General features: G+C 40.6%; 3 protein-coding genes, 1 long non-coding RNA gene and 4 pseudogenes across 15 annotated transcripts; 7 read left to right on the top strand and 1 right to left on the bottom strand.

Annotated features, from left to right (window-relative positions):
* The first annotated feature begins 2,723 nt into the window (after window positions 1-2,723).
* LOC122556970 (protocadherin-10 pseudogene) lies at window positions 2,724-6,475 on the top strand (annotated as a pseudogene).
* Window positions 6,476-27,749: 21,274 nt separating this feature from the next.
* Window positions 27,750-34,655, top strand: LOC122556969 (protocadherin gamma-A5-like; annotated as a pseudogene).
* Window positions 34,656-59,705: 25,050 nt separating this feature from the next.
* LOC122551940 (protocadherin gamma-B2 pseudogene) lies at window positions 59,706-65,687 on the top strand (annotated as a pseudogene). The gene is made up of 2 exons (XR_015759631.1): window positions 59,706-62,352; window positions 63,996-65,687. The product of XR_015759631.1 is annotated as a protocadherin gamma-B2 pseudogene (transcript).
* Window positions 65,688-98,093: 32,406 nt separating this feature from the next.
* Window positions 98,094-373,024, top strand: LOC122556968 (protocadherin gamma-C5-like). Of its 6 annotated transcripts, none has more exons than XM_087995086.1 (4): window positions 98,094-100,666; window positions 235,435-235,493; window positions 244,808-244,878; window positions 371,609-373,024. In XM_087995086.1, the coding sequence occupies exons 1-4, from the start codon at window positions 98,195-98,197 to the stop codon at window positions 371,884-371,886; spliced, it is 2,880 nt and encodes a 959-aa protein (XP_087851212.1). In that variant the 5' UTR covers window positions 98,094-98,194; the 3' UTR covers window positions 371,887-373,024. The 6 variants fall into 6 exon arrangements, with proteins under 6 accessions (XP_087851212.1, XP_087851216.1, XP_087851211.1 ...); XM_087995090.1 differs by lacking the exons at window positions 98,094-100,666; window positions 371,609-373,024 and adding exons at window positions 129,322-132,329; window positions 251,894-252,113; XM_087995085.1 differs by lacking the exon at window positions 98,094-100,666 and adding an exon at window positions 129,364-132,329.
* Window positions 111,743-129,323, top strand: LOC148147463 (protocadherin gamma-C5-like). The gene is made up of 2 exons (XM_087995091.1): window positions 111,743-114,347; window positions 129,272-129,323. Exons 1-2 carry the CDS (start codon window positions 111,897-111,899, stop codon window positions 129,314-129,316), a joined length of 2,496 nt encoding a protein of 831 aa, XP_087851217.1. The 5' UTR covers window positions 111,743-111,896; the 3' UTR covers window positions 129,317-129,323.
* LOC122556426 (uncharacterized) lies at window positions 140,064-210,162 on the bottom strand. Its single transcript, XR_015759690.1, has 5 exons — window positions 210,029-210,162; window positions 145,716-145,808; window positions 143,577-143,820; window positions 143,345-143,424; window positions 140,064-142,840 (listed from the first exon to the last, which is right to left on the bottom strand). It is a non-coding gene; the product is annotated as an uncharacterized LOC122556426 (long non-coding RNA).
* A 27,287-nt stretch (window positions 373,025-400,311) lies between the features above and the next one.
* On the top strand, window positions 400,312-576,153 carry LOC122556422 (protocadherin-10-like). Of its 6 annotated transcripts, none has more exons than XM_043703053.2 (2): window positions 400,312-403,323; window positions 575,045-576,153. In XM_043703053.2, exons 1-2 carry the CDS (start codon window positions 400,765-400,767, stop codon window positions 575,192-575,194), a joined length of 2,709 nt encoding a protein of 902 aa, XP_043558988.2. In that variant the 5' UTR covers window positions 400,312-400,764; the 3' UTR covers window positions 575,195-576,153. The 6 variants fall into 6 exon arrangements, with proteins under 6 accessions (XP_043558988.2, XP_043558994.2, XP_043558990.2 ...); XM_043703059.2 differs by lacking the exon at window positions 400,312-403,323 and adding an exon at window positions 486,596-489,061; XM_043703055.2 differs by lacking the exon at window positions 400,312-403,323 and adding an exon at window positions 486,600-489,529.
* LOC148147462 (protocadherin alpha-C2-like) lies at window positions 498,353-508,730 on the top strand (annotated as a pseudogene).
* Window positions 576,154-576,716: the final 563 nt, after the last annotated feature.

Genomic DNA, 576,716 nt, shown 5'->3' with positions numbered 1-576,716 from the left:
ATTCCCGCAACCATCTGCCTCAAGTACATCTCTTCATCCAACAGCAGACTCCCATTGAGACTGGAAGAGTGGGATCCTTGTCTGCATCAATGAAAACGAATAGGAATTTACTTTAAAATCAAAGTTAAGATTGGTGAGACGTCATTACAATAAATATATATGAAGATGCATTTTCAGTTGGACAGTTGAAGGCTAAGGGTGGTGATGTGGGTGGGGTGGTTGGGGGTAGACTCAATGTGAAAACATCCACCCAAAAATACTCAATAAGGTAAAAATGAGAGCTTACGATCTTGTAAGACCAAGCATAGTGTATGTTTGTAACTACATGCAACATTTAGAGCCAATAATTATCCAAAGTCCTCAGAGGATATTTGGATAGTTTCAATGTAGAATCAGTAAAAGACAAAGAGAAATATTGGGAAAAAAGGAATTTGGAAAGCTGCTAGTCCAATTGGGAAATAAAGTGAGAAGGAATAGGCTCCACAAACTGTGAAGGGAGTAACTGGTTGTTACTCCGATTCATGAGTGCATATACAATGACGTGACACATGAAACAGTTCCAGACCTACTACACGTTGTTCTGAAGAGGAGTGATATACATGTGCTGTTGTGAAATTAGAAACCCTGCTGTGCTGAGAGTTGTCTCCAACCGAGACATAAAATCACCCAATACTGGCATGCATGTTCAATAAAGATAAGCGCTGAGTGATCATAAACAGTGTGTCCAGATGCGGACCTATTGCTTCACAATTAGTATCAGGACAATGAATGACTGATTGGGTGTGATATTTATCTGGAATGTTTCTAACATTCTGAAACCAAGATAAAGGGTTTTTTTTTTTGTCCACCCTTCTGATATTGGAATAATCAGAAACCATCCGAGTAAGCATACTGTTTTATGCCATCTCTGAATTTGGCCACTGACTCCTCCCATTATCCTTGTACCTCAAAGAAATCCTCTATTTACCAAACATAACACGATCACATCTAGTTCACATCCAGGTCAAAAAATTGAAAGGCTAGGAGAGAACAAGTGGTATGACTTTGGAAACAATGTCAGCCGGACCCCTTGATGGAAATGTCGACTTACGTTAAGTAGTCACATAATGGTTGACATCAACCAGTCTGATACTTTTGGTATGTTTTCTATGTCAGATAATCAAAGTATTAGGAAATGAAAATTATACTTAAAACTGGATAGATAAGTAATATTAGCTGTGAATGTCGAAAAGCGTTTTCGCTTCTCAAAGAGGACAGTGTTGGAAATTAGTGACCCTTCAAAACGGACTTTTCCTTTTGCTTGCTGTGTGGCATAAGATTTAATTTACCAGCTAATTTACCTGAAACTAACTTTGTATATCGCGAGCACAAAAAAAAAAGGAAAAAGCGAAAGAATCATGTGAATTACTGTTGAACTAGCACCAATTCCTGATCTGCCACTATAGGTATCCTATTATCAATGTATCATTTTGAGAAAATACTCATTTACTGTTTTAGTGGGGCAGGCAAGTGACACTGGTCATCTGAGCATAATTACTAGTTATCAATGTCATTATCTCAAAGTTTTCATACTGGTGAGTGACACGGCATAGATTTCCAGCTTACAAATTAACCATATTAAGAGTTCTAGGAGGAAACTGATTGCAAGAGGGAGAGGTTACAAGGAAGAGAGACATCACCTTCTTTCGAGCAGTTCAAAGGTCCGAGAGAAGAATAAAGAACATCCCCATCACAGAATCATCAAAGACTGCAAAATACCAGGGATGAACAACCCAACACTCTAAAGCCGAAGCACATAATCTCCATTCTATAGAACAGTTTCTGAGTATTTAAAATGTTCTCCTCTATCAAGAGTTGTACATTTCTTTTCCTTAAATTCAAATTATGTATCATATATAAACTGTTGCTTCAGTATTGACATAATTAACCATCTGAAAGTTGCATGCTACAGGCAGACTGGATACATTAGACGTTTGCCCCAACAAGCACCATATGGGCACTATCTTCATAAATTTCATAGTTGAGATTTGCTATGAAACCTAGTAATATCAACGTACTCTGTAAGAATGTCATGTATTTTCTTGTCAACCTTCACCATGTAAGTTTGATTCTAAACGTGGAAAAACAGTTCAACGAATTAACAATGCAAACGAAAAACAGATTTCCTCATATCCAAAAAAACATATAGGATTGCACAATAATTAAAATCAGCAGAAACATGCTTTCAGAAACGGTACTTCATCATCAAGAATTCATTTTGTCAACACACCTCACATGGTTGAAAGAGGTTGATGTAATTCGAAAAGCCTGAGTGAAAGTATTTTTATAAGATTGACGTCTCTTAAATCTTTTCGACTTGATTAAATACAGTTTATTTCTAAGTTACGCTGTCATTGGTTATGAATGGTCAATTGCAAACGATTCACCTTCACTAACAAAAACCGTACACAATATTAACCAGCGCAACGGAAGATTTTAATTGCGCACCATTAAATATAGAATTGATTGGTATTATAACTCATTGTGAGCAGTTCTGCTTTAAGAAATGATTAGTGCAATAATGGGTAAGGACTCTTTGTGTCGCTGTCTACCAATAAGAAAACCAAACCCTGTAAGAGATCTACCTCCTCCCTCTTTCCTATGATATGAAACACAGCGGAGAAGCAAAGAGGAGGCTAACGTCGCCCGCATCTAAACCATTTTGCACTGAAAGATCGGTCAGTTCGAGATTTCACGCCTACCATTTTAATGTCGTCATTTTCCTTCATCAGAAATGTGTTTCATTTCATAGAGAGCCAGACAAGGAAACGATATTAGGCGGCATTTTGGGCAGACTTACAATTGGATCGAAGACGGAACAATGGCGAGAAGGCTCAGCCGGCTGCTCTTTTTTGTGTTACTGACTTGCGTCTCGGATCTAATTTTCGCTCAAATACAATACGTGATCCCCGAAGAAATGGAGCGCGGTGCTGTTGTTGGGAATATCGCGGAAGATTTAGGCCTAAGCATTGGAGAGATGTCATTTCGCAAATTTCGGCTCGTCACTGACGACAGAATGCAGTTGCTGAAGGTGAATATGGGGAGTGGTATTTTAATTGTGAACGAGAGAATCGACAGGGAAATGCTGTGTGGGCAAAGTGCAACTTGCTCTATTTCCCAGGATTTAGCGGTAGACAATCCATTAGAAATGTATCTTGTCGATGTGGAAATATTGGATGTAAATGATAACTCGCCTATATTTCCCAAAATGAGATATGCTTTTCAAGTATCTGAGTTAACTGCAGCAGGAGCACTTTTTCCACTCGAGAGTGCGCACGATGCAGATGTGGGTACAAATGCAGTGAGTAGTTATGAAATCAGCACAAACAAACATTTTGGAATGAACACTCGGACCAGAAGTGATGGGAGTAAAATTGCAGAGCTGATGTTAGAAAACCCCTTAGACCGGGAGCAACACTCGAGTTTTCATCTGACACTGACGGCCATTGATGGTGGAATTCCTCGAAGATCTGGTACTACAGAAATAGTCATCACTGTACTGGATGGAAATGATAATGCCCCAGTATTTGATCATCAGATATACAACATTAACGCATTGGAGAACATACCTATAGGTACCGTGATCACAACATTACATGCTGTTGATTTGGACCAGGGAACAAATGGCGAGGTAAGGTACTATTTAACTAACTACGTTTCTCACAGGGTGAGGGAATTGTTCAATTTGAACCCAGAAACTGGACAGATCAATGTTCAAGGTTCACTGGACTATGAAGAAAAGAAAGCTTACCAACTTGATGTAGAAGCTGTGGACAATGGTACGCCCGCATTAGTTGGACGCGCGGAGATTCTTGTTGAATTGGTTGACGTTAATGATAACGCCCCGGATTTAAAAGTAAACTCTCTATCCATTGAGGTAAGCGAAGGTGCTGCAGGAGGGACTGTGATCGCCATTATAAGTGCAACGGATCGTGATTCCGGCGAAAATGGGCACGTGCAGTGTCATTTGCCACCAAATATCCCGTTCAAACTTCAAAAATCTTTGAACAGGCAATACAATTTAATAGTGAGTGACACATTGAATCGCGAAACCACTCCTTTCTACAACATTTCCATATCAGCCTGGGATGCAGGGTCACCCCCTCTTTCAACAAATAAAACTATCCACGTTTCGGTTTCTGATATAAATGATAATGCACCACAGTTTACTCAGTTGTTATATAATGTGTTCCTGATGGAAAACAATGTTCCTGGTGCATCAGTATTTGCAGTTACCGCTTTAGATGCTGATTTGGGCAAGAATAGCGAGATATCGTATTTCCTATTGGACAGTTTTTTAACTGAAACTTCCTCGTCTGGCCAATTTATTGTTAATTCAGAAAGTGGGCGCATTTATGCACTGCGCTCTTTTGACTACGAAATACAGAAGAATTTTCAGATCAAAGTTCAGGCTCGAGATAGTGGAACCCCCTCACTGAACAGCACTGCTGTCGTGAATGTTATTATTCTGGACCAAAATGACAATGCCCCAGTCATTGTATCACCCTCAAACATGGCGATTGTGTTTGTGCCAAAATCTGCACATCCCGGATACTTGGTGACCAAAGTAATTGCTACTGACGCAGATTCTGGACAGAATGCAAGACTGTCTTTTCAGCTCCTAGAAGCTACCGATCAGAGCATTTTTAGCGTGGAATTTACCTCTGGAGAAATCACAACAACACGAAATTTTAGGGAGCAAGTTGCTGTTAGACAGGCGATTGCAGTTTTGGTCAGGGACAATGGACAGCCAAGTCTCTCCAGTACAGTCTCAATTCTCTGTACAGTTCAACATAACGCTACTGAAAATACCTTTGATCGAAAATACAAACCTCGAAATCCTGAATTATTTTCAGATTTAAATTTTTTATTGATCATAATTTTCGGATCAACTTCCTGCATATTTCTATTTATAATATGTTTTCTGGTCGTTGTGAAATACAAACAAGATAGGAATATTTATTGTTACACGTCTAGAATATGTTGCCATGGACAGAGGAAGTCAACCAATGCTTCTCATTTTAGAGACGTCGCAGAATCAAATCTAGATTCTGTTCAAACTCTGCCTGTTCGGGACTCATATAATTACACCGTTTGTCTCTCACCTGAATCCTCTAAAAGTGATTTTTTGTTTTTAAAACCGTCTCACCCAACGTTGCCTCTGGATGGTACTAATATTCATGACACAGAGAGATAATGTAATACGTGAATGCGCAATCAATTTGCAATTTATACGTCTATGTATAGCACGCATCCCACAAAAAATATCAAACCCGAGGCATATGTTTCTTTTTGGAATGCATATTCTCCCTTTGGAGTAGAGACAGACCCAGAATTTGGAGATGCAGTATCTAAAATGCTGTTTTGTGATTGCTGTTAACATTACAATAGATGCTGAGTCTTTTAGAGTGTTAATTTGTTCAGTTGTAAATACAGAGCCCTTTGATACCAAATGCATTGCTCAAGCGCAGCTCTTCTATTGAATAGATGAGTTTTTGCAGTTTAATTACTGCTTGCCACGCAATGAATCACATAAATTGAACAAATATCATCGGTTTAGAAATATTCCTCAATGTTTTAAATTATTCAAATTGGTTCCTATGTTCATTAGATATAATTGCAGAATTAGGCCGTTTTGCCCATCGAGTCTGCTCCGCCTTTCGATCAAAACTGATGTGCTCCTCACCACCAGCTTCCTGTTTTCTCTCCATATCCCTCCATTACCTGTCTAACGCTTCCTGAAATTTGCACACTGTCTCAGCATCCACCACACTTCAGCGGAGCGATTCGGGACAGCGAATTCCACAGACTTACATGCCTTTGGGAGCAGTCATTGCTCTTTGATTCTGTTTTAAATTTACTACCCCGTATTCTAAGGCTACGACTCTCATCCTAGAATGTCCCATAAGAGGAAGCATCTGCTTCACATCTATTTTATCCACATATTTTATCATCTTGAATACCTCAACTTGATTGCTCCTCATTCTACTAAATTCCAGAAAGTACAGGACGAAACTGTTCAATCTCTCCTCATATGACAAACCCCTCATCTCTGGGATCAATCTAGTGAACCTACTCTCAGCTGCCTCTAATGCCACTGCATCTTTCCTCAAATGAAGTTACCAAAACTGTGCATAATATTCCCGGTGCGGTTTCACCAATACCTTGTATCGTTGCAACAATACTTCTTTACATTTATATTCTATTCTCTCAGATATAAAAGCCAAACTTCCATTTGCTGTACTTGTCTCTTAGTTTTCTGGGACTCACGAATAAGATACTTTGAGATAATTAACATATAGGTAATTCATTAACGAGATACAATGAGACAGTTAAACATAGGTGGTTAAGTAAAATTCTTGTTAAGTTTGTAGAATATTCATAAACGGAGAAGAAGTAAGCTATTAAAATCCTTATGTCTGACTTGGCATTCGATTTCATCAGAACTGATGTGCTAGATGCTTGAAATCTCTATTCCCTGCTATTCATGATAACAGTTCGCCATCTTACTTCACAAGAAACTTTCACGTCATCCTTAAAAAAGGATGGAATGGGAGGGGGAGTTGAAGTGTTGAGCCACGGGGTGGTTGGGTTGGTTGGTCCGGGTGTCCCAGAGGTGTTCTCTGAAATGTTCCATAAGTAGGCAGCCTGTCACCCCAATATAGAGGAGGCCACATCGGGTGCAGCGGATCCAGTAAATGATGTGTGTGGAGGTGCAGGTGAATTTGTGGCAGATGTGGAAGGATCTCTTGGGGCCTTGGAGGAAACCCCACTGGTCCTCACCTACCACCCCACCAACCTCCATATACATCGTATCATCCGTCGTCATTTCTGCCACCTCCAAACGGACCCCACCACCAGGGATATATTTCCCTCCCCCCCTATCAGCGTTCCGAAAAGACCATTCCCTCCGTGACCCCCTCGTCAGGTCCACACCCCCCACCAACCCAACCTCCACTCCCGGCACCTTCCCCTGCAACCGCAAGAAATGCAAAACGTGTACCCACACCTCCCCCCTTACTTCCCTCCAAGGCCCCAAGGGATCCTTCCATATCCGCCACAAATTCACCTGCACCTCCACACACTTCATTTACTGCATCCGCTGCACCCAATGTGGCCTCCTCTATACTGGGGATGAACTCAGATTTCTCCAGTTTCCTCATTTCCTCTCCCTCACCTTGTCTCAGTCCCAACCCTCGAACTCAGCACCACCTTCCTAACCTGCAATCTTATTCCTGACCTCTCCGCCTCCACCCCCACTCCGGCCTATCACCCTCACCTTATTACCCTCACCTTAACCTCCTTCCACCTATCGCATTTCCAACGCCCCTCTCCCAAGTCCCTCCTCCCTACCTTTTATCTTAGCCTGCTTGGCACACTTTCCTCATTCCTGAAGAAGGGCTCATGCCCGAAACTTCGATTCTCCTACTCCTTGGATGCTGCCTGACCTGCTGCGCTTTTCAAGCAAAACATTTTCAGCTCTGATCTCCAGCATCTGCAGTCCTCACTTTCTCCTAGATAGAATAGATGTTGGTGAGACGTTTCCATTGTTAGGAGAGATTCGGACTGGAAGGCACTGCCTTAGAGGAAAGGGCAGACCGTTTGGAATTAAGATAAGAAGAAACTTCAGCCAGAATGTGATGAATCCACGTAATTCATTGCCTCAGAAGGCTGTGGAGGCCAGGGCATTGACTATATTTAAAATAGAGTTAGATAGATTATTGAATATTGGGGAATGATGAGTTATGGGGAGAAAGTGGGAGAATGGTGTGGAAAAACTTAGCCATGATGAAATGGTGGAGCAGGCTCATGGGCTGAATGTCTTGATTTTGTGCACCTATGTCTTATGGTCTTATAGCATGATCAATGCTGTGCACAGCACTCCAGATCAGGTGCACCGCTGAGCTGCATAGCAAGCATTATTGTATTAGTTTTTGCGTTCAATTCCACTCACAGTAATGGATAATCTCGAGTAAGGTATACAATTTTAGTCCACTAACATGAGGAAGGATGTAACACCATTCAATGATGTTCAGAGAATGTTCCCTAGGTTAATTTCCAAAATGAAGGACTTGCCTTATGAGGAAAGATTAAAACTGCAATTAAGTCGGTCACTCCAATATTCCACATTATCAATGCCAATATTGTAGCTTTACTGCATCAACCACACTTGGGTACCGCAAAGTCTGCAGCTCATACCTTCTTTATCATTGCAGCAATGTTGTTAGGTCCATGGTCTTGTAAATGTTTCAACCTTGCTTCACTCTACAATCATATAATGAGAAACGTTCAAATTTTTCTCAAATTTCACTCAGCACGTGCAGGTTAATTCTGCTTCACAAATTCCATGCCAGTGTGTATTTATTATTCATACATGACATGTGAGTATCGCTGGTTATGCAACGATAATTACCCATTCTTAAACAATCATGGAGCTGTAACAAGTAAATTGTATTACTGCTGGTCTGGAGTTGCATGTCGGCCAGACCAAGTGAAAATGACATTTACTTCCCTAAAGGAAATCAGTGAAAAAGATGCCTTTTCCCTACAATTAGCAATGGTTTCGTTTTCTTATTAAACTCTTAATTCCAGATTCTTAATTAATTTAAATTGCACCATCTGCCATGGTGGGTCAAATACGGGTCCCCAGAACATTTACCGAGTTCCTTGATTAATAATCTAGCAGTACGATCTTGAGTCAAGCTCAAATATTATGACAAATAAAATATATGGGAATTCAAAATATTATCAGTTGTGATCTTATTATATGGTAGAGCAGGATTGAGAGTATCCTTATGCAAGTGTGTATGCGTGTTAGTACTTACAGCCGTTTCAAATGAAACCTTATTGCATATTAAAGTTCTAAGAGTGAGTACCAGGATGCCTAGTAAAACAGCAAACTTAGCAATAGTTTGAATTGGCTTCGAATTATGAACCATATAAAGTATCCCAAATTGCTTCGCAGAGACGTTAAACCAAACCAAATCAGAACAGCACCAAGCCCCAATAAGGGATTGTGTTTTAGCCGACTCTAAGCTTTGGCAGGATTGAAAGTCGACAACTTCCGCCTTTCGATATTTAATTAGAGGGAGTTTAAGGATATTTACCACTGGACGTTCAATAAGCAGTCTAACAATTAAGAAACTGAGGACCAATCATAGAATCATATAATCCCTAAAGTGTGGAAACGGGCCCTTTGGCCAAAAAGTCTACACCCACACTCCGAAGAGTAACTCACCCTGACACATTCCCCCACCATATATTTACCCCTGATTAATGCACCTAACCTACACATCCTTGAACATTATGACAATTTTAGCTCAGCCAATTCTCCTAACTTACACATCTTTGGACTGTGGGAGGAAACCCAAGCAGAATGAGGAGAATGAGCAAACTCTACACAGATAGTGACCTAAGTCTAGAATTAAATCCGAGTTCCTTGTGCTGTGAGGCAGCAGTGCTAACCATTGAGGCACTTATCAATGATGTTAATGAAAAATTGTTGTCAAGTGTAGCTTGTGGACATAAGTAGGTAAAAGCCGAGATGGTTGGTTGGGGATAATAAAGCAAACCAAGCGGCAATAGCTAAAGTAGTATTTTCTGACTAAGAATAGATAGGTGAGAAGTGAGAGAAGCGAGGACTGCAGATGCTGGAGATCAGAGTCGAGAAGTGTGGTGCAGGAAAAGCACAGCAGGTCGGGCAGCATCGGTGGAGAAGGAGAGTCGACGTTTTAGGCATACTACTTCATCAGGAAGTGTACCAGACAAGTGCAGATTCAAGACACTGCAGAAACAAGTTTGGTCGGAAGTGAAAACAAATTCTTATGAAATATTGGAAAAATAATTGAATCAAATGTTGTTTTGTTAAATTGCAGATTTTAAATACATTATGTCCCGTCGATATAATTACAGTATTTTAGGACATACAGCGTGTTAACATAGGACTGAAGAGCAGAGCAGCAACAGGCGAGTTGGTCTTTCGACAGCTCTCAGTCAAAAATTCCATCAGTCTTACGATTGAAATCACAAGTTTATTTTACTGTTTTAGTGAAATAACCTTCGGCTCCCATGTATATGGGAATTCTAACAAGCCCAAGCTTAAAGAAACTTAATGACTCAATCTTCGTTGTTTGCTGTGGATAATAGTTGCATACACAAATGACTTTGTATGGGGAAAATCATCTCTTCATCAATTTTAACAGCAAACATTTTATCATTTAACTGTCTCTCCTAGTTGTAATCTCCTGTGAGGGAAAACACCCTGCCAATGTCTACACTCTCTAGTTCACAGAGCAGATTACATGTAAAATTATTTTATTGTTATCATCACTTCATATGATTTTTTCTCATTCTCCTAAACTCCTGTGGCTGAAGTTCCAACGTGTTCAAATTTTCTTCATAATGATTATGACGTGGGCAAATGGTCTGTGAGAAGTATCTCATGCACTGTATCCTTTTTGACGTAAGGATAGTGAAATTGTATACAATCCTTCAGATATTGGCTCATCAGTTAATATGCGTCATACCCATAAGGGCAAGAACCAGTCGTCTATTTATACCTACTCCGTCATTCTTTAAGACCACCGGGAGCTGATTACCCACATTCCCTCCAATCCCCAAAAATCTTGCAAGCTCTTAATTATAAAGAAATCCTCCATTTCTGCCTGAAAAAGTTCAAAAGCGCTGCTTCCACCACATTTTGAGGAAGACAATTTCAAAACTCCACAAGCCTCGATGAGAAAAAAAAATCTCTTAAATGGGCGACTACTTAATTTTATACTATTTACTATAGTCAAGTTTCTCCCATAAGAATAAACTTTTGTTTCAATCAAGTTGCCTCTTACTTTGTGAAACTCCAATGCTTCCAAGCTTAAACTGTCAAATATTCTTGATGTAACAGCATGTCTGTCTCAGTTGTCAATTCAGTAAACATCTTTGAAAAAATCCAAAAAACTTGCATTCGTCCTTAAAACCGAGATTAGTGCTTTAAATAGCAATCCAGATGTGGCCCTACAATCATTCTGCTTTTGCATTGAATCCCTCACAATAAATTATAGCACCATATTAGCCTTCATAATTACTTGCTATAACTGCATTCTAACATTTTGACAAAAACACGCAGTGCAGCCATAACCCTCTACTCCTCGGAGCTCTGCAGTATCTCAATATTTAGATGATAGTTTATTTTAAAAAATTAACAATTGAAATGTAAAATGTCACGTATTATGCACCATTTGATAAATATTTGCACACTAACCTGACCTAAGTGTATTGCTTGGTATCATTATGTGCCCTCCATAAATTAGTTTCCTGACGAGCTTTGCGTCATCAGCCAATTTAGCAAAATATATTCAATCTCTTTATCTTTGTGACTTAGGCAAATTTCAAATTTGAAGCACCAGCATTGATCCTTTTGGTACACCAATGAACTCACCTTGCATTACATAAGAAAATAAAGTTTCTTTCTTTGTTTGCTCGGCAGTCTTTTATCCATGTCAATGTGTTACTCGCTGAGCCATGAGCTTGAACTTTCTGCAATAACATTTGATATGATACCCGACCAAATATCTTTCTGAAAAAAAAGAGATGTTCCATCCAATTGTTCTTATTATAGATTCAAGAACAGCTTCTTCCCTACTGTTACCAGACATTTGAACGGACCTCTGCAATGTTAATTTTAATCTCTGTTCCTGCACCATCTCTGCGGCTGTAACATCGTATTCTACACTCTTTTTTGCTGCGCTGATCAACGTAATACGGTGTGATCTGCCTTTTTAACCATGAAAAATTACACTTTTCATTCTATCTCAATACATGTGACAGCAATGAATCAATCAATCCCCTTTAACCACACTAATCTTTACTGCTTCATAAACATCTCACAATCACTGTTTCTCCAAGATTTCTCTGAAAATAAAATTTACGTATGTGGCCTGAATACTTTGCTTTTGAACTGGCCTTTCGAAGTATCTTATAGTATATTAATAATAACCACTATAATCTTCTGCACAACAGACGTTAAATATAATTTGCTGCTTTCTGTCACCCTCCACTTTGATGATATTTTCCAATGTAACTGAACCCGAATGCAGGCAATTTGTAAAAAGTAAAACCGAGACGTTATCTCAGGAGAGGACTCTTTATGATACTATTTAACGAGCTGTTGCTTCAAAGATGTTAAGTATCATGTCTGACCGAAGTAAAATGTCCCTGTTTTCATTTCTATTGCCCTCATAACAATCAACAGTTTCTTTTGCCCTGTGAAATACTTGCTGTACATACAAGCTAACTCAGTCTGATACTTTTACCAAACCATCTGGATCCCTCTGCTCTTTTAAGATTGGTAACTTCTCAACTTACGTTGTTCACTGATTCTTGATTCTCTTGTAAGTTTGATGTTTTCACATTATCACACATTATATTTATTATGTTAGTTTTCTTATTCACTTTATTTATCTATGCCCCATTGCAGCCTTGGCGCAATGTCTGGTCATTGGATATTCTAACTTTACCCAGGGTCATAGGCAAATTTAGCTATGCCCATTCATGCAAAAATCCAACTGTTACTATAGTTTCTAAGTATTATGTACAGCTGGACAATCTGAAAAGCAATGCTAATCCTTATTCTCTGCTTCATGCTTGCAGGCCAATCTTTTACTCATTTTGCCACTCAACTCTTATATGGCTGACTTTTTAACGATTCTGTTGCATTATTGTTTCCCAATCAGTTGTGGCCATTCCAGAACAAAAGGATTTTTTGTGCAGTGCAGCCATGGTAAAATATTTGCAACGTGCAGTCTTGCATTATTGTAACTTGGATTAAGTTCAAAGAGACAACCATTGACACTCATCATTCCTTTCAAGTTTCAAAAAGGTTCGCTGCAAACACTCTGCATTAGTGAACAATATCCCATATTACTCAGAGGGCAAGAGCTAGCGGACCCCTGTGGTGTTAATCAAAATATATTTGCATATTTTAATTTATGATAGGCGATGCTAACACATGAAGGCCATTAATTTTGTATTCTCTCTATTTCAGAAGAGTTCAGAATTGAATTCAGAGGATTTTTCAGTTCAGTGTGGAAAACAGCAGAGTTTGTTTCAAAAGCAAATGTTGGTTTCCTCTGATACTTCACAGTATTTGACGAAAGCCATTTATCTCAACAGAACTGTTTAGTTTTTAATGCTTCCAAGCAAGGTTAGTTTGGATAGAAATTGACAAGTATTAGATATGAAAAAAAAATTAAGCCCTCAGATTTGTGAATCCGTAATGTCAGCATACTCAAAAATTAATCAAAAAAATTGTGTATACAGTCTGTGTGAACTGATTTCACAACTAAAACAGATGAGGTGGTCCATGTTTTCCTGGATTTAAATTTCCCTAATAGATGATGTTGGAAATCAGTTTGAAATGTTGTTTTGATGTTTCTGTTCACATATTTATTATTGTATTGCAATGTGTATATGTATTGTTTTATGCACTATTGTTTGTGTGCAGTAAACTTACTTTCTCTTCTTAAAGAACATCTTCAGACTTATTTGACCATGTTTCATTGAGTAACCATTATATTAATTATGCAAGTAAATGATGTATCAAGCCAGGTTTGATTCTCGAATATGACTATCCAGTTGTTCCAGTCGTTGAAATCAAAACTGAACCAATTGGTCTTCTATTTTCCCTCGTGAAACTACAAATAAATGCTTATCAAACACCCAAAGCAGGTGTAAATAGCTGGAGCTTCGCGATTCCTGATCAGATCAGATCAAATCCAATCATTAATAACGGTGGACAATTGAGAAACTAATAGGCAGAACACACTTCATAAATATGCCCAGTCTTGAGGGCCATGAAGTCCACAACACAAGAAGAAATGACAAGGCTGTCTCTCTCGCTCTCTTCAGTCTCTCTCCTGTAAGAACCTGTGTTTGAATTCACCTTTTCGCCAAGAGGTGTGTGTTATGAGATGATACAGGAACTTGGAACAATTATTAAATTGTGTTTTCGTTTCAGTTGGGGTTTCAAACAGCTACGATATCCTAAATTTGGTGTTTTTCGTTCGTGTAAAATAAATTCTGTTTTGTTTAAAACTGAGTGGTTTGACCAGCTGCATTGTTCCTGGGATAGTCACCTTAAAACAACTGGAAAAATGTAGGTTCTATGCTACCTTCTTAAAATGTCTTAAGAGGGTCTGACCTGTTCCCCCAACAGTATTAATAAAATACTTAAATAGAACAGAAAACAGGGAAAGCTCTCCACTCTTAGACGTCAGCTAGAGAATTGTGTACAGCTGTGGCACTACATTACATGAACGATGTGAATGCCTGCTCGAGAGTGCAAATGTGAAGAATTGTTTCACGAATGAGGAGTTTTTGTTATGATGATAGATTGACGAAACCAGGACTATTCTGACATGAAAAGTTACAGAGATTTTGTAGAGTTTCTTTTTTAAAAAGCCTCATGAACGGTCTGAATAGATTGTGCAGAGGGAGGAGTTTTTCGTGCTCCTAAAAGGAACAAAATAGAAAGGGCAAATATTTAAAGTGATTTTCACTTATCATGTAGATAGAGTGAAATTCATAGTCTGGAATTGTGGTAAAGGCAGCTTCATTTGAGGCAATCAAGAACAAATTGGATAGTCATTTGGATATAGATAATGTGCAATTATATGTTGGAAAGCAGGAGATTATTAGTAAGTAATGAAGCTTGCTTGAATAACCTATGAATGCTCAATGGACCGAATAATTGCCATCTGTATTCTTACAATTTGTGATTTTCTGATTCGTTGTTATAGTCATACCTAGCACAAAGGATCTTGCAATGACTGTTTTATGACAATAATTTTGCCGAAATTTGAGCTGCAAGAGTTTATCAAAATAGTGTTTTCGCAATAAACAGTTTCCAATGCTGCATGGTCTTTTTTTTTATCAGACATGGATACGTATATTTATAATTTTGTTCGGATTTTTATCATTCCTATTCCTCAGGTAGTGAAAAACTCCATGTTTCTATGGAGATCGTGGACTGCATTGAGACTTCAACTGCTAAGTTACGAGTATTATTCGAGGCACGCAAGTGCCAATTAAAAGTCCGCTATAGCAAGAGGAAAAGCGCTGTGATGTTCATGCGACTATTGATAAATCTTACAGCGATGAAGCCATTACCATTCTGATGTTAGCTTAACTCAGTAGCTTGAATGGCTGTTTTGCTAATGTAGAGAGTAATGCCAAACGTACATTCAAGAAAAAATAAGAATTGCACATGCTGCAGATCAAAACACAAACAGAAATGACCCAGTCAACCATTCAGTTGAAGTTCAATTCGAGATTGAATAAAGAAAACGTCTATGTCAGTGATGTCTACATCCTGTGAAAGAATAGTACAAAAAAACCTGGTGCTTTTATTTTGTGAGAACCAAATTAGATGCAGTTGCTGTAAATCAGAAACAAAAACAAATTGCTGGAAAGCTCAGCAGGTCTAGCAGCATTTGTCAAAATAAATCTGAGGTTTGAATCCAGTGAGGAAGGTCTGAAACGATAACTCGGATTATTCTCTTACTTTGTGAATTGGCCACTGAAACAATGTGTCGCACTAAAATTCAAAAATGTCCAATGTCGCTGTTTACCAAAATATTTCTGCAATTACCTCCTTATATTGTCCTACTATTAATTGTATTTCTGAAATTTATTAATATTGCTTATTCAAAATTTTCAAACCACAAGATCTACTAAATATGACGTTTATTTTGGATTGATGTCACTCACTATTTTCCACACTGCCAGATAATTTGTCTTGCAGTCTTGGAGGTATATCTTCATATCTTAAATACCAAATACCACTAGCTTTAGTGTGACTCTTCCTTGTTTTGCTGAAACGTTACTGAAACATTTCAGAAGATAAAATTTGCATTAGTCATTTATGAGGCATTAGACATTGTTAATTTCTCAATAAAAATGATACTAGTATATGCATGCCTCATTTATTGCTTTGCATTTAATTAAAACAATATTGTGGAGTTGTTCTCACCCTATTTTCTTATTGTGTTGTGTAATATCCAAGATTGATATACTTCACCCTTCTCCTTCTCACCAACTATGTTATCCAACAGATTTTTAACAATGCGAAGAAGAACAGATGAAGGTAAAGCTGAAGCAGTCTTAACACATTAGGGCCGTTCAGGTTACCCTTCGATGTCTGTTTTGAGAATATAAACGGCCCTGCGGCCGTTCCCCTCAAGAACAAGTACACCGTTTTGGATACTTGTGGGGGGGGGGGGGGACGTACCAGGGGTAAGTAATGGGGCTCAGGCCTCTGGCAGGGAGCCTGTCCCCGTTGCTTTCAGGGAGCTAGGTTGGAAGCTCAGAGTTAGAACGAACAGAGTTGTTGTCTCTGGTTTGTTGCCCGTGCCACGTGATAGAGAGTCGAAGAATAGGGAGAGAGAACAGTTAAATGCGTGGCTCCAGGGATGGTGCAGGGGGGAGGGATTCCGGTATTTGGATAAGTGGGGTTCTTTCTGGGGAAGGTGGGACCTCTATAAACAGGATGGTCTACACCTGAACCTGAGGGGCACCAGTATCCTTGGCGGGAGGTTTGCTAGTGCTCTTGGGGGGGGGGGGGGGGTTAAACTAACTCTGCAGGGGCATGGGAACCCAGACTGTAGCTTTAGGGTGCAGGACCTGGAGTGTAGGGAGGTTAGGAACATAGCAACAATCTCAAAGGAGGGTGCCTGTAAACAGGAAAGTGGCTTGAAGTGTGTATACTTCAATGCAAGAAGTGTACGAAATAAGGTAGGTGAACTTGCAGCGTGGGTTGGTACTTGGGACTTCGATGTTGTGGCTATTACGGAGACATGGGTAGAACAGGGACAGGATTGGCTGTTGCAGGTTTCAGGGTTTAAATGTTTTAGTAGGGTCAGAGTGGGGGTAAAAGAGGGGGAGGTGTGGCATTGCTTGTCAAAGATCATATTACAGCGGTGGAAAGGACGATGGATGAAGACTCGCCATCTGAGGTAATTTGGGCTGAGGTTAGGAATAGGAAAGGTGAGGTCACCCTGTTAGGAGTTTTTTACAGGCCTCCTAATAGTCCTAGAAACGTAGAAGAAAGGATTGCGAGGATGATTCAGGAGAAGTGTGAAAGTAATAGGCTGGTTGTTATGGGGGTCTTTAACGTTCCTGATATTGATTGGGAAAGCTATAGCTCTACTTCGTTAGATGGGTCGGTGTTTGTCCAATGTGTGCGGGAGGGTTTCTTGACACAAAATGTAGATAGGCCAACAAGAGGTGAGGCCATACTGGATTTGGTTCTGGGTAACAAACCAGACCAGGTGTTAGAATTAGAGGTAGGTGAGCACTTTGGGGACAGTGACCACAATTCGGTGACTTTTACTCTAGTGATGGAGAGGGATATGTGTGCACTGCAGGGCAAGAGTTATAGCTGGGGGCAGGGAAATTATGATGCGGTGAGGCATGACTTAGGATGCGTGGCTTGGAAAAGTAGGCTTCAACGTAAGGGCGTAATTGATATGTGGAGCTTGTTCAAGGAGCAACTACTGAGTGTCCTTGATAAGTATGTACCTGTCAGGCAGGGAGGAAAGGGTCGTGTGAGGGAGCCGTGGTTTAATAAGAAATTGGAATCTCTTGTTAAATGGAAGAGGGTGGCCTATGTAAAGATGAGGCGTGAAGGTTCAATTGGGGCGATTGAGAGTTATAAGGTAGCCAGGAAGGACCTGAAGAGAGAGCTAAGAGCAGCAAGGAGGGGACATGAAAGGTCCTTAGTTGGTAGGATTAGAGAAAACCCTAAGGCTTTCTATAGGTATGTTAGGAATAAAAGAATGACTAGGGTAGGAATAGGTCCAGTCAAGGATAGTAGTGGGAAGTTGCGTGTGGAGGCTGAAGAGATTGGGGAGGCACTGAATGAATACTTTTCATCAGTATTCACTCAGGAACAGGACATTGTTGCCGATGTGAATACTGAGTCACAATTAAGTAGAATGAATGGCTTTGAGGCATGTAGGGAAGAGGTGTTGGAAATTCTGGAAAGGGTGAAAATAAATAAGTCCCCTGGGCCCGATGGCATTTATCCTAGGATTCTGTGGGAAGCAAGGGAGGAGATTGCAGAGCCATTGGCCTTGATTTTTATGTCCTCGTTGTCTACAGGAGTACTGCCAGAAGACTGGAGGCTAGCAAATGTGGTTCCCTTGTTCAAGAAGGGGAGTAGGGATAACCCTAGTAACTATAGGCCGGTGAGTCTCACTTCTGTTGTGGGCAAAGTCTTAGAGAGAATTGTAAGCGATAGGATTTATGAACATCTGGATAGGAATAATGTGATCAAGGATAGTCAGCATGGTTTTGTGAAGGGCAGGTCGTGCCTCACAAACCTTATTGAATTCTTTGAGAAGGTGACCAAGAAGGTGGATGAGGGTAAAGCGGTAGATGTGGTGTATATGGATTTTAGTAAGGCGTTTGATAAGGTTCCCCATGATAGTCTACTTCAAAAAATATGGAGGTATGGCATTAAGGGTGAGTTGGAGGTTTGGATTAGGAATTGGCTGGCTGGAAGAAGACAGAGGGTAGTAGTTGATGGTAAAGGTTCATCTTGGAGTGCCGTTATTAGTGGTGTTTCGCAAGGATCTGTTTTGGGAGCATTGCTGTTTGTCATTTTTATAAATGACCTGGAGGAGGGGCTAGAAGGTTGGGTGAGCAAGTTTGCGGATGATACGAAAGTCAGAGGAGGTGTTGCCAGTGAGGAAGGATGTGGCAGGTTACAGCGGGATATAGATAAGCTGCAGAACTGTGCAGAAAGGTGGCAAATGGAGTTCAATGTAGCTAAGTGTGAGGTAAATCACTTTGTTAAGAGTAATAAAAAGATGGGGTACTGGGCTAATGGACGGATACTTGGTAGTGTGGATGAGCAGAGTGATCTTGGTGTCCATGTACACAGATCTTTGAAAGTTGCCACCCAGGTAAATAGTGCGGTGAAGAAGGCATATGGCGTGCTGGCTTTTATTGGTAGAGGAATTGAGTTCCGGAGTCCTGAGGTCATGTTGCAGTTGTATAAGACTCTGGTGCGGCCACATCTGGAGTATTGTGTGCAGTTTTGGTTGCCATACTATAGGAAGGATGTGGAGGCACTGGAATGGGTGCAGAGGAGGTTTACCAGGATATTGCCTGGTATGGTAGGAAGGTCAAATGAGGAAAGGCTGAGGCACTTGTGGCTGTTTTCATTGGAGAAAAAAAGTTTTAGGGGTGACTTGATAGAGGTGTACAAGATGATTAGGGGTTTAGATAGGGTTGACCGTGAGAATCTTTTTCCACGTATGGAGTCAGCTATTACGAGGGGGCATAGCTTTAAATTAAGGTGTGGTAGGTATAGGACAGATGTTAGGGGTAGGTTCTTTACTCAGCGAGTCGTGAGTTCATGGAATGCCCTGCCAGTAGCAGTGGTGGACTCTCCTTCTTTATGGGCATTTAAGCGGGTATTGGATAGGCATATGGAGGATAGTGGGCTAGTGTAGGTTAGGTGGGCTTGGATCGATGCAACATCGAGGGCCAAAGGGCCTGAACTGCGCTGTATTCTTCTATTTCTATTTCTATTTCTATTTCTATAATATGCAAGGGCAGCTCATTAACAGCCCTCAGGGGTATTTTCGTATGCAAATGTAAAACCAGTTTCCTGCACAATTGGTTTTTCACAGCATTTACCCAAAAATTAACACTGTGTTGGTAGGTCAAAATGAATAAATTTTCAGGGGCTAGCACTGACTATTTTGCATTGGTTAGATTGATTACATCAAAGTTAAATTCAACAGATTGAAACTACAATTATTCTTCAATTATAGCATCATTTAGATGTACAGCATAGTCATTTCTAAGATGTCTTTGATGTAGGGTGTTCCGTTGGTTTGTCTGTAGGTTTTGTTGTTGAAGGTGAAGGGTGTGGCAAGGCATAGGTCCAGTAACTTGATGATACTGTCTTTGCTGATGACGTCAGTGGTGTTTGGTGTATGTGTCTTTGGGGCTTCTAATAGTGTAGTCGGTGTTTCCTTGGCCAGGTTAATATTGATTGATGTAAACAGGGCTGTTACATCAAAGGAGACCAATATATCATCCTCTTCTATCTTAGTATCTTTGATGGCCTCCAGGACTTCTTGGGTGGAGTGGATGGAGTGGTGTGAGTCTTCTAAACTGAGTCATCAGTTTAGTCATCAATGAGTCATCAGAACATTATGTCACCGAGGCAACACACTTTGCAGCACAGAGGAACAATGCAGAGCAGAGAAAAATTACCTATACCGAGTATTCAAAAGGAATGGATACCCAATTAACACAGTCCGCTGATTTCTCAGCAACAAACCCAAGCAAGCAGACAAAACAAGTCCAGAAACCCTAGCCACTCTCCACTACATCAAAGACATCTCGGCAATGACGACCAGACTACTCAGCCACCTTGGCATCATAGTAGCCCACAATCCCACCAACACACTAAAACAACAGCTAATGAACTTGAAAGACCCTATGCAGTCACCAAGCAAAACTAATGTCATTTACAAAATACCATGCAAGAACTGTAACAAACACTACATTGGACAAACAGGCAGAAAACTAGCCACCAGGGTACATGAACACCAACTAGCCACAAAACGACATTACCCTCTCTCATTAGTATCCTTACATACAGATAAGGAAGGACACCACTTCGACTGGGACAATACATCCATCTTAGGACAAACCAGAGACACACATAAGAATTCCTAGAAGCATGGCATTCCAATTGGAACTCTATCAACAAACACATCGATTTAGATCCCATCTACCACCCCCGAGAAAAAGAACAGGAAATGACATCACCACTGGAAATGAAATCACCACTGGAAATGACAACACCAACCCAAAGAAACCAAAACATATAAATAGAAAGCAGGAATCATGTACAGTGCTTCGCTGAGATCGACTGAAGATGTTACCTAGTAGGGTGAAGAAACATCTGGAAAAGAACCTTCCAGCTCAGTGAGCAAACCTACATCTAGAACCTCAACCTGAGCTACAAGTCATCTCAAAACTCGGTAAGTGTTGAGTATTGTTGGTGCATCACTTATCCTGTCAAATGTGGAGTACTCCAAGACAATCCTTATTTGTGTCTTGTTGATGGTGGACAGGCACTGGGGAGTAAGGATTGGGTTGCTTGCTGTAGTATTCCGAGCCTCTGACCTGTTGTTGCATACATTGTGATTATATGGTGAGTCAAGTTGAGTTGCTGGTCTACGGAAACCCCAAGCATTGCAAGACTTGGGAATTCCGGGGTGGTAATACTATTGAATGTGAAGAGATAGTGGTTAGATGGCTCTTTTTATAGATTCTGATTGCCTGACATTTGTGTGGTGTCGATGTTACTTGCCACTTTTCTGCCTAAACCTGGAAATTGTCGACATCTAGTTGCATTTGAAAATGGGCTGTATTACTATCAAAGGAGTCGCAAATAATGCTGAATACTGTGCAATCATTGGTGAACATACCCACTTCTGGTTTTATGATGGGAAGAAGGTCATTGATGAAACAGCTGATGGTTTGTCTTACGACAATCCCCGACGAACTCCTGCGGAGAGATATCGGAACTGAGATGACTCACTGGCAATAAAATAATAATTTGTTTTTGTACCATGTGTGACTCCAACCAATGTTAAGTTTTCTCCCTGATTCTGATTGATGACCGCTTTACTTTGGCTCCTTAATGTCAGGGAAAATTCTGAAAGGAAACGGTAACAAGCTACATGCAGTTCGTTTTGCCATTTCGATGTGCTACTGCCCGACGTTACCTGCCCGATTAATTGTTTAAGTGTGTTTTTATATAATGATCAAGTTTGAAAATTCCAGAAGTGAGTATTTACAAATTATTACGACAAAATTTGAAGCAGAAGTTTTGCAAATCATATGTTTTAGTTGCCTGATTAAGTAACTTCCATGGATACGTGTTCCAAAATGTCAACTGATTATTTGGGAATGTGTCACGTCTTTAAAATTTAAAAAGGAAAAGTTCCAACTGTCGAGAAGGATTTCTTGGGATATTCTGAATGTTGTTATACATTCAGGAAACTGTGGTCTGTATTCACATATTGCAGATTTGGATATAAGTCGATAGCATGAGAATAGATCCTATTTATAATCATGATTTTTTTATATGACACATAGTGTTCCAAAAAAAATAGTTGCACTGCACATTCCATTAAATTCATAAACGCCTGTTCTCCATCAATTGCTGCCATTTAAAAAAAAACTGTTTAATTGTAGCCGTTAGTTTCATCATTCTGGATGCGCTCGAGTTTAATAAATGAGAGAATTCTGGTTTATTTGCACCAGTCTTCATGACTATTACCAAAAGCTTCCGTCAGAGGAAAGAGGACGCAAATGATGTCGAATACTGCGACTCCCAAGTTTCAAGAGTTTCTATCTGATGGCTCCAGCCATCAATCTAATCCACATTAGGATGTACATCACTAACTCAGTGTGATGAATTGAATTGTTGTGACTACCACGTCTGTGGACAGCCCTGCAGTCACCTTTGTAGAGGTTTACAAATATTTAAAGTAGCAGCTATTGTGGTCGCTCATCAAGACATTGTGCAAAGAACGGGTATCAAATAATCTGTTCCTACTGCAATTTGCTGTGTGATTGCGAGAGTAAACATCATGGATAAGAACCTGAGAAGGACAGCAAGTCCTGCTCCCCACCTGCTCTCTCTCTATCATACTCAAGTGTAGTCCTACCACCAAAAACAGAAATTGCTGGAAATCCACAGGGTGTCTGATAGCATCTGGGCAGAGAAAGCAAATTAAGCGTTCACAACTACTGTTCTGTTTTTATTCTTGATTTCCAGCATCTGCAATTCTGTCATATGTGTTGTTCAGAGTATCACAAACCTGCTGAACAGCATAGAGACAGAAATAAAGACTACGAAGATCAGAAACGGATTCGACAGCTCACTAACTGTGATACCCTACAATACCTGGCTCACAAGCCGAAATGTAAGATTACTGCATACCTCCAAAGTTAAGGCAGGGATGTCCTGCCACTGATCTGATGTTTGTTGAAGGACTAAATCTGTACTGCTGATGGTGTAGGCCTTCAGCAATTACTGCGTGTTCTCACTGGCTCACTTGATCATACTATCTAGGATTCTTGCCCAAGCTCCATGAAAAGTTAAACACAAATCCTGTAAAGGTTCCAAACAAAGGTCAAATGGCATTGAAACAAATGTGGAGAAGATCTGATTGAGTACTCTGATCAAAGAAAGTAGCAGGCATTATTCTGCAAAAAGCAGAACGTTGTGACTGCTATCTCATGGAAAGGTCAGGTGACCATGCTGTTCCTGAGAAAGTATGATATATATTTTCCAGTGGTAAAGTAGCACTTATAAAATCAGTTATTCTTCTGACCGACTGTTCGTGCCATGAAGCAAAGCTGACGTGCAAGGTCAGGCCGGACAAAATTAATACAAGAACAAGAGCAAGACGGAGGCTCATGCAGCAGAGATAGCCATTACACCACCAATCTGTACAAGTCCCTTTCCGCCAGTGAAGATTAAGAGCCTTCTGTGAAAATTGGTAAACATGTACAAAAAGATTGCACAATTTTTATAATGCAAGCATTCATTTCATTTTTGCTAAATGTGTTGTAGCACATACTGTTGTAGGTAAACATCAAAGGTTCAAAATGTATCAGAAAGAAGTTTAAATGTTTGTAAATAGTGAGAACATCACATTTCAAATGTAATTTCAAAACATTTTGTGCGGTAAAACCTGCAATTTGTTTCACAAAGAAAATGCTGGTAGACTGAATTTTCAGGGTTGCAATCTGAATTCAGAATTTGGAAATTGGAAGCGTGGGTCAGAAAGGTAGGACAAGTGGCTGGTCTCTCTGCAAGTATGTCTTCTAAACCTAGTGGTATGTAATAATGCATTTTCAGACAATCAGAATGCTTACATAAAGTCAAGGAAAGAACAATTAAATTTCAAAAACAAATTGTAATTGTAGATTATCCTTCCAGCTTCCACATTAATAAATTTACATTCCGAAATCTACAGTTATGATTGGACATTATTATCCACACTATAGCCAGAAGTAGACTGGATGCTGTTTTTCTGTTTTTCAACAGTTTCGAGAGCTGCCCAAGTACTGATAGCACTGGCGGAAAGCCAGGCATCTTATATTTGAAGAACCTACTTACACTTATCAAATTTTACAGTAATATTTTGTATTCTAATTGAAGACAACGTGTTGGGAATGAAAAAAAACTGTGAACTGACTGATCACTTCTATGTCCAATATCAGTGCATGGTTTAAAATCATCAAGCTTGGACTTTTTTTATTGCTCTGAAATTCGAATACAAAATTTAATATAACTTGCTATTTCAAAGAATCAATTGGAATTATTGATGACGTTCAACAGATAAACAAAAGTAAATGGAAATATGGTCGTTTTGTACGTATCAGAAAGGGGAATATTGTTTCAGAAAGAAATTATTTAGTAATGGAGAATCTGTCAACACGAAAAAAATAGATTGCTGAGGCGAAAACAAAGCAAAACCTTAATAATGATGTTGACATATTTGCTTTGGAATAAGTTTAAAAGAAGGCAAGATTGCCAAAAATCTAGCCAGTTATTTTTCAAAAATTATATGCACGTTTTAAGGTTGAACACACTAGAAAATAATCGTAGTTGGAACATTACAGTAGTGATTGAATTCAGTTTTTTCCAAAATATTGTGAATGACATTTTTCGACAAGAAAGTTTCTTCAGTATTCCTGACTCGTTTTCAATCGCATTTAATTGGGTGATACCTTAGAAGATAAGAATAATACCAGGATAATCGCACAACATGGAATGGCAATAGCTCACTTTAGATACAGGTAATCAGAAGTATGATGTTAAAATTAAGCGTGGAAGTACTGAAATATTTGGCAGATTTTGTGGCTGTATCAATGTGGGAGCACTAAGGGGCCAGCGACCATAATTCTATTAGATTTAAAATAATGATCGAAAAGGATAGACCAGATTTAAAAGTTGAAGTTCTAATTTGGAGAAAGGCCAATTTTGACGGTATTAGGCAAGAACTTTTGAAAGCTGATTGGAGGCAGATGTTCGCAGGTAAAGGGACGGCTGGAAAATGGGAAGCCTTCAGAAATGAGATAACGAGAGTCCAGAGAAAGTATATTCCTGTTAGGGTGAAAAGAAAGGCTGGTAGGTATAGGGTATGCTGGATGACTAAAGAAATTGAGAGTTTGGTTAATAAGAAGAAGGAAGCATTTGTAAGGTACAGACAGGACAGATCGAGTGAATCCTTAGAAGAGTATAAAGGAAGTAGGGGTATACTTAAAAGGAAACAAGAAGGGCAAAAACGGGACACGAGATAGCTTTGGCAAATAGAATTAAGGAGAATCCAAAGAGTTTTTACAAATACATTAAGAACAAAAGGGTAACTAAGGAGAGAATAGGGCTCCTCAAAATTAGCAAGGCAGCATTTGTGTCGAGCCACAGAAAATGTGGGAGATAATAAATGAGTATTTTGCATCAGTACTTACTGTGGAAAAGGATATGGAAGGTATAGACTGTAGGGGAATAGATGGTGACATCATGCAAAATGTCCTTATTACAGAGAAGGATGTGTTGGATGTCTTGAAACGGATAAAGGTGGAAAACTCCCAGGACCTGATCAGGTGCACCCTCTAACCCTGTGGGAAGCTAGAGAAATGATTGCTGGGCCTCTTGCTGAGATATTTGTATCGTCAATAGTCACAGGTGAGGTTCCGGAAGACTGGAGGATGGCTAACGTGGTGCCACTGTTTAAGAAGGGTGGTAAGGACTAGCCGGGGAACTAGAGACTGGTGAGCCTGACGTCAGTGGTGGGCAAGTTGTTGGAGGGAATCCTGAGGGACAGGATGTGCATGTATTTGGAAAGGCAAGGACTGATCAAGGATAGTCAACATGGCTTTGTGCGTAGGAAATCATGTCTCACAAACTTCATCGAGTTTTTTGAGGAAGTAACAAAGAGGAGTGATGAGGGCATAGTGGTAGATGTGCTCTGTATGGACTTCAGTAAGGAGTTCGACAAGGTTCCCCATGGGAGACTGATTAGCAAGGTTAGATCTTAAGGAATACAGGGAGAACTAGCCACTTGGGTACAGAACTAGCTCAAAGGTAGAAGACAGAGGGTGGTGGTGGAGGGTTGTTTTTCAGACTGGAGGCCTGTGACCAGTGGAGTGCCACAAGGATCAGTACTGGGTCCTCTACTTTTTGTCATTTACATGAATGATTTGGATGTGAGCATAAGAGGTACAGTTAGTACGTTTGCAGATGACACCAAAATTGGAGGTGTAGTGGACAGCGAAGAAGGTTACCTCAGAATACAACATGATCTTGACCAGGTGGGCCAATGGGCTGAAAAGTGGCAAATGGAGTTTAATTCAGAGTCCTGCATTTTGGGAAAGCAAGTCTTAGCAGGATTTATACACTTAATGCTAAACAAAGAGACCTTGAAAGTGGAGTCGTAGGTGGAGATAGGATAGTGAAGAAGGCGTTTGGTATGCTTCCCTTTGTTGGTCAGAGTACTGAATACAGCAGTTGGGAGGTCATGTCCCGGTTGTACAGGACATTGGTTAGGCCACTGTTGGAATATTGCGTGCAATTCTGGTCTCCTTCCTATCAGAAAGATGTTGTGAAACTTGAAAGTGTTCAGAAAAGATTGACCAGGATGTTGGCAGGTTGGCGAATTTGAGCTATAGAGAGAGGCTGAACAGGCTGGGGCTGTTTTCCCTGGAGCATCGGAGGCTGAGGGTTGACCTTATAGAGGTCTAAAAAATTATGTGGGCCATAGATTGGGTAATTAGGCAAAGTCTTTTCCATGGGGTAGGGGAGTCCAGAACTAGATGGCATAGGTTTAGGGTAAGAGGGGAAAGATATAAAAGAGACCTAAGGGACAACGTTTTCACACAGAGGGTGGTGCATGTATGGAATGAGCTGCCAGAGGAAGTATTGGAGGCGGGTAGAATTGCAAAATTTAAGAAGCATTTGGAGGGTTACATGAATAGGAAGGGTTTGGAGGGATATGTGCTGGGTGCTGGCAGTTGGGACTAGATTGGATTGGGATATCTGGTCGGCATGGATGGGATGGACGAGGGTCTGTTTCCATGCTGTACATCTCTATGACTCTATGAGAACTGAATTGGTAAATTTCATGTCAACACAAAGGCGACGATCTAGCAGGAAGAGTGTCCTTGTCTTCTCCTCCATTAAAATATTTCAATAATTCCAGCTAAAAGTTAATAATGCATGACATGAGTATGGCATACTGATGCAAGTGCGTAGAAGTGATTTGCTGTCTGAATTAACTAATATAAGGAAAGACAGGGTGAAAATAAAACTGAAGAATGTATCTCAGACATCTGCATTTATTTGACATAATTGTTGAGGTCTGAAAGGCAATAAATTGCAGTATTGTCACGCAATTCATGTATGAGCTAACTTTTACATCAAAGTAGTATCGCTGAGAGGCCATTACAAAAAAAAGTAATATGGATGCTCGATTTTATAGCTGAAGAGGAGAGGGTGGAAATACTTAATATTAAAAATCCAGAAATGGTACACGGGAAGTGAGAGCTCAAAATCTTTTAAATTCAAGAATAATTTATTGTTGTAACTGTATGTGTCATAAGAGCCAAGGATGATCCAAAGCCCTCAGGAGATATTCGGGCAGTTGCCGTGTAGCACCGGGAAAAAGAGCAAGACTGTATTAGGAAACACAATATTAGGAAAAAGGTAAAACAGAAAATCGCTAGACCAGCTGGGACGTAAAGCGGGAAGAAACAGGCTCCAGCAATTGGGGAAGAGAAGAATAAACCGACCAGTTGTCACTCCGACTCATGAGTGCTTATGTAATGATGTGAAACATGAAACATGTTCAGGTGCAACAACACTTTGCTCTGAAAGGGAGTGACATACGTGCGCTGTTGTGAAATTAGAAGTCCTGGTGTTCTGTGATACATCTTCATCCGAGACCTAAAATCATCCACTGGTGGCATAAATATTCAGAAAGAGTAGGGGCTGAGGGATTGCATACACAATGTCCAGATGCAGACCTTCTGCATAACATTTAATGTCAGGCTGCTATGGGGCAGACCAGGCACCCTCAAGAAGGCAGCTTAAACACTGTGTTTTTCTAATTTTGAAGGCTACTTTAAATTCTTGTGTTCCGGATGCAACGAAACTGGTCAAATTGCCCGACATAAAGCAATGCATAACTTATTCAAACACTATAGTTAAATACAACAAGGAAGAACTTCGAATAACTTAACTCTACTGGAAAACTTAACAGAATAATAGATGCATTAGTTATTACTAATTAATAGTTCCAATCCAGCAACATTCTATTAACGCACCATTGGGCAAAAAGAAAAGTCAGAAACAGATTGTCTCAAGTGCAATCCAGCAGCAGAGAAAAAAAATCACGTGAAAACGCAGAGAAAATTAAAAAGCCAAGGAGACATTTACTACAGGTTCCAACACTGTTGAGATTCCAACAGCAACTGATGAAAGCTCACTAAAAATCCATGATCTGTGAGAGCTTGACCACAGCAATTCAGACCGTTTTATAGTTCGAACTTTTAATAAAATCTAGTCCTCACAAGTTGTTTACCTGCTTCCGTCTGTGCTGCATCTAGTCCTCTAGTCTCTCTTGAAAAGAAACCAGGACAAAATGCCGCTATTAAAACCACAGCAGCATCACACGGGATAATGAAAGATGGATCAGTTGTGATATTCATCCCATTTGTAAGCATACCATCTATTTTTAATCTTCTGAACCAAATATAAAAGAAAGGTGTTTATATGTCCACACCTCCAAAGTCACAGTCCAAGAGAAAATGACTACAGTCAGTGTGCGATATGCTGCAATCTCAATTTGACCATACAATCCTCCCATTATCCTTGTACCTCAAATACATCCTCTGCTGGACAAAAAAAAAGATGATTACATCCGGTTAATATGGTCCAAATCAAGGAATTGATGCTCTGGGAGACAACATCTGTTATGACTTAATGACAATGGTTGTGCGCAAAGTTCCCTTGGTTGAGAATGTTGTCTTATGTTATATAGTGCCTCACAGTTGATGCCAACTGGACTGATATCTTTAGTATGTTATCTACGATATATAATCAAAATATTAGGAAAGCAACCTTGTACATTTTAGCAGAAGATGTCAGTTAATCATAGTTGTGAAAAAGCACATTTCCTTCTCAAAGAGGAGAATGATATGCATTAATGCACCCTAAAAATTCGTTGTCCTACTATTTACTGTTTTTCCTACTATTCCTACTGTTTGGCATGCGATGTAATTTATCTGCTGTTACAGCAGAAACTAATCTTGCATATTGCTTGCACATGAAATCAAATACAAAGTCACAAGTATTCCTGAGGGCAGAGTGACCTTGTGAACTAGCGGAATGCCTGATCTCGCACTGTACATTTCATATTTTAAGTGCTTGTCTGATAAAATAACTGGTTACTTTTCTTGAAAAGAATGATAAACTTCTCTTCAGTAGGGGCCGGCAGGTAGCAATGATCACCCTAGCATCATGAGTAGCTATCGATGTCATTGAGTGAAGTTTTCAGATTGGTGATTCGCACAGTGTACATTTTCAGCTCGCAAAATAAAACGCATTAAGAGGTGTCAGAGGAAAGTGACTGTGAGCGAAAGAAAGGCTACAGGGACAAGAGGCATCGCCTCCTTTGAAACAGACCAAAGATTCGAGTGAAAAATAAAGAATGTTACAACCACAAATGCACCAAAGACAGCGAAATATCAGGGATGATCATCCCAGCACTCCAAATTATATGGGTTCCCAGGCACCCTACCTTCATTCTACTGAACTGTTTCCAAGTATTTAAAATGTTCCCGTCTATCAGATCTGTACATTTCTTTTCTTCCTTAAATTAAGTTATGTGTTATATCTAAACTGCAGCTTCATGGTAAATAGAACAACCCATCTGAAAATTGCGTACAAAATGGTAAAATTCATAGTTGGGAGTTATAATGAAATGTAGAGATGGCAACATAGTCTGTATTAACGTAATACAACTTGCATTAATGTATTTTTTTCTGGTCAATGTTCTCTCCATAAGTTTAGTTTTAAATATTGAAACGAACAGTTCAGCGAATTCACAACCCAACAGGAAAAAATGCTTTCTTCATAGCCAAAATGATGTCGGCCAGCCCAATAATTAAAAACAACAGAAAGATGCATTTAGAACCGACACCCCCTCATCAAAGAATCATGTTCCAAAACTGCACATATAATAAATTAGATTGATTTAATCTAACAAGCCTGAATGAAAGTATTTAAATAATAAGATTGACTGCCTTTAAATCATTTTATCTGGAGTAAAGAGCGTTTATTTCTAAACTATACTGTCATTAGCTATCAGTGGCCAATTGCAAATAATTGAGGTTCGTTAAAAAAAACTTTGGAAATATCAACAAACGCAAGAGGGGATTTTAAATGCGCACCATTAAATACAAGATTCATTGATGTTGTCACTCTTTGAGAGCAATTTTACTTTAAGAAACGCCTGGTGCAGTTATGGGTAAAGACTCTTTGTGTCGCTGTCTACCAATAGGAAAAGCAAACGCTGCAAGAGGTCTACCTCCCCTTCCTATAATATGAAACACAGCGCAGTAAAGAAGAGCATGCAAAGTCGCCGACATCTACATCATCTTGCACTGAGGGTTCGGTCAATTGAGATTTTACCTTTATCATTTTAATGTCATTTTTCTTTACCAGAAAATGTATTTGACTTCATAGAGAGCGAGTTAAAACAAAGAGATAGGACGGCATTTTGGCAGATTTACACTTGGATCAAACCCGGAACAATGGCGAAAGGGCTCAGCCGTCTGTTCTATTTTGTGTTGCCGACTTGTGACTCGGATTTAATAAGACCATAAGACCATAAGACATAGGAGTGGAAGTAAGGCCATTCGGCCCATCAAGTCCACTCCGCCATTCAATCATGGCTGATGCGCATTTCAGCTCCACTTACCAGCGTTCTCCCCGTAGCCCTTAATTCCTCGAGACAACAAGAATCTATCAATCTCGGCCTTGAAGACATTTAGCGTCCCGGCTTCCACTGCACTCCGTGGCAATGAATTCCACAGGCCCACCACTCTCTGGCTGAAGAAATGTCTCCGCATTTCTGTTCTGAAATGACCCCCTCTAATTCTAAGGCTGTGTCCACGGGTCCTAGTCTCCTCGTTTAACTGAAACAATTTCCTAGCATCCACCTTTTCCAAGCCATGTATTATTTTGTACGTCTCTATTAAGTCTCCCCTTAATCTTCTAAACTCCAACGAATACAATCCCAGTATCCTCAGCCGTTCCTCATATGTTAGACCTGTCATTCCAGGGATCATCCGTGTGAATCTCCGCTGGACACGTTCCAGTGCCAGTATGTCCTTCCTGAGGTGTGGGGACCAAAACTGGACACAGTACTCCAAATGGGGCCTAACCAGAGCTTTATAAAGTCTTAGTAGTACATCTCTGCTTTTATATTCCAACCCTCTTGAGATAAGAGACAACATTGCATTCGCTTTCTTAATCACGGACTCAACCTGCATGTTTACCTTTAGAGAATCCTGGACTAGCACTCCCAGATCCCTTTGTGCTTTGGCTTTATTAATTTTCTCACCATTTAGAAAGTAGTCTATGCTTTTATTCTTTTTGCCAAAGTGCAAGACGTCGCACTTGCTCACGTTAAATTCCATCAGCCATTTCCTGGACCACTCTCCCAACCTGTCAAGATCCTTCTGCAGCCTCCCCACTTCCTCAGTACTACCTGCCTGTCCACCTAACTTCGTATCATCGGCAAACTTCGCGAGAATGCCCCCGGTTCCCTCATCCAAATCGTTAATATATAATGCGAACAGCTGTGGCCCCAGCACCGAACCCTGCGGGACACCGCTCGTCACCGGCTGCCATTCTGAAAAAGAACCTTTTATCCCAACTCTCTGCCTTCTGTTAGACAGCCAATCCTCAATCCATCCCAGCAGCTCACCTCGAACACCATGGGCCCTCACCTTGCTCAGCAGCCTCCCGTGTGGCACCTTATCAAAGGCCTTTTGAAAGTCTAGATAGACCACATCCACTGGGTTTCCCTGGTCTAACCTACTTGTTACCTCTTCAAAAAATTCCAACAGGTTTGTCAGGCATGACCTCCCTTTACTAAATCCATGTTGACTTGTTCTAATCAGACTCTGCTCTTCCAAGAATTTAGAAACCTCATCCTTAATGATGGATTCTAGAATTTTACCAACAACCGAGGTTAAGCTGATTGGCCTATAATTTTCCATCTTTTGCCTTGATCCTTTCTTGAACAAGGGGGTTACAACAGCCATCTTCCAATCATCCGGGACCTTTCCTGACTCCAGTGACTCTGGAGTCACTAATTTTCGGTCAAATACTATACGTGATCCCCGAAGAAATCGAGCGCGGTGCTTTTGTTGGGAATATTGCGGAAGATTTGGGCCTAAGTGTTGGCGAGATGTCGTTTCGCAAATTTCGACTCGTTCCTGATGATGAAATGCAGTTACTGAAGGTGAACATGGAGAACGGTATTTTAGTTGTGGACGAGAAAATTGACAGAGAAACTCTGTGGACGAAGCGCATCCTATTTTGTTTCTCGGAATGTAGCGGTAGAAAATCCATTGGAAATGCATCGTGTCGATGTGAAAATCGGGAGCGATGGGAGTAAAATTGCAGAGCTGATGTTAGGAAACCCCTTAGACCCTGAGCAAGAGACAACATTTCACCTGACACTGACGGACATTGACGGTGGAATTCCTCGAAGATCTGGTACTGCAGAAATAGTAATTACTGTACTGGATGTAAACAATTATGTGCCAGTATTTGATAATCAGTTACACAGAGTTAGCGCATTGGAGAACATATCTAAAGGTACCTTAATCATAACATTAAATGCTGTTGACTTAGACCAGGGAACAAATGGCGAAGTAAAGTAGTATTTAACCAGCCACGTTTCTCATAGTGTGAGGGACTTGTTCAGTTTAGACTCCGCACTTGGTCATGTCAGAATTCAAGGATCACTGGACTATGAAGAGGAAAAGGTTTATCAACTTGGAGTAGAGGCTTTGGACAATGGCAAACCCGCATTGGTTGGACGCGCCGAGATTATTGTTGAATTAGTTGACGTTAATGATAACGCGCCGAAGTTAAAAATAAACTCGCTATCCATTGAAGTGCACGAAGATATTCCAAGCGGGACTGTGATCGCTATAATAAGTGCAATGGATCATGATTCCGGTGAAAATGGACAAGTGCAATGTCAGTTGCAACCAAATATCCCGTTTATTCTTCAAAAATCTGCGAACAAGCAATATAGTTTAGTCGTCAGTGAAACACTGAATCGCGAAATCTCTCCTTTCTATAACATCTCCATTTCAGCCTGGGATGCAGGGTCACCCCGTTTTTACACAAATAAAAGTATTCACATTTCGGTTTCTGATATAAATGACAATGCACCACAATTTACCCAGTCGTTATATAATGTGTTCCTGATGGAAAATAATGCTCCAGGCGCATCAATATTTGCTGTTACCGCCTTGGATCCTGATTTGGGCAAAAATAGCGAGATATCGTATTTCCTATTGGACAGTTTCATACATGTGTTTAGTGTTAACCCCGAAAGTGGGCGGATTTACGCGCTGCACTCTTTTGACTATGAAATGCAGAAAAATATTCAGGTCAAAGCTCAGGCTCAGGCTCAGGATGGTGGAACTCCCTCACTGACCAGCACTGCTCTCTTGAGTATTGTTATTCTGGACCAAAATGACAATACGCCAGCCATACTATCACCTTCAAACGACAACAGTTCGGCTGTAATTGTACCAAAGTCTGCAAGTCCCGGATACTTGGTGAGCAAAAGTTTTGCAACTGACGCAGATTCTGGACAGAACGCACGACTTTCCTACCAGCTCATAAAAGCTACTGATTAGAACATTTTTAGCATGGGATTTACTTCTGGAGAAATCAAAACAACTCGAAATTTTAGGGAGGAAGATGCTGTTAGACAGACGATTGGAGTTTTGGTCAAGGACAATGGGCAGCTGAGTCTCTCAGTATAATCTCTATTCTCTTTACAATCCAAGAAAACGTTACTGACAATAGCTATGAACAAAGAAGCGAACCTAGAAATCCTGAATTATTTTCAGATTTAAATTTTATTTTGATCACAATTTTAAGATCAACGTCCTTTATATTTCTATTAATAATACTTTTCCTGATCATTGTGAAATTCAAACAAGGCAAGGAAATTTCTTGTTTCACATCCAGAATTTGTCGCTATGGACGGAGGAATCTAACCGATGCCTCTCGTAGTAGAGCTGTTCCAAAAGCAAATTTAAATGATCTAGATTCGGCTCGAACACTGCCTATTCGGGAATCATATAATTATACAACTTGTATCTCCCCGGAATCCTCTAAGACCGATTTTTTGTTTTTAAATCCGTGTCACCCGACGTTGCCTCTGGATGAGACTAATATCCGTGACATAGAGCGATAATGTAATGAGTCAATATTTATTGCGATCAATTTGCATGTTTCTACATCTATGTGTTTTTTTTTGGAATGCTGGCTCCGTCTGTGCAAAGGTTGAGGCAGACGCAATCTTTGTGGATGCTGTATCTGAAATGCTACTTTGTGATTGCTACTAACATTAGAACATATGCCGGGCTTCTTCGAGACTTTGTTCAATTGAAGTACTGAAAATTATGATAATAACCTGTGGTGACAGGAAGAGATTACAATGGAACCTTCAATTTTCAGTATCCTGGATGCCATTTATGTATTGTAGTTTGACCATTCCTTGTCACGCAAGGACTCACATTGCTTGAATAACATCCTAGTCGCTTTAGAAATATTGCAGTATGACTAGAATTTTTCAGAACACTTTGAGGGGAATAACACATCGCTGATTGCGTAAAATTCTGAATAATTTTGAAGATAAAAAAGAACATGGAGCAGACGTCTTCTAGTTGAACCCTAACGCCTGCCTCGCCATTTAGTTTCATCACGGCAGATGAGATTACTTTGCTATAATAACTTTTCACCACCTTACGTTAGAAGAAACCTGTTACTTTGGCCATGAAATTATTCAAGACTTCTTATCCCAACATCTTTGCAAGAAGGCAATGACAAAGGCTCATTGATGCTTTTGAAGTGAGAAACAAAACAAACTTTCCCTCTTAGTTTCCTGTGGGAACACTGATTATAATTGCAATTAATTTCTCCACTATAGACGATAGCACATGGTTTGCAGTGAATAAAATAGACTAGATTGAATGACATGCACGTATGTCGCTGCTTAACCTGGAAGGTATGTCTGGAACCTTAGATGGTGAGGTGGAAGGAGAAAAATTGGAAAGTTGTGAATCGTTATTATGGCATGGGAAAGTGCTGTGCTATTCTGAGGAGGTGTTGCAAGTAGCGAAGAAGTGGACTAGCGTTTCCTACAGGAAAATCTCCCTGTGGAAGGCTGATAAGGGAGGGCAAGTGACTATTTGTCTGGTGGTGGCATCCGTTGGAGGTGACAAGTAATTTGCAAAACTAATAGAATATTTTACTTTATCACGAAAGTAACTGATAATTAAAATAAGGACGTTATGCTGCTATTGCAAAGGACATTGCTAAAACCACATCTACTGAAGTATGCATAGTATGCTACATCTTATTTGGGACCTTATTAAAGGAAGGATACAAATGTATTGAAAGCATTTCAGATAACGCATTGAAGAATAATAGCAAGAAGTCGTTGTTTGTCTCATGTGGAAAAGTTGGATAATCCAAGATTCTCTGCTGGAGTTTAGAAGAGTAAGAGGGGATTTATTTGAAATTTATAAGATCCTGAGACGGTAGATATTAGAACAGAGAACAGTATAACACAGGAACAGATACTTCAGCCCACCGTGTCTTCACCAACCATGAAGCCAAAATAAACTAGCCTCATCTACCTGCAAAATGGTCGATATCCCTCAATACACTTTATGTTGATGTTCCTGTTTAAGTGTCTCTTAGCACTGGTATTGTATCTGCTTCTATCTATCTCACCACAACTCCCCCGGCCACCATCATCACCAACCCCTCAGTCTCCAATCCAGCAGGGGATTCCAGGGACTGACTACTCTGTTAAAAAAACAAATGCCTAGCACAACTCCTTTCAACTTTCCCTCTCTCCCATTAAATATATGCCTCCTATACGAACTTTTCACCCTGGGAAAAATACACTGACTCTCCGCCCTTATACATGCCTGTCATAATTTTTTAAATAGTTCTATCATGTCGCTTCTCAGGATCTGACGCTCCAGAAAAGAAATAATCCAGGTTTGCCCAACTTCTCCTTATAGCTAATGCACTCTGATACAGGCAAAATCCCGGTAAACCTGTTTTGCACCCTCAGCAAAACCTCCACATCATTCATATAGTATGACGACTTGAATGATTTACAATTCTCCAAATATAGCTTAACTAAAGCTTTATGTAGCTGCAACATGATTTGACAACGTCTATATCCAAACGTTATTACTGATGAAGGCAAGCATGCCATACATCTTTACAATTTGATCTACTTGTGTTGCTGCTTTCAGGACGCTATTTACTTCCACCTCAAGATCTACCTGTGTATCAAAACTATTAAAAGTCCTGCCATTTACTGTATGCTTTGCTTTGGAATTTGTTCTCCCTAAATAAATGAGTTCACATTTGTCGGATTAAATTCCAGTTAATATTTCTCATTCCAAATTTTGCAACGGATCCATATCCTATTGCATCCTTTGACAAATTTCTTCACTAACCACACTTCCATCACTTTTTTAACGTTGGCTGCAAACGTACTAATCAGACCACCGGTATTCTCTTCCCAATTAATTTATCTATGCTATAAACAACAGAGGTCCTGGCACTAATCCTTTTCCAACACTACCAGTCACAGAGCTCCAGACAGAAAAAAAGCCCTCTATAACTACATTCTGTTTTCGATTGTAAAGCCAATTTTGTGTTCAACTTAGCTACCTATCCTAGATTCCATGTGACTTAACCAGCTGGACCAGCTAACACGACGAAACTTGTCAAATGTTTTAGTAAAGGTCATGTACACAGCATCCATTAACCTACACTATTATCTTTTGCAATTCCTCAAAAGGTGCAATCAAATTTGTGAGACAAGCCCTCCACCACACAACATTATGCTGACTATCCCTAATAAGTCCATTCTTTTCCAAACACAAGCAAATCCTGAACCTATGATTCTTCTCAAATAATTTCCCTGCCACTGATTAGGACTCACTGGCCTATAATTTACTTGATTATCCCTGTTGCCCGTCTTAAACAAAAGAAATACATTGCTTCTTCTCCAGTCTTCTGTAACATTGCCTGTGGCGAAAGGAAGATCGCTGTTAAGACCCTAACAATCTCCTCCCTTGCATCTTTCAGTATCCTGGAATACATCCCATCAGGTGTTCATAACCTATCCACCTTAATGTTTTTCAAGACACCCAACACGTCCTTCCTTTTAATATCGACGTGGTCTAAAACATTAGTATAAACATCCCTAATGTTATCATCAGCCACGTACTTCTCTTTGGTGAATATCTGTGCAAAGTACTCACGAAGGCCCTCACCATTTTTTTCTGGCTTCATGCACGTAAAGCATTTTTTTTTTGTTTTGCAACAATCCAGATAATAGACGTCATTGTTTAAAAATCAAGGCTCACCCATTTAAAGAGTAGAAGTTTTTTTTCTTTCTCTCTCAGAGTGATGTGAGTCTTGGAACTCTATTCTAAAGAAAGTTTAGATGTAAGGTTTTTGAAAAAGTCAAGGCTGAATGTGGATTTGAGCTTGCAGTCAGTTCATTAATGATTTGATGGAATAGCAGAGCATGATCTTGGACCTAAGCACCTTTTGCCCGAAACGTCGATTTTGCTGCTCGTTGGATGCTGCCTGAATTGCTGTGCTCTTCCAGCACCACTGATCCAGAATCTGGTTTCCAGCATCTGCAGTTATTGTTTTTACCTGTTGGACCTAAACAGTCTAGTTCTGCTCCTAGTTCGTCTGTTGCTATGTATGCTTGCATGTTATCTTGCAGTTCAGAGTTCCCAAAGTTTCGTCTCATACATAATATGTTTCCTTTATATTATTCGTACTAAAATAAACAATTTCATGTTTTCCCACATGAATATCCATTTCCCACATGTTTTCTGCTCACAAACTGTATTCTTGTCTTTTCTTAGTCTTCTTGTGTCCTCATTTCAACTTACTTTCTATCGACCTTTGTTTCATCAACAAATTTGGCAATGATATCTTCAGTGTTTTCATCCAATTCACGCAACTAATATGTAAACGTTTGAGATATTTTCATCCATTTCTATGGGGCACAATTTGTCATATATTGTCAAACTGAAAAGAAACATCCATTTATAACACCAGTCTATTTAACTTTAGCCGGCCAGTCTTCTTAGTCTGCCAGTAATGTTATCCTTTGCATCATGAGTATTCATTTTCAGCATTAACATTTGCTGTGACATTTCATCAAAAGTATTCTGAAAATCAACACACAACAATCTCCTTCAGCAATAGCACGTGTTATCTCCTTAAATAACTTCAATAGCTTGGTCAAAGAAGATTTCCTTTTCACACAACAATGTTCATTGTTTGATTGCCTTAAACTTATCGAAGTGATTTGATGTCACTTCTTGAGTTGTTGATTGCGAGACAATGTTTAGTTAAGTAGCCAGTGGTCTCCTGCGTTCTGACTTCCTACCGTTATTATTAAAGGAGTTATACTTAAAATCCATGAATAATTGGGACCATCCTTGAATCAATTCAGTTTTAAACAATTGAATCCAAAGAAACAATTATTCCACTAGCTATTGAATTTATTACTCTCGGATGAAATTCAGGATCCGGGCACCTCTTAGTTTACAGCTCCATAAAGCTACTTTTACCACTTCTCTGATAGTTGTGGTCACACTGCGTTCTCCGACATTTCCACTTAAAGATTTACATCTGTTTCTAGAACGCTATTTGTGTACAATATAATGAAGGCCGATGCAAAATACTTGCTCCATTTCCTCTCTTACCCCGAATAAGAGTGAAGAATATTTATAATTTGTCTGTGTAAATGGTCTCCAAAGTCTTTATAGCGCATTTTCACTGGTTGCCCTGTACTTCGTTTTTAATCATTCTAGACACATGAAATCTCCAGCAAGAAGACCATCGATTTATCTTTGCATTTTTAGATCTTCAAAGGTAACCGTTGAAATTGGAAACATTTAAACTCTCAAGATTAAACCCCACTCTTGAACTGCTGTGCTGCGTCTAGTGATGATAATTACTCAACAACTTTATACAGGAAAATGTCTTTGCAGGGGGAATGGTGATACATCTTGAAGTTCTCTTTTCACGGAATAAGGCTATCCGCCAAATACCTGTAACCCCACTGAATCATGGATTTGATTTATTAGATTAGATTACTTACAGTGTGGAAACAGGCCCTTCGGCCCAACAAGTCCACACCGCCCAGCCGAAGCGCAACCCACCCATACCCCTACATTTACCCCTTACCTAACACTACGGGCAACTTAGCATGGCCAATTCACCTGACCTGCACATCTTTGGACTGTGGGAGGAAACCGGAGCACCCGGAGGAAACCCACGCAGACACGGGGAGAACGTGCAAACTCCACACAGTCAGTCGCCTGAGGCGGGAATTGAACCCGGGTCTCTGGCGCTGTGAGGCAGCAGTGCTAACCACCGTGCCGCCGTGCCGCCCCCTTATCTTGTGTAAGAATATAGAACGTTGCATTACACCATTTTAACGGTATATACTGAAGCCCTTTTGCTTGGAATAGAAATCGCTGTTAATGATTAGAATGGTGAAACGGCATCATGTGAAACAAGAGTCACAATTAATGTTAGTTGCTTACAGGTAGTAATGTATGTACCTTCTCGAAAACAAGCACTGAGCTACTCGGGCTTTATCTGTATTCAGTGTTTGATAAATTCTAAACATCGCGACCTAGATGGAGAAAAGATGAATAAAACGGGCAAATCAATTAATGTATTGACTTATTTTATTAAAATTGCTAGCATTTGTCAGTAAAAGACTGAGATCTTCAGAGGGTGCAAAGCCAATTTTAGCTTGCATATTCTTAAAAATCACAAATTATGTCGAACAATTTTAACAGTGGCAAATAATAATCTGAAAGATGGTATAGTAGCAAAAGGGAAACATAGCATGAAATAATGAGAATTGGATGTTTATTGTCTGAGTTGCTACAACTTCAGGAATAGATTGAGAAGGAAAGAAGATGAAGAGTTGTGGCATTACTGTTTAAAAATACACCAAGAAGGAGGGGCATTGAGGAAAATGTGTAGAATTTATTGTAAGACTTGACAAACCAAATAGGAATGATTGCACGACTGGTCATATTCGATAGCCATAAAACTATTGAGAAACAGAGACCAGGGTAAACAATCTTCAAGAAAACATATAAATTTACATTAAACTGAGAGTGGGGTTTTCTGAGATATTAATTATGCAAATGTCGACAAAGTTAATGTTGGACTAAAACGATAACAGAACAGAAATTACTTTTGAAATGGGATCAATAGAAAGTTCATGTCTGTTAGGCTTTTTGTTCAACTAACATGGATCCATTGCTGGATCTGGTGTTGAATACTGAGGTGGACAAAACTGAACAACAACAGTTGCGTGGAACACTCTAAAGTGGTTATTAGATCACCGAGGTTATTGTAGCAAAGAACGTTAATGCATGATAGTGACATAATCTTGTTTAACAAACACCTCCCCTAACACTCCCTCACCCCATCACCACCTCGCTCCAACCATCCCCTCTCCTGCCCTTATCACGCTACAATGTTTTTGTAGTATTGGTTTATTGTCAGAATTCACAACAGTGGTAAACATTAGGTTATTAGCATTTTATTGTTTTTTTCACCGCAATCAAAGATTGATTTTATTTAAGAAAACCAAAATTGGAAGGCGCTTAGGACAGTTGTTGTAATTGACAAGATGGCCGCCTGGATGCTTTGAGCTGACACAAAATGGCGGAAAGAGGTTGGCAATTATTTGTAGCAGACGTTCACAGGCAGACTTGTGGTTTCCACACAGATTTTCTGGGTAAGATAATGAAAGGTTTTATGGGATCTTAAAAGGGTCCTGGTGAGAAGAAACATTATGGAATTTACTTGGGTTTCTGTAAACAAGCAGTTCGAAACATATAAGCATTTTAATGACTGGCATTTTTGAAAGGTCTAGCTCAGTCACAATCCTAGGTTTGTTACTTATTCAAAATTAGAAGAAAAAGCTTCTAATGATCCCACAATAATCCAGGCTGTTTGTGTAATTCTCAGTATATATTAAACATTAAAGTTGTGCTTTATAACAACTTCTGTTTAAGTACCTGTATAAGTACTGTGAAATGCAAACCACAAACATCCATGCAGAGGTGTCATTGATTTTTTTTTTTGAGTAGCCAACTGTAAACATTAAAACCAGCCCTCATCTCAATGGCAAAGAAGATGGAACAACGAATGATGTAAATAGAGAACATCTAAGAGAGCAAAAGAAGTTGGTGGGATAAACAATTGCTGCTAAGTTCAGATTCTCACATCTAATGATCTAGGGAAAAGTGACAAACAGAGATTACAAAATAAAAGGTGAAGCTGTGATTGTGTCCCCTAGTTAGTTGTGAATTCTAAACATTTTTTGAAATGTCTTGGTAACGTTGTAAATTGATTGAATTCACCCTCATCAATAAAATTCCAATTGATGCTTTCTATTAATAGAAGAAAATTAGTTATGGAAATGTTTGGATAAGAAGCAGTAAAGGATTAATTCAGGAACCAACCTCTAACTAAAACTCACTTAAAATACAAGAATCATAGGCATTTCAATTGAAACTGCAAGTCAGAATGAATGGTTGACGACTCTGGGTCCGTACTCGATGGAGTTGAGAAGGATGAGGGGGGGGGATCTAATTGAAACATATAGAATACTGAATGGCCTGGACAAATTGGATGTTGGAAAGATTCCATTGGTAGGAGAGACTAGGACTCGAGGCACAGCCTTAGAGTAAATGAAGATTTTTTATAATGAAGATTAGTAGAAACTTCTTCATGGTAAATCTATGGAATTCACTGCCATAGAAGGCTGTGGAGACCAGATCATTAAGTATATTTAAGACTGAGATAGATAGGTCCTTGATTGTCATAGAGATCATATGGGGAGAAGGTGGAGGAATGGGGATGAAGAATTTATCAGCTGTGATTGAATGGCGGAGCAGACTCGATGTGTTGAATGGCCTACTTTCTGCTCCTAGGTCTTATGGTCTTATGGCTGTTTGATCTACAAGAGTGACGTGATAAAGGGTTTATGTCCAAATTTATCAAAAATGTCACAGAATTGTAACAATTTTCTATTACAGTTGATTTTAAAAACGTATAACAACTGGTAGAAGTGAATGTCCTTTCAAACCTGCCAAACGTAAGTTGGTACAGAATTTGGAAGAGTTCTTAATGATAAGCAAGTATTTAGTTTATTGGCAAATAATGCAATGCAGCTGGAAAATATATGGGAAGGAGTATAACTGTCAGAAGAATTGTAAGGTCCCAAAGACTGGTGATGAAGATATCTGGTAAACATCATGAGGTTATGGGAAGTCCTAGGGCTGCCCATAGAGTTGGTCATCGTTGATTGTGAGTTTACTGAATTAGATGTATAAATTAGGGGGATGTGGCCAACAATGACAACGATGTTAGGGTTGGAGGATTTGAGCTATAGGGAGAGGCTGAACAGGCTATGGCTGTTTTCCCTGGAGCATCAGAGGCTGAGGGGTGACCTTATAGAGGTTTATAAAATCATGAGGGCTATGGATAGGATAAATAGACAAAGTTTTCTTTTTCCCTGGGGTGGGGAGTCCAGAGCTAGAGGGCATAGGTTTAGAGTGAGAGGGCAAAGATATAAAAGAGACCTAAGGGGCAGCTTTTTCACGCAGAGGGTGGTACAATGAGCGGCCAGAAGAAGTGATGAAAGCTGGTACAATTGCAATATTTAAGAGGCATTTGGATGGGTATATACATAGGAAGGGTTTGGAGGGATATGGGCCGGGTGCTGGAAGGTGGGACTAGATTGGGTTGGGATATCTGGTCGGCATGGACGGGTTGGACTGAAGGGTCTGTTTCCATGCTGTACATCTCTATGACTCTATAAATGATGTTTTTTAAAAAACATTTGGATAAGTGCATAAACAGGTAAAGTTTGGAAGGGTATGGGCCTAATGTAGGAATGTGGGACTAGTTTGGGAATATGGTTGGCATGGATTAGTTAGACTGAAGGGTGGAAGAGTTAATGTTCTCATTTTGCCAGTAGAGGGCAGCTTAGTCTGATTTGCTTGCGATTTTTTTCTCTTTTTTTGTGATAACTAACAGTGACGAACAGCTTTTGCAATGCGCAATAACGCATAAGTGCAAACCAAATTACTTGGGCTAACTTTGCGCACTCCCTTTTATCATCTAAAATGAATTAGCAGAGTGTTTCTGCCTTGCAGTCGGAAAATAAGCTTTAAATCTTGTCGCATAGGTACAATAGGTATAAACTATAGGTATAATAATGTACTTCCATTCAGAGAAACAGCCGTATTCTTAGCTGTTCTGTGACATCATGCAAGGCCATAGCTTTCTTTTTGCCAGAAGTAATTATGAACGTTTCTGAAATTTACCCTATTAAAAAAAAGTCTCTCATGAATTAAGAGCATAAAATACTGGAATTATTTTCTCTTTTTTTAGATAGAACGTTTGACGTGGCGAATGAAGAAGAGTTAAAATTCCGGGGCTGTTGTGATCTTTCATCAGAGCCATTGTGATGATCGTGAAATTGAGATCCAGACGTAGTTTCAACACAGTTCACAAAGAGTCTTGATCAATCAGACGCACAAATCTTGGTTGATTTATATTGAGAATGATGTTGTGACGTGGATAACACACGAACACACAGAGACACAGACACATACATACATATAACAGAAATAAAATCTCCAACTTTCATGTATAGGGGTTACAAGACAGTTTCCTCGAAAATGCGTTTATGTGTTGGGTTCCCCCTCTTGCACACTATATGTCAAGCGATGGCCTAGTACAATTCTCGCTGGACTGTTAATCCAGACGTCCAGATAACTTTCTGGAGATCTGGGTTCGAAATCAGCTGTGGCAAATGGTTGAATTCGAATTCAATAAATAAGTGGAATTAAGAATATAATGATGACCAATAATTGATTGTCAAAGCCGCCTCTGGTTTAGTACAGCCATTTATGGAAGGAAACTGCTATCCTTACTTGATCTGGCCTGCTTGGGACCCAGATCCACAACAACGTGGTTGACTCTTAACTGCCCTCTGGGCAATAAAATGTTGCCTCGCCAGCGATGCCCTCATCCGTCCAAAGATCAAAAAAAAAGTCAGTAACGACCGATTGCTCATGAATAGGTGCGTTCGTATTTGCTCAAATTTGAAAATTGATGAAAAAAGTGAAAAATATTCCTGTCCGAGAGACCTCTTCAAACTTTATTTTTCAATAAATAAAGCTCTTCGTGTACAAAATGTAGTAAACTTTTATTTGTGCGCCGCAATTCAAATCATACAAGTTGCGAAGGATTCTGCAATCGTTCTGTCTTCAGGGCACATGCTGTGATAAAATGATGATATCATGATCATGTGCCTTGTGCTATACTGATCGTATACCCATCTGGAGAGGTATATAACAAAAACAGCAAATGCTGCAGAAACACAGAAAATCTGGCAGCGCTTGTAGAGAGAAAACACAGAGGACTTATTGATTCCAGTGGCGCTTCATTAGAACATGTTGAACAGTGGATTATTGAGAAGTCTAGGTGGTAAGAGGTACCATATCATGCATGGTTGCGGATCGTTTAGATCAGCAGACAGATCAAACATTCAATTGTTAGCCTTTATCGGGAGAATTAGAGGAAGCAGACTATGATGGTACTTTAATATGTATTCGTTAGGACGTAGTTGTAGTTATGTTGTAAAACTCAGATATTTTAGTAATACAATTTGGCAAAGGAAATCCTCTGCCCTTACCAGTTCCGGGCTAAATGGGGCTCCAGTCCCATGGCAATGTGTTTGGCTCGTACCTGCACTCTGAAATGGCCGAGAATTTAGCGATATTTTCACCAAAGGATGAAAATGGTTCGATAGGTCAAGCTGTTCAGCTTTATTTCAAGCGTAGCTTCCAAATTTCAGCAGTTCCTGCCCTTTGGGTAAATTCAAATGACACTTACCAAATCTGAGGTCATGGAGCTGACATTACAATGGGTGAGATGAATGTTTCAGGTGGAAGATGACCTTTGTTGAAATTCTGTTCCTCTATCCACAGATATTATTGTACCTGCTAAGTATCTCCAATAATTTTGGTTTGCATTTCAAATGTTGAAATCTCCGTTTGTTTTTAAGTAAAATGGATAGTGTCACTTAATTTTGTTTGAACCAAAAAGGAAGATGTTGAGCTCTGACTGAATATGAAAAGTAAAATACAGAATTCTGACACAAGCCGCTCTGAGAAACATTTAACATTGTTAAAATAGTGCCGTTTTGCATTTTCGAGACATGAACGATCCATCTCGTAAAATATGCTGAACCTGTGCATTCCGCAGCTTGAATGCGCTTTGTTTAGAAGTTATCTTACAAGTATAAAAGAAAAATTTCCAAGCGATATTATTCACGTTTATTTAAAATATAAGTCGATAATAATAGCAACTTTAGCGTGAATTAGTCATGCATTATCGAAAGGCTGCCAAAGAAAATTGCCTTTCACCTAACCTGCAGTGTGGAAAGAAACTGGAGAACTCGGCGTATAACCACGCAGACACGGAAAGAACCCGCAAACGTCACCCAAAGTTGGAATCCAATCGGGTCCCTGGAGCTGAGAGGCAGCAGTGTTAACCACTGAGCCACTGTGCTGGTCATTGCTTAAAATATATGACCTTCTCATACGTATATCCCCCGGAATTTCATTGCACATTCAAATATGTGTCAAGCATTTTGAGACAAATGCGTGCTTCCGGGGAGATAAAAAATCTTGCTGCAGTTATTGGCAAAGATTATTTGCGTCGCTGCCTGCCAGTAAGCAACATTGGCTCTCTGAGATATAAAGACGCCACAATTTCTTCGCCGCTGTTATTAAACGCACTGTATAATCATAAGGAAAGGACGCAGCTCTTGCACCCCTCTCCGCGCCCCGCGCACAGCAAAAAAACTTAGAAGCTCTTAGGTCACATATTTGAATTTCTGTATAAAATATTGATCATTATATGCTAACACGACATCCAACCTAAACTGGAGCAACAATTGGGATTATTGTCATTAATTCTGATTTGAAACAAATAGAAAAAAAAATGAAGTGATAGCAGATATACTGTACAGCTTAGCATATTTCCTGCTTCTGTTCTGTTTGTCCGATATGGTTGTTTTCAACATTCTTACCAATTTTTGTAGATGTACCATAGAAAGCATTCTATTGCGGCTTGGTATGGAAATTGCTGTGCCCAGGACGGTAAGCAACTAGAAAGAGTTGTCCCTTACGCAAGTCAGCTTTCCATCTATTGGCTCAATCTGCGCTCTCCATGCTTTGGGAAGGCAGCCAACATAAGCAAAGACTCCTCCTATCCAGGTTATTATGTCTTTCAAGCTGTTCTGTCGGTCAGAAGGTACAAGAGCTTACACTCACGTAACAATAGAATCAAGACCAGCTTCTTCTGTGCTATTGTTAGATTTCTGATCAGAGCTCTCAGATTTTAAATTTGATGCTGATCTCACTATTTGTGTACCTTCTTTGCATTCGTAATATGCTTTGCTCTGCTTCCCTTATGCGCTTTGTATCGTATGATCTGCCTGCACCTCATGCAAACCGAAACTTGTCAATGCGACAACAAAAAATCAGGTCAATTTCGTTTATCGGTTTTATTGTAATTTCAAATTGGTACATCGACTGGAAACGTCAAAGTCGACTTAAGTGTAAGTAATTGGGCACTATCATTGAAGATATTTAATCGGCTTTCTGAAAAAAAGGAAATCATTTCGAGAGGTAAATGTGTAAAATGGTGCGTTATTTTTTAATGAAAGAATAGACAGAGAACTTCTTTGAATGGAAATCTCGATCTGTTCCATGTCTTTGGAAGTCTTTCGTGAACGTAATTTGGACCTTTCTCCTGTTGAAGGGGATATATTGGATACAAATGAGAACTCACTGCATTTTTTGAGCATTTTCAATGTCCATTTCTGAGTTAGTTGCACCTGGAACACGCTTCCCACGCAAAGGCATGGATAATCTTGATATTGGTTTGAAAATGATGACCATTTATTCGATTAGTTTACATGAATACTTGAGCCTCAAAATGCAGACAAGAAACAATGGCAGAATTATTCTTTGTAAAACCATTGAACCTATAATACCATCCATTCTTTGAACAGATATTCTCTGCTATAAACTGAGGTTTTCCAGGCAGGTCTTGCCAATTTCAAATTATTGCCACTCCAATAGACGTTAATTTTAATGCACGAAGGAATTCTGTACCCTCCCAAAGGGCACGTTCGTGATAAAGCTGCATTCATATTTATTTAGACGAACGTACCAACGCTGAATTCCAATATTCCTTTAGCAATTTCGGCTCATCCAAATTGCACAATTTGTTCAATTTATGTAGAGGAATTGCGAGAACAGTCTTTGTGTTACTTGCTTCTGAAATATCAAGCGATGTTGACGTTGATGCACAAACTATGGGCAACTTTCCAATTTTGGAACAGAGAATGTTATGGTTCATGTATTTGAGAATGGCAGTTGATGTGTATGGTAACGGTACAGCGGTAAGGTTGAAGTCAGTAACCAAAATGGTGCCCAAGCAAGCGGCATCAGGTCATGTGGTCACTCTAATCAGATAAACGATCGAGGTTCTGGGGCAACATTGGATGCCAAGTTCAGTCAACATCACATTCAATCTCCAAACATCTTCGCCCAATTGCTATGCATTTCCGAGGAGTGATAGCTGAGAACGTGAAGAACTGCGCAACGCAACGCATCTATTTTAGCTTGGGATATTGGATCCCCCTCTCTACCTAACACTCAGATGATTGTCGTTTCAAATTCTGATATAAATAACAATGACCTGTGCTTTGCACAGTATTCATACAATGCGCATATTATGGAAAATAAAACTTCTGCTCCTTTTTTTTCCTATTATGCTTTGAATCTTAATACAGAAGAAAAGTAATCGCCTATTCTATCAAGGGCAATATGATGCCAAATCTTTCTTGTGCTCCTTACATCACAATAAGGATATTAAAAAGCTTAGAATATCGTTGTATTTCACTCTGTTTCTTATGATGAGTGGAAAATGTTGCTGATCAAATTTCAAGCACAGTTATTCTGAAGAAATCAGAGCACCATGAAGTTTATCAAACAAGATAGTAGTAGGGTCGAAAAATACAATATCTTGATGAAGGACATTGGAGAATTTGTCAATCCTCTTAGCAAACCAGGAAAACATTGCAAATAGCTGTCCAAAACATTTTATAAAATTTTAGATGCTGAAATACCTCTGATCTAAGTGAACATTTAATGGCAGTATCTGCATTAACAAGCGTAATTTTCTTTCCAATTCTTATCATATTCGCACGAAGTTCACAACACAGAATCAGACAAGTTAATCATTGTTTTAAGTGTGTCCAATAGAAAGGCTGCAGTAGTGAGTAGAGTGGGTTCTTTCTTGATTATATGTTTTTGGAGATATGTCACTTGATGAAACTTAAAATATAAGCCATAACTATTAATTTAACCTGGGGTAGTGTTTTGTAGAGGAATACAACGGTGTTATTTTCTAGGTCTGTAGATTGTGAAGGAGCAAAAATAGTCTTTACTACAGTGACATGTACTTCTTGTCAGATGTGGGAGTTTAAAGTGAGTTTAAGGGTTACTGCGGATTATATCTGCCATAAACGCTGTTGGATGCGAATCTTATCAGATCGAATGGATCGGTTGGAGAGACAGTTAGAAGCAATGAGGAATTTGCAACAGCAACAGTATGTGATGAATGGCAGTTGTAGGAAGGGGGGAAAGTCTCAGATACAGTCACATAGATGGGTTAACTCCAGGAAAGGTAAGAGAGGTAGACACCTAGAGCAGGAGTCTTTTGTGGATATACCCATTTCAAACAGGTATGCTGTTTTGGAAAATATAGGGGGTGGTGGATTCTCAGGGGAACGTAGCATAAACAGCCAAGTTTCTGGTATTGAGACTGGCTCAAATGCAACGAGGAGTACGTTGGTTTCCAAGAGTTCAATTGTGTTAGGGGATTCTGTAGTCCGAGGTACAGACAGATGTTTCTGTGGCCAGCAGCGTTGCTTCCCTAGTGCCAGGATCTAGGATGTCTCAGAGAGAGTGCAGAATGTTCTCACGGGGGAGAGGGGCCAGCAAGAGGTCATTGTCTACATTGGAACCAACGATATATCTGAAGGGAGATTACAGAGAGTTAGGCAGAAATTTAAAAAGGAGGTCCTCAAGAGTAGTAATATCTGGATTCAATGCTACTAGCTAGTGAGGACAGGAATAGGAGGATAGAGCAGATGAATGCATTGCTGAGGAGCTGGTGTATGGGAGAAGGATTCACGTTTTAGGATCATTGGACTCTCTTTTGGAGTAGAAGTGACCTGAACAAGAAGGACGCATCGCACCTAAATTGGAAGGGGACTAATATACTGGCAGGGAAATTTGCTAGAGCTGCTCAGGAGGATTTATACTCGTAAGGTGTGTGTATGTGTGTGTGGGGAGTGGGGGGGGGGGGGGGGGGGTGGAGTGTGGCTTGGGACTCACGGAGATAGTGAGGAAAGAGATCAATCTGAGACTGGTGCAGTTGAGAACAGAAGCGAGTCAAACAGTCAGGGCAGGCAGGGACAAGTTAGGACTAATAAATTAAACTGCATTTATTTCAATGCAAGGGGCCTAACAGGGAAGGCAGATGAACTCAGGGCATGGTTAGGAACATGGGACTGGGATATCATAGCAATGACAGAAACATTGCTCAGGGATGGGCAGGACTGGCAGCTTAATGTTTCAGGATACAAATGCAACAGGAAAGACTGAAAGGGGGAATGAGAGGAGGGAGAGTGGCATTTTTGATAAGGGACAGTATTACAGCTGTGCTGAGGGAGGATATTCCCGGAAATACATCCAGCGAAGCTATTTGTGTTGAACTGGGGAATAAGAAAGGGATGATTATTGGGATTCTATTATAGACCCCCTAATAGTCAGAAGGAAATTGAGAAACAAACTTGTAAGGAGATCTTAGCTACCTGTAAGAATAATAGGGTAGTTATGGTAGGGGATTTTAACTTTCCAAACAAAGACTGGGACTGCGATAGCGTTAATGGTTTAGATGGAGAGGAGTTTGTTAAGTGCGTACAAGACAATTTTCTGATTCAGTATGTGGACGCATCTACTAGAGAAGGTGCAAAACCTGACCTACTCTTCAGAATCAAGGCAGCGCAGGTGACTGAGGTGTTAGTGCGGGAGCACTTTGGGTTCAGCGACCATAATTCTATTCGTTTTAAAATAGTGATGGAAAAGGATAGACCAGGTCTAAAAGTTGAAGTTCTAAATTGGAGAAAGGCCAATTTTGACGGTATTAGGCAAGAACTTTCGAAAGCTGATTGGGGGCAGATGTTTGCAGGTAAAGGGACGGCTGGAAAATGGGAAGCCTTCAGAAATGAGATAACGAGAATCCAGAAAAAGTGTATTCCAGTTGGGGTGAAAGGAAAGGCTGGTAGGTATAGAGAATGCTGGATGACAAAAGAAATTGAGGGTTTGATTAAGAAAACGATTGAAGCATACGTCAGGTATAGACAGGATAGATCGAGTGAATCCTTCGGAGAGTATAAATATAGTAGGAGTATACTTAAGAGGGAAATCAGGAGGGCAAAAAAGGGGACATGAAATAGCTTTAGGAAATAGAATGAAGGAGAATCCAAAGGGTTTCTGTCAAATGCATTAAGGACAAAAGGGTAACTAGGGAGAGAATAATGCCCCTCAGATCAGCAAGGTGGCCTTTGTGTGGAGCCACAGAAAATTGGGGAGATACTAAATGAATATATTGCATCATTATTTGCTGTCAAAAATTATATGTAAGATATAAACTGTAAGGAAATAGATGGAGACATCTTGCAAAATGTCTATTTTACAAAGGAGGAAGTGCTGGATGTCTTTAAACGGGTAAAGGTGAATAAATCCCCAGGGCATGATCAGGTGTACCCGAAAACTCCGTGGGAAGCTAAAGAAGTGATTGCTGGACCTCTTGCTGAGATATTTGTATCATCGATAGTCACAGGTACCAGAAGACTGGAGGTTGGCAAACGTGGTGCCACTGTTTAGGAAGGGTGGCAAGGACAAGCCAGGGAAATGGAGATCAGTGAGCCTGAACTCGGTGGTGGACAAGTTGTTGGAGGGAATCCTGAGGGACAGGATGTACATGTATTTAGAAAGGCAAGGACTGATTAGTCATAGTCAACATGGCTTTGGGCGTAGGAAATCATGTCTCACAAACTTGATAGAGTTTTTTGAAGAAGTAACAAAGAGGATTGATGAGGGTAGAACGGAAGATGTGATCTATATGAACTTCAGTAAGGCATTCGACAAGGTTCCCCATGGGAAACTGGTGACCAAGGTTAGAACTCATGGAATACAGGGAGAACTAGCCATTTGAATACAGAATTGGCTGAAAGGTAGAAGACAGAGGTTGGTGGTGGAGGGTTGTTTTTTCAGACTGGAGGCCTGTGATCAGTGGAGTGCCACAAGGATCGGTGCTGGGTCCTCTACTTTTTGTCATTTATATAAATGATTTGGATGCGAGCATAAGAGGTACAGTTAGTATGTTTGCAGATGACACCAAAATTGGTGGATAGCGAAGAGGGTTACCTCACATTACAACAGAATCTTGACCAGATGGGCCAATGGGCTGAGAAGTGGCAGATGGAGTTTAATTCAAATAAATGCGATATGTTTCACTTTGGGAAAGCAAATCTTAGCAGGACTTATACACGTAATGGTAAGGTCCTAGGGAGTGTTGCTGAACAAAAAGACCTTGGAGTGCAGGTTCATAGCTCCTTGCAAATGGAGTCGCAGGCAGATAGGATAGTGAAGAAGGCGTTTGGTATGCTTTCCTTTATTGCTCAGAGTGTTGAGTACAGGTGTTGGGAGGTCATGTTGCGGCTGTATAGGACAATGGTTAAGCCACTGTTGGAATATTGCGTGCAATTCTGGTCTCCTTCATATCAGAAAGATGTTGTGAAACGTGAAAGGCTTCAGAAAAGATTTACAAGTATGTTGCCAGGGTTGGAGGATTTGAGATATAGGGAGAGGTTGAACAGGCTGGGACTTTTTTACCTGGAGTGTTGGAGGCTGGGTGTTGACCCTATCGAAGTTTACAAAATTATGCGGGGCATGGATAGGGTAAATACACAAAGTATTTTCCCTGGGGTTGGGCAGTCCAAAATTAGAGGGCACAGGTATATGGGAGATAATCATGTAAACAATTGACACGAATAGTGAAATTAATCTCACTTTCAGCAAAAAATAAAAACAGGATATTGTGAATGTTGGAAATCTAATATGTGAAAAAAACCCAGAGCAACCTGGAGAAACACGGCAGATCTGGCAGCGTCAGTGGAGGAGAACAATGCATAGGATCAGCATCACTAACTATACTAAATCTCACCAACAGCCTTTTCAAGCATTATTTTCTTTGCAAGCAAAAAGCATGCCCAGTGAGGCCAGGTTTGGGTTCTGCCAGAGCCTCTCATTCACTTTCCTCATTAGAGCCTTTGTTTAAATATGGACAAAATAGCTGAACTCGAGAGGTGAGATGAGAGGGTCAGCGCTTGACGTCAAGTTCACATTCGACCAAGTGTAGCATCGAGGTGACCTAGCAAAAAGGAATCAATAGTTGTCAGGGATGAACCCTCTAGTGGTTTGAGCCATGCCTGGCACATAAGGATATTGCTGTTGATGAAAGAAGGTCACCTCAACTCCAAGACATCTCCTCATGGAGTATCCAGGAGTAAACCATATTCAGCTGCTTTATCAATAATCTTCCGTCCAGCATAATATAAGAAGAGGGAGCATTTTCTGGAGATTGCAGAATGCTCAGAACAGTTCCTGACTCCTCAGTTAAGGAAGCAGTCTGTGCTGAAATTCAGCATGATCCAGATAGTATCGGTGCCTTGTCTGATAAGGGGCATGCAGCATTTGCACCACACAAATGTCAGCCAATGACCATTACCAATCTAACAATCAGTCTTTGACATTCAGTAGTGTTACTATCAGTGATTTCCCAATCATTAGCATCCTTCGGTTTACAATTGACTAGAAACTTAACGTGACTCGTCACATAAACACCATTGTTTCAAGAGTAGGTCAGAAACTAGGAATGCTGCGACAAGTAACTCACCTTATGAGCCCCAAAACCTGTTCACCCTCTATAAGGCGCAATCGGGAATGTTGTGGAATACTCCACATTTGTCTGAATGATTGCAGCTCCAACAACATTAAAGAAGCTTGACACCATGCAGGTCAGATGAACCCGTCCTACTGGCACTACATTCACAAGCATCCCAATCTCCATTACTGACACTCTAGTGGTAGTATGAAATACCTATTAGCTGCATTGCAGAAATTCACAAAAGATCCATAAATGCACCTTTCATACCCATGACCATTTACATATAGAGGATCAAGGGTAGCAGATGCATGAACAACCAACAACTACAATTTTCTCTCCAAGCCGCTCATCATACTAACTTGGAAATATGCTGGGTTTTTTTCACTGTCGCTGGGTCAAAATACTGGAATTCCCTATCTCCTGGTATTGTGTGTCAACTCGCAGCACATGGACTGGAGATTTTCAATTAGGCAACTATTTATATACAATAAATGCTGGCCATTCAGCGATGTCATATCACACGAGTGACTTAAAAATGCTTGACAAATGATTATGCACAGTTTAGATCAGAGTGGTGCTGGAAAAGCACAGCAGGGCAGGCAGCATCCGAGGAGCAGGAAAATCAAAGTTTCGAACAAATGCCCTTCATCAGATGCTGCCTGACCTGCTGTGCTTTTCCAGCATCACTCTGATCGAAACTCAGGTTTCCAGCATCTGCAGTCCTCTCTTTTGCCTAAACGATTATCCACAAATTAGTAACAGGTGTGGAAAGGATATGTGCGGTGAGTAGTGACGTTATGGAAGAGAATTCGACAGGTAATATCGCTGAATTATTACCTGAACATTTTGGGAAAGGTAAAATAAAAATCTTTGAGAAAAAATGCATAGCATAACGATCAGTGATAGAGAAAATGATTATGATTCTTGGGGCAATGACAACAATTATTGGGAAGTAGAACTGGACTGTTGGGGAGGTATTGATCAGATCAATGCCAGGACAAATGCTTTTGAGAATTGTATAACTAGAGAGGTGGAAAAGGCTATAAACACAATGATGAGGGAAATGTTCATATGAGAGGAGATGTATTCAAGTTGGCGGCAAAACGTTCTAAATGCAGTCGTGCCTTTATGGGTGGAATTGAGAAACCGTAAATCAATCAAAACAATAAAATATGTCATATATAGACCACCTGGAAGCAGCTAACAAGTGTTATATTGTATAAATACTGACATTAGGCAACAATATAACAATGGCAATATAGCATTAAAGGGAGATTTTAATCTTCACATAGACTGGGAGAGATAGACATGCATCTGCCAGATCGTTTGTGAAATTTAGAGTATATCTGGGATAGTTTCCTGTAGCAATATGCCTTGGCTGTGACGAGGGAGCAAATGGCATTCGATCTCATAATGAACAATGCACTTGATTGAATTAGCTGCTTACTTCTTCGTGAGCACTTCTCAAATGTAGATCATAACATGATCAAATTTCATGTAGAATTTGTAAGAGATAAGTGTGACGATGCTGCACCTTTAACAAGGTTATATTGTCCTTTTCTTTCAAAAGTGTTTGTAAAGGAAGTGGTTCCGATTTGTCTGAGATACGGTCACCGGATCTGAAACATTACCTGTGATTGCTCTTCACAGATGCTGCCAGACCTGATATCTTTTCCAGCACCTTTTGGTTTTGTTTCTATTTACAGCTTCCGCAGTTCTTCCAATTTCTCTTCTTTTCCTCGATATGAACTACCAACTGAGATGCAATCTGATGAATATCCTAATTTATATCAAGATGTTTCCAGGACATTATTTGTAAATTGGATACCAAACAATTGAAGCTAACTGATTAGAATCCATAAACAAAGGGAGCCTTTGGAGTTTGCTATTAGATTCTCACAACAATGTTTAAGGCAAGTTGTGACCAATACCAACAGGACTTGGAAAAAGATTAGACTTGCAATTTGATAATAAAGGTTCCCTAAATGCAGCTACTTGGTTTACTCCACTTGAATTGACTTAGAGTAATTCGATTTGAGATTCAGTAAAAAATTATTCAGAACACAATTTGAAAGAAAAGAAAAAATTGTCCACGTGTCAGACCTTTCTGACAAAGTCACACATTAGAGATCAATCGGGAAACTAGGACACTACGGTTGGGATGGTTTACACCTGAAATATTCTGAGATCAGTATTCCAGTGCATCACATAGCTGGAAAAGTAGGGACAATTTTACGCTCATAACGGGTTCAACAGTCCCAGAGAGCGGCGGGAGCTGGGCGGAAGTGAAGTCGGAGCGCAGAGCTGGTCGGGAAGGTAAGTGATTTGTTATTTAATAACTTACCTCGACGCCAACGGTCTTTTTGCAGCAGAGAGCGGCGGGAGCTGGACGGAAGTGAAGTAGGAGCGCAGAGCTGGTCGGGAAGGTAAGTGATTGTTATTTAAGAACTTACCTCGACGCCAACGGTCTTTTTGCAGCAGATAGCGGCGGGAGCTGGGCGGAAGTGAAGTCGGAGCGCAGAGCTTGTCGGGAAGCTAAGTGATTGTTATTTGAGTGGAGAATGGAATCCGAGACACTACACATGTAGTGTCTCCCACCCTCCCTCCTCCTCTAACTTAAAAAAAAGAGACTCAGTCGGCTGAGCAGGTAAGCTACTTAGTGTTCTTGTTTTGGAGACTAAATGCAAGAGTTATGGCAGCTCAGGCAGTGAAATGTTCCTCATGCAGGATGTTTGAGGTAGGGGTGACCACCGATGCTCCTGCCGACTTAATCTGCAGGAAGTGCAGCCAGCTCCAGCTCCTCACAGACCGCGTTAGGGAACTGGAGCTGGAGTTGGATGAACTGAGAATTATTCGAGAGGCTGAGAGGGTGATAGATAGAAGCTAATTACACCAGAGAACAGAGCTAGCTGGGTAACAGTTCTTTTTAAAGTTTTTGCCTAAAACTGTCAAAATTAACCTTCCTCCAATTTCGAGCTTCCACTTTTAGAATTGATCTATTCTTTTCCATCACTATTGTAAAAATAATAGAATTATGGTCGCTGAACCCAAAGTCCTCCCCCGCTGACACCTCAGTCATCTGTCCTGCCTTATTTCCCAGGAGTAGGTCAACTTTTGCACCTTCTCTAATAGGTACTTCCAAGTATTGAAACAGAATATTTTCTTGTACACACTTAACAAATTCCTCTCCATCTCAACCCTTAGCGCTATGGCAGTCCCAGTCTATGTTTGGAAAGGTAAAATTCTCGACCATAACCACCCTATTATTCTTATAGATAACTGAGGTGATTGATCCTCAACAAGAGCAGCCATCTCCGTTTTTTCTCACTGTGACACAAATACATGGTGCACTTTTTTTATGCTGTTTCCTATTTGTTCCGTTTATTATACTTGTCAAACATGGCCTGCACGCTCAACTCAATTCCGATATTCACCTTTTTTCTCTCTTTTGGACAAAGTTCTCCATGATAGAGTCAGCAGCGTTATAACCCCAACGTCATAAAACCGAATACCATTATGCAGTTTGTTATTGAGCAAGTGCTGCTCTATAGCTTTGGCCGGGACCTCTGTCCTCGCACTGCAGGAGATCGACAGTGGCTTCGATCTTTCGTGTTTTGTTCATAGTCAGACTTGCCCATAGTACAATTTGAACTGAGCACTTATCAGTTCCAGGACAACGTTTAGTCCCCTGTGCCCTTCCCTTCTGTACACAGTGCACAATATTCAATCTCCCTCACACATGATATATTAAATCCTTACCGGGTCGCTAAGTCATATCCTGACGTCAATTCGAATCTGTCCACCAGCAGACGACTGTAAAGATAGCAAAACCTCCGCGCTTTTTGTCACCATGCACTCATCATGTGCCCAATAATACCTCATTTTAATTAGTTAACGTGCTTTGTTTTGAAATACACGTATTTACGTCGGAAACTTCGCAGCCTCACCACTGATACTTTTCACTCGCGAAGCCCAAAAATGTCCTTCGTACAAGTTGGATAATATTCCAGTCCTGTTTCCAAGGCACTGTTTACTGCCCGGTGACATTCCCTTGTGTACACAGTGCATAATATTCAATCTCTCTCACACGTGATATTGATAACATTTCTCACGAGAGGAACACATTCTCTCCCATTTTTCGAAGTTGCCACCTTTTCTCTCATCGCCGACAATGATTTTCGCCTGCCAAGAAGATGACTGCCCATTTTCTTTCACTCCCTGCGCATCTGAAACAGGTCACCACGAAAAAATGCAACTTTCCCCTAACACCTGCAACCTTCCTCTGCCCAACATGCAACACTGCTGTCGTTTTTGATATTGCTGTTCAGGAATAAGACTTCTGGAATGTATGAGATAGAGATGGGATAGAGCGGTGAGAGGTTTGGGGGAGAATGGGACTTGTGGTGTAGGTGGCACTTTGGTAAAATTTATCGGGAGAAATGGAGAGGTGGCTGCTAAGAGTGGAGTGAGTGCATTCCGCGGGCGGTGGGATGGGGAGGGGGGGAGGGTGCGTGGTGGCAGGTGTATATCGCGGGAGATTGGTGACAAGTGCGCTATGACATTGGAGGCCATGAGACTTCAGCTGATGCAGTTCGCTTTGCATTCCGCAGTACGCTTCACATCCGCCAAAGGAAATATGAAAGAAAATTCGTGTTATTTTAAAGAAAGAAAAATACGAATAATTGTCGGAGAAATAGTCTTCGTGGATGCAGCTATCTAAACCGTTTGGCCCTTAAGAAATCAGACTGCACACCGGTCGAGCAAAATCATCGACTAAATATTGAAAAGCTTCGCATAAGTACGTGAATGTATGTTTGAGGTGGGTCTCCCTTTGCAACTGCAGGCGCATGGACGACATTTGAGACATTCGTCACTGCATTGTATACTTTACAGATCACTTGCTAAATCTAAGCTGGAGGATATTGTCCTGGTTAGAACTGGATACTTTAGGAACCCTTTAGTACAGTATGATGCTTATGAGGACTTTTGCACGACACAACTCGGAATGTGGTTTGCGTTTTATTGAAATGTAGCAGAAGCGGGCTTGCCCACCTCAGGGCAGGTATGCGTAGGGGAAAACCTACGCGAAATATTTGAGATTATATGCTGTTTTTAATAAGGAAAGTGGAAACAAATGTTTTGTTTCGTGAGTGGCGATTTAACCGAAGGCAGTTTTTTTTTAATTGTCAAAGGATTATGCTGTGTTTTAGCCATCGGGATTTGCGAACCTGAACAAATTACCTAAACAAGTGATGGAATCAAATTATATTAACTGTTACAAAGCAATTCATTATACATTTAATTGGAACGATTTTATAGGTCTATTGAGGAATAGGGCATGGGAATCAACTGGACAGTTTTCTCATAAAGTGCCCACTTGGGTATCTGTTAATGTGTCATTATGTACCTTTAAGATCTGTTTTATTAATTATTCCTTTTAATTCGGATTGGAAATGTACTATTGTTCTCTGCAGATATTAAGAAATAAACCAAAACCCAGACTGAGTTTCTCTGACAATGAGGAAGTCATGAAAGCAATGTTAAATATGCGAATAAATCATGTGAAAACTGTATTGTAAACAGCGTTTGGAAAAACGTAATTGAGACGATTTGTCTCGATATACTTTTTGCTTGTATCCGTCATGGCATATCTCATTATTTTAATTATATATCATTAGAAAGAAGCCATTACTTGTGTGAAGTGTTTGACAGTCAGAAAAGTTGTCAAAGTTACATGTAAAGGGGGACAAATAGTCAATGGTAGTCGTACCCTTTTAAAGTGATTTTAAATAAGTAAATGAATATATTAGTAGCATACTTTTTTTCCCCAGAAGTAGATGGTATTTATGTTGTGCAAGATTAATTAAAAATTATCTATGTCCTGAAACAGCCTCGCTTTAAATGCTTGAATTGGGCTGGACTCTGCGTGACGCTTCGTACCAATAGAAAGCACGGTTGCTCCGAGAGATCTACCCTCCTTCATCTCTGATCGGACTCGAGCAAGAAGACAAAGGACCTCTGCAGCTAAATATTGCGGCGTTATTCTGCAAGGCGGAGGTTGAATATTCACGTTTGTTTTCAACTTTGACATCGCTACTTGCAGTTATTATGGCTTCTCATAAAAATAACTGAGTGCAAACGGTTCAAGACAAATTTCTATTCCGTGTATACATCGATTCAGCAATAAAATAGCATGGCAGAAGGACGGAGCTTAGCATCGCGCACCCTGCTTTGTTTACTTCGCTTATTTTTCGTCACTGATATTGTTTTGGGGCAAATTCAATATTCAATTCCGGAGGAACTAGAGCATGGAGCTTTCGTGGGGAATATTGCCGAAGATTTAAAGTTAAGTATTAGGAGACTGGTCACTCGCAAATTTCGTCTCGTCACTGATGAGACGAGTAAATACTTCGATGTCGACTTAGAAAATGGGATTTTATTTGTTTCTGAAATAATAGAAAGAGAACAAATTTGTGGGCATATTTCAACCTGCGTAATTTCATTTGAAGTTGTGATGGAAAATCCTTTGGAAATATATAGCGTTGACGTGGAGGTGAGAGATATAAATGACAATTCACCTACATTTGTAAAGGACAAGATTTTCGTGGAAATCGCAGAGTCATTTGCCCCAGGAGCGCGCTTTCCTCTGGAGGGCGCACAAGATTTGGATGTAGGCAGCAATTCTGTCAGCGCTTACCGGATCAGTTCGAATGAATACTTCGGTCTCAACACACAGACCCGAAGTGACGGCAGTATAGTTGTTGAGTTGTTATTAGAGAGGTCTTTGGACCGAGAAAAAGATTCGACATTTCATCTTGTACTGACGGCGATGGACGGTGGCATTCCGGAGCAATCGGGTACAGCCGAAATAATAGTTACAGTTCTGGATGCGAATGACAACGCGCCTGTGTTCGAACACGAAAAGTATGAAGTCAGCTTGCTCGAGAATGTCCCGCAAGGCTTTTTGGTCATCCAGCTCAAAGCGAATGATGCAGATGAAGGGACGAATGCTGAGGTACAATATTTTTTCAACACACATACATCTCAAAGGGTGCGTCAGCTGTTCAGGCTGAACGCTGAAAGTGGAGAAATTGAAGTTCAAGGTGTTCTAGACTTTGAAGAGTCAATTGTTTACGAAATTGAAGTACAAGCTGCAGATAAAGGCGCGTTATCACTGGCGGGACACACTCAAGTCCGGGTCACATTAATTGATGTCAATGACAACACGCCCGAAGTTAAAGTGACCTCCGTATCCAATGCAATCCCTGAAGATGCGGCGTTAGGTACGACAATAGCTTTAATTAGTGTAACGGATAGAGATACTGGAGACAATGGGCGAGTTGATTGTCAAGTGCTTACGGGCAGTCCTTTTAAACTCCAAGAATCTCTGAAGAGCCAGTATAAGTTAATTACAAATGGCATACTAGATCGTGAAATGGTTCCTTTGTACAATGTGACTATTATTGCTTGGGACGCTGGGATTCCACCTCTTTACACAAATAAAACTATTGTGGTGTTCGTAACAGATATAAATGACAATACGCCGAGGTTTACGCAGTCTTTATATACTGTATACGTGAAAGAGAACAATGCTCGGGGTATTTCATTCTTTACAGTTACGGCTTTGGATCCCGATTTTGGACAAAATTCGCGCGTATCCTATTCTATTCTGGGTAACCAATACGAAGATTTTTCAGTTCCAATTTATATTGATATTAATTCCAACGATGGAAGCATCTATGCGCTACGTTCTTTTGACTATGAACAAACAAAAAGCTTTCAAATTCGCGTGCAAGCAACGGATAATGGAATTCCTAAACTGAGTAGTAGCACTACTGTTACTGTGACTGTTCTCGATGAAAACGACAATGCCCCCGTAATCATTTCTCCTATAACGAGAAATGGTTCGGCGACGTTGCAAAAGGTACCTCAATCAGCATTTCCGGGATATTTAGTTACCAAGATAATCGCGTCTGATGCAGATTCTGGCCAGAATGCACGACTTTCCTTTCAATTACTTGGAGCTACAGACAGTAGTCTAGTCAGTTTAGGGCCTCAATCTGGGGAAATCAAGTTAGCTCGGCCACTTACTGATAAAGATCTCACTACACAACGTCTGAATATCCTCGTGCAGGACAACGGAGAGCCAAACCTTTCGAGCAAAGCATCCTTATTTTTTTCAATAATGAGCAGCGCTAATGAAACATTCGTTGAATCGCGTGATTTCCTTAAGAAAACCGAGTACTTTTCAGATCTTAATTTCTATTTAATAATTACTTTGGGGACAATTTCCTTGATATTTTTTGTGGCAATTATCATCCTTTTTGTCGTTAAATTGCGTCAAGGTACACACGTTCGTGATTCCAATTCTAAGTTTTGTTGCGCGGGTTCAAATTCTTTGGATAGCCGTAATCAGAGGCAGTCTCCAGGAGAATATCTGAACTATCTTGGAAAAAAACAAACGATCTCTGTTCGTAATCGCCAGGACTATAGGATGTATTTATCCCCAAATGCACAGGGAACTGACTTTTTGTTCATTAAACCCTACGATGCAACTTTGCCCTGCAGTGAAGTGAATGAAAATACTATCAACACCTCGACAGAGCACGCTGACGAAACAATTACGTTGAACGATAGATATCGCAAAGGGGAACAGTTAAACGTACGTGGCCAAGATTGATGCAAATGTGAGTTTAGTTTTCAATACCTGCTGCGTTTTCTAAGAATTTCAAAAGACTTCAGAAGTTCGAAACCTCGGGCTATTTTCCAAGGTCTACTCCACAATGATTCAGATGCCATTCATGTCTTCCCTTATTTCTTCTTTTAATTGAACTTATGACGGTAGCGTTCTTGTTGTTTTTAACAGGATTAAATTAATATCTCTCAATCGTACTTTAACATTGTTCACTAGTATGAATCAACTAACATATTTCATTTTCTGACATTTTCCTCTTTGCCAAAACGCACAGGGTTAAGTTTTCAACATGTTCTGTGCGTAAAGGTGATGCTGAACATCGTCATGCTATCATGCTATCTTTTTTTTCGCTGATAGCAATGTTACCAGAATGTAGGTTTTGTTCAAAGGAACCGAGAGAACACCCGATCGTTTCAATAGAGAACAGTGGAAGATAATATTGAGTACACACTGTGTCCAGTAGGAAAGAGTAAGTAATATGCACATATGGCTGGTCATCTTTGGACTATCCATGCCACTGCCAGGAATCGAAAAGGCAGCGAATGGAGGCGGGTTGGGCCAGGGCCATTTGCGATAGATTCATTGGCAGTCCCGGTTTAGTCAATGCATCTGGAGAGTGTTCCGCCCGACTATACTCTAAGTGAAAGCAAATGCATCCGCTAGCTGATCCTGAACCATATGCCAGGTGTAACTTTTCTCGGAATCCGTGTTGCACACTCCACTGAACAGTGCCCCCTCCCTCCCCCCAAATAAAAACACGCAGTAGAATTAGACTTGTATATTAAAGGGATATTCATGTTTTATAAAATTAGGACGCAACCTCAGAAAGGCCCAAAAGGATAAGCAGTATAACTGACACCCATAGATTTCGTTGAAATGTTCGTGTGAAAACTAAACTTGCGATGTTTTTTTCGAGGAGTATAGCTTCTTTCCCAATGGCTAATTGAAAAGAAAATACATGAAAAACTCGAAAATTATTCAATATTTCTCGCTAAATTTCGTACAAAATTAATGCAGTGAAATGTGCCTCATCGCTAATCCATTGTTCACAGTGGGGTGAACTGTGCATAATGGGAAAAAAAGCCCAGTGATATTAATTTGACTCCCTTGGTCAACCTTTTGAACTTAAATATCATGGTCAATATACATCAGTTCTGACAGACTCCTGTTATAGTTATATCAGCGCACCTTTAAAACGGTGTGGAATTTTACATTTTCACTGGCATTTGAGATGGATTGCAAGCATTGCAACCTAAACACATATTGTACTTTGGGACAAGTAGATTTGGCTTACTATGCTGGTATTCCAATATAACATGCTCCAAACAACGAAGATAAGAAATACTTATTATAGTGAATTAATCAAATTATGAACTACATTTTGTCTATTCAATAGTTATGAAACAATAGAAATCAATATTGATAAATAATTGTATTAATATTCCTTATGGATTTTTTTTTCTATGCATTAGTGGGATTGGATTGCAGTAGTTGCATGTCAATTCGATCAATTGGAAGTTTTATTGTCTGTTTCCCTATCATATAGAACTAACAGGTTATATCTGTGCACTTCTATTAATATTCTCCATGCATTATTTACGCTAAAGTTGAAATGCTTTATCTTTCATACTACAGAATATAACAACAACATTTGGACAATGACAGAGTTCACTGGATTTCCCAAATGATTAATAGCAAACCATCGATGCCATTGCAACAACGTTGAACTAATGACTTCCATATATGTGTCATTGAAGGATTTCTTTTTAATGGCTCCATTACCCAGCATGGTTCCAACGATATTAAGACTTTTCACAAATTGTAATGTGAAAATTAATTGTTATTTACCTGTGTGTTTTTTTGTTAGATGATATATAAACGTTTGAGTTCACAATTATTTTTGAATTGCTTGGATCAAATAAACTACTGAAATAATCAGTAGTGTGCAAAACGGATATGTTCTTAATTATTGTACGATGTTTTGAAGAAACTTGCATTTTGTATCCTATAAATGTCTTAACCATTCACCGATATACATACTTAATTTATCCGTCTGAATGTTATGCATGAAATGATGCAACATGCAGCCAGCAATACAATCACCAGTGATACAAAAGGCATATTAAAGACATACTTGGTTAGGTTTGATGAAGAACAATTCTCATCACAGATGCTCTTACGTGCTAATTTATGAGATTTCTTTATTATTATTCACTCGTGGAACGTGTGCATTGCTGACTCGGTCAGCATTTATTGTCTCTTACCAGATGCCATTGAGTGGGTGATGGTGAGATGCTAATTTATAAACTTTTTGCGGTCGTGAAAACAGATTTATTTTGCGAGATAGCGACTATAACAACTATTAATTACTATATTTCATTATTTACATTAAACAGAATTCTGATTTTTTTGTGGCAACGTTTAAAAGCATGACGATTTTACATCCAAAAGTATTCAACAGGTATGAATTACGTAATGAAGATGCTAGTCGACAAATATGTATAAACATGCAAAGAAATGAACTAGGAGCAGAAATAAGCTGTTAAGCCATTCTCAGCGAGCTCTTGCACATTTAAAAAATTAGGGAGAGTTATCCTTGGTATTAATAGAAATGAATATAGTCAATAAAGTTAAATTAATGTCGATTGTCAAGATCTGACTTTTTAAAAAGTGTTTTAGAAACTAATCAGAGTTGCAAATTTGCTAGAGGCCAGTGTGATGGTACAAGAATGGAAATGGGATTAGGACAGTAAGATCTTTGTTGACGACAGGTAATAGGCTGAACAAACCCCTTCTGTAGTCTAAACGTCTTCCAGTCCATGAGAGTGTCAGCATTTGTGGAGAGATGAAATTTGTTAACATTTTGAGTCCAACAGGACAATTCTTCATAACTGAAGAGGGCTGGAAAATGATGTTTTTACACTGTCGCCAAAGACTTGTTGTAGCAATTGGAGGAGATGGTGAGGGTGCTGAGAGCAAAGTACATAGGATTTATTAGTTGTACGGTTGCCACCCATGCTCTTGCTCCTCCTCGCCCTTGTGAGTGTCATAAAGAAAACATAATTTTCCATCCCACTTTCATTCTGAAGTTGAGTCACATTGAACACAAAAAAATTAACACCGTTTCTCTTTTCATACGTGATGTTAGAATTGCCGAGTTTCTCTCGCACCTTCTGATTTTTTAAGAAAATTAATCACTTTGCTTGGCTTGATCCTTTGGATGCAATCAGCTCTGGAAGTGAAGCAGGTGGCATTTCTCATTAAATTATGTTTTAAAATGTTAGACCTTGAATAATCTACCTCACCAGTACATATTCAGAAAACAGAACACGGGATTAAATTGTATTCTTTGCTTCCAAACTCGTACTTTGTTTTCTTTAAACACTTTTGGAATGGCAGGACAATCCGATGAGGGGATATTGGATACTGGCTCTGTGCCCATTAGAATTTGGGGAAATGTGAGATGATCAGAGTATTTCCTAGGCTGGCTATAAGAAGGATGTTTTTCTTTTATGGCTACAAAACATTAAGATATAGTTTCAGAATAAGTGGTCTCCCTCCCCAGAAGTACACGAATGATAGTTTTATAATTCTTTCGTGGAGTCACCAGAATCTTTTTCCACAGAACAAAATAAGAAATTTCGTTGTGAAATTAATTCCATGTGCAAGCAGACGGGGTTTTGAAAGATGAAGGAATCGAAAGCTATGAGTAGACAAGAAATAGGGCTGAAATCACAACTGGATCAGCTAGGAACATATGTACCGTTGTTGCATTTGGGTTGAAGGATTAGTAGGTTGTCGAATCCTAACCTGTGACCCAATTAAGCTGTGTTGTTATTGTTACATTTTAGTTTACCGAACAGTATGCAGTTATAGAGTTATAGAGGCACAGAGTCTTACACCTCAGAGAGAAACACTTTGGCCTAAACTGTTCCATGCCGAAGAAAATGTCTATCTAGGCTAATCCTATTTCCTTGCAGTTGGCCCAGATCCTTCGAAACCTTTCTTATTCATGCATTTGCCCAAATACCATCAAACTGTTGTTAATGTTTCCGCCTCAACCACTTCTCATGGCGCCTCATTCTGTATGTGTACCACCTTCTATGTAAAAGCATTGCCCCTCAGGTTTCCATTTATTCTTTCCCCCTTACCCTAAACTGGTGGCCTCTAGTTCTCGATTCCACAAATCTGCATAAAAGATTGAGTGCATTCACCTTATCTATGCCTCTTATGATCATATAAACGTCGATGAGATCCACACCTTCACCCCATTCCAGTCTCCTGCGCTCTAAAGCAAAGAGTCCTAAATTGTCCCATTTAAATAACTCAGATCGAGTAGACAGGATTCTTAAGTGCGAGGATGAGCAGCCAGAAGTCGTGGTACATATCAGTACCAATGTCATAGCTAGGAAAAGGGATGAGGACTTGAAAAGTGGATATAGCGAGTTAGGATGCACGATAAAAGGCAGGACGAGCAGAGTAATTATCTCAGGACTGCTATTGGTGCCATGGGCTAGTGAGGCTAGGAGCAGAGAGTAAGTGCAACTGAACATGTGGCTGCACAGTTGTTGTAGGAGGGAGGGCTCCAGATATATGGATCGTTGGGTTACCTTACGTGGAAAATGGGACCTGTACTAGGGCGACAGGTTGCACCTGAAGGGGAGAGGCACCAATATCCTGGGCAGGAGGTTTGCTAGAGCTCTTCGGGAGGGTTTAAACTGATTTGTCAGTTGGGATAGGAACTGGAGCTACGGATCAGAAAATGGGGCAACTGGTAAACAGGCAAGTAAAGCGTGCAGAGAGTCTGAGAGGAAGGATACACAGTTGATATGGTTAAGTTGTAATCAGTATGTTGAGTTGATGTGTGTCTATTTTAACGCAAGAACTGTCAGAAATAAGGATAATGAACTTTGAGCATGGATCAGTACTTGGAACTATGACCTTGTCGCCATTATGGAGACTTGGATATCACAGGCTCAGGGTGGTTGTTGGATGTTCAGGGGTTTAAATGTTTCAAAAGGAATAGGGAGTGAGCAAAAAGGGGTGGGGGAGTGGCATAGCTAATCAGGGAGAGTATCACAGCTGCAGAAAAGGATGTCATCAAGGAGGATTTGTCTACTGACTGGAAGTCAGAAATAGGAATGGAGCAGATACTATATTGAGCGTTTTCTATAGAACCCCAGAAGTGCAGAAGTAACGGGGAAGTTGTCATGGGTGACTTCAACTTACCTAATATTGATTAGAACCTCCTTCGTGCAAATAGTTTGGACGATCAGACTTTCTCAGGTGTGTCCAGAATGGCAGCCTGACTCAATATGTAGATAGGCCGACTGGAAGGGAGGTGATATTGGATTTAGTGCTTGGCAATGAACCAGATCAGGTGTCAGATTTCTTAGTGGCAAAACATTTCGGTAATATTAATCAGAACTCCATGGCCTTTATTATAGTTATGGGGAGGGATAGGAGCAGGTGGTATGGGAAAATGTTTAATTGTGGGAGGGCGAATACAGTTCTATTGGGCAGTAACTGTGGAGCATCAACTAGGAACATCCGCAGGGAAATGCATGACTGAAATGTGAAGGTTGCTTAGGGAGCACATGCTGTGAATTTTGGATAGGTTTGTCCCAATGAAGCAAGAAAGGGATGGTAGGGTTAAGGTATCTTGGATGACAACAGAAGGAAGGTTACTTGAAGTTGAGAAAACAAGGATCAAACGGTGCTTCAGAGGATGATAAGGTAGCCAGGAAAGAACCAAATAATGGACTTAGAATAGCTAGAATGGGGCATGGAAAAGGCTCGGCAGGTAGAATTAAGGAAATCCCCAAGGGGTTCTACACTTATGTGAGGAAAAAGAGGATGGCCACAGTTAGGTTAAGAGCTGAAATTGTGTTGCTGGGAAAGCGCAGCAGGTCAGGCAGCATCCAAGGAGCAGGAGAATCGACGTTTTGGGCATGAGCCCTTCTTCAGGATTCATGCTCGAAACGTCGATTCATCTGCTCCTTGGATGCTGCCTGACCTGCTGCGCTATTCCAGCAACACATTTTCAGCTCTGATCTCTAGCGTCTGCAGTCCTCACTTTCTCACAGTAAGGTTAAGGCCGATCAGGGATAGTGGAGAGAACTTTTACCTGGAGTTGAAGGAGGTTGGGAGGTCCTGAATGAATACTTTGATTCGGTATTCACTAGCGAGAGGGATACTGTCTTTCGTGCCCACGGTGTGAAATAGGCTGATGTGCTCGAATGGTTTAATTTTAAGAAGCAAATTTTGAAAAACATGAGGGTAGGTAAGTCACTTGGGTAACACGGGATATACCAAGATTCTAACAGGTAGTGAGGGAGGAGATTGCTGTGCTTTTGGCGATCATCTTTGTGTTTTCACTGTCGACTAGAACAGTACCAGATGATTGGAGAGTGCTAAATGTTTCCCTTGTTCAAGAAAGCAAATAGGGATAACCCTGGGAATTACAGAACAGTCAATCTTACGTCAATGCTGGGCAATTATTTGGAGAGGATTCGAAGAGAAAGGAGATGCGATTGTTTGTAAAAGCATAGTTTGCTTAGAGACAATCAAAATGGCTTTGTAAGGGGCATTTCATGCTTCACCAGCACTATTGGATTATTTGAGGATGTGATAAAACACATTGATGAAGGTAGAGCAGTGGGTTTGGTACTAATGGATTTTAGCAAGGCATTTAATAAGGTTCCCCAAGGTATTCTCATTCAGAAAGTAAGGAAACATGGGATACACAGAAATTTAGCTGGCTATATACAGATTTAGCTGGCCCACAGAAGACAGAGGGTGATAGTCCATGGAAAGTACTCAGCCTGGAGCTCAGTGGCCAGTGGTCTTCCGCAAGGAGTGACCTCTGCTCTCTGTGACTTTTATACATGACTTGGATGAGGGAGTGGAGGGGTGGGTTAATATGTTTGCTGATGAAGGTTGGTGGAGTTTGGATAGTGTGGGGAGCTGCTGTAGGTTGCAAAGGGACAGAGCTGGGCTGGAAAGTGGCATATGGCGTTCAACCTGAAAAAGTGTGAAGTCATTCAGTTCGACTACAGAATATAAGGTTAAAGGCAGGATTCTTGGCAGTGTGGAGCAACAGAGGGTTCTTGTTGTCCACATCCATAGATCCCACTACATTGCTACCTAAGTTGATAGGGTTGTTAAGAAGGCATATAGGATGTTAGCTTTCATTAGCAGGAGGATTGAGTTTAAGAGCCACGAGGATATGCTGCAGCTCTACAATAGACAATAGGTGCAGGAGTAGGCCATTCTGCCCTTCGATCCTGCACCACCATTCATTATGATCATGGCTGATCATCCTCAGTCAGTATTCTGTTCCTGCCTTATCTCTATAACCCTTGATTCCACTATCCTTGAGAGCTGTACCCAACTCTTTCTTAAATGAATCCAGAGACTGGGCCTCCAGTGCCTTCTGGAGCAGAGCATTCCACACACCCACCACTCTCTGGGTGAAGATGTTTCTCCTCCTCTCTGTCTTAAATGGCATACCCTTTATTTTTAAGCTGTGTCCTCTGGTTCGGGACTCACCCATCAGCGGAAACGTGTTTCCTGCCTCCAGAGTGTCCAATCCTTTGATAATCTTATACATTTCAATCAGATCCCCTCTCAGTCTTCTAAACTCAAGGGTATACAAGCTCAGTCCTCCAATCTTTCAACATAAGATAGTCCTGCCACTCCAGGAATTGACCTCGTGAACCTACGCTGCATTCTCTCAATAGCCAGAATGTCTTTCCTCAAATTTGGAGACCAGAACTGCACACAATATTCCAGGTACGGTTTCACCAGGGCCCTCTACAGGTGCAGAAGAACGTCTTTGCTTCTATATTCAATCCTTCTTGTTATGAAGGCCAGCATGCTATTTGAATTCTTCACTACCTGCTGTACCTGCATGCTTGCCTTCAGTGACTGGTGTACAAGAACACCCAGATCTCTTTGTACTGCCCCTTTACCTAACTTGACTCCATTTAGGTAGTAATCTGCCTTCCTGTTCTTGCCACCAAAGTGGATAACCATACATTTATCCACATTAAACTGCATCTGCCATGCATCTGTCCACTCACCTAACCTGTCCAGATCACCCTGTAATCTCCGAACATCCTCCTCACATTTCACCCTGCCACCAAGCTTTGTATCATCAGCAAATTTGCTAACGTTACTATTAATACTATCTTCTATATCTTTTATACGTATTGTAAAGAGCTGCGGTCCGAGCACTGATCCCTGTGGTACCCCACTGGTCACTGCCTGCCATTCCAAAAGGGAACAATTTATCACTACTTTTTGTTTCCTGTCAGCCAACCAATTTTCAATCCAAGTCAGTAGTTTTCCCCCAGTACAATGCGCCCTAATTTTGCTCACAAACCTCCTGTGTGGGACTTTATCAAAAGCTTTCTGAAAGTCCAGGTACAATACATCTACTGGATCTCCCTCGTCCATCTTCAGAGTTACATCCTCAAAAAATTCCAGAAGATTAGTCATGCATGATTTCCCCTTGATAAATCCATGCTGACTCTGACCTATCCTGTTACTGCTGTCCAGATGTGTCATAATTTCATCCTTTATAATTGACTCCAGCATCTTTCCCACCACTGAGGTCAGACTAACTGGTCTATAATTTCCTGCTTTCTCTCTCCCACCTTTCTTAAAAAGTGGCACAACATTAGCCACCCTCCAATCCGCAGGAACAGATCCTGAATCTATCAAACTCTGGAAAATAATCGCCAACACATCCACGATTTCTAGAGCTGCGTCCACGATTTCTACAAACCCTGGTTAAACCACACTTGGAATGTGTTGTTCAGCTCTGGTCACCTTATTTTTAGAAGGATTTGGAAGCTTTAGAGAGGGTGCAAAGGAGATTTACCAGGATTCTGCCTGGACTGGGGGGCATGTCTTCTGAAGCAAGGGTGGGGAAGCTAGGGCTTTTCTCATTTGATCGAAGATATTTGAGCAGTGATTTGATAGAGATGTACAAGATGGTGAGAGGCATAGATAGAGTGGATGGACAGAGACTTTTTTCCAAGCAGTAACAAGCAGAAATGACTATCACGAGGGGACATAATTTTAAGATGATTAGGGGAAGGTTTAGGGGACATGTTAGATGTAGGTTCTTTATGCAGAGAGTGGTAGGTTCATGGAATGTACTGCCAGCAGTGGTAGTAGTTTCAGGTACATTAGGGACATTTAAGTGACTCTGCGATAGGCACATGGATGATAGTAAAATGAAGGGTATGTAGGTTAGTTTGAGCCTAGAGTAGAATAAAATGTCGGCACAACGTCAAAGGCCAAAGGGTCTCTCCTGTGCTGTATTATTCTATGTTCTATGTTATCTCTCTATAACTCAGTCCTTTGACTCCAAGCAATATCCTTGTAAATTTCTTCAGCACTTTTTCCAGTTGAATAACACCCTTCCAATACCAAGGCAACCAAAGCTAAACACAGTACACAACGTATGGCCTCACCAACGTCCTGTACAACTGCATCATAACTTCCAAACTTATGTTCTCGATGCCCAGTGTGTCAAAAGCCTGTCTACCTGTGATTCTAGCTTCACAGAACCATGCACCTGAACTCCAAGATCCCTCCCTTCCATTACATTCCTAAAGGCCCTACCATGATGACTGTATCGGCGCCGCCTCGTGCTCCCACGAGGAAGTTGAACAGTTCATCCACTTCACCAACACCTTCCACCCCGACCTCAAATTCACCTGGACAGTCTCAGATTCCTCCCTCCCCTTCCTCGACCTTTCTATTTCCATCTCAGGCGACCGAATCAACACGGACATCTACTACAAACCGACCGACTCCCACAGCTACCTGGACTACACCTCCTCCCATCCTGCCCCCTGTAAAAACGCCATCCCATTCTCCCAATTCCTTCGACTCCGCCGCATCTGCTCCCAGGAGGACCAGTTCCAAAAACGCACAACACAGATGGCCTCCTTCTTCAAGGACCGCAATTTCCCCCCCGACGTGATCGACGATGCCCTCCACCGCATCTCTTCCACTTCCCGCTCCTCCGCCCTTGAACCCCGCCCCTCCAACCGCCACCAGGACAGAACCCCACTGGTCCTCACCTACCACCCCACCAATCTCCATGTACAGCGCATCATCCGCCGTCATTTCCGCTACCTCCAAACGGACCCCACCACCAAGGATATATTTCCCTCCCCTCCCCTATCAGCATTCCGTAAAGACCACTCCCTCCGTGACTCCCTCGTCAGATCCACACACCCCACCAACCCAACCTCCACTCCCGGCACCTTCCCCTGCAACCGCAGGAGGTGCAAGACTTGCGCCCACACCTCCCCCCTCACCTCCCTCCAAGGCCCCAAAGGAAACTTCCATATCCGCCACAGATTCGCCTGCACCTCCACACATATCATCTATTGCATCCTCTGCACCCGATGTGGCCTCCTCTATATTGGGGAGACAGGCCGGCTACTTGCGGAGCGTTTCAGAGAACACCTCTGGAACACCCGGACCAACCAACCCAACCACCCTGTAGCTCAACATTTCAATTCCCCCTCCCACTCCACCAAGGATATGCAGGTCTTTGGACTCCTCCATCGTCAGACCACAACAAAACGACGGTTGGAGGAAGAACGCCACATCTTCCGGCTAGGAACCCTCCAACCACAAGGGATGAACTCGGATTTCACCAGTTTCCTCATTTCCCCTCCCCCCCACCCTGTCTCAGTCAAATCCATCAAATTCAGCACCGCCTTCCTAACCTGAGATCTTCTTCCCGACCTCTCCGCCCCCACCCCAGTCTGACCTATCACCCTCACCTTGACCTCTTTCCACCTATCACATTTCCGACGCCCCTCTCCCAAGTCCCTCCTCCCTACCTTTTATCTTAGCCTGCTGGACAAACTTTCCTCATTCCTGAAGAAGGGCTTATGCCCGAAACGTCAATTCTCCTGTTCCCTGGATGCTGCCTGACCTGCTGCGCTTTTCCAGCAACACATTTCCAGCTCTGATCTCCAGCATCTGCAGACCTCACTTTCTCCTCATTCACTGTGAAACTCCTGCCTTGATTTGACTTTCCAAAATGCAACCACCTCACACTCTTCTATATTAAACTCCATTTGCCATTTCTTGGCCCATTTCCCCAGCTGATCAAAATCCTGCTTCGATCTCTGATAAGTTTTCTCACTCTCCACAATACTTCCTATTTTAGTGTGAACTACACATTTAGAGATCATGCCTTGTACTTTCTCATCCAAATCATTGATAAAGATAGTAAACAGCAATGAGCCCAGTACCGACCCCTAAGGCACAACACTAGTTCCAGGCCTACTGTCCAACAAGCATTCTTCCACAATTACCCTCTGCCTCCTATGATCAAGCCAGCTGTGGAATCCAATTTGCTAGCTCTCCTTGGATTCCATGAGATCTAACCTTCTCAATGAGCCTATCATGTGGAACCCTATGAAAGGCCTTCCTGAAATCCATGTGGACTACGTCTACCACCTTGCCCTCATCAATCTGCCTGGTCATTTCATCAACGAACTCTCACAAATTTGTGAGGTATGATCTCCCATGCACAAAGCCATGCTGACTACTCCTTATCAAACCCTGCTTTTTCAAATGCATATATATCTTATCTCCCAGAATCTTCTCAAGTAACCTACCTACCACAGATGGTAAGTTTGCTGGTCTATAGTTGCCAGGTATTTCTTTCCAGCCCTTCTTAAATAACGGCACATTTGCTACCGTCCACTCTTCAGGGACCTCGCCTATGGCTAACGATGATGCAAAAATATTATCCAGGGCCTCTACAATTTCTTTTCTACCCTCTTGTAGTGTTCTTGGATATTTATGGTCAGGACCAGGAGAATTATCTACCTTCATGCATTCTAACATATCCCACACCTACCCTACTGTGTTATGGACTGTCCCCACGATATGACCACTAACTTCCCTAAGTTGCCAGGTCTCCTTAATGTCTGATGCTACCTCTATGTTGATTCATCCCCCGATTTAGTTATTATGTTAACTTTAGTTTCACTCCAGGAGAAGAGTCATGTTATTCTCGAAATGTTAACTTGTGCATCTCTCCAGCAATTCTGACAGATATGCTGTGTTTCTCTTGTATTTTCCCTCTTTACTTCTCTTTAATTAGCTCTGCTTTCATGCCTGAATTTTTGTTCCGTGTTAATGAAAAATATTTCATCTGACCAAATCTACTATGATAAATATACTTAATGATTTTTTAAGTTGACATAAAATTATCATTCGACAACTGAACTAAAATACAAATGTTTCATGATGAACATTCATGACAAAATTGCCATGCAAAATAAAATTTCGCAAATAAGATCCCCTTGATATTCAATGGCAGCTTTGTCTCTGAATCCCTCACTATCAATATGCTTTGGGTTGCCAGAAACTCAATTGCACATATATAAATACAATGGCTGCAATAGCACGTCAGAGGCACGGAAAACTGCACTGAGAAACTTTTCTCCTGACTCCCCAAAACCAGTGGACCACCTACAAAGCACAGGTCAGAAGTGTGCTGGAATAGGTCCTCCCTGATCTGAATGATTACAATTCCAAACCCACTGAAGAAGCTTGACATCTATCAAAGAAGAGCAGTGGACTTGATTATAGCCACTTCAACAAATGTGCACTTGCTTCCCCATTGAGCTTATTGCAGAAGTATGTGTGTTCGATTAGTTGCAGAAATTGTTCAAACTAATTACCACTCCATATGGAAGAATAAGGGCAACAGACACGCGGGAGCATGGACATATGGAAGATCTTGGCCATTAACAAGTTCATTACTTCCAACAAGTCTCGGGGCGACATGATGCGACAGCAAGTGGCAGATGTTACATAGAACATAGAAAAGTACAGCACAAAACAGGCCCTTTGGCCCACGACGTTCTGCCGTGATTTAATCCAAATGTAAAATATAGTAACTTAACCTACGCACCCCTCAACTCACTGCTATCCATGTGCAACTGGGACCTTGTGCGTCGGTCAGTCTGACGGGAGCAGTTGAGAGTTTTGACCTGGTACTTTGTGAGAATGAGTTTGGCTATTGGTGTTCCAGAATGGAGTTTTGAAATTTCTTTGCCGAGCCTCCCGTTATCAGCTACTGGAAGTTCATCACAGAGAAACAAAGTTATAAGTATTACCGAATTCTGAGCGTATTATCAAAAAGTGGCACCGATTGACATCAGAGAAAATCAACGAAAAAACAATTATCTATGCCAGTGAGATAACACACTATGAAAGCTAACTATGCAATCTGGCCAGTTTTGTTATTTGCTTTTATTTATTCCTTAACTATGCTTGTTTGTCAGTCTTTCTTTTGTGTGAATGGGGCTGAAAACAGAAATTATTGGGTTTAAATATAAATGTTGATTTCATTACTTGGTGGTTTACTTTTGCTCTGCTAAAGCTACAGTAGTGCTAATAATTTGCTACATATTTTAATAAAGCTATAAACTGATGGTGAGAATTATGTACTTGCAGAGTCTGTGATAGTTCTGCTGAAGAGTCATTGGGTACATTTTGAGATTCTTTAAAAGTTTTAATTTTATTGTGTTGAGAATATAGGGGGTAGAAAGGCGAATTTGGTTCAGTTGCCAATCCACGTGTTATAAAAGGTGGACTGAAGCATTTCAAGAAGACAACTCATCACCACCTTGTCAAATGAACTGGGGACGTGCAATAAATGTTGGCCAACTAGTAACACCCGCATCCCACGAGTGAAGGAAAATACTCACGTTATTTCAGAAACAATACCTTCCATGCTTAAGATTAAAATCACAAAATGGTGGAGCGAGGGAATTTTGGATATAAGAGTTGCTTCTCTTTTTGAGCTTTTTCTCAGTGCTGGACCTGATTTCTTCGATTTCTGGCAGCAATAATTGCTGTTTTTATTATTTTTTTCTTTACTTTTGGAACTTTAAAAAAACAATCTTAAAAAATGTTACTTTAAACGGGAGTAAAAGGAGGTTGCAGAGAATGGCTCGAAATTCAACAAAAATCGGAGAGTGTACTTTCACAGCTGACTGATTGTGAAACAGCAAGCTTACAAACATCTCTGGAAATCGGAGTTTGTTCCAAGAAAACTGTATACCATGGTGGGGGAGGGGGGGCGGGGGGGAAAGCGACTTTCATGTCTGAAATATTTAGGAATGTATTCCAGCCCTTAAGTGGTCTGGTCTGCCTTGGGTCGCTCCACACAAGTGACTTTGTCCTTTTTTTTTAATGACTACAAACAGTATCGAATTGTATGTCAAGTTTATTCCTTTACACTGCTTTTGTCACGTGGCATCGGAATTACGCGTCGACATTTTCTTTTAAAAAAATGTAATATTCGCATTTGAAGTTATTATACATGCTACTGTTGTGTTTAAGAGGAATTCAAATGTTAGCCTTTGTTGAACAAAAATGGAGGCAGGAGACGATGTAAATGCCGAGTTGGTTTGGTCAGGTACACGCTCGCAGGCTGAGATTGAGTTTACACCAAAACTCCATATGAGGAAGGCAAGGCGCCTGCTCCTATTTCGAATTCATCCTGATTTTTATCTTCAGCGTTTGCCTGTGCGTTTTATCTGTGAATTATAAATATTTAGTTAATCGACGAATCATTTCTATTTGGAGTTGAACCCTCTGGAATATCTGTTTGTAAAGACAATCCTTCTGATGGCTGGATAGTAAATGTTACATTTGGATTCAAAAAAAAAAGTGGGCGACACGGTGGAACAGTGGTTAGCACTGCTGCCTCAGAGCGCCAGAGACCCGGGTTCAATTCCCGCCTCAGGCGACTCTCTGTGTGGAGTTTGCACATTCTCCCCGTGTCTGCGTGGGTTTCCTCCGGGTGCTCCGGTTTCCTCCCACAATCCAAAAATGTGCGGGTTAGGTGAATTGACCATGCTAAATTGTCCACAGTGTTAGGTGAAGGGGTAAATGTAGGAGTATGGGTCTGGGTGGTATACGCTTCGGCGGGTCGGTGTGGACTTGTTGGGCCCAAGGGCCTGTTTCCACACTGTAAGTAATCTAATCTGTAAGTAATCTAATCTAAAAACAAAAAACAGTGAAATTTTACAGCTGACTCTGGAGAGACAACATTGTCGGAATTAAAGGCAGCTGGGAGTGTCAGAGTATCAGCCAAGTGTTTACTGTTTTAATAATTAGAAAATTTATAGATCTTGGTTTTTATGTTTGAAATTCCATAATCGTGAGTAGGGTGGGATTTTCTTTATGTTTTACTGAGATCTGTCTTATTTTTTAAAGAAATTGCAGAATATAAGTAAAATGTTAAACCAGAGCAGTGTTTTTAGAGGGCTCACACTGCTACTTTCTGGGTCTGTAGATTAAGGCGTGGAGAAAGTGTTTAATACAACGATGTGCTCTTCATGTCAGATATGGGAGATTAGGGAGGATTTTAGTGTTCCTGATGATTATGTCTGCAGTAAGTGCATTTAGTTGTGAATCTATTAAAATATGAGTGACAGAGACCTCCAAATTCTACTATTTAAAGAAAATAATATCAATTTATTCTTTAACTTTAAAAGTAAACATTAAACAACAGTTGTTAACACCTCTCAGCCCCCCTCTCAAAATTTATTGTTATCTGCCTCCAACTCGAGAACAATATACTATTCCAATAAAACTCCGTATTAAAATTACATCAACTTAATTTCAAAACTACAAAGTGCCAGTTATCATCAGTGCCTTTCTTCTTTTGGCTGAAGATCTCTCTGGGTCATCTTTTTTATTAACTGTGAAGATGTTTCCTATGAAAAAAAGTAATTTTGATAGAGAATGTTTTTGAATGGCAATCTTTCTCGATGGCAGTTACTCTGTCAATGATAGTTACTCTCTCTGAATTTCAATATGCCTTTTTTTATACCCCAAACATCAGATCGTCTCATTGGTTCGACGTTAGCAAAAACAGTAGATTGAAACTCGATTAGGTTTTAGTATCCTAGGGCATAATTTAAACTGATTGTTTAAATTCAAATTGATGTCAAAACAGCAACCAAGGTTTCTCTTTTGCAGCCAAATGTTACACATTTTCAATTTTGCAGCACACTCTGAGACTGCTAACTAGACATATGACAGGTGCTTGTAAGCTTTCAGTGCAAAAGAGCATTCACTGTCTCTTGGAGGTACAGTACCCACCTTCAACTTCATAACAATAGTAACTGAATGCATCGAATTTGTATCATGCAGAGGTCAAAATACTGGATGTAAATGATAATTCCCCAGTCTCCGTACTGGTGAGATGTATTTCAATATTGCTGAATCAGCTTCACTGGAAACACCCTTCCCTTTGGAAGGTGTGCACAGTCCTGATGTGGGGATCAATTCAATAAGAATCTACAAACACAGTCCAACCAAACACATTGTTTTGGAAGTGCTGACCAGGGGTGAACCTAAATCAGCTGAACTCGTTCTTGAAAAGACATTGAGTCAAGAAGAAGAAGCCATATGTCATATGCAGCTTACAGTGATTAGGTGGTTGTTCGTCAAACCAATGTGGCACCATTCGCATTACTGTTGCAGTTTTGGGGTGCAAATGATAATTAACCAATATATAAAGTCAATTTATCTGAAAATGTATCAGTGGGTATGTTGGTGATGAAACTTAGCATTGCTGATAAGGTCGAAGGGCCAAACAGTGTTATCGAGTATTACTTTAGTTGTAAATTGTGAAAGCTTTTTCACTTGGACTGCAGAACACATAGTCTCAGAGTTAAAGGACTGATCAGTTTCGAAGAAGATAAACGCTTTGAGATTAACATCATAGCTGAAAACAAGGTTCCATGTGCTGTTTCAGTGTATTATACTATGTTGTTGAATATTGATAATGCAAATGACAATGCCTCCAGCACTGAGGGTGAGGATTCTCTACCTTGAAACAATGATGACTGTAATTACTATGATGGACTTAGATTCATAAGGCAATGGATGAACCATTTGCCTCTTTCTAAGCACCTTCCATTTCGACCGAGTCCAATAATAAAGATCCCTACATTTTGGTGAGCAATGATTCGCTGGACAGAGAAACCATGTCGAAATATGACTTTAAATTTCATGCACAGGCACTGGATTCCCTCCACATTTCACGAACAAAACCACAGAACTCCATGAGACAGACGTTAATGACAACCTGCCACAGTTTTCACAACTTTCTTCGAGGGGTTATGTTATGGACAACATGATTCCGGTAACTTCCATTTTTTACAGTAATTGGAGTTGACTCAGACAAAATCTCTAAGATTTGCTGTGCTATAGTGGACACTCGGACCGGGCGTGTTTCGGTTTTACCATGCGTTTCCATTCATTCAGAATGCACATTTATGTACAACATCCATTTGACTATGAGCAGAAGAAAACCATTCACTTACAAGTACTACCACAAGTTGCCGGATTAAAATCTCTGAATGTCAACACTATGATAAACTTGCTTGTCCTGGATCAGAATGACAATGAGCCTATACTCATCATTTTTGTCGCTGAAGGGTCCTAGGATAACAGTTCCAGGTTTTCCTAATCCAGGATATCTTGTGAAAGTAATCGTTTTAGACGCTGATTTAGGACAGATTGCATGCCTTTCCTACCGAGTTGTTAATGATGCAAACCCAACAATATTCACTGTTGGACTAAATGCTAGTGACATCACAACTGTGGGCGGCACGGTGGCGCAGTGGTTCGCTGTGAGGCAGCGCCAGAGACCCGGGTTCAATTCCCGACTCAGGTGACTGACTGTGTGGAGTTTGCACGTCTCCCCGTGTCTGCGTGGGTTTCCTCCGGGTGCTCCGGTTTCCTCCCACAGTCCAAAGATGTGCAGGTCAGGTGAATTGGCCATGCCAAATTGCCCGCAGTGTTAGGTAAGGGGTAAATGTAGGGGTATGGGTGGGTTGCGCTTCGGCGGGTCGGTGTGGACTTGTTGGGCCGAAGGGCCTATTTCCACACTGTAATGTGATCTGCAATCTGTAAAAAAAACCTGTCCATCGATGTAGAACTCAAGATTTTAAAGTATAGACCCTTGTTATCACTGTGGAACATAATAGATATCCAATTCTATCAGCTTCTCCAACTATCGAATTCTCCATAACTGACACCAATACTGAAGGAATTTCTGGGCTTAGAAGCGTTGCCCAAACGAGGCAACATTCGTTAGATTCAGCCTTTCATATAATAATGTATATAGGTGCAATCACATTGCTTCTAAAATTGGTCTAATTGTTCTTATTGCCTTCATCTGCCGCATGCACAGTGGCAGACATGTTACAAATTATTATTATTTAAAGAAAAACACACAGGAAACCATAAATGCAGAAATAAATTTTTGGAGAGTTGCTAACTCTAACTTGCTTTCTAATTTTATTGACGTTCATGGTATAGGGCGTCTTTCACAAGGCATAGCTACAAGTTGTCTTCTGAGGAAACAAAAACCCTTCGTAAGTCTATAGTTTTTCGACCATGTCGGCCCAGAGAAAACAACAATTACGTTAAAAAAAAAGTTGACCCAGCTTGTTGAGAAAGGATTGCCAGGACATCAAATAATTTGACCAATGGTGCTGATGAGATACAATAAGAAAATCATCAATACATGTGAAACAATTAACTTTGCTCATATTTAATTATAAATGGTTACGATTGTATGTCCTTAATTTTTATTTCATGGTCATGACTATAAAATGCAGAGAGGGATGATAACGTCTTTATTAGTATTTGAAGACAAAATATTTGAAGTGAAATGTGTCTTAGTAGGTTTGGCAACGTTCTTTGTGAAGACAGATAACGCACAACCGTTCACAGTATCGCCTACTACTCGGAAGAGTCCGAGTATGTTTGTACGTTGCACAGTAATTCATGTGTCGCTTTTACTATAGAAACTATTAGTCTTCTGTAATTTATAAAAGTGACCAGGTTCCATTTCTTACTGAGAGTGTACATTTTACTATTTAATATCCGATAGCTGTTCTTGCACATAGAAATCCGTGCATGACTTACCAATAAGGGCAACAAAACTCAGGTTAATTAATTCTAGTCTTAAGAATAAGGTAGCTGGTCTTAGAGCTGCAGTTATTCTACCATGTTAATATTATACGATAGTGCATAAAATCTCCTGGATCTAATTTCATGAAAATATGCATTTCCTGTGTTCTCTACTGCGTAATAAGAGGAATCTGGTCTGTCTGCTGCTTTTAAACAGGACTCATGAAACAATATGTTCGAGCTATTTCCAGAGAATATAACATAGAATTCGATATTTCTTATAAAATACCTAATTTCACGGAGACTTGAACATTATTATTGACTCTGCTGCAGTGTTAGTGTTTTTCAAGTTGGTGGTTCAAGATCCAGTCCAGAAACCTCAACTCTGAGAAACCAGAGACAATATTGAATAAATGCCGTTTAAAATAGAAGGGCTTACGTCCGAAATGTCGATTCTGCTGTTCCTTGGATGCTGCCTGACCTGTTGCGCTTTTCCAGCAACACATTTTCAGCATACATTAATTTAACTAGGATGAGACATGAATGTATATACAATTAAATCACGTGGTAAGTCACAAAATAGTTGTATATTAAAAAAAGTCAAATTTCACAAATAGTGCAGATTTCTAAACAAGTGATTATAGATTACAAGGATTTTGGTCGTACAAACTCAATGGACAAAGGGCCTCTTTGGTACTGTTTGATTATATGATTCTGTGATAATTAGCTCTCTCATAGAATGAAATGAAACACATAGCGACTCAAAGACCAAGACCGAAAGGAATAAGCCATTGCACCGTTACAATAATTTAGCATTTTCATCTGAGAAATCTAAATCTAAAGAAACATTGAGCGTCATTCTTGCTTCAGTAATCTAAGTTTGCTACGTTTCCTCCTTCTCTAACTTCTTATGTTTTAATCCTCCTTGAATTATCATGGCAACTCTGTCATGCGATAATTTGATGAAAACTAACATAACTAATGTGGCCCTACTGAAAAAACTTGTAAAGCAAATCAATTTGCAATACTATGTTGTTGTCCATCTATACTTGTAATGTCGATCACTTATGAAATGCTCATGATGCATTTGATTCTTATGCTGCTCAAATACTGCATGAGAGAAAGAGAACATCATATTCCTCGGAGGCAGTATAAATCTCTCCAACTATTTCTGGAAATTGACCCCACGGGTCTTATTTACCTATGCTAGGTAATCTACCAGCATCAAAGACACTTTCATGTGCAGTTTGTCAAAGGGAGATTCAACTTCTTACATCCTGGAAGGGAAAAGAGAAGAACATATCAAACAGGAACAGAAATGGATCATTCAGCTTTTCGAACTTGTTTCACTGGTCAAAATGATCATAGCTGAATTAATTGCTGTTTTGGTTCTATTTTGTGGCCTTTCCTATTAACTAATGATTTTCATTGATATGCTCCTGACCAAACCCGCTCAAAATATATGAAAGATACAGCCCAGATCCTAATATTTATTTTATTTTAAGGCAAGCATAAGGAACTGTGCTCCAGGTGTGATCCCATTGGTCCGCTAAACCTATACTTTAAATATTCACCTACTACTGGTAGAAATAATAATACTTTATCTCCACTAGCAAAACTGCAAAGCTTTGATTTCTTGTCTGCTTCCTGTTTCGTCATGTGCTGTGTTACGTTTAAATGCTATCTAATCAACTCACCTGCTCTTTAATCTTTTCCTAAAATTTGGTACATAGTCCAACTGAGTGAACTCTGACTCATCAATTTCTCCTTAATGAATTTCTGTGGTCCTCTCACTTCATATCCGAAAACTAATTCAAATGAACTGAATTTAGTTGATTCATTAGGTGCATCACTACTTGCAAAACGTACAAATGGAATTCCTTAGTTCCAATTCTCTGTATAGTATTGACTGTAGGCTTTTAGCATTGTCTTAAAACTTTGATGCCATCATTCTAATGTTCACTGAAATTCTAGATAGTATGCATTTGATTTAAATTGTTTTACTCCTAAGCCAGCCATAATTTCTTGAATAACTTTGATGTAAAATTTGATCCCTGATCCGATTGCATCTCTGTGGATAGACCATAATTTGTAAAAACAAAATTGGACAACTCTTCGATAATACTTTTAGCCTTGATGTTGCATAATGGAATGGCCTCTTGAAATTTAGTAGACACTTCCATCATGGTCAACAAATATTGGTTTCAGTTTTTGTCTTGGAGATCAATAGAGACGCTTGTAATAGTTTCTTCAAAGACTGGAAAAAAGGTATAAGTTTCATCACTACTTTACGTTTTCCCATGACCTGACAGGTGTGATGTGTGACATGTGTGCAGCAAAACTCAACAACATCTGTAAGCGATCAAGGCCAATGAAAATGTTTTATATTTTGGCTTGAGTTCCCCTTACTCCCAAATTTGATCTGTTGATAACACATTTTCTACTCACAACACCTCCTTTCTGTAACCCACCAGTAAGACAACTTGATGAAATTGTGAGGAAGGATCACTGGACCCAAAACTTTAATTCTGATTTCTCTCCTCAGGTGCTGGGCTTTTCCAGCAACTTCCAGTTTTTGTTGTTGATGTTGATGAACTTCTGCCTATTTCCAATTCGCCTGAATATGTTATTCTCTCCATGTCCACATCAAGATTTCATTTTTAAGATAGTAACATTCTAGGATATACTCAGATTTGTCTTCTCTATATGCTTTTTGATACATTTGCTTTATTTTTCACATTTCTGAAAAATGTCAACAAATTTCTCGGAACTCAAAATATCAACTTTATCCTCCATCTGCTTTTATTTCTCAACCATGTTATCATACATATTTTCTGACAACTAAACATCAACTGCTTTATCATTACTCTTTGATTTCTCCTCCTGTTTCAACCTATGGTTCTGTGATTTGGTTGCCACACAGTCAGGAAAAGCCCTAGGATATAGTCCCTGCAACATCTCAGTTGCCTGATTTTCCAATGGATTTACAACCACGGTAGGCAGCACTGCTAACTATAATTCAGTTATATTATTGCTGAATATAAACTGTATTTCCAGCACAGAGGATTTCTCTATTACTCCTACAACAAATGCATCACTATTTATTGGACTCTCCAACCTCACCTTATCCAATGGAACGCTTCTCTTTTCACAATGATTTCTACATATTGCACTTTGTTTTCCCTGACAATATTCCAGAATTACATATAAACTCATCTCTCACCATCAAAGCTTGATTTGCTCCCGTATCTCTGAAAATCTCAATTTCATTGCATTCTCCTCTTGGGACACATAAGTTAATCAAAAGCAGACTGATAAATTATTTCAAGAGATCTGGTACTTTCTTAACGACCAATCCCTGTCCAGGCTGAACATTATTCTGCAGCCTTTTAGCTTTCATTGTGATCTCCATTACTGCTATAACAAACTCCACTGGCTTATCCAGTTTCAGCTACCCGATAAAAGAGCAGCCGTGCAGAAGCTTGTACTTCCAAATAAACCTGTTGGACTATAACCTGGTGTTTTGTAATTTTTATGTTTATCCTGTTTTATCACATCCATCTTCCCAGTGTTTTTTTTTGTTTCATACCACAGTCACTGTGACTTTATGTGTCCTATATTAGTACATTAAAACACCTAAGATCCTTTACTTCTCTTCCCCCCTTGTGGATCTTAGTTTTAACCAGTGCCAAACTGTCTTTATTACTTTCAAAGCAATTTCATTTTCCTTTACTACCTGAGGATTTCCCTATTCCACAATGTGTATGTATCACAGACAGAACTTGATGTCAGAAGACATTTGATTTATGAACTAACTTATAATTATCTGCCATTTTCAGTTGTTCATCTGCAGTATTAATCTCCGCTCTTCCATATGAGTTGTCACTAGTTCAGAAAGTCAGTATGTTTAGCTCCTCCACAACAATGATATATCTAATGCGTCTAATCTATTTTCAATGTCCTAATCCACATATCAAAGTTACTTTGTTTCATCCTTTCAAACTCTACATATATTTGACTAGAGTCTGTGTTTGGATTCCTAAAACGTTGTCTATAAGCTTCTGGTAATAATTTGTGTGAAGTTAAATTGGCTTTTTTCACCTCATTACACCACCTGGTTACGTGTTTGATAGTGACATAAGCACGCCACCGACTTTACCTAGCACCTTTGTTCATATGGTCAGTGAACATTTCATTTGTTGAGCCACTTTCTCAAATGGCTTCTACATCCTTCTCGTCGAACCGAGGCAATGACTGGGCACATTTGAACAGATGCTCCTCATGCCTTTGGCTATGATCGGTTTGTCCTTCCTTTCTTACCTGACGTTCTACTCCTACCTCTGTCATTTTCAGTCAACTTTCACTATTCATTGCGAGCTTCTCTAGATCAAAAATTCACTTTCTCCCTTTCTTCTCACTGTATATCACTTTCTTCTGCTTTTAATAGTAATTCAAGCTGTTAATTTCCCATTGATATTTAAGTTTTTAAAAACTATTTTGCCCTTTGTTCTTTGTTCCACTGCAATTATCTTCCCCTCTCTCCTGTGCTTCTTTCCTTCTCTCCTTTGTCTTTTTTTTTTCTGGGCAGGGCTACCCTGTCTTTTTATTTTGCCTCTAACTCGAATTGCTTCATTTACAATTGAAGTTTAGCTATTAGAAAAGATCTCGATTCCATTCCTGGCAACTGTAAATGCTGAACAATAACTGCAGTTACCTCCCTTTTCCTCATGGACAAAGGTAAGGTCTGGTTAGCTCATTGGTTAATTTCGAAAGTTTTGTCTTACTCACTTCCTATAAATCTCTCTAACTGACTTGTTCCTCATCCAGGACACTCTTATGCACTGAAAGAGCCATATTTACACAAAGCACGCCCTATAATAGAATGCAACACCTGAAAAGAGAACACCATTACTCACCGCTCATTATCCTTGAGTACAACAATTTTACACCCAACCTGGAATGAGAGATCTTGATCCAGGACAAGCCCCCGAGTTGTTTTGGACCTGACCAAATCCCCTCAAAATATATCAAAAAGATAACTGAGACCCTAACGTTTATCTTATGTAAAGGCAAGATTAAGCCACTGCGTTGAGATGTAGTTTGATTAGTCAAACTACTAGGTTTTAATCTCAACACACTTTATTCTTAGACCATAGTTAAAATACAAAAAGAATTAGCTCTTTTGATTTACTTATAGATGTAATATATAAATTAACAATATTTTTTTAATTAACTTCCAATCATCAACTGTTCCAGTATAGCATCAGCACACCCTTGGCTAAAGCAAGTTCAGCAAATCAAATTTTCTTCTGTAATATATGATATAAACATCTAGCAGCATAAGGAGGATTCAAGCATTTTCATTCAACAGTGAGAGTGCGCTTAATCTATCAGCATCAACCCTCAACTACAACTGAAAGTAAATTTAAAACCCTCGGTCTGTTTGAGCCTGACACCATCCACTCATGCCTCGTTTGTCTAATTTTTAAAAAAAAAACTCTCTGAGTTCAATGCTGTTTACCCATTACTTTGCAAACCGACAATCTTGCACCACCTCCCTGCAATAGAAACAGGACAGAACAAATCATCTTACAGGGTGTTGCATCGACGAGTTCAGAAATTTGTCTAACTCAGATTTGACATAATGCCATGACTTCACTGTCCTCTGGAATAGAGTATTTTTTTTTTAAATTAATGAGTCTCAATCCAAAATCGGACAAGCTTTTTAATTCCAGTCTTTGCTTTTGCTTCTAGACTTACCCAGAAGAAAACGTGTACTCAGCATTAACACTGCCAAGTAGCTTCAGTATTTAAATCTTTCAACACGATTTTCTACACAACACCAAGATCAGTCCTAACCCGTGCCTCATTTCTTCCCAAGACAAGGTTTCCTCCCAGGATTAGACCAAACATTTGCTTTCAAAGCAAGATGAACTGCCCATTTTATAAGGACAATTCAAAACACGTTATAAGCTGTATCCCAGTATGTTCTTGCCCATGTCCTGTCTAATCTTGTATCTTGTATGTAAGCTCAGTGCTACTGAAATAAAAGTCATTTCTAATGTCCAGATGCTGCCATACATGAATGCTACCATTTTCTTTTCATTCAGTATTCACCTCTACTTCAAAACGATGCCTTGAGAGGAATTCCAATCATTCTTTTTTATCTGGTCAAGGATAATTGGATAGCTATGTTTTGCACACTGCAATTCATTAACTAATTTTCTATTATAAGCAAGTTTCAACAAAATGGTTGATAATTTGTAAAAACCGAACACTCGAGCTATAGTAGAGTACTAAATATGTCACTGGACGAGTAACCTTGGACAAGCATTGACTGAATTCTAAAGAGGTTCATTGAAGACTCACCGACCTACCAGCCAAGCTGCTATCAATTTGAATTATCATCGAGAGTAAACATTACTGGGATGCAATATGAAATTCTGAGAACAGGCAGATTTAAGATAGATTTCTGTGATTTATTCTGTAATCATGGATATGTTTCTGTGACTGCAAGCATAGCAAGGAGAATGTAGACGGCAGAACTTGAGTAGCCTCATCCATTGCAATTTTCTAAGTTGTTCAAGGTTCTTGCAGCTTGCAGAAACAATTGTGACAGCTGCAGGGACCATTAGCAAACTAACTTTTACATAGAAACACCTTCAAAAGGTAACCACCAGATGGAGGAAGTGGTAATAGTTGACAGCAAGATGAACGGCTTAAGCATACCACTCTGTAGCCAAGTGGAAACGTGATGAAGGCTGAATTGAGTGCCCAGTTTAGGGATCAGATATTTGCTCTGAGCACGGAGGAAAATTGTGGTGGGTAATATTGGATGGTGTGGGGGTGTGTGTGTGGGTGGGGGGAGGGGAGGGGAGGGGTGGTGGCGGGGGGTGAAGTTGCATGGGTGGAGCGTGGCAGCCGCGTGGGGTAAAGACTCACGTTAGTTGTCAAAACGTGCACCTACGGATTAAGTTGTTTTTGATTTTGGGACACGGACACTAATTCTATAGAAAAGTGGAAGTGTAACTTTGGATGAATAATGTTGAGATAATTTTGTTTTAAGCAAAACAAAAGTAGGCCTGTAGACATGTCCTTAACCTAAATACTGTACTGGTAGAATACATCATGTGAGTTGAGATGTGGCAAATCAAAAGGAAACCAAAAGGATTGAAAATAGAACAGTGATTTGTCCAATTTTAAACAGGGAGCGACAGAAAGCGAGTGTATGCAAACCAAGAACGCATCAATAGACAAGGCTATGGCGTTTTTGTTTGGAAAGTGCAAAAATGCAGTATTAAGCATTCTATATCTGATTATATGATTGATAATAATATAGATTAATTGTTAGCAGAGATATCAGTACATATATATGAATTACTGTTCTATGTTCTATGTTCTAATTAATAGTATTCACAAAGATATGACTGCAGAGCAAAATTTCCACCTTAATATAGTTGGTCATTAAATATTTAGAATAAAAATGTAACTAAGAAAAGGCAGTTCAATGTCAATGTTAAATAAAAATGCAATTAGTACAGTGGTGAGAGAAGACTGTAGCTGGAAAAGCCAATAGAAATAATCAGATTGTATAAAGGTGAGATACAGAAAGTAGAATGTCACTTGTGGCAGTCATTTATAACCTCTCCAGCAATGGTTACCTTATAATCAAAACAACGTAGGAATGTATAAATCGGGTATTTAGGAAATTTACTGCAATATATTTGGGCGAATTCAATCTACAAGTAAACTGGTGAACATAGAGGAAATCTAGAAAATGAGCTCATGGAATGTATTCTGGATTATTTCATCATCCATTTCATTCTCAAGTTAGCAAGGTCGAAAGTTGTTCTATATAATCGTATGATTAATTAGACAGGATTGGCAAACAACACATGCTCAAGCGACATCCAGGTGAAAGCTATTATAACCTAAAAACAATAGATTCAATTTGATGGGGAGAATTGAAGATCTTAAACGAGCAATGTAAATATGAAGAAATAGAGAATCAGTTGCAATGCAATGACAGGCTTTGAAGAAAGTTTTAATAATAATGGGCAAAGGCTCATCTCTGTCAAAAAGATGGATTCTTTGAGCATAATCCGTAACTAAATAAGAAAATTAAGGACTGGGTCAAATTTAATAGATCATTACAAAGTTGCAAACAAAAATCAGAAAAATGTGCAGTGTTTGATTCCAAGAAAGATACGATATTTCTATGATTCTATGATTAAAGCGTGGATATATTAGAGAACAGAAGAAGCTAGCTCATAATGCAAAAAACTGATAAAGAGAGTTTCAAGAAAGAAAGTGATAAGAATTGAGGAAATGGAGGACAATAGCGTATAAATGTAAGCTTGCACAGATATGCAAACTTAATATAAAAGGTTCTGTAGGTACGTGAAGACAAAAAGATTGGTAAGACAAATATGGATCCGTTTACAGTTGATCAAACGTGTAAGTTATCATGGGATGGTTAGAGACGGCAGACCACTGACTACATAAGTTGAGTTAGCTTCGCAAAGAAGCACACAAATAATTTTCCAAAAATATGAGGGATGACAGGACCTAGTGTGAGGAAGGAACTGAAAGAAATGAGTATTAATATGAAAACAATGTTGGGAAAGCTAATAGAATTTAATGTTGATAAATCCAGAGGGCCTGGTAATCAATGCCCAAGTACTTGGAGAAGTCCATCCAGAAATAATGGATGGGTTGATGGTCATCTTTCGAGATTCTATAGGCTATTGTCACAAAGCTGGTCCTTTTTTTTTTCTAAAAGTTGTTCCTTTTCTCAAGAATACTGTGTCCTTGATTTTTTTTCTCAGAGTGGTCATAAAACACTCCAGGCATCGAAATGGCTGGGTTTGTGACACAGGTAGAGGTTGCTGGACACCTTTTGGCTTTTACGCAAACAGATGAGAGTTTAGGCCAAAGCTTTTATGTTTTTTAGAAATAACCTGGAACTGCAAGGGGGCGTGCCCAGTTCTCTAGTTGAGCAGTTTAGTTCAGAACTTTAGTTAAAAGTTCAGCTGTGGAGCAGTGTGCAAACAGCTTGCTAAACTCTCTCACCTTCTATCCTTCCAACTTCAAGCTGTAAGCTCTGTTTCATTTTTATTGTGTTCAAGGAATTTGTGTATTGGGACTGGTGTGCACATTCAGAACAGCATAATTAAGTCCAGTTTGGACAGCCTGAATTCTGTAGATGTTCGTTGTTCTGTTCTTTGTGTTGCATGGCGTAATTTTGTGAATACATTTTTGCCTGTTTTAAAACCTTGTAGTCAACCGAGCTAACTTACTTTGGGTAATTTTCACTGTACAATTAGTGAAACAAATCGCAAATCGTCTGGGCTGCCTGCTTAAGAATGTTTTGAGTGGTCTGGCCTAGTCCATAACAGAGTGGAGCCTATTTTTGTGGGATTTTAAATAGCGAGTGGTAGATGCCAGTGTCTTTATTTCGGGTGTTGGTTTGGTTGGATAGACAAGGATTCGGATATCAATGCCTCTTTCAGTCACCAAGAGTTTTCTGGAAGCGGACAAGGTGAACACAGTAGTTTTGCAAAAAATGAGTAAGACCAAGCTGCAGGAATTAACAGACAAGCTGGGGTTGGAGCTGCCTCCTTCCGTGAGGAAAGGAGAGATAACTACAGCAGTAGCTCAGCATTTAAACTTGCGAGAAATGCCATCAGAATCTACAGAGATGGCAAGAATTCAATTGCAAATCAAGCAACTTGAGTTAGAGACAAGAAATAAGGAAAAGGCAGCCGAATGGAAACAGCCTGAGTTACGATTAAAAGCAGAACAGAGGGGAAAAAAAAAGAGAGCAGTAGAATAGAGGGAATTGAGAGAGCAGCTAAAGAAAGAGATAAACAGTGAGTGTTTGAACTTCAGAAATTGACACTAAAAAAAGGAAGTCAGCTTAAAAGTCTGGGGATAAAGAGAGTAAGGATGAGCAAGCCCCTGTTAGTCAAAAGCCTAGTGAGAAACTGTTTAAGTATATTAAAGCATTGTCTAAAATTGATTAGAAGGATGTGGAAACCTTTTTCACCAAATTTGTGATCCAAACTAAACTTGTAGGTAGGGCTAGTGAGGTCTTCGCATCAGTATCAAAGGAGGTATCTGGGGAGCATGAGGTGAAAAAGCCATCTGAAGTGCATATGAGCTTGTAGCAGAAGATTATAGACAGCGTTTCAGGAATCTAATGGGGGCAAAGTTAGCAAGTGAAGGAGCTGATAATTATGAGCTGGTCCAGAAAACACGCTTTGGCTTGCAGAATCAATTTCAGTTCATGAAGGGGCAAGGAGAAATCCTCATGTTCAAAGGGGAATGTAGATCTCAGCAAAGATCATAAGGATAACTTACCACAGGGTAAAAAGGAAACACTTGAAGGGGACAAAGAAATTAAAATGCTTTGCTGTTTTCATTGCAATAAAGTGGGCTACAGTAAATCACTGTTTTGATGAGGTAGGCGAAGGCCAGATGCAGGAAAACAGGACAAGCCTGGAAATGTTGTTGGCATGGTAACAGAAAGCCCAATGGAAGCTAGAAAGATGAATTGGTGGCTGATTTAAGGAGGAAGTGCCAGATCTGCTAAACTAATATACATTCAAGGCTAAAGTTTATTCACATAGGCCAGGAATAGCAGGCAAAGACATTACAATATTAAGGGGCACCAGATTTTCTCAGTCTATGATGCTGAAGGATGAGGAGATGTGTACTCCTGAGGGACTATTGCCAGAAAAGGTACTGGTAACGGGAATTCATGGCGAGACAAGAAGTGCTCAATTATGTAAAGGGAGGCTAAAGTGTCCAGAGAAGAGTGGAGAATTTGTGGTAGGAGTACTGGACAAACTCTCAGCTCTAGTAATGCAGTTTGTCCTTGTAATTAATATACCTGATTCACTGGTAGGTGCGCTGCCTATCCTAGTTGAAAAGCCAGTGGAGACTCCGGCAACTGAAGCACTGCAGGAGTCTTATTTGGAAATTTTACCAGTTTGTGCCGTAACGACGTTAGAGAGGAACAAGCTGAAGCAGGAGAGGTTAAAACGTACAGATAAGGAAGCTGAAGTAGAATTATCAGATACGTGTTTTGATCAGGTAAGGGGGACTGAGCATGAGCAAATAGGTGAACATGCAAGTATCTTTAGCTCTGCAAAGTTTATTGAGTTGCAGCAGGAAGATGAGAACTTAAAACAATTGTATCAAAAGAGGAGGAGAGTGAATGCATTCCTGTGTATTATTACTTAACAAATTATGTCTTAACGAGTCAATGGAGACCTTCACACATTTAAGCAGATGAGAAATGGGCAGACGTTCATCAGATTGTTTTGACAGTAGTGTATAGAAAGGAGGTGCTGTGAGTGGCGCATGAGCTACCACTTGGAGGTCATTTAGAATTAAAGAAAGCACAGGTTAAAACATAAAGACATTTTTGTTGGCCTGTACTACACAAGGTTGTAGTTGAAATTTGCCAGACGTGTCATACATGTCAACTAATCGGAAAACCACAGGTAGTAATAAAACCTACATCTTTAATACCTATTCCATCATTTGAAGAAGTTTTCACAAGAGTCTTGATTGATTGCGTCGGTCCCCGACCTCAAACAAGAAGTGAAAATAAGTATTCATTAGCAAAAATGGATGCATCGACCAGATACCCAGGGCAATCCCATTACAGTTCAAAGGTTTGTAAAAGAATGAATCAACACAGAACAAAGAAAAGAACAAAGAAAATTTACAGTTCAGGAACAGGCCCTTCGCCCCTCCAAGCCTTATCCAATCCAAATCCACTATCTAAACCTGTCGCCCAATTCCTAAGCAGCTGTATCCCGCTGCTCCCCACCTGCCCATGCCTCTGTCCAGACACACCTTAAATGAATCTGCTGGCAACGTGTTCCAGGCACCTGCCACCCTCTGTCTAAAGTACTTACCATGAGTATTCCCCCTTAAACTTTTCACCTCTCACTTTGAAAGCGTGACCTGTCGTTATTGAATCCTTCACCCTGGGAAAAAGCTTATTTCTATCTATCCTGTCTATATCCTTCAGGATTTTGTAGACCACAATCACGTACCCCCCAATCTCCTTTTTTCTAATGTAAACAATCCTAGCCTACTCAACTTCTCTTCATAGCTAGCACCTTCCGTACCAGGCAACATCCTTGTAAACCTTTTTTGCACGCTGTGCAAAGCATCCACATCGTTTTGGTAATTCGGCAACCAGAATTGTACACAGTATTCTAAAAGCAGCCAAACCAATATCTTGCACAATTTTAATATGAACTGCAGCATAATATCCCGTCTGATGTGGTAAGCATACCATATGCCTTCTTGACCACTCTATCCACCTGTGCAGCCAGCTTCAGGATACAATGGACCTGAACTCCCAGATCTCTCTGTTCGTCAACGTTTCCCAAGACTCTTCCGTTTACTGTATAATTCACTCTAGAATTAGACTTTCCAAAATGCATCACCTCACATTTGCCTGGATTTAACTCCATCTGCCACTTCTCTGCCCAACTCTCAAGTCTATCTATATTCTTCTGTATTCTTTGACAGTCTGCTATGCTTTCTGCTACTCCACCTATCTTCGTGTTATCTGCAAACTTGCTGATCATACCAACAGTGCCCTCTTCCAGATCATTTATGCATATCACAAACAACAGTGGCCCCAGCACTGATTCCTGTGGAACACCACTAATCACCTTTCTCCATTTCAAGAAATTCCCTTCAATTACTACTGTCTGTCTCAAGTTGCTCAACCAGTTCTTTATCCACCTCGCTAGAACACCCTGCACACCATGTGACTTCACTTTCTCCATTAGTTTACCATGGAGAACCTTATGAAACACCTTACTAAAGTCAACATACTAAAGTACTAATCGCAACAGTTATCTGGTTGGCTCTTAATTGTCTTCAAGAATGGCCTAGTGAGTCACGATTCAGTTTTCTTTAATAATGTGTTCCACAAAAGTCTTCTCAAGTGCAGTTCGATGCAATCATCCAGATCCCATGAATGACAAAAGGAAAACAGTCTTACGATGCCTTGACTGAAAAAAAGAAGAAGATACAGGGTACGACTAACTGCTAACATCGTGTTTGTAGTACGCATCAAGTAAGTGCAGTGTGAGTGGATGACAAGGTCGAAGGGTTCAATGAATCAAATGATGGGAAACTAGTATCAGTACTTTCGGGAGCTTAAATAATACATATACATATTTTGTAAAGTCTATCTTTTCATTTATGTGTTTTTGAAAATTGTTGGCTGAAGTAGGGAAGAACAGTTTAAAAGTTATAGTTTTAAGGATTGCTGCATGTTATGAATAACAATTAATCTGACACTTACAACAAACATTGTCTATCTAACTGTTTGAGAAATCGGTAGGTGAAGAGGTTTCAGGAATTGGAACTGGGAACTTCTATGCGCAGATGAAGCTGGGTGACAGCAAGCAGTAGTTTAGCCCATGGACGAATAATTAGTTATCCATGACAAAAGCATTCTGCCTACCCATATCCATGTGATTATTTCTCAGGGAACTGAGCAGACTGGGGTTGGGCAAAAAATAGAGAGAAGTGTTTGATTTCCACTGGCACAGAAGCTGTCTCCAAGTACTCTGCAGTCAAACCCACTATAAACCTCAGAAAACCAGTTTTTCGTTCCTTCACAGTTGTTTTAAGCAGTGGAGTTTGATGGCTAAGTCAGAGACATATTTAGAAGATAACTACCTACCTTATATATCTTGTAAACCAATAGCAGCACCCAGACAATAGTGACTGAGAAACATTATACAGATTATCACAGCAGCTCGTGAAGAGAAACCATTTCACTGCTTTCCAGATTTCCTAAGTTCACAAGTTATTTGTCGTGCCGTGTGCTTTTCAACAAAAGTTTATATTTTAATTTGTAGCATTGTATGCTGATTCTGTCGAACTGCTTAATATATAACTAGATTCTAATAACTTGATTTTTTTTTAAAAAAAGCTCTTATTAGGACAGAAACCATGGTCGTGTGTTCGATCAGCCTCAGTCTTCTATCAGGTAAATTGTGCGATTTCATTCATTTACTTTTAAATCTTTATTTTTTGCGATGACTCCAGTAACAGTAGAGCTTGAATTTCCAGAGCATGGTCCCAGTTATTCGTGACGATGTAATAAACATTAAAATGATTTATTAATGAACATTGGTTCTTGCATATGTGTACTTTAAGAAAATATCTGAAAAACTGATCCAAAAGATACTGGATCGCTATGTTTCTGTTCATCTAACAGGATGGTCAGCATCAGCTTGAATAAAAATTGGCTCAAGACCATAAAAAGACCAGTCGTCGGTAATAGGTGATTTAAGTTGTTCACACTGAAAGCTTGTGGAAGAACATAGATTGGTGAGCAGAATGGGTAACAAAATGCGGATGGACATTCGTACAGAAGAATATCAGGTGTTTTTTTTTGGCAGCCACCATAGCAAGAGACAGAGTATAATGAATAGGCAAAGTTCGAAAGACTTTGCATTGGATAAAATGAATTGCTTTTCAAGTCCATTGATCTTTCAATATACACAATGTTTTGTCGCATTAGCAACAATAGCTATGAAATTTTAGACTTCATAGATAGATGTTTTGCATTCGAAAGCAGGGAATTACTGCAAAATGTATGTAAGAAAATTTGTTGTGCCACATAAAATGTTCAGAACAAGTTATCAGACCATGATTAATAGCAAAATTTGTTTTCATGGAGATGACAATACTCACAATGAGCCATATGTCATGTTAAGCCATGGCTCGATATGTTGCTGTGAGAAGGGTGTCAAAGTACTTTGAACACTTCAAAATGTTACAGGGAGTAATATTTCATCACGCTACAAATGAACCAATTAGTAATTTATAGAAAACTTCTTTTCCATTGTTTTGGTATGATCTTGTTCTCTTTTGACGCTCCGTTGATGTCTCTAATAATCTTGTTATGCACACGAAATTGTTGTACTTTGGATTTTTTGACCAATCATCCATCGTTGTTGGCTTTCATATTGTCTCTATCACTCTTGTCTCTCCGCTGTTTAGTATTCACTTGTCTTCTTGTATAAGAGTGAAAGATTTTTTTTCTGCTAGTAGCTTCAGTAAACCTCACTATATTGGAACAGATTATAATTTCCCGTTCTCCAGATTTTTTTCTAATTTGCTCTTTCATTCCCCTCTCCAAATTTTTACTCTCAGTGTCGTCTGTTCTCAGCAGTTTTATAACAACGCTCTTGCTTTACTACATTGCTATGGAAGATGCTGATTCCCTCTTTGAATATAACTTTAAGACTTTCAGTCAAGCTAGTTTATCTTTTACAATTTCTTTCTCTTCATAATATTAATTTGATTCTCTTCCAACTATTTCACTCCAGATACTTCCTAACTTTTGATACAGTTTTTTCCCCATTATTCAAGCACTGAAGCATTTGTTTTTGTAATCCCCTTTTAATGTAGCATTTACAATGGTAATTCTTACATGGCACATATTCAAACCATCAATTCAAGTGTTGCTCATTTATAAAATGTGTGGATATTTCCAGTATTGTGTACAGGTAATCTCACTTAAGTTTGTTTCTTACAAATCACACCCATGTTCAGGTTACAGACCGTCAAGATTAGGACTGTAATCAATTTTATCAAACACAATCAAAATATTTCGCTTCCTCCTGTTCCTTAAATTTTGTGGCACACTAAGGCATCATTGAACTCATAGGTAAATATTCTCTACAATGCATCGACAAAAATTGAGAGAAATATAGAAATAACCACACTAATGAGTTAGGTGTCAGTTATTAAGGTAACGGAATTTCCATTAGACACTAGACAGGTTGGTCATTATATGAACTACAAAAAGTCAACAATTTTCTTGTTTATTCTACTCGATAGTCACAATCGCAGGAGCATCATTATCTTACGTTTTACGTGAATGTCAAGTAGTTAGACTGGCTGTGCACATATTTTGCAACGAAACTCTTAATATGCCCCATCTTTCTAGTTTTATTCAACACTACATAATGATCTCATTCTTTGATCTCTGAACACAAATTTGAAAACCTTCAGAAAGGGTCACTCGACCGGTAAGCTTAACTCTGATTTCGCTCCACAGGTGCTGCCAGACCTGCTGAGCTTTCCTAGCAAGTACTGTTTTTATTTGTGTTTGTCATCAGCGCTGTTCATACTCCCAACGCGCCATTTTACAACATATTCAATCAGCATTCGATACATGGATTTTTTCGTATATCATAAGTGATATGAAAAGTTTTCAGATTTTAACTAGATTATATGAAGTACTGTGGGTGTATGAAACAAAGCAAACTTTTGCTGGAGGTTCCATCAAATTTATAACTACGTTGTTGTATTGAATTTTCAAACCAACATTCTCCGGGGTATTATTCTCTATTTGGCATGTGAAGTTTGTACATGACAGTGAAAAGATTGTGATAAGTGATTGAAATAGCAATAGAATTTTTTCAATTTATTTTTAAAACAAAGTACACAATACAGCAATATGCAGGAACATTAATATTTTCAATTAAGTTTTATATAGATGTAATCTCATGTAGTTATAGGTGAAGACACTTTGTGTCGCTGTCTACCAATAAGGAGGAGAAATGCAGCCAGTGATCCACCACCCAACCGTTCACATCCGGAGGAGGATGCAAACGTAATGCTTGCGTTTATGTGGACCAAATGAACCATCTCCTCTGCGACTGTTCCAGGTTTCTAAACCAAATCATGAATAACATTATTTATGGGAGAGGTAAATCACAGTATTAATCAGCATTTACTTCTAGGCGCTGCGCAAAATTTATACCGCAAAAGAAATGTCGCGATCAGACCGCCATTGGATGTTGAACAAGCCAGCGATACCGTCCATCTTTTTGCTTTGTTTCTGGAATCTAGCTACGGGGCAGCTTCGCTACTCCATTCCTGAAGAGCAAGAGCCCGGTGCTTTAGTAGGAAATATCGCACAAGACTTGGGATTGAATGTGGAGGAACTTACACGCCGTAAATTTAGAATTGTCTCTGATTCGCCAGCGCAAAACCTGAATGTTGATCTAAAGAGCGGAATCTTAATTGTGGAAGGTCGAATAGACAGAGAACAACTCTGTGGACAAAGCTCGACCTGTTTAGTGCCTGTACAGGTCGTAATTGAAAATCCTGTCGAACAATATCGCGTGGATGTCGAAATTCTGGATATAAACGACAATCCGCCTAGATTCCCGGTAAGTGAAATCCGTTTGGAAATTGCTGAATCAGCCATACCTGGAACGCGCTTTCTGTTGCAGAACGCGCACGACTCTGACGTGCAAGCTAATTCCCTTCGCACGTACCAATTGACTCCAAATGATCATTTTAGTTTAGATGTGCAGTTTCGCGGAGAAACAAAATTACCAGAATTAAAACTGGACATGTCTCTAGATAGAGAAGAGCAATCAGAGCACAGCCTATTGCTTACAGCTCTTGACGGCGGATCTCCAATGAGGACAGGTACCACCCATGTAATTATTAATGTCTTGGATATTAATGACAATGCACCTGTTTTCGAACAATCTTTGTATGTTGTCAATCTAGTTGAAAATGTGTCTTCGGGATCTCTGGTGATTAAACTTAATGCGACTGACTTGGATGAAGGGTCCAATGGCGACATCGTATATTCTTTCAGTAGTTATAATAAAAAGAGGATCCGCGAACTTTTTAGTATTGATGCCATTTCAGGTGAAATCAGGGTCAGCGGAATGCTGGACTTTGAAGAAGTAAGTACTTACGACATTGATGTGGAAGCTAAGGATAAAGGTTCCTACCCTTTATCCACACACTGTAATGTTCGGGTGAATATCAAAGATCTGAACGATAATGCACCTAATATTACTTTAAATTCCATTGCGAAAGAAATACGTGAGGATGCTTCGAGAGGAACATTGATAGCTTTAATCAACGTGAAGGACAAGGATTCTCATGAAAATGCTTATGTTGATTGCCGCATATCTCCAAATCTCCCATTTGTTCTTAAATCATCTTTCAAGAATTCTTACATGTTGGTGTTAAATGATCCATTGGACCGGGAACGTGCTTCTGACTATAAAATTGTGGTAACGTGCTACGATCGAGGGAATCCTCCATTGACTTCCAACGCAAATATAGTTGTGCACGTTTCAGATATAAACGACAACGCGCCCAGATTTCTGCAGCCTTCATACACCATATATGTGATGGAAAACAACGCACCAGGCAATTCAATTGGGGTAGTGAGAGCCTTCGATCCTGACATGGATGAAAACTCACATCTTTCTTATTCCATTGAGGAGAGTGAAGTAAAGGGGACGCCAATTAGTTCATATGTGTCTATCAATTCTAAAACTGGTGTTATCTATTCACAAAAGAAGTTCGATTACGAACAACTTAAACATTTTCAGGTCCACATCCAAGCTCAGGACGGTGGAGTTCCATTACTTTCTAGTAATACTACTGCGAACTTGATTATCCTTGATCAGAATGATAACCCTCCGGTAATAAAAATGCCCAAGTCAATAGCTGTGCCCCGGTCTGCAGCTCCGCGACACCTGACGGCCAAGATAATTGCTTCTGATGCTGACTCTGGACAGAATGCACGGCTTTTCTATCAGATTGTGCAAGCCACTGATCTCAGTCTATTCACAGTATCACACAATTCAGGCGAAGTTCGCACTGCTCGCCATTTTAAAGACAGCGATGACATTTCACAAAAACTCGTCATACAGGTGAGCGATAATGGACATCCACCACTCTCTGGCACTGTTACTCTTACGATTTCCGTCGCTGAACAGAGCGCAGAAATTCGCTCAAATTTTGCTGAACCGCATAAGGAATTAGAAAACGTTACCGATTTAGCATTTCATATAGTTATTACTTTGGGAGTACTATCGCTCATACTTCTAGCTATTATTGTTGTCCTCATTGCCCTCATTTGGCCTGTTAACAGACATATTGCGTTCTCCAGACGTTGCGCCATTGCGAGATGCTGCTGGGCCAGTGAATTCGAAACCAAGAATAGATTCCAAGGCTCGAACGTCAACCTGCAAATTGTGCCTGATCCTAAAGTTATTGCGAATGTCCTTGAGGTAGAAGGGAATGGATCCGTTTTCGATACATATCAATATAAACTTCACTCGGCACCACAGGTTAGCGCATTGGAGTACATGGTCGTTGCACCATTCAGCCCAGGAACGTCAGGAACAAATGCCAGGAATAGTAGACCAGCTTTGGCAGAACGTGACATAAGAGCGAATAATGACTGGCTTACGAAAATAAATAAGGTGAGTGTACACATTGAATTATAATACATGCAGCTTACAAATAATGTTTACTGCACCATACAGCTAATTCACGATTGAGGTTAAAATAAATGATGATGTAGCACTATATCCCCCATTTTATTTTCCAAATGATATGATTGATTTGTTTGCCTATTTAATCCACTTTCATGAAAGGAATTTCAATAAATATGTTCGGAAATAATAGTATTTTGTCAATTCTCAACAGCTGCTCATATTTTGAATAAAGCAATAACTAAAAGAACAAAGAAAAGTAAACTAAGAAGTAGATTGTATTCACCAATAGCTCTGCGTACAAGGCTCGTTAACTATTGTTAAGATGTAGTGATAATAAACATGCAGGGAATAGCTGCGCTTTTCTCCCATCTGCAAAATGCTGGCAACTGTCCACGGTCAACTACTATAACGTATAATACCTGCGAGATCTGAGTAAGACTGATGGAATCTAATATATGGTACCATATTATATTAAGTTGTATGTTTTTTTTCTAGAAAGCCAATCATTATCATAAATAACTTCGATACAAATTGGTTAATTGCTGTGCCTAACAATATATTCAGAAATCAAGCAGAGAAAAGAATAGTGTTCTAATCTAACATGAGTTTGTTGCTTTTAAAATACACTTCTGATTGTTGGTGTTTATGGTGCTTTGTTCAATTTTTCTGTGCAACCTTTTCAGTTTCCAATCACATTTCCTACCTATCGTTTTGTACAACCGTCTGAATACAGAACGGGATAATGCAATGTGTAGGATGTTAAATTGACAATTACGTGTTTTCTGGTAACTTAGTTGGCTCAATGTTAGAGTTTTTACTGATTCTTTAATCAAAAGTAGTGCACAATGGACTGTTGTTCTTTCATTATTTCAATGAGTGCCTCCTTCAACTGTAACTGTTTGATTTCCTGTAACACTAAGTTATTTCTGTTTGCCTTTCTATATTGGCTACATCAGAGATAGACAAGCATTTCAGCCCTTTTTTAAAAAAAATTGAATTTCAGAGATTCTAACTTTAAAATTTGAAAGTAAACTTTTAATTTGAATTTCCCTTTTTTGTGAATGTTGTTTGCGGTGGTAAAGACACTTCCTCGATAACTTCAGCTCATTGGAGAGTTGTGATTTGTTCTTCCGAAGCTCACGAATCAATAGGAACAGAAGTAGGCCATTCAATCTGTCAAGACTACCCTGTCATTAAATATGACCACGGCCGATCCAACACATCAGTGCCTCTTCCCAACATTATCACCATAAACCTTGATTGCAATGATATTCAGAAATGCATAAAACTGATTTAAAACGTACTCAAATACTACGCTCCCGTTGCCCCCTGACGAAGGAATTCTAAAAATTCACAAGCCTCTGATTAAACAAAATGCCGGCCAAATCAGTCTTGAATGGCATCCTACGTAATTCAAAATTGTGACCTGTGATTCTGGACTCTCCAAATATGGGTAATATCATACCGAGCCTGTTTGGACAATCCCTGTAGATATTTTATAGATTTCAATTAGATCACCTGTCATTTTTCGACACTCGAATGATTGTGATCAATCTTCCTTCATTGGCAGTCGCATCATTCAGGCGCCAAGTCGGGTTAACCTTCGTTTTACCCCTTCAATGGCAAAACTACATCTCCCGAGGAAACTGCGCACAGTACTGCAGACACGGACTAATTAAGCTTCGATACAATTTGAAGCAATACCTAATTACTACTGCACCTAAATTTACTTGTGAATTCGGCTAACATTTAGTTAGAGGGCTGAATAGCGTGTTGGACCTGCTTCCAGCGACTTTTTGATAAGGACTTCTAAATCCCTTTATACATTTTCCAAACGCTTAAACATTCAAGAAATAGTATGCATAATGTTTCCTCCTGCCAAAGTAAATTATCTCATTTTTTTTTAAATTTTGTATCCATTTGCTATTTTCTTGCCCATTCCATCATTCCTGTCCAAAACCTTCTGAAGCCACTTCAAGACATTCTCACAATAAGCCTTGCTGCTTAGCTATATATCGAACAGCAGTTTTGAAAATTGTATTTAGTCGCCAAGTCCAAATTTTTGAAATATCTGGTGAACAGCTAGGGCCTAAGTACTTTTCGATGTCGTAACTCGCAAATTGTCGCTGTGATAACGCAAATGGCTCTATTTATGCCTATTCTCTATTTTCTGTCTGTTGGTGAATCTTCATCTTTAATATCCCAAAACATTATCTTGTGCTTTACTACTGCTAACTAACCTCTTGTGTGGGATCTTCATAAAAGCCTTGTGATATTAGATGTATGATACATCCATTGACTCCCGTTTACGAGTTTTATGAGTAATATAGTCAAAAAACCCTCTCACAAATTCGTCAAACATGCGTTCCCATTCGAAACTCCATGCTGATTATTCAGATATTCATTCATGAAAACCTGCTGAACGCCACTAAAAAGCTGCACCTCCTCACCACCCTGATCCAAGCGCCTGGCAACGAGGGAGTTTCAGTCAAAACAAAGGAAGTTAAAATCCCCCACTAGAACAACCCTATTATTCTTCGATCTACTGCTGGCTGTTGGGAGGCCGATAGTACACCCCCATCAAAGTGATTGCACCTTTCCTATTCCAGAAATCTGTCCATATGACCTCCCTGGATGAGCCTTCCGAGGCGTCTTCTCTCAATACAACTGTGATATTTTCGCTAATCAGCAATACAACTCTCCTACCCTTTTTGTGTTCTTCTCTATCTAGCCTGAAACCCAGAAATCCCAGAACGGTAAGCTACCAGGCTTCTCCCTCTTTCACCCAAATCCTTATAATAGTTACAACATCATAGAAGTATTTACTAATACAACGGTTAAGTTCATCTGCTTTACCTGCTATATTCATCACGTTTACAAAGTAAACTTCAGATCGCCAGTCTCAAGATGTTCAGTAACTTCTCACTCTCTGGCCTCGTCCTTAGTCTTACTGACCTTAATCTCTAACCCCTCCTCGGTCACTTGTTGGCCTACTGCACTGGTCCCCAACCCCTGCAACACTAGTTTAAACACTCCTGAGTGACGCAATCAAACCTCCCTGTCGGATATTGATGTTCTGCAGGAAGAAGTGTTGGGATCCATCCTGTTTGTGCACTGGCAAGGAAAGAATAGTTCTCAAATCAGTGTCAAGGGGAAGTTTCTTTATGTATAAACTTTCACTCAGTTCTCTCTCCCATGAGGGTAAACATTCTCAAGAGTATCAATTTTGTCAAGTTTACTCTTCATCTTTTACGTTTCAGCACAATCAACTCTCATTCTTCTAAACTTCAATGGAAAAAGCCCAGAATTTGCAAGTTTTCTTTATCCCAGGAAGATTCACTTCAGTGAATCTTCTCTGTTTCTAACCCTGTACTGTCCCTGTCCCTGGGAGTGTTTGATAGGGGGACAGTGTAGAGGGAGCTGCGTGAACACAATTGTAACAGGTCTGAATTAACAAGAGCAAAGTATTACACAATACTCCAGCTGTGATCTCAACAGCACCCCGCACAACCTTGGAAAACATCTCTACTTTTATGCTGAATTCCACAACATGTTGGTTATTCTGTGCAAATTGACACTGATTTCGTATGTCTATTATTTCAGCTAAGTGTTTAGATTGCAGTTAGGTAGCATATGGTTAATGAAATCAACTGGATAGTGCTTCCGTTCAAAATAATCATATTACAGAAAGTAAACAATGAGCCCATTCTTGTAAAGTAGAAACTAAAACTTTTGCTATTTGATATACACTTCCATCGAGATGGACATGAGTGCACTCAAGTGTACTAACCATGAAATTAAGACAAGAGTCGAGAGTGTGGTGCTGGAAAAACTAAGCAGGTCAGGCAGCATCTGAGGAGCAGGAGAATTGACGTTTCGGGCAAAAGCCCTTCACCAAGAATGTAAGCCATGGGGTGGTGAGATAAATGGGAGGGTGTGGGGCTGGGGGTAAGGTAGCTGACAGTGTGATATGTCGGAGAGGAGGGTAGAGCCAATAGCTGGGAAGGAAGATAGACAGGTAGGACAGGTCATGAGGGCAGTGCTGAGTTGGAAGTTGGATCTGGGATAAGGTGGGGGGAGGGGAAATGAGGAAAATAGTGAAATCCACATTGATGAGGTTGGAGGGTCCCGAGGCAGAAGATGAGATGTTCCTCCTTCAGGAATCGGGTGGTTAAGAAGTGGTGATAGAGAAGGCCCGACCTGATTGTCCTTGGCAGATTAGGAGGGGGTGATGAAGTGTTCTGCCATGGGGCAGTGGGGTTGGTTGGTGCGGGTGTCCAGGAAGTGTTCTCTGAAGTGCTCTGCGAGTAGGCGTCCTGTCTCCCCAATGTAGAGGAGACCTCACCGGGAGCAACATGCAGAATAAATGACGTGTGGAAGTGCAAGTGAAACTTTGATGGATGTGGAACGCTCCTGTGGGGCTTTGAAGGGAGGCGAGGGAGGAGATGTGGGCACAGGTTTTGCAATTCCTGAAGCGGTAGGGGAAAGTGCCGGGAGGGGAGGGTGGGTTGGTGGGGGGGAGGGGGGGGGGTGGACCAAATGAGGGAGTCAAGGATGGAATTCTCTTTATGGAAAGTGGATAGGGGTGGGGAGGGAAATACATCTCCGTTGATGGGGTGTGTTTGTAGGTGGTGGAAATGACAGAGGATGATGCAATGTATACGGGAGGTTAGTGGGGTGGGGTTGGAGGGCGGAGGTGCGGGAAGTGGATGAGATGCGCTGGAGGGTGTCGTCAACTACGTGGGAGGAGAAATTGCGATCTTTAAAGAAATAGGCCATCTGATGTGTTCTGTGGTGGAACATGTCCGCCTGAGAACAGATGCAGTCGAGGCAGGGAGATTGAGAATAAGGGAGAGCAGGATGGGAGGAGGAGATATGTGTAGAGTCTGTGGTTTTTTAGAAGATGTCAGTTTTGAGGTGCTCACCGTTGATGGAGGTGGAGAGGTTCAGGAAGGGGAGGGAGGTGTCTGAAATATTCCAGGTGAATTTAAGTCCAGGGTGGAAGATATTGGTGAAGTTGATGAACTTTGGCCATAACATTAAGACCAGACGAAATCATAATTTACATTTCCCAGAATCGGCATATGTTCATTCACATAGATCCATTCATTGCAAACAAAAGGAACATCGTCAATCCTGTGCATTATTTTTAAATTCTCTAGCACCATGGGGGACGTATGGTGTTTAGAGTAGAAATTGTAGAAGATTAATTCAAAATAAACTCTGGTTTAAAAGTCACTTTTAATTTGAGAATAGCAGGGGTTGTAATTGCAACTATAAGTCTGAAGGACTGTTTGATCTCGCAGGCTAAGGTGAGACCGAGGTTGTTCCCAATGTATCAGTTGTGTCAAAGAATTATAGTCACCTCATGCTAGAGTTAATTTTAGAGGCTTTATAACAATTGGTAGAAATTAATGTCTTTCCTAATCTTCCGTGCTAAATATTAGTGAATTTGGAAGAGTTCTTAGTGATAAGCATGTATTTAGGTTATTATCAACAATGCAATTCAGCTAGCAAACATCTGAGAATGAGTATAACTGTCAGAAGTCTTGCTGTAATTAAAAAGAACTTTTCTGTAGACATATCTCGAAAATTCTGTATAGTTTGGTTTCCTCTCTGAAGGAAAGGTATATTTTGGCAGAGGGAGTAGATAAACTTTCATAAGACTCATTCCTGGGTTGATAGGATTGTCCAATGAATTGAAACTGAGAAGAATTCACAGAAAGTTTCCACAGTTTAGAAGGATGAAGAGCCATCGCATTGGACCACACTGAATTCTGACAGACCTCGATAGTTTATAAGCTGGGAGAATGTGTTCTCTGATTGGAGAGCCCAAAACCAGAAGTCATGTCTCCAAATACGAAGTGACAACTTTACAGTTGTGAAGAGGTAGAATGTTTTTCGTTTGAGTGTGTTGGTTCTTTGGAATTCTCCAGAGGGTTAACGGAAACCATAAGATATTACGATATGGGAGCAGAATTAGGCCATTTGACAATTAACTTTCCCTGTTATTCAAATATACCTGATACTTTTCTTAACCATATTCTCCTGCCTTCTCCCTCTAACTCCATGCTAATCAAGAACCTACCTATCTCTGTCTTAAATGCAATCAATGACTTAGGCTCCACAACCTCCTGTGGCAATGAGTTCTACAGATTCAAGCCACTCGCTGGAGAAATTCCTCCTCATCTCAGTTCTAAAGGACTTTCTCTCCATTCTGTTTTTATGCCCTCGGGTCCCAATCTCTCCTGCAAGTGGAAACGTCTTCTCTATCGAGACATTTCAGTATTCTCTAAGTTTCAATTAGATCTTGTGTCATCCTTCTAAACTCCATCGAATACACACCTAGACTCCTCAGCCACGCCACGGACGTTAAGCACTTCCTCCCTGAGATCATCCTTATAAACCTTCTCTGGACCCATTTCAATTGCAGCACACGAACCCTTAGATATGGGGCCCAAAATTGCTCACAGTGTTCCAAATGTCGTCTGACCAGAGCCTTATACAGCCTCAGCGGTACATCCCTGCTATGGTATTCTGGCCCTCTCTAAATGAATGCTAACGTTGCTTTTACCTTTCTGACTGCCAAGTGAACCTGACTGTTAACCTTTGGGGAATCCTGAGCTAGGACTCCAAATTCCTTAGTCCTTGACGATTCCAGGGCTTTTCCCCTTTTAGAAAATCATGTTAACTTCTATTATTTCTACTCAAGTTCAAAATTTGACATCATTCTATATTGTATTTGATCTGATACTTCTTTGCCCATTTTTCTAGCTTGTCCAAGTCTTTCTACAGCTTCCCCACCGCCTCAATATTACCTGCCCCCCCCCCCCCACCTCCCTCAGCCATCTTGTGTCAGTGCAAATTTCGCTACAATGCTTCCAGTTTCGTTGCCTAGATTGCGGAAATGTACCATAAACAGGCATGATGCCAGCATTGAAGCCTGCGGAACACCACTAGTCATCAGCTGCCATTCTGAAAAAGGTCTCTTCATCCCAAACTCTGCTCTCTGCCTTCTGCCAGTCAGACAATCCTCTGTCTGGAGTCACATGTCAGCCCAAGCAGGCAAGCAAGATCTTTCATTGCCAAAATGAAGTTCGTGAACCAGATATCTTGTTGAGAATTGGGCAGAATTTTCTTTGTTTATACGTCATTATGGTTAGCTTTCGATTCCATATTTTTACATTGGTTGACGTTAGATTCCAGCAGTTTCGATTGCTGCGTTTGGTCTCGTTTACCTTCGAGTCAAATGACATTAGCACTAGGCTACTATCTTCCCACTTATGCTGTCTTCGCCGACCTTGAAATGTATTTGAGAACAAAACGTTAAAAAGTTGAATATTCCAACTGGTAGACAACTTTAATTTAATGAGAACATTTCCTGCACAGTTACTTCACTTTTCATATTTTATGAATTCCAATTGATAGTACACATTGATGATCAAAATTGCATATCTAGGAAAATTGGATCCCTAGGCTCTGACATGACTTTTAGCCAAAGTGTGTACATAGCTTATCCAGTTAAATTTCAGGACGCCAGAGACCCACTGCTTGTTTTTGCATGCAGATTCGGTCATTTCGATCTCTGTAAAAGTCAAAGGAATGTCCTTAGTCTGTCTTTTTATTTGAGATGATCATTACCTGATGATTGTAATGCCCGAAAAATTGTTGCTTCTTTGAACCCAAAATTTAAGCGGTGCCCAGTGCATGTTACGTGCAAGCACGTCCTTGTTTATTTTGCAAACACCGTGCAATCTTGAGTTAATATACCAACCTCTGGTCTTAAATTGAAGTGTCCTTGTTGTCTCTTCAGCTCATGCGTCCTTGTGTGTTATAGTGTTGATTGCTAAACCAGTTCGATACGGTTGGGAACAAGAAGAGAAATCGTTGGAGAAATTCATCGGTGTCCAGCAGCACCTGTGGAGATAAAACAGAGTGAACGTTTCAAGTCCAGTATCCCTTCTTCATCTGAAATGTTGACTCAATTTTCTCTCCTCAAATGCTACCAGACCTGCTGAGTTTCTCCATAAATGTGTTATTGTTTCAGATCTCCAGCGTCTGCAGATTTTTTTTTGTTTTATTTTATCGACATGGTTTGGGCTACGGAACGGCCTTAGTGAACGGTTGCAACAACGTTGTTGAATATTGATTACCTCCAACAGCTACAATTAACTTTGCTTCAAACGTGCTGCCGTGAAGCAGAGGAGAGATTAATATACGATTACCCTTTAATTCAGTTTTGCTTTGGCTTCCAGATACCACACTTGCCCAAAAGGCTGCCGTGTGATCTAACAATTCACTCTCACCTTTACACGCGTTTCTGCTCTTTTGTCCATGTCTGTGCCAAGGCTTAATGATTAATGGAAGCATGTAGTTCTGGTCATGGTGAATAGATGCTGTTTTGTAGAATTGCAAGCGATACTTTGCACCACTTTTTTTGATGATTGAGAGCAAGTTGGAGAATTGCTTATTGTCCTACTGTAATTGTTTCTGCACTTAGTGCCCCTGAATATTTACTTCCATTTGTCGGCTAGATGGCAGTGTTGTAGCTGTACTGGAGCAGCCTGATTAGAGATGCAGAGAGTCTTGGAACCCAAACCTTCTTCACCATAACTGGGACACTAAATCTGTTCAACTATTTCTTAATATCATTGGCTAACATCTGGTATTTGTGATTCTGGAGATCTCAGAAGGAGACCGAGATGTATTTCTGCCTGCTGCCCCTGGCTGTGTATTGTTACAAATGCTTCCACCTTGTATTTTGATCTCACATAAGTAGCTACAGTGCCATTGTTAGTACAAGCTATCATAGTATCATTTCAATACTGCAAAAATATTATCCAATTCCATTTGTTGTGGGGTTACTTGACTCTGTCCCGATCATGTTGCTTCTTCTGGTTAGCATGAGTGTTGTTGTTTGTTGTAACTTAAACAAAGTGTTTAATACTTCTTGGCTACGTATGGCACGGCTTCTGGCACGCACTTCTACATCCCTCTTTGAAGCACGGTCAGTCTCCTTGTTAAAAAGCTTTGTCAGAGTTAGATTAATGTTGTCTCCTGACCGCAGTACTGTTGCAGTGCCAATCCTTTGTTTGTACTCAACAAAAGCACATGGGACGCCGTTTTGAACTGCTCGTTCAGCTCTAGGTCTATTCGACATAATGCAGGTATTAACACAAGGTGATGCACCTGACTTCAATGTGATGATTAGACTTTGCCTCCACAAAGACTCTGGGCTCATTCTGTACTATGCAAAGTAATACAAGCACTAAACCTCAAGCAGGATGTTCTATATATCACATTGACTAGCATATAGCATATTTATTAGATAAGAAAATTACGATTTAGTATGCATAATTTGTCAGGATATAGAACCATAAGGGATAAAAACAGAAAGTACTGGTAAACTGAGTAGGATAGGTAGCATCAGAAGTAACGCTTCGTGTCCAGTTATCCTTCTTTATAGATGGTCACTGGATTCGAAACATTAACTCTGTTTTCTGTCCACAAATGCTGCCAGACCTGCTGAATTTATCCAGACTTGTTTTTAGATTTCCGGCATCAATAGTTCTTTGTTTAATGTTAGACTTGTAATGGATGTCTCCAGCCCGCACTTCTTAAGATTGCCGTTGAATGGTTATGATGTAACCAACTTTTAAGTTCTGTGGGGCCTGCTTTATTAGGCAGAGAAGAATTAGCCAGTAATAAATCTGAGCAGAGGCACATACTTGAGCAACAAAAATTACTTTATTACAAATAATAAGACAGTAGGGCACATGAGCATTGAGAAAGTTCCATTAACTAGGTAAATCTATTGTTATTTCTTTAGATGGCTAAATGCGTTACATTAAATGTAGACAGCAAGACAGTGAGGACTGCAGAGCAGGGAGAACGTGGTGCTGGAAAAAAAACGCAGCAATCAGGCAGCATCTGAGGAGCAGGAGAGTCAACGTTTCGGGCAGGAACCTTCATTAGGACTAGGCAACTAACAAAAGAAAAACTGTCTCAGAACTGGCGAGCTACTTCCAGGGACAGTCTATTTCGCAATTAGTTCTGAGCTTGTAAGTATATAATCATCGAAATATGAAAGTATTCGCATCCTCTGCACTTGTCTGGGCGAAATTCTTAAATAACCATGACCTTACAAATCAGATTTAACACCAAATACCCATTCATCGATACTGGCATAAAGAGTCGAGGCAATAGAACCAAAATATGCAAATGAAGACAGATTCACTCCACGAAGCTAATATGCTACAAAAAATTTTTATTCCCTTAATCTTGGATTTTTTTTCTTTAATACTGAAATTTTCTATAAGTTTTGAATCAGCTTTTGTGAAACAACAGAGGCAATGTATTAATGGCATTTTCATAACGATGCACAACTGCATCTTGACTCCACTTTATTACCAAAATTGATAATTATTGAAGCTGTCACGTATAATAGATTCGGTCCTTTAATATTTCTTGTGATCTGAGAAGACAGGTTTGTACACTATTCATTATCTGACAAGATGCATCAATGTCGTGTCACCAAGGTGAGTGTTGGTTGTTTCCAGGCACTTGAACGTCAAAATTATGTGAACTAAAGTGAAAAACAATATTGAAAGTGTACTCAATAATTGTGCCTGGTCCTGAATTATACTTACGACCATTGTAAATATATTTTGAGATTAAGAATATGCAATTTAGACGTAAGGAATATTTTACCAGATAAGTATCATGACACTAAATGGAAGTCACAATATAATTTGAATTCTGTCGGTAAAGGTGCAATGAAAGAACTGCAAGTTTGCATTTAATTATTTCTTCTGCTTGCATAAATGTGAGCTTAGTAGGAACTTCGATCCAACAATTACAAATATAAAACGTATTCTGTGCCCTGATGAATAGTAAATAAATTATCATAATTTCAATATTTTCAATGAAGTGCTAATATTTTCTCAGTGCAGTTATAGGCCGAGACTCTTTGTGTCGCTGTCTACCAATAAGGAGATGAAATACAGCTGGTGATCTACCACCCATCCCCCAACACCCGGGGGAAAAAAAGCAGAAGGAATGGTGGTGCCTGTACAAACGAAGGAGCCATCTCCTCAAAAGATCTCTACGCGTTGCAGTTAATTCGTCACTCTGATCGATTTACTTCGGGTAAGATGCAGCACGTTATCCCCCAGAAGAATTTTTAAGGCTTAGAACTGTCATACCAGCAAAAGAAATGGCACAACCCAGCAATCGTATGTTGCCGATAGCGACCATCTTTCTGCTTTGTGCTTGGAATCTGGTTTCCGGGCAGATTCGTTACTCCATTCCCGAAGAACTGGAACATGGTGCCTTCATCGGAAACATCGGAAAGGATTTGAATTTGGCAGTGGAGGAACTATCACGCCGTAAATTCAGAATGGTGTCTGCCTCTTCAATACAATATGTGGATGTAAATCGTCGGAGTGGCGTTTTATTTGTTAATAAAAGGATAGACAGGGAGCACCTCTGTGGACAGAGTGCGACGTGTTTATTGTCTCTGGAAGCAGTAGTTGAAAATCCTGTGGAGCAATATCAAGTCGAAGTTGAGATTGTCGATATTAATGATAATTCACCGAGTTTTCCTAACAGTGAAATTCATCTGGAAATTGCAGAATCAGCGGTTCCTGGAGCGCGTTTTCTCTTGGAGCACGCGCATGATCTTGACGGAGGAAACAATTCTATCCGCACATACCAACTCACACCAAATGAACATTTTACTTTGGATGTGCGAAGTCGCGGCAGACGCATACTACCCGAATTAGTGCTGGAGAACTTTCTCGACCGAGAAAAGCAAGCAAAACACCGTTTATTGCTCACAGCGTTTGACGGGGGCTCTCCAGAAAGGACAGGTACCGCGCACATAACTATTATAATCTTTGATATTAATGATAATGCCCCGGTTTTCCGACAGTCGTTATATACTGTCAGTCTCATGGAAAACGTGCCAAAAGGTTCTTTAGTGATTAAACTGAACGCCACTGATTTGGACGAGGGTCCTAATGGCGACGTGGTTTATTCATTTAGTAGTCACAATGAGGAAAGCGTTTCGAAAATGTTTACGATTAATTCAACGTCGGGGGAGATCCAAGTGAAGGGAATACTTGATTTTGAAGAAACAAGTTATTATGAGATTGATGTAGAAGCTAAGGACCGGAGTGTACCACCACTATCTGCTCATTGTAACGTGCGAGTGGAGGTCAAAGATGTCAATGATAATCCTCCGGATTTACTTCTTAATTCTATCTCACAGTCAGTCAGTGAGGATGCTCCCAGTGGAACGCTGGTAGCATTGATCGGTGTAACAGACCGAGATTCCAATAAAAACGGATACACGGATTGTTTTATCTCTCCAAACATCCCTTTTGATCTGAAATCGGCGTTTATAAATTCTTACAGGCTCATCACGAATAAAGTGCTAGACCGGGAAAGTGTCCCTCAATATAAAATCACGGTAAAGTGCACAGACCGCGGATCCCCCTCACTCTCCACCAACAAAACAATCGTTGTGCAGATTTCTGATATAAATGACAATGCGCCACGCTTTACACAGCCTTCATACAAAATCTATGTGACAGAAAACAATGCGCCTGGAAGTTCCATTGGATCAGTGACAGCTTTTGATCCTGACATCGGTCAAAATTCTCAGGTTACATACGGAATTGTGGAGAAGCCTCTTCAGCAGTTGCCAATATCTTCATATATCTATATCAATCCGAAAAATGGCACTATATTTTCAAAACATTCATTTGACTACGAACAGTTTAAAAGTTTTCAGATCCACGTTCAAGCTCAAGATGCTGGTTTGCCGTCACTTTCGAGTAGTGTTGCTGTGAATGTGATTGTCCTTGACCAAAACGATAACCGCCCTGTTATAATATCTCCTGGATCTAAAACGCATGTCAATTCAAGTGTTCTTCGATCTGCAGACCCAGGATATTTGATAACGAAGATCATTGCTTCCGATGCAGATTCTGGTCAAAATGGACGACTTTCCTATCAAATTATGCAATCCAACGATCCAGGTCTTTTCACAATTTCACGTAATTCTGGAGAAGTAAGAAGTGTTCGGCGATTTAAAGATAGCGACGCGGAAACGCAAAGGTTAATTATTCAAGTGAAAGACAATGGATATCCACCTCTCTCGACCACGGCCACTATTATATTGAAAATAGCTGCGGAAAGCACAAACATTCAACCGGATGTCAGTGAACCCCGCAAGGATTTCCAAGGTTCAGAGAGGTTAACCTTTTACATCATCATAACTTTGGGAGCAACCTCATTTGTTCTGCTAACGGTTATCATTGTTCTTGTTGTTGCTGTATGCCCAATGGGCGGGAGTTCTGCTCATGGTCGAGGTTGCTCTCTTTCTAGTTGTTGTTGCAGCAGAGAATTGGAATATCAGAGTTCGAGTGTCAATCTTCAATACGTACCGGATTCCAGTTTAATTCCAAACTTTCTGGAAGTCCATGGTAATGGATCGTTTTCAGAAAACTACCGTTACAAAATCCGTTCAGTGCCAGAAACAGCTGAATTAGCTTTCACGAAGTTCAGTCCACAAATGCCTAGAACGATTGAAAGGAACGTAATGAATATTTCACCACAGTGTCGAAAACTGAAGGATAACTGGCCTGATATACCCAATGAGGTGAGCAACTTTTTCACTAGTTAACACCTAAATATTAAAATGCTTATGCAGAATAAGCTAATGGGGTCGACAAGCGCACTGCTAATCTCTACATCCAGGAAGAAGATCTGAGTTTCCAACGTTTTATGCAAAAGCCCAGCGCTTTTGGAAACTAAATGTTTTGTAAAAGTGGCATGAGCAGCTTGTTCCTGTCGCATTACTCATTCTGAATTTCTTGCTTATTTTTTGGATATTGTAATAGTTTCATAAATGCCAGCTAAACCAATGGAATTCATGCAGTAACTTCAGTACCGTACTGTTTAGCAAGAAAGCACACAATCAGGAGAATTGAAGGTTTCTTCCAGTATGTGTGGCATTAACTAACGGGAACGCTTCTCAGGCAATTAGTAATTGCCAGGATAACTTCAATGCATAGGGTCACACATCCGCAAAGACCGTTCCCTCCGTGACTACCTGGTCTGGTCCACGCCCCCCTACAACCCACCCTCCCGAACTGGCACCTTCCCCTGCCACCACAGGAACTGTAAAACCTGCGCCCACACCTCCTCCACCACCTCTATCCAAGGCCCTAAAGGAGCCTTCCACATCCATCAAAGTTTTACTTGCACATCCACTAATATCATTTATTGTATCCGTTGCTCCAGATGCGGTCTCCTCTACAGTGGGGAGACTGGGCGCCTCCTAGCAGAGTGCTTTAGGGAACACCTCCGGAACACCCGCACCAATCAACCATACCGTCCCGTGGCCCAACATTTCAACTCCCCCTCCCACTCTGCCGAGAACATGGAGGTCCTGGGCCTCCTTCACCGCCGCTCCCTCACTGCCAGACGCCTGGAGGAAGAACGCCTCATCTTCCACCTCGGAACACTTCAACCCCAGGGCATCAATGTGGACTTCAACAGTTTCCTCATTTTCCCTTCCCCCACCTCACCCTAGTTCTAAACTTCCAGCTCAGCACTGTCCCCATGACTTGTCCGGACTTGTCCTACCTGCCTATCTCCTTTTCCACCTATCCATTCCAGCCTCTCTTCCCTGACCTATCACCTTCATCCCCTCCCCCACTCACCCATTGTACTCTATGCTACTTTCTCCCCACCCCCACCCTCCTCTAGCTTATCTCTCCACGCTCCAGGCTCACTGCCTTTATTCCTGATGAAGGGCTTTTGCCCGAAACGTCGATTTCGAAGCTCCTTGGATGCTGCTTGAACTGCTGTGCTCTTCCAGCACCACTAATCCAGAATCTGGTTTCCAGCATCTGCAGTCATTGTTTTTACCACGGAAACAGACCCTTCGATCCAAATATTCCACGCTGACCATGTTCCCAAACTAAACTCATCCTACCTGCTTGCGTTTTGCCCATAACGCTCCAAGCTTTTCCTATTCATGCACTTATCTAAATGTCTTTTAAATGTTGTAACGTTACCTGAAACCACCACTTTCTCTAGCAGTTCATTCCATACACGAACTACACTCTGTTTAATAGAGCTGCCGCTTATCCTTTTTATATATCTAGCCTCTCACCTTTAAAAAAGTCCCCTAATTTTGAACTCACCCACCTGAGGGAAAAGACTGTCGCTATTCACCTTATCTATGGCCTATGATTTTACAAATCTGTCTAAAGTTGCCCCTCAACCTCCAATGCTCCAAGTGAAAATATTCAGAGCCTATCCAATCTATTTTTATCATTCAAACCCTCCAGTCTTGGCAACATCTTGATGCATCTTTTCTGAACCCTCTCCAGCTTAGTGATATCCTTCCTTTAACAGGGTGACTAGACCTGCACGCATTACTCCAGAAATTAATTGTAACCTTCCATCTTGCGAGTTGATGTTTTCTTGAGTGATGGTTAACTCTTTGTTAAGTATTGCGTGGCGTAGCTCAGGAGCTCCGTCTGACAATCTTTCGCTTTTGCAGCAGAGGAGGGCAGCGTATTAAAAGCTTGCAGAATTCAGTTGTCTTTGCTTCCCCTCGGCCCACTTCTTCGTCAACTGAAATTAGTGTTTTGACTCTTAACGTACGACTGTCGATTTCAGGGGCTTAAGTAAGTCAGGTGGCTTCTCAAGCGCGGTTGGCCATTCGTAAGATAATAGTTGATCTGATTATTTGACTGTCTCACCAAACCCAATAACATTTCACCCCCTCACTGATTAAGAATCCACTTATCTCTACGTCATTTCTTTTCAAATGTGTCGTGTTTTGAAGAGTGCAACGTTTATAATTAATGGTAGGGCCTTAGGTAGTGTTGTAAACCAGAGAGACCTTGGGGTTCAGGTACATAATTCGTTCAACTTTGGGGTCGTAATCTGAGAGGGTGGTCAAAAAGGTGTCATGTTGAGGACATGACAGGACATTGGTGAGGCCTCTTCTGGAGTCGACCAAGTATGGGAAGGATAGCATTAAGCTGGAGAGAGTTCAGAAGAGATTTACCTGGATGTCGCCAGATATGGAAGATTTGTGTTATAAATAAAAGTTGGATAGGCTAGGGATTTCTTCTCTGAAGTATAGGAGGTAGAAAGTTGACCATAAAGAAGTTCATAAAATCATGAGGGGAAGAGATAGGCTTAATGGTTGGTGCATTATCCCTAAATAGTGAATTTTAAGAGTAGGGGCACATTTTTAAGGTAAGAGGAAAGAGATTTTAACAAGATATGAGGGTTTTTTTGCACAGAGAGTGGTTAGCATGTGGAACAAACTTCCTGAGGAAGTGGAGGATGTGGGCAAAAATTACAACTTTCATAAGACATTTGGATAATTATATGAATAGGAAAGATTTGAAGGTTATAGACAGGAACAGGCAAGTGGGATTAGTCTGGTTTGGGATTATCATGTTCGGCATGGTCTGGTTGGACAGAAGCGTCAATTCCCACGCTGTATGACTCTATGACTTTATAAGTACCTATGACTACACGGGAGAGAGAAAAAAAAACTTCTCCTCAGCGTCATCTGAAATGCATATCCCTTTACTCACTGACCCCTATATTTAGATTCTCCCACAGAAGAGGCATTGTCCCCATTTCCACAAGCCAAGACCTACCAGGATCGCATATCAACTCACCTCTGAATCTTTGGAACATTACGGGCTGCAGGTGTAAGCTGTCCTCGTAAGACTACCCAACAATTCTAGCTCTTAGTTAGCATACATTCTTTGAATCGATTCCAACCATTTACATAGCATTCCTTAAATAAGGAAATCGATATTTTATTTGGTTTTCTAGATAGGGTCTCATCAATTCCCTGTATCACTGAACCTCTCAACTTTTCTACCCAGTCTTCTACAATAAGGAATAGCACTTTACTCCTTTCACCAATTGCCTGCTGCACCTGCAAACTAATCTTCTTGCAACATTGAGGTCAATTTGCATCTCTGTGTTCTGCGATCACTCATCAATTAGAGAATGTCCTTTTTTCTTCTTCCTCTTGAAATGAACAATTTTACATTTCTCCCAATAAACTCAATTTGTTAGATCTTTGCAACTCATGTAATTCCATTGTAGCCTGCTTTGTCTGATCGACAAATTACATTTCCATGTAACATTGCGCGGTCAGTCTTTCTTACCTATTATTGTGTCGTCACTAATTCCTATTCCAAAACCTTTCCACCAAGTCAACCTCCAATGGTCATGACCTTGGACCGGTAATTTCAAAATCGTCAGTGTCAATGCTTGTCATTTTCATAGCATGCTTGATGTAATGTGAGAATGTGAGGAAACTGAGGCAGCCATGAGTCGAGACTTAGATAACCATATGCAAAATCATCCATTCAATTAACTAGGCATTATTTTAACAACAGGTATTAGCTGAATTAATTATTATGCTCCAGGATCTCTGGGTTTGTGCCTTAGTGACGCGAAGCAGTGTCAAATAAACGAGTGAGATAGTGAAGACAATAAATTTTCAACATTTTCTCCAACGTGTCAGATGCTCTGCATGTCTCAATAAAGAAGCAGCCAAGCTCGACTCACAATTTGTTTTCTCAGTCAGGTTGTTGTTCCATAATTTCTTAACCAACTTGGAAGGATCTGCCACATTCTGGTTAATGTGTTGATTTCAGCGCTGTGTGACAGATGGTTATTGGATTTTGAGTCCAGATATGTAAAGCTATCAACGATCTCCACCATCACACAGTCAATGGCCTTAGATAGTGTTATGGCAAGGTCTTAGATCAAACCATTGTGTTCCTAAGGTTGAAGCCAAATCAATAATGCAATAGCATATGCCATTTAAAGCTGAATGTGTTCCTTGATAAAGCGAACTGATGTTGCATGGCCAGCATAGAGAAACTCTGAATTGGTACTCTCTATCATGGATTTCACTTAAACAAAGCTGAAAAAATTTCCATCAGTTCTACGATGCAAATAGATATTGTCAGTAGGTGACTGAAGTCATACGGCAGTAGCAATGTGAAGAATAAGCATAAGAATATCAGCGCTAAAATACAACTATGTTTGACACTATTATGGATCTCAACTGGTTCTGATATTGCTCAATCATTGTTGTCTTACCCATTGCTTGATTCTGAAGAGAGAGGTGACATTGAACAGCCTCAGTGAGAGCCAATTTTCTTCACCAGCTTATATAAGCTACTTCTGTTCACATTTTCAGATGCCTGGTGAGACTAAGGAAGGCAATGCATTGTGGGTTCCTACTTTTTATGACATATCCTTTTATTCTTTTATCTACCACAGTGAGAACATATTCAGCTCTTCTATTTTTAAATCTATAGTGGTTTGTGGTAGATGTCTTCAGCTCAAGATTTTCAGGCTAAGGAGGACAGCTTAAAAAACATTTCTTCACATTCCTGAGCTCAGTCTTGTTTTAATCGCTACTTCTTTACAGTGTTGCAATCTTTGCATTACACACACTTCGTGGCATTACAATGCCTCTTCATTAGATACAGTTATTGTGCATACTGTAGAATAGCAACCATCGCGTGCTTGGTGAGTTCAAGTGGCATTTTTATTGGAGCATTCAATGTATTTAGTTACTTTTGGGAATGATTATTATTTGATAAATCAATCACACTTCTCAGTATTACAACAGCATTTATAGGTCACCATGAACTCCGTTTCTGACATTCAATTTGACGGTTTTCACTCTGTAATTGTTTCTGACTTTCAAGTTGCTTTCGGAGAATCAAGTAGAATCGTATATTCTAAGTGGTGACTACTTTTACATCGTATGTTAGGTTTCTCTCATTTCTGTTGGAAAAGGGTTTGTACCAAAAATGTAATGTATTTGAACTCTCAATATGTAAAAATTCCGTTAGCGTATCTTTCATAATAAGCAATCATTCTTGCAGTTATTCATGTCTATTTATCACGATTAAGTCCTCTCTCTATGTATATCTGCAGTGCATTGCATACAACATCAAGCATAAATGAAAATGACGTGTTGCCTGTGCACAGAAAGGCAACTAAGCTTTTTTCTCAATATTAGTTAGGGTTGCCAGCAGTTTTCTTGAAATAAACAATGTATGCAAAATAAACAGTCATCTTACGCCATGGGGTTACAGACAAAAGTCAGGTGCTTAATGAAATACTGTTTAGTTTACCTTGCATGAATATAGGTTCACCAACATTCAAGAAACGTGACATAATCAGAACAAATTATTTCTTCCTGATTGGCAATCAGCTACAAGCTTCAGCATTCACTCATTCCACCATTGACACACAGTGACAACAGTGTGCACCATCTATAAACAACTAACCAAAGATCTCACGAAAGTACCTTCCAAACATATAACATCTGCCATATCTTTCGACGAAGCCAGCAGATGCATGGCATCACCATGACCTGCAAGTTATCCTCCAGCATTTGCAGCACAGTGACTTACAAATATGTCACTGTCCTTTCTCTGTTAGTGAGTTAAAGCACTGTAAATCGAATCCTAAAAGAACACTGGTTATCCATTCACTCCAAGGATTCCAGTCTTCCAAGGCGAATGCTCACCCACAACTTCTCAATGGTATTTAGGGATTGGAAAAAAAATGCCCATCAAATTTCCTGCCAGCAATGCCCAAATTTCTTTTTATTTTCAAAATGAAGCATAATCATACAATGCAAGGTTAAATATCTCAATAGTTTGGTCAACATCCAAAATTCAAGATTCGTGTCAGTGATATTTCATATTAGAAATTTCAGCAATAAAGATTTCGTCAGGAATAGAAGCAGGGATGGAAGGAAGGGAAATAATTAAATGAAGCTATGAGATAACATGGAAATCGGAAGACAAATGGTGCAAGGCAAAGGGGCCAATAGAAAACTCAAATGTGCTCTCAAAGTAGGCAGAATTTGCAACGTTGTAGGCAGTAGCAATATTGTGTTCCTGCAAACTGAATCCCAGGTAATAATCTGAAATTTCTGAACTCAGCATTAATTTCAGACATGTGTCTAGGATCTAACAATAAGTTGAGATTCTCTTTCCTCAGTTTCTGTTAAGTTTCATTGGAGAAAATGCAACACAACAAATTCGGAGAGGTCGAAGTGAGCTTGAGAATGAAATTGTAGAAACCAAAAGTTCAAGGACAGAGTCATGAGTTGAAGTGAAGTGTTTCAGGAAGGTTAAATGTAATGACTTGAACAGGCAAGAGCTGTTTAGTAGCATTCAGAAAGGTTTGTTGCTGCGCCTACATTTGAGAGGCCTCTCCTACAGTAGAGTGCCCAGTTCTAGTCGCCCAGTTATCCGAAGGATATCATTAAATTGGAGTGGGTTCAGAAGAGATTTACCAGGACGTTGCCGGGTATGTAAGGTTTGAGTTATAAAGGAAGGTTGGGACTTATTTCACTGGAGCATAGAAGGGTGAGAGGTGACCTGATACAAGTTTATAAAATCATGAGGGATATAGATAGGGTTAATAATATTGTCTTAGAGGATGGGGGATTTGAGGACTAGGGGCTCACTTTTTTTTTAAGTGAGAGGAGTGAGAGATCTAAAAAAGAGGTGCATTGTTTTGTACACAGTGGGGTGGTTCACATGTGGAATGACGTGGTGGATGTCAGTACAATTACGATGTTTAAAAGACATTTGGATAAGTATATGAATAGGAAAAGTTCGGGAGGGTATAGGCAAAGAGAAGTCAGCTGGGATTTGTTTAGTTTGGGATTATGTTGGACATGGACTGGTTGGACTAAAGGGTCTGTTTCCATGCTGTATGACTTTATGACACAGTGACTATATGATTTCGTCATCGAAAGTTGAGATACAATTTCAAAGTTCAAGACGATTTCAAGTTGTGGCCGTGACCAATACATAGAAATACTCGAATAACTGCAAAGGCGCATTGCTGAAATAGAGGAAAATACTAATACACTTTCAGAATTGTGCCTAATTAACAAAACAATTGTATGTTAGTTAAATGTGAGGTGATACATTTTTGGAAAACTCTGGAAAGCAAATTATCACTGAATGTCTAAGTAGAGTGGAGGAGCAGATATCCCAGGGTACAGACACAAATATGCAAATATTTCAATACACGGGAAAAGTAGCAGAATGTGCTAATTTAGCGACTACATATGTAACCAAAATATGAACAGTCTCAGCTTTCTTTCTCTGAATTTTCAATATTTTTTGCACTGGATGTGGGCACCGAGGGGGCCAGCATTTACTGTCCATGATTCATTATATTTAAGGAAATGGCTATAGAGTCATAGTCATACAGCACGGAAGCAGTCCCTTAGGTACATCTCACCTATACTAACCAAGTTTCCTAAACAGGACCAATCCCATTTGCCTGCACCTATCTTCTTGGTCACCTCTTCAAAGAACTCAGTCAGCTTTGTGATAAACGATTTCTAACATACAAAGCCATGCTGACTGTTTCTAATCACTCCTCGCCTTTCCAAGCGCAAGTAGATCTTGTCTCTCAGAATCCCTCCAACAACTTATCCACCACTGATGTTAGGCTCATCCACCTGTACTTCCCTTGCTTTACGTTGCAGCCTTTCTTAAACAATGGCACATCATTAGACACTGTCCAGTCTTCCAAAACCTCATCTGTTGTGCGAATATACAAATATCTTTACCAGGAGTCCTGTACTTTCTTCCTGACCTCCCACAGTTTTCTGGGCTAGATCGCCGAGATGTATCCACCTTAATGCATTTTTAGACCTCCAGCATCTCCTCTTCTATGATGTGGACTCCTTTCAAGACATCACTCTTTATTTCTCCGGATCCAATAGCTTGCATGACTTTCTCCACGGTAAATACTGATGAGAAACATTTGTTTAGGATCTCTTCCATCTCCTGTCACTTCTTACATAGAGGACATTATTGATTCCGAAGTATTCATAAGTGTTACTAAGTAGCACGACCCAGGAGTTTCCCCAGAACAGGTAAGAATTTGGGGGAAAAAAAGAGCAGACTGAGTTATGAGGTCAAAGAAATGAATGATTAAAGTAGTGAATGAGCTACAAAGCGAACGGACTGATGGTATCGTGTTAGAACTGAATTTTCCCAGAAAAGTGAGTCCAGTTAATCACACTAATAGCGTCTGCTTCATAGATACTGAAAGGCCTAATTAAAGACAAACACACAATAACACGCAAATGCTAAGATGTTCTTGCAGCTGTGTTATTGTATGTCTCGCTTTCGGGTCAAGGGCAACCAAGGTACTGATTTGGAAGTATTCAGCAATTGTTATTTCGTTTAAGTCTGAAGTGAGAAATTTAGCTGAGAGTTTATTGGAAATGGTCCTTGTCCGGTGTATGTGTGGTGCAACTGCTCCGGAATGATTACTAAGCTAAATCTGTTTTTTTTCTCGGACCTTGGTGCAAGTAAAAACGTTATGATCATGACTTGAAGACTTAATAATAGATACGAGTAGTGTGAAATTGTCAATGATCTGCCATATCCTTCGACCGTTGGACAGATAAAGACTATGCATGAATCAGTTTCAGTCCAACAATATTGTGCTATTAAGCTATTGAAAGCCAATTTCTGAGACTGAGAAGATAGATAGCCAGAAATCGGAGCCACAATCACCGTAATTTGCTGTGTTTCAATTCTCTATTCCCAATTCCCCAGCATTTGATGCAAATACTGTGTCCCTGAATGAACACCAATTTGATTTGGCATATTGTGAACTACTCAATGAATTGTGTGCTTTTCGCACACTGTCTGAATACATGGTGACGATGGAGACCTCAGTTTGAAGCCACACATCATTATCTGCGAGCATGAAATCATCATTCTCAACAAGCATGAGCATTTTGTACAAATACAAACTTTTCTTAAAAAGACTTCAGATTCATTTCAAGTAGACCCAATAGTAAAAATGTTGGCAAGACCCTTATCAAATGAAGGTTTTAAAAATGTTTGGTAAACATTTGGAAATGTAACAGGTACAATAGTTCATGAAATACTATTGTCATTGTTGTTTAAAAATTTGGTTTGTCAAGTGAATAGAAACACATATCGCTTTCAGTAAGACTTTTATTTGTATATGATCTGTGTGAAGAAGGGAGAAAATATAGTTTTAGTTTAATTTTAAATTTTGAGTTCTGTGAATGTTGAAGAGTTAGCTTGAAGTATGTTTACATGCATTAAGTTAAGCTTTATAATAAATCCTTTGAGGTGAATAGTTTAATGCTTAAGAAAGTAAAGCAAGGAATTGTAAGAGAAAAATTGCCTGGTGCTGAGCAATAAGATCGTCTAAGACACTTAGAGACAGAGAAAAGCTCTTTTCTAAGGACAGTACTATCCAAACGTCAGCCCTTGACTTCCAGAGTAAACCAGATCATTTAGAAGTCAAAAACCGCTAACATCAGCAGTGCAGCTCAGCAGCTACCAAAATACTCAGAGCGAGGGCAACATAGTAGGAAGGGGAAAACTCCAGAAACAGAATGATGGGGTAGCAGAGTTTAAGGAATCGAAGTTAATAAATACGTGTGCTGTTTTAACTGTCTCTTTAAGGGTCTTGTGAAGAGACATAAGTTAATTACGTGAATGCAAATATTTCTGTGAAAGAAAGAAACTAACCACAGGCCTGTCCACTAAACAAATGGAAAAGGTTGGACCAGATCTAAAAGCTGAAGTTCTAAATTGGAGAAAGGTCAATTTTGACGGTATTAGGCAAGAACTTTCGAAAGCTAATTGGGGGGAAATCTTCGCAGGTAAAAGAACGGCTGGAAAATGAGAAGCCTTCAGAAATGAGATAATGAGAATCCAGAGAAAGTATATTCCTGTTAGGATGAAAGGAAAGGCTGGTAGGTGTAAAGAATGCTGGATGACTAAATAAGTTGAGGGTATGGTTAAGAAAAAGAAGGAAGCTTATGTCACGTATAGACCGGATAGATCGTGCGAATCATTGGAAGAGTATAAAGGCAGTAGGAGTATACTTAAGAGGGAAATCAGGAGGGCAAAAAGGGGACATGAAATGGCTTTGGCAAATAGTATTAAGGAGAATCCAAAGGGTTTTTACAAATACATTAAGAACAAAAGGGTAACTAGGGAGAGAATAGGACTCCTCAAAGATCAGCAAGGCAGCCTTTGTGTGGAGCTGCTGAAAATAGGGGAGATCCTAAACGAATATTTTGCATCCGTATATACTGTGGAAACGATATGGAAGATATAGAATGTAGGGAAATAGATGGTGACATCTTTAAAAATGTCCATTTTACAGAGGAGGAAGTGCTGGATGTCTTGAAACACGTAAAGGTGGATAAATCCCCAGGACCTGATCAGGTGTATCCGAGAACTCTGTGGGAAGCTAGAGAAGTGATTGCTGGGCCTCTTATGAGATATTTGTACAATCGATAGTCACAGCTGAGGTGCCGGAAGACTGGAGGTTGGCTAACGTAGTGCCACTGTTTAAGAGGGTGCGAAGGACAAGCCAGGGAATTATAGACCAGTGAGTCTGACGACAGTGGTGGGCAAATTGTTGGAGGGAATCCTGAGGAACAAGATGCACATGTATTTGGAAAGGCAAGGACTGAGTAGGGATAGTCAACATGGCTTTGTGCGTGGGAGATCATGTCTCACAAACTTGATTGCGTTTTTTGAAGAAGTAACAAAGAAGATTGATGAGGGCAGAGTGCTAGATGTGATTTATATGGACTTCAGTAAGGCATTCGACAATGTTCCCCATGGGAGACTGGTGAGCAAGGCTAGATCTCACGGAATATAGGGAGAACTAGCCATTTGGAAACAAAACTGGCTCAAAGGTAGAAGACAGGAGGGTGGCGATGGAGGGTTGTTTCTCAGACTGGAGGCCTGTGACCAGTGGAGTACCACAAGGATCGGTGCTGGGTCCTCTACATTTTGTCATTTACATAAATATTTTGGATGTGAGCATAAGAGATACAGTTAGTAAGTTTACAGATGAGATCAAAATTGGAGGTGCAGTGGACAACGAAGAGGGTAACCTCACATTACAACAGGATCTTGATCAGATGGGCCTATGAACTGAGGAGTGGCAGGTGGAGTTTAATTCGGATAAATGCGAGGTGCTGCATTTTGGAAAAGCAAATCTTAGCAGGACTTATACACTTAATGGTCAGTTCCTATGGAGTGTAGCTGAACAAAGAGACCTTGGAGTGCAGGTTCATAGCTCCTTGAAAGTGGAGTCGCAGGTAGATAGGATAGTGAAGAAAGCATTTGGTATGCTTTCCTTTATTGGTCAGAGTACTGAGTATAGAAGTTGGGAGGTCATGTTGCGGCTGTACAGGACATTGGTTCAGCCACTGTTAGAATATTGCGTGCAATTCTGGTCTCCTTTGGAAAGATGTTGTGAAACTTGTAAGTGTTTAAAAAAAATTACAAGAATGTTGACAAGTTTGGAGGAGGTAAAAACAATGACTGCAGATGCTGGAAACCAGATTCTGGATCAGTGGTGCTGGAAGAGCACAGCAATTCAGGCAGCATCCGACGAGCAGCAAAATCGACGTTTCGGGCAAAAGCCCTTCATCAGGAATAAAAAGGTTGGAGGATTGTGCCATAGGGATAGGCTGAACAGGCTAGGCTGTTTTCCCCGGAGTGTCGGAGATTGAGGGGTGACCTTATAGACGTTTAAAAAATTGTGAGGGGCATGGATAGGAAAAATAGAGAAAGTCTTTTCTCTGGGGTCGGGGAGTCCAGAACTAGAGGGCATAAGTTTAGGGTGAGAGAGGAAAGATATAAAAGAGACCTAAGGGACAACTTTTTCACACAGAATGTGGTACATGTGTGGAATGAGCTGCCCGAGGGAGTGGTGGAGGCTCATACAATGGCAAGATTTAATAGGCATTTGGATGGATATATGAATAGGAAGGGTTTGGAGGGATATGGGCCAGCTGCTGGTAGGTGGCATTAAATTGGGTTGGGATATCTGGTCAGCTTGGATGGATTGAACCGAAGGGGTTTTTTTTCCATGCTGTCTATCTCTATGCCTCTCTGACTTTATCTACGTTCTGATTTCATTTCTGTAAGGTTGTTGTCTTCGGCAAAAGGTTTAGAACTTGATTTTTATATCTGTATTAAGACTGATTTCTGAAGATATTGAATTTGTGATTTATTTTCCCCTTCCACCTGAACAAATGGTTAGGAGACACTGTTCACTATTGCATTTCCATGGCAATCTGAAACAATCAGAGTTAATTTGCCTAAGTAAAAGCTTTTGGTAACTGCATGTAAATCTTGCATGGCGACATCTTAACCAATAAGGGTCCAGTGAGCAGTCAATCAGTGCGCATGCAGTACATATTATTATTGTTTTTTAAAGCTGTTTTTCTTGCATCTGTCTTGACTAGTAATGTTTGAATAGTGCATTTTACATAACGCTAAGATAGCAGGTCAAACCGAATCAGCCCGACATCACTGGGTTTGCAACAAAGTGAAATTAAAACATTCAATAACCCTCAAAAGTGCTGACACATTCCTAACCAGATATTACAAATTACCGATCTTAGACAACAAATTTACAACTTAAACAAAAATTAACCATTTGGAATTCAGAATACAACATTCACAGAACATTGAGGAACTACAATCATATTGATTATCTAAGCTGAATATTCTTTGATCATAAATCCACAGACAAAGCCAAACAGGCAGGCAAGTGCAGTTAAGTGAATTTTTAAAAAGAAAATAAACGAATGACAATTTTTCAGTTTGATGAATATGTCACCAATGAATACTAGACTGTCTCAAAATTCTTGGACAATAAGTTATCTTACAGACATATCTTGCTTGAAGTTCAAACCCATTTGTCAATGCAAACAGCTTTTGCAGACATCTGGAGGTTTTTACAAACTGAGATTGTTTCTTCAACCTTCCAAGAAGTTGATAATTGGAGAATAATTATACAGACCCAAAACCAGATACTACCCAGTGCAGAAACTTCCAACGTAACAGTACTTCCTTGCCATAAACCAGTCAGAACCAGTTAATATTTTTTTTCTTTTATCTTTCAACATTCCCCATGGTAAGCTAACTAGTACCTGTCCTCCATAGATCGACAATTTAACATTCAGACAATTGTCTGACCCTGAGCAGAGCCCTATTTTGCGCCAGTTCATCTACAGTGTCTTTACAACTGTAATTAACATCGATATAGGTTTGCGCACTGAGCAGAAATTTTCGTTTTCAGACGTTTTGTCTCCATACAAGGTAACATCTTCAGTGAACTTGCAGATAAAGCACTGGTGGTATAGCCTACTTTCTCTTTAAATGTTTGGGTTTGGGTTGATGATGCCATTTCCTGTCGTGACGTCATTTCCTATTGCAACGTCATTTCTTCATTCTTTGTCCCAGGGGTTGGTAAATGGGATCCAAGTCAGTGTGTTGGTTGATAGAGTTCTGGTTGGAATACCATGCTTCTTGGAATTCTCCTCTGTGTCTCTGATTGGCTTGTTCTAGGATAGATGTGTTGTCTCAGTCGAAGTGTAATTAACATGCATAATGTGTCCAGCTAGTTCCCAACATCAATCATCTGCCTTTTGTTCTTTTCTTCATTTATTTTTAAGAAGTACAAGTTCGAAGTTCAATATAAGTTATAAGACAAAAATAAGACAAAAAATGAAAATAGTGATGCTAAACAATATGTTTTGTCGGTGCTATTCAGATTATGAACTACAAAATAATTAATTTGCAGTAACAGCATGAGGCAAGTTTTTTTTTCCCACATCACAATTTTGACATTGCCAGGGTTTACAACTGGTCATATTTTCCAAACAATCAGTCACTGTTACATCTGAGCTTGAGTGAGCCAGAAACCCTGGATCAAGTTCTATTTGTTTCAGATTTGTTTTGTAACATGGGTGAACTGTAGAGAGAGTGCATTTAAAGTATCTCCACAAACAGTGGTTGGGATTAATCAAATTCTGTGAAGGCTGGCACCAGTGATGTTGATGAATTCTGAAGAAGCTGTAATTATGGATAAACATGTTTTCACAGTATGTGTCTTGTACATTACAGGCATATTCTGCACTTACATTCACAGAAAATGTGAATGTTCATGTATCACCCTCTGCTCATTCGTTGGTTAATTTTCCCCAAACATGCAGTAATTTGGACCTTATATCTAAATCCATTATTGCTGAGAACACTTTAAACTCTCCCCAAAGCTTTTTTTTAAATCAAGGTATTCATCCATGTTAGAACACATCTCAGGTGAGACGTGAACCCAGTATTTCTAGTTTAAAGGTAGAGACACTGCCAATGCTCTTTTTAAAGAACATACTTCCTCTTCTGATAGTACAGCAGTGAGGCAAGCAGAGAATGCTGCTACTTGCATCAGCAACTTGCAAGCAACTGGCATAAAGTCTTTGCCTCTTTTTCTTGCCAGCATCCCGCCCTTTGTTTCTGGACTAATGAGTCCTCTATGGTTCAGTGTATCGCGATGTTCTTTGTATTATTCTGCGTTCATCACCTACTCAAAAACAACCACATTTTCTCAGTTCCGATAAAAGATTATGGTCTTGAAACTTTAACTCTGTTCCTTTCTCCACAGATTTTGCCGAATCTTCTCGTCATCGCTCGTACTTTCTTTTTTTAAAAAAAAATTCAGCATAGTAAAGCGTTTGGTTTGAAAAATAAAGTATACCAGGTATTATGGGAAGCACTGCATGTGGACGCAATACTATATTAATTATAATTTCAATAGCGCAGCAAATGTGACATTTCATTTACATAATAGTACATAAATCAATAATAAATTAGCAACACCACTGCTTTTTAAAAGTTGAGAGCTCGCGAAATTAATTTACTGATTTCAGAAAGTAATGTTTCTCATAATTTACATGATGTACAGCTTTAATGTGACCTCAGTGTAGTTATAGGCAAAGACTCTTTGTGTCGCTGTCTACCAATAAGGGGAAGAAATTTAGCTCGAGATCCACCACCCATCCCCCAACAGCGAGGGACGAAAACAGGCAGATTATTATCGTTCAGATGAATGTACCGAGCTACCCCCTGAGAAGGTCTTCTCGGTTTTCGACGTACGTCGTTACTTTGGATGAATTCATTGATAACTCCAGGCAGAAGAAATAATGAGGGCCGAAAGACACGTCTCTGCAGAGGAAATGACACACAGGGACGGTTTCTTCCTGTGCAGAAAGACTGCGATACCGTCCATTTTGCTGCTTTGTGTCTGGAACCAGGTTTCGGGACGGATTCGTTACTCCATTCCTGAAGAATTAGAACACGGTGCTTTTGTAGGGAACATCACGAAAGACTTACGATTCAATTCAGCCGACCTCGCAACTCGCAGATTCCGGATCGCCCTCCAAGCGCCATTGCAATATTTCGATATAAATCTTCAGAATGGAATGTTATTCGTCAATAAAAGAATAGACAGAGAAGTACTCTGTGGGCAAAGCCTCACCTGTTTACTGCCTTTGGAACTGGAAATTGATGGTCCTGTGGAGCAGTATGATGTCGAGATCGAGATTATTGATATAAACGATAACTTTCCCAGTTTTTCAACCGGAAAAATCAATTTGGAAATTGCGGAGTCTGTCACACCTGGAACCCGGTTTAATTTAGAAGCTGCACAGGATCCTGATGCAGGAAGCAATTCTGTGCAGATGTACCAGCTCACCTCTAACGAACATTTCTTTTTAGATGTACAGACGCTTGGGAAATGGAAAATACCTAAGTTGGTGCTACAGAAGTCGTTAGACCGCGAAAAAGAATCAACACAGCGTTATTTACTCACTGCTATTGACGGCGGAGTGCCTGAGAGGTCAGGCACTGCTGAGGTAACTATCATTATCTTAGATGTTAATGACAATGCACCAGTTTTCCAACAGTCCTTGTACGCTATTAGTTTAACGGAAGATACTCCTCTAGGCACTTTAGTTATTAAGCTTAACGCGACGGATTTGGATGACGGGTCCAATGGCGACATTGTTTACTCTTTAAGTGGCTATGGTGAGGAAGAAATAGCGGAAGCATTTAATATTGATCCCAAATCTGGAGAAATCACTGTTAAAGGAATACTGGATTTTGAAGAAAAAAGTATTTACGAAATACATGTGGAAGCTAAGGACATGGGGACGCAGTCACTTTCCACACATTGTATTGTTCAAGTGGACATCAAGGATGTGAATGATAACGCTCCGGATTTGATTCTAAAACCGATTTCGAGCACAGTCAGCGAAAATACTCCCACTGGGACTTTGATAGCGACGGTGACTGTTACGGATCGGGATTCTATTGAAAACGGACGTACGAGTTGTGATATCTCCCCGAATGTCCCGTTTGAGTTGATACCTTCCTTTAGGGACACTTACAGACTAACCACGAATGGCAATCTGGATCGGGAACATGCCCAGGAATTCGCAATTACTGTGACATGTGAAGATGAGGGACGCCCTCCACTATCCACAAGCAAAACCATGACTGTGCATATTTCAGATGTAAATGACAATGCGCCCAGCTTTACGCAGACTACATACACGCTCTACGTGACCGAAAACAATCCAGCTGGACATTCGATTGGATCAGTGTCAGCGTTCGACCCCGACTCTGAACAAAATGCCCAGATTGCTTACAGACTTCTGGACACCAAAGTCCAGGGCCATCCAGTCTCTTCATATGTTTCAATTAACTCAGAAAATGGCGTCATTTATTCACAACGATCCTTTGATTACGAGCAGTTGAAAAGTTTTGAGATCCTTGTTCAAGCTCAAGATGCGGGACTGCCGTTTCTTTCCGGGAATGTCACTGTGCATGTGATTATTCTCGACCAGAATGACAACGCGCCTGTCATTACAACACCTAAGTCAATGAATTACAGCAAGGCGACGGTGCCTCGATCTGCCGATCCAGGATTTTTGGTAACTAAGGTAATTGCTTCTGATGCTGACTCAGGACAGAACGCACGTATTTTCTATCAGCTTGTGCAAGCCACTGATTCGGGTTTATTTGCAATTGCACGGAATTCGGGAGAAATCAGAAGCGTTCGGCGATTTAATGATGGTGACGCGAACACACAAACACTAGTCATCCGGGTAAAGGATAATGGTTACCCATCACTCTCTGCTAGTACCACTATCACACTCATTATCTCTGAACAGAACGAAGAATTTCAGTCAGAAGTTGACGATTTCCACCAAGATTTACAACAATCTTCAGATTTGGCATTTTATATAATCATTTCTTTGGGAATAACATCGTTCTTGCTTCTTGTTGTCATAATCGCACTTGTTATTGCCATTTGTCCGAACACAGCACAAGCTGACCGCAGTGGAAATTGTTTCCTGACCAATTGTTGCTATGCGACAGAATTGGACTCCAAAAGCAGAATGAAAAATCCACGTGCCAACCTTCAGGTTGCGCCAGATTCTAAGTTAATTACCAACGTCCTTGAAATTCGAGGAAATGGATCCCTTTCAGACACATACCGTTACAAAATTCGATCAGCACCAGATGCAGCGAAAATGGAATTAATGTACTTTGCTCCAATTAGTCCAACAACTTCTGGAGTTTCCTGGAAGAATATTAGAATATGTGCGTCAAGTGAATCTGCAAACATAGTGAACAGATGGCCGCATATATCTAACGATGTGAGTATATTACGTTTCAGTAAAACACATTAAAAAATGAAGACTGCAGCGTGAATCAGCAGCTGAAGAGTCAGATTTCTTATATTTAAGACGTTGATCCAACTGTTTTCTTTTCACTCTACAGCTCTATTTTGACCCAGGTGTAATTTTGTCCAACTCTCGGCTGTGTTTTGCCAGACTTTATGGTAGCTAACATTACATGTTTTGTTTTGGCAAATTGCAATGCATTGGTATTATATCATTCGGCTATTAAGCATTTACACCAAAGTGACTACTTTCACTGTAAGCTATTGAGTAATCACAGCCTAACATCTAGTTTTGTCACATTGACTGTCATCTAGTTCAATCTTTATTACGTAACAATCGCATAAGTTTTTCAACTGTTCATGGGCGTACAAGTGACTCGTATGAGCTAAAACCAAGCCGAATCACCCGATCAAGACTATTTAGTCAGATAAGTACTTTATAAGTGCATATATTCCTACTGCTAAATATGCCTCATACTCTGCGCATTAACTAGGTTAATCCATCACAAAAGATATGGAAACAACATGGCTCAAGACAGTGGTATTTGGGGCAGCAAATTATGTAATGTACACAGGCCTAAATGTGATCGATACAGATACTTTGTGGATGTAATGGCATTTCAATTTACCAACAACAAATTTAACGATCATAATGTAACAGCAAAGAGCACGCGTTTGTTTAAATCGTCTAATGTAATATCATTACATATTCTGCGTGATTAGGGAACGAACATTGGAGAAGTAAAATTACACTAAGTATCTGCATTAAATTGCTGGAGCAATTTACAGTCAGCCATCACTTTGGAAGTAACTTCCAAGGTAGGGCAAAGCTGCAAAGCTTCATTTTAGAGGAAGATGGACAGTCACGTTAGGGAAGAAACTCACTAAACGTGAAGGATTTATGATTTATCATCTATTTTATTGTATTCAAAGTTTCGTAGATATTAAGACCTTGCATCTCTAGCTCTGCGATTCGACAAGTAACATCTTAAAGGTCGCGTTCCTCCGCTCCCAATAGCTGCAGCAGAATTATAATTCAAGCAAGTTTTTTTAAAAATTCATTCATCTTTCGTTGCGTTTGGTGCCATCAGTTCCTTTTCCAAGATTTATGTTAGAATAAGTTGTCTTTCACGTTGCGGATTATCATTTAACTGAATGAGCTGGAGGAAAAATACAATTTCCTTTCTCTTATACTCGAGAAGCGTGCTTTCAAACATGCTTTTCAGATTGAACATTATGTCACGTGCGCTTTGTTCAATCTTGAAAACTATTTTTGACCAAATTATTGCTTTGTGCACGATGGGAAATATAAGTTTTGGTTGGACAACATCACTGGGGCTTTCTATTCTTTCCCCAACTATGAGCCCAATCTTTCTTTGGTCACTAACATAAGTTACCCTTTGACCTCATTCATTTCGACCTCCTGCAGTACTTCAATCAAGTTTGAGATGCAATGATACAGATTCAAAACGATAGTAGAAATTACAGTTTTAAAGGTATTAAGAAGATAGCACGAAGGAAAGGCAAACATATGAGATTGCAATTGTGAAGTATTGTTTATTAAATGTCTCAATACAGCTTAATGGGTGTGGGTTGATAATTAGAATCTGTGCAAGGTAGAACAAGGCTTGTACCAATTTCAATCAGATAAATTATAAATTACAAATTTACCAGAATATCATTCATTTAAATGATATCAGAACGACAGCTTGGGGTTTCAGTGGGTTCGTTAGAAGGGGAGGCGACCAATAGAGTGGTACTGCAGGTAATTAGAACAGAGTTTAAAAGTTAGTGTATATGCCAAGTAAGTTTCAAGCCATCTACAGCTGTTTGAAATGGTGACCATATGAAGAAGATGATTAGAGTGCATTGTTTGTGAGAATACCTTGAGCATTCTCAATTTAAAATGGAGGATTAATTACTCAACAGGTTCAAAAGTAAGATTGGGATAACGATAGCATCGAGGGAACAAATATTTTGAAGTCGGTAGACAAAGAGTGAGTTTCTGCCACCAATGTATTATTTAACTCATGTCTATGGCTGATGATTCAAAATGCAGAAAACCTTAGGGGAGGCATTGGCACTCCAAGACTTTCCTGCTCTCTCTTCCTGTGCTTTGCTTGACTCTGTGTCACTTGTTTTATCTCATATCATTCTAACGGCCTTATGAGAGTTAACTATGTGATTGTGAGATATAAATGGAAGTTATGTTTTGTGACTACAGTTAAGTCATTTAAGTCACTGTCAAATATCATAAGTATCCACTTCAGAGATCAAAAGCATTGGATTTCATTCTGGTGAAGAATGCACAGGATACGTTAGTTTGGCTTGATGCCAAGCCTTAGAATGAATAGTGTCTCCAGAAGAATTAGCTTATGATGCTTGTATATATCGTATCTATTTTGCCTAAATTCTGACAAACCCTCCAGCACGTAATGCAAACTATAAACCCACATGGGTTTCTTTTACTTATTAGCCATACGTACTCCAGATTAACTGCCTATTACATTGGAGAACAGTTCATTTCTCTAAAAGGATGGGTGATGCATATCTTCAATTTTCATTCGTTACTTTGTAGATTATGTTAGATTTCAAGCTTTTCAAGCCATTTCCTCTGTGCTTCACAAATGGCATGTTGTTAGTTCTCTTGAGCTTGGCATCTTTTACCAAGCATGGACTAAGGCATTGAACAAAAGAGTTGAGGGGAGAGTTAAAGCCCTTGACAGTGAAGCAATAGTTGACTGTATGTTGACTACACTAAGGAGATTTTTTTAAAAAACACCTTGGGGAAATAGGGAAGATAAGGGAAATTCCTCATTAGTTGGAGTCATGCCTAGCACAAAGCAACAAAACTGTGTTTTCTGGATACCGACCTCATTATCCCCAGAAATGCCTCAGAACAGATTTGTCAAATTAACCTGTTCAGAGAAATTATTACACACATCTGGGACACATCGGAATTGAATCTGCCCTACTGGTACAGACGTAACGACACTATCACTGCACCAGAAGTACTCTCACAATAAATTCCTCAGCATATTGTCCAAGGGTTAATATCCTCATCTGCCTCATCAATGACATTCACTGTAACAAAAGTCAGAAATTAAATTGTTCACTTAAAAATGCATAAAGTTGAGCACCGTTCCCAACTCCTCCAATACTGAAGTAACCTGTCTCTATATGCATATAGATCTGGCCAACAGTCAGGCTTGGCCTGTTGTGATAAACAAAATCACACGACACACTTGACAGGTAATGCCCACCTCCAAGGAGAAAATAAAAATCTAAGCAGCTGCCTTGACGGTCAATGGTATTACCATCACTAAATGTCCCACTATTAATATCCTCGGTGTTACCATTAACCAGTGTCTGACAAGACCCATGATCTGAATAGTGTGGTCACAGGATTGGGTCAGAGACTGAAAACTCTGCAATGAAAAACTGACTTCTTTTCTTTTCAAAGCCTGTCCACAATGGGCAAGGTACAAGTCTGGAATCTGATTGAATACTCTGTACTTGCTTGAATATCTGCAGCTCTGACAGCAGACAATTCAGCTTCTTTCAGTCCAAAGCAGTCTGTTTGATTGATTACTCATCCATAACATTCAATATTTGGTCCCTCCACCAGAGTTACACAGTGGCAGCAGTGTGTCCAATCTACAGGATACACTACAAAACTTACAAAAACTTCTTAGTCAACACCATCGAAAAATCACCTATAAAGACTAAGGTAGCAGCTGCAAGGTAGCCCCTCAACAAGTCACAAGCCATGCTCGCTCTTGTTGCCCTCCTGCCTACGATTCAAGCTCCTGGCATTCCCTTTGTAATAGTACACTGGATGTCCATACATCATATAGAGTACAATAGTTCAAGAAAGAGACTCATCATCGCATTCTCCATTACAATCAGGGATGTAATAAACATTGCCTTGGTGGGCAACATTCACATGTATCACAGAACAAAAATAAGATGGAAATCTATTTTACTAATGTGAATCAACAACAGAAGTTGCTCGAAAACCTCAGCAGGTCTGGCAGCTGTGAAGAGTTAACATTTCGGGTCCAGTGACCCTTCCTCAGAATTAGATCTGAAACATTAACACTGATTTCTTTTCAGAGATGCTGCCAGACCTGCTGAGCTTTTCCATCAACTGCTGTTTTCGTTTCTGATTATTCAGCTTCAATAGTTCCTTCGGTTCCATACCTTGAATAGTAGGATAAATAATTACTTGTACTTAGTTCACTCAAGTATTCTTTTGTAACCTTTGGTAGCCCAGGACTTGCATTCTAAATGAAGCTTGAAGCTATTGCGTGATAATTTTCAATGATACCAATGTGAATGCGTGTGACTTTTCAACTTGGACAAAACTCTGTGTGATATGCTGAGAAAGATCATGGGATGCACCATGTTTTCTTGCATTCCTAACATTCAAATGGCTCCAAGACTTGATTTTATCTATTCAGGATAGGTTTTCATCTCACTATATTATTTTCAGATAACCTACTGATTATCCACTAATCCTTAATTATGCCTATGCAAAATTCATTAATTAATGTTGATTTTTTGTGTGTAATAGTCTTGGATGGATTGCAGTACGCAGCCACTAAATTAGTAGATTCTGGCTTCACATTCTGCTCATAGACCTACATTGACACTTTAATATTTGATTGACACCATATCCACCAAATTGTACAAGACATTGGTTCTTCTGCATTTACAATACTGTGTACAGTTCTGGTCGCCACATTACCAAAAGAATGCAGACGCTTTGGAGAAGGTGCAGAGAAAGTTTACGAGGATGTTGCCTGGTATAGAAGGTGCTAGCTATGAAGACATTTTGAGTAGGTTCGGATTGTTTTCATTAGAAGAAAGGAGATTGTGGGGGGACCTGATTGAGTTTTACAAAATCATGAAGGGTATAGACAGGGTGAATAGAGATAAGCTTTTTACCAGGATGAGGGATTCACTAACGAGAGGTCACACGTTCAAGGTAAGAGATGAAACGTTTAAGGGGGATAGACGTGGAAAATACTTTACACAGAGGATGGTAGGTACCTGGAACGCGCTGCCAGCAGAGGTAGTAGAGGCAGGTACGTTAGATTAATTTAAGGTGCGTCTGGACAGCTGCAAGAGTAGGTGTGGAGCAGAGGGATACAGATCTTTGGGAACTGGCCGATAGGTTAGACAATGGATTTGGATCAGCACAGGCTTGGAGGGCCGCAGGGCCTGTTCCTGGGCTGCACATTTTCTATGTTCTTTCTTTATATCCCTAATATTCAACATTCCACATTCAATCCCTCCGCTATAATTGTACAAAGGCAGCAGTGTGTTGCATCTACAAGACTCCCTAATACGCACTAATTTGTTGGAGGGAGACCCTGTCTGAGTATTTTACTTAAGTGTTTTTGAAAAGACGACTCCATATATTGTTGAGGTTGGTGCAGTTGATGTAGTTTACTTGGACCCCAGTAAGACATTTAATAATATCCCACATGGAAGGTCAGCCAAAAGGTAATAACCCATGAGATCCAAAGGAAGTTGACAAACTGTATCCAAATAGGAGGCAAAGGATGATGGTGGAGGGTTATTTTGTAATTGGAAATGTGTGACCAGCAGTGTGCCACAGGATTCTGGGTTGGGACCCTTACTGTTTGTTATCTACATTCATGATTTGGATAGAAATGCAAAAGGTATAATTATTACATGTGTGAATGACTTGAAAATTGATGGTCATGTTAACAGTGAGGAGGATGATCCCAGATATTGATCAGATGGAAAAATGGGCAGAGTAATGATAGATGGAATTTAATTCTCATAAGTGTTCGGTATTATGTTTGGAGAGGTTTCATAAGGGAAAGATACACATCATATATGGTAGGTCCTTAGGGTGTAGTGAACAGCAAAGGCCCTTGGTGTACAAGTTCATAGATGCCCAGAAGGTGTCAGCACAAGTAGACAGGGTGGCGAAGAAGGCATGTACCATCTTGCCTTCAATAGCTAGGGCATAGAACATAGGAGCAAGGATAATAACTTCTTACAACTTTACCAAACATTGGTTAGGTGATGATGGAATACATTTTTAAAAGTCTGGTCACCACACTATCAGAAGTAAATTATTGCACTGGAAAGGGTGCAGAGGGGACTCATCAGGATGATGCCTGGATTGAAAAGTCTCAGTAATGAAGAGAGGTTGCATAGACTGAGCTTAGCTTGGTGCAAGGGAGGTTGATAAGGGATGGGATTGGAAAGGTTTGTTTAACATGTACAAAACTATGAAAGGCATTGACAGCAGATTCGATTACCTACAGTGTAGAAACAGGCCCTTCAGCCCACATCGACCCTCCAAAGAATAATCCACCCTGACCCATTCCCCTATAATTAATGCACTGCACACTACATGGCCAATTCACCTAACCTGCACATCTTTAGACTGTGCAAGGGAAAACCGGAGGAAACCCACGCAACACGGGGAGAATGTGCAAACTCTACACAGACAGTTGCCTGAGGTGGGAATTGAACCCAGGTCCATGGCACTGTGAGGCAGCAGTGCTAACCACTGAGCCACCGTGCCACCACTGCAACATTCTCTCAGGTCGTGAGAACCCCTTTCTGTGGCAGATGTATCTAACACAAGAGGACAAAAGTTTAAGGTGAGGAACAAGTGGTTTAGAGAAGATCTGTGGAAATGTGTTTTTTTCTCCCCCAGAGACATTTAATCATGTATGAAACATGCTGCCTGAGAGGGTGTTGGAGGGACGTGCTCACAGCCTGTAAGAAGTATCTGGATGAGCACTTTAAATGCCAGGGCATAGTAGGTTTTGGTCCAAGTGAAGTTAAATGGGATTAGTATAGTGTAATGTCTGTTGGTCAACATATACACAGTGGGCCAAAGGGTCTGTTTCTATGCTGTATGACTCGATGACTAATACCGCGCTTTTGCATTGTATTGGAGCTAAAAATCACATAAAACCAGGTTATAGTCCAGTAGGTTTATTTGAAATCACTAGCTTTCAGAGCGCTGCTCCTTAATCAGGTGGTTGTATTTGACAGAGAATTGAAAGAAAAAGTTTACAGTGTGATGTAACTGAAATTATATATTGAAAAAGACCTGGATAGTTTGTTCAGTCTCTCATCTTTTAGAATGACCATGTTGGTTTCAGTTCTTTCATATGTAAATCACAGAACTTCTTTAAAAGTTACATTCTCAAGTGGAGTTTAACCATTGGTGTCATGTCGCCTGGATAATGCATTTAACGTGTGAGGTGCCCTGTGTGAGACTGTCTATGTCACAATGGTCAGACTGATTCTAATGTAAAAAACGGATTTATAGAATCTTACATAGATTCATACGGTTTTTGAGCAAAGTAAAATGTAATTCTGCCAGTATAAATTCCACCCACAAACTTATATGCGTATGTGTGCATGTGGATGTGTATGGGTTGGAGGTGGGGGGGGGGGGGGCGGGGGGGGCGGGGGTTGCAGTTTAAGAGTGTCTGTGAGTGAGTATGTGTATGTGTGTGTGAGTGTGAGTGGAAAGGAGTATAAGTCTGTGAGAGCGTGTGTGTGAGTGCGGGAGTGTATTTGTGAGCGTATAAGAGAGGGCATGCATGAGTGTATGGGTCTATATGAGATAGAGAGTGTGTGTGTGTATATATATATATATATATATATATATATGTGTGTGTGTGTGTGTGTGTATGTGTGTAGGAGTGTGGGTGTCTGTGTGTGTTGGAGTGTCAGCGTGTCTGTGTCTGTGTGTCTGTCTGTGTTTATGCGTCTATCTGTGTGTGTATAGTGCAATGGGGTCACCTGTAGTGTGACATGAGGCCATCACCATGGGTACCAAACTTGACTATCAGCCTCTGTTCAGTTACTTTTCATTGTTGCCTGTCCCGAAGTCCGCCTTGGAGGATGGTCACCCGAAGGTCCAAGGTCAAATGTTGGAGATGGCTGAATTGTTCTCTGAATGGGAGGGAACACTCCTGTCTGTTGATTGTTGTGTGGTGTCCATTCATCCGCCGCTGATTCTCTTGCTCCTTGGATGCTGCCTGACCTGCTGCACTTTTCCAGCAACACATTTTCAGCTCTGTTTGGTCTCACCAATGTACCATGTCTCAGGGCATCCTTGCTTGCAGCATATGAGATAGACAATATTGGATGATTCACATGAGTACCTGCCACATAAATGTGGGAGGTGTCTACACGCATAATGGTGGTATCCGTGTCATCATTCTGACACATCTTGCAGCATCTACTGTGACAAGGTCGTATGGTGTTGTCCTGAAAGCTGGGTAGTTTGCTACGAACAATGATCTGTTTGAGGTTTGGTGGTTGTTTAAAGGTGAGAAGTGGAGGATTGGGGAAGATCTTGGCGAGGTGCTTATTCACATTGATAATGTGTTACACACTGCGAAGAACATGCCATAGTTTCTCAGGTCCTGGGAAGAACTGGACAATGAAGGGTAGCCTGTCGATTGAAGCTTGTGTCTGTCTCCTGAGAAGTTTATTACGGTTTCTCACTGTGGCACATTGGAACTGGTGGTCGATTTGTTGAACATCGTACCTCATTCTTATGAGGGCATCCTTGAATGCCTACAGGTGCCCATCATGTTCCTCCTCATCTGAACAGATCCTGTGTATGTGTAGGGCTTGTTCATAGGGGATGGCTGTTTTAATACTTTTCAGGTGGAAGCTGGACAAGTGTAGCATTGTGAGGTTATCTGTGGGTTTGTGGCAGAGTGAGGTGTTGAGGTGTCTATCCTTGATGGAGATGTATGTGTCAAAGAATGGGACAGATAGTAGAAAGTAGTCCATGGTGAGTTTGATGGTGGGATGAAACTCATTGATAACACTATGAAGTTGTTTCAGTGACTTCTTGCCATGAGTCCGGAGGAAGAAAATGTCATCAATGTACCTGGTGTTTGGTGTTGTTTCGGGGTCCTGTGTAGAGAAGAAGTTTTTTTTTAACCTGTGCATGAAAATGTTGGCAAATTGGGGTGCAAATTTGGTCTCCATAGCTGTTCCATGTGTCTGGATGAAGAACTGGTTGTCAAAGGTGAAAATGTTGTGGTCAAGGATAAAACGGATGAGTTGCAGAATGGTGCTCAGAGATTGGCAGCTGTTGGTGTTGAGTACTGAGGCTGTTGCCACGATTCTGTAATTGTGGGGGATTAGCGAGTTTTGAGAAGATTTGTAGCTCAGGTTGAGGTTCTGGATGTAAGTTCACTCACTGAGCTGGAAAGTTCATTTCCAGACTTTTCGTCACCCCACTAGCGTCCATTGTGACGAGGAATGTTCCTGCTTCGACTGGTCTGTGGGTGCTGAGTTTCTGTAAGAAATCTGCAGTTGCAACAGAAGCAGGGAGTCCCCTGTGCAATGGGTTTCAAGATGCCTTTGACATAGCCAGAGAGGTTCTCACACAGGGTCCCATTGCCTGATAACTTTAAATGTAACTCTTAAAAAAGGTTTTGAGATTTACACATGAAAGAACTGAAACCAACATGGTCATTCTAAAAGATGAGAGACTTAACAAACAATCAAGGTATTTTTCAATATGTAATTTCAGTTGTCTCATACTGTAAGCTTTTGCTATAAATTCTATATCTTACGATCTTATACTTCCTAATCACCTGATAAGGAGAGCGCTCCGAAAGCTAGTGCTTCCAAATAAACCTGTTGGACTATAACCTAGCGTAGTGATTTTTAACTTTGAGCATCCCAGTCCAACAACGCCATCTCCAAATCATGACTTTATCAGCCACGTAACCTTTCAGATGAGCGCCAACCGAGCTATATTTGTTTGTCACCTGTCTGAGGCCATACAAAAGAGAATAGCGAAATTCTGCCCGTTGACCTCAAACAATTCCAGCAAAATAGCTTTTCTGTGTTTTAGCTCATTTTTAAAATGGAATTTTGGGCCATCGGATAAAGCTTGTGTAGTTTTCGGCGCAGTCGCGTGTCAGCTATTGCTTTGACAATTGGGAACGTCAGCCGAGAAATCCTCCTGGCGGCGGCTAATTAAACATTAGGGCATGACGTAGATGTGGTGTCCCTGTCTCTGAGCTAGGACACCAGGGCATAAGTCCCACCTGCTCCAGAAGTGCATATTTCTGAACAGGTTAGTTAAAATATATCGAACTCAGAATGTAGAATTTTCGAAGATCTGAGATTACCGATGCAGGGAGATGGTTTTGGGAATGGGGATGGTGTGGGCGGCGAACGGGTTGGGGGGTGGCAGGGAGAGCCCCTTGAAAGTGGAGCTATAGTCTGCTGAGGAAGCCGAATCTGTCGTAAGTGTTAACAACGAGGGCGAAGGCGGGAAGTCGCAGGTGGCAATTTCAGGTTGATGGCAATTTCAGATCGCCAGAGGCATGAACGCTGATCCGACGCTGTCTTCTGTTAATTTCTTCTCCAGCCGCTCGGAAGATTCTACTATTGACTGCTTTTTTTTTTTGCTCTCCCTCAATTACGCTTGCTTAAGGTGATCTGCAAAAGAAGCAAAGGTGAAAGTGAGGTAAAACTTTTTTTCACTTAGCCAAGAGTTCGGGTTTAAATGCACTGCCTGGAAGTGAGTTTGGGAGAAGATTCGACTGAGGCATTCCATGAGTCATTGGATGATAACTTGTATTCAAATAATGTGTAAGGATATGAGGGAGAAAGCAGGAATTGAGCACAAGTTAGTGATGCTTATTTAACGAATAGGGGCAAGACAATTGGACCAAGTGTCCTCCTTCTGAGCCGTGACGTTTCTCTGATTCGGTGACAATAGTAACTAAACATCGTAAATATTTATTTCTCTCCGAAATGCTTTCAAACGTTCCCAGCCTCCGAAATATGCAATATAAATAAAGTTTATTTTTCCTTGTTTGCGTTAATGACAGCAAAGTTCAGATCTAGAGTTAGCTAATGGCATCAATTGCATTCCTGTCAATCATCTGTCTTTCTAGTCAAATAGCTGCGGAACGGAGAGGTTTTCGAGAATATCCTCACCTGTTATTCTGCATTTGTAGTGATGTTTTGATCTCGTGGCTCTTTCTTGAAGCTGCTTGTGTGAATTCGAGAGTACCCAGCTGAGGACAATGAGAATGATACTTGAGTGAATTGAGGAAGAGGCAAGTATTTTATATGAAGATTTGTGCTAATTTATACTTTGCAATTCAGTCTGTAGAGCATACCAAATATAATCTATGTACTCAGTTGCTTCATAGTGAAATGTACTTACACCCTTTTAAAAAGCGCGCCTTCCCCTGTTCATTCATATCATGTTGGCGGTCGGTTAGCTCAGCTGACTCAATGCTTGGTGAGTGAGGCTAGTTCCCATGTGGCATTAGATTGTTTCAAAGGACTCTCCTTCTTAACCTCTTGTCACACCTGTGGTTTGGTATGCTTCAATTTAAACCACCACCAGTCGTTTCCTTTTAACGAGAGGGCAACTTTATCCTTATTATATCACGTTCAGGCAGAATCTGTTTAAAGTTAAACGGACAAACTTTTGTGGCTACTGTTTTATCAAGAGTGAATTTGTAAGCTGAAATTCAAGGAAAATCAGGCTAAGCAAAGCATTTGCGGTGTAACAACAGATTTAAGTGTCTGAGTCAATTTATGATTATTTTTTCGAATTTATTTAAGCACCTAATTTATCAAGGCCTACCAATGTTATTGAGGTTCTTTCAAAGGCAGAAATACAGACTGACTTACATTGTGGCCAGGTCTGACAACTCAGTTTCATGGGCAGCCAGATTACTGCTAAATTAGTTATGCAGGGAACACTGGTTGTCAGCAAAATTAAGGCGATTCTTAAAACAGAAAGAGGGGCACAACATACACATTTTTAAAATTCATATGCAAAAAGTTATGATACAGTCAGCGTGTTATTGCCATTGCGCAACTAAAACTTTATTAAGTTTCAGTCGTAGGTTTACGAGTTCCCTGAAACTGCTCACCCCATTTCAGTTAATTATGATAGCCGACTATTTCAAGTTCAATTTACTTGGTGATCTTTACACTGAGGAATGATGTGACTTTTGGAAGTACGATGTGTAATTATTGGATAAGACTCTTTGTGTCGCTGTCTACCAATGAAGAATTGAAAAATGAAGACATCCTTCAGTCCTTCCGCAGCCCCGTACACACGCTGAGGAAGGAAGAGAAGGGAAAGCCAGCACCAGATTGCGGTTGCATCTCAGCCATCTTTGATCTCCTTTTATTCGAGTCATTCTACGCTGGGAGGGCATGTTATTTATCAATCATTGTCCCTTGGACTTTGCACCAAGTCAAGAAGCTCTGATCGATATATACATTTTATTACTATTTGCGACTGAGTTCGAATGAGAGGACGTCTTTACACAGATAATGCAAACGTCGTTTTCCATTATCTTGCTTTACGTCTGGGATTTTGTTTCTGCCCAGATTCATTACTCAATTCCAGAAGAATTAGAAGACGGCGCTTTCGTTGGGAATATTGCTAACGATATTGGATTAAATGCGAGAGAACTGTCTATCCGCAGGTTTCGGATCATGTCAGCTGCAAAGAAGAGGTATTTCGAAGTTAATTTAAAGAATGGTATTTTGTTTGTTAATGACAAAATTGACAGGGAGCAGCTCTGCGGCCAAACTCTTACGTGCTTGCAAAATATCGAGATTGTTACAGAAACACCATTAAGACTGTACCGTGCTGAGGTTGAAATACAAGATATCAATGACAATTCCCCCAGTTTTCCGCAGGATGCGCTACGTTTGGAGATTCTTGAGTCAACACCTCCGGGAACTCGCTTTCCACTACAGAGCGCGCATGACCCCGATGTCGGTACAAACTCTGTTCACACTTATAACCTCAGTCCAAATGATCACTTCACGCTGAATGTTCAAAACAGCAGTGATGGAACTAAGAGTGTATTTTTGGTGCTGGATAAATTATTGGATAGAGAAAAACAAGCTCTACACACTTTACTTCTTAGTGCCTTAGATGGCGGGATTCCAACACGATCTGGTAATGCCCAAATTATTATCGCTGTACTTGATGCCAATGACAATCTGCCTGTATTTGATCAGTCTGTTTATTGGGTGAAAGTGATTGAAAATGTAATCGCTAATACATTAGTTATTAACCTTAATGCTACTGATTTGGATGAAGGCACAAATGCAGAAATAATTTACTCTTTTAGCAGTTACACTCCAGACAAATTGTATGAACTGTTTAGTATAGAACCTCATACAGGAAAAATCACAGTTAATGGAGTATTGGATTATGAAGAAGCCAACGTCTACGAGATTAACGTGCAAGCCAGAGACCAGGGTCCTAATTCTGTTCCTGCATATTGCAAAGTTGTAGTGGAGATTGTCGACGTGAATGACGTCATACCTGAGCTGACGCTGATGTCATTATCCAGCTCCATAACTGAAAATGCTACGATAGGAACGATGATAGCTCTAATCAGCGTAGCGGATCCGGAATCTGGAGAAAATGGCAAAATTAGTTGTTATGTTCCCAATAACCTTCCATTCCGGTTGAAACCGTCTTTCAAGAACTCTTACATGTTGGTTATTCGTGCATTATTGGATAGAGAAACTGTTCCTCAATACACAATTAATGTCACTTGTTCAGATGCTGGATCGCCTCGTCTCTTCACCAACAAAATCATTGTACTGGCGATCTCTGACATTAACGACAATGCACCACACTTCACAAAGTCAACGTATACAGCCTATATATTGGAAAACAATACGCCCGGAGCAATAATCTGCTCGGTTACGGCTTTTGATTCTGACCTCGGTCAAAACTCTGACATTTCTTACTCTATTATGGCGAGTCAGATTCAAGGCGTGCCGATCGAGTCCTTTGTATCAATTAATTCAGAAAATGGAGAAATATTTTCACAGCGTTCATTTGATTATGAGCAATTTAAGAACTTTCAAATCCTCGTCCAAGCTCGAGACGCTGGAACCCCATCCCTCAGTAGTAATGTTATTGTAAACGTTGTAATCCTCGACCAAAACGACAACTCTCCTGTTGTCGTATCTTCCCTGTCAAAAAATGGAACTTACGTAATGATGCCTCGATCAGCAAATCCAGGTTACCTGGTGACAAAAGTGACTGCAGTTGATGCTGATTCTGGACAGAATGCCAGATTGATTTACCAATTGATCCAATCTACTGATAGAACTCTTTTTACTGTTGCACGCAATTCGGGAGAAATCAGAACCATGCGACTCTTTGAAGACAGAGACTCAACTACACAAGTGCTCATAATCTTGGTAAAGGACAATGGTCATCCTTCCCTCTCCACTACTGTCACAGCTACATTGTCGCTGATAGATAAGACTGCTGCAATTATGTCAGATGTTAGCAATCAACCCCAAGATATTGAGCAATCGACGGATTTCGCCATCTATATAATAATATCCCTAGGTACTGTCTCATTCATCCTTTTTTTGATAATAATTGCGCTCGTTACCACAATGTGCCACAATAGCAATGATCACAGCGACGATTGTTCTCTGATGAATTGTTGTTTTGGACGTGAGATTAGAAACAATACATCGAAGCAGTCTCATGCAAATCCTCGGATAGCGCCCAACGTTCAACCAACTACAAATGTTATGGAAGTTCGTGGTACTGGGTCACTCTCTGAGACGTATTGCCTGATTCGTCCAACAACTGAACGCGAGAATGGGAACTGCATACTTCTCACGCCTTTCGGTTCTGCAACACGTCGAAGCAATATCAAGAATACTGACGTGCATTTCTCAGAATACAATCAGCAAACAAAACCAAAGCCGAATATTATCAATGAGGTGAGTGAAAGAAATATAAAACAAACTCAACCCATATCACTCGGACTTACGCGAAATGATATGATGAAAGTTGCAAAATGTGCATCGTTGTTGGTGGGAATTGCCAATTCAGTCTAACACAGGAGTCATGGTGAACGAAGAAATTACTAGATTTTATCAGTTCTATTATAATGCGTTATTTTACTTTTTAAAAAACAAAATCTCAGTATAGAGGTCCCATTTTATCTACAGCACAATTTTTTTCCAATTGTTTATTTCACTCTTCAACAATAACCTAAATAACCTGAGCAATGGATCGATAACAAGCAAGTTTCATTTGGAAGTTGTTGCTAATAAGATTGTACAGTCATACAGGGGAAGTGAGGGGTGGGGAGAGGAAAGTCATCTACACGATTATTGTGATCTGGAACTGACTTCCTGAAATATGGTAGAGAAATGAATCAAACATTTATGCACTACTGAGTGCATTTCGAATTTTGCAATATTGGTTGAACTAAATGGGAAAACAGTCACATAATATTCAAATATATTTGTTCCAGTTTTATTCGTTTGCCTTCTGGAAGAACCTAACTACGTCCCTATGAATTTTCCTGCGAGTTAACTCCTTCCGTTGCTACGTTCAACAAACAAAACAACCTACGTTTGAATAAAACTTCCCATGGCAACAGATTTCATTTGATGGATTTCTGGAAAGGTGGTGGCATTTTCATTCATTGCTGGTGCTTGCAGATGAGGATGATTCCTTTCCACTCTCAGGGTGAGTCCGTAGGTGACTGTAGAAACCAATGCAGCTACCGCAGGCTCTGTTACACTTGTGGTAGAAGGTGGTCATGGGAAGGGGTAGATGGGACATTGATGTGGCAGCACCCTCCTTTCACAGTTATCACTTGGCTTCACTTTTTCCTGATGGCAAGTCTCAAGGTGCCTTCCCAGATGTTCCTCCTCCACTTTGGACGGTCATCACCAATGATTTCGAGGTTTGTGTGGGAATGCTGCACTTTACGAGTGAGCCCTTCAAGGCATCACTGAAGTGCTTCCTCTGTCCAGCTGGAGCTCCGGCCGTTTCAAGGCTGGGAATAGAGCACCTGCTTTGGCAGTCTTGTATCGGTCATATGGATCTGTGCCAGGCCCATCATAGCCGATTAAGGATGGTCAGTGCCTTGATGCTCGGGATGTTTGCCTGGTTAAGGACATTGACGTTCCTGCATCTTTCTTCCTCGTGAATTCACAGGATCTTGTGCAGGCAGCATTTGTGGTACTGCTCAAGCACCATGACGTGTCTGCTGTAGACAGTCCATGTCTCAGAGCACCATGAGAAGATGGAAACAACCACAGCTCTGTAAACCATGATCTTGGTTTTGCATCTGATGTTGTCTTCATTCAACCTTTTCCTCAGGCGGCCAAAGTCTGTGCTGACTCATTAGCGGTGGTGATGGATCTTTTCTTCAATAGTTACTTTGGCCAACAGGATATTGCTGAGATATTGGAAGTAGACAATATTCACTAAGGCCTCCCAATGAACCTTGATGATTGGGGTGGAGGCATAGTTCTAATTACACTTACCTAATAATCTGGAAACTCAAGGTAATAAATTAATCATATTCCAAATTGGTAACATTTGAAATGTAAATTATATGAATAAATTCTGAATTTAATAAAAGCTAGTCTGAGTATTGGTGACAATGCAACTATTGCTGATTGTTGCAAAAAGTCTTGTTTGTTAACATACATTCTTATTTGGTCTGGCCTAGATGTGACTCCAGAGTCACTGTAATGTTGTTTGTTCTTAACTGCCTTCTGTAAATGGCTCAGCAAGACACACAGTTCAAGAAAAACATAGGCAGGAATCTTAAGGTGAAGGAACCTCTACCACATTTGGATAGAATTTATCCTGCAGTTTGATAGGTAGCAGCTTGCATCAGACATAATGGTATAACAATTAAGTAACGTTAACTACAAAGATATGAAGGATGAACTGGCCAGAGTTGCCTGGAAGGAAAACAGAGCAGGGTAGTACTGCAACAGCATGAGTTTCCAAGGATAATTCAGGAGGCATTGCAGAGATTCAATCCAAGAAGAAATATACAAAGGAGAGGACTAAGGGCACCATGGCTGATAAGGGATGTCAGAGACAGCAGAAAAGCAAAGGAAAAGCATACATTGTTGTGCAGATTAGTGGAAAACCAGAAGATTGGGAAAATTTTAGAAGTCAGCAAAGGACAACTAAAACAAATAGATGAAATATGAGAGTAAGCTTTCCATTAACATAAGGCAAGTGTGGACTTTGGACAGCTGGAAAATGAGGCTGCAGAATTAGTAATGGGAACAACAAAATGGCTGCAGAATTGCATAGATATGTTGTATCAATCTTCATGGTGGAAAACACCAGCAGCATACCAGACCTCAAGAGAGTCTGGAGCAGAGGTGAGTGTGGAGGCCATCACTCAGGCAGAAGCTGAAAGGTCTGAAGTTGAATAAGTCACCAGGTTGTTTTTAAGGGTTTTTAGTCGACTGTTAAAGATGATATTTCAGAGTACTTGGACATGCACGGTAAAATAATTCATCAAGGAGCAGTAATATCTGAAACATCTGTTGGAATTCTTTGAGGTGGTAATGAGCAATTTAGGCAAAAGAAAGTTGGTTGAGGTAATCTATTTGGATTTCTAGAAGGCCTTTGTTAAGGTGCCATGCAGGAGGCTGCTAAATAAGGTAAGTGACTATGGTGTTAGGGAAAAGGCATTGAATGGATTGAGATTGGCTGACAAGCAGAATGAGAAAGTGAGGACTGTGGATACTGGAGATCAAAGTTGAGCACGTGGTACTAGAAAAGCACAGCAGGCTGGGCAGCATCCGAATAGCATGTGAATCGATGTTTCAGGCATAAGCATTTCATTCCATCACCACACTCTCGACTCTGACAAGCAGAAGGCAGAGAGTGAGGATAAAGTGGTCTTTTTCAGCATGGCAGCCAGTAACTAATGCAGTTCTGCAGGGGTCAGTGTCAGGACCAAAGCTATTCATATTATACATTAATGAACTGGATGTAGGAACTGAGGGCATTGTTGCTAAGCTTGCAGATGACACCAAGCCATGTGCATGTACCTGTACTGTTGAGAAGGTGGAGAGGCTCCAGATGAATTTGGTTAGGCTCGGAGAATGGGCAAAGAAGTGACAGATGGAATACAATGTGCGAAAGTGTGAAATTATGCACTTTGGTGAGAAGAATAGATGTTTAGACTATTTTCTAAGTGAGGAACAGCTTTGGAAATCTGAAGCACAGAGGGATTTAGCAGTCTTATTTCAGGAATATCTCAAGCCCAACATGCAGGCTCAGTTGGCAGTTGGGTGGGGGGGGGGGGGGGGGGCGCAAATGCAATGTAAACATTCATTTTGAGAGGGCAAGAATACAAGAACAACGATGTATTGCTGAGGTTGGATAACACTCTGGTCAGAATATTGAGAGCAGTTTTGGAACCTCATATCTGAGAAAGGATATGTTGACCTTGGAAGGGGTGCAGAGGAGGAAAACAAGCATGATCCTAGGGATGAAAGGCTTGTCAGACAAGGAATGTTGGGGACTCTGAATTTGTCCTCAATGGAATTTATAAGGACGAAGAGGTATCTCATTGAAACTTACAGATTACTGAGAGGAAAAGCTAAAGAATCGTGGATGCTGGAAATCAGAAACAAAAACAAATAGCTTGGTAAATTCAAAAGGTCAGGCAGCATCAACAGAGAGAAAACAGTGTTAGTGTTTTGGGTCCAGTGACTGTTCTGAAGAAAGTTGACTTGACCCAAAATGTTAACACTGCTTTTTCTCCATCGCTGCTGCCAGACTTGCTAAGCCTTCCCAGCAATTGTAGTTTTTTTTCATAATATTGAGAGACTTGGATAGTATGGATGTGGAGAAAGAATTTTCACTGGTAAGAGAAACAAATACCCTACAGCATAGCTTCAGGATGAACGTACAATTGTTGAGATGAGGAGACATTTGTTCAGCCAGATGGTGGTGAATCTGTTGAATTTGTTGTACAAAAGGCTGTGACGACCACATCATGGAATTTATTTAAGACAGGTAGATAAATTGTTCATTACGTCCTAAGAGAATCAAAGATTACTGGCAGAAAGCTGGAGAATGGGATTGAGAAACATATCAGCCATAATCAAATGGCACAGCAGACTCAATGGGCAAAATGGCCACATTTTTCTCCAATATATTATGATCTTAGAAATGCTGGCCCTGCCAGTAAGACACACGTTATGGAAGAATACTTCGAATGTTTGAAGGACTTTTGTAGGGTAAAACTGTATAATAATATTCTAAATAAGGAAAAAACCAAAAGCTTGATGAAAGATGTAGGTTTTAAGTGCATTTTATGAGTGGAAGAGACAATGACATTTTGGAAGGGAATTCCGGACAGCCAAGCTGAGATAGCAGAATTGAGAGCCACCAATGGTGGATAAAAGCATTAGTACATATAAAATGGTCCAAATTTAGACACATAGAACAAACTCAAGACAGTGATAGATCATAACATAATATGAGCATACTGGTAATGGAAGGATTTTGTCTGTTTTAGAATATTGCAAACAGAGTTCTGAATAAATTCTAGATGTTCAAGGTGCAAGATGAGTGAATTCATCATGACAGGATTTATGATTCTGTGGGTATTAGTATTTTTGTACTGTCATCTTTTCTTCTTATTGTACCAACCTGCATTGCATTAAACATCATTTGTTGGAGGTCAGAAGAATTATTTTGGTGTTGTCTGTGATAATTGTGGCTGAGGAAGATACTGGCTTCAGAGGGCACAAGATTCATTGAGGTGTCCTTTCTCTGAGATTCTCACCTCAGCTGTCCATCTGCATTACCCTTACAATGCATCTCCAAACAGTCAGCTTGGAAAAGTCACAATCACCTTTAACTATCTATAGTTACCAATGGCAAAGCATTTATTTGAAATTCTTGCATGGTCTTTGTCGCACAGACATTGATTGCACAGCAGGCCAAAACCCAATTACCAATTTACTATACAGAAGATATTTGAATATATTGCTGTGATCCATGTGCTGATTGTGGTCTAGCCAGTGCAGGTATTATTTAGTTAGCAATCGGTGTATGCAGATGGAATTTAGCACAGTCCATAACTCTGCCTTACTAATTTTGACCTGCCAAAGAACCCAAAGTTGTTTATGAGACAGCAAAGGTGGAAGTTGTTCAGAACAATCTGCTGCCAAATATTTATTGCTGTGATCTCATGACAGTAGAGAAGCGCGTTGAGGAGCTTGGTTGACTTACAGTTTTCAGTTGTCAGTTTGCTGTTGATGCAGAGACTATTGCTTAAGTTGCATGTAACATCTGAAGATATTACAATAGCTGAGTTGGTAGATGTGAGACTGGAACAGCACAGCAGTTCAGATAGCATCTGAGGAAAGTCAACATTTTGGGCTGAAACAGTTTGTTAGGACTGGGAGGGGAAGGGGAGCCCAGAAGTAAAAAGAGGGAGGGGGTGGGGTGGGGCTGCTGGAAGGGCAAGTAGAATGGTGACAGGCGGATGCATGTAGGAGGTTATTGTGATTGGTCAGTGGGAAGGGTGGAGCAGATAGTTGAGCAGGAAGATGAACAGCTAAGTTCTGGTGAAGGAGGTGAGAAGAGGGGGAGGGCTGGAAATGGGAAAGGACTGGGGGTGGCGGCTTTTTGAAGCTGGTGAAGTCAATATTGAGGCCATTGGGCTGTAAACTCCCCAGGTAAAATATCAGGTATTGCTCCTCCAGTTTATATTTGGTCTCATTCTGACAATGGAGGAGGCTAAGGATGGATGTGTTGTCAGAATTAAAATGGATAGTAACTAGAACATCGGGTTCGTTGATGCATGCACAGAGCAGATGCTCTGCAAACCAGTCCCTAAGACTGTATTTGGTCTCCCTGATATAAAGGAAACCACACTGGGAGCAACAGACACAAAAGGTGAGTTTTGGTGAAGCGCAGGAGAAACTCTGCCGGATCTGGAAGGACTGTGTTGGGCTTTGAGCTGAGATGAGAGGGGAGGTGTAGATGCAGGCGCTGCACCTCCTACGGTTGCAGGAAAAGGGATTGGATGTGGTGGTGAAGTTGATGGAGAGTGTAGAGTTGACAAGGGATTTATGGAGTGAATGGTCCCTGTGGCAAGTGGATTGGTAGAGGAAGGAAATATCTGTTGGTGGTGGGGTCTGATTGTTGGTGGTGGAAATGTTGGAGGATTATGCATTGGGTTTGGAGGTTGGTGGGGTAATATGTGAGAACTAAGGGGGCTCGATTCTTATTGTTATTGAGGGAAGGCAGTTTGTGGGCAGAGTGCAGCAAATGGAGAAGATGCACTTAAGGGTATCCTCAATTACTGAGGAGGCGAAGCTATGGTCCCTAAAGTTGGATGATATTTGGAATGTCCTGGAGTAGAACACATCATCCTGAGAGCAGATGCTGTGGAGGCAGAGGAATTGAGTATGGGTTATCATTTTTGCAGAAGGGTCAGTGAGAGGAGATATGGTTGATGCGGTTGTGGAAGTTAGTGGGTTTGAAATGGATGTCAGTGGTCAATTAGTTTCCAGGGATGGAGACAGAGAGGTCCAGGAAGGGGACGGAGGTGTCAGAAATGGTCCAGGTGAATTTGAGTGTATGGTGGAATTGTTGGCGAAGTTGATGAACTGTGTTCATTGGGTACCCGTCCTTTTTGAATACACTGTATAGGTGATTTTCCTCTGCTCTTCTTAGTTCCTCTGTGTTGCAGTGTGTGGTGGTGCTAACAAACCATCACACACTGCAGCACAGAAAAACTATGAAGAGCAGATGAAAATCACTTATATAGTGCATTCAAAAAGAACGGGTACCCAATGAACACAGTCTACCGATTTCTCAGCAGAAAACCCAAATAAGCAAACAAAATGCATCCAGAAACCTTAGCCGCCCTCCCCTACATCAAACACATCTTGGAAATGACTGCAAGACACTCTACCTCTTAGCATCATGGTAGCCCACAAACCCACCAACACACTAAAATAGCAGTTAATGAACTTGAAATATCCTATACTGACAAGTCATTTACAAGATACCTTGCAAGAACTGTAACAAACACTACATTGGACAAACAGGCAGAAAACCAGCCACCAAGATACATGAACATAACTAGCCACAAAAAGATGTGACCCACTCTCATTAGTATCTTTATATACAGATGAGGAAGGAAACCACTTTGACTGGAACAACACAGCCATCCTAGGACACGACAAACAGAGACACACATGAGAATGCCTAGAAGAATGGCACTCCAAACAGAACTCTATCAACAAACAAATTGACTTGGATCCCATTTACCACTCCCCCATGAGAAAAAGAACAGGAAATGACATCACTACAGAAAATGACAACACCAACCTAAGCCAACCTGAACACATTAATACAAAACGGGCCATATCACCAGTGCTACATCTGAAATTGAACCATTTAGCTCAGTGAGCAAACTTACATCCAAATCTCTTTATGTACTGAGAGAAGGTTCCATTTTGTTTCTTGTTATGGAATGCAAGTATAGTATTGAGCAACTTTCTAATGAAGCCTTGATACGTATTTGTCTTCAATCTGAGGTGATGAACACTGACAAGATTTCTATCATTTTTGATTTGTAAATAGACTGGTTTAGTAGATGAACATAGAATGAAACAGTCCAAGATGGTGGCTTATTACTACCTCTTCAAACCTAAATAGACGCAAGTAATAAATGCTGGTCAAGCCTGCAAGCCATATCCATGGAAAGGCAAGATCACATTGAGCAGCATTCAAACTCAAACAGTATGTTCAGCAGCTTAAATAGATCAGCTTTGCTCACAGGATTGCATGTCTTGTTGAGATCAATGAAAGTGTTGTAAAGTGATTTTCTATTGTTTGTAGAATTTTCCTTACAGATTCCAGACGGAGGACATCAAATAAATCTTCTAGTTATGTATAGACCCTGGTGTTAACAGGAACATGAATGAACTTTTCAGTAACACATAGCATGAATCAGGGCAACAAATAATGCTATGTCAATGCAGTCACCAGCTTTTACGTAGGGATGGTCATGACTCAAAGTTCTTAAATTCTAAACAATTTTGTTCCACAAGGTACAATTATTAGAGAGTGAAATCAAATCAATATGATTTAAAAAAAATAAATGGAATATGTATCTGAAAACGTGTGAAACTGTATCAGAATATTGCATTTAATGAGATCATCTTAGCTTTTGCAATTAAGTATGTGTAAATAAACTACAAATGTAATGCAATGGCGATTTCTAATAAGACTTTTCTAATTTCCTGTGCAATGTGGACATGACAGACTTATTGCCAATCTCTAACTGATTGAGATAAGATGGTTGGGAGGTGCCATCCCAAAATGTTGCATTCCTTGATGTGTAGGAACATCCAGAGTGCTGTGAGGAAGGGAGAACCAGGATTTTAGCCCAGAAGCAGTGAAGGAATTATGATATAATTCCAAGTCATGATTGTATATGTCTTGATGGGGAACTTACAGGTGGCAGTGCTGCTTTGCAGCAAGAACATAGAACACAGAATATAGAACAATACAGCACATGGCAAGCCGTTTGGCCTACCATGTTTGTGCCATCATGATGCCATTCTAAAGTAATCTCATCTGCCTGCATATGGTCAGTAACACTCTATTTCTTGCCTGTTCATGTTTCTACCTGAATATCTCTACTGTATTTGTAGGTGGTAGAGGTTAGAAGGAACTGCTGGATGGGCTTTGGTGAGTGACTGCATTGCAATTGGGAGGTGGGACACAGTGCTGCTACTGTAGTTCACTGCTGAAGGAAGCGAATGTTACAGATGTGGATGTGGCATCAATTGTGTGCACTGGATGATATCAAGTTTCTTGAGTGCATTTATTACAGTCCTGATTTTGTCTTGTAGATCATCGAAGACAAGAGGTGAGTTACACATGACATAATTCCAAGTCAAAGACTGACTCTTGTGATTATAGTATTTAGATGGCTCATCTAGTTTAGTTTCTGATGGAGATAATTAGCAGGTTGCTGATCGCAATGATAGTTAGATTCTCTCTTTGTTAAATTGTTAATTGCTTCAATGTGTGGGGGAAATCATGTCTCACAAACTTGATTGAGTTTTTTGAAGAAGGAACAAGAGGATTGATGAGGACAGAGCAGTAGATGGGATCTATATGGACTTCAGTAAGGCATTTGACAAGTGTTCCCCATGGGAGACTGATTAGCAAGGTTAGATCTCATGGAATACAGGGAGAACTAGCCATTTGGATACAGAACTGGCTCAAAAGTAGAAGACAGAGGGTGGTGATGGAGGTTGTTTTCAGACTGGATGCCTGTGACCAGTGGAGTGCCACAAGGATCGGTGCTGGGTCCTCAATTTTTTGTCATTTACACAAATGATTTGGATGCGAGCATAAGAGGTACAGTTAGTAAGTTTGCAAATGACACCAAAATTGGAGGTGTAGTGGACAGCGAAGAGGGATATCTCAGATTACAACAGGATCTTTACCAGATGGGCCAATTGGCAGATGGAGTTTAATTCAAATAAATGCAAGGTGCTGTATTTTGGGAAAGCAAATCTTAGCAGGACTTATACACTTAATGGTAAGCTCCTAGGGAGTGCTGCTGAACAAAGAGACCTTGGAGTGCAGGTTCATAGCTCCTTGAAAGTGGAGTCACAGGTAGATAGAATCGTGAAGAAGGCATTTGGTATTCTTTCCTTTATTGGTCAGAGTATTAAGTACAGGGGTTGGGAGGTCATGTTGAGGATGTACAGGACATTGGTTAGGCCACTGTTGGAATATTGTGTGCAATTCTGGTCTCCTTCCTATCAGAAAGATGTTGTGAAACTTGAAAGAGTTCAGAAAAGATTTACAAGGATGTTGCCAGAGTGGGAGGATTTGAGTGACAGGGAGCGGCTGAACAGGCTGGGGCTGTTTTTCCTGGAGCGTTGGAGGGTGAGGGGTGACCTTATAGAGGTTTACAAAATTATGAGGGGCATGGACAGGGTAAATAGACAAAGTCTTTTCCTGGGGTTGGGGAGTCCAGAACTAGAGGGCATAGGTTTAGGGTGAGAGGGGAAAGATATAAAAGAAACCTAAGGGGCAACTTTTTCACACAGAGGGTGGTATGTGTATGGAATGAGCTGCCAGAGGAAGTGATGGAGGCTGGTACAATTGCAACATTTAAGATCCGTTTGGATGGCTATATGAATAGAAAGGGTTTGGAGGGATTTGGGCTGGGTGGTGGCAGGTGGGACTAGATTGGGTTGGGATATCTGGTTGGCATGGACAGGTTGGACCGAAGGGTCTATTTCCATGCTGCCCATCTCTATGACTCTAAATTTATGTGGGATGAATGTTACTTGCCATTTTTCAGCACAAAGCCTAGTTATTGTTTAAAACATACTACATATATACATGGAATGCATCAGTTCCACAAATGGTGCTGGATGTTATGCTATCATCAATTAATATTTTCACTTTTGACCTTAGGTAGAGGAACAATCATTGCTCAAAGAGCTAAAGATCATAAAGTCATAGAAGGCTACAATACAGATAAACACACTTTGTCCCTGGAGTCAAAAACAACTACCTAACTACTCTAAGCCCAAAAGTCCAGCATTTGTCCCCATAGCTTTGGCATCAGAAGTGCACATCTTAATACTTCTTAAATGTTATAAGTGCTCCTGCCTTTATTATCCTTACAAGCAGTGGTTGAGTTTCTCACCATCCTCTGGAGAAAATACTTTTCCTCCCATCCCCTAGAAACCTTGTGCCCCTTACTTTAAATCTATGCTCCTGGTCGTTGATCCCTCCACTATGGAGAAAAGTTGCTGTCTGTCCATCCTATCTATGTCAAAAATTGTGGTGCTTGAAAAACACAGCAAGTCAGGCAACATCCAAGGAGCAAGAGAGTCAACATTTTGAGCATAAGCTCTTCATCAGGAATGTCATTCTTCATGAAGAGCTAATGCTCGAAACTTCAGCTGTCTTGCTCTTCAGATGCTGCCTGACCTGTACCACACGTTTTGACTCTGATCTCCAGCATCTCCAGTTCTCACTTTCTCCCATTCTATTTATGTCCCTCTTAAGTTTACACATCTTAATCATGTTCTCTCTCAATCTCCTCTGCTCCAAGAAAAACACCCCAGTCCAGTCACTCTCTAAAACTTTCCAGTCCAGGCATCATCCTTGTAAATCTCTTCTACACCGTCACCTATGCAGTCACATTCACCCTATAATGTGGATTCCAAAGCCACACACAACACTCTAACTGTGGCCCATGCAAAATTTGATAGTTCCAGCATCACGTCCATGCTCTTAGACACTGTGCCTCAGTGAATAAAGGCAAGCATCTCATCTGCCTTCTTCAAAACTTTATTTACTTATCCTGTACCCTAAGGGATCATTGGATCTAAGACACTATAACCTAAAGGAAACTGAAAGAACTGCAGATGCTGTAAATCGGAAACAAAAACAGAAATTGTTGGAAAATGTCAGGAGGTCTGACAGCATCTGTGGGGAGAAATCAGTGTTAATATTTGTGTAGGTTCACTCTACCCAAAATGTTATCTCTGATTTCTCTCCACAGACACTGCCAGACTTGCTGAGCTTTTCCAGTATTTCTATTTTTAAATCATAAGGAAATCCTGAAATGATATTCTGAGGCAGAGATGATTTATCTTCAACCACCCACAACCCTCTTCTATTGTACCATATATGATTCCAATCAGCAGAAAAACATCTCGTTTGTTTACATTGATGCTAGTTTTGCTGGGTTTTTTTAAGTTTATTCAGTCAAGTCAGGGGAGTCTCTTTCACATCGCATGTCAATTTGAGCTCTATTTTCTATGTTGGCACACATGAGACAATGAAGTTAGGTGAAATTCTATCAGAACGTAAACGGAGCATTATTGAACAGGTCATTGCTAAGTAAGTACTGATTGATAGCACAATTGATGACCCCATCCATAACTTTGCTGACGATCTAAGATAGAACTAGAAATGGTGACTTTGTACACTTTTAACAAATATTGATGTTTTGAAAATAGTTCACATTACAGAAAAGGAATTGCTGGAAGTCTTAGAAAATATGAAGGTGGATAAATTTCCAGAACTTGATCAAATGTATCCCAGGTTGCTATGGGAAGTTGGGGAGGAAATTGTGGGACCCTAGCAGAAATATTTGTATCATGCATGAACAAGGGTCAGGTGCTAGAGAACTGGAGGGTGGCTTTTGTTGTGTTTCTTTTAAAGAAAAGCTGTAACGAGAAGCCTGGAAACTATAGAGTTGTGAGCCTGACATCGGTGATGAGTAGGTTGTTGGAGGTGATTCTGAAAGGTAGGATTTACATGAATTTGGAAAGAGATAGTCAACATGGTTTTATGCGAGGGAAATCATGTCTCTGAGTGAGTGCATTTAAACAATAACCAAAATGATTGTTGTGGGCAAAGCAGTAGAGTTTGCTTACATGGACTTCAGAAAAGCCTTTGACAAGATTCTGTGTGATAGACTAATTAGTAAAGTTAGATCACTTGGAATTCAGAGTGAGCTTGCCAATTGGAAACAAAATTGGCTTAACTGCAGGAGACAGACAGTGATGGTGGAGGGGTTGTTTTTCAGACAGGAGGTCTGTGACCAGCAGTGTTCCACAGGAGTCAGTACTGGATCCATTTTTGTTTGTCATTTATATAAATGATTGGGATGAGAATATAGGAGGCATGGTCAGTAATTTTGTGGATGACACCAAAATTGTTCATATAGTGAAAAATGAAGAAGATTATTTAAGATTACAAAGGGATCTTGATCGACAGAGCCAATGGCTGAGGAGCAGGCAGATGGAGTTTAATTTGGATAAATGTAGGTTCTGCATTTTGTATAATGAACAAAGGCTAGATAGGCTGGATGTTTTCACTGGCGCATAGGAGGTTGAGGAGTGAATTTATAGAGATTTATAACATCATGAGGGGCATGGATAAGGTGAATAGAAAGGGTCTTTTCCCTAGGGTGGGGAGTTCAAAACAGGGGACATATTTTTGAGGTGAGAGGAAAACATTTTAAAAAGGAAATGAGGAGCAACTTATTTTACACAGAGAAATGTGGAATGAACTGTCGGAGGAAACAGTGGATGCAGATAGAATTGCAACACTTAAAAGACATTTAGATAAGTACATAAATAGGAAAGGTTTGGAGAAGTATGTGACAAATGCAGGCAAGTGTTTGAGAATATCATTGGTGCAGACTATTTGGATTGAAGTGTCTATTTTCCTTGCTGTATAACTTTAAGGCTCTATGACTATGACTTTTCAGTGCACTCATGTATCCCTGTACTTGAGTACATAAGACAATAAACATAATAATTCAATCAAAATAGATGATTAGGTAGTAATTTGGAGAATTGGATTTGTTCTGCTTCTTGAACACTGGACATGTCCAGACACTTGCTTACTTTGTTTGGTAGATTCCATCTTGTAGTTGCACTGTACCAGCCACACTGTACCTGGCTAGTTCTAGAGAATATATTTTCTATACTTTCAGCTCCATCTTCATCTACCTATCACTTTCCCAGCAACTTCCCCCAAACCCCAACCCCCTCCCATTTATCTCTCAGCCCCCTTGGCCCACAGGCCTCATTGCTGATGAAGGCCTTATGCACAAAATGTTGACTCTCCTGCTGCCTGACTGGCTGTGCTTTTCCAGCAACACACTCTACAACTTTGATCTCCAGCATCTGCAGTCCTCATTTTGTCCTATTGCCAGAAAATTGTCAGGGCCCACAGTATTTGCCATATCCAATGTTTTCAATGGTTTCTTGATGTCACATGGCGTGAATTGAATTGGTTGAAAACTGCCTTCTGTGATGCTGGGGACCTCAGGAAAGAGCCAAGTTAAATTAATCACTTGGCATTTCCAGCTGTAGATGCATGCAAATACTACAGCATTGCTTTTGGTACTGATATGCTCAGTTTCATCATCATTAAGAATGAAAATAATTATAGAGCATCCATCTTCTTTTGTTTAATTATTCACCACCATTCTTGACTGAATATTCTAGGATGGCAGAGCTTTCATCGGATTTGTTAGTGGTCTGATTGCATTAACAGTATCTATTGCATTTTGTGCCTGCTGTTTGGCATGGAAATAGTCCTGTGCTGTTGTTTTATCTGACTGACGCCTTTTTTTTGGCACATCTGATGATGGTCCTGGCATGCCCTCCTGCACTTTACATTGACTCACAAGACTGCATATGCCATGGCCTTCACCAATCACCTTCTATGTCAAAGCTGCTGTCACATTTCACACAAAACCATCTGCCTTACGAATAACATCAATGGTTTCCACTATACATGAATGTCCTTTCGTTATTCAATGGCCATTTTGAGATTCACCTCACTGCGTTTTCATTGCAACACAAACAGTTATCCAAAATATCTAACCTTCATGAACTTTTGAATCAGAACAAGAATGTTTCAAAACAGACCTTAAATCCAGGTCACATCCATGCATTTGGCTTGTCATTGACAATCCTGTGAAACTTTATGAGATGTTGCCAATACTAATCTTGCCTCCTAGTCAGAATTTATCTTTGAACTAATGCCATATAACTAAATCAATTGTTCATTATCATACTGCTTTTTTTTTTGTGGGAATTTACTGTCAGTTATTTTCCCATAGTTTTGTCTGTGACTGTTAAAAGATATTTGATCCTTTTTTTAAAAAAAAACTCCTTTATAAGTTGTTCAAAATTGTTGATGCCTAAAACTTCCTGTTTTTAAGATACACAATGTTCTAATCATTGTAATGAATGAATTAATTGTCCACTTGGCTACACATTTGACATTTGATCTGCTATAATAATATTGGGGGAGCAGTTGTGCTGCACTTTGTAAGCATCCTGTAACTAAAGTAATGGCAATTGGAGTCCATTACTTTTCCAGTAGAAAATGTGTCAGAAGGATGTTTAATGTCATTTTGGTCAGTTGCTGGAATAGAACATGGTATGCTGCCTACAACAAACAGAAGCATCATTTAAATATAACATTAAAGATCATGAGATTGAATCAATTTTGTCTCATGCTTGAATCTGGAATCAGATGGTTGTGGGATACAGTCTGAAAGTAATGACTTAAGCACAGAGGGCCAAGTCTTCCAGCCTCCAGATTATCAATGACTGGATATGTGACAGAAGAAGTGTTAGAAACCTATGTAAGTTCTCACATATGAACTTATGTGCAATTTGCCTGCAATGTTTCACGAAGTTCTGACCTATGAATCTACCTTTGAAATTTCAAACAATTTACAACCTTGTCTAATAACTGGGCAACTACACAATTAACAGGACCAATAATACTCCAGGATATCTGATAAACATTCAGCTACCCATATAATCCCCAAAAGCTCATCTATCCCCAACCGCCTGATGGCACCACATACCCTCCACACCGACTCTCCTGACAAACTATATCTGACAAACTGACTATTCCCGAGACACAACTATTGCCACTAGTACACAACATCCCTCCCCACCCTCTAAACATCTGATGATCTTACCAGTCTAATCTGACTCAGCTACACACCTAATCATGCTCTGATTACCCAACTACATCCAAGTTGACCCAACTAGCTCCAATCATCTGACCGTGACCCGATTTCTCAAGTGGATATACATGACTACCACACTCCATCCAAACATGGCACAGGAAATCCTCAACACCAATCATGCCTGAAACAACATGGTAATGTAGTAGATAGGAGCAGTGATAGGTCATTTGGTCCTCCACCCCGGAGGCTCCCTGCCTCTTCAACCCAGAGGCACCCTGCATCATTCCTGATGATGGGCTTTTGCCTGAAACGTTGATTTTCCTGCTCCTTGGATGCTGCCTGACCTGGAGTGCTTTTCCAGCACCACTCTAATCTTGACTCTGATCTCCAGCATCTGCAGTCCTTGCTTTCACCCATTTAGTCCTCCATGCCTGTTCCACCATTCAATATGACCATGGCTAATGATGCAACTCAGTACCTGCTTCTCACTTTCTCTCCATATCCTTGTATCTATTTAGCCCTAAGAATTATAACTAATCCTTTGCAAATATTCAATGTTTTAGCCTAAACCACTTTCTGTGGCAGAGAATTTCACAGGATCACCACTCCCTGCATGAAGAAATTTCACCCCATCAAAGTTGCAAGTGGCCTGTCCTTTTTCCTTAAAATGAAAACCTAGTTCTAGGATTCCCAACTCCTTCCTGCATTTACCCTGTCTAATCCTGTTAGAATTTTATAAATTTCTGTTAAATGACGCTAACCTTTTCTGAACTCCAGTAAATATAGTCCTAACAAATCCAAAACCTCCTCATATATCAGTCCTGCTATCCCAGAAATCATTTCTAGTAAACCTTTGTTGGACTCCTTCCATTGTCAGAACATTTAGGGCGGCACGGTGGCACAGTGGTTAGCACTGCTGCCTCACAGTGCCAGACACCTGGATTCGATTCCCGCCTCAGGCAACTGTCTGTGTGGAGTTTGCACATTCTCCCCGTGTCTGCGTGGGTTTCCTCCGGGTGCTCTGGTTTCCTCCCACAGTCCACAAATGTGCAGATTAGGTGAATTGGCCATGCTAAATTGCCCGCAGTGTTAGGTAAGGGGTAAATGTAGGGGAATGGGTCTGGATTGGCTGCTCTTCGGAGGGTCGGTGTGGACTTATTGGGCTGCAGCACTTGTTTCCACACTGTAAGTAATCTAATCTAATCCTTCCTCAGATATGGAGATCTAAACTGCACACAATCTCAGGTATGGTCTGATCAAAGCCTTGTATTGCAACAAGACATTCCTGATCCTGATATTGAATATGAATGCCAATATTCTATTTGCCTTGTTCATCTCCTGTTGCACCTGTATACCTTCAGTGACTGGAGCACAAAAATACTCAGGTCTCATTGCATCTCTCCATTTTCCAATCTACCATCACTCAGACAATAATCTGCCTTGATATTTTTGCAATTAAAGTGAATGACCTGATTTTATTCACGGTATAGTTCATCTGCCGTGCATTTACCCGCTCGGTCAACTTGTCTATATCACACTGAATCCTCTTCACAGCTCACTCTCTTGTCCAGCTCTGTGCCATTTGCAAACTTGGAAATATTACATTTTGTTCCCTCACAGAGTCATAAGGTCATGGAGATGTACAGCATGTACACAGACTCTTCGGTCCAACTCGTCCATGCCGACCAGATATAGTAACCTAATCTAGTTCCATTTGCCAGCATTTGGCCCATATCCTCTAATTCCTTCCTATTCATAGACCCATCCAGATGTCCTTTAAATGCTATAATTGTACCAGCCTCCACCACTTCCTCTGGGAGCTCATTCCAAACACACAACTACTCTCTGTGTGAAAACTTTGCCCCTTAGGTCCCTTTTATATGATTAGATTAGATTACTTACAGTGTGGAAACAGGCCCTTCAGCCCAACAAGTCCACAGTGCCCCGCCGAAGCGCAACCCACTCATACCCCTACATCTACCCCTTACCTAACACTACGGGCAATTTAGCATGGCCAATTCACCTGACCTGCACATCTTTGGACTGGGGGAGGAAACCGGAGCACCTGGAGGAAACCCACGCAGACACGGGGAGAATGTGCAAACTCCACACAGTCAGTCGCCTGAGGCGACTTTTGCCTCTCACCCTAAACCTATGCCCTCCAGTTCTGGATGCCCCCACTCCAGGGAATATACCTCATCTGTTTATCCTATCCATGCCCCTCATTATTATATATCTTGTAAATAGCTGGGGTACCACCACTGATCCCTGTGGTGTCCTATTCATCACTGTCTATCACTCAGAAAATTCCAAATATTTGTTTCCTGTCTGCTCACCAGATTTCCATAGACATGTCAGTTTTAGAATTAGAATTCCTACAGCGTGGAAACAGGCCCTTCGGCCCAAGTCCACACCAACCCTCCTAAAAGTAATCCACCCAGACCCGTCCCCTACCAAATATTTACTCCTGACTAATGCACCCAACCTACACTTCCCTGAACACTATAGGCAATTTAGCATGGCCAATTCACTTAAGGGGTATGTTTGGATTGTGGGAGGAACCCACACAGACACACGGAGATTGCTCAAACTGCACACAGACAGTTGCCTGAGACTGGAATTGTACCCAGGTGCCTGGCACTGAGAGGTAGCAGTGCTAACCACTGGACCACCATGCTGCATGAATTCTATCTCTCTGTGAACTTGAAAATCTTCAGTAGATTTGTCAAGCATGATTTGCCTTTTGTAAATCCATGCTGATTCTTTCTGATCCTATCATTTTTTTTCAATAGTTCTGCTATTAAACCTTTTATAGCTGACTCTAGTTTTTCTCCCCTCCTGATGTCAGGCAAGCCAGTCTACAATTTTCTATTTTCTCTATGCAACTTTTTAAAATTTGGGGTCACATGAGCTAATTTCTAATCCATGGGAACTGTTGCAGTGTTGATAGAATGGGGAAGCAGTGGTGTAGTGGTATGATCACTGAACTGCTGATCTAGAAACTCAAGTAATATTCTGGGGACCTGGGTTTGAATCCCACCATGACAGATGAAGTAATCTGCATAAAGAAAACTTTGGAATTAAGAGTCTAATGGTGACCATTAAATCATTGCTGTTTGTTGGATAAAAACTCATCTTGCTCACTAATGTTCTTTAGGGCAGAAAACTGCCATCCTTACCTGGATTGGCTTACCTGTGACTCCAGACCCACAGTAATGTGGTTGCCTCTTAACTGTCCTCTAGACAGTTACGGATGAACAATAACTGCTTGTCTAGCCAGCAATATCCACATTCTGTGAATGGATAAAAAATAGTCTTGAAAGATGACCAGAATACACCAAGTGTTTCTGGGTCCATTTCCTTAAATACTATGGGATGTGAACTATTGGGCTCTGAGCATTTATCAACTTGTTAACCCATCAATTTCCCCAACACCATTCCTGTCCTAACATTGACTACCTTCAGTTCTTCTCTCTCACTAGATCATATGTTCCCATACATTTTGGGATGCTATTTGTGTCCGCCTTTCTGAAAATTGAAACAAAATAGGTCTTTAATTGGTCTGCCCTCTCTATGTTCTGCATTCTAAATTCCCCTGTTACTGACAGTATTTGTCTTCACTAATAATCTTCTCTTCACATACCGAAAGAGGCTTTTACAATCAAGTTTTCTGTTCCCTGGAAGCTTACTCTTACACTTTATTTTCACCATCTTAGAGTCATAGAGATGTTCAGCACAGAAACAGACCCTTCGGTCTAACTGGTCCACGCCGACCAGATATCCCAACCCAATCTAGTCCCACCTGCCAGCACCTTCCTATTCATATACCCATCCAGATGCCTTTTAAATGTTGTAATTGTATGAGCCTCCACCACTTCGTCTGGCAGCTCATTCTATACATGTACCACCCTCTGAGTGAAAAGGTTGCCCCTTAGGTCTCTTTTCTATCTTTCCCCTCTCAACCTAAACCAATGTCTTCTAGTACTGGACTCCCCGACCCCAGCGAAAAGACTTTGTCCATTTATCCTATCCATGCCCCTCATGCTTTTATAAACCTCTATGAGATCACCCCTCAGCCTCCGACAGTCCAGGGAAAACAGCCCGAGCCTATTTAATCTCTCTCTATAGCTCAAATCCTCCAACCTTGGCAACACCTTTGTAAATCTTTTCTAAACCCTTTCAAGTTTCACAACATCTTTCTGTTAGGAAGAAGACCAGAATTGCACACAATATTCCAACAGTGGCTTAACCAATGTCCTGTAAGGCAGCAACATGACCTCCCAACTCCTGTTCTCAATACTCTGACCAATAAAGGAAAGCATACCAAATGCCTTCTTCACTATCCTACCTACCTGCGACTCCATTTTCAAGGAGCTATGAACCTGCACTCCAAGGTCTCTTTGTTCAGCAACACTCCGGCGGACCTTACCATTAAGCGTAAAAATCCTGCTAAGATTTACTTTCTCAAAATGCAGCACCTCACACTTATCTAAATTGAAATCCATCTGCCGCTTCTCAGCCCATTGGCCCAACTGATCAAGATCCTGTTGTAATCTGAGGTAACCTTCTTCGCTGTCCACTACACCTCTAATTTTGGTGTCACCAGCAAACTTACTAACTATACCTCTTATGCTCACATCCAAATCATTTATATAAATGATGAAAAGTAGTGTACCCAGCACCGATCCTTGTGGCACTCCACTGGTCACAGGCCTCCAGTCTGAAAAACAACCCTCCACCACCACCCTCTGTCTTCTACTTTTGAGCCAGTCCTGTATCCAAATGGCTAGTTCTTAATAATCCTTTTGTTTTTCTTTCTGAAATCTAAACTGCTCCTAATTCTGAAATCTGCTGCTTTTTTTCTTTCTTTTGTCAATTTATATGCCCCTTCCTTGGATCTAATAGTATATTAATTCCACTTCTTAGCCATGGTCAGACTACCAGACCTGATCAATAGCCCATCAACTGACTACTCTTGAACCAGCTGCTTCCCCAAACCAAATCCATATTACCTGATATAACTAACAGCCAACTCAACCTGGTTACACCTAGTCATCTTCTGACACTCTCACCATGTCCTGCCAACCCACTTAGGCATCTGATTAAAGCCTTGACCACACACCACCGTCCAGTCACCGAAGTCCCATAACCTGGCATGAGCAAACTCATCTGCCCTGAGCACTTAACTATGTAAGCAAATTCAGATAATCCTTGATCCATCCCTAATTTGTCTCAATCTATACTGACCACTCCTTGATCCAATACCACTACATCTCCGACTATCTGACTTCCCCAAGCAACCAACTACCATCCCAATCAGACTCAAAAAAAGCCTCATTAAATGACTAACCCACTCTGTTCTGACACACAATTTCATAACTCAACTACACACCTGAATCTAAAAGAAAACCAAAAACAACACAAAGAACTGTGGATGCTGGACTACTGGAACAAAAACAGAATTTGCTGGTGAAACTCATCATGTCTGACAGCATTTGTGGGAGAAAAGAGTTAATGCTTTGAGTCCAGTGATCCTCCTTCAGATCAACTGACTATGTGGTCTTGAACAGCAGTGATCAAAATATAAAATAAATTATTTAGTTCTACGGCAAATGTATTACTTCTGCCACAGGACTTTGCTGTACAATAAAAATTAACGGCAGTTCCTTAACTTCCCTGGATGTCAAATAGTGAAATCTTTGCAATTTTTCTCTGAAATAATTGTAGAATAAGGGCCACTGTCTCTTTTCATTAGGAACCTTTGGTATGGTTGTGGAGTGCTGGTATATTGAGAACCAATGTCATACAAAAAGTCTAATTAAGCAAAGTATCATACTGAAGTCATGGTCTGTTGTTGAGAATGTAGAGAGTCATCATCAGTACAATCAAGCTGGTTTCACAATTTGGTATAATTTGCTGCATACTTCACATTCTTCACAAAAAAAGTCATCAAATAACAAAGGTGGTTAGAATTAAGTGGATTTATACATTCAGAATAGAGAAAATAGAGATAAAAACCAACAGAAGAATATATTATTTTAGAGCTATCGAATCACAGTGTGGTACAGCATGGAAACAGACCCTTTGGTCCAATTCATCCATGGTGACCAGATATCCTAAATTAATCAAGTCCCATTTACCAGCTTTTGGCATATTTCCTTTTCATCCTTCATATTCACCCATCCAGATCTTTAAATATTGTAATTGTACCAGCCTCCAACACTTCCTCTGCCAGCTCATTCCATAGGCACACTACCCTCTGCATGAAAAAGTTGCCCCTTGGGTCCTTTTTAAATCTTTCTCATCTTACTTTAAACCTAGGCCCTCTAGTTTTAAACTCTCCTACCTTGGGAAAAAGACTTTGGCTATTCACATTATCCATGCCCCTCATGATTTCATAAAACCCGATAAGGTCACCCCTCAGCCTCTAATGCTCCAGGGAATAAAAAACCGAGCCTCTTCAGTCTCACCTGATAGCTCAAACCCTCCAACACCAGCAACATCCTGGTAAATATTTTCTGAACTCTTTCTAGTCTAACAATATCTCTTCTTTAGCAGGGAGGCCAGGATTTAATGCAGTATTCCAAATCTCGCCTGACCAGTGAGCTGGACTGCTGCAACATGACCTCCCAACTCGTATTCTCAATGCACTAACCAATAAAAACAAACATACCAAATGCCTTCTTCACTACCCTGTCCACCTGGGACTCCATTTTCAAAGATGAATGAACATGCACCCCAAGGTCTCTTTGTTCAGCAACACTCCCCAGAACCGTCCATTAGGTGAATATATCCTGCACCAATTTGCCTTTTCAAAATGCACACCTTATATTCATCTAAATTAAACTTCATCTGTTGCTCCTTGGCCCATCGACCCATCTGATCAAGGTCACATTGCACTCTGAAATAACCTTCTTCACTGTCCACTGAATCTCAAATTTTGTTGTCACCTGCAAACTTATTAACCATTCCTCCTCTATTCACATACAAGTTGCTTATATATATATGACAAAATGCAGTGGACCCAGCACAGATCCTTGTGGCACACCACTGGTCACAGGCATTCAGTTTGAAAAACAACCCTCCACCACTACTCTCTGTCACCTACTTTCAATCCAATTTTGTTCCAAATAACTATGTCTCTCCGTATTCCATGTTATCAAACCTTGCTAAGTGTTGGTGCTGGAAAAGCACAACAGGTCAGGCAGCATCCGAGGATCTGATCTAAACTCTGGTTTCCACCATCTGCAGTCCTCACTTTTGCCTAGTTGTTTTTAACCTTACTGTGAATCCTCTTGCAAGGATGCCTACCTTGAAGATGTTCTCCTCCTCTCTCCACAAGAATCTCAGTGAGTCTCCCTCTCTCACTGCAACCCCCAGGTCATCTCTTCTGCCCTGAAGCTCTTACTCTTTGCTACCTTTCCCCACTCTCCTCTCTGACCTATCTCCTCCATCCCACCCCCATTCACCTATTGTACTCCTTGCTACCTTCTCCCCAGCTTCCCCCCCGCCCCCCACACCCCAAACCCCATTTGTCTCTCTACCCTGGAGGCTTCCTGCCTCTATACCTGATGAAGGGCCTTTGCCATAAACATCAATTTTCCTCAATGATCCTCGGATGCTGCCTGACCTGCTGTGTTTTTCCAGCATCACCCTGATCTAAACTCTGGTTTCCAGCATCTGCAGTCCTCACTTTTGCCACAACTTCTCTAGTCATCCAGCATTTCCTACACCTACCAGCCTTAACAGAAACGTACTGTGTCTGGACTCTCATTATCTCATTTTTGAAGGCCTCCACTTTCCAACTGTCCTGTTACCTGCGAATAGCCTAGGTCCAATATTACACAATGAGATAGAGATAATCAGTGATCTAATGGCAAGGGATCACGGGAGGAGTGATCATGATGTGAGGTAATTTCAGTTTACATTTGTGTGTGTTTGAATATATCTGAAGAATATGGGCTTAAATGTAAGCAAAGCCAATGTGAGAAGCATTGGGAAGGTCTTGCTGGGATAGAATAGATGCTGATGTAGAGGATGTTGATCAAACCTTTTGTGTCTGTCTGCACAGCAGAATATGCAAATAACCAGCCACAATATAGGGAAACGAAGGAATAAAAATGAGAAATTTAAAGAACTTAATATAAGTAGATGATTAAACAAGGAGGGTGAGAGAAAACTGGGAACCAAAGTTTAGTTAATTGGGCATCAATTGTAAATGGTTACAGGTCATTTCGAAATTTACAATATGCAGCACCAATTTACAAAAAATAGATTAGGTTTGTCAAATCTATTAACAGTTTGAAGCTTTTGCTAATGGTCTAGTTAAGAGAATGAGGTACATTGATTTTTGGAAGATGCACAATATATACATAAGATTTTGAATTAAGGATTAAAGAGCAGCAAACAATTCTCATTACAGCCAAAGTCCAAACATGGATAGAAGAATTGAATTCTTGAGGTGTGGCAGAAGAGACTGCCATGGACAATTTTGAAGATGATATTTTACTGATTATGGCATCAAAGGATCTAAGCATAACTTGACAGTATTGCATAAAAGAAACTTTAGTAGAAGATGGCTCTGGTTGTTTTTGGGCTCCTATTTAAATCCCACGACATTGCTGCAAGGATTCCATAGGGGAGTGTTTAAGACACAAACATTTTCACAGCATTGTTAATGAAATGACACTGTACTAACACTTACAGTTAAGTCCTAGAATTTGGGATGCTAGACCACCAGAAATGAAATTCTTCTTCTTTTGTGCTATGTATGACTCTAACCAGTGAAGAGATTTCCTCTGATAGCTAATTATTTCAGTTTTGTTAGAGCTCCTTGATGCTGGACACAGTCAAATGCTGGCGAATTTTGAGAAGATTTTTAGCTCAGGTTGTGGTTCTGGATGTAGGTTTGCTCGCTGAGCTGGAAAGTTCATCTTCAGATGTTTTGTCACCATATGCTGCCACAGGAGTGGTCAGTCTCACTTCATTTTTTAACTCACCTCTTTTGTCCATGTCTTGACTAAGCTACAATGAGGTTAGGGGCTGAAAGGCAGAACACAAACTAAGGATCTATGAACAGACTCACAGAATCATAGAATACATTAAGTGTGGAAGCAGTCCATTCGGTCCTTTGTGCCCACACCACCCCTCCAAAGAGCATCCTGTCCAGACTCACCCCTCCAACGTATCCTTGCATTTTCCATGACTAATCCACCTAGCCTGCACATTGCTGGACTTAATAGGCAATTTAACACGGCCAATCCACCTGACCTGCACATCTTTGGACTGTGGGAGGAAATCGGAGCACCGAGAGGAAACCCATGTATACACTGGAAGATCATGAAAACTCCATGAAAGCTGCCCAAGTTTGGAATTGAACTGGGTCCCTGGTGCTGTGAATCAGTCGTGCAAACCACTGAATCACCATGCCACCCCTTATTATTGCATAGTGAATGCAGCTTGAAACCACTGTTGATGATTCCTTCTACCACTTTGCTATTGGTCAATAATAATTGATGAGATGATAATTAGACAAGTTGGATTTTTTTGTATATCTTGTGCAGGAAATAACTAGGCAATTTTTCATGTTGTCCAGCAGATGCAAATGCTTTGGCTGCACCAAAGCAGTGTGGCTAGAGTTGCAGCTAGAGCTCAAGCCCAAATCTTTCAGTACTCATGTATGTAAGGAGGAGTAGGTAAAGAAATTAAGATTGTAAGAGATATGGGAGCAAGTCAATTCTTGATGGTGAGAGATGAGGAGGTATGTAACTCAGAAGGAGTGTTTCCACAAAAAGTGGAAATATTTGGAATTCATGGTGAGAAGAGCAGTGTTCCATTCTGTAAAGAGAGCTTGGATAGTCTGGTGAAAAGTGACAAAATGGTGATGACAGAAATAGAGAAATTTCTGATTCCAGACATACAGTTTATCTTTTGTAAAGATAAAGCTGAATCACAGATGGGAGTGGTGCCCATTGTGGTTGAAAAGCCATTGGAAAGTCAGGCAACTGAGGTTTTATGGGAGTATATCCTGAGATATTTTCTGACTGCGTGGTAAGAAGGTTGCATAGCCACAAATTGAAGATGGATGAGAAATCAAGGAATAAAGATAACGAAGTTGAAGTTCAATTATCAGAAACTATGTTTGATCAAATGGTAGAGAGAAAAAAAAAACAGATCGAGGGCAAAATGGATATTTTTTAGTTCTGAGAAATTAGCTGAATTACAACAGAAGCAGGAAAAACTAAAGCACTGGTGGTTCAGTGGTTAGCAGTGACCTGGATTCGATTCCACCTGCATGTGATTGTCTGTGTGGAGTTTGCACATTCTTCCTGTGTTTGCATGGGTTTCCTTCTGATGGTCTGACTTCCTTCACAATCCAAAGAGGTATAGTTTATGTTGATTGACCATTCTAAATTGCCCATAGTGTCCAGGGATGTGCAGGATAGCCATGTGAAATGCAGTGTTACAGGGATAGGGTGGGTCTGGGCAGTATGCTCTTCAGAGAGTCTGTGTGGACTTGATGAGCTGAATGGCCTTCTTCCATACTGTAGGAATGGTTCTCTTATTAAAAGACATACATAGAAGAAGAATCTGAGTGTACTTGAAAATGAGATCTTGATGAGGAAATGGAGACATTCACATATTCAGGCGATGAGAAATGGACACAAAATCATTAAGTTGTATCACCGCTGGGTTATAGTAAGGAGGAGTTATGTGTAATACACGAACAAGACATATTACAGATCAAAAAGTCTGAGATAAGCTTAAACACTATCAGAACCATACCTAGTGTAAAGCTCAGGAGCGATAAATAAGAACAGGAGGATCACCTTGGAAATCTACAATTTTAAGTCAGAAGCCAAAAAATACCAGGTTATAGTCCAATAGGTTTATCTGAAATCACAAGTGTTTGGAGTGCTGCTCCTTTGTCAGGTGAAGTCACGTGACTTCTGACTTTGTCCATCCTAGCCCAACACTGGCACCTCCACATCATGGTTATAATTTTAAGGTTTGACGCTTTCCTTGGCAGCAGTACCATAAGAAGACCATTAAAATATGGACATCATATGGCACACACACAAGAATATAGAGCATAAGTGAAGAAAGGGCCAAGAGTTGAGGGAGTCCCAGAAAAAGAATGCCACTTAAGTAAAATTGCGTGCATCATGGAATCAAGCTTAAACAGAAGCTGATGCCTTTGGAGGATTGTTTAGAAGAAAGACTGCAATTCTGCTTGAAAGAACAGTTTGTGAAGCTGAGGTTGTACAGCTGGTTAGTCTTTGCTATACATTATATTCCAAGTGTAGTTAGTTGTTTTTATAGCAAATTAGAAATTACTAATTAATTCCTGCATTGATTCTAATTCAGGTTAAAGTTGCAAGAAGTGAAATGTTGGTTATTATGGTTTACTTGACCCTACAAGGATTAAAACTGGAGACAACTTTGGACTTGGTGAGAAGTACAAATGAAAAATTACTTGTTCCAACAGCAACACTTTCAAAAAACTGTCACCTAATCCAGCAGCAGTGTTACAATAATCACAACCTCCTTGTCTTCAATACTAGAAAATCTCTGAAGCACGATAAATTTCAAGTTGGTGGTGCCAGCAAAGTTTGCAGCATTTGAGCTCTCAGGCCTGTCCAATCTAATGGTTATTTCCTCCCTTCCTTCTTTATCCTTTGGTTTTCTTTCTTTCTCTTCATCGTCTTCCTGTCAGTGGCAACAGGGGTGACATCATGGAGGGGAGTGACCGGAGCAGGACACTTGGTGGAGCAGTGGTGGTGGAGCCAGTGATTCTTGGTTGTGGTAGGCCCAGACTGGGGACTCCAGGCATCGGCGAGGCAGCAGCAGCAGTGGAGTCAGGGACTCATGGTTACAGTAGGCCTGGAACAAGGACTCCTGGTTGTCGGCGTGGTGGCATCAGAACTGGGGGCTCCTCATTACAGGGCAAGTGTGGCTCCAGTACAGGACACAGCTTTGGCAGCCTGTCAGCAGGGTGGGCCCAGTGACAAAAAGAATAGTACCTGAAGAGCGGTAGTTGGTGATTCTGGCATAGGTGTTGTTGGTCAGCCAGTTCAGGGTTTGGGACTCATGGTGGAGCCATGGAGCAAAAGTAAACTTTGTTTTTATTGTCTTTGTCTTTTTATTCTTGAGGTATTCAAATGGCACCAGGTTGTGGTGACAGTTGAACTTTTTCACTGTATTTTACCATGTTGTTCATTGTAGAGTATAAGTGACATTAAATTACCGTTCATTCATTCAATTACCAGCAGAAGGTCATTTCGGAATTAGCCAAAATACAAAAATGTTTTTATTGGCTGGGACTGCAAAAGGATGGGGTTGATCTTTGCCATGCATGTCATATGTGTCAGATAACTGGAAAACCTCAGGCAGTGATAAAACTAGCACCCTTAATACCCATGTTGGCTATTGAGGAACATTTTACAAAAGTTTTGATTGATTATGTAAAGCAAAAAGTGGGAATCCCTATTTGTTGACCATGTGTTCGACTGGATTTCCAGTGGCCGTTCCATCACAGTATCACAGACAAATGGATTGTATTTATAGGATGTTAGTATATTTGAACAGTTAATTAGCAGCAGCTAACACATATATATTATTTTGTTAAGCATTTCAATAGAGTTACAGTTGTGCTCATTTTTTTTCATTTTTTTTCTTTTGACTGTATTTTAACTGTAGTGTAACAATAAAGTGTATTTTGCTTAACATTGAGTTGTTTGACCAAACAGGAATGTAAGTCTTACACTTACCTGAAAATAACAATAACTCACTGACTCATTCTCTAAATTCAATGAGAAGATAACTAAAACAAAAGTCAGTATCCTTGCTGAAGCCAGTTATACAAACATGCAGTCAAAGATCTTGCAAAACCATTTACAATGGACTGGACACTGTGTGCAGATAGCTGGCCAGAATTCCAGGACGACGCATGGAAAATTTGACATTGAAACTCTGAAGCCCTTCATGAAGCATAGTAGCATTAAGATTAATTACTGAGAGGAGATCCTATCAATTTTTCGAAATACAGCCAGCGTGACCAGCAAGCTGCATCATTCTTGAAGTTCAACCACTTAAAAGTTGAGGTAGAGCAGCAGCAGAGAAGGAGATTAAAATGTCAGCACATCCTATTTTCTAGACCATACAACAATGAAGGAGGTCCTTTCTGCAGGTCCAGAATTAGGCTGTTGAGTCACATTAACATCCATGGAGAGAAGAAGTTGAGATGAGGATGCTAAAACAGGCAGTCACCGGGAGATACCTCTGCTCTGGCAGCAGATAACGAAACAATGAGACTTGGGCCTTCACTCAGTTTTCAGGAACACATTCAGCTGGACATGTGGGAGACACCTCTACTAGGGGCTGTGTTTCAAAAAATATCTAAGATTGATACCATAAGAAGACTGCAAGTTTATTAGTTGGTAAAGAAGCTGTTGTTAAGGAGCAAGTCTGAGTAACATAAAACTGGAAAAATGTATTATTTATAAAGAAGAGGTATCTATATGTATTTCAGTAAGGAACATGAGCAAAAGGGAGGTAAAGTTCGGTCATGTCAAAGAAAATTATAAAGCAAGCCAAAAGAGAAAAGTTAAAGTAAGTGAAGAAAAGTTAACAATAAGATTTTATAATGATGTTATATTTATTATAGAGGCTATAAACAGATGGAGTCTTTTGCATTACAAGATGTCAGTTGGCTACGCCAAATAGATATACCATGTGTCCCACATTAAGGTATATGCAAAAGATATCATCAGGTGCACAAGTTTGATCTCCAGGTTTTGAAAAGTGAACATCAACTGGAGTCACTATTGTGCATCCACAAGACATAGGATGATTTGAAAGTAGGGCGGTGGACACACTCTAGATTAAGAATGTACAGCCAGAGAGGAAATGAGTGATTACCAGGTGTGACGATATTATGAGTTTATGTTCTTTCTTTAATTAAGTTGCAATTAAGTCAATTCCTTTATTTTTATTTGTCTGTATTTTAATTATAGTATATGAATAAACTGTGTTTTGTTTCAAGCCTGGTAGTTTGACACAATGCCTGACACTTACCTTAAAAATAAGGAAAAAAAAAGGATCTAGACTTAGTTCTTGATATATTTTGAGGTGGTTTGGTCTGGTCCATAACACAGGCAATCTAAGAAAACCAGACAGGCAGTGCAAGAGCCCTCTCAGTCTATGATGCTTGACAATCAGTAATCCATTTTGGAAACTAGAGAAAGTGATGTTTCCTGTGGTGAGTGCAGCCAGGGACAAATTCATGGCTTAAAGGATGTCTGATTTGAAAACGTGGTGATGGTCAGGGAAGAAACAAGAATGTAAGGGCAGTAGTGATGGGCAATTTGACAGTCAGGAGATCAGACGTACCTTTCTGCAGAAAAGAAACATGACTGCAGGATGATGCATGACCTCCCTGGTACAGAGTCAATTACATTGTTGATCAACTGCAGGGTCAGCACTTGAGAGAGCAAGGAGAGACATTGGGACCAACAATTTAGGTAGAAAATGAGATAAGGTCATGAAAGCAGATTTTGGGTCCCCAAACAGCAGTAATCTCATAATTATTCCAAGTGACACAGGGGTATTCAATAGACTTTTTGAATACCTTTAGAACACTTTTAGAATACTGTGTACAATTCTGGTTGCCCTTTAACAGGAAGGATATTGTTAAACTTAAGAGGGTGTGGAAAAAATTTACCATGAGGTTATCAGGGATGGAAGTTTTGAGTTTGATTAGATTTCCCACAGTGTGGAAACAGGCCCTTTGGCCCAACAAGTCCATAGCGGCCCTCTGAAGAGCAACCCACCCTGACCCATCTCTGACTAATGCACCTAACACAATGGACAATTTAGAATGGCCAATCCACCTGGCCTGCAGGAGAAAACCAGAGCAAACCCATGCAGATATGGGGAGAATGTGCAAACTCCACACAGTCGCCCAAGGCTGGGATTGAACCTGGGTCCCTGGCGCTGTGAGGCAGCAGTGCTAACTACTAAGCCAGCTGAATAGGCTGGGGAGTTTTACCCTGGAGCTCGGAGGTTGAGGCATGATCTTATAGAGGTTTATAAAATCATGAGGGACATGCATTGGGTGAATAGCCAAGATTTATTTTTTAGGGCGGACGAGTCCAATACTATATAGCATAGGTTTAAGTTGAGAGGAGAAAAATTTAAAAAGGACATGAAATGTAATTTTTTCACATAGAGGATGATGCATGATGGAATGAGCTGCCAAAGGAAGTGGTTGAGATGGGCACAATTGCAACATTCAAAAGGTAACTGGATGGGAATGTGAATAGGAAGGGTTCAGAGGAACATGGGCCAAATGCTGGAAAATGGGGCTAGATAAGATTGGGATGTTTGTTCATCATGGACGAGTTGGACTGAAGGGTCTGTTTCCAAGCTGTATGATTCTATTGTAGACTTATGGTGCTATTGCTAGATGAGTAATCCAGAGATCATAGAGTCATAGAGTTAAATAGCATGGAAACAGATTCTTTGGTCAAATTCATCTATGCCGACCAAGATTCCCAAACTAAATTCATCCCATTTGCCTGCATTTGGCCCAAAAACCTCTGAAGCTTTCCTATTCATGCACCTATCCAAATGTTTTTTTTAAATGCTGTAACTGAACAAACATCTACCACTTCCTCCAATAGTGCATTCCACAAACGAACCACCATCTATGTGAAAAACTTGTCCTTTAGTTCCCGGTCACATCTTTCTCCACTGACCTTAATAATATATCCCCAAGTTTTGAACTCACCCACCTTAGGGAAAAGACCCTTGCTATTCACCTTATCTATGCCCCTCTTGCTTTTATGAACGTATAAGTTCACCCCTCAACAACTTACACTCCATTGAAAATATCATGGCAGCAAAGGATTTGTGTACAGCTGGGAGTTGCCCTGGGAGTCCTCAACACTGACTCTGGACCCCATGAAGTCACATGGCATCAAAGCTAATCAAACATGGGCAAGGAAATCTCTTGCTGATCACAACCTATAGTCTATACCCCAAATCAGACAATGAAAGAGTATTCCTTCATGTTGAGTAACACTTGGAGGAAGCTCTGAGGCACAAGGCACAGAAGGTACATTCACTGGGGACTTTGAAGATCACTACAAACAGTAACTGTGCAGCACCACTACTGACCAAGCCTGTCATGTCATAAAGGACATCATTACTGACTGGCCAGCTGCCAACTCTCCTAGGTAATAATATTTGGGATTAGTTACAGAATCCACGGTAGTGAAAGACAATGATCGAAATATCTCTCATAGTTAAAAGTGTGTGTTATTCACTTAAGTACTTAATAAATTAATTGAGTTTTACAGAGCTCTAAGTGTCTCTGCTGTATGTTTATCTATGTATACTCTGTGGTTTCACAGAGACAGACTACATGAACAAACCAGAGAATCAGCCCTGGTTTAATGAAGAATACAGGAGCACTACGCATACCTAGAAATGAGGTGTGAATCTAGTGAAGTGACAAAACAGAACTACATGAATACTAAACAGGATAAACAGTGAGAGATATATAGAGCTAAACGATTCCACAACTAATGGCTCAGATTGAAGCGCTGCAGTCCTGCTACTTACACTCATGAATGGAAGTGGACAATTAAACAATTCACTGGAGGAGGAAGCTCCACAGTTATCTACATTCTTAATAGTGGAAGAGTCCAGTTTATTAGTGCACAAAATAATGCTGAAGCATTTCCAGCAATCGTCAGCCAGAGGAGCCAAGTAGAAAGTCCATTGTGGCATTGTCTAGAAATTTCCATTTTCAACCAGTTTAATTCACTCCACATGATATCAAGAGATTAGTGGAGGCATTGGATACTACAAAGATTATGAGCCCTGATAACTCTCCAGCAACTTTCCTGAAGTATATGCTGTAGAACATGATATGCCCCGAGCCAAGCTGTTCCAGTTCATCTCCAATACCCAATAATGTAGAAAGTTGTCCATGTACGTCCTGTACACAACATGGGCGATAAATTCAACTGAGCCAATTACCACCCCATCAATCCATACTCCCCAACAATAGTGCTATCAAGCAGCACATGCTTAGCAATATACTGATCATTGATGCTCATTTTGGGTTCCATCAGAACCTTAGTTTACACATAGAGAAAACAGCAGAATTCCAGAGATGAGATGAAAGTGACTGACCTTGACATCAAGGCTACATGTGACAAAGTTTGCCATGAAGGAAAGTTAGAAAAAAAACTAATCAATGGGTATTGGGGATAACTCTCAGCTGGTTAGACTCACACCTGGCAAAAAATAAGGAAGACGATCGTTTTTCTTGGAGGTCAGTCATCTGAACTCCAGGATATCTGAAAGTTTGCCATGAAGGAAAGTTAGAAAAAAAACTAATCAATGGGTATTGGGGATAACTCTCAGCTGGTTAGACTCACACCTGGCAAAAAATAAGGAAGACGATTGTTTTTCTTGGAGGTCAGTCATCTGAACTCCAGGATATCTGCCAGAGTTCCTCAGGTGAGTGTGCTACATCCTATGACCTTCAGCTGCATCATCAATGACCTTCCCCCCATTATGCATGGGCAGAAGTGGGGTTGGAAGCACCAGCTCCTTCAAGTTCCACTGCAAGCCACTCAACACTGCTATCCAGTCTACAGAGAGACTGGATAAAAATCTTGGATCACTGTCCCTGATGGCATTGTTGGTTTACTTCCATCAAATGGATTGCTGCAGTTCAATAGTAAGCTCAGCACTACCTTTACAAGGGAAACTAGGACAATAAATGCTAGTTTAGTAATGCCTGCATCCCATGAGTGAATTAAAACAGAAATTAATCTTTGGAATTCTCTATTACTGACAGCCACTGACGCTCAGTCTCTGGGTATATTTAAAGTAAACGTTAACAGATTTCAGATTACCAATGATATAAAAGGTTATAGAGATAATAGGAGTAAAAAATGTTCAAGTAACCTATTAAATGGCAGAAAATACTTGACGGGCTGAATGATTTACACCTATGTCCCTATGGCAGAAACTCACGCCACTATAAGACATCATCCTCAAATCAAGGGACAGCGAATACACGCACATTTTTCTATCTACACCAAGAAGTTGGCTCTCAATCACTTTCGCAAGGGTAATTAGTTAAAAGATAATAACGACAGGCAACAAATGCTGTGTATTTTCTTTCCCTGCATTTAAACATGCTACGATACGGACTCGGATAAGGAGGTCACACGACCCTTCGAGCCTCCTCTGCCATTGGATAAAATTATAGCCGGTTTGAATCTGGCTTCAACGCCACCTTCCCACTTAGACACACACCCTTTGACTTTCTTTTCAATTAATAATCTGTCTGCGTCAGTGTTCTGGGTCTGAGTAGAGTTTCTCAGCCAAAATAAAAGGATTTCTTTTTACAGACACGATTGAGTTGAGACGTATTGCTTTCTGAAAGAAGCAGCGATTTTTCAATATTTAGGAGGAAATTATTGCAGCTCTGATGAAGAATCAGCGCCACTCGAAATATTAGCTTGTTGTCTCTCCATGGATGCTTCCTGGCCCGCTGTGATTTCCAGCACTTTTTGTTTACCGCAATTTATCACTCATCATTTTGGTAGATACAAGGTCAGAAATCCGGAAATATAGAACATTTCAGGACAACCGGAGGTACCAAGACGCTTTAAAGAAATGAAACGATTTTGAAATGCCGTCAATGTTGTAATGTGGAAATTACAACAGCCAAATTGTGCATAGCAAACTCCCACAAACAGCAACATGACAACGAGAAAGCCATTTGTTTTGTGATTTTCGGGGATACCTGTTGCAATAACACTTAGGATAGTGCCATGGGATCATCTGCACCTTGAGAGCGCCGGAAGTGTATCTGTTTAAGTCTAACCCTAAACATCACATTCTTAGTATTAAGTTAAAAATCACACAACACTAAATTATAGTCCAACAGGTTTATTTGGAAGCACTAGCTTTCGGAGCGCTGCTCATTCATCAGGTGGTTGTGGAGTATAAGATCGTAAAACACAGAATTTATAGCAAACGTTTACAGTGTGATGTAACTGAAATTATGTATTTGTTTAAGTCTCTCATCTTTTAGAATGAACATGTTGGTTTCAGTTATTTCATATGTAAACAGAACTTTTTTAAAGTTAAATTCTCAGGTGAACTTTAACAATTGGTATCATGTCGGCCCAGATAATGCATTTAAGGTGTGAGGTGCCCTGTGTGAGACTGTGCCACAATGTTCAGACTTATTCTAATCTAAAAAGCGGATTTACAGAATCTTTCATGGATTCATGCAGTTTTTGAGCAAAATAAAATGTAATTCTGCAAGTACATATTCAACCCACAAGCTTATATGTACCCATGGTGATGGCCTCAACTGGGACCTTGGGTTCATGTCATACTACAGGTGACCCCACTGCACTACACACATTCAGACACAGATGCACACACACAGACTGATGCACACTCACAGAGAGTTACACACAGACACAGACACACTCCTACACACGCCTACAGACACACACACACTCCTACAGAAGCATATACCCACTCAGGCCCATTCGCATATACAAACTCTCTCCCATACGCTCACACATACACTCCCACACTCACAAGCACACATGCGCCCTCTCACAGACTTATACCCCTTTGCACTCACACTCACACACACACTCTCTCGCAGACACTCATAACCGCCCCCCCGCACCACCACTCCCACACGCACACAGATCCGCATCCACACATACATATGTAAGTTTGTGGGGTGAATTTGTTACTTGAGAATTACATTTTATTTTGCTCAAAAACTGCATGAATACGTGGAAGATTCTGTAAATCCGATTTTTTTACATTTGAATCAGTCTGAACATTGTGGTACAGGCAGTCTCACACAGGGCACCTCACACCTTAAATATATTATCTGGGTCGACATGATACCAACTGTTAAAGTTCACTTGAGAATGTAACTTTAAAAAAGGTTCTGCCTTTATATATGAAAGAAATGAAACCAACATGTTCATTATAAAAGGTGAAAGACTTAACAAAAAATCCAAGTCTTTTTCAATATATAATTTCAGTTATATCGCACTGTAAACGTTTACTATAAATTCTGTGTCTTACAATCTTATATTCCACAACCACCTAATGAAGGAGCAGCGCTCAGAAAGCTTGTGCTTCCAAATAAACCTGTTGGACTATAACCTAATGTTGTGTGATTTTTAACTTTGTTCATCCAGTCCAACACCGTCATCTCCTAATCATCCTTAGTATTGCGCGAGTGTATCGGCCTGAATCCCTAAGCCAATGTATTGCAGCAGGAACTTAACAAGAATTTTGTGAGTGAATAGGGAACAAAAGATAAGAATCGGAACTTTCCCTTGGTGCAGGTATTCAGCTTCAGGTCACAGTATTGTGCAGGAAAGGTCATTGATCCCAGATTTTTTTCAATTCATCCAACACTCCTACTCTACTTTTATCTTTGCTCTATGCTCACCTCTGTCACCTCAGCAAAAAATTCAATCACGACTGTTAATCATGACTTGCCGTTAACCGATGTTGGCTGTCTTTTATTAGTCAATGCTTCTGCAGGTGGCTGGTAAAACTCTCACAAAGTATTTTTTTCAACCATATAGGTTAAACTGTCTGCCTTATAACCGCCAGACTTATCCTTTTTGTAAACATAAGCGTAAACTTTCATATCTTCCAGTTCTCTGGCAGGAATCTAGTTTCTGAGGCTGAATTGAAGTTTGGATTAAGTTCCTTTGTAATTTATATCTTTACATGTTTTGGTAACAGAATGCATCTCACCGGACTGGGTGACTTATCCACTTGAAGTAGATACAGGTTAAAGGTACATGAATGATGATTGACTGCGTGTACTTTAGTAATATACAGCATGAGATCAGATCTTCTTATGTGTCCCGGTGTTTATTTCATTCGAGGTTTTTTCTTCTTTGGTCGTTTTATATCTGGTTGACAGAGAATTTCGCCAGTATCTTGAGTTTGTGAGAAAGTGAAACTTTCGTGTTCAACTTTTCTGATGAGCGCACACGAGGAATTTCACCGTTCAGCCGCGAAGAAACGCAGACCCCTTCAATATTCTTTAGCCGCCAACTTGCAGAACTTAAATGTTCAATGTTTGACTTTTGACCCACTAACACAGCTCTCAGAGTTGAGTTGGAGTTCTGGGACAAGCGTTAAGTTAGACAGTCACTTTCGTTGCTCAGTACATACACCGGAATACGTGTAACTTTCACACTTTGCATACGTCCATCTTTAATAAGCATTCAGTGTAATTATTGGCAAAGACTCTCTGTGTCGCTGTCTACCAATGAGGCGCTAAATGTTGCGAGCGATCTCTACCCCCTCCCCCAATTCTACGCATAATGCAGAAACAGAGGAAACAGACTCTCACTGTTTGTAATCGTGCATCGGAACCGTTATTCCTGGTACTCTTATTCCTATATACAGATGTAAACTGGTCAGCGATTTGCTTGATTTATACTGGATATCAATAATTGATTTTTTTTGGAAGGTGGAGTGTTAATTATTTTGTATCTTTGCGAATGCAAGAGCGAATTCGGACAGAGAATGCAAGCATTGTTTACAGTTTTCCTGCTTTGTATCTGGAATATCGGTTATAGTCAAATTCGCTATGCTATTCATGAAGAATTGAAGCATGGTGCCTTCGTTGGGAACATTGCTCAAGATCTGGGTCTGGATGTGAAAGAGCTCTCCAGTCGCAGGCTCCGCATTATGTCTGCAGTAAGAAAACGGTATTTCGAGATTAATTTGGAGAATGGCGTTTTGTTTGTGAATGAAGTAATAGATAGGGAGTACGTATGTAGACAGAGTCCTGCTTGTTTTATGAATCTGGAGGTTGTTGTAGAAAACCCATTGGAACTCTACCGTATCGAAGTAGAAATATTAGATATTAATGACAATTCACCCAGTTTTTCAAAAGCTGAGATCCATTTGGAGGTCCTGGAGTCAGCGCCACCGAGAACTCGATTCCTTCTTCAGAGTGCTCATGATCCGGACTTGGGCATCAATTCTGTCCGCATTTACTATCTCAGTCCAAATGAACACTTCGCTTTAGAAGTGCAGAATAGCGGGGACGACAGCAAGTTCGTCCACCTGCTTCTCGAGAAATACTTGGACAGGGAACAACAGGCGATTCATCATTTGCTCCTGACTGCTGTTGACGGGGGATCCCCGGAGCGGACTGGTACAGCCCAAATTATCGTCACTGTGCTGGATGTCAATGACAATTCTCCCGCGTTTGACCAGATGCTCTATAAAGCCAGTCTACTGGAAAATGTACCGATTGGCACAGCGGTTATCAGATTAAATGCGAGCGATCCGGACGAAAGCACGAACGCAGAAATAGTGTATTCTCTCAGTGACCTCACTCCAAGTACTGTCCGAGAACTTTTTGAAATGGATTCTCGAACAGGTGAAATCAAAGTCAAAGGGATTATAGATTTTGAAGAAACCGAGACTTATGAAATTATAGCGGAAGCCAAAGACAAAGGTCCATTTGCACTCCCCGTGCATTGCACTGTCCTCATTGACATCGAGGATGTCAACGATAATGCGCCCGATATGACTCTGATGTCAGTATCTAATTCAGTCCGAGAGGATGTGCCTTCTGGAACTGTGATAGCACTGATCAGTGTAACCGACCGAGATTCGAAAGACAACGGACTTACTGCCTGCTTACTTCATCCCAACCTGCCGTTTGAACTCAAATCGACATTTAAAAATACGTACACGGTGGTTGTCCAGCAGCCGCTGGACAGGGAAACCATGTCTGAATACCGAATTGGAATCTCTTGCTATGATTCAGGATTTCCTCCTCTATCTACTAACAAAACTATTCCAGTGCAGGTGTCAGATGTAAATGACAACCCGCCACGTTTTGCAAATGCCTTTCACACTGCATACGTGATGGAGAATAACGCCTTTGGGGCTTCCATCTGTTCAGTTTCTGCTTTTGATCCTGACTTGGGTCCAAATTCCCACCTTACCTATTCCGTTTTCGACAGCCTGCTCCAAGGTATGCCCATCTCATCGTATGTCTCCATCAATTCAGAGAGCGGGATCATCTTTTCACAGCGCTCCTTTGATTACGAAAAGCTTAAGAATTTCCAGATTTATGTTCAAGTGCAGGATGCTGGTTTGCCGCCGCTCAGCACAAATCATACAGTGCATGTAGTCATTCTGGATCAAAATGACAATGCACCTGTAATTGTGTTTCCTCTAACAAGGAATGGATCCGCAGTAACCATTCCTCGACTAGCAGATCCAGATTATTTGGTCGTCAAGGTAATTGCCATTGATGCCGATTCTGGACAGAACGCACGGTTGTTTTATCAGCTTCTCGATGCGACAGATAAGAATCTTTTCGCTATGAGGATTAACTCGGGAGAAGTGAGGACTACTCGTCAAATTGATGACAGAGATGTTGCAGTACAGATGATGGTCGTACTGGTAAAAGACAATGGGCATCCTCCTTTATCTGCCACTATTACCATCTCGCTATCAATTGTTGATAGTACTGAAGACGTTATTCATTCCGTTACACTTATGCCTAGAGTCCCTGAGTATCCCTCTAGTGCAGCCCTATATATAATTATATCTTTAGGGGCAATCACACTTACTCTGATGGTTGCGCTAATAGCTCTTGTTATCACAGTTTGTCGCAGTTCAAGCAATGATGAGGACTGGTGTTTGTGTTTTGAACATAGCGATTCAGAAACGATATATCGAAATTCCAACTTAAATTTTCACACCGTGCCAGACTCCAGTCTAATTAAAAACGTTATTGAAGTACGTGGGTCTGGTTCTCTCGCTGAAACGTACTGCTATACCCTGCGGACTGCCTCGGAATCGGGTAAAGGTGATTCCCAATTCCCGACCCACTTAAGTGCAGCATCCACCAGATGCCAATCTAATGCTGCTGATAGGTATTTTTCAGACTGTAATCTAAAAGAAATGGACAACGCCACAATGTTTGCCACTGAGGTAGGTGTCTTGGACTTTAAGACGTCATATTTATTTCATTATTTCCATTACTTTCATGCAAACAGCGGAAAACAGAGATTTTCATCTGTGAAGTACGGCAACTGTACGCTAAAGAGTGAAAGTGAAGAGTGCAATAGCAATTCTTGTAACCTTTTAATTTTCTCAGCTAATTTGTTGTTGAAAGTGGCTAACACTTTTGGAGTCTGTTAGAACAGTAATAGGGGAGAAAGTAAGGTCTGCAGATGCTGGAGATCAAAGTTGAAACTTTATTGCTGGAACAGCACAGCAGGTCAGGCAGCATCCAGGGAACAGGAGATTCGACGTTTCGGGCACAGGCCCTTCTTCAGGAATGAAGAACAGTAATAGACCACTCAATTATGAATTTCCATTGGTGGAACAGTGAGTGTTAGCATAATGATCTCAATTAGGAATCTCTACCTACCCAGCACCAAGGAGAAAGTGAGGACTGCAGAGGCTGGAGATCAGAGCTGAAAATGTGTTGCTGGAAAAGCGCAGCAGGTCAGGCAGCATTCAGGCTCATGCCTGAAACGTCGATTCTCTTGCTCCTTGGATGCTGCCTGACCTGCTGCGCTTTTCCAGCAACACATTTTCAGCTACCATGCACCAAATCATGTAAACATACCCTGTGTCAATAGTCTTCAAAATTTAAGGTAACAAAGAATCTGTGAGTAAGCTTGATGTTCTCAGACCACATTCAATACCCAGTGCTCAAAGCATTTTACAGAAGTCCCATATTTAACACAAGATTCAGTGTGTTTATTTTCCAGACGTTTTGTGATCAATATGGTTTCATGGTCCTTCAATAAGCAAACGAAACATGATGACAGTGAGGGCTGTAGATGCTGCAGAAGTCCGAGTCGATATGGCATTGTGCTGAACAAAAGCACAGCAGATCAGGCAGCATCTAAGGAGCAAGAGAGTCAACATTTTGGGCTTAACACTTCATCAGGTCTGGGGAAGGGGAAGGGGCTGAGAGATAAATGGGGGAAAGGCAGGTGGGATGGCGATGGGTGAGTGAAGACAGGAAGTGATTGTGAAAGCTCTCCTTCCCCTTCCCCAGACCTGATGAAGAGTTATGCCTGCAATGTCGACTCTCATGCTTCCTAGATGTTGCCTGACCTGCTGTGCTTTTCCCAGCACCACACTTTATTGAATCGGACTTCTCGAGCACTCACAGTCCTCACTATCTCCTAGTTGCTGCAAATTGTACTGCAAAATCTCTCCCAAGGATGCTGACCTTGAAAATGTTTTCCCCCACCCTTCACAAAGAAAACCACACCTTCCAGTGGCCATCAATTTCAACTCCCTCTCCCACTCTCCTGATGACATATCCATTCTGGGTCTCCTCCACCATCTGTAAACAGCCACCTGCAAACTGGAGGAGGAACACCTTATCTTCTGCCTCAGGAGTCGACAACCACACAACCTCCACATTGAATTCACCAGTTTCCAAATCTTTCCTCCCCTCATCCTATCCCAGATCCAATCCTCTGGATCCACCCTCTTGATCTGGCCCTGTCCATCTTCCATCCCACCTATCCACTCCACACTTCCCACGGACCTATCGCAATCACCTCTTACCTTCACCCAACTATTGCCATGCAATCTACCTTTCCCCAAGCCCCAAACCCCTCCTCCTATTTATTTCTCCGCCCTCTTCCTCCTCCCTAGTTTTGATGAAGGGTTATGCTCAAAACATTGACTCTCTTGTTCCTCAGATGCTGCCTGGCCTGCTGTGCTTTTTCCAGTGCCACACTTTATACAAACATATAACATGGTGCCCATGCCATGTGTCCCAACCTCTGAGTTCAAGTTCCAACTGCGCAGAGGTGTGTCAAAACATGTCTGAACAGGTTGATTGAAAATATCTGGGAAATATAGGTACAAGTGAGCAAAAAGAATGGACCAACAAGTCTATTGAGCTTGTACCTGAAAGTAATGTTAATAACAAAAGAGTCTTCCCTTCAACAAATTAAACACCCAATCGACTTACAAAGGCAAAAGTAAGAAATGTTAGGCAAAAGTTTAGAAAAGAACTCTACCTCACTAAAAAAAAAAACAGATTGTCCCCTCTGGTCCCACAGAATAATTAAAAATATATTCCATCATATCATAGAGACATATGGCCCAAGCGTAAATCCCACCTAGCTTCTTGGCCATTTGATGCAGTTGCAGGATCTGTCAAAACTTCTATATTTTTAACACATTTATAAAATAATTTAAAAATATCTAATTCCATGGACATCTGCATTGCTTTATTGTTCATCCCCAGTTGCCATGAGAAGGTGGGTGATTCCATCGTTTTTTGTTCAGTGACTTCAGAATAAAATCAAGAACTATGATGATACGGGACTCTAGTCATTACAGATCAGAACAACTAGTGGCAAAATAATGTGTCTGACACAAGTGATGATATATCTAAATTACGTGTTAGATCAGTTCAGGGAGCAGGTATAAATCACTACCCTGTATGGAATCATATACAAGTCAGAACAGTACAATACAAGAGAGCAATTTACTTTCTGGCAGGAACTGTTCAGGTCCAACAATTTTAGGGAAGTTTTCTGGGGAGACTTTACATGTAGTAGTTGGTTGTTAGTGGTGGTAGTGGAGAGACAGGGGGTGGGTGGTAGGGGGGAATGGCAGAAGAAGGCATTCAGGTAGGTTCTCTGATAATGTTACCACCTCCTTGGTGTTTTTCATGGAGAACTGGATGTTCCACTCTGGCAGTGGTGGGTGGCCAGTTACAGTATTCAATATACAATGAATTGTGCTAACATGTTATCAATAAACAGAACACATCTACCTCTCACAAGCCCACCCCACCGTCCCGTGTTTAAACACATTTGTGTTCAATGATGACCCTGACAGCTCTAATCGGTACTTTTCATACCTCTAGTACTTTAATATTTCTAAACTGAATGCAGTTTCAAGGAGTGACATGACCACATGATCTCTTCTGATGTATAACCAATTCGTTTGGCTGTTCAGTTTTTTGATTTGCTTTTATGCATTAATTCTACTAAGATCACTATCAAGTGCATTCTAGATTCACCCCTGAGTATACCAACACCTATAATGGAATATGCATTTTGTTTCCACTTTAGAAAAATATGTTTCAAAAACGCTGAAAGTTTTTAAGGACAAAGCAGATCATGCCATGGTATATAATGAAGGGAGAACAAAATGTAGAAAGTAATAAGTAAAATCGCATAATGATCATCAGCAATAGAAAAAAAATGCAATTAACTCCATAGTAAACTTTAAATTTGCAAAACCTGATGAGATAGTGGTACTTGGCAAAGTAATCCAGTATCCCAGACTAGGGTTTCAGGGACATTAATTCAAATCCAACCAAGACAGAGAGTGAAATTTGAATCTACTTTAAAACTAGACTTTGAATTTTAAAACTTTAAACTTGAATCTGTTTCATCAGTCAGAGCACTGAGTACAGGAGTTGCGGCATTACATTACAGCTGTACAAGACATTGGTGAGGCCACATTAAGAGTACGACATGCAATTCTGGTTGCCCTGCTTGAAATAGGATGTTGTTAAACTGAAAAGGGTGCAAAAGAAGATATACACAGATGTTACTGAGACTGGAAGTTTTGCTGGATAGGCCGGATTTTTCTTCCTGTGAACCATAGGAGGCTGTGGGGTGACCTCAGAAATTTTTAAAATCATGCGGGACATAGATAAGCCAAAATCTTTTCCCCAGGGTAGGGAAGTCAAGAACCAGAGTGCATAGATATAAGGTGAGAGAGTAAAGATTTAAAAGTGACTTGAAGGGCAAATGTTTCACACAGAGGTTGGTGCATATATGGAATGAGCTGCCATAGGAAGTGATAGAGACAAGTACAATTACAATATTTAATAGTCATTTTGACAGGTACATGAATAGGAAGGTTTAGAGGGATGTGGGTCAAATGTAGGCAAATGAGACTGGTTCAGTTTAGGAAACCTGGTCAACATTGGACGAGTTGGACAGCAGAGGCCTGTTTCCAAGCTATGTGCCTCCATGACTCTATAATTGAAATTAATAGTTCATGTAATCTTGTAACAAATGTCAATAAATATAAATACTCAACTAGTTCACTAATGTTATTTAGGAAATGAAATCTGCTATCCTTACCTGATTTGATTTGTATATGACTCCAGATGCACAGTGGTCTCAACTGCTCTATAAAATGACCCATCAATTTATTCAGTTCAAGGGCATTAATGGTTAGGTTACAGAACAACTGTAATAGGTGCATAAAAGTATCTGCAATTTCCTTGCTGTGGTATATAGCACTCTGCTGTGGATGTATACCACAGTGTCTTCGCAGTACTTACACCACAAGGACTGCAGCAGTTAAAAAGTGAAACTTTCACTTTTTCAAGAGCAATTGTGGATAGGCAACAAAATTGATCTTGTGAATAACACTTTTGCTCCAAGAACAAACAAAAATAAATCTGAAAATGCTTATAAATGATAATTGAAGAGCTTTTACAAATGTTTGCTCCCAACATAACAATTTCTCTACGAGGGGCAAATTTTGGGAAGTTAAATTTAGAGTCCAACTGGCATATGTACAGTACATTCTATAGGTATTGTAGACTTTAGCACACAATTTTCTAGAATGTTTTCCATTGAGTGAAATTCTGACATGAAATAAATGTTTGTGAATTAATATTGAAATACACAACATTTCAAATATGTTTTAAAATAAAAATACTTGTAAAATGAAAACAAAAATTGAGTCAAAACAAAAGGGGCAAGATGTTGTAAGTAAATGTCATTTATTTGGCAAATTAAGCCAGAATAAAAATACACCAATTTATATTTCTTTTATAATGTCACAGGAAATTTTTGATAAAGGAAACCAACCCTTAGGCCTTTAACATCCAAAGCATATAACTGATATCTCTCTAGTATAACATCTTTCATTTTCATAAAGAGATCCTTTGATCACCAGTCTGATCATTTCTGATCGTCAGATCTATTTAGAAAGGGGAGTTCCCTATTCAGCACTTGCAATGTTTTCTGCTGTTTTTGCTTTTAATTTCCAGCAATGATTTATGATATATCTTCAACATAAGAAGTTATTGATCTGTGCAGGGCAACATCACAAATTGCTCTTTGCCATGTTTAGGCCAATGAAAACAGGAATTTAAATATTGATTAACTGCATGACCATATCTTAAACATTTGCAGGCAGCATCCTATCTATTTTCAGGAGCTGCACATTATTAATTACTTTCAACAAAGTTAAAGAATATGAAGCTTGATTTACTGTCATTTCTGATGTAAAGTCATCAGTCTGAAACATTAACATTCTGTTCACATCTGCTAAGTTTTTCCAACATATTCTGTTTTAATTTCAGGTTTTCAGTACTCACAGTATCTTACTTTCATCAGAAAAAAGATACATTGCTTAGAATACAAAGAGGCAAAGCTATATTTTAGTTAGATATAAACTTGTTTACACCTCTTCTTGTGTAGCATTTTTGCTTCTGGGTAGTGTACCTTAGGAAAATATGTTAGCCTTGGCGATACACCAGAATCATGTCAGTTCTAAAAAGATTGAATTGTGAACACTGGTTGCATGAACTGTTTTCTTTAATTCATAGGATGTGGGAATCACTGACAAATCCAGCATTTATTGCATATCCCTAACTGTCCTTCAGAACATGGTGATGAGCTCTCTTGAACCACTGCAGTCTGTGTGATGAAGTTACTCCTGTTGTGATGCAAAGGAGGGAGTTCCAGAATATTGACCAGGTGACGATGAAGGAATGACAAAATATTTCCAAGTTAGGTTTTGTCTGATTTGCAGGGGAAATTGCAAGTGATCATGTTTCCATATGCCTGATTTATTTGCTCTAACAGGTATGAGAAGTCACAGGTTTTGAAGAAACTAAGGTGAGTTTATGCAGTGCAACTTGTGATTGGCTTACACTGATGGTCCTTGAGTTATGGAGTCATATAGCACAGAAACAGACCCTTCGATCCAAATAGTCCAGGCTAACGATAATCAAAAATTAGACTCATCCCACCTGCCTAACTTTGGCCAATATCCCTCCAACATTTCTCATTCAAGTAATTATCTAAATGTCTTTTATCTCTGTAACTGTACTCACATTCACTGCTTCCTCTGGAAGTTCATTCCACACACAGACCTGTCTCTGTATATAAAAATTGTTCCTCACGTCATTTTTAAACCTTTCTCCTCTCACTTTAAAAATATGACTTCCAGTCTTGAAAAACCTCCTATCCGAGGGAAAAGACACCTGACATTTACCTTATCTATGTCCCTCATGATTTTATAAAGCTCTATAAGGTCACCCATTAACCTCTTATGCCCCAGTGAAAAAAAATCCCAGTCTATACAGCCTCTCCTTCTAATTCAAACCTTCCACACCTGGCAGCCTCCTTGTAAATCTCTTCTGAACCCTCTTTTAACGCAACGACCAGAACAGGACACAGTACTATGGAAGAGGCCTGACCAATGTCTTGTGTAACCACATCATAATGTCCCAACTCTTATACTCAAAAGTCTTTGCAATGAGGCAAGCATGCTAAAGGTCTTCTTAACTACCCTTACCCTATTTATATGTGTTACAAATTTTGAAGGATTATGTTACCTGAAACTCTAGTTCTCTCAGTTTTACAAGGTCCTACCATTAATTGTGTAAGTTCTGCTCTTGTTTGTTTTACCAAAATGCAATACCTCACATTTATCCAAATTAAAACCCAGCTGTCACCCTTCAGCTTATTCACCAAATTGATTAAAATTTCAATTTCAAATTTCAAAAGGTTAGCTTTTTTCACTGTCTACTATACCAACAATTTTGGTGTCCTCCACAAACTTACTAACCATGCCTTTTATATCCTCATCGAAATCATTTACATAAGTGACAACAAAAGGAGACCTAGCGCCGATCCCTGTGCAGCACTGGTGGTCACAGGCCTCCAGTCTGAAAAACAACCACCCACTATTACTCTCTCTCTCCTGCTGTTAAGCTAATTTTGTATCCAATTGGCAAGCTCACCCTGAATCCCATATGATCTTATCTTTACTAACTAATCTGCCTTGCAAAGCATTGTCAAAAGTTTTACTAAAGTCTATGTAAACAATGTCTACCACTGTGTCCTCATCAATCTTCTTGGTTACTTCCTCAAAAACTCAAAGAAATTTGTGAGAAATGAGTTCCCTTGCACAAAACCATGTTGACTATCTCTGATCATTCCATGTCTCTCTACATACATATAAATCCTATATTTAAGAATCAGTTCCAACAACTTACCCACCTCACAGGTCCATAGTTCCCAGGCTTCTCCCTGCATCGTTTCTTAAACAAAGGCACATCAGCCACTCTCCAACTCACCAGTCATCCGGCACCTTACCTATAGCTGTAGATGATACAAATATTTCCGCAAAATGCTCTGCAATTTCCTTGCTAACTTCCCACAACATCCTGGAATGTACTATACCAGATTCTGGCGATTTAGCTACCTTTATATTTTCCAAGAATTTCTTCTCTGCAATGGGAAGTGTTTTCAAACATCAATGTTTATCTCCCTGAGTCTCGAGCTCCTGTGCAACTTTGAAATTCGAATGAGTGTCAATAAGTTGGGCCGCTTTGTCCAGAATGATGCTGAACATAGTGGAACTGCACACATCCAGGCAAACACAGTATATCATCATACTCCTGACTAGTGCCTTGTAGATGGTACAAAGGCTTTCAGGGAGCCCGAGATGAGTCACTGACCATAGAACACTCATCGTCCTACCTGATCTTGTAACCACAGTATTTGAATGGCTGGTCTAATTAAGTTTCTGGTGAGGCCAGAATATTAATGCAGCAGTCTAAGCAATGGTAATGCATTGAATGTCAAACAAAGATGTTTAGATTCTATCACGATGAAAATGATGATCGCAAGGTACTTGTGTGGAATGTGTATAACGTTTGGTACGTTTTCTAGATCTTGTTGTATGTAAGCACTGGTAGCTTCATTGTCTGAAAACTTTGTAGCAGCATCAACAACTATTCTTAGGTCTATCTTTATGATGAGGGTGTTGATTATTGCTCATGGAACTAAAAATGGTGTGCTCAGTACACCACCCTCCGGACCTCCTCTCAGTGTCCTGCAGTTGAGGCAAATGGACTCCAATAATTAGAACAATTTCCTGTTGTGTAGGGTTATAACTACAGCCAGTGGGAGATTTTACCTGTCTCCAAGTGACTTGAACTTTATCATGCTTGTTTCAAAATGTTGCCTTCATGTCAATGGCAGTCACTGTAAGGTTATGTATGGAAATCAGGTCTTTTGTCTGTGCTTGGAGAAAGGTTCCAATAAAGTCTGAAGATGAGTGGCCATAGCAGAATGCAAATGGACTGTCAATGAGCATGTTATTGGTGAGTAAGCGATGCTTGAAGGTGTTGTCAATAACAATTCCCATAAACAATGCTGATGATTGAAATTGGATTAATATGGTGAGAACTAGATTAAATTTGCCCTGCTTTTTGTTGATAGATTCTCTTTCAGTCAGTATTCATTTTTGTCAGGTAGATGGCAGTAGGTGGCAGTTTGGGAATGGCTTGAGTTAAGGCACATCTTGTACGAGAGTACATATTCAGCATTATAGCTGGGGCATTGCTGAAGCCCATAGCCTTTGTTATATTCAATGTGCTTAGCCAATTCCTTGTGTCAAATGGATTCAAGAGAATTGGCTGAACACTGTTTTCTCTAATAGTGGGAACTACAAGAAGAGACTAAGATGGATCATCCACTTGGAACTCTTTGATAAAGATTGTTTTAAGTTTTTAATTTTCAACTTTGCACTCACCTACTGAGCTCGGCTATCACTGAGATTGGCAATATTTAAGAAGATTATATCTTCTACTAAACCTTGTTTAGTTTCCCATCAACATTCAAGATTCCATATGGAATGTTGGTGGAGATTTGATCTTATCTGTGAACTTGCTTAATTTTATAAATTCATAGCTTCAGATTTTGGCTGTTCAAGTCTGCACTGACATAACTATCACAAAATGTGCAGTAATCCCAATTTCCTGCCCTTGCCCCATATCCCTGAATGTCATTTTATCTCATGTGCTCATGCAAATTCTTTTTAAAGGTTGTAAGGTTTTCTGCCTCCACTACCTTGCCAGGCAGTGCATTCCAGATTTCCACCATCCACTGAGTGAAAATGTTTTTTCCCACATCCCCTTTGAATATCCTGCCCCTTATCCTAAAATGATGTGCTGTTATGGATTAACGCCTCAAACAAAAGGAACAGCTAGTCTCTATGCACCCTGTTCACACCGCTCAATTTTATGCACCTCATTCATGTCTCCCTGAATCTTCTCTGCTCGAGCAAAATCAATCCAAGTCTATCTAGTCTCTCCTAATAGCTCAATCTCTCCATCCCAGGCAACATCCTGTTGAACCCCCTTTGTACCCCATCTAGTTTAAACACTTCCTTCCTGTAGTGAGGTGAACAGAACTGCACACAGTATCCTAGCTGTGACTTAACCAATGCTCTGTACAATTCCAACATTATCTTTGGCTCTTACACTGAATGCCACAACTGATGAAAGTAGGTGTCCATTATGTCTTCTTAACTAACTTATTTGAGGAGGTGATGGCCTTGTGGTATTATTGCTGAAATGCTAATTCAGAGACCCAGATAACATTCTGGGGATGTGGGTTTGAATCCCGCTACGGTAGATGGTAGAATTTGAATTCAATAAATATCTGGAATTAAGAATCTAATGATGACTATGAATCCATTGGCAATTGTCAGAAAAAAAACCCATCCAGTTCACTAATTTTCTTTAGGGAAGGAAACTGCCATTCTAACTTGGTCTGGCCGACATGTGACTCCTGACCGACAGAAATGTGGTTGACTCTTAATTGCCTCTGGGCAATTAGGGATGGGCAATAAATGCTACTTTATGCTCTTAACCACTCTACCAATCTTGGTATTGTCTGCAATTTTGCTTAACATTCCCATCACAATTTCATCCATATAATTTGCCTACATAAGAAACAATAACAGTCCAGGTACTGATCCTTGTGGTTCATCATTGGTAACCAACTTCCAATTACTCAAACAGCCTTCTCCCACTACCCTTTGTGTCCTAATTCTAAGCCAGTTTCTGATTTATCTCACCATGTTTCCCTCAATTCCATCTGCTTTAAACTTCTCAATTAGATTAGATTACTTACAGAGTGGAAACAGGCCCTTCAGCCCAACAAGTCCACACCGACCTGCCGAAGCGCAACCCACCCAGACCCATTCCCCTACATTTACCCCTTCATCTAACACTATGAGCAATTTAGCATGGCTAATTCACCTAACCTGCACATTTTTGGACTGTGGGAGGAAACCGGAGCACCCGGAGGAAACCCACGCAGACACGGGGAGAATGTGCAAACTCCACACAGTCAGTCGCCTGAGGTGGGAATTGAACCCGGGTCTCTGGCGCTGTGAGGCAGTAGTGCGTGCCACCGTGCCACCCACAATTAGTCTCTCATGTGGGACTTTGTTAAAAGTTTGGATAAAATCCATATAAACCACATCAAACTTTTTTCCCACATCCACACACTTGATCACGTTTTTGAAAAATTATTAATAATTTGTTAGGCATGACCTCCACCTGAAAGCGTCATGCTGACTATTCATACGTAACCCAAGCCTATATTAATTCACTTGTTCAGAATTTTTACCAATAGTTTCCCGACCACAGATGTGAGAATCACCAGTCTGTAATTTCCTGGCATTTCGATCCCACTTCTTGAAAAGTGGAAAGACATCAGCCATCCTCCGGTTCTCTGGCATGTCCCCCATGGCCAGAATGAATTAAACATTTGTGTCAGAGCCCCTGCAATTTACTGCATTACTTCCTAAAGCAGCCTGAATGCAATTCATCTGGGCCAAGGCATTGTCTATTTTAAGTCCAACAGAGCCTCCAATATTTCCCCATTTCCTATGGCAAGCTGTGCAAGTTCCTCTCAGTCCCTTTTTCTGAATTCTATAACTGTGTTCTTCTTTTCCAGCATGAAGACTGAAGGTAAGTATTTATTTAGCACACTTCCAGTATCATGTGGCTTCACATACAGGTTGCCCCCTTGGTCTCTAGTGGGCCCTACTCTTTCCCTGTATAACCTTTTAATGTATTTTTTTTTTAAACTTAGGATTTGCCCTTATCTTGTTCACAAGTCCTTTTTCATGTCTCCTTTTTGCTTTTCTAGTTGCTTTATTTTTGTCTGAAACATGCTGTTTCCACGATTTTGCAAGCATATATTTCATATATATTATATGCATGTATCTTCAGCAGCTTTGCACCTCAACTTTAGACACATGTAGTTTTGATCCTGACATTCTCTTATACACTACTTCTTGAAACAGAGTTGGTCACATGGCTGGACTGTAATCAGAGTGAAGAATAAGTTCGATCATGAGGCTAGAAATTGTGGTTGTATACAATTCTGCTGTTGACAATGGCTCACAGTGTTTTATGCTTCAAGATTTCTTCTGAATCTACCCCATTTCATTGTCATCAGCAATGTGTATGACTGCCCATCTAGGAAATTTCTGATCCCATTTAGGACAAGGGTAAAGCCACACAATATGATGAAAGGTTCCCTAGCATGAAGGATTTTGTCTCCACAAAGAATGTGACGTGGCCACTTCTACTATCATGGTCAGTTCTAAATTAGGTGAGATCAAGGTCAAGTCAGAGTTTTTTCTCACACTGGTTCTTTCAGAACTTACCACAGGCCCAGTCTGGTGGCACAGTCCTTCAGACTTATGCCAACTTAATCAGTAGTGATGATACTGAGCGACTCACGGTGGTGGATGTTGATGCTCCCCCACATTCACTACATTTTATGTCTTTAGGGCTTATACTATTTGGACTACTATGGTGAACGCTACAGCGAATAATACTCGTTTATCAGCTGTGAAACAGAAATCAGGAAAAAATAGTAGAAGGCTTTTGCTTGGCTCACATCAAATGGTGTCCCAATAAAGACGTTAAAAGTGATTTAAAAATACATTCACCAAGTCAGAATTACAATCCGTTAAAACATAAAGAAATAGTCCACTATCTACCTATTCTAGCTCTTCAAAAGAATTGCAAGTTACCGCTCATCCTCTATTCATTGTACATAACCCTCAACATTTTTTTGCGCATTCAATTTGTTTTTGTAATTACTATTGACTGCTGTAGTTCACAGATCCCACTGTCACCATTCCTGCACCCCATTACCCTGAGGGGAACATCATCACTGCTCATGCCTCCACCCCCATTCCGCCCAACATCACGCCCACTCCAGTTACAGGCTCTGCCCTCACTCCCAGCTCCACACCTACACCAGGTCCTAGCTCCCAGCCCTGCCGAGTTTTCACCATTCCCCCAGACATTCCTCTCACTGAGGACGAATGATCAGTCCTCAGCAAAGGCCTTAACTTTATCCCCCTCCATCCACGCATCAATGAATTTAATACGCATCGTGACGTCAAACAATTCTTCCACCGCCTCTTCCGCCGAGCTTACTTTTACATTCAGGACTCCCGCCCACCTTCTGAGGATCCCTTCACTCGCCTCCAACATACTCTATCCACCTGGACACCCCACGCTGGCCTATTACCCACCCTTGACTTCTTCATTTCCAACTGCTGCCAAGACATTAACTGCCTCAAACTGCCTACACCCCTCCCCCACTTCAATCTCTCACCCTCACAACCCGCAGTCCTCCATCCCTCTGCTCCAATCCCAACCTCACCATCAAACCAGCAGATAAGGGGAGTGCAGTGGTAGTTTAGTGCACTGACCTCTGCATCGCTGAAGTCAGACGCCAACTCGATGACACCTCCTCCTACCACCCCGTCAACCATGACCCCACCCCCCATCACCAAACCATCACCTCCCAGACCATACAGAACCTCATCACCTCAGGAGATCTCCCACCCACAGCTTCCAACATTGTGGTCCAGGAACCCCACATCACCTGATTCTACCTCCTTCCCAAGATCCACAAGCCTGACCACCCCGGCCGACCCATCGTCTCAGCCTGCTCCTACCCCACCCAACTCATCTCCACCCACCTCGATACTGTCCTATCCCCCCTAGTCCAGGAACTCCCCACATATGTTCCAGACACCACCCTCACCCTCCACCTGCTCCAAGACTTCCATTTCCCTGGCCCCAATGTCTGATCTTCACCATGGACATCCAATCTCTCTACACCTCCATCCGCCATGAGCAGGGCCTCCAAGCCCCCTTTTCTTCCTCTCCCAACGTCCCCAGCAGTACCCTTCCACCGACATTCTTATTCGTTTGGCTGAACTGGTCTTCACCCTTAACAATTTCTCCCTCGAATCCTCCCACTTCCTCCAGACAAAAGGGGTAGCCATGGACACCGGTATGGGCTTAGCTATGCCTGTCTCTTTGTTGGCTACATAGAACAGTTCATCTTCCATTGTTAAACCGGCATCACTCCCCACCTCGTCCTCCATTACATTGATGACTGCATCGGCGCCACCTCGTGCTCCCACGAGGTGTTTGAGCAGTTCATCAACATTGACATATTTTACCAACTCCCACAGCTACCTGGATTACACCTCTTCCCACCCTACCTCCTGCAAAAATGCCATCCCATATTCCCAATTCCTCCACCTACGCCGCATCTGCTCCCAGGAGGAACAGTTCCACCAAAGAACACACCCGATGGCCTCCTTCTTTTGAGATCGCAATTTCCCTTCTCACGTGGCTAAAGATGCCCTCTAACGCATCTCATCCACATACCACACCTCCGCCCTCAAACCCCACACCCCCAATCATAACAAGGACAGAACCCCCCCATTCCTCACTTTTCACCCTAACCTTCGCATTAACCATATCATCCGCCGACATTTTCCGCCACCTCCAAACAGACCCCACCACTAGAGATATATTTCCCTCCCCACCCCTTTCCGCAAGGACCGTTCCCTCCGTGACTACCTGGTCAGGTCCACGCCCCCCCAACAAACCACCCTCCCGTCCTGGCACCCTCCTCTGCCACCGCAGGAATTGCAAAACCTGTGCCCTCACCTCCTCCCTCAGAGGCCCCAAAGGAGCCTTCCACATCCATCAAAGTTTCACCTGCACATCCACCAATGTCATTTATTGGCTCCGTTGGTCCCGATGTGGTCTCCTCTACATTGAGGAGACTGGACGCCTCCTCGCAGAGCACTTCAGGGAACATCTCCGGGACACCCACACCAATCAACTCCACCGCCCCTTGGCACAACATTTCAACTCCCCCTCCCACTCTGCCAAGGACATGCAGGTCCTGGGCCTCCTCAACTGCCACTCTTTCACCACTCGATGCCTGGAAGAAGAACGTCTCATCTTCCAACTCGGAACACTTCAACCCCAGGGCATCAATGTGGACTTCACCAGTTTCCTCATTTCCACTCCCCCCACCTTACCTCAGTTCCAACCTTTCAGCTCAGCACTGTCCTCATGACCTGTCCTACCTACCAATCTACTTTCCCACCTATCCACTCCACCCTCCCCTCTGACCTATCACCTCCATCCCCACCCCATTCACCTACTGTACTCTTTACTACCTTCCCCCACCCTCCTCTCTGACCTATCACATCCATCCCCACCCGCAATGAATGTATTGTACTCTTTGCTACCTTCTACCCAGCCCCACCTCGCCCCCTCCCCCCCCCCCATTTATCCCTCCACCCTTCCTGCCTCTATTCCTGATGAAGAGCTTTTACCCGAAACGTCGATTGTCCTGCTCCTCAGATGCTGCCTGACCTGCTGTGCTTTTCCAGCACCACTCTGATCTAAACTCTGGTTTCCAGCATCTGCAGTCCTCACTTTTGCCTTGCTGTCAGTTTTCTGTCAATCAATATACGACAATTCAAAGCCTAAAATCTAATATTCTTCTTAACTCCCCCACAGCATTTCTTTGGCCAATTATCTTGAAGTTGTGTGCATCAATTCCCCTCTGTCATTGAAAAGCAATTATTCTCAATTTGTTACATCAAAAAGTCTCATACATTTCCTTGTTCTGATTGGAAATTTGCTGCTCAGCAAAGAAGTTGGAGCAGAAACAATCAATAATTCCAAAGGGAAACTGGATGGACACTTAAAAGAAATAATCTTGAAGTGTACAGAAACTGAATGAGAATTGACATGGTTCTACATGGAGGTCACAGGCCCTCCTATGTCATAAATGGCTATATGTCTCACTTTGAATGCCTTTACAAAATGTTCCCTAAACCTTTTTTGTTTGAAGAGAACAATCCCAGTTCTCGAAACATACTTAAATGGACATAACTGAATTCCCTCATCTCATTGTTATTGATCTCCTCTGCATCTAATTTAAAGTTCCAATCTATTTTCTATCATATGGCGTACAGACGTGAACAATCATGAAATTGCGATCTAACCCAAGAGGGAGATTATAATCAGAGTTTATCTCAAGGTAATCAAGCATAATAAAGATAAACAATTTCATTCAGGGGGGTATTCAAAAGAAGAAAGCAGTTTCCTAAAATTGGAGTAATGCCCTACAGGAAAAAAAAATGAAGACATTCTTCTTCATATATAAGGTAATATAATTGTAAAGCTCCATCCTCACCTCCCCACCCTAATATGTCTGTGGATACTGCATCAACAGAAATGACCAAGACTGAGAATAACAATTTTTTGTCAGATAAGATTATCAAGGGTTTTAAATCAAAGGTTGCTCAATGAAGGGGAGGAAGACATAAGTCCTGAACTAATAGAATCATAGTCTGAATATCTTTCTGCTGTATCTCCATTACTAACACAGTTGCATCTTTGGTTAGGTATTGATGCTTTAAATGAGACTATCATAAAATATGTGTGAGATGAGCATATAATTTTGTTTAATCACCTTTGTTGATCAAAATCTAGTGTAGAATGCTCCCTGACAAAATATGCTGGTAAGATAGATTGAAGAGACAGCAGATCTTACAGATTTGTGAGAACATAATAATGTAAAGTCCAACCAAACTGTTGTTGTTCTAAGCTGTTGTATTATTTGCAAGAGCAGTATAGTAACCCAATTGCTTCCTTATCACCTCCAAATACTTTTCTGGATAGCGATTGTTGAAAGGATTTGTAGCTCAGGTTGAGCTGGAAAGTTTGTTTTCAGACATTTCATCACCATACCAGATAACATCATCAGTGAGCCTCTGGTGAAGTGCTGTTGGTCTGTTTGGCTTTCTATTTATGTGTTTAGGTTTCTCTGGGTAGGTGGTGTCATTTCTGGCTCTTTTTCTCAGAGGATGATAGATGGGGTCCAAATCGATGTATATATTGATAGAGTTCTGGTTGGAATGCCATACTTCAAGGAATTCTCATGCATGTCTCTGTTTGGCTTGTCCTCGGATGATGTGTCAAGTGTCTCAGTCAAAGCAATGTCCTTCTTCGTCTGTATGTAAGGATACTAGTGATAGTGGGTCATGTCTTTTTGTGGCTAACTGATGTTCATGTATTGTGATGGCTAGTTTTCTGCCTGTTTGTCTAATGTAGTGTTTGTTACAGTCCTTACAAGGTCACACACACTGCAGCACTGAGGAACTAAAAAGAGAAAAAGAAAAATACCTATACCGCATATTCATGAAGAACGGGTATCCAATAAACACAGTCTGCCGATTCCTCAGCAACAAACCGAAACAAGCAGACACAATGTTCCCAGAATCCCTTGTCACTTTACCCTACATCAAAGACATCTCTGTAATGACTCGCAGACTACTCAAGACATCTTGGCATCATGGTAGCCCACAAACCTATCAACATACTAAATCAGTGGCTAGGAGGAGAAAGTGAGGTCTGCAGATGCTGGAGATCAAAGTTGAAACTTTATTGCTGGAATAGCACAGCAGGTCAGGCAGCATCCAGGGAACAGGAGATTCGACGTTTCGGGCACAGGCCCTTCTTCAGATAAATCAGTGGCTAATTAACTTAAGAGACTCTATACGAACAACAAGCAAAACAAATGTCATTTACAAAATACCTTGCAAGGACTGTAACAAACACTACATCAGACAAGCAGGTAGAAAACTAGCCATCACAATACATGAACATCAACTAGCCACAAAGAGATATGACCCACTATCACTAGTATCCTTACATACAGATGAAGAAGGACACCACTTTGACTGGGACAACACATCCATCCTAGGACAAGCCAAACAGAGACATAGAACATAGAACATAGAACATAGAAGAATACAGCGCAGTACAGGCCCTTGGGCCCTCGATGTTGCGCCGGTCCAAGCCCACCTAAACTACACTAACCCACTATCCTCCATATACCTATCCAATGCCCTCTTAAATGCCCATAAAGAGGGAGAGTCCACCACTGTTACTGGCAGGGCATTCCATGAACTAACGACTCGCTGAGTGAAGAACCTACCCCTAACATCAGTCCTATATCTACCCCCCCTTAATTTAAAGCTATGCCCCCTTGTAATACCCGACTCCATACGCGGGAAAAGGTTCATACTGTCGACCCTATCTAACCCCCTAATCATCTTGTACACCTCAATCAAGTCACCCCTAAACCTTCTTTTCTCTAGTGAAAACAGCCCCAAGTGCCTCAGTCTTTCCTCATACGATTTTCCTTCCATACCAGGCAACATCCTGGTAAACCTCCTCTGCACCCGTTCCAATGCCTCCACATCCTTCCTATAGTATGGCGACCAAAACTGCACACAATATTCCAGATGCGGCCGTACCAGAGTCTTATACAACTGCATCATGACCTCAGGACTCCGGAACTCAATTCCTCTACCAATAAAAGCCAGTACGCCATATGCCTTCCTCACCGCACTATTTACCTGGGTGGCAACTTTCAGAGATCTGTGTACATGGACACCAAGATCCCTCTGCTCATCCACACTACCAAGTATCCGACCATTAGCCCAGTACCCCATCTTTTTGTTATTCTTCCCAAAGTGAATCACCTCGCACTTAGCTACATTGAATTCCATCTGCCACCTTTCTGCCCAGCTCTGCAGCTTCTCTATATCCTGCTGTAACCTGCCACATCCTTCCTCACTGTCAACAACTCCTCCGACTTTCGTATCATCCGCAAACTTGCTCACCCAACCTTCTAACCCCTCTTCCAGGTCATTTATAAAAATGACAAACAGCAATGGTCCCAAAACAGATCCTTGCGGAACACCGCTAGTGACGGCACTCCATGAAGAAACTTTGCCATCAACTACTACCCTCTGTCTTCTTCCATCCAGCCAATTCCTAATCCAAACCTCCAACTCACCCTCAATGCCATATCTCCGTATTTTCTGCAGTAGCCTACCATGGGGAACCTTATCAAACGCCTTACTAAAATCCATATATACCACATCTACCGCTTTCCCCTCATCAACCTCCTTCGTCACCTTTTCAAAGAATTCAATAAGGTTTGTGAGGCACGACTTGCCCTTCACAAAACCATGCTGACTATCCTTGATCACATTATTCCTATCTAGATGTGCATAAATCCTATCCCTTACAATTCTCTCTAAGACTTTGCCCACAACAGAAGTGAGACTCACCGGCCTATAGTTACTAGGGCTATCCCTACTCCCCTTTTTGAACAAGGGAACCACATTTGCTATCCTCCAGTCTTCTGGGACTACTCCTGTAGACAAAGAGGACATAAAAATCAAGGCCAATGGCTCTGCAATCTCCTCCCTTGCACAAGAATTCCTTGAAGCAGGGCACTCCAAATGGAACTCTATCAATAAGCATATTGATCTGGACCCCTCTGAGAAAAAGAACCGAAAATGACATAACCCACCCAAAGAAAACTAATAACATAGATAGAAAGCGGGACATATCACCAGCGCTTCACTGGAGGCTCACTGATGATTTTACCTAGTATGATGATGAAACTTCTGAAAACAAACCTTCCAGTTCAGCGAGCAAACTTACGTCCAGAACGTTTTTGGATAAATTAGAATAAACCATTTGTGTAAATGCATACTTATACAATATTATCCAACCGGATTAGTCACATATTTGCAATACATTTAATAGCATTTACTGGACTTGTTACTTGAACATAATGCTGCTCCTTAAAGTCCTTGCATTATGTTTGGCAGTTAGCAAGTGAAAATTTTAAAAATCGCTGAACTATCATGACGAAGGTAGAATAATTTGTGGGAAAATATCTGAGAAATGTAAACACAATATATTGATAATAGTTAAAAATTTCAATAACTGGGGTAGAATTATTTTTAAAATGATTTGGAGATGCCGGTGTTTGACTGGGGTGTATAAAGTTAAAAATCACACTACACCAGGTTATAGTCCAACAGGTTTAATTGGAAGCACGCTAGCTTTCGGAGCGACGCTCCTTCATCACTATCACCTGATGAAGGAGCGTCGCTCCGAAAGCTAGTGCGCTTCCAATTAAACCTGTTGGACTATAACCTGGTGTTGTGTGATTTTTATCATTTTTAAAACTTATAGAGGAGACAGAATTATTGAAATGAAATGAGGAAAATGGCTTCAAAACAGCAGTTTAGGACTTAGCGTTAGGAAAAGCAGTTCAACAGTTGGAAGCAGCATTAGGAAGCCAACATTTTTGATAAAAGTCATCATGACTCAGTTAGATTTATGCTAATTATGAAGAAGGACAAAATAGACAGAGAACACATTCTCATTTGAGGGAAAAAGAAATTTCAAGAAGTTTGATTATGATGTAGCAAATGTGAACTGCAAACAGCTACTTAAAAGTAATTCAATATCAAATGGTGTGAAAGACTTATGTAGAAAAATATGGAGTTTTTTTATTCATATAGAGGATTTGTGCTTTGCTGGCATTTATCATCCATCATTAATTGCCCTTTAGAAGGCAATGGTCAGCTGCATTCTTGAAACACTGTAGTCCATTTGGTGTTGGGACATCCATAATGCTAAGGAGAATTTCCAGGACATGGTGGTACAATTCCAAATCAGTATAATTTGTGACTTGAAGGGGAATTTGCATTTGGGTGGCTTTCCCAAGATGGCAGTGGTCATAAGTGTGAAAGTGCTATCTAAGGGGCATTGGTGAATTTCTGCAGTGTATCTTGTGAATGGTTCATACTGCTGTTATTGTGTATTGCTGTTAAATGGACTGAATGTTTGAGAATGTTGTACCAAACAAGTAGTTTGTTTTGGCCTACATGGGATAAGGCTGAAGGTACTGGCCCTGATAAGAGACTTTACAATGGGCTGTTATGTGAGTGGAGTTACTTTGAATCATTACGGTCAGCGGAGAGCTAAGATTGCATGAAATCACCAACTGCTGTCTCTACTAAATGACGACAAAACATTCAGTATTGGTTACATGCAGAGTTGATTTCAAATAAGGCATATTCATGTCACAGAGACCTGTATAAAAGCTGTCCAGGAAATCCCTGATTTCAGCAGCAACTCCAGAGACCAAAAGCTGTGAAGAAATTGTCTGCATCAGGAAGCATGATGAATATACTGAGAAGAACTCTCCTGAGTAATCATGCTTAGATTTGGTTACAGATCCTGGGGCAATAAGGGATGGTGGTTGAGATATTTCTAGCAGTTAAAGCTTTGCATCATTCACTTAAATACTTAATAAATTAATTCAGCTTGATAGAGCCGTAAGTGTCTCTTCTGCATCTTCGTCTATATATGTACAGTTGTCTCACCGAGATGGGCAATACCAGCTTCTTGAGTGTTGTTGCAGCTACCTTCATCATGCCAACTGGGGATTATTCCACCATACTCCAGCTTTGTGTGTTGTAGACAGTGGAGAGAAATTGGCAAGTGAGGGCATAAGCTATAGAGTGCAGGATTCCTAACTTCTGACTGGTCTTGCAATCACACTAGTTCTGGTCAATGTTGAAGCACGAGATTCAGTGTTGATAATGCCATTGAATGTTCAGGGGAAGTGCCTAGATTCTCTCAAATTGCAGTCTAACATTGCCTGCTACATTTGTGGCACCAATGTTATTTGCCACTTGTCAGTTACTTGGGTTTTGTATGGGTCTTGTTGCTTTGGACATGGACAGCTTAAATACCTGAGGAGTCGCAAATAATGTTGAATGATATGCAAACATCATCATACTTGATTTTCTGATGAAGGGAAGATCATGGACTAAGCAAGTGAAGATGTATTAAACCTGCCTCATCACACAAGGGGAGAAAGTGAAGCCTGCAGATGCTGGAAATCGGAGTTGAAAAGTGTGGCACTGGAAAAGCACAGCAGTTTACGCAGCATCCGAGGAGCAGGAGAATCGACATTTCGGACATCAGGAATGATGAAGGGCTTCTGTCTGAAACATCGATTTTCCTGTTCTTTGCTTGCTGTCTGACCTGTTGTACTTTGGCAGCACCAGCACACTTTTTTGACTCATTACACATGACAATATCTAAAATGGCCAAACCTTTAGTCTGATCCACAAAATATTATTCCAGGAAATTATCCCAAATACACAAATGAATTACTCCTCATGGCTACCTCTGCCAATCTGACCATTCTAAGTCACCCGTTATTAATGTAGTTGAAACTTTATTGCTGGAACAGCACAGCAGGTCAGGCAGCATCCAGGGAACAGGAGATTCGACGTTTCGGGCACAGGCCCTTCTTCATTCCTGAAGAAGGGCCTGTGCCCGAAACGTCAAATCTCCTGTTCCCTGGATGCTGCCTGACCTGCTGTGCTGTTCCAGCAATAAAGTTTCAACTTTGATCTCCAGCATCTGCAGACCTCACTTTCTCCCCGTTATTAATGTACCACCTTTGTAACATGCCCTCATTCGCTGCTGATTTATTCTCTGTCCCAGCCTTAGATATTGTAAGGGGACCACAGATGACTACTACCATCTCATTTTCACTTCTTACCTCGAGCCATATGGATTCTATGTCTACTGATCCAAGACCATTTCTTGCTACCACACTTATTCAATTTTGCTCCCCAAAATGCTAAGCAACCTCACTTCCTACCTGTCCTTTTGAAAGGTCACATACCCCTGAATACTAGGTTGCCAGCTTTGAACTCCTCATAAACCACATGTCTGTAATGATTAATTCATTTATTTTATTCTGAATTCTACACACATTCAAGTAAAAAGTCATCAATATTGCTTTTTTTTACGATTTTTTTCTTCCTTTGACTCTATTAACAGCAGTTTATTTTTCTGTATTTGTTTCCTCTGCCCCTTTCTGTTTCACTGTTGGTATGCCTTAACCTTCAGGGCTATGGAATAAGGGGTGAAAAGTATGATGAGTCATTTTTTTTAAAATCAGCCAACGCTAATGATGAAGCAAATGACCTCTTCCTGCATCTTACATTTCTGAGGTTACAGTAATGCGTTTTATCATGGACAAAACAAAAAACGATTAAACATCATTGTCAATACTTCTGCGACACAGCAATATCAGGTAATCAGCTGTTGGTGTTCCATTACTTTGTCAAAGTACTGCATTTTAAATGAAGCTGCAGTTGCATTAGTATGAATGGTCACTTGATTCTTCCTTCTCAGCTGTTACCTTAATTGTTGGATAAGAATCGTCTTAAGAAATTGGTTCTGTGTTATTGAGCTTAACATGACAACTTTACTCTCGTGCCAGGATTACGAAAGCTGGATTCCCTCCTGTCCGTTTACATAACTAGACTCAAGATCAGCGTTAGCGGTTTCTGTCGTTCATTGAAGTATTTTCTGTGCCTTTAAAGTCTACGTGTAGGAGTCATTTATTTTGATTAAATGAAGTGCCACCACCATGAATATAACACTGGTGGAGAAAGAAATTAAATTTCCAGCAAATGGTTTCTTTCGCTGCTTGTCCCTGCTATCGCCTGTGCATGGAATAGTAAACAGTGTGACTGTGCATTCGAGTTGCTTTACATCGCCTGGAACTTCCAATCAATGCAGCAGCCAAATGGATTCCGAATAATATTGAGATTGTCTGAACTGTTGTAAGCAAACTCTTTTTCGGCTAGACGTAACTGATTATTCTTTAAAGCACACGTTTTGAATATAGCCCGGGAAAAAATAACAAGGACATCTAATCTTAAAAATCCGATAGGTTCATTATTTTAACAAGAAAAAAAAACTTCTGCATTTAAAAAAACTATAAGTCAGCAAGACATGACAAATTGTTTCGTTTGAAGTTCGCTTAACCAAGTCTGTAACGGAAACTGGCAATAAGATTTCTCGACTCACAATAACATTTCTGGGAGTTTTATCTTCGCCATTGTTTTTTTTCAGGAACTGACGAACACGGTGGCGGGAATGATTTCCACTGCACAAGTCGTAAATGCATGTAGCACGTTTAAAATACTAAAACAAAAAGCCTAGCTTTACAATAGTTGGTCGGATTTCATGCAATGTACACATACCCACACCTCTTTTATTTCTTAACTATTAACGAACTACACGCCAAATGACAACTTCCTTCTGCACTGTTGACGCAGTCCACGACTGTACCGTGCAATAATTGGCCGAGACTCTTTGTGTCGCTGTGTACCAATGAGGTACTCAAATGCTGCCAGAGATCCATCTCTCCTCCCCCTTACACCACGTACAGCGAAGAATCGGAAAGAAGGGAAAGCACTGACTCGGTGTTTACATTCACATTCAACAGCCATCTTTTCCATGCAGTCTTTCTCAACTATTGGGAACGGATATCAAGTCTTCATCGCGACATTTTGGATCATACAAGTGGTTGGCGCCTTGGATTCCTACAGCACTCCGAATGCGAAGACTAATTCAGACAGAGAATGCTAGTGTGGTCTTTTATTTTCCTGCTTTGTATCTGGGAAAATGTCTCTGGACAGATCCGTTATTCAATTCCTGAAGAACTGGAACAGGGAGCCTTTGTTGGGAATGTCGCCAGGGATTTAGGTTTAGACGTGAACAAGTTAGCTAATCGCAAGCTTCGATTAATGTCTGAGGCCAATGAGCGGTATTTTAAGGTAAACTTAGATAATGGAGAGTTGCGCGTGAATGTTAAGATAGACAGAGAGAAACTGTGTGGACAAAATGCAAGATGCGTGCTTACTAATAACATTATCATCGAAAATCCGGTGGAGCTCTACAGCGCTGAAGTTGAGATATTGGATATAAATGATAATTCACCCAGTTTCTCAAATGATGAGCTCCGTCTGGAGATCGTGGAATCAGTTCCGCTGGGAACGCGCTTCCTGCTCCCGAGCGCGCACGATCCAGACGTGGGGACCAATTCCATCAACGCTTACCATTTGAACGCAAATCAACACTTTGCCTTAGAGGTTAAGAACAGCAGTGACGGCAGTATAACTGCGGTCTTAGTGCTAACCAAAGTTTTAGACAGGGAAGCGTTAGCGACTCATCGATTAACTCTGACAGCTATTGACGGTGGAACTCCAGTAAGATCTGGCACGTCCCAAATTCTTATCACTGTTCTCGATGTCGACGACAATTGGCCGGTGTTCGAGCAGGCAGTGTACAAGGTGAAGTTACCAGAAAACGTGCCAGTGGGTACTTTGGTTATCAAGCTCAATGCCACTGATTTGGATGAAGGTTCGAATGGTCAAATAAGCTATTCCTTCAGCAGCAGTACCCCAGCCGGAGTGCGTGACCTCTTCAGTCTCGGTTCCAGAATGGGAGAAATTAGAGTCAAGGGGGTATTGGATTTTGAGGAGGATAACTTTTATGAGATTAATATTGAAGCAAAGGATAGTATTCACTTTGCGGTTTGCAAAGTTGTAGTAGAGATAATTGACGTGAATGATAATGCACCCGAGATAACCTTAATGTCAGTATCTAGCCCGGTCCGCGAAGATGTCCAGCCCGGGACTGTAGTAGCACTGATGCGTGTAACTGATCGAGATTCAGGAATAAATGGGCAGTTTGAATGTCAGATTCCGGGTGAGCTACCATTTAATCTCAAGTCATCCTTGAAAAATACATATACACTGACCATCAGTCATCACCTGGACCGAGAGATGAATTCCCAATATACGGTCCATGTAATCTGCACTGATACAGGATCTCCTCCTCTCTCAGCGAACAAAACCATTCTGGTTCAGATTTCAGATATGAATGACAATGCGCCACGTTTTGCACAGCTTTCCTATACGGTATATGTCCCCGAGAACAGTCCTGCTGGCTCATCTATTGGTGCTGTCTCTGCTTTGGATCCGGATCAAAACCAGAACGCACATATTGTGTATTCGATCCTGAACAGTCTGGTTCATAACATGCCTGCGTCCGCTTACGTTTCAATCACCTCGGACACCGGTATCCTCTACTCCCAACGCCCCTTCGACTACGAGGAACTCAAAAACTTTCAGATCCACGTGCAAGCTCAGGATAGTGGATTCCCGGTCCTTGACAGCAACGTTACCGTCAACATTGTGGTCCTTGACCAGAACGATAACGCACCCCAAATCATCTCCCCATTGACCAACAACGATTCTGGGATCACTGTGCCCCGCTCTGCGGACCCCGGCCACCTCGTGACCAAAGTGATGGCTGCAGATGCGGATTCTGGCCAGAATGCACGTTTGACTTACCAGTTGCTCGAGGCCACTGACTCGGGCCTATTCACCATAGCACATGGTTCAGGAGAAATTAGGACAATTCGTCATTTCATGGAGAAGGACGACCCCATTCACAAACTCATTGTTTTAGTTAAAGACAATGGCCACCCACCCCTTTCAAGCACAGTAACCATCAATGTATTAATAACAGATAATAACGCAGAAACGCTATCCGATCAAATTCCTCAAGTCCATGATGTCCGTCCCAATTCTAACTTAGCTTTTTACTTGATAATCACTCTAGCTTCAACCTCCTCCATTCTCCTTGTGATTCTAATCGTCCTCATCGTGACCATGTGCCATTCTGATAGAAGTAGGTCTCGTTGCTGTGACCTTTCCCCATCCTGTTGCAATTTAAATCGGTGGCACAGGGACGACACTTTTCCAAATTCCCATCTATATTTTCAAACTGTACCCGACTATAAAGGAACGCCACACTTCGTTGAGTTGGTGGGTAATGGGTCGCTTTCTCGAACATACTCCTATAAAGTTCGTCCAAATCAGTTATCAAGTAAAGGAGATTTCGTCTTCTTAGCACCGTACAATACAGCAACTTTGCAAAATGACGCAGCCAATACTGATACACTTCTAGCAGAGTGGAGAGGGGAGTTAACGAATAGTTGGAAAAATCCACATTCTGAGGTGAGTTGTCATTTGATTTCACTAAATAATCTTGGCACAATCAAACTATGAACAACCAAAGTCACTACGTTTCAATAGTAATCTTGCAGTGTGAATTGAGTGTCAATGCCTTTCTTCTTCCCAGATGGTGATGTTTTCTGAGGAAGGGTCACCGACCCTCAAACTTAACTTTGATTTGGCTTCACAGATGCAGCCAGACCTGCGGAGCTTTTCCAGCACCTTCTGATTTTGTTGTTGGTGATGAATGTCTTTCTTGCAGTTGCCTTGTTGATAGTTGATACCTGGTGCCAGATTGAACCTGCATTAAAAGGGTCACTGCAACTTTGCTGTCAAGTCAAGCTTTTTTGCCTTAAAACTACATTTAATGTTTGAATATATTCTGGGACCTGCATGGGCTAACCTGATCAAGAATTCCATTTTATTGCTTTCCTGATTTAGCTACGATGTACAAAATGAAAAGGTGTGCATAAGTCAGTGGAGTTATGGGAAGGTTTAATACCTAATGGATATGGCTGCTTAGGTAAAGACAAACCACTTAAGTAATGAATAAAGAACTGCAGATGCTGAAAATGTAAAAGTAAAGCAGAAATTGTTTAAGAAATTCAGCAGCTCTGACAATATCTGAGAATGTTCTTCAGAACTGAAGTGGGCTTGAAACTTTAATTTTGCTTTCTCTCTGCAGATGCTGCCAGACCTGCTGAGTATCTCCAGCAATTTTTGTTTTTGTTTTATTGAGGTAATGCCTTCCATGCCTATCGGTAAAAAAACAAGGAAATTGGGATCACTGGTAGCTCAAGTCAAACTTTAGGTATCCAATATCATTTGCACCATAGTACCACATTAAACATTACATAACAGAGATGACATTCAGCCCATCATATCAGCACCACTGTATCCTTTGCTGTTTTCTTTAAATGATATGTACAGATGGGATCTAGTTCTAAAATTGATTGAGAGATATTGCATTGAATGAAACTCCAGTACAATACCAAATCCAGTTTTAAAGATCTCTTGAGCTCCTGGGTGCCTTAGAGAACTGCACAGAGCTTGAAATTGATTCAGAATGTGGACATTACAATTATACTGTCAAAACACATTTTATTCATCTTCTAACCATCTGTGCAGAGGTCTCACTTGTAGTCCTGAAAATTCAATTTGGAAAAAGGCAGTAAAAATAAGTCACTGCACTGTTGTAATCAATATTGTAGCTTCAGGTCTCAGAATCTGTTCTGACTTGGAACAAACATAACTGAAACCTAACACATCAGTCTTTTCACTCCCTGTGGTTATAATTTCATGGAGTGATTTTCAGCTTCTGCCTGCTTATTCAACACCTGATAAATGGATAGTGGGCACACAAAAAGCAGGGGTAGGAACCCTTTGTTTCTCCTTCCACACCTAAGGTCTGCATGATATAATTATCAGAAGGACTTCTAAATATGAAAATAATAGTCTTGCCAACTTCAGGCAGGCAACAATTTAAACACAAAAAGCAACATTATACAGCACATCATGTGAAACTTAGATTTCCATATTGCCATTCCATTAGAACAACAGAAACTGATCAATTTATTTGTACCTAGTGGCATGCTGAAGCAGTGGTCCTTAAAGTGTATGCTGGTAACACCTATGCAAAAATATTGCACATTCTTGTGCACCTGATCCAATCCTGATCTTCAAGCTGTGACAATGATTTTGGTACTTATTTTGAGGGTACAGTTCATGACCTGCGTTGGAAGTAATCTGAGAAACGAAACAAGTTAAATTACATCTTTTAGTTGGATGTAGAAAATTCTCTGCATCTTAACAAGGAAGATTGTTAAAAAGATGCAAGCCCACAATAATGTGGAGATCATGGTATTTTAGGGATCTGAACTGGACTAACACTATAAATATCATGCCTGAAGAGGAAGTCAGAGGCCAGAAATCCAGAAGGGACTAACTCATATCGTGATTTCCCAAACTTTTCCACTGTCTACAAGGCACAGGTCAGGAGTGTTTGGAATACTCCCAGTTTGCCAGAATGAGTGCAGTTCCAGCAATAATCAAGACACCATCTAGACAAAACAATTTGCTTAACTTCTTTATTCCCTTGTGGGATCTTGGGATCACTGGCTGAGTCAGCATTTATTACCCTTCCCTAGTTTCCCAAGACGAGATGGAGGTACATCACCTTCTTTAACTGCTGTAGTCTATGTGCTGTGGGTGACCCTCATGCTGTTAGGAAGGGAGTTCCAGAACTTTGATCCAGCAACAGTTAAGGAACAGTGATATAATTCCAAGTCAGGATGTGTAGTTTGGAGAGGAACTTACAGGTGATGGCATTCATATGTAACTGCTGCTCTTGTCCTTCTGATGAAAGTGGATGTGGGTTTGGAAGGTGCTAAGAAGCCTTGGTGAATTTCTCCGGTGTATCTTGTGCAAACTGCTACTGAGTGTCAATGGTAGAATGACAGAATGTTTGTGGATGTGATGCCAATCAAGCAAACTGCTTTGTTCTGAATGATGTCAAACCACTTCACCATAATACCAAAAGACGTCAGAACAGGAGTGTCTGTTTACCCCCTTAGGCCTGCTCCACCTAATCAATAAAATCATGGTTGATGTGACACTCTTCATATCCACATTACTGTCCCTTACCCAAAACCTTTGATTCCCCGACTGATCAAAAATCCATTTACCGCCTAACCATAATCATCTATTTTAAATATACACAAGGAATCTGCCTTCATACTCACAATGACAAGAAGCTTAAAAGACTCACAACCATATGAGAGAAGAAATTGTCCTCATCTCAGGCTTTAATTGGTGCCCTTAATTCTGACACTATGACATTTGGTCCTGTACTGTCCCATGAGGGGAAACATCCTCTTAGCATTTACCCTGTCAAGCCCTGTGAGAATCCTACATATTGCAATGAAATCATCTCTCCTGATTCTAAATTCTAATGAGTACATCAAAGCTGTTTAACGTTTGCTTAGAAGTCAATTCCTCCAAACCATGGATCACCCTAATGAACCTTCTCTGATTTGCCTCCAGTGTTATAATACCTGAGTATTGTTGGAGCTGAACTCATCCAGGCATGTGGAGAATATTCCTTCACACTCCTGACTTGTGGCTTGTAGGTGGTGGACAAATGTTAGAGAGTCAGGAGGTGAGTTACTCACTGCAGCATTCTTTACCTCTGACATGCTCTTGTAGCCACTATATTTACATGTTGAGTGCCGTTGAATTTCTGGTCAATGCTAACCTACAGACATTGATTGTGAGATTTCAGTGATGGTAACAACATTGAATGTCAAGGTGGGGATGGTTAGATTATCTCTTATTGGTGATGGCTATTACCTGCTATTTGTGCAGTGTAGCTGTTGCTTGCCGCTTTTCAGCTGAGGCCCGGATATTGTCCGACTCTTTTGCAATTTAGACATGAACTGCTTTAGTATCTGAGGAGTCATGAATGGTGCTGAACATTGTGCAATTATCAGCAAACGTCTCCACTTCTGACCTTATGATGGAGGGAAGGTCATTGATGAAGCAGCTGAATGTAGTTTAGCCTAGGACTGTACCCTGCAGAACTCCTGCAGAGATGCCTTGGAGCTGAGATGGCTGACCGTGTCCATCTTCCTGGGTCTCAGGTATGATTCAACCATCTGAGAGTTTTCCCCCAATTCCCATTTTTGCTAAGGCTCTTGACTGGCATTATATCCACAAACATTCACTCCCTCATTTCAAAGCTCAGTAGCAGCACTCTATACAATCATAATCACTGTAGAATTTCACAAATGCTACTTAAATATCAATTTTCATATCTACAGCCACTGACACTAGAGGAACAGCAGCATAAGATACATGGGATCACCACCACCTGCAAGTTTCCCTTAAACTCACTCGCCATCCTGGCTTGGAAATGTACCATCGTTCCTTCAGTGCCTTTCGGTCAATATCCTGGAACTCCTCGCCTTACAGCACTGTCGAGGTATTTATGTCAAATTGACTGCAGTGGTTAAGAAAGACAGTTCACCAATAAATTCTCAAGAGCAACTCGGAATAGATAATGAATGTTGGTCCAGCCTATGACATCCACATTCCATAAATGGATGAATAAGTAAAATGACAATCTGGATATTGAATTAGCTCAGTGACAGGAAATGTTGAGTGGTGGTAGATTTTTGATACTGAATGACGGATTGTGGTTGTGCTTCTTGAAGGTCAGCTTTGGATCCTTTAGGTCTTTTACTTCCCACAAACAATCTAAATAAACAAAGAACAAATAAAATGTACAGCCCAATAACAGGCCCTTCAGCCCTCCAAGCCTGAGCCGATCCAAATCTACCATCTAAACCTGCCGCCTAATTACTAAGCATCTGTATCCCTCTGCTCCCCACCTACTCATGCATCTCAAATGAATCTACCGTGCCTGCCTCTGCCACCTCTGCTGGCAACGTGTTCCAGACGCCCAGCACCCTCTGTGTGAAGTACTTGCCGCATGTATCCCCCTTAAACTTTCCACCTCTCACCTTGAAAGCATGACCTCTCATTATTGAATCCTTCACCCTGGGAAAAAGCCTGTCTGTATCCACCCTGTCTCTACCCTTCATGATTTTGTAAACCTATTTTTGTAAACCATCTAGACTGATGTATTGGGAGCATCAATGTGATGCTTGTAGTTGATATAAATACAGACAACTGATGAGGATAATTGTAGAAATCTGATGATGTACATTGGATGGTTAAAAGCGAAGATGCATAATAGGATGCTGTGAAGTGATGCATTGAAGAAGGACTCATATGGAAAAACAGTATTCTATAAACTACAAAATTGTCAGAAGTGTACTTCAGCAGAGATCTTAGTGTATATAGAAAAAGTATTAACAGCAACATGGAAAATTGTAGCTTGATTAAAAGTATATAAATAGCTTGCGTTTATATGTATGAGTAGACAGGCAGGAGAAACAAAGCGATGACACGAAAAATATTAAGTTACCATTTAAGCCTCAGCTGGAATATTGTGGACAATTCTGGCAACACTTTTCAGGAAGGGTGTAAAGACATTGTAAAGCATATATGAGAGGTTGCAGGCGCTGGAGATCAGAGTCAAAAGTGTGGTGCTGGAAAAGCACAGCAGGTCAGGCAGCACTTGAGCAGGAGAATCAACATATTCGGCATAAGGCTTTCATCAGGAATGTGATAAAAGAATTTCAGTTAGAAGGAAGTTTGAAAACATTAGGACTATTTTCCGTGGAATAGCTAAGAGTAAGTGGTAACCTTAGAAAAGTTTTCAAGATGATGAAAGGTTTCAATAAAATAGAGAACAACAATCCCTCCAGTGAATGAGACTACAATGAAGATCATTGATTTTGTGTGATTGGTAAGAAGGGAGAAGAGGTAAGCTAAATTGAATCTTGAACATGCTACCTGAAAAATTGTTGGAAGCTGTTTCCTTTAAAATCTATGAGACTGATTTGGGCATGTACTTGAGAATGAAGATCAATGAAGGTGATAGATCAAAGCTGAGGATTTGGGACTAAGCACAAATATTCCATCAAACAATCTGCTTTAGGAACAATGGGCTGAATGGCTTCATTCTCTGCTGTAAATTTCTAGGGACTTATGATTATATTTCTTAGATCTTCATCTCATATCATTGACATAACACTAATATATTCATGTAAACTTTTTGTCTCATTTTCCACTAAAAGAAGATTTTGATTTTTTTTTAAAGCATAGCCTGGATGAGCCCTCATTGTTTAATACACAAAGGGTGGTAGAGATTTGGAACTCTCTTCCAAAAGCTGCAATTGATGCTAGATCAGTTACTAGTCATAAATCTGAGACAGATAAATTTTTGTTCAGCAAGAGTTTAATGAATATGGGTCAAAGGCAGGTATATGGAATTAGGTAACATTGAATAGCAGAACAGGTTCGTGTGACTGAAAGGCTTATTCCTGGTCCTGTCTAAAACTAAAATGAGTGTCAAATAAGACAGATGTGGTAATATTGTTTTATAGTGAGATGGTGAACTAATGAGTCTTGTTGCTTCATCATGTTTGTTACAACTTGGATACAGAATGTGAGTGATAGGGAATGGATTACATTTCCTGTTCTTCCAATGAGTATAAAGATAAATCCTGTAGTACCAGACTAGTTATGGAGTAAAGCTCCTTTCATAGCTGAAACAACATTATTTAACTTTGCTTTTAGATGATCCCCTCAGACTGAAGCAGTATGACATTTTCCAATTTCCTTTGCAAAAGCCATCACTGTAGCTTGTTTTCCAATTTCATTACCTTTGAATTATAGATTGTTTTCTTCTGTAAATTTACACCCACCATGAAGTGGGTTGCGACTGCCAAAACTAATTTGTTTCAGAGATCGTTACAGCCAACATTGATTGAGGAAAGACCTTGCATTTAAATAGCACATTATGACACCCTCAGAAGTCCCAAAACACATATTCAATGAATCATTTTAGAGGTGCAGTCATAGTTATTATTTAGTTGGATTTTTGAGAGGCAGAGGAGTCAAGGACAATTTTCGGCAAACAGGAAAGAAGAGTTTTGAGCTCAATCGGTTTAGTCATAATTCGACCAACTAACAGAAGAGGTTCAAAGGGCCAAAAAGCCTACTGTTGCTTATAAGTTCTTTTTCCTATCTTACAATGCAGGCAAATGTGGCACCCACTATGCAAAAAAAAGGATAATCCCATAAGTGGCAATATATTTCAAAAAGGAGTAATTGTTTGATTAAACAGTTTTCACGATATTGTTGGGACCCCATTCAACATTTATTTGCCACTCAGGTTGCCATCAATAATCTCTGTTTACCTCTTTATTTCTCTCCCTCTCTCAGCACTGTGTCCATGTGTTCTATTTACCACCCCACACCCCATCGTTAGTACAAATACCACCTTTCCTCAATTGCTTTTGATCTGATGCAGCGTCACTTGACTTGGCATGTTAACTCTGTATTTCTCTGTACAGATGCTGCCAGACCTACTGATGTTTTGAGCACTTCCGGTTTTCCTTTAACATTAAATGTTTATGAGGAAAGAAGACATGTAATTCAGAAAAAAAACTTCTTCAGAAGATGAGTAATGAAAATATCGATTTTGCCACCACATAAACTATTGGAAGTGAATAATACAAAGGAAAGTCAGACATGCATTTGAGGGATGAATACAAAGGAAAATTCTGGAGATGCTTCATATTTGATATGTAAACAATAAAGAAACCCCACTGAAACTCAACAGGTCAGGCAGCATAGGTGAAGAGAAACCAGTTGAGATTTTAGATTCCTGGTCTTTCATTGAACAAAAAAGAAATAGAAATGTTGAAGTTTGATTGCAGTGAGTGGGGTGGAAGCAGGGGCAGCAAAAGACAGGATCTATGAAAGGGTGATGATTTACATAATACCACATTTCATGATGCCACATCCAAAGCAAGTGCCAATGCCTAGAGTGAAGGAACATAGATTGTGCCCACATTAAAACCATTTGTCTGAATCATGAAGGGACAAACTAAGAAATAAGACAAAGACCAACATGGCATACAAAAAGGCAGAAAAACAGTTAGAATAATGTTGTAGTAAACTATTCAGTCCTATCTTTACATAGAACATTACAGCGCAGTACAGGCCCTTCGGCCCTTGATGTTGCGCCGACCTGTGAAACGATTCTGAAGTTCATCTAACCTACTCAATTCCATTCTCATGCATATGCCTATCTAATGACCATTTAAATGCCCTTAAAGTTGGTGAGTCTACTACTGTTGCAGGCAGTGCATTCCATGCCACTACTACTCTCTGAATAAAGAAACTACCTCTGATATCTGTCCAACATCCATCACCCCTCAATTTAAAGCTATATCCATTTGTGCTAGGAGAAAGTGAGGACTGCAAGTGCTGGAGATCAGAGCTGAAAATGTGTTGTTGGAAAAGTGCAGCAGGTCAGGCAGCATCCAAGGAGCAGGAGAATCGACGTTTCGGGCATGAGCCCTTTTTCAGGAATGAGGAAAGTGTGCCAAGCGGACTAAGATAAAAGGTAGGGAGGAGGGACATGGGGGAGGGGCATTGGAAATGCGATAGGTGGAAGGAGGTTAAGGTGAGGGTGATAGGCCAAAGTGGGGGTGGGGGCGGAGAGGTCAGGAAGCAGATTGCAGGTTAGGAAGGTGGTGTAGAGTTCGAGGGTTGGGACTGAGACAAGGTGGGGGGAGGGGAAATGAGGAAACTGGAGAAGTCTGAGTTCATTGCTTGTGGTTGGAGGGTTCCTAGGCAGAAGATGAGGCACTCATGTTGCTATGGTCTGGCGATGGAGGAGTCCAAGGACCTGCATGTCCTTGGTGGAGTGGGAGGGGGAGTTGAAGTGTTGAGCCACGGGGTGATTGGGTTGGTTAGTCCGGATGTCCCAGAGGTGTTCTCTGAAACGTTCCGTAAGTAGGCGACCTGTCTCCCCAATATAGAGGAGGCCACATCAGGTGCAACGGATGCAGTAAATGATGTGTGTAGAGGTGCAGGTGAATTTGTGGCAGATATGGAAGGATCCCTTGGGGTCTTGGAGGGAGGTAAGGGGGGAGGTGTGGGCACAAGTTTTGCATTTCTTGTGGTTGCAGGGGAAGGTGCCGGGAGTGGAGGTTTGGTTGGTGGGGGGTATGGAACTGACGAGGGAGTCACGGAGGGAGTGGTCTTTTTGGAACGCTGATAGGGGAGGGGAGGGAAATATAACCCTGGTGGTGGGGTCCGTTTGGAGGTGGTGGAAATAACGACGGATGATACGATGTATATGGAGGTTGGTGGGGTGGTAGGTGAGGACCAGTGGGCTTCTGTCCTGATGGCGATTGGAGGGGCGGGGCTCCCAGGCGGAGGAGCGGGAAGTGGAGGAGATGTGGTGGAGAGCATCGCCGATTACGTCTGGGGGAAAATTTCAGTCTTTGAAGAAGGATGCCATCTGGGTTGTACGGTATTGGAACTGGTCCTCCTGGGAGTAGATGCGGCGGAGACGTAGGAATTGGGAATATGGGAGGCGTTTTTACAGGGGGCAGGGTGGGAGGAGGTGTAGTCTAGGTAGCTGTGGTAGTCGGTCGGTTTATAGTAAATGTCCGTGTTGAGGTCGGGGGTGGAAGGTGTTGGTAAAGTGGATGAACTGTTCAACCTCCTCGTGGGAGCACGAGGCAGCACCCATACAGTCATTGATGTAGCGGAGGAAAAGGTGGGGGTGGTGCCAGTGTAGCTGCGGAAGATGGACTGTTCCACATATCCTACAAAGAGGCAGGCATAGCTGGGGCCCATGCGGGTGCCCATGGCTACTCCTTTGGTTTGGAGTTTCCAAACCAAAGGAGAAGCCATGGGCACCCGCCTGGGCCCCAGGTATGCCTGCCTCTTTGTAGGATTTGTGCAACAGTCCATCTTCCGCAGCTACACTGGCACCACCCCCACCTTTTCCTCCGCTACATCGATGACTGTATCGGTGCTGCCTCGTGCTCCCACGAGGAGGTTGAACAGTTCATCCACTTTACCAACACCTTCCACCCCCGACCTCAAATTTACCTGGACCGTCTCAGACTCCTCCCTCCCCTTCCTAGACCTCTCCATTTCTATCTCGGGCGACCGAATCATCACGGACATTTACCATAAACCGACCGACTCCCACAGCTACCTAGACTACACTTCCTCCCACCCTGCCCTCTATAAAAACGCCATCCCATATTCCCAATTCCTTCGTCTCTGCCGCATCTGCTCCCAGGAGGACCAGTACTAATACCGTACAACCCAGATGGCCTCCTTCTTCAAGACTGCAATTTTCCCCCAGACGTGATCGGCGATGCTCTCAACCGCATCTCCACCACGTCCCACTCCTCTGCCCTGGAGCCCCGAACCCTCCAATCACCATCAGGACAGAACCCCACTGGTCCTCACCTACCACCCCACCAACCTCCATATACATCGTATCATCCGTTGTCATTTCCGCCACCTCCAAATGGACCCCACCACCAGGGATGTATTTCCCTCCCCTCCCCTATCAGCGTTCCAAAAAGACCACTCCCTCCGTGACTCCCTCGTCAGGTCCACACCCCACACCAACCCAACCTCCACTCCCGGCACCTTCCCCTGCAACCGCAAGAAATGCAAAACTTGTGCCCACACCTCCCCCCTTACTTCCCTCCAAAGCCCCAAGCGATCCTTCCATATCTGCCACAAATTCACCTGCACCTCCACACACATCATTTACTGCATCCGTTAGCACCCGATGTGGCCTCCTCTATATTGGGGAGACAGGCCGCCTACTTACGGAACGTTTCAGAGAACACCTCTGGGACAACCGGACTAACCAACCCAATCACCCCGTGGGCTCAACACTTCAATTCCCCCTCCCACTCCACCAAGGACATGCAGGTCCTTGGACTCCTCCATCGCCAGACCATAGCAACACGACGGCTGGAGGAAGAGCACCTCATCTTCCGCCTCGGAACCCTCCAACCACAAGCAATGAACTCAGACTTCTTCAGTTTCCTCATTTCCCCTCCCCCCACCATGTCTCAGTCCCAACCCTCGAACTCAGCACCACCTTCCTAACCTGCAATCTGCTTCCTGACCTCTCCGCCCCCACCCCCACTCTGGCCTATCACCCTCACCTTAACCTCCTTCCACCTATCGCATTTCCAATGCCCCTTCCCCAAGTCCCTCCTCCCTACCTTTTATCTTAGTCCGCTTGGCACACTTTCCTCATTCCTGAAGAAGGGCTCATGCCCGAAACGTCGATTCTCCTGCTCCTTGGATGCTGCCTGACCGACTGCACTTTTCCAGCAGCATATTTTCACCCCTTGTGCTCGCCATCACCATCTGAGGGAAAAAGGCTCTCACTGTCCAACCTATCTAAACTTCTGATTATCTTATATGTCTCAATAAAGTCACCTCTCAATTTTCTTCTCTCTAATGAAAATCGCCTTACTCCATCAGCCTTTCCTCGTAAGACCTTCCCTCCATACCAGGCAACATCCTAGCAAATCTCTTCTGAACCCTTTCCAAAACTTTCACATCCTTCCTCTAATCCGGTGACCAGAACTGTACACAATATTCCAAGTGCGGTCGCACTAGGGTTTTGGACAGCTGCAGCATGACCTCATGGTTCCGAAATTCAATCCCTCTACCAATAAAAGCTAATGCCTTCTTAGCAACCTTATCAACCACAATGGCAACTTTCAAGGATCTATGTACCTGGATGCTGAGATCTCTCTGCTCATCTACACTACCAAGAGACCAATACACTGCATTCCTTCCAAATTGGCACATTTTGCTTTCTTGATGATGGAGATATTGCTGGAGCCTTCTCCAGTGTGTTGTTAAACGTCCACCATCATTCGTGACTGGTTGTAAAAGGACTGCAAAGCTTAATTCTGATTAAGTAGTTTTGGTATTTCTTAGCCCTGTCCATCACTCACTGCATATATTTGACATGCAAGTAGTTCTGTTTTGCAGCTTCACCAGTCTGACACCCTTTTTTTCTGGTGTACATATGCTCTCTTGTCTTCTTCATTAAACCATGGTTGATCCCCTGGCTTGATGGTAATGATAGAGTGGGGGATAAGCCAGGAGTTTACAAGGATGCCATGGAGTACAATTCTGCTGCGGATGACCCACAGAGACTTGTGGATAAGCTAGTCTTGAGTAGCTGGATCCCTTCAAAATCTTTCCCATTTATCACTGTGATAGTACCACAGCTGTAACGGTGGGTACCATCCAGTGATCTTTCATCAGAACCAAATGGTGAGTGGACTCAAAATGTTAACTTTGTTTTATCTCCACAGATGCTGCTAGACCTGCTGAGTTTCTCCAACAATTTGCTTTTATTTATTTAACATGAAAAACACTAACTCATCAGCCAATGGGGTTGTTTGGCAATTACAGTGGCTTCCTTTCCCATTTTGACATTATGTCAAGAGACTTAATGGGGTCGGGAGTCAAGACCCTGCTGACTGTCCAATAGGGTGATTCTGTGAGTATGATATGTGAAGATATTGCTTGACTGGTCTGAAAGATAGGTCTCCCAATTTTGGCTCTAAGGAGGTCTTTGCAGGGTGAATCCAGCCATATTTCACATTTCTGTTGTCTACTTCAGTGGCAACTGGTCTGTCTGTTCTTATTCTACTTTTGAGGCTTTTTAGCAGTTTGATGCACCTCAGTGGCTTCTGGGCCATTCAGAGGGTAGTTACGAGTCAATCACATTGGGGTTAGAGTCACATGTATTAAAAAACCAGATAAGGATGCTAGTTTTCTTTTCCAAAAGGGCATTAGTGATCCAGATGGGTTTTCAGAACAGTGGACTAATGGGTACCCTTATACTTTTGATAAACTAAAATTCTACCATTTGCTGTGATGGGATTCAAGCCCAGAGCATTATCCGTAACCCTGGATTACTGGACATGCAACAAATCCAGTACACTATCAACTCTTCATTTCCCATACTGGATAAGCATTCCATACACTTTCCATCCAAGTGTTGTGAAACAATTTCTTAGACAAAATTCAGACCCAGAATGCAGAATGACATTGTTATTTTGATTTAATTATGTCAAATGTCAAAAGAAAATTCATTTTGCATCCACCAGTATGTCAATTCTTCCATATTTTTCATGTTTAAATACGTGTATTCATTTGAACGTTTCCCCTCAGTTGCAATCATAATTTGTCAGCATATTGTAGAAAAGTAGAGCTACAGATTTCTTTTTCCTTTTAGGGATTTTAAAGTCTTCTTAATTTCAAGACTGCAATTGCTTTTAATCTAGAGCTCTACGACTTGTGTAAAAATTGCAATTATATTTTTTTTGCTGAAAAGCAGTTTCAGTTTTGTGTTAATGGAAAACATGAAACAGAACTGCAGAAAAGAATGTAACTTGGCTTTTGAAGTGAGACTGCCTCAAGCAAATAGCCTCATACTGTCACAGCATGATGCTGTCTACGATATAATGATAACTGTTGGAAATTGAATTACTTCAACTTTAAAATTAAAAGTTGAAAATTTTGAAGTTTGTTGAATTGCTCTTAAAGCTCTGCTGTTATCAATTGGTTGAAAGGATGATCTGTTCTTTTGTCATGCTAAAGTTTAATCTCCATTTAAATGACAGCAAAACCAGGAACTTTAATTTCGTTAGTGTGTTTTACAATTTCTTTCACATCAAAAAATCCCTTACGAGCAGTGAAATAGTTTTGAAGTACTGTCACTGTTGTAATGTAGAATGCTTAGTAATTTACATGCATTTGCTATGGTGTCACATCAAAGGTTGCGACACGAGACAATAGCACATGGTTCGTCTGTCATTTATTAGCTGACCAATTCTCAGTTCATGCAAACATTTGGAATATATGGGGTCCTAAATTATTCACAATTGATATCAATGGCTTGGATGATGTGGCCAAATGTATGGCAGCTAAATCTGCTGAGGACATCAAGATAGGTAGGAAAACATAGCAAAATAGAAAATAAAAGCAGGAATAGACCATTTAGCCTTTGCGTCTGCCCCACCATTCAATATGATCCAACATAATACGTTGAACCCACTTTGTCCCCAAACTCCTTCTATCCCTTCAGCCCTAAGAAATGTATCTAACTCTTTCTTGAAAACATTTAATGTTTTAGCATTAACTGCATCCACAGGCTCACTATTTTCTGGGTGAATATATTTCTCATCATTTCATTCCCATATGGCTTTTCCTATGTCCTTAAATTGTAATAGAAAGCAATTTTTTAAGAGTAGTCTTCAAATCTGCAAAGGGATGTAGATTAATTAAGTGTATAATTAATATATGCACAAACGTAAACTTGCCCATTTTGGCCATAACAATAGTGAAGCTACTACTAGTACTAATTTAGTGGAGATTGCTTGTAGAACTTGGTAATACAGAGGAAGTTGTGTGGCCTGGTACATGACATAAACTAATATCCATTTACAACACGTTATAAGGAAGGCCAAGGGAATCTCATCATTTATTACAATGGGACTTGAATATTGAAGTAAGGAAGTTATAATACATCTATACAGGATTCTGTTAAGACCACATATGGAGTATTGTGTAGAACTTCAGTTGCTTTATTTAAACAAAAATGTAGGTAATTGGTTTGAAGCAGTTCAGAGAATGTTCATTCAACTCATTCTGGAATGAAATACTTAGTTTATGAAGAAAGGTTGAACAAATTAAGGCTATAACTTTGAAGTCTGAGAAATGATCTTACTGAAACCTGTAAAATATTGAAGGATTAAATATAGTGGATAATTGGGGGTTGTTTATTCCCATGGAGAGACTAAAAGTAGAGGACATAATTTCAGGATAAGCTGTCTCGCTTTTTAAACAGAGAATAGTAGCATTACTTTTTTCTCAGAGGGTTGAAGGAATGTTATATTCTCTTGCCCACAAGATTGGCTGTTTAAATATACTCGCATCTGAGGTAGGTAAAGAATTGATAGATAAGGGAGTCAAAGGTTATGGAGTACTGACATGAAGGTTAGGATAAGGCCACAACCATGTCAGCTGTGATGTTATTGAATGGGTGAGCAGACTCAAAGGACCAAATGGCCAGAACCTGTTCTGAAGTCCCTTTGTCCTAATAGACTCCCATAACAACAATAAAATTATATCAACAAATCTGCTTCAGTGATGGTGATTGAGGGACAATTATTGGTGAGGACAAAGGGACAATCCCATGGTTTTCTGCAAACAAAATACTGCCATGAGATCTACAAAAATAACACAGAGAACTATGAATGCTGGAAATGTGAAACAAAGGCAGAAAATACTGGAGAAACACAGCCGGTCTGGCAGCATCTGTGGAGAGAAAGTAGAGTTAATGTTTCATGTCCAGTGAGCTTTCTTCATCTGTGAGAATGTAAGAGGCCTTGACTTAATATATTGTCTGGAGTTTTGCCATGATAGAAAGCCTCTCCATCTGGTGAAAATTACAATTAAAGTTGGAAGTGACACGTCCCAGCCCCAAACAAAGCAATTCTCATTTTCCCGGGGCAGGAATGGGTTTGGGTTAGAAGTTGCATATGTACAGTTCATGGAATTAGTTGATCAGTTAAGGTATCAGCAGTCTTCATGGAAGTAGGGTTTTGGTAGCCCTGGTGTGTGAAAGGAAAAGGGAGCAAATGTTCAGATAGTTCACTTCCACAGATGAATGCTTAGTGGCCAGCTAACTAGCCAATTAGAAGCCTGCTCTGTCTATCTAAAGGATTATGGCAGACTAAATGAGCTCCTCTGAATCAGGAGGTGCTAGCCAATTTGATTGGTTGGCAGCTCCACCTGTTGCAGCACACCATTGCCCCAACGAGGACACTGGTGGACTGTAGTAAGGCTCAGGAAAATGGCTGGACTCTAAAGTAAGTAAAACGTGGGTGTTTTTGACAGGGTTTGTTTCAGTACCTCTGCTGACCATGTGGTGAGGGACACAGTAAAGTTTGGGTGACTGCCACCAAGGCACAGTGGGGAAACATCGCTGTCTGAGGTCTGTTTTTTAAGTTAAGTGGGGGTCTAGTGTCTCAATGCACGTAAGTATCTTGTAAGTATAACAGTTGTCTTTGGTCTGTTTGGATAGAATCCAACTCAATTTTTTTTGTTTCCTTGATATGCTACGATATAGAACTGAACTGTGTTTGTGACAATGTATATACACAAAGATATTTCTTATTTAAAATAAAAAAAATTGAGGAGGGTGGAGAGTCAGTAAATCCACAATTGGCAAGTGTCAGGGAAGGTTTCTTTTTGTTTTTATTCATTCCCATGATGCAAGTATTCACTGGCAGTATCAACATTTATTGTGCATCCCATGTTGCTCTTGAGAAGGTGATGGTGAGCTGCCTTCTTGAAATACTGCAAATCATTTGGTGTGGGTAGACACAATGATGTCAGGAATAGATTTCCAGGAACTAAACACAGCAACGCTGAAGGAATGATGATAAACTTCCAAGTTAGAATGTTGCGTGGTTTGTGGAATTTGCAGATGCTGGTATTCTCAAATATCTGCCATGCTTATCCTTCAAATCAAAGTGGTTGTGGGTTTGGAAGGTGCTGACTAAGGAGCCTTGTTGAATTTCTACAGTGCAGTTTGTAGGTGGTACGTACTGCTGCCGCAGAACATTGGTTTGTAGGGGGTGACTGTTTGTGGCTGTGTGCCAATGAAGCTGGCTGCTTTGTCCTAGATGGTGTCCAGCTTCATGCATATTACTGGAGCTGCACTCATCAGGGCAAATGAGGAGAATTTCATTCCACTCTTGTACCTTGTAAGTGATGGAGAGGCTTTGCCGGTAGGTGAGTTATTTGCTGAGGGATTCCTAGCCTCTGACCTCTTCTTGTAGACATTGTATTTACATGGCTAGCCCACTTCATTTTCTATTCGATTGTTTCTCCCAGGATGTTGATAGCGGGGGGATTCAGTGGTGGTAATTCCAAATAATGTCAAGGGGCAATGGTTAGATTTTCTGAAGTTGGATATCATCATTGTTTGATACTTGTATGGCACAATGTTACTTGCCACTTGTCAGTCCAAACCTGGATTTTGTCCAGGTCTAACTGCACTTGGACATGAATTCCTTCAGCTGAGGAGTCACAAATGGTGCTGAACATTGTGGAATCATCAGTAAACATCTTTGCTTTTGCTCTTGTGATGGAGGGAAGGTCATTGATGGAGCAGATGAAGATGGTTGGTTTCTTCCCTGAGGAACACCTTCACAGATGTACTGGGGCTGAGAAGACTGATCTTCAACAACCATAACTATTTTTCTTTGTGCCAGTTTGTATTGTTCAGCCAACTGTTCAAAATTCTTTAAAATTAGCACTGGGATATCAGCCTAGACCAAAGTTGATTTTGCAGGAGATTTGCCCAAATTCTTCAGCATCTGCCTTCAAGAACACGAACATTTCTTTGATAGTCAACCCATAGAGTTCAGAAAATATGACTGAGGTATTACTGATGAAATTTCTCTATTTCTCTAATGTAGTTCTGACATTTGTCCAGGTTTATCTACAAGTGTGATGATGATAATTCCTCTGTACACTCAAAACTTTGTTGACATGCCAAAGTCTTTTTGTAACAGCTTGTAGAATGCTGAGTTCAGTAGTAGAACATGCATTGGATCTCAAAATTGCAGGCCTTTTGTCAGAGGTAGCTACCAAGTTATGGAAATGCTCAAAACATTCAAAAGCCTATCCTTCAACATATATGGATGTTGAAATCTTTGGCTAATTCGTGTGGATTGTATATAACTTTATTTTATTTGGCCAACATTTACAAACAGACTGAATTTCTTGCCTGTGTCTACCCTGAGATTAAATTTTATGTTTGCTCTGACACTTAGGTCATTTGCAGACACTTAAGTCATCTGCAGTTCATAGATCATGTAATACTATGGTTTTCAATTTAACTTTGGAATGGACATGATTGATGTTAAAGGGGTTAAATAGACGGTCTAAACACTTGTTCTGACTTATTGAAAAGCAACTCATTCACATGGCTCTGTTTGTCAACTCTCAAATACCTTACTTTCTTGGTGGTATAAAGAAAGAGACATTCTGAAGCTCTTCTTAAAAGTGATGACTGCTACCAAATATTCGGAATGGCAGCAACTTGTCCATCAATTATATTATTATTCAAGTGACAATGTCTTAATGGTGAGGCAAAGAAGAAAACAAAATGAAAATAAATTCTGCAGTCTGGATCCCATGAGCTTGTGGGATGTCCTGTCCCTGTCCCTGTCCCCAAGTATCCATAAGTAGATAGGTCAGTCCGAACAGAGATAGCAGCAACAAGAGAGTGAAGGGGAGAGAACCAGAGGTAAACAGCAGCAGCAGCGGGATTAATACTTGAGGAGCAGGGTCAGTCAAAGTGAACCTGGGGGTGAACAGCAGCATCAAGATAAATACCTGAGGAGCTGGGTCAGTCAGAGCAAACATAAAATTTAATCTCAGGGTAGAACTCAGGAGGTGATGACATGACTCAAAAAGTGATATAGGTTTGGCTGCCCAAGAGCCAGGACTGCAGACTGAGTGATGAATGTCTGGAGAGAGATAAAGTACTTACTTTTTCCAACTGTAGTCAGTTAGAAAGAGAGACCAGTTAGGAAAACAGACCAGGAGTGAGTCTAGTGGTGGCTAGTGGATTAGGTTGTGTAATCAATTCCTGGATTATTGTCTGTAGTTGATAAGGTTGATTTAGTCAATAATAGTTTAAATGGACCCCATGGAATGCTTCTCTTGCAATATGTGGGAAATCAGGACACTTCCAGTGTCTATATATGCAGGAACTGTGTTTAGGTACAACTACTGATTTTCCAGATAAAGCACCTAGAGCTGTGGATGAACTCACTTTGGACATTCCATGACCAGAGAATGTTGTCAATAGAACATTAGCGATCTAGTCACACCACCCATAAGGGCTACAAAGACATAGAAAAATTGGGTGAACACCACAAAGACAAGTAAGTGTGGCACATAGTGCAGGAATCCTATGTGGCCATTTCCCCCTCAAACAGGTACGCCGTTTTGGATTATTTTGGGAGGAAAGCTTCTTAGGGGCAAGCACCAGTGGCACTCAGATCATTAACACCAAAACTGACACTGCTGTACAATAGGGAGGGTCAAAGTGTTGGCAAACAATATAAAAATGAGTTGGAGGAAAATGTAGGGGGCCTTACTGATAAGTTTGGGAATGACTCAAAAGCTGGGGGAGCTGCAGATAGTGAGGAGGATTACCAAAGGATACAGCACGATATGTGCAGGATGGTGACTTGGGCAGAGAAAAGGCAGATGGAATTTAATCTGGACAAATTCGAAGTGATGCGTTTGAAAGATCTCATGCAGGAGAGAAGTAAATGGTAGAACCCTTAGTAGCGTCAGCATACAGAGAGATTAGGCACACAGATCCATGGTTCCCTGAAAACACATAAATAAGCTGATCAAGAAGGCATATAGCATGCTTGCATTCATCAGTTGGGGCATAGAATATAAAAATTGGCAAGTCATGTTGCAGCTGTATAGATCTCTAGATAGACCACATTTGGAAGATTGCATACAGTTTTGGTTGTCGCACTCCAAGTTGTAGAGACTTTGGAGAGAGTACAGAAATGGTTTACTAGGCTATTGGCTGGTTTAGAAGGTATTAGCTCTGAGGAGAGATTGAACAAATTTAGGATTTATTTTTAATTGAACGTCAAAGGATCAGAGGCAATTTGTTAGAAGTTTACAAGATTATAAGAGGCAAGGATAAAATGGATAGTTTGAGTCCTTTTCCCAGGGTAGAAATATCAATTACTAGAGGATGTGGGTTTAAGGTAAAAGGGGATAAATTTAAAGGAGATGTGAGAAGCAACTTTTTTAAACATAGGGTGGTAAGTGCTGCCAGAGGAAATGGTGGATTCATAAAGCTATAGAGTTATTCAGCACGAAACAGACCCTTCAGTCCAACTTATCCATGCCAACCAAATATCCTAAACTGATCTAGTCCCATTTATGAGCATTTGACCCAAATCCCTCTAATCCCTTCCTATTCATGCACCTATCCAGATGCCTTTTAAATGTTGTAAATGTACCCACCTTCGCCACCTCCTCTGGCAGCGCATTCTATACATTCACCACCCTCTGTGTGAAAACATTGCCCCTCAGGTTCCTTTTTAGATCTTTCCCCTCTCACCTTAAACCTATGCTTTATAGTTTAGGATTCCCTTGCTTTGGGGGAAGAAAAGACCTTGGCTATTCACTCTATCCAATCCCCTCAAGATGTTATAAATCTCTATAAGGTCACCCCTCAACCTCCAATGCTCCAGGGAAAAAAAGTGCCAGCCTATTCAGCTTCTGAAACCTTCAAATACAAGCATCATCTTTGTAAATCCTTTCTGAACTCTTTCAAGTATGACGACATCTTTCCAACAGAAGGGAGACCAGAATTGAATGCAGTATTCTAAAGGTGACCTCACCAAAGTCCTGTAAAGCTGCAACATGACATCCCAACTCCTATTGAATATGCCAAACACCTCTTTACCACCCTGTGTACCTGTAACTCCATTTTCAAGGAACTATGCATTTGCATGCCCAGGTCTCTTTGTTTAGCAACACTCCACAGACCCCTATCATTAACTGACTAAGCCCTGGCTCATGTCCGAAACGTCGATACTCCTGCTCCTCGGATGCTGTCTGGCCTGCTGTGTTTTTCCAGCACCACATTTTTCAACTCTGGTCTCCAGCATCTGCAGTCCTCACTTTCTCCTAAGCCCTGGTCTGTATATGTCAGAGGCATATTGACAGATATAAGAACAGGTGGGGAATCGGGCAAAAGGATTGCATAGAAGCAAAAGGTTTTGAGTTTAGAAAAACACCATTGTCATCCTGGTGGCCTGAAAGGCCTGTTCCTGTGCAGTACTTTTTTTTTGTTCTTCGTTCTTTGGCCTTTGATTGTTAGTGTGTTCACCACATGAAGACCCATGGCAAAAACTCACAACACTGCAGAGATGTAATAATCAAACGGAGGGATTATTGCTGACACTGTGAAGCTCTGTCTAGATATCAGCTCAAGCTTCGAGCATAGGACTTGAAATGACATATTTGTAATTCAAAGATGAATTGTACCGCTACCACAATGGCTGACACATGCATTTGTTATTGTGCTCACAGCATTTTGCTTGTCTGCTTGGAAAGCAGATTATCTGAGGTAATTGCAGGAATCAAAAGAGCTCCTTTTTGTGTAGGTGGTACTTCCAGGATACCTGTACATTCTGCATTCTCTGTGTATGTGTCAAGTAAATGATAACGAAACTTGCTCAGTAGGTGGAGTTCATAATTCACAAGATTGAATATTAAACCTAAAAAATCTTATGGTATGCACAAAAGTCCAATGCACATTCCAATGCAAACATACATACAGCTTAAATCTTAAGAATAAGTGCACAGTCCAGTCCAGCTCTTAAATTATTGTTTTCTGAGATGTAGGCATTGCTTCCAAGATCAGCATGTGTTGTCCACCTCAAATTACCATTGAACTCAGAGCCTTGTATGGCCATTTTAGAGGATACTTAAAAGTCAACCACAGTATTGTGCTGTGGTACTGTTCGCCGAGCTGGAAATTTTATGTTGCAAACGTTTCGTCCCCTGTCTAAGTGACATCCTCAGTGCTTGGGTCCAGGTCGATGTGTTTGTTGATGGACCACTAGGACTTATAACAGCGCACAAACCAACAGCCACCCTCAGACAACAACTCACCAGAACGAAGGACCCGATACCCAGCATGAGCAAAACTAATGTAGTGTACAAAGTCCCATGCAAGGACTGCATAAAACACTATATAGGACAAACAGGAAGACAGCTAACGATCCGCATCCATGAACACCAACTAGCCACGAAACGCCACGACCAGCTATCCTTAGTAGCCACACACGCAGACGACAAGCAATATGAATTCAACTGGGACAACACTACCATTATAGGGCAAGCCAAACAAAGAACAGCCAGGGAATTCCTAGAAGCATGGCATTCATCCACAAACTCCATCAACAAACACATCGACCTGGACCCAATATACCGGCCACTACAGCGGACAGCTGAAACTGACAACCGGAAGCGGCAGGGACAGGCCACTATAAATGCCGGAAGAAACACCACAGAAGCGCTTCACTGGAGGCTCCCAAGCACTGATGATGTCACTTAGACAGGGGACGAAACGTTTGCAACAAAAATTTCCAGCTCGGCGAACAGAACCACAACAACGAGCACCCGAGCTACAAATCTTCACCCAAACTTTGAACAGTATTGTGCATCTGGAGTCACATATAGGCCAGACCAGATAAGAAAAGCAGATTTACTTCCTTCAAGATATTAGTGATCCAGATGGAACATTTTTTTAAATGACAAAACTTATGCTTTTATGGTCATCATTACTGAGACTCGCTTTCAATTCCAAATTTGATAAACAACATGTTCACAGACATGATGTACCTCTGCCGGAGTTGTGATTTGGACCCATGTGTCCTGGTTGAAGGGTAGGGAGACTGCCATTTAATCATAAGAGGCCTCAAATCCAAATTTTGTTAATTGTATTTCAATTCAACAATTGTGGGATTTAAACACCTGCCCTGAATCTATACCTTAGCCTTCTAAATCACGAGCCCATGAAAAGACTACTACTCTCCACAATGGTGTTACTTTAACGTTCTTTATTTGGCCAGCTTGTTTCCTTGAACAGACATTTTTCTGTAGGTCATTAATAATTCTGATGAAAGATCATTAACCTGAAATGTTAACCTCTATTTGTTCCTGACAAAATCTGTCAGTCCTGCTGAGTACGTTCAACAATTCTTTTCCTTTACAGATTTCCACCATCTGTAGTATTTGCTTTTGTATTAATAATTGTTTATTTGTGTCTGTATATGTTTGTAGGTGGGACAAATGAATGCAGACTGGCGTTCATCAGAACCTCACATAGTCGGAAAGATCAGGTATTATGATGTTCTCTCTAAAGTCTTTTCAATTGTAGCCCTTAGACCGTTCAGAAACCAAGTTAAGTCCCAACTTATGGATGTGCAAACCTGATTAATCTCTCTAATGCATGTGAGTTTATAGTCATCTATCAGAAGTCATTTTTGTTTTATTTTCCTGACAAAGAAACAACCTATTTTAAGCAGTACAGCAATTCTGAATATGCAAATTGTGGCACAAAAATATCAGTGGTTCATCAAGATTTTAATTAATGATATTCATGATATGTATGAACTGCATATGTGCCTTTAATATTATAAGATGTAATGATGTAAGATGTCAGATGAAGTCTTTCACTGTTTGGTTTACATTTGGTTGAAGAATTGTTGCAGCTGATACAAAAACACATTTGTGCCAGATTGTGTTCTAAAAGTGATGGTGAGTTAAAGGCACTTATGATTATTATACGCACAAATGATACGCCAACTTCAGGCAAGTGACAGATGTGAGATTAAACATGAATATTGAAAAGTTACACTCCAAATCATTTTGTTGCACTGTTGATTTCTGAGAAACAATATCCTACAGTCTACTTCAGCATTGAAATGCACTGAATGGCGTCAAGCTGCTGTATTTGAGGGGGAGATGCAAACTAAATTCATACCAGAAAACTAATTCTTCATCTTTCAAATCTAAGTTACTTTGAACAACATAATCATTTTTAAACTATCATTATTCAACTACTTTGGGACTGAACATTAACTCTTGCAATTATGAAGCCTCATTCCTTCAATTTATGCTGCAGACCTTTTAAGAAATACATTAAAATTAAAAATACAATTAAAAAATAATTTTAACCTGACCTTATTTATTTTACTTTCTTTTATTCCAGTCTGTGTTTCTTTTTATCCTTTTCACTCTATCTGATTTACAGTTAAATAACCAACTGTAATTTCAACTTCCCTCTGGGTCTTTACACTGTTTAATTAAAATCCCAAATTAATTGGATAAGGAATTAAAAATGGAAAGAACTGTGAATGCTGTAAGTCAGAAACGAAAACAGAAATTGCTGGAATAGCTCAGCAGGATTGGCAGCATCTGTGGAGAGAAATCAGAGTTAACATTACGGTTTGAGTGACCCTTCCTCAGAACTGGATAAGGATTTGCCTTGTTCATATAGGTTTAAAATACCCAATGTTGCCTCACATTTTGCTTACCCAGTACTTTCCTAAAAATGTTAAATGTGCAGTAATAAGTAGAAACTAACAATGAATTACAATTATTCCATAGTCTAATGGAGTAATTAGTGGGCAATGTTTAAACATAAATATTATGAAATGGGTGTCACAGTATTCAAAGGCAGCAGTCATAAATGGCAACCCAGTCTCCCAGTACAGCTCAACAATCAGGACTTGAGGACATTTTGGCTGTTTTTGAGACTGAGCAAGCCACAGGTGTGATTTGGTATGGAATTAGCACATAATGAGCTATAAATCTGAGTTGTCAGAGCGCTGCAATATTTTTGTGGAGCCAGACAGAACACAATAATTACAGTATAGTGAGGGGATCAGTGAAAATCTGCATTCCAGCAGCACTTAAGCAGAGCAACCACCTTTGATAGCATATCCAGCACAATTTCGGCATTGCATAGACTACAGCGATGGTACACATGAGAGAGATCTCAGCACAGGATAAAGGTAATTTCATCAAAATAAGTTTAAAAATCGGATTATCTGAGAGTTTTAAAGTCATATTTTTCTTTACTAGAGAAGAATTTGCTGCCTCAACATAAAGCATTAACCTACCCAAGCATAACGAATTCCTTTCTTGACAGCAACCTAATTCATGTGTATTACACACAACACATGGCAGTCTTAGATCAGTATTTGTAGTGTAATGATATCTGAGAAAGCAGTTAATGCTCTTAATTAACACAAATATTATTTTTAAAAGGGGGATTTCAGGGTGAAAGCTAAGAATTATCAAATGCTGCATGAAAGATCTTGAAGGAGACACTTGGAATGTAAAATAAACAGACTTCCAAGCCTGGATTGTAATGTTCAATTAATATTCTCTAGTTTTACTCAAATAATCTCAGGGTGTTTGATGATCATACACATCTTGAATTGGAGTGTAAAGTAATAGATATGGTTGCTTAATGTGTTTGAAATCTCTGTATAATGAATTTTAATGAATGCATTAATCCCTTTATTTGAAAAGAATAAAGAAACAGAAAGGGGATTTCAGCTGAATATACTGAGTATAATAAATGATCTACTTCAAACAGTCAAACTATAAATTATCACATGAATTGCTGATAAAACAGAACTTCAAGATCTTATTAGTATAAGATATGGGTAGATATGTTTGGTCTAGCTCCAACAACACTGAAGAATCTCAACAACATCCAGGACAATACACACGGCATCCACATTATACATTCACCCCCTTCAGCACTGGTATCTCATGGTTGCAGTGTACAGCCCCTACAATTTGCACTGTAGCAATTCACTAAGTCACCTCTGACAACAGCTTCCAAACCTGTGATCTCTGACACCTATAAGAACTGGAGAGCATAGAAGCTCCCATATCAAATACCAGTCGAAGTAGGTCATTCATGCCATCAAACCTGCTCTGCATTCAACATGATCATAGCTAATCGGTTATCTCAACACCATACTCCTGCAGTTGCCCCATACTCCGTGACATCTTTAGCTTCGAGAAATCTATTTCTTTCTCAAATATATTCAGTGACTTTGCTTCCACAGGCTTCTGAAGTTTCTCCTCATTTATGTCTGAAGTACAATACCATTCATCCTGATACTGTGACCCGGCATTCAGGACCTCCCAGCAAAGGAAAGTATCATTGTTGTATCCAGTTTGTCCAACCCTGTCAGAATATTGTATGTTTTAATGAGATACCCTTTCAGTCTTCCAAATTCCAGTGAATAAATGCACTTTCGGCCCAATCTTTCCTCATTTGACAAACTTGTCATCCCAGGAATCAGTCTGAACCTTAGTTTCACACTCTCTATGTCAAGTACTGTATTTTTTTTTCGGTAAGTAAGTCAAAAGCTGCACACAGCATTCCAGATGTGGTCTCACCAAGATCCTGTACAGTTGATGTAAGGCTTCCTTGTTCCAGTACTGAAACACTCTTGCAATGAAGGCCTACAAATTATTTGCCATCCTAAGTGCTTGCTGAATCATGCTTGCTGTCAATGATTGGTGTAAAATGACACCCAAGTTCCCCTCTGGACTTTACTCATTCCCAACTGATCACCATTTAAATAATACTTTATTATTTGGTTCTCCTGACAAAGTGATCAATTTAACATTTACCCACAGTGTACAGCATCTGCCATGTATTTTCCCACTCCCTCAATTTGTCTAAACCACCCTGAGGACTCTTTACATTTGATCCTCTGACGACTTACACTCCCAATTATTTTTTGTGTCATCAGCAAATTTTGAAATACTATGTTCAATATATCTATTGGTATGTATCATAAATAGCTCAAATCCAAGTACTGATCCTTGTGGGTACCATACTTATTACTGCATTACATTCTTTATCTCTGTTCCGTTTCTTGTCTGCTAGTCAATTTATAATCCTTGCGAGTACATCACCTTGTACTTTTATTATGAGTAATAATTTCTTATGAGGGACCTTATTAAAAATTTTCTAAATAACCAATACTGAGTCTGTGACAAGTAGTAAGGAAAACGACATGGGGATAAACTGTACCTGACCTCATTCTCACCAGTTTGCCAGCCACAGATGCATCTGCCCATGACAGTATCAGTAAGAGTAAACACTGCACAGTTCTTGTGAAGTCAAAGTTGTGCCTTCACATTGAGAATACCTTACGTTATGTTGTGTGGCACTGTCACCATGCTGAATGGGAAAGACTTCAAATAGATTAGCAACTGCAGAGTAGGCATTCATGAGATGCTATAGGCCATCATTAACAACAGAACCACAATGCAATACAATCTGCAATCTTAAGATCCAGCATATCGTCTTGCTGTACCATTACGATCAAGCCAGGGAATCAACCATGGTTTGATGAAGAGTGCAGGAGAGCATGTCAGGGGAAGCACTAGTGTCACAAAGCTGACCCCTTTTTTTTTCTAAAAGCTGTTCCTTTCCTTGAGGATACTGTGTCCTTGTTTTTTTTTCCTGAGGGTTTGTAAACAGCTCCCAGTTCTGATTAGACTGGTTTGGTACAGAGATTAAAGGGTATTGAGATGCCTTTTTGTTAATATGTAAACAGTTGAGACTTCAGGCCGAAGTGGTCATGTTTTAGAAGTGACCTGAATAATGAGAGGGAAGTGGTCAACTCTTGAACTGAGCAGTTCAGTCCAGAACTAGTTAGGAGTTCAGCTGTGTGGAAGCAGGCTCTCTCTCTTCTTCTGTCTTTCTAACTTCAACCTGTAAGCATTTGTTCCATTTTTACCGTTTTTTAAGGGGGTTTGTTTATTGGCACTATATATTTGAAACAACATAATTAAGTCTTGTTTGGATAGACCGAGTTCTGTAGGGGTACTTTATTCTGTTCTTTGTGTTTCTTTGTGTAATTTTGTGAATATATTTTTGTCTGTTTTAAAACCTGGTCGTCAACCTAGCTAACTTACTCTGGGTAATTTTCACTGTACACTTACCAAAACAAATTGCAAAGTTATGGTCTGAGCTGCCTGCTTAAGAATGCTTTGAGTGGTCTGGTCTAGTCCATAACAGTAGGCATAACTAATAATGATGTGCCTGATGAAGGTACAAAACAAGACTATTTGCATGCCAACAGCATAAACAGCAACTGATAGACAGAGTTAAGTGATCTGCTCTAAGATCTGCAGTCTTGCCACATCCAGTCACCAATGTTGATGGACTGTTAACTGACTCACTGGAGGAGAAAGCTGCACAAATATCCCATTCTCAATGACTGGGAAGCCCAGCATATCAGTGCAAATGGTAAGGTTGAAGCATTTGCACAATCTTCAGCCAGAAGTTCCAAGTGGATGATGAATCTTAGCCTAATATAGAATTCTCCAGCATCACAGATACCAGCCTTTAGCCAATTTGGTTCACTTCATGTGCTATGAACAAACATTTGGAGGCATTGAATATTGCAAAGATGTTATGGGGACTGATAACACTCTGGCAGTAGCACTGAAAACTTGTGCTCTTAAATTTATTGCACTCGTAGCCAAGCTGGTCCAATACAGCTACAACATTGTCATCTACCCGACAATATAGAAACTTACTCAGGTATGTCCTGTACACAAAAAGCAGAACAGATCCAACTCTGCCAATTACGGCCCATCAGTCTATTCTTGATCATCAGTAAAGTGAATAAACGTGTCACCAAATGTTATGAAGCAGTGCTATCATATATACCCGTCTAATGTATATTGTCACTCAATCCCTTTCTGCCTGTGCACTCTTTACCTGTGGTATGGCCACTAAACTGTATGCAATTTCCAGTGAAGATCTCAGTCTTGCAGAAACTCCAAATTGACTTCAACTGCTGCTCCAGATCTGAAATGTGATTTCTGAAATGGATAAACCCAGATAGATGACAACTCCAGCGCCTGCAAGTCTTCTGCCAGATCAAACTATTCTGACGTGGGAATATATCAGTGTTGTATAATTCTTCTCTTCAATGGTATTATGGGTGCACCACATAGTCTGCAGACATTCAAGAAAACAGCTCAATACCAGATAATGAACAATTAGGGATTGACGATAAATACTGGCCATGTAAAAGGCGTCCCATGATTGAATAAATATATCAAACATTTGATGATCTAAACATCAAACACAGAATTCTGAGTGCATTTTCAGTTATAATTTATACATTTACACATGATAATATATTTCTTAACCTTTCTTTCACTTCAACATTTCTAATTCCTAATATTGTTCATTAAGCAACTGATTTTTAAGCTCTGATCTCCAGCATCTGCAGTCCTCACTTTTTCCTAGTTGATTTTAACCTACTGCAAATTCTCTTGCAAGGATGCCTTCCTTGAAGAAGCTCTCTCTCTGCACCCCCCAGGTCATCTCATCTGCCCTGAAGCTCTTCAGCCACGTCCTCAAACAGTCTCGCTCCTTCCACCTATCGCATTCCCAACGCCCCTCCCCCAAGTCCCTCCTCCCTACCTTTTATCTTAGCCTGCTTGGCACACCCTCCTCATCCTGAAGAAGGGCTTATGCCTGAAACGTCGATTCTCCTTCTCCTTTGATGCTGCCTGACCTGCTGCGTTTTTCCAGCAACACATTTTTAAGCTTAGTGTATGTAATATCAATTATGTATACGAACTTAATGTTAAAATTCAATAAAGATATAAATGAAACTCTGCTTACAATTTGTTTAACATTCATGAAACCAGTAAATATTGTTACACCTCATTGAGGTAGTGCACTGGAATCAAGCCCTGCTTCTCCTGGAGGAGTGACAACAATGAAAGATTTGAAAAATCTCTATGAAATTCACTAATTTATCCGTCTTTTAGATCCAAGTTGAAAGAAAGTACAGAACAAATTTCTTTATTTAACAAGATATACTATTTATTCCAAACAAGTAGATTCCAACCACAGGTAAACAATTATGAACTGTTGACACGTAACTACTAGTTAAAATTTTACCCCCTAATGAAACTTCTCCAACATATATACAGAGAGACACAAAAGGCAAAATAGATTCAGGTAGAGGGAAGTCCAGGAAGGCAGTTCCATAGCTCTTTCCAAAGGGATTGCTAAGATGATCCTTTTGGCATGTTAGGACTTCCATTTCCAGGTATTTTTATGTTAGATTAGATTCCCTACAGTGTGGAAACAGGCCCTTCAGGCCAACCTGTCCACACCGACCCTCCAAAACGTAACCCACCGAGACCCATTTCCTTCACACTTACAAAGTTTATTACTTCTGTTTAAAGCCAGAGACTACAGCCACTGATCAGGGAAGTAAACTGGCTTTTGTCAACCTTGAAATGTTTCTTTACTGCAAGGAAATGACAACGTCTTTGTTTCTGGAATCTGATGGCTTCTGCCCAAACATTAAACATGTTTAGCTACCTGTGGGGCAATCACATAGTTGTTGGCAAGCATAAGGCCTTTGTCAATGACAACTGGTCACCATTCCTCAGACCAATTAGCTATTTATTACTAGCTGAATCTCCCCCACTTGCACAAGCAGCAGTGTAAAGAATACTTACAATGAGTTTCAAGTAACTTGCTTTTAGAAAATACAGCAATTCTTTAAACTCTCCAAGATTTTTAAAATTTTTGATTTCCAATTTTCACAATTGAAAACACAGAAAAATGAAATTGATTTATTTTAACAATTTTATTCCTTTACCTTGACTCAAGTAGAAGACATTGCAAAATTCTGCTGTCTTGAATCATAGTATGTCCCCCCTTAGCCTTGTGTTTGCTGGCCTATGTTGGCTCCCTGTGAAAGAATGACTTGATTTTAGGTTTTATTCTTGGTCTAAAATCCCTCAATCTCTATCTATCTTTGCGACTGGCCTGAGTCTGACAATTATATGATATCTGCTTTCCACTCATGCTGACCTCTTGTGCACATCCAATTTTATTTGCTTTACAGTTAATGCCCATGCCTTACTTTGCCCCTCTGCATTATTTTTATCCTTTAAGATTCCTGTTAAAACGTTGATCATGTTTTTGATGATATCAACTAATACTCTCTTACCTCAGTTTCATACTTCGCTATGTAATTCTCGATGGAAAGTTGTGAGCTGCTTTATTTCATTAAAGGGGGCTAAAGTATATAAATTAATAGACAATAGACAATAGATGCAGGAGTAGGCCATTCAGCCCTTCGAGCCTGCACTGCCTTTCAATATAATCATGGCTGATCATTCCTAATCAGTATCCTGTTCCTGCCTTATCTCCATAACCCTTGATTCCACTATCTTTGAGAGCTCTATCCAACTCCTTCTTAAATGAATCCAGTGAGTGGGCCTCCACTGCCCCGTGTGGCAGAGCATTCCACACAGCCACCACTCTCTGGGTGAAGAAGTTTCTCCTGGACCTAACAGCTTCTCCAACACCAAATCCTGGCAAATATAAATTCCCTTAAGTTCAGGTCCTTCAGCCACTGTTACCTCAGGGAGATTGCTTGTGTCTTTCCAAGTGAACACAGATCTGAAGTACCCATTTCATTCCTCTGCCATTTCTTTGTTCCTAGTAATATATTCCCCTGTTTCTGTCTTCAAGGGCCCAATTTTTGTCCTAACCATTTTTTTGCCTTGCACATACCTAAAAAAGCTTTTACTATCCTCCTTAATATTCTTGGCCAGTTTACCTTCGTACCTCAGTTTTCCTCTGCGTATTTCCTTCTTAGTAATCCTCTGTTGCTCTTTAAAAGCTTCCTAGTCCTCAGTTTTCCCACTTATCTTAGCTATGTTATACTTTTTCTCTTTTAACTTTATATGTTTCTTTACTTCCCTCGTCAGCCACGGCCGCCCATGCCTCCTCCTGGGATCTTTCTTCCTTTTAGGAATGAACTGATCCTGCAACTTCTGCATTATACACAGAAATATCCGCCATTGTTCCTCCACGGTCATCCCTGCTAAGGTATTGCACCATTGAACTTTGGCCAGCTCCTCCCTCAGAGCTCCATAATTCCCTTTATTCAACAGAAGTACTGTCACTTCCGACTGTACCCTCTCCCTCTCAAATTGCAGATTGAAGCTTATTGTATTATGGTTACTACTTCCCAATGGCTCCTTTACTTTGAGGTCTCTGACCAATTCTGGTTCGTTTTATTTCTTTCAAGTTGTTGATCTTTTTGTTGGAAATCTATGTGAAATAAGTTAAAAGGAAGTAGCTAACAAAAAGCATTTAATGATTGGCTTAAAATTCACTCTGTGATTTATGTGGAAAAAATGCACTATAAACTTCTTAACTGGCTTGAAAATTGAAATGTTGGGAGAAGATTTACAAAATTTGGTGTGTCTAAAATTAAGGGTTACGATTAGATTAAGTGGTCTGTGACTGCAGATTTACAGTGAATTAAAATAAACTTGATTGTTCAAATGATTTTGGATTTTGTGGGATCTTTTTACTTGTTAAATATTTCACAGATGTAGAATAGTAGATTTTTTAGATGGTGGGCCAATTAAAGGTTACGGGGATAATACAAAAGGTTCTGTTAAGGCAAATGGCCAAGCCATGATTGAAAGCAATGACAAGGCTGGCCTAAAGTGCTGAATAGCCTACTTGTGCTGTTATTTCTTTCATATTCTGTGTTCTTATGTAGAATTGAGAATACATTTCATAATTGCAATTTTTCATGCTATTTTTTAGTTCCCAGTGTTTGGAAGAAAATCAGGATGAAGTTAAAAGAGAATTCAACAGAAGACACACAGCAGCAGCAGGTCAGTGATAGAATTATATGACTGTGTAAAAACTAATATAGTACAAGAATATAACAACATTCACGTTGCTAATAAGAGCATAATTAAATGTTGCTACACTGATGATGTAGCTGCAATCTTTTTAATATTGCAACTTTTGTCTGTGTACAAATTAATTTTGTAATAGGTTGACCTTTCTTCTGTTCCAACAGCCGTTCTCAATGTGCAAATTTTGCTTGAAGCAATCAGTAGATTGTAGGTAGACTGGTATCATCAAAGGGGAGTTTATCGCATTTATAATTTTTGTGAAATATTCCAATTAAAGCTGTCAAACATTTGGCGTTGTTCCCAGTTAAATCATTGTAAATTGTAATTATATCATTAGAGCTTCATCTAAATTTATTGTTGTATTGACACACAGTAATGACTTGACAAAACTTCAAACTCCGATTTCAAACATTTTTGAAATCATTATTTCAGTAATAGGATCTCAACTTTTCATTATTAATGCTTCATCAACTTTAATTTATGAATATGATCTGTCATATACTCAAGCCGCACAGATGGGAGGATGCCCGCATTTGAAAGTAAATTCCAACCTCTAGTACAAACTCAAATATGTGAATCCAAGAATCTAATTGCAATTTTATGATTATACAGAAGCTGGCCCACCTCTACTAAAGAATGACGGAAGGTTCAGTAAAAGCAGTATTTTTACAAAGAGAAAGGTCAATTAGGATATGAAACAATCAATATGAACATCTGTCAAATGCCCTTTGGCCAGGCTGCATTAAGTACAGCACTGAATGGAAAAGGACAATTGTTCTGCTTTTATTAGAGGTTTAAAATGTAAGGCTGCTCTGAAACTTCCAACTTAGTATCTATAGTACCGAAAATCCAACAATAAATTCAACAGTGTGGGAACAAGTTGGCCTCTTTCACTTTCTATCCAATTTCGAAAAGTACAGGTTCCTCTGTGTATTAACATTCATAATAATTGCATTTGCCCTTCAAGATTGTTCTCATGTTAATCTATTCATCTATAAAAGGATTGGCTCACTTTGATCTGGTAAGTATATTCTGGCAACTGAGCATGGAAATCCTTAAAGTGTATTTTGTTTGTTTTCAGTTCTTTTGTGTAATACTTTAAAGCATCTATTAACCAATTTAATGTGACTGGATGAACAGATTTCAGATGAAATGTTAAACCAAGGTCCTCTCTAAACCAAGGTTCTTGTAAGAGAACCTATGGCACAACTTGAAAATGAGCAGGGGAATTGTCATGGTGTTACTCGTTTTAGTGCTTGTTAGTCTTTGTTCTGTACAAAGTACCTGCTAAATCTGCCTATATAACAACAATGACACCATTTTACAATTAATCTATTTGCTGTGAAGACTTGTTGGCATTTATTATAAATACTGCTAGCAGCAATTTCTTTTCACTAAGTTGATTCCATGCATTGGATTTTAGTTGTGCAAGCTACAATCTCTGCAGTGAGCCAGGTCACACTCACAAAGTTCACTTATCACCCAATATGTTATTGTCAGTCTTTACTTTCCATTAGGGAAAGCACTGTCCTCAGTTGGATACAGAGCATCAGTGTTGTCCTTACCAGCTATATGATGTAAACCATTGCATTAGAAGACAGTTTCTTTATCATGTACCTTTCTACATTTCTGTAAAGTCCAGTCAATTTTATAGCACCCATAATGTGCAAGGGTGGAGGGGGTGAAGAAGCGGAGCTATTGTGGTAGGGCATCTAATTGTAAGGTGAACAAGCAGGTGTTTCTGCAGCTGCATAAGAGTCTCCAGGATGGTACATTTCCCCCCAGTGCCAGGGTTAGGAATGTGACTAAATGGCTGTAGGGCATTCAGAAGGGGGTGGGCAAATGAACAGAGATCATATTGCTACATCTTGATATCAATTATAATGGTAGAAAAGGGAATGAAGTCTTGAAAGCAGAATTTAGGGAGCTAGGAAATAGATTAAATAATAGGACCCAAAAGGTAGTAATCCTTTTACTCAGCGAGTCGTGAATTCATGGAATGCCCTGCCAGTAGCAGTGGTGGACTCTCCCTCATTATGGGCATTTAAGCGGGCATTGGATAGGCATATGGAGGATAGTGGGCTAGTGTAGGTTAGGTGGGCTTGGATCGGCGCAACATCGAGGGCCGAAGGGCCTGTACTGCGCTGTATTCTTCTATGTTCTATGTTCTATCTCTAGATTAATTCTGGTGCTATGTGCGAGTGAGTATAGAAATATGAAATTGGTTCAGATTAATATATGGCTGGAGAAATGATAAAGGAGGGAAGGCTTATAATTTCTAAGATAGTGAGATAGGGTGCAACCTGTAGAAAGCAGATAGGTTACACCTGAACCAGAAGAGGACCAGCATTCTTGTGGGGAAGTTTACTAATGCTGTTGGAGAGGGTTTAAATGAACTTGGCAGGGGAATGGTATCCAGAAAGAATGCTCAATAAGAAAAGATAAACAGCCAGAATTAGAAGAGGCAGCAAGTGAGTCAGGAAGACATAGATACTATAGGCCAATTAAGGCTCTAGTTTAGTTAGGTGGTATTTATCTTAATGTGAGGTGTCTGAAAGAACAAAGCAGATGAGTTGAGAGCACAAATTAAAACATGAGGTGCGATGTTATTGCTGTCATTGAAATATGATTGAAGGAGGCAGGATTGGCAGCTTAATGTTCCAGGATAGGTATACTTCAGATGAGGAAGGTAAAATAAAAGGGCATGTTGCAATGTTGATCATGGAATCTAATACAACAGCAAGGAGAGATGACATCTTAGAAGGCTGCTCCAATGATGCCATATAGGTAGAACTTAAAAACCGAAAAGGAGCAATCCCATTGCTGACAGCCCCTCACAATTCAAGTGAAATAGGAGAACAGATATGTAGGCAAGTTTCAAGGAAATTTAAAAGTTAGAGGATAGTGACAGTAGATATTTCACTTCCCCAACATTGACTGGGGTAGCGTAATGTGAACAGTTTAGAGGGAGCAGAATTCATAACATGTATCCAGGTCAGCATTTTAAGTCAGTAAGTAGGCCTGCAAGAAGTGGACAGTCCTAGATTTAATTTAAGCATTGAAACTGATCAAGTGATTGAAGTTCAATGGGGGAGACTTTTGCAGACAGTGACAATAACTTCATTAGACACAAGGTTGTTGTGGAAAAGAACAAGGATGGGCCAAAATCAAAGTTCTCAACTGGGGGAAAAACTGACTTTAAGAAGATCAGTTATGATTTGACCAAAGTGCACTGGGAGCACATATTTTCAATTAAATCTGTCTCAGAACAATAGGATGCATTCAAGAAGGAAATATGAAAAGTGCAAGGCCGCATCTTCCAGGAAAAAAAAGGGTGGGCGGCACGGTGGCACAGTGGTTAGCACTGCTGCCTCACGGCGCCAGAGACCCGGGTTCAATTCCCACCTCAGGCGACTGACTGTGTGGAGTTTGCACGCTCTCCCCGTGTCTGCATGGGTTTCCTCCGGGTGCTCCGGTTTCCTCCCACAGTCCAAAGATGCGCAGGTCAGGTGAATTGGCCATGCTAAATTGCCCGTAGTGTTAGGGAAGGGGTAAATGTTGGGGTATGGCTGGGTTGCGCTTCGGCGGGGGCAGTGTGGACTTGTTGGGCCGAAGGGCCTGTTTCCACACTAAGTAATCTAATCTAATCTAAAATCCTCTGAACAATGGATATTGAGGGATATGCAACATTGGCTTAAGACTATAGGGAGGTTTATGGAAGATACCAAGAGCTCAAAACAGCAGAAATGTTAGAGGAGTATAGAATATGTAAGAATGAACTTAAAAAGGAGAGTAGGAGAGCTAAGAGGGGATGTGAAAGGATACTGGCAGGTATAATACAGAAAAATTCAAAATTATTTGAGAGGTCCATTAAGGGTAAAGGAATAATGAGGGAAAGATGAGGGCCCATTGAGGACAACAGTGTTAATTTGTATGTGAAACCAGAGGATATAGGTAGGGTTCTAAATGAATATATTGGGTCGGTGTTTACGAGTGAAGGGATGATATTTGTGGAGAAATCAGAGAGAACATCTGTGATATAGTTAAAATAATTAGCATAGACAAAGTGGAGGCTCTGAGTGGTCTAGCAGGCTTAAAAGTAGATAAATATCCAGGGTGGGTTGAAATGTATCTCAGGATGTTGAGAGAGGCAAGGGAGGAGAAGTTCAGAAAAGTTTTCAATTCTTCTCTGGCACCTCTCTGGTGCTAGAGGACAGCCAATTTGGTACCACTATTTAAGAAGAGAAGTATGGATATACCAAGAATCCATAGGCGAGTCAGTCTAACCTCGGTGGTGAGGAAACTATTGGAAGAGATTCTGAGGGAAAGAACTAACCTGTGTTTGGAGGGGACAGGGATTAATCCAGAACATTCAAAATGGTTTTGTGGAAGAGAGGTCAGGTCTGAACAAATTGATTGGATTTTCAAAAGAGGTAACTGGGTATGCAGATAAGGGCAATGCTTTTGATATAGTTTACTTGAACTTCAGCAAGGCTTTTGAAAAGGTCTCATGGGAAACTGATAACAAGGCTAAGAGCCCATAGATTCCAAGGAAATTTGACAAATTGAATGCACGTTTGGCTGAGTAGAAGGAAGCAGAGGTGATAGTTGAAGAGCATTTTTCCAACTGGAAGTCTATGTCCTGTGAGGTCTGACAGGGTCAGTGTTGGGGCCTTTACTGTGTGTGGTTCATACAAATGATTTTGACTTGAATGTAGGTTGATCATTAATATTGCAGGTGACACAAAAATTGGATTGATGGTAAATAGTAAGGAAGATCACCTTTGATTACAGGAGGATATAGATAGGTCAGTCAGATGGGCTTATCAGTGATAAATTAGATTCAATCCAGATATCTGTAAGGCTCCACACTTGTGTAACACCAACAAGGCAAGGGAGTAGATGTTGGACGGTGACACCATAGGAACCTCTGATGATGAGAGGGAATTTAGTATGCATGTCCACCAGCCCCATTAGGTATCAGGTGAGGTGAATAGAGTGGTTATGAAGGTATATGAAACCCTTGCCTTTATTAGCTGAGGAATAGAGTTTAAGAGCAGGCTGGTAATGATGGTACTAGATAAAATGTTGTTTTGGCAACAACCTTATTGTGTGCAGTTCTGGAATCCACATTGTAGAAGGGATATGATAACACTGGAGGGAATGCAATAGAGATTTACTGGGATGTTTTCTGTGCTGGAGAGTTTGTTATGAAGAGAGATTAGATAGACTGGGATTGCTTTCCATGGAACAAAGGATATTGATAGGGAACATAACAGATGTCAAAAATTATGAGGCACACAAATAGGGTAGAGAGAAAGAAAATGTCCTTTAGATGCAGGTGTCAGTGAAAAAAAGTGTATAAATTTAAGGTATGGAGAAGAAGATTTAGAAGAATGTGAGGAAAAATGTTTTCATGGTCGGAATCTGAAATACTGCCTGTAAAAGTGGTAGAGATAGAAAACGTCTTAAATTTTTAAGAAGTTTTGAGGTGTGCACTTGCGATGTCAAGACTTACAAGGCTAAAGAGCAAGTGCTGGGAAATGCGATTAGAATAGTTAAATGGTTGTTTTTGACCAGCACAGACTTGTTGGGTCAAAGGGCCTTTTTCTGTTCTGTCAATCTCAATGACTCTGCAACTCCGACTATTCCTGATGATGTTTTCTTTAATATGCGCTGTACAGATGAAAGGGATAATTAAATACGTTTCCAAAAACTTGAAAGTATCAAAAACTGTTTTCTTAAAATTTGGTGCTAAAATTTATTGATTTTACAGAACATTAAATTCCATTTTCAATGTAACATGAGTTGATGGTGATGATGCTAATTCAGAACAAGTGTGATTAGAAGTTGATTTGTGCATGAATTACGACTTGATTCTGAAGCAACTGGCATTCAATAAAACAAATGGGAAGACCAAATAAAATCGGTCAACTGTTTGGATTTTCTGTGAGTGCCAGTCACAGGAAGAGCAAAATCTGATCATCAGTGAGACCTTCTGAATTGCAGAATATGTGAGAAAGGTAACTCATAATTAGCAGGCCAAAAACTTAATGATCCATCTCTACAATAAGACGGGTGAAATCTTTAAGCATTACATTCAGAGAGACAGTCTGGTTTAGTTGCCAAACATTGAGAATACACTCCAGCAACATAGTACAGTAATTCACAAATGAATTCTTTTAAGAACCTCTCTAAAGGTGTTATTGTCCCAATTTGCAAAACAAGCTAAGGCCTGTTTCAAATGCAATGCTTGAACATCGACACAGAAAACTTTACCAAAATGACACATACATTTATTCTGGCATGACATGTGTATACACATATTTTCCCTGTATGGAAATCTTTGTCATTTGTAAAATTCATGGAAAACAGGCATGGCACAGCCTAATCTCTAGGCTCAGTATTGACATGAATATGGTTAGTATGAGCACTGAGGTACACTAATATTCTCCATTACTCTGAGTAACTTGTGATCCTGTCCAAAGTCAATGACAATTAGTTTTAAATTCTCTCAAGAGAGTTTTTTACTATAACTTACAAAGTTATTCCACTCATTCTAAACTAATTTTCCAGGTTATTGTAGAATTAGTTGTATATTATTTAACTCTGCAGCTTTTCAAATACAACTTCTGTAATTTTTGAACAATAAAGTCTGCTCCTGCAATTCCCCAAAATAGACGTAAATTGCCTGCTACTACCATAAAAAGATAAATATAATGATGTATAATTGTTTAACTATTTGATTAGTGTGTCAAATTGAAGTGGTAAACATGTTTTACTCTTAAAAATGTGTTGCTGGAAAAGCGCAGCAGGTCAGGCAGCATCAAAGGATTCTCCTGCTCCTTTGATGCTGCCTGACCTGCTGCGCTTTTCCAGCAACACATTTTTAAACTCTGATCCCCAGCATCTGCAGTCCTCACTTTCTCCTAGATGTTTTACTCTTGCCGAGCAGATAATGATGGAATTCTTTTTTGTTGTTCTTGAGGAGGAAGAGATGCTACAATAGATGAGAACATTGCCTCTTCCTGAGCGTGACCGGGATTTATTTCTAACCCAAGTTAGCATGAATGCTTCCACTCTCAATTTATTCTACAGATACCATGTGAAATTCTTTTGGACAGTTTCAAATCAGATATAATGGGCACACATGTGCTTTGTTCTGAACAAATTGTCTGAGTGTAAGATGGAAAGATTTAATAAATATAAAAAATGCATTTGTATATGTATATTTTTTAATGGCTTACCAGGCAAATGTAACATGACAATGAAAGGTTAAACCACTTCAGAAACAATGGAGAAATGCTAAGAACTGCATTTTTTAAGGTGCCACTATATGAGAGATTCAGAACATATGTCTGAATGCACCTTGATACCACTCCAGTTAAAGAACATTTTAATTGTTCTGCAAAAAAATCTCTCATGTGCAGGTGTCAACACATTACACTGCTTGCATTAGCCTAAACATTATTTATTCAATATCATTTTCAATAATATTGTGAGTGACTAATTACATACCAGCAATACTTACAAAGCACACATTTTCATATTCAGGCAGAGTAAAGAAGCCACCTTTACTTTTTGGCTATGTTATTCCTAATTGACATTAGTTTGTTCAGCATTAATCAGTTCCTGTGAGGAAATAATATATCACAAAGAATGTCAACTATGCATTAATAATTGCACTAAATTGGCAGTCAATCTGAGAGACTGTTCAATGAGCAATGGTGGGAGAAATTGAAAGGTATCCAACTATCAGAAAGAGTCCTCTTGTGCAAGTCAGTGGTTCAAGGCTGAGTGAAGATAGTGTTGATGAAAATTTATCCTTCTGCCAGCTGAGTAAAGATGATGTTTTCATTTTACCATTGATTGTTGAGATGAACAATAATATCCTGTTCTTCAATATTGATACATACCATATGTTAAAGACAAATGGACATATATCCACAAAATCATGGTTGTTCGTTTATTTGTAATTTTCACTGTTGAGCATGCACTCTTCTCAAAAGTAAAATAATCCTGATTATAGTTTCAAAAAGTTTTTTTTTTCGTAAATTTCAAGAAATAAAATAATCGTGCCTTCCACAAGCGGAGGTTGCTCGAAAGAATGTCACAGCTGTCACTTGAGGGGGATGCAGCAATAATACAGTAGTGTCACTGGATTAGTAACCCAGAACCTGAGGTTAATGCTGTGGGAAATGGGTTTAATTCAAAGACAGCAAATGGGGAAATTTGAATTTAATAAAATCTGGACTTAAATGATAGCCTAATGGTAACCATATGATAGCTGTTAGTTGTCACGCTAATGTTGTTTTGAGTAGGAAATGTTCTGTCCTTACCTGATTTGATCAATATGTGACTCCAAACCCAGCAATCTGGTTGATTCTTATTTACCCTCTGAAATGGCCAGTGAGCCATTCACTTGTATCAAACCAGTACAAAGTCTTACTTATCAACAACTGGGGACATGTGCCAAAATTGGACAAACTGTCTCAGGCTAGTCAAGCAACAGCCAAGCATGGTCATTCGCAGAATCATACTTTACAGATAAAGTACTTCCACTTGCTTGGATGGATGTGGCCTTAAAAGCCCTGAAGAAGCATGACATGATCCAGGACAAAGATGCCCTTTGATGAGCGTCAAATTCACCACCTATAATAGTCTCTCCCTTCAGCATTGATGTGCAATTTGCACCATCTATCAAATCTGTGACATCTAAGAATGATAGGGGCAGCAGGTGCATGGGAAAACCAGCAACTGCAAGTTCCACTCAATTCAGACATCATCCCAACTTGGAATAATATCACTATTCCTTCACTATCATTGGGTCAAAATGCTGGAACTTCCTTCATGACAAGTGGGTTTTCCTTCTCCCCCCCCCCCCCCCCAATGACTGCAGCAGTTCAAAACAGCAGTTCAGTCCCACCGTTTTTGGGTCAATTACAGATGGGTAACAATTACTGACCTAGTCAATTGTGTTCGCATCACCTGCCCAAATAAAAAAATTACATAGTATTTTGAAACAGAGATCAGTGTCAATCCAGAGCTGAGGAGAGGTGGATGGCATGAGGAGTAATTAATTGAATTTGAAAACCTCAACAGCAAGTTACTTGCAGACCCTCCTGATTTTAATGGCAGATTCTGATTGCCATTTTTCATCTCCACTTCTTTATTGCAACCAACTGAATTGAGAGGCTTCTCTAACTGGCACGGCAGACAGATGTTTTGCAACAGGCCTCAGTCAGGGAAAGAAGATTAGGATGGAAGAGAGGAATCAGGGAGGCTAGAGGGAGGAAGATCAGGATACCGAGCTGGAAGGTGGAAGATGAACAGAGTCCGCAGGCAACACTGCAGAGACTAAATGATGATGATCAGAGAGTGCAGACAACACCCAGGGAAAATGAAACTGAAAAGATGATGGGGAAAAATGTTTGGAATTTGCAGACAACATCAGTGAAGCTCCAGTAGGGGAGAAAGATCAGAGCCAGAGGCAACATTATAGACACTGGAGTAAATGTCGGTCAGATTCTGGAAACAACAGGGAAATTCAGAGCCAGAGCCGAGGTTGGAAGGATTGAGATCATAGAGGTGATTGAAGGGTTGAGGAGCACAGCTAAGGTGGTAAGGGAGTTAAAGACTTAGGTCTAATAGAGAGCACTCAATTGGAATGAGTTGAGGTGAGCAGGATTCAGTTGATAAGTGGAAAGCCGTCCTAGATTCAGTAGTCTTCACTTCCCTTTAGTAACAGAGTCTTCCAGATCTTGGAAGCACGGCTCACCAGTTTGAAATTCAAAATGATGGATAATTATGAGGCATGCAGTTTTATTTAATATTTAACTTGCCATTGCACCATCTTCAAGAGGGTTTTCCACCATTTCCCTGTTTTGCCTCTATTGACATCAAGGGATGGATTACACTCTCCCCGGTGGTAGGTCTGAAGGTGCTGGGGCAAATAATATCAAACAGATTGCCTTTGTGCATCGGCGCAATCACGCCTGATCTCTGTCAAGTTTTATGAGACTAATTGAGCTCCATCTGCTAGAGCAGTTACATGGCCATTTATGACAAATTCTGCCACTATTTTCTCTTTGATGGGTTAAGGTTTTTGCCCTTTGGGAAGCCTAGAACCTGTAGCTGCATATGTTTATACCAGGTACGTTATTGCTCTCTGCTGTGAGAGTTCCTCAACCTGTTGGAGATAATCCCCAAGATCAATCCCCCGCCCCTACTCTCCCTTCACCTCTCCACTTTACCCTTACACCCATGCTCCCCTTGTCAATTTAGCATCTTGAATGCAGACCCCACATTCCCCATTCACCCTCCTCAGCATGACCCCAAAGCACAGACATACCTCTCAGTCTGAGTTCCTCTGTATTTTGGGCTGCTTGTTATTTTATCATCTGTTTCCATTAGCAACGCAAGTGCGACAAAGTTCTCATCCAGTCTGACTGGAAGTCTCATGTTAATGCAGCTAATGCTGCCCTCAGTATTTTATTGCTGTAGAACAGCCTTTGGACGTCCACCCAACTTTTTAACTGGCACCCATAAAATCCATCCTCAGACATCACCAGTCTGGGGTCAAGATGCAACTTTTCCATGACACCAGGCCCAAACCCACACATTCTGAAGGTTAAATTACTCATTTTGTTGCTATTATAATGCTGGAGAAAAATTGGACCCAATTTGCATGCTGCAGTTTCCTAGAATGTGCAGTGAGATAAATGAACAGATTGTTTATTTCTGGTTATAATAATTGAGAGATAAGTATTGACCCAAACATGAGGAGAACCATCCAGCAGATATCTGAATCGTGCCTTGGGATATTTTGTGTGTATCTGAGAAGACCTTGATTTAAATTTGGACCAAAAACTTAGCAACTATGAACAGTGCAGCACACCCTCAGTGTGAGGTGTCAGACGAGGCTATGTGCTTAAGCTTATAGGTTGGTGTTGAACTGATTAACTTATGAGTCAAAAGTGAATGTTATTTCTGAGCAATTGCCAAAATGAATTATGATTAATGTAGTATAATTTGTATGAAAGTTAACAAATGACATAAATGTGAATTTTGTGAACAGCTGCAGGGGTGGAGGAAGCCAATTAAAGAAGCAACATTAACTTTGGTGTTAATGTGTTATGACATAGGCATCTCTGGTCATCCTCTCTTTTACAAGATACTGTACTGAAGCAGGTTGTACCCTGCAATGCAGTATAACAATACTTCCATTTTGAACTGAATTTTGAAAAATCTCCAAGCAAATGAAGATATGCCAGAACTATATAAGTTTGATGCTCCCACTAAGAACAACTCAATGTTGCTTTGTTTTCTTATGAATAGCAGTGTCATCAATTTTTTTTACTTTTAGCAGTAAAAAAATCTTACAGCCAGACACAGAAAGTTGCTAGCAGAAACCATTGGTTCATGCAGCAATTTTTTATTACATCAACATGTAATTTGCATATTCCTTACCTCTGTGGTTTCATTAGTAGCAGGAGTAAGTTAGTTTCAAACTAAAACAAAAGCAATTTTTAAATCTCTGGCTAACTTTCATGAATATCAATGACTTGGCAGTGACGTAAACTCTTGCCATTCTGTAAAGCATTCTGAAAACTAAGGACGTTTTTCCTTGCAAACAGACTTGAACTTGTATAATTATAATTAGATTTGAAGTGAAGCAGTCGGTGATATTTCCGTTTTGATTCAGGTCGTTGGCACATTTTGCAGAACTCATGTCTAACAATAAACTTAAAAAGGCTAGACTGAATTAGCAAGTGAAGAAGGAAAGCATGAGTGGGTTGGGGAATGATTTATTCTCTCAATTTTTGTGAGGTTGCTACTTCACATAACAGTGAACATGACTAGGAAATGCAACAGGCCTCCCAGTGTTGCCAGCGCACTGCAGAAATAAAAGAAATAGAGATGTTATTGAATACTGAGTAGATGCTAGAAACAGCCATTGAGCTGTGAGATCTGCCAGGTCAGTTAGAATTAAAAATGCTCTGCCACACTTAATAAAGGAAGGTTCCTTTTGGCTGACATTTGGTTTTCTACCAGTACCACTAACAAGTCCAAAAATCTTATCAAGCCAGTTTTGCAATATAAAAATAAGATTTACATACTGCATCACGCTCTTGGAACCTCTTTTGTATTACAACAATCTATCATAACCAAAGGGGCTTAAACAATAATAAACATTAGGTTTTAGAGAAGTGACATATAGATGAGAAATAGTACTGCATGCTAATGCAGAAGCAGCAGAGCTAATACTTTACTTAGCCTCAGAGTCTTAAGCTAATGATGAGGAAATTGCAGTAAGGCTACTCAATGCAATTGGTGCAGATTTCTCCTCTTTATTAAACAGCTGGTAACAATAGGAGAAAGTGAGGACTGCTGATGCTGGAGATCAGAGTCGAAAAGTGTGGTACTGGAAAAGCACAGCAGGTCAGGCAGCATCCGAAGGGCAGGAGAAATGATGTTTCGGGCATAAGCCCTTCATCAGGAATGAGGGGGGAGGGGGTTGCTGAGAGATAAATAGGAAGGTGGGGTTGTAGGGAAGGTAGCTGGGAAGGCGATAGTTAGATGCAAGTGGGGGTTGATAATGATAGGTCAGAGGGGAGGGTGGAGCGGATAGGTGAGAAGGAAGTTAGACAGATAGGACAGTTCAAGAGGGAAGTGCCGATTTGGAGGGTTGGATCTGGGATGATGTGGGCGGAGGGACAATATGGAAACTGGTGAAGTCGATGTTGATGCAATGTGGTTGATTTGTCTCAAGGTGGAAGATGAGGCATTCTTCCTCCTGTTGTTGGGTGAATCAATAGGTTAAAATGGAAGAATCAAGCTAGTATTTTTGACTCCTGTTTAATAAGGAGTGGCTGAGTGCCTTGATTTTACCCAGTGAATTTGAATTAATTTGATGGCTGAATCTGAGCATTTTGTTCCTGCTCACACAATTTGTATGTGAATGTTTGCGTATAGGGTTGGGTAAAGATCCTGTGGTATTAATATCACATATTACAATACTTAGACTCAGGTTTGGGGAATATCCAATCAGGGGTGGAAGATTTTGGGGAATACTTCTTAGTAATTGAGTACCAGAGGTGAGGTAGGCATCAAATTAGAAGAGCAAAGAAAACAAGATAAATTAGGAACCACAAGACTAAAATGTTACTCCTAGTTTAGCTGTATGTTTCTAAAATAAATAATGGGTGTCGGAGTGCTGGAGTTTGCCATTCAATCCATTTAACCTGCTCCACTATTCAATTAGATCATGGCTGACCATGAATTTTAACACCAATTTCCTGCATTAGCCCACTATCTCTTGATGTCACTCACTGTTTTGAACATGTTTCATGATTGACCTTTCTTTTTCTTGCGATGGGTGAAACAAATTTCCTCATTTTTTTTCTTATGTATCTGCATGAGGGCAATTCTTTGTGGAGTTAATTGAGCTGTGAATAGCCTATTCAGCCATGAGAATGAAGGATAGGGAGAGTAGCATTTTCTGAATCCATTTCGTTTCACATTCAACATTGATCTTTCTCTCCTGTGACTTTGTTGGAAACTGAAACAGGCTGGGTTATATAAGGCTTCGCCCATTTTTTTATCAACAATCTTACACTGACATTGAAAGTTGGAATGACTCAAAATTGACAACTTTTGGCAGCTTGTCACATGACAGAGGAAAATAGTGCAGAACAAATTGGCCTTAAATAAAATTCAACTTCGTTCCACCAGGTTGGACAACTCAATATGATAATGGACGCAAGTTTGCACATTACATGTTTCAACTATTTGTAGATTATGTAGAACTCCATTAGTATATTGATATATATTATATAGGCTGCTTCTTGTTTCAATCAGGTGTGGAATGTACCCATTTGTCAACACACCTGAACAGTGCAGCAGGCAGATTCTAGCATTTACTGAGTAGTCCCTCCTCTGTCCCACCAATTGTTCATTGTCAAGTGCAGACCTTTTGAGTAAGAAACTGACAGGTAATACAAAGCAAATGACCTCATGGTGTCAGTTGCTGAAAAGATTATTTCAAAGTTATGTATTATTGTTAAATTCTCGTTCGATTTACCTAATCTATTCAAGACAAGCAATATGCTGTTGCATTGCAGGTTTTGCACATTCACTTTAATTCTTATGTTTCAAACCTATTTAAAGGACTGTGCAATAACTGGTGTGTATTTATTTGAGCTTGCTATTCAGTTACACTGAAAATGAAATTTAAGTTAGTACAGCATTTTTTCAGAGCATGGAATAATGCTTATGGCAACAATTATCTACTATTGTTCACTCAGTTAAGAAATTTGGTCTAATGCATTCAAGTTTATTGTAGTATTGCTATGGAAAATTGGGCAAACTAGGTGTACAGTTGCCAGTGCTTGTGAAACATCACCAAAAATGAGTTATGGCTTTGAGAAAAGGGTGTTGCAACATTTCAAAGAATAAAGAAAATAAGCTACTTTTGATGGAATATGGAAGGAAATGTTAATGCTTTTTAACAAATAAATTTCATACATTACGAAGCACATGAAAAGAGCTGAAATATATGTGATTCTGTTAAAGTTAAGAAAACGCTGCAGGAAATAATTCATGCCTCTGTTGACTTGGTGTTATTAAGAGGGAGTGTATTGTCTAGCGATGTACTTCAGGGAATTATATCCTTTAGATAATAGTTCAAGCAACCTTGCCAGTTACCATAGCAACTGGATGCTGAGATTTTCTTGTTAGGTTTCATGAAGTACAGTACTAAGAGCAAGATTTAACTATCTTCTTTCAACCATATTAATATGAGTGCTGTTCTGATATATTTTTATTTTGTTATTTAGATAAACTTCAAACACAAGATATTGAAGAATACTTCTTGTTTTATGATTTTTTAAATTATCCTTATACAGTCATAATCTGAATTATTGTGGTTGAGAAAAAGGGTGCAAATACAAGTACTTCTTTTTGTTTACAATTATCAATGACTTTTCAAATGTATAAACTTTCTGGGTCCAATGGGTTGAAACTGATTTCATATTAACAATGAATGCATTTACGATTTGTGCAAAATTTTCATTTAAATTCACTAATACTATTTAATTTGATGCTTCAATAACTTGTATGAGACCATAGACATAGGAGCAGAAGAAGGCTATTCAGCCCATTGAGTCTGCTATGCTTTTCTATCAGATTATGGCTGAACTCAAAATTCTCAACGTCACTTTCATGCTTTTTCCCCAAAACCCTTTACTGAGGAACCTTGATTATCCGAATATCAATTATCCGAATAGCGGATTATTCGAAGGAGATCTCGAAGTCCCGATAGTAACATTACATCAAAGACGTGCTTCCAACACTGATCGCTTCTTTTGTTTGCAATGATTAAACAGGCACTGTCTCCAAATAACTCACCTCCCACCCTTTCTGTCTCCCCACCCTTTCCCTGGACGTCGACTGAGGGGTGTACGCTAACCCCCGCTCCCCCCCAGATAATCTCTCCAATATTGTCCTGTACAGGGTAAAAGTGGAACCTGTCAAAAATTTGCAGTAAAAAGTTGTGCATGTGGTTGTGTGTGTGTGTGCGTGCGCTAAGGCAGCAGCAGTCTTGTTGTTGGTGTCCAGTCCGGCTGCCCTGGGTTGCTGGGGGGGGGGGGGGGGGGTTTAGCGGACAGGGGGTGCTGCATGGGGGCTGGGCAGGCGGGGGAAGTGTTGGACAGGGCGCGGGTGGGCGTGGGGCGGTGTTGGATGGGAGGGGGCAGGGGCTCGTGTGCAGTGTGCTGCTGCCTTGTCTCCTGAATGGGAAGCAGACTTAAAAAACTCCGAGCCCCAAAGGAAAGGCATTTAATCAATTAACCAAATAATCGATTATCCAAATGAAATAGTGTCCACCCATCCTGTTTGGGTAATCAAGGTTCCTCTGAACACCCTTATGTATTGAAAATCTATCTTGGCCTTGAATATACATTTTTAAAAAATTTTAAAATTATACTCTATTCACAAAAAATGTCTTTATTATATATGTGCATAGTCACAAAATGTATATTTCTGTACAATAGCATATGAAGAAAATTAACAAACATTGGAGTTTGACTTTATCCAACAAACAAACCAAAGGCATCTCTTACTTGTATAAGATTATATTTACATGCAATTAAGATACCGAGAGGGCCCGATAACTGAACACATCCCCAAAATTTAACTTTAGTGGAAAGATATCAGCAGTGGTCATTTCCCACCATGCCTTGGTGGCAGCTGCCCCCAGCTTTAGTGCATCCCTCGCACATAGTCCTGGACCTTGGAATCTGGCATTATTCTGAAGAATTTACTCAATGACCTATCCTCAAAGGTTGTGCCAAGGAATACTACAGATTCACAACATTTTGTGAAAAAAATTTGACCTCATCTCTGTCTTAAATGTGTAACGCCCTTATTCTGAAATTGTTCCCTTTGGTCCAAGACTCTCTCAGAAGTGGAAACAAACTTTCCACATCTACCCTGTCAAGACCTCTAAGAGTCTTGTATGTTTCAATTAGGTTGTTCTGCACTCTTCTGTATTTTAGTGAGTGGAAGCCCAATCTATTCTTTCCCTCTATTAAGATAGTCCCTCCATACGCGATGTTAGCCGAGTGAAACCTCTCTGCAATGCCGTTAATGTTAGTATATCTTTCCTTAGGAAAAGAAACCTTAAATCTGGCCAACTTATTAGTACACTCATCTTCATGTTGAAAGGTTTAGGTCAAGTGCTATTGAAGAACATGGGCACAAAAATTTGTCCTGACACTTCAATATATTATTGAGCAACTGCTGCATTTTCAACAGAGCTGTCTTCCAGGTGGGATGTTAAATCAAAGCTTTGCTTGCCCAGTCAAATCAATGCAAAAGAAGAATCACAGAATAATTCCCGACCAATACAAATCCTTCACTGAATATTACCAAAACAGATTATCAGGTTGTTACCACATTGCTCCTTGTGATGGGGTTTACTGGGGATAAAGTGACTGCTAGGTTTCCTAAATTACAGGTAGGGAGGAGGGACTTGGGGGAGGGGCGTCGGAAATGTGATAGGTGGAAAGAGGTCAAGGTGAGGGTGATAGGTCAGACTGGGGTGGGGGCGAAGAGGTCGGGAAGAAGATCTCAGGTTAGGAAGGCGGTGCTGAATTTGATGGATTTGACTGAGACAGGGTGGGGGGAGGGGAAATGAGGAAACTGGTGAAATCCGAGTTCATCCCTTGTGGTTGGACGGTTCCTAGCCGGAAGATGAGGCGTTCTTCCTCCAACCGTCGTTTTGTTGTGGTCTGACGATGGAGGAGTCCAAAGACCTGCATATCCTTGGTGGAGTGGGAGGGGGAATTGAAATGTTGAGCTACAGGGTGGTTGGGTTGGTTGGTCCGGGTGTCCCAGAGGTGTTCTCTGAAACGCTCCGCAAGTAGCCGGCCTGTCTCCCCATATAGAGGAGGCCACATCGGGTGCAGAAGATGCAATAGATGATATGTGTGGAGGTGCAGGTGAATCTGTGGCGGATATGGAAGTTTCCTTTGGGGCCTTGGAGGGAGGTGAGGGGGGAGGTGTGGGCGCAAGTCTTGTACCTCCTGCGGTTGCAGGGGAAGGTGCCGGGAGTGGAGGTTGGGTTGGTGGGGGGTGTGGATCTGACGAGGGAGTCACGGAGGGAGTGGTCTTTACGGAATGCTGATAGGGGAGGGGAGAGAAATATATCCTTGGTGGTGGGGCCACCCCACCAATCTCCATGTACAGCGCATCATCCGCCGTCATTTCCGCTACCTCCAAACGGACCCCACCACCAGGGATATATTTCCCTCCCCTCCCCTATCAGCATTCTGTAAAGACCACTCCCTCCGTGACTCCCTCGTCAGATCCACACCCCCCACCAACCCAACCTCCACTCCCGGCACCTTCCCCTGCAACCGCAGGAGGTGCAAGACTTGCGCCCACACCTCCCCCCTCACCTCCCTCCAAGGCCCCAAAGGAAACTTCCATATCCGCCACAGATTCACCTGCACCTCCACACATATCATCTATTGCATCCTCTGCACCCGATGTGGCCTCCTCTATATTGGGGAGACAGGCCGGCTACTTGCGGAGCGTTTCAGAGAACACCTCTGGGACACCCGGACCAACCAACCCAACCACCCTGTAGCTCAACATTTCAATTCCCCCTCCCACTCCACCAAGGATATGCAGGTCTTTGGACTCCTCCATCGTCAGACCACAACAAAACGACGGTTGGAGGAAGAATGCCTCACCTTCCGGCTAGGAACCGTCCAACCACAAGGGATGAACTCGGATTTCACCAGTTTCCTCAATTCCCCTCCCCCCACCCTGTCTCAGTCAAATCCATCAAATTCAGCACCGCCTTCCTAACCTGAGATCTTCTTCCCGACCTCTCCGCCCCCACCCCAGTCTGACCTATCACCCTCACCTTGACCTCTTTCCACCTATCACATTTCCGACACCCCTCCCCCAAGTCCCTCCTCCCTACCTTTTATCTTAGCCTGCTGGACAAACTTTCCTCATTCCTGAAGAAGGGCTTATGCCCGAAACGTCGATTCTCCTGTTCCCTGGATGCTGTCTGACCTGCTGCGCTTTTCCAGCAACACATTTCCAGCTCTGATCTCCAGCATCTGCAGACCTCACTTTCTCCTTCCTAAATTACAACAAAGGCTAAACTTCAGAAATACTTAATGAGCTGTAGAACATTGTAAACTATAAGCTGTAGGACCTTCTAATATCACAACAAATGGTAAATTTAAAGCAAGCTTTTCTTTCTCATCAAATACAAAAAAGGGTTCCAAATTCAATTTTACCAACTGGCTAGTTAAGAGGTTGGAATAAAACCGAAATTGCTAGCAAAACTCAGCAGGTTTGACACATCTGTGAAAAGAAACTGGGAGAAATTGGCAACAAGAACAGGAGCCCCTGGTCCTCACCTTCCACTCCACCAACTCCGGATACATCACATCATCCTCCAACATTTCTGTCACCTACAACAGACACCACCACCATGGCTATATTTTCCTCCCCATCCCTATCTGCGTTCCATAAAGAGCATTCCCTCTGAAACTCCCTTGTTATATCCATGCCCCCCACCAACCCACTCTCCCCTTCTGGCACCTTCACCTGCCACCGGAAGAAGTGCAAAACCTCCCCCTTACCTCCATTGAAGACCCCAAAGGAGCCTTCCACATTCATCAGAGATTTACCTGCACTTCCACACATGTCATCTCTATCCATTGTGGTCACCCCTACATTGGGGAGACAGGACATCTACTTGCGGAATGTTTCAGAAAACATCACTGGGACAGATGCATGAAACAACCTCACTGCCCTGTGGCCGAATAGTTTAACTACTTCTCACACTAAGCCAAGGACATGCAGGTCCTGGGCCTCCTCCCCTGTCAAATCCTTACCACCTGATGCCAGGAGGAAGAACGCCTCATCTTCCACTTTGGGACCTTCCAACCACACAGGATCAATGTGGATTTCACCAGTTTCCTCATTTCCTCTCCTCCCACCTTATCCCAGATCCAACCTTCCAACTCGGCACTGCCCTCTTGACCTGTCCTACCTGTCCATCTTCCTTCCCACTTATTCGCACCACCCTCCTCTCTGACCTATCATCTTCACCCCAACTTCATCTACCTATCTCATTCTCAGCTACCGTCCCCCCAATCCCACCCCCCTTCCCATTTATCTCCCAGCTCCCTCGGGCCATCTTCTCATTCCTGATGAAGAGCTTATTGCTCGCAATGTTGATTCTTCTGTTCCTCGGATGCTGCCTGACCGGCTGTGCTTGTCGAGCACCACACTCTGTGAAAAGAAAGCAGAGTTAACGCATTAAGTCTGGTGTCACTTCATTATTTCTTTGCCAGCAATTTTGGTTTTTGTTTCAGATCTCCAACATTTGTAGTTCTTTCTTTTATTTCTGTAAATAGATTTTAATTTGGAATGATGAATTAAAAGTATTTTACTTTTTAATTCCTGTCATTTTATTTTTCCATCTCAAGTCCTTCACCATGTAATTTTCTTTTGTATAATGATAATGAAAAAGGGTTGTATTTTTCTTTCTGTCAAAGTCATCACATATTGTTTTTATTTGGATATCTTGTAAAATATAATTCATTATTTGCAAGTAATATAATGTTTCTGAGATAGCACAATGAAAGGCCACTAGGGCCAGAAAGTCTAGTTTTTTATTCTGGTGGATCTTTCTGTAGCTTAATTTGACTGCCTGGAAATTCAAGTTTGTTCAGTTTTGAAATAGACAAGGTGAGGGTACATTTGCTCATGCTCTGCATCTGCTGAATTCTGAGGCATCTCATTGCACCTTAGCCATCACAGCATAAAAAAGTCAGCTGGAATGAAGGACAGTAAGGTTGGATCATTGTTAACTTTACAGCAATTCCCAGAGCTATGAAGCTTAGAGAACTGGTAAAAAGACATACAGCACAAAGTGGCCCAGATTATTGAGTCTGTACTGACTTATCTTCACTAATTCCACTTCTAACACTTGTCTCATCACCTTGAATGTTCTTACAATGGGGTTAGTTGGGCAAAGATCAGGGATTGAGTGACAAGAGAGAAGTGTGGGGAAGTGGAGGTTAGAAGCACAGGAGCTGTACAGATTGGGGAGAAGGGCTGGACAGCAGGCAAGTTAGGATTTGGATGTGGTTGGAAGTGGTGATCTTTGCGAATTTTCTTTAAATGTAGTGTTAGTTGAAGTACTCATGCTTGCCTGGTCTTCAAATTCAGTGAAGTAAATTCAAAAGCTTAATTTGGAGGCTACAAACTAATTGCAGATAAAACCAGTTTGTATACACAAAGAATTGGTTTCATCTATTATCCTGGAGGACTATTTTTCTCTCATTGCTATGTCAAGCAGTCCACTTCCAGCCCATTATATAAGAGGATCACTGTATTGCAGAAATCAAGAATTGCTTGGTCAAATGATCTATCTTTATGCAGTACTGATTTGACATCCCTATCCATCCATGTGAAGAAATAGGCAGTCTCTATTGAGGGAGAGGGAACTTGATAAAAATATGAACAAATTTCTTCACACATATATGTACTATCTTAATTGATATTTTGGCACATGTTATAACCATAGAGTTCTTAACCAAGTTACCATCACATTTCAAATCTAATCTGCTTCTAATTAGCTCTTAACAATTCCATATATTGGATCACTTTATCTACAGAATTTACTTCCTCTGGCTAAAATTTGTTTAAATGGTTTTTGCCACAAGGGATTAGTTAATTTAATGAATTAAAGGACAATCTAAATTATCAAAAATTGAAATATTACAATATAAATGTGCACACTTAGTTAATGTGATTTAATGATTTTTTTATTCAATTCTCAACACTTGTCACTGATAAAGGTTAATTTCTGTGTGTCACAAATTAGTAGCAGATGGTCACAGTGATGGATTAAAAAATAAATTAGCTCCCAATAAAGTATAATTACAACAAGATAGCTGTCACAGACATAAACACTGAAGAAGCAGCAGCAATTGGAGAAAGATTTTATTCATGAAGTTTCGGTATTTCTTCCATTTTTCATTTTCACTGCACGATAAGCAAATGCTTACTTTATGGTATCAAAATTATAATAATTTTAGTGAGGATTATGTGACTCAGTGAGTAAATAAACACGCAACTAGTGGTCATTAAAAACACTTCAACAATGTTTTTTTTTAACCAAACATAGAGACTACAAAATGTATAGGTTTGATTTGTGCTCTATGTGAGATGATTCATCTCATATGTACAAATTAGGAGCTGGGTAGACCATTCAGCTTATTCGCCCTTCTCCACCATCTGTTAAGATCATGACTGACCATATTATGAGCTCAACTCCATTCTCCTGTCTGCCCTCTATAATCTTAGAATATCTATTAACAAGGGGGTGGATTTAACTTGATCTTTCAACTATCAATGATCTAGCCTGTACTGCTCGTTTAGAGAATTCCAATAATTATGACCCTTGGAGAGAGAAAAAAAATTCTACTCATCTCTGTCTTCAATGGGAAAGCCCTTTTTTTTTGAAAGCTGTCCCTATAGTTCTCACCTCTCCCACATGGGGACGTATCCTATTAGCATCCATCCTGACAAATGCACAGATGATCTTATGCTTCATTAAAATCCCTTGTATTCTTTTACACTTCAATGGATACAGGCCTGACCTGTTCAACCTTTGCTCATATCATAATCCATTCAATCCCAGGGATCAGTTTAATGAAACCTATCAGGAAGAATATTGGACATAGGAGCAGAAGTCCATCAAATCTGCTCTGCCTTTAAATGAGACCACAGCTGATCTGATCGGCCTAAAGTCCAGTTTCGTGCTTTTTCCCCATTACCCTTGATTCCTTTAGCCTTGAATGTACTTAATGATTTAGCCTCAACAGCCTTCTGCAGTAAAGAATTCCACAGACCCTCTGAGAGAAGAAAATCTTCCTCATCTCTGCACTTATATCTTTTCTTAAGTAAAAAAGCCAAAACCATACAGAATACAGCAGATGTTATCTCACTTATGCCATGTACAACTGTACCAAAATATTCTCTGCAAGTAGACTTGATCTTCTTTACAAATAAGAACACATTGCATTTACCTTCCTAATCATTTCCTGTACCTACCTGTTAGCTTCTTGTGATTCATATCAAGACATTCAGATCTTTCTGTAATAAAGAGTTCTGCAGTACCGTCCCTTCTAAACAACAAACTGATTGTCAATTCTTCCCACCAAAGTGAAAATGTTCACATTTTGCACATGATACTCCATCAGCCAGATTTCTATCTCTTCATGATGTTTATTTATATTTCTTTGTCCTGTTCCCAATTACCTTCAGATCTATTTTTGTGTCATTGCCAAATTTCATTTCTGATCATATCCATCATCAATGTTAGCAGTGCCTACATAGGCATCAAAGCAAGAACTTCACTGAGTGGACATGTTCAGTGTTGATTATGGTGATCCCTTGGAGAAAAGACCTTAGAAGTGAAAAAACTTAACTTGTCTGGCACCTTTTATGTTTGCAGCACATTCCAAAGCACTTTATATTCAATTAAGTAAATTTTGTTGTCACGTAGGAAAGGTGGCAGTCAATTTACAAGATTCCACATATAGTGATGTGTGAATGACTAGATAAGATGTTTATTGTTGCCTGAAGAATAACTGTTAGGCAGTACACTGGGGAAAGTTCCCCAGGAACACTTTGCAATAATATCATGAAATCTTTTATATCCACATACACAGTGGGTTCTGGTAGGATCAGTTCAACATTTTGTGTGAAAAATGGCACTTCCAGAGGTTCAGCATCTACCTTAGAAAACATGGACATATAAGTCTAGATTTAGTCTAAAGCTTCTAGTGTTAGAACAGGGAAACCTGATCTGCTGAGTTTTAGATGAGAGTGCAATCTATTGAACCTCAGTTGAAATGAAAGCATTTACTATCCACTGAGATTCCCTTGATTATGCACCATAGATTTGAGAGATGACCCACTTAAGTCCTTGAGGGTGACATTGACAGCATTTCCATGGTTTATCTGGGTTTTCTGTAAATCCTCTTTGCTGCAGATGACCATAAGAGCACTCACTGCTCAATCCCTGATTATTCAAACATACAGAACACATGGTTGAGATACAGATGCCTGTTAATTCCCATTTACTATACGTTATCATCATTGACCAAACTGATAGAACAAATAATAGAAAAGCATCACAGAAAAAACTACAGGAGAGGGGAAAATATGTGGCAATGATATTTCCTTACACCACCATTTATACCTAAAACAAAAACAATAGTTTTATAGAAAACTGAAATACTGACTGTTCTTTGATTATCCGCTCTTTCTAATTTTTGGGCAGATTTTAGTTTAGAACTCCTTATTGTCAGCAAGGAGGGTCTAATAAATAATTAATACTGTGTGAAGATTCTAATATTGTTTTTATCTGTGTCTGCTTTAGTATGGACAGTTTCCACTCACGTTCACTCACCATAGGCAGTAGACTTTGGGCGATGACCATGTTGAGTGTCCACTAAAAGCATCATTCGTTGCTTTAAGGTTTGGCACTGCAATTTTAAATGATGTTACTTCGTGAGACTGTTTAAACCTTGCAACACTTAACCGACCTGAGTCTGACTACAGGAAGTACAGATGAATCTCTGTTGGATGTAGAAGGAACCTTTGGGGCCTTAGACGGAGGTGAGGGGGGAAGGTGTGGGCACAGGTTTTGCACCTCACACAGTGGCAGAGGAAGGTGCCGGGAGTGAAGGGTGGGTTGTTGGGGAGCGTGGACCTAACAAGGGAGTCAGAGAGGGAATGGTCTCTCCAGAACGTAGATAGGGGTGGGGAGGGAAATATATCTCTGAGACAGAGATTCACCTGTATTTCCATACACGTCATCTATTCTGTCTATTGCTCCCGATGTGGTCTCCTCTAAACTTTGGAGACAGGACACCCACTTGAGGATTGCTTCAGAGAAAGTCTCTAGGACATGTGAACCAAACAACCCCACCTCCCAGTGACTGAACACTTTATTTCCCCCTCCTACTCCACCAAGAGCATGCAGGTTCTGGGTGTCCTCCACCTCCAAATCCTAAGCACCTATGCCTGGAGGAAGAATGCCTCATCTTCGCCTTGGGACCCTTCAACCACAAGGGATCAATGTGGATTTCACCAGTTTCCTCATTTCCCCTCCTCCCACCTTATTCCAGATCAAACCTTCCAACTTGACACCGTCCCCTTCAACTTCCTAGCTGTCCATCCTCCTTCCCACCTATCTGCTCCACCCTCCTCTCTGACCTATCAACTTCACCCCCACCTCCATCTACCTATCGCTTTCCCAGCTACCTTCCCCCAGCATCCGCCCCCCCCTCCCCCCGAGCCCTATTTATCTCTCAGCCCCCTTAGGCCACTAACCTCATTCCTGATGAAGAGCTTATGCTTGAAACATCGATTCTCCTGCTCCTCGGATGCTGCCTAATGGGCTGCGCTTTTCCAGCACCACATTCTTTGACAAATATTACTTGCCACTTGTTGGCCCAAGCCTGGATATTGTCCAGATCTTGTTGCATTTGTGCATGGGCTGCTTCAGTATCTGAGGAAAACATCCCCACTTTTGACCTCATGACAGAGGGAAGAACATTGATGAAGCAATCGAAGATTGTTGGCCGTAGCCAAGTACCCCGAGGGACTCCTGCAGAGATATCCTGGAGCTGAAATGACTGACCCTCCATAACCACAACCACAACCATCTTCCTTTGTCCAGGTATAACTCTAACCAGTGAAGTGTTTGCCCCTGATACCCACTGATTCCAATTTTGCCAGGGTCCTTGATGCCATACTTGTTCAAATGCAGCCTTGATGTCAAGGGCTGTCACTCTCACTTCACCTCTGGAATTCAGCTCTTTTGTCCATGTTTGAACCAAGGCTGTAATGAGATCAGGACCTGAGTGACCCTGGTGAAACCTAAATTGGGCATCACTGATCAGGTTGTTGCTGAGCAGGTGCTGCTTCATAGCACTGTTGATGACTCCTTCCATCACTTTACTGATGGTGGACAGTCAATTGATTGGGCGATAATTGGCCGGGCTGGATTTGTCCTGATTTTTGCAAACAGGACATACCTGGGCAATTTTCCACATTGCCAGTGTTGTAAATGTACTGGAAGAGTTTGGCTAGGGGAGCGGAAAGTTCTGGAGCACAAGTCTTCACTACTATTGCTGGAATGTTATCAGAGCCCATTGCCTTTGCAGTATCCAGTGCCTTCAGCACTTTGATTCCATAAGAATGACTATGTTAGGCTGTTGCTTGACTAGTCTGTGAGATGCCTCTCCCAATTTTGGCACTAGCTCCAAGATGTTTGTAAGGAGGACTTTGCATGGTCAACAGGGCTGTTTGTGTTTTTGCCATTGTCTTTTCCGGTTCCAAGATCGATGCCAGGTGGTCCATCCAGTTTCATTTCTTTGTTGTGACTTTCTAGCAATTGGCTTGCTAGTCCATGTCAGAGGGCAGCTGAGAGTAAGCCACAGTGCTGGAGTCACATGTAGGCCACACCAGGTAAGAATGGCAGATTTCCTTCCCTAAAAGGACATTAGTGAACCAGATGGGTTTTTCAAACAATTGACAATGGTTTCATTGTCATCAGTCGACTCTAAACTCCAAATTCTTTTTTATTGAATTCAAATTCCACCATCTGTTGTGGTGGGATTCTAACCTCGGTCCCCAGTCATTGTTCTGGGTTTCTCGATTAATATTAGAGCGATAATACCACTTGGCCATCGTATCTCTGTATATCTATTACGGGATAAAGAGCCAAGAGTAAAATCTTCTGAAAAAAAATTACAAGCTTCATATATAATCTTTCCAGTAGTATTACTAAGCAGTGAAAATGCCTGCTTATCTTATTAGCGGATTTAGCATTATAAGTAAGAATAACCCCTCAAATTAATCATTGCTCTCAGCTATTCTGTTAGGTAGCATGAACTATGAAAGATAATTAGGTTAATTCAGCAATCAGTGGATAGAGAGAAAAACATTGCTGAAATGCAAAAATATTCTTTCAGCTGAGCATAAATTTGTATTGATGAAGGTAAGCAGTGACTGCTATCCATTTGTTCTGCTATCAGAATAATTTATAGTGATGAGTGGAAACACCTGAAAGCACCCATCACTGAACAAGTATTTATGGATAAAAATGCAATCTTGAATTACCTTGGGTTGAACTCATTGTTGCGAGAGAGTAGCCTATGGTCCTCTGGAACTGAGGTAACATTCATCATTACTTATTTATATGCCTCACAAGTAAGGCATCAGTAATTAGGACAAATTTAATTGGGTTGAATGTTGTTTTGGAAACTGGTCCCTCTGCCAAGCTTTGAGAATTTCTCCAGATGCTGTCTGTTGTATAGTTTAATTGTGTTTAAATAGGTTAATTGTATTTAATATATCACAATCATTTTTTTTTTGTTGAGTAAGGTTATGGAGTAAAGAGGGGTAAATACCATTGTGGTATAGCTTTGTGCGACATATGAATACACCAAAACAGACTCAATGGCTTAATACCCCACTGTAAGTGCCTTTATTGCTGTAATTCTATAAAAAGCAACTACTACCAATTTAAGGATTGAAAGGCTATATCAAGCAGGAATGGTGAGTAAAACCCAAATATAATCAGCTTTCCATTCATCCTATCTGTTTTTTAAAAAGCACGAAAATAATATCAGCATGGTATACAATTCAATTAAAGCATAAACTAAGCACAACAGGTAGTTTGGCACAGACCATTTGAATTTTGAATTGGGTTAATTATCACATGTACTCACATGAGTACAGTGAAAAGTTTAAAAGTCGTCACTACAGTCCCACCTTAGGTACAAAGGCACCTCTACAAAACAGAAGAGTAAAGAAAATAAAGTTAAGAAGTCAAACATTACAGTCCTTTTTCTTTAGTGAAACTAAAAAACACAGTTAAGAGTTCGACACCACAGTTCATAAGTGGCAAGCAATGTTGGGCCAGCACTCCTTACAATGGCTTGACCTCTGTGGCAGTTGAAGAAAATAGCACGATTACTTCTTGTCACAACCTAGTTGATTCTGCATTCAATGAAAAATAAAAAGAAGTTGACATACTATCAATTTCACTGAACACTTAGAACTCTGCACTCTTCTAACTGTAGATGAAAAATGAACACAACTGAACTTAGAAGGTAGTATGTCTCAACAACTTTACAAGTATTAGAAGAAATGTTGAACTGTACAGTGATGATACTGAATGCCAAGAACATTTGGTTCTCATAAAAATACAGAAGAGAACAAACTAGAAATTGCAACAGACAAAATTAAATAATACACTGATATTGGGCCTACAGATAAAATCATAAACTGGATTTTATGGATTTGGAATTGTCAGTTTTGTGATATTATTTCACACTGCTGAACTTTTTAGCATAAAACATCATCAAGCTACAGATGACTGTAAGTTTGATTCAGCGTTCCTTTGGGGTTTTTAAGCTACTCCACTGAACAATGCAGTATGAACTGGGTTTTGGAGCAGTCTTTGCAAACTGTGCTTAGCCAAATTGACAGTGAGAAATGCATGAATTGAGCCTTATTAGAAGATAGACTGTAGTTTAAATCACTGATCAATATCCAATGACCTTTGTGGGTACATAATGATTTGGTAAGAACATGATTCAACTCATTTTCTATAACCTACAGACTCTTGAGATGGGAACATTGGAAAGGTACCAGAATGTCTCTGTTTTCAAGAGAAGTTGACTAGTAAATAATTGCATGGGATAGAGTTTCTCGCATTTGATTTCAAGACATCAGAGGATACAATTTTGATGGCTCTTCCTTAAGGTGGCCACTTGAGCTGGCTATTTCAAGGACCTTGGCAAAATAGCAATGTACATAGGCTTGGAAAGGAGTGACCATTGCACAGTATTTGTGGAAACTAATTTTCATCTTTACCTCCGTCACGTATTTCATCGTGACCAAAAATTAAATGGGATAGATTCAGAACAGGTCCAAGAATTCAAACCAGGCATCCAAAGGGGTCCTGTGAACCATGAGCAGCAGCACAAATGTACTCTACTGTAATCAGTAACCTTTATAGATTACAGCCTGTCAGATCACTCACCCTCCCACTACTATCAAGTCAGGGGTTTAACTGTGGCTCAATTGAGGGTGTAGAAAAGCAACTGAAGGTCAGCACCATGCATTTAAAAATCAGATATTTCTATAACAAATCTATAGCACAGAACCACATGCACACAAAATGACATTTGCAGCATGCGGGTAGTGTTAAGTAATCCTACCTCTAATGTTTCAGATCTAGAGTTGCCATATTTGTTTCTGAATGGTCATGGATCATAAAACGACTAAAGAAAAGATGGAGTTTCATTTATATCTTCATCCAGAATGGTTGGGAAGATAAGTGTCTGAGTATAAAAGATACTGCTGAAGCACTTGCAACCAGCTTGAGCCAGTACTTTTTATTAGATGATCCATCCTTCTCTCTTAAGGATGCTACTTTTACCAGAGCTAGTCAATAGTCAATTCCATTGGTTTCACATAATATTAACAAACCAATTTAATGCATTGAATATATCAAAGCTGATGAGCCCAGACAACTTCCTCCAGAAAGCTCCAAACTGTTCCAAGACAGTTGCAGCAATGAGGAACAACTCAAGGATATGCCCAAAACAACAATAAGCAACAAAGATTCAAATTGTTGAATGAACAGTATTGCCACATGACACATAGCAACAGACTGCACTCTGAGAGTAAGGTAGAGGAATGTAAGGCCATTCAACCCTTTGTGTCAGCTCCTCCATTTAGTGAGTTCATGACCGAACTAAAATCCTCAACTCCACTTTCCTGCCTTTTCTCCATAATTCTTGAATTTCTTACTGACTAAAAACCAATCTTAGCTTTGAAAATATAAAACAACCCAATTTCAACAACCCTCTGTGATACAGAATGTCACAAATTTCCTTATCTCTGTCTTTAAAAAGGTGACCCCATATTGTGATATGTTGCCCTCTGGTTCTAGACTCCCCACATCATTCTTTTCCACAGCTACCCTGTCAAGTGTACTAAAAATCTGTATGTTTCAGTAAGATTGTTTCTCATTTTTCTAAACTCCGTCACCAAACCATCATCTCCCAGACCATACAGAACCTCATCACCTCAGGAGATCTCCTACCCACAGCCTCCAACCTCGTAGTCCGGGAACCCCACATCACCCGATTCTACCTCCTTCCCAAGATCCACAAGCCTGACCACCCTGGCCAACCCATTGTCGCAGCCTGCTCCTGCCCCATCGAACTCATCTCCAACTACCTCGATACTGTCCTATCCCCCCTAGTCCAGGAACTCCCCACGTACATTTGAGACATCACCTATGCACTCCACCTTCTCCAAGACTTCCGATTCCCTGGCCCCGAACACCTCATCTTCACCATGGACATCCAGTCCCTCTACACCTCCATCCACCATTACCAGGGCCTCCAAGCCCTCCATTTCTTCCTCTCCCGAAGTCCCCAACAGTACCCTTCCACTGACACTCTCATGTGTTTGGCTGAACTGGTCCTCACCCTGAACAATTTCTCCTTCGAATCCTCCCACTTCCTCCAGACCAAAGGGGTAGCCATGGGCACCCGCTATGCCTGTCTCTTTGTTGGCTACGGAGAACAGTCCATCTTCCATAGCTACACCTGCACCACTCCCCACCTCTTCCTCCGCTACATTGATGACTGCATTGGCGCCACCTCGTGCTCCCACGAGAAGGTTGAACAGTTCATCAACTTCACCAACACATTCCACCCCGACCTTCAATTCAGCTGGACCATCTCTGACACCTCCCTTCCTGGACCTCTCCATCTCCATTAACGATGACCGACTTGACACTGGCATTTTTTACAAACCCACCGACTCCCGCAGCTACCTGGACTAAACCACTTCCCACCCTACCTCCTGAAAAAAATGCCACCCCGTATTCCCAATTCCTCCGTCTGCGCCGTATCGGCTCCCAGGGGGACCAGTTCCACCACAGAACACACCCGATGGCCTCGTTCTTTAGAGATCGCAATTTCCCTTCTCACTTGGTTGAAGATGCCCTCCAACGCATCTCATCCACATCCCGCACCTCCGCCTTCAAACCCCACCCCTCCAATCGTAACAAAGACAGAACCCCCCTGGTCCTCACTTTCCACCCCACCAACCTTCAGATTAACTGCATCATAAGCTGACATTTCTGCCACCTCCAAATGGACCCTACCACCAGGAGGTATTTCCCTCTACACCCCTTTCCGCTTTCCGTAAAGACTGTTCCCTCTGTGACTACCTGGTCAGGTCCACACCCCCCAACAAACCACCCTCCTGTCCTGGCACCCTCCCCTGCCAACGCAGGAATTGCAAAACCTGCGCCCATGCCTCCTCCTTCACCTCCATCCAAGGCCCCAAAGGAGCCTTCCACATCCATCAAAGTTTCACCTGCGCATCCACCAATGTCATTTATTGTATCCGCTGCTCCCGATGCAGTGTCCCCTACATTAGGGAGACTGGACGCCTCCTCGCAGAGCGCTTCAGGGAACATCTCTGGGACACCCGCACCAATCAACCCCACCGCCCCGTGACCCAACATTTCAGCTCCCTCTCCCACTCTGCTGAGGACATGCAGGTCCTGGGCCTCCTCCACCGTCACTCCCTCACCACCCAATACCTGGAGGAAGAATGCCTCATCTTCTGCCTCGGAACACTTCAACCCCAGGGCATCAATGTGGACTTCACCAGTTTCCTTATTTCCCCTCCGCCCACCTTACCCCAGATCCAAACTTCCAGCTCAGCACTGTCCTCATGACCTGTCCTACCTGCCAATCTCCCTTCCCACCTATCCACCACACCCTCCCCTCTAACCTAACACCTCCATACCTGCCAATCTCCCTTCCCACCTATCCACCACACCCTCCCCTCTAACCTAACACCTCCATCCCCACCCCCATTCACCCATTGTATACTTTGCTACCTTCCCCCACCCTCCTCTCTGACCTATCACCTCCATCCCCACCCCCAATCATCTATTGTACTTTTTGCTACCTCACTCCAGCCCCACACTCCCTCCCATTTATCTCTCCAGCCTGGAGGCTTCCTGCCTCTATTTCTGATGAAGGGCTTTTGCCTGAAACGTCGATTGCTGCCTGACCTGCTGTGTTTTTCCAGCACCACTCTGATCTCAACCCCAGATACTTTCACAGTCCAGGCTAGTTGCAAGGAGTCAGCACATTCTGACTCAACTGAAAAAGAGCAAGTAACATTGTACTGCACAAGTGCCAGGCAATGACCATCTCCAAGAGAAAATAATCTGTCCTCGAATCTAAAGTCATAGAGTCATACAACATGGAATCAGATCCTTCAGTCCAACCTGTGCATGCTGATGATAATCCCAAACTAAACTAGTCCCACTCTTCTCACTTAAAAAATATGCCCTCTAGTCTTGAAATCCCCCATCCTATGGAAAAAGACCTTCACTGTTCACCTTATCTATACCCCTCATTATTTGATTTCATAATAATATTATTTTATAAACTAATAATAATAATAGACTGATCACATAAATATCTGGTGGTCATCCTTGATCAGAAACTTTGGTGGGCCAGCCATACACACACTTCTGCTGCAAGATCAAAATCTGGATTTTACTTAGCAGCAACTCTCCACCTAACTCGCCACAATCTTTCCACCATTTACAGTGAACAAACAAGAAGTGTGATGGAATGCCCAGGTAGGTTTAGCACTAGTAACATTCAAGCAACCTTAAGATAACATTGAGGACAAAACAGTATCCATATCTGATACCCTATCCATCACCCTAAGTATTCACAGCCTTTACCATTAGCATTCCCTGGCAGCAGGGGATGCTTTCTAGCAATTCACAAGCTATCTTTAACTTGACCTGCCAAATCTACAGTCCAGAAGGACAAAAATGAACACCACCCTTCCAAGTCACACAACATGATGTGGGTGATATCAGTGTCCCTTCTTTGCAGCTGGGTCAATTTCACTGCGAATAGATCTAAACCAACTGCAGTATTTCAAGAAAGAAGTTCATCATCACCTTCTCAAGCGCAATTGTGGGAGGGCAATAAATGTTGACCGCATCTCATAAATGGAATTAAAGCTAGAATGCAGCACTCTATTTCTTCCCCCATCTTCCTCTGACACTGTTGGTTTACTTTCACCGAGTAGGAAGCAGTGCAATCTCCCCAGCATTTTTTGAACATGAATGCAGTTGGTGTAAGTTGTTCAGAGAAAATGGATTTGTTGGAAAATCCTTTTGCAACAGCAAGTAATAAAAAAGCTATTGAAACGCTACTGCACTTAATTATTCCCAGAAGGATCAATGTTTGGTGTGTGATATTGGCAATAAAACCTCTTGTGGACAAATGTTGAAAATATTGAATTTTTATTTTAAAAGTATTTTTGTCTCAGAATTTACAGAGTTCCTTGCATATGCTGAATGTACAATGCACTGTTTTTGTTAGTGAGAGAGATGGACAGCAAATACAGAGAGTCATAGAGTCATGGTGATGTACAGCATGGAAACAGACCTTTTGGTCCAACTCGTCCATGCCGACCAGATATCCCAACCCAATCTAGTCCCTAGAACATCCGGCCCATATCCCTCCAAACCTTTCCTATTCGTATACTCATCCAGATGCCTTTTAAATGTTGGAATTGTATTAGCCTACACCGCTTCCCCTGGCAGCCCATTCCACACATGCACCACCCTCTGCATGAAAAAGTTGCCCTTAGGTCATTTTTTTATATCTTTCCCCTCTCACCCTAAACCTATGCCCTCTAGTTCTGGACTCACCCACCCCAGGGAAAATACCTTGTCAATTGACCCTATCCATGCCCCTCAATATTTTATAAACCTCCATAAGGTCACCCTTCAGCCGCCAATGCTCCACAGAAAACAGCCTGAGTCTATGCAACCTCTCCCTTTAGCTCAAATCCTGCAATCCTGGCAACATCCTTGTAAATCTTTTCTGAACCCTTTCAAGTTTCACAATATCTTTCCGATAGGAAGGAGACCAGAATTGCATGCAGTATTCCAAAAGTGGTCTAACCAATGTTCTGTACAGCCGCAACATGATGCCCCAGTCTGGTAGTCAATCCTCTGACCAATAAAGGAAGGCATACCAAACACCTTCTTCACTATCCCATCTACCTGCGACTCTACTTTCAAGGAGCTATGAACCTGCACTGTAAGGTCCCTTTGTTCAGCAACACTCGCTCAGACCTTACCATTAAGTTTATAAGTCCTGCTAAGATTTGCTTTCCCAAAATGCAGCACCTTGCATTTAGCTAAATTAAACTCCATTTGCTACTCCTCAGCCCATTGGCCCATCTGGTCCAGATCCTGTTGTAATCCAAGGTAACTTCTTCGCTGTCCACTATACCTCCAATTTTAGTGTCATCTGCAAAATTACTAACTATATCTCTTAAGCTCCCATCCAAATCATATACATAAATGACGAAATGTTGTACACCCAGCACCAATCCTTATGGCACTCCCCGGTCTCAGGCCTCCAATCTAAAAAACACCACTCTCTGTCTCCTACCTTTGAGCCAGTTCTGTATCCAAATGGCTAGTTCTCCCTGTATTCCATGAGATCTAACCTTGCTAACCAGTCTCCCATGGAGAACCTTGTTGAACAGCTTACTGAAGTCCATGTACATCACGTCTACCGCTCTGCCCTCATCAATCCTCTTTGTTACTTCTTCAAAAAACTCAGTCAAGTTTGTGAGACGTGATTTCCCATGCACAAAACCATGTTGACTGTCCTTAATCAGTTCTTGCCTTTCCAAATACATGTACATCCTGTCCTTCAGTTGTTTCGTACTTTAACCTCTCTGTGCCCAAGCAACTAACAAAGCATATGATACACTACAATGGCTTAATAGATCTACTCACCAGTAGTTGGCAAATTAGATTTTCTTGTTCAACAATGGACGTCTAATGATTAAGTTGTTTTTGCATATTGGTTTCACTCTTACTTCAACATGCTCTCCACATCCAATTTCCACTCCATTACAGGTATTCACAAAACCAATCTTTTAGCCTCTGGGTTAGGCCATCCCTGCTCATACCTTGCCAGTGTCTCACATGCCTTTCATATCAATTTCTAGTTGTGAGGATATTTGGGCCAATTTTCTTTACGTTAAATACAGATATTAAATTTTGTTTGAACCTGGTCTTTAGATTATTGTATTTGATTGCATGCATGCATTTTTTTAAAATCAAGGCAATACCACTTCCTATTTTTGAAGCATCATATGTGCACTTACTTAAATATAAATTATTTATTTTATTAATGGAGTGTTAAATGAGATGTCGACTTTCTGATTCTTGATATGAACTGTTTTGTAATTCTTGAAAGCTTAAAATTTCTTACCTAAATTACTTTTGTTTAAAACTCAACACCATATGGTACCAACCAACTGCCAGTCTCAGTTTTTCCTGATTTACGTAGAGTCATAGTCATAGAGTCATACAGAATGGAAATAGACCTTTGGTCCAACTCATTCACACCAATCAGACATCCCAATCTGATGTAGTCCCATTTGCCAGCATTGTGCTGTTATCCCTTCCAATCCTTTGCCCATCCAGATGCCTTTTAGGTATTGTAATTCTACCTACTTCCACCATTCCCTTTGGCAGCTTATTCCATACACGCATGACTCTCCGCATGAAAAGTTAGCCAGACCCTAAAGAAACCAGGCTGCTGAAATTCCCCATGGGGATGGACAATGTGCTTCTGCTTTTTTTGGACAAGCCCAACTCAAAATATGTAGTTCTCCCAGAATCCTTGATGCTTAACTGAGATTAAAGATGTGGGGCAGTTGACCCAGCCACATACACTTTAAGATTCTGCAAGTCTGTCTGCAGTGGCCCTAGGAAAACAGTGACAGTTGTCCCTTGTCTCATTTCTCCAGTCAAATGGCCAAATAGTTGTGATGGCTGATCTCCAGTTAGTGAAATATTTCAGGTGACTAGGAGAAAGTGAGCACTGCAGATGCTGGAAAGTGTGGCACTGGAAAAGCACAACAGATCAGACAGCATCTGCGGAACGTATGTGCGATGCGCAATTCTCCTGCTCCTCAGGTGCTGCCTGACCTGCTGTCCTTTTCCAGTGCCACACTTTTCGACAATATTTCAGGTCATCCTACCAGATCATCTGTATACTGGAGCCCAGTGACTGATTTTGGAGTGATCTCGATTTTGAATTGATCTGTATGCTGAACACTTTCCTGTCTGTTCACAAAATTATTTCCATGCCTGTGGGTATTTTTCTGGAGATAAGGTATTGTCTTGCAAGGAGGATCAGGGTGACGAGGTTTGCTTTGATGATACAGCTTTGTTTGATCCCAGACTTCATTGAAGTAGGGAGTGTGGTACTTCCATTTGTGAGAATTATCATCTCCATGAAATTAAGGAGTAGGTAGATCATGACAACAAATTTCTGACAACAAATACTACAAATTTGTGAGTATAATCCACAACCCTTTAAAGAGTCAAAGCAAAAGCAGATTGCAAATCCCCCATGGGGAATTTCAGCAGCCGGGTTTCTTTAGGGTAACTTTTCATGTAGATGGAGATGTGGGTATGGAAAGAACTGCCAGAGGAAGTGGTGGAAGCTGGTATAATAACAACATTTAAAAGGTATCTGGATGCGTAAATCAATAGGAGGACTTCAGAGAGCTGGGGGCCTGCTGGCGAATAGGACTAGATTAATTTAGGTTATCTGGTCAGCATTGGTGAGTTGGACTGAGGGATTCTGTACAACTCTCTGACTTTAATAAATCTTCTAACCTGATTTTAATAGGAGCTTGGAAAGACTGCATTTGAGTTCTGAAGTGGTCTGTGCACCCAGAAGGAAAGGTGAGACTGAGGTCTGATTTTAATGGCCAGACCTCATTGACAGGTTGTTTGCTCACTTCTCAATGCAAAGAATTGGTAGATCAATAAGCAGCAGGTCTCACTCTGATTATTTTAATATTGCTCGTCAGACACCAGTGCTTGGGCTCAGATTGATAGATTCATCTCAGAGACAAAATTATAAGTCATGAATGGGGATATTTCAGTATAGGGGTGACATTTGCGACAACCCTACTTTTAATGTGCAAGGAAGCAAAGGAAATTATCTGTGAACCACTTATGTCTCAGTCCACTCCCTGCCTTTGTCCAGCCTCAGACACATGGCAAATAGGGACTTAAGATACTATTAATGCCAATTTGCCCATATCAAATAGGATGTCACTAGCTTTGAATCAGCAACATTGCCATCTGTTGCTTAAAATTAAAGTTGACCAGATTGGAAAGGGAAATAAATAAGTGAATTATGTGATTGCCAAATTTCTGCCAGGAGTGGGACATTGTTTCCTATTGGATTATTTAATATTTTTCTGAACAAACCAATGGATTTTCTGCATTGGACTAATTCAAAAGTCTGCACATTTTCAGTAATGTTCAGAGTTATGTATAATATACACACACATAAATATATTTACAGATATTTTTTAAAATGTTCAGTATATGCTGTTTTGTGTTCCACATATTGATTAACTAAGATACCAGTTTGCCAGAGATATTCTGTCAAATATGTTACAATGGATTAAATGATTAAATAACTTCTCAGAAGTAAATGCAATTTCAACCAGAAATCAGTGCCTGACAAAAGTAAGTTAAATATTAATCAGAAGGAATCAAATAAATATTCATCAGCAATAAAGAGGTAATACTTCAATGCAGACTAGTACCTAATCTTAAAAAATTGTGTGCTCAATTTTCTTTTCTTTAAGCATCAGTCAATTTCTTGTTGATTGTCATTTTGAATTACAGTGGTTGAGTTTGCAATTGGTCAGACACTGTGTTTTTGCATGTGAGTGCTAGGTTCAACGACAACCTGGATTAAAGAGATAATCATCTCCTTTGTTTGGCAGCTGTGAGGGTCCAGCATTAAATAAATTTGGGCAGTCTCATTTCGGTTTCTGGACTCACAGCAATAAAATATCTTATTTTTACATGAAAGTTCAATCTCATTCGCAAAGGCCACAGGGTAGTTAATGCAAAAATGGAAAGGATGTCATATAGATGAAGCAGTGAGTTTGGTCTGAAAATGTGTCTAGATTTTAATGGCCAGACCTGGCCTGCTTACTCACCCTGCTTACTCACTGTTTAAAGCACAGACCAAGCCATTTAGTACATTATGTTTGTGCTAATCAACAAAGGTCTGGCTTCACAATGCCCATTTTTCAGTCTTTGGCCCATAGCCCTGGAGTCTATTGAAAGGCAAGCAAATTTCTGAGTCTTGCTTAAATGTAACAAGAATTTCAGGCACCATCACACTTTTGGGCATTGAGTTCCAGACTCTCATCATGCTTTGAATGAAAAAAAAATTCTTCTCAACTCTTCTGGTAAACTTGTACTTCTTACCTTAATCTATGTCCCTTGAATATTGACCTTTCTACCAATGGAAAAAGTGTCTTTCTAGCCACTCTACAATACTTCTCATGATCTTATACACCTTCGTCTGGTCCTTCCTCAACTTTTGCTGCTCCAAGTAAAACAATCTCCCAATGTCAGAGGTAGGTTCTTTACTCAGAGAGTAATAAGGGCATGGAACGCCCTCTCTGCAACAGTAAACTCGCCAGTTTTGAGGGCATTTAAGTGGTTATTGGATAAACATATGGATGATAATGGAATAGTGTAGGTTAGATGGGCTTCAAATTGGTTTCACAGGTCGGTGCAACATTGAGGGCAGAAGGGCCTGTACTGTGCTGTAAAGTTCTATGTTCTACTGTATCCAGTCTTTCCCTTTAGCTCACATTGCATGTTATTTATGCTCATCTAATTCTGGCCACTTCTGCATGCTGATTTTAATTATTCCACCATTGGAAGCTGTTTTCAGATGTAATGTCTAAGTACTGGACTATCATCTTTCTACCACCGTATCTTTCTTTCCTCCATCAAGATTCTCCTCAAAACCTGTTTGACCAAGTTTTTGGTCATCTGAGTTAATATCTCCCTGCATGGCTCTTTGTCATATTTTATTTTATAACATTGCTATCCATCACCTTGGGACATTTTATGATATTAAAGGTATTGCTATTGTTTTAGTATCATCCCAGAAGCTTGCAGTGAGAATGAATGTTCAAGTGAGATGAAAGGATTAATCTGTTCTCCAAGAGTAAATTGAATGAAGCTGCACCAGCAGGTGGCTGTTCAATGGACCCATCATTTTTGAATGAAATACCTCGCTTTCACAATAGTATAAAGCCTGTAATGTATTACCTTGAAATTCAAGGGGTAGATTCAATTTGCTGTTTAACAGTTGGACAATTTTAGCCATGGAAAGTAATGAGAAAAGAACACTTTGTTTTGAAAATTATTGGCAAAACAGAAGACAAGAAGTGACATTTTTATGAGCACCTTTTGAATATTTGTTAATGAAAGTAAATTAAGGAATTTTATGTATCTGTGACAGATGGCAGTGAACTGTTCTGCTGATTCCCCAGTATCTATTACTATCTTCCAGAATATTCTCCCAGAAGTGGCAGTATGGTTTAAAAACATAAGATTTTGTTTTCCTTCCGAGACCCAGGCAGTTAATTTCAACCTAGATGCTGATTACTGCCAAAATCGGCCCGTAGATGTCATGTATTCCTAACATCCAGCATTGCAAACACAGTAAAGGTGGGCATAAAAGTTTTAAGAGCTTAAGACTGAGATAAAAAAATCAAATTTCATCTGTGCTCAAGTGCTGCAGCAAATTGTCTTTGCAATCCTTCTCCTTGTGATTTTACCTTTCTAATGTAATCTCAGCTTTTACACTGCTTACGTTTTCATTATTAATTACCAGGGGTGGCTTATTGGCTCAGTGGTTAACATTGCTGCCTCACGGCACCACAGAACTGGGTTTGATTCTAACCTCAGGCAACTGCCTGTGTGGAGTTGCACATTCTCCCTGTGTTCACATGGGTTCCTCCCACAGTCCAAAGATGTGCAGGTTAAGTGCATTGGCCATGTTAAATTGCCCATAGTGTCCAGGGATGTGCAGGGTGGGTGGATTAGCCATGGCAAATGTGAGGATAGATCCGTGGGTCTAGGTGAGATGCTCTTTGGTGTGGACTGGATGGGCCAAATGGCCTGCTTCCACACTGTAGAAATTCTATGATTTTATCTCAATACAGAGTACAAAGGGATGGAATTGATGCAACAAATACCATAATAAAACTGTTATCAAACTGCATTTGAGTATAGCTTTCAGTTTTGGTTAATGGCTTCAGGAGCAGTTGCAGAATAAATTATCAGAGTAGGACCACAGCTAAGATGATTTAACTATGCTGTCAGGTTGCAAGTACCAGTTTTATTTTAGGAGAAAGTGAGGACTGCAGATGCTGGAGATCAGAGCTTAAAAATGTGTTGCTGGAAAAGCGCAGCAGGTCAGGCAGCATCAAAGGACCAGGAGAATCGACGTTTCGGGCATAAGCCCTTCTTCAGGAATCAGTTTTATATTGCCTTGCATATTAAAGAATAAGAGATCAAATTAATTAAGGTGTTTCAGATGATCAACAGACTTCATAGGGTAGATAGAAAGAAACGATTGCATTTATCATGAGACTCCAAAACAAAAGTATATTTCATGAATGATGTCACAAATAATTCTTCACACAAATGGAGGTAGAAATCTGGCAATCTCTCAGGAAGCTGTTGACGTTAAGTCTTTAGCAAATTTTAAGACTGTGATTGATTGATCTTCATTATGTAAAGGCTTGAAGAAAGATGGAGCCTAGGTGGGACCTTGAGTTGAGCCACAGATAAGTGATAATAAAATTAGATGTCAAAAAGGCTCTTGTTCCCATCATCTTTGACAATTGACCTCGTGATTCTGCACAGAACTTTCAAAGAGAACTGAGCCTCATCCTAGGGGATCTGTAAGATAATCACAAATTCAAATTCAATGCTTTAATGCTGATTTTGTTACATTTTCAGTAGATTAGAATATCTGTGACTTTAACTCCATCTTCACTATAATTTAGCATTCTTCATCTTGAGATCCACTGAGAAACAAGAGAGTGCTCCATTGCTACTGTGTTTGAGAAATGTTTAGAATATGTTTGGCCATCTGAAGGGGCCAACAGGATTTTCTTTAGTAGCCCAACAAATGATGTCACCTAAGATGAACTTTTCCCAAACACATTTGAATGTCTAGCTGCTAGGCACAGAAGGCATAAGTAGGAGGAGTAGAAGTAGACCATTCAGCGCATTGAGTCTGCTATGCCATTCAATGAGATCATGGCTGATCTGCTAATCCTCAACTCCACTTTCATGCCTTTTACAAAAGCACCCATGATTTCCTTAAAGAATAACTCTACAAAGGTCAGTACCCTGTCACCAAGCCACCCTTTATTTACACATGCTTAGTGCATAACACTGATCCGGCTAGCTTAGAGCTGGTTCCAAGAGTTAACAGAAACCCTGACACTCCTGTTTATATCTGTGAACCAGGACTCCCTGATTCGACCAGGTTAACAGTCCCAGTTAGGAAACTCATATTCAATGATGTCCACCTTGCTGACCTCGTTCCAAACACTACAACTTATTCTTTAAAAATACCTGACTTAAATGTGTGACCACTTACTCTGAGATTATGCTCTCTGGTCTCACACTGTCCCACAAAGGGAAAGAACCTTTCTACATCTAAACTGTCAAATCCCCTAAGAACTGTGTATGTTTTAATAAAGTCGCCGCTCGTTACTTTAAACGTCAATGAGTAAAACTCCGGCCCATTCAAGCTGTCCCCATAAGACAGTCCATCTACACCCCGGATCAATCTAGTGAACTCTTTCTGTAGTATATGTCTCATCTATCTGTTCAAAGTATTCCAGCTGTTGCCTAATTCATACTTTATATAGTTTAAGCAACACTTCCCATTTTTATACTTCTTTTCCAATTAAATGAAGGCTGACATTCTATTTGGCTCCCTAATTACCTGCTAAACAGGTATTCACTTTCTTGGCAAGTTTATATCCATTCACCTAACTTGTCTACAGTATATCCCTCTGCAAACTCATTGTGCCATCTTCACAACATGACTTGCTACCTATTTTTATGCCATCTGCAAACTGGTCTCTATTCATTTTTCTCATCTGCACTGAAATAAATATTGAGAACTTGTGCCATCCAGGACACCGCAGCCCACTTGATTGGCACCACATGTACAAATATTTACTCCCTCCCTCCCTCTCTCCATCACCATTACACAATTGTAACAGTGAATACAATGTCTAAGATGACCTACAATAACTTAAGGAGGCTCCAAGACAAAAGCTTCAAAAACTATGTCCACCAATTGGACAACCACATTTTAAGAAAATAGTTCACCTTCCCAGGGGCAGCTGCATTGGACAATAACTGTTTGCCCAGCCAGAAAAATCCATATCCCATGAATTAATTCATAAAATATTAAATTATAAAATGACTGAAGGCACTCAATGCCAGAATTACCAAAAATCACAACATCCCAGCTGTAGCACTGAAATACTTTGCTCCAGATTAAGTTGTACAAATAATTAAAATCTTCCTGTCCAGCTACAAAACTAGCATCTACCTGCTATTATGAATAAAAAATGAAAAAGAAAAACTGAGTATGGAACTAAAGATTCCCTTACAAAATTGAAGTCAGTCGTAATCACAGGGAAAACTCTCTACAATTTTGAAACATGAAGAACAGCACAACATGAACAATCCTCTTAGTTCCAGGACTGCACAAGGTCCTCTGGGTAGTTCCTTGGCCCAATCATCTTCACTGTTTCATCACTGACCTTCCATTTAATGTAAGGTCAGAAATAGAGATATCACTCCTGACTGCATAGAGTCATAGAGATGTCCAGCATGGAAACAGACCCTCTGGTCCAACTCATCCATGCCAACCAGATATCCTAACCAATTCTAGTCTTTCAAGACCAATTACAACTCCTCAGGTCTTGAAACTGTGCATACCTGTAACAGCAAAAGCTGGATAACATCCCAGATTGGGTTGATAAGTGACAAGAAATGCCAAACAATGCCAACTTGCAACTGACTCTATGATAGAATCTAACTATCTCATTGACATACAATGACATTAGCATCACTCACACCACAAACATTAATCTTCATTGAGATTACTATCAACTAAGAATTTAACTAGACCAGCCATATAATTACTTTGCCTGTGAGAGCAGGTCAGAAGCACCTAATTCGAAACATTAGTTCTTGGAATGTGAATAAAGCTGGCAGTGAGCATTTGTTGCTCGTCTCTAACTGTTCTTGAGAGGTAGTGGCAACCTACATTCTTGATGCACTGCTGTCCATCTGTTTATACGGATTTCCAGGCCATAGTCACAGTAATGGTGGTATAGTTCCAAGTCAGAATTGCATGTTATTTTGAGGAATACCTGCACATGGTCGTGCTCCAAGACATCTGCTGCTCTGGTCTTTCGAAGTCTTTGAGGTGCGGACTTGGTAGAAGTTGTCAAAGGAGCCTTGACAAGTTTCTGCTCTGTGTCTTGTATTTGAGATATCCTACTGCTACTATGCCTCAATGGTGGCATTATCAATGTTTAAGGTGGTTGATGTGGTGCTAGTCAATTGTGCTGCTTTGACCTTGTTGGTATCAACCATCTTGAATGTTGTTGGATCCACATTCATCAAGGCAAGTGGAGTGTATTCCATCAGACTCCTGACTTGTGCCTTTGGAATGGTTGACAGAATTTGATGAAGTTGCATGTCACCAGAAAAAAATGTTACCCCTTTCTGAACAGCACTGTGGGTGTACCTTCAACATATTGGCTACAGTGCTTCAACAAGCACCCCGTCAATTTCATGAGGGATGAGCTGCAAGCACTGGCCTTGCAAGATTTTTTTTCAATGCAAATTAAAAATAGGACAGACTGATTAAAGCAAGAAAGTGAGATGGTGAACAGTCATGTCACTTCTGATGACAAATAGGGAACAATTAAATTTGAGAATGAAAATAAAAATAGTAGAATTACTAACAAAATGCATCTAAGTCAATAAGACATTTGTGATGATGTTATTGGGCAGTTTGCTGAGAGTAACAATATAATATGGTGCATCAGGAAGAAAGGAGGAGAAAGTGAGGACTGCAGATGCTGGGGAGTCAGAGTCAAAAAGTTTGGCACTGGAAAAGTACAGCACATCAGGCAGCATCCAAGGAGCAGGAGAGTTGAGGTTTCGGGCATAAGCCCTTCATCAGGTAGAATAACTCGGAGAATTTGGGAAGTACAGCTAGAGGGATAGAGCACAAATCCCTGGCTGAGATAATGATGCTGGACAAGCATGGATATGACCAAATTTGAATCTCTGTGTAAAATGTAGTCATTGTACCATAGCAAATCTTTAAATTATCACTGAAATTATGAGACCAACATTAAGCTTGCCTATAGTGCAAAATAGACAATAGGACTTGGTAGTTCAGTCGAACAGTCGATGATTTGAGTTGCCCATTTTGCATTCCTGCCAGAGACAAATTTAATCTCGTAAAAGTCTCATTCCTGCTGTATACAAGTTTATTTTTAAAGTGTCAATCAACACATATCTTTGTTCAAATGTAGAGATACGACATGCAAGCTTTCATTACACGCTTCAGTTGTGTGTCATACATATAAATTCCTTGATAGTTTGAATCTCTACACAGAATCTAGTTCACAAATCTAAGGAAGTAAATATCTTTATTTTGGATATTTTGATTTTATTCTGATCTATGGGCAAAGTAAATGTTTAAGATGCAAAAATTATTTTTAAAATACTACATTAATTGTATAACAATGTTTGATGTTATTTATTGTCAAATGTATTTTGTTACAAAATACAGTGAAAAGTGTTGTATAGTGTTGCCCCTCTCCGGCACCATGTTAATATGTCAATTGAAAGAAAAGAACTAATTCAGCTCCAACTCAATGCATTCTATCGCTCAATTCCAAGCTTGCTCAAATTGAACTTTTCGTTTGAGGAGGCAACTTCACCTTCTTTGTTGAATGGCATTAAAGAGTGTCAAACAAAATTTGAAAGCTTCCCAGATTGAGCAAGCATCTTTGTTAATCTTTTAAATGTTGACAAAGGACTGACTGTCCTATCACCCTTTTGTTAATAGTAAAATTCAACAGTAATTGCTCTGTGTGTGCTTGTACATCTGCACAGTCTCAATTTTACTGGCATAACATCACTGTGGAGCTGGCCCTGAGTCACTGAAAAAGCATAATGTCTAAGGTCTGTATGTACTGAGTATTTTAAGTCATTTGAATAAAATTGCTTGGAACAATTGCATTATATAATATTACATTTTATAATTTAAATCATTCTTTGTTATTTTAATTTTGTACTGCAATTTTTATGAAGTTTACAAGCATCCTCCACCCAATGATGTCCTCTATTAGTCAGTTTTGCTGAGCACCCAGTTAAAATAAGGAACAAATTACGCTTGCAACAGAAAATAAGCTTAAACTACTTTCATGAAGGGACAAATGTGATTTTTCTTTAGGACCACCAAGTTGAACTTAATCTCATGTGTATAGCAGGCCATATCAGATTACCATGCAATAAAAATACTGCCTCACTTGATGGGACAGATATCTCAGAGATATTCAAATTAAGCAATGTCAACCAGCCTACTTTGTATCATTTTGCTTTGGAATTTTTGGAAACAATATGCAGTTTTTTTAAAGAAGATGATGTCAGTTTTCTTTGGAGTAAAAAATCCGACTTAATTTGGAACAGATGCAAATTTACAGCCAATTTTAGTTAGTGGAAGTTGTGTGAAAGAGTATAATCATGTCAGTCCTATCAGGCCAAAAAACAGGTAAACACAAGAGGTCCGCAGCAACTATAATTTGTACACTCTATCACGCTTTAGCCTCCAAGCTCACGGAAGATGTTGCAAGTTATTAAGGATTTCCCCCAGACACACAAATTAGTGATTACAGACTAATAGAGGAATAATCATCAACTTTCATACAAACTAGATTAATTGGTGAGAAATATACCTGTGAATACAATATAGAGTCAATGTTAAAAATACAGTTGTCTGAGTCACTGCATCAACTGCTGCGCCATAAGACTATAGAACACTCACTGCACAAGAGTAATCCTATTTTGAGAAGTTGGGTATTATTCATTGTTCAAATAAATGCAATTTTCTACTTGAGTAGAACGTGTATTCTTTGCAGACATGGATTTTTTTAATGGATAAAGTTGGATTAGTCTCCAATTACATACAAGAGAAATCTGGCTTCAAACAAAAATAATTCCAAATATCTCTTGAGCACTTTGGGAATAAATGGCTTTAATATGTGTTCAATTCTTCAGAAGAAGAATTTATGTTAAAGTGGTTCCTGTTATTATGTAAAGAATAGAGGAAGAAAGACTGTTTTTTTGGGAAATAAAGAATAGAGTGACAACATGCCGAAAGCTTATGAATGATGTAGCTAAGAATGATTTGAAGACATGACTCACTGTTTTATCTTGGAAAATTCTCTCGGATTAATAACAGATGCAAACAGAACATGACATTTTAACATGGAACGTTTGGTTATGAAATTTGTCAAGTCAGATTTTTTGATGAAAATATTTTCCTTTCTTGCTATCTGTTCCATTGGAGACATTTTGCGAAAGTCTTTAAATGTTTTTACAGTAAGATAATTTGCCTTATTGTGCTAAAACTTCATGTGGTGCTGGGAAAACAAAAGCTGCTCCTCCCACAATGGCTGAAAGTATTATAAGTGCTGAAATGTATAATGCAGGCCAGGAAAATCCTGTCTTCTGTTGCCTGAATTGAGTTAGATCATTCTCGGCTATTATCCAATAACTCTGCTGAAACAAGCTCTTGTCGGTTTGTCGGGAGACAAGCAGGAGACTGGAAGAACACAGCAAGCCAAGCAGCATCAGGAAGTGGAGAAGTCAACGTTCCCGGTGTAACCCTTCTTCAGGACCCTTCTTCTGCCCTGAAGAAGGGTTACACCTGAAAAGTTGACTTCTAGCCTTCCTAATGCTGCCTAGCATGCTGTGTTTTTCCAGCCACCTGACTTTTGACCTTGGATTCCAGCATCTGCAGTTGTTTTGCCTCTAACCAGGTTTGCCATCCACAGTCGAATTACCTTCTGACTCACTGACCAGGCTCACCTTTAAAGCAGAACCTAAATGTTGCTGAAAAGAGAGACAATTTCCCAAAGATTTACATCTTGCACTCATCAGGAAAAACATGTGCATATCAAATTTCAAAGAATGACTACAATGGGAGAAAAGGATGCTGATTGATTGGCAATCAACTCTGATTCATTAACAAAGTTAAAAATCACACAACACCAGGTTGTAGTGCAACAGGTTTATTTGGAAGCACTAGCTTTCAAAGTAGTGTCACTTCATCACCTAATGAAGAGGCAGCACCTCGAAAGCTAGTGCTTCTAAATAAACCTGTTGGACTATAACCTGGTGTTGGACTATAATCTGGTGATTTTTAACTTTGTCCATGCCAGTCCAACACCGGCACCTCCAAATCCTGATTCATTGAGACAATGGAGAAAGTAATTGGGGCGGAGTTTAATTCAGATAAATGCAAGGTGCTGCATCTTGGGAAAGCAAATCTTAGCAGGACTTATACACTTAATGGTAAGGTCCTAGGGAGTGTTGCTGAACAAAGAGACCTTGGAGTGCAGGTTCATAGCTCCTAGAAAGTGGAGTCGCAAGTAGATAGGATAGTGAAGAAGGCGTTTGGTATGCTTTCCTTTATTGCTCAGAGTATTGAGTACAGGAGTTGGGAGGTCATGTTGCGGCTGTACAGGACATTAGTTAGGCCACTGATGGAATATTGTGTGCAATTCTGGTCTCCTTCCTATCGGAAAGATGTTGTGAAACTTGAAAGGGTTCAGAAAAGATTTACAAGGATGTTGCCAGGGTTGGAGGATCTGAGCTACAGGGAGAGGCTGAACAGGCTGGGGCTGTTTTCCCGGGAACATTGGAGGCTGAGGGGTGACCTTATAGAGGTTTACAAAATTATGAGGGGCATAGATAGGATAAATACACAAAGTCTTTTCCTGGGGTTGGGGAGTCCAGAACTAGAGAGCATAGGTTAGATTAGATTAGATTACTTACAGTGTGGAAACAAGCCCTTCGGCCCAACAAGTCCACACCGACCCGCCGAAGCGCAACCCACCCAGACCCCTACATTTACACCTTACCTAACACTACGGGAAATTTAGCATGGCCAATTCACCTGACCCGCACATCTTTGGACTGTGGGAGGAAACCGGAGCACCCGGAGGAAACCCACTCAGACACGGGGAGAACGTGCAAACTCCACACAGTTCGCCTGAGGCGGGAATTGAACCCGGGTCTCTGGCACTGTGAGGCAGTAGTGCTAACCACTGTGCCACCGTGCCGCCCACCAGGTTTAGGGTGAGAGGGGAAAGATATAAAAGAGACCTAAGGGGCAACCTTTTCACACAGAGGGTGGTACGTGTATGGAATGAGCTGCCAGAGGATGTGGTACAATTGCAACATTTAAGAGGCATTTGGATGGGTATATGAATAGGAAGGGTTTGGAGGGATATGGGCCGAGTGCTGGCAGGTGGGACTAGATTGGGTTGGGATATCTGGTCAGCATGGACGGGTTGGACCGTAGGGTCTGTTTCTATGCTGTACATCTCTATGACTCTACTTCTATATCTGCTATTCGCATTTCAATGTTTGAATGACAGTGTAGGCTAAATTAACCAGATGACTCCTGTTTCAATTTACTATGTTCTTATGAACATGTATCTTTCATTTGCAGAGAACAGATATGTGTGTGTGAAGATATTTTACTTCTAGGAAATTTAAATGAACCATATTACAAGTTCAACTGATTATCTGAAGTTATTCATTCGTGTCGCTCTTAGCATATTCAGGACGTAGGCTGTGAGAGGCGATGGCCTAATGGTATTATTGTTGGACTGTTAATTCAGAGGCCCAGATAATGTTCTGAAACCTGGGTTTGAATCCTGCCAGAGCAGATGGTGGAATTTGAATTCAGTAAATATACAGAATTAAGAGTCGAATGATGACTGTGAATCCATTGCTGATTGTTGGAATTACCCATCTGGTTCACTATTGTCCTTTAGGGAAGGAAACTGCTGTCATTACCTAGTCTGGCCTACATGTGACTCCAAACCCACAGCAATGTGGTTGACTCTTAACTGTCCCTTGGGTGATTAGGGATGGGCAATAAATGCTGGCCTGGGCAACGTTACCCTCATCCCGTGAATGAATAAAGAAATTATTCAACAAGTGCTGGTCAAGCATGTAATTATATCCAAAAGTAGACTTTTTGGGGTATTTGCTGGTGTGGACAAGCATTATAAACAACCAAAGAAACATGCTGCTTGATTCACTCAGCCACTTGTTTTGACATCCACCATATGTAGCTGCCATTGCACTGGCACTGAAATTCATACATGACATTGTTTAATGGTGTGGTAATGCAGTTGGACTGATGACAATGTTATATTAGTGGAAAATATCACTTCCTAGTTACTACACAGTAGCAGTATGGCGTGGTTTGTTTCACCTGTTGTTCATCAATTTAAGATTGACCGTTCCAGAGTAATGTGAGGTTGACTGTGTTCATTTCAGGTCCAAAAGTGATGGCCTTTAGACCATCTGTGAGCTTGCATGATTGGCTATAGTTAATGAGTGTTAGTAGCATAGCCAATCAGAGTAATCATGTCAATAAATCAACACACTTTTCACAAAGTAAACAACATTGTCATTTTTGTGTTTTTCCTCATGAGTTCAAGACAAAAGGATTCAGCAAGATATCTCTCTTTTCAGCAATATTCAAGATCTGTAATATTAATTGTTTCCACTAATTTGTGAATAAAATTATCATCTATTCATCTATATCATTGAAGTTGAATTTTGTCTCCAGTGTGTCAAAAAGAGTTAAAGTTTGAGTGAAAAATACCCAACTGTCTAAATGTATCAGAATTGCCGATGGCATAAAAATGCTGGGAATACTCAATAAGTCTGACAGCAACTGTGGGGACAAAATGTGAGTTCATGGCAAGGATTTGGTTGGGACAGCAGGGACTCTGTTGAGAATGTGGAATGTTGACAAAAGACCAGCTTCAGGCATTTTGGGAGCCCCAGGTGGGTCTTAAGTCTACTTCATAGCTATTTAACTGCCATCAAGACTCATATCTCTTTAAGTAGTTAGACCCCAATTTCAAGACCTGCCAGCCATTCGGAGGGCTGGGTGTTCTTTAATATCAGCAACCTCATGAGGAACACTGATATCTACTAGTATTGCATCCATCCTAGGCAAGCAGCAGGAATGCTGCCCTTGGATTCAAGACAAACGCATCATCAAGGCTAATTTGGGTCAGAGTGTGGGTGTTAGTGATATGGCATTGATTGGTGAGGACAGTAGGGGTGTTGCTTTGGAGTGGCCCTCTGTCACAGAGTACAAATCAGAAAAGTAAGCATTCAAGCCAACAGAGTATCTACTTGCCTGCTCCCCATCACTAGTAAAATAAGAGTGGTAGCAGAAAGTTGCAGTCAGTTGGTTACTTACATTGGTTACTCTGGGCAAAAGAAGGCCCTTTATCCTTCAGCTGCCAACATGCTAAACCACTGAACGCAACATACATTCCAGAACAATTCTCTCTCCCAATTTTTCAGCCTTTCTGTCTCATATCCTGCACTTGTAGGGCCCAAAAAATCCCAGCCAAAGATTAAATGGAAAAATCTGAGATCCAAGATGTAAAGTTCATTTCCCTCTGCACAGTTGAGTATTTCCAGTATATTTTTAATTCAGATTTGCAGCTTTTTGGTCATCTAAAAACATTCATATCACTTGTGTTTGAATATTGCACATTGCACAACCTGACCCTGCTATCAATTCTATTTGCCTAGATTTTAGTGCACTACATTCTTATTTTGATTAACGTCGAGTAATTGATCTTCCTCGCAGTTTGTCCTGTATCCAGTAACTCTGGCTGATTCTAATCATTTGCTTGGCAGTTGCTTCATTGGCTGGACATGAGTCTGCTTATTGATACGTAGCAAAAATATGTTCTTTTGTCTGCAAAGATTACTCTTAATACAAAATGATACAGAGCCTAGGAAACATTGAGATGAATATTGTGTTCCAAAATGATCACAATATTGTAAATAGTGCACAGTTGGTAACTGTAGTTAATGGCTGAATAGAAAAGCTTAGGGAACTATTCATGGAGTTTATATTTTAAAAAAGCTTGTGTCATGCAATTGGTGTTGTTCAAAGAATAATACCATGTTGTATTTGGTGATGAACCACCCATAAACTGCCATACACTGAATCAATGTAATCCTTTCCTCTTGGTTTTGTGTTTTAAAACATGTTGTGCAGGGTCAAAAGAAATTTCTTCATGTACTCTGTCTCTTTTAGTTATTTACTTTGCTGTACACAGAAGTGACTTTTTGAGAAGGGAAGGCAATTTTCGTCAACTCATTTTGGATCAGGTGGGGTAGCTGCTATAGTTTCAAAGATTTGTTCAGAGGGGAATGGGAAAGGCAACTGGAGTCTTAGCTTATTTGTTAAAGGAAGTGCAATATAAAATTAGGGAAATCTTATGAAGCGCAGTTCAGATCAGCCATGAAATTCATTGAATGGCAGAGAAGACTCAAAGGGCCAAATAGCTTATACTAACTCTTATATCATAGTTATAGAGTCATAGAGATGTACAGCATGGAAAAAGACCCTTTGGTCCAATCCATTCATGCCGACCAGATATCCCAACCCACTCTAGTCCCATCTCCAGCACCTGGCCCATATCCCTCCAAACCCTTACTATTCATATACCTATTCAGATGCCTTTTAAATGTTGCAATTGTACTAGCCTCCACCAATTCCTCTGGCAGCTCATTCCATACTTGTACCACCCTCTGTGTGAAAAGGTTGCCCATTAGGTCTCGTTTATATCTTTTCCCTCTCACCGTATACCCTCTAGTTCTGGACTCCCCAACCCCAGGGAAAAGACTTTGTCTATTTACCCTATCCATGCCCTTCATGATTTTATAAACCTGTATTGGGTCACTCCTTAGCCTCCAATGCTGCAGGGAAAACAGCCCTACCTATTCAACCTCTCCCTGTAGCTCAACTCCTCCAACCCTGGCAACATCCTTGTAAATCTTTTCTGAACCCTTTCAAGTTTCACAACATCTTTCCAATAGGAAGGAGACCAGAATTGCACACAATATTGAACAGTGGCCTAAACAATGTCCTGTATAGCCGTAACATGACATCCTAACTCCTGTAATCAATACTTTGACCAATAAAGGAAAGCGTACCAAACGCCTTCTTCACTATCCTATCTACCTGCGACTCCACTTGCAAGGAGCTATGAACCTGCACTCCAAGGTCACTTTGTTCAGCAACACTCCCTCGGACCTTACCATTAAGTGTATAAGTCCTGCTAAGATTTGCTTTCCAAAAATGCAGCACCTTGTATTTGTCTTATTTAAACTCCATCTACCACTTCTCAGCCCATTGGCCCATCTGATCAAGAACCCATTGTAATCTGAGGTAACCTTCTTTGCTGTTCACTACATCTCCAATTTTGGTGTCATCTGCAAACTTTATGATCTTTTAATGTAAAGTAAAGAACTGAGAACAATACATCACAAGAACAGGCCCTTCAGCCCACCATGTCTGTGCCGACCATGATGCCATTTTAACCTAATCATATTTACTTGAACATTGTTAATATTCATCTGTTCTCTGACTGTTCATATTACTGTCGAAATAGGTCTGAAACATTGCTATTGTATTTGTTTCCACTACTTCCCATAGCAGCATGTTACAGGTACCTACCACCCTCTATGTACATAATCTTTAAAGTTTCTCCTTCTCACTTTAAACCAATGCCACTGAGTATTTGACATTTTCATGCTGGGAAGGAGACTCTGACTGTCCACCCTATCCATGTCTCTCATATTTCTATCAAGTCACTCCTTAGCCTTCAATGTTCCAGTGAAAACAATCGAAGTTTGCAAAAACCGAAAGAACTACGGATGCTGGAAATCAGAAACAAACACAGAAATGCTGGAAAAACTCACCTGGTCCAGAATTGGAAAAATTTTCTTGATCTATGGGCTGAATTTATTGACCAAAGCATTCGGGTTTAATAAATTAAAGTGTTAAAATATCTCTAAATTCGAAGAACAGTTTCAAAGATTGTGCATCTTTTCAGCAACGGAAGAAATTGGGGTGCCTTTGGCAATGATCTTTGCATCCTCACCATCCACTGAAGTAGTGCCAGATGATTGGAGGTTAGCAAATGTTATTGCCTTGTTCAAGAGAGGGAATATGGATAATCCTGGGAATTACAGAGCAGTCAGTCTTATGTCTGTGGTGGGGAAATTATTGGAGAGGATTCTGAGAGACAGGATTTATGATTACTTGGAAAACCATAGTGTGATTAGAAATAATCAGGATGGCTTTGTGAGGGGCAGGTCATGCCTCACAAACCTTATTGAAATCTTTGAGGACATGACAAAACACATTGATGAAGGTAGAGCAGTGGATGTGCTGTACATGGATTTTAGCAAGGCATTTGATAAGGGTCCTGATTGTAGGCTCATTCAGAAAGTAAGGAGGCATGGGATATGGGGAAATTTGGCTTTTTGGATACAGAATTGGCTTGCCCATCGAAGACAATGGGTGATAGTAGATGGAAAGTATTCAGCCTGGAGCTTGGTGACCAGTGGTGTTCTGGGACATCTGCTCTTTGTGATTTTTATAAATGACTTGGATGAGGAAGTGGAAGGACAAGTTAGGAAGTGTGCTGATGACTTGAAGGTTGGTGGAGTAGTGGATAATGTGGAGGGCTGTTGTAGGTTGCAAAGGGACATTGACAGGATGCAGAACTGGGCTAATCAGCAGCAGATGGAGTTCAGTCTAGAAAAGTATGAAGTGAATAATTTTGGATGGTCAAATTTAAATACAGAATACAAGGTTAAAGGCAGGACTTCTGGCAGTGTGGAGGAACAGAGGGATATTGGGATCCATGTCCATAGATCCCTCAAAGTTGCCACCCAAGTTGATAGGTTATGACGAAGGCATGTGGTGTGTTAGCTTTCATTAGCAAGGAGACTGAGTTTAAAAGCAGTGAGATTATGCTGCAGCTCTACAAAGCCTTGATTAGACCACACTTGGAATAGTGTGTTCAATTCTGGTCACCTCATTATGGGAAGGATTTGGAAGCTTTAAAGAGGGTGCAGAGGAGATTGACAGGGATGCTGCCTGAACTGGAAGGCATGTCTTATGAAGAAAGGTTGAGGAAGCTAGGGTGTTTCTCATTGGAGCAAAGAAGGGTGAAAGGTGACTTGATAGAGGTGTACAAGGTGCTAAGAGGCATAGACAGGGTGAATAGTCAGAGACATTTTCCCAGGGCAGAAATGGCTATCACAGGGGACATAGTTTTAAAGTGATTGAAAGAAGGTTTAGGTAAGAGGCCAGGTGTCGGTTCTTCACAGATTTGCTTCAGATTCTCCCTATCACTAAATTCTGTGTTCCCCATCATTTACAATACTTTATTTGTGTCCTCCTTTGTGAAAACAAAAATAAAGTATAAATTGAGCTTGTCAGCTTTTTTCTTTGCTCCTCATTCTAAATTCCCCCATTTCTGACTGTAGGGGACATACCTTAGTTTTCACCACGCATTCTGTATTTGCATACCAATATAAACTTTTATAGTTAGATTCTTTGTTCCCTGCAAGTAACTCTGATATTCTATTTTTTCCTTCTTAATCAATCCCATGGTCAGAGGCGTATTCCCAGGGCATAAATGGCTATCACAAGGGGCATCATTTTAAGATTATTTGAGGAAGATTTAGGGGAGATGTCAGAGGTGGGTTCTTCACACAGAGAATGGTTCTTCACACATGGAATGCACTGCCAGCGGTGGTAGTAGAGTCAGATACATTATGGACATTTAAGCGACTCTTGGATATGCACATGGATGATAGTAAAATAAATGCATATGCAGGTTAGTTAGATCTTAGAGTAGGATAAAAGGCTGGCACAACATCGAGGGCTGAAGGTCCCGTACTGTTCTACAGTACTGTTGTACTGTTCTATGTTAGCTCCTTCTTTGCAATCAAAAGTATATCTAAATCCTCTAAAACATTGGCTTAGAGTGACATATGCCATTCTGAAAACATCTGGTAAGATGACACTTCCAGAGGAAGAGAAATTTTCAGTTAAGAAAATTTTATGACTCTGTGCAAAGATTTTATATTGAATCAGATGACTGGAAATATAAAGGATCCTGTTGTTTCTGGTTTATGCACATATATGTTTTCCAGGAAAGCTAAAAAGTGATCAAAAGTGTTCAGCAAACAATTTTAAAGTTGTGAATGAGGGCAATGAATACATGTAGCCTGCCAATGAAAAGAAATTTAATTCATTTTTTTTCTCTTTGAGAAGAGGATAACCTCATTTAACTTAATAGATTCCACTTTCAGAAATACTGTGATTCTTTGTTTGTGAAAGATAATTGCTACTTCCTCTCTGCTTGTTGTTGCCTTTGCCCTTTCACAGAGACCAAATTAAACAAAGTGATCATTCTAACTACTTTCAGGCAGCTCACTATTTCCCCTATACTCATAAAGTAACCAAATTGTTAATTGCACATACATCAGCAAAATTTAAAAAAATGCATTTTCCTATTTGGTCCAAGTGAATATGATGGGACGTATTTTCAGTTAGCTGCGTAGTTTTGCAGGTGGAAACCAAGACTTATTGTGATATTTGCATTTTAAAATATGAACTGACACTTGTTATTTATCAATTGGCACACATACAATTTCTCATAATTTTTGAAGGCATCCCACTGTATACTCAGCCATACATCTGAAGTAGCTTTAAACAAAAATTCAGGGACAGAGACATTTTCATGTTTTGTTTAGATCATATTTATGCAACTTTTTTGTGGCTTTCCTACCTTTTGTTCTTTAGCATTTTTGTTTGGTTCAAATTTTACTTTTGTTACAGCATAAAAAGAAGACTTATTGTCTATCTGGCTCAAAAGAAAACAGAGTAATCACTCTCACTTTGCGTTTCTGCACAGCACTGTAATTTGTTTCCTTTTCTACTCTACAATCTTCTTTCAGAATTTACCATTAAAACTGCTTCCACAACCATTTTGAAAAGTGCATTAAATTGTGTCCTCTTTTGTCCAATTATGGCAGCTCACAAGCACTTTCTGAAGGGAAATTAAGAATGGACAACAAATGCTGATTATGTAACAATGCCCACATGCCGTGAAAGAATTTATAAAAATCGTTCTGCTACTTGAAATTGTTTCTTCTTGACAGTCAAAATATGTTGTAGTGTAAACCCATCTATTAACTCTTTTCTTGAGCACATCTGGTCTACAGAGAAATGTTGTACAATGGGATATGAATCTGGTAGTGGTGTTGGTGAAAACAATGTTACTGCTCTAACGTCAGCAGAGCTGAGCAAAGAAAAACATGAGATCAAGACTTGAGAATTAGAAGAAAAACACTCTGTCCGAGACCTGTATTCTATATTACATATAGCTTAGTGTAAACATATAATTTTTGGTTGAACCAAGGATGTGACATTGCTTTTTTAAGTTAAAAACAAATTAGGAATTCTAGTGTCAATAGTAGGCTAGTAAGACAGTGCATGTGTGGGCACAGAACACTGGTGAAACAAGCAAGTATAGAATCCATGAAGGAACAGTTGAAATCCATGAATCTGTGGAAGATGTGCAATCAATAAACTTAGCAATAGTGTCCAAGGTTTGCTTACCACAGATTTTTTTTTTCAAATGAAGCATAACCTCAATTTCTCATCATTGGTATCATTCTGGTAAATGTCCTCTGCACCATCTCCAAGGCTTGAATATGTTTTGAGGTTTTGTGTCCAGAAATTGATGAGTACTTTGCAGTGAAAACAATAATACTGGATTATTTTGACACTTTCCCAGGAAGTTGATTATTTGAATAATTTAGAAGATTTCAGCAACAATCATAAGATCGTGGACCAGTAGACTTGAGACTAACAATTACAAATCAAATGTTTCCTCAAGTAAAAGGATCTATAAATGACCTCATGCACTGTACACTCTCATTCCCAGAGCCTCAGGTACTTCACAGAGGCTAACAAAACAACTAAAAATTAATAATGTGGTACTCTTTGAAAGTAGCTAATTTGTATTTTGAACTTATAAAGGGGAAAAAAAATATGCAAAAGGAAACCAGCTGACATCAAAACCAGACAGGTTTCATTAGATTTCTGCCACCAACCACATTTCCTGCCTCAATACCCCAACTACAAACTAATTAGGTGGGCTCCAGATCAGTACTAACTTTGTTTATCAGAAATTGAAAGGATGTGTGTTTCCAACCTTCAACAGGTGGCAGACATGGTGCCCAAAAAATGTAACAGCATACAATACTCAAACTACTACTCTCCCTTTGTTCAGTATTATGCTCAAATATGCTGGGAGTTCCAAAAAGGATTAAATTGGCCAAAAAATTCTCTCATATGTTGAGTCAGACTGTACTTCTGTTGTTCTACAGCCATTAGAGAAAACTGACAGCAGTGTGCCTTCACAATTAAGTGCAAAATTTTGAAAATGAACAGCTTGACCATCAGAATCTTAAAGGCAACAATAAGTTAATGCTTCAGAAGAAAAGCTCCATGTTAGCATTCACCTAAAACAAGTTCTTTCAGTATGGCATGGTGGCAGTTTGGGATGTCAAGTGAAAGGTTCTCAAATTATACGAAACAGAAAAATAAATAGGGTATATTTATCTATTCTTGCATTTGGTGCTATTGGGTTATTTCAGCGCAGCACACACAGGAAGTTGTGCAGATGGGACTCAAAGGGGCCCATCTTCTCAATAATTTAAATAGGTAGTGAATTACATTTTCTCCATTAAGGATTTGCACTTGCAAGTGCTGGACTTTCCTCTCCTTAACTGAGCAAAAGGAATCAGTTGCCTCAGGAACTTTTAAAAACTGGATATTTTACCCCAACATGAAGAAGGGTCACTGGACTCAAAAGATTAACTTTGCTTTCTCTGCAAAGATGTAACCAGGCATGCTGATGTTTGCACATGTAAAAAGCAAGAACTATTACACGTATCATCATTTAATTCCAACAATTAACAATTTAAAAGCTGTCAATGTTAGAGGGGTTAATAGTTAAAGTTTGCAAGTCTTTATGATGCTTCCTGCCACAAATTGCATTGTAGAGAATCTGAATTAATTTGCAGCAGTCATTCTTGAAAAATCACTTCTGCATTGCTCTGTGGATTTTTTTGTTGTGGAAAATAATCCCTGAGGAGAACAGTTGCTGCTTGGCTGGCTATGTGCCAGGAGATTCATGAGACATGTTAAAGTGGTTCACTCCCAGATAGTAAAGCACAGCAACTGTAGACAAGTTCCTACCCCTGAAGGCAACATCAGTTTTCAATAACTGTACTGGAGCCTTTGAAGGAGACCAAAACTCTTTCATGTTTCGTCAGCTTTGAAGCAGTTCAAAATTTCATGAGTAGTTTATCATGTGATGGAGTACTCCATCAAATTTTATTTACATAAATGAGGCAGTAAGTCTGCTATTAGTCATGTTAAGAGTCCAAGCTACCCATTTCCTCTCAATACATAAATGGCAATCAGCGTCTTTAATTCTAGCCTGATTAGAGCTCAATAAATTATAGAGTATGAACAGAGTATTTAAAATAGAGTTAGATAGAATCTTGACTCAAAGGGGGTTTAAAGATGATCAGGGATAGGCAGGAATTACAGTTGAGGCCACATTCAGATCTGCAATGATATAATTGAATGGTGAGCAGACCTGAGGCCCGACTGCTGCTGCTGCTGCTATTTCACAGGTTTATGTGAAATATGGAGGAAGATAATTTTACCACTGGCAAGATCGACAAAGCATGCAAATGTTTTAAAATTGCCAATTAAATAAAGTTGTTATTAACAACTTTATATCCCAGATATTATAAATTATATCCCAGATTTGGGGTAGATCATCACTATATTAATTGTACATAAATGGTTTTTGTTAATCCCATTGTGTTTTTCAAAACATAATTCCCTTTTATAATTGGCCGTGTGCTTCTGCCAGTTTTCCTCTTCATTTGTTTCTCCCCATCTTTCTAAATGTCTGTGTTTTTCATTATTTCTATTTGTCCTGTTCCAACTGTATAACTTTGATATATTATTCAAGATTTCTCTTCCCTGAAGGTCAGTCAGGCAGGATGTCAACTCACAACAGAAAGACCCCCATGAGCTTAAGAGATTTCTCACTGAAGTGTACTGTTAGATAGAACATAGAACATAGAACAATACAGCACAGAACAGGCCCTTCGGCCCCCATGATGTTGTGCCGAACATTTGTCCTAGCTTAAGCACCTATCCATGTTCCTATCTAATTGCCGCTTAAAGGTCACCAATGATTCTGACTCTGCCACTCCCACAGGCAGCTCATTCCATGCTCCCACCACTCTCTGGGTAAAGAACCTCCCCCTGACATCCCCCCTATACCTTCCATCCTTCACCTTAAATTTATGTCCCCTTGTAACACTCTGTTGTACCCGGGAAAAAAGTCTGTCTACTCTATCTATTCCCCTGATCATCTTATAAAACTCTGTCAAGTCACCCCTCATCCTTCGTCGTTGCAATGTGAAAAGGCCTAGCACTCTCAACCTATCCTCGTACGACCTATTCTCCATTCCAGGCAACATCCTGGTAAATCTCCTCTGCACCCTCTCCAAAGCTTTCACATCTTTCCTAAAGTGAGGCGACCAGAACTGCACACTGTACTCCAAATGTGGCCTTACCAAGGTCCTGGACAGCTGCAACATCACTTCACGACTCTTGAACTCAATCCCTCTGCTAATGAACGCTCATACACATAGGCCTTCTTACAAGCTCTATCCACCTGAGTGGCAACTTCCAACGAGCTATGAACATAGACCCCAAGATCCCTCTGCTCCTCCACCTTACTAAGAACCCTACCGTTAACCCTGTATTCCGCATTCTTATTTGTCCTTCCAAAATGGACAACCTCACACTTGACAGGGTTGAACTCCATCTGCCATTCCTCAGCCCAGCTCTGCATCATATCTAAGTCCCTTTGCAGCGGACAACAGCCCTCCTCACTCTCCACAACTCCACTAATCTTCGTATCGTCTGCAAATTTACTGACCCACCCCTCGACTCCCTCCTCCAAGTCATTAATAAAAATTACAAACAGCAGAGGACCCAGAACTGATCCCTGCGGAACTCCACTTGTAACTGGGCTCCAGGCTGAATATTTACTATCTACCACCACTCTCTGACTTTGACCGGTTAGCCAGTTCTCTATCCAACTGGCCAAATTTCCCACTATTCCATGCCTCCTGACTTTCCGCATAAGCCTACCATGGGGAACCTTATCAAATGCCTTACGAAAATCCATGTACACTACATCCACTGCTCTACCCTCATCCACATGCTTGGTCACCTCCTCAAAGAATTCAATAAGACTTGTAAGGCAAGACCTACGCCTCACAAATCCTAATCAAGCAGTGTCTTTCCAGATACTCATAAATCCTATCCCTCAGTACCCTTTCCATTACTTTTCTTACCACCGAAGTAAGACTAACTGGCCTGTAATTCCCAGGGTTATCCCATTTCCTTCTTTCGCCACATTCGCCACTCTCCAGTCCCCTGGTACCACCCCCATTGACAGTGAAGATGAAAAGATCATTGCCAACGGCTCTACAATTTCCTCTCTTGCTTCCCACATAATCCCGTCAGGCCAAGGGGACTTGTCTATCCTCAAGTTTTTCAAAATGCCCAACACATCTTCCTTCCTAACAAGTATCTCCTCTAGCTTACCAGTCCATTTCATACTCCCCTCTTCAACAATACGGTCCCTCTCATTTGTAAATACTGAAGAAAAGTACTCATTCAAGACCTCTCCTATCTCTTCCGACTCAATACACAGTCTCCCACTACTGTCCTTGATCGGACCTACCCTCGTTCTCATCAGTCTCATGTTTCTCACATACTCATAAAAGGCCTTGGGGTTATCCTTGATCCTATCCGCCAAAGATCTTTCATGCCCTCTCTTAGCTCTCCTAATTCCTTTCTTCAGCTCCCACCTGGCTATCCTGTATCCCTCCAACGTTCCATCTGAACCTTGTTTCTTCAGCCTTATGTAAGCCCCCTTCTTCCTCTTTACTAGATATTCAACTTCCCTCGTCAATCAAGGTTCCCTCACATGACCATCTCTTTCCTGCCTGACAGGTACATACGTATCAAGGACACGTCGTATCTGTGCCTTGAAAAAGTTCCACATTTCAATGACATCCTTCCCTGACAGCCTATGCTCCCAACTTATGCTCCTCAGATCCTGTCTTGCAGCATCGTATTTACCCTTCCCCCAATTGTAAAACCTACCCTGTTGCTTGCACCTATCTCTCTCCATAACCAAGGTGAAAGTCACAGAATTGTGGTCACCATCACCAAAATGCTAACCCACTAACAAGCCCATCACTTGTTCTGGTTCTTTACCGAGTATCAAATCCAATATGGCCTCCCCTCTGGTCGGACAATCTACATACTGAGTTAGAAAGGTTTCCTGGACACACTGCACAAACACTGCCCCATCCAATCTACTTGATTTAAAGAGCTTCCAATCAATATTTGGGAAGTTGAAATCGCCCATGACTACTACCCTGTGGCTTCTGCACCTTTCCAAAATCTGTTTCCCAATCAGTTTCTCCACATCTCTGCTGCTATTGGGGGGCCTATAGTAAACACCCAACAAGGTGACTGCTCCTTTCCTATTTCTGACTTCAGCCCATACTACCTCCAAAGGCAGATCCCCTCGAACTGCCTTTTCTGCAGCCATTATACCATTTCTAATTAGCAACGCCGCACCCCCTCCTTTTTTACCACCCTCCCTAATCTTACTGAAACATCTGTAACCAGGATCCTCCAACAACCATTCCTGTCCCTCTTCTATCCACGTTTCCATGATGCCCACAACATCGTAGTCCCAAGTACCAATCCACGCCTTAAGTTCACCCACCTTATTTCTGATACTCCTTGCGTTGAAGTATACACACTTGAACCCATATCTGTGTCCGCAAATATTCCCTGTCAGTGCTACCTTCTCCACAGCCTCCCTACATTCTTGGACATCCTGAAAAACAGCGAACCTACTTGCTGGACTACAAGTCCTGATCCCATCCCCCTACCAAATTAGTTTAAACCCCCCCGAAGAGTGCTAGCAAACCTACCCCCCAGGATATTGGTACCCTTCTGGTTCAGGTGCAACCCGTCCTGCTTGTCCAGGTCCCACCTTCCCCAGAATGCAGTCCAATTGTCCAAATACCTGAAGCCCTCTCTCCCACACCATCCTTGCAGCCACGTGTTCAACTGCACTTTCTCCCTATTTGTCTCGGACCCTGGCACCCGGGAAGCAACAAACCAACTGAGAGTCTCACCCATGTCCACAGAACCGCCTGTCTGTCCCTCTAACTATAGAGTCTCCTATAACTAGCGCTCTCCTCCTCTCCCCTTTTGCCTTCTGAGCCTCAGAGCCGGACCTCGTGCCAGAGACCCGGTCACTGCAGCTTACCCCTGCTCGGCCGTCCCCCCCAACAGTATCCAAAGCGGTATACTTATTGTTGAGGGGAACGACCACAGGGGATCCCTGCACTGCCTGCTTCCTCTCCTTCCCACCTCTAACTGTTACCCAGCTACCTCTGTTCTCTGGCGGAACTATGTCCCTGTAGCTTCCATCTATCACCCTCTCAGCCTCTCGAATAATTCTCAGTTCATCCAATTCCAGCTCCAGTTCCCTAATGCAGTCTGTGAGGAGCTGGAGCTGGCTGCACTTCCTGCAGATGAAGTCAGCAGGAGCATCGGTGGTCACCCCTACCTCAAACATCCTGCAGGAGGAACATTCCACTGCCTGCGCTGCCGTAACTCTACACTTCGTCTCCAAAACAAGAACACCAAATAGCTTACCTTTTTTTTAGGTTAGAGGAGGAGGGAGGGTGGGAGACACGACACGTGTAATGTCTCGGGTTCTTTCTCCACTCAAATAACAATCAGTTACCTTCCCGACCAGCTTTGCGCTCCGACTTCACTTCCGCCCAGCTCCCGCCGCTCTCTGCTGCAAAAAGACTATTGGTGTCAAGGTAAGTTCTTAAATAACAAATCACTTGCCTTCCCGACCGGCTTTGCGCTCCGACTTCACTTCCGCCCAGCCTCCGCTGCTCTCTGCTGCAAAAAAAACTGTTAAACTGAGAATGTTAATTATTTGGTGCTGTTGGTCAGAATAAGATCAGAATGTTAGGTGGTTGTTTTTGACCGTACAGAAGTGATGAGCTGAGGGCCTTTTTCTGTGCTGTCGATCTCTATGACTCTAATGGAGGGGAACATGGATATGACTTGGTCCACTAGCTCCAACTAACAAGTAAGGAATAGGCACATGCTATTACAATGAGCACTGGAATTTGCCTGCTGGTGGTTGTTGTTGAACCCATTTGACAAGGAGATACAAAACAACAACAAAATACTGTGGCTACTGGAAATCAACCAGAAAATGCTGGAAATACTTAGCAGGTCTGGCAGCGTCTATGTCAAAAGAAAGAATTAATATTTCAAGTCTGTGAACTTCAGAGGGAAGATAGAAATGCTTTATGCAAGCGAAAAGGAATGGGGCAGAAAAATAAAGGGAAGTTTTGCAATGGAGTAGATGGCAGGAAAAATGACATGACAAAGGGCTTCAAGGATGATGTAATGGGTTGCAGTAAAGAAGTATACGTTTTGACGAGAGCTGGTGTGAATGGTAAACTAATGGCTAGCTGTGATAAAATGCAAAAGTATGAAAACTGGCATATGCAAAAAAGAAAGTATAATAAAGTAGGGGCTTTAATGTTGAAATCAATGTTCAGTACAGAAAGTTGCTGACTGCCTACTTAAAATATATGGTGCTGTTCTTTTAGGTTGCATTGAGCTTCATTTGACTGCTGAAGGGACATTTATTGGCTTGCTGGGGCCTGCCCTAACTATCCATTCCTGATGAAGGGCTTTTGCCCAAAACGCGATTCTCCTGCTCCTCGGATGCTGCCTGACCAGCTGTGCTTTTCCAGCACTACACTCTCGACTCCGATCTCCAGCATCTGCAGTCCTCACTTTCACCTAAATATCTACTGTTTTTCCAACCAAATTTACTTGTGGTTTAAGCTGGCAGAATAATGGAGAACAGTCAAGGTCTCTGTACTTTATTGTGAGTTCCATATTTCTGACTGCAATTCTTTTCTGCTTACCCACCAGTGAAATGCTCTCTTCACCCACTCTATGGAACTTATTTGATTTCAGTAATAATAAAAATCAGAAGAGATGGACAATTGCCAATAAATCTAATATCTCACACTAATAAGGTCCAAAATTAGATCCAGTATGTTCTGTTACAAGCCATGAACAACACAAAACTTAACTTTTGCACTTGTCAACCACATGGTAAATGCCTCACATTAATTGCTTTTATTTTACATTTTAATCATTTCTGACATACTTCCACCTTGGGAAATTTAATTTCCATGCGACCATTTTCCATCTGGATCACTAGTTCAGTTCGCGAGGTTAGTGATCTTTGGCTATGCTGATCGTTTTACTCACACGCTTCTACCAGATGACATAAATTTCCCTTGGGTGGCATCTTCCAAAAAAAATGCATCCATATTTCCTATGCATTTTCCAAGAATCTGATCTAAGCCTTAAATAGAAATGTTAACTATGCAGTAGCTTCAAAACTATTCGTCTTAATTTCATTTCTTTCTTCCAGAATTCCTTCCATAATCCATTCAATACAATACATATAAAAATTGACTAATTTTATTTGACAAAATCAACAATTTCAATATTGATTAGATTTGATTTGATTAGATTTGATTTGATTAGATTTGATTTGATTAGATTACAGTGTGGAAACAGGCCCTTCGGCCCAACAAGTCCACACCGACCCGCCGAAGCGAAACCCACCCATACCCCTTACCTAACACTACGGGCAATTTAGTATGGCCAATTCACCTGACCCTGCACATCTATTGACTGTTTTTCATCTTTTAAAATTTATGTATGTGGTATCCCATATACTGAAGAGGTCCATGCCCATATGTAGTTGGGTTGACGTGTCATAAATTAGCTTTGCCCCTGGCAATGACCATCTCCAGCAAGAGAGAATCTAACCATTGCTCCTCATCATTCAATCATATTGTCATCACTATTAACATCCTAGTGATGATTTGGAGATGCTGGTGTTGGACTGGGGTGTACAAAGTTAAAAATCAGACAACACCAGGTTATAGTCCAACAGGTTTAATTGGAAGCACGAGCTTTCAGAAGTAAAGGCCACCAGACTCAAGTCACTCTCCAGGCAACACCCCACTGTGCTTTGGAACTATATCAACATTCATTCACTGTTGATGGATTAGTGTCGTGGAATTATGTTCCTCATACCACTGTACCTAAACCTCAAAGAGGTTTGTGAAGGCAGCATATTACCACTTTCTCCATGCTGTCCCAGCCTGTCAGAACTATATTCCATGAATGAATAAACAAACTCAGTCTTGTGCCACTAAATATACAATGGCAGTTGTGATACATTTTGTATTATCCTATTTTCCTATGTGCTACTCGCACAACTAATATGATGACCATTTTCTTGAAACAAAATACCATTGACATTTGAACTTTGATAGACTTTTGCTGGGACAAAATCTTTATTTTTTTTCCTGCAATGGTTTTATATGTTTCCTGAGAATAGTTGATAGTTTCTATCATTATGCATTGCTTGATGTCAGCTTCAAATCTCATGTCTTAAGGCATCTCACTGTCCTATACTTCTCTACTGTGATCATCTATGTTTCAACTTTCAAATCTTTTCAGATCCTTTCATTCATCTTTGTTGCTGCTGCCTCTTTTCCTTGTTCCAAATGTTTCAGGCAAGATGCATCCCTCAGAGAGGGGTAGATTAAAGCCAGAGCTTCAGTAGTTCATTGAATCATTCAAAAGGGCTAGAAACTATTTGGCCCATCATGTCTGAGCAATGCAATTAGTCCCACTCCTTTGCTCTTTATATATAAGCCTGCATTTTTATTTTCTCTTTCAAGTAGATGTCTGTGCTATTTTCCACCACTGGAGTATGTCTGGTTAACATGGTTCACTGTCAATAATCCTTTGTCTGTGTTCTGTCTAGACATTGTCTAGGCATCAGTGGTAGAGTATATACAAGTGAATCTAAACAAAAGAGGCACTTGTCTTCGTTTAACAAGGTGGCTTGTTGCATAATAGCATTGCATTATTAGTCAGGCAAAATTACAGAAGACTGTCTGGAGCTGCACTGGATACATCTGCAAAATAACAGACAGGAGACTGGAAGAAAACAGCAAACCAGGCAGTATCAGGAGGTGTAGAAGTCGATGTTTCGGGTGTAGCCCTTCTTCAGGACTTGGGGTGGGTGTGGGGGGAGCTGCAGATAATGGAGGAGGCGGGCAGGGTGGTGAAGTGGAGGAAGGTGAAGACATGTAGAGGGTACAACCTGATTGGTCAATAGGAGGAGTGAATCCAGTTGGTGGCAGGGAGCAGTGGAAGGGAAGTGAGAGGGGCTGGGAAGGGAGTTAGGGGATGGGAAGAATGTTATTTGAAATTGGAGAACTCAATGTTGAGTCCTCTTTGGTCCATCCAGTATGCAAGCAGAGCTCAACTATCTCCACAAAGAAGATGTGGTATCATAAGAATGAGTTGAGCTCAAAGTAACAGGAACATTATTACCTTAAGATTCATTATTTTGTACAACAATATCCAATTCCCTTTTGTATATCAATGTTGAGTTGGTTTCCACCTCCCTTTTCAGGCATAACAATTATCTGTGTTAAAGAAAAAAGATCTCTGAATCTCCCCTCCAGTTTCTTCTAACATTTGCTTCCTCACCATGATGATGGTCTTCCATGTGGAAATAATTTCTTCAAATGCACTTCATCAAGTCTTAGTTGGACATTTGCAGCATTTTGTGTTTCCTTTGAATCTTGTCAGTGACTTCTCTTTTTCCATTGTCGTTTCAATTGTTTCCTGATGCCTGGTTAGGAACTTAAGGTCAATTGGAACTTATAGTTTATTGTCCAGGTGAAAATATAGAGAAAATGCCAGGTGAAGTGAAAGGTTATGTATAAAGTAAAGAGTGTGAATTTGAGAAAGAAGTAAATTCACACTATGATGCAAATATTTTCCACGTGGAGACAAAAGATGAGGAGTCACAGACTGGTTAGCTTAACTTCTGTAGTGGGAAAAATGCTTCAGTCTGTTATCAAGGAAGAAATAGCAAAGCATCTAATTTGAAATTCTCCCATTGGGCAGACACAACTTGGGTTCATGAAGGGCAGGTCATGCTTAACTAATCTACTGGAATCCTATGAAGACATTACAAGCACGGTGGACAACCGGGACCCAGTAGATTTCCAAAATGCATTCAACAAAGTGCCACAAGAAAGACTGCTGCATAAGATAAAGAGGCATGGTGTTATGTATTAGCATAGATAGAGGGTTGGTTAACTAACAGGAAGCAAACAGTGGGGATAAATGAGTGTTTTCTGGTTGGCAATCAGTGACTAGTAGTGTGCCGAAGGGATCAGTGTTGGGACCACAATTATTCATAGAGTCATAGAGATGTACAGGATGGAAACAGACCCTTCAGTCCAACCCGTCCATGCCGACCAGATATCCCAATCCAATCTAGTCCCACCTGCCAGCACCCGGCCCATATCCCTCCAAAACCTTCCTATTCACATACCCATCCAAATGCCTTTTAAGTGTTGCAATTGTACCTGCCTCCACCACTTCCTCTGGCAGCTCATTCCATACAGATACCACCCTCTGTGTGAAAAAGTTGCCCCTTAGCTCTCTTTTATATTTTTCCCCCTCTCACCCTAAACCTATGCTCTCTCGTTCTGGACTCCCCGACCCCAGGGAAAAAACTTTGTCTATTTATCCTATCCATGCCCCTCATAATTTTGTAAACCTCTATAAGGTCACCCCTCAGCCTCCGCACTCCAGGGAAAATAGCCCCAGTGTTTCCTTATAGCTCAAATCCTGCAACACTGGCAACATCCATGTAAATCTTTTCTGAATCCTTTCAAGTTTCACAACATCTTTCTGATAGGAAGGAGACCAGAATTTCCCTCAATATTCCAACAGTGGCCTAACCAATGTCCTGTACAGCCGTAGCATGACTTCCCAACTCCTGTACTCAATACTCTGACCAATAAAGGAAAGCATACCAAATGCCTTCTTCACTATCCTACCTTCCTGTGACTCCACTTTCAAGGAGCTATGAACCTGCACTCCAATTTACATAGATGGTTTGGAGTTGGGGATTACATCCCAAAGTTTGTCGATGAGTGGTAGAGCAAAGTGTGCAGCAGTTTGTGAAACTTTGCAAAAGGACATAGATAGTTTAAGTGAGTAGGTAAATTTCTGGCAGACGGAGTACATCGTTAATAAATGTGGAAGTCATCCATTTTGGTCAGAATAACAGTAAAAAGGACGTTTGCTTGAATGGTAAAATAGTGCAGAGGGACCTGGGTGTCCTTGTGCATGAATCACAAAAGGTCAGTCTGCAGTTGCAAAGGTAATTAAGAAGGCAAATGGAATTTTGTCCTTCATTGCTAAAGGGATTGAGTTTAAAAGCAGGGAGGTTATATTACTGCTGGTGCTGGTGAGGCCACAGCTGGAGTACCGCATCCATTTTTGGTCTCCTTACTTAAGAAAGGATATACTGTCACTGGAGAGGGTGCAGAGGAGTTCAGTAAATTGATTCCAGACTTAAGGGTGTTGGCTTATGAGGAGAGACTGAGTAGGACTGGGATTATATTAATTGGATTTTGGAAGAGTGAGGGGGAATCCAATAGAAACATGTAAAATTATGAAGGGAATAGATAGGGTAGAGTTAGAGAGGATGCTTCCATGGCAGGTGAAACTATGACAAGAGGGCAGAGCTGAAGAATGTGGTGCTGGAAAAACACAGCAGGCCAGGCAGCGTCTGAGGAGCAGGAGAATCGACATTTCGGGCATAAGCCCTTCTTCAGGAATGAGGCTGGTGTGCCAGACGGGCTGAGATAAAAGGTAGGGGAGAGGGAATTTGGGGGAGGGGCGCTGGGAATACCATAGGTGGAAGGAGGTGAGGGTGAGGGTGATAGGCCGGAGAGGGGGTGGGGGCGGAGAGGTCGGGAAGAAGATTGCAGGTCAAGAGGGCTGTGCTGAATCCGGGGGTTGGGACTGAGATAAGGTGGGGGGTGGGGAATTGTGGAAGCTGGAGAAATCTACATTCATCCCGTGTGGTTGAAGGGTTCCTAGGCGGAAGATGAGGCGCTCTTCCTCCAGGCGTCATGTGGTCAGGGTCTGGCGATGGAGGAGGCCAAGGACCTGCATGTCCTTGGCGGAGTGGGAGGGGGAGATAAAGTGTTCAGCCACGGGACGGTTGGGTTGGTTGGTGCGGGTGTCCCAGAGGTGTTCCCTGAAACGTTCTGCAAATAGGCGGCCTGTCTCCCCAATGTAGAGGAGACCACATCGGGTGCAACGGATACAGTAAATGATGTGTGAGGAGGTGCAGGTGAATTTGCGACAGAATGGATCCTTCGATATCCATCACAAATTCACCTGCACCTCCACACACATCATTTACTGTATCAGTTGCACCCGATGTGGTCTCCTCTACATTGGGGAGACAGGCCGCCTATTTGCAGAACGTTTCAGGGAACACCTCTGGGACACCCGCACCAACCAACCCAACCGTCCCGTGGTTGAACACTTTAACTCCCTCTTCCACTCCGCCAAGGACATGCAGGTCCTTGGCCTCCTCCAACGCCAGACCCTGATCACACGACGCCTGGAGGAAGAGCGCCTCACCTTCCGTCTAGGAACCCTCCAACCACACGGGATGAATGTAGATTTCTCCAGCTTCCTCATTTCCCGTCCCCCCACCTTATCTCAGTCCCAACCCCTGGATTCAGCACCACCCTCTTGTCCTGCAATCTTCTTCCCGACCTCTCCGTCCCCCCCTCCTCTCCGGCCTATCACCCTCAACCTCACCTCCTTCCACCTAACATATTCCCAACGCCCCTCCCCCAAATTCCCTTCCCCCTACCTTTTATCTCAGCCAACCTGGCACACCAGCCTCATTCCTGAAGAAGGGCTTATGCCCGAAACGCCGATTCTCCTGCTCCTCAGATGGTGCCTGGCCTGCTGTGTTTTTCCAGCACCACATTTTTCAACTCTGGTCTCCAGCATCTGAAGTCCTCACTTTCTCCTAGTTCATCCTCCAAGAGGGCAGAGCCTCAAATTTAGAAGGAGCAGATTTAGGACTGAAATGGGAAGGAACTTCTTCATCCAGACAGTTGGGAATCTGTGGAATTCCCTGCCCAGTGAAGGATTTGAGACTTCTCATTAAATAGTTTTAAAGCTATTTTAGATTATTTTACAAACAGTAAAGGAATTAAGGGTCACGGTGAGAGGGTGGGTATGTGGAGCTGAGGCCACAAAAAGAACAACCATAATCTTATTGAATGGTGGAACAGGCTGCAATGGCCAGATGGCCTACTCCTGCTCCTAGTTTTATTCCTGATGAAGGGCTTTTGCCCGAAATGTTGATTTCGCTGCTCCTTGTATGCTGCCTGAACTGCTGTGCTCTTCCAGCACCACTAATCCAGAATCTGGTTTCCAGCATCTGCAGTCATTGTTTTTACCTTGTCATTGGAGATGACTGGTGGTAGTTTAACTTGAGGTTACCATGCGTCAGTTGAGTGGTGAGTTGTGAAGAAGAATCCTTCATGGTAAACTCAGCCAACATGGGAAACTGAAACCTTGCTGGTAGCATCACTGTGCATCACAAACCAGCAAGGAGAAAGTGAGGTCTGCAGATGCTGGAGATCAAAGTTGAAACTTTATTGCTGGAACAGCACAGCAGGTCAGGCAGCATCCAGGGAACAGGAGATTCGACGTTTCGGGCACAGGCCGAAGAAGGGCCTGTGCCCGAAACGTCGAATCTCCTGTTCCCTGGATGCTGCCTGACCTGCTGTGCTGTTCCAGCAATAAAATCACAAACCAGCAACCCAATACAACCAACCTACTTCTGAATGAAGCATGCCATTGACAGGAAATTTCCAATAAACTTTGATAATTTGAAAAAGCATTTGGTTCAGAGAATATGGAATTTAAAACAAAAATAGAAGTTGCTGGAAAAGCTCAGCAGGTGTGCAGCATCTGTGAAGAGAAATCAAAGTTAACGTTTTGGGTCTGGTAACCCTTCCTCAGAACTAATGGTAGCTAAGGAAAGAGAGGGAAGAACAGTTGGACAGACAAAGGAATTGACAACAATCTGGCTGGGAGGGTGATTTGCTGTTAATGGAGACTGTTAATGGTTAACAATAGGTAATGTGTAATAGCAGATTGTGTGATAACAAGGCTTGGTGTGTGTGATAGGGGCTAGGACATGGGGGATTTCACGCCATAAAATTAGCTAGGGCTAATATGGACGCAGTATGGAATTTATCTAGATTTATTGTTAAGAATAAAAATTAATATTTTAAAGCTAAATATGAATTGTGAATTTTTTTGTGACGTGGATGGCATCAACATACTGGACATTTCACTCATACCACTTCTTGAATTAACAAGGCATTGATCTCATAAATTTGGATGTTATGTTAAAATGAGTCTAAAATGTAAAATGCCTGAGTATAAAGCCAGAGTTTACCCGAATATCGGTGTAACTGCTTCCTGGTAGTTCTGCTATTCTGGAAAACAGAGGTAATTGTCATGACAACAGATCCCAGAAATGATTGCCTTGGTGACCTCATTCAAACTGCAGAAGATTAGCACAATTCAACAGCTTAATCCATTGACAAGAGAGTGTCAACCAGGGCAATTAGTGAAACAAAGAACAATCACCAGGTGTAAAATCGTTGGTATGTAACATCATTTCCAAATTCTCACTGATGAAAATCCGTGTGGTGGGGGCCCTCTTATGTCGCAGTGGTTATGTCACTACCCCTGAACCAAAAGACACAGGTTTAAGTTCCATCTGCTCCAGAGGTGTGTGATAACAAGGTTGATTAGAAAAATAGGTGAAATAAAAAATCCATAAATAAATAATCCATATGCCATTTTAGATTTGGAAATGATTTGGAGATGCCAGTGTTGGATTGGGTGTACAAAGTTAAAAATCACCCAACAACAGGTTATAGATTTGGAAAAGAGAGGAAGTGAAAATATGCCAATCTGCAAGCATTTAAAACAGGATGAGAAAAGCCCATGTTTGGATAGGATTAATGCTGAAACTGCATGAAATGCCTTTGTTTAAGCTGCAATCTCATCAGTGCTAGAGAAATGCGTTGCTATGTAATTGAGTTTCTGTTTAAGAAAGACTGATTTTACATTTAATTCAATGAGTATTCATGCCATCAGAAACTAGACTAGTAAATCTAAATTTTCAAAAAATCTGCGTTTTTATTAGTTTACTTCCATTGTTCCATTAGTTTACTTCCACTTGATGCAGATTCATGTTGGGGCATTATTCCACAGATACTGAACCCAATTCATTTCTGCATGGCTAGGATCTCAAGGATCTTTAGGTGAAAGTGAGGACTGCAGATGCTGGAGATTAGAATCGAGATTAGAGTGGTACTGGAAATGCACAGCAGGTCAGGCAGCATCCGAGGAACAGGTAATTGACATTTCGGCAGGAGCCCTTCATCAGGAATGAGGCTGGAAGCCTCGGGGGTGGAGAGATAAATGGGAGGGAGTGGGGCTTGGGACAAGGTAGCTGGGAGTGCAATAGGTAGATGGAGGAAGGGGTAAAGGTGATAGGTCAGAGAGTAGGGTGGAGCGGATAGATGGGAAGGAAGATTGACAGGTGGGACAGGTTATGAGAATGGCGCTGAGTTGGAAGTTTGGAACTGGGGTAAGGTGGGTGGGGGGCGTTGAAATGGGGAAACTGGTGAGGCCCACATTGATGCCCTGGGGTTGAAGGGTTCCAAGGCAGAAGATGAGGTGTTCTTCCTCCAGGCGTCGAGTGGTGACGGAGTGGTGTTGGAGGAGGCCCAGGACCTGCATGCCCTCGTCAGAGTGGGATGGGGAGATGAAATGTTCGGCCAGTGGGCAGTGAGGTTGGTTAGTGCGGGTGTCACGGATATGTTCCCTGAAGCGGTCTGTGAGAAGGCGTCCTGTCTCTCCAGTGTAGAGGAGACTGCATCGGGAGCAACGGATGAAATAACTGACATTTGTGGAAGTGCAGGTGAAACTTTGATGGATTTGGAAGGCGTGGACCTGCACCAGAGAAAAATCAGGTTGATTGTATTTTCACATGCACGCAAATGAGTACAGTGAAAGGTTTACAGTCGCCGCACTTTAATGCAAGCTTAGGTACAAAGGTACCTTGGTAGAGATATGCAAGATCAAATTCTTAGAAAATAAAAAAAAATTAGAAAAGTAAAGAAATAAATAGTCCAGCATTACAGGAATAAATTAGAGAAAAACAAAAATGTGAAAATTTCCAAATATCTTTCTGACTCTGGTTTACATACATAATAGGGAACTGATTCTTCCCTGTTTTTCGCTCCCACCAAAAATGATCACCCATGAGCAGTCAAGATTCTTAACCCAACACTGGTCAGGTTCCCACTGTGAGGACCCATCAAACCATTAAACATCAAGAAAACTTTCATAAGAGATTAACAGTACTCACTGTTCATTACATTGGTAAGAGCAAATGCAAACTGGAAGACTTTTTATAGATCTTGTTCACCCTCAAGCGTGACATTAAGTTTTTTGGTCACTTGTCATTTCAGTTCTCCACTGATTCTACTTGTCTTTTATATCTGTGGTGTGCAATAGTATGCCAATGAATTTTAATGCAGTTTCAAGGAACAACACCTCATCTTGTGGGCACAGTGGTTAGCACTGCTGCCTCACAGCGCCTGAGACCCGGGTTCAATTCCCGCTTCAGGCAACTGACATGCTAAATTGCCCATAGTGTTAGGTAAGGGGTAAATGTAGGGGCATGGGTAGGTTGCGCTTCGGCGGGTCGGTGTGGACTTGTTGGGCCGAAGGGCCTGTTTCCACGCTGTAATGTAATCTAACCTAATCTAATAATTTTTCGACTGGCCGTACTATACTTAGTTCTGAATATAGTTTCAAACTTTGTTGTTAATCTTCTGTTCTATTTTTGTGTCAGTTCAAACTTAACTTAGTTCTTTCTTTATGCCTTCATATTATGTTTAGATGTTATTATGCAGTCATTCACATTTTATCTGGATTCATTTTTTTTTGTTCTATTACTATACCCATTAGCATTCTCTTTGATTTAGGTGTTATGTTATTTAACTTCTATTCTTTCTGTCATCGAGCTTACTTTGCTTGACATTCGGTTCTTTTACCCTGATGTACTTATGTAAGGCATGATTTGTCTGGTTAGCATGCAAAACAATATTTTTCATTGTATCACAATGCATGTGACAATAATAAATCAAATCAACTCCACTTAGTTCTTCTTGCCCCCTCTCATTTCCAGTGGCTTAAAACTTACATTTGTATTTTTCTTCAGTTCTTGACCTCAAATTTTGGTTCTTGATTCTCACTCCATATTTGCTGCTTGCATTGTTATGCAATTCCACTATTTTCTATTATTATTTCAGCATTGTCAATATCTTGGTTTTGTACTGAGAAAACTTTATCCTGTTCTAAAAGAAACAGTTTTGTTCTATTCTTCCATTCCACAAACAAAATATGTGCATTCTATTCCTTTTAGTCTGAACTGCGAATGGACTTGTGCTTATTTTGCATCATTTGGAAAATGCCTTGTCATTATTTTAATGTAATAAATGGAAACTGTACGATTGAAATGTTTCTTTTTGCTCTGATGCTTTCCATAATCATAAAATAAAATAATGTTTTCACACCATTAAGCAAATTATGTTTAATATTTTGTCAAGTATCAGGGAAAAATGAATGAATAATGACCCAAAAGGATAAAAAATAATGGGGAAGAAAGGAAGAGCTTGTATTTGGCTATAATTTTTCACAACACATGAATACCCAAAATGTTTTATAGTCAATTAAACAAGTCTGAAATATTGTCACTTTTGCAATGTAGGATTTGCAGCAGCCAGTTTGCTCAATACAAGCTCCCTCAAACAACAAATAATGAGAAAATAATCTATGATCAATGATGTGCATAAGTATCAGTCAAGACATCAAGTAAATCTTCCCTGCTCTTGAACTTATGATACAGATTATTTTACGTTCACCTAGGAGATCAGACAAGGCATTGGTTTTGCAACTCATGGGAAAGATAGCACATTTGATGGTACAGCACTCCCTCAGTATTGCTCATAAATGTCAGCCAAGGTTATTTGCTTTGAGTTCTGTTGGAGCAGCTTGGTATAGCTGGCATATCAAATACTGCAGATTAGTCCAAAAAATGAGCAGTATTATTAAACCAAGTCCACAGTCAGAGAAATGGTTACTTGTGATGCTGCTCAGGGCTGTTTTAGAGCTGTGCCAAGAATGGAAACTTAATGGATGATAAACAAGCAACTTGCAGGAAATATGAACAAAGATTTAATTGATATCAATGAATGGCAGAGCAGACTTGATGGGCTGAGTAACCTACTTCTTCTCCTATGTTTTATGGTCTTGTTAGGAGGCATAAATATTCTAAAGAACTTTGAAAAATGTTATGGAATTTGGATGCGACATGACAACTTACAAGGGCAGAATGCAAATATCTTTGAGGAAATTAAGCTTCTACATAGAGGAGATGAGAGCGAAACAACAAAAGATGTGGATTCGTGTGACTCGGGTGACCGGCTAAAAAGATATTTGGCTTCTTGTAAAAGAAGAGTGGAGAAGCAGCAGAATTGTGCTTATCTAAATGAACCTTAATTATTTTTTCATTTGTTTGGGTGATGTGGGCATTGCTGACTTGGCTAGCCCCAGAGAGAAGTGAAGAGTCAGCCATATTTCAGTGGGTCTGGAGTCACATGTAGGCCAATCTAAGGGAGGACGGCAGATTTCTTCCCTCGAGGATGTTAGCCACATGTTTTTTCTTATGACAGTTGAAAGTGGTTACATTTTGAGGTTAACGTTTTATACTAGACTTTGATTGAAAGACTGAATTTAATTCAATTCAACTTTCATTCTGCTGCCATGGTAGTATTCAAAACTATGTCCCCAGAAAATTAATGTGGGGTGCTGGATTACTGGTCCAGTTACACTACCACAAATCCTTGAACTCAAGCATTTTGTTTATGCTGAGGGTGGATGGAGAAGGGGAGATGGTTTGAGATAGTTAGCAGTGGATAACATAATCTGGGAGTCATTTTTGCTCGCAGAGTCATACAGCATGGAAGTAGACCCTTCGATCCAACTAGAACATGTCAAACATGTTCGCAAATTAAACTAGGCACACTTGCCTACTTTGGCCTATATCCCTCTAAACCTGTCTTATTCATGTACTTATCCTAATGTATTTTAAATGGTGGAAATATACTTGCATCTACAACTTTCTCGAGCAATTTATTTCACACACAAACCACATGTTGTAAAAGAATTGTCACTCATGTCCATTTTAAACTTTCTCCTCTCACCTTAAAAAATACCCCTAAATTTGAACTCTCCCATCCTAGAGAAAAGACCCTTGCTATTCACTTTATCTGTGCCCCTCATGATTTTACAAACATCTATAAGGTCACCCCTCAATATCCTATGCTCCAGTGAAAAAAGTCCCAACCCATCCAACCTATTGTTATAACTCAACCCTCTTCTCAGCAACATCCTGCTAAACCTTTTCTGAATGCACTCCAGTTGAATAATATCCTTCTTATAGCAGGGTAACCAGAACTGTACACAATACTCCAGAAGAGACTCGCCAATGTCCTGTATAGCCTCAGCATGCCATCCCAACTCCTATCCTCAAAAATATGAGCAATGAGGTCAAGTGTTCTAAATATCTTCTTAACCACCCTGTCTACCTGTGATGCAAATTCCAAAGAATTATGTATCTGAACCCCGAGGTCTGTCTGTTCTACAATGCTACACAGGCCCCTTCCATTCACATAAGCCCTGCCTTTGTTTTACCAAAGTGCAATATCTCACATTTATCCAGATTAACCATAATCTATCACTCTTCAGCCCATTGACCCAATTAATCAAGATCTCCTTGTAATCTTAGATCTTCTTCACTGTCCGTTATACCACAAATTTCAGTGTCATCCACAAACTTAATAACCATGTGTTATATATTTTCATCCAATTCATTTATATAAATGACAAACAAAAGTGCATCCAGTACTGATCCCTGTGGAACACCATTGGTCAAAGGTTTCCAGTCCGGAAAACAACCTTCCACCACTACCCTCTGTCTCTTACTATCAAGCCAATTTTGTATCCAAGTGGGAAACTCATTCTGGATCCCAAGTGATCTAACTTTACTAATTACTAACCTTGTCAAAGGCTTTATTAAAGTCCATATAAACAACATCTAGCAATCTGCCCCTATCAGTCTTTTTAGTTACTTCCTCAAAAATTCAGTCAAGTTTGTGAGACATGATTTCCCTAACACAAAGCCATGCTAACTAACAGTAATCAGTCCTTGCCTGTCCATCTGCATGTAAATCCTATCTTAATGTACAGCAGAGATACAGACCCTTCAGTCCAACTTGTCCATACTGACCAGATAGCCTAAATTAAACTAGTCCCATTTGCCAGCATTTGGCCGATATGCCTCTAAACCCTTCCTATTCATATACCTATCTGGGTGCCTTTTAACTATTGCAACTCTAACAACCTCAACCACTTCCTCTGGAAGTTCATTCCATAGATGCACCATCTCTGTGTCCCCTAGGTCCCTTTTAAATCTTTCCACTCTCACCTTAAACCAATGACCTCTAGTTTTGGACTCCCCCACCCTGGGGAAAAGCCTTTGACTATCCATGGCACTAATGAGTTTATAACCCTCTATAAAGTCACCCCTCAGCCTTTGACACTCCACAGAAGATAGCCCACCCTATTCAGGCGCTCCCTTTGGTTCAAACCCTCTTACCCTGGCAGCATCCTTGCAAATCTTTTCTGAACCCTTCTACGTTTCACAACATCTTTCGGATAGCTGGGAAACCAAAATTGAATGCAGTATGCAAAAAGTGGCCTGACCAATATCTTGTATGTCTGCATGTATTCTACATGACTTCCCAACTCCTATACTTGGTGTACTGACCAATGAGTGCAAGTATACTAAACACCTTCTGCACTAACCTGTCCACCTGCAACTCGACTTTCGAGGTACTATGAACCTGGACCCCAATGTTTCTTTGTTCAGCCATTCACCCCAGGAATTTTGCATTAAGTGTATAAGTCCTGCCCTGATTTGCCCTGCCAAACTGTGCTTAATGTACTTGTGGAATCTCTTTGCATTATCTTTTATCTTACATGCTAAGACTGTCTCATATTCCCTCTTTATCCTCCTGATTTTCCTCTTAATTCTGTCATAGAGTTATAGAGATGTACAGCATGGAAACAGACCCTTCGGTCCAACTTGTCCATGCCGACCAGATATCCCAACCCAATCTAGTTCCACCTGCCAGCACCTGGCCCATATCCTTCCTATTCATCTACCCATCCAGATGCCTTTTAAATGTTGCAATTTGTACCAGTCTCCACCACTTCCTCTGACAGCTCATTCCATACACGTACCACCCTCTGAGTGAAAAAGTTGCCCCTTAGGAATCTTTTATATCTTTCCCCTCTCATCCAAAAGCTATGCACTCTACTTCTGGACTGCCCCACGTCAGGGAAAAGACTTTGTCTATTTATCCTATCCATGCCCCTCATGATTTTATAAACCTCTATAAGGTCACCGCTCAGCCTCCGATGCTCCAGGGAAAACAGCCCAAGCCTTTTCAACCTCTCCCTATAGCTCAAATCCTCCAACCCTGGCAACGTCCTTGTAAATCTTTTCTGAACCCTTTCAAGTTTCACAACATCTTTCCAATAGAAAGGAGACTGGAATTGCATGCAATATTCCAACAGTGGCCTAACCAATGTCTTGTACAGCCACAACATGACCTCCCAATTCCTGTACTCAATACTCTGACCAACAAAGGAAAGCATACCAAATGCCTTCTTCACTATCCTGTGTACTCTTCAAGAGATTCTTTTGATCCCAGTTGCCTATATCTAATATATGATCCTTCCTTATTCCTGACTAGAACCTCAATATCTTTATTCACCCATTGTTCTCTACTCTTATCATCCTTACCCTTTACACTAACAGGAACGTAATTCTTCTGAACTCTTGTTGCCACACTTTTGAAAGCCTGACATTTGTCAGTCAATCCTTTACCTGTAAAAAATCTACTCTTACCAACTTTTGAACATTCTTGTCACATACCATTAAAACTTTCCTTACTCCATTTGAGAACTTTAACTTTTATGGAAGGTTTATCCTTTTACATAACTATTTTAAAACTAAGAGAATTATGATCACGAATCCAAAGTGTTCCCCTACTAACACTTCAGACACGTGTCCTGCCTTACTTATCAAGAGAAGATCAAGTTTTGCTCCTTTTCTGGTTATTATGTTCATATATTGATAAAGGAAACTTTCTTGAACATGTTTAACACATTCCTCACCATCCAAAATTTTAACATGTGGCAGTATCAGTCAATGTTTGGAAAATTAAAATCCCCTACCATTACAACCATATTATTCTTCCACATATCTGAGTTCTCTCTACATACTTGCTCTTCAATTTCCCTCTGACTAATGGGTGTGTATAGTACAATCCCATCGAGGTGATCATCACTTTCTTATTCCTAATTTCTTCCTATATAGTTTCACTGGACAATCCCTCAGAAATATCCTTTCTATGTACATTAGTAATGTTTTCTTTAATCAAAAATGCTACTCACCCCCTTCTTTTGCTTCCCTTTCTATTCTTCATCTACCATTTAAAACCCAGAACATTGAGCTGCCAGTCCTGTTCTTCCCTTAGTCAAGTTTCTGTAGGTGCAGTGACTGCTTTGTTTGGCAGAGAAGACTGAGGGCTAATGGTATTTTGTCAAATCAGATCTGATGGTGAATAGTGAATCAGAGTTGGATCTAATCCACTCAGGCTTATGCCTCTTTGGCATGAGAGAACAAGGTTTGAAGATAGCAAGATAAGGAAGAGTAAAACTTCATAGATTCCCTGCAGTGTGGAAGCAGGCCCTCCTGCCCAAGAGGTCCACACCAACCCTCCAAAGAGTAACCCACCCAGACCCATACCCCTACCCTATTATCCTATATTTAACACTTACTAAGTCACCTAACCTACCACCCATCCCTGAACATGATGGGTGACTTAGCATGGCCAATTCACATAATTTGCACATCTTTAGATTGTTGGAGGAAGTACCCATAGGAAACCCATGCAGACACAAGGGAAATGTGCAAACTCCACAAAGACAGTGTTCCCCGAGGCTGGAATTGAACCCAGGTCACTGGCGTTGTTAGACAGCAGTGCTAGCCACTGAGCCACCATGCCACCTTCTTCCTGGCAGCTAGGCCAACAAGTGAAGAGATAAGGGTCAATCAGGGTTTCTGCTGTTGTTTGCCCTCCATTAATCCTTTTAGAAAAAAGTCACATTTGTGCCCTATTTGTATGAAGAGAAGATAAGGCCTGCTGTAATTATTCCTCTCCTCATACATTGTGCAAATCATTTGTTTACTGTTGTGGCTTACAGTTTAAATAGGGGAATGTTACCAGTACAAAATGGTATATGACCACTACTTACAGAATGGCAACATGAACTGAAGCATTAATCAGGACTGGGTACAGAGGAGAGAAGTAAACTGAAAAACAAAATATTAATATTTTGATGAATTATAAATATATAATGCTTTGCCAGCATTAAAAAGTCATAACAATTTGTGTTGCACAGCCTACATTGAATTTACTGAATTTTACTGGATTAAACACTTCATATGATATTAAAGGGGCTACATTAGAATACTGCAAGATTTATTTCTCTATTAATCATAAAATCCTTATATTGATGTTGAGACAGTTATGCGAGCTTATACATATCACTTCACATTTGGGAGATGCACTCCAAGTATTTAAAGCACTCCCTTGGCAAAACAATTACCAGCCATATCTAGAGTCTTTAAAGTTCATGCACGAGAATTCTCTCCTTTAAAACCCCACGTCACAACTTAGCCTTCCTCCTTTAAGGTATACCTAAACTCAACCTTTTCACCAAACATTTCTAATACAATCTTTCTTGACTCTGGCCTATTATTCATTTACTCTTTCATAAGGTCTCGGCATTACTGGCTATTTATTGTCCGTCCCTGATTGCCTTTTAAAAGATGCTGTTGAGCTACCATCTTGAACATTGCATCTTCTGTGATTGTATCCAGAATGCTATTAGAGTTCCAGGTTCCGGGTTTTTGACCCAGCAATGGGGATGTGGTTTCAAGTCTGATATCTAGGTCAGTGGAGAACTTGCAGATGGTCATAGTCCCATGCAGCTGCTGTTATCCTTCTAAATAGTGGAGGTCATAAGTTGCTGACATGGATCTCGGAGGAGGTATACCATGATGCTACAGAGTACCAATGATGGAAGTAGTGAACTTTTAACCTGGTTCATCATTGCTCATCTATCAGGTTCTTTGTCCTGGATATTGATGAGCCTCCCAACCTGAGAGTGAAATTAATGAACTTGGTTCAACCTAGATCATGACCCAATGCAGTTTTGCATTGGACTGAACTGATTTTCTTCTAACAGTCTTCCAACCACTTTATCCTGGGTTTGTCTCCAATCAGTTGAAAGTTTTCTCCCTAATTCCCATTGGCTTCAGTCTTTCTCAGTTACCTTGGTCACCAAATTAAATGCTGTCTGTCTATCAAGGGTAGTCACTTTCACTGTTAGGTTGATGCTAGTATTATAGTTGGACTGTACAGCTTGGGTGTGGGTGTTTCTGAAACACAATCTTCAGTCTGACAGCCAAGATGACTTTGCTGTATCCAAACATTAAGTGTGACAAATGACATATGCATTATAGCGGTGATAAAACAGTCATCATCTATGGATGACCGGGTTGTCAGGGGCGCAGACAACAATAGATAACAATCCAACAAGTCTGAATCTTGGGCAAAAGTCCATGAGAGACAAAATACATTTTTATCCAGTAATGTGGATGTCTTGAAGTATGAAACAGAGGACTCCTTTTTCATAAAGCAGTTCAGAACTTTATGAACCATCAAGTCCAGATTTCCCAACATGGTTTGTGTTTCCTTATTGGAAATTTTATTTGACATACTTCTACACTGATAAATATTTACAAATTAGTAGTGTTTTTTCTTTATCTGAAAGACTTGCAACTGTGTGTCTTTAGGTAACCACATTCCTTTCATTTTATGTTGCAAATAGATATCCTATATCATATTCGTATTTTTAATACAGATGCTGAAAAAGTTTGTGCCCCACATCTAACAAAATCTGGACAACATCAAGGCTGAGTCTGATAAGCACAAGTAACATTCATGCCATATAAATGCCAGGCAATAATCATATTGAGTAAGAGAGAATGTAACCATTTCCCCTTGGCATTCAATGGAATTAGTATCACTGAAACCCCTGTTATCCATATGGTGAGAACTACGGTTGTCTACAAACTTAACGGGCTCAGGTTTTTTTAAAAATGGTAGCTCAAGAGTAGATGAAGGGCTTCTGCCCAAAATGTCGACCCCCCCCCCCCCCCCCCCCCCCCCAAGAGATTCCTCAGATGCTGCCTCAGTGATTGTGCTTTTCCAGCACCACACTCTTCAACTCAATGGTAGATCAAAGGTTAGGAATTCTGACTTGAGTAATCCATATCCTAACTCCATAAACCATGTCCACATCTACAGGGTGCAAGTCAGGTGTTGATAGAATACTCTCCAATTGTCTGGAAGACTGCAGCTCCATCAACATTTAAGAAACCTACATCCAGAACTTCAGCCTGAGCTACAAATCTTCTCAAAACTTGCTAACACTCAAGAAGCTTGACATCATGCAGGGAAAAGCAGACTGTTTGTTTAGTACCTCATCCATCTCAGCATTATCTCCTTCCACCACTGAGGCACAGTGGCAGCAAAGTTTCCATGCCTGTTTTTCCCTTTCTGTGGAATGGGGACATCACAAGCAAGACCAGCATTAGTTTCTATTCCTAATTGCCCTTGAACTGAGTATTCTGCTTGGCCATATAGGAGTCAACAACATTGATGTTTGTTTGAAGTCACTTGAATGCCAGACTGGACTAGGCTAGCAGATTTACTTACCTAAAGGACTGTAGTAAATAAAATGGATTTTGCTTACATTTGATAATAACTTAATTACTAAAAGTGCATTTGTAAATAATTTCATTTCTAAAAGTATATTTAAATTATTCATTTAGTAAAGGAATGCAGATTTTTCCAGCTTCCATGGTGAGGTGTAAACCAGCCTCCCGACAGCCTCAGTCTCTGGATTAAGAGTCAAGTGACTGTTAAGGACACACCATCATCTCCACAAGGTTTACAAGATGCACTGGAGCAACTCATTAATCTTCAATAGCACCTTGCAACACACAACTTATGCCAACTAGAAGGATATAAACAGCCACTTAAATCCCTACCAAGTAGCACACCATCCGAGCCTGGCATTGTCTTGTCTTTATGTCATTGTCACTGGGTCAGAATCCAGAAATGCACTTCCCAGCACCTGTATGTGTCTTTATGTCCCATGGTTCAACAAGACAACCATGGATCAGCAAGAAATGCTTGCTCAGTCAACAATGTCCATACCTCATGAATAATTTGTAAGAAAAGCAAATTCTAATGATATCGAATGCAGGGTGTTGGAGGGTATAAGAAGACTGGATGCTAATATTCAAAAGTGAAGTGGATATATACTTGCATTGGGAAGTATTTGAAAGGCTTTTGAGTTCGTGAAATGGGACAAATTAGATGGTTCTTTCAAAGAAACAGCACAGGCACAATGGGCCTACTGACTGCCTCCTTGCTCTAATAATTGATGATTTTATGGTTTTACTTTAAACAGTCTAGTGATATTTGGACAATGCATTGTTGGGAGCTCATGCTAATTATTCAGTTGATATGCACGCTGTTATCTCAGTGCACTGTGGCTCGCTTTTCATCAGCAGTCACATTTTCCAGCACTGACTTTGGTCAGAGTGCAAAAATCACAATGACAGTTTTTTTTCCAGTTTGTATATAGTACCCGAATGAAAAATATTCAAGTTTTAGGAAACAAGTTGAATTTGGATGCTTAGTAAGTTTTTATTACTTGAGCTGGAGCATTGCTTTATATTGTGTGTCTGCAGTAGAATTTGTTTGATGTGAATTTAGCTGCTGGCAAGTTATTTACGTGAACGCCTGGCGGCAGGAGAAACTCTTTTATTCTCTACGAAGTTACAGCTATCATTGAATAATAGATTTTATAAAATAATACTTGAGCCTGGACCTCATTATTTTTCTGCCTCAGAATGGCTGCTACTAAAAGCCTCATTTAGGCTTTGTTACCTTTAGATTTGTTTCTGCCAAAGCTCTGCTTGCAGCATTCTTTTTACACTACAGAATGTTGTTTTCATCCAGTACTCTGCTGCCCCCATATTAATGAACAGAAATCTCCATTTTACCCCTATGCTTCCATAGCCACAGTTCTTCATGACTTGACAGCATCTGAGTTTTAAAATCCTCAGATTGAGTTTCAAAATCCATCCCTTGCCTCTTTCCTCTATCTCTGCAACAGTATGTGCTGTGAGATCTCTGAACAGCTCAAACTCGGGTATCTTCTCCTTTTAACCATACAGTCATAGCGTCATAGAAACATACAGCATGGAAACCGACCCTTTGGACCAACTTGCCCATGCCGACCACATAACGTATGTAAATCTAGTCGCATTTGGCCGATCTCCCTTTCAACCCTTCCTATTCATATACCCATCCAGATGCCTTTTAAATGTTGTAATCATACCAACCTCCACCACTTCCTCTGGCAACTCATTCCATACATGCAACACCCTTTGTGTCAGCTGTGAATTTTGCTCCTTGTTTATTTTTCTTCTACAAACTTGGATGTCCAGAGATACTTGAAATGAAAAAGCAGAGGCAGTAGCTGTGAAGGTTCACTGCTAGGTCAGACAGCAGTGTAGGTTTCTTTCTCTGTTGATTCACTGTCCACCCTGTCATCAGTGTCTTTGTCTCTCTTCCTCCTTGGGTAAAGTGCCGTTGTTTTGATTTCTTTTCCCCAGAGCTCCAATAGAATGCAGCAGCTTATAAAACAGTAATTAATGCTCTTAGAATTAGAAGAAATCAGCTCCAACACCGAAAATAGGAGCGGCTCTTACAGGCGAATTTTTTTTCCGGTCCTCTGTCTTGGATTACCCAGAATCAATTTGGCTGTGCCAATTATATGTGCTGCTGCCTCGGCCCTCAGTTCAAGAACTTCTTCTTTCAAGCACTTCATCTCTCTACTTATAGATTTTGCTTAACATCTATCATTTGTCCCAAGCATTTGTTCATTTATCCTGATTTCTCATATTGTAGCCCAGAGTTAACTCTTTTAGTTGTTAACGATCTTGTTAACCACTTTGCAACATTTTGTTATATTAAGCATGCTATATAAATGCAAGCTGTAGTCAGAGTAAATATGAGTGAAAACATAATTAAAAAGTAATGCAGACACTGCCAAAATCTCAATTTTAATCTAAAATGCCATGTGGGTTTCAGTTGGAAACTTGTTCCATGTTCTGCCAAATATTATATTCTGTGAACCTGAATAGAAAATGGGAACAATCTGGATTAGACTAATAACTCATTCTTCATTTTTGACAAAGACTATGATCACTTCTCAAAAACAGAGTGGGGGCTTGTGTTACATACAGAATCGCACAGGAGCCAAGGTTTACTTCACCTATCATATTGCCCATATTTTCCTACTTCAAATTAAATAGTCTGCGTTTTCACACAATCCTTGTTGGAATACTTAATTGAATGTGCACTGGAGTGACACTGATTCTACCCAGGTTAATTAAAAAAAAAATGCTCTTGCCTTTATGAAGGTGAAATGAAGATGAGTTCAAGAAAATGTTATGTATCTTTCTCTGCCAGGTATAAATAGTGTTCATGTATTGGTCTTGAAGCTTTTTCTTCAAACCATAGTAGTAAAAGTTCTGGGTTGTAACTGGATTGTTGCAGGCTCCTGTCCTAAGCAAAGTCAAACTCTCCTCAAGATCACTCATACCCCACATGTCTCTTCTATGCACAAGTAACTGATTTTTAAATAAGTTTTACTCGTGGGATGTGGACATCTCTGGCTAGGCCAGCGTTTATTATCCATCCCTGATTGCCCAAAGGGCAATTAAAAGTTAACCACATTGCTGTGGGTCTGGAGTCACATGTAGGTCAGACTGAGTAGGAATGACAGATTTCCTTCCCTAAAGGACATTAGTGAATCAGATCAGTTATTCAGAAAATCAACAATGGATTTATGGTCATCACTGGACTCTTTTTTCCAGATTTCTAGAAAATTCAAATTCTGCCATGTACCACAGCAGCACTTGAACTCAGGTCTCCAGAACATTAAACAAATGTCTGTATTAATAGTCTAGCGGTAGTACAACCAGGCCATTGCATCCCCTCTTAATAACCTTTGAAGGGGCATGTAAATAATATTTAAGATGAAGGTCAACTAACTTCTCAGGACAGTACTGCATGGGCAATAAATTCAGATGTACAAAGAGATATCATAGGCTGACTTTTCATAAAGACATAGAAACTAGGAGTCGGAGTAGGCTATTCATTATGATCAAGGATGATAATCCAACTCTATATGCTATTTATGCATTCTCCACATATCATTTAATGCCTTCAGCCCAAAGTACAATGTGTAACTCCTGCTTGAAACCATTCAATGTTATGGCTTCAGCTGCTTCCTGTTGCAGACAATTTCACCAATTTTGGGGGGAGAAAATTTCTCTTGATCTCGGTCTTAAATGGCCAACTCTTAGACTCTGCCGCCTGATTAACTCCCTGGTCATCATGAGCATGATTCCTGTGTTCACCCTGTCTAGTTCTGTTAGAATTCTTTAGGCTTCCATGAGAAAGACCCTCATTTTTCTAAACCCAAGTGAATATACTCCTAACTGATCGAATCCTATCATCTCAGGAATCGGGTCTCGTAATACTTTGTTGCACTCCCTCCATATCCAGAACATCCTTCCTCAGATAAGGAGAACAAAGCTGCACACAATACTCCAGGTATGGTCTCTTCAAAGTGCTGTATAATTGCAGCAAGGCATCCTTGCTTCTGTACTTGAGTCCCTTGCTGTGAAAGCCAACATACCATTTACCTTCTTCAGTGCCTGCTGCACCTGCTGTCTCATTTTCAGTGACTGGTGTCTGAGGACTCCCAGGTGTAGTTGCTGTTTGCTAATCTTCACCATTCCTTCCCCTGATCGATGCAAGTAACTGTACAACCCAGATGGCCTCCTTCTTCAAGGACCGCAATTTCCCGCCAGACGTAGTCGACGATGCCCTCCACCCCATCTCTTCCACTTCCCGCTCCTCCGCCCTTGAGCCCCGCCCCTCCAACCGCCACCAGGACAGGACCCCACTGGTCCTCACCTATCACCCCACCAACCTCCATGTACAACGTATCATCCGCCGTCATTTCCGCTACCTCCAAACGGACCCCACCACCAGGGATATATTTCCCTCCCCTCCCCTATCAGCATTCCGAAAAGACCACTCCCTCCGTGACTCCCTCGTCAGGTCCACACCCCCCACCAACCCAACCTCCACTCCCGGCACCTTCCCCTGCAACCGCAAGAAATGCAAAACTTGTGCCCACACCTCCCCCCTTACTTCCCTCCAAGGCCCCAAGGGACATTTCCATATCCGCCACAAATTCACCTGCACCTCCACACACATCATCTATTGCATCCGCTGCACCCGATGTGGCCTCCTCTATATTGGGGAGACAGGCCGCCTACTTGCGGAACGTTTCAGAGAACACCTCTGGGACACCCGGACCAACCAACCCAACCACCCCGTAGCCCAACACTTTAACTCCACCTCCCACTCCACCAAGGACATGCAGGTCCTTGGACTCCTCCATCGCCAGACCATGGCAACACGACGGTTGGAGGAAGAGCGCCTCATCTTCTGCCTGGGAACCCTCCAACCACAAGGGATGAACTCAGATTTCTCCAGTTTCCTCATTTCCCCTCCCCCCACCTTGTCTCAGTCAAATCCCTCGAACTCAGCACCGCCTTCCTAACCTGCAATCTTCTTCCTGACCTCTCCACCCCCACCCCACTCCGGCCTATCACCCTCACCTTGACCTCCCTCCACCTATCGCAATTCCAATGCCCCTCCCCCAAGTCCCTCCTCCCTACCTTTTATCTTAGCCTGCTGGACACACTTTCCTCATTCCTGAAGAAGGGCTTATGCCTGAAATGTCAATTCTCCTGTTCCTTGGATGCTGCCTGACCTGCTGCGCTTTTCCAGCAACACATTTCCAGCAAGTAATAACACGTCAGTTTGAAAAATGTAGCAAGATCAGAAAATGAGGTTCCTGACATTGAGAAAATGCTCCAATTTACCACCCAGTGGAAAATTTGAACAGCGAAATAAGAATCTTGCAGTGTGTGTTGAATGGCCTATTTGCATAAATTTACATCTCTTTAGTACCTAATCTCATGTCATTTATATACAACTACCTAATCTCCCACACACCAAATAGAAACTAGACAACAAGAATTCCTGTCATGAAAGCTAAAGCTAGTGTCTGGTAGCTTCAGCTCAATTCTTAAGACCTCTGGGCCTCCATCTAGGCCAGCACACCAAATATCTCAGACTCTGTTCCATGAGCAGCAACTGCCTACACTGCCAATCTGCAAAACTTGACATTAGACCCATGCCACATGACTATAACCTTATGGCACATTTTGGATTGACTTGGAGTACAGTTCACCATTTCAGTGCTGCACTTTTGGAACTCGTTAGCATCTTTCATTGTAATACTGCTGCCAGGCGACTTTGCATACAGGGACCCATTTCATGCATTAGAGCAGTTTGCATCTTAGGGATCTTAGTTTGCTTTATGAGCTCTAACTTTCTACGCCTACTGGGATACTTGTTGCACCTCTACCTTGTCTTACATTTTTGCACATTCTGAGCTTCCAGGCTCATCATAGTTTTATCTTGCCTTGTCTCTTCACAAAGTCATTGAGCTTGCCGTATTGTCAGCAGTAACCAGTCTAGTGGGCAAACATGCTGCTTTATGAAAAAGTTATATGAGGTGTCATCCTCAATCAAGTCAAGGGGGATTGTCATCAACAACAAAAACTCTGTTGGACATGGTTCTAATCTGTATTGTGGTAAGGACAGGTGAACTGTGTAGCTTGATTCAGTCAGGTGGTGATGTAAAGTCTCAAGACATTTATGATTGTGAGCTTCTGTTTACAATGTAGTGTCACCCATGCCACCTGTGTGTCCCTAGACCTTTCCTTTTTCTCATTTCTCCTCCACCACATGTACTTAAAGTTCTGTTCATGGCTAGTACAAAGCTGGGCTTTAAATTAAGGGCCACTAGCCGATGTTCCAGCACATTCTAGCAGTGGCAAGTACTTCTATTGCTGAGTAATATAATATTACATGAAATAGCTCACAAGAGCTCAGGGAGAGAAATATTTCCCGAAATTGAGACTCAGACCATTTCTCATAAAATTTAGCTCCACGTCTTGTGAACCAGAGATTCTCTTAAAAATGGCTTTATTGAAGAATAACAACTTTGATTAAGTTTGCACTTCTGCTTTGAAAATATAACATCGAGAGACAGTATGGAAATATCATATGTTGTTTGAATTTATATCTCTTTGATTTGTTAGCACAAGCAAAAGGGGGAAAGTATTAAAGGAGAGGGTCAAATTATTGGGGAGAAACTCAGCATTAGCCACAAACATCTGGTAAAAGTTGTGCTGTGGAGAATACTTACACTTGTGCAGTATCGATTCATATCCTCAAAACTGCTAAAAGTACTCCAATGTTGAAGTACAGAGAGAACTATTTGAGCAAACACAGCATCCAATTTGCATGCTGCAAAATTCCACTTACAGCAATTGAATAAATTACTGAGTAATTTATTTTTGGCAGTGACTATTGAGAGACAAATGCTTGTCGGGACAGAGGAAAAATGTTGCACTCTCCGTCGGATCTTTTATGACTGTCTGGGTTGACAGAAGGAGCCTCAAATTTAATGTTTATTTTAAAGATGGGACATTTGTCAAAACAGCATTTCCTCAGTAATGTAGTGAAAGCAACAGCCTGAATTATGTCACTCCATCACTCTTTGTAGCACCTATACAGATTTCATACAAATCCCAGGACTAAAAATGCCAGCTATTTAGAGAACCTAGAAAATCTGGAATTGTTCTTCTTAAAGTCAACAAACTAAAAAGACAATTTCTAGATACATTCAATGTTTTGAAGAGTTTGTCATAACTAGTAAAGAGAAACTCTTTTCATCAGCAAGGTCATTAATAACTTATGGACACAGATTTAAAATATTTACAAAAATAGAAAATACAATGGTATTAAGAAATGATATATACAGTGTAAATCTGAAAGCACAACTTGTAAGTCTTGAAAGTAGATCCAACAGAAGTTCCAAAAGGGAATCAGACACATTCCTGAGATGTTAAATTTGCAGAGTTATGGGGAAAGGCAGAGATGTGGGACTAATTATGTAACCCTTACAAAGAGCTGGCAGAGGTACAGATAGCTTCCTCTGTACTATAAGATTGTATGTTCCTGGCTTTGACTTGTCAATCAGTTTTCAGCTTTCTATTCCTTTGGCGTTTGGAATTGTACCCATCATTTGTCCAAAAGATCACAAAGCTGTTGCAGATTGACAGAATTGTCTTCTTTCCACATTAGAAGTTCAATTGTTGTGAAATACAGAGATTATGCAGTGACTTAAAAAACAGCTCGTTTTTTTGTAGCGCAGTTCTGAGACCATGCGCATAACCACTTCGGGAAAATCATGGTAAATTTTTTAGAAGGTGTAAACTTGTGAATTATTTAAATTCTTGTGTTGCCTCAATTTTTCCTTTTCAAAATAAGTGTTCAGTTTGTGTGACTTTAAATAATGGACATTGTTCTCTTTACTTCACTGCATCAGAGTTGTGATGGACCTTGTTCTCAGCAGTTGACTGTGTACACACACTGTTAACATTTCATTCTTACAAACAAGGTTGAAACTTGCATTTTTTGGTGAAGTGTCAGTTCCATCGAGATATTTGGAGGGTTTTTGGTTGGGAGGCCTAGAGAGATTTTTTTTAAAATTCACTTGTGGAACATGAGCTTCACTGGCAGGGCCAGCATTCATTGCCCATCACAAGTTGCCCTTGAGAAGGTGGTGGTGAGCTGCCTTCTTGGACTGCTGCAGTTGCTGTGCCGTAGGTAGACCTGCAATGCTGTTTGGGAGGGAATTCTGGGATATTGTCCCAGTGACATGAGGGGCATCAATGTATCCATTGCCATATTTTCCAGACTCACCGCTTTAAATGTATATCACATCCCTATGGTATTCCTCACATCCAATTCTATCCCTGTTTAACTACATGCTTTTCCCAGAAATAACTTGAGAACCCACTCATTTAGCTTAGATTAGATTCCCTACAATAAGGAAACAGGCCCTTCAGCCTAACAGGTCCACACCAACACCGCCTCCGAAGAGTAACCCACCCAGAGCCATTCCCCTACCCTATATTTACCCCTGACTAATGCACCTAATACTTTGGGCAATTTAGCAGAGCCGATTCACCTGACCTGCACATCTTTGGATTGTGGGAGAAAACCGGAGCACTCAGTACGCAGACACGGGGAGAATGTGCAATCTCCACACAGTCAGTCGCCCGAGGCATAAGCCGCACTGCCAGAACAACTCGCCGCTCAGTGGCTATTCAGCAAAAGAGCGACATCATTGGCATTGGTGCCATATTAAAAAGGGCACCTAGCTCCCGGACGAGCACCGGCCTCCAATACAGCCTCCTGCTCAGTGCAGACGCCACATTGCAAAAGAAAGGCTGGTGGTGTCACACTCTTCTCTCTGCTGCCTCATATTCATTTTATCTTTGTGACTGCACCTATGCCCTACCAAGGTTTAAGTACTGCCACTCTCACTATTGCATGCAACATCTTTCCTTACTTGCTCTCATTCTCCTCTATCTTCCCTGAATATTTGGCCATGGGCTATCCCACTGAATTGGTACCAGACACTGCTTTGAATTACTGTGCCAGAACTCTCTGACTAATGGGTGCCTCCTTGGATTTTGTTGAAAATTGCCAACCATAAGACTTTGAGACATGGCTGTTGTTTGCTGCACATGCATTATTTGTAGAGGTCTTTGTCAAGGTGCCACACAACGAAATAAGATAACGGGATGATACTGGCTTGGTTGGAGGATTGGCTGAAAAGCTGAAGGCAGAGAGTAGTAGAAAGGGCTCTTTTTTCAGAAAGACAGCAATGATTAGTGGAGTTCCACAGGGTCAGTGTTGGGATCACAACTATTCACATTCCACTCTAATGATCTAGATAAATGAACAGAGGACATTGCTGCTAAGTTTTCAAATGACACAAAGATAGATGGAGTGAAATATAGTGTTGAGGAAGCAGCAATGCTTGCACAGGCTGGAAGAATGGGCAAAGAAGTGACAGATAGAACACAATGTGGGAAGGTGTGAAGTTATACAACTTGGTAGGAAGAAGAGGCATACATTATTTTCTATGTGGGGAAAGGCTTCAGAGATTTGAAACAAAAAGAGATTTTGGAGTCCTAATTCAGGATTCTCTTAAGATTAACATGAAGGTTTATTTGATGGCTCAGAAGGCAAATGCATTGTTAACATTCATGTCAAGAGGGCTAGAAAACAAAAGTAGACACCTATTGCTGAGGCTTTATAAGGCTGTAGTCAGTTGACGTTTGGAATATTGTGAGCAGTTTTTCGTCCTGTACCTAAGGAAGGATGCACTGATACTGGAGGGGGTTCTCCAGTAATGATATTGGGGATGAAGAGTTTGTCATATGAGGAGCAGTTGAGGACTGTGGGTCTGTACTCAATGGAATTCAGAAGGATGAGGGGAGATCTCCTTGAAATTTACAGAATACTGAGATGTCTGGATAGAGCGGAAATGGAGAAGAAGTTTCCACACGGAGAAAAGGCCATGACCTGAGGGCACAGTCTCAATGTGAAAGGATAATCCTTTAGCAACAACTTTCAATTTTACATAACATAATAAAAGGGAACTGTAGCTAAATAAGAGTGTACTCTGGTATCCATATCTGGTGACATTTTCAATCAACACATGATGGTTGAAAGGATTGAAATGTCTTAAGCTAACTTTTTGTGATGACTTTAGTTCATATCCACCAAAAGAAATCCACCAAACAGGCTCAAGAATTTCATGTCACTAAGCACGATAGTCAGATAATCAAATGTCATTTTGGGAAGCAAACAGTGGAATGGTGCATGCAACACACCAACATTTCGGTTTCTAAGCTTAAACTTTCATTAACAGGAATAGCATTGAGAGTTTCCAGGAATGAAATAAGTATTTGCTGTAAGTCAGGAATGTGCAAGTGGATTTACAAGTAAAGAAATTATGAAAGGTATGTGTATATGCGGAATTCGCTATCCCAGAGTGTGGTGGATGATGGGACATTGAATAAATTTAAGGCGGAGGTAGACAGATCGTTAATTTGTGACACATTAAAGTATTATGGAGAGTGGGAAGGAAAGTGGAGTTTGGGCTGAGATGAGGTCAGCCATGATCATATTAAACGGTGGAGCAGGCTCGAAGGGCTAAATATCCTACTCCTGCTCCAAGTTCTTATGTTCTCATGTTGAAATAGAAGTAATAAATAATGTAAAACAGGAGCAAAAAAAAAGCCTTGTAAACACACGATAGGATATTACAATAAGTTTGCTCATTTTGCTTCTCTGAAATTCATCTCTTTGCAATTTTAGTGGAAGTGGTAACTTATACAAGAAAAATAACTAAAATATATGTTTGCATCAGATAGCAGTGAAAGTAATTTTAAAGGGATATGTTAAGATTTCATAGCATGACTTAAAGTTTCTGCTTTTATTTTGCTTTTAAGCAGTAATTACATCATTGTAATTTCTTACATATCTTATATCACAGATGATCATCTGATTTCTATTTCTTGGGAGGTATAAATTTTACATCGCAATATATTGTACTCTTAATTGTCTGAGGCATTTTAATCTTACCATTGCCCTTGTTCAGTGATCCTTTGTATTTCCATACTTTTCCTTTCATAAACTGTCACTTTTGATTAGCATGGTAACTTTTCAAAAATGTGCCAAGACTGCATATAGTTGCATTTGCACTGTATTTAATTTACCAGTACACTGCATCAGCCTAATGTTCCATTTAAATTGGAGAATCACTTCAGCCTGTTATGGTTCTGCAAGGTTTTAGCTTCAGGTGCTCTGAAATCCATTCCGTTCACAATGTTCACTATTTAAAATCATGATTCAATGACTAATTTATGATGCTGAAGGCCCTTCTGTTTTTGACAAAAACTTTCTGTTCAGATGGTTAGATGACATCAGAGAACAATGAACATCTTTAAGTGTGCAGCTAACAAAAGAACTGTGTGCAACCGTGATCAAAACATGTTGGATAAAATTGCTAATATAAATTTTGCATTCATATTGGCATTTCATGACCTTGAGGCATTTCAAAAAAATTTAAGACAGTTAAGCACCTTTTGATGTTGGCATGTGAAGGATCTGTGACAGCCAATTTCTGCACAGCAGGATGCTACAAGCAGCAGTGATAATGACAAAATGTTCTTTTTTTTATTCAGTAGTATTGAATCAGAGATGTACATTTGTTGAAATTGTGAAAAATGATCTTTTCCATCCATTTGAAAGGGTATATACTACTTTGATTTGAAGGGCATCTGAAAGGCAACATCACCAGCAGCACAGCAATTCCTCGCCCTCAGTGTTGCACAGGGACTTTCAACAATGCTTAAGTCACTGGAGCTGGCTTTGAACTGATAGCCTTGTGATCTATTGTTGGAGGAAGCATGGGGCTAGCACTTGGTTTGGGGCTTCCGATACTGCTGTGGTTCTTAAACGGATGATTATCTACCCCTTTAAGTTGCTTAGTATTTTCAGAAATTTGTTTGAGGGCTGCAAATGCACATCCATTGAATGTTTAGATAACGCAGTGATAAAACTTAACCAAAATGAAATAACTTCACAGAGAACCAGTATCCAGCCACATAGTAAACCTTTATTTATGCTTAAAGTATCCACGACTCTGATCCAGTTCTTTCAGAGCCAATTCTCAGAATGAACAGGATGTCTGAATCTCCTATTCCTATCTGTCAGCAAGGACTCCCTGATTGGACCATATTAACAGCCGCAGTCAGGAAACTTATATTCTATCAGGTCGACTGACTAACCTCATTACAACCACTACACATAGTTTGGTAATGCTTTGCTTTGTTAAGCTGCATTTGATCTTGCTGAGCTCGAAAGAATATTTAACTGAATTTGTGTAATATAATCAATGCACAGTGGTTTGGCTTGATTACTCCTCAGAACATTTTCCTGCCTCTGGATTGAATCACGTTCATTTTTTTTAAATCTCATTCTCAACTCAAGTGACATTCTCAGTTCTGCATTTGCTATCTAAATATAGTTGCATCCAGAAAGTGAAGTCATAATATTTATAGATGACAAAATTCATCAGTCCAGCTTACTCTGTGGACTCAACAAGATACTAAAGTTTCTCTACGCCAGCAGTTGATTGATTCTGTAGAGTTCCTAAGACCTTTGTCTCCATTTTTCTTCCTACAAATCTGTTCCACTTGCCAATCATCTTTACATAAAGAAAGTCTTCCAACCAGCTGATTTAAATTTGTCTTTAACTTATTTAAATCTATTTACCATTGTTCTATGCTCAGCTGCCACATTACCATGACATTATTAAATGTATTGCATACGCATTTTGATTATTTTTTTTGTGAAGATGCCTCTTCTAAAGCCATAAAACGTAATATTTATACTTACTTGCTCAAAAAGGAAAGTGTTTAGCTCCACACTGCCTCAATGGCCTCAGTTTTTCCTTGTGTCTTTGGAACCCAGAATTCACCAGAATGGGCTGTATTTTGTTCTATCGAACCAGTGGGTTTGAAGTCAGGAAGGCTGCATTAAATCCTAGGGTAGCTAGTGTGGTGCTTGCTCAGTCATAGCAAAATTAATTGGAAGCCTGGATTCAAGTCCTTCCTCCTCTAGATGTGTGTCAGTACAGCACGAGTTTTAAAAATCTACAAAAGTTCTGCAGTTTGGACATTCAATTCCCTAAACCCATGAATTGTTTGATTAGTTGAACCCAATTTCACATGCCTTCTTTGAGTTCCTAATCCAATGGGATTATCACACGACCATCCTCTTTCAATCGGGAGCAAAGTTAAGCATTGATTTCCCATTTACACTGAAAAATTTTAATTTCATTGCAGAGCAATAAATGACTTTCCATCTGACTCTGTTCTTGCAGGATGAATTCTCAGTGTTTGCCAACAAGGTTAAGGAAAAAAAGCGTGGGCAGTGGCAATTTGATCCTTGCATCGGAACAGTGTGGAAATTCATTCTCTGATTAAATATATGAGAAAAACTCTCAAAGAACATACTGGAAGTTATACCTGTCTGTGTGCATATTCTTTCAAAACAATTAAAGAATAGCTTCTATCAACTTGCTAGGAAATTGTGTAAATTATGTGAATAGTTATCGGGGAAAGTGCTAAGATTTGACAACAATTACTGAATTACCTGTCTGTAATTTTTGACTAATATTCACTTTTGTATTATTTTATATTGAAACATATTCAAATATACAATATGATGTTTGTAAAATGAATCAGTTGACAGCAATGCACATTGTTAATTTATGCTCATAGAATATGAATCAACTATCGACCTTTTTGGTCTTGGATTCTTGAAATAATTAGGCACTAATTATGAAGAATCACTAAAAGTCAAGATGGATTATAGTACTCTTGGTTAGTGGTAAGTTACTGTGCTTCAAAGCAGCAGTTGTTGGATGAAAGTACAAAAACAGACTCCAGACATTTTTGAAGTTGCAAGTGGAAAATGGACTGTGATATGGGAAATATCCTATATGTGCATCCATCATATATTTTTGTGATAATGCACTTTGTCATACGGATGGTTGCATCTGCTTTAAGCGATGAATAAGAATGGTACTACCATATTTGATTTGGGGATATTTGCATTTGTTAGTAGGCAGATCCAGCAAGTACTAAACTGATCCTTTGCATCTGTGAAACATGATTTAAACATCATTGTGTGTTGGATGACAATCCATAATAATAAATTATCCTATCATTAAGTCACCCTAGGTTTACACATGGACAGTCGTTGAGACTTGTGACTATGCTATCACTTTAAAAGGTTATTGTGTTCTTTTTTTCCCAAGTGAGGTCATAAAAGCAGAGGCATCAAAGAGTCTAAGAAGAGGCGAGTTTAACAATGGCCAGTTCTCCTCGTTCAGTTTTTTTCTAGTTGGATTTTAGCTGTAGTAGTCACAAGATGTGTCAGTCCAGGGAGTTGCAAACCTCAGTAAATAACTCCTCTGACCTTATTCTGAAATCTCTTTAGATATTGACCCTCCTGCTTGTAAGAATCTGTGTTTGAATTTACCTTTTTGCCAAGGGGTGTGTTGGTGGAATCTTGCAGTATTTGAACTGTTAATTAGTTCAAATAGTTACTGTATCAGGTCAGTTACATTTTCCAAAAGTTAAGTTATTCTCAATTCCACTCTCTTTTGTTCATGTTTCAACTGTCGTATTTAAATAAATTCTGTTTTGCTTAAAGCCAATTGATTTGACCAGCTGCATCACACCTGGAATATCCACTACACAGCTACTTTTAAAACAAGAAAAAGTTAGGGTCGAGGCTACCTTCTTAAAATATTTTGAGGGGTTCTGGCCTGGCCCATAACACACTGATCCAGTTCCTCCAGAGGCAGTTCTCAGAATGAACAGGATGCCTGACACTCCTGTTCTTATCTGTCATTCAGGGCTCCCTGACTTGACCAGATTAACAGCCTCAGTCAGGAAACTCATGTCGTATGAGATCCACCTGGCTGACCTAGGTTCAATCTAGAATAATGCCATAGGAATTGAGATGAGAATATAATTTTAACATATATTTCTTAATGTGTATTTAAGCTGTTATGTGCATTTCCACTAAAAACGTGCATTTAATTTGATAATAAAGGTGTTCAAGGAGAATGTCCAGTTTAAAACTAAGCCATTCAAAGTGCAGAATGCCAAAAGATTGGATTTTAGGAAACGGCTGCGGATGACCAAAAATCTAATAAAGAGGAGAAATTGATGGTGAAAATAAATTAGCAAGAAATATAATAACAAACAACAATAGCTTATACGGGTATTTAAAAAGGAAGAGAGTAGCGAAATTAAGATGTGGGACACTTGGAAGATACAACTGAGGAATTGTTAATGGAGAAGAAGGAAATGGCAGAAAAGTTAAACCAATATTTTGCATCAATCTTCAAGGTGGAGGACATGATAAAAATCCAAAATTTAAGAAATAAACAAGATATTAAGAGAAGGAAAGATGCTCTATTACTCACAATCTGTCTTAATTTATGTTGACAAAACTGGATCCAGTGATGAAGGATGGCAGTTATGGAGTAAATCACTATTTTCTTGCACCTGTATGCATGTGAATTATCAGCAGCTTAAAGACTGAGTATTGCACTTCAACTAGTTGTTTCCTAAATTTTGAAGATGGCACACAGGTGCTTGGAATGGTGGTAAAAATGTAACAGGTACAAGAATGTGCAATTTTCATCACTCCATAAGATAATCAATATGCTGAAGGTGAAGTGTACACCAAATACAGATCAGCAAATAGCTTATGTTGGGAAATCTTTTTAAAATGTATGGATCATTGTCATTTGGCTCTTGATATTTCTGCATTATTTACATTTGATTCTCCAAAACATATACATACACATCAAGCACCAGTTTCACAATTCACAGGTACAGCAGGCCAAGACAAAACAACAGTTGGAGAAAGAGCTACAAAGATTTCTAATGTTAGAGGAAGAAAGAAACCAGACACATGAGGATAGACAGCCCAAAACTTACACATGAAGTTAATGAAGAGGGGCACTGATAAACAAAAGAACAAAGAGAGGCTTTAAGAGGAGACAGATCGATGGTAACTGACAAAATAGAGAATCAGAAGGAATAATAGAGAACAACAGACACAAATGGCAACATAGGTGTTGAATTTCTGTCTGAACACTTCTAATAATTTAACAACATAATTACAAGGTCCATAATGTTCCTGGAGCTTAATGACTAAAATCATATTTTTGTTGTTTCTTAATTAAATGTTCACCCAATGTTATTGAAAGTGATTGCTAAACTCACACAAACAAATAATTCTATAGAAAAAAAGACAACCATAGATATACATAGGAACAGAGGGAAAAAAATCCAGCTATGCGTATCAAAGTAGAAAACAAACATGAAGATAGAAAGATGTTTGGATAAATTTAATTTAGGAAACTCCCACTTGTTCGCTCTAATAAAATGGTTAATGCTATTTTCCCATGGTATTCATGGCTTTTCCTCTGAAGTTCTGGCAATCGAGTGAGCACATATTGCAGAAACGATGTCAAATAGGTACTGCGATAATGATATTTTGAGGCACAAGAGAAGGAATAGAAATAAACACAGAAATTTCTAGAAAAAATTCAGCAGCACTTTTTTTTATTAACTTATTCACTCGTGGGACCGTGTAATTAGTCAGTGTTTCTTACTTTTCTCAATCTGCCCTTGAGGAGGCGATGGTGAGCTGCTTTCTTGAACTGCTGCTGTCCACATGCTGTAGGTTAACCCACCATGCCCCAAGGACAGAAGTCCAAGATTTTTACATAGTGATAGTGAAGAATGAATGGCATGGAGGGGAAGTTGCAGGTCGCGGTGTTCCCATGTATCTACTGCCCTGGTCCTTCGACATGTAAATGGTTATGGGTTTGAAAGGAGCTGTCAAAAGGATCTTTGATGAATTTCTGCAGTGAAACTTGTAGATTGTATACACTACTGCTACTGAGTGTAGTGGTGGAGAGTGTGGATGCTTGTGGATCAGGTACCAATCAAGTGGGCTGGTTTGGCCTGGGTGGTGTCCAACTTCTTGAGTGTTGTTGGAGTTACAACTATGCAGGCAATTGGGGAGCATTCAGTCACGCTCCTGACTCGCAACTTGTCGATGATGGACAGCTTGGAGAGTTAGGGCATGAGTTACTTGCCACAGCATTCTTAGCCTCTGACATGCTCTTGTAGCCACTGTGTTTATGTGGCCTGTCCAGTTGAATTTCTGATCAATGGTAACCTCCAGGATGTTGAGAGGAGGATGCACTGATGGTAACACCACTGAATGTCAAGGGGTACTGGTTAGCTTGTTTCTTATTTGAACATGGTCATTGCCTGCTACCTGTGTGGTAGAAAGAAAAAGAGAGTTTTGTTCAAATCCAGTGACTCCTGTTAAGAACTATCAGTTCTGAAAAGCATCACTCAGCTCTCTTTCTCTTTCTCTTTCGACACATGCTGCTGGACCTGATTAGTTTCTCCAGAACTTCCTGTTTTTATTTCAGACTTCCAACATTTGTAGTTTTTATTTTTATTTTGGAGAAGTAGTCGTTGGATTATTTGCTTTGAATGAGTTATTGTATGAATGAGTTGTGCTCAAAAGCAACCTTAACTCAAACTAAAATATAGAAGTAATTTCACTCTATAACATATGAATGTCCTGTTTCTTTTTCTTGCTCTCCAGCAAAATATGACATGGAGAATGCTATGGGGAGGCAGGTTTGCTCCAACTCCATATGTTATAGCATTACATTACAAGTAGAATTATTCAATGCTGCTATTCAGCCTCCAGCTTATCTTCGCCTGTCTAACCTTTATAATGTAAATAATCACAGTGGCATGATTAAAACTAGGAGCAACCGTATTGGGAATTCAGGTTCTGGACCTACCACTTGGTTGAGCAATTCAGTTAGAATTCACAAAAATGTAAATAATACAGAAGCAGCAAGCACTTATTGACAATGATTGCTGTATTTTAAAGGCTTTCCCTACATAATGCAAGACACTATGGAACGTAAAATGCAAATCCTTTTCTGTACAGATCCGGCTTCTATGATCTTTTGGTCCAGTTTATAAAATGTTGTCCCTACCCACATATTTGGCCATGTCCTGAGATCTCCTTTGGGAGCTCCCACCAAAATGTTCATCTGGAGGCCTACAAGGAAGCTCCAAAGTTAAGCCATTATTTTTTGCCACTAGGGTACTAAGTCTTTTCCAAAAGGCTCTTGATGATTTTCTTTTAATAGCAAACAAGCTATTCCAATCTTAAATTATTCAATCTCGACTAAACATGAAGAATAAAATTTCTTTGCAATCATTCTATTTTGGGCTGCTTTAAATAAATTGTGGCAATTACCATATTTAAATGTATCAATAAATATTTTTAGCATGTTGTGGCAACTGCAAATGATTGCCCACCAGACATTGAGTACAGCTCAGTGATTATTTTGTTCAAACAAAGTAGGGAGAGTATCAATCTACTGAGTCCAGAACAAAACTCGGAAGAATACAGAAAAATTGAGTACCTTTACACAATCTTTGGGTCGCGTGATATCTCATTGTTTCAAATTCTGATCTCGCTTCATACAAACGTAAGAAACAGATGCCCATTCTAGGTTAATGTCATAACCCAATCAAGGAACAAATAACCCGGGTTTTGCCCATTCCTCATCAGTATCTGTCACCTGCCAAGATGTCTCCTGATTACAAGGTGTCTCAGAATGTTTTTGATAACATTAGCTTCTACTGGTACAAGCTGCTTACAGATCCTTGCAGATATTAACTTCTAGGATCCATAGAAAGATTCTCTGACACAAAGTTAATTAATTGAAGTCTTTACTTTTACAATGAATAGTTCTATTTAATCCTTACAAGGTAAATTCAGTCCAAATAAAATATATTTTGAAAAAAAAATGAATAACCTTAATGCATTGCCTGATTGTGCTGGTTCAAGATACATTTTGCATTCTGTGATATCCAAGACATTGATGTGTTAAACATACATGGCAAATTCAAATAAATGGTTTTATAACTGTTCAGTATTCCAAATGGCAAGATTCATTTGTCATTGGAAAAGCAGGGCTTTAAAAATAACAGTTGAGAGTGTGGTGCTGGAAAAGCACAGCAGGTCAGGCAGCATCTGAGGAGTAGGAGAATCAACATTTCAGGCATAAGCCAGTCACCAGGAACTTCTACTCCTCGGATGCTGCCTGACCTGCTGTGCTTTCTCAGCACTACTTTCTCGACTCTGATCTCCAGCATTTACAGTCCTTACTTTCTCCTTTAAAAATAACAGCCTTTGTAGGCTACAGTCAACAAGCTATGTTTGTATAATAAAATGAATTGATTGTGAAATCATGTAAAGCGTTAAGGTGAAGAGCAGCTGCTGTTGCCTACCCACCTCTCCATCTATGGCCCTCAGTGATTGCCAATTGCCCACAACTGGTCACCTTTAGTTCCTTGCTCAAATACTGCTACCTTCAGCTCTGAACCCATTCTGACATGATCACCAACCAATTTTCATTTTCCTGAGTGGTGGCACCCATGCTGCTATGGCCCAATCTTAATTTAGATTTAGTTCATAGCTCATCAGCTCAGGCATCACTTTCAGACACCAAGGAAGTAATCTATGGCCCAAAGTATCTAGAAATACAACACAAAGTTAATATATTTTCACTTGTTTCTGGCTGAGAAGGTCTATTGGTTATTTTAAAATGTTTTGCTATGGCATTTCACAAGTGGGTGGTGAAAAAGATTATGTCCAATATAACATTTCAGAAATTTACAACTATGGGCCATCTTTCAGTCCTGGAATTTTCTGTCACTTGATTAAATTACTTTTATATTGTTTTTTTTCATTAAATCCATGAAAATTTCATTTCAGGCTGCAGCATTTGGCTCTGTTTGAATTTCTGGCAGCTATGAGTGCCCATTTTATTGTACTTCACAAATGGATTGTAATGATTTTCATTTTTTTCTAATCAGGGAATCTGTGACGTGTATGGTAAAATAACACCACAGCGACTAGTATCCCATCACTAAGTCACTTTATTTACACATGGAGAGTCCATGACACTGAGCCAGCTCTCAGAGTGAACAGAATCTCTGACACTCCTGTTTATATCTATTAGCCACAGCTCCCAGATTGGACCTGATTAATAGCCCTGATCAAGGAACTCATATTCTATGAGGTACACCTGACAGACCTCATTACAATCACTACAGATAGTAACCCATAATTATACTTAATTAATGCAAGACTCATTCATCCTGAATTTCTATTTGTCCCACCTGGACCATGCATTCTCCTCCTTTGAGGCAATCTACTATTTATCTAGATTCAGAGAAATTGGAGGTTGGCAAGAGTCAGGGCTTCTGGAATTCAGGAATGCTCACAAAGAGGCAGCTGGAATTTGGTCAGCTGGCTACATATTGTACAAGCCATTAGTTAGTTTTGTTGCTGTCCTGTCTGTCAGAGCTCAGTGAGAGAAAACCAGCTCCCACTTTCAAGTCTAACCCTTCAACTGCCATTAATGAATAACACTGGCTGATCAATCATCACAAGTGCCTCAGAATCTTCAAGTTCAACTAAGTCAAATATTGCATTATCAAATGTTTCAAGGAGATTTGGTTCTGTTTCAGCCTTCCATCCATCAGCTTGTAATCAAGCAGCCATACTACGAGACATCTTTTTTCCCAAAGTCATTAAACATTTGAAAGACTTGGCTTATATTCATGTTCAGCAGGTAGCAGCTAATAGAACAACAGCAGCAACAATAAAACAAAGTAGGAATTGCTGGATTAACTCAACAGGTTAGGCAACATCTGTGAAGAGAAAATAGAATTAATATTTCCAGTCCAGTGACCCTTCCACAGACCCCCTTTCCAGCATCCACAGTTCTCTGTTTTATTTTAGCAAGTTTTGAGAAGATTTCTATCTCAGGTTGAGGTTTTGGATGGAGGTTTACTCGCTGAGCTGAAAGGTTCATTTCCAGACGTTTCGTTACCTTACCAGGTAACATCTTCAGTGGACCTCATGCAAAGCAGTGCTGAAAATTCCTGCTTTCTATTTATATGTTTGGGTTTATTTGGGTTGGTGATTTCATTTCCTGTGGTGATGCTATTTCCTGTGGTGAAATAGTTCCTTTTCTCAGGGGGTGGTAGATGGGGTCTAACTCGACGTGTTTGTTGCTAGAGTTCTGGTTGGAATGCTATGCTTCTAGGAATTCTCGTGCATGTCTTTGTTTGGCTTGTCCTAGGATGGATGTGTTGTCCCAGCTGAAGTGGTGTCCTTCCTTATCTTTATGTGAGGATACTGGTGTCCCTCTCTCACTAGTATCTCACATACGGATGAAGAAGGACACCACTTCAACTGGGTCAACACACCCATCCTAGGACAAGCTAAACAAAGACACGCATGAGAATTCCTAGAAGCATGGCATTCCAACCGGAACTCTATCAACAAACACATTGAGTTAGACCCCATCTACCACCCCCTGAGAAAAGGAACAGGAAGTGACTTCACCACAGGAAATAACATCACTACAGGAAATGACACCACCAACCCAAAGAAACCCAAACATATAAATAGAAATCAGGAATTTTCAGCATTGCTTCGCATGAGGTCCACTGAAGATGTTACCTAGTAAGGTAACGAAACGTCTGGAAATGAACCTTTGTTTTATTTTATCATGAACACTGGTTGCAAGCTGAAAATGCAAAGCTTTGGTTTTTGTAGCTTGTTTAGTAGCTTGTTTAGTAGCTTCATTTCTGATGAAGAGCTTTTGCCCGAGACGTCGATTTTCCTGCTCCTCGGATGCTGCCTGAACTTCTGTGCTTTTCCAGCACCACTCTAATCCAGACCCTAGCTTGTCTTGTAACCCATTCATAGAACTATTCAATGCAATTTAGCTATTTGGTTTTTACTTAACAATTAAATTGGCCAGTATCAGGCTCACTCCTTATTATGTAAAGCAATTTTCTGCAGATGTTGGAAATCAGAAACCAAATACCGAGAATGCTGGAGAAACTCAGTGCATTTTGGCAGCATCTGTGAAGGTAGAAACAAACAGGTGAAGAGAACTTGAAACAATAACTCTGTTTCCCTCTCCATACAATGCTGCCAGACCAAGGGCTGTTGAAGGGCTTTTGCCTGAAATGTCGATTTTCCTGCTTCTCAGATGCTGCCTGACCCGCTGTGCTTTTCCAGAACCACTCTAATCTTGACTCAAATCTCCAGCATCTGCAGGCCTCACTTTTGCCTGAGTTTATTGAGAGTTCTCTGTGTTTGTTTCACTTCTTGTCAACCATTTAACCTAAGTTTTGATCTGAGCTCAGAAGATGTGCCCAACTGGGAGTTAATATCAGCTCAGTTTAGTTTTTTTTTGTAATTACTACCCACTTTGCTACATTACAGACTAGTTGCTAAGCTTTCACAGGGAGCACAGACAGCCCTTTCATTGCTTGATTGTTAACATCGAATCATGAAAGGGAAGTGTATGAGTTCACTCTTTGTGCACGAAAATGAACCTTAACTGAGGCTTAATGTCGCTGGCTAAATGTCGCTGAGTGTTTTTCACCTATTTCAGTGCTGTCCTAAAGAATATGACAAAACTTAAATCACATCAGCACAAGCTAGCAACTAGCACATGAATATTCAGTCTGCAAATCCATGCTGGTAAAAACAATGACTGCACATGCTGGAAACCAGATTCTGGATTAGTGGTGCTGGAAGAGCACAGCAGTTCAGGCAGCATCCAAGGAGCTTAGAAATCGACGTTTCGGGCAAAAGCCCTTCATCAGGAATAAAGGCAGTGAGCCTGGAGTGTGGAAAGATAAGCTAGAGGAGGGTGGGGGTGGCAAGAAAGTAGCATAGAGTACAATGGGTTAGTGGGGGAGGGGATGAAGGTGATAGGTCAGGGAGAAGGGTGGAGTGGATAGGTGGAAAAGGAGATAGGTAGGTAGGACAAGTCCGGACAAGTCATGGGGACAGTGCTGAGCTGGAAGTTTAGAACTAGGGTGAGGTGGGGGAAGGGGAAATGAGAAAACTGTTGAAGTCCACATTGATTTAAACACGCCAGATGGCCTCCTTCTTTAGAGACCGCAATTTCCCTTCCCACGTGGTTAAAGATGCCCTCCAACGCATCTCGTCTACATCCCGCACCTCCACCCTCAGACCCCAGCCCTCCAACCGTAACAAGGACAGAACGCCCCTGGTGCTCACCTTCCACCCTACCAACCTTCGCATAAACCAAGTCATCCGCCGACATTTCCGCCACCTCCAAACAGACCCCACCACCAGGGATATATTTCCCTCCGTGACTACCTGGTCAGGTCCACGCCCCCCTACAACCCACCCTCCCATCCTGGCACTTTCCCCTGCCACCGCAGGAACTGTAAAACCTGCGCCCACACCTCCTCCCTCACCTCTATCCAAGGCCCTGACGTAGCCTTCCACATCCATCAAAGTTTTACTTGCACATCCACTAATATCATTTATTGTATCCGTTGCTCCCGATGCGGTCTCCTCTACATTGGGGAGACTGGGCGCCTCCTAGCAGAGCGCTTTAGGGAACATCTCCGGGACAGCCGCACCAATCAACCACACCACCCTGTGGCCCAACATTTCAACTCCCCCTCCCACTCTGCCGAGGACATGGAGGTCCTGGGCCTCCTTCACCGCCGCTCCCTCACCACCAGACGCCTGGAGGAAGAACGCCTCATCTTCCGCCTCAGAACACTTCAACCCAGGGCATCAATGTGGACTTCAACAGCTCTCCTCTAGCTTATCTCTCCACGCTCCAGGCTCACTGCCTTTATTCCTGATGAAGGGCTTTTGCCCGAAACGTCGATTTCGAAGCTCCTTGGATGCTGCCTGAACTGCTGTGCTCTTCCAGCACCACTAATCCAGAATGCAAATCCATGCTGCTTGGTCACTCAAAGTTGTATTGCTCCATTTGGGAACATCATCACCCAGTTTTTCATGTAGGCAAGTTGAGTGCATTTCTTCCCAACCAAATTTGCAAACAATACAATGGAAGTTAAAATATAAAACTCAGAATCAAAATGGGTAGCTGGAGCAAATATTTAAGGCAAATCTAGATAAAGTACATTAGGGAGAAATGATTTGAAGGCTCTGTTGAAAGGGTTGGGTGAAGTAGGCTGTGAGAATCATGTGGAGTATAAACACCAGCAAACCAGTTGAAGACAATGACCTCATTGTATGCTATAAATTCTACACAGTTTGTATTGAGATGATGATGATTGTCATACAAGCAACACGAATTTAGAATTGTGGCACCCTCAATGTGTTAATGAGTCGATGCATTAAGCATTGCAGTCAGGCACAAAGATTCAACATCCCTACATAGATTTTCATTCTGTGTTGTTAGCTGAGCTCAGCCAAGTTAGCTGATGGAGCACATCAAATGATTTCCTCATTCCAGACAACTAGCGAAAGGATAATGCTTCCATTTCTCAACTATATCTCTCCACTTCTTTCCAGTCACTTCTAGTGTTGAGGGTTAAATAGTGGTCTATCATAGAGTCGAAAGCACAATGACACTTTGTGTCCAGACAAACATGAACTTAATAATTTTGAGGAAGGATTGGTGGAGAACATGATGGTTGAGAATGTAATATAAACAGAATCTAACTATTAATTCTAAATGGGATTTGTCACAACAGGTCTAATTAAATGTGAAACCTTTACTTGTGAAGGCTGCATTATTGTAAGGCCAGTCACATATGCACTTCCACCAATAGGGAGCTTCAAAGCAGATTGTGCTATGAACAAGTTGCATCCTGTTTCAACTGCCAACTACCACTCAAGTAAATATTTAGTTTCGTTACATGCTAATATTCGTGTATTGAAAAAAAACCTTGTGTTTTCACTCATGCTAGATCATGCAATAGAGTAGTTACATTAGAAGATTTCATATTCATAAGTAAATAAGGATTGAACAAATAGGAAGGTGACATTCAAATTGCATCCAATTCAAAGATAGTTATATCAAGTGCCGTTACTGAGAATATGAAAAGAACCCTTTAAGAATGAGTCATAATCACAGATTACTGTAATACAGAAAAGAGTGAATGAAAATTTTCGATACTTTTGAAAACTGAGTGAATATGGAGGCTGCAGAACAACCAATGATGACAATTGGGTGCAACAGGACAGACTGCAGGAAGCACTTTAGCATATGCCAAAGACACCACCATGTTCTGTGTGGACTGAGGCTATCATTAGCACATGAGGGAGCAGGGAGAAGAGATGGAGTCTGGGGCCCCAGTTGGAGCTGGACAAAAGCCAGGAATGGGAACAGGAAATAGGTGGGAAGTCTGCAGCAGGAGTAGCAAGAAAGAACCTTGCACTGTGAGCCTGCCTCTTTTTTGCCTTGGAGTGACACAAAGTCTGGGGAAAGATTGGAGATCGGCAGAGAAGGCGGCTGCTTGGAGAACAAAATAAGCTATTTTCAGTTGTGTCGGCTGCATTACTTTACACCCAAGAAGCTTCATCCTGTTGGTTGAGGATCAGCTTTCTTTCTACTCTGCACCACCTAGAGGTGGCATTTGTAAAATGCACAGCCTTCTGAAAATTCTTAGAGCTGTCTGAAAATGTGCAGGGACAGGTGTAGGTAATCCAAAGAAGTATAGGGCCATCAATGGCTGAGATGGTGATTAATGTCCAAGGAAGATTGTACACATAGCGTAGATGCTAGGGGAGAGGGCAGACGAAGCCTGCAGTGAACAATCAGCTGTTAGGTCTATAATTTGCATGTTTTAAAAGTCTGAAGGCTGTTTCATTCGTCGAGAGAACATGTCAACGTTTTGGCATTTACCAATGTGTCAGTCAGTACCTTTCTTCCACATAATGAGCAAATACTTCTTCATTGCCTTTCTGGAGGCTTTTGAATGACAGTTAGCATCACAAAAGCTAATGTTAAGAGACTAAAATGTTACGCCATGCAGTTATTCTACAGGCACAGGTGTTGGATTTATTGGAACTGAACCAATGAGAAAAAAGTGTGTAAATATAAATCCATTCTAACATGCAGATTAATTCTGTATAATTTATGTAAAGCATTCAAAGCTCATTGTTCCATCACTGCAATTAGTTCTTGAAGCTAATTAATATATTTCTCGACTGACCAATTTCAAATTTATGAGCACATTGTGCCTGCAGCCAATCTTTTCCATTTTGAGATTTCTGCCAACACTTTTCCGTCAAATGGAATTAATTTATTTTCTTATCCATTTGTAAAATAAAACAGCATCAAAATAATTACCCCTTTGTTCACTAAGGAATCACAGTGCATAAAATTAAAAACTTCATGAATATGGAAACTGTGTATATTTTTCAAACACTGCAGAGAAAGTATATAAATTTAAAAGATATATATTTGGCATACCTCCTCTAGTAAATAGCAATTGCTAAAATGGAAATTAGGAAATGTTATTAGTAGCATAGCTAGTAAAAGCAATGTAATCAGTGTGCAAAATTTAGCGATGCATTTCGCTAGTTTCTGGTTCAAATCTCCATATGTGCTGAGTGAGCTGACATGTTAGTATGAGAAATGAAATAGTTTTAATGGAACAGAAACTGATCTTCAGTGTTGGTGCAAAATGGGTAATAGTAACAAGCAAGCTACTTCTCTTGCCCAATTTGAATGGGAAAGATTTCTGTTGGAATATAAAATGAGCTGTTGATTCACCAATTTTGAATTGCTGTTAATTACCAATTTCCCAGTTTTTTAAAATCTGTACTAAGGAGAGACAAAGGGCCACATAGAATCCCTAATCACTCTGTAGGACATACAACCACAAGGGTCGTGAATCTGTAGAAGTCAATACAGTGGATGCCAGGGTAGTGAATAAATTTAGACAAGATAGATTTTTGATTAGTATGAGTTTATGGGTTTACAGGCAAGAAAAGAGAGTTGCGATGAAATCAGTCATAATCATATTAAATGGAGCAGGCTTGAAGGGCTGAATTGCCTATTCCTGCTCCGAGTTGTTGTGTTCTAGCAATCAGTTTTTAGCTCCAAATGGCTGAATCCCATAACTGAATTTCATACTCGCTATCAATCTCTATGCTTGTGCTCAAAAAATAACAAAATGGTCAAGATGCTGAAGGATCTCAATTACTTGTAAATAGGCAGCTTATCATAAATGAATGAGTTCAGAAAGATAGCAAATTTGGAAAAAGTAGCAGCCTGCAGTTATTCCATTCACTTGATATCTTAGCTGCCCAGTAGTGTTTTGTTACTGATAGCAAAGGTACTAATAACTTACACCAACTGAATTCCTGTTCACGTCAGGCAGATAATGGTAGGAATTTCAAGTCCTCAAAATGCTTTGAGCTCTACACTGACAGGAAGGGGTGAGAGTTCCATTCCCTATTCTCTGTCTGGTATTTAAATCTAACAGAGAGCTAAAAACTTTTCCCTTAACTTGGAATAAATTAAGATAATGTATTGTCACAAGGACAAAATTCAAATAACTTGTCACAAGTTATTTGAAAATATCATGTTCCTTGGTAATAAAGAAGTTGAGTATTTCTGAAAAAGACACAATCAGATTCAGAATTTTTGGAAAATGAAAAAGACAAAACAATATAATCTAACTGTTTATATAATCTAACTGTTTAAATTAAAATTAAACAAACCAGTCTGTTACTTGTTAATTAGCATTTATGGGTGAATCCTCATGGCAACAACACTACTAATCAGAGTCCACTTGCCAACCAATCAGCATTAACCTTTCATGCAGCAACAATGTTGGTTTTCCTCTTGAATTGGTATTCTTGTAAAATGTCTTGGTAAATGCAATGTGTAAACGTTCAATGAACAGTGTCTTTTTTTAAGCAAAATTCAAAATGTCTTCTGGTGTGTTTTGTACTGTTGCAACAGTTAGATTATATTGTTTTGTCTTTTTCATTTTCCAAAAATTCTCTTACCGCATCTTAATGAAGCATTCTGAGTGTAAATGGGCAAGCATGCAATATGAGGATAAAAACAACTGCAGATGCTGGAAATCTGAATTAAAAACAGAAAGTCAGATAAACTCAGCATGCCTGGCAGATCTGTGGAAAAAGCAACAAAGATGATATTTTTGAGTCCCATGATTCTGAAGAAGACCAAAAATATGACCTCTGCTTCTCTCTCCAAGGATACTGCCAGACCTGCTGAGTTTCTCCAGTGCTTTCTGCTTCTATATGATGTTGAAGCTGAATGCTCATGAATATTTGAATGTCATTTGTGGCTTGCACTGAGATTTCTCATGTGCTGACAACTCGTAGTAAAGGGTGGGTATATTACTGTCAGGTGAGAACAAACAGAGATTCTACTCCAACAATTACTATCCACAAAGGATGCTTAAACACGCAGCTAACTTTCATATTGGAAGCTTAAATATAAGGAATAGTTAATCAGTGAAATTTCAGAAATTGTTAGCTCTTACAGACTTTAGTCCCAAAATGAGTCACTTGCTTCAGGTGAGAATTTGATTGATTTCATTCATTTATTGTCACGTGTACCTAAGTACAGTGAAAAGCTTTGTTTATGGGTGTACAGGCAGATCATAGTAAGCAAGGGCATACAGATCATAGGATGGGAAAAAAAACTTAGACGGAGGCATACAGGTTACATCACATAAGGCATGTGTTAGGCAAGACCAACATTAATAAAATCAGCATTATTTGAAGGTAGAGAGTCCAGTCATCGGTTTAATAATGGCAGGGAAGAAGCCGTCCTGAACATGCTGGTGCATGTGTTCAAGCTTCTATATCTTCTGCTTGATGGAAGAGGTTGTAGGAGAGCATTATCAGGGTGTGCTGGATCTTTGATGATGTTGACAGCCTTTCCGCGGCAGCAAGCTGGAGTCTATGAATTGAAGTTTGGCTTCCATGATGATCTGGCCAGTGCACACAACCTTCTACAGTTTCTTACAGTTCCGGGCAGAGCAGATGCCATTTATGCACCCTGACAGTATGGTTTCAATTGTGCATCTGTGAAAGCTAGTGAGAGTCCTTATGGATATGCCACATTTCCTGAGCTGCCTGAGGAAGAAGATGACAATTGGAAGTAAAGCATATAAAATATATTGATAATGTCCTAATGGACTTGACGATATGAGGCACAACAAGTTGGACCACCAATACTCTGCACTGAACAGTGGCACGAAACCTTTTATCTCGTCATTGTTTACTGGTAAGCCCTGGTCTCCATCATAGTGCTCAGATAGGTGCTATTCACCTGGCTTGAAACTGGAGAATGTAGGAAGGAAATTTAGATGGACAATGATCCAACTTTGCCTTGCTCATCAATTGGTGTGTTAGTTTAGCAGAAATGGATTGTAATTGCAAAGCATTAATGAACAGAAGTAGCAGTTGCACTGCATCATTCTCAACTGTTTATTGAAACAAAAGTTCATATATTCACTATGCTCATCTGCTACACATTAAAAATTCTGAGTAGTGAGAATAATCACTTTCTAAATACATTTAAAACTGCAAAATTCAGTATGAATGGTAAATCTTTCATCAGTGTGTCAATGTGAAATTGATACAGAGATTGCAATTTGGTAGTGTGGAATTTGTGTCATTCTTCATGTTTTACGGATCTTCTGACAAAGTTTAATAAGACTAGCAAGTGATCAGAAGATGCTTAAAAAATGAAGTCTCACTGAAGAGTTTCTGAATTTTTCAGCTTCTAATGTGTTACCAGCATCCTCCTCTGCCCCCATCACATTTTTAGACCTTATCTGCCAATGCAGGTAGATGTTAAATTTACTGACAGTACTTAAAGAGAATTTGCCCTTTCCTGCATCCTTGCTCCATGGCCTCAACTTATCTAAACAATTTAACTTTTATCCCATTTCAGTTTGTGAAACGACGCTGTTTACAAATTGGCTCATCAATTTGTCTGTAAAACAATGATGACAATTTTGAAATTAATTGATCACAAAGATTCTATTCGAAAAATTGCATATATGAAGAGTACTATATAAAGACAATTTATTTCTTCCTAAATAAAAATATGAACTTTGTACAACTGATAGATTTGTGTGGAGGGATTGCCTGAAATGAAATTTGTATAGATGACACATATTCAAATCAAGGAAAGAAGTAATGAGTGTTGCCTTGGGTCAAGGTCTTGAATATGTCAAGATAGTTTAAATTAAGGCACACGGATGACAATAATGGAAACTTAAACTGTAGAGTCACTGGCTTAGATAAATACGTATTTAATATATTATAAGAAGTGACAGGAACTGAGTCGCATTTTCTTGCTTCCAATCTTTTTGAGTGTTTTCCTCGATAATTAACAATCATAGTGAAGAAAGTATTACTCAAAAGAAGTTCCATCACTCAAACTAATATGTGGACAAACTACTTAGGTATTTTATTGTTTTATATAATTAAGTTATGAATATGTGTGGCAACATGTTAATTTTCAAGTTACAGTTATGAATGTCACAGCCAGGCATTTGCTTAGTATTGACATATTGAGAAAAAAGAATTTTGAATTCTGGTAGGAGTGCTTGATTGAGCAAAAGGGAAAAAACTGGCTGAGGAGAAAATACACATTTTTTTCTAGAAAAAGGCAATTATATCAGACGGTCATTGAATCCTTGGTAACAAATACTACGTCACTAAATTTATTTACTCTCCAAAGTCCTTGAATGTACAGCCATCACACAATTTGCATGCCAATACTTCTTGGAATGCCTATATTTGAAAGTCACTGATCCATTTCCATCCCTTCCTCTGATCAAAGTCCAAATTGGCCATCTATGCAACTGTGACAGTATCATGTCATTCCTCCTCCTGCTTGATATGTCTGCACTGTTGACCAAACTATACTTCTGAAATTCCTCTCCACCCTCATTCATCTTGCTGGTTCTGTATTCTCACAATCTTAAGATGTAGGAGCAGAAGTAGATTTTTGAGTCTGCTCTGCCATTCATTGAGATTAAGGTTTGTCTGATAAACCTCAACATCACTTTTATCCCTTTGCCATAACCCTTGATTACTTTTTAAGAATTTGTCTATCTTAGTGTTTAATATACTTATCAAACCAACCTCTACAGTTCTCTGTGATAAAGAACATGGAACATAGAACAGTGCAGCACAGTACAGATCCTTCACCCCTCAATGTTGGGCCAGCCTTCTATCTAAATCTAAGATCATACTAATCTATATTCTCTTCATTGTGCTAATATCCTTGTGCCTATCCAAGAGTCGCTTAAATTTGCCTAATGTATCTGACTCTACTGCCACTGCTGGCAGTGCATTCCATGTACCTACCACTCTCTGAGCAAAGAACAGACCTCTGACATCTCCCCTAAACCTTCCTCCAGTTACCTGAAAATAATTCCCCCTCGTGATAGACATTTCCACCATGGAAAAAGTCTGGCTATCCACTCTATCTATGTCTCTCAACATTTTGTACAACTCTATCAAGTCACGTGGGCAGCACGGTGGCTCAGCAGTTAGCACTGCTGCCTCACAGCACCAGGGTCCCAGGTTCGATTCCAGCCTTGGGTGACTGTCTGTGTGGAATTTGCTCATTCTCCCCATGTTTGCGTGGGTTTCCTCTGGGTGCTCCGGTTTCCTCCACAGTCCAAAGATGTGCAGGTCAGGTGAATTGGCCATGCAAAATTGCCCATAGTGTTAGGTGCATTAGCTAGAGAGAGGTGGGACTGGATGGTTTGCTCTTCGGAGGGTCAGTATGGACTTGTTGGGCTGAAGGGCCTGTTTCCACACTGTAGGGAATCTAATCACCTCTCAGCCATCTTCGTGCCAATGAAAAAAGCTTGCTTCCTCAACATTTCTTCATAGGAGATGTCCTCCAGTCCAGACACATCCTGGCAAATCTCCTCTGCATGCTCTGTAAAACTTCCACATCTTTCCTATAATAAGGCAACCAGAACTGAACACAAAATTCCAAGTGTGGTCTAATCAGAACTCTATAGAGCTGCAGCATAACCTCGCAGCTCTTTAACTCATTCCTCCTGCTACTGAAAGACAACACACCATACGTCTTCTTAAAAACTGTATCAACCTGGGTGGCAACTTTGAGGAATCTATAGACATCGACCCCAAGATCCCTCTGTTCCTGCACACTGCCATGAGTCCTGCTTTTAACCTTGTATTCTGCATTCAAATTTGATCTTCCAAATTAAATCACTTCATACTTTTCCAGGTTGAACTCTGCCATTTATCAGCCTAGTTCTGCATCCTGTCAATGTCTCCTTGCAACCTACAACAGCCCTCCATGTTATCCACAACTCCACCAACCTTCGTGTCATCAGCACATTTACTAACCCACCCTTCCACTTCCTCATCCAGATTGTAGAGATTAACTACTCTCTGATAGAACATAGAACATAGAACAATACAGCGCATAACAGGCCCTTCGACCCTCGATGTTGCACCAACCTGTGAACTAATCAAAGCCCACTCCCCTACACATTCCCATCATCATCTATATGCTTATCCAAGGACTGTTTAAATGACCCTAATGTGGCTGAGTTAACTACATGGGCAGGCAGGGCATTCCACACCCTTACCACTCTCTGAGTAAAAAACCTGCCTCTAACATCTCTTAAATATATCACCCTTCAATTTGCAGCTGTGTCCCTTTGTACAAACCAATGTCATCATCTGAGGAAAAAGACTCTCACTGTCCACCCTATTTAATCCTCTGATCATCTTGCATGTCTCTACTAAATGCCCTCTTCGCCTTCTTCTCTCCAGTGAGAACAGACCCAAGTCCCTCAGCCTTTCCTTGTAAGACCTTCCCTCCAGACCGGGCAACATCCTGGTAAATCTCCTCTGCACCTTTTCCAATGCTTCCACATCCTTCCTGTAATGCAGCAACCAGAACTCTACATAATATTCCAAGTGAGGCGGCACTAGCATTTTGTACAGGTGCAGCATGGCATCACAGCTCTGGAATTCAATCCCTCTACCAATAAAACTTAATACACCGTATGCCTTCTTAACAGCACTATCAACCTGGGTGACAACTTTCAGGGATCTATGCACATGGACACCAAGATCCCTCTGCACATTCACACTACCAAGAATCTTTCCATTGACGCAGTATTCTGCTTTTCTGTTATTCTTCTCAAAGTGAATCACCTCACACTTAGCTACATTGAACTCCATTTGCCACCTCTCAGAACAATTCTGCAGTTTATCCAAGTCCCCCTGCAACCTGTAACATTCTTCCACACTGTCCACTACTCCACCGACTTTAGTGTCGTCTGCAAACTTACTAACCCTTTCACCTATGCCAGCATCCAAGCCATTTATGAAAATGACAAACAGCAGTGGTCCCACAACAGATCTTTGTAGCACACCACTAGTAACCGGACTCCAGGCTGAAAATATTCCATTAACCACCACTCACTGCCTTCTTACAGAAAGCCAGTTTTTAATCCAAACTGCGACATCACCCTCAATCCTATGCCTCTGCATTTTCTCCAAAAGCCTACCATGTGTAACCTTATCAGAGGCTTTACTGAAGTCCATGTACACCATGTCAACTGCCCTACCCTCATCCACATGCTTGGTTACCTTCTCAAAAAGCTCAATGAGGTTTGTGAGACACGACCTGCCCTTGACGAAACCGTATTGACTATCTGCAATCAAATTGTTGGCTTGCTCGATGATTGTAAATCCTATCTCTTATAATCCTTTCTCAAAACTTTTCCTCCAACAAACATAAGGCTCACTGGTCTACAATTACCTGGGTCATCTCTACTGCCTTTCTTGAACAAGGGCACAACATTTGCAATCCTCCAGTCCTCTGGTACTAAACCTGTAGACAATGACAACTCAATGATCAAGGCCAAAGTCTCCACCATCTCCTCCCTAACTTCCCAGAGAATCCTCAAATAAATCCCATCCAGCCCAGGGGATTAATCTACTTTCATACCTTCCAGAATTGAGAACACCTCCTCCTTACTAACCTGAATCCTTTCTAGTCTAATAGCCCAAATCTCAGTGTTCTCCTCTACAATAGTCTCCTTTTCTTGAGTGAAAACTGATGAGAAATATTCATTTAGCACCTCTCCAAAAACAACTTCCCATGTTTATCTTGGACTTTTAATCCTCACATACCTATAGAAAGCTTTAGGGATCTTTTTTATTCTACCTGCTAAAGACTGCTCCTGCCCCCTTCTTGCTCTTCTTAACTCTCTTTCAATCCTTCCTAGCTAATCTTTAACTCTTCATCGCCGCATCTGAACCATCTTGTCTCAACGTCACATAAGCCTCCCTCTTCCGCTTAACAAGAGATACAATTTCTTCAGTAAACCACGGTTCCCTTACCTTATCACTTCTTCCCTGTCTGACAGGAACATGCCTATCAAGGACATGCAATATCTGTTCCTTAAACCAGTTCCACATTTCGATTGTCTCCATTCCCTGCATTTTTCTACCCTATTCTATGCCTCCTAAGTACTTCCTAATCGCATTATAATTGCCCTTCCCCCATCGATAACTCTTACCCTGTGGCATGTAACTATCCCTTTCCATCACTAAATTAAACTCTCTCTCTTTCTCTCTCTCTCTCTCTCTCCAAAGTGCTCACCCACCACTAAATCAAACACCTGGCCTGGTTCAGTTACCAAGTACCAGATCCAGTGTGGCTCCCCTCTTGTCGAACCTTTAACATTCTGCGTCAGGCAACCTTCCTGCACACATTGGAAAAAAATGGATCCACCCAACATACTGGAGTTATAGCATTTCCAATCAATGTTGAGGAAGTTAAAGTCCCCCATAATGACCGACTTGCTCCTTTCACTTCAACCCAGAATCATTTTGCCAGTCCTCTCCTCCACATCCCTGGAACTTTGCAGAGGCCTGTAAAAAACTCCCAGCAGTGTGATATCTCCTCTCCTGGTTCTAACCGCAGTCCTTACCACCTCAGTAGATGTGTCCTCATCAAAAGTTCTTTCAACCACCATGATACTGTCCTTGACTAACAAAGCCACACCTCCCCCTCTTTTACCACCTTCCCTGTTCTTGAGGAAAGTTCTAAATCCTGGAATCTGCAACATCCATTCCTGACCCTGCTCTATCCATGTCTCTGAAATGGCCACAACATCGAAGTCACAGTTACCTATCCATGCTGTAAGCTCACCTACCTTATTCCGGATACTCCTGGCGTTGAAGTAGACACACTTCAATGTAGCTTGCTATCTGTCAGCACACTCCTGTAACCATGAAATTCAGTCCATATTCTCCCTATTCACATTCTCCTGTGCACTGGAACTGCACCACAGGTTCCCATCCCCCTGCTGAGCCTGTTTAAATCCACCCGAATAGCACTAGCAAATATCCCACCCAGGATATTAGTACCCCTCTGGTTCAAGTGAAGACCATCCTGTGTGTAGAGGTCCCACCTTCCCCAGAATGAGCCCCACTTAACCATATATCTGAAACCCTCCCTCCTGCACCATCCCTGCAGCCACGTATTCAGCTGATATCTCTCCCTGTTCCTCACCTTCCTATCTCGTGGCACGGGTAACAAACTAGAGATAACAACTCTGTCTATTCTAGCTCTCACCATCCACCCTAACTCCCTGAAATCCTGCCTTACACCCCTATCTCTCTTTCTACCTATGTCATTGGTACCTATGTGGACCATGACTTGGGGCTGGTCACCCTGTCCCTTCAGGACCCCAAAGACATGATCCGAGACATCACGGAGCCTGGCACCTGGGAGGCAACATAACAACCATGAGTCTCTTTTGTTCCCAACAAACCTTCTATCTGACCCTGTAAATATTGAGTCCCCAATGCCTAACACTCTCCTCCTTTCCCCCTCTTCCCTTCTGTGCAACAGGGGCAGACTCTGTGCCAGAGACCTGCACCCTAATGAATGCCCCGGTGTGTCACTCCCCGCAACAGTATTCAAAATGGTATACTTGTTTTTCAAGGGAACGACCACAGGGGATCCCTGCACTGACTGTTTTTTCCTCCTTCAAACAGTTACCCAGCTTTCTTCGTGCCTAAGAGTAACTACATTCCTTTAACTCTTATCTATCACAGACTCTGCCTCCTGAATGATAGAAGAAATTATTTCTCATCTCTCACTTAAATGGGTGACCACTGATTCTGGGATTATGCTCTCTGGTCCCCTTGGCTCTACCACATGGGAAAACAACCTCCATGCATATTTTTTTAAAATTCATTTGTAGGATGTGGGCTTTTCTGTATGGCCAGAATATATTGCCAATCCCTAGTTGACCTTGAGAAAGTGATGGTGAGGTACCTTCATGAACTGCTGCAGTTCATCTGCTTTGGGTTGACCCACAATGCCATTAGAGAGGGAATTTCTGGATTTTGACAGTGAAGGAACAGCAGCATATTTCCAAGTCAGGATGGTGAGTCACTTGGAAAGGAACTGCAGTTGGTGGTGCCCTTGACTTTCTAGATGGAAGTGATTGTGGGTATGGAAGTGCTGTCAGAGGATCTTTGGTGAATTTCTGTAGTGTAATTGTGGACAGTACAGCTGATGCTACTGAGTGTTGGTGGTGAAGCAAGCGGATGTCTTGCCAATCAAGACGGCTGCTTTATCCTCGATGCATCTAACCTGCCAAGTCCCCAAAGAATCTTGTATGTTTCAATAAGGTTGTTTCTCATTCTTCTAAACTGAAATGAGTATAGGGCCAACCTACTCCACCTCACCTTTTAAGAAAATCCTTCCATACCTGGGGTGAATCTGGTGAACCTTGTCTGGAATGCCATGATTCAAGAACCCCCAACTCCCTTTGTGATGTCACTTTCTGTAGTTTTTCTCCATTTAAACAATGTTCAGCGTTTCTATTCTTCCTGCAAAAGTGCATAACCTCGCACTTCCCCACTTATATTTCAGCTGTCAATTTTTTGTCCAATCATTCAACCTGTCTATATCCCCCTGCAGACTCTTGTGCCATTCTTACCCCTTGCCTTTCCACCTATTATTCTGTTGTCCACAAATTTGGCTATAATACATTCACTTCTTTCATCCAAGTCATACTATCTTTTATAAATAATTGTGGCCTAAACAATAATACCTGTGACATTCTACAAGGTACAGATTGCCATCCTGAAAATGCCCCCATTATCCCAAATGTCAGCCTTCTATTTACTAGCCTATCCATTATCCAATCTAATTTAGTACCTCCAATACAGTCAGTTCTGCTATAACACGGCAGGTCCATTCTCATGCAATCCCATGTTACCAGAAAATAATGTAATAGCAGCACCATTTAAACCAATGGGGCCAGAATCGCACTATAACCAATACATGCTTTAAAACTTTGCAGTTTAGAAACAATGGCCCCAATTCATCAATCATGTTCAAGCAAATTCATATTAACAAAACATGTGTTATCGCAGAACGACCTGTACCATGGGCTTTTATCATATAAGGTAGTTAATGTATGATACTTTATCAAATGTATTCTGGAAATCCAGAAATATTACACCCACTGTTTCCTCTTTATCTATTTTGCTTGTTACTTCCTTAAAGAATGCTAATAAATTTGTCAAGTATGATTTCCCTTTCATGAAATCATGCTGACTGTGCTTGATTATACAATGTATTTCTAAATGCTCTGGTTAACATGCTTTATTTTAGACTTACTTTCCTAATGGCAGATCTTAAGTTAAGTAACCAATAGTCACCTGTTTTTTGTCTGCTTTTCTTTTCAAAAATGAGTGTCTCATTGACAGTTTTATAGTCCACTAGAACTTTTCCAGGATCTAAAAATTTTGGGGGGCAATTACTACCAGTGCATCCATTATCTCGGTAGCTATCTCGATGCATTCCATAACGTCCAGGGATCATGTGGGTTTTCAGCCTCATTAGTTTCCCGAGCATAGTTTTGCTGGAGATACTCTGTATTTATTTCCTCTCTCACTTTTGATCCTTGATTATTTAGTATCATTGGAATGTATTAGTATCTTCTATACTGAAGACTAATCCAAAGTATTCATTCATCTTTTCAGCCATTTCATGGTTCCAATTATTATTTCCTCAGCCTCATTCTATAAGGAATTTATGTTCATGTTGAGTGAGGATTAGAATTGATAATGCACTTGGTTGGATTCTTATCCATTCAGGCATGGTCAGATAAACATTTAAAAATGCTTCTCTTCCTGCTCTTTGATCATCTCCATTGTGTTCCTCGATGATCTAAACTTTCTTTCCAAATGTCTCCTTTATATACTGTCCTTTAATTATCCTATGCACAAATATAGCATTGGTTTCCATATGACCTTTGATGGCACTCAGCTCGACCTCACCACCAATTCTCTCAATCCCTTCTCTATCTTAATGTAATGTGTTGTTCAGCACCTGGTATTCAATGTGCCAAAAAATAATGCAGCCAAATAATGATAAGACTAAAGCCACTACCATTGGATCCCAGCAAAAAACTCCATTTCTTTCCCACTGAAATCAGTCACCTCCCTTGAGACTGTCTGAGGCCAAACCAGATAGCTCACAATCTTTCTTTCATAGTTGAGTCCAGTATATTTTACACATCCATGCAATCTCTAAAACTGTCTCCCTTCATGCCAATAATATGACCCAATTCTAAACCTGCTTAAGCTCATCTGGTGCTAAAATTCGCCATGCACATGTTACCTCTTTATTTGACTATTTCAAAGTCAACTAGGAGAAAGTGAGGACTGTAGATGCTGGAGATCAGAGCTGAAAAATGTGTTGCTGGAAAAGCGCAGCAGTTCAGGCAGCATCCAAGGAGCAGGAGAATTCACGTTTTGGGCATAAGCCCTTCTTCAGGAAGGGCTTATGCCCAAAACGTGAATTCTCCTGCTCCTTGGATGCTGCCTGAACTGCTGCGCTTTTCCAGCAACACATTTTTCAGCTCTGATCTCCAGCATCTACAGTCCTCACTTTCTCCTAGTTGACTTTGAAATAGTCAAATAAAGAGGTAACATGTGCATGGCGAATTTTAGCACCAGATGAGCTTAAGCAGGTTTAGAATTGGGTCATATTATTGGCATGAAGGGAGACAGTTTTAGAGATTGCATGGATGTGTAAAATATACTGGACTCAACTATGAAAGAAAGATTGTGAGCTATCTGGTTTGGCCTCAGACAGTCTCAAGGGAGGTGACTGATTTCAGTGGGAAAGAAATGGAGTTTTTCAGGAAGGGCTTATGGCCGAAACGTCGATTCTCCTGCTCCTTGGATGTTGCCTGACCTGCTGTGCTTTTCCAGCAACACATTTTTCAGCTATTTCAAAGTCAGGTGAGCACCAGATATGAGAACTGCTTCTTATCTTCTGTTATCAGATTTATGAATGGACCTCTCATAAATTGGATCTTTCTTTGCACCCTGTCTGTAGCTGCAACACTATATCCTACATTCTGTTCTATTACACTGATATACTTATGTAAGGTATGATTTGTCTGAATAGCACACGAAACAATACTTTTCATTCTATCTCACTAATTACCTCTGCAATTGCTGTTCTACATAGTATTCTATTTAAGCAATACCTAGAATTCAATATTTTCTCACCTGACCAGACATTTCCACTTCAATCAGGATCTGAAAAAATATGATGTCAATCAAAAAATTAGATTTGCCACATCAGGAAAAAGAAAAATCTGATTTGGTGCGTAAGGTTTTAACAACTAGATGAATATCTCGCTAGTGAGCAGTGAGTGACTTAGTTCTGCATATTAACATCTAATTACTTCATAATCTTACCTCATTTATATGCAGCTTGCTACTTTCCCAGGCAGTGAAAAGAAACTAGATGGCCACAGTTCCTGACCTGAAACCCTGAGGGGGTACCTGGCAACTACAACTCATCTGTGTCTTCTCCAGGTGTCTACTTTGGGAAGCATTCCCAAACACCTCAGGGTACACTCTGTGGGTAGCAAAGGCCTGCAGCTTTAATCCATGGAAGTTGGCATTGGAAATGCGCCAGCCTCACCACACCTTCATGGTATATTTTTCACTCACACACAGCAGTTCAGCTCTTTGATTCTGCACTTCAGAGCTCACAAACATATTTTATTGCAGTGCTGCTGTCAGGGGGTTTTGCAGACAGGAATAGACACCCATTTCATGAATTAGAACAGGGTGCATCTCAGGGCTCTGAGCTTGCTTTATTAACTTTCAGTCACTTTGCCCTTACAGGAATGCTCATAGCATTGATGTTTTGCCTCACCTTACCTCACCTCACATTTTTCTGCATTGCCACCTCATTTAGCAGTCAAACGTTGAGAGTACTTCTGTCTAGCCTTGCCTTTTAGTGCAGATACAAATACAGGCAGCTTATCATGTTTGCTGTCAATGATTAGTCGAGGAAGCTGATAGGTTGATATACATTAATGTCATATCTATAGCATGAAAACCAAATGGGCCATGTCTCAAAATCTAAGGAGATATTCCTCAGTCAGGGGGACTGTCATCAGCCAGGGGATATTGACACAGTGAGTAAAGTGCAGCATCTGATTTCAGTCCAGAGGTTTGGATAAAGTCAGTTAGCCACTTGGGGCATTCAGCTTCTGGAGTTCCGGTTTTTGTACTGTGTAAGTCCACAGAAATTGGTGAGAAACACGTGCTTTTGAAAACTCAGGATCAACAGAAACCTCCAGTAGAAGTGGAGCAGTCTCTATACGCAGAGCTTACAGTGAAAAGTGCTCTCACGATGTGGCAAAATTGCAGGAAACCCGCAGCCATTCATCTTCCATACAATATCATGAAGATGAGAGAGGGGCAGTGGTTCTATACTCTGTATGGAGGTGGGTATCGGAACACCATGACATAATGATGCCTCGCATATCTGCAATGCGATGCTTTCTTCCACAAGGGACATTGCAATCTGTAAAATGTCTCCTCAACATGAGATTCCCATGCTTGTCAGGTCTTGAGGTTTGCTGCAGTACAATACAGTTGTACAAAATAGTTTGGATGCTTTCGTCCAGATTGCTGGAGGTTGCAGTGAAGATGAGTGATAGATGGTAAGGAACTGTGAGAGCCAGGCTTGTACCCATTTGAAAAATGAGAATGTTCATCAGAAGGGACATCACATTCATCAACTTATGGTGCAGTATCGTTGAATACAGCAAAGCTAGCAGCATTTGTCCAGCAAATATTTTCAATGGAACTATGTTGCATACTGTCGTCTGTCATTGATTGTAAATGTTTTGATACTGCAGAGACCAGCATACCCTCTTTAATCATCACTGCAAATTCAGCTTCCTGGTCTGTTTGTTTTTTTTTTTGCTTTTTCTGTTGCTTCATTAAGGTCAAGCTTAGAAACTAGCAAAAGCTTTCACAGCACTGGATGCTCTCTCATTCAATCAGCGTGTTTCCAGCTGGCACAGGACCTATAGAAATAATAGCTGTTCAGCAGTCGTGGCTGGTATATTGTGTGGTGAAAATGTGGCTAGCTTTACAGGCTTAATCCTTTTTGTGCAGCTAATTTGATCATGGAACTGTTGATGAAAAGTGAACATGAATTTATAATGTGATAGCTGAAAATGTGTTGCTGGAAAAGCGCAGCAGGTCAGGCAGCATCCAAAGAACAGGAGAATCGACATTTCAGGCTTAAGCCCTTCTTCAGGAATGCCTGAAACATCGATTCTCCTGTTCCTTGGATGCTGCCTGACCTGCTGCGCTTTTCCAGCAACACATTTTCAGCTCTGATCTCCAGCATCTGCAGCCTTCACTTTCTCCTTTATAATGTGATAACCTATTTGCAATGAAGTTTTAGCCATGGCACTTATGTCCCGTCTTGATATTTTCCTTTTCCTTCAACTTGCATTATGTTTAGGTGCAGTCCCAGGATCTGCAGCTGGAGTGGTGGGAATCTGGCCTATGGTGGAGCCTGCTGGCCTTGGAATTTTAGCCAGGTGACCCTTGGGGCATTTGTAGCTCAAGGGTCCATGCATGCTGAGAGTGTCCTGACAAGATAAGGAATACCCTTCTTGGTTAGGTGTCCACAGTGTTGAGGGTTGCAGCAAGATAGAAGTGGAGAGTCCTCTGGAATGTCCTGATGAAACATGTGATGGCCTGAATGTGGTTCCTTCTCCAGCTAGGCACTTCCTGATGTCACCCTGTCTGTGAATGAAAAAAGAGAACTTGGAATATGGTCAAAATCCTTCATTCCCTTATCACAAATCTTCCTATTGTTCAGTAAAGTTAAGTTTTCACTGCTTTTTGGCTTTGAGCAAGTTGATGTTATTCAGTTGACTACATCATATAAAGAGGAAAGCACGCATTATTCCTCAAAAGTGAGAAGTGTTAATTTTTTGATGAATCCACATAGGTTTACTATCTATATTTTATAATGAATCTCAACATTCCTTTGAGTTTTTAGTGACATTTACCCCCGTGCCATGCAGCATTCTTCAGAAGGTTAGCGTTTTTAAAATTTACTTGCATAACATGGGCATTGCTGTCTGGGCCAGCAGTTATTGCCCAATCCTCGTGGCCCTTGAGAAGGTAGTGGTGAGCTGCCTTCCTGATCTGCTCCAGCCCATGTGCTGCAGATTGACGCACATTGCCATTAGGGATGGAATTCAAGGATTTTGACCAAAGAATACTGAATGAAATCGATATGTTTCTAAATCAGGATGGTGAGTGATTTGGAGGAAAACTTGCAGGTGATGGTGTTTCCATGTATCTCCTGCCCTTGTCCTTCTTAGCACTCACGGTGATTTTGGAAGGTGCTGTCTCAGGATGCTTGGTGAATTCCTGCAGTGCATCTTGTTAGTAGTACACACTGCTGCGACTGAATGTTGGTGATGAAGGTCATGATGTTTGTGGATGTGGCACCATTCACACAGGCCATTTGTCCTGTTAGTTTCAAGCTTTTTGAGTGTAGTTCAGGCTACATTCATCCAGGGAGGTGGGGAGTATTCCATCAGACCCCCTGACTTGTGCTTTATAGATGGTGGGCAGGCTGTGGGGAGTCAAGAGATGTATTACTCGCTGCAATACTCCTAGCTTCTGACTTGGTCTTGTAGCCACTGAATTTATATATCTAGTCCAATTGAGTTTCTGGGTGAATGGTAACCCCCAGGATGTTGACAGTAGGGATTTCAATGATGATAACACCATTGAATGTCAGTGAGCCGTGGTTAGGTTTTCTCTTATTGGAGATGTCATTGCCTGGCTTTCATCATCTCCAATCAGGAAAAGCTTCATTCTCGTCAATCAAGTAGTAATATTAGACAATACAATGACGCTTAACTTGGCATCAAGTATGAAATGAGTTAGATGACTGTTAACTTGTATGAACTCTGTTATATCTGGTTCAAATGAGTAATTTATTACCCATAAGAATAGGAGAGTCATGATAAGCAGAGAAGGTTTATAAATGAACACTTAATAGTTAGTTACTTTACATGAGAGTCTCTTGTGAGATCTGAGATTTAAGAGTAAGTACACATTGCTACGTTGACTTTTACACTGAACTTGCAACTGGAACTGGAACTGAATTAGAATTAGAACTGGCTAACTTCTCCCAGGAATAGTCGTTTATTTCCTGATAGGTGGAACTTTTTGCATGATGTTAGTTACCACTTTGAGTTTATGATTGTTTTATGCAACAATCTGTTGTCTTCAGATTGTGATCATTGTGTTCATGTGAGTTTTATTTTACAGATGTAGACTACATTAAAGCATCTCCAGATCTGGAAGATGGTTTACCTACCTGGGCTCCCAGGTTTGGATCACAGCATGTTGAAAACTTAGAACCCGATGAGTACCAGTCTAACATCTACATGGGAGGCACTCCAGTCATGCTGTCCAGCAAACAGGAGCAAGTTGTCAAGCAGGATGGGCAGCATTCTGCCTCGTCGACTAAAAAGAAGAAGAAGCGCACTAAACGATCAGAAAAGCGAGAAAGCAAATCTACCAAGGAGGAACCAGAAAATGAGTAATGCCAATTGCCATGGCAAGCTAGTAACTCTCAGTAACCAGGTCAGATCACAAGTTAGGCACAAGGGTTCTTAAATTCAATTTAATGTCACATTTGTAAAAGGTATTGTTGTGTGTCCACAAATCTTAATTTGTTTGACTTGGATGTTTTATAATTCTAGTTAAAGTGTTTTATTTAGCATTGCTCCACTTCTTATGTCAAACAGTTTTAATTTCTTCTCTGTTCAACTGTAACCACATGAAAGTCAACAGCAAAAGCAATGTAAAAAAACAATCTGCTAACATACGGTCTAAGCCAACACCTTTTTGTGAAATATGTATTATTAATTTTTACACCCTTAGTGTCGTATCTCAAGGTCTGACCACGGAACAGTTTAACTGTACTATACATGTTTAAAGTGAAAAATTATATATGATGTCAGTGAATATTGATTAAATCTTGAAATAACCAGCTGAGGAAACAATCAAAATTCACCTGAGATGAGTGAAAACAAATGTACGCAAAATCTGAAAGCTGTGTTAAGCAGTGCTTATTTCCAGTGCCAATGCATAAAGAGTTTTATTCCACAGGAATCTGAATGAAACAGTTCGTGAATCAATGCATGTCATGCCAAACTAGTGGCTGCAATTTCTCCATGTCTCAATAAACTGTGACTTGGATTGAAGAACAGCATGTATTTGCCATTACTTTTGTGGTATTTAAACATCTGACAGTTAGAGATATTTTCCTCTCTATATAAAGTTAGAGAGAATAATCTGACTGAATTATTATGAAAACTTGGAAACAAAATGAATGAAATTTCTTTAAGTACACATTCAGAGCAAAATGCACCTTTGTGTATCTGACAGAATGGGGGAGAAACAGTAAGCTGGCTTCAGCTACTCGCTTTAGCTAGGTTAGTCTGTTATTGCTTAATATTCATTTGAAGCATTTTGTACATTATTGACATTGGAAATCATAAAAATACTTCAATTTTGTCCCCATCACCTGTGGCCAACTATGCATTTTTGTTACATTTGTACCAAAGGTGGCTTTCTTTCTCAATCACTTCTAATGTAACCTTTTATGCTTAGTTTATTTTCAGATGTATTCTGTTTTTGCATGTGTAAGTAAATGTGATCCGGACAATCTTTACCATGTATGTGTTTTTAATGACTAATTATTTTAATTCTGTAGTGTTAAAGCTTTCTGCATACAGATGAGTGTCTTAGCTAAAGTAGCTCTTTATTCAGTCCTCAATATCGGTGCATCTACAATTTTGTCACACTGTTTGCAACTATGTGAGAAAAGAATTCAGCCTTATGGAGCTGAATGCAAATTCCTAGCTGGTGTTTTTGTTCAACAACAAAACCCTTAAAGTAAGTAAACATCTCAGGCCACAAACAGGCACTTTATCGGAGCTGACACAAGCCAAAGAAGGAGAAATTAGGAGGGTTAGATAAAAGCGTGTTAACAACATAGGTTTTAAGGAAGACCTGAGCAGTGACAGATATTGAGATATTGAGCATTTTAGGAAACAAACTGCATAGCTTAGAGTTATGGCAGTTGAAACTATGAATCATTAGTTGTAGGATTTGAGTGAACAGTGCAGAAAAGGCCAGAGGCCAGTTGTTCCAACTGTTATGGGACTAGAAAATGTCAGATAAATAGAGAGAGTGAGAACATGTAGGGATTTGAATACAACATAGAGGATTTTAAAATTGAAGCACTGTTGGATCAATAACCTAATTAGATCAGCATTCACAAGAATCACGGATGAATAAGACTGGTTAGTCTGTAAGCATCAGAATTTTTAATTAAGTGAAGTACATCTTCTCCAAATCATGCTTCATTCATCTTTTATGGGTACAAAATGTAGTTTATTTAAGATTAGCAGAAATATTTTCTAATATAAGCAACATCCACAAAACAAAACACAGTTAAAAGTTTTTGTATTAACACAGTCAAGTCAACTCCCTGGGAATTCAATTACACCGCAAAATGTTACGTGCTGTATTGACCAGATGCCATCTCACTTCTCTTCTGTTTCCATGAACAAGCCAGTTATGTAGGAAATTGTGACATTTTCCAAGTAGTCCCATGAATGGGTGCAGAGCACAATTTTATTGGTTGCCATTTTGCAAGAATCCTGTTCCCTTCATAAAAGTATATGAAATGGGAATGTGTGTAAGCTGCATAGTCCTTAAATTCGACTCCACTATTCAATAAAATAATGATTGACCTTTTACTTCAATCCTATCCTCTGCACAATCCATTTAGAGTCTCCATTCAATTCTCCCAAAATATTCACTAATAATATTCAACCTTTTATTACATGTTTACTATAACATGAAATTGAGAAGATTATCTCTAATTCATATTAAAGCAAAATATTGCGGATGCTGGATATCTAAAACAAATACAGAGAATGTTGGAGAAAATCAGCAGATCTGGTAGCATCTGTGCGGAGAGAAAGGCTTTGAAATGCCTTAATTAATAGTACTGCTTACTGAATCAATGGACAGACAAAATGGAGGAAAAACAGAAACTATAATGCCTTCTTAAAACTTAGAGATGTTGTGCATGCACAATTTCAGCACATCATAATGCTTTATCATGCATTTCTGAGTTTCTCTTGAGTATTGAAATAAAAACTATAATAACAACTTATATTTATATGGAATTTTTAACATAGTAAAAAATAGCAAGGCATTTCACAGGACTGTTATCGGCAACATGTAACACTAGCCGCTTATGGATATTTTCTGAAACTTATTAAAGAAAGATAAATTGGTAAAGAAGTGGAAAGGCTTAATGAGTGAATTCCAGAGTCTGAAGCTAAGGCAACTGAGCACATTGCCATCTTTCAAATCAAAAATGCACAACGCCACAGAGATTTGAAAACCAGAGTAAGAATTTTGGAAAATTGGGAGTTATAGGTTCTGGGAAGCCATGCAGATCAATGAACAGAACAACAATAAGTTAACCAGACCTAAGAATATAATAAATAGGAGCAGGGGTAGACCATGAAGATGCACAATCAAACTTGAAAGGGTTCAGAAAACCCTTCCAGGGTTGGAGGATTTGAGCTATAGGGCAAGGCTGAACAGGCTGGGGCTGTTTTCCCTGGAGCGTCAGAGGATGAGGGGTGACCTAAGAGGTTTACAAAATTATGAGGGGCATGGATAGGGTAAATTGGCAAAGTCTTATCCTTGGGGTCAAGGAGTCCAAAACTAGAGGGCATAGGTTTAGGATGAGAGGGGAAAGATATAAGAGAGACCTAAGGGGCAACCTTTTCACGCAGAGGGTGGTATGTGTATGGAATGAGCTGCCAGAGGAAATGGTGGAGGCTGGTACAATTGCAACATTTAAGAGGCATTTGGATGGGCATATGAATAGGAAGGGTTTGGAGAGATATGGGCCAGGTGCTGGCAGGTGGGACTAGATTGGGTTGGAATATCTGGTCGGCATGAACGGGTTGGACCAAAGGGTCTGTTTCCATGCTGTACATCTCTATGACTCTATAACTCCAGTCACCATGGGGCGGCACAGTGGCTCAGTGGTTAGCACTGCTGCCTCACAGCACCCAGAGACCCGGTGTTGATTCCAGCCTTGGATGACTGTCTGTGTTGTGTTTGCACATTCTCCCCATGTCTGCACGGGTTTCCTCCAGGTGCTCTGCTTTCTTCCCACAGTCCAAAGATATACAGATGAGGTGAATTGGCCTTGCTAAATTGCCCATAGTGTTCCAGGATGTGTAGGTTAGGTGCATTGGTCTGGGGTAAATGTAGGGTAGTGGAATGGGTCTGGGTGGGTTACTCTTCGGAGGGTCAGTGTAAATTTGTTGGGCTGAAGGGCCTGTTTCCACATTGTAGGGATTCCAGATGTAATATCATACAAGTTAGGATAGGAACAATATGGCTTTTCACATCAGTTCAAGTTTATTAAGAATGGAGAATAGGAGGCCAAGCAAGAGAACTTTATAATTGTCAAATTGACATTATTTGATGGCCATTCCTTGCTAATTCACTCAATTGTAAAAAAGGGCATAAGAAGTTTCACTTTGTGATTTTCAAAAGTTATTCTCTGAACATTCTTTTGGTGAAGGTTGATGGTTATATTAAAACTATGTGTTTTGATTGGAATAAATCATCTTGAACAATTCCTTAGAAAATAGCTAAAATCACACAACACCTGGTTATAGTCCAACAGGGTTAGAACACAGAACAGAGAACAATACAGCGCAGTACAAGCCCTTTGGCCCTTGAGGTTGCGCTGACCTGTGAACTAATCTAAGCACATTCTCCCTAAACTATCCCATCATCATCCATATGCTTATCCAAGGAACACTAGCTTTTGAAGCACTGTTTCTTCTTCCACAACTACCTGAGGAAGAAGCAGCACTTCAAAAACTAGTATTTCCAAATAAACCTGTTGGGCTATAACCTGGTGTTGTGTGTTTTTTAACTTTGTCCAACCTAGTTTAACAGCAATGCAACCAAGTCTTACAAAATAGCAGTATTTTTGTCTTCTGACCTTGCTAGCTTCTGACATCCATGTCCAGTGATGTCTGTACAATGAGAAACAATGTAATGAAAACAACCTTCCAACTTCTTTCCTTCTCCAGTTTCACCAACCTTGTTCTCCACTGCTATTCAACTTCTCTCTGCTCCTTCCAATAGCAGAAAACACAGGAGAAGCAGACTGATTGGAGGAGCAGGTCCTTTCAAAGATTTTCAGTGACATGTATGGTGGGTTGGAGTGAGGGATTTTTTTTTTTGCTTGATCATCCCTATGATTATTTTTCCTGGCTGATTTAGACGTTATGGTCCAATTATGTGTTCTGTCCTCATACATTCTGAGCACGGATACGGACTCAGGAATGCTGAGAAAGTTGTTGACTCTGCAGCAACATAGCTGCATGCCTTCAGGAAAATAAGGCAAATAAATTGAGTTGTCTGGAAATTGTTATTTTAGATAAGAATAGTTATTTTGCATTTGGATCTATATTAAATTCAGATGGGTCACAGCTAATTTTGCACTTCAATTAGAAAAGCAATCTTAAATTGCGAATGTCTGAAACAATTCCTGAACACGAGAAACCTGAAATTATGCAGTCTGATAACAATCTATTCTCAAATTCCTTTCTCTACTAAAATAGTAGGATGCTGAGTTTTAGGCAAACACAATATATTACCTCTCAATTTCCTCAGTTTGACATTTAAAAGATTTTCTTCTGCTTTATAAATAGAAAGGTGACATGCACTTTCAATTTAATGAAAGGGAAATATTACAGTCCCTCTAGACAACAAATGACTGACAGTCGAGATAACAACCATGGTCAAAGACCTTACTTCTACTGCATTACCTACAAACTGCACAAGACAGAAAAATATAAGTCCCTATTGCCAGTTATATTATGCTACTGATCTGAAAACCACGAATTACAACTGATTGAAATATTCACAAGCACTTTGTTACTTGCTACCACTTTTTCCTGAAATTGAATATTTGTATGATTTTTTTCTCTAAGTTAACAAAATGGTTACCAAAGTATATGCATGTGTATACAATAAGCCTTTCTTTACCTGTTTTCTATGGTATATTTCCTTGAATTCATTTGATTCTATGCATTTCGGTAACATTTGATTCTTCTTACCAGTTCTTAAAGTACAAACACAGTGATACTGCTTATCAAACATTTACCTCACACTTATGCTTGAGTGAATGCAAGAAAAAGTAACAGCTGTAAATTAATATACTTGGGCACCAATGAAAGACTAGTTTTTTTTATTATTTACTTGTATGTGTGTATCCTTGGAAGGCTCAACTTTTTTTGCCCCTTTCTTATTGCCTTTAAACTGAGTTGCATGCTCGGACTATCAAAGATCAATTGTTGTGGATCTATGCCACGACAGCAGACAAGTATACTGGAAGGAAAAGAGCATCTGAAGTGTTATTCATTAAATTAAAAATACAATAACAATGATTCCAATTCAAGATCATCAAGTTATGTTGTTGGTATATTTCATCAATGAAGAATTGCAGGTATGCAGCAGGAAATGTGAGATAGTGGCCCTTCTCCCTTCTTTCTTCCCAATCCCACTCCCGATTAGGTCTGGGCATAGGGGAATATGGGCTCTGAATTTCTTTCTGGCTCATATCCACTGCCACCCACCAACCATTCGGCCTTTTTAAAGAACCATTAACCCAAATATATCAGGGGAATTGTGATACAGAAACATGACGCTACATCAGGTAATTACATTGAACTTCTGTATCACTTCTATTGAATATTGATTAATGTAAAGCAAAGAGGCTGCAAATCAGGATACAAGGGAGTAGACGCATAAATAAGAAGCAAGAAAAATGTCAATAAACTACCAAAAAGAAACTTTGAAATATTTGTGATGAATCAGTTCACAATGCATTATTAGATGAAACTCTCAAAGTTTGTCACGATCTCTATTTATTTTAGTGCATATTGACAGAAATTCCAGATTACTGCATAACATTTGACCAAATCAGTTGCCCGATACCAAGGCACTGGTAATGCAATGTGTCCACATGGTATTTCCGGAAACCACATTCCTACTTCACACCTTGAAAATTGGATAGCACCCTAAAGAATATTGATATGCTAGTGTTTTCAAGAATAATTCAGGTGCTAAAGATTTCCACTTACGTTTTGTTCTGAAGTTCAGAATAATCTATTATAATCAATTAACTGTTATCATCATCTGTAGGTAATAACAAAGCATCTTTTTATAATTCATTATTAGAATGTCATCATGGCAGACTGGGTGAGAATTTACTGCCCATCCCAACTTGCCTATGAAAGTGGTGGTGAGCTGCATCCTTGAACCGTTGTAGCCCATTTGGTGCAGAAACACCTGTGCTGCCATTAGTGGGAGAGTTCCTGGATTTCGATCCAGCAACGCTGGTGGTGACTTATTTGCAAGTCAGAATGGTAAATAGCTTGGAGGGGCACTTGCACAAGTTAATATTCCTATGTATCTGTTGCATTTCTCCTTCTGCATGGGAGTATTAATGGATTTAGAACATGCTGTCGAAGGAGCCTGAGTGAATTTCTGCAAGACATCTTGGAGACAGTACAGAACAATGCGACTGATTGCTAGTGTTTGAGGGGTTCAGTGTTTACGTATGTGTCAATCACGAGTTACTTTGACCTGGATGGTGTCAAGCTTCTTGAGCTTTGTTGAAGCAGCATTATCCAGACAAGTATGGATTATTCCATCACATTCCCACATCATATGTTGGAGATGGTGAATAGGTTTTGGGCATCAGGAGTTGACTTACTGCTGGATTCCTAGCCTCTAACCTGCTGTTGTAGCCACAGAATAAATGTGACTCTTGTAGTTCTGTTCCTGATCAACGGTAGCTCACAGGATGTTGGTACTGGGATTATGCCATTCAATGTCAAGGGATGATGGTTATATTCTCTTTTTTTTGAGATCATCATTGCATGGCATTGTGTAAAATTAATGCTTCTTGCAACTTGTCACCCCAAACATGGGTATTGTACAGGTCTTGTTGCATTTGGATAGTGACTGTTTCAGTATCTGAGGAGTCATGAATGGAGCTGAACATTGTGCATCATCAGCAAAGATTCCCACTTCTGACTTTATGATGGAGAATAAGGTCTTGATGACATAGCTGAAGCTGGTTAGGGGAAGAACACCACCCTGTGTAACTCCTACAGACATGTCCTGCATCTGAGGTGACTGGTCTCCAACCACTCTAACCATTTTCTTTTGTGTGACTTATGATTCCACCCAGTGTGGGGTTTTGCCCTGATTCACATTGATTCCAATTTTGCTAAAGCTCTTTGATGCTATATTCAGTCAAATGTGGCACTGATGTCAAGGGCAGTCACTCTCATCACAACTCTGGAATTCAGCTCTTAAATGCATTTTTGGACCAAGGCTATGAAGGCAAGAATTGTGTGGTCCTGGTGGAACCTAAATTCGGTTTGGTGAGCATGTTATGGCTGAGCAGATATTACTTGATAGCATTGTTGATGGCACCTTCCATGTCTTTATTGATGATGGAGAATAGATTGAATTTGAATTGCTTTTTAAGTACAAGATATATCTGGGCAATTTTCCACATAGTCAGGTAGATTCCTGTGTTGTAACTGTACTTGAATAGCTTCACTCAATGTGCAGCAAGTTATTCAGCACTAGTCTTCAAGACTATTACAGCATTATTGGCAGGGTCCATAGCCTTTGCTGTATCTTGTGCCTGTAGCCCTTCTTGATATCATTTCGAGTTAGCTGAATTAACTTAAAACTAGCATCTGTGATGCTGGGGAACTCTGGAGCAAGCCAAGTTGGACCATTCACTTAAAAACTGCTGACTGAAGGTTGTTGTGAATGTTTTAGCCTTACCTTTTCCAAAGATGTTCTGGGCTCTTCCATCATTGAGGATGGAGATATTTGTGGATCCTCCTTTTTCAGTGATTTGTTTAATTGCCCACCACCATTTGCAATCTAGATTTGGCAGAACTACAGAACGTAGATCTGATCTATTGGTTGCAGAATTGATCAGCCCTAATACCATTTTCTGCTTGTGCTATTTTGCAAAAAGTCTTATTTTGTAGCTTCATCAGGTTAACTCTTCATTTTTAGGTAGGCCTGGTGCTGCCCCCAGCATTCTTTTCTGCACTCTTCATTGAACCATTAAAATAACAATGTAGTGGGTGCTATTTTTGACCAGCCTACTGGTTTCTGGGTTTCTTTCCAACTACTGCAATGCAATTTCTTAGAACTTTACAGGCTCACAGCTTTTCTTTGGTTGGTATTTTGGAGGCATTGTGACAGTGAGCAATAAATCTCAGAGTACTCCAGACAGAATATCCTCAACCATGTTTTGTCTGTATTACTTCCTGATACAGAAAAATATTATGAAGAGGTACTGTACCTTTAAGAGATTTGAAAAGTCAGTCAGGACAAAGCATGCAGAGTCCAGAACAAGGTAACAATGTAACACTTGGTCAAAACAAATAGTTGGAGTTGGGTTGCTATGAAACAAAAACAAATTCAAATTCAGCCAATCAGTTAAAATTATGTGTCGTGAGTGTGGTGCTGGAAAAGCACAGCAAGTCAGTCAGCATCCTAGGAGCAGGAGAATGGACATTTTGGACATAAGACCTTCATGAAGAATGCTCATTCCTGATGAAGGACTTATGCCCAAAATGTCAATTCTCTAGCTCCTCGGATGCTGCCTGACCTGCTGTGCTTTTCCAGCACCACACTCTCAACTCTGATCTCCAGCATCTGCAATCCCCACTTTCTTCTAGTTTAAATTATGCCCCAAAATTACAAAATTCAATCAAGTTTTAAGTTAGTATTTTGATAATATTAAAACCAATGAGACGATCCGATGTTTTGGGGTATAAAACTGGACATTTTGAACAGTTGGGGGAGAACTGCCAAGCCACCAACAAGTACAGACTCCCAGCAGAACAGCTGTCTGAAAAGTACCTGTCTATGAGAAGTTTGCTCAGCAAAACATTGAAAAGAAGACAGAGGAAAATCTGCAGAGGAAGATACAAAGAGAAAATTTGACAATTAACTGATTTTGAAAGTTGAATTTTTTTTGTAAAATCTTAATTTTTTTTTATCTGACTGGTATTGTAGAGTGGGAGGTACAAGATATGTTTAACAGAAAGGAGTGTAAATAGTTGCTGGTTTTAATATTCTCTGCTGGACTGAAAGAATAAAGTTGTGAATTTTTACTTTAAGTACTGACCTCTTGGATAGATCTTTGTCTCTCGAACTTTAACAGACTACAGCTTGAGGTGAATCTTTTCTGTGTGGCTAATTTAAAGTAGCAGAGGGTTTTACCCTGTATAATAACACAAAGTTCCAAGAATCTTCCTTACATTAAACATGCTGATTTTTCTTGGTCCATTGGAGTTAGGCTCAGAGGCAGGAGAATGAGGAAAATGACAGTGGAAGCCATTGGCAGGGAAGTCTGAAGTGGATAGCCAGTTGAGTCAATTAAAGTCCACTTCCAGCTCTGCCAGTAAAAGCTCAAATCCTTTGGGCCCCTTGTATTTTGGACACAGTAACCCCTGATGGATTCTTCCAATGGTGAGGACTGCCTAATGAGTGTTCCATGTCCCAGGTGGAGGACCCTTACTTCAACACTGCATCTGATTTGATATCACAGTAACAACCTCCCATCACATTAGCCTCTCATCTCCAGCCACCCACGTAGAATTGCTTTGGGCAAGCCTTTTGACCCATGCTTTCCCAAAGACACTAAGTTATCCTTGAGGATATCATGTCATGAAGGTGGACTCTCCCTGAATTTGAAGCTTCAGTACTGCTGCAGTTCATGGGCGGTACTACGGAAGCAGCTGAACTGCTAGCCTTTTAATTGGGCAAGAAGCTCTTGGCAGCAAGACACCCTGGCAGAATTCAAGGAGCAGGAAAATCGACGTTTTGGGCAAAGAGCCCTTCATTAAAAGCCTTCTCTCCACCCCTGAGGCTCCCTACCTCATTCCTGATGAAGGGCCTTTTGCCCAAAATGTTGATTTTCCTGCTCCTCGGATGCTGCCTGACCTGCTGTGCTTTTCCAGCACCACTCTAATTTAGACTCTGATCTCCAGCACCTGCGGTCCTCACTTTCACCCTGGCAAAATACCACCCACAGGAGTAGGATTTGCTCTCACTTTTGTCCTTGATAGCAAGAGATCACCATGCTTGGAAAATTTCAGCCCAAAATATCTGCCTTATTCTCTTATCATTTGGTACTTAAAGCGAAGTATCCATAATTTCTCTGACTGTTTGCTCTATTATTTGAGATGAGGGAAATTATGGTGAGTATTGATGGGTGATACAAGCAAAGTTTGACAATTTGGTGATTCCAACTTTCCAATTATTTGTTAGTTACATAGAGACTACTTCAAATACATCAACATTTAAATTCAGTGACATTCCAAGTTTCGTGCAACCATCTGCCTGAAGACACAAAAATAAATCTATAACATATGCTTGCGTGACAAAGAGTGAAAATATTTATATCAATTAAATAAGATTCACCAGAGACTGCATTAAACTCATTATCCCAACAACAATAATATAATCTGAATAGGTGTGATGAAATGTTGCAAAGTGTTTCACAAGACTATCACTAGAAAAAGGTTTTACAAAAGCCATATATGTTATATTAGGTCACGTAGCCAATTTTTTGGTTGAAAGAGTAAGTTTTCTAAAGTTTCTTAAAGGAGTGCGATATAGAGAGGCAGAGGGAATTCCAGACCTGGGGCCAAGGCAACTGAAGACAGGACCACCATTGTTGAACTGATTTATTAGCATCACATGTGCCACAATGCAATGAAAAGTATTGTTTTTGCATGCTAATCAGACAAATCATATCTTATGCAAGTATATCATGGTAATAGAACAAAATTTAGAATATAGTGTTACAGCTGCAGAGAAGGTGTAGAGAATGATCAACTGTAATATATGAGAGGTCCAGTCGTAAGTCTGAAAACAGCAGGGAAGAAGATGACCTTAAGTCTATTGGTATGTATTTTCAAACTTTTAGATGGCGGGCCATTTGTCTCACCATATCTGGACCAGCTCTCCAAATGAGCATCATAACTTAGTGCAATCCTGCCATCCTTCCTCCATAACCCTGTGCATTATTTACATGTAAATAATTATCTAATGACTGGTTGAATTAATTAATTGAATCTACTTCCAGGCAGTGCATTAATGAGTCAAACCACAGGTTGTTTGAAACAGATTTTTTCCTTCACACTTCATTTCCTTCTTTTATAGATTCCTTTAAATCTGTGCCCGTTTACTTTGATCCTATTAAGAGTGGAGTTCTGTCAAATCGCCTCTTCACATGTATATTGTCATGTGCACTCGAATGAGTTTGTAATGTTGCTTCTCAGTGCCATCATAGGTACTGGGTACCTAGATAGAGATACTTTTAGTGTTGTCATAGAATTGACACAGTAAAAACATAGATTAGCATGAAAATGTAGAGTTTAAACGTCTAGAATGAGAATAAAAATTTTCCTTAAAATATTCAAGTTATAATCCTTTTCCAACATGAGTCTGTGCCCGTCGGGCTTCAGAATATGAGGCGACGCTGCCTCCAGGAGCTGGCCTCCATCCAGGTCCTGCTCCGCTCCCACTCCAGGCTCTGGCTGCGACTTGCTTTGCTCCCCACTCAGGGATTTGGTCCGCGCTCGCTCTGCTGCTGCTCCAGGCTCCGGCCACTCAGGGCTCCGGCTACGACTCACTCTGCAAAATAAACTGTAGGGAACACAAGTCACACTTACATGGGCGCTACTTCACTGTAATTTATGGTTAAAATATGCTGATAAGGATGGATTATTTTCCAAAGAATCAAGCAGCATGCTCAATCATGCAAAATACAGTAATTATCCTTTGATTCTTCAAATAATTTCCAGCTATTTTAAGGATCTCTTGACCCTCCCCCTAAATTGTTCATTCCTTTATTTTTGAAAAGGAAGACAAGAGGATGCATAGAGAGATGCAGAAATGTATTTCACATATTTTACACAGCTAATTGCTTTAGTGCAAAACTTCAGTTTCAAAAGCTCATGTTTGCATGTGGATTATGCGTAAACACGTTCGCTTTGTGCACCAGCTATGCATTGCTATGCTTTTAGATTCCACTCAGAAGAAGAGCACTCAAGGGAATGCCACAGCATATAAATGTCCCTTTATGTTGCCGATATACTTCATCACCATATAAATCGCATTAACCCTATTATTTTTAGGCAATTGTTCTGATTTATCAGTGTGCATGGGAAATGTTATGTGGAATGTATTAATGTATATTCACTTCAATCTAATGCTCTACCTTTTGGGTTTGTACTACAATAATAAAATCTGAACAGGCTTCTACTGTGAACTTGATCTGACCAATATTTTCATGTTAAGTCTGATATGAAATGCATTTGTGTAATGCTTTTATGAAGCATCACTTTTCAAACTAATGTTTTATTATTTACTTTGATCAATTCAAAGTGATCAATGAATAAGCAATATTTCCTTCTCTATATTTTCAGTTAAATATATGTCATTTAAAAGTATTTGGTACCCATTTATGAAATCAGGCAGAAAGAAACCTAAGGGTTATGTAGAACAGACAGGAAAGTGCAGTTGAGGTCACAACCAGAACATCCATGATGTTATTGTATAGATTGTATTGTAGTGTCTTTGTAATTATAATAGAATGTCCTGAATTTTGGAAGTTTGAGGGTCGTTTTAAAATATTGTCCTTGAAAATTTACCTTGGTAAAGCATTTTTGTTTGTCATATACACAAAATAGTAAGTACAAACCACACTGTTATAATTGCAGCATGGAAAAGAATATATAAAGTATTGTCTTCAAAGTGACGACATTCATCATTTTCCTCTGATATCCAGTAGAGGTGACTGGAAGAGATTATATACCCTTCAGATCCATCAAAACATGTTTTCAGTGTGAAAATACTCAAAATCTATAGATTATTGAACAATTTTCTTCACAAAAAGAACTCAAGATGGACCAGAACCAAAGATTTTCTGAATACCCTGGAAAGAAATCAGTTAAATTTCTGTGCTCAAAGGGTGCTGAGATGCAGATACTCCATTTAGTATAATGAAAAAAGCACATGTGAAAACTTTGCTCAAAAGTATGCATATGTTACTGGAATAAAAATGACACAATTAAATTAGTAATTTGCTTAGACAACATCACACAGTGTTCATATAGTTTTAGGAAACTAACAAATAACAATTGTGTTTAAATCAATGCATTCTCTTATTCAAACAGATGAAACACACTTTATTTTATCATTGGTTCACTGTTAATGATTTATTAACAGAAGGCTAATCGTCCTTCATTAAATTTTATATATTAGCAAGTTTTGAGAAGAGTTGTAGCTCAAGTTGAGGTTCTGGATGTAAGTTTGCTCACTGAGCTGGAAGGTTTGTTTTTAGATGTTTCATCACTCTCACTAGTGTCTTTACATACAGATGAGGACAACTGGGTCAACACATCCATCCCAGGACAAGCAAACCAAAAGCATGCAGGAGAATTTCTAGAAGCATTTCAACCAGAATGCTATCAACAAACATATTGACTTGGATCCCATTTACCACTCTCTGAAAAAAATCAGGAAATTATGTCACCTCAGGAAATGACATCATCACAGGAAATGATGTCACCAACTCAAGGAAACCTAAACACATAAATAAAATGCAGGCAAAGCCACCAGTGCTTCATTGGAGGCTCACTGATGATGTTACCTAGTATGGCGATGAAACGTCTGAAAACAAACCTTTCAGCTCAGCAAGCAAACTTACAGCTACAAACTTAATATATTTTGATCTTGGGCTGTTTTAATCTGAACCAATTGGTCCATGTGGACAAATGAGTCTTGTGTGCTTAGGAAGAGTATCACTAGATGCTCAAATTGAAAATGAAAATGCACATGATGGAATAACAGAAATTCAAAATATATCAAGATAGTGACAATCCTTTAAAATCCTAATGTTTTGTTTGTTTGCCTTGCTTGTAAAACTTACCAATTTCATTTTTTATTTTGGTGCGGAATGTAATTATTTTTGTTCATAATCAGAACACTTTGTCCTTCTTACTTCAGGCACATCTAAATTACAATCATGTACAACATTAAAAAAATGAGATTTTTTCAAATACTTGAAACGATAGAATTGTTAAACTGGGGAGAGGTTTAAACTGGGTGATTTGGGGGGGGGGAAGTACAGCAGTTTGGAGGGGAGCAAGGGAATGAATAATTCTAGCCTCTCAAGGGATGTTTTTACCTGGAACTCATTTTGCATCTTGACATATTTTTAATGAACCTTTCCCTGTAAACTTTGCAATTGATCTTTTTTTCTGAAATAATTAGACACTTACACCATGCAATAATGTCTGCAACAAAATATTATTTTAAAATGCTCGATGTATATACATTGCCTTGTCTTGACAAAAGCAACCCATATAATCAGAGGCCTTCGGCAAAACAGTACAATTATTCTGTACATCAGATCACTGCATGTGAAGACACTGGAACCTATTAGTATACTAAAGGAACTGTGCATGTGAAGAATAATCTCAAGAAAGACTTGTTTCATAATATATTCAAGCATTTATGATAGATATTTAATGAAACATTGATATGTCACGCTGATGTGTTTTGTGTTTTGTAATCAAAAAATCTCCATCTGTTAAAATAACATCCTGATGGATAGATTGTCTATGGAAGAAAATGTGAAATTTGGCAGAAGACATCAAATTCAGACATAAAATCACTCATCAAGCATATTACTGGATGTGGACAGTATTTATGGCTGTCTTCTCGAATTATCTCCTAAATCCTTGGTCAGGCATTAGCCTGTTGCGAGCTGACAGATCAGAGGAAGAGAGGGGATGAAGGGATTTAATTGCAAGCCTTCACAACAGTGTAAGTAGCCTCTTAGCTTTGTCAAAGATTTGTATCAGAAAAAGCTAGTTGGTTTCCCCAGAGTTGTTCAGGGGAAGATGAGGGCCAAATATAACTTTTAGCTTAGAAACAAGGTGAGAGTGTGGAAGACAATTAAATGCTGACTTAAGACCATAAGACATAGGAGCGGAAGTAAGACCATTCGGCCCATCGAGTCCACTCCACCATTCAATCATGGCTGATGGGCATTTCAACTCCACTTACCCGCATTCTCCCCGTAGCCCTGAATTCCTTGTGACATCAAGAATTTATCAATTTCTGCCTTGAAGACATTTAGCGTCCCAGCCTCCACTGCACTCTGTGGCAATGAATTCCACAGGCCCACCACTCTCTGGCTGAAGAAATGTCTCCGCATTTCTGTTCTGAATTTACCCCCTCTAATTCTAAGGCTTTGTCCACCGTTCCGAGTCTCCTCGCCTAACTGAAACAATTTCCTAGCGTCCACCCTCTCCATGCCATGTATTATCTTGTAAGTTTCTATTAGATCTCCCCTTAATCTTCTAAACTCCAATGAATACAGTCCCAGGATCCTCAGCCGTTCCTCATATGTTAGACCAAGCATTCCAGGGACCATCCGTGTGAATCTCCGCTGGACTTCATTTATTTCACATTCTAAACTTATACATTTTATGCAATATAAATAACTTGTAATTGGTTAATGCCTTCAGCATAACAAAACATCACAAATCTCTTGGAAGCAAGATAAAACAAAATATCATACTGAAGCACAGTAGGAAATATTGAGGTAGACAGGCAAAAGTTTGGCCAAAGCAGACGACTTTCGGCAATGTCTTAAAGGAGAAAAGTGAAGTAGAGTGACAGAGAATTCTGGAGCTAAGGGACTAAATATCAGAAATAGGGGAGCAATTAAAATAGTGGATGCTCAAGAGTCAAAGTTACATGAATGTCAATATCCTAGAGGATTGTGGGATATTCAGCTTGCCCCCACTCTGCTATTATTTCCCCATGGCCTGTTTTATTTTTATTTCCCCTTCACGTGCTAATCTAATTCTCCTTTGAAAACCACAATGAAATTTTCTTTCATGACCCTTTCATACAGTGCATAACCTAAACAAATGTTTCTTCAAGTTGCTTTTGTTCTTTTTTAGCCAATCATCAAAAGTAGCATTTTGGTTCTTGGTACTTTTGCCTGTAGCATCAGTTTCCACCAAGCTACTTTCTCTAAACCCAGTATGAATTTTAATAGCATTATCAAATCTCTTCTAAATCTGCTGTCTCTCAAATGGCAACAATTTCAGTTTTTCCAACTGATCTAACTAAATGAAGTCCCTCACCTTTTGAATTATTTTCACACATCTTCCACAGCAACAGGATGCCACAGTGGCTCAATTGGTTAGCACTGTTGCATCATAGTGCCAGAGACTTGGGTTTGATTCCAGCCTCAGGCAATTGTCTGTGTTGAGTTTGCATGTTCTCCCTGTATCTGTGTTGGTTTCCTCTTGGTACCCTGATTTCCTCCCACAGTCCTAAGATGTGCAGGTGAGGCCGATAGGCCATAGTGTCCATAAATTGCCCATAGTGTCCAGGGATGTGAAAATTAGGTGGATTAGACACATGAATTCAGGATTACAGGGAAATGGTAGGAGGGTGGGTCTGGATGGGATGCTGTTTGGAGGAGCAGTGTGATTCAATGGGTCAAATGGCCTGCTTCCACATTGTATGAATTCTATTCTATGATCTTTTCTGCACCCTTTCTAAAACAATTATATCCTTCCTAAAGCATGCTGCCCAAAACTGGGCACAATTCTTCAATTGAAGCCTAAGTAGCATGTTATAAAGTTCAAACTAACTTACTTGTCTTTGTAATTTATTTCTCCATTTATAAAGTATAGGATCCTTTATGCTTTTAAACTACTTTATCAAACTGTCCAGCCACCATCATTGTTGTGTGCACATCGAACCCCGCCCCCATCCCTGTCCCCTTTTTTCCAGCATTCCTTTAAATTTCTATCCATTATTTTCTATTGTCCCGGGTTGGTCATTCTCCTAAAATGTATCATTTCAGTGCATTCAATACCATCTATTACATTCTGCCCATGCAGGGAAATCATTAAATCTTGATGTTCAGAGGATTCATGTGTTCTTGTATACAAATTACAGAAGGCTAAAATTCATAAGCAATTTGGAAGTCAAATGATATGTTGACCTTTATTGCAAGGGAATTGGATTACATGAGTAAGTACATATTTCTGCATCAGTACAGAATTATAGTGAGACGACAACTTGAATATCTTGTGCAGCTTTATCTCTGTACCAGAAGAGAGATTGAAAGGCAGAACAACAAAGTTCGATAGATAGGTCAGAGAAGCTCAACAATTCTTGTGGATTACTCCTGCCCTTATTATTTAGTTTCTTACATTCAAATGACAAGGAGAAGCAGAAGTGTAGAAGTCCAAAAATTGGCAAGTCATGTTGCAGGTGTCTAAAAATTTCTTTAGGCCACATTTGGAATGTTGCTTACAGTTTTGGCTGCTACTCTTACCAGAAGGATGTGGAGATTTTGGAGAGGATACAGAAACAATTTACCAGGATGTTGCCTAGTTTAGAGGGTATTAGCTATGATGAGAGATTAGTCAAACTTGTTTGTTTTTACTTGAATGTTGAAGGATGAGAGGGGATTTGATAGACCTTTACAAAATTATGAGAGGTATGGATAGAATGCATAATTTTAGTCTTTCTTTTTACTAAAGTAGAAATGTCAGTTGTTATGGGCCATAGGTTTAATGTAAACCAGGGTAGGTTGAAAGATGTCAGAGGTAAATTTTTTAATCATGAAGCACTGCCTGAAGAGAAAGTGGAGGTGGATACAATAGAAGATTTAAGAGGCACCTTGACAGGTAAATGAATAGTGAGGCAATAGCATAGGGGCAAATTGTTTTCAGTTTCGTAAGTCATCATGTGATGGTGTAGTCTTGGTGGGTTGAAAGGTCTGTCCTGAGCTGTAGTGTTCTCTGTTCTTTATTCAGAAGGACAGAGAGAGACTGAAGAGAAGTTGACAAAGGGTTGGGGAAGAGTGCAAAACAATGGGAAACACAAAGTCATAAGAAAGTGTTTTCTCCTAATATTTTTGTTCGTATATACTCTGTCATGGAGCTGATTTTTACTGAAATTGCCAACTAATTAAAATAGGTAAAAGAATTTGAGCAAAATAAAAGGTTCAAGACTGATAAATGTTGTCAGTATGTCACAAAATGGTTGGCAAATGTCCTGAAGAGAAATGTCTCATCTATATTTGACTCTAATCACAACAAAGTTTTAATGGTTCAAGAGCAACTTAGGGATAAGCAGTTGTAAAGCACTGTTCAGGACTTTAGAATGTTCCAAATGACTTAGAATAAGAGAATTACAAAATGGTTTCAAATCAGAGCAGAGCATTTGGCCCATTGTCTCTGTGCAAAAGTAACTTACTATGTCCTACTCATGACATTTTCAACATATTTTACACTCTTCTTTTCAGAGAACTATCCAATCTTCTTTTCAAAACATGAACCTGAATTTACCTCCAACACACTTTAATGGCACAGAATCCAAGATCCCAAAGACTGATTGCACTAAAACATTTTTCTTCATGTAATCTGTGGTCCTTTTTCCATTCACTTTTAATCTCTTACTTGAGCCAATGGGATCAGTTTCTCCTTATGTACTCTGTCCTAACTTATTATGATTCTAAATACCTCTATGAAAACTCTTGCAACTTTCTCTTCTTTAAAGAAAGTGCCACAGATCCCCTAATCTGGATAAGAGGGACACCTATGTCAAACTCCTACTCATCAACTACAGCTCCTCCTTCAATGCCATCATCCCCTCCAGACTGATCACAAAACTGTGAGACCTAGATCTTGGCTACACCCTCTGCAACTGAATCCTCAGCTTCCTGACACACAGACCACAATCAGTGAAAATAGACAACTGCATCTCCTCCATGATAACTCTCAACACTACAACATCTACAGCCCCCTACTCCATGGATACATTCTCAGCCCCCTACTGTACTCTCTGCACACCCATGACTGTGTAGATAAATTGTAATCAACACTATCCACAAGTTTGTTGATGACACCACTATAGTAGGATGGATTTCAAACAATGATGAGAGAGAGAAAATAAACAAGGTGGAGGGCCTGATGTCATGGTGCAATGATAACAACCTCTCTCCCAATGTCAGCAACACAAAAGAACTGATCATTGACTTCAGACGGAAAGGAAAATACATCCTCATCTATATCAACAGAGCAGAGATTGAGAGGCTTGAGAGTGTCAAGTTCCAAGCAGTAATGATAACCGATAAACCGACTTCTACAAATGCACCATAGAAAGCATGCTATCTGGGTGCATAATGGCCTGGTACAGCAACTACTCTGCCCAAGACGTAAGAAACTACAGAAGGTTGTGTGCACAGCCCAGACCATCATGGAAGCCAATCTTTTATCTATGGACTCCAACTAAACTTTACATTGCAGAGGAAAGGCTGCCAACACCATCAAAGAACCCTCCCAGCCTAGTAATGCTCTCCTACAATGCCTTCCAGTCAGGCAGAAGATACAGAAGCTTGAATGCATGCACCAACAGGTTAAGAACAGTTTCTTCCCTGCTGTTATTCAACTGATGAATGGACTCTCTAACTTCAAATAATGCTGATGTTGTTAGTGTTGATCTTGCTTAATGCACATCTTTGCAATCTAACCTGTATGCCTGACTCTATACCAGCACCCTGTTATCTGTATGTCCTTGCTTACTATGATATGCCTGTACGACTTGCAAAACAAAGCTGTTCACTGTACTTAGATGCACATGACTACAATAAATCAAATCAATTCAAATCACATCTCTACATGTAAGTGACGTCTCTCTCACAGGACGTGTTCTTAAAAAATCTGTACATTCTTTGTAGACTTTATCCAATTCTTTACTGGAATGGTGTAATATTACAATTGAAGCCAAATAAATGCTTTGTAATAGTTCACTATAACATCCCTGTTTTGTACTCCATCCACCTTTTCACAAAGTCCAAGATCATGAATGGCCTCTATTCCTGATGAAGGACTTTTGCCCAAAACGTCGGTTTTCCTGTTCCTCGGGTGCTGCCTGACCTGCTGTGCTTTTCCAGCACCACTCTAATCTAAACTCTGGTTTCCAGCATCTGCAGTCCTCACTTTTGCCTAATTGATTAATTTCTCAGCCTACCATTCAATTTTCACAATTTGTTCTCATATACTCCATGTTTCTTTGCTCCTGCACCCATTTTAGAATTGTATACTTTGTGTGTGAATGTTCCTCATTTTTCCTTCAACTGTGTACAACTTCACACTTCTCAAAATTAAGCTTCATTGGCCACCCCTTTCCTTGAGTAATTGATGGGGGAAGACAGCCTAGTGTGTGATTAATTGACATGGGGAGATTGTTAATTTGAAATTTCCCTTAATGAATGCTGATGAGACTGGACACATCATATGTTTTATTTGCTGTTAAAAGAGAAATATGTTTTATGAGCTATTTTGCTCATTTGGTACAAATCAAACCTTGTATTTGTGGGCTGGCACATGAAGCATCCTTGTGCACTCCCAAATTAATTGGAATTAAAAACACTGTCCAAAATATGTTTATGTATTAATTTGAAAATGAGCTGTATTATGTAACTTATAAATCAAAGAACAAAGACAGTATTTGGTTTATCGTGTCTGAGTAGTATTTGAATGACTGTTAACACAGAATGAATAATAATCATTTGGAACTCTTTCCTAAAGATGCTTTAATCTTACATGTTCCATGATTGTGTAAAGACCAATTGTCCTCAACTTCATTCCTTAATTAAATGACCATTTATAATTGTGTGACTTCTGACATTGACAATTTACTACTCAAATGTGGAAGTCATGAGGTTGTAGATAATGTGGGCAGGGACTGGGATTGGGTGACAGTGGAGTTGGAGTGGAGTGGAATTAGGTAGGGAAAAAGTGACTGACAACATCTTGGAGGCAATCATTAACCAGGAACAGAACAGGTCAACCCTATGCTTCTGATGGTTGTAAAAGCAGGTTAGATCTTTGGAATTCTTCAATGAGTGATATGCCTCCTGGCTCCTGAAAGTCTGTCAATTTTCTAGGAGGCACAAGTCTTGGAGGCATATGTTAGAATACTCTCCACTTCTCTGAGTGGGTGCAGCACCAACACTGCACAAGAATCTTGATGAGCACCTATTCACCATCACATTGTATGCATTCAAATGCATATTTGGAGCAATGTGCACAATGAACAAGTTGCACTGCAGCAACTCATCCAAGCTCCTGCAACAAAAGCTGCCACTTCGTGACATCTATCATTTAATAGGGTAAGGGCAGTGGTGCATGGTGCACCACTCCCTTCAAATTACCTGCCAAACCACTTGCCATACTTGTGTCTACAGCTTCTGGCATCACAAGTGGCTTGACTGTACAGTGGGTGGAGTGTGTGGGGAAGTGGGTGCAGGAGGAGGAAGAAGGAACAATAGTGGTAAGGGAATCTTTAATCAAGGAAGAAGATAGACAGTTCTGCAACTGAAATCATGACATCAAGATGGTGCATTACCTCCTTGGTGCCAGGAACAGGGATGTCATTGAATGGCTTCAGAGCATTGTGACAGGAGAGGGTGATGAGTTAGAGGTCATGGTACAGATTGGTACCAATGACAGGGGAAAAGTTAAGAATGAGGTCTTGCATCAAGAATTCAGAAAGCTTGGCAGTCAATTAAAAAGCAGGACCTCAATGGTTGTAATATCTGGATCACTTCTAGTGCCACATGCTAACGAGTTTATGAATAGGAAAATAAGACCGAAGAACGTCTGGCTGAAGAGTTGGTACAAGAGAAAGGGTTTAAGATTCCTTGATCACTGGGACCATTTTGGGGAAGGTGGGACATGTACAAACAGAAAGTTCTGCACCTAAACTATATTGGGACCAACATTCTTGCAGGTAGATTTGCTAGTGCTGTTGGGAGGAGTTTAAACTTGTCTGGTGGGGGAGGGGGCACAGAATATCAATGGAACAGAGGCACATCAGACTGCAGAAAAGTCACAGTGAGATCAGCTATTTTGAGTGTCAAGAGAGTAAGGCAAGGCTGGGTGGTCTTTATTTTAATGTTCGGAGTGTAATAGGTAAAATTGATAAATTAATGGCATGGATTGACACATGAAGGTGTGACATTGCTGCCATCATGGAAACGTGGTTGAGGGAAAGGCTGGACGGGCAACTCAACATTCCAAAGTGTCGGATCTTTAGGTGAGAGAGAGAAGGGTATAAAAAGGGTGATGGTACAGCTCTTTTATTTAAGGAATCAATTACTGTAATAAGGAGAGATAATATCTTGGAAGGGTCCTCAAATCTGGCTTTGTTGATAGAATTTAGGGGTCAGCAAGTTTTCTGGGTGTTTATTATAGGTCCCCAAAGAGCCAGTGGGAAATAGAGGAGCAAATATGTAGACAGTTTACAGTGGTGGTAAAAATAACAGTCAGTAATTATAATAGGGGATTTCAACTTCCCCAACATCAATTAGCATGGTGATATAGTTAAGGGTTTAGAGGAGGTGGATTTCTTGAAGAGGTTTTTGCAGCAATATGTAGAAGGCCCAACAATGCATGGTGCAGTGCTGGATGTGGTTCTGGAAAAGAAGCTGGACGAGTGTTTGATGGGGCAGTGGGGGGCCATTTAAGCAATAAACAGTTATGTTTCAAATCTGTTCTGGATTAGGGGAAGGCAGATTTTATTAAATAAAGTAGGATCTGGCTACAGTAAACTGGGTAAAGGTTCCTGTAGGTAAGCCGACAGTGGAGCAATGGGGAACATTCATACATAGCTGGGGAGAGTGTGCATCCAATATATACCCTGAGAGGGAAATGTGGGAGAATACTGGATATCTGGGACAATTCGGAACTGGATAAAGAAGAAGAGTAGGGCTTTCTGCAAGTCCAAAGGGAACAATTCAACCGTGGCCCTTGATGAATACAGGAAGTACATGAGGGTACTTAAGAAAGTAATTAGAAGAACAATAAGAGGGCATGATAAAGGGCTTGCAAATAGGATTGGGGAGAATCCGAAGATATGGAAGAATAGGGCCCATTAGGCACCAAGGGGGCAACCTGTGAGTGAAGCCACAGGATACTGGAAGGTTATTGAATGAATACTTGTCCACGATCTTCACTCTGGAAAAGGAGAATGTAGGTACAGAATTCAGAAAAAGGGACTGTGAGGAACTTGCACAGTTTGACATAGGAAATGGGGTGGTATTAGGGCCTGTCAGACTTAAAAACAGAGAAGTACCCTAGCCCAGATGAATTGATTCCTCGGCTGCTGTGCAAGGTGAGGCAGCAAAGTGCAAGCGCTCTGACACAAAGTTTTTATTCCTCTCTGGCCTTAGGGGAAGTGCCAGAGGACTGGATGTGGTTTCACTTTTTAAGAGATGGTAAGCGTGGTAAAGATGAACCAAAAAATTACAGACTAGTGAGTCTCACATCAATAGTAGGGAAACAATTGGAGAAAATTCAGAAGGAGCAAATTAATATCCATTTGGAAAGCCAGAGTTAATTACAATAGTCAGCATGGCTTTGTCAGAGTGAGGTCATGCTTAACAAATTTGTTAGAATTTTTTGAAAATGTGATGAAGTGTGTAAATGAGGCAAGTTCAGGTAATGTAGTTTATATGGGTTTTAGTAAAGCTTTTCAGAAGGTCCTACATGGAAGACTAATTGAGAATGTTAATGCAGCTGAAATTGAGGGAAACTTGGCAAGATGGATCAGAATCAGACTTTGTAATAGGACACAAAGGGTGATGGTAGAGGTTGTTTATTCCTGATGAAGGGCTTTTGCCCGAAACATCGATTTCGCTGCTCATTGGATGCTGCCTGAACTGCTGGGCTCTTCTAGCACCACTGATCCAGATACTGGAGGCTGGTGTCTAGCAGTGTACCACAAGGATCCATTCTGGAATGCTTATTGTTTGTTATATACATAAATTTTGTGGATAAAAACGTGTGGAATGTTAAGCAAGTTTGCAGATGACACCAAGATTGGCAAAGTGGTTAATAGTGAAGAAAATGGTTGTAGATTACAGGAAGATATAAATGGGCTCGTCAGATGGGCAGACCAGTGGCAGATGGTATTTAACGCTGATCCCAATCTAAGTGTGAGGTGATGCCTTTTGGAAGTAGAAGCAAGCTGAGGGATTATTTAATGAATGGCAGGATACTGGGTAGCTTAGATGAACAGAGGGATTTTCAGGTAGTTTTTCACAGATCCCTGAAATCAGCAGAGCACATGAATATATGAGTCAAGAAGGCATATGGGGCACTTGCTTTCGACAGTTGTGGCTTAGAATATAAAAGCAAGGGGGTAATATTGGAGTCGTACAGATTATTGGTGAGGGCACAACTGAGGGACTGTGTGCAGTCTGGTCACCCTTTTGCAGGAAGAATGTGATAGCACTAGAAGAGGAGGTACAAAGGAGGTTCATCAGGATGTTGCCTGGGATGGGGAAATTTAACTATAAGATGAACTATGAGCTTTGATTGGTTTATTAGAGCAGACAAAACTCAGGACTGGCATTATTGAGGTGTATATCATTATGAGGAGTATGGACAGGGTGAATAGAGAGCAGTTCTTCCCCTTGGATGAGGTGTCAATCATGAGAAGTCCTGAGGGGATTTTGGAAAAATCTTTTTCGCTCAGCACGTGGTGGGAATCTGGAATGAACTGCCTGGGAAGGTAGTGGAGGCTAGAAACCTTACAACTTTAAAAAAAAAATTGGAGAGTACTTCAAGTATCGTAACATTCAAGGATATGGGATAAGTGCAAAAGGTTGGGATTAGCACATTTCATTGTAGTTGTGCAGTGCAGACGCAATGGGCTAAAGGGCCTTTTCTGCACTGTATGAATCTCTGAATCTTGACTTGAACGTAAATCACAGTTCTCTCACTGTCACTGAGTCAAGCACCTAGAATGACCTAGCAGCTCACCATCCACTTCTCAGGAGCAATTAGGATGGGCAATATATGCTGGCCTAGCCAAAAATGCCCACATGCTGTAAAAGAATAAAACAAAACGTATCAAGGCAATCACTAAATGACTACAGTTGTACTGGTTTGATTTTTCTCTTCATAATTTGCAAAAGTGAGATTAACTTTGATGCTTCTACTTTGACAGGTTAGGTGCAACTAATTTATTGCAGGAAAGGAGCTTTGCTAACCTATACACGTGTGCTGTTTAGTAGCGAGAAAAAAAAGACACTTCTTGGGTTGTGAATCTATATTGATTGTATGTATTTCAAGAGCATGCAGCAAAAGAAAATGCATCTTCGTTTTCCACATATAATTTAAGATCCCTGTCAGGCATTTTAGGAAAGATATATTTTACAAGCTCCAGACGAAAACTCCCAGCTCTTCTCTAATCCCCTGGCTCAGTCAAGCACATTTCAGATTCTTACCTTTAGGGCTATATTCTCATCTATAAGCCAGCTCAGGTTCTAATTCAAAAGGATTTCAGGGTATTTTTTATTCAAGCCTGCACCTCAACATGTTGCACTCAAAGCAACCGTTTGTATCTTATATAACAATTGTGTCCAACCCTTTCGTGTCAAGGAGAATTATTGTTCTTGCCAGTGGCAATCTGGATCAATTGCAGCACCAAGAGACATGGCTTCAGCTGCTTGTGCCGTTCAATTAGTGGAGAAAGTCTGGCCCTGGACAGCTTTGTGCTAAGTCATAGACTTCCTTCACAAACTCAGGTCATGCTTCATGACTTTTCATATTCCACTACCGCCCACATTCCCTTCCCCACCCTGAATTAATTTCGCTCTTGGCATCTGCATGTCTCATGCACCAACTCAGGACAAGAAAGATCAGAGGTCGTTTGTTTTGTTTCCATGGGAACCCGAGTTTGAAATTTCGCCCAGAGTGCGTTTATAATATCAGCTTTATGTGAAGGAGTTTCGATTTCAGAAGGCTGAGGTCAAAAATGCATTTTTTTTTGTGTGAGCTTTGCAAACTTGCCCGTATTCAACTTCTCCATGTCCAGAAAAAAATTGCAAATGGAGAACTGTGATGATACAAATATTATTCAGTGTATTTTAAAATGTGCAAACACTGGGTTGTATTTTTAAACATCCAGCCTCATATGTTAACTAACAGATCCCCTTACGTCCAATGCAGCCGCAAACAGCAGAGAAAGTAAGGGCATCTGCTTGTAGAAATGGTGGAAATGCATTGCCTGTTTAATAATAAAGTCGCCGTGGTCCTAGGGGATTATAGGACTGCTCGCTCATTAGCGAGAGACGACTGGTGGTGAGTTTAACCGGAGCGTCACCACGCCTAAAGCGAGGTTGAGCAGGTGGGACCTTCATGGTAACTTGCATCGGAACGAGAAAGTAAAACACTCCAGTGGCGTCATTCTGTGCTGTCGGTTTACCGCCTACGAGATTCCACACTACATTTTCTGTCAGGGTTTGCTGGAACCTACTTCTCCTCCGAGGCACCCATGTGACAGTTGGACCATTCATCATGGCTGGTATCTGTTCTGTGGTCATAAGAGCGGAACAGCAAACCACTGGGGCTGGACGCCACACGTGTGACGGTGTGGAGGGTGAGGGATATAGGTCTCCCTCAAATCCCTTGGAGTTTCGTCTGGGTCGGCGAGGTAGCCAGGAAAATACACCTCATGCTTGGGGAGCAACCTGCCAGCGCTGACAGCTGGTAGCAAGAAGTGCGAAGCCGACTGGCCACTATGCACCACCCTCTGCTAACACACGACATACCACATCAAGTGGGCTCACACTGCTTGAACAAAGATGCGCCAATTTTCAGCGGATTTTGGAACAATTTGCGAGGCTACATTACAGAAGAAGATCTAACTTTTTTTTCGTCTCTGAAAATTTTAAAAATCCAGCAAATGTGTTTAAAAGCCTAAACCCTAGGTACTTTGGTTGCAATTGAACCTCGCCTTGCATGCATACCTAACAATTTCTTGAGTCCGAACACTGGTTTTCCTTTAAACTTGAATGGTCTATATTCTCTAATTCATATCACTCATTGGATTGTTCTCCCTGCTTCTGTTTTCTTGAAGGTCACAGGTTTGAATGACTATCACTAAGCGAGAAACCGTCTTTGAATTTGTGTGCCTATGTTCTAGTCTGCTACTTCTTTCTTGACTTGTGTATTGTTGCAGCCCCTTATCTAGCTAACTCTTCAGTACTCCATCTCTGTAAAGCTTCTTATCATTCCTTTCATTCCACAATCTGGAAATGCAGGTGATGTGTAGATACTTAGTAAATGTGCCTTTGCTCTATGCATATAAAATATTGCAACCGAAGCCAGCTAAAGTAATTGCATTACTTATTATGTAAGGTTCAGTGCAGAAGTAATTCAGGTCCCTTTAGGATTTCTGCCAAAGGTCCATTGAAGAATTGTTCATGGCTTATTAGGTTTGGACATTCACTGGGAACTCCGGAAGCAAGTTTTCACGCGAATGCACAATAATGAGTTTAATAAGTTAACTCCAAATGTAGGAAAAAGCGAATACTGCCGAATATGCAAGATGTTTGGCAATGAAATGGGAACGATTCACCTTCCCTTATTGCACACATCACTCAATTGTCAACCTCCAGGTGCTCGATTTTCATTCACGTGAAATGCGCTCATTTCTGAAGAAAAAAATGGTCATTAGCCATGGTCTGTCAGCTTTTCAATGTACATTAATGATAATATAACATGGTCAGCGGGTATTCTTTATGGAAAACACGAGCTCTAATAACTTGCATTGAAATAGCATAGGCAGAAAACGGAGAAACACTGTCACATTTCACAAGTCAGTTTTAGACATTTTGAACATCGAGCATCGCAGGAAGATAAAATTGTCTGTTAGCTTTAAAAATCCGGATCTAGAAGACAGAATGTTGACTTCTTCTAATAATTATATTTTACGTGCATCGCGTCTTTCACTCATGTCAAATGTTAAGCGTTGTTTTCTCGCTGTTGCTGTCCGCCACCCAGTACTGAAATGAGTGCAGAGAGCGTTTAGACCTGCCACACAAAGAAGCCACCTCCACAGACACACGCACAGGGCGCGCTGTGCGATCTTAAGTACAGCATCGGAATTGCAGATATCATTACGGCTCTACTGTCCACACTGAGAGCAGATGGGAACAACGCTACAATGAAAGCGGACAGCTTTCCTTTGGAAGAAGTATTTTATTGAAACTATACACGAAATCTGAAGATTGCGTGGATTAATGTATGCGCCACTGATATAAGTTATTAACCAATATGTTCTGGCGGCGATTTCTCTTCAAAATCTCCCAATAGGAATCAGAAACCATCCCGATTGCCGGAGAAATGATGACTGGAAAGAGATCGTGGGCAGGAACAAGGCAAGTGCTGTGCTTTATTGCCGTGTCCTGCTTTGCAAATTTGATTTCTGGACAGATCCGCTACAGAATTCCGGAAGAACTAAAGCATGGAGCTTTTGTTGCCAATATTGCTGATGATTTAGGTTTAAATGTCAGTAAGCTAACTGCCAGAAGACTACGTATCGTGTCTGGTGCCTCTACGCAGTACTTGGAGGTAAATTTGGGCAATGGCATTTTGTTCGTGAATGAAAAAATAGATAGGGAACAGCTCTGCGGTCTGATTCTCACTTGTTTTCTACATTTGGAAGTTGTTATCGAAAATCCTCTTGAACTGTACCGAATTGAAGTAGAGATTCTAGATATAAATGATAACTCACCAACTTTCTTGAGGAAGGATATCTTTTTGGACATTATAGAATCGGCTTTGCCAGGGATACGATTCCCTCTCGAGAGCGCTCACGACCCAGACGTGGGCACTAACTCAGTTCACATCTATAGGCTCAGTCCAAATGACCATTTTATCTTGGATGTGGAGACACGAAGTGATCGCAGCAAATTTGCAGAGCTGGTGTTGGATAAAATGCTGGACAGAGAGCAACAACAGATCCATCATCTAGTTCTGACGGCAGTTGACGGAGGGGTTCCAAAGCGGTCTGGTTCTATCTTGATCACTGTTAATGTCCTGGACGCCAATGACAATTTGCCTGTTTTCGAACAGACAATTTACAAAGTTTCCTTGGAAGAGAATGCACCAAAGGGGGCGTTAGTATTAACATTGAACGCCAGCGATTTAGACGAAGGTTCCAATAGCGAGTTAGAATATTCTTTCAGTAGTCATACTCCTCCGAGAGTGCGGGAACTGTTTAATGTGGACTCCCATACAGGTGAGATTCGAGTTAAAAGTACGATAGATCACGAAGAAATGAATACGTACGAAATTTATATTCAAGCCAAGGACAAAGGTGGCCCCTATGCAATACCTGTGCATTGTAAGATTCTTGTAGACATAATTGATGTGAATGATAATGCGCCTGAAGTGATCCTGACTTCTTTGTCCAGTCCAGTGATGGAAGACGCCATGATTGGGACAGTAATTGCTCTCATCAGTGTTACAGACCTAGATTCTGGGGAAAATGGGCAGATTAACTGTGAGATTACTCAGGAAGTTCCATTTCGGCTTCAGTCATCTTTTAAGAACTATTACACATTGGTGACGACCGCTCCTCTAGACCGCGAAAGAGTACCAGAATACAACATCACAATTATGGCAATTGATTCAGGATATCCTTCTCTTTCTACAAACAAATCTATATTTCTCAAGGTTTCAGACGTGAATGACAATGCTCCAAGATTTTCGAAATCTTCATACACAGTGTATGTCACAGAAAACAACGCACCTGGCGCTACCGTTTGCTTTGTGACAGCATTGGACCCTGATTCGAATCAAAACGCCTACCTATCTTATTCTATCATGGACAGTACGATCCACGGATTACCCTCCAAAACCTATGTCTCAATCAATTCAGATAATGGCAACGTCTACGCATTACGTTCATTCGACTACGAACAACTAACAGATTTTCAAATCCAAATCCAAGCTCAGGATGCTGGATTTCCACCACTCAGTGGTTCTACCAAAGTTAATGTGATCATCTTGGATCAAAATGACAATGTTCCGGTGATTGTCTCCCCAAAGCCAAGGAACGGTTCAGTTGCACGACATAAACTGTCGCAATCTTTGCACCCGGGGCAATTAGTGATCAAAGTCATTGCCACAGACGCGGACTCTGGACAGAATGCAAAGCTCTCCTATTTATTACTGCGAGCAACAGATCCTACGCTATTCAATTTGGCACTCCACACAGGCGAAATAAGGACGACCCGGCGTCTGGGAGACAGAGATGTCCCGAAGCAAACTCTGCTCATCCTCGTGAAAGATAATGGGCAACCTCCTCTTTCAGCCACGGTCACCATCGTATTTTCAATAATGGAGAACATTACAGATATTCTGCCTGAAATCAGCAATTTACCTGAGAATGCAGAGCAAAATTCTGCTTTATTATTTTATATAATTATCACATTGGGATGCATTTCACTTGTATTCATTGTGGCCATTATCATCGTCGCTACCATCAAGTGCCACCAATACAGAAACAATGCCCACAACTGCAACACCGCCGTCGGGAATTGTTGTTGCATTCAGCATTTGAATTCGGCAGATATTTTGCAAACCTCTAAAACAAATCCCCAAGTAACCACCAATCCTAAAGCGCCACCTGACTTTTTAGAGGTAGGTGGAAGTGGGACAGTCTCACAGGCCTATTATTACAAGGTGTGTTTGACCCCTGAATCTGCGAAGAGTGATTTCACTTTCCTCAAACCATACAGCCCAGGGAAACCCGATGGTGAGACAAGCACTAGTGACCCTGATGGAGTGGAATGGAAAGGATATTCACCAAAACGTTTAAATACTGATGTTTCAACTGCCAATTTCAATTCGAAAGTCATTAAATTTCGCAAGTGGAATGGAGATTTATCCAGTCAGGTGAGATACTTATTTGATCAATCATCAGAGTTGTTCAATTATGTTATTATACATTTTTCTAAGTTTAGTGACCATTTCTGCTCTGAGCCAATATCAAGACTCTTTTTGTTGATTAAGTTATGCATGCCTCATGTCAACTAGCTTTCATCTAAGAAGTTCTTAATTTGAATTCATGGTTTGTTTACTGGTCTTATGTATAGTTACTTGAAACTTAACCTTAAGTATTAGTTATGGTACTAGCTTTGCCTAGCAATTCTATATATTTAGCTTGTTCCTATTCCATAACTTATTAATTTGTTGCAAAGTACGACATTTGAGCACAATCAAATTATGTTTAGTGGAAAACTACAAATCAGACATGTACAAGCATAAGGAAAACATTTGCTGGAATTATACTTTTGATTGAAATCTGACTAAATGCCATTTGTTATTTTATTGAAAATTACTGTGCTTTAAGCATATACCATATCTGTTCATTTGGGAATTATATGTAGCAAGGATGCTTTCATTAGATTGCATTAAAGATGATGAGGTTTTTAATAACCACCTACTTCACATTATTAAATATTACTGATCATTAACTTGCTGAATTATAATGTGACATATCAGCAAAGAATGAAATTGAATACCTTTCCTCTGCCACATTGGATAGCAAAATGCTTCTAAATATATTTTCATTATGTTTTGCATGTTTCAACAATTGGTGATTGAACATATCTATTGATGCAATTTTAGATTACAATAGAATGTACTGTATTTCCTTATATCAAATACACAAACCTTCAGTGAATGAAGTATGGTCTGTGTTTTAACCTGTGGATCATCATCTGATTACAACTATATATAGAACAGCAGATGATCCATGACTCATTTGCAATTTTTCAATGTAGTAATAAAACAAAGAAAAGGATTAAGAGCTGACAATCGACTGCAGGTTAACCAATAATCACATGTTGACTGAACTTGTGTTTTAAATTTCTCAGTGTTTTCCACTGATATTCAATTCTATTGGAAAACCTTCCACTGGGGCAGCACGTTAATTGCTAAAGCATACATCAGTCATAATTATAAGTCATTTTTATAAAACAAGTCTTTATGAATGTCAATTGATTTTTTTCTTACTACTTATGAAATAGTCTTAGTAGTGCAAACTGAATACTTATGCAAATGTTGTGAAACCAATGTGGCACCACAAGCCTTACAAATGTATAATTATGGAAATCAATGTTTGAAAGAGCCAAACAGTGCTAGAGAGCCAACTAAAGAATGTTATTTTGCTAACATTCAATTCAACAGCAAGCTAGTATTCTCCTCCGCATGTATACAATTTGGATGCATGTTAAGTCAGTTTAGATAAGATTGGCAATTATACTGTTATTCTTCATCTCAAAGTATTTTCTCTGCTCTTGGCAGTGATGGATTAGCTGCTAATAAATGTATAGACTGCCATTTGCATCCAATGTTATCCTTGGTGTTCTTGATGCATAGCTCCTCTGTATTGCTTTATTCCTGTTGCACTTCATTTGTTAAGGAGATGCACGTATCTTTGGAAAGATCAGTATTTATTGCCCATCCCTTTTTGCCTTTGAGATGATGACATTAAGCCACCATCTGGATTCCCTTTAGAATGCAATGAGTATGGAGAAGTTAGTACTGTTAGGTAGCAAATTCCAAGGTTTTAACCAAATAAAAATGAAACTATATGTCCAATTCAGAATATTGTCTGACTTGAAGAAGAAATTATATATTGTTCTATTACACTCCACTATTTAAGAAAGGTGAAAAAGAGAGAAGAAAAACAAGTCTATACACCTGTTAGTCACATATTTTTTATCAGGAAATTAGTTGCATTGTTAATAAGGATTGTTTGATGAATATCTTTAAATTTTCAGGCTAATCAGAGAATGAAGTTATGAAGGGCTTCTTATGCCTGATCAATCTCAGGGAATTTCAGGAGGTGACTAAAGTACTGGAAAGGGCAATGTCTCAGGGAAATTTGATGTAACTTTCATCAGGCATTTGATGCATTTCCAATAAAGCAAAATCATTAATGTTAAAAATTGACAAGTCATTGGCATTGATGTAGACACCAGAAATGACAATGGCAAACTTAATTCTTTTGATCATGCAACATCATGCTAACTAACATCTCATGTTAAAATTGGAAGAGCTGTCCCAACATTATTCAATCAAGAGCTGACAAAGGCATGGAATCATACACTTCAGACAATTTCCAGGCACCACCATTACCATCCTTGCATTTGCTCTGCCCGATTGGCAGGAAAGAACAATTAAAGGCGGTTGCAAAGCATAGATATTCAGATGGAGCTGCCTTGGGAATCTTCAAAATAGTCTCTGGATCACTATCAGGAATTAAGACATCAAGTTAAATATGGACAAAGAATCCTCCTGCTGAATGCCACTTACTGCCTCACCCCCCACCCATTGGCAAATGAATCATAACTCCTCCATTTTAAACACCAATTGGAGGAAGTAATGAGGGTGGAAAGGACAAACAATGTATTTTGGGTGGGGGAGTTCAATGTCACTCACTGAGAGTAGCTCAGTAGAAACATGATTGACTGATTTGACAAACTCCTAAAGAATATTACAGTTAGAGACAAAGGATGGCAGATAATAAGAGAACCTACAAAACCTACTTTATCTCACCCTCACCTGTTCAATTGTTTCTGTGCACAGCTGTAATGGTAGGTGTGACCACAACAGAGTTACTGGAATAAATACAGACTTCATATTAAGGAGTCACTGAAGCTGTTACATTGTGCTACCACTATGTGAAATTGAATACATTTCAGACAGATCTAGCAACTCAAAACTGAGAATATTTGACACAAGGTGACTCATTCGAAGGAGCAGGATTGTACACAACCACAATCTGTAATCTAATTATGGAGCATATGTTCCAATCACTCACTACCATGAAGCCAGTTGAATTTATTAGTGTAAGAGGCCATGCCAGGAGGAGTGCCAGGCATATATAAAACACGAGTGAACCTGGTGAACTTACAAATCAAGAATATCAAACTGCTTAAACAACATCCATAAACCAAGCTAAGAGACCTCACAACTACTGGAACAGATCTAAGCTTGTCAGTCTTGCTGCATCTAACCATGACTAGTGCTGAACAATTAGACAACTAACAATAGATGATGATTTCCTAAATATCTGTGTCATCAATGAAGGAGAGAGTCCAGAACATCAAAGAATTTGCCACTATTGTGAGCCAAATGTGCCGAATAGATGGTCCACCTTGGCTTCCTCCTGAGATGATAAATGACAATCTTTAGCAAATTTTATTCCCTCTGAAGGGGATCAAGATGTTACTGAATACTGCAAAGGCTAAGGGCCCTTACAACATTCTGGTAATATGTGTTGAGATTTTGTGCTCCCATACTCCAGTACTCTAGTTAAGTCTATTCAAGGCTGAGAAGACAGATTTTTAATCAGTAAGACAGTTGGGAGGATAAGACAGAAAAGTGGAGTTTACAATTATCAGCTCAGCCATGATCTCATTGAATTGTGTAGCAAACTGGATGAATGATTTCTGCTCCTACATCATATGATTGTATGATTTTTGCCATACAAATAACAAAGCTGTTCCACCTCAGCTACAATACTGGCATCTACACAGCATGTGGAAGTTAGCCCAAGTCATCATCAAAGTGATCAAAGGGCTCATCAACAGTGCTACAAAGTGACACCTGCCTATTAATAACCTGTGTATTGATGCTCAGTTTGTGCTCTATTGGGCCCACTCACATCCTGATCTCATAACAGCCTGTGTCCAAACATGGAAAGTGAATGGATGTGGCATTAAGGTGGCATTTGACTGAGGAATGCTTCAAGGAACATGAGCAAAACTGAAGTCAGTGGGAATCAAATAAAACTCTCAAATGGATATAATCAGGCATCAGTGGAAAGAAAATGACTGCTTTTTGGAGGTCAATCATCTCAGTCTCTGAACATCTCTGCAAGAATACCTCACTGTGGATATTTTCTAATCAACCTGTTCAAAGATGTTATTACCACTACTAGAGACAGTGGGACTTGAACCCAGGTCTCTTGGCCCAGAGATAAGGATACCATCACTGCAGTACAAGAGCCCCAAGTTCATCAGGGTAGAGACCATGACCTTGACAGAGAAGTTTACAAATGTCACTTGGAAATATTTAAACTAGTATATGGCAGAGGTTTGGGAACCATGCAATAGGTCAGCATGTGAAATGACCAAGGAGGAGTTAGAGACTAAGGCTAGATAAACTAAGAGGAAGAACATCCAAGAACTGGTTACTGAATACAACTGGACTGGCAATCTGAAGTGCATTTGTTTTAACACAAGGAGTATGACAGATAAGACAGATGAACTTAGAACTACGATTAGGACATATAGCTATGATGTTTCAGCTATGACAGAGACTTGGATGAGAGATGGACAGGACTGATAGCTTAATGTTCATGGATTTAGATGTTTCAAGCAAGGTAGAGAGGGATGTAAAACAGATGGAGGAGTTGCGTTACTGATTTGGGAGAATATCAAAGCTGTACTCAGGGAGGATACCTTGGAGAGTTCAGCCAGGGAGGTCATATGGGTAGAGTTCAGGAAAAGAAAATGTGCAATAACTTTGATGGGGTTGTACCACAGGCCTCCCAACTGCTATTGGTGATAGAGAAACAGATATGTGGACAGATTATGGAAGAATGTCCAACCAAAAAGGTTGTTATGGCCGATGATTTTAATTTTCCCTGTATTGACTGCGACTCCCTTAATGCCAGAGGATTGGATGTGTGGGATATTCTGAGGTGAGTCCTGGTGGATTGTTGAAGTAATATGTTAATAATCAAATGATGGAAGGCAAATACTAGATTGAGTATTGAGGAATGAACCCATCCAGACAATCAAAATTTCAGTGGGGAAGCATTTCAGGAAAGGTGACCATAATTTGGTAAGTTTAAATTGTGAATCAGGGTAAGAGTAGTCTTAGAGTCATAGAGATGTACAGCACGGAAACAATCCTTTTGGTCTAACTCATCCATGCTAACCAGGTGCCTTTTAAATGTTGTAGTTGTACCAGCCTCCAGCACTTCCTCTGGCAGTTCATTCCATACACTAAGCACATTCTGCGTGAAAAAGTTGCCCCTTAGGTCCCTTTCAAATCTTTCCCCTCTCAACATAAACCTTTGCCCTCTGCCTCTGGACTCCCCTAACCCAGGGAAAAAACCTTGACTATTTACCCTATCCTTGCCCCTCATGATTTTATAAACCTCTATAAAGTCAACCCTCAGCCTCCGATGCTATTGGGAAAACAGCCCCAAACTTTTTCGCTTCTCACTATGACTCCAACTCTCCAACCCTGGCAACATCCTTGTAATTCTTTTCTGAACCCTTTCAAGTTTTACAACATCCTCTGATAGGAGGGAGTGCAAAACTGCACACAAAATTCCAAAAGTAGCCTAACCATGTCCTGTACAGCCATAACATGATCTCCTAATTCAAGGACTCAAAGCTTGACCAATAAAGGAAAGCATATCAAACACCTTCTTCACATACTATCTACATGCGATTCAATTTTCAAGGAACTATGAACCTTCACTCCAAGGTCTCTTTGTTCAGCAACACTCCCCATTCAGTGTATATGTCCTACCCTGACTTGCCTTTCCAAAATGCAGTACTGCACATTTATCCAACTGAAATTCCATCTGCCAATCCTTGGCCCATTGGACCATCTGACCCTCAGGTGAAAGTACTAAACAGGGGGAAGGCTAACTGTGATAATATTAGGCAGGAATAAGGAATGTAGATTTGGGGGAACAGGTTGAGGGCAAATCCACATATGTCATGTGCGACAATTGAAAATGATAGTTAATTAGAGTTCAGGACCAGCCTGCTCCTGTGAAAATGAAGGATAAGGATGGCGAGCTTTGGGAACCTTTGATGACAAGATAAATTGCTAACTTAATCAAAAAACACAATGAGGCATTTGTAAGATTTATGAAAGTGAGCACAGACAGAGCCATCGAAGAATATAAAGAAAGCAGGAAATAACTTAGATAAGACGGAGGGAGGGTTACATGGGTCATGCAATGCCATTAACGGACAGCTTTAAGGGAACTCCCGAGGACTGCTTTCTATCTATCTATCTATCTATCTATCTATCTATCTATCTATCTATCTATCTATCTATCTATCTATCTATCTATCTATCTATCTATCTATCTATCTATCTATCTATCTATCTATCTATCTATCTATCTATCTATCTATCTATCTATCTATCTATCTAATCTATCCATCTATCTATCTATCTATCCATCTATCTATCTATCTATCTATCTATCTATCTATCTATCTATCTATCTATCTATCTATCTATCTATCTATCTATCTATCTATCTATCTATCTATCTATCTATCTATCTATCTATCTATCTATCTATCTATCTATCTATCTATCTATCTATCTAATCTATCTAATCTATCTATCCATCTATCCATCTATCTATCTATCTATCTATCTATCTATCTATCTATCTATCTATCTATCTATCTATCTATCTATCTATCTATCTATCTATCTATCTATCTATCTATCTATCTATCTATCTATCTATCTATCTATCTATCTATCTATCTATCTATCTATCTATCTATCTATCTATCTATCTATCTATCCGATATACATATGTAACAAGGAGAAAGGGGGTAGCTAGGGAAAAGATAGGTCCACTCAAAGACAAAGGAGGAAATTTTTACATTGTGCTAGAGGAAGTGGATGAGGTCCTTAATAGATAACTAGGGCAGCATGGTGGCTCAGTGGTTAGCAATATGTTTCACAGCGCCAGGGTCCCAGGTTTGATTTCCCCCTCGGGCAACTGTCTGCATTGTGTTTGCACATTCTCCAAATGTCTGCACGGGTTTCATTCTACAGTCCAAAGATGTGCAGGATGCTAAATTTTGCATTGTGTGCAGTTTAGGTGGGTCAGCAATGGTAAATACAGGATTACAAATTTAGGGTAGAAAGATGGATTTGGGCGGGATTCTTTTCTAAGGGTCATTTCAGGATGGTGGATACTGTGTATGTGAATTTAGCAAGATTCCACATGGCAGGCTGAGACAGAAGACACATGGGCCTCAGGGTGAGCTGTAGTATGGATACACACAGTGTATCATAGCTGCTCACAATGTGGTATTCTCTACATGGGGAGACAAAGCACAGACCTGGTGACTGCTTTGCAGAACACTTCTGCCCTATCTGCAAAAATGATCTTGAGCTTCCAGTTACCTACTGCTTCAACACACCACCATGTTCTCTGGCCAACATCTCTGTCTCAGGCTTGCTCCAGTGAAGTTCATTGCAAGATGGAAAAACGGCACTTCACTTTGCATATATAAACTCTAAAGTCTTCTGGAGTCAATATCAAGTTCAACAGTTTTAGGGCTTATTCACCTTCTCTCATGTATTTACATGTACACCTCCAACACCAGGCCTTGTCATCACATGGGATGCTACCACACACAACCAATTGCCAGCTACTAATAGTCCCCATTAGCAGTACTTCATTCTCCCAGGCTCATTTTTACCCAGTCATTTGTCGAGGGGAAAGTGAGGACTGCAGATGCTGGAAGTCAGAGTCGAGAGTGTGGTGCTGGAAAAGCACAGCAGGTCAGGCAGCATCTGAGGAGCAGGAAAATCAATGTTTCAGATATTAGCCCTTCATGAGGAATGAGCATTCCTCATGAAGGGCTTGGACCTGAAGCATCAATTCCCCTGCTCCTCGGATGCTGCCTGACGTGCTGTGCTTTTCCAGCATCACACTCTTGACCCCAGTCCTTTGTCTGTCCAACTCTTTTTCTCTCTCTTTGAGCTCTATCTCCACCTACGTTTTACTCCCCCACGCACTTGCCAAACCATCTTCTGTTTTGTCACCGTAGATGCTGCCAGACCTGCTGAATTTTTCCAGTAATTTCTGCTTTTGTTCTGATTTCCAGCATTTCCAGTTCTTTTTTGTTAAGATGGATACAGAATGGGTATGGTCAGAGAATACAGAGAGTAGCAGTGGAAGGGTATTTTCCTGACTGGAGTTATATGATCCATTGTGTTCAGCAGGAATTGGGGACCCCTATTGTTTAATTTTTTAATTATATATGATTTGGAGGAAAATGTAGGTGGTCTGACTAATTTTTTTGTGGACAAAACAAAGGTTGGAGGAATTGTGAATAGTAAGGGGGATTGTCAGATATTTTAGCAAGATACAGATTGGGTGGAGACTTGGGCAGAGACATGGCAGATGGAATTTAATCTGGATAAATACGAGGTGTTGCATTTTGGAAGATCGAATGCAGGAGCGAAGTATTCAGTGAATGGAAGAGCACTTATCAGCATTAACACACAGGTCCCTGGAATATGGCAACATAAGTGGTTAAGGTTGTCAAGAAGGTATACAGCATACTTGCCTTCATCAGCCCAGGCACAGAGTATAAAAAGTGGCAAGTCATGTTGCAATTGTATAGAACGTTAGCTCAGCCACATTTGGCATATTGTGTACAATTTTACTCATTACACAATCAGAAGGATTTTGAGGCTTTGGAAAAAGCACAGAAAAGTTTTCACAGATGTTGCTTGGTGTGGAGGGCATTAGCTATGAGAAGAGATTGGACAAACTTTCTTTGTTTTTACTTGAACCTGCTAGAAATTTACAAAATTCTGAGATGTATGGACAGAATGGATAGTCAGAGTTTCCCCAGGGTAGGCATGTCAATTACTAGTGAAGATTGATTCAAGTTCATGGGGAGAAAGCTTAAAGGAGATGTGAGAGGCAAGTTTTTAACACAGAGGGTGGTAAGTACCTGTAATATGCTTCCAAAGGAGGTGGTAGAAGTGATGCAATGTTTAAGAGGCAGCTTGACAGATACATGAATAGGCAGGGAAGAGAGGAATATGGACTGCATAGAAGCAAAAGGCTTTTAGTTTCAAAAGGCATCATCTGTCAGCGCAGGCTGGGTGTTGTGAAGGGTCCATTCCTGTGCTGCACTGTTCCATAGAACATAGAAAAGTACAGCACAGAACAGGGCTTTGGCCCATGATGTTGTGCTGAGGATTAATCCTAATGTAAAATAAAATAACTTAACCTACATGCCCCTCAATTCACTGCTATCCATGTACATATCCAGCAGTCACTTAAATGTCTTTAATGACTCTGCTTCTGCCACCACTCTGGCAATATATTCCATGAATTCACAACTCTGAGCGTAAAGAAACTTCCTCTGACATCTCCTGTATACCTTTCTCCTAATACCTTAAAATGATGATGACTCATGCCAGTCAATCCTGCCCTGTGGAAAAGTCTGGCTACAGACTCTATCCATGCCTCTCATTATCGTGTATGCCTCAATCAGTTCACCTCTCTTCCTCCTTTTCTCCAGAGAGAAAAGTCTGAGTTTAATCAACCTCTCTTCATAAGGCAAGCCCTCCAGTCCAGGCAGCGTCCTGATAAACCTTCTTTGCACCCTCTCCAAAGCTGCTGTATCTTTCCTATAGTAGTCAACCAAAACTGGACACAAGTGTGGTCTCACCAGGGACTTGTAGAGCTGTAGCAAAACCCCGCAGCTCTTAAACTCGATCCGCTTGTTAATGAATGCCAAAACACCATATGCTTTCTTAACAATCCTATCCACCTGGGTGGCAACTTTGAGGGATTTATGTATTTGAACACCAAGATCCCACTGTTCCTCCACACTGCTAAGAATCCTGTTTTTAATCCTATATTCAGCATTCGCATTTGAACTTCAAAAATGCATCACTTTGCATTTATCCAGGTTGAACTCCATCTGCAATTTCTCAGCCCAGCTCTGCATTCTGTCTATGTCGTGCTGCAGCTTGCAATAGCCCTCGATACTATCAATGGCACCTCCAACCTTTGTGTCATCTGCAAATTTACTAACCCACCCCTCAATCTCCTCATCCAAGTCATTTATAAAAACTACAAAGAGCAGAGGCCCAATAACAAAGCCCTGCAGGACCCTACTCAACACTGACCTCCAGGCAGAATACTTTCCATGTACAACCACTCTCTTCCTTCTGTCAGCAAACCAATTCTGAATCCAGACAGCCAAATCTCCCTGTAATCCATACTTCCTGGCTTTATGAATGAACCTACCATGGGAAACCTTATCAAATGCCTTGCTGAAGTCCATATATACCACATCCACTGCTTGAACTTCATCGACTTGTCTTGTCACCTCCTCAAAGAACTCAATATGATTTGTCCTGCATGAGCTGCCCCTTCAAAAGCCATGCTGACTGCCTTTAATCACGCTATGCTTTTCCAAATAGTCATAAATCCTATCCCTCAGAATTCTTTCTAAAACGTTGCTGACCACAGGCGTAAGGCTGATTGATCTGTAATTGCCAGGGATTTCCCTATTACCCTTCTTGAAAAGAGGAACAACATTCACCTCCCTCCAATCCTCTCGTTTGACTCCCATGGAGAGTGAGGTAGGAAAGATCTTCACCAGCCGCTTAGCAACCTCCTTATTTGCTTCTCGGAGCAACCTAGGATAAATCTGGTCTGGGGTTTAAATCAGAGTGGTGCTGGAAAAGCACAGCAGGTCAGGCAACATCTGAGGAGCAGGAAAATTGACGTTTCAGGCAAAAGCCCTTCATCAGGAATAGCCTATGGAGGGATTTTGCCCGAAACATTGATTTTCCTGCTCCTCGGATGCTGCCTGACCTGCTGTGCTTTTCCAGCACCACTCTGATCTAAACTTTGGTTTCCAGCATCTGCAGTCCTCACTTCTGCCTAAATCTGGTCTGGCCCTGGGACTTAATCTTAATGTTTGTCAAAATGTCCAGCACATCAATTTCATCAATCTTGATCTGTTCAAGCCTGTATCCCAGCTCCTCAAAGTTCTCATTCACAACAAGGTCCTTTTCCTTAGTGAAAACCAAAGCAAAAAAACTCATTTAGGGCTTCCCCTATCTGCTCAGACTCCACGTACAAGTTCCCTACACTGATCGGCCCTACCTTCTCCCTGATCATTCTCTTATTCATCATGTATGAGTAAAATGCCTTTGGGTTCTCAATAATCAGCCAAGCCATTTTCATGCCCCTTCCTGGCTCTCCTCATTCCATTTCTGAGTTCCTTTCTAGCCAGCCTGTGCTCCTCTAAAGCTGTTCTAGATCCTTGCTTCCTCCACTTTACGTAAGCTGCCTTCTACCTTTTGATGAGAAGCTCCTCTGTTCTCGTCATCCAAGGTTCCTTAATCTTACCCCTTCTTTTCTGTCTCAGAGGAACAAATTCATGCATCACTCGCAACAACTTAAACAGTCTCCACATGTCTGTGGAATAATTGCTCTCAGTCTGTACTTCCCAACTCCTGTCTGACAGCATCATAATTTCCTTTTCCCCAATTAAATATCTTACCTTGGTAACTGCTCCTTTCCCTCTCCAAGGATATGGTGAATGTGAGGCAGTTGTGATCACTGCTATCAAAATGTTCTCCCACCGCGAGATCTGACATCTGTCCTGGCTCATTGCCGAGCACCAAATCCAAAATGGCCTCTCCCCTTGTCGGCCTGTCTATGTATTGAGTAAGGAAACCCTCCTGAACACACCTGACAAAAATGGTTCCATCCAAACCATCTGCACTAAAGAGGTTCCAGTCGATATTGGGAAAGTTGAAATCATCCATAACAACAATCCTGCTACATCTTCATTTTTCCAAAATCTGCTGGCATATGAGTTCTTCAATCTCTCTATTGCTATTAGGGGGTCTATAGAAAACCCCCAACAAGGTGGCTGTTCCCTTGCTGTTCCTAACTTCTACCAATACTGACTCAGTAGGCAAACCTTCCTCAACAACCTTCGTTTCTGTAACTGTGATGCATTCTCTGATTAGCAATGCTACACCCCCTCCTTTTTTTCCAGCCTCCCTGTTCTTTTTAAATGTTCTAAACCCTGGAATATCTACCAACCATTCCTGCCCCCGTGAAACCCATGTCTCCATTATGGCCACAACATCATAGCCCCAAGTACTGATCCATGCTCTAAGTTTGTCACTCTTATTTCTGACACTCCTTGAATTAAAGCAGACACACTTTAACCGATCCCTTTTGTTGCATCACGTGAGAAACCTTCCCAATAGATTCACTACATCCTGTCACTGTCCCATCTACAACTGTCCCCCTCTCAGATATGTAGCACTGATTCCCACCCCCCTGCCAAGCTAGTTTAAACCGTTCCAAACCACACTAGCAAATCTCCCACTCAGGACATTTGTGCCCCTCCAGTTCAGGTGCTACCCATCCTTCATGTACAGGTCCCACCTTCCCCAAAAGGTATCCCAATGGTCTAGGTATTTGAAGCCCTCCCTCCTGCACCAACCTCACAGACACATGTTAAGCAGTATTCGCTGACTGTTCCTCACTTCACTATCTCGTGCCACCGGTAACAAACCCGAGATCACTACTCTTCAGTTTCCAACCTAGCTCTCTGTAGTCACTTTACAGATCCTCAATCCCTTTCCTGGCTACATCATTGGTGCCAATATGTACCACAATTTCTGGCTGCTCTCCCTCCCCCTTCAGAATCCTGTAAACCCGACCGGCAACATCCTGGACCCTGGACCCGGGGAGGCAACATACTTTCTGGGAGTCCCATTCTTGACCACAAAATCTCCTTGCACTTTTTTCATCCATCTTTCAACTGTTCCATAAATGGCCATCCCTCCATTGTTAACTGATGAAGGCACAATGTTCAGCTGCATGAAATGCAGAAACCTTGACTTAGCTTCCTGTCAATTTGCATTTAAAAGACATGTAAAATTGGGCAATCTCAACTTTTGTCATGACTTCAGGAATAGCAAGGTTTGATTTCTAAAGTGCTGCCCCAGTGAAACATGACAAAGTTTTGGCAGCTCAGCTTGGAAAAAATAATTTGAAGCAGAGGCAACAAGGATTTTTATGTGATATCAGTAACTAAAGCAAGTGAAAGTTCTGTACTGCATTTAATACATGGCACTCGAAAATATAAATGATTTTCTGCTGGTGGCAGAGTGTCTGTGAGAATCAAAGGGATATCTCAAAATCCATATTGCTTGACTTGATGGTAAACAAGAGATAGCATTGCCTTGAAGAGCTGGGAAGGCAGAAAGTATTTGGGTTTAGATGAAATAATAAAGAAGGACAAGTAATGCAATATTTAAAAGGCATCTTGACACATACATGAATAGGCAGGTAAGAGAGGAATATGGGCTGCAATTTCAGGTAGTGAAACATTAGAATCAGGTGAAATTGGATTAGAGTTAAAGCAGTTGAACAGAAGGAAAGATGAAGAAATGAGTGATGGTCATGAGGAAACTAAAACTGTAATTGCAAGAGAGGGCAAAACTGAGGGAAAATGAATTTTCGCTTAAAATAATGCAGTGGAAACAGCATCACTATGTGATGCAAGCCCTAGTGGGGAGAATCAGAGTCAAGAAATACTTAAGGCGACACAGACCCTACCAAACTTTGAGGAAAGGAATGTGGAGGCATTGTTCATGCTATCTGAGAAAATGGTGAGGCAAAATAATTGGGCAAAAGAAGATGGAACATTCTCGGGCAGAATACATTGACAGGTAAAACATAGGAAAGTTATGCTTCATTTTCAGATAATATTTCTTGGGATTATGGTGCTTTAAAAAAAAGCTATTTTGGCTATATAAATTATTGCCTGATGCATATGGGCAAAGGTTCTGGAATTAAAGGGAGCAGCTGAGACAAACCTACATTGAATCCAAAGGAGTTAAGCAAAATAATTTTGATAGAAGCATTAGAGGCTGAAAGTACACAAGAAATTCATGGAGAAATTATTTTCTTCTATGAGTTTAAAAACTCACTGAAGTCCATAAAAAGAAGATATGTTGAAGTCTGTTGGATTGCAATTGCTTGATACACAGCTATATTGGCTGATGATTAAGAGCTAATCCACAAAACTAATTTTTTTCATAATCTCCATAAATTTGAAAGGGATAGAAAATAGGAGAGTGAAAGGAATATAGTCATCAAGGTAAGGAATGGGTAGCTGAAAATACTCCAAAGTCTCCTCCTAAAATCAAAAAGCATATTACTGAGAGTAGACATGAACATCAGAAACCAAAGTGTTGCCAATATAGCAAAGCAGTACACATTCATTCAGAATGCTGGAAGCTGAGAGGGACTTGTTGAACTTCATAATATTAAGTCTGAAAACAAGACTCAGAGGCCACTTTTGGAATACTGTGTTCAATTCTGGTCTCCCTGATATAGGAAAGATTTTGTGAAACCTGAAAGCTTTTGGAAACGATTGACAAGGATTTTGCCAGGGTTGAAGGGTTTGAGCTATAGGGAGAGTGTGAATTGGCTGGTGCAATTTTTACCACAGCTTCGGAGGATGAGGGTTGACTTTATAGAAGTTTACAAAATCATGAGGGGCAGGGACAGAGTGAATATTCAAGGTCACTTCCCTAGGGTAGGAGAATCCAAAACTAGAAGGCTTAGATTTAAGGTGAGAAGGGACAGATTTAAAAGGGACCTAAGGGGCAAATATTTCACACAGAGGGTGGTGTGGGTACAGAATGAGCTGCGAGAGAAGGTGGAGGAGGCTGGTCAAATGACAACATTTAAAAGGCATCTGAATAGGAATATGAATAGAAAGGGTTTAGAGGGATGTGGACCAATGGGACTAGATAAATATAGACTAGCATGGATGGAATGGACCAAAGTGTCCATTTTCGTGCTACACATCTCAATGAGCCCATGACTCTAAAAGGTCACAGTAGATTTAACATGAGATTGGAGTTAGGTATTGCTGTGAGTGCAGAAGAAGTACATAGGAAATATAAGACATAATAAAAAGTTTTTTAAAATCAACTATGAAGATAATTCATTTTTCTTTGAATGCAGTATCCAAATTCATGACAATATTAAGAGATACAGGGGCCATGCCAACTGAGTTGTGGAAGAAGCATTTAGTTTTCCCTTTCGAGAATCCAATAAAGAACTTATATGTAATTTTAGTAAAATAGCTACACCTTTAACAAATTTTGTAAAGAAACAAGCAAAAGTAGTATCATCAACAGAATGCCAAGTAGCCATTGAGAAGATGAAGGAATTTTAAAAGCTGAACCAATATTGATCAGCCCTGATTTTCCATACTTTCAAATCACAGTTGATGACAGAGACTCAGGGGTAGGTGCTGTGTTGTGACAGAATAGAGAAGTCAGTGGAGTATCTCACTCAGAAACTACACCAATATCACAAGAAGTACTTTACCATAGAAAAATACTTTGTGATTGGTGTTGGCTCTTTAATATGTTGAAGTGTCTGTTCAACATGCTAACAAGAAGACACTGATTTGCATTCATCATAATAAACTAATCTTTCATGAAAAGTGCAAAACTCAGAATGTAATATTGCTTACACAGAGTCTTTTGTTGCAACCGTTTAATATAAAGATTATTCACATTGCTGGAAAAGATCATGCAATTGCTAATGTATTGTCCCAAGTGCAAAATTTTAGAATAAATTAAAGATTTAAAATTGCTAAGATTGTATGAGGTTGTAAATGTGGGGAAGAATGGATGTGAGCCTTGTATTTTGTTACGATACTTTTTAATGAAATATATTTGTGAAATGGTGTTTCAATCCCCTGAAGGGACATACCATGACTTTTTATCTTTATGTTTTCAATTATGAACTGAAATGAGATAAGAACTATTTTTATAACCAAATATTCCTGCATGGTTAGAAAGCAAGCAATCTGATACATGTTGTAAGCACTTTTTATATAGCTTTGGGTTACAGCAGTGTTTGGAGATGAATTGGAGCTGATGGGTTATGTACACAAATGGAGCTTTAGTTGACACCAAGAAGTTGATTGGTTTGTGGATTAGTGTGAGCTATCAGCACCAAAGGCCTTCTTGCTGCCTGTGATTTGTTCTCAGCTAAATGAATGTCTTATGGTAGGGAACAAGACAAAGAAGAGCCTTCAGGTCTCCCCGAGACAGAAGCATTCTTTCTGTTCTCTGCAGTGAGCACTTGAAGAAATTTGATTCACATTTTCTTTAAATTTGAACCATTAGCTTATCCAGCTTCAACTCTTTTAATCAGGTTCCCCCATCCATTCTTTCCCATCCCCACCTCATACACATGTAGTTCCTTTTATTTAGATCAAAGTCACCAGTTTTTGATTGAACTACTTCACTTCCCACCTTAATGAAGAATTCCATCATAATATGATTGTTCTCCACAAGTGTCCCTGCACAACATTGTTAAATGATCCTTTCTCATTGCACAACAACAGAATGGCTTTTCTGTGTTTGCTTTCTCAAAGTATTGGCATAAAATTCCATCATGCATGCAATTCTAGGAAATCCTCCACCACAACACATTTAAACTTACCCAAGGTTACAGTTGCACCCTTATTCCATGCATCTCTGATTTCTTTTCAATGCTTTCCCTTACATCTCCATTACTGCATGCGGGCAAACTGAAAAACCTCAACAACATTTTCTCTCTGTTTGGTGCTCTATACCTCTGCCCGTACAGATTCCAGATCATAAGTTTTGAGGTAATATGGTTTCCCACCAATGCATTGATTTCATAATTCACTAACAAGGCTGAAGCAATCACAGAAATCTTCACTCAGAAGTGCCAAGTGGATGATCCATCTCAATCTTCTCCAGTGGTCCCCAGCACCTCACATACCAATTGTCAGACAATTTGATTCACTCCACATGGTATCAAGAAATGGTTGGAGGCATTGGAAACTGCAAAGGGCATAGACACTGACAACAATCCAGCAATAGTACTGAAGACTGTGCTGCAGAACTTGCTGCTCCACTAGCCAAGCCCTTGCAGTACAGTGACAACACTGGCATGTATCCAACAATATGGAAAATGCCAAGGTAAATTCTATACACAAAATGCAGGGCAATTCCAACCCAGACAATTACCACCCCATCAGTCTACTCTCAATGATCAGTAAAGTGATGGAGGTTATCATCAACAGTGCTATCAGCAGCACCTACTCAGCAATAACCTGGTTCCATCAGGCCCATGCAGCTCCTGATATCATTAGATCCTTGGTTCAAACATGGACAAAAAGAGCAGAATTCCAGAGGTGAAGTGATAGCCCTTGACAATAATGCCACAGGCAATCAAGTATGTCATCAGGAATCCTGAGCAAAACTGAAATCAATGGTTTCAGTGGCAAACTCTCTGCTGGTTAGAGTCATACCTGGCATATAGGAAGATGGTTGTGGAGATTGGAGGTCAGTTATCTCAGCTCCAAGACATGTCTGCAGGAGTTCCTCTGGGTAGTATCCCAGGCATAGCCATCTTCAGCTACTTCATCAAAGAACTTCCCTTGATCATAAGGTCAGAAGTGGAGATGTTCACTGATGATTACATAATGTTCAGCACCATTTGTGACTCTTCAGACACTGGAGTAGTCCATGCTCAAATGTAACAAGATCTGGACAATATCCAGGCTAGGGCTGACAAGTGGCAAGTTACATTCACACTACATAAATTCTGGGCAATGACCATTTGCAATAAGAGATAATCTAACCACTATACATTGATATTTGATCGTATTTTCAATCATCATTTAATTCCCCACTGTCAACATCCTTGGGGTGACCAATGTCCAGACACTTAACTGGCCACATAAACACAGTAGTGATAAAGGCAGGTTAAAGTCTAGGAATACCACGATGATTAATTCACTCCCTAATTCCCCAGAGGCTGTCCATTATTAACAAGGCACAAGTTAAGAATTTGATGAAATACTCCCCACTTGCCTGGATCCAAACAGTTCCAACAACATGAAAGAAGCTTAATATCATCGAGGACAAAGCAATCCGCCTGATTAGCACAACTTCTACAAACATCCGCTCCCTTCATTATCAATGCTCAGAAGCAGCAGTACGTACTACCTATAAGATGCACTGCAGAAATTCGCCAAAGATCCTGAGACTGCACTTTCCAAATCCATGATTGCTTCCACCTAGAATGACAAGGGCAGCAGATTCATGGGAACAGCACCACCGACAAATTTCCTTCAAAGTCACTGACCATCCTGATTTGGAAATATATTGCTGTTTCTTAAGTGTTGTTGGTTCAAAATCCTGGAATTCCTTCCCAACAGGCATTGTGGCTTGCAGTGGGTTCAAGAAGGCAACTAGGTACTTTCAATAAATGCTGGTCAGCCAGTGTTACCCATGTCCCATGAAAGAATAACAAAAAAAGTTCCCCAATCGCTTTTCCATTTTGTCTGTTCTTCCTGAGTGATGACTATCCCTGACTGGTCAGTTCCTATTCTTAGTCAGCGTGCAGCATGTCTCTACCCTCACAACTCATAAAAATTTATATCTACTTGTGTTGCTAATTCATCTACCCTGTTGCAAATACTCCATACATTAAAACACAATGCCTTCCAAATTTTTTTTTAACCTTGGTAATGTTCCTAGGTTTGTTTTGTCCTATGTCCCCATTTGTTTCTTTCAGCCTTCCACCTATGTTTCTTATTTTTCTGTATTTTGTTTCATTCTATGTGTCCCCCTCTTCACTCTCCTTATTGAGGTTTTTTCTTACCATTCTAGTTTAAACTCTCCCTGACAGCACAAGGAAATCTGTTCCATCCTGTCCAGATTCAACATATCCTGCTGTCCTGGTCCCACCTTTCCCAAAACTGGTTTCAATGTCTCAAGACTCTGAATCCCTCCCTATTACAACATTTTTCCAGCCATGTTTTTCATGGTATATCCAGTTATTTGTCCTCTTACTAACATGTATCACTGGTACTAATTATGAGGCAGCTACATTTGAGATCTTATATTTTTACTTACATCCGAAATCTCTATATGCTGCTTGTATGACCTCCTACTTTTTTGACTATGTTGTTGTTGCTGATACATACAATGACCACTGGCTGTTCACCTCCCAGTTCAGAATTCCTTGCAATTTTCCCTCGACAAACTGTCTCCTGGCACCAGGGATGCCACATATGAACCTGGAGTATTGTTTACAGCCACAAAACTACCTGTATGTTCTCCTTACTATTGAATTATCTATTAATATTGTCCTGCTTTTGTTTTTCCTTCTCTCTTGTGCATCAGAGCCACCCATGGCATCATGTCATTGGCTTCCATTGTCATTCCTTGTGAAGTCACTATCCCTTCCAACAGTAAGCAAAACTATATATCTGTATATTTGTATATTTGAGAGGGGAATGGTAGCAGAGGATTCATGCACTACCTGCCTTCCTTTGTACTGTCTGATAGTCACTCATCCCCTTTCTGCCTGTTCAGTGTTTACCTATGGTGTGACCGCCTCCTTAAACATGCTGATCATGGGTGCATTGGCCTCTCCAGCTCTGATATGAAGTTAGCCAGTTTTTGTAACTGGTCACCAGAGACATGTTCTTGATTTGCCACATAGTCCAGGAAGAGCATGTCATAAATGCAAGCTCTGCTTTCATGACTTCTCTTTCGGTTAAGCTTGTTAGTTCCTCCCTTTCAAGAATACTAATTTTGTTAGGGACATTAGTTCACTTCAAAAACTTCTGCTGCAATGAAAAATCCTTGCCTTAAGTCTTTGGAGATCTTTCTTTAAGTCAAGACATTAGTTCGTTTTGTTGCTTTTGTTATTATATTGGCCCTAACTTTCTTAATTCAATCCAAGTATGGTTACTTACATGAAAATATGCACTAATTTAGTTTACATCAAATTGTAGGCAATTCCTAAAAGCAGTTTCAAGCCAACTAATTAACGTAAGATTTTCCTATGATGGCGTTCTTTGCTTTTACATACTGTTTCAAACACAGCGCAAACTGATCACGACCTAAATGGAGTCAAGTTAGGTAAAGGGGCAGTACAACAAGATCTAGGTGTTCTTATACATCAGTCAATGAAAGCAAGCATGCAGGTACAGCAGGCAGTGAAGAAAGCTAATAGCATGCTGGCCTTCATAACAAGAGGAATTGAGTATAGAAGCAAAAAGGTCCTTCTGCAGATGTACAGGGCCCTGGTGAGACCGCACCTGGAATACTGTGCGCAGTTTTGTTCTCCAAATTTGAGGAAAGACATTCTGACTATTGAGGGAGTGCAGCGTAGGCTCACGAGGTCAATTCCCAGAATGGCAGGACTATCTTATGCTGAAAGATTGGAGCGACTGGGCTTGGATACGCTTGAGTTTAGAAGGCTGAGAGGGGATCTGATTGAGACGTATAAGATTATGAAAGGATTGGACATGCTGGAGGGTGAGTCCCGAACCAGAGGACACAGTTTAAAAATAAGGGCTATACCACTTAGAACAGAGTTGAGGAGAAACTTCTTCATCCAGAGGGTGGTGGGTGTATGGAATGCTCTGTGGAGGCCAAGTCTCTGGATACTTTCAAGAAAGAGTTGGATAGAGTTCTTAAGGATAGTGGAATCAAGGGTTATGGGGGTAAGGCAGGAACAGGATACTGATTGAGGATGATCAGCCATGATCATAATGTTTGGTGGTGCTGGCTCAAAGGGCAGAATGGCCTTCTCCTGCACCTATTGTCTATTGTCTATTGATCCCTCTCAGGTTAGTACCTCTCAGACTCCCAAACTAAGTGGGTGTAGGCCTCAAGCCTCAGCTCTAGTTTTTAATCTCCTGTCCCGAGCTACTTCCTTGCAGGTCTGCAGTCTCACTGCCAGCTTGACTTCAAAGATAAGTGATGCAGCCTGAAGCATTCGCCCCAATTTACAGCCTCCTGCTTTGAGCTGCTCCCTTGTAGGCCCACAAATTTCATGAGATTGATTCCTGAGATGAGGGATCTGTCTTATGGGAGACAGATTTAGATCTGTACTCCATGGATTTTAGACAAATGAGAGAGAATCTAATTGAGGTATATAAGATGCTAAAGGGATAAAACAGACTTGAAGATGATCTTTCCTTTTGGGGAAACTTAGAATGAGAAGTCACAGTTTTAACATAATGGGCAGCGGATTTAAAAGAGAGGTGAGGACAAGTTACTTCTTGAAAAGGGTCATGAATCTGTGGAATTCGCTCCTCAAATATGGTGGATGCCATCATACTTTAAGGAGGAGATAGACAGATTTCTCATCAGTAATAGATTCATGGCTATGGAGATTAGGCAGGAAAGTGAAGTTGGGGCTGAAATGAGATCAATCATGATTGCATCATATGACAGAGGATGCCCAAGGGGTTGAATTGCCTACTCCTGCTCCTAGTTCTTATGTTCTCTTCTTATATCCCTGCTGCCTCTCTGATTCCCAAGCAAAGCAATGTAAGCTTTGAGTCTTAGGTCTAATTTTTGCTTCGTTGCAAATGTTCTCAGTAAATCAGACACTTATTATGAACTTTGTTCTCTGTTTGGTAGCTTTTTGTTTTGTCTCTGGTGTTTGACTGCCTGGAAAGAGGCGTTATGCCCTTTTCTTTGAAGACAAAATATATAGGGTAAGAAGTTTTGTTTAACTTCTAAACTATACAAAACTAATACAGAAGATCACAATGTACTTATGCAGCATACTGCCATGCAATGCATGTAAAAACAGTGACATAGTGAAATATTCTTCACTGCATAAGTCTTGAATGATTAATGTCTAAAGTATTATAGAATACAAGCTTAAGCATTGTTGCAAAGTTAACTCTAATACAAAGATTATAATGAATTAAAAGATTATATTTTGTCATAAAAGATTGTTTCATTGCTAAAATAATGTTTTAAAAAAGCCAGAGCAAAGCACAGTCATAACTACAGTTTTTCAAAGCTATCATTTATTTTGATAACTGCAAAGGAGGTAGCAAGCTGGCAGGGTGTGAATTCTGTCTTATTCATCTTGAAACTTGCTTATTCTCACAATCATGAAATGAAACTTTGCTAAATGATGAACACTCAGCCTTGTTCTTATTTCTAAAATATTAATGTGTTGTCTTCAATTTGTTCACAATCCCACTGTGCATTTCTTTAACAGGAGAGTTTTAAGCAGAGCCACACAATATTAAAGTAATAAAACATGCATTGACCACAGCTGAGCACAATAATGTACAAATGGATTAATTGATAATATTCTTTGTGTAATTACAACTAAACTAAATCAATCATGAAATGTTAATTTCCTCACAAAGATTAGGACTCTGCACCTCCCTTCCTAACGGCATCTGGGTGCAGGAAAAAGTGAGGACTGCAGATGCTGGAGATCAGAGTTGAAAAATGTGGCGATGGGAAAGCACAGCAGGTCAGGCAGCATTTGGGGAGCAGTAGAATCAATATTTCAGGCGTAAGCCATTCATCAGGAATGTGGGAGGAATGGGGGCTGAGAGATAAATGGGAGAAGGGGTGGGGCTGGGGGAAATGTAGCTGGGAAGTCAATAGGTAGTAGGAGGTGGGGAATGATGGTAATGGGTCAGAGTAAAGGGTGGGGTAGGAAGGAGGATGGACAGGTAGAACAGTTCAAGAGGGCATTGCCGAGTTGGAGGGTTGGATCTGGGATGAGGTAGGGTGGAGGGGAGATGAGGAAACTGGTGAAATCGATATTGCTTACCAACCCACCAGCCACATGACAAAGGATATATTTCCCTCCCCACCCCATCAGTATTCTGCACAGACCATTCCCTCCGTGATTCCCTCGTTAGACTCACGCCTCCCACCATCCTCCACTCCCATCATCTTCCCTTATCACTGCAGAAAGTGTAAAAGCTGCACCGAAACCTCCCCTCTCACCTCCATCCAAGGCCCCAAAGGATCCTTCCACATCTGGCAGAGATTTTCCTGCATATCCAAACACCTTATCTACTGTGTCCATTGTTCTTGATGTGGCCTAATCTACATTGAGGAGATAGGATGCCAACTCATGGAACGTTTCAGAGAACATCTCTGGTACACACGCACAAAACAACCTCACCACCCTGTGGCCAACTATTTCAACTCCCCCTCAACTTCACCAAGGACATGCAAACCCTGGGCCTCCTTCATCGCTAAATCCTCCCCACCCAATATCTTCCGTCTTGGGACTCTCCAACTGCATGGCATCAACAGTTTCCTCATCTTCACTTTCCCACCTCATCCCAGATCCAACCCTCCAGCTCAGGACCACCCTCTTGAACTGTCTTACCTGTCCATCCTCCTTCCTACCTATCTGCTCCACCCTCTGCTCCGACCTATCATCACCCCCCCCCCCACCTGCATCTACCTACTTCCTTCCCAGCTACTTTCACCCCAACCCCACACCCTCTTATATATCTCACAGCCTTCTTTACCCCACCACCCCCCAGAGTCCTGATAAAGGGCTTATGTCTGAATGTCAATTCTCCTGCTCCTCAGATGCTGCCTGACCTGCTATGCTTTTCCAGTGCCATAATTTTCAACCATTGGGTGCAACAGTACATGAAGACAGCTTATCACCACATTATCAAGGACAATTTAGAATGTCAAGCAAGCATTGGTATTGCAGCCTTAACTATCACTGTATTATTAAATGCTTACATTAATGGTTCTAAGTAAAGACATATACTAAAAAAGAAAAATCCACAAATCAAAATTTGTAGATAATACAAAGAGAGAATGCTTTATAACTCATTCATATAGCCAATTAAAATTATGGGAATTTTCATGATTGTTTATTTGTGTCAGCCGTTCCATGGTCAATTGTTTTAGTTTGATACAGCAAAATATGATGCCATGAGACTTTATGTCATAAAAGGGTCAATTCTAAATGAGGACTGATGTAAAACTTGGCAATTTATTTCCCCTCGTGGGATGTGGGCATTGTTGACTGGCCAGCATTAATTGCCCATTCTCAGTTATCATTGAGAAGGTGGGGGTGAACTGCCATCTTGAACTGCTGCAGTCCACCTGCTGTCTGTGGACTAACAATGCCCTTAGGGAGAGAATTCCAGTATTTTGACCCAGTGACAGTGAAGGAATGGCGATATATATCCAAATCAGGATCATGAGTGGCTTGGAGGGAAACCTGAAGGTGATGATATTTCTACATATGTGATGCCCTTGTTCTTCTACATGGAAATGGTCTTAGGTCTGAACGATGCTGTCCAAGGATCTTTGGTGAATTTCTGCAGTGTGTCTTACACGTAGTACATACTGCTGCTACTGAGCATTGATGGTGGAGAGACTGGATGCTTGTGGATGCAGTGTCAATCAAACAGGCTGCTTTATCTTGGATAGTATCAAGCTTCCTGAATGTTGTTGTGGTTGCACTTATCCAGGCAAGTGGTATTTCATCACACTCCTGACTTGTGACTTGTGCCTTGGAGATGAAAGACAGACTTTGAGGAGTCAGGAGGTGTGTTAATTGCCGCAGTATTCCTAGCCTCTGACCTGTTCTCGTAGACACTGTATTTATGTGGTGAGTCCAGTTGAGTTTCTGGTCAATGATAATTCCCCAGGATGTTGGCAGTGGAGGATTCAGTGATGGTCACATCATTGATAGAGTTGCTGATAGATAGGAGTGTGCAGAAGGCGTTTGGTATGTTTTCCTTTATTGGTCAGAGTATTGAGTACAGGAGTTGGGAGGTCTTGTTGCAGCTGTATAGGACATTGGTTAGGCCACTTTTGGAATAATGCATGCAATTCTGATCTCCTTCTATCAGAAGGATGTTGTGAAACTTGAAAGAGTTCAGAAAAGATGTACAAGGATGTTGCCAGGGTTGGAGGAGTTGAGCTCGAGAGAAAGGTTGAATAGAATGGGGCTATTTTCCCTGGAGCATCAGAGGCTGAGGGGTGATCTTATAAGGTTTATAAAATCATGAGGGGCATGGATAGGATAAGTAGGCAAGGTCTTTTCTCTGGGGTAGGGGAGGCAAGGTGTAGAAGGCATAGGTTTAAGATGAGAGGAGAAAGATATAAAAGAGACCTAAGGGGCAACCTTATATGGTATGGAATGAGCTGCCAGAGGAAGTGATGAAGGCTGGTACAATCACAGCATTTAAAAGGCATCTGGATGGGTATATGAACAGGGAGGGTTTAGAGCGATATGGGATAAGTGCTGGCAAATGGGATTAGATTATGTTAAATAAAAGCAAATTACTGCAGATGCTGGAATCTGAAACCAAAAGAGAAAATGCTGGACAATCTCAGCAGGTCTGGCAGCATCTGTAAGGAGAGAAAAGAGCTGACGTTTTGAGTCTAACTGACTCTTTGTCAAAGGGTCAGTTAGACTCAAAAAGTCAGCTCTTTTCTTGGATTATGTTAGGATATCTGGTTAGCATGGACAAGTTGGACTGAAGGGTCTGTTTTGTACTGTACCTCTCTATGACTCTATGAATGTCAAGGGATGGTGGTTAAATTGTCTCTTATTGGTGGTGGTCATAGCCTGGCATTTTTTTGGTGCTTATGTTACTTGCCACTTGTCAGCCCAACCCTGGATATTGTCCAGATCTAGTTGCATTTGGCCATGGACTGCTTCAGTATCTGAGGAGTTGTAAATGGTGCTGAACATTGTGCAATCATTGGCAAACATCCCCACTTTTGACCTTATGATGGAGGGATGATCTAATGAAACAGCTGAAGATGAATGGGTCTGGGATACTACCCTAAGGAACTTCTGCAGAGATGTCCTGGAGCTGAGATGACTGACCTCCAACAACCATGACCCTCTTCCTAATTGTCAGATATGTCTCTAACCACTGGAGAGTTCACCCCAGATTCCCATTGATTCCAGTTTTGCCAGAGCTCCTTAATACTACGCTCAGTTGAATGCTGCCTTGCCGTCAAGGGCTGTCACTCTCACCTCATCTCTGGAATTCAGCTCTTTTGTCCAGGTTTGAAACAAGGCTGTAATGAGGTCCAGAGCTGAGTGGCCCTGATGGTACCCAAACTGAGCAGGTTATTGCTTGATAGAATTCAATCACTTTACTGATGGTGGAGAGTAGAATGATGGGACAGTAATAGACTGCATTGGTACAGGACATAGTTACACAATTTTCCATTTTGTCGGGTAGATGCCAGTGCTGTAACTGTACTGGAACAGCTTGGCGAGGGAAGCAGAAAGTTCAGAACACAAGCCTTCAGTACTATTGCCAGAATGTTATCAAGGACCATAGCCTTTGCAGTGTCCAGTGTCTCCAACCCTTTCTTAATATCATATGGAATGATTCAAATTTGCTGAAGACTGGTGTCTACAATATTGGGACCACTGCATCATCCACTTGGCAACTTCTGGCTGAAGATTGCTGTGAATGCTTCAGGCTTATCTTTTGCACTGATGTGCTGGGCTTTTCCATCATTAAAGATAGAGATATATGTGGAGCCTCCTCCTGCAGTGAGTTGTTTAATCATCTACCACCATTCACGACTGGATGTGGCAGGACTGCAGAGCTCAGATCTGATCAATTAGTTGTGGGATTGCTTAGCTTGGTCTATCATTTGCTGCTTATGCTGTTTGGCAATAAGTAGTACTTTTGGGTGGCTTCACAGGTTGACACCTCATCTTCAGCTATGCCTACTGCTACTCCCAACATGCCCTCCTGCACTCTCCATTGAACTAGGGTCGATCCCCTGAGATGATGGTAATTGTTGAGTGGGGGATATGCCAGACCTTGAAGTTAAAGATTGTTATGGAGTACAATTCTGTTGTTGATTTCCCACAGTGCCTCATGGATGCCCAGACTTGAGTTGCTAGATCTGTTCGAAGTCTGATCCATTTAGAATAGTGATTGAGCCACACAGCACTATGGAAGTGATTCTCAATGTGAAAGTGGGACTTCATCTCCACAAGGACTGTGCGGTGGTCACTCTTGTCAAGAGGCATAACAGAATCAAAAGTGTCATGAAATGGTGACATTTATATTTGGAAAACAAAGGATACAACAGGTGGAAAGTACGCTTCAGCCATACAACTCACTGGTCAACTGACACTTAGAATAAGGTGAACATTCTTTGTTTTAACAGGTTAGGAATGAAATATTGGCCTTTGAGTGTAAGATAGATTCGCTCGACTGATTTTTAGATATCAGGGCTAAATTAAAAACAGTAGATTAGATTTGATGAAAGGACTGAAGGCACTTTTGTGAGATTCACTGATGACACAAAGACATATAGAAAAGCACATTTTAGGGAAGTGTAAAGAAGACACAAAGTGATATATTTGGGTTGAACAACAGGGGAAAGATCTGATAAATGCAGTACAGTGGAAAACATATTCCTGGGATTTAGAAGTTTGAAAAGTTGGTAGATTGAAGCTGTCAGATATTAAGGGGAACAGATACTTCCTCCAAATTTACCTTGTTTTCACATATTGTGGAGTTGGGGGGCAAGGTTTTGCTATGACGGCCATGTTCAGGGTGGCCAACATGAAAGCTGATAAATTTGCTACTTGGGTATGGATTTACAAGTGACATGTGATGATCAATTCGGAAGGCAAGTGGCCCAACAAATAGCAGAATGGAAAAGGGAAGAGACATAGGAATGCAACATGTTGGTGAACCCTGGAACATGTATTCAAACTGTATTTAAACAGATGCTCGTACTTATTATCTTGGAACCTACCAAGTCACATGCAGCAAGGAAAGAAAGATGATTTTAAGGAAGAAGATCTCAGTTTGTAGAAGCTTAGAAGTTCACTGTTGCCTCCTTGCAAGCTTTCCTGTTGTATATTTGGACAAGGTTCGCTAACCTTTTTTCTCTACAGCTATGAGGACTCCAACTGACCGATCAAGCAAGCCTGCGTTCAGATTTCAGAGGGAGTCAGAGGCCCCATAAGTTGAGCATAGTGTCCCATGAATGGTCAGCTAGCAGACAATACAAAGATAGTTATTGAGGAAGTGGGGAGGCTGTAGAAGGATTTGGACAGATTAGGGGAGTGGGCAAAGAAGTGGCAGGTAGAATACAATGTAGGAAAGTATGAAGTCATGCACTTTGGTAAGAAGAGCAGAAGCATGCACTATTTTCTAAATGGGGTGAAAAATTCAGAAATCTGAAGTGCACAGAGACTTGAAAGGTCTGTTCCAGGATTCTGTCAAGATAAACTTATAGGTTGAGTCAGTACTTAGGAAGGGAAATGCACTTTTGACATTTATTATGAGAGGACTGAATATAAAAGCAGGGATGTACTTGTGAAGTTCTATAAGGCTCTGATCAGACCACATTTGGAGTATTCTGTGCAGTTTTGGGCCCCATATCTGAGGAAGGATACACTGGCCCTGGAGCAGGTTCATGAGAATAGTCCCAGATATGAAAAGCTTAACATTTGAGGAACATCTGAGGACTCTAGGTCTATACTAAATGGAATTTAAAATGATGAGGGGGATACAATTGAAACTTACAGAATACTGAATTGCTTGGACAGAGTGGATGTTGGGAAGATATTTCCACTGAAGAGAACAGTGGACAAACCATGGCTTATTGGAGAAATTAAAGACATCATTGGATGGGGAAGGTGATGGCCTAATGGCATTATTACTACAATGATAAATTTGGAGACCCAGGTAATGTTCCAGAGACCTAGATTCAAATCCTACCATGGCAGTTGGTGCAATTTGAATTCAACAAAACAAAATGGAAATGCGAATTGAATGATGACCATGAACCATTGTGTTTTTTCTTGTTGGAACAACATATCTGGTTCACTAATGCTCTTTAGGGATGAAAACTGCCAGCCTTACCTGGTCTGGCCTACATGTGACTCCAGATCCACAGCAATGTGGCTGACTGCCCCTCTGGGCAATTAGGGATGGGCATTAGGAATGTTGATCCAGCCAGTGATGCCCTCATCATGTGAATGAATTTTTAAAAATTAGATATAAAAGAAAGGCACACATATTGACAATAAAAAAATACCTGAGCATTGGGCACAATTTACAAGTCAGCAAAGGGAGGACCAAGGGATTGATTAAGAAGGAAAAAATAGAATATCAGAGTAAGTAACGGAGAACATAGAACTAAATATAAAATATTTTATCCGTATGTAAATACAGAATGTGTAGTGAAAACTAAGGTATGTCCTCTACGGTCAGAAATAATAGGGAGCAAAGAAATAGCTCACAAACTCAATTTATATGTTGTTTTGTCTTCACAAAAGGGGACACAGATAATGTGCCATAAATGATGGGGAACACCGGGTTTGGTGATAGGGAGAAGCTAAAGCAAATCTGCATTAAGGTAGAGAAATGGTGTTGGAAATATTGATGGGATTGAAGACTGATAAATTCCCAGGACCTGATAATTTGCATTCAGATTACTTAAGGAAGTGGCCATAGAAATAAATGTGCCTAACCAAATGATGGATTCTTTGACAACAAGGCCACTGACAGTCAGAGGACAATCATGGGAGCCAGGATGATGGTGCATCTCAAGCTGATGACTACACTCTGTTGTTATCAAATTGGAAGCAAATGCCAGAACTCCAGTGTAAGAATCTAGTAGAGCTTGCAGAGCTATTTTTTTAATTCACTCATGGTATGAGAGTGTTACTGGCTGGGCTAGCATTTATGATCTATCTGTAGTTGCCCTTGAGAAGGTGGTGGTCAGCTGCTGTCTTGAACCACTTAATTCATTTTGTGTAGGTAAATCCACAGTATCATTAGAAAGAGCTTTGACCAAGCAACACCAAATGAATGGCAGTATTATCCACATTAGCGTTATGAGTGTTTTGGGGGTGGGGGGAGGGTGGGTGGTGGGGAACTGGCAAATTGTGATGCTCTCAGGCACCCTTTTACCTGCATTCAGGCCACACCAAGCAACTCTTGAAAGTTCCTGTCACATACTGCCAAACTTTGCCTTACTCAAATTAAGAACATTAAGTTTTATACAAGGCCAATTCTTTTCCTTAACCATTTTAAAACCATAGGGTCATAAAGTTATAGACATGTACAGCACGGAAACAGACCCTTCGGTCCAACTTGTTCATGCCGACCAGATATCCCAAACCAATCTAATCCCACCTGCTAGCACCTGGCCCATATCCCTCCAAATCCTTCCTATTCATATATCCATCCAGATGCCTTTTAAATGTTGCAATTGTACTAGCCTACACCACTTCCTCTGGCAGCTCATTCCATACATATACTACCCTCTGCGTGAAAAGGTTGCCCCTTAGGTCACTTTTATATCTTTCCCCTCTCACCCTAAACCCTCTAGTTGTGGACTCTCCCACCCCAAGGAAAAGACTTTGCCTATTTATCCTATCCACGCCCCTCATAAACCTCTATAAGGTCAACCCTCATCCTCCGACATTCCAGGGAAAACAGCCCCAGCCTATTCAACCTCTCCCTATAGCTCAAATTCTCCAACCCTGGCAGCATCCTTTTCTGAATCCTTTCAAGTTTCACAACATCTTTTCAATAGGAAGGAGACCAGAATTGTAAGCAATATTCCAAAACTGGCCTCACCAATGTTCTGTACAGCCTCAACATGACCTCCCAACCCCTGTACTTAATACTCTGACCAATAAAGGAACGAATACCAAATGCTTTCTTGACTATCCTATCTACCTGCAACTCCACTTTCAAGGAGCTATGAACTTGCACTCCAAGGTCTCTTTGTTCAGCAACACTCAATAGAATCACTGGTCCCAAACTGCTTCCCCACTCGTACTTCAGTAACTTGCCCTGCCTTACATCCCAAGAAAAGGCCAATCTTTTCTCCTTCTATAGTAAGTGCATCCACATATTCATAAAGAAATTTTTCTTGAACACATTTAACAAATTCCTCACCATCCACGCCCTTAAAATATGGCAGTCCCAGTCTACATTTGGAAAGTTAAAATGTCTTAATATTACAACCCTGTTATTCTTCTATATATCTGAAATCTCTCAACGTATTTGTCCCTCACTTTCACACTGATTGTTGGGGAGTGTATAGTATAATTTTATCCAGGTGATCATCCTTCTTATTTCTGAGTTCAACTCATATTGCTTCACTGGATGATCCCTCTGGAATATCCTTTCTAAGTACATTAGTAATGATTTCCCTAAACATAAATGCCACTCCCTTCATCTCTTGTCTCCCTTTCTTTCCTTCCGATAGCACCTAAATCAGAATCTCCAGGACCAGTTCAAGTGTATCCCAGAACATTATGGGAAGAAATTGCTGGGCCCCAATAGAAATATTTGTATCATCTACAGCCAGAGGTGCCAGAGAATTGGAGGATGTCTAATATTGTGCCTTTACTTAAGAAAGGCTGGAAACTATAGGCTGGTTATTGCTAGTTTAATTTTTCCAATCTATTTGTAAACTAAAGTCACCATGATTACAGTTGTGTTGGCCCTCAAAGTCAGCAAAATGTCATCCTGGTTAAAAGGAGCAGCAAGCTACAGTAGCAACTGAAACAGGGAGAGGGAGCTTCAGAATGAAGTTGATGCCAAGCCAGCCAAACTGAGCCCAACAATTTGCAGAAACCCATAAGGTGACTGGAAATTCTATCTGTCTCCTTTAATCAGCATTTTGACAGTTTCTGAGCTGTGTTACCTACGTGCAGAATGTGAAGGCATTGCCCCTCATCCCATTTCCAGAAAAATGCTTAAGCCATGTGTAAAGTTAGGGAAGCTGCACACTGGAAAACAGTACCATACCTGCTCCTGTTCCAGTGCAGCACTGAGTCCTGTTTGTCACACAGGGCCAACACAAAAAAAGGCTTTTCATTTCAAGTACTAAACTGTGAAGCATTTCACGCACAAATCCTGACAGAAAGTTCAAGCTTTCTGTTTAGGAGCCGTGTAGCAGCGCCGTGTTCTGGTCCAGGGCTCGTCCGCATCCTCTTTTCTTTAACTTTTTAAAACTTTTGATCTTTTCCTCTCTGTTTCTCTTTCTCTTTATTTCTTTATTCCCCTTTGAAGTAATTTATTGGCATCTTTGTAGGGTAAGAGCAGGCCCTGCCTTCTGAACTTGTTCTGCGGCAGCAGCAGCGGGAGACCGTGGGCTCTGCAGCATGGAAGGGAGAGTGAGGCCTGCAGTGCAGAGGAGAGGGCAGGTCCAACTATTCAAGATGGCAGCATCAGCACAGTAGGCCCATCTGCTCCAGGCCAGGTGCATTCTTTTTCCTCTCTCCATTGTATCATTTTTCTTTACCGTCTTGTTTACTTCATCTTCCTGACATCATGGGAAGTCCAGAGTGGTGTAGGTGATGCCTGAATTGGGGACTCTTGGCTTTGTCGACCCAACATGTGGACTCCTGGAATTGGCGGTGAGGTGCGAATTGTAGTGATGGCAGAGCAGTGACTCCTGGCTGCAGGAGGTCCAGAGCAGGCACCTTGCAGAGATGTTGCTTAAGTCCTGGGGCCATGCTTGGACCTCAGCTGATGAAGATAAACTTTACTTAAGCATTTTCTTTTTATTCTTTTGTACCTCAAAATGGTGCCAGATTGTGACAAAACACGTTTCACTGTATCTTCCGAGATATAGGTGTCAATGAATCATTCATTCATCAAATTTGGAACTTACTTTTGAAAGTGGCATTTGATGCTTTCTCCATAGTTAATTGCAAATTTAAGCCTGAAAGATTGTGTTATCTAAAGCTATCAAGGGGTGTGGGTCAAAATGTGGATACATGTTCACGTTGAGTCACAGATCAGCAATCACTACATTGAACGACAATGAGATCTGGGGTGAAGTGACCTGCACCAGGTCCTATATTCTTATCTTTTAATGATGGTGTTCATGTAACTATTGGCCTTGTTGTTTGAAATGGATCAGAGTTTTGGAAAGTGCTGTTGAAGAAGCCTTGACAAATTGCTGCAGAAGATCACCTACATTTTCTCCACAGCAGCCATAGTATATGGGAGGTTAGAGATATTTTTTTTAAAAATGCCTGGATGTTGCACTTATGGTCTGATGTCAAGATTAGCAATGCATTTAATGGCTTAACTGATAAAATGGGAATGGTTCTGATATCACCAGAAATAGACTCCTAAGGACAGGAATTCTGTCCATGGGCAATGGTCTGTCTTGGGTGGGTAGTGTTGTTCCTCATCTTTCTTGTGCAGCATCTTCTCTAGCATGTCCTTAAATAGCTGTAGGATGTACAAATCTTTGGTTTGAAACATGGAACCTCCACTTCAGACCCTTGATTGAATTATAGTTTGTGATGTTTGTAATCAACTAGGAGGCACAGACTTAAGTCTGACTTCACATTCCATTGGGGTATGTCAGATTCAGACAGATATACAGTTTTCCTTTGATGTCCTGTGACAAATCAGAGTGCTTTACTAGGTGTTAGGCAGTGATGGTGTTCCAAGAGGATCTTTTTCCAGCATAAATCCACAACTCCAATGGATGCTAGCACAGGAATCCAGTTGAGCTGTGTTGGTCTCAGAGTTCCAGGAATTATCCTCAGAATTTACCAAGCTGACATCTATAATGTTTCAGTAATAATTCCAGAATAAGATTGAGATGAATATGTTACTATTAGATTGACGGGGTAAGTGAAGCAATGTGTTGCATGTGGGTTCTGATTCAATAACATCTTGATCTTAGTTCTAATCTCATTACTTATTGGTGAATGTATGTTCAACTACGATACCAAGGCAATTAGGTGTTGGGTCATGATTGACTGGTCAGCCATAGAATCAGACAGCAATTTGTTACTTGGCCATTGAGTTATTCAGTTTGAAAGATGAAGATCATAAGACCAAAAGACGTATGAGCAGAAGATAGAATGCATTTGGTATACTTTCTTTTATTGGTCAGAGTATTGAGTACAGGAGTTAGGAGGTAATGTTGTGGCTGTACAGGACATTGGTTAGACCGTTCTTGGAATATTGCATGCAATTCTGGTCTCCTTTCTATCACAAAGATGTTGTGAAACTTGAAAGGGTTCGGATAAGATTTACAAGGATGTTGCCAGGGTTAGAGGATTTGAGCTATAGGGAGAGGCTGAACAGGCTGGGGCTGTTTTCCCTGGAGTGTCGGAGGCTGAGGGGTGACCTTATAGAGGTTTACAAATTATGAGGGGCATGGATAGGTTAAATAGGTAAAGTCTTTTCCCTGGGTTTGGGGAGCCAAGAACTAGACGGCATAGGTTTAGGGTGAGAGGGGAAAGATATAAAAGAGACCTATGGGGCAACTTTTTCACTCAGAGGGTGGTACATGTATGGAATGAGCTGCCAGAGGAAGTGGTGGAGGCTGGTACAATTGCAACAATTAAGAGGCATTTGGATGGGTATATGAATAGGAAGGGTTGGAGGGATATGGGCCAGGTGCTGGCAGGTGGGACTAGATTGGGTTGGGATATCTGGTCAGCATGGACAGGTTGGACTGAATGATCTGTTTCCGCGCTGTACATCTCTATGACTCTATGACTGTATAAGACCATTCACCCCATTGAGTCTGCTCCACATTTCAGTCATAGCTGATAAGTTTCTCATTACCATTCTCCCACCTTCTCCTCATAACCCTTGAATCCCTTGAAAATCAAGAACCTATCTATCTCAGTCTTTAATACACACAATGACCTGGCATCCACAGCCTTCTGTGGCAGTGAATTCCATAGATTCACCAATCTCTGGCTGAAGACATTTCTCCTTATCTCTGTCTAAATGGTCTTCCCTTTACTCTAAGTCTGTGCACTCAGGTCCTAGTTTATCAAGCATGACCTCCCCTTGATGAAACCATGCTGACTTTGCTATATTTTACCATACACTTCCAAGTATTCAGAAATATCATCCTTTGCAATGGATTCCAGGATTTTATCCAGAACTAAAATGGAGCTAATTGGTCTGTATCTTTCTGACTTTTGCCTTACTCCCTCCTTAAACAGGGGTGTCATGTTAATGGAGGAGAAAGTGAGGTCTGCAGATGCTGGAGATCAAAGTTGAAACTTTATTGCTGGAACAGCACAGCAGGTCAGGCAGCATCCAGGGAACAGGAGATTCGACGTTTCGGGCACAGGCCCTTCTTCAGGAATGTTAATGACATTCCAGTCCTCTGAAACATCCCTGATTCTAGTGATTCCTGAAAGATCACCACTAACTTCTCCACTATCTTTTCAGCTATTGCCCATAGAACTCTGGGGTGTAGTCCATCTGGTCCAGGGTAATTTATCCACCTTCAGATCATTCAGTTTCTCTCACTCTTTCTTCTTGGTGATGGCCACCATACTGAATTGACAGACTCAGCAGCATTTATTGCGATAATACAAAGTAAGCTTACAGTGAACACTTATCTTCACTGCATGTTTCCTTAATATATGAAAATGTTCTTGAACCAGTCTTAGGTTATCATGCTTTGCAAAGAACCTTAACTTTGTGGGTTGCAGATCACAGGTAAATATGTTACAAAAGGCCAATATGAGAACTGACCCTGTCGGAGAACATTATAGTTCAGCTTTGACATTCAAGATGCACATGGAACTTTTGGCTCTGGATCATGGAGTTATTTAATTGTAGGATTTTCACATAGCAGATACTGTTGGGGAATTTTACTGACATGTCTGTATGCCACAATGTGACACGAGCACAGCTTATGTCAACAAATTCAATTCCTGCTTTCAAGCTTTTGTTGAACCCAGCATTAATAATTGAAGTCAGTATAAGGACTTGCTCAGAGCAGTTTAATCTTTTTGAAGATCTTCCTGTTGCGTTTGAGTTTGAGGGTATGGGTGGTTGTAGGGGTGGGGGTATGTAATTGGTGCTTCTATGGTTTTGAATTTTTAAAAATTTAATCATTCATGTGAAGTGGACATTGCTGCTGGACAACATTCATTGCTTGTTGGTAGTTGCTCTTGAGAAGCTGGTGGTAAGCTGCCTTCTTGAATTGCTGTAGTCCATTTATGTTACTGCCAGCTGAGTGATGAGATGGTAGATATGTCAGCTATTGATTGGCATTCCCTGGTTTGTCAATGGCAACTATGTTGAATTGCTGCCAGATTTCTGAGAAAGGTCTCTGGGCTATGGATGTGGTCAACTGCTTCATTGGTTTATGTTCTTCAGAAATTTTGTGTAAATTCTATAGGTTCCCTCTGATTGCTATCAATCGTCATACACTTCGCAAGTATCAGAGCTTGAGAAGCTTACTTACTTTGGTGCAGTCTTCAGAAACTGTTCAAACCTGTTTACACTTTGCTCACCATTCTTGCAGACCTTTCAGTTATAAACTTCAAATACACCATTGAGTTCATTTGAAGTTGTGAAGTAATAGTATCAGAATTGATTCTGAGCCACTGGTAGATATTTTATGAGCAACCTTTTTAGAGATGTTACACACCTCTGCATCACAAGCGCACTCCTTATTTGGACCACTGATATGGCTGCTGCTGGATCGATCATTGGGAGTGTTAGAGATTGGGTGATCATTTGATTTGACTGACTGAAATTAAATCTTTCCTGATAAAGGGCTTATGTCAGAAATGTTGATTCTCCTGCTCCTTGGATGCTGCCTGACTTGCTTTGTGTTTCCAGCACCACACTCTTGACTCTGATTGCCAGCATCTGTAGTCCTCACTTTCTCTTTATTTCAAGATTTTCTAATTTGCCTGTATGCAGAAGGGAATTGAAATTTCTCTGAAGCTTCACAAAACAAATTTGGTGATTGTCAGTTTAAGAATTTGACTCAAGTAGTTGGATTTCTCAAGGAAGGATAGGATCTGATTAGTACAGGTTTCTATGTGTCTGCCATATGTATGCTTGTTATCCTTTCAGTGGTTTTCGCTTTGAATCTATACATTGTAGTTTGAGACTGATGTGTGAGTGACATTTGGGGAGTGTGGCAAGATTGGAAGCACTGCTGAGAGCACATAAGTGGTTGACCTTTGCTGATGCGGCTGGTGAAGAAAATTTCAAGTGACTAGTCTTTCCAACTGACATTATTGAAGGTGCTAGACTGCTTCACATCGTATACAATTTTGCAGACATGCAACTAAAATCCAGTTTTGCCATTGTTCTCCCATGACATTGTTGTTGAGGTACCCCCACAAATGCATTTGCTCTTGAAGCTGTCCTTGTAGATTGCTGGGGTTGCAAAATAGCAAGCCACGATCCTCAACAATGGATCCACCACTGACCCAATACAAATGCAAACCAGGCTCATGCAAGGATGTGTAATGACATCAATGCAATTTCCCAAATCCTTTCCACAAAACCAACTGAAACATGTGGATGAATTCCATATTTCAGAAGTCTCCTCCAAGTGGGGGCAAATATCAACTGTAGAATTCAACATTGCCTCCAACATCCCAGTACACAGGTGTGTGTCATCTGTGAAAGAATGTTTGATAATGAAGATCTTAATCCCAACACCCACCTCATGTTCTACAGCACAGTGATGCTACCAGTGCTCCTGTATGAGCAAAGCTATGGACAATGGGCAACACATATCTTGGAAACTTTGAGAAATATCACCATAAGACCATAAGACATTCGAATAGAAACAGACCATTCAGCTCATCAAGTCTCCTTCATCATTCAATTAGATCATAGCCAAATTGATAATGCTCACCTCCATTTTCCTGCCTTTTCCCCATAATCAAAAGAAAGTGTTATTTATTAAAAATCTGTCTATCTCGGCCTAAATGTACATAATGACCCAGGGTCAATAGCTCTCTGTGACAAAGAATTCCACATTCTCATCTCTTTCTTAAAAGTGTGATCCTTATTGTGAGATTGCACCTTCTGGTCTGAGATTCTCACATGTGAAGAAACAACCTTACTGCATCTACAGTGTCAAGTCTTCTAAGAATCTTGTATAGCTCAATAAGGTCATCACTTGTTCTTCGATATTCCAAACAGCACAGATGCAATCTACTCAACCTCTCCTTTAAGAAAATCCCTCCATACCTGAAATCAGCCAAGTGACCTTCCTTGGACTGCCTCCAATGTCAATACATCTCTCCTTAGTTAATGCCCATGCATAATGCTAAACATTCACAAGCAAAATAAGTGCTCCAATATTTGTGCCCTCTCTTTCGCCAACATCCCTGTTATGAAGTATTGATTACAATCAATAAGCCGCTTTTTGTGGGCAACATTTCCTGCATGCTTGACACAAGATTTCCAAAATAAACTCTTGACTCTGAGGTCTTTCACATCAATTACAGGGCAGAGAAAATGCTTTTTGGATGTATTTAAAGCCTCTCTGAAAAAAATCTCACTATTTCACAGGAATCTTTAGACCATCCAAACTGGAGAAAAAGCATTTTTGAAAGTGTTGACCATTATTAACATCTCTGACAGGCTCAGATAGAGATCAAGTGCAAACAAGTACGCAGTAACCAGTGCATCCCAGCACACATCTCTTCAAACACCTGTGGCAATCCGACATAGAACTGTTAAGACACTTCAGGACCCAGAACACCTGAGTGGAAGCAAGTCAGTCTTTATTCTGAGGGACTGATGATATTAGGCCAACAGTCATTTGGTGATTTGTGGACATTATGATGGTCAAATAAGTATCTTAATGGGGATGATGTAGGGGTCATCTGATTTTAGCTCTTCTGCCAACTTGGTGATTTTTCCTTGATACATCTGACAAGGTTACTCCTGTATATCCTTGTTTTCTTGTGTGCCTTTCGTGGGTAGCTGGAATATGAGCTTGATGGATGGTGTAAGGTTTTCTTCAAGGTGATTACATCCATATTTCTTTCAGTCAGCACTTATATGAATAGCTCACATTGTGCTCAGTATATACATTTAATATTGACTTGGTAAACTCTTGTTGCTAGTTCTACTTCTTAGCTTTACAGGTGGGATTAGTTTAGTTTGAAAAATTTGCCTGGCATAGACCCATTGGACCGAAGGGCCTGTTTCCATGTCATGTTACTCTATAACTCAAGGATAATTAATTTTCCAGTCAATTTTACCGTGTACTGAGAGCCTGCTATGCATGTTTGTTAGGACTTTTGAAGGCAATATCTCCCATTTTCAAGTCGAATATTTGCTTTACAAGGGCGATCACATGTAGATTTATGTCTACTAACTGGAGGTAATGACGTTTTTGTAATGGGGTATAGTGCAGAAATAATGCAAGCTGATTTGTTTTGAATAATATTGAGCATTGTTGCATCCAGACTCATCCAAGCCTTTGCAGAGAATGCCATCATAGTACTGACGTCTGACATGAAGTTGGGAGTAGACAGACGTTACTGGAATATTCCTTGTCTCTCCTCTTGCAACATGTTTGAGGCGAGGGATGCCATGGATGTCCCTGCTGATTACACTTGCAGGAAGTGCACCCATCTCCAGCTCCTCCAAGACCGTGTTAGGGAACTGGAGCTGGAGTTGGATGAACTTAGGATCATTCGGGAGGCAGAGGGGGTCATAGATCAGAGCTTTAGGGAAGTAGTAACTCCAAAGATGGCAGATAAATGGGTGACAGTGAGGGGGACTGGGAGGAAGCAGCCAGTGCAGGGACCCCCTGCGGCCGTTCCCCTCAAGAACAAGTATACCGTTTTGGATACTTGTGGGGGGGACGACTTACCAGGGGTAAGTAACGGGGCCCAGGCCTCTGGCACGGAGCCTGTCACCGTTACTCAGAAGGGAAGGGTGGAGAAGAGCAGAACAATTGTAATTGGGGACTCAACAGTTCGGGGCACAGATAGGCGGTTTTGTGGGAACGAGAGAGACTCACGTTTGGTATGTTGCCTCCCAGGTGCAAGGGTACGTGATGTCTCTGATCTTGTTTTCCGGGTCCTTAAGGGGGAGGGGGAGCAGCCCGAAGTCGTGGTCCACATTGGCACCAATGACATAGGTAGAAGGAGCGCTGAGGATGTTAGGCAGGCTTTCAGGGAGCTAGGTTGGAAGCTCAAAGTTAGAACGAACAGAGTTGTTGTCTCTGGTTTGTTACCCGTGCCACGTGATAGAGAGTCGAGGAATAGGGAGAGAGAACAGTTAATTGCGTGGCTACAGGGATGATGCAGGAGGGAGGGATTCCGCTATTTGGATAACTGGGGTTCTTTCTGGGGAAGGTGAGACCTCTATAAACAGGATGGTCTGCACCTGAACCTGAGGGGCACCGGTATCCTTGGTGGGAGGTTTGCTAGTGCTCTTGGGGGTGTTTAAACTAACTCTGCAGGGGCATGGGAACCCAGACTGTAGCTTTAGGGTGCAGGACCTGGAGTGTAGGGAGGTTAGGAACATGGCATCAATTTCAAAGGAGGGTGCCTGTAAACAGGAAAGTGGCTTGAAGTCTGTATACTTCAATGCAAGAAGTATACGAAATAAGGTAGGTGAACTTGCAGCGTGGGTTGGTACCTGGGACTTCGATGTTGTGGCTATTACGGAGACATGGGTAGAACAGGGACAGGATTGGCTGTTGCAGGTCCCAGGGTTTAAATGTTTTAGTAGGGTCAGAGGTGGGGGTAAAAGAGGGGGAGGTGTGGCATTGCTTGTCAAAGATAGTATTACAGCTGTGGAAAGGACGATGGATGAAGACTCGCCATCTGAGGTAATTTGGGCTGAGGTTAGGAATAGGAAAGGTGAGCTCACCCTGTTAGGAGTTTTTTACAGGCCTCCTAATAGTCCTAGAAATGTAGAAGAAAGGATTGTGAGGATGATTCAAGAGAAGAGTGAAAGTAATAGGGTGGTTGTTATGGGGGATTTTAACTTTCCTGATATTGATTGGGGAAGCTATAGCTCAAGTTCGTTAGATGGGTCAGTGTTTGTCCAATGTGTGCAAGAGAGTTTCCTGACACAATATGTAGATAGGCCAACAAGAGGTGAGGCCATACTGGATTTGGTTCTGGGTAATGAACCAGGCCAGGTGTTAGAATTGGAGGTAGGTGAGCACTTTGGGGACAGTGACCACAATTCAGTGACTTTCACTCTAGTGATGGAGAGGGAGAAGTGTGCACTACAGGGCAAGAGTTATAGCTGGGGGCAGGGAAATTATGATGCGGTGAGGCATGACTTAGGATGTGTGGCTTGGAAAGGTAAGTTTCAAGGCAAGGGCGTAATTGATATGTGGAGCTTGTTCAAGGAGCAACTATTGAGTGTCCTTGATAAGTATGTACCCGTCAGGCAGGGAGTAAAGGGTCGTGTGAGGGAGCTGTGGTTTAATAAGGAATTGGAATCCCTTGTTAAATGGAAGAGGGCGGCCTATGTAAAGATGAGGCGTGAAGGTTCAATTGGGGCGATTGAGAGTTATAAGGTAGCCAGGAAGGACCTGAAGAGAGAGCTAACAGCAGCAAGGAGGGGACATGAAAGTTCCTTAGTTGGTAGGATTAGGGAAAACCCTAAGGCTTTCTATAGGTATGTCAGCAATAAAAGAATGACTAGGGTAGGAATAGGTCCAGTCAAGGATAGTAGTGGGAAGTTGCGTGTGGAGGCTGAAGAGATTGGGGAGACACTGAATGAATACTTTTCGTTAGTATTCAACCAGGAACAGGACATTGTCGTCGATGTGAATACTGAGTCAGAATTAAGTAGAATGGATGGCTTTGAGGTATGTAGAGAAGAGGTGATGGAAATTCTGGAAAGGGTGAAAATAGATAAGTCCCCTGGGCCTGATGGCATTTATCCTAGGATTCTCTGGGAAGCAAGGGAGGAGATTGCAGAGCCATTGGCCTTGATTTTTATGTCCTCGTTGTCTACAGGAGTAGTGCCAGAAGATTGGAGGCTAGGAAATGTGGTTCCTTTGTTCAAGAAGGGGAGTAGGGATAACCCTAGTAACTATAGGCCGGTGAGTCTCACTTCTGTTGTGGGCAAAATCTTAGAGAGAATTGTAAGGGATAGGATTTATGAACATCTGGATAGGAATAATGTGATCAAGGATAGTCAGCATGGTTTTGTGAAGGGCAGGTCGTACCTCACCAACCTTATTGAATTCTTTGAGAAGGTGACTAAGGAGGTGGATGAGGGGAAAGCGGTAGATGTGGTGTATATGGATTTTAGTAAGGCATTTGATAAGGTTCCGCATGGTAGACTACTGCAAAAAATACGGTGGTATGGCATTGAGGGTGAGTTGGAGGTTTGGATTAGGAGTTGGCTGGCTGGAAGAAGACAGAGGGTAGTAGTTGATGGCAAAGGTTCATCTTGGAGTGCCGTCACTAGCGGTGTTCCGCAAGGATCTGTTTTGGGACCATTGCTGTTTATCATTTTTATAAATGACCTGGAGGAGGGGTTAGAAGGTTGGGTGAGCAAGTTTGCAGATGATACGAAATTCGGAGGAGTTGTAGACAGTGAGGAAGGATGTGTCAGGTTACAGCGGGATATAGATAAGCTGTAGAACTGGGTGGAAAGGTGGCAAATGGAGTTCAATGTAGCTAAGTGTGAGGTGATTCACTTTGGTAAGAGTAACAAAAAGATGGGGTACTGGGCTAATGGTCGGATACTTGGTAGTGTGGATGAGCAGAGGGATCTTGGTGTCCATGTACACAGATCTTTTAAAGTTGCCACCCAGGTAAATAGTGCGGTGAAGAAGGCATATGGCGTACTGGCTTTTATTGGTAGAGGAATTGAGTTCCGGAGTACTGAGGTCATGTTGCAGTTGTATAAGACTCTGGTGCGGCCGCATCTGGAGTATTGTGTGCAGTTTTGGTCGCCATACTATAGGAAGGATGTGGAGGCACTGGAACGGGTGCAGAGGAGGTTTACCAGGATGTTGCCTGGTATGGTAGAAAGATCGTATGAGGAAAGGCTGAGGCACTTGGGGTTGTTTTCATTGGAGAAAAGAAGGTTTAGGGGTGACTTGATAGAGGTGTACAAGATGATTAGGGGTTTAGATAGGGTCGACAGTGAGAATCTTTTTCCACGTATGGAGTCAGCTATTAAAAGGGGGCATAGCTTTAAATTAAGGGGGGGTAGGTATAGGACAGATGTTGGGGGAAGGTTCTTTACTCAGCGAGTCACGAGTTCATGGAATGCCCTGCCAGTAGCAGTGGTGGACTCTCCCTCATTATGGGCATTTAAGCGGGCATTGGATAGGCATATGGAGGATAGTGAACTAGTGTAGGTTAGGTGGGCTTGGATCAGCGCAACATCGAGAGCCGAAGGGCCTGTACTGCGCTGTATTCTTCTATGTTCTATGTTTATCCACAATACCTGTATGGCTGGTACAGTTAAGTTTATGGTCAATCAAGACGTCCAGAAAATTGACGCTGAGATATATTTCAATGGTTATCCATTTGAAAATCAAGAGCATGAAGTTGGATCCTCACTTGTTGGAGCACCATGTGCATCCAAGACTATGTATTGATTGTCACTCCAAACATTAAGATTGTCCAGGTATTTCTGAAAATTACTACAAAAAGCAGGAAATGCTCCAGAAACTCAGCAGGTGTAGCAACGTTTGTGAGCAGAATGTAGTAAATACTACGTTTTCCGAGCTGTTATCAGTTCTGATGAGGAGTCACTTGATGAAAAAAAAACATTCTGGGCTATACATCCTCACAATCTGCTTACTGGAAGGACACCATTCCATTCTCTCATTCATCTGTCTCCATCGCTAAGATGATTGGCTTCGAAGAATTTCTCTGGGGTCACCAGCATGTGCTTTTTCAATATCTGGGTTATTATTTTCTGGTTGAAAACTGGTTTTTTTAACATAGGAAGCAAAAAACCAAACAATGCCATACGTTAAATTAATTCAATCACAGAATCCAACTGTCATCCGGCACTTGAGGGGAACATTCAGCCAGCGCAACATCCGCGAGCTCTTTTGGAGAGTATTTCAATTAGGTCCACTATGCTATTCCTAACCCATACCCTATTTTTCTCTCTCTTTCAAATATTTATTCAATATCCCTTTGAATATTAGGGATTGAGCTGTATCGATCACCTTATCAGGATCCGCATCACAATTTGGAGCCACTATGTTTTTAAAAATGCTCGTTATCTCCGTTTCTTTTACTAGTCATCCGTCTTTTCTGGTCATCGACCCTTCAGCCATTGGAAACTATTGTTCTTTCTCAATATTCTTGTTGCTGTTGTTATAACCTCTATAAAATATTTTCTTAGCTTTCCTCTTTTTTTAATGAAAACAAATTATCCGTTTTCTCCAAATATGTCATTCTTCATCCCCGGAATCTACCTGGTAATTCAGATTAGTTCCCTAATTATAAAATAGAGATTCCCCCATTATACATAATACTCAAGCAGATCGAGAAAAATGTGCTCTAAATGATGAGCTTAACTTTCTGACTTTTCTGCTTTCTTGATCCATTCACAAAATGCACAATGGACTTTATTTACTGCTTTGGTAACCAGAGGCTCAGAACTAAGGGCGCCAATTTAACACGATGAGGAGAAACTTCCTCTTTCGAAAGGTTGTAAGGTATTTTGGCACTCCTTATTGTGGGGACAGAGTCCTCATGCACATTTACGGCTTGTATAGATACATTTTTGATTAGTAGGGGAACCAAAGTTTACAGGGAAAATGCAGGAAAGTGGACATGAGAAGTGTTTGATCAGCCACGATTCTATTAAATGGTAGAGCAGCCTCGAGAGTCGAACGGGCTACTCCTGCTGCTATTTCTGATGGTTTTATGACCATCTTCGAGCTTTCCCTATAAAATTGTTTCATTAGGCATGTATGTACTCCTCCCCTTCTTCCTTTCAAACTATGCCCTGTGACGTTTTTTTGGTAAACTGTATCTTCCAACCAGACAGCCACCGATGTCTTTTGTACTCCTTCTCACCGTTTTCTTCAGTACTCCCAAGTTTGATTACAGCTGGTGCAGAAAACGTCAAGGTAGTAGCAGCACATTCATTGAAATAACATATCCAGATCTCATATAGTCTATTTTATGATCTGTATATAACTTGATCTTACATTTTTGGTCATATTAAAACAGCTAAACTTGACTAGAAGAAACTCTATTTGAAGCAAAGGGGTTCCTGCACTTTACAGACTCAATAAATGTGAGAAACGAAGCAGACTTTTTCATCACCACCACAAGAGGGTGTAACTTCAGCGAAGGAATCTTTGTGTCAGTAGATAACTCCCTCGTGTACTTGTAGTACAATGCCAGCTGTAGCTATTGGCCGGTTACCTTATAATACTTACCACGAGGTATGTTCATTTTCAAGACCGGCCCTTACCCACTTTGCGACTGGCTGACTTGCCCGAGATTGAGTTCCACAGAGCATTCTATTTTCAGGCAGAATAAAATAAATTCTTGGTGAAGTGTCCGGTATCTGAAGGAGGCTGGAGACAACGCAGCAGACCAGTTCTTTGGAGGCTGCTTCTTTGTACACTACGAAGATTTCTTAGGTTGCTGTTCAGTGCTGCCCACATTTAAGTGGTTAGAGAAAGTACTGCACTGTATGCCAATTTTAGTGCACAAATACTTATATAACATAGAATCTCAGATACATTTTGAATGAACGTGCCTTCCTCGGGTTAACTGCCTGTCACAACGTAGCCCAGGGAAAGAACTGGCAGAACAATAGGCACAATGGCATTGCCTGCATTTCCAATATAATACTGACCAATTCCTTTAACTTGGACGTAGTAAATGAAATAGAATAATGAACAGAAACTGCACTGAGGACTGCAGAAGCTGGAGAGTCAGAGTCGAAAAGTGTGACGTTGGAAAAGCACAGCACGTCAGGCAGCATCCGAGGAACAGGACAGTCGACGTTTCGGGCATAAGCCTTTCATCAGGAATGAAGATTAAGAAACAACACTGAGACTTGTTTTGTTTAAAATAAATTTATACACAGCAGCATGATGGAATAACAAACATTCGAATAACCCGAGCGCAGAAAAGTTATCGTTTGCCCCATGGACATTTATTCGTCGAACTTGCTGGGGAGCTGGGAGATGATTTCAATTATTAGATTCTCTACAGTGTGGAACCAGTCCGTTCGGCCCAACAAGTCCAACACCGACCCTCCGAAGAGTAACCCACCCAGACCCATTTCCCTCTGACATATGCACCGAACACTATGGGCAATTTCGCATGGCCAATTCACCTGACCTGCACATCTTAGGAATGTGGGAGGAAACCCACGCAGACACAAGGAGAATGTGCAAACTCCACACAGGCAGTCACCCGAGGCTGGGATCGAACCTGGGACCCTGATGCTGTAAGGCAGGAGTGCTAACTACTGAGCCACTAAATATTATGGCAATATTACTGGATGTAAGGAGTACCTAAAACAATAATAGTTTATGAAGGTATTTTTCTGAAATTAATTTAGAAAACGATAATTGTGAAAATAGTTTGCAAAGTGCTGCGGTACTGATACTACCCTCCCATACTGATGTATCAGTATTTCTCCATGCTGAGCAACTCTTGGAAGAAACAGAGTAAAACAAAGAACTGCGGGTGCTGAAAATCTGGATCAAAAACATAAATTACTGAGGAAACTCAACAGGAAGAAAACACAGTTACCGTTTCGAGTACAGCACCAAGGGGAGCAGGGTACAGAATGCTTTTTGCTTAGGGGACTTCAATAGTAATCAGGAAGTGAGGCTTGTGAGTGGCAGTACGCTCTGAACTGGCCATGCAGTAAAAGACATTGCAGTCAGGTGCACATGCAGCAGAGAAAGCATTATTTGACTATTGTTTTAATCTAAGAGGCGCCAGATTTAAAACAGAGATGAGGAGGAACTACTGCTCTTAAAACGTAGTGAATCAATGAAATTCACTACCCCCAAAGGGTACTGGACGCTGGAACACGGCACCGAAGAAAATACTTTTATAATTAGTAACGGGTTAAAGGGTTATGGACAGCAGGCAGGAAAGTGGAATTCAGACTGAGATGAGATCAGGCGTGATTGTATTGAATGGTGCAGCAGGGCTTATGGGGCTGATTGCCTACTCCTGCTTTTGGTTCTTATGACTGAGACCCAGATATATCCATTTATTACAGAATTGGCAGGAGTGATCTCGTTAAAGTGCTTGTGGAGGGCAATGAGGTAGATGTAATCTATTTGCGCTTCAGTAAGGCATTCAACAAGATTCCCCATGGGAGATTGGTGAGCAAGGTTAGATCTCGTGGAATACAGGGAGAACTTGCCATTTGGATACAGAACTGGCTCAAAGATAGGAGACTGAGGGTAGTGGAGGAGGGTTGTTTTTCAGGCTGGAGGCCTGTGACCAGTGGAGTGCCACAAGGATCGGTGCTGGGTCCACTACTTTTTATCATTTATATAAATGTGGATGTCAGCATAAGAGGTATAGTTCGAAAGTTTGCAGATGACACCAAAATTGGAGATGTAGTGGACAACGAAGAAGGTTACCTCAGATTACAACGGGATCTTGATTGGATGGGCCAATGGGCTGTGAAGTGGCAGCTCACTGTGGAGTAATCATTTGATCCAGAACATTTTCAACAGAGGAGGTCTGGCCCTCCATGAGTCAGAGAGAATTGTAAGTAGCAGATAAATTATAATACATCATAAATGGTAATTGTGTGACTCAACACATGCCAGCCAACCAGATTTTTAAAAAAAACTTGCTAGAGTCATACAGTCATACAGATGTACAGCACGGAAACAGACCCTTCAGTCCAACTCGTCCATACTGACCAGATATCCCAACCCAATCTAGTCCCAGTTGCCAGCACATGGCCCATATCGCTCCAAACACTTCCGATTCATATACCCATCCAAATGCCTTTTAAACGTTACAATTGTAGTAGCCTCCACAACTTCCTATGGCAGTTCATTCCATTCACCCTTTGAGTGAAGAAGTTGCCCCTTAGGTCTCTTTTATATCTTTCCCCTCTCACCCTAAACCTATGCTGTCTGGTTCTAGACTCCCACAGGGAAAAGACTTTGTCTATTTATTCTATTCATGCCCCTCATGCAGTTATAAACTTCTATAAGGTCACCACTCAGCTCCCAATGCCCCAGGGAAAACAGCCCCAGCCTATTCAAACTCTTTTCTGAACCCTTTCAAGTTTCACAACATCTTTCTGATAGGAAGGAGACCAGAATAGCACACAATATTCCAACAGTGGCCTAAACAATGTCCTGTGCAGCTGCAACATGATCTCCCAACTCTTGTACTCAATACTCTGACCAATAAAGGAAAGCATACCAAAACCCTTCTTCACTATCCTATTTACCTGCAACTCCACTTTCAAGGAGCAATGAAACTGCACTCCAAGGTCTCTCTGTTCAGCAACACTCCCTCGGACCTTATCAGTAATTTGATTTCCCAAAATGCAGCACCTCACCTTTATCTAAATTGAACTCCATCTGCCACTTCACAGCCCATTGGCCCATCTGATCAAGATCCTGTTGTAATCTGAGGTAACCTTCTTCGTTGTCCACTACACCTCCAACTTTGGTGTCATCTGCAAACTTACTAAACTCTTAGGCTGACAACCAAATTTATATAAATGATGAAAAGTAGTGGACCCAGCACCGATCCTTGTGGAACTCCACTGGTCACAGGCCTCCAGTCTGAAAAACAACCCTCCACCACCACCCTTTGTCTCCTACCTTTGAGCCAATTCTGTATCCAAATGGAAAGTTCTCCCTACATTCCATGAGATCTAACCTTGCTCACCAGTCTCCCATAGGAAACCTTGTCGAACGCCTTACTGAAGTGCATATAGATCACATCTACTTCTTTGCCCTCATCAATCCTCTTTGTTACTTCTTCAAAAAACTTAAACATGTTTGTGAGACATGATTTCCCATGCACAAAGCCATGCTGACTATCGCTAATCAGTCCTTGCCTTTCCAAATACATGTACTCCCTGTCCCTCAGGATTCCCTCCAACAACTTGCCCACCACTGACATCAGGCTCACTGGTCTATAGCTCCCTGGCTTGTTCTTACCACCTTTCTTAAATAATGGCACCACATTAGCTAACCTACAATCTTCTAGCACCTTACCTGTGGCTACTAATGATACAAATATCTCAGTAAAAGGTCCAACAATCACTTCCCTAGCTTCCCACAGAGTTCTAGGGTACACCTGATCAGGTCCTGGGGATTTGTCCACTTTTATGCATTTCAAGACAAACAGAGATACAGAACATGGAAACAGACCCTTCAGTCCAACTCGTCCATGGCAACTAGGTATCCTAACCTAATCTAGTCTCATTTGCCAGCACTTGACCCATATCCCTCAAAACCCTTCTATTCATATATCCATCCATTTGCCTTTTAAAAATTGTAATTGTACTAGCCTCCACCATTCCCTCTGGCAGCTAATTCTATACACGCACCATACTTTTGGTGAAAAGGTTGCCCCTTAGGTCCCTTTTAATTTTTATCCCCTTTCACCCTCAACCTATGCCCTCCAGTTTAGGACACCCCCACCCCAGGTAAAAGACCTTGTCTATTTACCCTATCCACACCCACTAATGACTTTATAGACCCCTGTAAGGTCATCCCTCAGCCTGCAACATCCCAGGGAACACGGCCTATTCAGCCTCTACCTGTAGCTCCAACACCTGGCAACATCCTTGTGAGTCTTGTTTGAACCCTTTCAAGTTTCATTATATCCTTTCTACAGCAGGGAGGCCCGACTGCACACAATATTCCAGAAGTGGCCTAGCAATGTCCTGTGGTGAGCAATGTGGAAGAAAATGCTGGAGGAAATGCACAAGGGAGAACTCCAAGGTGAAAGTGAGAGACAGGGCTAAGCACATGTCAAACAGTGGGAAGCAAAATGAAGGTAGAACTGTCTGGGTTAATAATCAGCAGATCAGGCCGAAACTCTGCAGGGCAGCAATATGCAACTGTTGATTGTAAATGTCTATCCCATATGAAATATTTTCTTTCCAAGTGGAGATTAATTCTCTCCTTCATAATTTTCTCTTATGGCTTCATACCACTGATATGAGACACTGGCTTGTAATTTCTTGGTTTATCCCTTCCAGCTTTCTTGAAATGTGGAACCACATTTGTTCTTATCCAGTGCTCTGGCATATCCCTTGTGGCTAGGGAGGAATGAAAAAAATTGGGTGTCAGCCCCTAACTCACTTAGCACAACAACCTGCAATGCAACTCAATCAGACCTGGGGATTTGTTGATTATTAAGCTAAATGATATACCCTCACTCCCTATGTCAATCTGCTCAAGATTGCATGGCCCCACTCCCCAAATTCTGTACCTATCTCCTCCTTCTTCCAAATGAAGACAGGTGTCAAATATTCATTTAATATTCAATCAATGTCGACTGGCTCCACAAACAAGTTGGCCTCTTAACACCTATATGGGCCCTTTTCTTTCCCTGGTTATCCTATTCCACTTAATATACTGAAGGAATATCTTGAAATTCTCCCTAATTTTACCACCCTATGTTTTTTTCATGCTTCCTCTTTGGTGTCCTAATAGCTTTCTCAAAATAACCTCTGTACTTTCTATATTCCACCAGAGCCTCCTTTGATTTGCTCCCTTTGCACCTGGTAAAATCATCTTTTTATAATTCTAAATATTCTGAGATATCACAGTTCTCTGTAACTTGTTGCTCAAACAAATGGAACATGTGGGGACCTGTACTCTCCCCAGTTACATTTTGAGTGTGGCCCACTATTCTGCTGTACATTTTCCCATAAGTAGTTGTTCCCAACCTACTTTGGCCAGATTTCACCTTATTTTAATTAATGGCACATAATTGACACACTTCTCGGACTTGAGCCTTGGACAGTTCACTGTTGAGAAAAAATAGTTTTGAAGTTGGCAAGATCACTTCATCCCTCTGTCCTGTTTGAGATTTGAGCTTCTCTTCTACCTGGCTCCATTGCCCACTGAATCATCAGGTCTTCTGTTGCTTCATTAAGGGTGCTGATGCTTGCTCGGTATCAGGGTGAGAAAGGGCAGCCAAGAGTGAAGAGACAATTCACCCAGTTGTAAAACAAAACAAAAATTCACCTTCCCGCAGTTCACTGCGACTCCAGTCACCACCCATTTCTCTTCTGCATTTGCTTTCAGTTGCAAACGAGGGACAGAAAGTGCCTGTGATCGAAGGAACTGCCCCTTGCAAATCTGTTACTTCCTCTTACCAGTATTTTGAACTGAGAGTCAGCTGGTTGCAGGAAGAGGAATGGTGGAACCACACATAGATGATACTGGAGAAACTCTTCATCAGTGAAGCAAGAAACAGAGTTTCGAGTTCGGTAGAGACTGGCATGATGGGCCAAATTCTGGTCATCAGGAATTAAAGAGAACTGTTAAATCGATAGTTAAAAGGCATGGGTTCACAACTGACAAGTGGACCATGATGACATGTAGGAGAAAATGAGGACTGCAGATGCTGGAGATCAGAGTTGAAAAGTTTGGTACTGGAATAGCACAGCAAGTCAGAGTGCATCCGAGGAGCAGCAGAATCGATATTTCGGGCATAAGTCCTTCATCAGGAATGTTTGATGAAGGGCTTATGCCCAAAACATTGATTCTCCTGCTCCTCAGATGCTGCCTGACCTGCCATGCTTTTCCAGCACCATACATTTTGACTATGATGACATGTAGAGAACAAGTGTTTAGTTTTTGATGTACACTGTTTTGTCAGGTGGCAGATATATATTCATTTGTAACCTTCAAAGGGAATATAACTATTTAATGAACAATACTAGAAAATGGGGAACAAGTAAGTGAATCAGATTTAATAAACTGCTCTTTGACATAATTTCAGTAGACTGCACAGTCTCAATAATCCTCTGTGTTAAAAATTACCACAGATTCACCAACCTCTGAGAGATGTAATTTCTCCTCATATCTGTCTTAAATGTGTGATTCTTACTCTGAGATTATGCCCTCTGGTGCGAGAATCTCCCTCAAATTGAAACAACCTCTTTGCATTACCCTGTCGAATCGCCGAAGAATTTTATGTTTGAATAAGATCTCTTCGCATTCTCCTGAACACCAATAAGCACATGTCCAACCATTCAACATCTTCTCATAAGAAAATGTCTACACACTTGGAATAAACAGAGAAAACCTTCTCTGGACCGTGTCCAATGCCAATATATCTTTCCTTAGAAAATGGGATGAGAAATGTTCACAATATTCAAGTTGTGGTCTGATCTGTACCTTGAGTAGTTTTAGTGAGACATAACTATTGTTATATTCTACTGCCTTTAAAATAGGACTTCAATGCATTCAGTGATAATGACCACAATTTGGTTATGTTTACAGTAACAGTGAGTAGGAATATATTCCGCACGGAAAGAGGTATAACTGGGGGTAAGGCAATTATGATTCAATTAGACAAGATCTAAGATGCATAGGATGGGGAAGGAAACTGCAGGGGATGGACACACTTGAAATGTGGAGCTTATTCAGTGAACAGCTACTGCGGGTCCTTGATAAGTATATACTTATCAGGCAGGGAGGTAGTTGTCCAGAGGGAGAGCCACAGTTTACTAAGAAGTTGAAGCTCTTGTCAAGAGGAAGAAGAAGGCTCATGTGAGGATGAGGCATGAAGGCTCAGTTAGGGGACTTGAGAGTTATAAGCTAGCCATAAAAGATCTAAAGAAATGGCTAAGAAGAGCCAGGAGGAGATATGAGAAGTTGTCAGTGGATAGGATCAAGGAAAATCCTAAGGCCTTCTATGCGTATATCAGGAATAAAAGAATGACTTGGGTAAGATCAGGGCCAATCAAAGACAGTAGAGGGAAGTTGTGTGTGGAATCTGAGGACATAGAGAAAGTACTTAATGAATTCTTTTTGTCAGTATTCACAATGGAAAAGGGCAATGTTAATGAGAACATGGAGGTACAGGCTACTAGATTAAATGGGATTGTGGTTGACAAAGAGAAGGTTTTAGCAATTTTGGAAGATCTGAAAATACCTAAGACCCCTATGCCAGACTGGATTTATCTTTGGATTCTCTAGGAGGCCTGGGAGGAGATTGCAGACCCTTTGGCTTTGATCTTTATGTCAACATTATTGACAGGAGTAGTGCCAGAAGACTGAAGAATAGCAAATGTTGTTCCCTTGTTTAAGAAGGGGAGCTGGAACAACCCTGCTAATTATAGGCCAGTGAGCCTTACTTCAGTTGTGGGTAAGGTTTTGGAAATGTTTATAAGAGATAGGATTTATAATCATCTGGAAAGGAATAATTTGATTAGGGATAATCAACACGATTTTGTGAAGGGTAGGTCGTGCCTAACTAACCTTATTGAGTTCTTTCAGAAGGTGACAGACAGTGAATGATGGTAAAATGATTGATGTGGTGTTTATGGGCTTCAGTAAGATGTTTGATAAGGTTCCACATGGTAGGCTATTGCATAAAATATGGAGTTTCGGGATTGAAGGTGATTTAGCAATTTAGATCAAAGATTGGCTAGCTGAAAGAAGATGGAGGGTGGTGGTTGATGGGAAATGTTCAACCTGGAACTCAGTTACCAGTGCCACAAGGATCTGTTTTGGGCCACTGCTGTTTGTTATTTTTATAAATGATCTGGAGGTGAGCAAAGAAGGATGGGTTAGTAAATTTGTGGATGACACTAAGGTAGGCAGAGTTATGGATTGTGACTAAGGATGTTGGGAGTTACAGAGGGACATAGCTAAGATGCAGAGCTGGGCTGAGAAGTGACAAATGGAGTTTAATACAGAAACGTGTGAGGTAGTTCACTTCAGAAGTAACAGGACTGCAGAGTACTGGGTTAATGGTAAAATTCGTTGTAGTGTCAATGAGCAAGGAGATCTCGGTGTCCAGATGCCTAAATCCCTGATAGTTGCCACCCAGTTTGATAGGGTTGTTAAGAAGGCATATGGTGTGTTGGCATTTATCAGTAGCGGGATTGAGTTTTGAAGACACGAGGTCATGCTTCAGCTGTACAAGACACCGGTAAGGCCACACATAGAGTTTTGTGCACAGTTCTGGCCATTGCCTTATAAGAAGGATGTAGAAGTTTTGAAATGGGTTCAGAGAAGATTTACCAGGATGTTGCCTGGTATGGAAGAAAGACCTTACAAGCAAAGGCTAAGGGAACTGAGGCTGTTTTCATTGGACAGAAGAAGGTTGGGAGGTGACTTAATTGAGACATAAGAAAGTTAGCATTAAGGCACTTTACCTGAATGCTCGTAGCATTCGTAACAAAGTAGATAAACTAACGGCACAGATCATCGTGAATGATTATGATATGGTAGGCATCACAGAGACACGGCTGCAGGGGGTATGCCTTTGTAGTTCCTCAATTCCACCCACACAGACTCCACATCATCAGACCCTATGTTGTTCAGTGCCATAGATTTAATTTTGTTCTTAACTAACAAGGCCACCCCGCCCCCTCTGCCCACCTCCCTGTCTTTTCGATAAGTTGTACATCCTTGGATGTTTAACTGCCAGTCCTGAACCCCCTGCAGCCATGTCTCTGTGATGCCTACTATATCATAATCATTCACGATGATCTGTGCCGTTAGTTTATCTACTTTGTTACGAATGCTACGAGCATTCAGGTAAAGTGCCTTAATGCTAACTTTCTTATCATTAGAGATATTGGAAGTCATAAGATGTCCTAAGTTATCCTTCCTTTTTGTTGCATTCCTAGTCTGCCTCAAGCTTAAATCCACCTGCATACATGTTATCCTCCTGCTTATCTTTCCATTTAACTCCATAGTCCCTGTCGCTTTCACTTTCCCTTCCCCCCAACTCAGAAGTTTAAAGTCCTACTGACCACCCTATTTATCCTCTTTGCTAGAACATTGGTACCAGATCGGTTCAGGTGGAGACTGTCCCAATGGTACAGATCCCCCCAGTGCCAATGCCCCATGAAATGGAATCCCTCTTTCCCACTGATGCCAATGCCCCATGAAGTGGAATCCCTCTTTCCCACACCAATCCCTTAGCCACGTGTTTACTTCCCTAATTTTCTTATCCCTATGCCAATTGGCATGTGGCTCAGGCAGTAATCTGGAGATTATGACCCTTGAGGACCTGTACTTCAATTTCCTTCCTAGTGCTTGATAGTCCCCAAACAGGTCCTCTGCCCAAGCTTTGCCTATGTTGTTAGTCCCAACGTGGACCACAACAACCGGATCCTCCCCCTCTCGCTCCAATATCCTTTTAAATGTTAAGGGCATTTAAATGGGCATTGGACGTACATATGGATAATATTGGAACAGTGTAGGTTAGATGGACATCAGATTAATTTCACAGGTCGGTGCAAAATTGAGGGCTGAAGTATCTGTGCTGTGCTTTAATGTTCTATGTTCTATTTGTAGCCACTATCAAACTGAACTTGGAAGTAGTTCTGTGGTCCATGCACTAGGATCTCCAACCTTTCTGTTCTGCAGCTTTCTGTTGTCTTTCCACATTTAAATATTCAGCTCTTCTATTATTCTCGTCAAAACGTCTAACCTCACAAATACCGATATAATAGTCCATCTGCCAAGTTTTGGCCCACTCAATTAAACTGATTATATCTCTCTACAGATTCCATGTGTCATCGTTAATACACATTTTCCACTATTTTTGTATCATCAACAAACATGGTGTTAGCACATTCATTTCAGTCTCCAAGTCATTAATTTATATAGTAAGTTCTTATGGCCCTGTGGCACATCAATAGTTACAAGTTGCCATCCTGAGAACTCCCCATCTAAAACAACTCTCTGTTTTCTATTAGTTAACCAATCCTGAATCAATGCTAATATACCAAGTCCACAACATTACCTTATTCAGTATTCTCATGTGCAGTACATTATCTAATGCTTTTCGGAAATCCAAATATAGTATGCCTACTGGTCTCTCTTCATCTACCCTGCTTTTTACTTCCATGAAGAATTCTAATAAACTTGTCAGTCAGAATTGCCTCTCATGAAGGCTAATGATTCTTGGATTACATTGTGTTTTTTTTAATTCTTTAAATTACTACTATATTTTTCATAACAGAATATTATGCTTTCTTAAGAACAGATGTTTATTGGACTATAGTTACCTTTATTTTTCTATCTTTTTGAATAAAGATATTACATTGGCAATTTTCCAGAATCTAATTTTCTAGAAAAATATTCTACTGGTGCATCTCTGTCGCCATTCCCTTTAGAATCCTCAGACCAACCTATTTCAGCCTTCTGCCAATTGGTTTTCCTAGACATTGTTTTTTAGTGGTAGTTATCGTGTTCACTTCCTCTCCCCCTTTGCTCCTTGTTTATTTAGTATATTGGAAATGTTCTTTGTAAACTCTACTATGAATACCATACCATAAGAACTAGGAGCAGAAGTAGGCCATCTGGCCATTCGAGCCCCCTCTGCCATTCAATATGATCATGACTGATCTTTACATGCTTTATCTCCCCTTACCCACCCATAACCATTAATTCCTTTACTGTTCAAAAAATGATCTATCTTAGTTTTAAAAATATTTGCTGAGGAAGCCTCAACAACTTCACTCGACAGGGAATTCCATAGATTCACAACCCTGTGGGTGAAGAAATTCCTTCTCAATTCAGTCCTAAATCTGCTCCCCCTAATTTTGAGGCTATGCCCTCTTGTCCTAGTTTCACCCACCAGTGGAAACATCCTCTCTACCCATATCTTATCTATTCCCTCCATAATTTTATATATTTCTATAAGATTGCCCCCTCATTCTTCTAAATTCCAATGAATATAATTCCACTCTATTCAGTCTCTCCTCGTAAGCCAAATCCCTCAACTCCGGAATCAACCTAATGAACCTCCTCTGCACTGCCTCTAGTGCCAGTACATCCTTTCTCAAGCGAGGAGACAAAACTGCAGCAGTACTCCAGGTACCTCTCCAGCCTCAACATAACCTCCCTGTTTTTAAATTCAATCCTTTTAGCAATGAAGGACAAAGTTTAATTTGCCTTTTTAATTACCTGTTGTACCTGCAGACCAAACCGCTGTGATCAATGCACCAGGGTACCTTGGTCCCTCTGCACAGCAGCATACTGTAATATTTTATCATTCAAATAATCCTTCTTACTACCAAAATGGATGATGTCACATTTATTAATATTGTACTCCATCTTCCAGACCTTTGCCCACTCAATTAAAGTATCTATGTCCCTCTGCAAAGTTTCACAGTTCTCTGCACACTTTGCCCTATCACTCACCTGAGTGTCATCTGCAAAATTTGACACACTACACGTGGCTCCAAATCATCTGTGTGAATTGTGAATAATTGTGGTGCTAACACTGATCCCTGAGATACGCCACTAGTCACCAATCACCAACCAGAAAAGCACTCATTTATTCTACTCTCTGCTTCCTGTTAGCTAACCAATCCTCTATCATGCTAATACACTATCTGTAATGCTATCTTTATAATACCTATCTTTATCTTATACAGCAGATGTTCATGCAGCACTTTGTCGAAAGCCTTTTTGAAATTTAGGTACACCACAACTACCGGGCCCCCATTGTTGACTGTACTCACATCTTCATAGAATTCCAATAGGTTAGTTAAGCATGATCTGCCTTTCATGAACCTATGCTGCTTCTGCCCAATGAGACAATTTCTGTCTAGATCTAGATATCATGCCACAATGACATGTCGATTGTCTATTAGTTCTGGCCAAACATATTCTGTCCTCAGCCATTCTGGTTCATCCTTTCTACCCAGCACTAAAATATTCTCAATTTTTCGTATGTCAATCCATTTTCTTTCTTTTATACCCTATCTTTGTTGAACACTTGATATCTATGAATCCTGATCCTGCATTATATTTGAAACAAGAGTTTCATCTGCAGTATATCATAATGTTACCTGTTTTCCATCTGCAAATTGAGAATCGAAGAGTGAGGTGCTGGAATAGCATGGCTGATCAGGCAGCATCCTGATGAAGGGCTTCTGCTCGAAATGCCGATTCTCCTGCTCCTCAGATGGTGCCTGACTGTTTGTGCTTTTCCAGCACTACACTCTTCGACTCTGATCTCCAGCATCTGCACTCCTCACTTTCTGCAAGTTGAAAATGCCAGTATTAACTACCATGCCACTTACGACATTTCCTCTTATTTGACTCTACTTGATGCTATGTTCTTTCTTATTAGGAGTTAGTTTTCATTCTGGCTCCTTTTTCTGGCTTGTTTCATTTTGTAATATTGCCTCCTTCCTCTGATTTCCCTTGCCAAGTTCATTTAAGATCGCCCCTGTTGCACCATAAACATCGTCTGATCACCCTGCCTCTCAGAGGGCTTGGAAGTTGCTAGTGATACATCAATGTTTGTTATGTTTCGCAGCAAGTAAGCAAATCATATTTCAGGAACATGCTTAACATATTATCACCATATCATGGCAAAAGATGCAATGGTTTCAAGGTCATATAGATCAAAGGTATATCAGTTCTAATAGTAAACAGAAAGAGTGATGGGGTCCTTCAATGGGAGTTCAGGATGTTAGGTTGTAAACTGAAAAGCCAGACATCTGGGCTTGTAATCTTGGGATTTCTCCTTGTGCTATCTGTCAGTGATATGAGGAATATGAAAATAATAGTTAAAGTGTGGCTAAAGAGTTGATCTAGGAGAGATGGCTTCAGGTATGCGGATTGTTGGGACTTCTTAGAACATAGAACAATACAGCGCAGAACATGCCTTTCAGCCCTCGATGTTGCACTGACCTGTGAACTAATCTAAGTCCATCCCTCTACACTATCTCATCATCATCCATATACTTATTCAAGCATTATTTAAATGCTGCTAAAGTGGCTAAGTTAACTGTATTGGCAAACAGTGCATTCCACACCCTTATCACTCTGAGAAAAGAACCTGCCTCAGACAACTGTCTGAAATCTATGACCCCACAACTTGCAGCTATGCCTCCTCGTACAAGCTGACATCATCATCCAAGGAAAAAGACTCACTGTCCACCCTATCTAATCCTCTGACCATCCTGTATGTCTCTATTATATCCCTCTTAGCCTTCTTCACTCTAATGAGAACAGACACAAGTTCCTCAGCAATTCCTCTTAAGACCTTCCCTCTAGACCAGGCAACATATTGGTAAATCTCCTCTGCACCTTTTCCAATGTTTCCACATCCTTCCTGTAATGGGGTGACCAGAACTGTACACAATATTGCAAGTGAGGCCACACCAGCGTTTTGTACAGTTGCAGCATGACATCACGGCTCCAGAACTCAATCCCTCTACCAATAAAACCTATCACACCGTATGCCTTCTTAACAGCACTATCAACCTGGGTAGCAACTTTCAGGGATCAGAGACAACAAGATCCCTCTGCACAGCCACACAACTAAGAATCGTTCCATTGATTCTGCGTTCATGTTATTCTTTCCATAGTGAATAACCTCACATTTATCTGCACTGAACTCCATTTGCCACCTCTCAGCTCAATTCTGCAGTTTATCTAAGTCCCCCTGCAACCTGCAACCTTCTTCCACACTGTCCACTACTCCACCAACTTTAGTGTCATCTGCAAACTTACTAACCCATCCATCTATGCCTGTGACCAAGCCATTTACAAAAATGACAAACAGCAGTGGTCCCAAAACAGATCCTTGTGGCACACCACTCATAACCGGACGAGTGGAAAGGGATAGGTACATGCCACAAGGCAAGAGCTATAGATGGGGGAGGGCAATTACAATGCAAGAAGGCAAGACGAAGGAGGCATAGAATATTTCCATTCAACCACCACTCGCTGCCTTCTTAGAGAAAGCCAGTTTCTAATCCAAACTGCTAAATCACCCTTAATCCCATGCCTCTGCATTTTCTCCAAAGGCCTACCATGTGGAACCAAATCAAAGGCTTTATTGAAGTCCACGTACACCACATCAACTGCCCTACTCTCATCCACATGCCCTCACCTTCTCAAAACACTCAATGAGGTTGGTGAGACACAACCTTCCCTTGACGAAACCATGTTGACTATCTCCAGTCAAATTGTTGCCTGCTAGATGATTATAAATCCTATCTTTTCAAAATCTTTTCCTCCAACAGACGTAAGGCTCACTGGTCTATAATTACTGGGTCATCTCTACTGCACAACATTTGCAATCCTCCAGTCCTCTGGTGGTACTAAACCTGCAGACAATGACAACTCAATGATCAAGGCCAAAGGCTCCACCATCTCCTCCCTAGCTTTGCTGAGAATCCTTGGATAAATCTCATCCAGCCCAGGAGACTTATCTACTTTTACACTTTCTAAAATTGATAACACCGCCTCTTTACTAACCTCAATCCTTTCCAGTCCAATTGCCAGTATCTTAGTCTTCTCCTCTATAATATTCTCCTTTTCCTGAGTGAAAACAGATGAGACACATTTGTTTAGCACATCTCTGATCTCCACAGGGTCCACACACAAATTCCAACTTCTGTCTGACTGGCCCTATTCCTACCCTAGTGATACTTTTATTCCTTGCATACCTATAGAAGGCTTTAGGGTTCTCTTTTATTCTACCCGCTGAAGACTGCTCATGTCCCCTCCTTGCTCTTAACTCTCTCTTTAAATCCTTCCTAGCTAATCTGTAAAACTCCATCGCCTCATCTGAACCATCTCGTCTTAACATCACATAAGCCTCCCACTTCCACTTAACAAGAAACACAATTTCTTTAGTAAACCAGGGTTCCCTTATCTTATAACTTCCTCCCTACCTGACAGGGACATACCTGTCAAGGACACAAAATATTTGTTCCTTAAACCAGTATCATATTTCGATTGTCCCCATCCCCTGCATTTTTTGACTCCATTCTATGCCTTCTAAATCTTGGTTAATTGCATTATAATTGCCCTCCCTATCTATAACTCTTGTGTTGTGGAATGTACCTATTCGTTTCCATCGCTAAACTAAACATAACTAAATTATATTCAATCTCTCCAAAGTGCTCATCTACCACTAAATCAAACACCTGGCATTGTTTATTACCAAGTACCAGATCCAGTGTGGCCTCCCCTCTGTGTCAGGAAACCCTCCTGCACATATTGGACAAAAACAAATCCATCTGATGTACTAAAGTTATTGCATTTCCAGTCAATGTTGGAGAAGTTAAGGTCCTCCATAATGACCACGCTGCTCCTTTCACTCCTATCCAGAATTGTTTTGCCGATCCTCTCCTCCACATCCCTGGAACTTTGCGGAGGCCTATAAAAAATTCCCAGCAGTGTGACCTCTCCTCTTTTGTACCTAACCTCAGCCCATACCTCCTCAGTAGATGAGTCTTCATGAAAAGTTCTTTCAGCCATCATTATACTGTCTTTGACTAACAAAGCCACACCTCACCCTCTTTTACCACCTTCCCTGATCTTAATGAAAGATCTAAATCCTGGAACCTGCAGCATCCATTCCTGACCCTGCTCTATCCATGTCTCTGAAATGGCCACAACATCGAAGTTCCAGGTAACTATCCATGCTGCAAGCTCACCTACTTATTCCAGATACTCCTGGCATTGAAGTCGACACACTTCAAACCAGCTTGCTATCTGTCAGCACACTCCTGTGGCCGTGAAATCCTGCCCATGTCCTTCTTACTCATATCCTCCTCAGGTTCCCATCCCCCTGCTGAGCCACTTTAAACCAACCTGAATAGCACTAGAAAATTTCACACCCAGGATATTAATACCCCTCTGGTTCAAGTGAAGACTGTCCTGTTTATAGAGGTCTCACCTTTCCCAGACTGAGCCCCAATTATCCATGTACCTGAAACCCTCCCTCATGTACAATCCCTGCAGCCACGTGCCCAGCTGATATCTCTCCCTGTTCCTCACCTCGCTAGGTGCATTTAAACTGGAGGGGCACAAGGACCCTGCCATGGTTGGTTTTCTAGTGTCGCTCAGAAGAGTTTAAGTTCGTGTGGCAGGGAATGAGAACCAGAGTAGTCAATCACCAGGTGAAATGACTGAGGAATTAGTGACTATTTCCAGTAAGGCTAAGAAGAACAGGCATTTAGAGGTTACTGAACATGACAGAAAAGGTGCTCTGAACTATATTTGTTTATGAAGTGTATGACAAGGCAGATAAACGTAGAGCTTGGATTCGAACATATGACTATGACATTGCAGTTATTACAGTGTACTAGCTGAGAGGGATAAGAGTGGCAACTTAGTACTCCTGAATTCAGATGTTCTGGTGAGACAGAGAGAGATTTAAAAGAGGTGGGTGAGTTGCATTACTGATTAGATAGAAAATCACAGCATTGCTGTGTGAGGAGTATGTAAGGAGGAAGAGAGTACCTCAGGAAAGGATGTGCCCACTCAAAGAGAAAATTTATTTGTGGAGGAAATCGGTGAGAATCTTAATGAATACTTTGCATCAGTATTCAGAAAGGACAAGGAGATGGTGGATGGCGATATACTAGGGCATGTTGGTGTAAAAGAAATTAGGTTTTCATTGTTTTGAAAAGCATTAATGTAGATAGATCCTGAGGACTTAATGGGATCTATTTCACAATACTGAATGAGGTAAGCAAGGTAATTACTGGGACTCTATTCAATAATTTTGTATCATAGGCATGTAAGTTGCCTCGCTGAACTAGAAGGTTTGTTTTCAGATGTTTCATCACCACACTAGGCAACATCATCAGAGAGACTCTCCGGTGAAGCACTGGTGATATGTCCCGCCTCTCTATTTATACGTCTTGGTTTCTTAAGGGGGGTGGTGTCATTTCCAGTTTCTTTTTTAAGGGACGGTAGGTAGGATCGAAATTGATGTGTTTTTTGATGGAGTTCTGGTTAGAATGTCATGCCTCTAAGAATTCTTGTGCATGTCTTTGTTTCATCTGTCCTAGGATGTATGTGTTGTTCAAGTCTAAGTGGTGTCCTTCTTTGTCTGTATGTATGGAAATAAGTGATAGTGGGTCATGCCTTTTGGTGTCTAGTTGATGTTGTGTATTCTGGTGGCAAGTTTCATGCTTGTTTCTCTGGTGTAGTCTTTTTACAGTTGTTACTGAATATGGTGATGAAACGTCTGAAAACAAACCTTCCAGTCAGCAAGCTAACTTACATACTTATCACCAAACTGAGCTACAAATCTTCTAAAAATTTATAATCTTTGTATCATCTTTGGTAACAGAAGAGGGAGAGAACTTGGGAATGGCCAATGCTTTTCCTTGTTTAAGAAGTGCAACAGGAATAATCCAGGAAATTACATGCCAGTGAGCTTTCAGTCAGTGGTACAGAAATTATTGAAGAAGATTTTTAGGGATAGGATTGATTCACATTCTGAAAAACGTGGTCTTATCAGCATGGCTTTTTGTGGCAGGGTGGGTGGGGTGGGGTCATCATGTATCACAAACTTGATTGAGTTTATCGAGGGAGTGACAAAGATGATTGTTGAGGGCAGGGCAGAGGATCTTGTGTCCATGGACTTCAGAACACAGAGGTGAAGTCACATGTAATCATGGTGAGCTGGTAAGATGGATACAGAACTGGCTTGATCATAGAAGACAAAGGATAGAGGTGGAAGTGGAAGTGCATTTTTTTTGGACTGGAGAGTTGTAATTAGTGGTGTTCCACAGGGATTAGAGTTGGGCCCTGTGTTTTTTGCAGTGAGGAGGATTGCTAGAGGAATTGCCAGGATATAGGTAGGCTGGAGTCTTGGGCAGAAAAATGAGAGATGGAGTGTAATCCAGACAAATGTGAGGTGATGCATTTTGTAAGATCTGATACTGGAGGGAAGCTGACATTAAATGTCAGTATCCTTAGATGCAAAATCTTACATGGATGCAGCCATATAAGTCCACAGTTCCCTGAAAATTGAAACACAAGTGTATAAGGTGATCAAGAAGGCATAGAATCATACAATCCCTATAGTGTGGAAGCAGGCCATTCAGCCCATCGAATCCACAATGACCCTCTGAAGAGTACATGTACTCTATAGGGTAGCATGGAGGCTTAGTGGTTAGCACTGTTGCCTCACAGGTTCAACACCCGGGTTTGATTCCACCCTTGGGCGACTTTGTGTGTGGAGTTTACACATTCTCCCCTGTCTGCATGGTTTTCTCCAGGTGCTCCGGTTTCCTCCCACAGCCCAAAGATGTGCAGATTAGGTGAATTGGATAGGCTTAATTGCCCATAGTGTTTAGGGATGTGTAGGCTAGGTGCATTGGTCAGGGAAAATGTAGAATAATAGGGTAGAGTAATAGGTCTGGGTAGGATACCCCTTAGAGTGTCAGTGTGAACTCATTAGGCCAAATGGCCTGTTTCAACACTGTAGGGATTCTACGATTTCTGTGATCAGTCATAGCATAGAGTATAAAAATTGACAAGTCATGTTGCAGCTGTAAAGAACTCGAGCTGGGTCATATTTGGAATATCACATACAGTTCTGGTCGCCACAACACCAGATAGATGTGAAGACTTTGGAGAGGGTGCAAAAAATGTTTATCAGGATGTTGCCTGGTTTGGAGGTGTCACAAAGGTGGTCTTTCTTTTAAAAAAAGCTGTTCCTTTTCTCAATGATACTGTGTTCTTGATTTTTTTTTCAGAGGGGTCATGAGACTAGGACCCGTGGACACAGCCTTAGAATTAGAGCGGGTAAATTCAGAACAGAAATGCGGAGACATTTCTTCAGCCAGAGAGTGGTGGGCCTGTGGAATTCATTGCCACAGAGTGCAGTGGAGGCTGGGATGCTAAATGTCTTCAAGGCAGAAATTGATAAATTCTTGATGTCACAAGGAATTAAGGGCTACGGGGAGAATGCGGGTAAGTGGAGTTGAAATGCCCATAAGCCATGATTGAATGGCGGAGTGGACTCGATGGGACGAATGGCCTTACTTCCGCTCCTATGTCTTATGGTCTTATAAAGCACTGAAATGACTGGTTTGGTACAGAGATAAAAGGTTATTGAGAGGCCTTTTGTTTATATGTAAACAGATGAGACTTTAAGCCTAAGCTTTTATGATTTAGGAGTAACTTGTATAAGGCAAGGGGAGTGGCCAGCTCTCTCGCTCTAGAGTTCAGTTCAGAAATTAAGTTAGAGTCAGTTCAGCAGTGGGCTGTGTGGAAACATGTTGCTAGACTCTCTGTCCTTCTGCCCTTCTAACTTCGACCTGTAAGCCTTTGCTTCATTTTTACTGTGTTTAAGGGTTTTGTTTATTGTCACTGTTGTGCATATTCGGAACAGCATAATTAAGTCTAGTTTGGATAGAGTGGGTTCTTGCAGGTATTCCTTATTCTGTTTCATTCTGTAATTTTGTGAACACATTTTTGTCTGTTTTCAAACCTGGTAACCAACCTAGCTAACTTATTCCAATTAATTTTCACTGTGCACTTACCAAAACAAATTGCAAAGTTATGGGCTGGGCTGCTTAAGAAGGTTTTGAGTGGTCTGGCCTAGTCCATAACAGAGGACATATTATCTGCGAGGAGAGGTTGGACAAACTTGGTATTGAGAAATCATCTTATGAAGAAAGGCTAAACAGGCTGGAACTGTCCGCATTGACGCTTAGAAGAATGAGATATGACCTCACTGAAACATAAAGGATTCTACTAGGGCTTGACAAAGAAAATGCTGAGAGGATGTTTCCCCTCATAGGAGAGTCTCGAATTGGAGTAAACGGGCAAAAATTTAAGACTGAGATGTGGAGGAATTTCTTCCCTCAGAAGACTGACAGACGTTGGAACTCCTTGTCACAAAGAGTTGTGGGGGCACAGTCCTTTTGTACTTGTAAGGCTGAGATATATGGATTTTTGATCAGTCAAGAATTAACAGTGCAGGAAAGAGCACATGAGGACTGCCAACTCAGCCCTGATCCAACTGAATGGCAGAGTACGCTTGAGTTGCAGAACGGCCTACTCCAGTTCCTACTTCTTATGGCCTTGCAAACTGTTTTCATGAGCACCAAACTCCAACTTGAATTGTCATGACGAACTGTTACTTTATTTCTACTTAAGGCCGATCAAGGTAGAAGTCCTTTATCTCTTTTTTTGAAAAACAATATAAACTGAGTTTCAATATTCTTACGGCCATAAAGGTTAAGGTGAAAAGGACTCCTTGTAGGTTTGAGCAAAATTCACATTTAAAACGCTTATTACATCGTTAATATGTACGTTGAAAGCCAAAGTTCGTGTAACTAACTAGTCTCGTGTCCGGAACAAAAGCCGTTTTAAGAACTGACATGTTATTTGCTCGCTTAAAGAAGCTTAGATCGATGAAATATCCAGTTGTTTTCACCATTTTCCTTTTCCATTTCGGCGCCAAAACTGTTGTCACATCATCACTCCTTAGAGGTTGTGATCTCCCTCTAGTGGCTGAAACCTGTAACAATAGCCTTCAAAATTCTAAGACACAGACCCACACAGGGTAAAACTATCAAAGAGAGGTCATAACTGTGCAGAGGAAAATAGATACAAAAGAAGGAAAATAAAAGGGCAGAACATCAAACCAAGTAAAAGACAGAAACAAACAAACACTGTATCCAATAAAATTAAAATAATGCAACAGCCACTCAACAAAAGAAAGTCACAGGGGACTTTCGATTGTCAGTTGAACGGCGGTTTATATCTTAATTCAATTACAGCTATACGTGCTATATGCATCTTTACTTCACAGATCAGACAATAAATGAATCAGAGAGGAGGCCTCTGTGTATCAGACTTGCAATGGGTAAGGAGGTGCTTTGAACAATAAACATTAAGTTGTATTTCTGTGGATGAACACATTCATCCAGGACAGATCTGGAGAGAACAAGCAAAAGACTGCGATCTTGGACATCTGGAACAATAACGGAAAATGCTGGAGAAACTTTGCAGGACTGGTTGCATCTGCAGAGAGAAAGGGAGAAAGAGTGAAAGACTGTCAATATTTCACTGTTCTTTAGATCGGAAAGGAGCTGTAAAATCGCGATTTTCCTTGCTATTGACCGCGCCTGGATAAACATGTGGAGCAGACGGTGAGGATCCCCAAAGCAAAATACATCGGAAGTGCTAATTTTGTTAAAGGAAAGGTGAACATGTGGGTATAAATGCTAGGTTTGACAAAGAGAAAACGAATCTACTCTGCTGAGAGCAAAGCTAACAGGACAAAAACAACACAAAAGATTCGGAGTTCTTGCCCTGAAATTGTTGGTTACTGCAGTGTGATCAAACAATTGTAAAGTACCGATACAGAAAATTACACCACTGATGCCTTGCTGGAAGATAGTTGCGAGCATGAAACCATTTTCTTTTCAGAACATCAATTACAGCAAGCTTGTGTTGTAAAACTTGTATGCACCCCCCTCCTCCAAAACCCCTCCCCCCTCCCCCCCCCGCCCCCCACCTCGTTCCCCCGCACCCCCTCACCGTACTTTTGACTGTGGGCTAAATGAGGAGAAAAACAGTTTTAAAGGCGAAAGATGATTCAGGGATTTCTGACCTTTCTTTTTAAAAAAAATAAAGCAACCTGACACTCTGTTAGAGTGCTATTTGCAAAAGTGGTTGTGCAAGCATTAGGGCAAATGTAATTAAACACGAGCTGGGGACAGGAGGATGCATGCAAATGAAGATTTGGCTGGTAACGCATAGCTGATGGTCAGTGAAACAGTGACCAGGTATTGATGTCAAAGGCCTTCAGCTTGCGGAATTAGTAAACAATGTGATGAGCTCTCAGTTATCTGAACAACTTGGGATGTGAATGTTCAGGTCAGATGGGAAGGATTTGTTGTTGGTCTGTACCTAAACAAAACTCAACACTGAAGATAGCCAATTTATTACCCTCCATTAATACCGAAATAAAAGGCCTCCTATTAGTGGCAGCCAGTCATCCTGTGATTTCTACAAGCAAATTGATGAGATGGAGAAGGGACATTAAGAGGCAATCCTCCTGACAAACCAAATAGATCATCTCAGTGCATCCTGGAGCGAGGAACAATTGAACGTTACACCATAATCGTCCACCCATAATCTCCAATGTTTCTTTCCTATCCTTATGTCGCAGGGTCACATTATAAACATGAGAAGACTGGCAACCTGGTGTGTGCGCGCTTGTGTGTGTGTGCGTGTGTGTATATTTCAATGCAAGGAGTATGGCAGGCATGAAAGATAAGTTTAGACCTTAGATGAGTTTAGCAACATGGAACTACGATGTTGTAGCGATTACAGAAATTTGGATGAGAGAAGAGCAAGACTGGAAACTCAACCTTTCAAGGCTGAGATGTTTCAGGCATGATAAGGAAGTATGCAAAATACGCGGGGAGTTGCATTAGTAATTAAGGAGAATTTTACAACTGCACTGAGAGAGGGCATCTTTGGAGGGGTCATCTGGTGAATGTGTATGAGAAGAACTCAGGAATAAGAAAAGAGCAATCACTATGGTGGGGTTATCGTATCGACCTTCCAATAGCCAACAGGAGATAGAGGACTGATACGTTCGAAGATCGTAGAAATATGTGAAAATAACAGGCTTATTGCAGTGGCTGGTCTTAACTTCTCAATTTAACTGGAACTTTCATATTATCAAGGGCTTAGAAATGGCAGAACTTCTTATGTGCATCCATCTTGAAACAAGATGCAGATAATCCAACTGGGGAAGAGAATGCAAAAGACCTCGCATAAGGAATAATCTGGCCAGATGATCGAAATTTCAGTGGGAGTGCATTGTGGGAAATATGACCGTAATTCCGTAAATTTTAAAGTAGTTATTGACAAAGATATGGCTGGTCCTCAATGCAAAACTAGGAAGAAGGCTAATTACAACAGTATTGGGAAAGAAGTGGAGAAATTAGATTGGAATCAGCTACTTTAGAGGAAATTCACATCTGACATGCAGGAGTCTTTTAAAATCCAGTTGATCAGAGTTCAGAAACAGCATTTTCCATTGTGATGAGATAAGAATGGCAAGATTCGGGATCTGGGTGCCGAGATATTGAGCGTTTAGTCAAAAAGAAAACAGGAGGCATATGCAAGGTTTAGGAAACCGGAAACAGACAATGCCCTTGAGGATCATAAAGGAAACAGGAAAGACCTTCAACAAAGAATTGATAGGGCTAAAAAGACCATGATATGTCCATGACAAGTAGAATTAAAGAGAATCCCCAAAAACGTTGTAGATAAATAAAGAGCAAGAGCGTAGCTAGAGAAAGAGGAAGTCCACTCTCGATTAAAGGAAAAAAAATATGCATGGAGTGACAGTAAGTATGTGAGGTCCTAAACAAATTCTTCACTTCGGTACTCATCAAAGAGATCGACATGGATGATGGTAAGATTCGGGATGGATATTTTGATATTCTATAACATGTTGATATTAAGAAGAAGGAGGTGTTGGGTGACTTGAAAAACTTTAAAGTAAATACGTCCCAAGAGCCTAATGGGATCTATTCCAGGTTACTGAACGAGTCAAAAGAGGAGATTGCTGGAGTTTTGACAGAGAATCGCAATATCCACTTTCACCAAAGACAAGGTGCCAGAACAATGGAAAGGTGCCAGAACAATGGAGAATATCCATAGTTGTTCGTCTGTTTAAGAAGGGAAACAGGGCTAACCAAGGAAATTATAGGCTCAGAAGACTTATGTCAATAGTACAGAAATTGATGGAGCAGGTTCCTCGGGACAAAATTTACTTGCATTTGGAAAAGAATGAATGTTTTAGCAATAGTCAGCGTAGCTTTATGCAAGGAGATCTTCTTTCACAAACTTGATTGCGTTTTTTTTAGGACGTGATGAAGATGATCAATGAAGGTAGGGCAGTGGGTATTTATGAACTCTGCATGGACATTACTAAAACATTTGACAAGAGCTGTCATAGTAATCTGGTCCAGAAAATTAGGTCGCATGGGAACTGCAGTGAGTTGGTAAGTTGGGTCTAAAATTAATTTGGTCGTGGAAGATTGTAGGTTGTGGAGGGGTGTTTTTCTGACCTGAAATCTATGACCAGTGGTCTTCTGCATAGATCAATGCTGGGACATCTGTTGCTTGCAATTTACATGAATAATTTGGATAAAAATTTAGGTGGTCTGATTCGTAAGTTTGCAGATGACATGAAAATTGATTGAGTTCTGGATACTGAGGAAGATAACAAACAAGCTGTAAAAACGAAAGCCAGTGGGTGTGACCTACTGAGATTTCCAGGAGGCCTTTGACAAAATGCTGCACAGGAGGCTGCTAAATAAGATACCAAGCCATGGTATTGGGACAAAGTACTGTCATGGATAGAGGATTGGCTGACTGGTAGAAGACAGAGAGTCAGAATTAAGTGGTCTTTTTCAGGATGGCAGCTGGTGACTGGTGTAGTTCTGTAGTGTCAGTGTTGGGACCACAACCATTCCTGTTAAACATTAATAACCTGGATGAAGGAATTCAGAGTATTATTGCTCAGTTTGCAGATGAAACACAGACAGGTGGAGGGACGTGAAGTGTTGGGGAAGTGGAGAGGTTGCAGAAGGTCTTAGACAGGCTAGGAGAGTGGCAAAGAAGTGGCAAATGAAATATAATGCGAAAAATGTGAGGTTATACATAATGGTAGTAAGGATAAATGCATAGACTATTTTTTAACCGGGAAAAAAAGCTTCTGAAATCTGAAACACAAAGAGATTTGGGAGTCCTAGATCAGGATTTTCTTAAGGTTGCCACGTAGGTTAGGAAAGCAAATGCAACTTTGCCATTCAGTTCAAGGAAGCTCGAATACAAGAACAGAAATGTGATGCTGAGGCTGTGTAAGGCTTTGGACAGACAGTATTTGGATCATTGTGAGCAGTTTTAGGTCCATGACGAAGGAAGAATATATTGTCATTGGAAGGGGTCCAGAGGAGCTTCAGAAGAATCATCCCAGTCATGGATGAGGTACTGGTACTGAACTTGATGGAGTTTAGGAAAAGGGGAAATCATTTCCTTACAGAAACTTACAGAATACTGAGCTGCCTGGACAGAATGGATTATTAGAAGTTGTTTCTATTCACCGGAGATAGTAGGAACTGAGAGCACAGTTTCAGAGTAAAAGGATGACTCTTTAAAACTGAAATGATGAGAAATTACCGAGCTAGAGGGTGGTGAATTTGTGGAATAAATTGCTGCAGAATGCTATGGAATGCAACTAATTGAGTGTCTTTAAGATTTGTACGGGGACCAAGGTTTATGAGGAGAAGGCAGGAGAATGGTGTTGAGAAATCTATCAACTATGACTGAATGGCATAGCAAACTCAAGGAGGCGAATGACCCTATTCTGCTGTGATATCTGGACTTTAAATGTTTTTTCACATTGGGACCATGTGGATGTCAACGTGCGTCACACGTGCTGAAATGTCCGGCAAGCTTACATTTCCAATTGGCAAAATTTCGCTGCCCGATTCTAACTCACAATTCTCCTACAGTGTGGTTTTAATCACTGTAATGAAATGAATGAATTGAAAACAAATCTGTTCGTGGGGAGACTATTCCAATCAAAATTCACGCTTCACCGCCTAGTTTATTTCCTATAGCGTTATGTGGTGATTGTAATGTGTAGACTTTTCATGGCTTTAATGTTTTTCAGCTATGTGACTTTTAGATTTTTTTAGTTTTGGAAGGCCAAATTTGAATGCAGGATACAGGGGTAAAGGCAAGATTCTAGGCAGAGTGGAGATCAGAGGGATCTTGTGGTCCATGTAAATAGACCCCTCAAAGTTGCCACCCAGCCTGATAGTGTTGTTAAGAAGGTGTGTGGTGTATTAGCTTTCATCAGCAGGGCTATTGAGTTTAAGAGCAGTGAGGTTATGCTGAAGCTGTACAGAATCCTGGTTAGTCCACGCTTGGAATATTGTGTTGAGTTCTTGTCGTCTCATTATAGAAAAAAATGTGGAAACTTTAGAGACGGTGCAGAGGAGATTGACGAGGATGTTGCCTGGACTGGAGGGCATGTCTTATGAAGAAAGGTTGAGGGAGCCAGGATTTTTCTCATTGGAGCGAAGAAGGATGAGAGCTGACTTGATAGAGGTGTACAAAGTGTTGAGAAGCATAGAGAGAGTGGATTGATAGAGACTCTTTTTTTCCCATGGCAGAAATACCTATCACGAAGGGACATAATTTTAAGGTAAATGGAGGAAGGTTTAGAGGAGATATCAGAGGCAGGTTCTTTACTCAGAGAATGGTGAGTGCATGGAATGCACTGTCAGCAGTGGTAGTAGAGTCAGATACATTAGGGACATTTAAGCATCTCTTGGATAGGCACATGGAAGTTATTACAATGAAGGTTATGTCAGTTAGTCTGATCTTAGAGTAGGATAAAAGGCTGGCAAACCTTTGAGGGCTGAAGAGCCTGTACTGTGCTGTATTGTTCTATATTCTATGTTATTGCGTTCACAGATCAGTAGTGTTTTCCTTGTGGCAAACATAACTTTTAGTACAAACTTATCATGTTTAACTTGTATTCCATTGTTTCATGTTCATACCCAAAGTATTTTTTTAACATTCCATGTTTAAAACAATTACACCATTAAGCTTCATCATTCCATGTCCATTCATTTCCCTATAGATGTATACTACTTTTTGCGAGGTCTTGCACTTCGGAAAAAAGAATACAAGCATGGACTACTTTCTAAATGGTGAGAACATTCGTAAAGCCAAAGTACAAAGGGATCAGGGAGTGCTAGTCAAGGATTCTCTAAAGGTAAACATGCAGGTTGAGTCCGTGATTAAGAAAGCGAATGCAATGTTGTTAATTATCTCAAGAGGGTTGGAATATAAAAGCACCGTTGTGCTACTGAAACTTTATAAAGCTCTAGTTAGGCCCCATTTGGAGTACTGTGTCCAGTCCTGGTCCCCACACCTCAGGAAGGACATACTGGCACTGGAGCGTGTCCAGCGAAGATTCACATGGATGATCCCTGGAATGGTAGATCTAACATACGAGGAACGGCTGAGGATCCTGGGATTGTATTCATTGGAGTTTAGAAGATTAAGGGGAGATCTAATAGAAACTTACAAGATAATACATGGCTTGGAAATGGTGGACGCTAGGAAATTGTTTCTGTTAGGCGATGAGACTAGGACCCGTGGGCACAGCCTTAGAATTAGAGGGGGTAAATTCAGAACAGAAATGCGGAGACATTTCTTCAGCCAGAGAGTGGTGGGCCTGTGGAATTCATTGCCACGGAGTGCAGTGGAGGCCGGGATGCTAAATGTCTTCAAGGCAGAGATTGATAAATTTTTGATGTCACAAGGAATTAAGGGCTACGGGGAGAATGCGGGTAAGTGGAGTTGAAATGCCCATCAGCCATGATTGATTGGCGGAGTGGACTCGATGGGCCGAATGGCCTTACTTCCACTCCTATGTCTTATGGTCTTACTTTTTCTTGTCACCCATGCCCTCTCAAACCTCCATTCCCAAGATACTTGGGACATATAGAATGCACATGTAGAATGGTGACACATGTGATCGTTGATAGATGATTGTGTTCAGTTACAAAATTTTGTTTTCTCAATCATTGATCAACAGCTGTCTTCCAGTCCTACAGAGCAGTTTTTATAATACTTAAAATGACCACACAAAGTATCTATCCAGAGGGTTTTATGTTTCACCCTTTTGGGCTTTGAATGCCATCCATTCAAATCACTTGTCATCCGACATCAACCACTTCGCTACTAAATACGAGAAGAATGTGTATCTTGAATTTATTGTAATATGGACATGTAATTTACTGAGGTGAGAGAAGAACAATTTATATTTGGGCGACATGGTGGCACAGTGATTAGCACTGCTGCCTCACAGCGCCAGAGACCCGGGTTCAATTCCCGACTCAGGCGACTGACTGTGTGGAGTTTGCACATTCTCCCCGTGTCTGCGTGGGTTTCCTCCGGGTGCTCCGGTTTCCTCCCACAGTCCAAAGATGTGCAGGTCAGGTGAATTGGCCATGCCAAATTGCCCGTAGTGTTAGGTAAGGGGTAAATGTAGGGGCATGGGTGGGTTGCGCTTCGGCGGGGCGGTGTGGACTTGTTGGGCCGAAGGGCCTGTTTCCACACTGTAACTAATCTAATCTAATCTAATCTAATCTATACTTCAGTTTGTGAATACAATGTCCAATTTCTGACCCTGACTGGAAGAAGAAGGAGGCTTTTGTTAGGTGAGGCAAGGAAGGAAAGAGCAGAGATGCTGTCAATAATATTCAATTCCTCTCTGGAAACAGCATAGGAGTCAGAGGATTGTACTGCAGCCAATGTAGTATCATTATTCAAGAAGGGAGGAAGGATAAACCAGTAAAATACAGACCAGATTCTAAAATCTTAGCAAACAAGGAGGCAAAGGTCAATGCCAGCCCCAACATCTGGAATAAATGATGAGGGCAAACCAGCAGGCAATAGAAAAAATGACAGTTAAAACTTCTGTAAATGTATAAAAAGGAAGTGAGAGATCAAAGTGAACATAAGCCCCTTGGAAAATAAATCTGGAAAACGGTTATGTGGAACAAGGAAATCGCAGAGAAGTTTAACAAATAGTTTAAATGAGTCTTTACAGGGGAAGATGTTTTGAACATCCCAGTTATACTAAAAGAAAGGTAATGTATGAAGTACTAATCACTATCATTTAGACAAACCACTGAAGTAAAAGACATATAAATCCCCTGATCCTGATGGCAGGCATCCTAGGATCCTAGAAGATATAGTTGCAGAGATCCTGGATACATTGTTTATAATTTTACAAATATTCTTGGATACTGGAGAGGTTTGGAGGACTGTCAATGCGACACACCTGTTCAAAAAAAAGGAGGTAAAATCCAGGTTAGCCTACCAATCAGATTACCATCTATTGTTGGAACAGTATTGAAACAAGTTATTAAGGCAATAATATTAGAATATTTGAAAAGTGATAATTTAATCAGAGTCAGCATTGCTTCATGAAAGTGAAATTGTATCTGACTAATTTATTGGAGTTTTACAGCAAGTACCAACTAGAGTTGATAGAGGGAAACCAGTAGATGCGTTATATTTGGACTTCCATAACATGCTCCAGAAAACGTTAAGTCATAAGATAAGAACCCATGCTGCTGAAGGCATTATATTAGCTTGGATATAGAATTGGATAATCCACACGAAACAGAGAGTGGGTTAATGGGTTTTATTTCAGGTACCACATGGCTGGCACCAAACTGTTTGCTACATGTATTAATACCTTGGAGGAAGAAAGCCAGTGCATTGTAGCCATCATTTCAAAGTGCTAAAATAGGTGGAAAGACAGATTTCAAGATTGAACAAATACTTTGTTGAGAGACATTGATAAGTTAAATAAATAGGGAAAAATTGGCAAATGAAGTATCATTTGTGAAAATGTGAAGTTGTTTGTTGTGGAAGGGAGACCAAAGCCTTATTTAAATGGAGAAAAAGAACTGCAGAAATCTGAAACATAAAAAGACTTGGGCCCACTTTTGCATGAAATTCAAATTGCTCGCACACATGATCAGCAAGTAATCGGGAAGGCTAATGAAATGTTAACCGTTGTTTCTAAGTGATTGGAATACAGCTATAATGAAATCATTCATTACAAGGTGCTGGTGCAACCACATCTGGAGTACAGTGAGCAGGTTCTTTCGCTCATTGAACAAAAACATTTCATATCATTTCAAAGGAGGCAGTTCAAAGAAGGTTCATGAGGATGATTCTTGTTATAGACAGATTGCCTTATACATTGCCAAACAGGTTGGGACACTATTATTTTGGAATTTTTGAGAAGGAGAGGTCATCTCATTGAAGTATACAAGTTTTTAAAGGGATTTGACAGGGTGAATACTGAGAGGATGTTTCTTTCGTGTGCAAATCTTGGACTAAATCGCCTCGCCTCAGATTGAACTTCAGTAAGGTATTTGACAAGCTTCCTCATAGTAGAGTGGTTAGCAAGGGTGGATCACATGGAATACAAGGAGAACTAGCCATTTGGATACAAAATTGGCTCGGAGATAGAAGACAGAGGTTGGTTTTGGAGGGTTGCTTTTCAGTATGCTACAAAACTTTTGCTGGTTCCACTGATTATCGTCATGTATATAAATGATTTGGGTGTGAACATAGGAGATATAGTTAGTAAGTTTGCAGATGGCACCAAAATTTAAGGTGTAGTGGATAGCGAAGAACATTACCTCAGAATATAGTGAGATCTTTATCAGATGGGTCAATGGGCTGAAGAATGAAAGATGGAGTTTAATTTAGAAAAAGTGTGAGGATCTGAATGTTTGAAAGACAACTCAGGGTAGGACTTATGCACTTAATGGTAAGGTCCTGGGGAGTGTTGCTGAACAAAGAGATCTTGGAGTGCAGGTTCATAGTTCCTTGAAAGTGAAGTCTCAGGTAGATAGAATAGTAAAGAAGGCATTTAGTAAACTTTCTTTTATTGGTCAGAGCATTGAGTACAGGAGTTGTGAGGTCTTGTCACGTCTGTTCAGGACATTGGTTAGGTCACTTTGGGAAATTACATGCAATTCTGGGCTCCCTTGTATTGGAAGGATGTTGTGAAACCTGAAAGGGTTCTGAGAAGATTTAAAAGGATGTTACTAGAGTTAAAGGGTGTGAGCTATAAGCTGATGGTGAATAAGCTTGGGCTGTTTTCCCTGAAGCATTGGAGGCTGAGGAGTGACCTTATAGACCTTTATGAAATCATGAGGGGCATGGATAGGATAAATATACAAGATCTTTTCCCTGTGGTCTGGGTGTCAAGAATTAGATGGCTTAGGCTTAAGGTGAGAGGGGAAAGATTTAAAAGGGACCTAAGGAACAACCTTATTCATGCAAATAGTAGTGCCTATATGGAATGACCTGTTAGCAGAAGTGGTGGATGCTAGGACAATTAAACATTTAAAAGGCATCTGGATGGTATATGAATAGGAAGGGCTTACAGGAATATCGGCCAAGTGCTAGCAAATTGGACTAGACTAATTGAGGATATCTGGACTGCATGGACGAGGTGAACTGAATGGTCTGTTTCCATGTTGTACATTTCTATGACTCCATGAATCTATGACTAAAGGGGGCTAACTAAAGATTGAGATAAGGAGGAATTTCTTCTCTCAGAAGATTTTACGTCTTTGGATCTCCTTGCCTTAGAAAGCTGAGGGGGTAGATTCCATGTTTATAGGGAATTTCAGTTACGTTCATGCATTTGCATCTAATGGATATTGTCCATCAGAATGTTAGAATTACACTCATAGAGGGGGATATGCCTAGTCGTATTATTCCAAACTATTAATCTGGAAACTCAGCTAATACCCATCAGGGAAGGAAAACTGCTATCTTCGCCTGGACAAGCGTGAATGGCAGATTTCCTTCAACAACACTTGGAAGAAGCACTGAGGATGACAAGAGAACAAAATGTACTCTGGGTCGGGATTTCAATGTCCATCACCAAGAGTAACTCTGCATTGAATTATTCGGGTCCTAAAGGACATATCTGCTAGACTGGGTCTGCAGCAGGTGGTGGGGGAACCAACAAGATGGAAAAAAAACACACTTGATCTCATTGTTCCCAATCCATTAGCTACAGATTCATCTGTCCGTGATAGTATCAGTAAGAGTGACCACCTCACAGCCCTTGAGGAGACGGCATTCCCTTTTACATTGACGATAACCTCCATCATGTTGTGTGGCATTACCACCATACTAAATGGGAGAGACTTCGAACAGACCTAATAATTCAAGGCTGGGAATTCATGAGATGCTGTGGACCATCAATAGAAACAACATTATATTCAGCACAATGTACAAACTCATGGCACTACATGTCCCCCACTCAAACATTACCATCATGTCAGGGGATCAAACATGGGTCAATGTTCAGTGCAGGAGTTTATGCCAGGAAGAGCACCAAGCATACTTGAAAATGAGGTGCAACCTGGTGACGCTACCAAACAGGACTATTGTAAGCTAAACAGCATAAGCTGCAAGTGATAGACAGAGTTAATGATCCCACAATGAAAGAATCTGATCTAAGCTCTGTCGTCCTGTCACATTCAGTCAAGAGTGTTGGTGGACAGGAAATAACTAACTGGAGGAGTAGGCTCCACAAATAACCCTATCCCCAATGAAGGAAGAGCCCAGCACATCAGTGCAAAAGATAAGGCTGAAACATTGGCAGCAATTTTCAGTCAGGAGTACTAAGTGGATGATCCATCTCAGCCTCCTCCAGTGGAATCCACCATTACAGATAACAGTCTCCAGCCAATTCGATTCACTCCAAATGATATTAAGAAATGGTTGGAGGCACTGGGTGCTGTAACGTCTGTGGGCCCTGACAACATTTTGACCATAGTATTTGAAGGCTTGTGCTCACATACTTGCCATTCCCCAAACCAAGCTCTTCCAATACAGTTACTGCATTGGCATCTATCGATAATGGGAAAATCACCCAGGTGTACCATATGTATAATAACCAGGGCAAATCCAACCTGGCAAATCACTGCCCCATCAGTTTACTCTCGATCTTCAGTAAAGCGATGGAATGTGTAATCGACAGTGCTATAAGCAGCACGTGCTCAGCAATATCCTGCTCGTAACATTAGTTTGCATTCTGTCAGGGCCACTTGGTGCCTCATTACAGCCTGCCTTTAAACATGGGGAAAAAAGAGCTAAATTCCAGAGATTAGGTTGCAGTGACAACCCATGACATCCAGGATGTATTCGACAATGTTCTTATGGAACAGGTTAGACCCCCTTAAAATATTTTGAGAAGGTTGCCTGGACCCTAACCTTTTCTTAATTTAAAGGTAGATATGAAGTGAGTGTTCCAGGTGTAATGCATCTTGTCAAACCACTTGGCTTTAAGCAAAAGAGAATTTATTTAAACACCACAGTTGTAGGATGAACAAGAGAAAGCAGAATTTAAATAACTTAATTCTTGGGAAACTTAACCAAAACTCAATACTGTAACACAATTACCTGTTCGAGTGTAGTAACATTCCACACACACACCACCTTGACAAAAAAGGTAAATCCAAATACAGATTCTTACAGACAGGAATGAACAGCATCCAGCTGTGTTTTAGAGAAAGTCAGTCAGAAATCGTTTACTGAAGCTTGCAAGTCCTCTGGTACTCATGCATCTTGTGACTGTTACACTAAAAAAAAATTGAACCTATACTGCTAGAACTGATCAACCCCACTCCATTGTTAGATCTGTTTTTTTTAAAAGACAGATTCAGGGTAGCTCCATAGCACTTTGGAACCTCTGCCTTTAGAACCTCTCTTCAGAAATGCCCAGGAAAAAAAAAGCTTTTTAAAGTGACAGCATCGTCACAGCGAGACATCAAGGAGCCTTGGCAAACTGGAATCACTTGATATCGGGGCACACTCTTCGCTGGTTGAAGTCATAGCTGGTATGTGGAAAATGGTGGTGGTTGTTCAAGGTCAGTCATCATAGCTTCAGGACATCTCTGCAGGAGTTCCTCCGAATAGTTTCCTAAGTCCAAACATCTTCAGGTGCTTTATCAATGACATTCCCTCCACCATAAATCAGAACTGGGATGTTCAATGATGAATGTACGAAGCATTAGAAATAAGATAGATGAGCTTGAGGCTCTTTTGGAAATTGGAGATACGATATTGTGGAGATAACTGAGACGTGCCTTCAAGTGGACAGGGCCTGGGAAATGAATATTCAAGGCTACACGTGCTATCGTAAGGACAGACTGACGGGCAGAGGGAGTGGGGTGGCCATGTTGGTAAGGGATGATATTCAGTCCCTTGCGCGGGGGGGACCGAGAATCAGGGGATGTAGAGTCAGTGTAGATAGAGCTGATAAATACTAAGGGTAAAAAGAACCTCTTGGGATTTATCTACAGGCCCCCAAACAGTAGTTTGGATGTCGGATGTAAGTTGAATCAGGAGCTGAAATTGGCCTGTTGCAAAGATGTTAGAACAGTTTTTATGGGGGATTTCAACATGCAGGTAGACTGGGTGAATCAGGATGGTATTGGACCTCACGAAAGAGACTTTGTGGAGTGCCTCAGAGATGGATTCTTCCAACAGCTGGTCCTGGAGCCGACCAGGGAGAAGGCAATTCTGGATCTGGTATTGTGCAACGAACCAGAATTGATCAGGGACCTCGAAGTGAAGGAGCCATTGGAAAGTAGTGACCATAATACAATTAGCTTCAATCTGCGATTTGAGAGGGAGAGGGTACAACTGGAAGTGACAATACTTCTGTTGAATAAAGGGAACTATGGAGCTATGAGGGAGGAGCTGACCAAAGTTCATTGGAGCAATACTGTTGCAGGGATGATAGTGGAGGAACAATGGCGGATATTTCTGTGTATAATGCAGAAAATGCAGGATCAGTTCATTCCAAAAAGGAAGAAAGATCCTAGGAGGAGGCATGGGTGGCCGTGGCTAATGAGGGAAATTAAGAAGCATATAAAGTGAAAAGAGAAAAAGTATAACATAGCAAAGATAAGTGGGAAAACGGAGGACTGGGAAGCTTTTAAAGAACAACAGAGGATTACTAAGAAGGAAATACGCAGAGAAAAAATGAGGTACGAAGGTAAACTGGCCAAAAATATAAAGGAGGATAGTAAAAGCTTTTTTTAGGTATGTGAAAGGCAAAAAAATGGTTAAGACTAAAATTGGGCCCTTGAAGACAGAAACAGGGGAATATATTACGGGGAACAAAGAAGTGGCAGAAGAATTGAATTGGTACTTCAGATCTGTGTTCACTGGGGAAGACACAAGCAATCTCCCTGAGGTAACAGTGGCTGAAAGACCTGAACTTAAGGGAATTTACATTTGCCAGGAATTGGTGTTGGAGAGACTGTTAGGTCTGAAGGTTGACAAGTCCCCGGGGCCTGATGGTCTACATCCCAGGGAAGTGAAAGAGGTGGCTCGAGAAATCGTGGATGCGTTGGTGATTCTTTTCCATAGTTCAATATATTCGGGGTCAGTTCCTGCCAATTGGAGGGATTGGAGGGTGGCCAATGTTGTACCACTTTTTAAGAAAGGTGGGAGAGAGAAGACAGGAAATTATAGACCAGTTAGTCTGACCTCAGTGGTGGGAAAGATGCTGGAGTCTATTATAAAGGATGAAATTACGACACATCTGGATAGTAGTAACAGGATAGGTCAGAGTCAGCATGGATTTATGAAGGGGAAATCATGCTTGACTAATCTTCTGGACTTTTTTGAGGATGTAACTCTGAAAATGGACGAGGGAGATCCAGTAGATGTAGTGTACTTGGACTTTCAGAAAGCTTTTGATAAAGTCCCACACAGGAGGTTAGTGAGCAAAATTATGGCGCATGGTATTCGGGGCAAAGTACTAACTTGGACTGAAAGTTGGTTGGCTGATAGGAAACAAAGACTAGTGATAAACAGCTCCATTTCAGAATGTCAGGCAGTGACCAGTGGGGTACCGCTGGGATCAGTACTGGGACCGCAGCTTTTTACAATATATGTTAAAGATATAGAAGATGGTATTAGCAATGACATTAGCAAATTTGCTGATGATACTAAGCTGGGTGGCAGGGTGAAATGTGAGGAGGATGTTCGGAGATTACAGGGTGATCTGGACAGGTTAGGTGAGTGGTCAGATGCATGGCAGATGCAGTTTAATGTGGATAAATGTATGGTTATCCACTTTGGTGGCAAGAACAGGAAGGCAGATTACTATCTAAATGGAATCAATTTAGGTAAAGGGGCAGTACAAAGAGATCTGGGTGTTCTTGTACACCAGTCAATGAAGGTACGCATGCAGGTACAGCAGGTAGTGAAGAAGGCTAATAGCATGCTGGTCTTCATAACAAGAGGGATTGAGTATAGAAGCAAAGAGGTGCTTCTGCAGCTGTACAGGGCCCTGGTGAGACCACACCTGGAGTACTGTGTGAAGTTCTGGTCTCCAAATTTGAGGAAAGACATTCTGGCTATTGAAAGAGTGCAGCATAGGTTCATGAGGTCAATTCCTGGAATGGCGGGACTACCTTACGCTGAAAGACTGGAGCGACTGGGCTTGTATACCCTTGAATTTAGAAGACTGAGAGGGGATCTTATTGAGACATATAAGATTATTAAAGGATTGGACACTCTGGAGGCAGGAAACATGTTTCCGCTGATGGGTGAGTGCCGAACCAGAGGACACAGCTTAAAAATACGGGGTAGACCATTTAGGACAGAGATGAGGAGAAACTTCTTCACCCAGAGAGTGGTGGCTGTGTGGAATGCTCTGCCCCAGAGGGCAGTGGAGGCCAAGTCTCTGGATTCATTTAAGAAAGAGTTGGATTGAGCTCTCAAGGATGGTGGAATCAAGGGTTATGGAGATAAGGCTGGAACAGGATACTGATTAAGGATGATCAGCCATGATCATATTGAATGGTGGTGCAGGCTCGAAAGGCAGAATGGCCTACTCCTGCACCTATTGTCTATTGTCTATTGATTACATAATGTTTAGCACAATTTGCGTCTCGCGAGACAGTAAAGAAACAAGATGTTGACAATATCCAGGCTTGGGCTGACAAGAGCAAGTAACAATCGTACCACACAAATGCCAAGCTATGACCACCACCAAGAAGAAACAATCTAACCACCATCCCTTGACATTCAATGTTATCAATCACTAAATCCACCATTATCAATATTCTGGGGGTTACCATTGACCAGAAACCTCAACTGGACTCTCCATATAAACACAGTAGCTACCAAAAGCAGTCCAGAGGCTGGGAAGACTGCAGCAAATAACTCAGCTCCTGAACCCACCACCACATCCTGCCCTCCCCCTCCAACCTCCCCCCCCCCCCCCCCCCCCCCCGCCCTCCAACCAAAGCTTGCCCACCATTTGCAAGGCAGAAGATAGGAGTGTGATGGAATATTCCCCATTTGCTTGGATGGATATACCTCTAACAATACTCAAGAACCTTGACACCATCCAGGACAAAACTACACTCTTGATTGGCATGACATCTATAAATATCCACTCCCTCGCTTCCAACACTCAGTAGCAGCAGTGTGCACTATCTACAAGATGCACTGCAGAAATTCACCAAAGATCCTCAGACAGCACCTTCCAAACCCAAAGCCACTTCCATCTAGAAGAACAAGAGAAGCAGATACATGGAAACACCATCACCTCTAATTTCCCCTAAAGTCACTCATCATCCTGACTTGGAAATACAACATGGTTCCTTGACTGTCGCTGATCAAAATCCTGGAATTCCCTCTGTGATGGCATTATGGGTCAACCCACAGCAGGTGGATTGCAGCAGTTGAATAAAATAGCTCACAATCACCTTCTCATGGGCAACTGGGGACGAGCAATAAATGCTGGCCAGCCAGCGATGTCCATAGCCCAGAAAAATGACTAAAGAAACAAAATCTCTGTAATATGACAAAATGGCTGGTTTACAATGCTGAGTTGCACAAACACCTATGGCGTTCAATTCCCACACTAGCTGAGTTTATCATGAAGAATTTCCTTCTCAACTCCACCAGTTATCACTCCTTGGCGAGAAAGCAGTCCTATAGTCTGGCGAAACTGTAACAGCTTTTAACATCTTTAACCCAGCACTAAAAAAATGCTTTCACAGCATAAAAGTTATTATGTTGAATAAAACATGCTAACTATATGATGTTAATTGAATTGTAATGTTTTCCATGTACACCTTACACTATTTTAGGCTGACTTAAAGTTTGGTCATTGCAAATACATTTAAAAATAAACTTGCGAGCAGTCATAATCAATACTATATTGTATTCAAGCTTTTGCACAAACCATTAACAACCTAAATAACTACATGGTATGACAATACACTCATATTTAAAGTTGTACAACGTGATTCGGTTCAATGCTGCTTTAAGAGGAGTTGGTGTTATAATTGGTCGATACTCGCTGTGTCGCTGTGTACCAATACGGTGATAGCAAAGTGGTTGGAGATCCAGCCCCACCCCCACAAAACGAAACGCTCGGCAATATCCGAGAATGACCAGCACACTCTTTGTTTTTTGTTCTTCATGACATCTGAGAAAGCACATTAGTCGCTAAAGGGAGCTTCGTGCAGATAATGCTATTGTTTCCAACTAGAAGTTGGAAAGAAGCGAACCAGGTACCTTTTGATATGGCGTTGTGTGCGGTATGATAACTGCAGTGCAATTTCTTGGTGTATTTGCCCGCAGTATATGTTTTGGTCATTGAGTACGAATGGCTTATTTAACGTTCCCATTATTTTTTGTGCAACTTCTTTGTTTGATATTCGGCCAATTTCTATATTCAGTTTACGGAACCATTCGCTATTCAATTCCCGAAGAATTGCAAAAAGGTTCTATGGTTGGGAACATTGCAAAAGACCTCGGGATAGATTTACGGCAGCTGTCCGTTCGGAAGTTTCGGATTGCAACTGAAAAGCACAAGCAATATCTGGACATAAATTTTGAAAACGGCATTCTGCTCGTCAATGAGAAAATCGACAGGGAACAGCTCTGTGAACCGATATTTGCATGTGTGTTGACTTTGGAAGCTATGACTGAGAACCCATTTGAATTATATAATATTGACGTGGAGATTATCGATATCAACGACAACCCACCCGAGTTCCCGAAAGGCGAGACCCGTTTTGAAATATCAGAGTTTGCTTCACCCGGAACCCGCTTTCCACTTCAAAGAGCGTACGATCCTGATTCTTCAAGCAACAGCGTCCACACTTATCGACTAAGCCAAAATGATTTCTTTGCTTTGGATCTACAAACCAATAGCAACCAAATAATGACTCCAGAGCTCGTCCTCCAAAAAGCCTTAGATAGAGAGCAGCAAGCGACTCATCGGTTAACACTAACCGCAATCGATGGAGGCTCCCCGAGCAAATCAGGAAGCACACAGATTGTCATCATCGTTTCGGATATAAATGATAATGCACCGGTTTTCGATGAGAATGTGTACCAAGTTGCGATTCCTGAAAACGCACCGAGGGGTTCTTTAATAGCAAAGGTTAATGCTATAGATTTAGACGAGGGAGTAAATGGTGAAGTAATATATTCTTTCAGCGAGGGCACTGGTGATGAAATACGTAAACTGTTCAGCATTAATGCTGAGAAAGGAGAGATCAGAGTAAATGAAATAATTGATTTCGAGGAGATGGAGAACTACGAGATGACGGTGCAAGCAAAGGACAGAGGCATTGCAGGAATACCATCGTACTGCAAGGTCCTAGTAAAAGTTACTGATGTTAATGATAACGCCCCCAGAATAATGATCAGTTCTGTGCATACCCCCATTCCAGAGAACGCCCCTGAAGGGACGTTGGTAGCCATTTTGAAAGTAACGGACAGAGATTCCAAAGAAAGACAGGCAGTTTCTTGCCGTGTTTCGAAGGATGTTCCTTTTAAGCTTGACAGTTCTTTGAATAACTATTATACAGTGGTTACTGACGGTGTCATAGATCGTGAAAAGGTGTCTGAGTACAACATTACAATTACATGCACGGATAAAGGCAACCCTCCACTTTCGACTAACAAGATTATCCCAGTGCAAATATCGGATGTAAATGATAATGTACCACGTTTTACGCAGCCTTCTTTTACAATGTATGTGACGGAAAATAATGCTATAGGCGCTTCAATCGGATTTCTATCGGCAAATGATCCAGACAGTAATCAAAATGGCCGACTGTCATATTCCATTCTGGATAGTGCAATTCATGGTGTTCCTGTATCCACATTCGTCTATGTCGATTCAGACAGCGGAGTGATGTTTGCGCAACAAAGATTCGATTACGAGCAGCTTCACGATCTTCAGCTTTCTGCGCAAGTAATGGATAATGGAACCCCTCCGCTTGCCAGCAACGTAAGTGTAAATGTGATTATAGTCGATCAAAATGATAACGCTCCCGTGATCCTATCGCCAATGGCAAATAGAGACTCAGCAGCAGAGGAGACCGTACCCAGATCTGCTGATCCGGGTTATCTTGTGATTAAAGTGACAGCCACAGACGCTGATTCAGGACAGAACGCTAGGCTATTTTATCAGATTAGCCAGCCGACGGATGAAAGTTTGTTTACCGTGTCTTCCGAATCAGGAGAAGTATGGACTATCCGCCACTTTGGCACAAAGGATTCACTGAAACAGCAAATCGTGATCCTGGTCAGGGATAACGGAAAGCCTTCACTTTCTTCGACAATCAGTATCAACTTGTCAGTGTTGGAAACTGATCAGGCAAGTGCATCTAATGTCGCTGCGCTGGGGAACTCCGAGTTCTGGACACATGATATCAGAATGTATTTGATCATTTCTTTTGGGATAATCTCCTTTGTTTTTCTTGCGGCTATAGTAATGCTCGCTATGAAAATTCAGAAGGGCGCACATGGAGATCATGGCGACTGTTGTTGCTCAGAGATACTCTTCTGTGGTGTGCAAAGAGATTCACTGCGAGGTGTTCAAAAGGCCAGTGCGAATATTCCAATTCCAGTTAATTATCCAGATGTGTACGAAAGAGTGTCGGTCCCTCACACGGCTGGATGTGGCAAGTGTCCGACTTCAAATGCATTCACGAAGGATTTTACCCTGTTAAAGTTACATGACCCTCTGCAATCCGCGATTACTGTGAAACATGGTTCTTTTCTAATAGACAACACTACAAAAGAGCCCTATTCTACTGTGAAAGAAACCGTTCAATCACACGAGGTGAGACATGTAATGTACTTGCAGAATCTGTGTTTCTTTGGCCAAGGAAGTCAAACATGATGTAATTGTGTATGGGATGGGGTAGTGGAAACCGGAGGTTGTGTGGAGTACAGGGAGAGAGAGTGGTGGGGGCAAATTAGGACGAGGCATTAAGACTACAATCAGATCAGTCATAATATTACTGAATGTTAGAGCATCTACGAAGGGCCCAATGACGTGAGCTTGCTCTTAAATTCTTTATTTCTCCGCTTCATGCAATATTGAATTGACCAATCGTGAACGGGTTAAACAGTCGTAACTGTTCATGTATTCAGTCGATAAACTGAATTTTGCTTATCTGGAAATCAGGGGGAAAAGATGTTGGTCTAATATAACATGAACAAAATAGTGACACAGGTTCTGTCGCAGGACCTTGTGATCAAACTTATTACTTGCATGTTGCAGTTTTTACGTTGCACAATTGTTTAGCAAGGATTTAATTCTAGTATTCTAATCCAGTTGATTACATAAGCAAAATCAGAGTCATGCGAAGAAAGTCGACTGGATTGGCAGCGTTTCTAGGGAAAGCGACAGCGTTATGTCTGGAGTCCACTATGACTCTTCTTCGGTACAGTCCTCGAGAAGAGTCATAGTGGAGTCGAAACATTCATTCTGGTTTATCTTTCCTTGCTATCAGACCTGCTAAGTTTTTCCAGCATTCTCTGTGTTTCATATTTGCAGCATGCACTGTATTTTGTCTTTACACGATCACACCGTTACGTAGAAATGCTAACTGAATGGTGCTGACAGCACTGGATTTTGAGTGTTGGTTCTGGTGGTGGGGGTGACGGGAGAGGTGGGGGGAAGGTGTGGAAGTGGTAGTAGTGAATGGTGGAGAGAGACAGAGAATAAAATGAGAGCTACACGTTGAAACAGAGAATGGCAAACGCACTGCAGGGATTGAATGAATCCCTTGGAGAGTATAAGGGTTGTAGGAGTATACTCAAGAGGGAAATCAGGATGGCAAAAAGGGGACATGAAATAGTTTTGGCAAATAGTAATAAGGTGAATTGAAAGGAATTCTACAAATACATTGAGGACAAAAAAACTGGGTAGAAGATACGGCCCATTATGATCAGCAAGGCTACCTCTTTGTGGACTCGCAAGAAATAGGAGAAATATCAAATGCATATTTCACATCAGTGCTTAGTGCAAAGAAGGATATGGAAGCCAGGCAACTTGGGGAAACAAATACTAATATCGTGAAAAGTTCTCATAATTACAGAAGAGGAGCTGCTGGATTATGCCTCATGAAACGCATAAAGATGGATAAATCCCTGGGACTGGATCAGATGAAACCTAGAACCTTGTGGGAAGCTAGGGAAATAACTGTTGGGCCCCTTGCCAAGATATTTGTACCACCAGTAGCGAAGGGGGAAGTGCTCGAAGACTGGAGTTTGCTAACATAATGCTTTTATTTAAGAAAGGTGGTAAGGAAAAGCCAGGGAACTTCAGATCAATGAGCCTGGAGTCAGTGGTGAGTAAGTTCTGTGAAGGGGATTCTGAAGGACAGGATTTACTTGTATTTGGAAAGACATGAATTGATTATGGATTGTCAACATGTCTATGTGCGTGGGAAATCGTGTCATCATTAACATGATTCAATTTTTTGAAGAAGCAACGAAGAAGATTAATGAAGGCAGACCAGTGGACATTATCTATACGGGCTTCAGTAAGGCATTTACCAAGGTTCCATAAGACTGGTTTGTGAGGTTAGACCACATGGAATACAGGGGGAATTAGACGTTTTCGATGCAAAGGTGACTTGAAGGTAGGAGACAGAGGGTGATGATGGAGGCTTGTTTTTCAGACTGTGACCAATGCTGAGGAACAAGGATCTGTGCTGAGTCCCTTGCTTTTTGACGTTTACATGAATGCTGTGGATGTGAATACAGGAGGTATGATTAGTAAGTTTGAAGATGATGCTAAAATTGGTGGTGTACTGAATAGAAAAGAAGGTGATCTCAGGGTACAATGGGACTTTGATCAGATTGGAAAATGAGTCTAGGAGTGACAGATGGAGCGTAATTTAGATAAATGTGAGGTGCTGCATTTTGATAGGGCAATTAAGGGCAGGGCTTACACACTTAATGTTCAAGTCCTTGGGACTGTTGCCGAATAAACAGACCTTGGGCTGCAGCTTCATAGTTCCATGAAAGTGGAATTACAGGTAGACAGGTTAGTGTAGAAGGTGTTTGACACGTGTGCTTTTGTAGGTCAGTGCATTGAGAATAGACGTTGGAAAGCCATGTTGTGGCTCTACAGGATATTGGTTCGATCACTTTTGGAATATTGTGTTCAATTCTGGTCTCTCTGCAATAGGAAAGAGATTGAGAAACTTGAAAGGTTTGATAAAAAATTTACAAGGATGTTGGATGGTTTGAACTACAGGGAAAAGATGAGTGGGCTGGAGGCTGAGGGGTTATCGAAGTTTATAAAGCCATGAAGGGCATGGACAAGATGAACACTCAAGGTCTTTTCCACAGGCTAGGTGAGTCCAAGCTAGAGTGCATCAGTTTAAGGTGAGAGAAGAAAAAAATTAAAGGGTCTTAAGGGACAACATTTTAATGGAGAGGGTGGTATGTGTATAGAATGATCTGGCAGAGAAAGTGGTGGATGTTCATACAATTATAACATTTGGATTCATAGTGTCATAGAAATGTACAACATGGAAAACAAAACCCTTTCGTCCAACTTGTCCATGCCAACCATGTATTCTCGTCCTATTTGCCAACGTTTGGCCCATATCCTTCTAAACTTTTCCTATTGATATATCTATCCAAATGCCAATTAAATTTTATAATTGTACCAACCTCTACCACTTCGTCCAGCCACTCAGTCTATACACGTGCCTCCTTCTTCATGAAAAAGTTGCCCTTTAGGGTCCTTTTAAATCTTTCCCCATTCACTTTAAATCGTTTGGTTTTAGACTCTCCAACCCCAAAGGAAAAGACCTTGACGATTTACCCTATGCATATTTTTATTCATGACTTCATAAACTTATATAAGGTAACCCCTCAGCTTCTGACGCTCGAGTATAACAGCCCCAGACTATTCAGCCTCTCCCTACAGCTCAAACTCTCCAACCTTAGAAACATCCTTGTAAATCTTTTCTGAACCCTTTCAAATTTCACTACATCCTTTCTGTAGGGGGGAGACCAGAATCGCATGCAATATTCCAAAATTGGCCTATTCAATGTTTTGTATGGCTACAACATGTCCAGTCAACTCCAATACTCAATGCGCTGATCAATAAACGCAAGCATACCAAGCACTTTCTTCACGATCCAATGTACCTGAGACTCCACTTTCAAGGTACTATGAACCTGCACTCCAAGGTACCTTTTTTTCAGCAACTCTTTCCAGGGCCTTACCATTAACTGTATAAGTCCTACCCTGATTTGCCTTTCCAAAATGCAGATCCTCACAGTTATCTAAATTAAACTCCATCTGCTACTCTTTGGCCTATTGCCCCATCTGATCAAGATCTCTTTGCACTCTGAGGTAACTGTCTTTGTTGTCCGCTACACTTCCAATTTTTGGCATTATCTGCAAACTTACTAGCCATTCCTCCTATATTCACATTCAAGTCATTTATATAAATGATAAAACGCGATGGATCCAACACCGATCCTTGTGGCACACTGCTGGTCACTGGCCTGAAAAGCAACCCTCCATTACCACCCTCTGTCTTCTACTTTCAAGCCAGTCCTGTATCCAACTGGCTAGTTCTTTCTGCATTAAATGTAACCTAAGCTTGTCAATTAGTCTACCAAGAGGAACCACTTTGAATGCCTTACTAAAGGGCATATAGTTCACGTTCACTGCTCTTCCCTCATCAATCCTCTTTGATACTTATTGAAAACACTAATTTCAGTTAGTGAGGCACGATTTCTCACGCACAAAGCCATGTTGATTAACACTAATCAGTCCTTCCCTTTCCAAATACATGTAAATCCTATCCCTCAGGATTCCATCCAACAACGTACCCAGCAGCAATGTCAGGCTGAGTGATGTGTAATTCCCTGGCTTTTCTTTATCACCTTTCTTAAATAGTGTCACCACGTTAGCCACCCTCCTGTCTTCTGGCACCTCACTATTACCTCATTAACTATTGAAAATAGGACTGTAACTGAACATATTTACTAATAAACACAATAGGTAACTTACAAGAAAAATATACAATTATACTTCTAACAGCGACCAACAGGTACTTTGTTTGGAGCATGAGATTATTTTCAATACAAAATTAGTTAAGTAGATAATGAAAAAATAATAACAAGAGTTCACAATTAGATCAGATGTAACAGAATACTGTATGAAGGTTATGCAGAGATTACTATTAGCAGAAACCAGAGGGATTTCTGCTCTATTAATTGTAAAGAAAGAGAGCTGTTTTCCTCAGTATTAGATTCATCTGATGTAATGACTATAAGAAATTTCCCCTTGCCATTTTTCAATGTACTTACCTGATGTATCCCTTTCTGTCTCACTAATGTTTGTGCAAGTATAGTTAGCTTTATTTTATTGGTTTTAAAAAAAGTTAAAATATTCTTGTTTTGACCTAGAATGAGCATAATGTCTCTATTTGTTTTAGAATGTGAGATTCGATTAAGGAATCTAAATATAATCCATTGATGCCCATTGCCTTATCACTTACATTATTTTTATGCATCACTCTGCTGGATTTTTAAATCTGGTTTATATTATCAGGCTTTATTTCTGCTTAACTTTTCTATTTTATTCGTTTTACAAACGATCCTATCTTTTTAATAATGAGACTGATAGACCATTAGTCCACGATGATGAGACAGTGGGCACTAACAAGTTGAACCTTCTTGGCTAAAGTTGAGAACCAGGATTGCTGAGATCTATTTTCCACCTGCCTGTAATGAATATTTACTTCAACAACTGTCTGTTGTTTGGCACAACCCAATCAATCTAGTTTCTGTCTAATTTCCCTTTGCTAAATTGAATCTATTGTACTGTACTAGATCTTTACCAATTTTTCTTCCTATTGTATCTAATTGTGATGGTTTTCGAAATAGAAAATGTTATCAGCAGATATTGTCTGATGAACAAAAATTACTTTGATGGTATTTTGACATCCCAGATGCAGATCAATTCTCCATCTGGTTCTTCAATTCTACTCACTATCTCAGACATGACTCTGCACATTTCACAACTTCGCATTTTTGAAACCTGTACCTTCTAAAATCAGTACATTTTGTATTCTTCTTAAATTTTATCTTTTATTTATAGTAATGCAGTTTATAAATATTTGTGTTCGTTTCCTCCTCTCATAATTCAACTTGCATCAGCATGCATAATCTCTCTGCCAACACTAGCTTTGTGGAAACATTTTGAAGCCTCTATTTCAAGTGAATGGTGCAACATTTCCAGAAAATGACATACACACTCAAAGTGACTACTCCCTATATGTAACGTGTTTCCTCTGCCACATTTTATGATGTACTAGTGCAAGGGAACTTTGTTTAGATCGCATATTCATTCAACATTATTTCAATTTTAGCAAGTATATCACAAGTTACAAGCCTTTCAAGTAGCATAAATTTATATTTGACGAATGACTTCCATTAGCCTAAGCTATTCACCACTTACTTTATAAAATAAGCCCTGTGTTCCAGGAATAGGTCGAATAAATCTTGTCTCACCTATCCAAAGTGTTTGAGTGTAATCATTGGAATCTTCCAACGTAAAGGAACACCCTTTGAGATTGCAGAGATCAGGAGCCCATGATCACATTGCAAGTGGTTCGCTCATCTGTATATTTTAAGTTCGTTTGGGAATTTAGTGAACATTACTTGGTATACAATTATTTCTTATTTATAACTAGCCAATCATTATGTTGCTTTTGTAAATTTGTCATGCCTTTCAACTTGCGCAATGTAACTTTTTGGTTACAATTTTGCTTCAAATTCCAGATCACTTTATTCATTTGAGACATTAATGAATTAGGCGACAGCAGACAGTCTGGTCCAGCAACTCATGGAACATAGAACATAGAACATTACAGCACAGTACAGGCCTTTCGGCCCTCGATGTTGCGCCGACCTGTCATACCAATCTGAAACCCATCTAACCTACACTATTCCATGTACGTCCATATGCTTGTCCAATGACGACTTAAATAAACTTAAAGTTGGCGAATCTACTACCGTTGCAGGCAAAGCATTCCATACCCTTACTACTCTCTGAGTAAAGAAACTACCTCTGACATCTGTCCTATATCTATCACCCCTCAATTTAAAGCTATGCCCCCTCGTGGTCGCCATCACCATTCTTGGAAAAAGATTCTCCATGTCCACCCTATTGAACCCTCTGATTATCTTATATGTCTCTATTAAGTCACCTCTCAACCTTCTTCTCTGTAACGAAAACAGCCTCAAGTCCCTCAGCCTTTCCTCGTAAGACCTTCCCTCCATACCAGGCAACATCCTAATGAATCTCCTCTGCACCCTTTCCAAAGCTTCCACATCCTTCTTATAATGCGGTGACCAGAACTGTAAACAATACCCCAAGTGCGACCATACTAGAGTTTTGTACAGCTGTAGCATACCTTCATGGTTCCGGAACTCGATCCCTCTATTAATAAAAACTGAAACACTGTGTGCCTTCTTAACAATCCTGCCAACCTGGGTGGCAACTTTCAAGGATCTGTGTACCTGAACACCGAGAGCTCTCTGCTCATCTACACGACCAAGAATCTTACCATTAGCCCAGTACTTTGCATTCCAGTTACTGCAACCAAAGTCGCACTTGTCCACCTCACACTTGTCCATATTAAACTCCATTTGCCACCTCTCAGCCCAGCTCTGCAGCCTATCTATGTCTCTCTGCAATCTACAACATCTTTCATCACTATCCACAACTCCACCAACCTTAGTGTCATCTGCAAATTTACTAACCCACCCTTCTAAGCCCTCATCCAGGTCGTTTATAAAAATGATGAACAGCAGTGGACCCAACACTGACCCTTGCGGTACAACACTGGTAACTGGACTCCAGGGTGAACATTTCCCACGAACCACCACCCTCTGTCTTCTTTCAGCAAGCCAATTACTGATCCAAACTGCTATATCTCCCACAATCCCATTCCTCCGCATTTTATAAAATAGCCTACTATGGGGAACCTTATTGAATGCCTTGCTGAAATCCATATACACCACATCAACCGGTTTACTCTCATCTACCTGTTTGGTCACCTTCTCAAAGAACTCAATAAGGTTTGTGAGGCACGACCTACCCTTCACAAAACCGTGCTGACTATCCCTAATCAAATTATTCTTTTCTAGAAGATTATAAATCCTATCTCTTATAACATTTTCCAATACTTTACCAACAACTGAAGTAAGGCTCACTGGTCTAAAATTACCAGGATTGTCTCTAATCCCCTTCTGGAACAGAGGAACCACATTTGCTATCCTCCAGTCTTCTGGCACTATTCCTGTGGACAATGACGATTTAAAGATTAATGCCAAAGACACGGCAATCTCCTCCCAGGCTTCCCAGAGTATCCGAGGATAAATCCCATCTGGCCCGGGGACTTATCTATTTTCACACTCTGCAGGATTTCTAATACCTCCTCCTTGTGAACCTCAAACACACCTAGTCTAGTAGCCTGTATCTCAGTAATCCCCTCGACAATATTGTCGTTTTCTAGAGTGAATACAGTTGAAAAATATTCATTTTGTGCTTCCCCTATCTCCTCCGACTCCACACACAACTTCCCACTACTATCTTAGATTGGTCCTAATCTTACTCTCGTCATTCTTTTATTCCTTAAATACCTATAGAAAGCCTTAGTGTTTACCCTGATCCTACCCGCCAACAACTTCTCATGTCTCCTCCTGGCCCTTCTGAGCTCTCTCTTTAAGGAACTTTACTTACGTTTAAGTACTACTTAACAAGCAGTACAGGTGTACTACAGCCCTTACTTTCTGATTCAGCTTAGGGCATGTGTCAATATTTGGCTTCTATTCTCCCTCTGATACTGGGAGAGTTGTTTGCTACCACACGGAAAACAAGATCAAATTTGATATGTGCTCTGGTCGCTGACATATTTGACTCTATTAACTCTTTCCAAGCTACAAAACACATCAGTTACAACGCTACATTTTAATTGGCCTTAGTGAAGAGAGCTTTATTGTCTGCCATCATCCTAAATTACACTACTTAATTCCTTTGTCTGGAATGTTAATTTCATTGACTTTACACATTTTGCAGTTTTGGGGCAATGGGTGAGAATGCAGATAATGAGAAAGCATAATCTTTTCTTGGACTGACATAACCTATCAGTCCAGACTTACAAAGTGTAAAAAAAGAGGTAAACAGACAGGGTTCACGACTATGCTGGAACTTGGAAATTCCATGAATTGTTAGAAAATACTAGGAAGATCACAATGAGCTTGTTTCGTGAGCTGAGGGAATGGTTGAGTTAGATACAGTATATACTGAAAGATTTGTGGTGCAGGTAATGAGAACTTTTTTGACGTTGCTAATAGTTTCTAACTGAAGGCAATTACAGAAAGTGTACTATTGGATCACAGGAAAATGCAATAAGGAATTTGAGCTCATTTAATGTGGGCGAAAAATATAAACTAATGCCAGCAGCATATTTGTGGAAACTGACAATAGGCTTGAAAGGTAAACATATAGGTTCACTATAAGAGATGCATTTTGACTGCAGCATGACAGCAGATAGTGGGATATAGCAAACAAAAACCATAATACCTAACATTGTGAAAATAATCTAAATCAAAATTCGGCACCACCCAGTTTAATGTTACAGTGATGGATGAGAATGACAATGCACCTGTTTGCGAACAAGACTTCCATCATACAACCACTATCGAAAACGTGCACAAAAATACTTTAATTTTGAAGGTCACTGCGGTGGATATGGACGAAGGCATTAATGGTGAGGTAGTTTATTCTTTCAGCGATCGCACTCCTGATCGAGTGTGGGAGATATTTAGCTTAAACTCAGCGATCGGAGAAATCAGAGCAATCGACACGGTAGACTTTGAAGAAACGCATAATTATCAGATTGTAGAACAAGCTGTGGACCGAGGTCCACTTTCACGGCGAGTGCATTGTAAAGTTTTAGTAAAGGTCACTGATTTTAATGATAATATTCTAGAAATAATATCAACTTTTATGTCAAGCCCTGTTCCAGAAAATACTGCTTTGAACACTGTAGTAGCTGTTCAAAGAGCGACAGACTCACAAACGACTGTTTATTCCTGAATATTCCTCTTAAACTTAACAACTCCTTTAATATTTACTCCACGCTCGTCACTCATGGTGAAATAGACCGTGAAAAAATGCCAGAGTACAACATTATCATAACGTTTGCAGATGCTACCCCCCCGCCCCCCCCCCCCCCCCCCCCCCCCGATCCCTCTCTTGGCCAAAACAACCATCTGTGTTGAAATCTCTGACATAAATGACAATGCGCCACGCTTTATCCATAATTGTTATCGGTACTTCAATTGGTTATGTTTCAGCCTTTGACACGGATTCAATCAAAATACTCAAATATCATAACTATTAATATTTTGGATGGTTTGATACACGTGTTGCCCGTATACACATTCGTGTCAATAAATTCGACAGTCTTTTGATTTTGAGCAGCTTAAAACATTTCGTTTCTGAGTTTCAAGCAAAACATGCCGGATTCCCTCAGCTTAAGTGCAGCGCAAACGTAGATGATAACCCAGCGTGATCATGTCTCCATTACCAATCAAAGGGAGAACAGTGCATGAGACAACACCCAGATCTGCTGACCCAGGTTCGTTGCAAATGTGACAGCCACTGACGCAGATTCTGGATTGAATGCTCACCTTTTTTTACCAATTCAACCAACCGATAGATGGCAACCTGTTGACTGTAGCTCCAGAGACAGGAGAACCCTGGACTATTCGCCGTTTTAAGGATAAAGATCCATCGAGACAAATGATAGTCATTCGTGTGAGAGACAATGGAACCCCTTCGCTTTCAGGTAAAGTCACCATCAATGTATCCGTGCAAGATGATACTGCGGAAAACGCATCTGATACCGGCGCGTTGAGAAACTCTCAGCTATGGATATACGATTTAAAATTTTATTTGATTATCTGTTTTGGTACAATTTCATTCCTATTGTTTCTGGCGACTGTGATCCTCGATATTAAGGTGCATAGAGGTAGAAATGGAGCTAAGATCTTCCGTTGCTGGTGGCAACATTACGCATTTCCAGAAGGGATTCGCTGTGCGGAATACAAAAAGCTAGTGATAACGTTCAAATTGCATCAAATTCCACTTTGGAACATGGAAGTAGGGCAATGGGGCGTCCACTTCCCTGTGCGGTGCCTCAAGCTTCAAGCTTGGATGATTTTCGATTTCTTAGGTTAGATGACATGACAACAACTATGATGTCTGTGATGTCTGTTCTACCACCTGGATCCCGAAGGAATATGGAAATACGTTACAACCGATATGCAAGGAAAACAGCGAATTTCACAAGGTGAGAGTGCTTCCCTTCTGCACTGATTGGTAACGGCGATGTATCCTGGACTCGCAGTCGGGAGATCTGGTCTTGTGATCGAGAAAATGTACATTTAAGAACCATGTGTCGGAGATGTAGTCTTTTTCATTTAAAGCTACTTCGTAAATAATCTACGTTAGGGAAACGTGAACACTAAGGGCAAAAACAGAAATTGCTGGAAAAGCTCAGCGGGTCCGGTAACATCGGAGGAAATGAATCAGAGATAATGTTTCGGGTCGAGTGACCAGTCCTCAAAAAGGTCTGAGGAAGGGTCACTCCACACGAAAGGTTAACTCTGATTTCTCTGCACAGATGCTGCCAGACCTGCTGAGCTTTTCCAGCAATTTTCGTTTCCATTTCTGATTTACACCAACCGCAATCGTTTCTGGTTGCCTTTTTGGATGAATATTAAGGTGCTGAATCAAGTTTTTGGAAAACAAAGTTGATTATCAATATCATCAGGTTGCGCCCGAAGAAGAAGTCTGCTGTTCTTAACATGGACAGCTTATAGTGGCTCCAAAACTTGATTGAGCCACGACTGTCAGGCGGCCAGAGCAAGGCTTAGGAAGTCAGGAAAAGGAACGGTTTGTCCAGTAAGTGCTCTGCGCAGCTCAAGGGTGCGATCTGCTCCTGCAAGCAAGGTTATTTAAGATACTGGAAAGTTACTGAAAAAAGCAGCTCCTCTCATCAGATGCTTTACTGCAACTATTTGAGGTAATGCAAGATGGAAATCGTTGATGACTGGCGAACTAGTTTTACTCAGCCCAGGCATACAGCCATGGAGGAGAATCTGCAGTACAGGGACGGTGAATGCATAACTGGGTTGGTGAAAAGCCCCTGGGATAGTGACGAGTGATTGACGAGGAGAGAGGTGGCTGATTCAGTGAGTCAACTGCATTTGTGAGCGAGTTGTTGCGAGATTGGCCCTAAAGTTGAGTAATTGGGACTGGGTGAGAAAAAATGAGTGATTAGGGTGGATATGAGTAACGGAGCTTGGGTGATTAATTGACTCTGGGTGACTAAATACCAGCAGCGAGTTGAGTTAGTGACTTGGCTCGATGATTGAGTTAGTGGCTATGCATGGGTGCGAATATGACTGGGAGGCAGTGGGTGGATGGCTGAGTGCATGAGTGAGTGGGACTAACCCGGACATGCGCAGGCATACATTTCACCGAACCATCCTCCGGCTCCTCCCATCTCCACGCAAAAACACATCCAACAACATTGACATGGATAGGACGAAAACTCAAAACGAAATGCAAATCACTTCAAACCCACACTTGCATGTAAATTCTGCTAATGGAAGCTCGGAATATATATTGTCACAAGTAGTCAGGGTGGTGAAAAGTTTTGTTTTGGGTGCAGTTCAGCAGATCATAACAGATGTGACGATGCTGCTCCTTTAAGAAAGTTATGGTGTCCTTGACTTTTATTTTCAGAGTCTTTAAAGACACAGGTTCCGAAAAGTCTAAATTGAAGGGTTTTCTTGCCAATTTGATTATAGCTATCAGATTCTGTCTCAGGCAAAAGGCCTTTCAGTTTATATTAAAAAAAACACTTGTACAATGAAAGGGAAGTGGCCATTTCTCCCAGCTCAGACTTTCGCTGGTTTGGTTTAATTTTTAGCAGCAGTGTTGTAAAACCTGCTGGACCCAAAGAAGCAGGTCAGACCGATTCTCCCCTCTCTCTCTCTGATTTTTGTCTGAAAAGAGCCGGTATTTGATTTTTACCTTTGAGCCAAGGGGTGTTTATGGGGATTGTTGCAACTATTTGGAACAGCATCATTAAGTTGGGATGATCTGCTGGGTTTTTGGGTAGGTTACGTTATTCGGTATTCTGTTCTCTTTTGTGTTTCATTCGGTAATCGTGTAAATACATTCTGTTTTGTTTAAACCTATGTGGTTTGACGTGCTGAGTCACCCCTGGGATATCTGCGTTACGCCTGCTGAAAACAACTAGCAAAGTTAGGGTCTGGGTTACTTTCTTGAAATGTTTTGAGGGGAACTGACTTCGTCCTAAACAGAAACAAAGACACAAAGATCGCAGAGTGTTTGAACAAAGTGAAGAATATAAACTTACTACTGCAAAGAAGGTATGCAAAAAGCAAGATCGACATTAGATTTTAAATTTGAGGAGTTCCTTCAGAAGTATAATAATGGCAGGGAAGAAGCTGTTATTGAACCTGTTGGTTCATGTCTTTCCAAGATGAGGTGATGGAAGGACAGTTAGTCGCAACATTCTAGTAGGGTACCTGTCTTCCCTCCTTCACTGGTGTTCAGGATTTTGTGCATAGACTTCAATTTTTGCTCCATCTCTGCTTTATTTCCTACATACCAGAAAGGAAGAACTTACTAGTTAGCAATGCTGATCGAAGCACTTAAGTTGTTACTTCCATGAATTTCTCATTTAAATAACCAATACATTGCTTTCAATATCATCCCTCCAATCAATATTTAAATTTGTCACAAGGCTTAGCTTTCTGAAACTTGTTGACTGACACAATATGTCTTTCCCTAAGCGAAAAGACTAGATAACAGCACAATCACGTAACAACGTAGTCATTCGACCAACGTGTGCATGCTTGTTCATTATAAAAACACTTCCGTCAATGCCATTCTTTCTTGATCCTTTCATCACCCAGAAAGCTAATTTCCTTCGTGTCATGGTAGCTGGTGGTGTAGCCTGGTGATATTGCTACTTCAGACTACAGTTCTGCAATAGGTTCGCATCCCATTGTTGTAGTAATAAAAATTTAAATTCAACTAAAAGCTAGTCTAATCGCTAACCACTAAAATCCCATCTAATTTATTAATGTACTTCAAGTAGGTCTGCTGTTCTCAACTGTCCTGGCCTACATGTGACTCCTGACGCCCACAATTTGATTGCCTCTTAATTCAGGGCGGGCAATAAATGCTAACTCAATTCAATAAACAAATAAGATGTCAATTCAATTTGCCTTCAAAATAATTCAACATTTCAGCATTCGCTGCTCTTTCACACGTTCTGGTCACCGCCATTCACTCACGTAAAAAATGTTATCCTTCACATCGCTGTATTTCGTGCCCAGAAGTAAACTCCTTGTTCTGTAGCAACAACATGATTTGCTTTTTTTTGTGCTTGTAAAGACCAGTTAAAATATTGCAATTGTGTGAAATGTTTCTGCCTCGTTTCTTCCAAGGAAAATTATCCTAGTATCTTCATTCTATTCTTTTGTTTCAACCTCTCATTACTGGAACGATGCTTTCGATTCCAATTTTAACCCTTTCAAGAATTCCCGACTTCATTTTTATAAATATGTTTGGTTAATGAAGCATTATCAGAATTTGACAGATCTATGCCTCTTTTACTCAATTAGCTCAAACTTCTCCAAATGTTGCTTTCTGTTTTTCCTTATTGTTGTCTCTATAATATTACCCCTCACAGATGTTTAACTGTTTGTTCAAGGAATTTAGAAAAATGCACTTTTGACCATTGTCATTATTCAATTCTCTGCGTACTTCATCGTGTTTAGGAAAAACGAAAGATTACAGCAAGGCTTTCAGCTAATCTCTACTCCCAGATGTTTTGTAACCTCTGATTTTCTTTCCCTGTAGACTTGTTCTTCTTTCTGTCTGTCCATGCGTGGAGGCACATATCATACTGACAGCAGGATGATCATCCCGGTTTTGTTTTCAAACTCGGACCAAATCAATTTTGCTTTTGCCTCTTCAAAGAAATCATTTCTTTCCAAAACCAAAGTAATCACAATCAGAGATGTCGCTGACGTTTTTCCCTTTTCCAATGTTTTCTAAACACTTTGCGACTTTGAAAAGTAATCAGCCAATCATCACTATGTTTAAGCTACGTTTTTGATACTGTCCCTGCTCCACTTACCGGCATGACTATTGGCATTTACATCTACGAACTTTCTTCATTGTATGGTGCGTGTTTGCATAAATGTGCTTGCACATTGGTTCTTAATATTTCGTACTACTTAAGCCTTCTGTATACCATAGTATTACTTCTCTTGAAAATACTGTTCAATGTTATCGCTTTTTAATCAAGTTTTAATTGATTTTTTTCCACGTTTGCATGTAGGTTTCACACCGCCACCGCTCACCCCCATACCCCTGTTAATTTCCTTTAAATGCTTTGCTGTCACACCTTAGAATGGGCATTTATCATAAGACTGTTAAGATACTAGTGGCAACTTTTGAATGATTCCACCTTTTCCAAAAATGGTTGCATAATCCCAAGACATTGGCGCCATTTCCCACACCCACACAATGTCTCAGTCCTATAGATCGACCTGAGACCAAGTTTTTTAGGACTTGGCAATGGGAGTAACGGAGCTATCACGACCTTCGAAGTCTTATAGTTTAGGCTTCTAGATTGTAGAAAATCTAGCCATTTATCTCGACAGTTATACTGTTGGCGTAGATGTGTGCACAACGTCTAGCTCACATCCTTAACAGGTAAAGTGAAACGTGACACGAAATCCATAAAAAGGCTGTTGACTGTTAACTGTCCTCTTTCATGGTCCACTGTGTCACTCAGTAAAATGGCAATCAGGGTTGGCACGGTGGCACGGTGGTTAGCACTGCTGCCTCACAGCGCCAGAGACCCGGGTTCAATTCCCGCGATTGACTGTGTGGAGTTTGCACATTCTCCCCGTATCTGCGTGGGTTTCCTCCGGGTGCTCCGGTTTCCTCCCACAGTCCAAAGATGTGCAGGTCAGGTGAATTGGTCATGCTAAATTGCACCTAGTGTTAGGTAAGGGGTAAATGTAGGGGTATGGGTGGGTTACGCTTCGGCGGGTCGGTGTGGACTTGTTGGGCCGAAGGGTCTGTTTCCACACTGTAATGTAATCTAAAAAAAAACAAATGCCATCCTTGCCAATGATGCCCACATCTCATGAAAAAATAGGAATAAAGTATACTGCACGCTCGTTCTGTACTCTTTTACCTTGGTATCATGGAAGTAACATATATGGAACTTATGATGACTGTTATATCAATGTTCTTCTGTCCTCCGAAGGCACTTGAAATAAAAACAAAATGCATTTCTAATATTTGACGTTCTTACCTTTGCAGTCAACTTCTTATGGCCATAAACTATCTTAAAGCCCAAAACCTTTGGCATTACCACCATGTGGAAAATGACATCTAGAAAACTGTCATCCTCCCTGAACGTGGCAATGACTCCAAATGTATGCCAAGTTCAGATACTCTAAACTAGAGCTCAAGTAGCTGATAATACTTCATGAATATCTGTTCACCCACGACACCCACCTCCGAAGATGCACAGAGTGCAGCAGTTGCATGCAACAGACCAACCCTTGACCATCCATGATCAGGAAAAGCTTGGCCCCGCATTTACCTACTGCATTGATTCAATTATTACTTACAGTAACGTATATCGACTTGCTGTATGCTAATACTCCTGATACCATTGACTTACTGTTGCTCATAACCGAATTAAACTTGAGCTCATCAGTTTAACTCAGTGACTGGGCCATATAGATGCTTATGCATACTCCACAACTGAAAAAAAATAACTGAATGTCGGTATCTTCAGAAATCAAGGAAGATACAATCTAATGTGCCTGCGATATTACATATCATAAAGTCTGCTTGAGAGAACTGGCCATTTCTTTCACTTTTGTTTCAGGATTTATTCCTTAATTGTGTCTGTTTCCCTGTCTTGGTATGTGTAGCAGGAGTGGGAGGAGAAGGAGTTTTGGAATAAAAAAAAGATTGGGTCTAAATTATACACATAACTTAGACTACCTTGGCATTTAACTTTGCTCCGCTGAAGCAGCTATATCATTAATACATGTTTAAATATGTATTCGTTCTGAACAAAGTTTGGCACTGGTTATGTAAATGATCCAGGTAGGAACGATTCGGATAATCTTTGAGGGGGGTGGGTGGGGTGGGAGGGGGGGGGGGGGGGGGGAGGGCGATGAATGTCTAATTTCACCATATTGTGAAAATAGGGATAAGGATTCTGATTTGACTTGGCTGTTTGCCTCCATGTTGCAACATAATTTATGACAGCTTCAGAACCACCATTTGTGAAATAAGATTGATAAATGAAATTAATTAATTTAGTTGATATTGAAATCCATGAGCTGCTGTGATGGGTTCTGAGTACATGTCACTAGAGTATTAAAATTTACCAGCATCCTGTTCCCTAGATGCTGCCTGACCTGCTGCGCTTTTCCAGCAACACATTTCCATCTATTAAAATTTACCATCGGGTTACAAGCCTATTGACAAAACTATTATGTTAGCATATATTAATTCCAGCCAACATTGAGACAAAATGCTGCATCACAGATGTTGGGAGACAAGAAAAGATCAGATTAGTAAATTCACGTTCACAAATAAACTAATTCTTTTTTTACATAAAATAGATTGTGTAAGCAAATTACTTGGGTCACATTCAATTTTGAGATTGAAAACCTTAGAAGAAAAAGTGCTGTCTAAGTACAAAGTGGTATGGTCAGTTTGTTTCTTGAAGGTGTCATTGATCGCAAATACATTTCACAGTAATTATTAGAAGGGTAAAACATTACCAGGAATCGTTCAAATCTAAAACATGAGTGATCTATCTTGCAATTGTGGAATACACTGGTATCAGAGTAAGGAAGCTTTCATCAATCATTATAACTTTTGTTGAAATTTTGCTTTTTCCCAGTTTAACAATTGGAAAAGGGAGCACCATTATCAATTCTAAAAATAACATGACACCAGGTAATAATCCAACATGTTTATTTGTATGTACAAATTTTCGGAGTGCTGCTCCTTTGTCAGCGAGCTAATGAGGCAGGTTCTATAGGGCACACAACTTTTCAGCAAAAAATCGAAGTGACATGCAGCTGATGCAATGTATTGGACAAACCTAGATGGCCGTTAAGTCATTATCCTGACCCATTCGCTACCTAGCGAAGGAGGAGCACTCTGACAGCTTGTTCCTTCAATTAAACATGTTGGACTGAAACCTGATGTGTCATTTTTCATTTTGTTCACCCCAGTCCAACATCAGCGCCTCCACATCATAATCAATCCTATCATCATTCTATACCACAAACAACAAAATACAGTCATTGACGTACTATATGGTAGGGCCCTACGGAGTGTTGCTGAACAAAGACACCTCGGAATGCAGGTGCATTGTTCCTTGAATGTGGAGTCGCCAGTAGACAGGGTGGTGAAAACGTTTGACAGGCATGCCCTCATTGGTTAGGGCATTAACTATGGTTGTTGGAATACCATGTTGTGACTATACACGGAATTGGTGAGGCCACTTTTAGAATTCTGCAAAATATTCAGGTTGATTTTCTATAGGGAAGATGTTGTTAAAGTTGAAAGGGTGCAGAAAAAGGATTTACATGGATATTGCTGGGACTGGAGGGTTTGGCTTATAGGGAGAGACTGAGTAGGCACAGACTTTTTCCCTGGAATATTGGAGATTGAAGGGAGACTTCAGAAAGATTTATAAAATCATGAGGAGCATGGATAGGGTGAATAAGTCCAAAACTAGAGAGAATAGGTTGAAGGTGAGAGGGGAAAGATTTTAAAATGACCTGAGGGGTATCATTTTCACACAGAGGGTGGTGTGTGGATGGAACGAGCTTCCAGAAGACGTCTGTGCGGCTGGTACAATTACAGCAGTTTGAAAGCAACTGTATGGGTACATGAATAGGAAGGGTTAGAGGGACATGGACCAAATGCTAGCAAATGGAAGGCGTCAGATTGTGATGTTTGGTCGGCGTGGACGAGTTAGACCTCAGGGTATGTTTCCATGTTGCATAACACTGACTCTGTGACTCTATGATATGCTGTTGGTGCGAGACAGTATACAGGCAGCAGAGATGAGGATATTATAAAGATTGGACAGAAGAATGAGGGGTTGAAAATAAAACGAAATATGAGTTTATGTAGATAGAAAATGTATGAATGAGGTTTACATTTGAAAATCGGTAAGAAAAATATAGTGGTATGAAATGCCATAGTTAGAAGCATACAACACAGATTATGGTCCAACAGCTTTCGGAGCGCTACTCCTCCAACAGGTAGCTGTAGACCAAGATCATAAAACACTGAATTTATAGCAAAATATCACAGTGTTGTGCAACTGATACGATATATTTAACAAACCTTGATTGCTGATAAGTCTTTCATCTTTTAGAATGGGTTGCAGGTTTCAGTTCATTAATATATAAATCCCAGAACTTCTTTCAAGTCACACTCTCGAGATAACTTAAGGTTTTATTTTTAAAAAGTGACAACTCAGCTCAGAAAATGCCTGAAAGATGTGAGGTTAGAGCCTGTCTGTATTCCAATCTTGAGTCAGACTGCTTCGAATCCCAAAGTAGGAACTTATAAAATATTGCACGGATTGACTCCCTGCATTGACTGCCTGCAGATTGTGGGCTTTTTAAAAACAAAATAGAATGTATCTGCCATTACAATTCTGCAAATGCAAATACGCCCCCTAGACCTACATGTGTGTGCGCGCGCACATGTGGTCATCCTGAACCATCTTCAACAAAAGGTTTTCATCTTTGATGACCAGTTCTTCATCCAGACACATGAAACAACCGTGGAAACCAAATTTGCTCCCTAAATATGCCAACGTTTTCATGCACAAGTTTGAACAAGACTTCTTCTCTGCACAGGACCCACAACTAGCACTACACACCAGATGTATTGATGACATTTTTGCCCCTCTGGATTCATAGTGAGGAGCCACTGAAACAACTACACAGTGATATCAAGATATTCCATTCCACCATCAGACTTATGATGGACTACTCTTTAGTATCTGTATCATTTTTGGGAACACGACAGATACCTGAAGGTGCTGAAGGACGCCATCATAAGTGCAGGGAACAATGCTCAACTCATCAATCGCCAGTTCTGACGTGCCAGAGTGAGAAACCATAAAAAAACTTCCTCAGGAGACAGATACAGGATGCGACCGATAGGGTACACTTCATTATCCAGTACTTCACGGGAGCGGCGAAAATATGACATATTCTTTGCAGCCTGCAACACATTATCAGTGAGGACGAGCACCTCGCCAAGTCCTTCCATACACCTCCACATCTCGTCCTTAAGCGACCACCAGACCTTAAGCAAACCATTACTCACAGCAAACTGCCCAGCCTTCAGGACAACATCGACCACAACACCACATAACTCTGTCATGGCAATCACTGCAAGACGTTTCAGAGTGTCGACATGGATGCTACCATGTTGTGGTTCTGTTCGCCGAGCTGGGAATTTGTGTTGCAGACCTTTCGTCCCCTGTCTAGGTGACATCCTCAGTGCTAGGGAGCCTCTTGTGAAGCGCTTCTGTGTTGTTTCCTCCGGCATTTATAGTGGTTTGTCTCTGCCGCTTCCGGTTGTCAGTTCCAGCTGTCCGCTGCAGTGGCCGGTATATTGGGTCCAGGTCGGTGTTTGTTGTTAGAATCTGTGGATGAGTGCCATGCCTCTAGGAATTCCCTGAACCACAACAACGAGCACCCGAGCTACAAATCTTCTCACAAACTTTGAAAATGCTACCCTTACACGTGGGGACAGTTCCCACCTTGTACGTTGCAGGTACTCATATTACTCGGCCAATATTGTCTATCTCATACGCGGTAGGCATGGATGCCCTGAAGCATGGTACATTGGTGAGACAAAGCAGACACTCTGACAATAGATGAATGGACCCCGTGGAACAATTGCCAGACAGGAATGTTCTCTCCCATCGGGGAACACTTGAGTAGGCAGGGGCATTTGACCTTTGATCTTCGGGTGACCATCATCCAAGGCGGACTTCGGGATAATCAACAACACAGAGTGGCCAAGCAGAGGCTGATAGCCAAGTTCTATACCCATCAGCATGGCCTCAACTGGGATCTTGTGTTTATGTCACACTATAGGTGATCCTACTACACTGTACACTTTCACACATACACATACATGCACACTTTTACATACTAACACACTTACACAGACTCTCTCTCATACACTCGCACTGTCTCAGACGCACATGCATGCATCCCCCCCCCCCCCCAAGAGGTGCACATATGCAAGCACACACTCTCACATGCACTTACACTCCCACACGCACACTCACGTACACTCACTCACACTACCCCCTCTCCATACACGCACATACACACACGTTCTGTCTCCCTCACATGCACACACACACATATAAGTCTATTGGTTGAATTTGCATTTGCAGAATTATAATTGCAGATACACTCTATTTTGTTTTAAAAAACACACATAATCTGAAGGAAGTCAATGCAGGCAGTCAATCCATGCAACATTTTATGAATTCTTACTATGGAAATAGAAGCAGCTGATTCAAGATAGGAATATAGACAGACTCTGACCTTATACCTTTAATGCATTTTCTGAGCTGATATGTCACTTTTTTTTATAAAACCTTAAGTTGACTCGAGAATGTGACTTGAAAGATGTTCTGGGATTTACATATTAATGAACTGAAACCTGCAATCCATTCTAAAAAAGGAAAGACTTATCAGCAATCTAGGTTTGTTAAATATGTTGTATCAGTTGCATGCATGACACTGTGATCATTTGCCATAAATTCAGTGTCTTATGATCCTGATCCACAGCTATCAGATGAAGGATCAGCGCTCTGAAAGCTAGTACTTCTAAATAAATCTGTTGCACTATACGGTGGTGTTGTGTGATTTTTAACTTTATCCAGCCCTATCCAACAGCGGCATCTCCACCTTAGTCAACAGATGTGGAATGGAGTTTAAATCATTGTTTGATATTACAGTTACAATGCAGAACAGAAGTATTGGAACGTGTGGGATTATTTGGGACATGTTCATGTATCCATATCCACACTATGTGGAAATTCTGCAGGATGTTTTCATAAATCCACACTGGTAAAAATACATTTGGATTTGGATGTTTCAAGCTGACAACTTAGTAGTATTTAATATACTTGTTTAAAACGTAAAACACAACTCGTCTCAAGCAATGTAAATGCAGCCGATATCATTTACTAGAATTAATTATAAATAGTAAACGTGAAATTATGTGATATTTGGAGAATACTTTGTGAGTGTTGAGAAGATTTGTAGCTCAAGTTGAAGATCTGGATGTAGGTTTGCTCGCTGAGCTGGAAGATTCATTTTCAGACGTTTCGTCACTTTACTAGATTACATCTTCAGTGAGCCTCCGGATGGAGCACTGCTAATAATTCCTGCTTTCTATTTATATGTTTGTGCTTCTTTGGGCTGGTGATGTAATTTCCTGTGTTGGAAAGCAGGAATCACCAGCAGTGCTCCATCCAGAAGCTAAGTGAAGACGTTACCTTGTATGGTGATGAAATGTCTGAAAATGAACTTTACAGTTCAACGAGCAAACCACCGTCCACTGGATAATAGTGGTCAGATTAAGTAGAATTATCGTGGATTTATTACAGAGAAATCATGTTTGACAAACTTGTTTGAGTCCAAATTTTAGAATATTATTAACAGTATAGATAAGTTCCAGAACACGGTAGATATGTTGTGCTGTATTTAGATTTAGAGATCGTTTCCATACAGCCTTACACAAGAGGGTAATACTCAAAATTGAATCATATGAAATGGTTGTTATATATTTGCATTGCTATGGCATTGTTCATAACATATTATTATTATCAGTGGTATTGTGATTTGACAAATTAAATTTGGTGGTGGAAGGAATTTGAGTTTAGTTTATTTCTGGTCAAATATATGAGTTTTTTTTAAGTCAGCAAGTCATTTTTATCATTGATTTGCAAACAGTTCTTAGAATACGTGGTGCGATTCCAGCTCAATGGCCAACAGGCCACCTGGATAAAATATTGTTAACGTGTTTTCTGACTTGAATCTCCTGATGCAGTGGCATCATGCCTGTGGAGTATACCTCAGCTAATTACAACTCAGTGAGAAGATATCTAGAGGTGTAGAGCACTGTGTAGATGTCAGAGAGGAAGACATTCAACAACGGGCTGTTAAGTTCAAAGTCAGCTCAGTTAGCAGTTTGTTTTAAAAGTCTTAGGGAGGGGCATCAACTGAAGAAAATTGCATCGATCAAATGTGATGTAATTACCCAAAAGATAATCTATTAAATCTAGGCCAGTAAAGCAAGAAGATTTAGCAGCCAATAGGGTTCATATTTCGCTGAGATTTGAGTCCTCACAGAGTTCTTGTTGAGATACAACGTGTAATTCCTCGTATTTTTAAAATTTCTGATGAAATCTTGCCAATTGCTTTTGTCAATATATTGTACTTCATCATTTTTTTCGTGCTGTGGAATAAACTGTTGTGTTACTTTATTCAGAGTACTTTAATTGATTTTTGTTAATGTGCTCCCTGACTTTACTCCATATTAAGCAAAACTAAAAAAATACGAAGTATAGTTTTTCAGGCCAGGTGCCACTGCGGGGGCTGTCTTACCATATTATGATCCACTGGGATAATAGCCACATGGATTCAGCAGCTTTTCGCGTGATACTTCCGAAAGGACCTATTTCTGCCGTGTCTGTGAATTAAGCACCTTCCCTTCAAGTGGATAAATTTTCAAGGGACTTAGAGGAAATGGGAAAAATAACTAATAAGAGAGATAAATTATGGAGAAGCTGGCAAGTTATATGCAGGATTTCCATTGTGAAATATGTATACAACAAAACATAGTACGGTCAGCACATGACCAAACCCTCTGGTCCACCATATCAGTGCTAACTATAATGCCATTCTAAACTAATCCTATCTGCCTGTGCACAGCCCTTCTCCCTCTATTTCCTGCCTGTCTGTCTGAATGCCTCTTAAACATTGCTTGTGCATCTGCTTCTAATACTCTCCCAGGTAGGGCATGCATCGCACCAACCACTGTCTGCATAAAGAAAACCTGCCTCTAACATTTCCTTCAAACCTATCTCCTCTCACATTAAAATTATGTCCCCTAGTAATTGACGTTTCTACCCTGCAGAAAAGACCCTGACTATCCATTACATCTATGCCTCTCATAATTTTGTAAACTTCTATCAGGTCACCCCTCATCTTTCGACATTCAAGTGAAAACAAACCAAATCTGTCAAATGTCTCTGCATAATTAAAACCATTAACCCCAAGCAAAATAACCTAATAATCCGTTTCTTTACACTCTCCGACATATCCATACACTTCTAGTAGTGTGGTGACCAGAGACACGCACAAGTTTAAAGTTCTATATAGTTGCAACATGATTTATCAACTTTTATACTCTATGCCCCAATCGATGAAGGTAAACATGTGATCTGCCTTCTTGGCTGTCTTATCCACTTGTGTTGGCCTTTCAAGGAACTGTGGACCCGTTCATCTAGGCCGACTGCATGTTAATACTACTTAGGGTTCTACCATTTACTGTACATTTCTTTCCTGTATTAGTTCCCTCAAAATATATCACGTTACATTTGTCTGAATTAAACTCCATTTGCCATTTCTGTGCCCAAGTCTCCAGCGTATATTTATCCTACTGTACCCTTTAGCAATCAACCTCACTATCCACAGCTGCCCCAATTATTGTAGCATGCACAAGTGTACCAATCAGTCCACTTACATTTTTCTACACATAATTTATAGTTATAAAAAATGACAGGGATCGCTGACCCTTGCAGAATACTCACTGGTCATAGATCGACGGACTGAAAAACACTCTTCCTACACTAGACTTTGTCTTCTACGATTAAGCTAATTCTGTAGCTACCTTACCAGGTCACTAACCCTACATTCTACATTCTTTATCCTGTCTGTGTATGAATGGATCCAATACATGCTTGTCTGAGAGAGAGTCATAGAGATGTATAGCATGGAAACAGACCCTTCGGTCCAACTTGTCCATGCCGACAAGATATCCCAACCAAATCTAGTCCCACCTGCCAGCCCACTGCCCTTATCCCCCCAAACACTTCTTATTGATATACCTATCCAGATGCCTTTTAAATGTTTCAATTGTACTAGCCTCCACCACTTCATCTGACAGCTCATTCCATACACGTACCACCTTCTGTGTGAAAATGTTGCCCCTTAGGTCTCTTTTATATCTTTCCCCTCTCACCCTAAACCTATACCCTCAAGTTCTGGACTCCCCACCCCTGGGAAAATACTTTGTCCATTTATCCTAACCATGTGCCTCATGATTTTAATAAACCTCTATAAGGTCACCCCTCAGCGTCTGACGCTCCAGGAAAAACAACACTAGCCTATTCAACATCTCCCTATTGCTCAAATCCTCCAGACCTGGCAACATCATTGTAAATCTTTTCTGAACCCTTTCACGTTTCACAACATCTTTCTGATAGGAAGGAGACCAGAATTGCATGCAATCTTCCAACAGTGGCCTAACCAATGTCTTGTACACACGCATCATGACCTCCCAACTCCTGTACTCAATACTCTGACCAATAAAGGAAAGCATATCAAGTGCCTTCTTCACTATCCTATCTACCTACGACTCCACTTTCAACGAGTATAAACCCGCACTCCAAGGTCTCTTTGTTCAGCAACACTCCTGAGGACCTTACCATTAAGTGTATAAGTCCTGCTAAGATTTGCTTTCTCAAAATGCAGCACCTCACATTTATCTAAATTAAACTCCATCTGCCACTTCTCTGCCCATTTGATTAAGATCCCGTTGTAATCTGAGGTAACCTTCTTTGCTGTCCACTACACCTCCAATTTTGGTGTCATCTGCAAACTTACAAACTATACCTCTTATGCTCATATGCAAATCATTTATATAAATGATGAAAAGTAGTGGACACAGCACCGATCCTCGTGGCACTCCACTGGTCGTAGGCCTCCAGTCTGAAAAACAACCCTCCACCACCATCTTCTGTCTTCCACCTTTGAGCCAGTTTTGTATTCAAATGGTTAGTTCTCCCTGTGTTCCATGAGATCTAACCTTGCTAACCAGTCTCCCATGGGGAACTTTGTGAGTGCCTTACTGAAGTCCACATAAATCACGTCTACCACTCTGCCTCATCAATGCTTTTTGTTATTTCTTCAAAAAACGCAATCAAGTTTGTGAGACATGATTTCCCACGCACAAAGCCATGTTGACGATCCCTAATCGGTCCTTGCCTTTCCGAAAAATGTACATCCTGTCCCTGAGGATTCCCTCCAACAACTTGCCCACCACCGACGTCAGGCTCACTGGTCTATAGTTCCTTGCCTTGTCCTTACCACTGTTCTTAAACAGTGGCACCACGTTAGCCAACCTCCAGTCTTCCGGCACCTCACCTGTGCCTATCAATGATACAAATACCTCAGTAAGGTACAACGTTGTTAAAGAAACATACATGAATGATTCATATCTTATATCAGTAACTGGTCAATACCTCGAAAGAAAAAAAAACACTTTCATGAGAATTCAAGGTATATGAATAGTTGTCAGTAATGCGGCCCATTCGAAAGCATTATCCCCTTGAGACTGATTACTAAACATGGTGGTCTTGGACTAAGCCACTCTCTGCAACTGGATCCTCAATATCCTGACGCAAAGGTCACAATCAGTGAAGACTGGGGACAATATTTTATCCTCACTAACACTCAATACTTGAGCCCCGCCAGGGGTACATACTCAGCCCCTTACTGTACTCGCTGTATACCGATGACTGCATCATCAAAAAACAGACTAATTCCATTTACAACTTCACTGATGACACCACCATAGCCAGTCGAATCTCAGATGGTGATGAAATAGACGAGAGGTTGAAGATCTGGAAAATTGGTGCACTGAGTACAACCTAGCTCTCAATGCTGGCAAAACCAAGGAACTCATTATTGACTTTCCATGGGATATTACCCATGCCCCCCTACACACTAACAGCACAGAGGTGGAACGATGGAGACTGTCAAACTCCTTGGAGCAGTCATTAACAAAAAGCTTTCTTGCACTCTTGATGTGGATACACTGCTTACAAAGGCCCAACAACGTCTCTTTTTCCTCATGCAGCTGAGACAATTTGGCATGACGGTGAATACTCTTGCCAATTTTTATAGGTGCGCCATCAAGAGCATTCTGTGTGGATGTATCACTACCTCGTATGGCAACTGTACTATTCAAGACCTGAGATGGTTCCAGAGAGTAGTGAACTCGGTCCAGACGATTACAAATGCCAGCCTCCCATCTATAGAATCTATCTAGCAGGCCCGCTGTCAAGGAAAGGCCGCCAGTATGTTCAAAGATCCATCTCACTCTGGCAATGCTTTTCTACAGCCTCTACCAATAGGGGAAGGTACAGAATGGGGACCCAATGAACACAATCCGCCGATTTCTTAGCAGCAAACCCAAACAAGCAGACAAAACACATCTAGAAACCCTAGCCACTCTCTCCTACATCAAAGACATCTCGGAAATGACTGCCAGACTACTCAGACACCTTGGCATCATGGTAGCCCACAAACCCACCAACACACTAAAACAGCAGCTAATGAACTTGAAAGACTCCATACAGACAACAATTAAAACTAATGTCATTTACAAAATACCATGCAAGAACTGTAACAAACACTACATTGGACAAACAGGCAGAAAACTAGCCACCAGGATACATGAACATCAACTAGACACAAAACAATATGACCCTCTCTTACTAGTACTCTTACACACAGGTAAGGAAGGACACCACTTCAACTGAGCACAGCAATTCAGGCAGCATCCGAGGACAGGCACCTGAATTGCTGTGCTCTTCCAGCACCACTGATCCAGAATCTGGTTTCCAGCATCTGCAGTCATTGTTTTTACCACTTCAACTGAGACAACACATCCATCCAAGGACAAGCCAGATCGAGATACTCATGAGAATTCCTAGAAGTATGGCATTCCAAACAAAACTCTACCAACAAACACTTGGCTTGGACCCCATTTACCACAACCCTGAGAAAAAGAATAGGAAATGTCATTTCCATAGGAAATGACATCACAACAGGAAATTACATCACCAACCCAAAGAAACCCAAACATATAAATAGAAAGCATGAATAATAAGCAGTGCTTTGTCCGAAGGTTCACTGAATATGTTACCTAGTATAGTGATGAAACGTCTGAAAATGAAACGTCCAGCTCAGTGAGTAACCCTACCTCCTGAACCTCAACCTGAGCTACAAATCTTCTCAAAACTCACAGGTAACTATATGCAATCCACTCAAGTATCCATTTCCTGATTTAAAGATTCCTCTGAAACTGTGTTCAGAATCCAGCTGTTCCGCTTTCTGAATTATTTTATTGTGAATTAAGTGATTCTGCAATATGTTAATGCACAGAATTATTTTTATTTATTTTATCACAGAATGTCAGCGATGGTATTAAGACAATAACTTAATGCAGTTCAATAATTTCACTTGAATTTAATGGAATCCACATTGCTGTGGACCAAATGACAGGTCAGGAAGGAATGATAGATATCATGCCCTAAGACATCCTTAACTCAGATTTCTTTTTAGGTAAGTGACAATCGTTACGTTGGTCACAATTATCAAAGATAGCTTAATTATCCAGATGAATTAATTGAACTTAAATTTCTCCAGTGTTTCTGGAGACAATTGAAACTGCGTGCAAACAGCAACAATCTAGGCTTCTGGATTACAGGTTTTGTGTCATTGCGATTATACTGTAACTTCGTATATGTAAATTACGTATGTCGAATATTCAGTTTGAATGAAATTATTTCACAATGTGTCACAATTCAGATACCAATAATCATGCACCTAAAGACTATGCAACCTTGCTGCAAATACTTGGTGCATCTTTTTTTCCTCCTCAAGTCTGAAAGGGCAGGCACTGCAAGTGTGTACATATTCTTTTTCACAGGTTGCATTCTTTTAGAGACTGATGACTTCATTTAAATTTAACAAAGCAACAGGATTCCAAGGCTGAGGCACATATTACATTAACAATAATACAAATATAGACAGACATATAGTAGAGAATAGTTAGATTGTTTCAAAAAGTCAGGCGTGCAATCTGACAGAGCAATGTGAGATTATATTTTTGTTGACAAACCCAACTAATTATAAACTGTCTTAACCAATTCAATGAGGTTCAGATATGGAAGGAATTGGGCCAATTAGAGTAAAGGTCAATGCGATCGCAATTTGAAGAAAAAAAAGTATTGCCAGTGATGCCAATTAAAGTTGCACAACAATAAATGCACCAAACAGTTCTTCTTTTCACTGCAGAGGCACTCTTGCTTTAAGAGTACGAGCTGTTATTATTGACGGAGTCTCTTTGTGTCGCTGTCAACCAATGAGGTGAGTAAATCTGGCTGAGGATCCAGCAGCACTCCCCCAACACCAAACACTGTGCAGTATCGAAGAAACGAAGAACATCCATTACTCCACGCGCTCGATTCATATCTGACTATACATGGGAGGCAATCTGCGGGATTTGTACAAAAAAGGCCTAGCTACTTTGAAAAGGTACTGCCGGCGCTTGAAGAAAAACGCAGCTTTTTCTGAAATTTGCAAATCCAAGGTAATAAGCAAGTATTTTCTCCTGCTTTAAATAAGGAGCGTGGAATTAATCTGAGAACCAGTTACCTACAATTCTTTGAACGAGAATGGTATTTTTGCTAAATTACCGAGAATCGCAATGGCTCGTTCATTACTTCATTCTTATGTATCTCTCCGAGTCTGTACATGGAAACATTCGCTACTCAATTCCCGAAGAGTTAGAGGTTGGTGCCTTTGTTGGGAATATTGCTGAAGACCTCGGCTTAGATATTAACAAACTGTCAGAGCGCATGTTTCGGGTTGCATCTGAAAATGAAAGACAATACTTAACCGTAAATTTAAAAACTGGAGCTTTGCTTATAAAGGAAAAAATAGACAGAGAGCAGCTTTGTGAACAAGGCCTCAGTTGCGTTTTAATGTTAGAGGCGGCGATCGAGAATCCGCTTAAAATTTATCGTATTGAAGTGGACGTTCTCGACATAAACGATAACGCGCCAGTTTTCCAGAGAAAGGAAGTTAGCCTGGAAATGTCTGAATTGACGCCGCTTGGAACGGTCTTTCCACTTCAGGGTGCGATTGATCCCGACACTGGAGCCAACAGTGTTCGCTCCTATCACCTGAGCCCTAACCAGCATTTCACATTGAAATCACAACCAGACGGTGGGCAACCTGGCATTCCAGAACTGGAGCTGCAGAGAAATTTAGACCGAGAACAGGAACCGAATCTTGAACTAACGCTAACGGCGTCTGATGGAGGGAATCCGAAGAAATTCGGAACCACGCAAATTAAAATTAATGTAGTTGATGCGAATGACAACGCTCCCGTTTGCGAACAAAGTATCTATCACGTTACAATTGCAGAAAATACACCTAAAAATACTTTGATTGTGAAAGTAACTGCCGTTGATGCAGACGAAGGCCTGAACGGCGATGTAATGTACTCTTTCAGTGATCACACTCCTGATAAAGTACGCGAGGCCTTTAGCTTAGATGCGACTACCGGTGAAATTAGGCTGACTGGAATCCTGGACTTTGAAGAATCAGATCGTTACCATATTTCAGTACAAGCTAAAGACAGGGGGCCATATTCACTCGCAGTATATTGCAACGTTTTGGTAATGGTTACTGATGTCAACGATAATTCCCCTGAGATAATAATGAGAACCACGTTGAGCACGATTCCAGAAAATGTTTCACCGGACACTGCCGTGTCTGTTTTTAGAATTACCGATAGAGACTCTCAAAATACAGCAGAGGTTTCCTGCAGAATTGCTGGAGGTATCCCGTTTAGGCTCATAAACTCTTCAAAAAATTACTATACATTAGTCACGCACGGAGTTATAGATCGCGAAAAGGTATCAAAATACAACATTACAATTATGTGTAAGGATGCTGGATCCCCTCCACTTTCGACGAGTAAAAGAATACAAGTTCAAGTTTCAGATATAAATGACAATGCACCACGTTTTACGCAGCCTTCCTTCGCCATGCATATAATAGAAAACAATGTAATTGGAGCTTCAATTGGTTCTGTATCAGCCATTGATCCAGATTCCAATCAAAATGCAAAACTTTCATTTTCGATTTTGAATAGCCTAATAGACAATTTGCCTGTATCTACGTACATTTCGATAAACTCTGTCAACGGCGTAATCTTCGCTCAACAATCATTTGATTTTGAACAAATAACAGGTTTTGAAGTCCACGTGAAAGTGACGGATGCTGGGTCTCCTCCATTCAGCAGTAACGTAACTGTCAATGTGATCGTCGTGGATCAGAATGACAATGCCCCTGTGATTGTGTCGCCTTTGCCGGCGAAAGGATCTGAAATCGAGGAAACAATACCGAGAACCGCTGAACCCGGTTACTTAGTCACAAAAATTACAGCTACGGACGCCGATTCTGGTATGAATGCCAAACTTTCTTACCAACTTCATCTGTCCAATGACGAAACCCTCTTCACAGTGGCTCAGGAAACAGGAGAAATATGGACCATTCGCCAATTTACAAGCAAAGATTCACTCCGCCCAAAAGTTATAATTCTGGTGAGGGACAATGGAACGCCATCCCTTTCATCGACACTTACTATCAATCTATATGTACAGGACGATAAAACAGCAACTATACCAACCACGGGAATGTTGGGGATCACTGGACCATGGAAATCCGATTTGAAATTTTACCTGATGATTTTATTTGGCACAACCTCATTTATTTTACTCTTGGCTATTATTTTTCTGGGTATTAAGGTATGCAGTGGTAGAAATGAAGTCACCAATGATTTTTGCTGCTTCTCCCGGGGAAATTCGCTCCCCGGAATTCAAAAGGCAAGTGTAAATCTGCAGATACCACCCAAGTATACGCAGGCTTATGAAAACGAGAGTCTTCCACAACAATTTCGCTATGATCCCGTTATGAATGATTTGCTATTTCTAAAGTTACACGATTCGGCTCCATCAATGTTTGATGTGAAGACTGGGACATGTGTCGCCACAAAACATGAAAATGCATTAATCTCAATAAACAAAGACATGGATTGCGAGGTAAGAGATGCTTTCTTTAATACATCTTGGGCATTTTAGGGGGGAAAAAGCAAACGAACAGAAGTTAGAACATAAACGTGGCAAAACTTCTAACTACTTAAACTATAATTTCTTGAAAAATGTGATGGCAAGCCTTGAAGTGATCTCTGTTACACTTAGAAATTGTTACTAAATGGAATTGTTTTAACACGTATGTAGTAGCTAGCAACACCAAGAAGTACAATTATTGAAATGGGAGTCATTGCAAAGAATTGAAGGTTTTGAATTATTAGCGACAGCAGGTATAATTCCCTTACTGGTCAGTTTCATTAGGCATATAGCCTTTCCTGACATTAAGCTGTTAGTGATTACTTAGCAACTTTATCAATCAGGAATGGGTTAATGACCCGGGGAAGGAAAAACAAGACCAATCATGTTGATTAATTATTTGAAATTCCAACAAATCCATTTTCAACATGTTATGATGACATTCCTGTTTATAGGACAAGCGGTCGTATTAACATTACATTAAAAGCACAAAAAGGAATCAATAATCATACAAGATAAGGAACAATGGTGTGTAAAACAAGAACTATGGCTTCAAAAATAGAATTGTGAAAGGGGAATTTATAAGTTCAAAGAGATGGTGGCAGAGAAAAACTCTTTCTGTCAGATGGTGGAATGCTTAATCACAAGATCAAATTAGCAGGAGTAGGCTATCCTGGGCCTCGTGACTGTTCCAGAATTTTACGCCATCATCATTGACGACAATGTCAAATTAATAAACTATACCTTGCTTCCTTGATGTCGTAACTCGAACTCAATCAATCTCTGTCTTCAACTTACTCATTGACTAAACATCTTCAACATTTTAGTGCAAGCAACCACTGACAGAGTTATGCAAGTCCTGTCCATCCAAACCTAATAACTCAACTTTAATTCTGAAATTAGGTTTCTTGTACAAGATTCCACTGCCTGTGGGAGCAAACTTTCTGTACTTACTCTGTATACCACTTTAAGAATTTAATATGTTTGTTTGAAATCGTCTGCCATTCTTCTAAACTCCAGAATATTCACGCCCCATTTCCTCAACCTCTACTTTAAGGTTGTTTTTCAATTCCTCTGCTGCACTGGAGTAATGGTCAGTCTGTTATTCCTTTGGCAAAGCAGCAAAAACAAAACACAGTACTCCAAATACAGTTACACTAACGTCCCGAACAATCAAAGGAAGTCTTTGCATCTCTACTGAAGTCATCTTGCAATCAAATCAAAAATATTGAAATTCCGATTTTGTTGCTGCACCTACATGCCAGTTTCCAGTTATTCATACTTCCTAATATTACAGAGTTAAGAAATGCACTACACGTTCATTGCTCCTTCAAAGATGATAGGCTTGTGCTTATCGTTTTGATATTTAATTTGCAGTGATTTTTGCTGTCATTCAGTGAATCTACATCCAAGTTTAGCCTCTTTTTTAATCATTCCCTACATTTGACTGCGCACTTCATGTCATATTTTCAACATTTTTGCAATATTTGCTGATCTAGAAATGTTTGCCATATTTTCATCATTTATATGGATTTTGAACACTGGGGCCCTGGATCGATCTCACTTGGAATATTGTATTCAGTCCTGATTGGCTCATTCTAAGAAAGATGTGGAAGATTTAGAGAGGATGCAGAGGAGATTTATTGGAATGTTGCCTGCACTCGAGGCCATGTCTTATAAAGAAAGGTTGAGGGAGTTAGGGCTTTTCTCATTGGACCAATGAAGGATGAGAGGTGACTTGACAGAGGTGTACAAGATGAGGAGAGGGATAGAGAGAGTGGATACGAGAGACGTTTTCCCAAGGCAGAAATGGCTATCATGGGCATAATTTTAAGGAGATTGAAGGAAGCTTTAGGTGAGATGTCAAAAGTAGGTTCTTTACACTGTGCCGGTGAATGCTGGGTGCGTGGAATTCCCACTGCCAGCAGTGGTAGTAGAGTCAGATACATTTGGGACATTTCAGCGACTTTTGGATAGCCACATGGATGAATGTAAAATGAAGGATATGCAGGTTAGTTTGATCTTAGAGTAGGATGAAAGTTTGGCACAGCATTGAGGGCCAAATGTACCGTGCTGTACTGTTCTACCTTCTAATACTTCAAGGTACCAAGGCTAAGGCAGTTCGGCTAAGAAAGAGAATTGAGATATATCTATGTTTAAAATAAAAGGCATATGAAGTGGAAATAAATTGGAAAAGTTTGAAGATCGAGAATGTTTTAGAATAGAACCAAGGAGCAACACGAGTTTTTTTAAAAAGAGAGAGAATAGAAAACATATTCAATGGTGATACGTATGAAACAGATTACAGAAATTTGTAGAGGTAAGTGACAAAATGCGTAAGTTAACTCTAAATTGATTAAAACATAATCAAGAAAGTTTGCAATGGGGAAGTAGAGAAATTGCTACTTAGAAACGTTGAAGATAGGAGAAGGAGGAGGCTAATCGGCCTTTCAAGCCAGCTCGACCATTCATCGTGATCATGCTTTCTCCCCATAGCCTTTGATCCCAGTCACTCCAAGTGCTATATCGAGCCATCTCTTGAATACATTCAATGTTATGGCATCAATTACTTCCTGTGGTAATTAATTCCACATTCTTTCCACTCTTTGGGTGAAGAAATGTCTCCGCATCTCTGTCATTAATGGTCCATTCCGAATTCTTAGACTATGACCCATGGTTCTGGACACCCCCACCATTGCGAACATCCTCCCTGCATCTATGCTGTCTAATCTTGTTGAAAATTTATAAGTCTCTATGCGATACCCCACATTCACCTGAACTCCAGCGAAAGCAATTCAACCTCTCCTCATACATCAGTCCCACCGTCCCTGGAATCAGCCTGGTAAAACTTGACTGCACACTCTAGAAAGCAAGAATATTCTTCCTCAGAAAACGAGACCAAAACTGCACACACTATTCTAGGGATGGCCTCACCATGGTCCTGTAGAACAGTAACAACATATTCCTACTCCTGTGCTCGAAACCTCTCGCAATGAGGGCAACATGCCATTTGCCTATTTACCACCTGCTGCGCCTGCATGCCTACCTTCAGTGACTGGTGCAGAAGGACACCCAGATCCCGCTGCACACTCAACTTTGCCAATTTGCAGCCATTCATTAAGTAATTTGCCTTCTTGTTTTTGCTTCCAAAATGAATTATATTATATCTGCCATTGATTTACCCACTCACCTCGATGTCCAGATCATGCCGAAGAATCTCTGCATCCTCGTCACAATTCACCCTCTCACGGTATCATCTGCAAACGTTGAGATATTACATTTTGTTGCGCTCATGCAAATGATTAATATATGTTGTGAATAGTTGGTGTCCCAGGACCGATCCCTGTGGCACCCCATGATTTATTGCTGCCAATTTGAAAAATACTCATTAATTCCAAATCGTTGTTTCCTCTCTGCCAACCAGTTTCCTCTTCATCTCAATGCACTTTCCCAATCCCATGTGCTTTAATCTTACACAAAAATTTCTTATGCGGGGCATTTTTAACACTTTCTCAAAGTCCAAATATACTACATCAACTAACTCCCCCCTTGTCAACTCTACTAATAACATCAGCATGATTTCGCCTTCATAAATCCATGCTGAAACGGGCTGGTTCTGCCACTGCTTTCTAAGTGCTCCATTATAAAGTTCTTGATAATGGATTCAAAAATTTTCCCCATTACCTTTGTTGTGCTTACTGGTCTATAATTACCTGGTTTCTCTCAACTTCCCTTAGGCTATAAGCTACCCTCCAATCTGTTCCAGAGTTTATAGAATCCCGGGAGATGACCAAAAATGCATCCACTATTTCTGGATCCACTTCCTTAAATACTCTGTGGTGTCGATTATCAAGCCCTGGGGATTATCTGCCTTCAGTCCTCTCAAGCTTCCCAGCACCATTTCTCTACGAATATTGACCGCCCTCGGTTCACTCCCTCACTAAATCTTGCATTCTCCAAGAATTCTAGTATCTAATTTTGTCCTATTTTGTGAAAACAGAACTCAAAGTATGTACTCAGTTGTCAGACATTTCTTTGTCCCCTATTATGCATTCCTTCGTTTCTGTCTGTCGAGCACCTACATTTGTCTTCACCTTTCTGACACTTAGTGTCGTTCATTCTGTTCCCTGCAAGCTTACTTTTGTATAATATTTCCCTCTTCTCAATCAATCCCTTGGTCATTATTTTTGCTGAATTCTAAACTGCGCCTATTATGAATTCTCAGACCTATTAATTTCCTTGGCCATTCTGTATGTTTCTTCCTTAGATCAGATACTATCCCTAAATGCCTTTTCAAGCCATGGATTGATAAAAGGTTCTATCAATTATGGTCACTCATCGTCAAGGTATCTGGCACTGCCAGATTTGCGATGGTTCCATTCTCATCACACAGTGCCCAGTCTAAGTTGGCCTGGTTTGTAGTTGGTTCCTTCACATATTGTTCAAGAAAACCATTCCATATACACTCCAGAAATTCCATATCTACGATATTGTAGCTAAATTGAATTGTCCAATGTGTGTGCAATTAAAATCACCCATGATCACCGATATTCCTCTTATCAAAACATCTCTGACTTCCCGTTTAATGCCAATCCCAACATCACCACTGCAGTTCGGAGTATATATATGAGACCAACTAATATTTTTTGCACCTTGGTATTTCTTAACTCTATTCTTACAGCTGACACATTGTCAGACCTAATATCCTTTCTCACTATTGTATTAATTTCCTTCCCACCACCTTTTCCTTTTTGTCTGTCCTTCCTAAATACTGAATACGCTGCGACATTCAGTTCCCATCCTTGGTCACCCTTCAGCCATGTCACAAAGCTCATATTTTGTTTCTAAAAGCTGTTCCTTGGCACGAGGAGATTCTGTCCTTGTTTTTTTTTTCAGAGGGACAATAAACTGGTCCAGACTCCGATCAGTCTGGTTTGCTTCATAGCTTGAAAAGATTTTGAGAGACCTTTTGTTTATATGTAAACAGATGAGACTTCAGGCTAAAGTGATCATGCTTTAGAAGTGACCTGTATAATGAAAGGGGAAAGGTCAACTCTTTAGCTGAGCTGAGCTGAGCAGGTTTTAGTTCAGTCTTGAATTGGGAAGTTCAACAGGGAGCTTTCTCTCTCGTTACCGCCGTTCAACTTCAACCTGTAAGCATTTGTTCCATTTATACTGTTTTTTTTTACAAAGGAGGTTGTTTGTTGGGACTGTTGTGTGAATTTAGAGCATACTTAAGTCTAGCTGGATAGGTTGAGTTCTGTAGGGGTTCTTTATTCTGTTCTTTGCGTTTTATTATGTAATTTTGTGAATAGATTTTTGTCTGTTTTAAAATCAAGTAGTCAACCTAGCTATCTTATTCCAGATAATGTTCACTGTACACTTACTGAAGCAAATTGCAAAATTAGGTCTAGAGCTGTTGCTTAAGAATGCATTGAGTGGTCTGGCCCAATCCATAACAATGTGTTTTGCAGGGGAATGGCCACAGGAGATTCCTGCACTGTCTGTCTATCTCTCTTGTCTGGTAGTTACCAATTCCCTTCCTGCCTGCATCGTCTGAGCCTGCTGTGTGACCGCCTTTCTATACGCTATCCATGATTCCCTCTACTACGCAGATGTTCCAGTGTTCGCAGCCACCGTTCTAGCTCTGAAACGCAAGCTTGCAGAAGCTGTAGCTGCAAACACTTCTTGCGCACATGCTGACCGAGGGGACTGGCACTGTTCCTGGCCTGCTGTACGGAGCAAGCGAGCAAATCAAGACTTTGAGCTGTGAACGTAATAGATCCATTCTGTATGCATTTATTAAGGAAGATACAAGTAACCTCCCAGATCTAGGAAGAATATAGAGTTGAAAGAATTCGTAAGGACGCTGAAGTGGAGAAATTAATAGGGTTAAAAGTTGAAAAGTTCTGATGATTTCATAGTCTGCATCACAGATTGGCTACAGGATTCGTCATGCATTGGTAATTCTTCACGTGCTGAAATGATTGCTGCAGATTGGAAGTTTGAAAATCTCACGATGCTATTTAAAAGAGGAGCAAACGGAGAAGCAGGGAACGAAAGGCCCTTCAGCGTTGCATCATAAGTAGGTAAAATGCTAAGAATATATCATAAAGGACGTCAGGAACCAACAGCAGAACACAAAAATAAAACGTATCTAATCGGGCAGGGTCAGCATGGATTTGCAAGTGGAAATTCGTGTATGACAAGCTTCATACACGAGGATTCGATGGATGTGGAATATTTATACTTTCACAGGCTTTTTGGAAGGGTGACGCATTGCACGTTGGTGTGCTAAATTAGAACAAAGAGTATAGGAAGTAACATGGATTAAGGAGTATCCAGAAAAATTAAAGATAAGCAAGATGCAATACACGGTTCATTCTTGTGTTAGCTGACTGACAACTGACAAGGAACATCATTTTGATTGCAGATATTCACAATATAACTTAGCAGTTTGGTGATAGTCACCGATTATAATCTTTCCAAATTTGAAGATGATGCAAGATGAGCAGAAATAAGTGTTTTGAGGAAAAGAACATAGAACATAGAACATAGAAGAATACAGCGCAGTACAGGCCCTTCGGCCCTCGATGTTGCGCCGATCCAAGCCCACCTAACCTACACTAGCCCACTATCCTCCATATGCCTATCCAATGCCCGCTTAAATGCCCATAATGAGGGAGAGTCCACCACTGCTACTGGCAGGACATTCCATGAACTCACGACTCGCTGAGTAAAGAACCTACCCCTAACCTCTGTCCTGTACCTACCCCCCTCCCCCCCCCCCCCCCCCCCACCTAAAGGTAGAACTATTCAGGAGGATTTGGTCAGGCCTAATGACTAGATACCAACATGGCAAATGGGACAATGGGACATAACGTGGAGAAATCTTCAGTCATTCACTTTGGGAGGAAGACCTGATGTGGAGCGTATTTCTGAAATGGTGACTGAATGGAAATGTGTAAAGGAAATTGAGTGTCCTTGTAAATCAGCCACTGAAAGGTAACACGCATTTGTAATTATCATTTAGGAAGCTAATACAGTTGTAGCCCTTATTGGGAAAATAAAAACAAGATTTGAGAGCAGAAGTAGTAACATCTATTTTCAATTGTGCGAGTTTGGTTAAACTGCGCTAGAAACAATGTTTCTAATTTGGGTTTCCTTAACTGACGTGGAAGCAGAGTACACAATCCATTGGTTATAACATTCCGAACTATTCTGGGCGTCGAAAAGATTACAGTAGACTGGAATAAAGTTAATCGAGCACCACTGTTCAAAAAAAGGACGGAGTTAAACAGTGGGTAAGTAGTAGACAGTAGACCAGTCTGTTTAATATTGGTCACCTGGTAATAGTCAGAATACGTTATTAGGACGTAACAACGGGACATTTGGAAATTCAAAACACAATTCATCATAGTCGGCATAGTTTATGAAGGGTGACTCGTGTTTGACTAATTTATGAGGGTTCTTTGAAGTTGTAACAAGCAAACTGAATAATCAGGACCGTGTGGATGCAGTATGCCTGGACAACCAGAAACAAAGTAAGATCATATCAGGTTAGAGGTAATGTATTAACTTAAACAGAGGATTGGCTAATGAACAAAAGGCAGAGAGTCAGGGAAAAAAATATTCGTTTTATCTTTCTGGCAAAAGTTAGCCTGTGGAGTACCACAATGTTCAGTCTTCCGACCCTATTTAATAATCTATATTAATAACTTGGATGCATAGATCGAATATGGAAATGTGTTGCTGGAAAAGCGCAGCAGGTCAGGCAGCATCTAGGGAACAGGAGAATCGACGTTTCGGGCATTAGCACTTCTTCCTCTCTGATCCATCTCTGATCTCCAGCATCTGCAGACCTCACTTTCTCTGCATAGATCGAATCTGCATCAGCCAAATTTGCAGCTGACACAAGTTTTGTGTGAAAGTCAGTTTCAATACAAAATGAGCGGTTTGCAAATGGATATGGATAGTTTAGGTAAATGAACCAAAAGTTTGCAAATAGTGTTTTATAGGGATACGTGTGTGATTACTATATTTAATGGGTAGAACAGAAAGGCAATTTATTATGTAAGTGGAGAGAAAATTCAGAACACTTCAGTGAGAAAGAATCAGACCTCCTGTATGAATTGAAGAAAGCTAATCTACAAGTGCTGCAGGTAGTATAAAAGGACGTTATTTTTGTGAAAACATGTAAGTATAAATATAGGAAAATGTTGCTACAACTCTACAAGACATTAGTGAAACGGCACGTGGAGTATTGTTCACAGTTTTAGCGCCTTAATGAAGGAGAGATGTTGTTTTATTTGAGGCAGATTGGAGGGGATTCTCGAGATTGAATTCCAAGGTGAGGCGCCTGTCTTATGAAGTGAAATTGAGCAGTTTAGGCCAATACATGTTTGTGTTTAAATGAATGAGGCAACCTAAAATAAGAGGTGATTGCTTTAAGATAAGGGATAGCAGGTATAAAATAGAGATGAGGAGAAATCACACAAATGGTCTTGAATCTATGGAATTCAGTACTCCAGAGAATGATAGATGCCAGGACAGGAAATTTAAGTAGGAGATAGACATATTTGCAATTCGTAATATTTTGAAGGGTTAAGGAGAGTGGGTAGGAAATTGGAATTGAGGCCAATATGAGATCAGTCACGATCATATTGAATGGCAGATCAAGCTTGAGAGATTGATTTGCTGACTCTTGATATTAGTTGTTATTTTCCTATTTTAGGAAATGTATTGTTTGCATCAAGGAAATACAATTAGAATTCATCAGATTTGTTTAACTAATGGCAGGACAGCACTTTGAAGAGTCTAGGGAACCAAGTCTGTATTTTCACGAAGAACAGGTGAATTTATTGAAACCAGAAAAAAAAATGAAAACGGTAGACAGGGTAGATAACGATAAGACAACCAATGAGAAGTCTGGAAACAGACAGCACAACTTAAAATTATGGTGTGGCATTTAGGATTGAGATGATTAGAAAATCTTTCCTCAGAAGTGGTGAATCTTTTGAACACGCTCCCTCAAATTGTTCTGAATATCATTCTGTAGATATATTTAAAGTAAAAGTTGATAAGTCTTTGAATACGCACAGAATATAGGTTATGAGGTTAATGAGGATAAACAGTATTAAAACGTTCGATAAACCATTGTTTTATTAAATGGCAATGCAGGCTCAAAGGGCTGAATGTCCGGCTCTTGTTTCTGTATTTGCATGCTGATATTGCTTGACACTAATGTGGCATGGAAATTGTAACTTATTTGCCAGCCGAAGCTTGATTTTCATCTAGCTCGTGTACATAACAAATGAGCTCTTTGTTGTTTATGTATTTATGGTATATGATTTACTGACATCTGTGCAAATTCAGTAAAAGGAGGAAGAGAGGACTGCAGATACTAGAGATCAGAGTCAAAAAGTATAGTGCTGGAAAAACACAGCCAGTCAGGCAGCATCTGAGAAGCAAGAGAGTCGATGTTTCGAGCATGAGCTCTTCATCAGGTTCTGATGAAGAGCTCATGCTAGAAACATCAACTTTTCTACTCCTTAAATGTTGCCTGACCGGCTGTGCTTTTCCAGGACCATAATTTTCGACCAATGTTCAGTAAATGTCCATACTGCTGACCTGATAAAGCTGGTGCAATGTGATTATAAGAAGATCATTAAGCAAGAAAGCGTAAATTTGTCAGCATATAACCCGTCCACAAAAAAACAGATTAAATGCAATCCAAACATTAAGTGCCCTCATGCCCATCTGTCCACATTAGAGCAACACAATGATGATTTTGCTACCAAAAGTGAATTAGTCAGCCATGATTTGCTCACTGTTTTTTTTGTTTGCTTCATTTTGAATTAGCTAAAGTTCACGATATAGCCATTCCAAACATGTGTCAACGAACTTGATTCCAGTGCTGAGTTGACAGTGTCTTCCATCGACTCTGAAACAACATTGGTCGGAATATAGAAGCAAATAATTTCAGATTTTGCAGTCAGTAGAAGTGAGGGGCGATGTCCTACATTGGCTGAAATCATTGTAGTACTTAGTTTATTAATTGTAGTTTTGGAAACCAATCCCTCTACTACCACATGTTTTTGCATTTTGCTCAGAACATTATTCTGGGACTAACAATGTTCAGTTCCTTTACTGACAGATTTCACACATCAGCACATTGCCTATGTTTCCAAAGGTTTTGCTTTGTCAATGTCAACCATAATAACTGTGTCAACTTGGTTTTTCTATGCTCTACAAATCTCAATTTATTCCTACACAAAGCATTTGCACTACCTCGAGGCTGTAAGTCAGCTGTGCACAATGTGCACTTGCTTTTTTGTGCACAATAGCACTCAAGACGCACGACACAATTGAAGGCCAATTAGCCCAGGAGAATGAAGCTGAAACCATTACTTTATGGTTATATTTCTTTTTTCACCATCATGGTTGCAATATGGGCCATCTTCAAGAAGCACTGCAGCAATTCGCCAAGACTTCATTTTCAGTAACTTCTAAACGTGTAAACACAATGTCAGAGTTGACCAAGAGCAGTGGGTGCGTGAGAGTATAGCCATCAAGAAGTTGCATTTCACAAGACGCAGCATGGTAAGTTGGAAAAAAAGTAAATTGGTTTCTTTTTCACCAAAGGGTCAAAATACTTGAATTTCCAATGAAAATTGCGACTATAGTGACAATGCAGAGATCGTTTCCTGTCAGTAAACCTCCTACAGAATCATATTTTCATGGGTAATTAAAATCAGACAGGAAGTATTGGCGTTGACAGTGACACCACCCGACTCAACTAATTAATCAAAAGGCTGCTTTTTTATAAGGGAATAAAAATTAAATTCGCAATTAGCTGTCTATTGGAGCATTGGTCTTTAGTTATTAGCTAAAGTATATGTAGGGCAAAGTCAAGCTCAGCTTTAACTTCAGATAATCGTTCCAAAACGATGGCAGAGTTGAAAAACAAGTTACCACCGAATACCACCTGTCTTGTAAATCATATCTCCATATCAAATTGTCCCCAGTACAAGTATGAGGCCGGAACCTGAGCAGAAAAGTTTACAGTGACAGCCCAGTGAAATCCTGAAGGAATGATGCACAATTGGAGACGCGTTTTCTTTTCATGGAATGTGTCATCTTTCTGCTTACTTGACTTGAAAAGATCCATGGCACTATTTAGAAGAATGGGCAGGCAATTTTCGTGGTATCCCGACCATACTTATCCCTCAATCAGCACCAGGGAACAAAGTATCTCGGCTTTGCTACATTTATAGTCATGTACAACTGTGACACGAAACCATCGTTTTAAATTACGATTACATAGATAAACACCTCACAGTGGCATGATTGACAAGATATCCTCTTCAATGTAGCAGATGCCTAAAACGCAATGGTATTGAGCATACATGAAGTGCACTATGCAAAAGAGGTTATTGTTAGTTATAACTAGCAAAACTAACATTTGTTTTTAAATACGTCTACGAAAATTTATGCTGCTCCTGCTCCTTGGATGCTGCCTGACATGCTGTGCCTTTCCAGCACCACACTCTCGACTACGAAAATTCATGTGAATATGTCAAACGACATAATTAGAACTGAGAGTATAATTATTTGAATCACTTTTCAAACATACCTGACGGCAAAATATCAACGTTTGTACCTCGTGAATAGTTTATTCGAGTAATCATGTGAATAGCAAAGTGAATAGGAAGTCTTATTAATTAGATCACGTACCGAAGCTGCAAAGAACAATGTTACTCAAATGGATGGTGTTGCGACCTATAAAGCATCCTACTTATCAGATTGCACGGCAGTGGCACCATGTGGTACCATGTGGTATCATGTGACTACTGTAATAAGATTAGCCAGAAATGTCAATTGAAGTTGCACAACATTAAATACACAAAGCAGTTCTTACCGGTTTCTGTAGAGGCACTATTGCTTTAAGAGTACTAGCTGTTATTATTGGCCGAGTCTGCTTGTGTCGCTGTCTACCAATGAGGTGACGAAATGTAGCTGAGGATCCATCTCCACGACCGCCCCCCTCTCACCCTGCAACATATACTGATCAGTGTCGATGAAACAGGGAAGATTCCTCTCCCCACTCGCCCGATTCACATCTGAGAATTAGTCGCAGAAAATCTGTGGAGATTTGCACAATCATCGCGAATGTGATTAACAAAATATTTTCGGATATCTACTCAAAATTGATCGCTTATTTCAAAAACCAGGAAACGTAAGGTAATGAACGATTGTATATGCTTCCTTACAATAGGACCGTACAAAATAACTGAAAACTATTGTTTTATTTGCAATTTTTTGATCAAGAATGGCCTTTTTGCGGAAATACCGAGTATCGCGTTGGGCGTGTATTTACTTGATTCATGTGCATCTCACCAGTTCGGTCTTTGGAAATATCCGCTACTCAATTCCTGAAGAATTAGAACTTGGTGCCTTTGTTGGGAATATCGCTGAAGACCTCGGTTTAGATGTTAAGCAAATGTCAGAGCGCAGGTTTCGGATTGCATCTGAAAACAAAGGACAATACTTAACAGTCAATTTTAAAACTGGAATTTTGCATGTCAAGGAAAAAATAGACAGAGAGCAGCTTTGTGAACAAAGTCTCAGTTGCATTCTGATGTTACAGGCTGTGATCGAGAATCCACTTAAAATCTATCGTATTGAAGTGACCATTCTGGACACAAACGACAATACACCAGTTTTTCAGAGACAGGAAGTTAACCTGGAAATATCAGAAATGACAGCCCTCGGAACAGCCTTTCCACTCCAGAGTGCTGTTGATCCAGATGCTGGAACAAATAGCGTTCATTCTTATCAACTGAGCCCAAACCAGTATTTCACATTGAAATCACAACTAGATGGCAGACAAAATGGCATCCCAGAACTGGTGCTGCAGCGACATTTAGACCGAGAAGCAGAACCGAATTTTGGATTAAGGTTAACGGCGTTTGATGGAGGGAACCCCAAGAAATTCGGAACCATGCAAATTAAAATTAATGTAGTTGATGCGAACGACAACCCCCCGGTTTGCCAACAAGACATTTATCAAATTACGATTTCAGAAAATATACCCAAAGACACATTGATTGTGAAGGTAACTGCCATGGATATGGACGAGGGCCTGAACGGTGAAGTAATCTATTCTTTCAGTGATCACACCCCTGTAAAAACACGTGAGGTATTTAGCTTAGATTCAATTACCGGTGAAATCAGAGTTGCCGGCACTTTAGACTTTGAAGAATCAGATCGTTATCAGATTTCAGTGCAAGCAAAGGACAAAGGTTCACATCCGCTGGAAGTACATTGTAACGTTTTAGTAACGATTACTGATATTAACGACAATTCTCCAGAAATAATACTAATCACGACGACGAAAACGATCGCAGAAAATGTTTCACAGGACACTGTAATAGCTGTTCTCAAAATTGTAGACCGAGATTCTAAGAATGCCGCAGACGTTTCTTGCAGAATCTCACGAACTATCCCATTTAAGCTTATCACATCATTTGATAATTACTATACATTAGTAACGCATGGTGATATAGACCGAGAGGTTGTGCCAGAGTACAACATCACTATTACATGTACTGATAATGGGTCGCCTCCACTCTCGGCCACAGAAACCATCCAACTTCAAGTTTCAGATATAAACGACAATGCGCCACGCTTTACGCAGCCTTCCGTCATTATGCATGTAGCAGAAAACAATGTTATTGGTGCTTCAATTGGTTCTGTGACAGCCTTTGATCCAGATTCCAATCAAAATGCCGAACTTTCATTTTCGATTTTGCATAACCTAATACACAATTTACCTGTATCCACGCTCGTCTCTATAAACACCGTCAATGGCGTGATTTTTGCTGAGCAATCCTTTGACTTTGAACAAATAACAAGTTTTGAAGTCCGTGTGAAAGTGACGGATGCTGGGGCACCTCCACTTAGTAGTACTGTTACTGTCAATGTGATTGTCGTGGATCAGAATGACAATGCCCCTGTGATTGTGTCGCCTTTGCCGGTGAAAGGAAATGCAATCGAGGAAACAATACCGAGATCCGCCGACCCCGGTTACTTAGTGACAAAGGTCACAGCTACCGATGCGGACTCTGGTATGAATGCCAAACTTTCTTACAAAATCCACCAGTCAAGTGATGAAAGCCTGTTCACTGTCGCTCAGGAAACAGGCGAACTGTGGACGATTCGTCACTTTACACGCAAAGATTCAATGCACAAAAAAGTTGTAATTTTGGTGATGGATTATGGAACACCATCCCTTTCATCGACAGTCAATATCGATGTATATGTGCAGGATAAAACAGAAAATGCATCAAACACTGGCATGTTGGGTACCATTGGACAATGGAAAACTGATTTCAAATTTTACCTCATGATATTATTTGGAGCAACCTCGTTTGTTTTACTCCTGGCTATTGCTTTTCTCGGTTTTAAGGTGTGCAGTGATAGATATGAGACCAACAAAGTTTTTTGCTGTTGGAATGCATCATGTTTCTTCCAGAGGAATTCTCTGCAGGGAATTGAAAAGGCTAGCGTAAATCTACAGATAGCACCCAAAAGTACCCAGGCTTATGAAAGCGAGAACCTTCCACGACAATTTCGCTATGATCCCGTTATGAATGATTTACTGTTCCTAAAATTGCATGATTCGGCTGCATCAATGATTGACCACAAGACTGGCACTTGTATCGCTGCAAAACACGAAAAGACATTAATCTCTACCAATAAAGAAACCAATTACGAGGTGAGAGGTTTACTCCTAAATATATATTGGGCATTTAAGGTTAAAATATTGACGAGAACTAAGAAAGTACATGTGTAGTAAACGCATTTGTTATTATGTAAAGTATAATTCAAATCAACTCCTTACCAAAAGAAGCAGCAGTTTTGGTGATAAAGAACATTACATAGAATATTACAGCACAATACATGCCCTTCGGTCCTCGATGTTGTGCCGACCTGTGAAAACCAATCTGAAGCCCATCTTACCTACGCTATTCCATTATCATCCATATGTTTATCCAATGACCATTTAAATGCCCTTTAATTTGGCGATTCCACTACTGTTGCGGCAGGACGTTTCACGTCCTTACTACTCTGAGTAAAGAAACCACCTCTGACGTCAGTCCTATATCTATCACCGCTCAATCTAAAGCTATGTCCCCTCGTCTTAGCCATCACTATCCCAGGAAAAGGCTCTCACTGTCCACCCTACCCAACGCTCTGATTATCTTATATGTCTCAATTAAGTCACCTCTCAACCTTCCTCTCTCTATCGAAAACAGTCTCAAGTCCCTCAGCAATTCCTCATAGGGCCTTCCCACCATGCCAAGCAATGTCCTAGTAAATCTCCTCTGAATCTTTTCTAAAGCTTCCATATCCTTCCTATAATGTGGTGACCAGAACTGTACACATTACTCCAAGTGCAGCTGCACTAGAATATTGTGCAGCTGCAACATGACCTCATGGTTCCAAAATTCAGTCCCTCGACCAATAAACGGTCACACACGGTATGCCTTATAACTCGTTTCAAATCTAAGCAATCTAAGTAACCTGGATGGCAACTTTCAGGGATCAATGCACATGGACTGCAAGATCTCTCTGCTCATCTGCTCTACCGAGAATCTTACTATTAGCCCAATACTCTTTATTTCTGTTGCTCCTTCCAAAGTGAATCACCTCACACTTTTCCGCCATTAACTCCATTTGCCACCTCTCAGCTCAGCTCGACAGCTCTGTTTTGAAGCGATTTTCTATTAAACTTAGAAGCTGCACTTTCAGTGTATACATAGCAGCCGGAAACACCAAAAGAATGAAATAACTGAAACGGGAGGCATTGCCAATACGTGAAAGCTTTAAATTTTTAGTTAGAACCTGGATAATTGGCATGTTGGCCAGTCTCATTAAGCATATAACTTCCTGACCGAAAGCTGGCAGTGATTATTTGGTGACCTAAGTAATTTGGTAAGTATGGATGACCTGAAGTGTGAAGACCAAACCTGTTCAATAATTACTTGTATTTACAACAAATCTATTAGTTCAATAGTCCCATTGAGATATGTATTTCATGTGCAAGGCAGTCATATTGGCATTGGTAAAAGAAGTATGGCTGCAGAAAAAGATAGTAAAGGTGAAAAAATATGAGTTGAACAAGAAGCTGGCAGTGAAATCTGTTTACGTCAGTGGCACGGAAGAGGACAAAAACATTAGAACAATGGAATTCCCTTCCTGAGTGCATTGTGAATCATTCTACAGCATGTGAACTGCAGAATGTGATGGAGGTAGCTCACCACGATCTTCTCAAGGGCAATTAAAGATGGACACTAAACTCTGGACAGCCAGCGATGCCCACATTCCAAAAGTGAAAAAGAAAAAGAACAGAAATAATCTATTCAAACCCACGAGACTGATCCACCATTTTTTAACATGACCATCGACCTCAACGTCAAATTCCCAAGCTATCCCCTCATCCCTTCATGTCAATAATTTGACCTCCATCAATGTCTGTCATTAACCTATTGACTAAACATCGTCAACCTTCTGGTATAGACGAGTCAAAGTTTTCACCAGTCTCAGATTGAAGAAAGTCCTCTCCATTTCAGTTCTAATTGGCTTGCTTTTATTCTTTGACTGCTCATTGCAGAATCATCCCTTTTCTATTTACTCTGTCTACCACTTGAAAATCTTAGGAAGTTTATTTGACATCGTCTGTTACTCTTCTGAACTCCAGCTAACACGCACCCCCATATAATCAATCTCTACATTTATTATTATCCATAATCAGTCTGTTGAGACTTTTCTGCACTTGTTCGATGGCAAGTATGTCACTCTTTTGGTAGGAATCACACACAGTACACTGGGTGCAATTGCACCCGTGTCTTCAACAATTGAAGCACGTCTTATTCACCCTGTACTCAAATCCTCTTGCTATAAAATCTAACATAGTGAATTCTGAATTGACTTCAGATCTTGCATGCCAATTTGCAGTAATTTATGAACAGGGCCATCTAAGTCCCTCTGGACCTTAACACTTTCTGCTCTCTGACAGTTGATAAATACACTAAACGTTTGTTCCTCTTATCGAAGTGGATAACTGCAAGCACATCCACTTGATATTCCACCTGCAATGATTTTGCCTGCTCGTTCAGCCTTTCTAAGGTAGCTTCAAAGTGTTTTCATCAGCCTCACATCTCACCTCCCCAGTTCGCAACCTACCACGTTTTGTATCATCTGCATACCTGAAAATGCTGCATTTGGATTTCCATATTATGATCATTGATATGGATTTTGAATACTGGGGACCAAACACTGGTTCTTGTGCTAACCACTGGAGACATCAGGTGAACCTGAGAATGAACAATCTATTCCTAATCTATGCTTTTTGCCTGTCAACCTCAATCTATGTTATTAAATTAACCACAGATCAACGTGCTTGAATTTTGTTTCCTAATTTCCTTGGCGGGACTTTATCAAAAAGACCTTATAAAGCCACAATTCTAATAATTAATTCTCTCAATAACATCTTAAGAAAGCACTTCCCCACTTCTAAAACATAACGTCCCGTTCATAAATTCATGTAGACTATTCCACACGCATCTCTACACGCATTTCTTAGAATGCATGGTAATGGTCCTTGTGTTCCGGGGATTTACCTGCATTTAATCATTTTAGTATCTCCAGTGTGACACTTTGACTGGTACCAATTGTTTAATTCCTACACTCTCGTTGGGCCCTTGGCTTTTAATTATTTCCGAAAGTTTTTATTTGTGTCCTCCTGCCAATGCAAGACACAAATAACTGAATTATATGCACTGTCATTTCTCAAATTTATTAATTTTCTGCATTTGTCCGCACTGCACCCTTTTCTTCCCAAATGTTTTCTTTTTAATATGTTGATAGAACCTTTTGCAATCCTTCTAAGCAACTGGAATTATTTTCCAGTTGCTTAGAACTGGATACACAGTTCATACACAGTTGACAGTTTCTATTAAAAGACATTAGCCATCTCCTAGCTTCATTAACGCTCCCAGTCCAGAGGTTTACAGTTTCCTTTGGGGTGTAAAAGATCGAAAAGTTCCTTTGTTTTAGTTGGTTCTCGATATCATTTCTGAAATTATCTTGAACACATTACAGGAATTGCTCCTCCACAGCGATGTTTGATTTAATCACTTTATATGCAGATTGAAGTCATTGATGTCTACAGCGCAGAAAACGGCCCGTTAGCTCGTCGAGTCCGTACCAATCAAACCAACCACACTGTACACACTGAGCATCCTATACAATCGGTCTGTCCTGAAATATCTTAACACATCCATACAGAGAGATCACAATCATCTTCAAACTGAGTTTGAGAAGGCAGAAAGGAAAGTTAATCAGCAATCAGTTCCAAACAGTCTAGCTCTGTTTCTGCATGCCTGCTTCGTCATCCTTTTCTTAGATGCTCATTAAGCAGTGCTAAATGTCACTTAAGAGGTTTCTTGTCTGATCCGCTCATCTCAAAATATTTCATAGCTCATTGTATCTTCATGTGATTTAGCCAAAGCTTTTTAGAAGTTGAAATTATATCAGAGTTACATCAAATTGAAATGTAATGACAAAAAATTAAAACATTGCCTTTTAAAAAGCAGTTGCAGGTGTATTTTAAAGTGACTACGTGTTTTATACAAGAAATCACGGCATGTTTCAGAATTCAGCATATATTAGAGCCTTTCAGAATAACTACACGACAAAGAAATTAAACCCATTTGAGTTTATCTGCCCTGTGTACAAAAATAAAACATTGCACACAATGTTACGAAGACTAGATTATTTGAAAGCATGTAATTAGAACACATTTTTGGATGCAGTTGTTGGGTAGCAAGCGCCATACGTTCCCAGATGACAACTCGAAACTGATCTTTCTGCTAAGCTTTTCTCTTCTTGTCTTCGAGGTAGGGCAATGGGCGTGCAGAGAATTGGTTGACAATTATACAGAAAGTATGGCAGTGGTTTGCTCTTCAAGGGATAGCTGATCAAGAGACAGCCGCATTCATACCATCTATCAGCGAGGACCCTAGAAAATGGTGCAGGATGAAATTCACTCTATTTTGTCATGTTACGAATGCATCCTCGACGGCCAATCTGTTTAGTTCAGTCACACAGTTTTCAAAACTGAAAGAGGTGCGCTACTACTGAGCCGCAAAAAGTCTCTTGGTGAAGCACAGTTAACTTAAAATTGCATACTAATGAAACTTGAGGGTGAACAAAACGTCAGATTTCCAGTAAGAGTAACCAAGGCAGGACTAATTCTGCTGAAGTAAACATAGTCAAAATTTTACTGTCTATGAGAAAGGCCGTACAATAAATAAAGCAAAGTGGCTCCAAATGTAAGAGAACATGGTCGGCAGGTGAATGTGGGGGCAGTCTACATGGAAAATCAGGAAAGAGGTAATAAGCATAACGTTGCACACAAGTTAAGGCAATGGTCCTGCAAGATAATTACATTAATGGTGATGTGTTTACATCGATATTCAAACGCATCACAATGGAAGTGGATATGAATAAAAAGAGAAAAAGGGGCATGTTGGCTGAATTGAAAGAGTCTTGGCATCACTGGGGATGAAACATTGAACAACACGATCAAAGTTTCTTCGTTGGAAGCCACAATTTATTTTGTTTCTGTTGTCAGAAAATGGGAGACAATTTCCTATCAAATGCTTTCTGCCATAGCACAGAACTGATTTCTTGTTCAGTTTCAAGACCAGATCAATTAATTGTAGAATGAATGGGTCGCAATACTCCAGTACTGCAATGCGATCCAGAAGGTTATCAATTTCTGAAGATGAATGTTGTTAATGCAGCTGAGATATTTATAGCTTAACAGGCAGCATCAGAGAATATTACGTGTACAAGTGTTGACTTTCAAGTGCAGCAACGGAGAAAAACTTGATAACTAATGAAATCGGTTTCTTTTTTGCATTGTTATGCTGCAGGACACATTTTTTACAGACTTAGATAATGATGCAAGCAAAATAATTCAGATCGCACCATCTCAGTTAGGGAATTTACTTTAGTTAGTTCAGCAAAAATCTGGAATCAAACTAACTGGAATCAAACAGACTAAGCAAATTTTCAGTCAGTTCCATAAATTCACGGAAGTTCTTTAGAGGACAAATGTCCATTCTGAATCTACCCTGACCTAGCTTTAACTCCAGACACTATACAAATTAATTGGTATTCAATTGTGCTCCAAAATATTCAAGCAAGGTACTCTGTTGTTTCATACTGTAACACAAATATGTATTAAACACAAATGAAGCTTTTGGACCGCGCGTTAATTCAATTACACAACCAGACGCGAGCAGTCTCATAGTCCGCCTAATAATTTTCATGCTTCTATGTCAACATTTGGAGATCTGTCCAACCTTGACGTAGCTCTGAGCACATACAAATATTTTTCCAAAATAACATGACACCTCCACCAACACTGCTTGGAACGGCTTGACACAAGAGCAGAGCAGAATCATCGAAACGTTTGTTATAGTGTTCATGCAATAGAGTATGGCTGGACTTAGAGGGTCCAAAATTATAATCACACCCCATGTGTTCTCAAGTATTAGATCAAGTTAGGAAATAACATTTCCAGTTGGTTAACAGGTGCCATTGCACTCTGCTGATGAATATTATTCTTCCATGTTCAAAGCCACTGTGAAGGCACGCTGAGAATGCAGAAGGTATGAAATTTATTATGAGTGGGAGCCATCTGCATTCATTGCCAAGATTATCTCAGCAGGGTCACTATGAACCATCCCATGAAGAGCAGAGCTACAAATGTGGGCCTGCATTGAATGATGTGAAAACCAGCACAGTGAAGAACCCACTTAAGAACATCCCCAACATTCAATCTGCCCGAAATTATTGGGAGTACTGACAGTTGTCTAACGCTTCTGGAAATAAATAGGCATTCTGTGAATGTGTTGCCTAGCATGGGACTTTCAATAGAGTAGACAGAGGTGTAGTCATTTAAAGTTGGGCATCTGAGACTGTGTGCACCATCAGCAGAAACAGATTCCAAACAAAAAGTATAAACTCATAACCTGGCATATCACTCACATACGATTTCCTCAAAACAGGGGTCAATTTTGTTGGAAAAAGAGAATTGAGGGTTAGGAAAGAACAAGAGCCAGTGATGCAAATGAAATAGAAAGTCTATGTGACTAAACAATCTCCAGTACTTTTCTGAATACACCGTTGAAAGAGATGGCAGCAATTTTAAAACGAGAATGATGATGTGGACTGGTGTTCTTTTGAAAACAACACCTGGAAAGGAGGCAGATGTTAAAAATAAGCATAGTGAGCAGGGAATCATTTCTTATCGTGGTTAGAAGAGGTAATCAGTTTAAAAATTGAACATGAGGAGGATCTTTAAACCATGCACAGGGCAAGAGAGGAGACAGGTTTATTTTTAAATCAAGAGAGTAGAGGGTATCGTCATTCTGGAAACAGCGTCGAGAAACCCTGAGTGTGAAAGCAAATTCAAGTATGATGTCACATGAAACCAATAAATTTATGAATTTGTAAGAGGCTGCTGTTGAAGAGTGAGAATAGATAACGTAAAACTGAAAAAAAAATTATAAAGAAGGGCAGACACTTAGATTTCAGAAAGGAAGCAAGGATATTAAAATAAATCAGGTCAACGTAAAATGAAAAATAAAACTGAAGAAAAATACAGTCACGGTAACTGTTCTAAAATATTTTTGTGATAAATGTATATTTATTCTAAGAACAGCGTGTAGTTTCCAGAGTTATAATTTAGCAAGTCAGCAGGGAAAGGCGGAGTGTTCATACTGTATTCAAGCATTGTAAGTGTGAAGTCATGGATATTCCATGTGTCTCAGACAAATGCATCTGGAAAAAGTGCCAACATTTTGCAGTGGCTTCGAAACATGAGCAGTGGCTGGTGTCACATTTGTGCAACGTGAGGAAGAGGAACAAATGCATATGGCTATCTGGAAGTACATAAAACAATAATAATTGTGCGACCACAACACAGTCGAAGCAAACTAGGAATTACAGGATTCCTCTGAGAATTCGATTTTTGTCAATTGGTATACTATTTTGGAAAACATTGAGCATGGTGTTCACTTAGGAGAGTTCACCAAGTGATAAGTCCATGCTGCATGGATGTTGTAGATGCAGAAGGAAGAATGGGGAAAAGTAAAAATTGGAGGCACAATACAGCTTGTGGATTTCATTGTGAAAAATCAGACAGAATTCCTGAAGTATTTTCCATTATTCTAGGTTGGTGCTTTGACTCCCTGGACATCAAGGAGAGGCTGTAGGATTTTTTTTTAGAAGGGAGGATCATGCAGAAGGCCTTGTCCATATTGGTACCAGAATCATATATAAGAATCTTGATGAACTCCAGAAAGCAGACATTTAGAAGTTAGGAAGGAAAATTTAAAACAGGTTCTCAAGATCTTTAATCTCACGATTAGTGCCAGTACTGCATTCTAGTAACCATAAGATAAGGGGTTGAATCAGTTCAACCCGTGGTTGGCACATTGGTGTCAAAGACAGGACATGAGCAGGTGGATCTATACAAACTGGATTGGTCACCTCTCAGCAGGACAATAACTGATAGACCCGCATGGATATTTGCTGGTGCTGTTGGGACTAGGTTAAATTAACCTCTCATGGGAACGAGAACGCGAGGAATACAACAAAGTACAATGAAGTTATGGTGATAACAGGAAGTTCAAAAAATACATGAGGGAGACTCATGATTCCAGGTTAGTATGTTCACTACCTGTTCCATGGTGAAGGATATACTGGAGAGACTGTAGGACATTCATTTAGAATAAAGAACAAAGAACAATATAGCACAGGAACAGGCCTTTCAGCACTCTCATTTATGTGCTGCTGAAGGGGACGTAGTTGGCACCACATGGTTTGCAAACCCATGAGAGAGACTAGAATAAAGGAGAATCAATGATGAGCACGAATGATGTGAAAAAGAGAAAGTTAATGCATTCTAGCTGATTCCATGCCGAATTTGCAGTAGAATAAATTATGTAAATGCATCATGAGAAATAAATGTTTATGATGCATTTATTATTATAGAAGCAGAGTTACATGACAAGCGGGCCTGTGAACTAAAAAATGCAAAATATTGAATGTTCATAAATGACACACAATAAGGAATATTAGGTGAGGTTGTATTGATATTTTGAGGTGGAATCAGTGTATTGGTATCAGTGTCAGGTCGAAATAACAATGTGTGCAATCTGTTTGACTTTAGTACAGGACCAGCAGTGGACAACAGATGATATTTAAATGTAGATATAGGCCACCAGAACATTGTGGTGCTATTGGAACATTTCATAAACCAAGATGTGAGAAAAGATTGGAACATGCAAAATACAGTCGTTCTGAATGAGTTCAATCAGTATGTTGGCGAGGCAAACCAATTGAGCTCAAAGGTTTTGCAGGAAGGTTTTCTGAAATGCCTTTGGGATGATATTCTGTAGAAGAATCTCTGAACAAATTATCACGTTGTTACTTCATTTCTATTCATATGTAAATGTGAGCAGAAAGCAATTATTCTCAGTTTTCAGATATGAATATATCAACAAAAATATTTCAGTGGCATATTTGATAAAGATAATTTCTTCAATGTTATTCATATAGCAGAAACCCTCTCTCGACGTCCCCAACAGTACCCTTCCACCGACACTCTCATTCGTTTGGCCGAACTGGTCCTCACCCTTAACAATTTCTCATTCCAATCCTCCCACTTCCTCCAGACCAAAGGGATAGCCATGGGCACACGCATGGGCCCCAGCTGTGCCTGTCTCTTTGTTGGTTATGTAGAACAGTCGATCTTCCGTAATTACACCAGCACCAGTCCCCACCTTTTCCTCCGCTACATTGATGACTGCGTTGGCGCCACCTCATGTTCCCGCGAGGAGGTTGAGCAATTCATCAACTTCACCAACACATTCCACCCTGACCTTAAATTTACCTGGACCATCTCTGACACCTCCCTCCCCTTTCTGGATCTGTCCATCTCCATTAATGACGACCGACTTGACACTGACATTTTTTACAAACCAACGACTCCCACAGCTACCTGGATTACACCTCTTCCCACCCTACCTCTTGCAAAAATGCCATCCTGTATTCCCAATTCCTCCGCCTCCGCCGTATCTGCTCCCAGGAGGACCAGTTCCACCACAGAACACACCAGATGGCCTCCTTCTTTAGAGACAGCAACTTCCCTTCCCACGTGATTAAAGATGCCCTCGAACGCATCTCGTCCACGTCCCGCACCTCCGCCCTCAGACCCCACCCCTCCAACCGTAACAAGGACAGAACGTCTCTGGTGCTCACCTTCCACCCTACCAACCTTCGTATAAGCCAAATCATCCACCGATATTTCTGCCACCTCCAAAAAGACCCTACCACCAGGGATATATTTCCCTCCCCACCCCTTTCCGCCTTCCACAAAGACTGTTCCCTCTGTGATTACCTGATCAGGTCCACGACCCCCTACAACCCACCTTCCCATCCTGGCACTTTCCCCGCCACCGCAGGAATTGCAAGACCTGCGCCCACACCTCCTCCCTCACCTCCATACAAGGCCCTAAAGGAGCCTTCCACATCCATCAAAGTTTTACCTGCACATCCACCAATAACATTTATTGTATCTGTTGCTCCCGATGCGGTCTCCTCTACGTTGGGGAGACTGGATGCCTCCTAACAGAGCGCTTTAGGGAACATCTCCGGGACACCCGCACCAATCAACCACACCGCCCCGTGGCCCAACATTTCAACCCCCCCTCCCACTCTGCCGAGGACATGGAGGTCCTGGGCCTCCTTCACCGCCGCTCCCTCACCACCAGACGCCTGGAGGAAGAACGCCTCATCTTCCGCCTCGGAACACTTCAACCCCAGGGCATCAATGTGGACTTCAACAGTTTCCTCATTTCCCCCACCTCACCCTAGTTCCAAATTTCCAGCTCAGCACTGTCTCCATGACTATACTATCTGCCTCTCTTCTTTTCCACCTATCCACTCCACCCTCCTCCCTGACCTATCACCTTCATCCCCTCCCCCACTCACCTATTGTACTCTATGCTACTTTCTCCCCACCCCCACCCTCCTCGAGCTTATCTCTCCACCCTTCAGGCTCTCTGCCTTTATTCCTGATGAAGGGCTTTTGCCCGAAACGTCGATTTTACTGCTCCTCGGATGCTGCCTGAACTGCTGTGCTCTTCCAGCACCACTAATCCAGAATCTGGTTTCCAGCATCTGCAGTCATTGTTTTTACCCTGATATTGAAAATATGTTAGGCTATAAAATCATTCCAAACGTTGGTCATCATTCAAAACGTTCTTGTACCAATATTATTTAATGGTCTGTAGCTTTCACTGACAAGACCAGCATATGCTGCCCTTTCTTAACTTCTCCTGAAAGGTTCTCAATGATTTATGAGGCCTCTTTGGTGACAAGCAGTCGCTGTGTCTCTGACGTCATATGTAGGCCAGGCAAGTCAACAATGGCAAACTTCATTTCTTAAAGAATAAGTCTGAGTCAGTTATTTTACTCCATGAATCGATAGTTGTCATGGTCACTTCAACATGTATTAATTGAATTTTAATTGCACCAGCAGCCATGGTGCGATTAAAACATTTCTCAGCACCTCTAAATGCCAGTGACCTTTTTTTTTAACCACACTCCATCTCCATTTTATTCTGAATGGTGCACGAAAAGTTAGAATGAAATTATTCACCTAGCTGGACTACAGCTCAGACTGCAATGTCATGCACCATATCAATGAGGCAACGCTATTTGTCAATTTCGCTGTACTGTTAACACGACGTTCTTTGCGTTTTTATAGGTACGAAGGAATAGTTATTGCAAATAAAAACTTGATGAATAATTGCATTTCCTAAAATTATGTCGACATATATAAATCCATCAAAGCAGACCGTCAAGACGAAAAACTTCATTATTTTAATCATTTTGTGAATATACTCGGAGGGCAAAGTATGATTTTTAAAAATTTGATGAATAGATGATTCGAGCAACAATGTGAGCGATATGAATTTGCAATCTTATGCATTCGATCGTTTTTGCTTGTATATCCAAGCAGTAATGAATAATATTCCTCAAATGAAACGTCTTGAAATCTGTAGTGCCTGCTGCTAACTATTTAACTAGGAAATAGAGACACAATGTGAATCATATAGTAAGTATTGCTGAAAAGATCAATTAAAGTTGCACAACTTTAAATACACAAAGCAGTTCTTCTCAGGATCTGTAGAGGCACTATTGCTTTAAGAGTACTAATTGTTATTATTGGCCGAGTCTCTCTGTGTCGCTGTTTACCAATGAGGTTAGGAAATGTGGCTGAGGATCCAGCGCCACTCCCCCATCAACGAATAGTGACCAGTATCGAGGAAACGAAGAACACGCGTCTCTCTGTGCGCTCGATTCACGTCTGAGGAATAGTCGCAGAACTCCCACTGGAATTTGTGCATGTATTCTTGGCGAATTTAACAAAGAACTACAGCACAGTAAGAAAAACGATCGTTTCTTTCTAAAATCAGGAAACATAAGGTAGTGCATATTTCTATTCTTTTCCTTTCAATAGCAGAGCAAAATTTATAAAGGAATCAGAAGTTATCCTTGCAGTGCTTTGATCGAGAATGTTTTTTTTGTGGAAGAGCCGAGTATCGCAGTGGCCCGTTTTTTGCCTGATTCTAGTGTATTGCACCGATTTCGTTTTTGGAAACATTCGTTACTCAATTCCTGAAGAATTGGAGCTTGGTACTTTTGTTGGGAATCTTGCTGAGGACCTCGGTTTAGAGATTAAACAGCTGCCCGAGCGCAGGCTTCGGATTGCATCTGAAAACAAAGAGCAATACTTAACAGTGAATTTAGAAACTGGCATTTTGCATATCGAGGAAAAAATAGACAGAGAGAAGTTGTGTGAACAAGATCACATTTGTGTTCTAATGTTACAGGCGGTGATCGAGAATCCACTTCAAATATATCGTATTGAAGTTGATATTCTCGACATAAACGATAATGCGCCAGTTTTCCAAAGACAGGAAGTTAACCTGGAAATATCAGAATTGACGCCGCTTGGAACGGCCTTTCCACTGCAGCGAGCCTTCGATGCGGATGCTGGAACCAACAGTGTTCGCTCCTATCAACTGAGCCCAAATCAGTATTTCACATTGAAATCACAGCCAGACGGCGGCGATGCTGGTATACCAGAAATGATACTGCAGCGACATTTAGACCGAGAACAAGAGCCGAATTTTGGAATAACGTTAACGGCGTTTGATGGCGGGAACCCGAAGAAATTCGGAACCACACACATTAAATTTACTGTCGTTGACGCAAACGACAACGTCCCTGTGTGCGAACAAAATATTTATCAAGTTACGCTTGCAGAAAATACACCCAAAGATACAGTGATTGTGAAAGTAACTGCCGTAGATGTGGACGAGGGCCTGAATGGCGAAGTAATCTATTCTTTCAGTGAGCACACTCCTGATAAAATACGTGAAACCTTTAGATTGGATGCGACCACGGGAGAAATCAGTGTAAATGGACTCCTGGACTTTGAAGCAGTGGATCGTTATCAGATTTCAGTACAAGCTAAAGACAGAGGCGCACATTCAATGGCAGTATACTGCAACGTTTTGGTGATAGTTACTGACATCAACGACAATGCTCCAGAAGTAATATTAACCACTACGTCGAGCACGATCTCAGAAAACGTTTCACCAGATACCGTCATAGCAGTTCTCAGAGTTGTAGACAAAGATTCTAAGAATGCAGCAGAGGTTTCCTGCAGAAGTCCACGAACGCTTCCATTTAAGCTAATCACTTCTTTTAATAATTATTATACATTAGTGACACACGGTGATATAGATCGAGAAGATGTACCAGAGTACAACATTACAATAGTATGTACTGATAATGGCTTCCCCCCACTCTCGGTCAAAGAAACCATAAAAATTCAAGTTTCAGATGTAAATGACAATGCGCCGCATTTTACTCAGCCTTCCTTCTCAATGCACGTCACAGAAAACAATGTTGTTGGCGCTTCCATTGGTTCTGTGTCAGCCTTTGATCCAGATTTCGCTCAGAATGCCGAACTTTCATATTGGATTTTAGATAACCTGATAAATGGTTTTCCTGCATCCACGTTCGTCTCAATAAATGCTATCAATGGCATGATGTCTGCTCACCAATCTTTCGATTTTGAACACTTAACAAATTTTGAAGTCCACGTGAAAGTGACGGACGCTGGGTCCCCTCCACTCAGCAGTAATGTAACTGTCAATGTGATCGTAATAGACGAGAATGACAATGCCCCTGTGATCGTGTCGCCTTTGCCAATCAAAGGATCCAGAACAGAGGAAACAGTACCGATTTCGGCCGAACCAGGGTATTTGGTGACAAAGGTTACAGCTAAGGATGCTGATTCTGGTGTGAATGCGCAGCTTTCTTACGAGCTTCACCGGTCCAGTGATGAAAGTCTGTTCACTATTGCTCAGGAAACGGGAGAAATATGGACCATTCGACATTTCACACGCAAAGATTCAAACCGAATGAAAGTTGTAATTTTGGTGAGGGATAATGGAACTCCACCTCTTTCATCGTCGGTCACTATTTATGTATCAGTGCAGGATGATGGAAAAGGAAAGGAATCAAGCACTGGAATTTTGGGGACCCCTGTGCCATGGAAATCTGGTATCAAATTTTACCTGATGATATTATTTGGCGCAACATCATTTGTTTTACTTTTGACCATTGCTTTTCTCGGTATTATGTTGCACAGCCGTAGAAATATTTCTTGCTGTTGGAATACGCCATGCTTTTCTGAGAAGAACTCTCACCAAGGAATTCAAAAGGCTAGCGTAAACCTGCAGGTACCACCTAATTATACCCAGGCCTATGAAAATGAAAGATTCTCTCAACAATTTCTCTATGATCCAGCTTTGAATGAATTAATGTTTCTAAAGTTACACGATTCTGCTGCATCCATGATTCATCACAAGACTGGCACATGTGCTGAGGCAAAAGATGGAAAGGCATCAATCTCTACCAACAAACACCCAGTTCACGAGGTGAGGGGCTCATAACTAAATATATTCTGAGCACTTAACTATTAAATATTTGTGCACAAAATGTTGATGAAATGTAACAACGTGCATGGAATGATAATTCGGACTTTATCACTTGAAATAAAATATCAAGCAGTTCCTGAAAAGGAAAAACTGACGGAGAGATTCTGTATAAATTCAAGAAACAACTACAAGTATGATAAACTATGATTACGCATCTATTAGTAGCTTGAAAAATCTAAACAGTACAATAATTCAAGTAAGAACCATTTTGAATCCTTTGGAATTAGTCCATAAATGCCATGGTGTTTAGTACCATTAAGTATATACCATGGTGAGCTGTAGTCTATCTGCTGCAGACTGAAGCACAGTGCCCTTAGCGAGGGAGTTCCAGAATTTTGACTAAGTAACAGTGAATGTACGGTGATATATCCAAGTCAGGATAGTAAAATGTCTTGGATGAGATCTTGCAGGTGGTGGCATTTCCATGTAACTGCTGCCCTCGTCCTTCCAGATGGAAGTGGTCATAAACTTGGAACCTTTTACGGATTTTTGATGAATTTCTGTTTTTTCCCCCCTGTAATCAGTACACACGGCTGCTGCTGATCGTTGGTGGAGGCAGTGGATGCTTGCGAATCTGATGCCAATCAAGCAGGTTGCTATTGTGGATTGCATCAAGCTTCTTGACCGTTGTTTAAGATGCATCCATGTAGGCAAGCGAAGAGTATTCCATAACACTCCTCACTTGTGCCTTGCACATCGTGGGAAATCTTTGGAGAGTCAGGAGTTGCGTTACTCAACGCAGTATTCCTAGCCTCTGACTGTCTCTTGTCGCTAAGGTACTTGTAGTGAGTCCAGTTGAATTTAGACCATAAGTTATACCAGGAGAATTAGGACATTTGGCCCATTGAGTCCGTTCCACCATACGATCATGGGTGGTATTTTCCCAATCATATTTTCCTTCCTTGTCCTTGTATCCCCAAATCTCCTGAACAATCATGAGCGTAGCTAACGCTTCTTAAATACACTCAAAGGTTTGTCCCGTCTCCCCCCCCCCCCCCCCCACCTCCCACAGCCCTCTGTGGAAATGAATTCTACATATTTGCCATCCGCTGGCTGAAGACATTCTTCCTCATCTCAGTTATGAGGAGTCATCCTTCACTTTCAGGCTGTCCTCCTAGTACTTGTATCTCCAACTAATGGAAACATCTTCTCCATGTCCAGTCTATCTCAGCCTCTCGTATTTTGTAAGTTTTCATGAGATCCAACCTCATTGTTCTGAATTCCATTGAGTACAGAGACTGGGTCCTCAACTGTTCTTCATGCAACAAGTCCTTCATTGCTGGGGTGATTCTTGTAAACCTCCGCTGGACCCCTCAAATGCCAGCATATTCTTCTATGGATATGAAGCCCAAACCTGCTGTAAAAATTCCAAACGTGATCTGACCACAGCCTTATCTCATCCATTTCTGTTCTTGTGTTCTAGACTTTTGAAATGAATTATAACATTGCATTTGATTTCCTAACTGCCATTTGAACCTGTCTGCTAACCTTAAGAAAATCCTGAGCTAGATATATCAAGTCCCTTTGTGCATTAAACTTCCAGTGCCTTTATTAGTTCATAAAATATACTGCGTCTCCATTCATCCAACCAACGTTCATAAACTCACACTTTTCCACATAGTATCCATCTTTCACTTCTTTGCTAACTCCCGTCACCTTTCCAAGCCCTTTTGCAGTCTCCTTGCTTCCTCAACACTACCTGTCTCTCCATCTGTCTTTGTATTATCTGCAAACATAGCAACAATGCCTTTAGATCTGTTTGAAAGAAAGGGAAATCGATGTAAGTTTTGTATTAGTGATTACCTTTCAAGTATATTAAGACTGCAATGGTCTTTTGAACAGCAAACAGTGCAAATGTAACCCATCTGTGTCAGAGAGAAGGTAGAAAACATAATTTCCAGTCAATGGTAACCCTCGAGATGTTGATAGTTGTTGATTCAGTGATGGAAACACAACTGAATATCAAAGGATGGTGGTTACATTGTTTGCTATTGGAGATGGTCATTGCCTGGCGTTTGTGTTGCTGCTTTTCAAGCCTCTATACAATCCAAATCTTGTTGCAATGATTATGGACTGCTTAAGTATCTGAGGAGTCATGAATGGTCGTGAACTTTATGGAATCATCAGTAATCATCCTCACTACTGAGCTGTTACCATGCTCCAATCCATGCTAGTGTATTTCTCCAGTTCAATACACATCAATTTTGTTTAATCACGCTGTTATGTGACACCTTACCAAATAAATTCTGATAATGCATAACATTACAATCACTGTTTCAAATTGCTGCCAACATTCTCATTAAATCTTTCAAATTGACAAACATATTTCCCTTTCATAAATCCATGCTGACGTTTTCCAATCAGACAATTATTTAATAAATACTCAAAGACCATCTGCTTTCTAATTAATTCTAGTCTATTCCCTCCTATAGCTAGCAAGTCTGTTGTTGGTTTTTATTGTCTTCCCCGTCTTTCTGACACAGGGGAGTTATATTGCAACCCTTCAATTTGCAAGCACAGTTGCAGAAGTAATATAAGGATAACCACTCATGCATCAAGTGTATCGATAACCCCCTGTTTTAATAATCTAGGCCAATAATTATCAGATCTTGGGGATTTGCCAACTTTTATCTGGTTCGTTACTCCAATATAATTTTTCAATATAACAATTTATTTCTGTTTTCTTATCTTACTAAAAAAAATGGTTATTAATGAATTGAGAGACATTTTGTGTTTTTTCTCTCTGAAAAGAGAAAAAAACATACCGAGATAGCATCATTGCCATTATTTTTTCTAACATGGATTTTCCAGTCTTTCTCTATGATAGACCCACATCTGTCTTGGCTTAAATTTTCCATTTAACATTCCTGCAGAAGGTATTAAAATCCTTTCTCGTGTTTCCTTCGTTTCAAAAAATACATTCTATTGCCATTTTCATCATCAAGTCTTTCATCCTTCTTTCCCGAATTCAAAATTTCTCCCAATCCTCGGGCCTACAACTTAGTTGCCATTTTATAATAACCTCCTTTGTCAAAATACTATGTTCAGCATCGTTTTGTATGCACGGCTCTGGCAGTTATCCGAAGGGAATTCATGAGTCAAAAGTAACTTTAATAATTTTTATAATAATCATTGCCTGGGAAATGTTAAATCTTTTAATATACTTTTCTAATCCACCACAACACAATTCATCCTTATAATCGTCCTTCATAATTGCACTTCTTTGCATTTCAGACCCTATTTTCAGATCTAGCTGCATTTTCTCCAAAAATAATGGGAATTGCAGCCATAATTTGGTCACTATTTACGAAAGTTTTCACTAAAACAGACTTAATTTGTGATTTCTCTTGCATTACATTTGAACTGAAATGGCCGAAACCCTGTTTTGGTCCTTACTAAACTTTAGCAACAAACTACCCTGAGCAGAGTTCAGGAAATCTTCCTCCAATGGTACTCAATGGATGTACACAATCTGTGTTCAGATTGAATGCTCCCATGATAATTGCATGCCCATATAGCAAGCAACGTTTTAAATCCTAATTCCATTATTGTGCAGTGGCGTCCAAACCACCCTTATTCATCTTTTATGCCTTCAATTTCATTGCTGTAATGCAAGCAAGTTCCACATCACCACATAATAGAAACAAACCACTGTGGATAGTGGAAATTTGAAACAGTCTCAGAGAATTCTGGATGAACTCAGCAGGTCTGACAGTATCTGTGGAGTGAGAAATAGAATTTACGTTTCCAGTCCATATTGACTCTTCTTCAGAATATCACATTCTTCTCGTTGAGGATCTTCTCTCTCAATTAATATTATCCCATACATTCTTAATAGAAATCTCCACCGTTTTTCGCTTTTTACCTTACTTCCTGAATGTTGAATATCCATTAATACTGAGTTTCCAGACTTGATCAACTTGCAACAATTCACCATAATGGCGAAAAAAAACATACATTTTTCCTTCTGCTATCAAATCTCCTTTCCTGTAGTGAATGCTGCATGCACGAGAGGGAGAGCTTTAAAAGTTATCTTTTTTTTTAGGAAAAGTTCAATAATTTGACCCTGGCTGATTCTGGGATTTGTTTATGCTACTCTCTCCTTCAATTTACAGATGTTCAATTTCCTATTGCAAGGTTTGCTTTGTTCTACCTGATTTAGTTCTTTTATGTTATTTATGTTATTTTCAATCTTCCCAGAAGGTTCAGTAAATCTACCTACGAGGATATTTGTACCACTCCTACTAAGGTGCAATTTCCAACTTTACACAGATGCCATTTGCCTCAGAACTGGTAACAATACTCCAGAAATCCAAAGTCCTCTCTCCTGGACAATTTCTTTTTCAATCACCTTCTCATTTTCTCGAACTTCCTATTCCTTTGCTCACCAGCCTGGGGCACACGAGCAATCCTGCAGTAGAGATGCTGCTTTTCAGTCTCTTAGGATATCTCCAAATTTTACTTCATCCATTCCATCCATTTCTCCAACATCATCGGAGTTAACACATACCACTACTTCTATATCTTCACCAATTTCAAAAATAATAATCTGTGACTTCTCTTGAATTTTTGACTCTGGCCAGAAGGAGGCAGTATGACATCCTGCAATGATAACGATAACCATAGAAACATCTATCTTTTCCAAACAATCGGATTGCCTATGAGGATTTCTTCTACCATTCCCCCTTCCATCTGTGATATTCACCCACTTACAGTGCCATAAGTCTGCCTCTGACTTCATTTTGTAGATTGATCATCGCCCTCACCAGCTTTTAGTAAAATGCCAATTTATGTGTGAGATAATCTTTGGGAACTCGTGCATAACCTCGCAAGTCTTCATATGTTGCCTACTGGCCTCCTGTGATCTATAGAAGCTTCAATGCCCAAGTGTAATGTCTCAGGTAGCATGGACTTTGTCGAGGGTAGAGCAGTTTCACGGGATTTTTGGTACTACACAGTGATATAGCTTGATATAAAAAAAACGAACTTGTCTCCAAACATTAGAATGTTAATGCATTTGCATGCAATTTAGACAAAACTTTTACTAAACAGAATTAGATTAAACTGGAATATAATTTGAAAGACGTTGTCCATTGTTTAAAAACAATGGAGTTATTTTAAAATGGCGATCTGTTTTATGCATGAAGTTATGAAATGTTTTACATTTCAGTCTATATTCCAAACCATTTCAGTAAAATTGCACGTAAAATTAATGAAACTTATGTAAGGTTATTTAACCAAAGAGAATTACCAAATATTGAATGGTTGCAGAGCTAGTTTGATTGAAAATCTGAAATTGATGCACAGAGGTTGACACAATTGCTGAGCAGCAAATGTCACATCTTAAATAAAAGCAAAATATTGCTAATGCTAGAAATCCGGAAATAAATGCAAACTCTGTTAGAGTAACACACCCGGACTGACATAATCTGTGAACAAGGAAACATAGTTAATGGTTAACCACAGTATAACTCATATTTGTTCGCAGAAGAGTCAAACTGAATACGAACCATGAATGTTTTTTTTTCCTTCTGTCCAGAAGCTGCCAGACATCTTGAGGTTTTTTAGCACTTCTTATTTTTTTTTCAGTCATACACCTTACCATTTTATAAATCACCCGTGTCAATACTTCTTTTCTCCCATTTGTTTTGCATTTTCTCGAGGGTTAAGCAAAGTAGAGTGCTGGTTTGCAATTGCCATCTTCACGGTGGCGCTGGCCAAAAAGACCACACCGTTTTGATTGCAACCTGCTTTCGAACAGATTCAAGGAGTTACAATTGACAAAGGTCAACCTGTTTGGTTATCGTGTGACAATACTTTATTTGACTGACACGGAGCTCAATCCCACAATTCATAATGCAGACAGAGATATACTATTGTTGTGCCACAAGAGCTTCTGGTAAACTTGTTAATACCTTAAACTTATATACTTCTGATACTTCAGGATTCAGAGTGTGTATCAGTCCTGGGAAGTTCAAGAAACGATCTAAACACGATTACTCTTCCAAGGATACATGTAAGTGACAAGAGCTGCAAGCAACATAGGCCGGTTTTACAAAAAGCGGGAAAACAATATAGCGTTTGCAACCAAAGTTGCACAATGATAAATGCATTTATTTCTTTTAGCGTACAATAGAGGGACCATTGCTTTAAGAGGGCTTGCTGTTATAATTGGACAAGTCTCTCCGTATCGCTGTCCACCAATGAGGTGAAGAAAAGTGGCTGGAGATCCATTTCTCTGATCCCCGCCGTCCCAACCCCCACACCATCACCCTGGATCGCACACTGCGCAGGAGAGAAGAAGCGAAAAGAACTCCACAATCTCCGGTCTGAATTCATCTCTCGAAGTCGCTCTGCAATATTGAAAACTACTAGTCCAATTGCTCTTTTTGATTTTGTCAAAAAAATCTATTTCTACCGCAAACACAAAACAAAATCTTTCTTCTTCCGGAAAAGCAGTCAAATGAGGAAATATATTCCAAACACGAACATGTCATGCAATTATTGGGAAAATCTGGCAGCGAGATTGGCGTGCATTAATCCATAAATGATCTACATGTCAAGCTGCCATTTGTCACAGCGGCACATCCTTGTTTTAATACTCGCATATACCTTGAATTTAGTCTTCCAAAATATTCGATACTCAATTCCTGAAGAATTAGAGTTTCGTGCCATTGTTGGAAACAATGCTGATGACCTGGGCTTGGATGTGCGCCAACTTTCATTGCGCTAATTTCGCATTATATCCGCTTATCAAAAGTAATACCTGGACGTTAATTTAAGTACTGGGATCTTGTTCATAACAGAGAGAGTGGACAGGGAACAAATTTGTGAAGAAAGGCTCACCTGTCTGCTGATGATGAAAGCTGTAATGGAAAATCCCCTAAAGTTGTATGGCGTGGAAGCTGAGTTTCAAGACATAAATGACAATCCACCCGTCTTCCAGAAAGCGGCTTGTTTTGGCAGTATCCGAAAATGCGTTAGTGGGATCGCGTTTCCAACTTCACAGTGCACCTGATCCGGATGCTCTGACCAACGGCGTGCAAACCTACCGGCGAAGCGAAAATGAATGCTTAGCTTTATAACTAAAACCACATAAGAACCATTATGTCATCCCAGAGAGAGTAATTCAAAAAACCCTCGATCGACAACAACAGACTGCCCGTCATCAAACACTAACTGCGACTGACGGAGGAACGCTTGAAAAAATCGGAACAGCGCGAATTATAATTACATCGTCTGATGTGAACGATCATGCTCTGGTCTTCGAGCAGACAGTGTATGAGATAACTACCACAGAAAATGTAACTGAAAGTTCTCTCACAGCGGAAGTAAATGCCAACGATATTGATGAAGGTCTGAACCGCGAGATAATCTATTCTTTCAGAGTTAAAAATCACACAACACCAGGTTATAGTCCTACAGGTTTAATTGGAAGCACTTTAGCTTTCGGAGCGCTGTTCCTTCATCAGGTGGTTGTGGAGTATCTTGATCTGACAGATTGTGAAACATTTTCGGATAAACCCTCACAACGGAGAAATCAGGGTCAATAGCATTGTGGACTTTGAAGAGACAAAGGATTATACCTTTTCAGCACAGGCTACGACAGACTTCCACACGCTATGCCAGCGTATTGTACTGTCCTAATAAAGGTTATGGATCTTAACGACAACGTTCCAGAAATAACAATTATTTCTGATTCCAGTCCAATCTCAGAGTAGGTAGCACTTTTAAAGGTAACACATCGGGATTCTAAAGGAGGGAGGGTGTTTACTGCTCTACCTCGAGAAATAGTCCCTTTAAACTTAATAAACCGCTCAATAATTACTACACTGTGGTACTTTCTAGTCTCTTAGATCGCGAAACGGTATCTGAGTACATCACAATCACCTGCAGTGATAGAGGTACCCTCCGGTAACAAATCATAAAGTTATCAGTATTCAAGTCTCAGATATAAATGATAACCCACCCCATTTTAATAAGGCTTCGGTTACTGTTAATGTAACTGAGAATAACCGGATCCTTGCGTCTATAGGTTCCGTGTTAAGATTTGAACCAGACGTTAGTGAGAATGCCAATCTGTCATTTTCCACTTTGGATGTCCTGGTAGACCGCTTGCCTGCGCCTGCTTTCGCCTCAATCAATTCGGCCTCCGGTGCGATCTTTGCTCACCGTTCATTTGATTACGAAAACTTGAAACGTTTGCAGCTTTCCATGCAAGTAAAGGATGCAGGAACCGCTCCGCACAGAATGATAATGTTTCTGTGAACCTATCGTCTGTGGCAATTAGACGCTCTGAAGCAGAGCGCGGTTCCGGGTTACTTAGTTGCTAAAGTCACAGCCAGAGACGCCGACTCTAGACAGAATGCGCATCTTTTCTGTCAGTTATTACAGACATCAGAAGGAAATCTGTTTACTATCTCCACTGATACAGGAGAAATCTGTACTATCGGCGTTTTGGTTTTAAGGATTTGACCAAGCAGAAACTCGTAATTGCCGTCAGCGACAATGGAAAATCACGTCTTTTCATCAAACGTCAGCATCAAGTTAACTGTGCTGGAAGATAATACAGAAAATACGTCTACTATTGGTCTGTTGTCGAATTCAAAACCTTGGATGTCCAATTTAAGACGCTGTTTGATTATATATTTTGCTGCCATTTCCTAGATTTTTCTGATGACTATCATAACCCTTGCAATGAAGATTCACAAAGGCAGAGATTCAATGAATGACTGCAGGTGTTCTTGGTCCATGTTAATGCAGAAAGACCCGCGACATGAAATTCATAAACAGGGTGAGAATATTCATCCTGCACCGAATATTGCAAGGGTTCATGAAAGCGATACACTCCCTCAAATTGTTCTTTGCGAATTAGGTACAGATCAGGCTATGAATGACACTATGTTTCTACAATTGCATTGTCCTGATTCACCGATAATTAGCATCAAGACTGGGCAGTGTATGTCACAAGGAAGTGGAAAAATATTGAATTCTGAAATGAAGGGAAGTGTGGAGTCCACCGAGGTGAGCCATACTTACAAACGTTTCAGAATACATTATGGCATTCAAACTAATAATTAATTTAAGCATATCAGTATTGACAATGACTTCGAAAAACACGAAATTGTTTTGTTAAGATAAGCCTTGACAGTAATAGAATGCCTTTCTTGAAATTTCTTGAACTGAACCCATTTCCAACATTCCATCGGGCAGCGCAAATTAGACCATATCAAGACATTTATAGCTTTGTTTCTTTAAAGCGCTTCTGGTTATTTTGTCTGTCTTTTTCTAATCATGTATGCTGCCAAACTGTGGAGCATATAAGGATTGTGTTGCTTTCAGATTTTCAATACTGACTGCATATTGTTCTTCTACATAAATACACTATTGAAGCAAACAGTGTAAACATATTTCCAATTGGGGAAAAAATTATGCATCATGTAACAAAAACAGAATTTGCTGTAAAACTACAAAAAGTCTGGCAGCATCTGGTGGACGGAAATCAAAGTTAACATTTCCAGTCTGCTGACCCTTCTTCAGAATTTCAACATCTGTCAAAGAATTTCAGAGTATTTCCTGATCATTATTGTGTAAGTTTGAGGGCAAACTAGGAAAAAATGGGCAACATGTTGTCTAAATTGAAATGAACTTCAGAGTGCTTCAGTGCAGAAAGACCTGATTGTCTTGGTCCAATCATTTGAGCAAATTAGTGAGCAAGGGCTGAAGGAAATAAGGAAGGCCAATGGAATTTTGGCATTTATTTCTAAAGGACTAGAGTATAAAAGGCGGGAAGAGTTGATCCAACAGTATGATGGCTTAGTGAGAACAAACCTGGAGTATTACGTGCAAATTTGGCCCCTTTACTTGAGTAGAGATGTAGTTGCATTGGATAGAGTTCAGAGGACATTCAGTCGATTGGTTGTCTTTTGAAGGGAGATGTAGCAGTTTAGGACTATACTCTCTGGGATTTAGACGAGTGCAGTCCTCTTCAGTCTACCTCTCAATCCATTTCTCAGTTTTGTAAAATTTATTTTCCCGATATTTAAAACTTCTCCTTCTGATTTATTTCTTTCCGTTTCCATATAATACTAAATCTGAGTTGTGGTCACTGTCCCAGTTATGGTCGCCCACTGTCACTTCATCCGATTGCTCATCTTCATTTCCTAGAACTAAAACTAGAAGCTGGTGGGCTTCTCAAATATATTTTATTAAAACATCCTGGGCACAGTATATGGATTTTCCAACATCAGTGTCTCCTATATTGCTTGAAACCCAGTTGATATTGGAATAGTTACTGTCCTAGTATTATTGTCCTCTTGTTCCTACTGGCGGAAACCTGTGTGCATGTGTTCTTCTATTGTTCTCTCTCTATTTAAGCATGTGTAATATATTCCTAGTTGTGTGATTGCCCCTTGCCCGTTTAGTATATCATCCCTTCTCACAAATGTAATTGGTTCTATAACCAATACTGCTACTCACATCTTTTTGTCACCCACTTTATCCTACAGCAAAACTCTATATCCAGCGATATTGAACTATCAATTTTCTCTACACTTTAATCAGGTTTCCGTTCTGGGGTTACATCGTACTGCCATATGTTTATCTGTGCCCTTAATTCGTCTGCGTTGTTTGCAGTACTCCTTTCATTGAAGTATAAACAGCTCAACTCCGTCAATTTTCTTTTCTTTGTATTTTTCACTTCTTTTGCTTTTCCAAGTCACTAATTACATCACGAACTAATGTGGTACCTCCCATTTCCTGATATGAATCTGAACTAACGAAGCCTACAAGTTGCTTCGCATTCCCTTGCCGTACTAGGTTAAAACCTCACCAAAGGAACGAGCAAACAAAACCCACAAGAATATTTATCCCAGCTCTGACCAGGTGCAATCCTTCAGGCTTGTACAGGTTCCACCTTCTCCTGATTGCATTAAATAGTGGAGCAGGCTCGTGGGGCGACATTGCCTGCTCTTGATCCCAGTTCTTCGATATGTTTTCATGCATCTGCTGCTATTGTCTTTCTGGGATGTAAAGCTCGCAAGTTTGGAAGTTGCTATCAAAAGAGTCTTGATGAATTGCTGAAATACATACTTTTGACGAAATGTACATTGCAGTAGTGGAATTAATAAATGTTAAATACGATACTAATCCAGTAGGCTGTTTATCCTGTATGGTGACGAGTTTCTTAACTGTTGCTGCAGCTACATAAATCCAAGCAACTTGAAAATATTTCATCACAATTTGACATGGCTGTCAAAGACATTGGGTAATCAGGAAGTAAGTTACTTGTTAGAGACGTCCAATCCTCTGACCTATTCCTGTAGCTATCATATATAAATGATTCGTATAGTTTAGCCTATAGTGATAATTTTGCAATTGTAATGCCAACGAAAGTAAATGTGAGATGCTAGGTTTATCCCCAATGGGAGATTGTGCTAGGAAACAAAATGATATTATTCCTGGACAAGTCCCAACCTAGATAGAATAATGGTTTGCTAGATGATATCATGTTCAGTCCTTTCATATTAACAATGTGGTGTCTCACTGAAAAACAAGCATGTAAGTTTGCCTTGAACATTAAAAACAAAGATTATTAAGCAAATTAAATGCAGATAAAATAGAATAAACCCAGCTTTTCATAACTAACACAAAATCAGCTACTTCTCTGGTAAATCTGAAAACCGCATCCTCTTTCTCATTCATATATCCAAGTTTAAACATTCTCCGCCTCAAATAATATTTTCAGGGTTTTATCCAAATGCCTGTGGCCTCGAACCAGTACTAAATTTCTTGGTCTAAGCTAATCAGTATTTTCATATCTTTTTCTTTCTCGGAAGCATTGCTTTGCATATCTGTCTTCAGCCAAGATCAGCACAACTGATCCAAAGTGAAACAAAGACCTTTTCAGCTTTGTGTGTTGCCCATAACCTTAAAAAGTAACTAGAAAGTTTCACCAGAAGGCTTAGGCAGGATGGTGTGTACCTTGCACGCTCTGAATCTCTCCTGTCTCAGCAGAAACTCATTAATTCTGGGAAGCATAGCTCTCAAAAATATTGTAAACAAGTCACTATGGTTCTAAAAATAATGATAAGACAATCATTAACACCGTTAGATACACAGGAAAATCCACTAGTCATTAATTCAAAATTCAAAAATCCAAACATAGAAATTAATAATAATAAAACCACGTGTATTAAATCAAAATTGTCATTTATTTACATTTGTATGGGTACACGTTATCGCATACTCATGAGACAATGAGCGTCGTCACTTCCAAATTTGAGATGTTGGGGTAATTGGTGGTGAATCAGTTTAAAATACTTAGGTCTAGAACAGTACCAAAGGAACTCCTACTTGGATGTCCTTGGGCCAAGATGAGTAAACTCGAAAAGTTAGACTACTTTACTCAGCATTAATTTTGATTCTAATCGATGGAATGTTTACCCCCAAATCCTATTGATTTGCGTTTTGCCAGGGTTCTGTGATGCCAGTTTTGACAAATTCTGCCATGATGTCAATGACATTCACTTGCACGTCACCTTTAGAATTATGAATATGTTTGGACCAACCTGTAGTGCATTGAAGAGCTAAGTGTCTCTCCTGGAACCAAGCTGTGTGTCAGTAAGCAACTGATAACGGAATAAGTGTTGCTCAATCGCATATTAGAGCCTTCTTCAATCGTTTTACTAATTATTAAGAGTAAGGTGAGGGGGTAGTAACTGTTGTGTTTTGAAATGTCGCTCATGAATGGACAAAACAAAATGGGCAATTTTCTAAATGCCCAAGTTGTAACTGTGATGGACAAACTTAGCTCATACTACAAAAGCTGTAACTTTATCAGGAACCACAGATTGGCAGTGTACCATGCTTTCAGTTATTTCTTGTTACAGTGTAGTGTATCAAATAGCTGAAGACTGACATCTGTGATAATGAGTACACAAGAAGGACGTTGTGACTGATGGCCCATCTAGATGGTTCCAGAATAGTCAAGATTGTCTTTTTCACTAGTTTCTCCAATAACTGAGCATTTGTTATATTTTAAAAGCCTCCTTCACTTGTTAAGTGTTTAACATTTCACCATCACTGTAAACGGGATGTGGCAGAACTGCAAGACAATGATTTGATTGATTCTTTATGGAAGCACTTAGTTCTATTGACTATATGCTGCATATTCTTCATTCGCAAATATCCCTGGGTTATAGTTCCACAAGATTGATACTTTAGATTTAACGACGTTTCTGGCATGCTTTCTTTCCTGTGCTGTTCACTATATTGAGAATATGCCAAATCACGAGATTAAAAATTGTGGTTGAATAAACATTTGCTGCAACTAACAGTCCACACCACCTAATGGATGTCCAGTTTTGAATCGATAAAATTGTTGCATATATTCACTTAACACCCATATTGGGAAGGAGTTTGCCTGCACAAGATATGTCAATGCTGTGGTGCACAGATGCATCTTCAACAAGAAAATTAGTGAAGAAGAGGTCAAGTGCGTCTTTCCCTTCTGTTTGTTTCATTAAAAACTCCCCCAGATGTAGTCCTGTCATTATCTCATTCTGCACTTGATAAGATAGGTTAGTCATGATGTAACCAACCTTCACTCTTCTGAAGGTCTCTGAAGTCTTCCACCGAGTACATTTTGACACTGACACCGTTCTGTTTCATCCAATTTGTGTTCTGTTTGTTTCAAGTTCTCATTTGTCTGCAGAAGGTAGTCGATAGTAATCAGAAAGAGATTCCATTGCTGATATTTAAATAGAATCCGTGACACCACCTGGCATCCAGAGTCAATGTTCCACATTCCCAGTGTTGTGTGCAGTGTGCTGCCAACTTTGACAAGACTGCCCTTCGTGTGGGACAATTCATTGCAGAAAACAATTCAGGAGACCAACAGTATACTGACCTTCATTGAAAGTGGATGTGAAGTCGGGATATCTTCAACCTAAGGAATTACATATTTAAAATAATGGGAATGCAGTGTGGATTCATTAGACGGATTCCAGGTATGGCAGGATTATCCTATGAAGCAGACTAATCTGACTTAGCCTGTACTCTTAGAAGAATGAGAGGTGATCTGATTAAAACGTGAGACATTCAAACAAAGCTGCACAAACGAGGTGCGGCAAGAATGTTTTCCCTGGCTGGGGGGTCTAAATTAAGACTGAGATGAGGAAAATATAACTCACTGAAAGCCTGTGGATTGCTCTAATCCAGAAGGTGGAGGAAGGTGCAGGAAACTAGAGCACCCAGAGGAAACCCACGCAGACACAGGGCGAATATGCAAACCTCATACAAACAGTCACCCAAGGGTGTAATTGAACGAGGGTCCATTATCACAAAGCTGGTCTTTTTTTTTACTAAAAGCTGTTCCTTGGATGAAGGATACTGTGTTCTTGATTTTTTTTTTTTCAGAGGGCTAATAAACTAGGCTGGGCTCCAGGTCAGTCTGGTTTGCAACAGAGATGGAATGGACTTTGAGAGGCATTTTGTTTATAAGTAAAAGGATGAGACTTCAGGCCAAAGTGGTAATGTTTTAGAAATGACCTGTATAATGAAAAGGGAGTGGTCAGCTCTAGCTGAGCAGTTTAGTTCAGTCTTGAACTGGTGAGGAGTGCAACAGTGGGCTGTGTGGAAACTCTCTCTCTCTTTCTGCCCTTCAACTTCAACCTGTAAGCATGTATTCCATTTATACTGGTTTTTAAAGGGAGCTTGCTTATTGGAACTGTTGTGTATTTTCCGAACAGCATAATTAAGTCTAGTTTGGACAGACTGAGTTCTTTCAGAGTTCTTTATTCTGTTTTTTTTTGTGATTCATTGTGTAATGTGAATAGATTTGTGTCTGTTTTAAAATCTAGTAGCCAACTGAGCTAGCTTACACTGAGTAAGTTTCACTGTCCACTTACTGAAACAAATTGCAAAGTTATGGCCTGAGTTGCCTCTTAAGAATGTTTTGAGTGGTTTGGCCTGGTCCATAACAAACTGGGGATTCTTTGCAGGATTTTAAACAGTAAGTGGTCCGTGCTAGTGTCTTTATTTCAGGTGTTTGTTTCGTTGGGTAGACAAAGCTTCGGATAAGAATGGCTCTTTCAGTCGCCAGAAGTTTTCTGGATGTGGATGCGATGATTTTGGAAGTTTTGCAAAACGTGAATAAGACCACGTTGCACTAATGAGCAGAAAATCTGGAATTGGAACTGCCTGCTTTTGTGAGGAAATGAGAGAAAATTGAAGCAATAGCTCAGCATTTAAACTTACTGGAGAAACATCAGAATCGATAGAGATGGCAAGAATTCAATTGCAAATGAAACAGCTTGAATTAGAGGCAAGAGATGAGGAAAGGAGCAGAAATGAAACAGTTTGAGTTACGATTAAAAGCAGAAGAGATGGAATAAGAGAGAGCAAAGAAAGAAAAAGAGAGAGCTTTTGAACTCCAAAAACTGATCCTTCAAAAGGAAAATCAACTTAAAAGGCTGGAGATAAAGACTGAGGGTAGGCTTAGTGAGGAAAAGAGTGAAGATGAGCAAGCCCCTCGTAGTCAAAAACCTAGTGAGAAACTGTTTAAGTATGTTCAAGTGTTGCCTAAATTTGCTGAAAAGGATGTCAAAGCGTTTTTCATCTCATTTCAAAATATGGCTAAACAAATGCAGTGTTGTTGATCTAAACGTAACTTGTAGTAGGGCTGGTAACGTGCTCGCACCACTATCAGAGGAGGTATCTAGATGTATGAGAAGGTGAAAAAAAAACAGTTTAAGTGCATATCAGCTGTTACCAGAAGACTATAAAGATCGTTTCAGGGATCTAAAGAAGGACCCTGGACAAACCTGATCAATTTGAAAGGATCAAATATAGTAATTTTGATAGACGGATAATAGCTTTTAAAATTGAGCAAACCTATGACACTCTTACAGAGGTAATTATTTTAGAGGAATTGAAAAAATCACTGCCTGAAGTAATACAAACTCATGTGGAAGAGCAGAGAGTTAAAACAGCAAGGCTAGCAGCTGAAGTGACTGATGATTATGTGCTGGTCCATAAAACTTGGCTTGGCTCCCAGAATCGATTTCAGTCCATGAGGGATAGACACTGGGGCAAAGAGAAATCCTCACATGGAAAGGGAAAGGTAGATGCCAGTTAAGATCACAAGGATAATTTGCCACAGGGTTAAAAAGAAACCCTTGATGGGGAAAAAGAAGATAAAAAGCTCTTGTGTTTTCATTGTAATAAAGTGGGCCAGATGAAATCACAATGCTGGTGAGCGAGGGGAAAGCCAGATATATGAAAACCAGACAAGCCTGAAAGTTTCGTTGAACTAGTAACAAAAAGCACAAGGGAAGTTAGACAACTGCTTCAGATTTTACAAGATGATCAGAGATTCGTTAAGGAGGAAGTGCCAGATCTGTTTAAAAAATATACATGCAAGGGTAAAATTTATTCACATATGCCAGGAGTAATGGTTAATGAGATTGCAGTATTAAGGGACAGAGGCTCCTCTCAGTACGTAATGTTAAAGGATGAGAAGATATGCTGTCCTGAGGGACTATTGCCAGAAAAGGTACTTGTAACAGGAATTCATGGTGAGACAAAAAGTGCTCAGTTATATAAGGTGAGACTAAAGAGTCCAGAGAGGAGTGGAGAGTTTGTGGTGGGTGTACTGGATAAACTCTCAGCTTCAGGAATACAATGTCCTTGGAAATCATATAGCTGATTCACCAGTAGGCGTGCTGCCTACTCTAATTGAAAATCCAGTGGAGACATAGGCAACTTAAGACCTGAAGGATGTTTATCCAAGAATTTTCCCTGATTGTGTGATAACAAGATCACAGAGGCACAATTTGAAGAAAAAGAGATCAAAAGGCACAGATAAGGAAGTCGACATAGTGTTATGCGAGACATGTTTTGATCAGATAAGTGGAACAGAGAAGGAGCAAATAGGTAAACATGCGAGAATCATTAGCTTTGCTAAGCTGATTGAATTTCAGCAGAAAGATGAGGAGTTAAAGCACCTTATATCAAAAGGCATTTATTGAGAAAGAAAGTGAATGCTTCCCTGCGTATTATTACTTAACTAATTATGTCTTAATAAGCAGTTACAGTGACTGGAGCTCACCTATAGTCATGGTACTATCACAAAGTCAATGCTGTTACAAAAACTGATGCATATCCAATTCCACGGTTGGAGGACTGTGTTGCAAAGGTGGGACAAACAACTTACACTTCTAAGTTGGATTTCCTCAGAGGCTACTGGCAAGTACCTCAGTCAGAACGAGCAAAGGCAATTTCAGCTTTGATAATACCAAATGGACTATATCAGTTCAAAGTCATGTTGTTTGGTATGAAAAAAGCTTCAGCAACATTTCAGAAACTGACTAATAAGTTCATTGCCGGATTACCTAACTGTGTGGTGTGCATTAATGACCTGGTGATTTTTAGTCACTCATGGAAGGAACATTTACAGCATTTACCGGACTTGTTCAATTGACTTTGGAAGGCAGCCTTGGTGGTAAACCTAGCTAAACGTGAATTTACCAAAACCAAAGTCACCTTCCCAGTCTATTTCCACATATCTCCCCATGTGATAGCAATAGCTCTTGCAGGTCATTTTGATACTCTTATGGAATGTAATTCAATAATTTATCCCAATTTTTGACAACTTCCTCATTGTCCAATTTGATTTGAAGAATGTCCAATTCAGAATCCTCTGAATTCAGTTCTTCTTTCTGTGCTGTAATCTTGAACACCTTCTCCCCTTGCTTTCCTTCCCTATCAAAATACCTTTTGAGCATATTCGTATGATCCACTCTGTGAGATTTCTTCCCGTCTGGAGTCCTCACTTTCCTCTTGATTTGATCAGGTGAATCTCACCTGGCTTTAAGAGGCTCACCTGTTGCTGGAAGTAGCACAAATACCTTATCCCCAGTTTCAAAATTGTGAATTAATGATTTCTTATCCACTTCCTCTTTCATTGTATGCTGTGATACTTTTAAGTGATATCTAGTCAACTCTCAAAATCGATTCAGTCGTTCTCTCAAATGTGATACATAGTCCAAATGGGTGGTCTCTGAAGTTTGACTTATTAATTTCTCCTTAATCAATTTTAACGGTCCTGTTACTTCATGACCAGAAATTAATTCGAATGGTCTGAATTTGGTCGATTCATTTAGCACATCTCTGATTTCAAAAAGTACAAATGGAACTCCTTCATCCCAATCATCTTGATAATCTAGACCATAAGCCCTCAACATGGTCATCAGAGTTTGAGGTCCTCTCTCTCACACTCCCTGCGATTCTGGATGGTATGCAGTAGATTTGAATTGCTTTATTCCCAAGTTAACCATAACCTCCTTGAATAGCTTGGAAGTGAAGTTGATCCTTGATCTGACTAGATCTCTACTCGTAGTCCGTATTGAGTAAAAAAATCAATAATTATTCTGCAACCCTTTTTGCTGGATGTTGTCTAATGGGATTGCCTCTGGAAATTGAATCGACACATCCATTATTGCTAATAAATACCCACTTTTTGTTTGAAGTAGTGGACATTTGCAATCAATAAAGACTCTTGAGAAAGGTTCCTGAAATGCTGAAATAGGTATTAAAAGTGCAAGTTTTATTACTGCGTGTGGTTTTCCAATTAGCTAACATGTATGACACGTCTGGCGAAATTCAACTACACCTTTGTGTAGTCCAAATCAGCAAAAATGTCTTTGTATTTTAGCCTGTGTTTTCCTCACCCCAAATGACTGTCAAGTGGTAGCCCATGTGCCACTAGCAGCACCTCCTTTCTCTACCCTACTGGCACAAGTTGATGAATCTTTGCACAATTTTCATCTGCATGAATGTGTCATTGTCTCCATTTTCTTATTAAGACATCATTTGTTAAGGAGCAACACAGGAATATATTCACTTTCTTTCTCAGTAAATGCCTTTTGATAAAACTGTTTTAAAACCTCATATTTCTGCTGTAATTCAATCAGCTCAGCAGAGCTAACAATACTGGCATGTTTATCTATTTGCTCCTTCTTTGTTCTGCTTATCCATTTATCTGATCAAAGAGTGTTTCGGATAACACTACATCTGCTTCCTTATTTGTGCATTTTGATCCCACCTGCTTCAACTTATGCCTCTGTGACCTTGTGATCACACAAACAGGGAAAATTCCTGGATAAACATTTTTCAGGTCTTAAGTTGCCTGCGTCTCCACAGGTTTTTCAACTAGAGGAGGCAGCACACCTACCAGAAGGATTTAAAGAGAGAGTTAAGAAGAGCAAAGAGAGGACTTCAGCATTTTTTTGCAGGTAGAATAAAGGGGAATCCTAAACCTTTCTATCGGTATGTGAGGAATAAAAGGATGGCTAGGATAGGAATAGGGCCAAGGTTAGAGTGATGCTGGAAAAGCACAGCAGGTCAGGCAACATTAGAGGAGGAGGAAAAAAATCGATGTTTCAGGCAAAGGCCCTTCATCAGGAAACGTAGGAATAGGGTCAGTCAAAGACAGAAGTGGGAAGTTGTGTGTAGACCCTGTGGAGATCAGAGAGGTGCTAAATAAATATTTCCCATCAGTTTTCACTCGGGAAAAGGAGAATATTGTAGAAGAGAAGAATGAGATGCGAGATAATGGACTAGAAAGGATCAAGGTTCATAAGGAAGAGATATTATCAATTCTAGAAGGTCTGAAAGTAGTTAGGTTCACTGGGCTGGATGGGCTTTATCGCAGGATTCTCTGGAAAGCTAGGGAGGAGCTATTGGATCTTTTGGTTTTGATCTTTGAGTCGTCATTGTCTATGGGTTTAGTACTGCAAATATTGTGTCCTGGTTCAAAAAGGGCAGTAGAGATGACTCCGGTAATTATAGACTAGTGAGCCTTACGCCTGTTGTAGGAAAAGTTTTGTAAAGGATTATAAGATATAGCATTCATAACCATCCAGCAAGCAACAATTTGATTTCAGATAGTCAACATGGTTTCGTCAAGGGCAGGTAATGTCTCACAAACCTAATTGAGTTTTTTGAGAAGGTGATGAAACATTTTGATGAGGGTAGGACAATTGACGTGGTGTTCATGGACTTCAATAAAACCTTTAATAAGGTTCCACAAGGTAGGTTTTTGGAGAAAATGCAAAGGTATGAGATCGAGGGTGCTATCGCAGTTTGGATTAGAAACTGATTTTCTGTAAGAAGGCAGTGAGTGGTGGCTGATGGGAAATTTTCAGCCTGGTGTCTGGTTACTAGTGGTGTGCCACAAGGATCTGTTTTGTGACCACTATTGTTTGCCATTTTTATAAATGACTCAGACGCAGGCATACGTGGTTGGATTAGTAAGTTTGCAGATGACACTAAAGTCAGTGGAGTAGTGGACAGTGTGGAAGAATGTTGGAGGTTGCAGGGTGACTTGAATAAATTGCGCAATTGGGCTGAGAGGTGGCAAATGGAGTTCAATGCAGATAAATGTGAGGTGATACACTTTGGGAAGAATAACATGAAGGCAGAATACTAGGTCAATCGAAAGATTCCTGGTAGTGTGGATGTGCAGAGGGATCTTGGTATCTATGTACACCGATCCCTGCAAATTGCTACCCAAGTTGATAGTGCTGTTAAGAAGGCATGCAGAGTGTTCGGTTTTATTGGCAGAGGGATTGAGTTCTGGAGCCGTAATATTAGTGCGACCACACTTGTAATATTGCGCACAGTACTGGTCACCCCATTACTGGAAGGTTGTGGAAGCATTGGAAAAGGTGCAAAGGAGATTTACCAGGATGTTGCCCGGTCTGGGAGGGAAGGTCTTATGAGGAAAGTCTGAGAGACTTGGGTCTATTCTCATTGGAAAGAAGCGGGCTAAGAGCGGATTTGATGGAGACATGCAAGATGATCAGAGGATTAGATATGGTAGACAGTGGAGGTCTTTTTCTTGGGATGATGACGTCAGCTTGTATGAGGGGGCGTAGCTACAAGTTGAGGCGTGTCAGATTTAAGACAGATGTCAGAGGCAGGTTCTTCACTCAGAGAGTGGTAAGGGCAGGGTATGCCCTGGCTGCTAATGTAGTTAACGCAGCCACATTAGAGAGACTTAAACAATCTTTAGATAAGCACGTGGATGAAGATGGGATAGTGTGGGGGTTGTCATCAGATTAATTCACAGGTCAGCGCAACATCAAAGGATGAAGGGCCTGTTCTGTGTTGTATTGTTTTATGTTCTATGTCCTACCACTGAATCAGCTCTATCATTTGCAAGGACAAATTGTATTCCTGGAGCTGTACAGTACTCCAACCACAAATTCTCCACTCTTCCCTCAACTCTTCAGCCTCACTTTACATAACTAAGCACATTTTGTCTCACCATAAATTCCTGTTACCAGTAACTTCTCTGTCAATAATCTCTCAGGAGTGCATACCTCCTCATCCTTCAGCATTACAGTTTTAGAGAATCCCGTGTCCCTTAATATTGTTACCTCCTTATCTACTACTCCTGGCCTAGGTGAATAATCTTTACTGTTGCATGTATATTTTCTAAGCAGATCTGGCACTTCCTCCTTATTCAACCTCGGATCATCTTGTACAATCTGAGGTATTTGTCTAACTTCCCTTGTGCTTTTTGTTACTGTCCAACAAAACTTCGACATTTTACTGGTTTTCCTATACCTGGCTTTCTCCTAGCCCACCAGCACTGATTTCATGTGGCCCACATTATTACAATGAACACACCGGAGCTTTTTAACTTCTTTTTCCCAATCAAGTTTTTTTTAACCTATGGTAAGTTATAATTAAGATGTTCACTGACATCTACCAATCCCTTTCCATGTAAGGATTTCTCTTTTCCCCAGTCGTCATGGACTGAAATTGATTCTAGAAGCCAAACCGAGTTTTATGGACCAGCTCATAATCATCAGCTACTTCAGCTGTTAACCTTACTGTTTTACCTCTCTGCTCTTCCACATCAGTTTACATCACTTCAGGCAGTGAATTTTTGACTTCCTCCAAAATAATTGCCTCTCTAAGAATATCATAGGTTTGATCGATTTTTAAAGCTCGTATCCATCTATCGAAATTACTCTGTTTGATCCTTTCAAACTCAATATGGGTTTGACCAGGTACCCTCCTTAGATTGCTGATTCGTTGTTTATAGACTTCTGGTAAAGGCTTATATGCACTTAAAATGGCTTTTTCATCTCTTCATATTCCCCAGATACCTCCTCTGATAGTGATGTGAATACTTCACTATCCCTACCTATTTCATTTGGATCAACAAAATCCACATTACCACTGGCCACTGCATTTGTTTAGACACTTTTTCAAATGTGAAGGAAAAAGGCTTCCACAACCTTTTCATCAAATTGTGATAATGCTTGAACCTACTTAAACAGTTTCTCCCTAGGCTTCTGGCTATTAGGGTCTTGCTCATCCTCACTCTCTTCCTCACTAAGCCTCTCTCGCTGTTTAAAATCCCACAAAGATACCCCAATCTGTCATAGACTGGGTCAGAACATTCTTAAGCAGACAGCCCCAGACCATAACTTTGCAATTTGTTTTGGTACGTGAACAGTGAAAATTCCCAGAGTAAGATAGCTAGGTTGATTGGTCCTAATCTTACTCTAGTCATTCTTTTATTCCTGATATACCTGTAGAAAGCCTTAGATTTTCCTTGATCCTACCTGCCAATAACGTCTCATGTCCTTTCCTGGCTCCTTTTAATTTCTCTTCACGTCTTTCCTGGCTAACCTGTAACTCTCAAACACCCTAACTAAGCCTTCATGTCTAATCTTAACATAAGTCTTCTTTTCCCTCTTGACAAGAGCTTCAACTTCTTTCGTAAACCATGGCTCAACTGCTCGACCAATACCTCCCTGCCTGATAAGTACCTACTTATCAAAGACACGTAGTCGCTGTTCCTTAATTAAGTTCCACATTTACATTGTGCCCATTCCCTGAAATTTCCTTCCCCATCCTATGCATTCCAAATCTTGCCTAATCACATCATATTTGCCTTTCCCCCAGCTATAATCCTCGTCCTGCAGTTTATACCTATCGCATTCCATCACTAAAGTAAACATATTGTGGTCACTATCACTAAAGTGCTCACCTACTTCCAAATCTAACATCTGGCAGGTTTCATGACCCAGCATCAAATCGAGTGTGGCCGCGTCCCTTGTTGGCTTATTTGCATACTGTATAAGGAAATCCTCCTGCACACATTGGACAAAAACTGACCCATCTAAAGTACTCGAACTGCAGTATTCCCCGTCTATATTTGGAAAGTTAAAGACCCCATGACAACTACCCAGTCATTCTCGCTCCTATTAAGAATCATCTTTGCTAACCTTTCCTCTACATCCCTGGATAATAGAGCATGATTTCCCTTTCATAAATCCGTGCCCACTGTTCGATTGTGTGACTGTTTTCTAAATGCTCTGCCATTAAATATTTCCTAATGAGCTGCAGCATGTTTAACTCGAATAATGTCAGCCTTCAACTGGTCCATAATTTCCTGTTTCTTGCTTTCTCTACCTCCTTTTTTAACCAGTCGGTTTATATTAGATATCCATGGACACTGTTCCAGGGTTTACAGAAGTTTGAAAAAATGACTAACGAAGCATCCAATATATCCCAAGCCATTTCGTCAGGGGGCTATGGGGTATAGATTTTCAGGCCCTGGGAATCTATTGGCATTTCTTCACATCAATTTCCCCAACGCCGTTTTCCTACTAATACTGAAGTCTTTTAACCCGTACCTCTAACGAGACCATATATTATCCGTCATTCTTGATACATAGAAACATAGAAGAGAGACGTAAGATTGGGCCACTCCATCCTTCAAGTCTGCTCTGCTATTCCTTATGATAATGGCTAATAATTGAGTTCAAAACCCTAATCTTACCAAAGCCCCATATCCATTGATTGCAGTAGACACAACAGTAATTTCTACCCAAGCTTTGTCAAGACAGAACTAAAGTTCATACTTAATTGTTCTGTCATCTCTTTCTTCGCAACCTCCCAAATTTCTGAATGCGAGTTATCTACATTTGTCTTCACTCATGCTTTTCTCTTTACACACCAGTAGAATTTTTTTATGTTCAGTTTGTATTTTCCCTGCAAGGTTAATCTCATACTCCACTCCCCCGTCATAATCCATCCCTTTATCCTTTTTTACTGAAATCTTTTCCATTAATGTATACAAATATCAAATATCATCGGTGCATTACTTATGCGAATTTAACATTGCAGTGTATAGATACAAATGTGCACGTTAAATAAATACATAGGACAAATTTGTATGCATGTAGGTGGGCATTGATAACTCTATATGGCCGTAGAAATGTTTTGAAAACCATAACAAAGGTGAGTCAAAATAGGTGGAGCATTAACATAGCTACTATTCCAATCAGAAAACTGTACGTGTGTCACAACTGAACCAGATTTCCAACAATAGGAAAAAAAACAAATAGACTACTTCAGTAGAGATACAAACGGTATGCTGCTAATAATTTAAATACATCTCATAATTAAATATGACTTCATGCGATGTTTTGCAAGTAAACTTTTTTCTCACACGACATGCGGAAATAATTTGTTGTTCACACAGTAATTCCTTGTTTTTACTTCCAAGTGTCCAGATGAAAAAAAATCTAAAACTTGCTTTCTCATTTGTGTTTTCAGGCATACAGCAGCAGACCGCGGGATTTGGAGCAATCCTCCATTGAAAGATGCTCTTCAGGACAATATGGGATGGGGTTATATACTTCGGATAAATGCGAAGTGGAACCTGATCCCAGAAGGCTCGTAGAAATACATTCTCGAGCCTTGTAGGTGCGCTGAATGGGTACATTGTGACTCGAATTAATGTTTTGTCAGTGTGATGAGAAAGTTGACAAAAATGTATTTGGTCTGCTTACTCTGGCTAACTTAATTGAAGAATATTACTCAAACTTGCATCACATTATGTTCCAAGATGAATAAGCTCTGTACAGTCAAATTGCATGCTTCCCGAATGAACGACGGCAGTGTACATCACAATAATGTTTGGCTATATATAGATATTAATAAAGAAAATGTCTCTTCACGTAGTTGTAGATGAGCGTACCCATTTCATAATGATCTGGAGTTTTGCACCGTAAGACTGTCACCTGTATATAGCACCTGGTATTCCTTGTTTACTGAAAAGACAATTTTAATTGAATATGTAACACACTTTCTGGAAGGACTACTGCTTTTTTTTAAGCTTGCTGATATACTATTCTGCATTTACCTTATTTGAACGGAATACCCCACCAACCCCACACCCCATTACCTCCCAACCATCAGCTCAATCTCTCCCAATTCTGATCATTCCCCCGTCATCTATTTCTGGACAATGCACTGAGTCGTCATTTTTTTCTAAATGCGATAGAATAAACATAATGGCCGAGTCGTGGATATATGAATAATAAGCAAAATATATATTCTATACACAACAGGGGATGGAGACGAATGTTGATATTTTTCAGAACCAATGTGCAGATGCTAGTGACGAGCAATTGTGGACCATTAAGAAGGCAAATTCATACTTTGAACGGCTTCAAAGACTTTATTTTTCTTACTTGTGCATTGAAACTTAATTTTTAATCTATCTACTCCATCTACTCCATTGAGTCCAGTTAACTTGCTACGTTACTTGATATCAGTGTCTATGCAGAAGCCTTCGACAGAGACACTTAGATTCGTCAATGTTTTAAAAGTGCATTTTGGTGTTAGTGAATCCAATTTACTTAATAAAGAAATAATTCTGATTCAGAGCATTCTGTCTTGCATCCTTTTTAGCTGCAATTCCATTTGCTGGCCGTTGGATATCAAGCAAAACTGGTTTTATTTTCTAATTCTAAATGTGTGTGAAAATGTGCTGCTCAGTTACATTGATACAATGCATTTAACTTTGAGGATTAAAATTCATTGATATTGTTTAAAAAAAACTAACATTGAAAACGTGAAATATCACGCACCATCCAATTATTTTTTGGTAAACTTCAATCAATCATCATGAATCAATTGTTGTTTGTCTATAACAAAATTATTTGCACTGTAATTTCGAATATGGGTATTCTACTTCCATCGAAGATGGAAACCCATTTCATTAAAGCATAATCGAATCTGTTGGTCAGCTATTTGAACTAGATTTAATATAAATAATAGACATTAAGCACTTTTTGGCATTTGGAATATTAAAAATGCCCATCAATCTTGAAATATCATTTTTTAAAAATATCTGAGGACTTTGTACTTGAGACATGAGTTCTGAAGACAATAACAAAGAAACTGATTAGGCACTTATACTAAATAGGTACAAACACAGCAG

Source organism: Chiloscyllium plagiosum, unplaced genomic scaffold (assembly GCF_037043375.1).
Source record: "Chiloscyllium plagiosum isolate Xiang-an unplaced genomic scaffold, Cpla_swu_hap1 HiC_scaffold_16, whole genome shotgun sequence".
In the NCBI taxonomy this organism is placed as follows: Eukaryota; Metazoa; Chordata; class Chondrichthyes; order Orectolobiformes; family Hemiscylliidae; genus Chiloscyllium; species Chiloscyllium plagiosum.
The sequence above is the reverse complement of the archived record's forward strand: the minus strand, read 5'-3'. Positions and strand labels throughout refer to the sequence as shown.

What these genes read in the sequence shown, in the direction of transcription:
- LOC122556422 (XM_043703053.2), top strand. Translation starts at nt 400,765, where the DNA reads ATGATGACTGGAAAGAGATCGTGGGCAGGAACAAGGCAAGTGCTGTGC. An exon ending in ATGGAGATTTATCCAGTCAG is followed by an intron (nt 403,324 to 575,044) that starts GTGAGATACTTA and finishes TTGTGTTTTCAG; the next exon opens with GCATACAGCAGCAGACCGCG.
- LOC122556968 (XM_087995085.1), top strand. Translation starts at nt 129,810, where the DNA reads ATGAGGGCCGAAAGACACGTCTCTGCAGAGGAAATGACACACAGGGAC. An exon ending in GGCCGCATATATCTAACGAT is followed by an intron (nt 132,330 to 235,434) that starts GTGAGTATATTA and finishes ATATGTTTGTAG; the next exon opens with GTGGGACAAATGAATGCAGA. An exon ending in CACATAGTCGGAAAGATCAG is followed by an intron (nt 235,494 to 244,807) that starts GTATTATGATGT and finishes GCTATTTTTTAG; the next exon opens with TTCCCAGTGTTTGGAAGAAA.
- LOC148147463 (XM_087995091.1), top strand. Translation starts at nt 111,897, where the DNA reads ATGGCACAACCCAGCAATCGTATGTTGCCGATAGCGACCATCTTTCTG. An exon ending in GGCCTGATATACCCAATGAG is followed by an intron (nt 114,348 to 129,271) that starts GTGAGCAACTTT and finishes CTTTCTCCACAG; the next exon opens with ATTTTGCCGAATCTTCTCGT.